Source organism: Rhizophagus irregularis, chromosome 23 (genome assembly GCF_026210795.1).
Source record: "Rhizophagus irregularis chromosome 23, complete sequence".
NCBI lineage: Eukaryota > Fungi > Glomeromycota > Glomeromycetes > Glomerales > Glomeraceae > Rhizophagus > Rhizophagus irregularis.
In genome coordinates, this window is record NC_089451.1 from 3,176,330 (window position 1) to 3,720,000 (window position 543,671).

Here is a 543,671-nt window from a genome sequence, read left to right on the forward strand (position 1 = left end):
ACACACAACCTGAACAAGGACCCTCTCAAAAGACCGAGTTCAACATCTACAAATGGTTTATGGTCGAGAATACCGATGTATGTAATGCAACCTGTGATCCCCATAAACAGCGAATCTTCAGATCCTTAACCGGCCAACTCTATCTAAATATCTTCCCGGATTCCTCCACGTCTTGCGTCCGATATCCACCTTTGAGTCTACAATTCACCTCGCGGTTAAATTTATCTTCTCTCACATTCAGGATATCTGGTGTTCGGGTGATTGGAATCTCACTGAGTATATCATCAAGTGGTTGGCCGGTGTATCTGCTGGAAGGAAGATGTACTCGATCCTTTACCTGAAATCTGGACAGGGTTGGGGCAAAGGCATTATAACAGATTTCATTCAGCGCAGCGTCCTAGGCACTCAACTCGTTTATAAGACCAGCGATCCTCAGACGATTCGTGGAAGTTTCAATGGGCAATTACAGGGTAAGATTCTTCTTCTTCTCGAGGAAATGCCCACGGAAAAAAGCCAGTGGAATAATCTGTATCGCTCTTTAAAGGATAAGGTAACGAGTGACATAATGGAAATCCATGAAAAATACAAGACACCAACACATTATAAAAACTTTATGTCTACTATCGTCCTAACCAACGAAAATGCTCTCAGAGTGGATAATGATGATAGGCGCACAGTGTTCTTGGATGTGTCACCATCCCGCAAGGGAGACCTCAACTACTTCAAAAAACTCGGTGACGCTATGAAATACCCAGGCGCCAGTGAGGCATTCTATGCTTATTTGAGAGCCATTGCGAATACTTACTCAGACTTCAATGGAAATCCGCCACCCATGACAACATCCAAACAGGAACATATCATCTCAACTCTTCCACCGCTATTCCAATTTATAAAGGACACATACCTCATAGTGAAAAATTATATGACCGACCTACCTGTTCAAGAATTTTATAGGGTATATACTTCATATTGCGAAACTCGTGGCATTACACCCTTATCAAAGATAAACGCTTCTAGAATCCTATCAAATGAGTTGAGTATAAATAGTAATCGGACTTATATAAATAAAAAGTTAACCCGAGTATATAGCATATCCAGGGAGGATCTTTACAATAAATACCTCGGCAAAAACTGGATCCACGAAACAGACGAGATAGATATAGAAGGAATTGATATAGAGACTTCTAAGAAACCCGCATCAGACCCCAATGCCTTGGATAAGTTCTTGGCAAATATATATAATCCAGCTAACAATTCACAAGACGTACAAGAAAAATCCGAACCCGCTGAGGAAAAATCCGCTGAGAAAAAACCCGAACCCACAGAGGAAAAACCCGAACCCGTTGAAGAAAAACCCGCACCTGTAATTCGCAAAACTCCTCCACCGTTTCCACCCAAGTCTGACCACTTAAAAGAACGTTTACAAGAGTTAAGGGAAGAAAAACCGTCTGCCCCCAAGCTAGATGACTACGACGTCTTAGATGACTTGTTATCAGACTCGGATTCTACAACTGCAAACCCAGTTCCTGAAAAACCGTCTGCCCCTGAGCCAGATAACTACGACGTCTTAGACGACTTATTATCAGACTCAGATTTTACAACTGTGAACCCAGCTGCTGAACAACAACCCGAGTATCCCGCAGAATCTTCTGCATCTGTCACTAAGCCTGACCCAGAACCGGCTTCTGAAGAGCAATTTATCCCAGAACCCGACACAGAACCAGAAGTTGACCGGGATCCTGAACCAAAGGAAGGCACTCGAGCGCACTGGGCTTGGCAAGAAAGACACCGATGGGATCGCAAACCATGGGTTAAAAATTTAAAGGACCAGGTCTTCAATGATCTCTACAATACAGGTAAGGAATTATGGGCCAAGTACCAAGACGCGTCAGACGAATATGACTGGGAAATACTCGCGTTTGAAATAGAGGAATGTCCCACAACGCGTATTGAGGACGAGTACCAGTACTACCTTATGGAGGTAGTAGACCGCTTCAAGGACTGGATCGAATATAATGGATACTTACCTAAAATACCTAGCCGTAAAGAACTCGCAGATTTAATAAGAATATACAAGGATAATCGTGATGCCGAGATTATTTCCACCCCTCTGGTTATGAAACTATGAGGGCAGATAAGGGTAAAGCGCGAGAGATCCCCGAGGAACGTCCAAAAACTGATATGGAACGTGAATGGGAAGCCGCCAATGGACTCATCGATGACTGGGATGAAGAGGATCTTGATCGTGTATGCAGCAAGATTGACTCCTTTTAATAAGATAGGCACTTCTTAGTTATCTTATATTTTTTGTATAAAAAACCTATATTACAACTGAACACAATTCATAAATACATCAAATGGTTTATTCAGAGATTGTCCGTGCTTTACCTACAAGACCGGATATCAAAGAATTACAGTATTCAGGCGCAAGATTTTCCAGAGGAGCAATAGCAAAACTTGGACAGCGACTCCAATCCCGGTATCCGACACATAAATTTCAGATCCTGCTCCCCTATGAAAACTGGAAACCCGGTGGATGGACATCAGGAAACCAACCAGCTAGCCTTTTCTCACTCTTGGATCACTACGATGAAGCACAACTACCGGATGACGCAGACCCTGATTATTTTGAACGATTCATAATTTATGTGAGAGATGCCCCACCGGTTGCAGGAGGTTGCAACGGGGAGCTAAATGATTGCCTGTATGAATGCCTGAAAAATATCTACGGCACATTCTCTAAAATGCCAAAGTCAATCGAAAAGCCCGAATATATCAAAAAGGCATTAGGTCTCAATCGCGATGCTCCCATCCCAGTTTCATGCATGGACAAGGTTGAACAACTCGCAGGAAGTCTCGCAATTAATATTGTGGGGGACATTACCCGAATCTCTAAGAGTAAGTCCGATAGACGTGCGACTCTCATCCTATCAGAAGGCCATTACTCCCTCACGTTAAATCCTGGAAGACTCCACCCCAGTAAAATAGATAAAAAGCGTAATTTACCCATTGTATACCATGAAGATGGGACCAATAATGTAGTCACAATATACAACGGCAAAACAGTTAAGTCTTGCACAATTGCGCAGTTTCAAAAAACTAAGAATTCCAAAAGTTCTTTCATCTCCGTCGAGAAAAACCGTAAGACTGGAGTATATGAAACTCTTGAAGAAGCATATCAGAGAATCCACGAGGAGCGGAATTCCTTTCTACAGGAGACAAAGAAGTTCGGTTTAGGAATCGACTTATCATACCATAACTGGTCTTACAAAAGAACGGCTCTCTGGTTATTCGAACGATTAAGTGTAGGAATTCCAGCCAATGATCCTCTTGACCCGATAGAAGCGGAGTGGTTAAGTGATGCAATGATGGGAGGATTAATCTGGGCAGATAACGAGTGGAAGGGCTATGGAAGACAGTATGACGCAACAAGTTTATACCCGAGTATCCAACAATCAAACGTGAACTTTCCAATCAGACGGGGTAAATTCCAGACACTTAATGACTTTGTCGACCACAGGGGTTATGCCTTGTATGGATTATTCCGTGCCAAAATAAGTGGGAATAATATTCTCTTCCGACAGAATAAAAGGGGAATCTATACATTCATCGACTTACAACGAGCAAAAAAACTTGGTCTCAATATACAGTTAATACAGGATGGGAAGCCAAATGCATTGATATATGATAGAGAAGCGAGAATCCCTGGAACTGTAATATTCGGTGAGTATGTACACTTCCTCTTCAAAATTAAAAACCAGGGTGGCATAGCTGGCCGCGTGGCAAAGCGAGTCCTCAACACATTATGGGGAGCATTATGCCAGAGGAAGCGTAATTACAAGACACTCACCGCAGATCAAACAGACCCATTTACATTTCCAGAGGGCCATACACTCGACTCTATCATACCAGTAGGATCTGACCAGTGGCGATTCCAGTTTACAAACCCGGGTAATCCCTTCAAAGGTGAGTATCCCAGGATCGCCCCATTCTTATTAGCACGTGGACGCAAAATCACATCTGAGGCAATTCAACCATACAAGGATAAAGTACGACGTATCCATACAGACGGATTTATTTTAGAAGAACAGCCAGATAGCCCCGCGCTTTTCACTTGTTCAGAGAATGCAGATACGACTCTAAAGACTTTCAAGTTTGAAACCGCGGGATACTGCCATGTGAAAAATGCGAACAAGGTTATCTGGACATGATTGCTAGGGACCGGTATGTATATTTTTTACTGACATATCGTGATGGCATAATTGAATAAACCTATGGGATATGTAATCTTACGAGATACCCAAATGCAAAACACTGACGGATTAGGTAGACAAGACGACGAAAGTTTCCACGCGTGGGCTAAGCGCATTCAGAATGCTGTGCAATATTATGAGACTTGTAGTAGAATAGGTTTTCATAGGCGGCTACCTTATCCAAGGTCTCGTCAAGCTGTATATGCTTATATTGTGCACATTAGGAGAATAGTATCACGACTACCAAATAGGTGGTACTGTACCTACTGTAAATCTTTTATTGATCGCGGATGGGGAGCTGACGCTTTCATGGATCAAGCGGTGCGACTACATTTATATAGTTGCCCAAAGCATTTTAATTTCGACTATTATACTCATCATGCTGAAATGATCCAGAATGCCTTTAGGAGATATATAGAAAGAAGGAACAATAAAGCGGCTAGGATAATCCAGAAAGTCGCTATCCCCTGGTTATATAGACCAGGCTCTCCATTGATGCAAAAGGCCGAGCGACGCTTCTACTGTCTTGCAGTATCCCAAGTGTAAACCCTGAGGTTCATATTTATTTTTTCTCATTCGAATGAACAGGTAACTGAAGATTTATATTTTTTACAAAGTACAAAGAATCATGTCAACATATACCGAATTCGCAAGCATTGTTAACAGCACTGACAGCACTAGTGAGGAGGTTATTTACGAGGCATCGCGCATTCAGCCTAATGTTGTCTCTGACGAAACTGTCCCCAAGATTATCCGCGCATTAAAAGATACTATAGTAGTCGCATTAGTATCTGGGTTTAGCAAAACCAGTTACCTCGTCCAGGACCACGTGAAGTATATCAAGCGAATCCAAACGGCAAATTCTCCTGTATCATATGTGAAGTTCGTGGCCAGAAAACTCTTCCCAGATAATGCGGCATATACTGCTAAAATAGCAAAAATCCGCGAATCATACAAGAATAAACAAGCTCTCCTAGATAAGCTTGAGGCCCTCTTCGAATTGTATTATAATGCGACTAAGGACTCATCAACCGGTCCCCCAAAGCGAGCTATTACTAAAAACGAGGCTGAGAAAACCTTAACAGAACTTCTTGCATAAGCGGCTCCTGTGGTCCTACGATCCTGTACGAATTTAGTCTATATTTTTTATCCATGTGTAATAGGCATACAGTAATTGAAGATGGCTATAGTATAAGTAACATAACATCATGTTGGACCGATTACCAGTAGAAATAGTCGAACGCATTGTCGCAAAGATCTTGGATACTGACCTTATTGCAGCGAGTAAGGTAGATAGAGTGTGGTGGCAGGAAGTTCGTCGAGAGGCATATAAGAGGTGGAAAAATTATGCCACTACGATCGGGGATGTGTACTGTGAAATCCGAGCTCTCGGAAAGCATTATATAAAGAGGGAAATTGACTGGATAACGTTTGAAGATGTAAACGACCTCTATAAAAGATGGATAAACCGCCTCACCGAGGATCAGCTTTATATTATGGAGAAAATGCTTAGGAATGGGATGGTCGTGGACCCCCAAGAGAGGGAAACCATAGAGTATGCATTAAGTGAACAAAGATGGGGAGGCGATCCTTGGGGACTGGGAGTGGTATAAATGGACTCAACAGGAGTAAGCATTTTGTACTTGACTTTCGTAGGAATTACCCTGCAGAGTCATATTTTTTAGATCCGGCCGGCATTACCGCGTAATCCCGAATTACCGAAAAAGGAAATTTATGTTACACAAGGTTCCAAACGCATTTTTACCAAAATCGATTTTTTGTGGAACGGGTATCGCCCAAAAAGGAAATGATCTACGTACCGCATGAAATCACGTGACACTCTACACATTTGTTCAGGGTATCACGTGACATGAACTCCGTTCACATTTTCTGTAATATAATCCATAGTTTTTCCATGAATGCTTTTTAGGCCAATAATCCAATAACTTATTCATCAGGTATCCTCGTGTTTTGCGACAAGGACTGATGACCATGTAACCTCATCATCAGGCATCCTCGCATTTTTTGACAAGGACTGATGACGATGTCACTTGGTTATTGTAAATTGAAGATAACAATTAGGTATGTAGACACGTACAGAAAAAAGACATGTCATACCCTTATATAACTAATCCTATAACCGGACGTCCAATCCGTGTTGGTGGAGATACCTTTAATCGAATAGTTATGGAATCCCATGATTATATCGATGGAAGGCTTGTCCGTAGACAAACCGTACCGCCTCCACCCCAGGAACAACCTGTATATTTAAATACAGATACAGGACGCTATATTCAACACGGTACTAGAACGTATCATAGACTGGTTGAGAGTGACTACGAGGTAGTTGAGGACTACTACCTTGTTCATTCTGAAGAGGAGGAGCTTATAGATGAAATCATCAATGAAACACGCTATAATGAGGAAAATCTTGATGGCCAGCGGTTAACTTTCAATAATATACAACAAATCAGAGCCGCTATTCAAGCTGACCAAGATGAATATGATGATTTTATCTTACAGCAGAATACGACTAACGGGACACCTTCCTCCGGTCCTTCCGGTCATCCACGAACTTTGGAGGACTATGCCCCGAGACTTGCAGAGCTTAATATTGAGTTGTGTAGGGAATGTCTCATGCCTGTAAGCCCAAGTGACTTAACGGACAAGTTGTGCAAGGACTGCGCTTCCTAATGGTGAGTCCTCCGGTCCTCTGGTCTTCCGGTCTTTCCAACGGTTGATCCCTTAATGCCAGTTATTTTTTTTTTATACAAATGACAGGTATTTAAAGATAACAATATATAAAAAAGATTGTGAAGGATACTAAGTGAGCGAATAATCAAAGAAAGATAGCCATGTCAACATCAATCGTAATAAACCAGTGTCAGAACTGTGGAGTATTCTCTGCAAAAGCGGCATATAGAGGATTATCCAGCGTGTTGTATAGACAGATTATAAAGAAGATTGGTGACGAGAGTGAACCTTTACAAGCCTTGGGACTTGCCAGGGATAAGTTGGTCCAGATTATCCGTCGGGCAAGTAATGCGGATTTTACGCAATTATTCACACAAAGACTAGATATGAAAATTATGGACGGAGATTCATACGAGGATACTAGGAAGTGGCTTCTTGAACAGCTTATAGCCATTGGATGTGACAGTGGGGAAATTGCCTTATATCAGTTCTTACGGAATACATATCCGGATGGTATTGATGAACCCTTTACTACATTCTATGAGAACTATGTAAATCATGTAAGAAATCCGATGACTAAGAACTTTGCTTCTCGAGCCTTAGGAGCTATTGGATTAAAAGCTAGGATGCTACGGATTGACTTCGAAGGACGTAAAAAAAGTGCCATGATTCTTAGGGCTTCTGCGGAAAAACTTCGCGAGATGGGTTGCTAAAGCAACCAGATTCTTACAAAATACTATTGATCCCTACTCGTAATGCTCGACGGTCCATATGACCCTTAGAAAAGATCTGTAAAAGGACCCCGATGCCTTCTATTAATTTTTTATTATCCAAAGGGTGACTAGACTTCAGGACTTCATATCGGGAGAATAACTCCTTTACGGTCTCAGATTTTGGAATTTCAGTCTTCGCGGTCCTATCCCGTACTTTTGCTAAGAATTTTTGGAAGTCTGATCCCAGGGTTTTACCAGATAGTCCGTAGGCTTCCCGAAAGACGTACTTAATCCAGGTATCTGCGTTCTTAGCTATAACACCAGATACGAGAAGGTGTTTTCTCTCTTTAGGCGATGGATATTCCCGAGCAAACTCGATTAGCTGGGAGGACTTTTTTGCTTCAGCTACGGCTTTCTGGCCATAAGGACTAAACTTTGATCGAACTGGGTTCAAACTCGGATCGAACGGGGATTGAACTGAGTTTGAACTAGGATCGAACTGAGATTGATCAGTGATCGAACTGAGACTAGTATCCCATCTAACCCGAATGGATAACGGATCGCTCTTGGATCTTCTAAGATCAAATACTATAAATTCGCGTTGCAGAGTAAGGTCATCGATTACTGGAGCTAGTGACTCCGATTCTCCTGTATACTGGCGGATGATCCTCTTAGTATCGGTCAAACTTCCGTGACCTCCATGTAGGGAAATATAATTCACATTTTCACGAATAGCCTTGGGAATGGTAAAGAATCTTTGGGCCACATAGATACACGAGATATTTTTGTGACGCCCGTGTGTAAAAAATCCAGTGATGAGATCCTGGGTTTTTTTAGGCGCATCCATCAAATCCTCGAAGATTACCACAGTAGCCTGGGTGGAGTTGAAGTCCTTAACATTTGGAATCTCACTATGGGATACTGCGGTAAACGGAATTTCTTCTTCTTTGAAAAAATCACGTACGACTGCCCACTTCGGTTCATCGAGGTATCTGCCAACTAGAATTACCGCATCACATAATATGTACCTTTCGCCATCCTCCTTTGCCTTCTTGTCTCCCATTAACAAATTAATAATCATAGTTGTCTTACCCGAGTCAGAACTTCCTGCTACGGCAAGACGGAAAGGCCATGATGGGGCAAACTCATTACCCTGTCTCGAGTCGGTCGTGTACTCGTCCAAATTGTATACATAAAGATCCATTTGAATTTTATTCTATCTTAGTTTAAATACGATGTCGACACCAATTGCAATTTATACTCCTTCAGAGCCTACTGGACCGCCTCCTAGGGATTTGCGTGATATGAATAATATACCATTAGTTGCGGTAATTAAGGATCTAACAGATTTTTTAACTGTCAGTGATCGCATGGTTGTTAATCGAGATGTACAAAATGCAAACCATCGTCTTAAACATGCTCTTAATTTATTAATTCATCGCTGTAGAGAAACATACGAAGAACGCGATATATTAAAAGCGGAACGCGATCGATCTCGAAAAGAACGTGATGAATTACAAGATGAACTCGAGTTCAAACGGGTTTGTTAGGTCTTACACAAGATGAGCTAAATAACGTACAAGATACTATTACTAGTTTAGAAGCTAATTTGGCTGAATTGGAACGTGAGTTTGGTGGTATGCGGACGACTAATCGTCGTCTTCAGCAGCAATATAATCTTATGAGAGGAGAACGTAATAGAGCTATAGGTGAACGTAATAGAGCTATAGGCGAGCGTGATGTGGCACGAAATCGGCTTGTATATGCCAATAATCGGGTTCTTTTTGGAATTCGGACATTGGGACGTCTTAGGAATCGACTTTTCCAACAAATAGCCGCTCTGCGTATCCAAGTACAATGGTTTCGGATCAGACAATTGAACCTTCCTCCACCTCCTCTCAACCATCCACAAAATACGATATGGCTGCCGTTGGTATAGCTGCCCCCATATTTCATGGTCGGGAAGATGAAGATCTTAATCTTTTTATTGATAACTTTTTAGGGTATATTAATACCGTTGGTATTGATCCATTGGACGATGCCGGTGCGCCTCCTGGTCGGGTGCGAGCGATGGGGGTTCTTCGTAGCTGTATGAGAGATGAAGCGGCGAGGTGGTTTGATGCAGAACTTACTGGAAAAAATTGGGAACTCTCGAATATTCGGTTAGTGGCTACTGCAAATGGTGGAGCCGGTGCTACTCGCCGAGCGTTCAGAGCTTTAGCTGTTCCTGAGGTTGCTAATGGATTACATGTTGGTACTTACTTACCCGGGTCTGATGCTGATGTATATTCAAGGGTTGCAGGTAATGCGGCGAGAACCGTTGGAGAGGCATTTTTCCCATCACGCGCTGATATCATTAGATCGAATTTTAAAGTTGAAGAGCAGTGGAGGCGTGCGGGCGGACGTCCTACTCATCAACCCGTTAATGGGTTGGGAAATCATGGAGGTCCATTTAATGCTGCTGTCCAGAATCAACCAATAGTCTTACAGGGGATTCTCCTGGATTAAGCATTTATGCATATGCGTACAAATTTTCCAACCGTCGTGGAAGAAAGACTTCAGATACGATTTAGTAATCTTTACCAGGAACAAGGTGAACCTGTTCGATCTTACTATAAGCGAGTTGAGAGGGCTGGGGATATTGTAGGATATAATCGAATTATGGTTACTGACCAGTTCTATAGAGGACTTTTGCCGGAAAACGTTATTGAAGCTTCCAGAATCGGGGCGGCGCCTCTTAATATATTAATCGATAGATTGAGTGATCTTGAGCGACGAAAGGGTGAAATGTTCTATGGATTACAAAGGCGCCAGGGTATTGAAAAGGCTAAAAAAGAGGAATTGGCTGGCTATACTCATCCCGTGACTCCACACGAAGGTGCTGTAATACAAAGGTCGACAGACGTTATTACTCAAGAACGATTACAAGAATTGCTCAAGGCGCAGGCCGAGGAACTTACCAAGAATTTCCAGGCACAATTTAAACAATTACAAGCATCTAAGCCAGTTCGTAAACCACCGGTCTATAGACAACAGATTAAACCTGTTCGGCCAAAGCCACGGCCACGCGTTGTTCAGGATCATCAGGGATCCTGATTGGGATGATGGTTATGTAGATCATGATTTTGGTGATGACCCTGGTGACCCTGATGCTCCTGAGTGGACTAGTGAGGATGATCAACATGTTATTGATCTTATTATGGGATATGAGACGTCTAAAAGATTTCCAAAGAGACTTCAGAAGGCTAAAGATAGACGCGATGATCTGGAATTAGCCCGAGCAATGAGAAACCTCGATCTTAATGATGATGCTATGGATATTGATACTAATACCGCGAGTTTTGATGACTTGAAAATTGTTCCCGATGAGGAAGGTGGTTTTCGGATTTGTGCGGTTCGAAGTACAAAAAAAAAGTAAACTCGGATAAGGGTGTAAGTATCTCGAAACTTCTTAAATCTGTTCCAAAAAAATCAGTTAAAATGACTCCTATTAAGATTCCTGTGAAGGTTACTAGTAGTAAGCCCACACTTATAAAAGCCGTCACCAAAAATGATTCATTAAGTTTATTAAGGTCTGCAGATTTTAGAAAATTACTCCGCGAGATTCTTCGGGAAGAATTAAAGTCTGCTCGTAAAAGTACGGAGATTCCGGAAGACCTAGTTGAGGAAAAACAAGAAGAGGATATCAGGGAAGATGACCCGATGGATATTGACATAGCTCGTTTGGAGAATACTAAAGATCTTTTAGCGCTGGATGGGAAGGTCAATGGGATAGCAATTCAGTGTTTAGCAGACACTTGTGCTAACGCGTCTTTTATTCAGAGGGAAGCCGCTGAAGAATTAGGGTTGGATATCGACAAGAGTATTACACATAACATATCTGGCGCTCCGGGTTCTGGTAGGACATTCGGCATGGTAAAAGGTGTGTCAATCAAACTAACCCCTGATTGTGTAATCACTGAGAATCTCGCGGTTTTAAGCGATTACAAGCATAGGGAGATTGGATTGAGCCGGACGTGTCTGAAACGTTACAATTATGATGTCCATGAATCACGTGAACATATCGCCCTTACTTGTAATGAGAAGAATGTTTTTATCCCGATAGTTTCTGATGTGAATCGAGGAGACAAAAAATAGGGAATATTTATTTTTTATTCCCAAAATTTGCGGATTAAGGCAGGGACATCCTCCTCCAACCGGTCAGCGGGTTCCCAAGTGGCTTCGGTATCTGGGTATCGTTCCCACTTGACTAGATACTGGTCTTGACCCTTCCTGATGCGATGCCGGAGTATCCGCTCAGGTACAAATCTTTCGGGTTGCCCTCTTATCACGGAGTCAGGTGGGGGATGTTCATTTTCTGGAACAATCTGCAACTCTTTTCGGGTGTACGCACATCTGGATACACCTAGACGCCCGTGTGGTCCATCAAGAAGATACGTAGGAGGCTGTTCGGGTGAGAGGATCATTTTTTTGATGACACGGATATTGGGATTCCATCTTATGTCACCTGTACGAAATTTTCCATGGAGTTTATTCCCGAGTACTGAAATAGGTTCGTCTAACTTGACTCGGACATGTGTTCCTTCAGAGAGAAGTTCTGTCTTTTTTGACACTTTGGGTGACCCTGTCGGAATGTCTGGGGGATTTCTCTGCCAGATTTCATCTATTTTATTAACTACATCACGGAAATCTTCTGACCATTCCACGGATGTCACCCCGGTCTTCAACTCCTGTGCCACCATTCGTTTTAGGAGAGGTTCCTGGATTGCTTGGATGGCTCGTTCAGCGTATGATTGCTGTTTGTGTCTTCCTGGTTCGCCGAACCTCATCATTACCCCTAGGCTGTTCAGGAAAAAATCACGTACCTGGTCGTTAGTGAATTCTGATCCGGAATCTGTCTCCAGTCTGTGTGTTGGTGGCTTAATACGATTTCTTCTGTAGATTTTGACAAACCCGTTTAGAACCCTATTTGCAGTTTTATCCTTTAGGGGTTCTGCATCGACTTGTTTACCCGCGACTTCCACCACTACGAGGAAATAGTGGAATCCTTTGGGGTCGACTGGCATCTCTGCAAGATCTGCCTGATGTGTTGCATTTGGTTTCCATACAACTACTTGTGGACGCTCTGATGACTTCTCCTTTAGGGGCTTTTTATATAGGTTGTAGTGCTCCTCACCTTTTAGAATTCGTGCCGGTACTCCGGAGAGATTGTAGTATTTGTAATAATTCTCTAAATGCGACATATTACGACAAATTAAAGGAAAGATTTCGGACTTCAAATCTTAAGATGACACGATTTTACTGCCTAAAGTGTAAGAAGGAAACCGAGACTGCTAGTGAAATACAAGATATGACCACAAATGGCCGCTATCGTTTACATGGTGACTGTGTAGTTTGTGGGATGCATAAGAATACTTTTACTGGGATAGACTGGGTTATCAAAAAGAAAACCAAGGAGAAGAAAAAAGAAACCGCGGCTAAAAGACATCAGACGGCGTATAATAGGCAATGTAAAAAACTTGGGCAAAAAATTTTAGAGTCTGATGACGCGTGTAAACAGTGTATTGATAAATGCCTTAAGGAAGCAAAAAAGAGAAAGACAGATTAGTACCGCCTTCTAAAAGTATTCCTCATCATCCGAGTCATCGAGAGATACCTCTCCATCATCTGATTCATCGTCCGAATCATCAAGAGTGCGGCCTTCCTTAAGCAATTGGATGTTGTACGTTATTTGAGTCCATTTCTCCCAGTCGGACTCTTGCGTTATAAAGCCACATCTGAGAAGAGCTCTTTCTACTGCCACCATTCCTGCAAACCTAGTGTATTTTTTCTGATCGGCTTCATTGAAATTGCCAATGGCCTCCCTGTAGTAGTCTACTGCCTGTTTGTATACCTCCTCAGCTTCTTTATATCGCTTCCACAACTCGGCTTTACAACCGTTGTACCAGAGTCTGTTTATCTTGAGATGTTTTCCGAATTCTTTGATCGGAAGGTTTCTGACCATCTCTCTTACTATGTCCGGGTCGTTGAAAGGCGAAGCCTGCATTTGGATCCATTTACGGATTCCATAGATGTCTACAAGATCGAGACCAAGATCTTCGGCAAGAGAAGTGGCGGCGTGTAAGTTTATCATTGTATGTTACTTATAGTTACCTAATCTTCAATTGCCGAATATATTTTTTCCAAAGATCCGCGCTTCTACCCGGTTATCTCTCTGTGGCTTTACAGACCTTCTAGGGGCTATTAACCTACCTGTTTACTCGGTTTGCTATCTCACTGCTTCCGACAGATGAATAGACTGAATCCTGATCATATGACAGATCTATGACAGAATGACAGATCTGGGGGGTAAAATCAAAACTTTTTTCTGGGAGTATCCTCTCCCGATTTTTCTGAAACATCTGTCATATCCGTCATATCTGTCATACCCCTCTGATTCTATCGTATTTTCCTCTCTTTTCCCTTATTTCATTCTTTTTTAGTATATTATTATATGACAGATGTTAATGACAGATGGTGACAGATATAGGGGATTCCCTACCCCACGGAGGGGAGATGTAGGTACTGCGAGGCCGCGAGGCCGAGGTGGGTTGAGCGTAGCGAGACACACTACCAGCCCGACGACTCCGACACATAAATTTCAGATCCTGCTCCCCTATGAAAACTGGAAACCCGGTGGATGGACATCAGGAAACCAACCAGCTAGCCTTTTCTCACTCTTGGACCACTACGACGAAGCACAACTACCGGATGACGCAGACCCTGATTATTTTGAACGATTCATAATTTATGTGAGAGATGCCCCACCGGTTGCAGGAGGTTGCAACGGAGAGCTAAATGATTGCCTGTATGAATGCCTGAAAAATATCTACGGCACATTCTCTAAAATGCCAAAGTCAATCGAAAAGCCTGAGTATATCAAAAAGGCATTAGGTCTCAATCGCGATGCTCCCATCCCAGTTTCATGCATGGACAAGGTTGAACAACTCGCAGGAAGTCTCGCAATTAATATTGTGGGGGACATTACCCGAATCTCTAAGAGTAAGTCCGATAGATGTGTAACACTCATCCTATCAGAAGGCCATTACTCCCTCGCGTTAAATCCCGGAAGACTCCACCCCAGTAAAATAGATAGAAAGCGTAATTTACCCATTGTATACCATGAAGATGGGACCAATAATGTAGTCACAATATACAACGGCAAAACGGTTAAGTCTTGCACAATTGGGCAGTTTCAAAAAACTAAGAATTCCAAGAGTTCTTTCATCCCCGTCGAGAAAAACCGTAAGACTGGGGTATATGAAACTCTCGAAGAAGCATATCAGAGAATTCACGAGGAGCGGAATTCCTTTCTACAGGAGACAAAGAAGTTCGGTTTAGGAATCGACTTATCATACCATAACTGGTCTTACAAAAGAACGGCTCTCTGGTTATTTGAACGATTAGTAAGTGTAGGGATTCCAGCCAATGATTCTCTTGACCCGATAGAAGCAGAGTGGTTAAGTGATGCAATGATGGGCGGATTAATCTGGGCAGATAACGAGTGGAAGGGCTATGGAAGACAGTACGACGCAACAAGTTTATACCCGAGTATCCAACAATCGAACGCGAACTTTCCAATCAGACGGGATAAATTCCAGACACTTAATGACTTTGTTGACCACAGGGGTTATGCCTTATATGGATTATTCTGTGCTAGGGTAAATGGGAATAATATTCTCTTCCGACAGAATAAAAGGGGAATCTATACATTCATCGACTTACAACGAGCAAAAAAACTTGGTCTCAATATACAGTTAATACAGGATGGGAAGCCAAATGCATTGATATATGATAGAGAAGCGAGAATCCCTGGAACTGTAATATTCGGTGAGTATGTACACTTCCTCTTCAAAATTAAAAACCAGGGTGGCATAGCTGGCCGCGTGGCAAAGCGAGTCCTCAACACATTATGGGGAGCATTATGCCAGAGGAAGCGTAATTACAAGACACTCACCACAGATCAAACAGACCCGTTTACATTTCCAGAGGGCCATACACTCGACTCTATCATACCAGTAGGATCTGACCAGTGGCGATTCCAGTTCACAAACCCGGGTAATCCCTTCAAAGGTGAGTATCCCAGGATCGCCCCATTCTTATTAGCACGTGGTCGCAAAATCACATCTGAGGCAATTCAACCATACAAGGATAAAGTACGACGTATCCATACGGATGGATTTATTTTAGAAGAGCAGCCAGATAGCCCCGCGCTTTTCACTTGTTCAGAGAATGCAGATACGACTCTAAAGACTTTCAAGTTTGAAACCGCGGGATACTGCCATGTGAAAAATGCGAACAAGGTTATCTGGACATGATTGCTAAGAACTGGTAGGTTTATTTTTTACCGACATACCGTGATAGCATAATTGAATAAACCTATAGAACATGTAATCTTACAAGATACCCAAATGCAAAACACCGACGGATTAGGTAGACAAGACGACGAAAGTTTCTACACGTGGGCTAAGCGCATTCAGAATGCTGTGCAATATTATGAGACTTGTAGTAGAATAGGTTTTCATAGGCGGCTACCTTATCCAAGGTCTCGTCAAGCTGTATATGCTTATATTGTGCACATTAGGAGAATAGTATCACGACTACCAAATAGGTGGTACTGTACCTACTGTAAATCTTTTATTGATCGTGGATGGGGAGCCGATGCTTCCATGGATCAAGCGGTACGACTACATTTATATAGTTGCTCGAAGCATTTTAATTTCGACTATTATACTCATCATGCTGAAATGATCCAGAAAGCCTTTAGGAGATATATAGAAAGAAGGAACAATAAAGCGGCTAAGATCATCCAGAAAGTCGCTATCCCCTGGTTATATAGACCAGGCTCTCCATTGATACAAAAGGCCAAGCGACGCTTTTACTGCCTTGCAGTATCCCAAGTGTAAACCCCGAGTTTCATATTTATTTTTTCTCATTCGAATAAACAGGTAACTGAAGATTTATATTTTTTACAAAGTACAAAGAATCATGTCAACATATACCGAATTCGCAAGCATTGTTAACAGCACTGACAGCACTAGTGAGGAGGTTATTTACGAGGCATCGCGCATTCAGCCTAGTGTTATCACTGACGAAACTGTCCCCAAGATTATCCGCGCATTAAAAGATACTATAGTAGTCGCATTAGTATCTGGGTTTAGCAAAACCAGTTACCTCGTCCAGGACCACGTGAAGTATATCAAGCGAATCCAGACGGCAAATTCTCCTGTATCATATGTGAAGTTCGTGGCCAGAAAACTTATCCCAGATAATGCGGCATATACTGCTAAAATAGCAAAAATCCACGAATCATACAAGAATAAACAAGCTCTCCTAGATAAGCTTGAGGCCCTCTTCGAATTGTATTATAATGCGACTAAGGACTCATCAACCGGTCCCCAAAAGCGAGCTATTACTAAAAACGAGGCTGAGAAAACCTTAACAGAACTTCTTGCATAAGCGGCTCCTGTGGTCCTACGATTCTATACGAATTTAGTCTATATTTTTTATCCATGTGTAATAGGCATACAGTAATTGAAGATAGCTATAGTATAAGTAACATAACATCATGTTGGACCAATTACCAGTAGAAATAGTCGAACGCATTGTCGCAAAGATCCCAGATACTGACCTTATTGCAGCGAGTAAGGTAGATAGAGTGTGGTGGCAGGAAGTTCATGATCGAGAGGCATATAAGAGGTGGAAAAATTATGCCACTACGATCGGAGATGTGTACTGTGAAATCCGAGCTCTCGGAAAGCATTATATAAAGAGGAAAATTGACTGGATAACGTTTGAAGATGTAAACGACCTCTATAAAAGATGGATAAACCGCCTTACCGAGGATCAGCTTTATATTATGGAGAAAATGCTTAGGAATGGGATGGTCGTGAACCCCCAAGAGAGGGAAACCATAGAGTATGCATTAAGTGAACAAAGATGGGGAGGCGATCCTTGGGGACTGGGAGTGGTATGAATGGACTCAACAGGAGTAAGCATTTTGTACTTGACTTTCGTAGGAATTACCCTGCAGAGTCATATTTTTTAGATCCGGCCGGCATTACCGCGTAATCCCGAATTACCGAAAAAGGAAATTTATGTTACACAAGATTCCAAACGCATTTTTACCAAAATCGATTTTTTGTGGAACGGTATCGCCCAAAAAGGAAATGATCTACGTACCCGCATGAAATCACGTGACACTCTACACATTTGTTCAGGGTATCACGTGACATGAACTCCGTTCACATTTTCTGTAATATAATCCATAGTTTTTCCATGAATGCTTTTTAGGCCAATAATCCAATAACTTATTCATCAGATATCCTCGTGTTTTGCGACAAGGACTGATGACCATGTAACCTCATCATCAGGCATCCTCGCATTTTTTGACAAGGACTGATGATGATACCGCCGATCTATTAACCAAAAATTTTCGGAAAGAAAATTTTATATCTTCGTACTAACACTCTTATATTTTACCCAACTCATACCTTCTAACATGTCTGGAAACTTTGCTAGAAGAGGTGGCGGCGCCTATAACCCTAACAGTAATAAGGCTGCTCGTCAAGAAAAGAAAAATAATAAAAATAATAAAAAACAACTCTCTGACAACTCTGGTTCTGATAGTGATAATAATTCCCAAAAATGTTCCCGTATACTTACAAAAGACTCCATGGATGAAGACTATGAAGATTTCGTTGCCGACGCGCCGGCTGACGGTAGTTTAATTGGTTCTACTTCGACCGCTATTCCTCAACAAAATAATTCCCGCAGCACTGCCCAAGAAAATACTCGAGCTTCTACCCCGAATATTTCTGCTGCGCCTACTGCACCTGGCCAAGACGCGTCCTCTGGAGCTAACGCGTCTATTCATGCACCCCGAAACAAAGAAAATAACTCATCCCCTAACGCGTCCCTTAATATGGACGTAAATGATGGTACATCGCCCGATCTGGCTGTCGATCCCTCCCCTACCATTACCATTAATCGTCAAGATTTCCTGGCTGCGGCTGCGCCCAACTCCGCTCCCCAAACTCTTGAGAAACTTAAAACTAATAAGGCAATCATTGATGCCGTTAATAATCTATTCTTAGAAACTTATGAATCATATACCGGTCGGGCTCGTATGACTGGTTCAGGGGACGCTAAACGTCTTATCATTCATTTTCACACTGCGGAGGCTCGTGACTTGTGTGTTGGTAGTACGCACTCTGAATTTCCGGACCTTCAATTCCACTTGTACGATCCCAAACAGCTCCGATCTGATGAAGATCTCCGAGCTATCCAAGTCACCGATATACCATTCTTCATCACGAAACCTCAACTACAATCCTACTTCAAGAAATTTGGCAATTTGCTCTCCCTCCATCTCTATTCAAGAAAAGGTGCTAAGATGCAACAAGCCCGCATCGTCTATGATCATGCCGATGCTATCTCCCGTTTTACAACCCAATGGGCAGTCTACTGTTTTTCCACCTGTCTGCGTGTAACTCCCTGTCATTACTCGGTGGATTTAAAAGCTGCTCGTCGTGAATTCGTTGCAATTCTCTCTGGTCTCCCTGCTAATACTAAAGATATCCATCTCGCTCCTTTGGTTAAAGAACACGGAGCTAAAGCTATTAACATCCCTCTCTCTTTAAATTCATATAAACCTAAGCCTTGGGCTTATGTTACTTTTAATTCACAAGAAACAATGGATGCCGCCATGGAGCAAACTATTGGATTCCAAGGCCGTACTCTTAGATGGGGTACCTCCAATGATTCGAAAGCTCTTTGCCACAGATGTGGTAAGCTCGGTTGTGCTCCTACCTCCTGTCCTCTCAATCAACGTCGCGGTCGTTCTTGTACACGTGACCCTGTTGCTGCTCTCAAAGAACGTTTCAACATTGGTCAAAGACCTGCTCAACAACGAGCCCCGCGTAATACTTCTCGATCTCGATCTCGCTCTAAATCACGGGATCGTTCTGCCTCTGCTCAACGTTCGAACTCCAGCTCCAATGGTTCTAATAATAATAACAATGATAATAAATATCATAATAATCATAACAACCCTCTCTCCTCTGGTTCAGCAGGTTCCTCCTCTTCTGCTCATGGACGTACGCCCTCCAACAACCGAAAAGGCAAAGATCGATCTGTTTCGTTTTCGTCCAATGCTCGCACTCCGCTCCCAGATCCAAATTCTTCTAATGCCCTTGAGGCTGCTTTTAACATTCTCGATGTGTTGAAGAAACTTCAACAAGATGTTGCTCGTGTGGAATCCCGCATTTCAAATCTTGAACTTAACAATCAACGGCTATCTGCTATTGAAGCCCATTTAGGCATCAATCCTCCCTCCGTTCCTGTTGTCAATTCTGAACCTGATCGGATGGAAGAAGACCCTCCTGAAACTACTGGTACCTTAATCCCACATCCAAATGCTCCCTCGACTTCCAATCCAAAGCACTCTTCTCCTCCCAAATCTGCATCCAACACAGCTTCACACTCTGCTCCTGCTTCCGCTCCAAACCCTTCCCCGCAAGACGAATTGAACTCTGTTATTCAAGATCAAAAAGCGATTAAAGATACTTTACAATCGCTCACTGGTTCCATTCAAGGTTTTATTGCTTCTCTTGGTGGTTCTCCCTCCGATCGAGCTTCCGCTCCTTCAAAATAACCGACTTCTCCACTATTTTCCCCGTCTATCGTTATCATTGTGCTCTAATGTCAGACAATTTTAATTATGATACATTTGTTCGCAACCCACCCAACCCTGTAGATACTTATAATTTTTCAGAACATGAATCTTTATTTACTACTTTAAATTTTTCTCCTATCCTCAATTCTTTTAATATTTCTTCCTTTAATGTTAATGGCCTTCGCCATAACAGTCAAATCAAAATTGAACAAATTTCTAATTTCTTCAATCTTAAACATATTTCTTTTGGTGGTATCGTAGATACCCATTTATCCCCTAAACAAATTCACTTTCTATCTAAACGCCTTCCTAATTATACAGTCTTTTCATCTGATATAGATAACACCAGATTAGTTAAATCCACTGGTGGCGTTTCCCTTTTTATTGAAAAATCTCTTGCTTCCCATGTACAAGATTTTGTTTCACATTCCTCGCGTATTCTATCTGTTGATCTTTATTTTAAAGGCAACGTTAAACTACGCATTTTTGTTATATACATTCCCCCTATTTCTGATTCTAAATTACGATCAGAAACTATCGACCTTCTTCTTCAATTATTGGTGCAAACTAAACAACAAAATTTTTATCATGCCATTTGTGGTGATTTTAATATGCACTTAGATACCTATTACCCTGTTTATTTTAACCGCCCTTCAGTTGCTTCTCAACGAACTTATCGTTTGCTACATCATCTTTTATCTTATGGCTATGAAGAAACTATTCCTGTTAACGCTTCTAATTCCTTAGGCACCTTTCATCGTGATGACCAAATTACTCGTATAGACTATGTTTGGTCTTGCCCCATGCTTAAAGGCTTTGCTCTTACTTCTTACATATTTGACGCCCAAGATACCTGCTCTTCTGACCATAATCCTATCATCACGTACTTTGATGATTCACTCTTGGTTGCGTCCATCAAGGTTGCTCGTGCTAAACAACTCCAACGTCGAACTCGCCGCATATTTAAATTTGATTCAGTCACTACTCAACAATGGGAATCCTTTTCTGCTCACGCTGACTCCCTATGCGACGTTCCTCCTTCAACCTTTTCTACATGGCATATCAACCAACAATGCGAATATTTACATTCCCGTATTGTGAAAGCTGCTAATGCTTTTCTCCCCTCTGTCACGATTGGTAATCAACATACACCTACGATGCCCAAGGATTTGGAAGCTTTAACTCAACATTATCGTTTCCTCAGCCATCTTCTGCATTCGATACGTTTATTACGAAAATATCCTTCTACCTATTATACTAGATATGAACGTACTTGGTCCACTCATTTCATTAGACTTCAAAACATTTTTCATCTTTATAAGAAGGTTATTCCTTCTCCCCCTATTTTACCTACTTCCTTGTCCACATGTAGGCAAGACGGTTTTAATTCTTTATTAGACTCTTTAAAGACTATTTCCAATGCCCTTCATGGCCTCCTTCTTCTTAAAGAAAAAGATTTTCAAGATTCTTCCATTCGTGCTAAATTGGATGATCGGGACAACAATTTTGAAACTGATATTTCTTCATTTATTGATTCTGCTCTTTCAAGGACTCGACGTCGTATTACCTTGGATCGTGTCTTTATCGACCACCCTACACAACCAAAATTATTAACGGACCCACATGATATTGATGACGCTGTTATCAACCATTTCCAAAATTCCGTTCAGATAAAATCATCTCCTCCAGATAACATTTCAGCTCTTCCTGAAAGATGGTCTTCTGCTTATCACCCTATGGACGATGTGGATTCTTCTATTTATAATTCTTTATTAAATCCTCCTACTCTAGAAGAATGGTTGTCTACGGTCTCTTCTATGCCTAATGACAAAGCTCCTGGTCCTTCCATGATTACCTATGAGATGCTTAAACGTCTGGGTTCCACCACTTCAGCTTTGGTTCTAATCTTGGTCCAATCATGCTTTCACACTGCAGATATTCCTGATTTATGGCGGGAAGCTATGGTCTTCCCTATTCCTAAACCTCACGAATGGAAATGTCAACTCAAGAATACCAGACCTATTACTCTGCTTGAAGTAATTAGAAAATCTTTGGTCAAACTTTTTTATAATCGTCTCGCTTCCATTTTGGCTTCAAATGAAGTTCTCAAAGGAGGTAACTTCGCCGGTCTCCCAGGTGGTTCTTGTCGCGACCCTATTGTCGTACTTGAATCTATTATCCATGATGCTCATGTCAACAAATCACCGCTTTGGATCCTTTCACAAGATATTTCAAAGGCTTTCGACTCGGTTGATCTCAAGATGTTGCGTTTTGCTTTAGAACGCATTAAACTCCCTGCTTCCGCTACCAAGTTTATCCTGTCCCTATTTATGAAACGCTCTAATCGCGTTTTTACTGCTCATGGAACTACTCCTTCATACCGCGTTCGCATTGGTATAGATCAAGGCGAAGTTATCTCTCCTTTACTTTGGGTCATATATATAGACCCTTTATTGACTGTTCTTAAGAATGAAATGATGGATCCATATATACTTCATGCTCCTTCTTTGTCTAATTCCTTGGCTGAGACTAATTCAGGTGGACTACGAATCAACAACTTGGTCTTTATGGATGATTCTACTTTAATTTCGTCCTCCAAATTTGGAATGGAATCAATGCTCTCTATTACGGAAGAGTTTTATCAAATTAATAATACTTCCGCTAATCACAACAAATATGTTTTAATTACTAATTCGTTGCCCCCCACTTCAGCTCTTTCACCTTCTCCAGTCGTGTTTGACTTGCAATTATCTGGACTGAACAAAGTTCCTTTCATCTCTATTGTGCCTATTTCCATGAATAGCTCTTTCCGCTTCCTGGGCGTTTGGTTCAATGTCGCTGGTTCCCGCGACTTTGTCAAGAAACAAGTTGCTCGTGAATGCAATTCTTTCGCGGCTATTGTTCGCCCTGCTAAATTATCTGCAAAACAAGTTGTTTACCTACACAATACCGTCCTTATTCCGAAATTGGAATATCGTATGCAAGTCACTCACCTCTCCGAATCTGAATGCGCCTCGGCAACCAGCAGTATCCGTTCCTTGGTTAAACATAAGGCCAATTTTTCACGTGTACTTCCTGACTCTATTCTGTTTTTGTCTCAAGGCCTGGGATTAATCAATTTATTTTTTCACCAGTCACAAACACATTTAATTAATTTATTTTTGTTAGCTAATTCTTCTTCCTTTTTTATGAAAAATTTATTTTTATATAGATTACGTTTAATTCAATTTTCTTTTTTGATTCCTATTTCCCCATTGTTAGTTATAGATTGGACTATATGGTCTAAACTTTTTGCTTTTAAACAGGATTATATCGCATGCACTATTGCTCTCCTAACCACCACTCCTTTCAAGTTGCTGCGTTCACGTCTTTCAACTTTGCCTGACCTTACTATATCTGATGGTCATACGCCTTTATTCGACGTTATGACTCCAAAAATTTTTATTTCTTACTTCCGACGTCTTAGAAGTTTGCGACTTTATTACCTATCTCAATTCATCACGCCTCAAGGAACCCATATGATCACTTGGAATGTTTATTTATCCAATTTATCAAGTAGAAAAGGTCATCGCGTCCTCCCGCATAAATGGTTCAACGACATTCACCAATGCGTCACTATTCCAAATTCCAATTCTTTACTCTTGGATCAATTCTCCTCTGATGCTATTCCTTCAAACATTGACTTGGTTCCAGCTTTTGGTTCCTCTAGAAAATCTATGAAATGGATCGTGACTTTGGATGAAGATGGCTCTCCTCTTTTTGGAAAACAACTTAGCAAGCAACAATATTCCTGCAACCACGCAGGAGCGTATTAGACATGACACCACCACTATTACTTCTCCTTTTACTTGGGCGGACCTTGACGAGTCTGTAACATCCTATTATGGTCGTTTGGACATTCTACCTAATTTTTCACATGGAGATGTGGTTACTCTTCCTTCTCCTTCTCCTCCTTCCTTTTTGGGTCCGGCTGCTCCTCTTGCTTTTGCTGCCTCACCGTTAGCGACTCCTCCCGATAATCATTATTGTTTTTATACCGATGGTTCTTTAATTAACCTTGGCACTCCTGATGTTTCTATGGGTTGGTCTTGGGTTCAAGTTCTCGATGGCGCTGGTTTTTTCCAATCTATTGCTGCTCACGCTCATAAAATTATTCACAATTGGCCTTCTTCTACAAGAGCTGAAATTGCCGCTATACATGCTGCTCTTACAGTCACTCCCCCCTTTTCAACGGTCACTATTCATACTGACTCTCAATCTGCCATAGATGGTCTTCGTCTATGTGCTACGTTTTCTTATTCCAACAGTAGGCTTTATTACAAGACCACTAATTTTGAACTCTGGGCTATTATTGAACGTCTCATTTCATCAAAATTTTTGTCCGTCACGGTTGTCAAAGTGAAAGGTCACTCTGGTAATTTCTACAACGACTACGCGGACTCTTTGGCCAACTCTGCGCATACCTCTTCTTCAGCAATTCTTCTTTCTGATCTGGATCAAGTATCTCCTCACGATTTCTTATTAAAATATGATGATATTTTATGCGAATCTAACCCACGACGCCTATTTAAGCAATATTTGCAAATGCTGTGGATGCATAGATTAACGCGTTTATCGCGGTTTAACTTTACCATTGCTTTATCTTCTGCCTCAGATTTCGTGATTGATTGGGATCTTACCTGGTTCTCTTTAAACTCTGAACCCCAGCATGACGCTTCTTTTACTCGTGCTCATGCTTCCTCTCATCGCACCTTCAAATTCAAACTCTTTTTGGAAGATTTACCTACTTTGGAACATCTTAAAAGAATTCGCCCGGACTTATATATCGACATCTTATTGTGTCGTTCATGTCTCGACTCCAAGGAAGATTTCATGCACTTGTTTATGTGCAAATGTAGACGAATCGCTATGGAACAGATTCTCCTCTCCTACCAATATCATTTTATCAACAAACTTCAAGAAGCTGGTGATCTCGTTAAGAAAGATCCCTCTTTAATTATTAACAAATTTAAATCTCTTCCTTGTTGGTCCTTCTCTTCTTCAAATTGGACTTCATATAGTCTCGTCCGTGGCTGCCTTCCGAAATCCTTTGTCGAATTTTTTGAAGAACTTTCTATTCCACGTAACTCTGCGATGAAGGTTATCTCTGCTATCCACAATCACTTTATCCAAAAGATCAGAAAACGAATTTGGCTACCGCGCTCCTATGATAAATCTAAATGGGAAGACGCGATGAATATTACTCATAAACTCAAACTTTCTCGGCCTTCAAATTTGCCAAAGTCCACGTACTTACCTTTCTCAACTTTACCTCCTCCGACCCTTTCCGACGCCGCACGTGACTCCGACGTTGATTATTTAATGAACTCGATGCAATATGGTTTGCCTTGGTTTAATCACTATTCGGGTTTTATGGGTCGTCTAACGGTGCAACTTACTAACAGCTTTAGCAGGGTGGTGTGTCGATTTTAATAATGGGCGCATTGTTCGTTGGTTTGTTTGCATAGTTGCTTCTTCTTAGGTTGGAATATATCTAGGCGGGGGATCAGGATAGTTTTAGTGTTATGCGATTTTTTCCTTTCGAATTAATTTTATAGCTTTATTACTGTTTTGGAGACTATATAGTTTTGTTTTTAGTTAATTTTATTTTTCCTTTTTGTACTTTGAAAATTTTATTTTATTTTTGTAAGTTCGTTAAATAAATTTAATAAAGATAAAGGCTACTATGCCATGTTTGCCTTGACAAGGACTGATATAGATCTCTTACCGCCAATCTATTAACCAAAAATTTTCGGAAAGAAAATTTATATCTTCGTACTAACAACTCTTATATTTTACCCAACTCATACCTTCTAACATGTCTAGAAACCTTGCTAGAAGAGGTGGCGGCAGCTATAATCCTAATAGTAATAAGGCTGCTCGTCAAGAAAAGAAGAATAACAAAAAACAACTCTCTGATAACTCTGGTTCCGATAGTGATAATAATTCTCAAAAACGTTCCTGTACACTTACTAAAGACTCCATGGATGAAGACTATGAAGATTTCGTTGCCGACGCGCCGGCTGACGGTGGTTTAGTTGGTTCAACTTCGACCGCTATTCCTCAACAAAATAATTCCCGCAGCACTGCCCAAGAAAATACTCAAGCTTCTACCCCGAATATTTCTGCTGCGCCTACTGCGCCTGGCCAAGACGTGTCCTCTGGAGCTAACGCGTCTATTCATGCACCTCGAAACAAAGAAAATAACTCATCCCCTAACGCGTCCCCTAATATGGACGTAAATGATGGTACATCGCCCGATCAGGTTGTTGATCCCTCCCCCACCATTACCATTAATCGTCAAGATTTCCTGGCTGCGGCTGCGCCCAACTCCGCTCCCCAAACTCTAGAGAAACTTAAAACTAATAAGGCAATTATAGATGCCGTTAACAATTTATTTTTAGAAACTTACGAATCATATACCGGTCGGGCTCGTATGACTGGTTCAGGGGATGCTAAGCGTCTCATCATACATTTTCATACTGCGGAGGCTTGTGATTTGTGTGTTGGAAGCACACACTCCGATTTTCCGGACCTACAATTCCACCTGTACGACCCCAAACAACTCCGGTCCGATGAAGACCTCCGTGCAATTCAAGTCACGGATATACCGTTCTTCATTACTAAACCGCAACTCCAATCCTACTTCAAGAAATTCGGCAATCTCCTTGCCTTTCATCTCTACTCAAGGAAAGGTGCTAAGATGCAACAAGCTCGCATTGTCTATGATCATGCTGATGCCATCTCCCGTTTCACTACTCAATGGGCAGTTTACTGCTTTTCCACCTGCTTACGTGTTACCCCATGCCATTATTCTTTGGATCAAAAAGCTGCTCGTAGAGCGTTTGTAGCTGTTCTCTCTGGACTTCCCGCTAATACCAAAGATATCCATCTCGCTCCTTTGGTCAAAGAACATGGAGCAAAAGCCATTAACATCCCCCTTTCCCTAAATTCTTATAAACCCAAACCTTGGGCTTATGTTACCTTCAACTCGCAAGAGACAATGGATGCCGCTATGGAGCAGACTATTGGTTTCCAAGGTCGTACTCTTCGATGGGGTACATCCAACGATTCGAAAGCTCTTTGCCACCGATGTGGTAAACTCGGTTGTGCTCCTACCTCCTGTCCGCTTAACCAACGCCGTGGTCGTTCACGTACACGTGACCCTGTGGCTGCTCTTAAAGAACGCTTCAATATTGGCCAAAGGCCCGCCCAACAAAGAATGCCGCGCAATAATTCTCGATCTCGATCTCGATCTAAATCTCGGGATCGTTCTGCTTCAGCTCAACGTTCTAATTCCAACTCCAATAGATCTAATAATAATAATTCCAATATTAATGCTAAGCCCTCCTCCTCCTCTGGCTCAGCTAACTCCTCCTCAACTGCTCATGGACGTACACCTTCCAATAACCGTAAAGGCAAAGATAGATCTGTTTCCTTTTCGTCCAATGCTCGTGCTCCACTCCCGGATCCGAATTCTCCTAATGCTCTTGAGGCTGCCCTTAAGATTCTTAATGTTTTAAAGAATCTTCAACAAGATGTTGCTCGAGTGGAATCCCGCATTTCAAATCTTGAACTTAACAATCAACGGCTATCTGCTATTGAAGCCCATTTAGGCATCAATCCTTCCTCTGCACCTGTCGTCAATACTGAACCTGATCGAATGGAAGAAGACCCTCCTGAAACCACTGGCACCTTAATCCAGCATCCCAATGCTCCTTTATCTGCTGGTTCAATGAAATCCTCTTCCTCTGCATCTACATCCAACAAAGCCCCACACTCTGCTTCCGCATCCACTTCTAACCCTTTCCCGCAAGACGAATTGAACTCCGTTATTCAAGATCAAAAAGCGATTAAAGATACTTTACAATCGCTCACTGGTTCCATCCAAGGTTTTATTGCTTCTCTTGGTGGTTCTCCCTCCGATCGAGCTTCAGCTCCTTCGCAATAACTGATTTCTCACCTCCTTTCCCCGTACTTTATTATCATAGTGTTCTAATGTCTGACAATTTTAATTATGATACGTTTGTTCGAAACCCACCCAATCCTGTAGATACTTATAATTTTTCAGAACATGAATCTTTATTTACTACATTAAATTCCCCCCCTATCCCCAATTCCTTTAATATTTCATCCTTTAATATTAATGGCCTTCGACATAATAGCCAAGTTAAAATTGAACAAATTTCCAACTTTTTTAACCTTAAACATATTTCTTTTGGTGGTATCGTTGATACCCATTTATCCCCTAAACGACTTCATTTTCTCTCTAAACGCCTTCCTAATTATACTGTCTTTTCATCTGATATAGATAAAACCAAACAAGTCAAATCTACTGGTGGCGTTTCCCTTTTTATTGAAAAATCTCTTGCTTCCCATGTACAAGATTTTGTTTCACATTCTTCACGTATTTTATCTGTTGACCTCTATTTTAAAGGCAATGTTAAATTGCGTATTTTTGTTATTTACATCCCCCCTATTTCTGATTCTAAATTACGATCTGAAACTATTGATCTCCTTTTACAATTATTAGTGCAAACTAAACAACAAAACTTTTATCACGCCATTTGTGGTGATTTCAATATGCATTTAGATGCCTATTATCCTATTTATTTTAATCGCCCTTCTGTTGCTTCCCAACGAACTTATCGTTTGCTACATCATCTTTTATCTCATGGATATGAAGAAACTATTCCTGTTAACGCTTCTGATTCCTTAGGCACTTTTCACTGTGACGACCAAGTTACCCGTATAGACTATGTTTGGTCTTGTCCAATGCTTAAAAGCTTTGCTCTCACCTCCTATATATTTGACGCCCAAGACACCTGCTCTTCCGATCATAATCCCATCATCACTTATTTCGATGATTCACTCTTGTTTGCGTCTATCAAGGTTGCTCGCGCTAAACAACTTCAACGTCGAACTCGCCGCATATTCAAATTTGATTCAGTGACTGATCAACAATGGGAATTTTTCTCTGCTCATACTGACTCTTTATGCGACGTACCGCCATCAACCTTCTCAACATGGCATATTAATCAACAATGCGAATATTTACATTCTCGTATATTGAAAGCTGCTAATGCTTCCCTTCCATCTGTTATAGTTGGTAATCAGCATACACCCACGATGCCCAAGGATTTAGAAGCCTTAACACAACATTATCGTTTCCTCAGCCGTCTTTTGCATTCGATACGTTTATTGCGAAAATATCCTTCTATTTATTATAATAGATATGAACGTACTTGGTCCACCCATTTCATTAGACTTCAAAATATTCTACATCTTTATAAGAAGGTTATTCCTTCTCCCCCTATTTTGCCTGTTTCTTTATCCATTTGTAGGCAAGACGATTTTAAATCTCTATTAGACTCATTAAAGATTATTTCTAGTGCCCTTTATGGCCTTCTTCTCCTTAAAGAAAAAGATTTCCAAGACTTTTCCATTCGTGCTAAATTGGATGATAGGGATAACAATTTTGAAACTGACATCTCTTCATTTATTGATTCCGCTTTTTCAAGAACTCGACGTCGTATTACCTTGGATCGTGTGTTTATCGACCACCCTACACATCCAAAATTATTGACAGACCCGCATGATATTGACGACGCCGTTATCGACCACTTCCAGAATTCCGTACCTATTAAATCATCTCCTCCAGATACCATTTCAACTTTTCCTGAAAGATGGTCTTCTGCTTATCACCCTATGGACGATGTGGATTCTTCAATTTATAATTCTTTATTGGATCCTCCTACTCTCGAAGAGTGGTTGTCTACGGTCTCTTCAATGCCTAATGACAAAGCTCCTGGTCCTTCCATGATTACTTATGAGATGCTTAAGCATCTGGGTTCAAACGCTTCTGCTTTGGTTTTGACCCTTGTCCAATCATGTCTTCATACCACAGATATTCCTGATTTATGGCGCCAAGCTATGGTCTTTCCTATCCCTAAACCTCACGAATGGAAATGTCAACTAAAGAATACACAACCTATTACTCTGCTTGAAGTAATTAGAAAATCTTTGGTCAAACTTTTTTATAATCGTCTCGCTTCCATTTTGGCTTCAAATGAAGTTCTCAAAGGAGGTAACTTCGCCGGTCTCCCAGGTGGTTCTTGTCGTGACCCTATTGTCGTTCTGGAATCTATTATCCATGATGCTCATGTCAACAAATCGCCGCTTTGGATCCTTTCGCAAGATATTTCAAAGGCTTTCGACTCGGTTGATCTCAAGATGTTGCGTTTCGCTTTAGATCGCATTAAACTTTCTGCTTCTGCTACCAAGTTTATTTTATCCCTCTTCATGAAACGCTCTAATCGCGTTTTTACTGCTCATGGAACTACTCCTTCTTACCGTGTTCGCATTGGTATAGATCAAGGCGAAGTTATCTCTCCTTTACTCTGGGTCATATATATAGACCCTTTATTGACTGTTCTCAAAAAAGAAATGATGGATCCGTACACGCTTCATGCTCCCTCTTTAATCAATCCTTCGGCTCAGACTAATTCAGATGGATTACGAATCAATAATTTGGTCTTTATGGATGACTCTACTTTAATTTCGTCATCCAAATCTGGAATGGAATCAATGCTTTCTATTATGGAAGAATTTTATCAAATCAATAATACTTCCGCTAATCACAACAAATATGTTTTAATTACTAATTCGTTGCCTCCCACTTCAGTTTCTTCGCCGTCTCCAGTCGTGTTTGACTTACAACTATCTGGACTGAACAAAGTTCCTTCCATTTCTATTGTGCCTATCTCCATGAATAGCTCTTTCCGCTTCCTGGGCGTCTAGTTCAATGTAGCCGGTTCTCGTGATTTTGTCAAAAAGCAAGTTGCTAGAGAATGTACCTCTTTCGCTGCTACCGTTCGTCCTGCCAAATTATCTGCTAAACAAGTTGTTTACCTGCACAATACCGTCCTTATTCCGAAATTGGAATATCGCATGCAAGTCACTCACCTCTCCGAATCTGAATGTGCCTCGGCAACCAGCAGTATCCGTTCCCTGGTTAAACATAAGGCCAATTTTTCACGTGTACTCCCAGATTCTATTTTGTTTTTATCTCAAGGCTTGGGATTGATTAATTTATTTTTTCACCAATCACAAACACATTTAACTAATTTGTTTTTATTAGCTAATTCTTCTTCTTTTTTTATGAAAAATTTATTTTTATATAGATTACGTTTAATTCAATTTTCCTTTTTGATTCCTATTTCCCCTTTGTTAGTTAAAGATTGGACTATATGGTCTAAACTTTTTGCCTTTAAACAGGATTATATCGCTTGCTCTATTGCTCTCCTGACCACCACTCCCTTCAAGCTGTTGCGTTCACAACTTTCAACTTTGCCTGACCTTACTATATCCAACGTTCATACACCTTTATATGATGTTATGACTCCAAAAATTTTTATATCTTACTTCCGACGTCTTAAAAGTTTGCAACTTTATTACCTATCACAATTTATTACGCCTCAAGGAACCCATATGATTACTTGGAACGTTTATCTATCCAATTTATCGAGCAAGAAAGGTCATCGTGTCCTCCCGCACAAATGGTTTAATGACATTCATCAACGCGTCACTACTCCAGGTTCCAATTCTCTCCTTTTGGATCGGTTTTCTTCTGATGCTATTCCTTCCAATATTGACTTGCTCCCCGCCTTTGGTTCCTCTCGCAAATCCATGAAATGGATCGTAACTTTGGATGATGATGGCTCCCCTCTTTTTGGAAAACAGCTCAGTAAACAACAATATTCCTGCAAGATTGTCCATTGGACCTCTGATTGTGTAACTCGACTTAATGATGTTATCACGCTTACTCCTTGTCCCGGTTGTTTTAAACATGTACCGGTTACCCACACTAAAAGCAATCCAACAGATGTTACTCCTTTATGTATCATCCCAAAACTCTCTCCTCTTAGATCTTTACTTCTCCCAACAACGCAGGAGCGTATTAGACATGACACCACCAATATTACTTCTCCCTTTACTTGGGCGGACCTTGACGAGACTGTAAGATCCTATTATGGTCGTTTGGACATTCAACCTAATTTTTCACATGATGCTGTGGCTACTCTCCCTTCTCCTTCTCCTCCTCCCTCTTTGGGTTCGGCCGCCCCTCTTGCTTTTGCTGCCTCACCGTTAGCGACTCCTCCTGATAACCACTATTGTTTTTATACCGATGGTTCTTTAATTAACCTTGGCATTCCTGATGTTTCTATGGGTTGGTCTTGGGTTCAAGTCCTTGATGGCGCTGGCTTTTTCCAATCTATCGCTGCTTTCGCTCATGGAGTTATTCACAATTGGCCTTCTTCTACAAGGGCTGAAATTGCCGCTATACATGCTGCTCTTACAGTCACTCCTCCCTCTTCAACGGTCACTATTCATACTGACTCTCAATCTGCCATAGATGGTCTTCGTCTATGTGCTACCTTTTCTTATTCCAATAGTAGGCTTTATTACAAGACTACCAATTTTGAACTCTGGGCTATTATTGAACGTCTTATTTCCTCCAAATCTTTATCCGTCACGGCTGTTAAAGTGAAAGGTTACTCTGGTAATTTCTATAATGACTACGCGGACTCTCTGGCCAACTCTGCGCATACTTCTTCTTCAGCAATTCTTCTTTCTGAACTGGATCAAGTATCTTCCCACGATTTCTTATTAAAATATGATGATATTTTATGCGAATCTAACCCGCGACGCCTATTCAAACAATATTCGCAAATGCTGTGGATGCATAGATTAACGCGTTTATCGCGTTTTAACTTTACCTTTGCTTTATCTTCCATCTCAGACTTCGTAATCGATTGGGATCTTACCTGGTCCACGTTAAATGCTGAACCTCAGCATGATGCTTCTTTTACTCGTGCTCATGCTTCCTCTCATCGAACCTTCAAATTCAAACTCTTTTTGGAAGATTTACCTACCTTGGAACATCTTAAAAGAATCCGCCCGGACTTGTATATCGACATCTTATTATGTCGTTCATGCCTCGACTCCAAGGAAGATTTCATGCACTTATTTATGTGCAAATGTAGACGAATCGCTATGGAACAGATTCTCCTCTCCTACCAACATCACTTTATTAACAAACTTCAAGAAGCTGGTGATCTTGTTAACAAAGATCCGTCTCTAATTATTAACAAATTTAAATCTCTTCCTTGTTGGTCCTTTTCCTCTTCAAATTGGACTTCATATAGCCTTGTCCGTGGCTGTCTTCTGAAATCCTTTGTCGCATTTTTTGAAGAACTTTCTATTTCACGAAATTCCGCGATAAAGGTTATCTCTGCTATCCACAATCACTTTATCCAAAAGATCAGAAAACGAATTTGGCTACTGCGCTCCTACGATAAATCTAAATGGGAAGACGCGATGATTATTACTCATAAACTCAAACTTTCTCGGCCTTCAAATTTGCCAAAGTCCACGTACTTACCTTTCTCAACTTTACCTCCTCCGACCCTTTCCGACGCCGCACGTGACTCCGACGTTGATTATTTAAAGAACTCGATGAAATATGGTTTGCCTTGGTTTAATCACTATTCGGGTTTTATGGGTCGTCTAACGGTGCAACTTACTAACAGCTTTAGCAGGGTGGTGTGTCGATTTTAATAATGGGCGCATTGTTCGTTAGTTTGTTTGCATAGTTGCTTCTTCTTAGGTTGGAATATATCTAGGCGGAGGATCAGGATAGTTTTAGTGTTATGCGATTTTTTCCTTTTGAATTAATTTTATAGCTTTATTACTGTTTTGGAGACTATATAGTTTTATTTTTAGTTAATTTTATTTTTCTTTTTTTGTACTTTGAAAAATTTTATATATATTATTTTTGTAAGTTCGATAAATAAATTTAATAAAGATAAAGGCTACTATGCCATGTTTGCCTTGACAAGGACTGATGCATTTTTTGACAAGGACTGATACCGCCGATCTATTAACCAAAAATTTTCGGAAAGAGAATTTTATATCTTCGTACTAACAACTCTTATATTTTACCCAACTCATACCTTCTAACATGTCTAGAAACCTTGCTAGAAGAGGTGGCGGCAGCTATAATCCTAATAGTAATAAGGCTGCTCGTCAAGAAAAGAAAAATAATAAAAAACAACTCTCTGATAATTCTGGTTCTGATAGTGATAACAATACTCAAAAACGTTCCCGTATACTTACAAAGGACTCCATGGATGAAGACTATGAAGATTTCGTTGCCGACGCGCCGGCTGACGGTGGTTTAGTTGGTTCAACTTCGACCGCTATTCCTCAACAAAATAATTCCCGCAGCACCGCCCAAGAAAATACTCAAGCTTCTACCCCAAATAATTCTGCTGCGCCTACTGCGCCTGGCCAAGACGCGTCCTCTGGAGCTAACGCGTCTATTCATGCACCTCGAAACAAAGAAAATAACTCATCCCCTAATGCGTCCCTTAATATGGACGTGAATGATGGTACATCGCCCGATCAGGCTGTCGATCCCTCCCCTACCATTACCATTAATCGTCAAGATTTCCTGGCTGCGGCTGCGCCCAACTCCGCTCCCCAAACTCTAGAGAAACTTAAAACTAATAAGGCAATTATAGATGCCGTTAACAATTTATTTTTAGAAACGTATGAATCGTATACCGGTCGGGCTCGTATGACTGGTTCAGGGGACGCTAAGCGTCTCATCATACATTTTCATACTGCGGAGGCTCGTGACTTGTGTGTTGGAAGCACACACTCCGATTTTCCGGACCTACAATTCCACCTGTACGATCCTAAACAGCTCCGATCCGATGAAGACCTCCGTGCAATACAAGTCACGGATATACCATTCTTCATTACTAAACCGCAACTCCAATCCTACTTCAAGAAATTCGGCAATCTCCTTGCCCTCCATCTTTACTCAAGGAAAGGTGCTAAGATGCAACAAGCTCGCATTGTCTATGATCATGCTGATGCCATCTCCCGTTTCACAACTCAATGAGCCGTTTACTGCTTTTCCACCTGCTTACGTGTTACCCCTTGCCATTACTCTTTAGAACAAAAAGCTGCTCGTAGAGCGTTCGTGGCTGTTCTCTCTGGACTTCCTGCTAATACTAAAGATATCCATCTCGCTCCCTTGGTCAAAGAACATGGAGCAAAAGCTATTAACATTCCCCTTTCCCTGAATTCTTACAAACCCAAACCTTGGGCTTATGTTACCTTCAACTCGCAAGAAACAATAGATGCCGCTATGGAGCAAACTATTGGTTTCCAAGGTCGTACTCTTCGATGGGGTACATCCAACGATTCGAAAGCTCTTTGCCACCGATGTGGTAAACTCGGTTGTGCTCCTACCTCCTGTCCGCTTAATCAACGCCGTGGTCATTCACGTACACGCGACCCTGTTGCCGCCCTTAAAGAACGTTTCAACATTGGCCAAAGACCTGCTCAACAAAGAGCTCCGCGTAATAATTCTCGGTCTCGCTCTCGCTCTAAATCCCGAGATCATTCTGCCTCTGCTCAACGTCCGAATTCGAACTCTAACCGCTCTAATAATAATAATAATAGCTCTAACAATACTAAATCCTCCTCCTCTGGTCCAGTTAACTCCTCCTCAACTGCTCATGGACGCACGCCTTCCAATAATCGAAAAGGCAAAGATAGATCTGTTTCTTTTTCGTCCAATGCTCATGCTCCACTCCCGGATTCGAATTCTCCTAATGCTCTTGAGGCTGCCCTTAAGATTCTTAATGTTTTAAAGAATCTTCAACAAGATGTTGCTCGTGTGGAATCCCGCATTTCAAATCTTAAACTTAACAATCAACGGCTATCCGCTATTGAAGCCCACTTAGGCATCAATCCTCCCCCCGCTCCTGTTGTCAATTCCGAACCTGATCGGATGGAAGAAGACCCTCCTGAAACTACTGGTACCTTAATCCCACATCCTAATGCTCCCTTATCTTCTGGTGCAAAGAATTCCTCTTCCCCCAAATCTACACCCAATAATGTTCCGCACTCAGCTCCTGCATCCATCTCTAACCCTTCCACGCAAGACGAATTGAACTCGGTTATTCAAGATCAAAAAGCGATTAAAGATACTTTGCAATCGCTCACTGGTTCCATTCAAGGTTTTATCTCTTCTCTTGGTGGTTCTCCTTCCGATCGAGCTTCAGCTCCTTCGCAATAACTGATTTCTCAACTCTCCTCCCCGTTTATAATTATCATTGTGTTCTAATGACTGACAATTTTGATTATGATACGTTTGTTCGAAACCCCCCCAACTCTGTAGATACTTATAATTTTTCAGCACATGAATCTTTATTTACTACCTTAAATGTTTCTCCTATCCCTAATTCTTTTAATATTTTATCCTTTAATGTTAATGGTCTTCGCCATAATAGTCAAGTTAAAATTGAACAAATTTCAAACTTTTTCAACCTCAAACATATTTCCTTTGGTGGTATTGTAGATACCCATCTATCCCCCAAACAAATTCATTTTTTATCTAAACGCCTTCCTAATTATAGTCTTTTCCTCTGACTTAGATAAAACTAAACAAGTTAAATCTACTGGTGGCGTCTCCTTTTTTATTGAAAAATCTCTTGCTTCTCATGTACAAGATTTTGTTTCGCATTCCTCACGTATTTTATCTGTTGACCTTTATTTTAAAGGCAACATTAAATTGCGTATTTTTGTTATATATATCCCTCCTATTTCCGATTCTAAATTACGATCTGAAACTATTGATCTCCTTTTACGATTATTAGTGCAAACTAAACAACAAAATTTTTATCATGCCATTTGTGGCGATTTTAATATGCACTTAGATACTTATTACCTATTTATTTTAACCGCCCTTCTGTTGCTTCTCAACGGTCTTATCGTTTGTTGCATCATCTTTTATCTCATGGTTATGAAGAAACCATTCCTGTTAATGCTTCTGATTCCCTAGGCACCTTCCACCGTGATGACCAGATTACTCGTATAGACTATGTTTGGTCCTGCCCAATGCTAAAAAGCTTTGCTCTCACTTCCTACATATTCAACGCCCATGATACCTGCTCTTCTGATCACAATCCTGTCATCACGTATTTTGATGATTCATTCTTGGCTGCGTCTATTAAGGTTGCTCGTGCTAAACAACTTCAACGTCGAACTCGCCGCATTTTCAAATTTGATTCAGTCACTACTCAACAATGGGAATCTTTTTCCACTCACACTGACTCATTTTGTGACGTTCTTCCTTCTACCTTTTCAACATGGCACATCAATCAACAATGTGAATACTTACATTCTCGTATCGTGAAAGCTGCTTATGCTTCTCTTCCATCTGTCACGGTCAGTAATCAATACACACCTACGGTGCCTAAAGATTTGGAAGCTTTAACTCAACATTATCGGTTCCTCAGCCGTCTTTTGCATTCGATACGCTTATTGCGCAAATATCCTTCCACATATTTTAATAGATATGAACATGTTTGGTCAATTCATTTCATTCGACTTCAAAAAATTCTTCATCTTTATAAGAAGGTTATTCTTTCCCCCCCTATTTTACCTACTTCTTTAACCACATGTAGGCAAGACGGTTTTAATTCTTTATTAGAATCCTTAAAGACTATTTCCAGTGCCCTTTATGGCCTCCTTCTTCTCAAAGAAAAAGATTTTCAAGATTCTTCCATTCGTGCCAAATTGGATGATAGGGACAACAATTTTGAATCTGATATTTCCTCATTCATTAATTCAGCTCTCTCAAGGACTCGACGTCGTATCACATTGGATCGTGTCTTTATCGACCACCCTACACAACCTAAACTTCTAACGGACCTGCATGATATTGATGACGCTGTTATCAACCACTTCCAGAATTCCGTACCTATTAAATCATCTCCTCCTGATAACATTTCAGCTCTTCCTGAAAAATGGTCTTCTGCTTATCGCCCTATGGATGATGTGAATTCTTCTATTTATGATTCTTTGTTGGATCCTCCTACTCTTGAAGAATGGTTGTCTACAGTTTCTTCTATGCCTAACGACAAAGCTCCTGGTCCTTCTATGATTACTTATGAAATGCTTAAGCATCTGGGTTCACACGCTTCTGCTCTGGTTTTAATCCTGGTCCAATCATGTTTCCACACTGCAGACATTCCTGATTTATGGCGTCAAGCTATGGTTTTCCCTATCCCTAAACCTCACGAATGGAAATGTCAACTCAAGAATACAAGACCTATTACTTTACTCGAAGTAATTAGGAAATCTTTGGTTAAACTTTTTTATAATCGTCTTGCTTCCACTTTGGCTTCGAATGAAGTTCTCAAAGGAGGTAACTTCGCCGGTCTCCCTGGTGGTTCTTGTCGCGACCCTATTGTCGTCCTGGAATCTATTATCCATGATGCTCATGTCAACAAATTGCCGCTTTGGATCCTTTCACAAGATATATCGAAGGCTTTTGACTCGGTTGATCTCAAGATGTTACATTTTGCTTTAGAACGCATTAAACTTCCTGCTTCTGCTACCAAGTTTATTTTATCCCTTTTTACGAAACGCTCTAATCGCGTTTTTACTGCTCATGGAACTACACCTTCTTACCGCGTTCGTATTGGTATAGATCAAGGCGAAGTTATCTCTCCTTTACTCTGGGTTATATATATAGACCCTTTATTAACTGTTCTTAAGAATGAAATGATGGATCCATATATACTTCATGCTCCTTCTTTATCTAATCCCTTGGCTGAGCCTAGTCCAGATGGACTACGCATCAACAACTTGGTCTTTATGGACGATTCCACTTTAATCTCGTCATCTAAATCTGGAATGGAATCGATGCTTTCTATTACGGAAGAATTTTATCAGATCAATAATACTTCCGCTAATCACAACAAATATGTTTTAATTACTAATTCGTTGCCTCCCACTTCAGCTCCTTCGCCTTCTCCAGTCGTGTTTGACTTGCAATTATCTGAACTGAACAAAGTTCCTTCCATTTCTATTGTGCCTATTTCCATGAATAGTTCTTTCCGCTTCCTGGGCGTCTGGTTCAATGTCGCTGGATCTCGTGATTTTGTCAGAAAGCAAGTTGCTCGAGAATGTAACTCTTTCGCTGCTACCGTTCATCCTGCCAAATTATCTGCTAAACAAGTAGTTTATTTACACAACACTGTCCTTATTCCGAAATTGGAATATCGCATGCAAGTCACACACCTCTCTGAATCTGAATGTGCCTCAGCAACCAGCAGTATCCGTTCCTTGGTTAAACATAAGGCCAATTTTTCACGTGTACTCCCAGATTCTATTTTGTTTTTATCTCAAGGCTTGGGATTGATTAATTTATTTTTTCACCAATCACAAACACATTTAACTAATTTGTTTTTATTAGCTAATTCTTCTTCTATTTTTATGAAAAATTTATTTTTATATAGATTACGTTTAATTCAATTTTCTTTTTTGATTCCCATTTCTCCATTGTTAGTTAAAGATTGGACTTTATGGTCTAAACTTTTTGCTTTTAAACAGGATTATATCGCTTGCACTATTGCTCTCCTGACCACCACTCCTTTCAAGTTGTCGCGTTCTCGATTTTCAACCTCGTCTGACCTCACCGTACCTGATGGTCACACGCCTTTATTTGAAGTGATGACTCCAACAATCTTTATATCTTACTTCCGACGTCTAAGAAGTTTGCAACTCTATTACCTATCTCAATTCATCACGTCTCAAGGAACCCATATGATCACTTGGAATGTTTACTTATCCAATCTATCAAGTAGGAAAGGCCATCGAGTCCTCCCGCATAAATGGTTCAATGACATCCACCAATGCGTCACTGTTCCAAATTCCAATTCTCTGCTCTTGGATCAATTTTCTTCTGAAGCTATCCCTTCAAACATTGTTTTGGCTCCTGCCTTTGGTTCCTCTAGAAAATCCATGAAATGGATCGTGACTTTAGACGATGATGGCTCTCCTCTTTTTGGAAAACAACTTAGCAAACAACAATATTCCTGCAAGATTGTCCATTGGACCTCTGATTGTGTGACTCGATTTAATGATGTTATCACGCTTTCTCCTTGTCCTGGTTGTTCTAAACATGTACCGGTTACCCATACTAAAAGCAACCCAACAGATGTTACTCCTCTATGTATCATCCCAAAACTTTCTCCTCTTAGATCTTTACTTCTCCCAACAACGCAGGAGCGTATTAGACATGATACCACCACTATTACTTTTCCTTTTACTTGGGCGGACCTGGACGAGATTGTAAGATCCTATTATGGTCGTTTGGACATTCTGCCTAATTTTTCACAAGAAGATGTGGTTACTCTTCCTTCTCCTTCTCCTTCCCCCTCCTTGGGTTCGGCTGCCTCTTTTGCTTTTGCTGCCTCACCGTTAGCGACTCCTCCCGATAATCATTATTGTTTCTATACTGATGGTTCTTTAATTAACCTTGGCACTCCTGATGTTTCTATGGGTTGGTCTTGGGTACAAGTCCTTGATGGCGCTGGTTTTTTCCAATCTATCGCTGCTCACGCTCATGGAATTTTTCACAATTGGCCTTCTTCTACAAGAGCTGAAATCGCCGCTATACATGCTGCTCTTACAGTCACTCCTCCGTCTTCAACGGTCACTATTCATACTGACTCTCAATCTGCCATAGATGGTCTTTGTCTATGTGCTACCTTTTCTTATTCCAATAGTAGGCTTTATTACAAGACCACCAATTTTGAACTCTGGGCTATTATTGAACGTCTCATTTCCTCCAAATCTTTATCCGTCACGGCTATTAAAGTAAAAGGTCACTCTGGTAATTTCTATAATGACTACGCGGACTCTCTGGCCAACTCTGCGCATACTTCTTCTTCAGCAATTCTTTTTTCTGATCTGGATCAAGTATCTCCTCACGATTTCTTATTAAAATATGATGATATTTTATGCGAATCCAACCCACGACGCTTATTTAAGCAATATTCGCAAATGCTGTGGATGCATAGATTAACGCGTTTATCGCGTTTTAACTTTACCATTGCTTTATCCTCTATCTCAGATTTCGTGATTGATTGGGATCTTACCTGGTTCTCGCTAAATTCTGAACCTCAGCATGATGCTTCATTTACTCGTGCTCATGCTTCCTTCCATCGCACCTTCAAATTCAAACTCTTTTTGGAAGATTTGCCTACCTTGGAACATCTTAAAAGAATTCGCCCGGACTTGTATATTGACATCTTATTGTGTCGTTCGTGCCTCGACTCCAAGGAAGATTTCATGCACTTGTTTATGTGCAAATGTAGACGAATCGCTATGGAACAAATTCTCCTCTCCTACCAACATCATTTTATCAACAAGCTTCAAGAAGCTGGTGATCTCGTTAAGAAAGATCCATCTTTAATTATTAACAAATTTAAATCTCTTCCTTGTTGGTCCTTTTCTTCTTCAAATTGGACTTCATATAGCCTTGTCCGTGGCTGCCTTCCGAAATCATTTGTCGAATTTTTTGAAGAACTTTCTATTCCACGTAACTCTGCGATGAAGGTTATCTCTGCTATCCACAATCACTTTATCCAAAAGATTAGAAAACGAATTTGGCTACCGCGCTCCTATGATAAATCTAAATGGGAAGATGCGATGAATATTACTCACAAACTCAAACTTTCTCGGCCTTCAAATTTGCCAAAGTCTACGTACTTACCTTTCTCAACTTTACCTCCTCCGACCCTTTCCGACGCCGCACGTAACTCCGACGTTGATTATTTAAAGAACTCGATGAAATATGGTTTGCCTTATTTTAATCACTATTCGGGTTTTATGGGTCGTCTAACGGTGCAACTTACTAACAGCTTTTGCAGGGTGGTGTGTCGATTTTAATGATGGGCGCATTGTTCGTTGGTTTGTTTGCATAGTTGCTTCTTCTTAGGTTGGAATATATCTAGGCGGGGGATCAGGATAGTTTTAGTGTTATGCGATTTTTTCCTTTTCGAATTAATTTTATAGCTTTATTACTGTTTTGGAGACTATATAGTTTTGTTTTTAGTTAATTTTATTTTTCCTTTTTGTACTTTGAAAATTTTATTTTATTTTTGTAAGTTCGTTAAATAAATTTAATAAAGATAAAGGCTACTATGCCATGTTTGCCTTGACAAGGACTGATGACGATGTCACTTGGTTATTGTAAATTGAAGATAACAATTAGGTATGTAGACACGTACAGAAAAAAGACATGTCATACCCTTATATAACTAATCCTATAACCGGACGTCCAATCCGTGTTGGTGGAGATACTTTTAATCGAATAGTTATGGAATCCCATGATTATATCGATGGAAGGCTTGTCCGTAGACAAACCGTACTGCCTCCACCCCAGGAACAACCTGTATATTTAAATACAGATACAGGACGCTATATTCAACACGGTACTAGAACGTATCATAGACTGGTTGAGAGTGACTACGAGGTAGTTGAGGACTACTACCTTGTTCATTCTGAAGAGGAGGAGCTTATAGAGGAAATCATCAATGAAACGCGCTATAATGAGGAAAATCTTGATGGCCAGCGGTTAACTTTTAATGATATACAACAAATCAGGGCCGCTATTCAGGCTGGCCAAGATGAATATGATGATTTTATCTTACAGCAAGATACGACTAATGGGACACCTTCCTCCGGTCCTTCCAGTCGTCCACGAACTTTGGAGGACCATGCCCTGAGACTTGCAGAGCTTAATATTGAGTTGTGTAGGGAATGTCTCATGCCTGTGAGCCCAAGTGACTTAACGGACAAGTTGTGCAAGGACTGCGCTTCCTAATGGTCAGTCCTCTGGTCCTCCGGTCCTCCGGTCTTTCCAACGGTCGATCCCTTAATGCCAGTTATTTTTTTATACAAATGACAGGTATTTAAAGATAACAATATATAAAAAAGATTGTGAAGGATACTAAGTGAGCGAATAATCAAAGAAAGATAGCCATGTCAACATCAATCGTAATAAACCAGTGTCAGAACTGTGGAGTATTCTCTGCAAAAGCGGCATATAGAGGATTATCCAGCGTGTTGTATAGACAGATTATAAAGAAGATTGGTGACGAGAGTGAACCTTTACAAGCCTTGGGACTTGCCAGGGATAAGTTGGTCCAGATTATCCGTCGGGCAAGTAATGCGGATTTTACGCAATTATTCACACAAAGACTGGATATGAAAATTATGGACGGAGATTCATACGAGGATACTAGGAAGTGGCTTCTTGAACAGCTTATAGCCATTGGATGTGACAGTGGGGAAATTGCCTTATATCAGTTCTTACGGAATACATACCCGAATGGTATTGACGAACCCTTTACTACATTCTATGAAAACTATGTAAGTCATGTAAGAAATCCGATGACTAAGAACTTTGCTTCTCGAGCCTTAGGAGCTATTGGGTTAAAAGCTAGGATGTTACGGATTGACTTCGAAGGACGTAAAAAAAGCGCCATGATTCTTAGGGCTTCTGCGGAAGAACTTCACGAGATGGGTTGCTAAAGCAGCCAGATTCTTACAAAATACTATTGATCCCTACTCGTAATGCTCGACGGTCCATATGACCCTTAGAAAAGATCTGTAAAAGGACCCCGATGCCTTCTATTATTTTTTTATTATCCAAAGGGTGACTAGACTTCAGGACTTCATATCGGGAAAATAACTCCTTTACGGTCTCAGGTTTTGGAATTTCAGTCTTCGTGGTCCTATCCCGTACTTTTGCTAAGAAGTTTTGGAAGTCTGATCCCAGGGTCTTACCAGATAATCCGTAGGCTTCCCGAAAGACATACTTAATCCAGGTATCTGCGTTCTTAGCTATAACACCAGATACGAGAAGGTGTTTTCTCTCTTTAGGCGACGGATATTCCCGAGCAAACTCGATTAGCTGGGAGGACTTTTTTGCTTCAGCTACGGCTTTCTGGCCATAGGAACTAAACTTCGATCGAACTGGGTTCAAACTCGGATTGAACTTCGATCGAACTGGGTTCAAACTCGGATCGAACGGGGATTGAACTGAGATCGAACTAGGATCGAACTGAGATTGATCAGTGATCGAACTGAGACTAGTATCCCATCTAACCCGAATAGATAACGGATCGCTCTTGGATCTTCTAAGATCAAATACTATAAATTCGCGTTGTAGAGTAAGGTTATCGATTACTGGAGCTAGTGATTCCGATTCTTCTGTATACTGGCGGATGATCCTCTTAGTATCGGTCAAACTTCCGTGACCTCCATGTAGGGAAATATAATTCACATTTTCACGAATAGCCTTGGGAATGGTAAAGAATCTTTGGGCCACATAGATACACGAGATATTTTTGTGACGCCCGTGTGTAAAAAATCCAGTGATGAGATCCTGGGTTTTTTTAGGCGCATCCATCAAATCCTCGAAGATTACCACAGTAGCCTGGGTGGAGTTGAAGTCCTTAACATTTGGAATCTCACTATGGGATACTGCGGTAAACGGAATTTCTTCTTCTTTGAAAAAATCACGTACGACTGCCCACTTCGGTTCATCGAGGTATCTGCCAACTAGAATTACCGCATCACATAATATGTACCTTTCGCCATCCTCCTTTGCCTTCTTGTCTCCCATTAACAAATTAATAATCATAGTTGTCTTACCCGAGTCAGAACTTCCTGCTACGGCAAGACGGAAAGGCCATGATGGGGCAAACTCATTACCCTGTCTCGAGTCGGTCGTGTACTCGTCCAAATTGTATACATAAAGATCCATTTGAATTTTATTCTAACTTAGTTTAAATACGATGTCGACACCAATTGCAATTTATACTCCTTCAGAGCCTACTGGACCGCCTCCTAGGGATTTGCGTAATATGAATAATATACCATTAGTTGCAGTAATTAAGGATCTAACAGATTTTTTAACTGTCAGTGATCGTATAGTTGTTAATCGAGATGTACAAAATGCAAACCATCGTCTTAAACATGCTCTTAATTTATTAATTCATCGCTGTAGAGAAACATACGAAGAACGCGATATATTAAAAGCGGAACGCGATCGATCTCGAAAAGAACGTGATGAATTACAAGATGAACTCGAGGTTCAAACGGGTTTGTTAGGTCTTACACAAGATGAGCTAAATAACGTACAAGATACTATTACTGGTTTAGAAGCTAATTTGGCTGAATTGGAACGTGAGTTTGGTGGTATGCGGACGACTAATCGTCGTCTTCAGCAGCAATATAATCTTATGAGAGGAGAACGTAATAGAGCTATAGGTGAACGTAATAGAGCTATAGGCGAGCGTGATGCGGCACGAAATCGGCTTGTATATGCCAATAATCGGGTTCTTTTTGGAATTCGGACATTGGGACGTCTTAGGAATCGACTTTTCCAACAAATAGCCGCTCTGCGTATCCAAGTACAATGGTTTCGGATCAGACAATTGAACCTTCCTCCACCTCCTCTCAACCATCCACAAAATACGATATGGCTGCCGTTGGTATAGCTGCCCCCATATTTCATGGTCGGGAAGATGAAGATCTTAATCTTTTTATTGATAACTTTTTAGGGTATATTAATACCGTTGGTATTGATCCATTGGACGATGCCGGTGCGCCTCCTGGTCGGGTGCGAGCGATGGGGGTTCTTCGTAGCTGTATGAGAGATGAAGCGGCGAGGTGGTTTGATGCAGAACTTACTGGAAAAAATTGGGAACTCTCGAATATTCGGTTAGTAGCTGCTGCAAATGGTGGAGCCGGTGCTACTCGCCGAGCATTCAGAGCTTTGGTTGTTCCTGAAAATGCTGGTGCTGGACGACTACATCCTAATCCTTATGTGCCTGGATCTGCTGCTCATGCATATTCTCTAGTTGCGGCTAATGCGGCGGTAACTATTGGAGACGCATTTTTCCCGTCACGCGCTGATATCGTTAGAACGAATTTTAAAGTTGAAGAGCAGTGGAGGCGTGCGGGCGGACGTCCTACTCATCTACCCGTTAATGGGTTGGGAGATCATGGAGGTCCATTCAATGCTGCTGCACAGAATCAACTGATAGTCTTACAGGGGATTCTCCTGGATCAAGCATTTATGCATATGCGCACAAATTTTCCAACCGTCGTGGAAGAAAGACTTCAAATACGATTTAGTAACCTTTACCAGGAACAAGGTGAACCTGTTTGATCTTACTATAAGCGAGTTGAGAGGGCTGGGGATATTGTAGGATATAATCGAATTATGGTTACTGACCAGTTCTATAGAGGACTTTTGCCGGAAAACGTTATTGAAGCTTCCAGAATCGGGGCGGCACCTCTTAATACATTAATCGATAGATTGAGTGATCTTGAGCGACGAAAGGGCGAAATGTTCTATGGATTACAAAGGCGTCAGGGTATTGAAAAGGCTAAAAAAGAGGAATTGGCTGGCTATACTCATCCCGTGACTCCACACGAAGGTGCTGTAATACAAAGGTCGACAGACGTTATTACTCAAGAACGATTACAAGAATTGCTCAAGGCACAAGCCAAGGAACTTACCAAGAATTTCCAGGCACAATTTAAACAATTACAAGCATCTAAGCCAGTTCGTAAACCACCGGTCTATAGACAACAGATTAAACCTGTTCGGCCAAAGCCACGGCCACGCGTTGTTCAGGATCATCAGGATCCTGATTGGGATGATGGTTATATAGATCATAATTTTGGTGATGACCCTGGTGACCCTGATGCTCCTGAGTGGACTAGTGAGGATGATCAACATGTTATTGATCTTATTATGGGATATGAGACGTCTAAAAGATTTCCAAAGAGACTTCAGAAGGCTAAAGATAGACGCGATGATCTGGAATTAGCCCGAGCAATGAGAAACCTCGATCTTAATGATGATGCTATGGATATTGATACTAATACCGCAAGTTTTGATGACTTGAAAATTGTTCCCGATGAGGAAGGTGGTTTTCGGATTTGTGCGGTTCGAAGTACAAAAAAAAGTAAACTCGGATAAGGGTGTAAGTATCTTGAAACTTCTTAAATCTGTTCCAAAAAAATCAGTTAAAATGACTCCTATTAAGATTCCTGTGAAGGTTACTAGTAGTAAGCCCACACTTATAAAAGCCGTCACCAAAAATGATTCATTAAGTTTATTAAGGTCTGCAGATTTTAGAAAATTACTCCGCGAGATTCTTTAGGAAGAATTAAAGTCTGCTCGTAAAAGTACGGAGATTCCGGAAGACCTAGTTGAGGAAAAACAAGAAGAGGATATCAGGGAAGATGACCCGATGGATATTGACATAGCTCGTTTGGAGAATACTAAAGATCTTTTAGCGCTGGATGGGAAGGTCAATGGGATAGCAATTCAGTGTTTAGCAGACACTTGTGCTAACGCGTCTTTTATTCAGAGGGAAGCCGCTGAAGAATTAGGGTTGGATATCGACAAGAGTATTACACATAACATATCCGGCGCTCCGGGTTCTAGTAGGACATTCGGCATGGTAAAAGGTGTGTCAATCAAACTAACCCCTGATTGTGTAATCACTGAGAATCTCGCGGTTTTAAGCGATTACAAGCATAGGGAGATTGGATTGAGCCGGACGTGTCTGAGACGTTACAATTATGATGTCCATGAATCACGTGAACATATCGCCCTTACTTGTAATGAGAAGAATGTTTTTATCCCGATAGTTTCTGATGTGAATCGAGGAGACAAAAAATAGGGAATATTTATTTTTTATTCCCAAAACTTGCGGATTAAGGCAGGGACATCCTCCTCCAACCGGTCAGCGGGTTCCCAAGTGGCTTCGGTATCTGGGTATCGTTCCCACTTGACTAGATACTGGTCTTGACCCTTCCTGATGCGATGCCGGAGTATCCGCTCAGGTACAAATCTTTCGGGTTGCCCTCTTATCACGGAGTCAGGTGGGGGATGTTCATTTTCTGGAACAATCTGCAACTCTTTTCGGGTGTACGCACATCTGGATACACCTAGACGCCCGTGTGGTCCATCAAGAAGATACGTAGGAGGCTGTTCGAGTGAGAGGATCATTTTTTTGATGACACGGATATTGGGATTCCATCTTATGTCACCTGTACGAAATTTTCCATGGAGTTTATTCCCGAGTACTGAAATAGGTTCGTCTAACTTGACTCGGACATGTGTTCCTTCAGAGAGAAGTTCCGTCTTTTTTGACACTTTGGGTGACCCTGTCGGAATGTCTGGGGGATTTCTCTGCCAGATTTCATTTATTTTATTAACTACATCACGGAAATCTTCTGACCATTCCACGGATGTCACCCCGGTCTTCAACTCCTGTGCCACCATTTGTTTTAGGAGAGGTTCCTGGATTGCTTGGATGGCTCGTTCAGCGTATGATTGCTGTTTGTGTCTTCCTGGTTCGCCGAACCTCATCATTACCCCTAGGTTGTTCAGGAAAAAATCATGTACCTGGTCGTTAGTGAATTCTGATCCGGAGTCTGTCTCCAGTCTGTGTGTTGGTGGCTTAATACGATTTCTTCTGTAGATTTTGACAAACCCGTTTAGAACCCTATTTGCAGTCTTATCCTTTAGGGGTTCTGCATCGACTTGTTTACCTGCGACTTCCACCACTACGAGGAAATAGTGGAATCCTTTGGGGTCGACTGGCATCTCTGCGAGATCTGCCTGATGCGTCGCATTTGGTTTCCATACAACTACTCGTGGACGCTCTGATGACTTTTCCTTTAGGGGCTTTTTGTATAGATTGTAGTGCTCCTCACCTTTTAGAATTCGTGCTGGTACTCCGGAGAGATTGTAGTATTTGTAATAATTCTCTAAATGTGACATATTACGACAAATTAAAGGAAAGATTTCGGACTTCAAATCTTAAGATGACACGATTTTACTGCCTAAAGTGTAAGAAGGAAACTGAAACTGCTAGTGAAATACAAGATATGACCACAAATGGGCGTTACCGGCTGCATGGTGATTGCACAGTTTGTGGTATGCACAAGAATACTTTTACTGGGATAGACTGGGTTATCAAAAAGAAAACTAAGGAGAAGAAAAAAGAAACCGCGGCTAAAAGACATCAGACGGTGTACAATCGGCAATGCAAAAAACTCGGGCAGAAAATTTTAGAGGCTGATGACGCGTGTAAACAGTGTATTGATAAATGCCTTAAGGAGGCAAAAAAGAGGAAGACGGATTAGTATCGCCTTCTAAAAGTATTCTTCATCATCTGAGTCATCGAGAGATACCTCTCCATCATCTGATTCATCGTCTGAGTCATCAAGAGTGCGGCCTTCTTTAAGCAATTGGATGTTATACGTTATTTGAGTCCATTTCTCCCAGTCGGACTCTTGCGTTATAAAGCCACATCTGAGGAGAGCTCTTTCTACTGCCACCATTCCTGCGAACCTAGTGTATTTTTTCTGATCGGCTTCATTGAAATTGTCAATGGCCTCCCTGTAGTAGTCTACTGCCTGTTTGTATACCTCCTCGGCTTCTTTATGCCGCTTCCAGAGTACTTGTTCAGCTTCGGCTCTCCAGATTGGGTTGACTTCTAGAAGATGCGGTCCAAAATTGCTACTTGGAATACGTTCCAGGATATGGCCTACAAGTTCGGGGATTACTGATACTGCGTGCGGGTTTTGGTGGCTTTTTAGGATCTCCCTATTGATACCCATAACATCGGGGACTGTGTGGCCAAAGATTCCTGCCAACTTTTCTACGGTATATGTCATTTTTTGTTCTATCAAATCGAGTACTAATTTATAGTTACCTAATCTTCAATTGCCGAATATATTTTTTCCAAAGATCCGCGCTCCTACCCGGTTACCCTCCTGTGGTTCTACAGTCCTTCTAGGGGTTATTAACCTATCTGTTTACTCGATTTGCTATCTCACTGCCTCCAATAAGAAAACGAACGGAATCCTGAATCAGTTTCAGATGTTTCAGAAGTTTCGGATCTGGGGGGGTAAAATCAAAACTTTTTCTGGGAGGGTTGTCCTCGCCTGACTTTTACCAAAATTGCTGAAACATCTGAAACATTGAAACACCCTCTCTGATTCTCTCTTATTTTCCTCTCTTTTCCCTTATTTTATCCTTTTTTGCTTATATTGTTATGTTTCAGATCTTGTTTCATATTGTTTCAGATGTATAGGGATTCCCCACCTCACGGAGGAGGGATGTAAGTACTGCGAGGCCGTGAGGCCGAGGTGGCGGAACGCAGTGACGACACTACCAGCCCGACGACCCTGTGTAACCTTGAGTTGGCCCCCCGTTTATTTACCTATCCCCTAGGTAATTCAAAATTTGCGAAATCACCTGATTATTGTGTGGTTGCGCCATTTACGTCACCTTATATTTCACAAAATCTAATTGGTGCTAATGATCATCCAAAATTTCCTTTTGTGTTGTTGTCAAGCACGTGTTAAAATTGTACTGCGCCATGGCAACGAAAAAATTCCCAAGGAAACATAATAAACGACCAAAGCTCAAAGGTGGTCCAAGACCAAGTCCACGTCTGGTCGAAGGTAAGAAAATGTTGTCGGTCCTCGTTTAAAAGCTTCTACTGTTCCTCCGAAAAATATGTTCATAAAAAACCTGGTTTGTGGCAACCGCGGTATAACATTCAGATTGACGGATAAAAAATTATTCTGATTGACTTGAAACTGCAGTACAAATAAACAGTAATAATCTGTTATCTGTAATACAGGTAATTTTAAGAGGACACAATTAGTGCTTTTTATAAAGAATATTGAATCGAACACCGTCACGCTCTCTTCTTTAAAAAATTGATAAGGTCATTCAAGTAGGATTAGCAAATACGCCGATAATTATGATCATGAGAATATTTGATAAAAAGAGTAACACAATCTTAAAGACGTGGAATAAAAAAGGAAATGAGTGTATGCCCAGTTACAGTGTTACACGGACTGTGCACATGTGTTTTGCAACCATGCTTTTTCAAACAATAAATTACAATACTTTTAGGGTCCTGCCTGAATCTTTCAAACTTCCATTTGTAATTTAATGTAATTATGGAACTGAATGTTGAATATCCAGTTGTTCTCTTAATTGGAAAAACAGGCAAGCATTTGATTTTTATTTGTACTTTTTCTTATTCTTAATTAAAAAAAAAACATATTAGGTGTGGGAAAAAGCACTCTTGGAAATTTTCTTGTTGGGGCACTACAGGGTAATGAACTTTTCCCTACCTCTGCAAAAATGGTAGGTGTTATATTTTATATCTGTCTGGAATTAACCGTACTTAAGAGTAAGGAACGATGGAAATTTAGGAAACTGTTACAAAAGTGTGTTCTGCAGGAATTATGTTAATCGACGACGTACAATATAACATAGTTAACACACCTGGACTTTTTGACACTGAGCAAGGTTCAACTCCGATACTTGAAAAAATTTCCGAGGTTGTCAACAAATGTGCTCATGGGGTTAAGGCTATCCTTATTGTGTTCGGTATGCAATTTTTATGAGACAGAATCCTACTTTTTATAATTCCGTGGTTTTCATAATTAATCAAACTTTGAACTTTATAGAAGCCCAAAGGTTTACTAATGAACAGAGGAATGTTTTAGATAAAATAAGAAAGTTTTTAGGAAAAGATGCAACCAATAACATTATTTTAGTTTTTTCAAAGGCAAATAGAGTACAGACTAATAATAAAAATGTAATGGAAAGAGATTGTGTCAGAACTGTTAGTTCTTTTATTCAAGTTATTGGAAACCGTTGGGGCATCTCTCCGAACCCTGACATTTTTCCGCCTGATGAAGAAACTTTTAGAGTACGACTAAGGGAAATCAAGGATTTGATCGTTAGTATACAGGGAGTTTATACCACCACTCAACTTGAGAAAGACCGGGAACTGATGAAGTTTATGGTGGCTACAGCCTTTACATTCATTACAGCCATTGTAACTTTTGGAATCCTTGATGGTGGGGCTTTGTAGTATCCATATTACCGCCACTTACATAGTAGGCGTACGGCTACTTTATGTTATTTTCAACGTGATATTATATATTTAATATCGACGAATGTATAGAAGTGATATAATAGTTGTGAAGCAATCAACTATATAAGTATAATTTGAAGTAAATTTATAAATGACATATGTTGCTGTACAATTAAATATATGGTAAATATGTATTTTTTGTATAAATAATATATAATAAATGTATATTTTATAAGTAAAATTATTATGTTTCCCAGAAGTAAATATTTTCAACATTAAAGATCCAAGCTAATCACTTAAAAAAAAGAATGAAGAATGAACATTGGTAAAGTTCTGTTAAAATAAAAGAACTGTCAAACCCTTCTGAAAACTCACCAAATCAAAGAAAATTTGTTGAGTTCAAGTTCCAACTAAAAATCCACGCTTGGACGTCTAAAAAAAGGAAAAGAACAAACCATTAGAAATGTTCCATTAAATCAGTTAAAGAAAAAAAACTTCAGTTTCCATACCAAAATCCCGCGTTTTCAAAGATTTGAAGTATCAGCCATCTAAAAAAAGTTCTGTTATAAAAATTCCCACCGAAATCCACATCCCAGATCTGACTAAAAATGAAAAAGATAAAATGTTAGATTCATTAAAATTAATAAAATTAAAAAATTTTGATTTCTTATCAAGAAGAATCTTTAATTTTCTAACGTTCTGATAGTTAAGAAAAAATGCTCACTAAAATCCTCATTCAGAAATTTGATGAATAAGCAATCTAAAAAGGAGAAAAAAATGTTAATAAATGTTTTGTCAAAGAATAGTTCAAAAAAAAAAAATCTTCACCTTTACCGAATTTTTATGCATCCAAAGACTCAGTCATCTAAGAAAAAGAAAAATTGAAATGTTAGTATATGTTTCGTTGAAATATATAGAAACGTAAGAACTGTCCGATTTCTCACCAAAATTTGACGAAACAAAGATAAACCCTAAAAAAGAAAGATTGGTATCAAAACAAAAACCTCACTTTCAAGAGTCACCGAAACCTCAAAAAAGAAGCACTGAAACCTAAAGAAGAAAACGATTGTTAGTAATGAAGACAAAGGATAAAATCAAACCTGCCAAATCTAAAAGGAAAAAAAAAAGTTAAAACCTACAAAAAAGAAAGGAGACATTAAATATCTACCTCCATTTTCAAAAGAATCAGCAAAACCTAAAAGAAAAAAACCAAAAAATAAACTGTTAATAAGTTAAAATAAAATTATTAAGAAAAAAAATTAAAATTACTTACCGAAATTTTATATCCAAGGATTTGAGAGAACGCCCTAAAAAACATAAAACGAACTGCTAGAAACCATTTGTTAAAAGGCGAAAAAAAAAATTTGAAAACATACACTTACCAAAACCTAATACCTAGAGAAATCCGAAAAACTGTCTAAAAAAAAATGAAATGAAATAAACTGTTAGAAACTGTTTATTGAAAGATGGAAGAGTTAAATGAAATAATCAAAAACTTATCAGAATGTAACTTCCAAAAAAAACCTGAAAGAACTATCTAAAAAAAAGAAAAGAAACGAACAGTTAGTAACCATTCGTTAAATTAAAAAAATGAAAAATAATTTTTACATTAATATAGAAATAGAGAATTATAAAAAAATTTTTATAATGGTATGACATTTATGATATATATTCACTTTTAGGATTACTTTATATAATATTTCAATTTTTAAATTTTTTTTAGCTAAGGAAATTTGAATTTACAACATAATATAATAAGTTATATATCTATTAAGTATTTAATTATACTTATAAATTATTATTTATCGCTAATGCGATTTGTCGCTAGTCCCGTTTGCCATGTGAATTATGTATGAATTTAATATGCTTTCATTAAACTTTTTTGGTTATCATCAATCAGTATTTCCCACGTTTGCTCGCCCTCTTTCATTTGAATTTTTTTATTTTTTATTTCTTTAATATTGAACGTAAAACCCATAAATAATTTCATTTATTTTTTCCCTTTCACGTGAACCTACCTTATGGAAGAAGAATAATTCAAAAATATTCATCTTTCAGAATTTGCTCAAGGTATGTAATTAGGTGGAAAAATGTTGGCAGAATAATGTTGGTTTTAAAGTAGTGTTGGCTTTAGAGTGGTATTGGCTTTAATTGGAGTAGCTTAGGGTTAGGGTAAGGAGAATTGGTTAGGTTAGGTGCGTTATCTTTATAGTAGTGTTGGTTTAAAGTAGGTTTGGGGTTAAGGATGATTTCAAGTCATAATAGTAATCATTTCTAACCCTTCTTTTTATTTTATTACATTATTTATTGTAATGATGTTTGTAATGTCTAATAAAGATGAACATGTGCTATTATATTCAAAAAAGAAATTTCAATTATGGGAGATTGCGAAATTTTTATAAATGATTGGCCTAAATGACAAGAGTATCGACAATTGAGTCATTAAAGAGCATGTAGGTCGCGAGGTAGGAGTTGTCCATCATTGTAAATATGTGTGTTTCACTAAAAGCGCTACTGTGAAAAAGATTGTCCATTTATTATTAATGTTCATGTTTAATCCTTAAAGGCTTTGTGATTATCAACAAGATTGTTGTTGAAATTGTTGTATCTGTTTGTTTTACATACATTGTCATTTTTTATATTGAACTTACTTATTAACTAGACAAATATAAGGAAATGTATTAAATATAAGGAATGTATTAATAGGATACAACAATGTTAATAATTAATGTTAACAACTATATTTTAAACATTTTCCCCAGCTTCACGTGACCGTGAAAATATTGTCACACCCCCGGCCGAGTTTCACTGTTTATATATATCTTAGGGAGTTTTTTTCGAGTAAGTAAAAATTATTCGTCACGCCCTTATTCGTCACTGTTTATTTTCGCGTGTTAGTGCATAACGTCAAACCCGAGCTTTTTTGATAGTGTACATAGCTGGGGGGAGTTGTTAAAAATATTTTAACTAATAAATCACATGATTAATTCTCTAAACATGTGACATTTGAGGCTAGCGATGTATCACCATAGCGATAAAAAACAAAACCCCTTTTTTTATTTTATATTCTTAATGGAATAAATAAATTTAATATGATAAATATAAATAAGCATCAAATACATACTTTTTTTTAAAGTGATAAGTCACATTGAGTTTTGACAGTTAGAACTTTCTCCATTTTTCTTTCCAACGAATTTAGATCTTAGTAAACCTCTTTCTCTTGTTGACAGAAATCCAAAAATATCACTTCCAACCTTTTTTTCATTTTGAAATTCAAAAATTCCAAAAATTTGATTTTCAATAAAATATCCTTTTTTTTTATTATATCACCTGATCTCTCAAAATAACTTCCCAAAAATAAAAATAATAAAAAATCCTAAATATAATACAAGAAATCCAATCAGAAAATGAAAAAATTCACGTGACTTTCATCACTGGTGTCACAATTATTTTAATAAACATCTATTCGTCACGCAATACTTGTGAGTTGTGAGTACGTAATTATACTGCGGCACGTACAATAATGATTCTTACCAAAATCAATAATGAAAGTTTATTGCATCAACAATCCTGGAAGACGGACAAGTTTAATTCAGTTTATGAAAATTAGGCAAAGTTGAAATAAATATGAATTTATAATAAAAGAATCTTAGTTTAAATCTTAGTTTACAGACATTATTAATGCCTGATACAATTTAATCTTATGTAAAATTATTAAATAAAAATGAGGATTTGTATCAGGGATTTACAAAAAAAAACATCACGACAAAAACATCACGACAATACTTAATTCACGTTCATCTAGAGCTCCGCACGGGTCGGGTCGGGTCGGGTTACCTGGTTAACCCGAACCGAAATTTTTTTTCAGGTCAGGTCGGGTCGGGTAAACCGTTCTGACCCGACCTGACCCATTTGACCCGAAAGTATTCGGGTCACTTCGGGTAACTCAGGTTACCCGAAGTTTTATTATTAAATATTTCAATTAAAAAAACGTTTTGTAACATTTTTTTTTTATTAATTATACAAAAAACGTCAGGTTCGACGTTTTTAATTAAAAAAAAAAGATTTTTTAATTTTTATTGAAAAAACGTCGGGTCCCGGCATTTTACTTTTGTTTTTATATATAAAAACGCCGAAACTATTTGTTTCGGCATTTTTTTTTCGATCTTAGATGCAAAAACGCCAGAATCATTAGTTCCGGCGTTTTTCATTTTGATTTTACATGTAAAAACGCCGAAACTATTAGTTTCGGCGTTTTTTTTTTCAATTTTACATGTAAAAACGCCGAAACTGATAGTTTCGGCATTTTTTTTTCAATTTTACATGTAAAAACACCGGAATCATTAGTTCCGGCGTTTTTCATTTTTATTTTACATGTAAAAACGCCGAAACTATTAGTTTCGGCGTTTTTTTTTTCAATTTTACATGTAAAAACGCCGAAACTGATAGTTTCGGCATTTTTTTTCAATTTTACATGTAAAAACGCCGGAATCATTAGTTCCGGCGTTTTTCATTTTTATTTTACATGTAAAAACGCCGAAACTATTAGTTCCGGCATTTTTTTTTTTAATTTTACATGTAAAAACGCCGGAATCATTAGTTTCGGCGTTTTTCATTTTGATTTTACATGTAAAAACGCCGGAACTATTAGTTTCGGTGTTTTTAATTTATTTGACCCAAATATATGTCGGGTCAACGGGTCGGGTCGGGTACCGACTAGCACTGACCTGACCCGTGTCAGGTCATGAATTTGATGACCTGACCTGAATATTTCGGGTCAACCCGTCGGGTCACCCGATCTGTCAGGTCAGGTTGCGGAGCTCTACGTTCATCTTAAAAGGATTTGTACAGAGTAGATAATTAAGTTGATAAAGAATCAAATATATTATTGTTTTATTGTATAGTTTCTTATACTAAATTTTACTTAAATAGCGTCTGAAATAAAAAAAGATTAATTAATTAGATAAAATTTATAAAACATCCCACAATACAACGTAATAATAAATAGATAAACTTTATAGCAACTTATTAAAAACACTTTCTCCTTTTTCTTTCTATTTCTAAAGCTATAATATAAAAATTTGATTATTAATGAGTTAATAGACTTAATAAAAAAAATTTATATAAATTGAGTATTTTCATATAAATGTATAATGTAGTGTCTTAAAATACCATTTTACTGCTTCCCAGAAGGCCTGAGAATACTTTGGTTAGTGTAGAGTAAAAATACTGGTCTATTTTTGGCTAAACTTTGACAAACTCGAAATATTAACAAAAACACAGTAGTGTGAGAAATTTTTTGTTTGTGTTATGTGATCGACAACCATTTGAATAAAAGAAAATTTGAATGGTTGAATGTTACAATGCCGATTGAATTTCTCACTTGTAGATGATATCCTCATTTATTTCATTTATTTTATGACATGCAATTTTTTAAATAAAAAAAAATATGGTAATAAAACAAACAAAAGTAAGTCGTACAAAATTATGATATGCAATTTATAAAATAAGTGAGTCCTTAATTCCTTTTTTTTTTTTATACTTTTTTTTAACTATACAGTCTTCGGCGAAAAATAAAGATGGAAGAAAATTCAAACCAGGTTAATAAAATTTTCCTTTTATTAATATTGACTATTTTAATGAATTAAGACTATTATTAATAAGCTTATTTTATATTACAACTATATGAAGAGTGGTAGTTCATCGTCTGTTAATAGTTCCGCAGAGTTCAAAGCACCTCTGCTTGAAAACATATCCAATAATTGTATCCTTCTCGAGTTAGAACAAGATGGGTTTAATACACCTGATGAAAAGGCAGAAGAACTTATTAAAAATATACCAAAACTAAAATATTTATTCGCTCTTAAATTACTTTTTGAAAACCCATTTAACCAATTTTCGGATGAAGTTCTTCGAAATTCTTTGGTTACATTAGCAGATCCAACTCCTTTTGATTATTATGGAAAACAGAGTGTGGTCAGACTAGAGTTACATATTCGTACCTGGGTTGCTGTATTGGAAAAGATTTGCGTAACACCAATGCGCTTAAGTAAAGAACTTCGAGATAAAGTTTATAGCTCTTTAGCAAAATTTGCAGAAATTCATAAAAAAACAACTCAAGTAATGCAAGAAGGAATTGATAATAATTTTAGATCTGGATTTAATCAATTCAATCAACTACAGGATAATAAAGAAGTTGGAGGCATTATGAAAAAACGGAATTATAATATTGACTTCTTATTAATTCATTTACGAGATACATTACATAGTTTACGTGATGATGAGACTTGGTTTCAAGAAATTATACGAAGAACCAAGGAATTACTTAAGGCTGTATTAAATATTACACCAGGAGTCTTATCAAAAGTAGCATCTGGAGTTGATCTTCCAAATGATAATTGTTCGATCTTATCAATGCTCACTCAATTACGTAAAGGATTAAAATTTAAATATCCGGTAGCATCTTATTATGTAGATTGGAGAATCATGTTGATAATTCAACATAATTTATTCAATTGGTCTAGTAATACTGAAAATATAATTAGTATAAAATTTCAAGAAATGGTATTAATGGAATATTTTTGGAGTTATTTAGAAAAAGAACGGAGTAATGTTGCTTTAAATTCTATTTTAGATTCTCAATCAAAATTTGATGAAATATCAAATAAACTTGTTAAAGTTTTTAAAAATACTGGAAATTTCATTAATGATCTTGTTGAAAATGAACCTCTTGCTTTACCACATACTTTATGGTTTGGAATATTAGATCTTGCACAAAACCTTATTCACATATCCACTCGAAAATCTACACATGGTCTTTGTTATTATTTAGCAATTGAATCACTTAATAGAGCTCCAAACAGTTTCATTCAATTTAAAGCAATCGAAATATTATTTCATTTACATAATATTAATAATCAAATGTTTTCAATTATTGAAATTGACTTTGATCAATACATTCAAAAATTAAATGAAACAGATTCAACAACAGATGTCTCAGAAAAAGAAAAATTCAAAAATTTGTTAATGTTTGTTAGAAAAAAGTGTGCTGATGATTTTAATCCATTAAATTGTAATATTGAAAAAAGAAACAGAAGAGGAAAAGGAAAAGAAATTTTAGAAATGATTGCAAATGAAATGACATGCCCAATTGATAATGAACCAACAGATCAATTATGTGTTTTAAAATGTCAACATATATTATCATTTAATAATTTAATAAAATTGAAACAAAAAAATTGCCCTAAATGTCGAGAAAATTTTGAAGATAATGATATTAGATATTTACCACTAAATGTTATTTACAAATATTTATATCCACAATTTTTTGAAGCTGGACATATTTTAACTTCATTTGAAATAGAAAATTTAACTAATAACCAATATGATAGTGATTCAGATAATTCAGAAGTTGACCTTATATTAACTAAGAAAAAGAAAATTCTAAAAGCAGTTAAGTTAAATCCAAATATATCATTACAATCAATATTTCAAATTGGGAATCCAAAAAAACAACATCCAACATATCAAAATGCTATGAAAGAATTAAAAGAAAAGAATTATAACAATGCTGAGCATTGGTGTAAACAATTCCTTAAAACTTTTCCAGAAAGCTATTCCATAAGATGTATTTTAGCTTATATCTATAGATGTTGTGATGATTATGAGAAAGCATATTTACATTTAAATGAAGCAATTAATTTGAAAGAAAAAAGACCTATTGCTTGGTATATTCGTGGAAAAATTCGATTTAAACAAGGCAATTATAATGATGCAGATAAAGATTTAACAACTTCAATATATTATAAAGCTAAAATAAATAATATATATACGATACTTGGAATTATTTATCACGATATTTTTAATTATGAATATGCTTTAAAACATTTTAAAATTGCATTAAAAAATGATCCAAATAATTATTTATGTCTTAAGTATTGTGCTTGTATTTATGAAAAGCAAGGAAAGTTCTCAGATACTTTAAAAAAGTTAAAAAATTTACTTAGTATAAATGAGAAAGATTCGTTAATTTTATGTTATTATGGAGAAATTTTAAGTGAAATAGAAAAGTATGATGATGCTATAACATATTTTACAAAGGCATATCTAATAGATCCAGAAAATGTTCATAATTTAACTAAGAGAGCTATTATATATTATATACTTCAGAAGTATGATAAAGCTTTATTGGATTTTAATAATGTAATACAATTGGATAATTCAAATATTTTAGCATATTATTGTAAAGGATTAGTATACTATATAATGGAAGATAATAGTAATTCTATGGTAGCATTTAAAAAATGCATTGAATTGGATCCTAATGATGATTTAGAAAAAATGTATTTGGAAGATTCAAGCTATTATCTTTCTCAAATTTCTAATGTTGATTATAATTTAAAGTGTTTGCCAAATTATCATGATCTTATTGCTAAAATTAACCAATCTACTAATATTTATAATGATAAATCATTACTTTTTATGAGGTGCAAAATATATTGAAATAAAAGATTATCATAAGGCAAAATTAGATTTAAATAGATTATTTGAGTTGAATGATGATATATCATTTGTTTATTTATTACAAAAATATTCAGATTTTTGGTCATGCTTGTGTAAACCATATTTTCTTAATGATTTGGTTCAACTTAAAATTACTAATAATTTTAAGCTTTATATGTATAGGGGTAAGTACATTTAAATTTAATATTCTGCAAATTCTGCAAATTAATTACTACATTCTAACATAGTAAATTATTTGCAGCACAAGGGGTTTATTTTATGTCTAATCTTATGAATTTCGGTCATAATTATCAATTTCGAGAAAGTTATTTAGATAGGTAAATATATTTATAATATTATTTGCAATTTAAATAATCATATATAAAATTAATAATTTTAAAAATCTGTTTGTCAAGGCGCACATTATCTTTTGAAGACAATCATTTAAGCTTACTTACATTTCCTATTACTGGTATTTTTTTCCTCGAAGATGATTTCTACTATCATATAATTTGGAAAATAAATATCAAAAAAATAATTTCACCAGATTGTTATATTAAATTTAAAGTTATAACAAATCCAGTAAGTGTAATTAATAGTAAATATTTGTTTTGTTTAATTTTAGTTAACAACAATTAATGTGAATAATTCTATAATTTCATATTAAGACTTACATGAATACAGAATATATATTAAAATATAAGGATATATTAAAACTTGAGGGATTAGGTTGGATTTCGTATATGTCATTTCGCTCTATGAATTTAAAAATCTATAAATTAAAGCATCTTACAATTGAAACAAAAAAGGATTCTATTGACATGGTATGCAATTTTATTTTCATCCTTTCGATATATACAATATATGATTATAACATTATCATTCCTTTATTTACTATAGCAAATAGAATATTTCAGAATTACTCCCAATCGTCGTAAAGAACAAATTTATTTTCCCAAAATAGTTCATTTATTACCATTTTACATGAATAATATTCCAGAATCTTTTAAAGACAAGTATTTTTTTAGAAAAGAAACAGAAAATTTGCTTGAATTAAAAGACATTATTAATAATCTATAAATTATATATGTATCTCATCTCTGTATATTAAAAAAGGGAGGTTTAATTTATTTATTTTATATTATAGTACATTTAACAGGCAACAAGGTTAAAGGCTAAGCATTGAAAATACGTGCTCATAATTAGTTTAGTAGTATAAAAGATTCTTATATGGTATAATCTTCAAAATATATTTATTGACGCTTGAATTCCTTTTTTTTATAAATATTCATGATCATCTTAAATTTATATAAATTTTCATTTTAAATTTTATTAAATTAAAGCAAACTAACTTTTTAACATTAAATTACCATACGGGTGAGAAATGTAGTTGAAATGGGTTTTTTATTAATTTAAGTCTCGCAAAAATTTCCGCAAATTAAGATTAATTATTATACAAGGGAATGGGAATCGACCATTGTAAGTCCTTAGTAATTGGAAGTATATCCGTGACAGAGATCAAAAAATTAAGAATCAAATTTTAATTGGTGAAAATCACGTGAGGAATAGTAAAACACCCGTGACTTCAAATTTTAGTACTATCGCTGGACAATTAGTAAATACTGTAAATTATCACCTGGCTACTAATTGGTATTTAGGATTTTTTCCGCCAGTTATAAACTGGCAGACCAATTAGTATATCCAGGATGATAAAAAAGTTATTTACTGATCTAGTTTAGTATATAAATGGGTCATCATCCTTCAGATGATAACCCATTTATATACTACTAGATTAGTAAATAACTAATGCATATATGTACTGTATACTTTTCATTCAATGCATAAAGTATTTTATGTGTTATTAATAATTATAATCTTCCGGGCAATTAAGGCTTTAAGGGACATAATTTAAAACATTTTAAAACAGTTTTTTTGACATTCTCATTCCCTTTGTCGTAATGGAAATTGCGTTTGATCATGTTTTTAAGATCTAGTAAAATTTGTTTTTAATTAAAGAAAAAATTTTTTTCCGAAAAAATCAAAAAAAAATTAATTTGGTCAAAAATAAATTATAAAAGAAACTTCCAGTATTGAAATAAAGCCAAAATAAAAATTGATTAAAAAATAATTTTTTTCGATATTGAAAAAATAAAACCAAAAAATTTTTTGGTTTTAAAAGAAAGTTTGAAAAAAAATAATTATTTATTTTTTCAGATTGAACTTAATAAGAAAGATCAAACTTTTTTATTTATTAATGACGTTCAATTAATGGGTTGGCTGAGTCACTGACGGTAGATTTTTTTCTACGGTATATTTTGTGACCGAGATCAACAAATTTTCAATAAGATAAAAAAAGTCATGATGATTAAGACGTAGATAACGATAACAACCCATTTTGTTATAGCAAACAGAGCAAACAGATAATATTTGAAAAAGATTTACATTATTTGATAAAAAAAATTTACATCTTAGGAGAGGGAATATTTTTAATAAAAAGCGACTTTGGTAGTAATTTATAATTTGTTATTTTATTTTTAACTTTATTTGATGGCTCATTTGAATGTATATTTTTTATAGAAGTAGGGATGGCAAGGGTCAGTTCGGTTCGGTTTCTGCAGTTTTCAACCAAAACTGAACCGACCGCAAAACTGACCGATAAAACTGAACTACAAAACCAATTGCAAAAATACTGCAAAATCGAATAAAATAATGCCATAAAGTATCAACTATAATTTTTTGAATAATATTCTTTAATTTACGTAATTCTTTTACAACAATAACGCCGACGTTGTGATTTTTCAGAGAAACGAAAAATCACGTGATCAACGCGTAAATTCGATAATTTCAAAAATGAGAATATTATACATAAAATGGTATTCTCAATAAACAAAATCATTTTTTTTTTTGGAATATATTAAAAATTTACAATTAACCGATCGGTTTTTTGATCGGTTTTTTTTATATATAAAACTGACGGTTAACCGGTCGGTCTTGGACTGAAACTGAACCGATAACCGAACTGGTAAAACCGGTTATGATCGGTTATAACCGAACTTTTGGCATCCCTATATAGAAGTAAAGTCTGTTGATTCGTAGATTACTAATTTATAATGTTATAAAAATTGTAAAAAAAAAAATCCATTTATTTTTTTATCTTAGGTTTAAAAAAAGAAATGTTATAAGGATTAAAGAATTTTACTCAAACAATTATGAGAAGACGTGTCGTATTTGTAAATAAAGAGATTTGTATTTATGTATTAGTCATTTACTGATCTAGTAGTATATAAATGGGTTATCATCCGAAGGATGATGACCCATTTATATACTAAACTAGATCAGTAAATAAGTAACTTTATTTAACTTATTATAGAATGTATTCCGCAGTAATCCTTTCCAACTAAGTATAAACTAGCTTTGGATCCAATAATTACTATAAATGCAAAACCAAGAAATTTGTAACCTATCAAGTATTTGCCGTAAGTTCAGCGGGTACTTGCCGTAAATCAATAGATATCTGTCGCAAATTTGGCAGACAACTTGTTTAATATTTTTATGGATTAGATTCCACATTTAATCTAACCATAATTCTTATCTTTTTTTGTTAGAAAAGGAAATCGTTTGCCATCCTTTTCTCCTTTTCTCTTTTCGTAATAAAAAGACTCAAAAATTCAAATAATGGAAATCATTTTCAATTTTTGACTTATCCTTTTCTATTTTTTTATAAAAAAAATTAATATCTTTTATTCTTTTGTAAAAGAAAACTCAAAGATTTTAATAGTTAAATTAATTTTATAGTTACTGTATGATGATTAAATTTTAATTTTGAAAAAAAAATAAAAAAGATAAATCATCAAAAATTTAAGTTGTAAAAGTATTAGTAAAAAGGAAGAGGATAATAGTAATTCATTATTTTTTCGATTTGATCAGAACAAAAAATATTAATAATGTTTAGATAAAGAATTTTATTTAAGCGTATAGAAATTTCTTGATTAGAATCATTTCCTGTCAGAAAATCCACCAATATGAATAATCTTAACCAATTAGTAATCACTTAAGCATTATTATTTATCTTTTATACTTTATATTATTGAAATCATTTCAAACTAATTAATTTTATTTATAATTTTATCTTAATTTTATCATTATTTTTTCCGGTATATCACATTTTGTATGTGTCACAACTGTCACTTGCTTTTTAAAGTAAATATTTCTTAATTTTTTGAATTTTGCATATTCTAGAACGAAATTCAAACCAGGAAAATAAAATTTGTATAAACGTTCAAAATTTTTATAAACTACTGTATATTATGGCTTTACACATATTACGAAAAAAATTTGCCAACGCGCTTAAATATAATAGTTATAACTTAATCAATTCAATCGATTACAGGATAGCAAAGAAAATAAAAAAATGGTAATTTTAAACACGGGCTTCTCCTGCAAGTCACGTTTTTTACGTGATGATTAAAGAGACTGTATAAATATTTCTTATTAATAGCAGCGTCTTGAATTACTATTTTTAAACGGTATTTGTTCAATCTTATCCATTTATATCAAAAAATTAATTTTATTTACCTGGTAAGGTAATATATAACTAATATTGATACCAAGCTGCGGAGATGAAGCAAATTCTTTCTAGCTAATTTTTTGGTATGTAAAATGTTGCAACTCGCAAGTCACAATTCATAGTTCGTTATTTTAATTGACTTCCATCTGATGGTAAACAAATTTATCATCATTAGTGAATGAGAAAATCGTCATAAAATTCAGCTATTGCTATTACTATCTTTTAAAGTGAACAATTTCTATAAAATTCGATTCTTTTTGTAAGCCCAGAAAACTAAATAGTTGCGAACTAGAAAGTTATAGAAAGTAAACACAATTAATTTCCAGTAACATTAAATGGTAGAAAATAATTACAAAGTTTCACGATAAAATTTGAAATTGTTAATTTTTCATGAAAATAAGAATTTATAATACGAAACTTTATTTATTTAGGGTCTGTATAATGTAAGTTAATTAGTACTATATTAATAATATATTTGGGCAAATAAAACAAATATGTAATACTATATAAAAGAAAATAATAGATTTGAACGATCCTAGCATCGCCACCGAAAAATGGCAGCCAGGTTTATCTAATTAACTACGTCAGATTAAATTTCCGAATCAAATAAATATATTTTTTTTTTCTTTTTCTTCACTATAACATTTTTTATAGACTCATATTTAAAAGTAAATCACGTAGTAAGCCAAAACGACATTTAAAATATCCGTTTAAAATTTAAGTCATTAGAGAAAATAAATAATAATATTATAATGCCAAAAAATCGTTAAACTATGCCAAGAACCTGGAAAGATTAAGAATATAATGTATTGGGATAATTATATTAAAAAATTCTTTAAATATTTTGTTCTACAATTCTACCGAAAAAGATTATCCGAAATCACATGTAGCCGGCAAATAAATCCAAACTACCCGATCCGAATTTACCCGGATAGGATAAACGGATCACCGGATTCAGTAATCACGTGATATAGATCAACAATTGGTGACAAATGGGAGACTAACCGAAATAACAAGTCCTTAAAATACTTAAAATGGAAAAAAAGAGGGTGTGATGCCTTGTTTCTTTGGGTAACGCTAGGCTAGATAGATTCGGCATAATCGCCAATCATTACTCATATAGTGAGATTATCATATTTTGTAGACGTTACTAAATAAATAAAAAAATGGGGAATGGAAGTCTAATATATAAATACAACGAGTCCTTGATTTTTTTATACTTTCTGGACTTTGCGTCTTCGGAAAAAAATGGAAAGAAACTCAAACCAGGTGAATAAATTTTATATGAATATTGTATATATTGATCAAGATTTTTAAGATTATTAATAATCTTATTTTATATTATATTTATATATAGAGTGAAAGTTCGTCGTCTGCTAATAGTTCTGTAGAATTAAAAACACTTCTGCTTGAAAACACATCCAATAATTATATCCTTCCCGAGCTAGAACAAGATGGATTTATTACACCTGATAGAATAGTAGAAGAACTTATTAATAAAGATTTGACTAAAATCGAAAATTTATTTGCTCTAAAATTACTTTTTAAAAATCCACTTAATCAATTTTCGCCTGGAATCCTTCGTAATTCTTTAGTTACTTTAGCGGATCCGACACCTTTTGATAATTATGATAAATTAAGTGTGTCTAGGTTAGAGTTACATATTCGTACCTGGGTTGCTGTATTAGAAAAAATTTGCGTAACACCAATGCGCTTAAGTAAAGAACTTCGAGGTGAAGTTTATAATTCTTTAGCAAAATTCGCAGAAATTCATAAGAAAACAACTCAAGTAATGCATGAAGGAATTGATAAAAATTATAAGTCTGGATTTAATCAATTCAATCAATTACAGGATAATAAAGATGAAGGTATTATAAATAAACGAAATTATAATATTGACTTCTTATTAATTCACTTACGGGATACAATACATAGTTTACGTGATGATGAGACTTGGTTTCAAGAAATTATACGAAGAACCAAGGAATTGCTTAAGGCTGTATTGAATATTACACCAGGAGTCTTATCAACAGTAACACCTGGAGTTGCTCTTCCAAATGATAATAGTACAATCTTATCAATGCTCACTCAATTACGTAAAGGATTAAAATTTAAATATCCAGTAGCATCATATTATGTAGATTGGAGAATTATGTTGATTATTCAACATAATTTATCCAACTGGTCTGGTGGTACTGAAAATATAATTAGTAAAAAATTTCAAGAAATGATATTAATGGAATACTTTTGGAGTTATTTGGAAAAAGAATGGATTGATGTTGATAATAAATCCATTTTAGATTCTCAATCAAAATTTGATGAAGTATCAAATAAACTTGTTAAAGTTTTAAGAAATACTGGAAGTTTTATCAACGATCTTGCTGGAAATGAACCTCTTGTTTTACCACATACTTTATGGTTTGGAATATTAGATCTTGCACAAAATCTTATTCAAAATTCTATTCGAGTATCTACACATGGTCTATGCTATTATTTAGCAATTGAATCACTTAATAGAGCTCCAAGCAGTTTCATTCAATTTAAAGCAATTGAAATATTATTTCATTTAAATAATATTAATAATAAAATGTTTTCAATAATTGAAATTGACTTTAATCAATACATTCAAAAATTCAATGAAAGCAATTCTACAACAGATTCCTCAGAAAAATTTCAAAATTTGTTAACATTTGTTAATAAAAAGTGCACAGAAGATTTTAATCTATTAAATTATAATATTGAAAAAGGAAAGGGAAAAGGAAAAGAAAAAACTTCATCAATCCAATATACAAACTTAACAAAAAAAATTTCAAAATTGGGCGAAATTTTAGAAATGATTGCAAATGAAATGACATGCCCAATTGATCATGAACCAACAGATCAATTATGTGTTTTAAAATGTCAACATATATTATCATTTAATAATTTAAAAAAATTGAAACAGAAAAATTGCCCTAAATGTCGAGAAAATATTGAGGATAATGATATTAGATATTTACCACAAAATGTTATTTATAAACATTTATATTCACAATTTTTTGAAGCTGGACATATTTACCTTCAATTGAAATGGAAAATTCAACAAATAACCAATATGATAATGATTCAGGTAATTCAGAAGTTGATCTTATGTTAACTAAGAAAAAGAAAATTCTAAAAGCAGTTAAGTTAAATCCAAATATATCATTAAAATCAATATTTCAAATTGGAAAAAAACAGCACCCAACATATCTAAATGCTATTAAAGGATTGAAAGAAAAAAATTATAAAAATGCTGAACATTGGTGTAAAGAATTTCTTAAAACTTATCCAGAAAGTTATTCTATGAAATGTATTTTAGCTTATACTTATACATGTCTCAATAATTATGAACAAGCACATTTATATTTAAATGAAGCTATTAAATTAAAAGAAAAAAAACCTACTGCTTGGTATATTCGTGGAAAAATCCAATTAAAACAAGGCATTTATAATGATGCAGTAAAAGATTTAACAACTTCAATTTATTATAATGCTAACATAAATAATTTATATACAATTCTTGGAATTAGTTATTATAATAATAATAATGATGAATATGCATTAAAAACTTTTAATATCATGTTGAAAAATGATCCTAATAATTATTTATGTCTTAAGTATTGTGCTTACATTTATGAAAAGCAAGGAAAATTCTCAGATACTTTAAAAAAGTTAAAAAATTTACTTAGTATAAATGAGAAAGATTCATTAATTTTATGTTATCATGGAGAAATTTTAAGTAAAATGAAAAAGTATGATAGTGCTATACCATATTTTACAAAAGCAAATAATATAGATCCAGCAAATGTTCATAATTTTACTAAGAGAGCTATTATATATTATATTCTTCAAGAATATGATAAAGCTTTATTGGATTTTAATAATATCATACAATTAGATACTTCAAATATTTTAGCATATTATTGTAAGGATTGACATATTTTATAATGGAAGATAATAGCAATTCTATGGTAGCATTTAAAAAATGCATTGAATTAGATCCTAAAAATGATTTAGAAAAAATGTATTTGAAAGAATCAAGCAATTATCTTACTCAAATTTCTAATATTGATTATAATTCAAAGTGTTTGCCAAATTATCATAATCTTATTGCTAATATTAGTGAATTTGCTAATATAAATTATGATGAATCATTACTTTTGATGAGATGCAAAATATATATTGAATTAAAAAAATATGAAGATGCAGTATTAGATTTAGATAGATTGTTTGAGCTAAATGATGATATCTCATTTGCTTATTTATTACAAAAATATTCAGATTTTTGGTTATATATGTGTAAATCATATATTATTAATTATTATACTCAACTTGGAATTACTAATAACTTTGATCTCTATATGTATAGAGGTAGGCATATTAAAATTTAATATTCTATATATAATTGCTACATTCTAATATAGTGAATAATTTATAGCACGAGGGGTTTATTTTATGTCCAATCTTAATTATAATTATCAATTTCAAAAAAATAATTTAAATAGGTAAATATATTTATAACAGTATTTATAATCTAAGTAATTATATAAAATTAATTATTTTAACATCTGTTGTTAAGGTGCACATTATCTCTTGAAGACAATTATTTAAGCTCACCCCAACTTTCTATTACTGATATTTTCCTCCTTTTCCCCGAAAATGATTGTTATGATATAATTTGGAAAATAAATATCAAAAAAATAATTTCATCAGACTGTTTTATTAGATTTATAGTTGAAGAAAGTACAGTAAGTGAATAATAAATATTGCTTATTTAATTTTAATTAACAATTAATTGGTAAATATTTCTATAACTTCATATTAGATTAACACAAAAATGGATTATATATTAAAATATAAGGAAATAGTAAATCTTGAGGGCATAGGATGGATTTCATATGTACCATTTCACTCTATAAACTTAAAAATCTATCTACCAATACAACTTTCAATTGAAACAAATAAGGATTCTATTGACATGGTATATAATTTTATTCTCATTTTTTTGAATATGTACATTATATATGATTATAACATTATCATTTCTTTATTTATTATATAGCAAATAGAGTATGTTCGAATTACTAAGGATTATCATAAAGAACGAACTTATTTTCCTAAAATGGATCATTTATTACCATTTTACGCAAATAATGTTCCAGAAACTTTTAAAGACAAATATTTTTTAAGAAAAGAAACAGAAAATTTGCTTGAATTAAAAGACATTATTAATAACCTATAAATTATAATTGGTTATTCTATATATATAGTATCTCATCTCCATCCCAGAAATTATACAGTATATAGGCTGTTTCAAATTTCAAAAATTCTCTATATCTTTACCTAACAATTTACTAATAGAATTCAATAAGTATTACCCAAAATAAAAATTACTTATTATAACATAAATTCGATGATTTTATTGGATTTTATACTTCTACTAATCAAAAATTGTTGCAATAATTCTAATTACTTGTTTTTGTGAGAAAAAGTAAAAAATTTCCTAAAAATTTTCTTCCAAACATAAACGATTAGGTAAGCTTGCAACATTAAGTAATTATATCTAAGCTGTTATTATCAAAATAATAAATAACTTGCTTTGGAATTATATGTGCAAATAAATTGTAACTGAATGATAAGACAGAGAATTTATATCTTGAAAATGACTTCCTTTGATACAACCCGACCCAGCCCTAGGGATGGAATCAGTTCAAAATGAGCTGACTCCAGTCAATTCTAGAACCAATCTTAAATTTAAAAGATTCTGAATCTCTTTGGCTTAAAACTACTTTTAACCATAAAAATCGTTTTGAACTTTGAACCGATTTTGACGAACCGACTCAAGTTGAGTCATCTGATGATCACACACCAACTATGGCCAATCAAAATTTTTCTGGTTGATATCACATGCTATATTTGTTGTTGCACGTAGAAGGACCTCAAAAAATATTAAAATAGATAAGGTCCAACCAAAAAAAATTACTATTTGCTCGCATTTTTTCAAGGCCGGAATTATGATAGTGTCAGTCAGTTACTAAAACAGGAAATAAAATACTGGCTAACATTATCAAAAATTGTCCAAAAAGGAAAGACCTACATGATTATTTTTTCCTATTCTACGCATTCTCTCCTCATTTCAGTATTTTTCGGGGTCCTCACGTAGCTCATATTTTTATTTATTAGAGCTGATGTACAGCCCAGCCTAAGGTTATAATCTCAAAATATAGTATTTATTGATGCTTGACTTTATAAATATTATTGCCATTTTAAATTTATACAGTATTAACTTTCATTTTAATTTTTATTAAATTAAAGCCATCCCACATTTTAATAATAATACACATTGCTCTATTAGTATTAATTTATGGCATATCAATTTTCACATAAAACCGCAATTCATTTGACTTTTGCTAAACCGCTTAAACTGCAATTAAGGTAAATTTTAAAAATGGGGAAAATACAATTATACGAAATATATGTAAATATATGAAATATAGCAACATAATTTTATCAGCGCTTTATGCTAAATCAAGCATAGTATTTGTTTCTTGTGCAAGTACAAATCAAGTATAAAAATGGATCATTTCTCTATCTAACTTCTTTCGCAAAAAATAACAATTTTTAAAAAGTGTTGAATTAACTTTGACGAAAAAAATGAGCATACTCTACTCTACATACATTTAATAAATTTACTACGCATTATATTATAATAAGAAGACTACAGTTCCAGAGTTTATGAAAGAAAATATTAAGAAGAAGGATGGTACATTCGTACATTAGATGATATTGGTTTACAGTTAGATAGCAAACTTAATAATTTAGATAGCAATGCTGAGTAGTGGGAAGGAACTGCCACTATATGGTTAGGGCTCGGCAGATTTTGACAAGCAGATGTGTTCTTTCAATTAATTAATGATGTATCTACGCGATGGAATTCCAGCTACTTAGCTTGGGTCCGTTTACTATATTTAAAAGGATGGATCAAAATTTTACTAAATATTCTATTATGTAATGCAGACTCAGATTCAAAGAAAGATGCAAAATGATTAAAACAAATAATGATTGCTGATGATGAATGGGATCTCATCGCTGACCTAACAGAAGTACTATCAATATTTGCCAATGCAACAGAAAACTTAGAAGGGAGTAAATATGTGACAAATAGTATGCATGTACCAATGTTAATGGAGATTATTAAAATGGTATTAACTGATACATTATATAATCAAGATCCCGATGAAGAAGAGGATGATACATTTGAAAGTAAAGATGCAGAGGAAGATCAGGATTCTGGATTAAACAATAAAATTAATGAACTAACTAATACTTCTGGTTTGTTAGATGTAGTTAAATCAAGATTCAAGACTGTATAAAAATATAATGAAATATTATCCAACCCTTACCACTGAATACCTAATTCCCTCTATACTTGATCCTAGATTTAAAAAACTTGATTTCGCTCCAGAAGCTCAACAAATCAATACTAAACATCATTACGAAAATTATTTGAAAAAGAAAAGGAAAATTGTCCGCCTTGTGCAACTAATTCGTCAATTCAATCAATATCCCAATCAAAATCTTTAACAGAAAGAAAGACTCTGATGGCACGACTTTCGAAGCCTAACGTAGTGGTTGTCAATAAAGTTGAAGAATACCTTCAGTTACCCGAAATTCCCTTAGAATCAAATCCACTTACATGGTGGAACGAAAAAAAAGAAAGATTTCCTATCCTAAGTGGCCTTGCTCGAAAATACTTAGCAGTTTCTGCAACTTTAACTGCTAGTGAACGCCTATTTTCAGATGCTGGGAATCTACTAACTAATAAAGAACAAGAATGAAACCAAAATTATCCAAAAAAGTGATGTTTTTAAAGAGAAATGCGTCCAATTTTAATACAATCCATCCCGTAGATCCTATAGAGTATAGATAAATTACCTAGTTCAGTCTGTCAAACAGGCTTTTTTTTAATAAAGATTTGAAATTTGAATTTATGATAAAATGATATTTGATTAGTATTATTAAAAAAATAAAAAATTAAAATTGGGATAATATTTTTTTAATAAAAATTTATTTTGATAAACCATTATATATCCGTTAAATAACCGTTAGTATAACAGATAAACCAGTTCTGACCCGATTAGAAACCAGATAGGAAATTCATTTATAAATGTTAATCCGGATCTTGAATCTTGTTAACAGATGGACCCGGTTAACCCATTAGCAATCCGGGTCTGAACACTACATATAGCAACTTTATCTTTATTACTTTTAGATGATTGGTTAACCAAATCAATATGCTCTAACAACTGTTTTCTTCTCCATTTTCTAAATCCGGTGATCATGGGACATATCCATATTCCCTAATTTAATAATATTTATATTCGATTCATTACCTTCTTTTTTATATACCCTAGTATTATAATTTACCGCATCCTTATAGAATAAGTTTATTTCAAATTGTTGTGTTAATTTTAAATTTATAGATAAGTTATTTTCTCTTATTTCATTAACTCTTGATTTCGTTAACGCTTCTTCGAATTTTTCTTTATTTTTGAAAACAGGATCATATTCCTAACTTTATTTATTATATATATATAATAAAAATTGAGTTATACCTGTAGCTAAATCTTCGTAGTTCATTTACTGATTCTACACTCAAAATATTGTCTACTTCTTCATGTACTGTATATCTCTTATTAATTGCCATTGATCTCTTTTTGCACGTTCGATTTTGGTACCATTATAATAGCAAACCTAATTATACCAATAACTATTCCGAATTCTACTAATTTGCAAATTCCTCTAATAGACCTACTATTTAGTATTTCCGTTCTAACTATCTAATACTTGAATCATTTTTGATTTTAAATCAATTTAACTACTTCTAACTTACTTAATTTATTTATTAAATCCTCATCTTTTCAAAACTTGGGAATATCAAACAAAAAAATATTGCAAAATTTTTGTTATGGATCATGTAATGGAGGAGTTATTACATGTCTATCACCATCCTATTAATATGCTTTTCTTTTAAAAAAAAAATGATAATTAGCAAAAAAAAAATAAAATGAAAAAAATTATGAAATAAGAAAAATAATATGAAAATTGGTGCTTACTATAGTATCAAGTGCCTCGGCAAGCCCGACCTGAACCTAAAAAAATGAAAAAAAAAATTAGCAAAAAAATATCTAAATAAACAAAATCATGAAACAAAAGAAAAATATAAAAATCGATTCTTACTGTTATAGTAAAGCAATTCAACGAACCTGATCTTGGACCTATTAAAAAAGATAAAAAAAATAATTAGTTAAAATAAAAAAATTTGGTGCTTACTGTTGTACTGTATCCCGACCCTAAGAGATGAAAAAAAAATTTTTTTTTTAAAAAAAAACATGAAAATTAAATAGAAAAAAAAATCAAAAGTTAAGTTATGAAATTGAAGCTTACAATAGTACTGCAGCACCTTGCTGTACCCGATCTGGACCTAAAAAAAAGATAAAAAAAAATAATTTAGTAAAAGAAATTAAATAAAAAAAAATTATGAAATGAGAAAACCGAAAATTGGCGCTTACCATGGTACTACAGGATTAAGAGTGCTATCCAATCCGTGAACTTGGAACGAAAAAAATCTTTTTAATAATGAAATTAATAAAAAAAATCAAAATATAGTAGCTTATTGTAATACTGCAGCACCGATTTAAATCTAAAAAAAATAATTAATAAAAGAAATTATATAAAATAATTTGCGAAATGAAAAGAAATGCTTACCATAGTGCCCATAGTGCCGCAACGCTGATTTGGACCTGAAAGATGAAAAAGAATTTTCTTTTTGTGAAAGGAATTAAAATAATACAAAATTCAGCACTAACCGCAGTAAAGCAAATTTTTCTTGTAAAAAAAAAAAATTTTTTTCTTTATGTATTAACTTATAAATCAAATCAAGTATAATAATGTAATGAACAAAGACACAAAAAGAAAAGAAAAAAAAAATCTAATTAATAATCAATTACCATTACTTAAGACAAGTGAAGAGAAAAAAAAAGACGTGTTACAGCTATTTTCATAAGACCTGGGACAAAATAAATTTTTGAACCCGACCGCCAACCCACCGATCCAGTTCAGTTGTTATTTATTTTACAAATCAAACAATCAAATCTGGATCACGTGCCCAGCTAAAAATACCGGCGGCAGATCGGGTTCAAAAATTTAGTTTGTCCCAGGTCTTATGAAAATCTCCGCAGTACATCCATATCATGTTAACTACCCCAGTCGCACCGACAAAAAATTTAGCACAGGGCCGGCATTACAGCATATGCACGAACACGTGAAAATAAACAGTGACGAATAATGGGTGATGAATAAGTTTTTACCTACTCGAAAAAACGTCCCTCAATAAGTGTGACGATATGATAAATTAAAATATGTCACGTGATCGCTAAATTTAGTTATATCATGTTGATCTACAGATTTTGGCCAACGCACTTGCCTTTCTAAAGTAAAAATAAAATAAAAAAAATGAATTGACATCAGTATTTATTATATACAAAAGTTAATTTTAACTTTGAACATAGGTAATTAACAAACTATTATTTAAACTTTATATAAAATTTTTATTACTTGAGTTTTATTTCCTTTGGTCATCCTTAACAATTGCAACAACTAACTACTAAAACATTTGAGTTTGCATCACCGGATTTGAGTGGCTAGATTTTAACTATTTAACAAGTATGGAAACATTCATTTACAGTATCTATTTTTATTAATAGAATCTGAATATTTGTAAAAAATAAATATTTTTTTAATGAAATTAACCGTTCTTCGGACATAATTTCAGTACTTTGCTAAATGAAATAGGATTAATAATGTATGACTATTTCAAATAATGACTTCTATTTTATATGGCGAACTTTATTTCTATAGTCAGTTACGATCTATATAGCAAAGAGTTTCGAAAAGTCAAAAGACTATCACTGTCAGTATTTGATGAAAAGCACCAGTCGAGATTACGCGACTTTATAATGATTTAATTTGATCGGGTCTAATATGGTACCTCGATATTACTAATATAAAATTTGCTCAATTTGCTCAATTTATTTATGAAAAAATTTAAGATACATATATCAGATATTAATGCAAAATATTTCTTAACAAAGAATATAAAAATAAAATACTGTATATAAATTAATGTAGTCTAATTCTAATGATCAATCGTTCCTGCTGCATAATTTAAATCCTACAGTATAAACAGTCAGTAAAAGAATTAAGTGACCGAGATACTGTATATAGACAGCCTGTGGATGAGTAGATGATTGATTATTTTCATTTGATAAAAGATTCGCTTTTCTATATTCTTCTACTTCTTTGAATTGTTCTTCAATCTCATTATTTTGAAATTGTAAAACTGATTCATATATTTCAAAAGAATTTGGTCTATTTTCTGGATTTTGGTCACAACACTTTTTCATTAGAACAATATAATATTTTGGTGCTTCTAGTTCATTGACTTCAGGTCTAATTCCATTACAAATGCCTAATGCCAAAAACTTATCATGTGGACAATTAGCAAAAGGTTGTCTCCCGGCTGCTGTAAAATACATAATTATACCAAAACTATATATATCTGTCGCTTGAGTATAAGGCTTTCCCCTTAACACTTCAGGAGCTACATAAGGCATAACCCCATAAATTTTTGTTTTATCTATATTATCAACTTCTCCACATAATCCTATATCTGAAATAGATAAAATATTTAAAATATTACAATCAAACATGCTTATGTCATTAATAAAAAATAGTATATTTCCTGTATGTAAATCACGATGAACTATCTTTCTTTGATGTATCTCTTTAAGTCAATACTAATATTAAATAATGTATTTAGTTTAGACAACCAAGAAAAATTTCTGTTATTTTTATTCATCCAATTATTAAAGTTTCCACCTTCCGCATATTCAAGGACCATAATATATTCTTTAGTATTCAGATTTTGAGATAATCCATATATTCTAAGAATATTGCTACCATAGTTATTTACCGAATATTTTTTGATCTGTTAAACCATAAACAAAAATATTATTAATGTAAAAATAATAAATTAAAATTTATAAAGAAAATTACTACAACTCATTTATAAATTCGTCAGTAATATTTAGTGAGTTATATAAGCATTTTAAAGTAACCTTTTTATCTGCTTGCTTTTTATCTGATTCATAATATACGGTCCATCTTTCCATACTGCTGCATATACCATTGCAAAACCACCTTTATCTATTTCTTTAATATTATAAAACTGACTGTATGGTATCCAGTCAAATATAATATCATGGGATTCATGGATTTTTGATTTCATTTCTTGAATTAAATTATCAATTTTTTCATTTCACTTATCTGATTTTTTGTCATGTAATATACATCATTAGAAACTATAATGTATTCTCTTGTAATTGGATTTTGAGATATTCCATATATTTTTACATTTTTATTAATTAATAATTGTTTAATAATTAGTAATTATTTACATTTTATAAACAACAAGCAACCCAAATATTCACAGGTTGAAAGCTAAAAAATCGGGCATATACCCTATTGGTAACTATTAAACTAATAGGTTAGCCAAAAATTAGTAATCAATAGGGCATATACCCGATTGATAACTATGTAAAAATTTAGGCTATCCGGATTGAAAGGATTTATTAATTTAAATAAATTAGGTAATTATTCAATAGTCATCATTTGGTTTATTACTATATGTGAAACTGAATCCAATAGGAATAAACCGATTGGTAGCTATAAATTAATCTGTTGGTCTAATAATACCATACATATATATTACATTATTTTACCGAATTTATAATATTTGACAATACATTTGATACGAATATTCACTAAGTATACTTGGCAAGTATAAAATAAAATAACTGATTTATTACGATTTATTAATAATAGAAATTATAAATGGAACTTCCTATTAATCGGTACTACTGCCATATAAGTTTTCGCCTTCCGTCTGCTGTTATTGTTATTGTTATTTGTTCCGATTGTAAAATTAGTAGGAATAAACCGGCTATAAATATTATGAATTGGAATTATACTATCACGAGACATTTCATAAAATTCATTAAGTTTCCAGAGTTCAATATTAACACTGCGGTCATCGTCCTGTTCAGCTCGGCAGTAAAATCTAATTCGATGATCATTAACCAGTAGGTACCATTTGACGTAAGCAAGTTTGTGCGTTCTTTCACCAATAGTTGGAAGTCGCAATACATGCTCGAAATAAAATTGCACCATTCCTGGGTAGGGATGGCAACGGTCACGGTCATTAACTGATTATGACCGGTCATGACCGTGACCGATATCGGTCGGTCAAGACTTCTGACCGACCGTTTGACCGACCGTTTGACCGACCGTTTGACCGACCGTTTGACCGACCAAATTTTTTTATGAAAAATTTAATAAAAAACGTCGCGAAAACGTTTTTATTAATAATTTAATTAAAAAAAAATGTTTTTCGCAACCGTTTTTAATTATTTTAACAAAAAACGTTGCGAAAACGTTTTTATTAATAATATAATTAAAATAAAACGTTTTCGCAACGTTTTTTTAATTATTTTAATAGAAACGTTGCGAAAACGTTTTTTTATTAATAATTTAATAAAAAATAAACGTTTTCGCACGTTTTTTTATTAATAATTTAATAAAAAATAAACGTTTTCGCACGTTTTTTCAATTGCCTTAATAAAAACACTGCGAAAATATAAAAAAAATGATCGGTCAAACTGTCGGTCAAACGGTCGGTCGGTCGGTCAAAGGTTCTTGACCGGTTATGACCGACCGATGACCGACCATGACCGACCGTTGCCATCCCTATTCCTGGGTATAATTCTATCGATTCGTTATCTTGGGTAAATTTTGCTAAAATATAAGAATTTTTCTTATATCGAGGTGCTAGCGTGGATCCAAAAATTTCAGCTGCCACTCGAATTCTTCCGCATTGATTAATTATTGGTTGAACAACTACATACGAATCATTCTGTAAACCTCGACTGATCAGATTTGACATGGAGCCGAATTCAACATCCATCTTTTCACCATAAACTTCATTATAATAAGTAATCAACTGTTCATACAAATTGTCGGGTAAATCAATACGGTTTTTAATTGGACTTAATAAATTGCCCGGATAAATTTCACTGCCAGTGATCGTATCTTCTAATTCGCTGTAGAAAATCCGTTTGAACTGCACCAATTCTTCTGATCTGAGGTCATCATATGCCGCTAATGAACCAGTTGTTTGCCGAGGTTCAATTAACTTAAGACCATTAACAAGCTTCTGGTTGCTGATTGAATAGATATAAGATCATTGATTCTGCAATTCTGCACAATAATTCTTAGCAATTCCGGTTCAATATATCATTTTGAATTGGGATAGGAACCTAAAGGGCAAATTTATGATATATTAATTAAAATCCGAGACATTCATTGTTAAAATATTTACCTAAGATCCCATTCATTTGTTCAAACGAATAACACCAAAAAGAGTATATTGGACCATAGTCACGACAGCATTCGGCTATATGCACAGAAAGGTGTATATTTGGTGTAATTAAATTTTCACCATAATGTTCTTCAATGAGTTGACCAATTTTGAGCAATCTGTTATGGGCCTCATTTATTTCATTGGTATTAATGATTCGGCAAACCAACAAGGAACAGGCTCTTACGAAATTTCCTAAAATTTCACGATCATTCACTGATAGCAAATCCCACATTATTGGTGTTGAATACACCAAAATGAAGGTTTTCCACTGATCAGCAGTGAATCCAGAAAAACCTTCCCCTGTCGATATTTTATTTGGAATTCGACCCATGTCGGCTGGCAGTTTAATAACTTCCGCTCGTTTTTCCATAATTTTAAGATCGTCCTTAGATATTTTTCCTCCATCAATCCATAAACGTTTTACAATCCAGCTGGCAATTCCGAGAAATAAATTATGCATTGGGTCTACGACGCAATGTCTAATTGGATTGAAGTAGGGTAATCTTAACAATTCTGTCCACCTAACAAGATTATTTGAAACATGCTGATTTCTTTCATCTTTTGTTTTGCAATTACGCCATGCAATAGCATTTTGTCGGAAATCTTCTAAATCCCTTGGTTTAAACCAATCAGTCATATCATCAAAATTACCAAAATTACCATTGTTAGCTCGTTTGTAGCACCGATGACAAGCTGCCAACGCTGATATATGGCCGCATAATTTTCTTGCAGCAGGAATATCGCTACTGCAACAGATAATTGCCATTCGTACTGTTTTGCCAGTTGGATTATTCGGCGTTTTTATAATAACTCCTGTCCAAAATTCGAGTCATTCTGTAACAATTGGCGATAAAAAATGATTTATGTTATCTGCATGTACTTCGTGCGGTCCTGGAAGTAGTCCTAGGATTAGCATATTCTCCTGTCTAAATCGGATTTCATGAGGAAGATTGCATATTACCCCATAAATCACACCCGTGCTATATATTGTTCGATCGAAAGGTTGAAACCAATCGAGGTTAATCATTATTCCTAGATTGGAATCAGCAAGTTCGGGCGTAAAAAATAAGGTATCATCCGACTTGAATGTTTTCCAAACCTCTCCATCATAAATGTCTGCTAATATATCTCCGTTAACATGCCGATTTGCCCATTTTGCTAAATTTTGTTCAAAATTAGGACGTTGATACATAGTAAAAATTTGTGTTTTTAAATCTGGCATAGGGAATACTATGCAAGGACGCTTTATATAACCATTATTTACTGGAACGTTCTTTAGCAATTCCTCTCCGCAAACCTCCCTATACTTTTTCATCGGATGTTTAGGAAACTCAACTCGACTACACTTGAGTCCTGGTGACGCTTCCGTTACTTGTTCATTTTGTCCTAAAATTTCCCCAATTTTATACAGATTGTTACATTTCGGGCACACAGCATATGTTTTTGTTGCCTTGTCAATGCGTAGCAATTTCTTTGCAGAATAGGATGAGGATGGGAAATTAGCAAATCTTTTTGGATCAGCATCTTTCAATACTTGGCTAAAGAATCCAATCAAGGAAGATATGGAAACCTCGGAATGACAGAATCTTGATTGATACTTAAATATCCATATAAGTATCCAAGATTCAGAAAATTCTACATCTGAATCAGCACACATGAAATCTTCATCATCGCCAAAATCCTCTAATTCAGGAGCAGCGAATCGTTCATCATCAGAAGTTTCATCATTCAAGTCTTCACTTTGGTCGTCATCAATCGGTGAGCTGAAGCCAGTATCTTCGTTATCAAGTTCATCAATCAATACATCATTAACAGCTGATTCCACTGCTTTAAATTTCTCTTTTCTTTCTCGTTTAGTCGGGATGTGAATTGGTTCTTGCGATTCGGATGTTGATGAACTTGATGAACCCGATGAACTTGAGGATGCGTTTGAAGTTTCATCATTATTATTGTCTATTTGAACTCGCTTTGATACTGATTTACTGACCTTTGTAGATCTTGATAAACGATTCATCTGCTCATATTCAGCCTCGTGTTTTACTTTTGTTCTTGGATCAACTAATTTTCCGTTACATTCATCACAATGACACGAGACTTTTTTTCTGGGTTTGATTGCAGGTTTTGGTGGCATATTATTATCAATTGCAATATATCAGATTATAACTTATTATTCAAGATAGAATCGGTACGCGTTATATCGGAATTGACTCAATAATTTTTCTTAATACTGAAAGTTCACTGTTACGTTAATCAATCGGTATAAAATTCATATTAATTAAGTAAATTTAGTATAGTATTAGATTAATTATTCCGATTTATTCAAAATTAAGCAAAATTCAGTATAGTATTGGATTATATCACTCGATTTGTTTGGAAAATTAAGTAAAATTAGTATAGTATTGGATTAATTATTCCGATTTTTTTGAAAAATTAAGCAAAATTCAGTATAGTATTAGATTATATCATTTGATTTGTTTGGAAAATTAAGCAAAATTCAGTATAGTATTGGATTAATTATTCCGATTTTTTTGAAAAATTAAGCAAAATTCAGTATAGTATTAGATTATATCATTCGATTTGTTTGGAAAATTAAGCAAAATTAGTATAGTATTGGATTAATTATTCCATTTTTTTTTGAAATTGGCAAAGTTTAGTATAATATTAGATTATATCACTCGATTTGTTTGGAAAATAGTTTAATTGTATAAGTTAAATAGTTTAATAGTATAAGTTAGCTTAATAATATATCCGGAGTAATTAAATTGATCAAAATAAAAACTGATCAAAAAAATAGACATAAAAAGGCCATTTTTTCTTAAAAAAAAAATTCTCCCTTTTTCTCGTTTGTTAATTTTTGGTACAATAATAATTCTTTTACAATAATCTTTTATTATGGAACAAAGTCATAAAAGTGATAGGTCAGGTAGAAGCCATACCAGATCACATACTAAAAGTCGTCGAACCAGCAGAAGCCGAACCAAATCACATCATCGAACTGGCAGAAGCCGTACTAGATCACATACTAAAAGTCGTCGAACCAGCAGAAGCCGAACCAGATCACATCATCGAACTGGCAGAAGCCGTACCAGATCAAATACCAAAAGTCGCACCCAAAGTCATACCAATGAAAGGGAGAATGGTCCATTTCATTTGGTTTTGCCCCCTGAATTGGAGCATACCTACGAAATTGGTAAGCTTCATTCCAATCAGTTACATTCTGTACTGTGTAACATATTTTGTATAATGACGAAACCTCAACAATTATATCATCTATTTGTTAACGATATGAAACTATTTAACGCTTTTTCGTCTGTTTGTTAACGATTATCTGAGTATTTAACGAAACCTCAACAATTTTATCATCTATTTGTTAACGATATGAAACTATTTAACGCTTTTTCGTCTGTTTGTTAACGATTATCTGAGTATTTAACGAAACCTCAACAATTTTATCGTCTATTCGTTAATGATATGAAACTATTTAACGAACTAACTATTTACCAATTTTTCATTTAAGAAAAAAATTCAAAAATTTCTACTAGTGAAAGCAATCGGTTGACATATTTGCTAGAATGTTTGAGGAAATATGATGAAGATAATCAAACTAAGATGTCAGAATCGAGCGCCACACTCCAGGATACATCGTCATCATCCATTAAAGCTTCCAACATACCTACCGAAATTGTTTCTTCTGATAGTAATGAGAGCGGTAAAGAGTAAACATCAAAGATATCAGAATCGAGCGCCAAACTCCAGGATACATCATCATCATCCATTATAGCTTCAAACAAACCCACTGAAATTGTTTCTTCTGATAGTAATGAGAGCGGTAAAAAAGAGCAAACATCAAAGATATCAGAATTAAATACTAAACTCCAGGATACATCATCATTATTTGTTAAAGCTTCCAACAAACCCACCGGATTTGTTTCTTCTGATGATGAGAGCGGTAAAAAGCAAACATCAAAGGTACCAGAATCGAGTGCTAAACTCCAGGATACATCATCATCATTATTTATTAAAGATTTTAGGAAAAAACCCACCGGATTTGTTTCTTCTGATGATGAAAGCGGTAAAAAAGATCATCAACCAAGTAAAAAGAAATCCAAGATGCCCGAGAAGTCTAAGAAATCTTCTAACAAATCTACTGAGGTCGTTTCTTCCGATGATGAAAGCCACCAACCAAAAAAAAATAGCAAGAATAGCAAAAAGAAATCCAAATCTAAGAAGTCCAAGAAGCAAAGAAAACGAAAACAATCAACTTCTCGATCAGATTCTCGGTCAAATTCAAGTTCAGAGAGAACTAGCGGATTGGAAACTGATTCTAGTCCAGCTGCTCCCAGGAAAGTAACTTATCACAGTTTAACAGAATTACCAAAAGATACGAAAGATAACTTGCGTGTAAGTAATTATTTAATTTCGAATTTATTTAAATGCATGAAACTAACACAAATAAATATTTAGCGAGAAGTAAAATGGAATATCAAACGAATGCCTACAGGCAGTCAACTCGACATCAATAAAACTTTCGAGTCGCAGAAGGATCTGGTAACGAAAATAATCATTCCCGCTCTATTCAAAGTGTTAGATACCAACGCGTATCCGGTTAGCGAAGGCGTGCTATACGAAATGATTCATCAGTGCCACCACCATCAGAGAGAAGATTTATTAAAAAAAGAGAAATCCAAATCTGAGCGAACTGAAGAAACCAAAAGAAAACATGGCAATTCACGCTGAAGCGAGGTAATATTATATTAATTGAGTTTATTTATGAAACATTAGCTAATTAGCCATTAAAATTGAGAGAATAGAAACGAATAAGACGAACGAACATGGTCAGACATTTACAACTATTAGACGATCCAATTGTCTCAAAGTTAAAGAAATTGGAACTCAATCCAATCATGTTAGAAAATGCGTATCATAGTCCGGAGGAGTCCGAAGTTGATTCGGACAATGATTCAAATGAAAATCGTATTGTAATACGAGATATCAAGTGGAGAAGCGATTGCGTAAGTAAATAATTTTCGCAAATTGTACATTATATTAGCTACTTTGGTAATCCGATTGTATTTTTTAGTTGCGAATGTTTTTAAGAGACTATTTGGACGTATTATTTTATCAGCAAACAGTTGATAAAAGAAGACGAAAACGAGTTTTCGATAATTCTCAGTATGCTCTGGGGGAGGAAACTGCTCCATTAAACGCACCTCGATGGACGAGATCTGGATACAAAGGATCGATGTTATCGATTATAACCGGGGAGTTAAAGAAATATAGAGAAAATGATGATGATGATGATATTGGACACCATTCAAGAAAGAAACCAAAATCGGTTGAAGGGATCCATGATGATGATGATATTGGACACCATTCAAGAAAGAAACCAAAATCGGTTGAAGGGATCCATAATGTCAAATAAAATTCTTATTAAAATTCTTATATAAAATTTAATTAACTATCATAATATATTAGTCATATAGAATATTTTAGACTAGTAGTATTAATATTACATTCTGCTAATTTTACATCTAATAATATATAATAAATTGAAATTAATTAATTGCGTGTAATATAAATCTGATATAATAAATTGATAAATTAAGTAGCAATTTGGAATCAATCGAAAGCATGTATTGATTCTATATTTTGATTTTTTTTACAATCGGACATAGCCTATTGATTACTTTTTAATAAATTATGTGTATATATTGATACAATTAACCAAAATGACATCAATCGGTAAGCTTCTAAATAAGAAAAATGGATAACAATAGGTTAATCTAACAAGTAAATAAAAAAAACTGGATAACAATAAGGTCAATCCTATTGATATCCAGTTGCGAACGAATAGGTACCCTATTGATAACCTTACAGGACCCCGAAATATACATAAAAGGGTCAGGTCAGAGTTTGCGTATAATGAGTCAAAAAAATCATGTAGATCATTCCTTTTATGGATAATCCCAGCCAAAATAATATTTACTAATTTAGATAATGGCTGAAATTATCATAATTCCGGCCCTGAAAGAATGCGTATTTTGGACCACTTCTGGACCTGACCTCTACATATATATTTCAGGGTCCTAACCTTACCCTGCACGATTGGGGCCATTTTATAGTTACCAATCGGGTACCTTGCAAAAATAAATAAAAAAAAATCGGGGACCATCTAGGTCCTTTTAGGATAGCCTAGATAGTCCCCGATTTGGCAGCTTTCGACCTGTGATTATTAGTAAACTAATAAGTATTAAAATCAGAACTAAGATTATAACAATATAGTACGATCTATAATATACTTAAAGTTGTTATCAGAGCTATCTAAATATCGGGCATTCATTAGTACATATTCAAACAGATGGTTATGAAAAAAGTGGACAGTATTAATTCTGTTATCAGATGGCCAATGAGATCTATTCTTAGATTTCTGAGTTCTATAACCATCTTCACACGTAAAATGTACTATCCAAATATCATTTGTAAATAGTTCTTCAGCATACTTAAGCACCCTTTTAAAGTATTTATTAAGTTCACTTTTTGTTGCAGTGGCTAAAAGCTTGAGAATAATTGTTTGACATGTCATTTTAATTACTATGTCACCATATGAGTGCTCATCACTAGTGTTGGTCTCCATAAATAGTTGTAATTTATAAGTCCAAAAATCAAGTAAATATAATGGTTGTAAATCAAAATTATCATTTTTTAGCTAACCACAATAGTGTAAAATTTACAGCCAATTTACAACTTATATTTATAATATTACAACCACTAAAGGTTGTAATTCAATATATAATAATCATTACTTATGGCAACCAACCTTACTCATCATTTTTGTTATCAAAATATTTAACCAGATGTCACTACCCAGTTATCTCAAAGCCACCCCTCTTAACAAGCCAGTTAACCAGGATTCTATTCAGTTCTGTATCATACACGCTTTCTCTAAAAACCTGTTCTATATCTACACCATCCACATTTATATCATGTGTAATTTTAAATGACCTATCAAATGTATTGGTAATGATATCTTTATCAAAGAACTGGATGGCTGTCTACAAAATGTTGATAATATCTAAAAAGCCATTTTTTTTAGGAATTGCACTTTCCAGGGAAGACTTGTATACTTTAGGAATAACTTGTTGCTGAATCAGTCTATTTATAAGAGTAGATGACATTTTAAACTTATTCTTCGTCTTTTTATTCCTGATTAATACACTCTCAGCTACCAAGAATTGTATTAGATTTCATTCTTCATCATTGTAGATCTGCATATAATCAAGGAATCCTAGGAAAGAAAATCAACAGCAGGCTTGAACTTATTTTTCTTAAGCGTTTTGATCATATTATTGAAGGTAAAATATTCAATATTTCTTTTTGCAATAGCGTTAAAGTAAACTCAAACCAGCTTGAAAAGTTAAGCTTATTATCTTTGTCAATTTCATAAATTAAAGGTCTCTTTCTCTCAAGCTCTAATGGATAACTGCTTGTAGCTGTAAGAAAATTAGTAAGAATGATTTAATAAAATATATAACTTATGACACCAAGTTTCTATTATGCATTTCTTACTTTCTTCCATTAAAGGTCTCTTTTTCTTGAGTTCTAATGGATAATAAGAAAGCATATTCAATATTATTGACAAATGTAATGATGAAAATATATACCATTGTTTCAACTGTAGGTTTTTTCTTCAAGAGTAAAAAAATTAGGAGATACCTTACCAGTGGTAGTTGTAATAACAGCAATGATGCTGATGTTATCTTCCTCCTTAGATTTATATCCATCTTGAAAATATTTCATAAACTTGCTTTGATTTTTCATAATCACACCTCCAAGGTTTTTAATATCCTCTTCAATAGAATTAGAGTTAAGCTTATTATCATCAATGTTGACATTGAAACCTCTGAACCCTCATAAGAGTTGTCATGTCAAATCAGATTTCATGAATAAAAGTTAGTATCAAGTGATGTTAGTAATACAAAACATGTGATTAACAAAAATAAAATACAACTTCAAATCATAACTTAGTTTATTAAAATGATTAGGACCTATATTTATATAAAATATAGTAACACAAAATATTCCTTTTCAAGAACTATGATGTAATAAATAACATCATATACCCAGTTTATACTTATATATATGATAGGAGTAATGCCCATCATCTGTGCATCATATTCTTATGTAGATCATATTCTAGATCAGTTTATACTCATGACCTGGAGTATTGATCTGCATTTCTGGTAAATTCCTTAATTCTATTTCTTTAATTCTATAATTCCTACTCTACCTATGACTTCTGTTTTTCATTAATTTATGCTTGGTTTCTGCTGGTTACATATTTCCCCCTCAACAAATTGTGGCCCCACAATTCTAAATAAATTAATAAAATGCTATTATCTATTTAATCTATCTATATCTATATATACTTCTATATACTTCAATAAGAATCAAATTCAGATCTCGATCTACTAAATCAAGCATGCAATATCACTTGACTTGCTGCATTTCATCGATTATTCTTCTACTGCAACTTCAACTTGTTATCTGATTTACTATACTTTTCTGCATTATTTACATAATTTTGTATAAGTAGCAGATTTAAATCTTCTTCTTTTTCTATATTTTACTGTACCTCTTTGTACCATTTTGTATTCTCTAAAATTTCCTTATTTAGTAATAATCTATTTCCTTTCTTAATTTGGCAATTTAATCACTTGATTTAAAATTCTAACTTCTCTTTATAATAGGTATATGATTTTTCTGATATCATCCTTAAAATATTTTTCTAAATCATTAATTTTCCATATCTGAATTTCTATTGGTTTATTTTTTGTACTTCTATTGATTTTCTTGTTTATCATCTTATTTTAACATTTTTGTCGATCATCCATTAATTAATTACTGTGACTTTTTAATGATTTGGATTTTTGTTTCATATAAAATTTGATGGTTTCATCTGCTTTTTAATTTCTTTTTTCAGAAATTGTTGTATTTTTCTTTGCTGTTTTTCTTGTAATATTTTTTTCTTATAATTTCTTCAGTTATTTTCTACTTTTTGTTATCTGTGGTTTCTTCTTATTAGAATTTTCCATATGTTTCTTTTCTCATTATCCAATTGTTGTCATATGTTCATCATATATTCATCATGCATTTTTCCAAATTTAATACGAATTTTTTTGTGACTTCTTCAAGATTGTCATGTGATATCTTTGTATTATTACTGTGATATTTTGTAATTATCAAACTAGAGTTATACTCTAGGGCCGGTGACCGGCCCTTACTAAGAGTAGGATATATACCATAAATTTTAACACTTATTTGCAGAAACAATAATATTGGTAATAAATACATTATATAATTTAATTTTTATTTGAAATAAATAAATAATTTATTTTATTTTTTTTTCCATCTAAAATAATTTAATTTATTGTTTTTTGCATTTTGATTTAATAATCTTGTAATTGGCTTTAAAAGAAGAAATATTATGAATTTTTTAATTTATAAAAAACATTTAACAATTTTTTTTTAAAAAAATTTTTCAGTTTCTAACCATGCTGTAGTAAACTTTTTAAAAATTTTATATAAAACATATATTATAATTTATATTCATATTAAAAATAAAATTATTCAATAAAATTTATTTCACACGAATCAAATTTGGATGATTCTATGTCCACATTTTTTTTTTATTTGTGTAATATATATAATTTTTTTTAATAAATCAATTTATGTAATATATATTTTAATAAGTAAATTCATATAACTTTTTTTTGATAATTAAATTCATATAATGTTTTTTTTAATAAATTCATGTAATGTTTTTTTTAAAATAAATTTGTATAATATTTTTTTAGTAAAAAAATTTAATAAATTCGGATATATAATTTTTTTAATAAATCAATTCATGTAATATATATTTTAATAAGTAAACTCGTTAATTTTTTTTAATAATTAAATTTGTATAATTTTTTTAAATAATCACTAAATTTGTATAATGCTTTTTTTTTAATAAATAAACTCATATAATGTTTTTTAATAAATAAATTCATATAATTTTTTTTTAATATATAATGCTTTTGTTCTTTAATAAATAAATTTATATAATGTTTCTTTTAATAAATAAATTTATATAATGTTTCTTTTAATAAATAAATTTATATAATGTTTTTTTTTAAAATAAATTTGTATAATATTTTTTTAATAAATAAATTTAATAAATTCGGGTATATGTATTTTTTTTAACAAAATAAAATTCAGATATATATTTTTAACAAAATTCGGATATATTAATAAAATTTGGATATATATATTATATATTTTAATAAAATTCAAATATATTTATTTTTAATTCGGATATATGTATTTGGGTAACATTATTTGGACCTGTCGCCATGGCGACTCTATCACATAACTTAATAAAATTTTAATTGGCTGATTCATTTTTGATCGGTTAATTTTTAAAGAATATTTTATTTAAAGTAAAATTTTATTTGTTAAAATACAATATAAAAACTATAAAATTATACACTTAGTGGATTATATTTTATTGATTAGAGAAATAAAAACTAACAATAATGGCAAATAGTGATAAAAAAAAAAAGAAAAATTACAATAATAAAATGAAAAAAATGCTAATAAATAAGCAAAAAAAGGAAATAGAAGATATAACGTTAATAATTATGAAAGAAAAAAGGAAACAAAAAGAAATGACGTGGGATGAAAAGAAAAAAAATGAAAAAAGTGTAAAAAGGATAATAAGGACAAAAGAAAGTGTAATAAGATGATAAGGATGAAAGGGAAGTGAAAGGGAAATGTAAAAGAAGTGAAAAGGGTGTTAGAAGATGAAAAGAAAGTGAGAAAGATGATAGTGAACAAAATGAAGTGAGAAGGAAGTAAAAGGGTGTTAGAAGATGAAAAGAAAGTGAGAAAGATGATGGTGAACGAAAATGAAGTGGGAAGGGAGTAAAAAAGAATAATAGAAGATGAAAAAGAAGTGAGAAAGATGATGGTGAACAAAAATGAAGTGAAAAGAAAGTGAGAAGGAAGTGTAAAGGGTGATAGGAAAAGAAAAGAAAGTGAAAATAATAATGAAAAATAAAAGAAATAAAAGGATGATGGAGAATAAAAAAGAAGTAAAAAGGAGAAAGAAATAAAATAATAAAGGGTAAAAAAGAAGTGAAAAGAACGATAGAAAGACGAAAAAAAGTGAAGAAAAAATAATCAAAACCACCACCCATAAAAAAAGGAACAAAGAAATGACTGGTTAGTATTATTTCAAATAAAATGAAAAAGTAATAAAAACAGAAAGATATAAAAAGTAATAAAGAAAGATATACATTAAATAAAAAGAAGCCATCCCATTATCTAAAGAAAAAATAAAGTTAGCGTTAATAATAAAGTAAAGAGTCATTAAATACAATAAAATAATGAAAAAAAACAAAAAAAATTGCCTTAAAAAAAAGTCATTTTCAAGCCGAAATAGCACTGCAATAAAAAAAAAGGAAAAAAAATTATCGTTATCTAATAAACAAATAAACATTTATCAGATGACACGATGATCATGTTTGTGTAGCCAATAAAAAAATATAAATTTATTACATAATCAGGGGTCATCATGCTGACCCGGGTTGCCAATTACATTTTCCCTATTTTTATATATATATATATATATTGACCTTCAATTCCTATTATAATTACAAGAATTAGCCTCCTGAATAATGTATACGAATAATAAATATTTCCTTGATGTTAATATATAGTTAGCTCTTAGATATTTGGCCAGTCAATTCATAATTCCTTGATGACAATATATGGTTAGCTCTTGGATTTTGATCATGCTGCAGATCATGATCAATTTTTTTTTTTTATATAAACGACCATTGTTCGTAATATTGAACTCAATATCAACTCAATATCAATATCAATATTAATATCAATTCAATTTCAATTCAATTCAATATCAATATCAATATCAATATCAATAATATAAAAAACGTACCCTATACTTAGCGCATAAGAGCTAACCAAATTAGTAAAATTTTCCTTCCTTTCCAGGATAGCACAATTAGCAGAACAACCAATCACAAGGAATATCACTATTAAAATGAAGATCACCTGATATCATTAACTATATAGCGTGATCTGTATATGGTGTCAATTATCACTTTATTCTTTCGCAATTATCACTTCATCTGGAAATTTCCATGGTGTTTTTATACCAGATTTCTTTTAGGTCTTTTCTCAAAATTTCCATTAATTTTTCCTAGTTTTCTGAATTATTTTTGAGTCATATGATTTCAAGTCATGTGATTTTAGTTATATGATCTCCATTTATGTGGTTATATCCATAAACCATTAATTTAAAAAAGTTTGAGATATCTCTTATACCTTTCTGATTACATTGTGATTATAGACTCTTGATAAACTTTGGTGATTTGTAGTGATGCAATGCAGCAAATAATATAGATACTTTAACAAAAAATTAATCATAATAAAAAAAACCTGGTATTTATTAAAAAAGGAGGAATTTAGGTCATATGAGTGGTCATACAATTTGACCATATTTGACTAATCAGTAGCTTTTTTTTACTTACACAGATAAAGTACAGTAACTCTTTGTAACATAAGATTTTCATACTGGAACTGAAACTGACCTAAAAAAGAAACTGAAAAGTCAGTACATGTAATATATTAAAAAGAGGTTACATAATTTATTAAGTTATAATTATTAAAATAATCTAGAGAATATTCTGATTTATGAGAAAAATAGTTAATTATTTGATTCAGAAAGTAATGTATGTTCACAAGAAATTATCAAGTAGTCAGCTTTATCTTACAGATCATATGGGGTCTTTGCAATAGAAAGGTACAAAACTCAAAAAAAATTTTAATTTTACTTTATATACTAATTATGTTTTTTTTACTAAAGCTACACAAATTCAACTTTTCGGTTCACATAATATCGAAATTATAAATTGACCTGGGGACCCAGGGTTTATTGTTTATTAATAAAAAAAGTTTATATATAAAATCATGACATCTGATTGGTTGACTTTTAAAGGGAAGAGTAATTAAAGAGTTCTCAGCCATGTGATAAACTTACTCCACCAATAAAATTACATATTGATCATGTGATAAACTTTTTATATATAAACTTTTTTTTATTGAAATTTGAAAAAGTGATCTGGCTGGGTGAAGTGAACTGAAAAATCAAATTTGTGTTGCCTAAAATAAATGCAAATTTAATATTAATTCAATTTTTAATTTTTTTTGAGTTTCATACCTTTCTATTGCAAAGACCCCATTATATTATTTCATACTGTTTAATTTTTAAAATTTTAGGTGAATAAATATTTCTGATGAACTATATATATACAAAGATTATTAAAAGATAAAATAGTAGTTTTATAGAACAGGATATATCTGATATTCAACATTAGGGATGGCAACAGTCAGTCACGGTCAGTTATCGGTCGGTCATAACCAGTTATGGGTCTTTGACCGACCGACCGTTTTTGCTAACCATTTTTCTGACTGTTTAACCGACCGTTTAACCATTTTTTTTAGTGAATTTAATTAAGAAAAAACGTTAAAAAGTTTTTTTTGATTAAATCCGCTAACAAAAGCATTATACAACTTTTTTTATTGATTCAGCTCATAAAAAAGTGTTAAATGAATAGGGTTGGTTAAATGGTCGGTTAACGATCGGTTAAATGGTCGGTTAAACGGTCGGTCAAACGGTCGGTCAAAACCGGTCGGTTAAATGGTCGGTCAGAACCTTTGACCGACCGATATCGGTCACGGTTATTAACCGGTCATGACCGGTTATGACCGTAACCATTGCCATCCCTATTCAACATCAGATAAAAATTGAAAAATAAAGACTCATCAAGTTTACATACAAAAAATATATCATATTTCAGGCTTTTTACTTTCAATGTTCTTGGAAATATTCTCAGTCAGCTCATTCAGCTGGCACATGATCACAAATTTTACGCTCAATAAATCTAAAGTCTATAACAAATGCCTTGGAATTAAAACACCTGCACTATCAGATGATACACAGATCTTCCTAATTACAAGAAATTCAGTCTACATGAAAAAGAGACTTATCATAGATGTAGACATTATCCATAGTAAAAAACAAATATAATGTTAGAATCACATAACTTAGTCTCTGATGATAAGGTAGCCTGCCATAAATAATAATTATTATATTTTGAATTACAACCTAGGTGGGCTGTAATATTGTAAACATAAGCTGTAAATCAATTGTAAATACTATACTATTGTGGTTAATTAAAAGATAGTTGGCTATTTACACTATCTGATGATTAAGCCAATGAATTCCACCCAAGGTACACCAAAAGTTTACCCATCAAGGGTAAGGTTATAAAACAAATCCAGCATTTATCTCAGAAGTACGTTGCACCAAAATACCACCTTCATACCTTGAAATGAAAAACTGGACATAAAGAGCTAAAAATGCTCGCTGCAAATACAACAAGAAATGCAGATTGTATTAAATTATTACCATGCAAGGAATGTAGATAATGGTGTAGTTAGCCGAAAAATTCAGCCTAAGGCGCAGTAAATTTTCGGCTAACAACACCCAGCCAAAAAAATTCATGTTGATCTTGAATATTTTTTGAATATTTTATTGGTTCAACATCTACTATTTTCGGCTAGATATTTACGGCTAACTACATTATTATTTTAAAAAAGTGTAGTTAGCCATAAATATCAAATGCAATACAATAATTTAAGTGGTAACAGGTAATGAAAATCCTGATTGTTCATATTATAATATTTACCATTAATTATTACAATAATAATAATTATATACTTTTCTTGATAATATTAATTTATATAATACAGAATCGTTAATTATTAAATGGTATTGTTTGGTGTAAAATTGTTTCTTTAAAATGTTTAATTTTAATATTTGCTTGTAAATAATTTTTAAATTCTTGGAAAATATTCAATAAAATGGATTTAAATATAATCAAAGATAATTTTTTTTTTAATAAACTTTTTTTCTTTGTTATAAAATTTGCTAAATTTACTGAAATACTTCACTTAGTAATTATGGATTCTATTTAAACAACTTTTAATTAAAACTAGAAAATTCCTTGCCAAATTACCAAGTTTAAGTGAAATAATGTCTTATGGACAAAAGCATAAAAAAATTCAAATTTTATCTTGTGATCTTTCATATGTAGATGTTTGTATATCTGAGGGTATAGTTATAGATGAAGGTGCATGTTTATTATTACCAGATGAATTTAATGGTTATATATATGCTGATACAACTGCTGATGGAAATTGCTTATATAATGCAGTATCCTATTTTTTTATTCACAAAAACTCTTTATCAACACAACTTCGTCTATTTACAATATTAGAGTCGATGGCATATGCTGATGAATAACTTGTCTTAGAAGTCTTTGAAAAAGATTATTCGTATTCAGATAGAGCATTTTTAAAAGCAAATAATAAGAAATATTAGCAAATAGAATATAGAAATATTACACCATTTGTTGCTGAGATTATGGAAATGTGTCATATAGGAGCATGGAGTCCATTAGGTGCTCTATATGGTTTAGCCTCAGTTAAATATTAGATCACGAAAATATGTAAAAAGCTCTCAGCCAAATAAAAAACAAAGGTTAAACAAAATTAAAGATGATGATCCCATTGAACAATGGAAAGAAACAAAAGTATCACTAGAGGATCAAATAATAGCAAATGGATTTGTTGAAGCATTTCAAAAGTGTAAAATTCTTTTAAAGGTATTACACAACAAATTGCTGCTGATGAAATTTGTGAATTAGCTAAATCACAAATTGGATTTAGACAATCAGCTGTTTCTAAAATTGTTAAAAAATCTGAATTATCTGCTAATGCATTGATGAGAAATGCTATTAAATTATGGATTGAGAAACAAACTGAAAGTAAGGCATTTGTGGTATGATTAAATTGAATAATAATATAATTAAAATAAATTTTGTTTGAACATTTATTATAGCTTAATAAAATATAAATGATTATAAAATTTTATATATTTTATAATTAAATAAGTTAAATATATTAAATATATATAAAATCATCACATTTTGATGTTGCCTCCTTGTCTTGCTGGTTCGCTTTGGTCTCCTGGAATATTATATATTGGCATTTCTTGCGCCTCTGGTTGGATATTTTCGGCTAACTACACTATTATTTAAAAAAAGTGTAGTTAGACGAAAATATTCAGCCGAAAATAGTAGATGTTGAACCAATAAAACATTCAATAAAATATTCTAGATCAACATGAATTTTTTTCGGCTGGGTGTTGTTAGCCGAAAATTTACTGCGCCTTCGGCTGAATTTTTCGGCTAACTACACCATTATTATTGTTATTACTAAAAAATCGATAGAACTATTACTTACACCAGTTACCGGGAAGCAAAAAAAAAAAGTGAATTTTTTTTTATAACCGGAACTAACTATTACCAATTAATTAATATTAGTAGTAAACGTCAGTTACCGAACATAAAGAAAGGGCAAAGTCCGATCTATTGTTGGAAAAAAAAATTTAAAAAAAGTAAAAAATTTCTAATGAAAAAAAAAATCCGATCTGTTGTTAAGAATTAAAAATCCCAAAAAAAAAATAAAAAAAAATTACTAAACGATCTATCGTTAAAAAAAAAAATAAATTGTTAAAAAAAAAATAAATAAATAAGTAATGAAAGAAAGGCCAAAATCTGATCTATTGTTAAAAAAAAATGTAAAAAAAAATCCCAAAGTTAATCTATTACGGTTAAAAAAAAAATAAAAATAAAAAAAAGTTACTAATCTATCGCGATAGTTTTTAAAAATTTTACAATATTAACTTAATAAGTTAATTGTCTATTACTTATTAATATTAGCAAAACTTTACAGAGGGTAGTCTAAACATGACATTGAATTTTTTTTGTTATATAGATTTTATTCGCCCAAATATACACTATACTCAATTAGTAAATAGCGTCCTTGATAAATTTCTTTTTTATCGTTTTTTTACATAAGATTAAATTGTATTGTGAAACTTAAATGCATTAAAGATACCTGTAAACTATAATTATTTTTATTATAAATTCTTTCCCTTCATGCAATATTTAAGCTAAATTAAATAATTTCTATAGGAAAATTTCAGATCATATTCTGAATTGAACTGCTCGTCTTCTCGAAGTTGGTTAGGATTCTTATTGATGCAATACAATTTCATTAGTGAATTTAGTAAGAATTATTATTGTACATGGCGCCGTACATTTAGATAAACTTTCCCTGCGTACTCTTTAAAAAAAAAATGTCAAGAAGTGGCCTGCATTACGCATTTGGCTGGAATTAAGCATGGCACAGGTAGTGAGTGACGAATATAGAATTGTTGAAAAAAAAAGTACGGAGGGTGTGATACAGATTATAACAAGTCACACTGCAGGCTGCAGCAATAGCTGAAAGCAAAAAAACGTACGTATTTGGCGTAATTTATGTTTATTTTTATTATATACTTAAATTTGTTTATTCCATTAAAAATATAAAATAAAAATAATTCTAATAGTAATTTAATTAAAGATATATTGCAAATTCACATTTTCCTCATCAAAAAATAAAATGTTAAGAATTTAGAATATTCTCAATAGTGAATGTAGTACAAGTATTATACCTTTAAAATTTTTTTATAATTCTCATTTCTTATATTTTGATATTAGATGATAAATCGGCAAAATTATTTTTTTGCAAACAACTCCGTACCAACAGATAAAGAATATTATACTAAGGAGACAAAGTCCTTTCATGTCAACTTTTTTTATAGAAATACATGTGATTTGTGTTGTATAGGCGTATGATTAAGCTTAGAAAATTATAAATTGCATAACAGTATAAAAAATTACACTTTTTCAGTTGGATGGCAAGAATAGGTGCGTATAATATAATAATAGGATCGTGTATTGTAATTATCTTGAAATCTGTCATCGTCTAATGTAGGCGCTTTATAGTTGTTATTTTTGATTAGAATTCAAATACTTTTTTTTAAAATGTACAACGTGTCAACGTAATAATAATGGCTTCGTGAATTACTATTTTCCTTAAGCATTTAATACTTTGACTAATTTGATTTTTAAAAAATTTTATGAAGAATCCTGGGCTTTTTCATATTTCTTTAAAAGCTCTCATAATTCTAAGCTGTGTCAGTTTTTGCTATAGTAAGTACCTTTTTTTTATTTTTTTTATCGGTTCTTAAGACTGAAGTTTTTTTTGAGATTTTTTTTCTGTTCTTTTTTTTGTAACCTGGAAAAAAAATTTATTTATTTATTTATTTATTTTTTATTTTTGGTTTTTATAAATAAAAATGGAAAAAAAGACGCTAACCATAGCACCGCAACGTCAACCCATCACTGATCCAAATCTAAAGAAGAAAAGAACAAAAACAAAAGGAAAATGAAAAAAAAAATTAAATTAATTGAAAAACTGTGAAAGGAATAAAAAAATATTATTAAAAAACCTGGTCTTAAAAGAATCGGTAGGGAGGGAAAAAATTTTTTTAAAAAAATCTGATAAGAAAATATTGGATTTTTAAAATCGGAGAGGACCAATAAATGAATAACTGAAATAATAATAATAAATCCGGTTTTCAAAATCGGAAAGAAGGAAATAAAAATTTTGGTTTAATTGTTATCTCAGCTTAACCGAAAAATTTCTTTTACTGTAGCCGATCGCATCGTCCCAAAATGATAGAAATGGCCGAAAAAGAAATATAATTAATAATAATAACTTAACTTTTTCCTATTGCATTACAAAAAAATTCCTATTATAACCGAAACTGGGTTAATCACAAAATCTTTACGGGTCAATAATTTAAGTTTTAAGTTTTGCAAACGTGATCATCCCGTTGATTTTTTTTTATTATTTGTCAGCCAAGTATGTTGATTTGAAACTGAAACTTGGTAATAAGCGTATGGATGATTTAGAAATCGAAAAGACTCTTGGTTCTCTGTTAGATGATTTTTTAAACACGTAATAAAACTGAAATGCATTAAACTTTGACAATCATATCTTGAAATGAAAAATTGGGCGTATTTTTTAATATTAACATTGATTAGATTTCATATTTAATCTAATCATATTCTCATTTTGGACGAAAAAAATTCCAGATAATTATACTAGCCTTTAAAATTTTTTTGTTAAAGAAAATCACTTTTTTGAGTTTTTAAGATTATTAAATTTTTACAAAAACGAGAAATTATTTCAAACTAATTAATTGTAGTATATATAAATTTGTTAAAATTTAACTTGCTTCTTTCGGTCAATTACATTTTGTTATACATGCATTGTATGTGTCACAACTGTCCCTATGTTTTTTAAAGTTAAAAAAGATAAATACAATGAATTTTCTTTAATTTTTTCAAATTTTAATTTTATATTACAATAAAGAAAATTAGAAGAAAATTCATATTTTATAAACTATATTATGACTTTACACATATTACGAAAAATTTAACCCGCTTGAATATAGTAATTATATTTAATCAATTACAGGATGGCAAGGACCATGAAAAATTGTTTAAATTTTAAATGTTGGCTTTCTCTTACAAGTCACATTATATAGTTTACGTAATGATTAAAGAGACCGCATAAATACTTATAGTGCGCTTGGAATTATTATTTTTAAATGAATATTGTACATAACTTCATATCAATTACTATATACAAGGATTAATTTTATTCACCTGATAAGGTTATATATAATATTTGATATCAAGCTGCGGAGATTACGCAAATTCTTTCTTGTTAATGTTTTTGATATATAAAATCTCTATTATCTTTATTATCTTTTAAAGTGAACAATTTCCTATCTATAAATTCCAAGTATTTTGTAAGCGCAGAAAGCTAAATATTTTTCATGGTATATTTGAGCGAATAAAGCAAATATATATAAAAGAAAGTAATAAAAACAATATAATTGGAGCGACCTAGTAGAAAATGGTAGCCGGATTTATTTGCCGGTTACACATGTCTGGTTACACATGATTTTATAGGCTCATATTTAAAAGTAGGTCACGAACTGACATTATGGTTAAAAATATTCGTTCACATTTTAAGTCATTGGAGAAAATGAATAACGATATTATAGTGCTAAAAAATACTCAAATTATGTCATGAACCTGGAAAGATTTAACAAGAATATAACATACTGAAAATAATTATATTAGAAACATAAAGAATATAGAGTAAGATATTGTACATAACATGATAATTTTATTTGTAAATCGAAATCGTAACCAAAAATGTGTAACCGGCAAATAAAGTGAATAAAGTGATGCTAGGATCGTTATTTAATTGGCTAAATGTAAATGTCACATGATCGTCGATCATTACCCATACACAACAATTGTGATATATTTCTGATACGCCATATTTTTGTTTGTGTATTACAGTTTTTAAATAAAGAAAAATGGCAATAGTACAAAGAAATGGAGGTTGTACAAACTCTGATATAAATTTTATAATACAACGAGTTTCTTAATTTCTCTTTACTTTTTGGACTTTATGTTTTTAGCGAGAAATAAAAAATGGAAGGAAATTCAAACCAGGTGAATAAATTTTATATGAATATTGGATATTTTGTTTAATTAAGATAATTAATAAGCTTACTTTATATTACAACTATATATAGAATGGAAGTTCATCGTTTGTTAATAGTTCCATCGAGTTCAGACTACCTCTGCTTGAAAACATATCCAATAATTGTATCCTTCTTGAGTTAGAGCAAGATGGATTTATTACACCTGATGAAAAGGCAGAAAAACTTATTAAAAATTTAACCAAATTAAATTATTTATTTGCTCTTAAATTACTTTTTGATACCCCATTTAACCAATTTTCGGATGAAGTTCTTCGAAATTCTTTGGTTGCATTAGCAGATCCGACGCATTTTGATTATTATGGAAAACAGAGTATGGTCAGACTAGAGTTACACATTCGTACCTGGGTTGCTGTATTGGAAAAGATTTGCGTGACACCAATGCGCTTAAGTAAAGAACTTCGAGATAAAGTTTATAGCTCTTTAGCAAAATTTGCAGAAATTCATAAAAAAACAACTCAAGTAATGCAAGAAGGAATTGATAATAATTTTAGGTCTGAATTTAATCAATTCAATCAATTACATGATAATAAAGAAGATGAAGGAATTATGAACAAACGAAATTATAATATTGACTTCTTATTAATTCATTTACGAGATACATTACATAGTTTACGTGATGATGAGACTTGGTTTCAAGAAATTATACGAAGAACCAAGGAATTACTTAAGGGTGCATTAAATATTACACCAGGAGCTTTATCAACACTAGCACCCGGAGTTGCTCTTCCAAATGATAATTGTTCGATCTTATCAATGCTCACTCAATTACGAAAAGGATTAAATTTTAAGTATCCAGTAGCGTCTTATTATGTAGATTGGAGAGTTATGTTGATAATTCAACATAATTTATTCAATTGGTCTGGTGGTACTGAAAATATAATTAGTAAAAAATTTCAAGAAATGGTATTAATGGAATATTTTTGGAGTTATTTAGAAAAAGAATGGATTGATGTTACTGATAATTCTATTTTAGATTCTCAATCAAAATTTGATGAAATATCAAATAAACTTGTTAAAGCTTTTAAAAATACTGGAAATTTCATTAATGATCTTGTTGGAAATGAACCTCTTGCTTTACCACATACTTTATGGTTTGGAATATTAGATCTCGCACAAAATCTTATCCAAAGATCCACTCGAAAATCCACTCATGGTCTATGTTATTATTTAGCAATTGAATCACTTAATAGAGCTCCCAGTAGTTTCATTCAATTTAAAGCAATTGAAATATTATTTCATTTACATAATATTAATCAACAAATGTTTTCAATAATTGAAATTGACTTTAATCAATACATTCAAAAATTAAATGAAACAGATTCAACAACAGATTCTTCAGAAAAATTTCAAAATTTGTTAGCGTTTGTTAAAAAAAAGTGTGCTGATGATTTTAATCTATTAAATTATAATATTGAAAAAGGAAAGGGAAAAGGAAAAGAAAAGAGTCTATCAATTCAAAATACAAACTTAACAAAAAAAATTTCGAAATTGGGTGAAATTTTAGAAATGATTGCAAATGAAATGACTTGCCCGATTGATCATGAACCAACAGATCAATTATGTGTTTTACAATGTCAACATATATTATCATTTAATAATTTAAAAAAATTGAAACAGAAAAATTGCCCTAAATGTCGAGAAAATATTGAAGATAATGGTATTAGATATTTACCACAAAATGTTATTTATAAACATTTATATTCCCAATTTTTTGAAGCTGGACATATTTTACCTTCAATTGAAGTAGAAGATTTAACAAACAACCAATATGATGATAGTGATTCAGATGATTCAGAAGTTGATCTTATGTTAACTAAGAAAAAGAAAATTCTAAAAGCAATTAGGTTAAATCCAAATATATCATTAAAATCAATATTCCAAATTAGAAAAAAACAGCATCCAACATATCTAAATGCTATTAAAGAATTAAAAGAAAAAAATTATAAAAATGCTGAACATTGGTGTAAAGAGTTTCTTAAAACCTATCCAGAAAGTTATTCTATAAGATGTATTTTAGCTTACACTTATAGATGTCTCAATAATTATAAACAAGCACATTTACATTTAAATGAAGCTATTGAGCTGAAAGGAAAAAAGCTCAATGCCTGGTATATTCGTGGAGAAATTCATTTAAGACAGGGCAATTATGATGATGCAGTAAGAGATTTAATAACTTCAATAACTTCAATAAATTATAATGCTAAAATGAATTTTTTATATATAATGATTGGAATTAGTTATTGTAATAGTAATGATAATGAAGATGCCTTAAAATATTTTGATAATGTATTACAAAATGATCCAAATAATCATTTATGTCTTAGGTACTGTGCTTATATTTATGAAAAGCAAGGAAAATTCTCAGATACTCTAAAGATGTTAGATAAATTGCTCAAGATTAATGAGAAAGATTCATTAATTTTATGTTATTATGGAGAAACTATAAGTAAAATGAAAAAGTATGATAGTGCTATAACATATTTTACAAAAGCAAGTAATATAGATCCAGAAAATATTCATAATTTAACTAAGAGAGCTATTATATATTGTATTCTTCAAGAATATGAAAAAGCTTTATTGGATATTAATAATATCATACAATTAGATACTTGTAAGGGATTAATATATTTTATAATGGCAGATAATATTGAATTAGATCCTAATATTGATTGGAATCTAAAGTTTTTGAATCTTATTTCTAAGATTAATGAATTCGCTAATATAAATCATGATGAATCATTGCTTTTGATGAGATGCACAATATATATTAGATTAAAAAAATATGAAGATGCAGTATTAGATTTAGATAGATTGTTTGAGATAAATGAAGATATCTCATTTGCTTATTTATTACAAAAATATTCAGATTTTTGGTTATACTTGTGTAAATCATATCTTCTTAATGATCGGGTTCATCTTGGAATTACTAATTATTTTGACCTTTATATGTATAGAGGTAAGTACATTTAAATTTAATATTCTACAAATTAATATTAATTACTACATTCTAATAGTGGATTTTTACAGTAAAAGGGATTTATTTTATGTCCCATCTTATGAAGTTTAATTGTAAATATCAAATTCAATTTCGAGAAAGTTATTTAAATGGGTAAATATATTTGTAATAGTATTTACAATTTGGGTAATCATATATAAATTAATGGCTTTAATAATCTGTTTTCAAGGCGCATATTATCTCTTAAAGGCATTTATTTAAGCTTGCCCGAATTTTCTATTGCCGATATGCCTTCTGTCAAAAATGCATTCTATGATATAATTTGGAAAATAAATATCAAAAAAATAATTTCGTCGGACTGTTTTATTAAATTTATAGTTGAAAGAAAATGTTCAGTAAGTGTAATTAATAACAAATATTTAGTTTATTTAATTTAATTAACAACAACTAATACGTGAGTAATTCTGTAATTTCATATAAGTTTATCAATAAGTCGAAAAAGGAATATGTATTACAATATGAAGATATATTAGAACTTGAAGGATTAGGTTGGATTTCATATGTGACATTTTGCCCTATATACCTACATGGATACGATCAGATACAACTTTCAATTGTAACACAAGAGGATTCTATTGATATGGTTTGCAATTTTGTTCTTATTCTTTCAATATGTACAGAATATATGAATTATAACATTATCATTCCTTTATTTATTATAGCAAATAGAATATGCCAGACTTACTTACAGTCATCATGAAGAACGAATTTATTTTCCTAAAACGGATTATTTATTACCATTTTATGCAAAAAATATTCCAGAAACTTTTAAGGACAAGTATTTTTTAAGAAAAGAAACAGAAAATTTACTTGAATTAAATGACATTATTGATAACCTATAAATTATAAATAGTTATACTATATATATCATCTCTAAGAAAGTGGGTTATAATTTAGTTATTTTATATTTATAATATATATAAGACGCAAAAATAATACAAAAATTATTAAATTATTAAATCCATCCCACTTCAACAGCTTTTATGATATCAGACTGTTGACATTCGTTGATGATGATGTTCCGATATCACAATGTTCGTAATGTGGAAGACGCGTATGATTATAATAAAAGTAGCTTTTTATCCATTTAATTAGAAAAAATGAAATTTATTTATATATGTACAGTACATATAATATTTAAGAATAAATGTATTTGTAACAGCCTGTTACATATCTTATTTGTAACATCCTTTTTTTATTTTTTTTTAATAATAAATTTAGTATGTAGTTTACAAATAAAATTTTTATATGCAAAATTTAATTTGGAAAACTTTTACTTAATGTACTTAAGACAGTTTCATAGACAAAATTTCAAGTTATAAGCAGTTTCTTGAAATTTTTTAAAAAATTCTTTTGTCTTGGTTACACGACTGATCTTTTTGTTTTTGTTTACATTTCGCCTGATCTTAAATTTTAATTGGATAAAATTGGGGGTTGTTACAAATAAGACGCGTAACAGGCTGTTACAATTAGATTTATCCAATATTTAATATGGATTTATATTTATAAAAGATACATACATACAGTATGTAATCAGTAATCTATTTCGAATTTTTCATTTTTTGCTTTTGTGAATTTTTTTTGTGAAATAAATAAAAAGAAAAATAGAGAAATTTTTATTAATGTTCGAGAAAACGCATTAAAATGGTTTGAGAATGAAGGAATGTGTATTACAGATTAGAATAAGAATGAAATTAAGTGAGAGAACAATTATATAGTTATACAAATGAAAAATATGTTTCTGACATAGCATATTCTCATCCAATCATTTCAAATCGTTATTTATTCATCGATGTAATATTTTCCTATTAATAAAAACTCTGATGTTATCAAGAAATCTGATTTACAAATGTTCAGTAAATGGGCCAAAGCAACATATTTTATATGATTATAGAAGATACTACTATGTTTTGGCCAATTTAAATTACTGTAAAAAATTAAGAGGATTACCAGACTTACAAATGTAACTTCAGAATTATTATTTTCTAAACTTCTAAACAAATTTTATATAAAAAATTTATATTCATAACATGCTATATATCATAACTTAATTTATCCCACGGTTCCTAATCAATTTCTGTAACTTTTTTTACTGATATTTTCACGGTAACTGATCAACATGTTTATATCACATAATAAATTATACTTTTTATTGTTAAACTTATTATTATACTATTGAAAATAAAAATGATATTATATTATTTGCATTTATACATAAAGAATTATAAAATCGAAACTATTTTTGTATATAAAAAGAAACATTTGAAAAGGTACAATTTTGAAATATAGGTATACTTGGGAATTTGTGTAAAGTTTTTTTTATTTTTTTTAACCATTATGGTTTGAATAAGTGGAATAAAGAAGAAAGCAGTAAAGTTTAATAATAGTTAGACAAATACTATTTATAATAGTTAAAAATAAACTATAAAATAAACTATTACTAGTAGTCAAAATAAACTAGTATCAAATAAACTCACAGGAGAAAAGGACGGAACCGTGGGATAAATCAGTTATTTCACGGAGTCACTGGAATATCATGATTTTCACGGCTGCGCCGTGAAAATCATTGATATCCACAGTTCCCCGTGAAATAACTATTACATAAAGAATATTAAATTTTACTGATAAACCTTACGACATCTTTGTTAAATTCTTTGGCCTTTTCCCATAAAATACAATGTCCAGATTCTTTATAAATAATGGTTTCAACATTTTGACCTAAAGAAGAAAAATAAAGGCCATTTTCCATACTGTTAAGCCAGTTCTTGTATGCTTATAAAAATAAGCGTATGGGTATATGGTAAGCAGAAGGATTAGTGGGTAAAATAAATGTTAATAAATATAAATGAACGCGTGGTGAAATAAATTATATAAAAACAATAGTAAATGTATCACTGTCGATCAATTTACGAAGGTTACACAATAAACAAAATGAAATTTCAGTCAAATGCGAATACGGTATTGCACACACGGGCATATACACTCAGACGCAAAAGTTGACTCACAAATGTAACAAACTATAAAATAAACACTGAGATAATTTATTAAAATATAACAGAATTATCTGACATTTACATCAATTTAGAACGCATGTATTTATAACAATAATTTCTATGCTAATCATGTTAAAAATATTAAATAAATGCTATATATTTAACAAATGTAATATGTTAAATATGTGTTATATGTTGCATATGTTATATATGTTAAATATGTTGCATATGTTAAACATGTTTAACATATTAAACATTTGTAACATTTGCAACATTCGTAACATGATCGTCAGTCACATGATTATTCGATTGACAATACCAAATACATCATTTTCTGCAATGATATGTAAAGAAGGTATAGTTAAAGTACTATAAAATTCTCCTACATTGAACGGAACTTATAAAGAATGATAAAATAAATAAACTAATTGCCAATCCGCCACTCAACGATACAAAATTGATTAGTAGATCCGTCGCAAGTTCTTATATAAATGACGTCGATCGGCACATTTCAACTCTGATTTTGTCCTACATAAGTCATGCTTAATGTAACCATACTTTACCAATCAAATAATGCAAAACGTGAATATGTCACAAAAAAAAAATTTTTTTTCATTTGCTATAAAATTTAAAGAGTTTACTATGGAGGAAGTCACCATTCCAGCTCATATTTTAGGTAACTTTACACGAATTTTGCAAATTTTACAAGGTTTTTTTGCATTATTATTATATAATATATGGTATATTCTTGCTTAGATTAACAAAATAATGTTTTAAAAAAAAGAAAATAAAAAAATTTTTTTTTTTTTTTTTGGCGATGTTTTAATTTTACCAGTTTTATAAAACTATACCTAAGTAATGTAACACCTTTTTTTAATGTATTTTTAGGGCATTTATATTACAACAAAACGTTTTTAAACTTGTGCAAACACCATTCAGAAGCAATAGTATTTAATATAAAAATGTCCGACGAGATTAATTATAGATTGCCGATCATTTTGTATCGCTGAGTGGCAAATTAGCAATTAAATAAATAAAAATTAATTTTTAAATATAAAAAAAAAATAAATCAAAGAAAAAATTACTTTGTACTTACTAGAACCTGACTTACGATATTCAAAAGAGGCTGTAACAGAATTACTACCTAAAACAAAGAAAGAATGCGAAAGCATTCTGGACAAAAAAAAATTTAAAAAAATCCAGTAAATGAAGAACCTTATTTTACCTTTTCGAAATGAAGCTATCTAAAGAGTTCCAAAATGATCTCATTCCTAAAAATTAAGTAAAAAGCAAATAATCTGATGCGTCAACCGACATTAAACATCTTTATATATCCCAAAGTCACTGTTTCTAGAATAAACTAGCTGAAAGATTTAAATAAAAAAAAATATTAGTAAAAATATGTTATCAAGCTGCGGAGATAAAGTAAATTCTTTCTTGTTAATTTTCTTGATATGTAGTAAAGTGTCGCAAGTTTCAATTTATAGCTTCTTACTGACTTACTTTAATTAACGATGACTCCATCTAACAAATTTAGCATCATTATCAATGAATGAGAAAATCACCATAAAATTCAGCTATTGCTATTGTCATTTTTGAATTTATAGATAGAAATTGTTCATTTTAAAAGTTTTTTGTAAGCCCAGAAAGCTAAATAGTTGCGAATTAGTAAGTTACAGAAAGTAATTAATTAATTTCAGTAATAATATTAAATAAAGAAATTATTTACAATAAAATTCAATACCTTATTCAATAAATTTGAAATTATTATTTTCCATGAAAATAAGAATTTATAATATCTTTTAAGGTCTGTGTAATGTAGGGATGGTAAAACTTGAGAAGGAGCAGCTCGAGCACGATATTGGAGTCGGCTCACAGTGTCCAGCTCGGTTCGGTTCAGAACCATTTGTATCACGTGACGTTATATAATTTCCAATGGGGAATCTTAACCTGTTCCAGGGGGTATACGCTTCTTATCCTGTTCCCCTGCATCAGCCACATCAGCCCCAGCCACATGGATTTATTTGTTGTTTACCAGTTATCATTATACGCAATACGCGCGCACTCTCTTTCTTTTCCTTTCCCACTTTCTTTTCCTTTTTCTTTTTTTTATTTTTTAAATATTTTAAAAGCTTTAAAAAGTTAGATAATATTTAATATTGACTTGGATATGAAGTATTATTTATAAAGTTGTGAATATTTTTCACATTTAACACTTTATTTTTGATAACAGACGCGTTTTTTATCTAAAATTTATTACATATAATTTTACAAATAATCTGACTTTTATCAAATAAGCAAAGCTGTTTAACAGGTATGGAACTATTAAAAATTAATTTTCACCAAGCTAGCTTTGATATTTATGAAGCTATACTTATTTTTTGTTATATTTTCGTGCAGATACTTCGTGGCGTAATTTAAGCAATTTTGCCAAACAAAACTGGCCTTTATTGAATAAGTAAAGTTGTTTACGAGGTATAGAACTACTTGTATATTAATTTTCATCAGGTTAGCTTGAATATTCGTGAAGTTATGCTAATTTTTTGTAATATATTCGTGCAGATATTTTATGGCGTAATTTAAGCACTTTGGTCAAACAAAACTGGCCTTTATTGATTAAGTAAAGTTGTTTAATGGGTATGGAACTACTTAGATATGAATTTTCACCAAGCTAGCATGGATGTTTGTGAAGTTATATTTATTTTTTGCAATGGAATTTACTGTGCGCGTATATATATTTATATTTTGTAACATAATTTCAACACTTTAGTTAAACTAAACCGGCTTTTGTCAATACATAAAATTGTTCAGTAAGTCTACTGAATACTAATTTTTTCAATTAACTTGAATATTTATGAATGAATAAAAGTATTTCTTGGTTTTCTATAAAAATTTTTCGTATTTTATTTTTTATTAAATTTAATAAAATACATATTAAACATTTTATTTTAATTTGAAATGTAATGTAATATTAAAAATATTAAAAATATTAAAGATATTGAAATTTTTCTTTTTTTTTTGTTAAATATGAAATTAAAATATTTTTGAAGTTTTGCATTTTTTTCGCGCGAACGAAAAATATTTCTAAGGCAAATGTTGCACAAAAAAAAACATCCAATAAATTTTATGGCTGATAATTTCAATTTTAAACCAATCATATTTAAGGAAAAGGGGGGTACAGGATAATAATCTATACCCGGGGTACAGGTTAAGGATCCCCTTTCCAATGTACTGTATTCCAAAAAGGAAAATTCATGTGCCAATCATTTAATTCTGGCCGGAATTAAGAATTTATTACTGCTGATTTCATAATGTACGGGACACTTGGCAAATTTCAAATTTTGCCGAGAGTTGTCAGGTTGTCGGATTTGTCGGTAGCTAATCAGCCAATCAATTACACTTTGGATCAAAAAAAGCTATCACGTGATATTAGATAATCATGTGTTCGTTATTTTTTTCAATTTGCCGAACAGGAGACAACCGGCAACTCTCGGCGTAAAAATTTGCAAGTGTCCTGTACATTATGAAATCAGCTGTAATTTGCTAATTATAGACTTGAGCCGGTTTATTTAACTTTAACCGTTCCTTGAATTACTGTAACAATGTATTTATTTTATTAAAGAATTAAATAAATCATAAAATTATTTTAAATAGTTTACAAAAGTATGTTTTATTAAAATTTGTTATTACTATTAATATTAATATTATTATTATTATTTACTATTATTAATTTTATCTATTATTATTTGAGTATTGCGAATTTTGGAAATTTCGCGTAGTAAATTATAGTGATCCTTTTTTTCAAATATTAAATTTTGATTTTTTATTTTTTTATTAATATTTAATTTAATAACGTTAAAAAGAATGTTTTTTTTGTTATAAAAAACTTGAATTGGTTGATTAATTTGATCGTAATAAAAAGAGAAAGGAACTTTAATTCCAAAGTCTAGTTCGAAGTCAAGATAAGAAAGGCATTACTATCCAAAATCTGCACCTATTGCATACTCTACTTTTATGACACAACAAAAAAATACCCAAACCAGAATCAAAGTTCTAAAAAAATAAAAAGAATGAAAGACAGTCTTTGACGAATAGCCAGTACAAATCGAAATCTAAGAAAAAAGAAAAAAAATTCTATAAAGGCAAGTCCTGAACTGGTCAATTCAGGCAACCCGTCGGGTTGGCCAAAAATTCTGGGTCATCAGCAGCATTAATTAATTGAAAAAAAATATATAAAAAAGTTTATTTTCAATTAACGTCAAACCCGACACTTTTTAGCCAAAAAAATAAAAAAAAGTTTTTTTCAAACCCGGCGTTTTTCGCTGAAAAACTCAGAAAACCTTTTTTTTTTAATTAAAAACGTCGAACACGACGTTTTTTAGCTAAAAAAATGAAAAATAAATTTTTTTTTACTGTTATTAAAAACGTCGAACCGTTTGAGTCACTTTGAGTCGGTTTGAGTCGGTTTAGACTGAGCCGCTCCAAGTCGGTTTAATCACTCTATTGAGCTGGAGCCGATCCGATGAGCTGCTCCCATCCCTATTACACATGCCTGGTTACTATATAGTAGGCTCATATTTAATAGTAAATCACGATTCACGAACTGACATTTATGATTAAAAAATATTCATTCAAGAAAAATTCCATTTAATTAAAATGTTATACAATAATCTGGAAATCATTTACTCAGATTTAACTCGTGATAATAAAATTCGTTGTAGCATTAATTTTTTCGTATTTAAAAATTTTAAGTCATTAATAACGATATTATAGTGCTAAAAAATCGTCAAATTATGTCATGAACTTGGAAAGATTTAATAAGAAAACAATATATTGGAAATAATTATATTAGAAAGGTGTTGTACAGTCGGGTCCGAAAGTGATGCCCAATTTTGTACGGTGTTACGATACACAAAATTTACATTATTTATACCCCCTTTTTTTTATTTTTAAATGTTTTTCTCACAATTTCATAACCTAATAAACGCGTTGCAAAGTTAAAAAAATAATGTCACATAGAACTGAGTTAACTTCTCAAGATAAAGGAAAAATACTAGCATATATGGAGAATTTTAACCCTGCACAAATAGCAAGAAAAATTGGTCGTGACCCCACCACAATAAGAAGAATTATTGACAGATACAAGAAGACAGGGAAAACTGAAAATTTACCTAGATCGGGGCGTCCACCTGCTCTCAATAATAATGAGAAAAATGCACTCATAAACAAAGTTACACAAGATCGACGCGAACCTTTACATGAAGTCATTAATACATTAGATTTAAATTGCAGCCTTACAACTGCTAAAAGAGCATTACATAGTGTTGGAATTTATTCCCATGTTGCTGCAAAAAAACCCTTTATCTCAGAAAAGCATGCATTAGCTCGTATTAGTTGGTGTGAAAAATATAAAGAAAAAACAGCTTATGATTGGGCACAAGTTATTTTCTCAGATGAATCAAGTGTTGAGATTGGCAAGCAGTCACGACAAATAAGAGTTTGGAGACACACAGGGGAAAGGTTTAACACTGAATGCTTGACACCTATCTTTAAAAGTGGTCGAAAATCAGTCATGGTTTGGGGATGTTTTGCAGGAGGGATAAAAGGGCCATTAATTTTTTGTGATGAAAATAAAGAAGGAAATGAAAAAATCAATTCAAATACTTACATTAGAATCCTAAATTCATATCTGTATCCATTTCAGCATACAGTTCATGAGTTAACAGGAAGGGCTGCAATTTTTCAACAGGATAATGCACCCATACATACCGCGAAAATAACCAAGGATTGGTTGAAGAAGAATAAAATTGTGGTTATTGATTGGCCGGCAAATTCTCCCGATCTAAATCCAATAGAAAACATCTGGAAGCAGTTAAAGGACAATATCCAGAGTTGTAAAGTCTTTCCAAGAACTGTGGATGAACTTAAAGTTGCACTAAGTGAAGAATGGGAAAATTTGGATTGCTCCATTTTTGAAGAGGTTGTTGCTTCAATGCCACAAAGAATAAATGCAGTACTAGAAGCAAGGGGAGGGCCAACACATTATTAACCATTTTTAGTAATTATTTTTTATGTGAATTTTAATGAAAATCAATAAAGTTTTGCCATTTTTGGCATTAATTTTAAATCGGGCGTCACTTTCGGACGTGACTGTACATAACATAATAATATTTAAAAATTTAAAACATTCTACCGTTCGTTAATGATAATCCGAAATCGTAACCGGCATGTGTAACCGGTGTAATGCCGTAATTTACTTAGTAAAATCAATTATGGGGCGCAGTTTGACATTTAGAATTAGTGTATAAATTTTTAATAGTTTAAAATTGTATGACATTTAAATGTCGTTAAACTGGTAGATCATTTTTAAAGTATTATATCAGGTGATTAGGATTATCAGGTGATTCAAGTTGCAGATCATTTCGAAAGAGAACATTCATATTTGGCAAGTGATTTGAAGGTTAAAAAACGAAGGAAAATTTAAAATTTCAAAAACATGAAAAATGATAAGTACTGAAGTAGACAGTTCGTTTGAAAATAAAATTTTTGGAAATTAAAATTTTTGGTTTTGCCACAAAACATAGTGTTAGAAGGCGCAGGATACTTCTTGGAGAAAGTATTTTTAGATTTATATAAATAGTAGCAAATTTGAACTTTGTGAAAATCCATGGATACGAATTTGGGATTTATTTAGATAAATATTTAGGTTATATTTAATATTGTTAAACCAAGCATATATTGTATTTATTTATATTATTAATAAAGAATTATTTAAGGTGATTTATAACGGGCTTAGGTCTTACACTGGCAAATAAAGTGATGCTAGGATCGTTACTAAATGTAAATGTCACATGATCGTCGATTATTACTCGTATGTACAGTGTTGTTGCCATACACAGAAATTGTGGTGTATGTACTCTGATAAATATTTTGTTGTGTATTACAGTCTTTAAATAAAAAAAAATGGCAATACTACAATGGAATGGAGGTCATACAAAACTCTAATATAAATTATATAATTACAATGAGCTCTTAATTTATTCATATTTTTTGGACTTAGTGTTTTTTAGCGAGAAATAAAAAATGGAAGGAAATTCAAACCAGGTGAATAAATTTTGTACGAATATTGGATATTTTGTTTAATTAAGATAATTAATAAGCTTACTTTATATTACAACTATATATAGAATGGAAGTTCATCATCTGGTAAAAGTTCCATCGAGTTCAGACTACCTCTGCTTGAAAACATATCCAATACTAATTGTATCCTTCTTGAGTTAGAACAAGATGGATTTATTACACCTGATAAAAAGGCGGAAGAACTTATTAAAAATTTATCAAAATTAAAATATCTATTCGCTCTTAAATTACTTTTTGAAAATCCATTTAACCAATTTTCAGATGAAGTTCTTCGAAATTCTTTGGTTGCATTAGCAGATCCGACGCATTTTGATTATTATGGAAAACAGAGTATGATCAGACTAGAATTACATATTCGTACCTGGATTGCTGTGTTGGAAAAGATTTGTGTAACACCAATGCGTTTAAGTAAAAAGCTTCGAGATAAAGCTTATAGCTCTTTAGCAAAATTTGCAGAAATTCATAAAAAAACAACTCAAGTAATGCAAGAAGGAATTGATAATAATTTTAGGTCTGGATTTAATCAATTCAATCAATTACATGATAATAAAGAAGATAAAGGTATTATAAATAAACAAAATTATAATATTGACTTCTTATTAATTCATTTACGAGATACATTACATAGTTTACGTGATGATGAGACTTGGTTTCAAGAAATTATACGAAGAACCAAGGAAGTACTTAAGACTGCATTGAATATTACACCAGGAGTCTTATCAACACTAGCACCCGGGGTTCCTCTTCCAAATGATAATTGTTCGATCTTATCGATGCTCACTCAATTACGTAAGGGATTAAATTTTAAATATCCAGTAGCGTCTTATTATATAGATTGGAGAATTATGTTGATAATTCAACATAATTTATTCAACTGGTCTGGTGGTACTGAAAATATAATTAGTAAAAAATTTCAAGAAATGGTATTAATGGAATATTTTTGGAGTTATCTAGAAAAAGAATGGAGTAACGTTTCTGAAAATTCTATTTTAGATTCTCAATCAAAATTTGATGAAGTATCAAATAAACTTGTTAAAGTTTTAAGAAATACTGGAAGTTTCATCAATGGTCTTTCTGAAAATGAACCTCTTGCTTTACCACATACTTTATGGTTTGGAATATTAGATCTTGCACAAAACCTTATTCAAAGATCCACTCTAAAATCCACTCATGGTCTTTGTTATTATTTAGCAATTGAATCACTTAACAGAGCTCCAAGCAGTTTCATTCAATTTAAAGCAATTGAAATATTATTTCATTTACATAATATTAATAATCAAATGTTTTCATTGATTGAAATTGATTTTGATCAATACGTTCAAAAATTGAATGGTAACAGTTCAACAACAGAATCTTCAGAAAAATTCAAAAATTTATTAACATTTGTTAAAAAAAAATGCACAGATGAATTCAATCTATTAAATTATAATATTGAAAAAGGAAAGGGAAAGGGAAAAGAGAAAAATACAAACTTAACGAAAAACATTTCAAAATTGGGTGAAATTTTAGAAATGATTGCAAATGAAATGACTTGCCCAATTGGTCATGAACCAACAGACAAATTATGTGTTTTAAAATGTCAACATATATTATCATTTAATAGTTTAAAAAAATTGAAACAAAAAAATTGCCCTGAATGTAGAGAAAATATTGAAGATAATGATATTAGATATTTACCACAGAATGTTATTTACAAACATTTGTATTCACAATTTTTTGAATCAGGACATATTTTACCTTCAACTGAAAAAGAAGATTCAACAAATATTAACCATTATGATAGTGATTCAAGTGATTCAGAAGTTGATCTTATATTAACTAAGAAAAAGAAATTTCTAAAAGTAATTAAATTTAATTCAAATATATCATTAAAATCAATATTTCAAATTGGAAGAAAACGGCATCAAACATATCTAAGTGCTATTCGAGAATTAAAAGAAAAAAATTATAAAAATGCTGAACATTGGTGTAAAGAATTCCTTAAAATATTTCCGAAAAGTTATTCCATGAGATGTATTTTAGCTTATACTTATAGATGTCTTAATGATTATAAACAAGCATATTTATATATAAATGAAGCTATTAAATTAAAAGGAATAAAACCAATTGCTTGGCATATTCGCGGAGAAATACAATTTAAACAAGGAAATTATAATGATACAGTAAGAGATTTAACATATTGTAATGTTAAAACAAGTAATTCATATACAATGCTTGGAATTAGTTATTATAATAATAATTATAGTGAATATGCTTTAAAAAATTTTAACATTGCATTACAAAATGATCCTGATAATTATTTATGTCTTAAGTATTGTGCTTATATTTATGAAAAGCAAGGAAAATTCTCAGATAATCTAAAGATGTTAGATAAATTGCTCAATATTGATGAGAAAGATTCATTAATTTTATGTTATTATGGAGAAATTCTAAGTAAAATGGAAAAGTATAATGATGCTATATTATATTTTACAGAAGCAGCTAATATAGATCCAGAAAATATTCATATTTTAAATAGAAGAGCAATAGGATATTTTGCTCTTCAAGAATACAAAAAAGCTTTATCAGATTTTAATAGTGTCATACAGTTGGATAATTCAAATATTTTAGCATATTATTGTAAAGGATTAATATATATTATAATAATGGAAGATAATAGTAATTCTATGGCAGCATTTAAAAAATGCGTTGAATTGGATCCTAATAATGATATAGAAAAAATGTACTTGAAAGATTCAAGCAATTATCTTTCTCAAATTTCTAATATTGATTATAATTTAAAGTGTTCACCAAATTATCATAATCTTATTGCTGAGATTAACCAATTTGCTAATGTTAATCAATCCACTAATATTAATAATCATGATAAATCATTACTTTTTATGAGATGCAAAATAAATATTGAATTAGAAAAATATGAAGATGCAGCATCAGATTTAGATAGATTGTTTGTTCCAAATGAAGATATCTTATTAGTTTATTTATTACAAAAATATTCAGATTTTTGGTTATACTTATGTAAATCATATTTTAATAACTTTGTTCAACTTGGAATTACTAGTAATTATTTTGACCTTTATATGTATAGAGGTAAGTACATTCAAATTTAATAATATTCTGTAAACTAATCACTGCATTTTAATAGAATCAATTATTTATAGAACAAGGGATTTATTTTATGTCCAATCTTATGAAATTTAATTATAATTATCAATTTCAAAAAAGCAATTTAAATAGGTAAATATTTTTATAATAGTACTATTTATGATTTAGATAATCATATATAAATTAATGATTCTAATAATTTGTTTTCAAGGCGTACATTATCTCTTAAAAACAATTTAAGATTACCCAAATTTTCTATTGCTGATATTTTTCCCACTGAAAAAAATTGCTATGACATAATTTGGAAAATAAATATCAAAAAAATAATTTCATCAGACTGTTTTATTAGATTTGTAGTTGAAAAAATTCCAGTAAGTGTAATTAACAACTAATATTTTCTTTATTTAATTTAATTAGTTAACAACAACTAATATGTGAATAATTCTATAATTTCAATTAAGATTTATATGGAAAATAGAGAAAAAAAACATGTCTTAACATATGAGGATTTATTAGAACTTGAGGGATTAGGTTGGATTTTATATGTGCCATTACGCTCCATATACCTAAATAAACATAATAAAATACAACTTTCAATTGAAACAAAAAAGGATTCTATTGACATGGTATGCAATTTTATTCTCATTCTTTCAATATGCACAGTATACATGACAGAAAATAACATTGTCATTCCTTTATTTTCTATAGCAAATAGAATATGTAAGAATTATTCCCAATTGTGATCGTAAAGAAAAAATTTATTTTCCTAAAATGGATCATTTAATACCGTCTTACACAAATAACATTCCTGAAACTTTTAAAGACAAGTATTTTTTAAGGAAAGAAACAGAAAATTTGCTTGAATTAAAAGATATTATTAGTAGCTTATAAATTATAATTAGTTACACTATGTACTGTATATTAAATATCATCTCTAATAAATATTAAAAGTGGTTATAACTTATTTGTTTATATTTACTAGGAAACGGGAACCGTTGTAAGTCCGGAGCGAGGTATAATAATAAAGATGTAGCGATATTCTATTAATTAGCAGCATAACGCCTTGGAATTCCGGTAATTTTCTGCTGATTAGCAGCATAACGCCTTGGAATTCCTGGACAGAGAAACTCACGTGATTGAAAATTTACACGTTATTTCCATAGATCATCATAGTGCGTAAACATATATAGTCCTTCGCTTCGCTCCGGACAATAATATATAAGTCGCAACAAGGTTAGAGTTAAACGTTAAAAAATTTATGCTTAGGCCAGGCAAAAAAAATTTTTAGATTCTCGTGACATAAAATTTTAAAAATGACCCGGCCGGCCAGCATTTTTTTTTACAATTTACATATGTAAAATTTTTTCATATGTAAAATTTTTTTTACGCACATTGGCCAAAAAGTAAAATCACGTGATAAAAATTTTTTACTATAAAAAAAAAATTTCCATTTTTCGAACAACTGACCCGGCCGGGTCACGAGAATCTAAATTTTTTATCACAAATAATTTGAATATATATACAGTATATATGAGAAGAAAAATTTCCTTTGCGTAAAATCAATAAATCAATAAATCCGAAAATGTAAATAACCTTAATCAAATAATTAAAATAAATAACAAATTTTGAGTTTTTAGTCAGTAAGTAACAATTTTATACAAAATTTATTGAACTTGTTTATTTTTTAATATTTACTATTCTTATAATTCAAAACAATATTAAATCATTAAGGCTGCTCCAATTTAATAGTTTGTTTAACGTCCTAATTTTATATAAAAATTGAGGGGGGGAGGGGGTCAAATTAAGTAAACATTTAAAAATAAACATAGTTTTTTCTTTATCACTCAATGCATTTTTACTAAAAATACATCTTAATTTATTACAGATAATGCAATTAATAAGTTTACATATATTACTTTTATTAATTATACCATTTTCTTTGGTAGATTCAATTACACTGGAAAGAAATTCTTTTAAATATTATACAGATCGGTGATGTTATTATAAGTCACGTGATATAACATATGTTTGTTTATTTTTAAAAATTTTTCAAAAATGAGGGGGGTGGGGTACGTTAAACAAACTATTAAATTGGAGTGGCCTAAACTTCATAAAAACAAGAAGCTAATTAATAGTATTTACAATTTGGTTATACAATATACATTATACGTTTTTATGTATGTGACACATGATTTTTAAGTTTAAAAAAAAAAAATAGCGAGTTTACTTAATTTTTTCAATCCCAAATTTTAAATTTTACACTCTACAAAAAAGAATGCAGTAGAAGGAAATTCAATCCACATTAGGAATTTAAGAATTTTTTTAGGCGTAACCCTGTGACGGGGCGTAAACTTAGTACGTAAATTTGTGTAAATATGCGTAAGCTTGTAAAGTTTTTGTAAATTTCTTATGAAAATTTACGTGAACTTGTGTAAACTTACGCATCGCAGGTGAATAAAAATTAAATATTTTTATAAATTATATTATGGTTATACATTAATACGAAAAAATTCGCCAACGCGCTTAAATATAATAATTATATCTTAACCTATTCAATCAATTACAGGATGAAAAAATTGTTAAAATTTAAATATTGGCTACTTTTACAAGTCATGTTACATAGTTTACGTGATGACAAATAAATATTTCTATCAATAATAGCGCCTGGAATTACTATTTTAAACGATAATTGTTTAATCTTATCAATTTATATCAAGAATTAATTTTATTTACCTGGTAGGGTCATATGTAATATTGTTATCAAGCTGAAGTAAATTATTTCTTGTTAATACTCTTGATATGTAAAATGTCGCAAGTCACAATTCATAACCACTTATTTTAACTCCATCTGCTAATAAACAAATTTAACATTTATTGTTAATGAATTAAAAAAAAAATGGTCGTAAAATTCAGCTATTGGCTATTACTATCTTTCAAGTTCGTTTCGTATATAAATAATTCTTAGTAAATACTTTCCGTAAATTCCAATTCGTACTGTAAGTCCAGAAAGTTAAATAGTTGCGAACTATATGAACTAGAAAGTCCAAAAATAAGATTGACCATAAATGTATATTCTTCCTTTATTATATAAATGTATTTGTATTATACTTTTAATTTTTTCCATTTATACTGACCGAAATGAAAATAGAATGAACGCATATTTATTAATAATATATTTTATGTTAATACTAAAAATGTTCTTACAATAATATTTTTTTTTTATCAATAAAAAAATTCACAGAAATTTTAAATATGGGTATACTTACCATCGGAATTAAATTACGGCATATGAAGCTTATACCGTAATATATTAAATCGTCGTAATGCCGTAATTATTTAATGTCAAAAATACAAAAATTACACAAGGTAAGTAAATATTTATTTTCTGGTTATGCCGTAGATAATTTGTAATCCGTAAATCTATAATGCTGGTCTTGATGATTTGTTAAATATTAAAATGCCGTAATTTCGATTCGGCAAATTCCGACGGCATCTATAAATATGGGTAAGAACCATAATAAATGATAAGGAAGAAATAAAGAGAAAATCAAAAGAAGTAACGAAACAATGTTTAATTTAGCACCAATAGTCCCCAAATAAATAACCATTACTAAAATACGGCGAGAATTAAAAACAGAAGTAAGAAATTTTAGAAATTTTCAAGTAACGAACGAGAACTTGAAATACAAAAAAGATCGGACCTTTATTTTCCTAAAAATCGAAAAATTTAAATTAATATTATACAACTGGAGGAAGGGTAATAATTTGTGAGAGTCATCATTATTATTACGTTGCATAATTATACAAAGAATTTAACGATAAACAACTTCTACATTTGATGATACAAATTTGGGATGTAAATAATTACAAGATTTATCCTATTATTAAACTATACTTGCCGCCATGCACTTACTAATTTTCAAAGTTTAATCATACGCTAAAAATACCTGCAACTAGAGCGGAGTATTTAATGGGACGAGTATGAGATATTATTGAGATAGTTGAGATACATATACGTATATATAGTATATGATATATTATTTACAATTTTATATTAAAAATTATGATATAAACTTTTTTTAGTTCAACATCCATTTATATTATTTAAATAGAAATAAATATATAAATTTTTTTAAAATTAATTATCCAGATTATAATATCGACGACTTCTTGCTAAAAAAAAAATCCTGCAAAGGTACTTAAATAGACTTGCAAATATAGTGAATATAGTAAATCCGTCTAGTGATGCTGATTATTGGGAATTACGTAATTAAAAAATATTTCCATTTAGCAATTAGAATATACAGTATCAGGTATCTGCACGCCAATCTTTTGCAGATCACGTAAACTCGTGTCAATCGTGTCATCATAAATATTCATAATAAGTATCCGAAAATAGCCAAGAAAAAAACTCCGAGATTTGCGTACGATCATATTTTTTTTTTTTTAGAAATCAACATCAATAAACGTCACATACATATAAGGACATAAATTTCCAAAATGTATTAATCCATATTCAGGGTACGACTTTACACTATTTTTTTATAGGTAACTTTAATTTGTGCGAGGTTCAGCCACGACAGCCCAATATCGGCCGATCAACGTATTGGGCGGCAAATCACATGCTTTTTTTAATTTTAATGAAACATTTTGTTTGTTTTTATTGAACAAATACTTCTAATTTTGGTCTGATCGCCTAATTTTTAAGATCTATTTTTAGTTGAGATGTTTATTATGTTTGTAAAGCAGAAAAAAAATATACATAAATAATACAAGTGCCCAAAGGAAGCACAGAATCAAAACAAAAATCTCTTTTTTTTTCACATTTTCATTTTTTTTTTTAAAAAAAAAAGAAAAGGGAAATTTTTTCTTTTTACTATAAAATAAAAAAAAATGAATACGACAACTCATATTCCTAATGATATTATTCGAGAAATAATTTCACATATAAATTCAAAAGATATTAATACGTTATATTCATGTTTATTAGTTAATCGTACATGGTGTGAACATATAATTCCATTATTATGGAAGTATCCATTTAATATAATTAAGAAAAATCCAAGAAAACTTGTAACAATTTATTTTAATTATTGTGATGAACAAACAAAATCTATTACTCGTACCGTAAATCATAATAAAACACTCATTAAATATCCTTCATATCTTCAAAAAGTTTCATTCATGAAGATTTATGATGCAATATTAGATTGGGTATTATTTAATAACGATAAAACTGAGAATAATGAAGAAATCAAAAGTTTTCCATCAAAAAAAGATCAAATATTTTCAATTATGTTATCAAAGGAAATGTTAAAAATGTTTTTAAATAATTCTCCACTTTTAGAATATTTAAAAATTGATATTTCAAGGGAATTAAGAAGACGAACTCGTTGTGAATTTATTTCATTTTCTTCTTCTTTAAATATTAGTTTAAACAGATTAAATACATTACATTGCTCAAATGATAATGCAAATAATGAAATACTTAAAGTAATAGCACAATCAACAACAACGATTAAGAATATAATCATTTTCGAAAATGATGATTGGAATAATGATAATGTCGGCATTGTAAATTCAACTATCAGTAAATTAATTAAAACTCAACAAGGAATTGAAAGAGTGACTATTAATCAAGTTAGTAAAGGAATAACTGAAATTCTTTCTTCGCTTAAATCTCAAAAAAATACTTTAAAAGAAATTCATTTTAATCACGTATCATTTGGTAAAGATGAAAATGCCTTAAAATATATTTCCGATTTTAGTGAAAATCTCAAAGAACTTAGATTTAGAAATTGTTATAATTTAACCAATAACGTCATGAAAGAATTATTAAGTATTGAATTTCCTAAATTAATTTCATTAGAAATTAATAATGATGATTATTTTTCAAATACTGAAAATTATCCCACGAAAGAAATTCTCGAATTAATTAAAAATCTAGGAAATAATTTATCCGAATTAATTTTAAATACGTCATCACTTTCAAACTCAATATTTCATCATATTAAAAATTATTGTAATAATTTAACCACACTTGGATTGGATATTGGTTACAATCAATTATTACTTTTATTTGAATTATTCAAATCATTAAATAAATTAGAAAGATTTATCGTACAAAGTGATGGTGGTTCAATTCATATTGATAATTGGTTGAAAAAAATTCCTCAATCCATTACTTCACTTGAAGTAAATGGTTGGATTATTTCTCCAAATGGATTAAATGATTTTTTGAATATTAATAGAAATAAAATTAATATTCTATCTTGGAGATTACCTACAAATGTGAATTTTAATGATTATTCTAATATTATCGATAATTATATTATTAAAAATAATCTTTATTTTGTTAAAAGTTTACAAAATCATTATCAAAAAGGTCAATATTGGGATGAAGTTAGAATAGAATTCATTTAGATGCGTAACGCGGACAAGTATATTCCTAAGCTGAAATTTATTTAGATTTCCGTATAATTTATTTATTTAGAACTTTTAGAATTTTTATTTTCGTTATTACTTATTTATACTTATATATAGATCTTCGTTAATATTTATATTTATACTTTATAGATTTTCGTTAATATTTTAATATCGTCCGTTTATATTATCATTTCATGTTTCATGCTTTTTTTTCGTAGATAGAATTTACAAACAACACGCAAATCGTATCTGTTTATTTATTTATTTGTCGTTTTAATATAATACATATAATACGTATAGAAAAAATTTCACTAACACTACAAACATCACATCACAAACACCACACACAAACGCAAGCAAAAATTAAGATTTAGCAAGATAAATTTAATAAAATTTAATACTTTAATAATTGTTCATTAATGAATGACGCTCGCTCTGCTGATCTTCGGTACTTTTATGCCTGTAGATCAGGTGAAAATCAGGAGATCAGCAGCGTATAGTCTGTAATCATATATACTATAATTGTCCTTTTTTCGTATTTTTTCAAGTAATAAAAATAATAAAATGAAATTGAACTCAAACCAGGTAAATCAATATAGCTTACAATAATAATTTATATAGTAGGTAGAGTGGAACAACTCCACGAAAATAACTCTGTTGAATCCAAGGTGCTTCTATCAAACATTTATCCAATAAATAGACAGAATACTGCGGTCGGTCGTCAGTCATTAGTAATATTGCGGTGATCAATAGGAACTAATACACATTTCATTATAAAATATCAGTCATCGAAACAATAACTAAATTTAAATGTCCATTCGCCCCACTTAATTAGTTTTCACAAACGCAACATTATACTTGAAATTTCATAGAGAGTACCTTAAACTATCTAATAATGAAAATGATCATTGGAGTAACTACTTGATTTTTTAAAATGTTTTTTTTTTCGATTAAATAAAATTTGGTAAATATTTATTTGATAAATTATCAATAAAATATTTGACGAGTGTATGCTTTCTTAGAAATGCTGCTTAAACGAACAAATAAATACAATATCATATAAATATCACTGTGATACATAATGAGTAAAAATTTCTAGATTATAGGTTCACGTGAGTAATTTTTTTTTTTTGGTCAGACTATTTATCTTACCTTGAAAAAAAAAATCTCCATTTGAGACTAACATTGTTTATACTATTGTTGTAATTCAACTCCCTTGAAACAAATTTCCATCATTGCTTGTTTGTCATATGATCTGTCTTATCTAATTGATTATAAATACGCCCAAATCAATTCTTTTGAAAATTTTTAAAATTCTTTTTTTAAAAAAAAAAATACAAAAATATGGTAAATAATTTAATCAAGATATATATAAAAAAATTTTTTTTTTATTAATAAAAATTTAATTTAATTGATTTAGGCAACACCATTTCTTATTGGAGTAGGGATAGGAACAGCTGGTAGATTTTCGATAAAAGCTACACAGAAATATAAACCATCAAGAACTATTAGAAGTGTATATTATAAAGGAGGGTTTGATAATGAAATGAATAAACGAGAAGCTGCCTTAATTTTAGGCTTAAAGTATGTTTTTTTATTAAGTAATTTTATTTATTTAAAAGCAATATATTTTTTTATTAACAAAGAAATTTTATAAATAGAGAAAGAGATATTAATAGAGCTAAAATTAAAGAGGCTTATAGAAAAACTTTGATGCTTAATCATCCTGATAAAGGTGGTTCTCCTTATTTAGCTAGTAAAATTATTGAAGCTAAGAATTTTCTTGAAAAAGTTGTTAGAAAATAATGAAAAATATTTGTCTTTTAACAAAAATTTATATTAATAATATATAATACAATAGATTTAGCTTTTCAGATATTAATAGAGCTAAAATTAAAGTGTCTCATAGGATAATTAATTGTGCATTCTGATAGAGGTTTGTTTTCCAAGTAAAATTAATGAAGCAAATAGTACTCAAATAGTTTTCGATTATTAAACAATCTATACTTAAAACAAATGTTTGCGAAAAAAAGTTTATACAGTATATTAGAAAATAATTATTTTAACTTTGGAAAGTCTTCCAATTGTTAAATGTGATTAACTACAGTTCGTGATAATGAAAAATTTAATAACTGAAAAAATGTATAAAGTTAAATGATTTAAATTTACTTTTGGAACTTTATTTTTGCGATAGTATATAAAAAGTTTTAAAATAAGCTATTTGTTTTACTTCGAGTGAGGAAAATCATATACTATATATTTATATTCAATATGATTTCAAACGTTTCTATATCAGCAATAAAAATGTAAATTATACAAAATCACGTGATTTTTAGACGCCCCCAAAAAATGTAAAATTTGACTAAGGACTTAAATAATTACGAATTCGGCATAAACTATTACTAATTAATCTATCTACAAATCAAAGTTTATAAATTTTTTTCTTCAATTTTTCTAATATATGATCCAAATCAATTTTCATATCTTCAAATTCTTCAATATCTATAACTCTTTTAATCAAATCATCAGTATTCTCACCCACTAATTTAATATAATCTTCAACTATCATTTTAATATTATTATCATCATATGTTAAAAGTGAATATTTGTCACAATTTGTTTCTTTATAAATACTACTTAACGCAAGTGTAGAGTTGATTTCAAAATTTTTATAGATAGGTCCCTTATCATTATCACTTCTTGTATTATACCACTCTTCAAAATAGTCAGCTTTACTAAAGAAATAAATATGTTTTGGTTCAAGTCCAGGTTTCGAAAAATAAATATGTAATGCTTCATAATCTGATATGAAATTTGCTTTGTGCCTTAATAAAATTTGTCTACTTTTAGCTATGGTATCTTCATATACATTACTAAAAAGATAGTAAGCAGTTAAAGTGAATATCGAATAAGTTGTATTTGCTAAATTATTGAATAAAATTACCTCATATAAGCAATCACCATATTTTGTAAAACGATTACAAGAAGTATGCTAGCAATCAAAGTAAGTACATCAACAGCCCAATAATCAAACTCATCTCTTTGAACCCAATTACCATTAATCCAAAAATATGTAGCCATCATTGCTTTAGAAAAGGATGTGAACGGATTATCATTAGACGTAGGATCAAAATTAGTTGTAAGATCAATATGAAGTGTCTCATTTGTTAAAGTATTTGTAGCATTTCCACTATATGTAGTAGTATCTTTGATCATAATATTCGTAGGATTTCTGAGCAACACAAACCTACATAAAATTAAATAAAAAAAGTTAACCTTAGTTAAATCTAAGATGAAATTAATGAATCAGAAAAAAGTTTTTACATTGTATGTGCAAATGCGAATATCACAATTAAAATAAACAAAAAGAATGGAAATATGGTTTTGAAGACAATTATGACATGATATACGTAAATTCCAATGACTAACAAGTGGAAAAGAATAGGTTAATCAATAATATAATGATGTAATAAAATAGTAACATTTTTTTATATTAATTTTGTATTTTACCTGGTATTAGCCGAAGATAGAGAATCTGAAATTATTAAAATAGTTAATTAATTATTCTTATGTAAAAGCTTAAATAATCACATACAGATCAAAGTTACCAATTCAATCCAAAGCAAAAAAATTGAGAATGATATCTCCACAACTAAACTAGTTTCCTTAACACTTCCATAACCATCAGAAAGCTGAAAATCATCAAGCATCATCGACATTACCATTACAGGAAGTATAATAGAAATCATATCAAAATTGTTAAATAAGTCAAGAATATATTTTTTAGGTCCACGATAACGAATCTGTTTCACTTCAATAATAAATAGATAAATTGCCAAATAATAGAATACAATAATCAAAACTAATAAAAAATTTCCATTTACAATAAAACCACGATTCAAATATGCCCAACTAACTAACACAAAACAAATGGCAAAAATGAGAAAACGAAGGAAGAGAAAATACAAGGAATATTTTGTTTTCCGCCAACGAAAATTGATAACCGCTTCAATTGCTGGATTGTCATAAATATAATCATTATTCTCATACTGTATCATCCTAGTAAAAGGACTCAACTTATTCGTTTCATCCTGTTTGATTTGGCGCGGTGGTGGTAGAAGTATAGAAGAAAAATGATTTAAAATGTTTCTAAATAAGTTATACTTTTTTTTGGCCATTTTAATGTTATTTAAAGTAAAACCAGGAAATGGGACAACTCGTAAAGCTAATGGTGATTTTTCTTCGAAGTTTCCATATCCTTCGAATTTATTTATTAAATCTTCAAATTTCTTCCAAATATCGTACCACTTAAGTTTAACATCAGACTTCAACTTAACTAAAGGTATCAAAGTTTTAAATTTGGTGTCACTATTGTAGTCTGAGTATCCTTTTGGAAGAATTTCGTCAGGATCTTGACCCGAGAGACCCTGATCCGTAAAACATCTGATAAATAACTTTCTGGCAAAATCGTCTAAGTTTCATGTAAAAAAAATTTATAAATTTCACAAATTTTGGATGAAAATAAAATTAAAATTAAAAAAGAAAAACGAACCATAATTATATTCAAATAATAAAGGAATTGCCTTAGAAACGGTACACATCCAACCTACACAATTCGTAGGATTTCTAGAGTAATATTCCAAAAGATAAGCAACAATAATCGCATCTTTAAGCTCACGGCCTATAAATAAAATAATGTTATTTTGATTATAATCAATAATATTGCATCCTGAAGTTAGATTTACCTCTACAATAATAAATTGCTAGTTCCATATTATTTTCTGGCTTTTTTGGCTCTATTTTGAAAAAGTCAAGGTATTTATTTTTACAATAATAAATTGTTAGTTCCATTTTATTTTCTGGCTTTTTTAGCTCATCTCTTTTGCTAAAGTTAAGGTCATCCTCTTTTAAAAACTTTTTTCCTGGCCATAATTTATTACTTGGTACATGTCTGTAATCAATTTTATTTTTGGCGGTTTCTTCATATCCAAATAATATAAATTTTATTAAACGATCACAATCAGCAAGTATTAAACTTTTCATAAGATTATATCGAATATCTAATAATCTGAAATTTTCTGGTTCATATTTAGCAAATTTCCAGATTATATGTTCGATATAGTTAGTCAACCTCTTATACTTTTTATTAATAAGAAGTGTTAATGAGTGTTAATAGTATTATTTCCAAAAAAAAACAATAAACTTTAATTAAATTCTTTCTTGTTTAACTTACTTTATAAATATCTGCATCGCCTTTACTTTTATAACGTTTTCTTATATGTTCTAACGCTTTGCAAGCGTGTCTTGCTACATGAGATTTTTTAATAACATCTTTCCCTTGAATCACTTTTTCTCGTATTTTTATATTTAAATAATTATTTGTTATTTCTTGTCTTTTTTCCTCTTTCTGTTCTTCGTTTAGGTAATTATCTTCATTAATCAGAATAATTTTTCCTAATTTTTCTTTCATTATTTCGTCATGCTCTGTCATTTTTGTAAGTTTTTCCGGTTCTAAACTATCATTTCTTTCAATCCAATAAACCTTTAAATAAAAATCATTTATTTTACTTTCTGATACATAATCTGGTCCATATTCAAAATCTTTAATTCTTAATCTCGTTATTTCTCCTTCTTGCCATATTGGAATACGGTTTGACCATATATATTCAAGAAAGGCTTCCCCTTTGTTAGGAAGCTCATCTTTGTTTTTACAATCATCATTTATTTGATGCCAAATTTGAATAGTCGACCTACCAACAATAAGTTGTAAAGTTTCTGTTTCTGTTCCTTTTTCACTATAATAAAGACAATAAGAAGTCCTTTCACTACCACCCGGTAACCATGGTTCTCTGTCATTAACTTTGAAATTTATATTTTCATCGTAATATATAGTACGATTTGTATCATATTTCCCATTCGCACTTCTTAAAATTTCTTCTAAATCTATATTTGGATCTGCAGCTTTATCTAATTTTTTCCTATTGATTTCTTTTTCAACTTTTTTAAGAACCGATGAAACTTTTCCATCATCATCGATTTGTAAAATATTTCCTGAAGTTATGGCTAAACGAGTGTAAATATCATCTATATTAGCTTTAGTGATTGGAAAATCGTATAACTCCACTAATTCATGTTCGCCGGTATTGTACAGATCCCAAATTATAAACTTCAGCACTTTTTTGTCTTCCTTATATTTGGTACTTTCTTGATCTTTGCCTTTTTTTAGATCTTGGCCTTCGCCTATTATAAGTAAATTTTCATCACTATCAATAAATTCCAACAAATAAATTTTTTCTAGTTCTTCAAATTTTTTTGATGCGATTTCCAAACCATTTTCTATATGAAATAACCTAATAAATTTAAAATTAATAATGTAAAATTACGCACCAATCAAAAATTATTAATAACTTGTAACAAACAACTTACTTAACAATATTAACTTGAGTAAAACAAAGTTGTAAACTACTAACTGAAAAAAAATAATCATTATATTCATTTACGATATTTTCAACAAGTCTTGCACCGATTAAATGCTCCATTTTTGCCAGATCATAAACTAAAAATTATATCATATTAATAATATATTTTTAACATTAATCTGACGAAATAAATAAACAATTACCTTCAAGCGATTGCACGTCATTATTATATCGTGTAACCAAAAAATATTTATCATAAATACACGAAAGAAGTCTACTCATACAATTAGCAAATTCAGCAAATGTATACCAATTATCTAATATAAATCTAATATTTTGTGGATATTCAAATTTTTCATTCAATTTCAAAAAATCATAATCATCATCAAATTCAATATTATACATTCCACGGAAATTCAATATTATAAATCTACTCAGTTCAGAATAATGTGAATTGTATTCACTTGAATCATCTTTACTTAAATCATCATCATTTGAAGCTTCAATGAATTTACATATTCCTGAAATTTTGTTATAATGATAACAAGTCACAGCGCTAAGACCATAATTTTCTTTTTCTTTTTCCTTCTCTTCTTTTTCCTTCTCTTTATTTTCCTTCTCTTCTTTTTTCTTCTCTTCTTTTTTCTTCTTCTTCTTTTTTCTTCTTTTCTTTTTTCTTTTTTCTCTTCTTTTTTCTTCTCTTCTTTTTCCTTCACTCCATTTTCCTTCTCTTCGTTTTCATCCTCTCCATTTTCATTCTTTTCTTTTTGACATTTATTTACGAATTCAATACGATAAATAACGATTCCTTTTCTACTTTCATATGTTGTGTTATCTGACGGTATATTTTCATGCCCGTTAGTTATATCTATTCTTTTTTCATGTTCGTTAGGACATTTAAATATCTTTTTGCTAAATTGTTCTCTTTCATAGCCAGATTTCCCATTATCATCCTTTTTCTGCTTATCGTTTCCTTTCATATCCTCATTAATGTTTATGCGGGATACGGCAACAAAAATAAAATATTTGCCATTATTCTTGTGCATATTTGATATATCAAAAGACCATCTAAAATTATCTTCACTTGTTCCTTTTTCATCCCAGTCTGAAGAGCCAACGCTGTTGCCATCAAATGGAGGAGGGTCATGGTCGTAGAGCTTATCAATACTAAAATCATCTCTTATTTTAAAATAAGCGATTGTTTTATCAATTTCGACGGATTCTTCAAATTCATTTTCATTTCTGAAATTCTTTTTCTTGTTGAATATAAATGGACGATAATCAGTATTCTGCAATATTTTGATCAAAAGGTTTGCTATTTAATTTTTTTTAAAAAAACTTATCAATATATATTTAAGTCGCATAATTATTTACTACTAATAAAACTCATGTGTTTTTTTTTACCTGTATCGAATGTAGCAGCAAATCTTCCATCTTGACAAAGTTCAATTTGATAATCTTCCTTATTCATAGTGATATCATCTTTTTCATAATTTATGTTTATTTCGTTGGCTTCCATGTTTTTTGTTAAAAAAGTTTTTTAGCTAATAAAAATATAACCTCATTTTTAATTTAAGAAGAGATGAAGAAAGTAAAATCCGTGAAAGTACTCAATTTATTTTAAAAAAAATCTAATCTTTAATCTGCAGTAACACGGAAGGCTCTGAGTAATATAATAAATAGTTAACAAGAGAATCGGTACTCATTATTAGCACTACGCATCTCTTCAGGGCCAGAATTATGTAATTCCACCTGGCATTATCCAAAAAAGAAGGATTTACGCGTTTAATTTTTTTATTTAAAAATCTAAATTAGTAAAACAGCGAAAGTAGGATTTAACCATAACTGAAAATTTTGCACGTCGGTGATCATAATGCAGACTACATGCATGCATACACGACAAAAATGTTCATCAGAATGAAATTATAATTTTTTTTTCTTTGAAAAAATCAAATTTGGATATGATCGACCCGGAAAAAAAAACGGAAAAAAAATCCTGCTGTATTAAGAATCAGGAAAATATTTTATTGTTCTTTTTTAAGAAATTTTCAATGAAATGATAATCAGTAGTTAAAGATCAAGATAAATATTAAAAAAAAAAAGTCCATTTTAGATAGTTGTCGCCTTATTTGAGCTCGAAAGTATAAACGTTTATCGTTATTTGTAACAATGATGATAATGATACATTCGAAAAATCTTTTGTTTGATGAACAAGAAAAAATCGCGAAATAAAAGAAATAAAACAGAATAATTATAAGATTGATTTCTTTCCCTTTGTTTAAAAAATCTGGTATTTTTTACCGTTTCTTTTACATATGTTTAGAAAAATTCATGCAGAAGTTTTTTTTAGTTTTTTATTATTTTTTACCAAAATTGTTTAGATGTCAAATATGGTTTCAGCCTCAAAGTATCACAAATTCACAAAATTCTATTCATTAATTAAAAAAAAGATTACATGATCGTCACATGATATGTACTCTAAGGCATCATCACCGCAGAAAAATGATATAACCCAGAAAAATTCTTCGATCACGTGATCTGTTTTTATTTATCACATTGTCACGCCCTGTCCGAGTTTCACTGTTTATATTTATCTGAGGGACTTAGATTTTTTCAAGTAGATGAAATTCTATTTGTCACGTTTTATTCATCACATCCTAAATTCTTCGATCACGTGTCAGTGCATAACGCCGGCCGAGTTCGAAGAATTTTCTGGGTGCCGTTGGGGTAGTTGAAAAATGTCACGTTCACGTGATTTGATGTCGATCATTCTAAATTAATTATGTTAATAGTACCTGCGTTACTTGTTAATGATACCAATATAATACGTTTTATATTTGTAACATATCATTCACTGCGCATGTAATAAAATTTAAGGGCAAATTTTTCTGTATAGTTATTAATATGGTTTATGTATGTAGATCAAAATCGGCTAAAAAAATTTTTTTTTTTTTTACGGCCGCACGTTGTTTATTAAACTTTATTAAATTCTATATACTAATTATAAATAATCGGCTAAAATAAATTTTTTTTGGTCAAAATTGATGATTTCGAAATCATAATTCTGGTCAAAATTTTCCTTAATTCAGGCCAATTTTATAATGCCGGCCCAAATTTGATAAAAATTGAAAAATTAAGGTCAAATGTAACATCGCATTTATATAAAATAACCTTCAAACTAAATATAGAAAATAATACTTCTTGACGACATCTAAGAGTGTATTGAATTTCTTCAAATGCTTTTTGTTTTTTAAGGTGAATCTTAACTAGAAGTTAGTACATTTTTTTTTGCAAAAAATAAGGAATTGAAATTTGTCAAATATAGTAAATAATTTAAAACTTCAGTAAGTATTTTATATAATTTTATAACAAAAAAAAGCTTGAAAAAAATATTAACTCAAGTAAATTTTCAAATAAACCCAGAATCTATAAAGAAAAAGTTTCCTTTTTTTCATTTATTTGTATAATAGTATTATAAATTCTTTATTATTTCAATGATTTTATTTACAAAACAAACTATTTTCTTATTTAAAAAACAATTTGAATATTAAAAAAAAAAATTTCGTGATGAAATAAATAGGAATCTAATATTAAAACATGATTGGTCAAAAGTGGATTTACTAAAAATAATGAAAATTTTGTAGTTTTTTTTAATTTAAAACAAATTTCTTATCCAAAAATAAATCTAATAATACTCTTTCCTTCTTTTTTTCCTATAATAAATAAAATTTTATCATTATTTCATATTAAAAATAGAGAAAATTCGATAAATTCAATAATAAACAAAAATCTAATTGGGTGATCGATCTTATTAACTTAATAAAAGCTGTTTCTTTTGAAATGTTACACCTAAAAATAAAATATTTATTATTAGTTAAAGGATTTTCATTAAATTTTATTGAAATAAAATTCTTTTTTATTAAAAAAATCATTTTTTTTTTGTGTTTATACAAAACCTACCTGAATACTAACTACCATTAAACCCTTAAAAAATCTTTTTCTCTTGCAAAATTACATATATTCTTGTTATTAAAACTATATATTTATCCAAACTTTTAAAAGGATCTCAAAAAAGTTCATTTTTAACGTAAACTTCTTTGTATATGCGAAGAGAAAATGATGGAAAAATAATTTCAGAGACTAGTATAATAAAGGAGTTGGTTAGTTGTAAATTTACGATTAAGGAAGTAGAAATCAACGTCAATCACATTTTGGTAGATGAATATAGCTTAAGGTGGAATTATATTCCGATAGAAGGAGCGTATATATTTTGGTTTAAAGAATTAAGTTATAATATCACCAAGATAGATTTAATGCTTTTGGACTATGTCAAAGATTGTTTCATCAACTCAAATGGAAGTAATGCACTCATAGATTGGACGAAATCCTTTAAATTAATCAATAATGAAATCACGACGTCTAGAAATGTTACAAATAGGGAAGATGCGGCGATAAGGTGTTTTAGAGTTAAAGAATTTTTGTGGTGTTGTGGATGCAGAAAGTATGGGGAATACCAAATAAGGAGTGTTTACGTTGTGCAATAGAAGAGGAAACGTGGGAACACATATGGATTTGTAACAAAAACGACGCAGGTGATACAAGATATAATGGACAAGGACCAAAAGAATCAATGGAAAGAAGATTTATGGGAAGTAGCTGCTACAAAATCAATGATCATGGGTCCGGATTTACGTTAGTCATCACTTCGTTTTATTATACGAAGATTTTGGTATGGAGAGATTCAGTGGAATTAGTTTTCAGCTAAATTTCAATGTATTTTTTTGTATTTATCAAGTAATTTGTTCTCCTACATTTACAGAAATAAAAAATACGTTTATCAATTAAAAAAAAAAACTTCAGAGACTAGTAAAGCACATGATATTTATGGCGTACCGTACAATTCAAAAGCATGTTGTAAACTCGACGTCACTTGTTATAAAACAACATGCCACTTTCATACAATGATAAATGGAAATCAAATCTTTTAGATTCCATATATAACGTCTTACCGATTATCTGGGGTTTAACATATCACATCACTTTTTTAAATGCGAAAAAAAAGTATTGTTTTTAAATTTAATTAAAAAAATAAAAAAATTTTTTTTTTCATAGAAAATTCATTGGAGAATTTTTAATAAATGATAGATAATTTTGTTAGAAAATTTTTTTAACAGAAGAGATTTTTTTTTAATAGGGAGATAAATTATTTCGCTGAGAATTTTTTTTTTTTTTTTTTTGATAGAAATTTCACTGTAGAATTTCTTTTTAATAGGAAAGATTTCTTTTTTTTGATAGACCATTTCATTAGTAAATTTTTTAACAGGAAATTTTTTTTTTTTAATAGGAGAGAAATTATTTTTGATATAGAAATTCTTTTGAGGATTTTTTTAATAGGAAAAAATCTTTTTTAAATTTTTTTTTTTAATAGGGATTTGATGGAAGATTTCGTTAGAAATTTTCTTTAATAGTAATAAATGTTTACAATCAATTAAAAATTGAAAAATCAAAATTTTATGTCACATTTTCTCGTAGAGATTATAAATTTTGAATTAACATATGGGCGGATGTACTGTAACTCATTTCCATATTATCATCGATGTGATATTTAAAAAAATTGTATTATTTACATGTGATTACCTCGTGATAAACACCGTCAAAATAAATGCAACACGCCCCCTTATTAATAACGTCTCCTCTTATTTTGACAAGTCTCTTTCCAAAGTTAATCATACTCCGATCCTATTCTTAATGTTAAAAGTTGTTTACTTTTATGTGTATTCAAAAAAGGAAGGCGAATATATTTTAAAAAGGAAATAAAAAATTTTTAAATTGACAAAGTAATAACCGGTAAGTTTAAATTGTAAAATATTTTTTGAGTATACTTGTGTCCTAAAATTTTTTATACAATATTCTAACAAAATGAATTTTATTAGTCTATTATGTTTCGAAATCCTTTAAGTGACCATGAAGTTCCGGATAATATATTGCAGTTTCAAACTCCTATTATTTGTGACTACTTTCAAAAAACTCCAAATGAAGAACTTATTTTAGTTAATGACGAAAATACACAACATTCCTTTTTCCATAATTATCCTACTAGTCCATATATTCATGCTAATAGAGTATTTGGTGGTAAAAATTATCCTCAGTCATATAAAATAATATCTCTTGGTCAATACCCTACAAGAGTAATTTATACTAGAAAAGAAAAGGGAATAAATTATAAGGTTCCAAATAATTATCAAGTAGAAACAGTATTAAATGGATTAACAGTTTTGTGCAAAACACAGTATCAATTTTCACGTAAAATTGTAGTTAGATATACTGTTGAATGGACGGATGAAAATGGCCAAATAAGATCAAGTTACAGTTTGTCATCAGCTGGAGCTGCAGGTTCTTTATTTTTAAAAGTAAGTTTGATGATTTTGTACAATTAAATTATGTTATATTTATCACTTTTATATTCTTTATTTATTATAGGAAATATGTAATAAACCTAATTCACGAGTTTCTGGAACAACACTTTTTGGTTTAGACACAAGTTTTTTACAACAAATCCGCGAAATTATTGCTTCTCAGCCACAACAAATACCTGCTAATCGTAAACGATGTTTTACTGAACTTACATCACAATCACAAAAAAATAAACGCATTTCAATGATTGGAAAGGAGATTGCTACACAAACTTTAACAATTCTCAAAGAAAATAAATTCACCTCATCATCTGAAGAAATTATTGCAAGTCTTGAAGCTATAATTCTTAAAATTAATGGTGAAATAGTTGAATTGAATTTTCATTCTGACAATATAACTGATTTTACACAACACTTAGATTCAATTATTCGTGCCTGTGATGAAACATTAATTTCGCGTGATAGTTATCGCAGATTAGCCAAAGCTGTTCCAAATTTAATAAGAGAATATGTAATTGAAAAACGATGAAATGAAATTACAAAAACAATGAATTCACTTATCCCAATCAAATCATTTAATATTAATAATGTTAATTTTGATGATGACAATGATGATGGGAATCAACAAGATCATATTAGTGGAATAGAATTTAATGATGATGATGTAGGTAATGGTGCATTTCGATCTATTATTTCTCTATTAGACATTATAATTCCTATTTTAACAACTTCAACACCGCCTGTTTTAAAAATTGGTGATAAGATTAATATAAAATTGGGTGGAGATGGGAGAAATGTGGGGCGAAAGCAAAAGCATGTAATGCTTACTATGTGTATTCTTAATGAAGAAGAGGCAGTTTTAAGTCCTGCTCATCAATACAGGTATTATATATGCCTTTAATTTTTAATATTAAGTATTGTTACATATTACTGTGAATGTTTATTTAATTAATATTTATTTTATGTAGTATTTGTTTATATTTAGGAAAAGAATCTTATGATTCTTTATCTATTGTATCGGCCAAATTTTCACATGAACTTGAACAATTAAAGACTAATGGATATAAAGATTCAAATAATACAATTTGGCCCATTGAATTATTTTTTTCGGGTGATTGGAAATTTGTAGCATTAGTTCTGGGAATAAATGCTGCAACATCCAATTACTTTTGTTTATATTGTAATTGTCATAAAGATGAGATAGAGATATAATATGGATAAAGTATGGTTAAATTCAAAAAATACACACGGTATGTATATGGAATTAAATGTATATTTTTATTTAATATATAAATTAATAATTAAATTTATTATAGGATGTAAAAATGCAATGCTTTTTCAAGAAATTGATCAAAATAATTGGATTATTGATGAATTGCATCTTATGTTGCGGATCTCTGATGTACTTTTTCAATGTTTATTTTACGAACTTATCAAAAAAAAAGATTTTGCAAATAATACACAAATATTGATAATTGCAGAAATGAAAAGGCTGCATGTTCATTTTGAATTTTACCCTCCTACTACGAAAAATGGAAAATGGGAATGGACATCTCTTATGGGTCCTGACAAGGAAAAGATATTGAAAGATTTTCAGATAAAACATCTTTTTGATGGACAACAAGCTACAAGAGGACAAGATATTGAGCATCTTTGGCGTGAATTTTATTGTCTTTATAAATTAATGCATCAAAAATCTATAACAGATGAGGAGATTGACCAATTTGAAGCTGATGCAAAGCAATGGATTCGTGATTTTTGTCGTCCTACTATTGGTAATATGAATAGTGCTAATCAACAAGAAGGAATGTATTTGCGCACAGATGTTACTCCATACATGCATGTATTTGCTCAGCATGTGCCTCAATTTATGCGATATCTAAAACAAAAAGGGATGGTATTGCGGCATTTTTCAACATCAAGTTTAGAAAAAAAAAACCATCAACAGGTAAATTTAAGCAATTTTTATCTAATTTCACAATTTGTAATTTTATTTTAAATTAATTATCATACTTTTATTTTAGGTACGATTATTTTTTGGAGGAACAACAATGGGTGGAGGAAAATCAAAAAAAACCCGTAATTCACGATATTCTCTGTTATGAAAACCGGCAATTATTCTATCATATACATAATACTCCAATTAAATAAATATACACGAAAAACAATGGAAATAAAGCCTAGTAGCTTTATAAGGTAAAATCATGTATTTCTTATTAATAGTGTTGGCGGGTGAAATGATGTCGTATGGTGATGATAAGATATACGAACTTTTTGTAAATACTCTAATAATGTAAAAATCATGTAAATAAAAAAAAATTTTTTGTTTTATCTTGCTTAATTTGTACAATTTTAATTAATTTTATTTCTAATTTTAAATTTCTATTTCTAATTTTTTATTTACATTCTTAAGTGTTCTAAAATTATTATATACATAAATAAAGAGATTTTCAATTACCTTCTACAAAATCTCTTACATCAACATTAAATTCAAAGCGCATTGAACCACAACGTAGATGCATATCAGGATCTTTGTATACACGTTCTTTCCAACAGAAAGTTACATCATAGGTTTGTTGCATATTTTGCATCAAAACATATGCACACGTACCCGTCCGTCGCTTTTTACTACCCCAGTTTTTATTTTCAAAAAGAATACCTAGTCGTTCATATCCCTGACTACCTTTGAACTTACAAGTATACATTCTTTTTGCTGGTGAATATTGAAAGTTGGTTAATTATAAAATAAAATAATGAAAAGTCCTTCGGAAAAGGGTTCCATTTTTAATGTTTTTACTCGAGGTTCACTTCTATGAAATTGTAAACGTGCCTTTAACTGCATTACAAAAGATTGTTTAAAGTGGTGAATATCATATAAAGATGGAGAAGTTAGACATTGTGAGTGAGGTATTATTTTATTATTTGGGTGAACGGCCCTTTCATGAATAAAAAGTGAGCTTTTAGATGAAAAAGTTTTGGGAGAATTAGCAGGACAAAGAAAACAAGTAAATGGCATTATATATGGAACGCGTATAAAACAAAAAATTTCATACTCGCGTTTTTTACATCATTTAATTTTATCAAAAATTTATCAAAACGCAGTTTCTTATTCAGGCAATATGTAAGTGTTTTAAAAAACCAATCAAATTCTATATTTGATGTGATATAAAATTGATGGGGCGTGAATGCATATTATTTGTTACGGGGGTGATGTTGTTGAGTCAAATCCGCCCATATGATCTTATTTAATGCATCGCGATTAACCTATTTGAACACGTGATCGTGATTGACATTTTAATTTACTTTATGGAAATAATTTTAGCCGGTGTAATGCCGTAGTATACCTAGTAAATTTATTAATTGTGGGGCGCAGTATTACATTTAGTCTTAGTGTATAAAATTTTAACTTATTTTTATTTTTATTTTAATTGGACCGAGAAGTCGTTAAACTAATAATCACATGGATTAAGGTAATTGGTCCGTGATGACCTTAAACTATTAGTCACGAGATCTAAGGATAAATGAAGATCCGAAAGATACTAAATTGAATGAAATCAAGTGATCTGAGGTGTCAAGTGATTAATTTGTTGATCACTACGTTAATATTATAAATCATAATTCAGGAGTTCATGATGATCAAATGGATACAAAATTAAGTTAATGGAAATACTTTAAAACAATGGAAATACTTTAATAATTTAAATCCATGAATCGAAATTATGAATTTAGTTACACAAAAACAAACATAAAAGGGCGTGAAGATCACCTTTTGGAAAGGGGAGAGAGAGAAAACTGGACGAATTTTGTTATGAATTATTTATTTTATTATTTGATGTTATTAAACCAAGCATATTATTGTATTTATTTATATTATTAATAAAGAGTCATTTTGTTAATACCTGAGGTGGCAAACATAATTCTCTATGGGCTCAGGTGTTACAAGTGGTGCATGCTCCGAGAAAGGAAAAGTGATCATCCCCACATGATCACTACAGGTTATAAGTACAGGATCTCTGAGAAAAGAAAATGATCACCCCCACGTGATCATTAGAAGTTACAAATAAAGGATCGACGAAGTTAAGGAATTATAAAATTAAAAGTTCTAAGTCTTGGTTAAAAAAGAATTTAAGGTGTATTAACGTTAAATTTTAATAAAATAAAGTTAAATATTTTAAAGGATACGTAAAAATAATGGTTACCAATGTAAAAAGTATTAATTTGGGTAAGTATGACCATAAATGTATGAAGAGATAATGTTAAAAATTAAATTTTTGATCTAACTTGACCACCGGCTGATAAGTCAATGAAAAATTATTATTATAATAATTTTCATACATATGAACCAAATATGTATGGTAGTAATTGATTATCAAGGGAAATGCGAGGCTAATCAAGTTAGAAGGGGTTTTAATAGAATATTGTAAATAAGTCCCATGAATTAAGGATTAAAAATAATTTTTATAAATAATTGAGGTTAAGTTAAGGATAAAAAGTGTACCCAAAAACCGACACTATAAATATGATGGTAGGGTAATTCTGTGTGAACTCAATTGAGGTTTTCTGTGTGATCAATTGAGAATAATTCTGTGTGAACTCAATTGAGGTTTTCTGTGTGATCAATTGAGAATAGTTCTGTGTGAGCTTTTTCTGTGTGAACTCAATTGAGGTATTCTGTGTGATCAATTGAGAATAGTTCTGTGTGAACTTTCAAAAACAATTCTGTGTGAGGGTACCCAAGAAAAATCATGATTAACGTTAACAAAAATTAAAATAATGTTTGCTGGACAAATATATTCAAGGAAAGTTATTAAAAATTAATAAGGATATAAATGATAAGAGATTTTGTAGCGTAGTAAAATTATATAAAATGACAATACAGGTGTCGAGATTATTAATTAAAGATTATCAAAGCACAGTAAATTTTAGGATATAATAGAATTGGAGGCGTAGTAGGAGCATATGAAAGAGGGAGATTTGAATCTCCCACTTATTAAATGAATTGTTGACACCGAGGAAAGATACATCAGTCTTGGAAATACAACAAATAATCGGACAAATCAAATATGGATTCACACTTCAACCTTAGGTTGGAAAATTTTATGGAATATAAATTTATTTGTACAAACCTGTAAACTACCATACTCAGTAATGAACAAATGAGGTAAAGGCAAGCCCAGTATAGGTCAAATAAAATATAAAAGAAGGATAAAAAGTAAAAAAATGTGAAAATTTTTAGAGAATTTTATTAAAAATGGAATGGTACCATGTTTGGAACGCTGGATATATAAACCATAAACAAGAACACGACCTAGGAGTGATAGAACCAGAGGAATGTTTAGCATGTGAAATATGTAACCCAATAGAAAGAGAAGTATCAGCGGCATTCAAGAAATTTTGGGATGCTTTATTTAAATTTGAGGATACAATACTAATGTACAATAATGTAACACATAAAGAATTATTGAATTTATTAAGTATGGACAATAGAGAAAGGGAGGATACAATACATAAGGGAAAATGTAGGAATATAGTAGATAGAATAATTGAATCAATAAGGTACAGACAACAACCAAAAATGAAGGAAAAAGGATTGAGAATAATAATTGTAGTAATTGTAAGGGATTGTATTGAAGGAAACTTGGAAAATGAAGTATTTGATCGATTAATAGGATGTCCAGAAATAATGAAACATGGATACATTTTAGAAGATTGGGATGTTAAAAATAGATTTCAAAAGTTTTGGGATTGGTACAACACGATATTGGAAAATGAAATGAAAGCAATACATGTTAAGAAGTTAGCAATAAAGTTATTCAGGGATTTATTATATGAAGAAACAGAAGATCTGGTGAGGGGAGAAAAGGTAATTGAATTGTTACTCCAGATAGAACATCAGAATAGATGTGAGGCAGACACTCAAGAAGGAAAGGATGCATGGAAGAGATTGATACAGAAAGTAAGACAAAGATTTATTGACACCAAACAATTTACAAGGGAACCTGAGGACCCAGAAAGTGATAGTCCTGAAAGTTATGAATTAGAGGACAGTGATGGTAGTATACATTATGAAATAAAAATAGAGGACAATGTCGAATGGACAGTGGAATTATTAAAAAGAAAAATTGAAGAAATGGGTGGAAGGTTCACTGACAAAGATATACAAAGAATGTGGGACCTAAAAATAAGGATAGAATTAATATTAACAGAAGACTTTTTAGGTACATTTTTCGAATTAATGAGACTAAGTGATGAAAAATTAAAAGATGAAATAAATGAATGGTTAACAAAAGAAACATTAATATGTGGAAATTGTAGGAATAGAAAGTTACCTGATATGATAGCAGACATTGGACAATGTAAAAATTGTGAACAAAAAGAATTATTAGAATTAAAGGATGACTTAGAAAAACTAGGATACGAATTAAATGTGTCAGAAATAGAGAGAATAAGAAAATTCAGGATAAGCAATAGTATAATATTAACAACGGAATTTATGGAAAAATATTTTCAGGAAATTGATATGAATGACAAAGAATTAAGGACAAAATTATATGAATGGATCAATGAAAATACCACATTTTGTGATGAATGTGGAATAAGATGGATGAACAATAAATTTGACGAAGGAAAAACCAAGTGTAGGGATTGTGAGAATGACGAAAATGAAATTGATATCAGGGTCAAAAGATTAAAACAAATATGTGATGATAATAAAATAGAAATAACTAATGGAGAGTTATTGAGGTTAATCAGTATGGGATATACTGATGGAGAAATATTGGATCAAGAATTTATTGAAATATTCCAAGGAAATAAAAATGATTTGGAGAAAAATTTAAGGCGGATATTAAATAAATTTCTAAAACAGCAAGCTGGAATTGGGGATAGTGAAAGCAGTGGAAATGAATCTGATAATGAAAAATCTGATGGATCTGAAAATAAATCAGATGGATCTGGAAAAGACAGAGAAATTTTAAATCCAAATGATACCGATAACAATGAAAATTTTGAAGAACCTTATGAAGAAAACATTATAAATAGACCTGGTTTTGACTCAAGTGAAAGTTCAGAATCAAATTCTGAGGATAAAAGCGAAATATCTGATTATAATATAGAAAATTTATTTGAAACACCTTTAACACCACCGATACCACCAATCCCACCAATAGTACCAATAATTATGGGAGCAACAAGAGCTGAAGTAAGGGAAGATTTTAGAGCGGCTTTACTAGCAGCAACAGGACATGATATAGGAGGTAATTGGGCTGGATTAGTCGCAGCCAACCCATTAGCAAATGCAATTGAGGATGCAGGAAATGTAGCTGGAGGAATAATTAGTATGCCACAATTTTATGGAAAGGAAGAAGAAGACGTAAACGATTGGGTAAGACAATTTGAAACAGCATTTACTGCCATAGGAAAAGCAGCAGGAGTAAATGGAACTAGACAAGCAGCAATGGCAGCTACCTGTTTAAAAGGTGCAGCAGCACAATGGTATAATGAAAAGAAGGAAGCAAACAATGGTCATTTGGTAAATTGGCAAGATAACGATAATGATAATGATTTAAAACATAGGATTAAACAAAGATTTACCAGGGAAGATGTTAGAAAAAGGAAAATGTTAGAATTAAGGAAAATAACACAAGGAGTAAATGAAAATGTTGAGGCATATACGATAAGGTTTAGACAAATATTAAGGATAGCTACCAGAGGCCATGCATTAGATGATGAATTACAAGTGGATAATTATATCGAAGGATTAACACCAACATTGGGATATCAAGTCAGAAGACAAAACCCAGCAAATTTAAATGATGCAGTGAATACAGCAAGGAGAGAGGAGGAAGCTACTAATGAATTAATAAGAAAGACACGTGGTATACCAGTTAGTACCCAAAGAAAAGGAATCGATATACAAGATGACAAGTCAAAGAATATATTTGAAAAACCATTGGAGAAAAATTATGAGGATGACCTTGCCGACATGTTTAAAAAATTAGAGGTAAAATTAGTAAATCAACTTGGAGGGCAAAGGAGACCACCAAACAATAATAATAGACAAGGACCACCACCTCGAGCATGTTATAATTGTAAACAACCAGGACATTATGCAAATGAATGTAGGGTAAATAATGGTCAAAGAAACTATGGAAGACCAAATAATCAAAATTATAATAGAAGATCAAATAACTATAATGGAAGACCAAATAACCATAACAGACCACCAAACCACCAAAACAATAATCGAGGATTCAATGTAGTGGAATATGATAATTATAATGACCAATATGACCAATATGATTATGATAGTCAGGATTATCAGGATAATTATGATCAAGGATATAGTTATGACGACCCGTATTATCAAGATAATGATGTAACATTTAACCATGTTGATCAAGATTTTTATACCGGTGAAAGACAAACGAGAAGTAACATAAAAAATAGGTCAAGTAATCGAGATATAGATATGGAAATTGACCAAGAACAAACACGAAGAAGGAATAATAAATATGCAAGCCAAGAGGAAAGGGCAGCAGCATTACCAAAAAGAGGATTCACTGATGAAAGTCTGAGGAAGGCACAAGAAGTAAGGAGAAATAATAATACATGTGGAAATTGTGGACAAAGAGGTCACTATGCAAAACAATGTAAAAATGAACGTGTTAAAGGTATCCATAGGACAAGCGCATTTCAGAGGAACACACCAGAATATAACATAATAGAGGATCTGAAAAATACCAGAGCAAATGCAACCTTTTCACAAATTATAAACATGAGTCCAGAGCAAAGGAAAATATATTATGAAGGAATGAGAAGGTATCCACAAACAGATTGACTACAAGAATCAATGAACAACATTGAAGCAGAACACTTAACTGCATTAAGGGGTAAATTAATAATAAATCAAGAATTAAAGGACGTAATGTTTGATACAGGAGCAGCAGTAAATGTAATAACTAGTCAGATAATGGATGAAATGGACCTAAAAATTGAGGAACCAAGTACAGTAAGATGTGTGATGATAAATGAGGATAAATTAGCATCTAGGGGTACCACGACAATATACATACAATTTGGGGATAAGGAAATACCCATTAAGGTTGAAGTAATTGATTCAGGAAAAAACGAAATTGTGTTAGGAAATGGAGTATTAGATATGTTCAAAGCAAATATAGATTACACAGATAAAACAATAATAATTAGAATAAATGATGAAACTATGGATATACCAGTAAAATACACACAAAGGACCATTAAAGGGTTTGAAGAAACATTTGATGAAGAGGAAATATTAGAAGAATTATACCAGGATGAATTGTATAACATATATGAAGATGACCATGAAGGTCAGGAAGATGAAAATTTTAAAATATAAGTCTTGGTCAGAATGATACTGAAGAGACGATAAAGAAGCACAAAAATGACCATGAAAAATTTACTGAAAAATTTAAAGTAGGGGACATAACCAATGAACAAAAAGGTAAATTAAAGGTATTAGTAGAAAAATATAAGGATATATTTGAGTACGATGGTGAAAAATATAATAGGACAAACCTAGTAAAACATGAAATCAGATTAAAAGGGGGTACTGAACCAATAGCCCAAAAGAGGTACAAAGAAAATGATGAAAAAGGTAAATTCATCAGAAAAGAGGTCGACGAGATGATAAAATTGGGAAAAATTAGAGAATCTAGAAGTCCATGGTCTTCACCAGTGACTTTAGCAGGGAAAAAGTCGGGAAATTATAGATTTTGCATCGACTATAGAAAATTAAATAAAGTTACAATAACAGATGCATATCCATTACCGAGGATTGATGAACAACTAGAAAGGATAAGTTCAGGAAAATGGTTTACCAGTCTAGATTTAGCATCAGGGTTTAATCAGATAGAAATGGCTGAGGAAGATATTGAGAAAACAGCATTTATATGCTCAGCAGGATTATATGAATATAATGTCATGCCATTTGGGTTAACAAATGCGCCTGCAAGTTTTCAAAGGTTAATGGATAAAGTATTAAAGGAGTACCTAAATGAATTTGTGATAGTATACATTGATGATATAATGATATATTCAGAAAATTTTGAAGACCACCTAAAACACATAAAGTTAGTATTAGAAAAATTAAAGGAAGCCAGTTTAATACTAAAGTTAAAGAAATGTATATTTGGAAAAACAGAAGTAGAATTTTTAGGACATGTAGTTGGTAAAAATGGATTAAAACCAAGTCCAGGAAAGGTTGAAAAGATACAAAAATTAACAGCACCTATAAATATAAAAGGTGTAAGGTCAATATTAGGATTATGTACGTATTATAGAAAATTTATTAAAGACTTTTCAAAAATAGTAAAACCAATAACGTCTTTATTGAGAAAAGATGAAAAGTTTGAATGGGGCATCAAACAACATGAAGCATTAGAAATATTAAAAAGGAAATTAACCGAAGAACCGGTGTTAAGACAACCAGATTGGACAAGGAAATTTATATTAATCACAGATGCTTCAGGAATAGGATTAGGGGCAGTGTTAGCTCAAAAAGATGATAAAGGTCAAGAATACGTAATAGAATATGCCAGTAAAAGTTTAAACAGGACAGAACAAAGATGGCCAATAACCGAACAAGAATGTTATGCAATTGTATGGGGAATACAACATTTCCATAAATACTTGATCAATAGAAAATTTGAGGTAGTAACAGACCATGCAGCTTTGAAGGGATTAATGACTGCAAAAGTACCAAAAGGAAAGAGATCAAGATGGGTCATGGAATTAGAACAGTATGATTTTGAAATAACTCATAGACCAGGAAAAGAAAATAAAAATGCAGATGCCTTATCAAGGATAATATAAATAGTTGGGTAAAAGAGTTACTTTTCAAAAAAAATGGAACAGGTGGTAAGAAATACAAATCATAAAATAAAGGATATAATCAAAAATTTAGAAGGTATAACAAAGGAATTAAACAGGATAAATTATAACTATAAATACAAAGCCGAAAATTTTGAGGATAGTGAGGAAAGACCACTAATTTTGGAAACCCAAAAGGAAATATTACAAATAGAGGTGATATTAAGTAAAGTAAACAGGCTAAAATTATCAGAATTATGTAAAAATGGGACCTAAAATAATAATCATATGTGGAGTTGACGGTACTGGAAAAACATTCATTGTAAATAAACTTATAAAAGAATTTAAAAAAGTAGGACAAAGTGTGAGGTTTAACACCTTTAAAAGGAGAAGAGAGGACAATGATAAGTATAAAATGCCAAAGAAAGGTATAGAATGGGAATTCAGGAAGGAAGTTGTTGAACAAATCAACAGGAGAATGGAAGAACATGATAATGAGGATTGGTTAATATTGGATAAAAGTCCTTATAGTGAATATTTTTATCAACAAACACCATCATTCGACAGAGGATACATAACAAGATATGAGAATCACCTATTAGAGAAGGAAATATTTAGGAACAAAAAGATAATCGATGAATCAATAGTGATATTTTTAGAAAATGAAAAATGTTGGGAAAATTACAAGGGTAGAGAATATTCGAAAAAGGATCAAGGACATAAGACATCATACCCATTATTAAATGAAGAGAGATATATGGAAATGGTGAAATCATTTAAAGAATGTCAAGATATTTACGAAGGAGAAAAATATGCTAATATTAAAATATCAAATAATGACACAGATTGGGAAAGAGTATATAATAAAATAATAGAATTAGATGGAGATAAACCACCAATAGAGGTTAAAAATGTTGAGATTAAGGATAACATCAGAGTAACTGATGGTAAAAAGTATATTGAGAAAAATGGTAAAAACATCAGAATAATAGAAGACTTTGAAAAGATGGGAGCACTATATTTAGCTCACGGTCATGAATTATCGGCACATATGGGAATCAAAAGTACTTATGATAATTTAAAAGATAAATATTATTGGGAAAATATGCTGAATGATGTTGAAAGATATGTAAGGACATGTGATGAATGTCAAAGAAGAGGAAAACCACAAGGGAAAAATGAATTACACCCAATTAAAGTAGTAGAACCATGGTATCAAATCGGGATTGACTTCGTTGGACCATTGAACACGACAGCAAATGGTAATAAATACATCATAGTAGCAATGGATTATTTTACAAAATGGCCAGAAGCCAAAGCAGTAAAAGAAGCAACTGCCAAAGAAGTATCAAAATTTATTTATGAAGACATCATTTGTAGACATGGATGTCCAATGAAAATATTGAGTGATAGAGGAAGTCATTTCAATAATGAAATGATTAAGGAATTAATGGAAAAATTCAAAATTAAATGGAATTTTTCTACAAGTTATCATCCAGAGACAAACGGACTTGTTGAAAGATTCAACCGAACATTAGGTCAAGCATTAGCAAAGTTATCAACTAAGGATGATTGGGATCAAAAGATAGCACCCATATTATTTGCCTACAGAAATAAAAAGCACAGTTCAACAAAAATTTGACCATTTTATCTGACATATGGAAGAAATGTACGGACAATAATGGATGAAGATATCAAAGGAATCAACCTAAGTGACAGAATAGTTGGATTATTAGAAGAATTACCAAAAATCCGATATGAAGCCAAAGAACAAATATTAAAATCTCAAATAAAACAAAAAGAGTATCATGACAGAAAAATAATTAAAGAACATACCTTTGGAATTGGAGATAAAATATTACTTTATGATAAAGCCAAAGCACAACAATTATCTGGAAAATTGGAATCAAAATGGTTGGGACCATTTTACATTCATGAAATACTACCAAACGGAGCCTACAAAATTAAAGATATTAAGGGTGTAATCAAGAAAACACCTGTAAATGGAGAATTATTAAAGACTTACCATACACCGATGAGTAAATGATAACCATCATCAATGGACTTAGAAAAATAAAGATAATTTATAATCATGTGAAATAAAATCACATGACATAAAAATAATTTTGGAAAAATAGGAAAAATTAATGAAAATTTCCAAAGAAAGACCTAAGTGAAATCCGGTACAAGAAAACCGTGAAATTCAAAGAACACATGACAAACCACGGGAACAGCCGCAGGACGCAGCTAAGTCAAGTAACAACGCATGCTTGATTTAGTAGTATAATTCGCACCTACCACTTCGAGACACGAGTTCGATTCTCAGAATAAATTTAATGAGGGCATTAAATTTTTATGCGGGGGATAGTTGTAATGCCGTAGTATACCTAGTAAATTTATTAATTGTGGGGCGCAGTATTACATTTAGTCTTAGTGTATAAAATTTTAACTTATTTTTATTTTTATTTTAATTGGACCGAGAAGTCGTTAAACTAATAATCACATGGATTAAGGTAATTGGTCCGTGATGACCTTAAACTATTAGTCACGAGATCTAAGGATAAATGAAGATCCGAAAGATACTAAATTGAATGAAATCAAGTGATCTGAGGTGTCAAGTGATTAATTTGTTGATCACTACGTTAATATTATAAATCATAATTCAGGAGTTCATGATGATCAAATGGATACAAAATTAAGTTAATGGAAATACTTTAAAACAATGGAAATACTTTAATAATTTAAATCCATGAATCGAAATTATGAATTTAGTTACACAAAAACAAACATAAAAGGGCGTGAAGATCACCTTTTGGAAAGGGGAGAGAGAGAAAACTGGACGAATTTTGTTATGAATTATTTATTTTATTATTTGATGTTATTAAACCAAGCATATTATTGTATTTATTTATATTATTAATAAAGAGTCATTTTGTTAATACCTGAGGTGGCAAACATAATTCTCTATGGGCTCAGGTGTTACACCGGTTACCTTGTGACCGGAAAAAAAAATATTTAAGGTTTGAAAAAAAAAAAAATTGAAATTAAATTTTTTTCAATTTACATCATTTTATAATGGTTGATAATAAACTTTTGACAAAATTATCACAAAATTTACTTGAAATTTTAAACGATGAAGAATATTATGATATTACAATTGAAGTTGGTAACGACCCTTACGTAAAAATATTTCGTGCTCATATGGTTATTTTAAATTATCGTTCTCCTTATTTAAGAAGAATTTTATCAACAAATAAAAAGAATAATGATGGAACTTTGACAAACATTAAATTACCAAATATTTTACCCGAAATTTTTCAAATAATTTTAATGTAAGATAAATAAAATTTCGTTCATCATGTGGTCATGCGATAATTATATATTTTTTTACAACTTTTTAATTATTTTTAAATTATTTTAGGTATATTTATGGAGGAAAACTCTCTTTAGAAGAATATGATATTTCAGATATCATTAAAATTTTAGTTGCTGCTAATGAGCTCAGCCTTCAAGAATTAATCCCCTATTTAGAATCCTTTTTAATTGAAAATAAAAAAAATTGGATCGAACAAAATATTGACTTGATATATCAAACTAGTTTTGGAAACGATTCTTTCTTAGAACTTCAAAAATATTGTACTAATTTAATTATTAAAGAATCAAATAAAATATTTAATTCTCCGAATTTCTCTTCGATTCCAGAAAAATTATTAATCACGCTTATTCAAAATCATCAAATAAGTGAAATTCAAGTTTGGGAGCATGTAATTAAATGGGGACTTGCACAAAATCCTGAACTTTCTTCTGATCTTACAAGCTTTTCAAAAGATGATTTTAACACTTTAAAGAAGACGTTACAAAAATGTATTCCTTTAATTAAATTCCGTAATTTAACTTCCAAAGAATTTTTGAAGAAAGTAAAACCATATAAAAAAATCTTACCGAAGGAATTATATGATGATTTGTTAGAATATTTTTTGGATAATGATTATGATCCAAACAAAAAATCAGAATCTCGTACTATTGAAGAGATTAAATCAAAAAATATCGATTCTAATATCATTACAAATAAACATGTTGAAATAATCTCAAAATGGATTAATAGATTAGAAATTACCGACAAATTAGCAAGTTCGTATGAATTCAAATTATTATACCGCGATAGCGAAGATTCTGGTGAGCTGTCTGAAAGGATTAATAAATTTCATGAAGTTTGTGATAATCATTCCCAAACTGTAACAATTTTTAAAGTGAAGGACAGAAATGAGATTCTTGGTGGATATAATCCGATTGAGTGGAAATCTGATTATAGTTGTGGAATTACCAAAGATAGTTTTATATTTTCTTTTAATAATGAGAATTACATTTTAAGTCGTGTAAAGAATGAAATGAGAGCTATAACTAATTATTCTAATTATGGTCCATCATTTGGTCATGATCTGTGTTTATTCTGGTTTTTTAATAATGACAGGAAAATCCATTGTGGTCAAAAATATTATGAAAAACTTAACAATGATGATTCGTTTAATTTAGATTTTTTTGAGGTATTTCAATTGTGCAAGACTGATGATTAAATAAGTCCTCTAAGTCTAATTAGTGTCTTCATAGTTCATTTACAAAATTAGATTAGTAATAATATAATATAGATTGAACTTGTGCTTATTTCTAATATTTTAGCATCGTTATACGTTCTATGGCGTAAGAAACAACTATGAAATTATAAATAAAGCAAAATCGCTTGTTACGTAATTTAGATTTTGATGCTGAGAGTTTTAAGCTCGAACAAGACAATCATATTAGACAAATGTCGAGTTTGTGAAGCTAGATCAATGTGATAACTAACACTTTATTCCTAATTGCCGATGTCAACGTAAAGGGCGCGGGTTGCGTGGAATAATAAATTCTCTCAAATTTAATCATGTTTTTTTAAATTTATATGGATTCGATGATAAAATTTTTTTAATATAATTTATCTATAAAAGAGGTATGTATAATTCGCGCTATACCTGGTACCACTTATGATTTGAACGGATTTCTTTATTTGTATTTAATTATTTTCATTATTATTTGAATTAAATCTCAGCTCCATAATGGTTGTCATAAAATTTTGTAACATATAGACTTAACGTATTAAAATACCATTTATTTATTTCATTCCAGAATTACATTTTACCATATTCAATCAATATTAATAATTTAAGAATTAACAAACAACTTCATATGAATTTATTTTCGTGATTAATCTATTGAATTTCTTTGAGTTTCTTAACGTAATTAAGGTTATGGAAGTAATAGAATTTTTGGAAGATATAATCTCATTAAATTTACAATACATTCTTTAAAAAGAATCAGAAATATTCCAATGATGTGATTATTGGTAATAAATTTGCTTATATCAATTAAAAATTGAAAAAACAAAATTTTATATCACATTTTCTCGTAGAGATTAAAATTTTGAATTAATCTTATATTTATGTATTTATTTATCTCTTCCAATGTGACATCTCATTGCGAGTTAACGATTAACATGTTTGAACACGTGATCGTGATTGTGATGTTGATTTATAATTTTTGAAATTTAAAGAATTTAAAATTAAATATTAAATAAAAATGAAATTAAAGAAATACCATAAAAATACTAAAGCTAAAAACTAATAATAAACTTAAGATAAAGATAAAATTGATAAAATTAAAAAAGTATGCTAATATAGATCAAAAAAGAATATCGATATTAATTATATTAATTAAAGATAAAATAAAGAAAATAAAGTATTATAAAATAAAAATAAAATTAAAAAAAATCTGAAACTATATATTAAGAATAAAATTAAAAAAAAATTAAACTAATTACATTAATAAGGATAAAATTAAGAAAAACCATGATAGGATTAAAAAATTTCTAATAAATTTTCCAATAAATTTTATAAAAAAAATTTCAAGCCAAAATTCTCAATACTCTATTAAAAAAAATTATTCTCCATCAAAAAAAGACTCACCTATAAAAAAACCTTTCAACCAACAAAATTGTCTAAAAAATTCCTCTATTAAAGAAAAATTTTCTAATGAATTCTCATCAAAAAAAAAATCCCCCTATTAAAGAAAAATGCCTATTGAAAAAAAATTCTTACCTATTAAAAAAATTCTCAAAAGAATTACTATATCAAAAAAAACTTCCCTCCTATTAAAAAAAAATTATTTACCGAAATTCTCTATCAAAAAAAAAATCTCCCCTGTTAAAAAATTTCTAACGAAATGATCTATCAAAAAAAAAATCTTTCCTATTAAAAAAAAAATCTCTAACGAAATCCTCCACCAAAAAATATTTCACCTATTAAAAAAAATTCTCAAAAGAAATTCTTTATCCCCTGTTAAAAAATTTTCTAACAAAATTATCTATCAAAAAAAACTTCCCTATTAAAAAATTCTCTAATGAATTTTCTATAAAAAAAATTCTCAATGATTTTTTGCATATTAGGCCGGGCAAAAAAAATTTTTAGATTCTCGTGACATAAAATTTTAAAAATGACCCGGCCGGCCAGCATTTATTTTTATATTTGTAAAATTTTTTTTTATTTTTATTTTTTTTATTTTTATTTTTTATTTTTATTAATGGGTTCCAGTTAGAAACCTAACATGGACGCGATTATAAGTAGAAAATTACATATAAGTCAAAATTGACAAAAATACTAACTAAACTACACGCGAAAATAATCTACTCAAACCGGTGGGCAATTAACAGGAAGAAGGTATAATGTGAGATACTAAAATTAGACCCCACGACACAAAAACCCAGATAACGCCACTGCCTCCCATACTCTCGCCTAGGTAAACCTAAGTTTTGGTAAGTTGAAGCCCGTACCCCGCAGATTATCAAACTGAACCGCCAGCCCCTGGTTGGAAAAATCCCCCACACTGGTCGATAAAAATAAATTCTCCAAGTGACTATATTACCAGAGTTAACAAACTACCTAAGAGTAAACTAAAGGGGAACTTTTTAGTGTCATGCAATCCCCAAAAGGACATTCACCTCATTTCGAACGATCCCTTCAATCTAAACTAAACTGCAGTAAAAACTCATGATAGTCCAAACATGTGCCATCTTGATCTCACCTGACCAAAAACTGATCACCAAGATCTGCACCCCCTTAAATTACACCCAACTCTCTCAAAAGAAAAGATCTACAAACCACCTGATGTCGATCAATTTTGGGATACCCCCTACCCCCCAGAAAAACTCCAAAAAGCAGAAGGCAAAAAAGAAAGACGAGAAAAATTCACCAAAAAAATAAGAAAAATTCATAACCCTAGGAAAACCAACCCAAAGGAGTAAAAACCTAGGTAAAGAGGGAAATTTCACCAAACTATCACCAGGAACAACCCCTTATTATTAAGAAAGCGAACTTTCACCACTGAGCGAAATGGAAATTTCTTCCTTCCAGCTTGGAATCTTCAACCTTATAACCAAAGTCGTTCAAAACATATGAACAAGTGCCGCTGGACCCAATAGAGACAAGTAGCGGAAACCAAGTTGGTGTTTTAACCAGGTATTTAGGGCAACTTCTTTAAATACGAGTATTTTAAAATGAGTGAAATATTATTTCCATTAAGAAAAGTGAGAGAAAGGAGAGAGAGTTTTTTTTATATTCATATTTGTAAAATTTTTTATTTTTTTATTTTTATTTTTATTTAACAGTAATAGTTAGCGGATACAATTTTTATAAACATATCAAAAATGAAAAAGTAAAATAAAAAAATGAACTAAACTATCAGAAGAATCTACTTCGACGGTGGGGCAATTAAACACGAAACTATTAAAGATATAACCAACTACACCTAAAAACCATTTCTTTAATTAACCCACTACCTCCCATACACTAGCCGAAACTTGGTAAGTTGAAGCCCGCCCTGCAGAAGAAAGTAAAATTGACCCTATAAAATTATATAAATCAACTACTAAAATCTACGATGGCGCTACGAAGTAAGATTAGTATAAAATTCTATTATATTTTTGCCAAAATAAATGTAATTTCTAACACTATCTAAAGAATCATAATGAATAATATTATTATTACTATTATTATTATTAGGTAATGAACGAACGCTTTTAAACTCTAATTTTTTCTTTTTAGTCAACCCTAAAGAACGTTCAAATTCCTTCAAATGCGAACACCTTGGAATCCAAACCTCTTCAAATATCTCATTAAAAATAAACTGCCTCATTTGAATTAAAACATCAGCAACGTTTTTCTTTGTAGTCCAAGAACTCAACAAATCTGAAAGAGACATAGGTATAAATCCTTTAATAAGATCGATGAAAGTAAATACGTTAGGATTATAAGATATATCCCATATATCAAGCGCCATAAGAGCATTAAAATCGTGTATATTATCGTTATATTCCAAAATCCAGGTCAAGAGATGATTAATAGTCTTATCTCTAATGTTGTGAATAATATCATAATGACCACTACACGTCCAGACATGATTAAAAGTTTCATCTTGTAGTCCACATATAGGGCACATCCAACCATCATATAAGTCAAGCAATGATTTTTTCATCTGTTCAATTGTAGGAATTTCTTCAATTAACAAGTGAACTTTTTGAGCTTTCGTTTTAGAAGAAGAAACAGAAGTTTCATTGTTATTTATATCACAATTTAAACAACTAAATGTGGATGTCCAGTCAACTTCTAACGTGCGATATTTAGAATTTCTGTTTAAATTAATAAATTTTTCCAATCCTTTGTAGTTGCATATATTTTTCAAAAATGAACGCAGTTTATTTTCAATAATAATCCCATTCCAACAAGGAAGAATTTTCATCATACAAGCATCCCGTTGAAAAACTATATAGCGATCCTGATCAGTATGTGCAATTTTCGCCAAATTATCTACATAATTATTACCCATATCATCACCATGAGCAACAACTTTAAACATTTCCACATGCAAGTTCAATGTTAATATAATTCTACATAAAATAGCCCATAAGAAATTATTATTAGCCTTAAAGTATTCTCGTGAAGTTTGAGAAAATCTTGAGTTCTTTAATTTTTCAAATTGTGTAATTACGTTAAGCGAATCTGTATTAATTCTAACTTTGCTATTTTTTGGAACAACGCTTAATGCTAAAAGGACTGCTAATAATTCTCCTCTATATGCAGAAGGCCATTTATCAATAGTAGAATAAAATTCTACATGAGGTATATCAAATAAATCACTAATCTGAGCGAAAGCGCAACTAATACTACATTGTTCAGTACCTAATTCTATTAATGATCCATCGGTGTAAAACTCAAAAATATAATAATTGTTGTTGTCAAAAGGAGCTAATGTGCGTTGTATAGTTAACAAATCATTTCTTGAAGTTGAAGAATCTAATAAATCCAAAATTATATTATCTTGCACTTGTGATAAAATCACGTGATTTTGCGTTAACGCTTGATGTATAATATCATACTTCTTTTTTGCAAAATCAAAAATGTCAAAAATATTAAATTCTATTAAGTTTGTAAGTTGACTAGGTGCAAATTGAGAATCTGTTAACAATGGTACTAAACATTGCCAGTCAGCAGAAAATGTACAAGGTGATCGTGTTGATAATGATGCATTAGCAGCACATCCATATTCCATACATTGATATATATAAGTATGTGTATTGGTACATCTAGACATATCAATATGAAAATGTTTAATAACAGGTCGTTGTGTATCATCTATTCCTTGAATTTTACCAATAACTACGGAGTTAAATTGTGAATTATAAACGGCTATTAAAGATCTATTTTTTTTAGTAATATCATATGATCGAGCCTCTTCCACATTGTCAACACGAGCGCCAAATAATTGTGTTATATTAAGAGTCAGATGAACACCATCTGAAGTAATTAAGTTTCTAATATCTGAATACCATTTAGTTTCTTTCCGTTGTGAAAAAACAGGAATATAAGCCTTAATAAGTATTTCTTTCCATAACAATAAACGAGATTTATCACCTGAAATAATTTGATCTAAAAATAAGATATTCTTTTCACGAAGTCTCTTCCTATGTTTAGAATAATATGCATTATCTACTACGTCTTCCAAAGGAATTTTACCTCCTTTAATTGATGGAAAAGTATTATCATCTAAATTTTCTAACGAAATATTATTATCATAGCATAATAAAAGCATATTAAGAATATAATTATTTTTTCGTGTATGCGGAACACGATTATAAGGAAGTTTTTCTATCAATGGGCGTGATGTCCATAATTGATCCTGTAAGGATTTTAAACGAATTTCAGTAACTTTTCCTAATAGACCATTATCATTAAGTTGAATACAAAAATCAGTAATTTTGGCTTGAAGTTGATTGTCGTAAAAATCTCTATATCCATATATATAAGGATTATCAAGTATAGCGTTAGGCGCTGAACGAGCGAATTTTAATTTGTTTTTAAACATCCTTCTAAAAGGAATAATTAAAGATTCTGTTTGTGTTTTCGATAAAGCCATAACTTGTGACCAGTATTCAACTCGAGGAACGATAATTCTATTAAATATATATAAAATATGTTTATCAGTAATCTTCTTTTTATACATAAGATTAACTAAATGGTCTATTTCATTCTTGATTTTGAACATTAGATAATTTCCATCATGTTCAATATTAAAATACACTCCCAGGATACGCATAGGTTCGTGTGGATGTTTGGCTTTAATATTAATTTCTTCACGACCAAACTTGATTGAAATTTTGTCATTGTAATTATGAGAATATTTACGCTTCTCAGTTGTAGTCCTCATCATAAGCTCAGACTTTTCTTTGTTGATTTGAATATCATTAAGACGATAAAATGTATCAGCAATATATAACATCTTTTCCAATTTCGATTTTTCATCAGTAATCCATTGAGTATCATCCATATACGCCATAATGGAAACATTTTGTTGATTGAGTACACCTTCTTCTTGAACAACTGATTTTGATATACAAGAAATATTATATCCCAATTGTTGTTTATCAATTTCTGCTAAAAGAGGATCGTAATAAATACACCAAAGTAACGGTGAAATAACTTCTCCTTGATCGATTCCTGTAAGAACATCATAAGGTGCAGTTTTTCCATAAGCAGTGATTACTTGATTTTTTCTATCTTTAAAAAGTTCTAAAATGAGAGACGAAAAATCGTTAGGAATTTTAATTCTATCCATCGCTTTTTTGAGTTGGAAGATGTTCACACGATCATAAGCCTTTCCCATATCCTGAGAGAGTATCCATAATTCATTATTATTATCGATTGAATCTTGAATAACTTCGTTTATAATCCTTATCGGTTCAAATGTTGATTGTTTAGGCAAACCAGCGAATTGATTTGCCTTTAATACATTATTATCTTTCAAAATGATTGCTAAACGACGATTTAGCAAGGAAATAAGTGCTTTTCGAGTGGTTTCTAAAAGAGTAATAGGGCGAGAGTTTGATAATTCACAATTAAAGGGTTTAGGTTTAGCAATAGGAAAGACCGTCGCATCTTTCCATTGTTCTGGTAAATATCCTAATTCTATAATTTTACAAATTAAATAATATAAAATATGATTACAATCATCACTTAGATGTTTCAACATTTCATTTGACACGCCTGAAGGTCCTGTCGCTTTTCCATTAGATAGTTGTCGAATAATATCTAACCATTCATCATAAGATGGAGCGTCCATAATACTAGAATATATATTTTCGTTAATATGAGGCTGTGGTTTATATTGTTCTTTCCATCTGCCTTGTATTGGTTTCTTTCTATTAACAGAGCCCGCCACTGTTTGAAAATGACGATTTGTTTCTTCCAACACCTGATTCTCATCTGTAATTAAAACTTCATTACCATTATGATCTTTCTTATAAATTTTTTCAATTGAAATAGAAACCATTTCTTTTTCTGTAATAGATTGAATCATTCTCCCTTGATCATCTTTATAATTATCACATCGCTTTTTGATGTTAGAGATAATTTGTTCTTGTTCCATAATGTTAAGTTCAAGTTTAAAAACAATTCTCAATTGTTTTCTAATTTCATTAAGTTCTTCAAGATAACTATGGAACTGATCATTATTTAAAAAATTAAAATTATCGTCAGAAGTAACTAACTCATACTTGTCTTTTAACTTAATTATCGCGTTTTGATAATTAATCCATTTGTCGATCATTTCCTGATTTGGATGGTTTCTTAATCCTGTGATACATGAGCGGATTTCTTGAATACGGTTAATGATATATCTTAAATCAAAGTAAACTGACAACTTTTTCTCAGGAGCACATTTGATCTTCTGTTTTATAACTTTTTTGTTTTTTATATTTTCATTAGCAGATTTCATGATAAGTTGTCTAAGAGAATCCCACACATGATCAACATGTTTTCTTTTTGTGATCGAACGATCCTTGAGTTTGATTCTTTCGATTTCATGATCCAAACCAGCACGGAAATTATCCCATGTAAATTCATCATCTTCCTGATCCATTTCATCATATAAAAACACAGTACGAGTTATTTTCTTTTTACTTTTGTTAATCTTAGGTAATGTTTTTCCTATAAATAATTGTGTATCAAGCGATAAAGTGACAGTATTATGATCAGTTGTAAAATGATCATTTTCTATTACAGTACTATTCAAACTTTGGCCAAGTATTGGTAATGAAGCCCAAATATAATCTATTCTTGATTTTTTGTTAGAATCGTTAGGCGGAATATAAGTATATATATTTTCGTCATCTTCGTTAAATATCGGAATTGTATCTAAAAGGTGTCTGTTTTCTAGCATTTTGAACAATTTGAAATACCATCTATTATTAACAAATGACATCAAGTATTTTCTATAATTAATGTTGAAATCACCCATAATGATTATTTCCATATTTTTATTTTTCGCATCATCGATAACATTTTCGATATATTGATATAGTTCCTCAATTTGTGTTCTTTCTTTTCTGTTAGCGTTAATGTACACCTGAATTAACCTAACATTTTTCTTTTGACTAAAATTTAAGTCTAAATATAAAACGCGGCCTTTATGACCAACCGCTTTATGAACAAATATATCGTATTTATCGCTAACGATAATTCCTACGCCTTGACCTTTACCCCCTTGTTGTGAATAATCAAAATAACCATGGAAACCAAATTGTTGTTGCCAAATTTTTGATTGTCTATAAGAAAGATTAGTCTCGGCTAATCCATATATGTCAATATCATTGTTTTTCATCGCGTCTAGCATGAAAATTAATTTATCTTTACTAAGGGTACGAATATTCGTAGTAGCTATTTTCGTTATTGAAGAATGTTTTAAAGATTCTTTTGTAATAATTGGATTGTTATTTTCTATTTGGGGGAAATTTTTATGTTGTTGAATGTTCGAACTAGAAGAAGAAATTATATTCACTGGTCGAATGACAACATATCAGAGAAAATTCAGGTACCCGATTCTTCACTAATTCTTCACAGATATATATATTATACAATCCCGATACTTATTCCCGATTGGGCTCAGGTTCTTGTTGCATTTCTGGATACAACCGGGCATAAATACTTCATAAGTATTGGATTTCTATTGGTGAAGAATCGGGTTTCTGTTATTTTACAAATAAACGCCCAATATTTACCAAATTAATAACTGAATCTTTTGAAGTTTTAATAAACTATAAGGTGCAAATCGGATAAATATTATGTTAATATCGGATTTCTGATATTTTACTTATATTTATATAATATTTAAGTATTTATTTGGGTTATCATAAAGTATCGTTAAACGATACAATACACGCCGGGCAGTAATTGAAATCACGATATTTCAAATTGTTTTAATCAATTTATTACTATTCGTTGCAATATATTATATAGCAATATACTAATCAATTTTACAGTAATACATTTGCTTGCTATATTTAATCGTTGTTATATAGAAATAAACTACAAATCATTCTTGCGTAATAAAAATATAAACTACAAATTATTATTAATATACGTGCTCTTTTAAATCTAACATTGCATTAATGCATTAATTAAACCTGTTCATCAAGTTCGTTAGGTTCATCATTAATATTATCGATATTATCGATCTCATCTTGTGGTTGTACGTCGGATCCGTACGACTGTGATATCGACCAATCAGGGGCACCTTCAGGCGGTTTTGACTCGTCGATCCACGTTTTATCATCATACCAACGATGTCGTGAAAGTTTTACATGACTTATTTTCTCACCAACTCGGTCAGCCAAGCGAAGTAATTTACGTCCCTATAAAAATGAAAAAGAGATAATAAGCAAATGTATACAATAACTATACAATTGTTTTATTTGATACTTACACGACGTGACCTCCAGGGCTTGTCATAAACATGAAGAACATGTTTATCCGTTTCAATTTTATTCTTAGGACGAACATGATCTTCGATTTCTTTTTTGGTGAGCTCTTCATCAGTTTCAGAAACTTCATCACTGTGGAATCCTCCTTCATTAAATATGGTTTCACAGTCTTCCTTGAATTCTTCCCAAGATAATGATGACGGTTGAAATTCTTTAAGCGAGGCATCATTAATATTGAACATATGCTCGATGCCTTTCTGACGTCGCTCTTTTTTCTATTGCAATCAGATATTAGTGATTAGGATAGAAAGGAACAAGATCAAGGATTTTAATTTCATATTTCGGATGTCTTCAGTACTTACATCTTTTCTTCGAGAATTCGTTCCTTTTCTCTTCTTTTCAAATCTAGTCTTATCCGGATCAAGGCTAACCATCCAGCTTTCTCTACGATGGCGGTGTAGATTCTGTAAGACCCATTTCAATTCTATATCTTTGTATTGAAACCTTCCGGTCAAGACTCTAGCGATCTCCTTCATGATGTGTTTTGAAACGTGTGGTGCAATTTCTACCCATTTTTTGGTATGATCCAATTGCAATGAATCATCGAGACCGCTAAGTATCTGCACGACCTCATCCTTAATTTTATAAAAAAATATCGATTAAAAAATTTTGCTGAATAACCAATAGTTACTTGATACTCACATGGAACAACTTATATTGATCTTCGTCCATATCTTCAAGCAAAACCCGAGCACGTCGACGATATCCAGTTTCTGGTTCTGGCGTGAGTGATGTATTTTGTTTACTCCTTGGAACTGGTGTTGTCTGAGGGGTTGATGGCCATTCAGCTTGTAGGTCGTTCCTTGTTTGAGATTTCTTGAGGGTCCGAACTTCTTCCGTAAGTGCAGTGATAGCTCTGCTTAGGGCTTCGATATCTGTAAATTGAAATCATGACATTATATTCAAAATATGTAAAATAAAAAACATAATTATTATATTATAACCATACCATCATTCCTATTATATCTTGTAGTTGAACACCCTCCTTGTTGACTTGGTGAACGACTATCTGAATAATTAGTCCTATTATGTCTTGTAGTCGAACGTCCTCTTTGTTGACTTGGTGAACGACTATCTGAATAATTAGAATAAGAAGAACGTCTAGACTTGTTCCTTCTTGAACGATAACGGTGACGACGATGTGGTGACATTGAGTTTGTTTGATGATGGTTGTAAGAGGTTAAATTTGTTGTAGATAAGCGTCTTAAGCTTATTTTCTTAATTTTGAAAGGTCTTCTTCCACGCATTTTTACCAAAATTTGTTAAAGGATAAAAAAAAAACAATACAATAAGGTAAAAGACGTTCTTTTATACCTTTATTTATTTCCACAATTAAAATATTATGATTATTAATAATATTTTTTTTTTTCCTATAATTAGATTAAATGTAATGATTACGATTTTTTTTTTAATGATTTAGATCAAAGTATAATGATATGGCAGAGAAAAAAAAATCAGTTCGTGGGAAGAAAGGGGTCTTTATATATATTTTTTTTTTGTCATATGAGGACCGATAGGTCTGTCGAAAGTAACGAAATAGTCTATTAAATAAGCTTTTTTTGATTGAATTTTTTTTTCCTTTTTTTTCATGCCGATAAGTCTATTGAAAATAACGAAATAGTCTATTGAAGTATAAGCTTTTTTTTGATTCAAATAAAGGAACTTATATTGATTTAAATACAATAAATACAATAAATTGATAGTAACCTAATATGGTCAACAATGTCAATTATCAATCATACTAATATATCCGTTCATCGAAGAACCGGAAATTCATTTTTAATAAAATTTTTTTATATTATTATTTACAATGACGAGAAAATACCGAAGAACAAAAGCTGTCTTTGTAAAGAAATCCTATAATTTTAAACAGAAAACATCAAATAAAGTTCCGTGTCATTGCAATAAATGTAAAGGTAACATGGTTGATCCACGTACAAAAAATAGTCATAGTTTAAAAAGGGATATTAGACCAAGAGGAGTTATTGAAGAAATTATAGATTTAAATCAAGTTTCATCTGATGACCTAAACCAAGATACATCGGTAGACCTCTTGAATGATCCAATGGAAATAGAATCACATAATTCAGATGATGGTCATCATGAACCTATTGTTGATGAGGAAAATTATTCGTTTCTTCCCAAAAAATCGAAATCATCAAAAGCCAAATCGAAAGATAAACGAAAACATATCGGTAGTGGAAATTCCAAGAATGTATCATACCCTATTGTTGTTATTGAACAAAGTATTTCAGATGATGATACTAGTGATGCTGATGATGAAGAAAACGATCAAGTTGATAATGACTTTGATCCTATCGAAGAAATACCAAATGAATCTTCATCCGGCTGGTTTGACGCACCGGAAAATACATACGGTGATGATCCAGAAGCCTCCTTCATTGATTTTACTGAAGACTTTCATTGGATTGTTTTATGGATCTTATTATATCAAGAGAGATATAAGTTATCCGATGTCACTACCGATTCTTTAGTCAAATTTTTTAGATATCTTTTGGTTCTTTTGGATGCAAACACGTACAATTCTTTTCCTACATCTTTGTATATGGCACGTAAAAAACTTGGCGTCTGTGCTCATATTGTCAAATTCGCATCGTGTGAAAAGTGTTGCAAATTGTATAATGTAACAGAAGTATCAACTAACGACCCTTACCAAGTTCCAGCCACAATTCATTGTACCTATGTAGATTTTCCGGATCATCCGATGGCAAATCAAAGAAAAAAGTGCAATGCTACACTTGCTAAGAAAGTTCCGGTTACTAACGGAACAATCTATCGACCTTCTTTAACGTTCCCTACTGTTAGTTTAAAACACCAATTACAATTAATGTATAATCGAAAAGGATTTGAGAAATTATGTAGAAAATGGGCGGACCGTAACGATTCTCAATTTTTGAATGATATTTATGACGGAAAGATCTGGAAAACCTTTCAGGATCATCGTCAAAATATACCATTTTTCCGGAAAGATGTCTCAGACCGCCACTTAGGCATCATGTTAAATATCGACTGGTTCCAACCATTCGATAATTCAACTTATAGTATAGGAGCTCTATATGGTGTAATATGTAACCTGCCTCGAAATGAAAGATTCAAGCCATCAAATATTTTGACAATGGCTTTAATTCCGGGGCCAAATGAGCCTAGTTTACATCAACTAAACCATTATATAGCTCCCATCATCGATCAATTAATCGAGTTATGGAATGGGATTGAACTATCGAAAACATACGAAAGCTCTACCGGAAAATCTATTCGAGCCGCAGTAATATGCTGCTCATGTGATATTCCAGCCGCGAGAAAACTCTGCGGTCATATCTCTGCGCGAGTGGCTTGTCATAGATGCTTAAAAAAGGCTCAATATGATGATCGAAATCAACCGAATTTTGGCGGATTTGATGATATTGATGAATGGTTTGTCGAAAGAGATATCAACCAGGTTCGAAGGGATGCGCGAGAATGGTTGAATTGCAATACTAAAGATGCTAGAAATAGTCACGTCCATAATACTTTAGTACGGTGGTCAGAAATGTATCGACTTCCGTACTTTGATTCAGTGCGATTTCTCACAGTGGATCCAATGCATTGTTTGTTCTTGGGTATTGCTAAGTGGATCGTGACCAGACTGTGGATCGAGGAGGGCCGATTGACACAAAAAGATTTAGAAACAATGCAAAAAAGGGCAAATGCAATAAAAGTTCCAGCAGATATCGGTAGAATTCCCTACAAAATTGCTACAGGTGAAGGCTTTTCAAGGTTCACCGCTGATCAATGGAAGACTTTTATCTTAATTTATGCCACTTCCATAACATGGGATCTGCTTCAAGAATCGGATAAATTGATACTCGCCAATTTTGTCCGTGCATGCAATATTCTTGTATGCAGATCTATAACAACGAATGGGTTAGAAGAAGCTCATAAAAATCTTCTAGAAGTGGCAAAGCTCATTGAAGAAAATTACGGCGCAGAAAAAATTACGCCGAATTTACATTTATGCTTACATATTTGCCATTGTGCGTTAGACTATGGACCATTATACGCGTTCTGGTGTTTCAGTTACGAACGCATGAACGGTCTATTAGGTAATTCCAGATTTCCGAACTTATCAATATAATTAAATCAATTTATTAAATAGTCTATATTTATAGGATCGTATCATAGCAGTAATAGAAGAATCGAACCAGAATTATTAAAAACCATTCAATTCAACTCTCTTCTTGATCAGTTTTCTTCATGCGCCCAAGACCATCAACATTTATCGACTTGTATCACACTAATTACACCGAAAGAAACTACCGGCAGTCTTGTAATTCATGATGAAATTAATGGAATAGATTACCGGGAATTTTTATCAATGTCTAGAAACGTGGAAGAAATGGCCGGAACAGGTTCGGAACCTTTTCCAGGTACTTTTCTTAATCCTAAAAGGATAGACACCAACCTTTCAAAAGAAGTATTAGATTTGTTGGTTGAATATTACCGCAATGCCTATGGAAAAGATTTCGCAGCACTATCAGATATCCATGCTGCTCCTTCTGCTATACCGGTATTACCAAAAGTGAACACTTATGGACGACTAAAAATTGGATCCGAAGTTTTTGGGTCAATGTATTCTAAAAGGCACGTCACATCGGCCAAAATATTATCCCAATTTCTCCATGATAATACTAAAGATACTTATCCCGGTATTGTTCAATTTTATTTTGAACATATTATACATTTTCCGGAAGGTTCTGTAAATCATTCCCTAGCATTTGTAAAGTGGTACCTTCCGGCAGAAAATCACAAGACTAGATTTCATTGCACAATTAATGGCGATGAAAATTTGTGCAATATAGAACTATGGAAAAAAGAATTTTATGATCTTAGCAGGGATTGTATTATCCCTGTACATAGTATACTGGGTCGGTTTGTTGAAGGTTCTTTTTCAATAGGACGAAAAGAAACCCGGAAATATGTGTCAGTAATACCGATCAATAGAAAGTTTCATATTTAAAATTTATAATAATACTGTAATATCAATCATGTTTTATATTATGAATATTATAAATATACAAATAAATAAATATATAATAATTATTATTAAACCTTTAAATTTCTCACCGTCTAATATCAATGTTCTATCAGTATTATTATCGGACATGTGATGTTTTACCGATGCTTATTTATAAATTAATGACAGATCATGACAGATCGGGTGTTTATTTATTAGTCATCGGGAAATCCGGAAGGTAATCAATTTGTTACTTATTATCAGCTGATCAAATTTGATATACGTTTAGAATCTATCGGCTTCTTATATAATAGAATCAATAGGCCTATCGGGATACTGATTATTTAATGATAAAAAAAATAAGAGCCGGTTAAGAACCGAAACCTGATTGGTCCCGATTCTTAACTGGCTCTTAATACACCGATTCTTCATCATTTGACCAGTGATTATTGTTCATCATAAAAATAATTATACGGCAGAATCGTCAAAAACTTCATCATTATCCCCCAATAATGATGAAGCTGAAGGGCCACCAGCTAACATGTTGTAAAGAGATGAAAGTAAGGATTTAGTTTCCTGGTGATTTTGTTGTATTTGCTTCTGTTGAGCAACAATATTTTGAATGTTTTGATCGGATTTTTGGAATTGTTGTGATTGAATATTGGACTTATTCGCAAGTTCATCTTCATCTTCACTCGATTCAGAATCACTTTTACAGCGTCTTTTCGCTTTAACTTCTGTATTATTATCAGATTGTTGATTTTTCTTTTTCTTACTAATTGGAACTGGATGCGCTTTATCACATTTAAGCGCTTGTTGAGCTGTAACAACTTCACCAATTTGCTTGCCAGTATCGCTAATAAGCGACTCCATATTGAGCAATTTATCTTCAACCTTCCTTATAGTATTAATAATTTGTTCCTTGAATTTTAAAAACATCGGATGGTTATTAAAGTCATCACCATCGTCATCATTATTATCATGATTACTGCGAGATCTTCCTTGATCACGTGATCCAGAGGGAATATTATTATTAGATTTAGAATTATTTCTGGGCTTTTGTTTAGATTTAGCCGCATCTGCATACGACTTTTTTAGATTTTTCCAATTATCAGCGCCACTAACAAACCGTTTAGAATGAGATTTGTTAATATCTTTGTTAGTACAGTCTTTGGCCATATGAGTGGGATTACCGCAAATATTACAAATGCGATCTTCCTCTTTACTCCAGTATAATTGTCGAGTACCAGCGTTGCCCTTTTTGAATTCAATATTCATTTGTCTGGCTGCCACCAAATCATCTCGCGAAGAAAAATGAATGTAAGCATAGCGACATCTTTGATATTTACCACGAATCATAACAGCTGGGATAAAACAAGTTTTCCCTTTACATTGTGTCATAACTTCCTTGAGATCATAACCACTAGTTTGATAATGTAACCCAGATAATCTTAACGAGAATTGTTTCCTTTTCTCGCGTTCCTCTTTGCTCAATAACAATGGTAAAACTCTAACTATGTCTTTGTTAATATGATAACTCCATTGCTCTTTAAAGTAATCAATAGAAGTAGCATCCTTATACGTAATAAAAGCAACTTGGTAAAGACCAGCACCTCTCGTATAAATCTTCTCAATTTTGCCAAGATCTTCAAAGGATTCACGAATTTCGCGTACCTGTCTAAACGCAGGAATATCAATCACTTGAATTGTACGATTATTGGAATTTTGTGACGTATCACTATCCTTGTCATTTGTAGTAGCCACCTTTTCAGGCTTTAATGGGGTAGGTTGAAGTTTCACATTAAACACTTCACCCGAATCACCTTCTTTTTGCTCCTGAATAACAAGTTCTATTTTAAGAAATTGGTCAAATTTTTCTTTGTCCAAAAAGGATACCTTCGCCCCTTGCTTTCCCAACGGGGTAACTGGAAGTTGTTTGTTATACTGGATATTATAGGTTTGTAGCGCCTTTTTAATTTTGGTAGTTTTTAGACTTTTTCCTCCAATAAGCTCACCATATGGAACAAGTGCAATGTATTCTTTTATTTTTTCTATAGTAATGATCGACGGGTCTTTGTTAGAATTACTAGGATCAACATCCATGGGCTGGGACCCTTGATCGGCTTGCAGATTAATCTTATCCTGATTAGGCAAAACAACAGATTGTTGTTGATCCTTATGAGGAGTTGAACTAATTTCTTTGTTAAGAGTTGGAACCTTATTGGTTCCATTCACGTTGTTTACAATATTCTGCGGAGGTAAGGGAGGGTCACGTGACAATTCTTTCGCGACCACCTTGGACTTTTCAGTAGCTTTCCCTTTGTCGTTAGCAGAAGAAGATTTGGAGTTTGGACCATAAGTATCCTGAACAATTTCTTTTTCCATGTCCATAGCACGTTCAGCTTCCATGGTTTCTGTCAGTTTTTTGTCAGAAGTTGGTTGCGGCTTTTTCCGATAGGTATTCCAAATACTCTCATGATGAGAAGCAGTTTCCTTCAGTGCACTGAAGGTGAACTGGTTTTCAGGACTAGTCGGCCTACTTCCACCTGCTTGGGAATTGCGGCTTGAGCTACGTGTTTGTCTACCACCTCTACCACCTCGTTTAGCGTTTCCAGACATTTTCTATAAATTGTTAGATATTTACTGCGGATTTTTAAGCGATTTTAACAATTTGTAAGAAAGAGTTATAAATAAGCTCTTTTTCCCTATTTGTAAAATTTTTTAACACAGAGATAATCTTTTGTTGGGCGTTTTTTACAAAAGTAGTTATTTTTATGTCAATCATTTGTCAATCATTTTATAAATTTATCAAATTTATTAATTCGAATATATGTACATCGTTTCTTAATTTGATATTTACCCACATGCAGAATTGCCATGAAATTGAAAAAAATTTCCTTTTTGGTAAAAAAAGGTCCATCAAATCTTATATAACTTATGTACTTGTACATGTACATGTACAGTACATTAACATGAACAAGTACTGTACATGTACATGTACAGTACATAGACAGTCAATCATAATGTTAACTTTTTGCACTGAATTTAACTGTGCCACTAAAGATGAATGTTAATTTGATAGATCACGAATAAATCACATTTTTTAATATTATGTCGATCAATTTTTGTTCTTGCACAAAACAAAAATTTAATTTTGCCAATATTTTTATTTACAGTTAAAAACTAATTTATCCAAGGATTCTTAAATATAAAACCCTTAAGTAATATTTAGTGATTGAAAATTCATGTTCATTTAAATATTTTATGTATTAGCTGTTATTTTCATTTCGCATTCTTGTATTGCACTTTGGGTGGCGCAGTAGATATTGGAACATCAAGTAAATAACAAATCTGCCCGAAGGGCTGTCCTTGAAAAAAAGAAAAATTCGCAAGAATTGCGAATTTTTCTTAATTTATTATAAAACATGTTAAAATAACGTTAAATAACATTATATAACGTTCTTTTATTATAAAACATGTTAAAATAACGTCAAATAACATTATATAACGTTCTTTTATTATAAAACATGTTAAAATAACGTGAAATAACGTTATATAACTTTTATTATAAAACAAGTTAAAATAACGTCAAATAACGTTATATAACGTTCTTTTATTATAAAACATGTTAAAATAACGTTAAATAACGTTATATAACGTTCTTTTATTATAAAACATGTTAAAATAACGTTAAATAACGTTATATAACGTTCTTTTATTATAAAACATGTTAAAATAACGTTAAATAACGTTATATAACGTTCTTTTATTATAAAACATGTTAAAATAACGTTAAATAACGTTATATAACGTTCTTTTATTATAAAACATGTTAAAATAACGTTAAATAACGTTATATAACGTTCTTTTATTATAAAACATGTTAAAATAACGTTAAATAACGTTATATAACGTTCTTTTATTATAAAACATGTTAAAATAACGTTAAATAACGTTATATAACGTTCTTTTATTATAAAACATGTTAAAATAACGTTAAATAACGTTATATAACGTTCTTTTATTATAAAACATGTTAAAATAACGTTATATAACATTTTTTATCATAAGAAATGTTAAAATAACGTTAAAATAACGTTTTTTTATCATAAGAAATGTTAAATAACATTAAAATAACGTTATATAACGTTTTTCCAGTATAAGACATGTTGGAATAACGTTTTTTTATTACGAGACATGTTAAAATAATGTTAAATAACGTTATTTAACGTCATATAACATTTTTTTATTATAAAACATGTTAGAATAACGTTATTAAACGTCATATAACATTTTTTATTATAAAACATGTTAAAACAACGTTAAATAACGTTATATAACGTTCTTTTATTATAAAACATGTTAAAATAACGTTAAATAACGTTATATAACGTTCTTTTATTATAAAACATGTTAAAATAACGTGAAATAACGTTATATAACGTTCTTTTATTATAAAACATGTTAAAATAACGTGAAATAACGTTATATAACGTTCTTTTATTATAAAACATGTTAAAATAACGTTAAATAACGTTATATAACGTTCTTTTATTATAAAACATGTTAAAATAACGTTAAATAACGTTATATAACGTTCTTTTATTATAAAACATGTTAAAATAACGTTATATAACATTTTTTATCATAAGAAATGTTAAAATAACGTTAAAATAACGTTTTTTTTTATCATAAGAAATGTTAAATAACGTTAAAATAACGTTATATAACGTTTTTCCATTATAAGACATGTTAGAATAACGTTTTTTTATTATAAGACATGTTAAAATAATGTTATATAACGTTATTTTAACATGTTTTATAATAAAGAACGTTATATAACGTCATATAACATTTTTTATTATAAAACATGTTAAAATAACGTTAAATAACGTTATATAACGTTCTTTTATTATAAGAAATGTTAAAATAACGTTATATAACATTTTTTATCATAAAACATGTTAAAATAACGTTATATAACGTTATATAACGTTCTTTTATTATAAAACATGTTAAAATAACGTTATATAACATTTTTTATCATAAGAAATGTTAAAATAACGCTAAAATAACGTTTTTTTTATCATAAGAAATGTTAAATAACGTTAAAATAACGTTATACAACGTTTTTCCATTATAAGAAATGTTAGAATTACGTTTTTTTATTATAGGACATGTTAAAATAATGTTAAATAACGTTATTTAACGTCATATAACATTTTTTTATTGTAAAACATGTTAAAATAACGTTATTTAACGTCATATACCATTTTTTTATTGTAAAACATGTTAAAATAACGTTATTTAACGTCATATAACATTTTTTTATTGTAAAACATGTTAAAATAACGTTATTTAACGTCATATAACATTTTTTTATTGTAAAACATGTTAAAATAACGTTATTTAACGTCATATAACATTTTTTTATTGTAAAACATGTTAAAATAACGTTATTTAACGTCATATAACATTTTTTTATTATAAAACATGTTAAAATAACGTTATTTAACGTCATATACCATTTTTTTATTGTAAAACATGTTAAAATAACGTTATTTAACGTCATATAACATCTTTTATTATAAAACATGTTAAAATAACGTTATTTAACGTCATATAACATCTTTTATTATAAAACATGTTAAAATAACGTTATTTAACGTCATATACCATTTTTTATTATAAAACATGTTAAAATAACGTTATTTAATGTCATATACCATTTTTTATTATAAAACATGTTAAAATAACGTTATTTAACGTTATATACCATTTTTTTATCATAGTTAATTTAAAAAAACATTAAAGTAACGTTAAAATAACGTTTTTTATCATGGTTAATTTTAGTTAGTTTAAACTATATGTAAATATTATATAATAAAGTAATAATAGAATTAAATAATAAATAAATAATTTTTTAAATAAAGAATTTAGTTAAATTACATGTAAATATTATATAAATAAGCAATAATAAATAACTTATAACTTACGATCTATTAAATAAAGAATTTAGTTAGTTTAAATTATATGTAAACATTATATAAATAAAGTAATTATAGAATTAAATAAATAACTTATAACATTTGTAGTAAGTAATAATAGAATTAAAAATAACTTGCTATTAAATAATTTTTAAATAAAGAATTAAAAAAATGTTAATTTAAAAAAACGCAACATTGATCGGCAATCATGTGACAAACCCATATTTTAATTACCAATCAGTCGGTTCATCACTTGACAAGTTATCATTGATCAAGCAAAATTCACAATGCGAGCCAGAATGTATAGTGCTGGCCAGACAATTTCGGCCTGAATTTTGACTTTCGGCAGAGTTTCAGTTTCGGGAATTGCTGTCCTAAACTGAACCTGAAATTATGCCGAAATTACTGAGTCAACTACTGTATTTTGAAACCCAACTAAAATGAACAGAATGCTATGAATTTCACAGCTCCTCATGAATGATGGACTCTTGTTTGGTATAAAAAAATTTTCTAGGATTTTTTTTAATAACAATATATCAGTAATAGACAATTAACTTATTAACTGAAGTTAATAATTGTTTTTAGTAAGATTTTTTTTTAGTTCACAGTAACACTAATATTAATAATAAGTAATGATAATAAAAGATTTTTATAACAATAATTACATTTAGTAAGGTTCATATTGTTATAAAAAAATCTTTTATTAATTTATTAGTATACTTTTAAAAATAAACTCACTCACTATATCCAAAAGTACACTAGTTCATATGTAAAATTTTTTTACGCCACATTGGCCAATAACTTAAAACACGTGATTAAAATTTTTTACTATAAAAAAAAATTTCCATTTTTCGAAAAACTGACCCGGCCGGGTCACGAGAATCTAAATTTTTTTTTTTTGCCCGGCCTTACGAAGTATTTTTTTTATTAAATATAATACTTTTTTTGTTATTTTTTTTCGTGTTTAAAAAGGTGATATTATCAGTAAGACGCTATATATGGAATCCAATGATCGACATGAAAAATAACAAGAGACATGTTGTTTTATAACAAGTGGCATGTTGTTTTATACTAACAACATGCTTTTGAATTGTACGGTACGCCATAGATATTCTATCAAATTACTTAATTTGTATGGGAGTTACATATCATAAAATGAAGTGAGTCAAGTGACTCAAATTTACACAATATGAAAATGATTTCATATTACATGCGTGTTGATTGTTATTTATTTATAAACATATTTTTTTTATTAATAAAAAAAAATTTTATAAATAAAGAAAGAGATATTAATAGAGCCAAAATTAAAGAGGCTTATAGAAAAACTTTGATGCTTAATCATCCTGATAAAGGTGGTTCTCCTTATTTAGCTAGTAAAATTATTGAAGCCAAGAATTTTCTTGAAAAGGTTATTAGAAAATAATGAAAAATATTTGTCTTTTAACAAACATTTATATTAATATTATATAATATAATAATTATTTATCTTACAAACAAGAAAATTTTTTTATATTTAATAGGGTGTCAGATATTAATAGATCTAAAATTAAAGAGGCTTATAAAGAGATGGTTTTTTAAAGTAAAATTAATGAAGCAAATAGTTTTCGATTTTTAAACAATGGTGAAAAGTTATACTGTTTCGAGAAAAAGTTTATATATTAGAAAATAATTATTCTGCTTTTGGAAAGTCTTCCAATTGTTAAATTTGATTTACTACAGTTCGTGATAATGAAATTGAAAATACGTATAAATTTAAATAATGTGAAATTACTTTTGGAACTTTATTTTTGCGATAGTATATAAAAAGTTTTACAACAAGTTATTTGTTTTACTTTGAGTGAAGAAAATCATATACTAAATATCCACCGAGAAAATTTATTTCAATACTATCCAATTATCTAATATACTATCATATAATGTGATTCAAAAGTCACGTGAATATTCAGACCCAAAAAAGTCAAAAAAATAAAATAAAATAAAATAACTAATGACTTAAACAATTACGATTAATAGATAATTATTAAAAATTAGTAAAAAATGATGAAATTTTAAAATAATATACAAATCAAATGTTACGAAAATTGTTTCTTCAATCTTTCTAATATACGATCCATATCAATTTTCACATCATCAATTTTTTCAATTGAATTTTTATCAATAGCTCTTTTAATCAAATTCTCAGTATTATCATTCACTGATTTAATAAAATCTTCAACAACAATTTTAATATTATCATTATATGTTAAAAATGAATATTTGTCATAATCATTTACTATAAAATTACTACTTAACGTAAGTGTAGAGTTGATTTCAAAACTTTTATAGATAGGTCCCTTATCATTATCACTCCTTGTATTATACCACTTTTCAAAATAGTCAGCTTGACTAAAGTAATAAATATGTTTTGGTTCAGGTCCAGGTTTCGAAAAATGAAAATGTTGTAATGCTTCATAATCTGATATGAAATTTGCTTGGAGCCTTAATAAAATTTGTCTACTTTTAGCTATGACATCTTCATATACATTACTAAAAAGATAGTAAGCAGTTAAAGTAAATATCGAATAACTTGTATTTGCTAAATTATTAAATAAAATTACCTCATATAAGCAATCACCATATTTTGTAAAACGATTACAAGAAATATGCTAGCAATCACAGTAAGTACATCAACAGCCCAATAATCAAACTCATCTCTTTGAACCCAATCACCATTAATCCAAAAATATGTAGCCATCATTGCTTTAGTAAAAGATGTGAATGGATTATCACTAGACATAGGATCAAAATCAGACTTAAGTTTAATATCAAGTGTCTCATTGGTTAAAGAATTTGTAGCAACTCCACTATATGTAGAATCTTTGGTCTTAATATTCGTGGGATTTCTAAGCAGCACAAACCTACATAAATTAAAATAAAAGAAGTTAACCTAGTTAAACCTAAGATGAAAAAAAAGATTCTTATACATTGTATGTGCAAATGCGAATATCACAATTAAAATAAACAAAAAGAATGGGAATACAGTTTTGAAGATAATTACGACATGATAAATATAAATTCCAATAACTAGCAAGTGGAAAAGAATAGGTTAATGATGTAATGAAATAATAATATCTTTATATTAATTTTGTATTTTTACCCGGCATTAGACGAAGATATAGAATCTAAAATTATTAAAATTAGTTAATTAATTACTCTTATGTAAAAACTTAAATAATCAAATACAGTTCAAAGATTACCAATTCAATCCAAAGCAAAAAAATTGAGAATGATATCCCTGTAATTAATCTATCGCTAATTTCATTAACACTTCCAAAACCATCAAAAAATTGAAAATTTTTAAGCATTATTGACATTATTGTTACAGCAAACATAATTGAAATAATATCAAGAATATTAAATATTTCACCCAAATATTTTTTAAATCCACAATGATGACACTGTAATACTTCAGTAATAAGTTGATAAGTTGTCAAATAATAGAATACAAAAACTAATGCAAATAAAAAATAATGATTTATAATAGTGCTATGATCCAAATATGCCCAGCTAATTAACCCAAAACAAGCGGCAAAAACAAGAAATCGAAAGAAAGTGAAAAAAAAGAAATTTCTTGCTTTTCGCCAATGAAGAACAATAACTGCTTCAATTGCTGGATTGTCATAAATATCAAAATTCTTACATAGTATCGTCTTAGAAAAAGGACTTAACTTAGTCATATCATTATGACTAATCTCGTATCTTCGTGGTATAAATAAGAATAGAAAAACACTAAAAATAAATTTTATAGAAGTAAATTCTATTTCTTCTTTTGGAATTCTATTTACACTAAAACCAGGAAAGGGAATCACTCGTAAAGCTAATAATGATTTTTCGAAGTTTTTACTTTCTTTGAATATACTTTTGAAATGTTTAAATTTGTCCCAAATCCAATTATTGTACCACTTAGGTTTATCAGACATCAGCCTGACCATAGGTGTGAACGCTCTAAATTTTGTGTCACTATAATTGTAACTTTCTAGGTATCCTTCCGTAATAATTTCATCAGGATCTTGACCCGAGAAGTGACCCTGATCTGCAAAACATCTAATAAATACTTTTCTAGCATAATCGTCTATGTTTTATGTAAAAAAAATATAAATTTCACAAACTCTTTGGATGAAAATAAAATTAAGAATAAAAAACGAACCATATTTATTTTCAAATAATAAAGGAATTGCCTTAGAAACGGTACACATCCAACCCACGCAATTTGTTGGATTTCTAGAATAGTATTCCAAAAGATATGCGACAATAATCGTATCTTTTTGATCACGGCCTATAAATAAAATAATGTTATTTTTATTGTAATTAATTATATGCATCAGTAAAGTTAGATTTACCTCTACAATAATAAATTGCTAGTTCCATATTATTTTTTGGCTTTTTTAGCTCATCATCTCTTTTGAAAAAGGCAAGGTCATCATCTTTTAAAAACTTTTTTCCTGGCCATAATTTATTACTTGGCACATGTCTGTAATCAATTTTATTTTTGGCAGTTTCTTCATATCCAAATAATATAAATTTTATTAAACGATCACAATCAGCAAGTATTAAACTTTTCATAAGATTATATCGAATATCTAATAATCTGAAATTTTCTGGTTCATATTTAGCAAATCTCCAGATTATATGTTCGATATAGTTAGTCAACCTCTCATACTTTTTATTAATAAGAAGCGTTAATAAATGTTAGTATTATTTCCAAAAAAAAATAAATAAATAAATAAACTTTAATTAAATTCTTTCATGTTTAACTTACTTTATAATTATTCTCATCATTTTTAGTACTTCTATAACGTTTTCTTATATGTTCTAGTGCTTTGCAAGCGTGTCTTGCTGCATGAGATTTTTTAATAAAATCTTTTCCTTGAATCACTTTTTCTCGTATTTTTACCATTACACAATTATTTATTATTTCTTGTCTTTTTTTCTTTTTTTCTACTTCGTCTATGACTTTGTTTTCATTAATCTTTTTTATCTTATCTTCTATTTCATCTATTTCATCGTTTTCTTTCTTTATTATTTCATGCTCTGTCATTTTTGTATGTTCTTCCGGTTTTAAGCTATCATTTCTTTCAAACCAATAAACCTTTAAATAAAAATCACTTGTTCTATTATTTGATCCATAATTTGGTCCATATTCAAACTTTTCAATTCTCAATCTCGTTTTCTCTCTTTCTTGCTTTACTGGAATACGATTTGACCATATATATTCAAGAAAGGCTTCCCCTTTGTTAGGAAGCTCAAATTTGTTTTTACTATCATTTATTTGATGCCAAATTTGAACAGTTGATCTACTAACAATAAGCTGTAAAGTTTCTGTTTCTGTTCCTTTTTCATTATAATAAAGACAATAAGAAGTCCTTTTATTACCACCCGATAACCATGGCTCTATGTCATTAACTATTTGTTTAAAATTTATATTTTTATCGTAATATAATTTATGATTTTTATCCTCTTTTCCATTTAACTTTCCACAAACGTCCTTTAAAATTATATTTGGACCTGCAGCTTTATCTAATTTTTTCTTATTGATTTTATTTTCAACATTTTTAAGAACCGATGAAACTTTTCCATAATCATTGATTTGTAAAATATTTCCCGAAGTTATGGCTAAACGAGTGTAAATATCATCCATGTTAGTTTTAGTAATTGGAAAGTCGTCTAACTCCACTAATAATTCATGTTCTCCGGTATTGTACAGATCCCAAATTATAAACTTTACTTCCTTATCTTTGTTACTTTCTTGATCTTTGCCTTTTTCCAGATCTTCTCCTACTTCTAGACCCTCGACTTTTTGATCTTTGCCTTCTTTTAGACCTTGGCCTTCGCCTATTATAAGTAATTTTTTATCACTATCAATAAATTCCAACAAATAAATTCTTTCTAGTTCTTCAAATTTTTTTGATGCGATTTGCAAGCCATTTTCTATATGAAAAAATCTAATAAATTTGAAATTAATAATGTGAAATTACGCACTAATCAAAGATTATTATTAATAACTTTTAACATAACAACTTACTTAACAATATTAACTTGAGTAAAGCAAAGTTGCAACCTACTAACTGAAAAAAAATATATAATATATTCATTTACGATATTTTCAACAAATATTGCATTAACTTTATGTTCCATTTTTGCCAGATCATAAACTAAAAAATATATCATATTAATAAATATATTTTTAACATTATTATGACGAGATAAATAAACAATTACCTTCAAGCGATTGCACGCCATTATTATGTCGTGTAAACAAAAAATATTTATCGTAAATACATGAAAGAAGTCTATTTGTACAATCAGCAAATTCAGCAAATGTAAGCCAATTATCTAATACAAATCTAATATTTTGTGGATATTCAAATTTTTCATTCAATTTCAAAAAATCAAAATCATCATTAAATTCAATATTATATATTCCACGGAAATTCAATATTATAAATCTTCTTAGTTCAGGATTGTATGAATTGTATTCACTTGAATCATCTTTACTTGAATCATCTTTACTTAAATCATCATCATTTGAAGCTTCAATGAATTTACATATTCCTGAAATTTTGTTATAAGAATAACAAGTCACAGCGATAAGAACATAATTAACTTTTTCTTTCTCCTCATTTTCCTTCTCTTCATTTACATCCTCTCCATTTTCATTCTTTTTTTTTTGACATTTATTTAATTCAATACGATAAATAGCGACTCCTTTTTTACTTTCATCTGTTGTGTTACTAGTTGCGGTAATATTTTCGTTAGTTGGTGATATATTTATTTTATTTTCATCGTCAGGTGATATATTTACTGTATTTTCATGTTCTTTAGGTGGTGTAGGACATTTAAATATCTTTTTGCTAAATGGTTCTCTTACATAATCAGATTTTCCATTATCATCCTTTTTCTGCTTATCATTTCCTTTTATATCCTCATACTTATTCTTTCCTTTCATATCCTCTTCAATGTTTATGCGGGATACGGCGACAAAAATAAAATATTTGCCATTATTCTTGTGCATATTTGATATATCAAAAGACCATCCAAAATTATCTTGTTTGATTCCTTTTTCATCACCATGAAATAGAGGAGGGTCATGGTCGTAGAGCTTGTCAATACTAAAATCATCTTTTATTTTAAAATAAGCGATTGTTTTATCAATTTCGACGGATTCTTCAAATTCATTTCTGAAATTCTTTTTCTTATTGAATATAAATGGACGATAATCAGTATTCTGCAATATTTTGATCCGAAGGTTTGCTATTTAATTTTTTTTAAAGAAAAAATAAAGGTAAAAAAACTTATCGATATATGTTTAAGTCGCATAATTGTTTACTACTAATAAAATTCATGTGTTTTTTTACCTGTATCGAATGTAGCAGCAAATTTTCCATCTAGACAAAGTTCAATTTGATAAACTTCCTTATTCGTAGTGATATCGTCTTTTTCATAATTTATGTTTATTTCGTCATTATGCTTATGAAAATAGTTTGCAACACTTCTAGTAAATGTATTATTTCGTTGTTTATCTTCCATGTTTTTTGTTAAAAAAATTTTTTAGCTATAAATTTAATTATGTACTGTATTTTTGATAATCCAAGAAAAGACGAAGAAAGCAAAATCCGAGAAAGTACTCAATTTATTTAAAAAAAATCTTTAATATCTGCAGTAACACAGGAGGACCCGAGCAAATGTAATGAGAGATCGGCACCAATTTACTATTGGCTCTACGCATCTCTTCAGGGCCAGAATTATGTAATGCCGCCTGGCATTATCCAAAAAAGAAGGATTTACGCGTTATTAATTTTTTTATTTAAAAATCTAAATTAGTAAAACAGTGAAATTAGGATTTAACCATAAATGAAAATTTTGCACGTCGGTGATCATAATGCTACATGCATGCATACACGACAAAAATGTTCATCAGACCGAAATTTTTTTTCTTTGAAAAAATCAAAATTGGATATGATCGACCGGAAAAAAAAAACGGAAAAAAAAATCCTGCTGTATTAAGATTCAGGAAAATATTTTATTGTTCTTTTTTTAAGTAATTTTCAATGAAATGATAATCAGTAGTTAAAGATCAAGATAAATGTTGGAGCTCGAAAGTATAAACGTTTATCGTTATTTGTAATAATGATGATAATGATACATTCGAAAAATCTTTTGTTTGATGAACAAGAAAAAATCATGAAGTAAAAGAGATAAAAACAGAATAATTAAAAGATTGGTTTCTTTTCCTTTTTTTTAAAAATCTGGTATTTTTTACCGTTTCTTTTACATATGTTTAGAAAAATTCATGCGGAAGTTTTTTTTTAGTTTTTATTATTTTTACCAAAATTGTTTAGATGTCAAATATGATTTCAGCCTCAAAGTATCACAAATTCACAAAATTCTATTCATTAATTAAAAAAAAAAAAGATTACGTGATCGTCACATGATATGTAACTCTAAGGCACACAGCATCACCGCAGAAAAATGTCACGTTCACGTAATTTTGATGCCGATCATTTCTAAATTAATTACGTTAAACGTCAACAAATCAATACTAGTTAACGTTTTAGATTAAATAGTAAAATTTAGAGATTAGTATTAGGGTTAAAATTAGAATTAGGGTTAATATTATGGTTTAATGGTTAATTAAATTCAAAGGGCCAACTAACTATGGTGATAAATAATAAATTTTCCTCAGATTACGATTAACTTAAGAAACGAAGCCATTAAACATGCGATGACCAGAAAAAGTATCTTATCGAAATTTAAACAGGAAAAAAATTACGGTAATCTACTATCGTTTTTGCAATTAATTAATGAAATGTAGAATAAATTAACTAACCAATAAAATAATAACTGTCTGTGCAATATCTTAAATGACTAAACCAAAAATAGTTTAAATGAAATGATTGCTACAAACAGAAACGTTGGAATCCAGGATGAAGAGAACAAATTCATTTTTAATAAAATTTATTCCAAACATCCGAAATTCTAGCAAATACTGTAAATCGCCCACAAACTTAATTTTCAATTTATCGTCGGCCATTCTTTTCGAATTTAAAAGAAAAATAAACAATGAAAATTATTAAAATTATTAAATTCATATTTTCAATTATGTGAAAATTTGATTTTTAATTATACATTGTGATTAACTCAAATACTTCTCACCTTTTTTCAAATTCATTTCGATAATGATCTGTTTCAATGTTTGATATGAATTATATAAAGTGTTTTATATAGTAATGTATTAGTTGTGTCCTACAAATACTGTGTAAAGCAGAAAGCAGGAACGAGAAGTTTGCTATTATAACCGTTAATGAAACAAATTTATTTCCGATAAAACAATTAGATACCGAAAATATCGAAAATATAAACTTTATTTCTTTAGGGTGATGCCGTGATGGTAGCATTTTTTTTATTTCTATAAATTTTTTAGAACCAGGTGCTTGGGTATTTCGAAATGATTTATAGGTGGTGGATTGGTGGTGTTTTATTAATTTTATTGAGTTCTACCATTTTTTTATTTTGTACTTGATATTTTGAAACGATGGGTGAGTTTTTCGGATGGGGATAATGGCGTTTTTCGTAATACTTTTTTATTTATTTTTTTTTATAATTTTTTAGGATCACATGCTTGTATGTTTCGAAATGATTTATAAGTGAGTTTCTTTGAGTGAGATTAGTGGTGTTTTATAACCTTTTTTTTTACACAAAATAGATCATGTCGTGACATCTGTCAAGTGGCTTTTTGGTCAACTAAATCGAATTTATTTTTCTTCCACAACAACTGTTGGCAAGTGACAACGGACCCAGCTCTTCTGAAGCTTGTACAAAACGTTTAACGAGCATGGTTCGGGTTTAGAGCCATGTATGATTAAAAATTGGACTTGTGCCTTTAAATATGTTTAGGGATATAATAACAGTAATGATTATTAGTACCTTTATAATATCGAAATCAAATCTAAACACACAATGAATTTTATTAAACCCATTGTTTTATGCATAAATTGACTACTTATAGTTACGTGAGTTACGCGTAAGCAAATATATTCAATATAACTCAGCGGTACTCGCGGTACTGAAGTACTATTAAATAAAAAAAATAAAAAATATATTTCATATTTAGAATTATACTGTTTATATAATTGATGCCCTTAAAAAAAATTTTGACTATGTTATTTATATTATTGATGTATATAAATATATATATATACAGTATGTATCTCAGACCGTTCATCAAATCTTACTTGAAAAAAAAATTTCATTTAACTATATTTGATTATACTTTTGAACATTTGATCATTAAATGATACTCAGACTGTTTGTCAATTTATTATACTTTTACTTGAAAAAAATATTCCATACGACCATTAAATGGTAGTTATAATTATTTATATTCAGACCGTTCATCAATTTACTCAAAATAAAATTCAATTTGGCTATATTTGTAATTATTTATACTCAGACAGTTCATTAATTTATTATATTTCCTTGAAAAAAAATTCCATATGATCATTAAATGATAATTATTTATACTCAGGCTGTCCTTCAATTTATTTTACTTAAAAATTCCATTTGACCGATACCTTTCAAAAAATATAAATACTGGTCATTTCAGAAAAAATATAAATAATGATCATTTTAGAAATTTTAGAAAAAAACATCAATATAATTTTGCATCCTTAATTATTATTATTAATTTTTTACAATAACGCAATAACGCGCTAGTTATTAATGATGGACTTACGTATAAGCACATGAAGAGCTGGACATCTAAAGAACTAGCCAGCTTTTTGAAAAGACAAAATCTTCAAATTTTAACACCTTGAAGCCAATGACTTTTCTATATTAAATGATAAAAGGATTACTGGCTCTAGTTTCTTGCATATTTCTAAGGATGATCTATGTAGAAGTGGTTTGGAATTGGCCCAATTATTGAAATTTATTCTTTAAAAGAAAAAATTGTCTCGGGTATTTTATGATTTTGTAAATAAAAAAATTTACTTAATTAAGTCGTTATAATAATTAATTTATTTTTTTTTAAAAGTAATAAACAGAAAAGAGACAAATCCAAGTGCAGAGTATGAGAAAGATATAATATATTATATGTCTCAAATTAAAGGAAAGGTTAGTTATAAATAGGTTTTTATATTATTTTTTTGTATTTTTTTTCGTAAAATGATGATGATCAATACAGCTGATTTTAAGCTACCCTTTTTTATGAATAGTCTAATTCTTGTTAGGCTTTTGTAGCTTTTGCATGTTTAAATAACTGCTGCATTTATCTGAAATTTCTGAAATTTAAATTTTTTTTTTTAAAAAATCACTTTTTATTAATTAAATTTATTTTTATTCATTATTACTAAGATTATTACCAACAATTTTGATAACAGGTTGAAGGCATATTAAATAATAATGAAGATCAATTCATTCATGAAATTTTGCGTTGCCATAAAAAGAAAGCTCTTAGGTCATTTAGAGACTATGATGAAAACTCTTTTCAGACGGCCATAGAGTTAATATTGCCTTCAAACTGTTTTGTTCCTGAAATATGTTGTAGAAAAAATTCCTAATATAAATATGGATTTATTGACTTATTTTATGATAATTGTGGAACATTTAGTGCAATTATTGAATTAAATTATTTAATTTAATCGGACTTTTTTCCAGGGAAATGGGTAGGTGGGTGAGCAACCCTCTATTTCTATCTTTAATTGATTTAGATAAAAAACTGCAAACTGAATATGAAGAAGAATTATTGAATTGAAACTATTTTTATTGGAGTAAAGACAAACTAAAATATAAATCAATTAAAGTAAATAAATATATTGATAATGGAAAGATACAACTTAATAATTATATCAATATATTAAAAAAAGGTGATGCTTCACAGAACGAGGTTGGGGTTTTTGATATGTAAGTATGGGTCGCAGTTATATTATAGGGTATTTGATTAGGTACTCAACGAATTATAGTAGTGAAAAAAACTAAATACAAATAAATTGATTATAATTTTTCTTTAAAAAATAATAATTAAGTAAATATTATTTATAACATAATATAATAAAAATAATAAATAAAGCATCAAATTATTTCTTGGTAAATTAATAACGTAAGTCTAAAATAGGTAACAAAGCCAATTCTTTTTTTGAAAAAAAAAAAATTTCAAAAAAAAAAACGATTTATTTGATTTTTTAAATTTTTAACGACCATTTTATATATCAATTACCCATAACAGAGATTGATGAAAGTTCTTACGAAAAAGAAAGTATGTCGCTATTATTCTGACATACAGTACCTGCGAGGTGGAATGAAAATAAAATTATTACCGTTTTAAAAGTATAGGACTAGTAAGACGTACTGTATTAGCGTCAAAAAACAGTTCAAATACAAATCGGTAAAGCAAAACTTAATTTGGGCCAAAGAGAAGCGACGTGAATGAAGAGATGTAATATAAATTTATGGAAAACTCTTTCCGTCGATCCCTCATACCAAAATTTTTACGAAAAAATATAGCTTAATTTATTGACAAAACTGATATGAAACAACAAGTACAAGTTCAGAAGGGGAGTCGACGTGGGTTGACAACGATAGGAACTTATATGAAAGAATATTTTGAAAACTTCACTGAAATATACGAGTTCAGTTTGACTTTCAAACGGTTTCTTACGTCATGAGATTAACACAATTACTACTGATCATTTCATTTCAACGAAGCTGCTACTATTTTGCTATGGTTTCGATAAGTCAGAATTCACAGCTATCAAAGAATGTATAGGGAAATTTGGGGCCATTTCGCCTAAAATCATCAAGATTAACAAAGTAAAATATCTTTTGATGTATTTTAACAATGAGCTTATGAGCGAGATTTGCTACAGGTTATATACACATCAACGATGGAAGAAGACATGGGTAAAGGCTTGTAGATGAAAGGCCAAGACGAGATTATAGGAAAGAACGGTGTTTTCACAAAACTGCGGTACAGGAACACAACAAAATGACAGTGTACATCCTTTGTCGGAGGATGAGCAATTTGAAGATGCACTGACGAGTCCAAATTACCGGCAGTTTCAACGGTGCCTAAAAGTAAAGAAGGGATTGAAGATTATAATAGACTGAACAGTGATTTTAGCGCTAGAATCAGTGAAATTAATGATAGTAGTGAGTTCAAAAGATGACAAGGTTGTGAGCCGGAAAGCGACAACTGAAGTTGAATGAAAACAAGAAACGCGTAGTGATAATTCTAAGTAACAGCTGACTCTGATAGTGAATAAACAATTAATGTATCATTCAACAATTAAACAAATTTAAAGATGAGGTTTGCTTTTATTTGCGTTGGAAAAGGGTTGCAGATTACACGGTCGAGCAGAGAATTTTTGGCCGTACTTCGAATATGTTTCCGTCAAGGCATAAATTAAATGGTTTTCATTTTTTTTATTTTTTGTTTCCACAAACTTATAATGGGATCGGGTGATGCGTTTATTTTAATCAATTTATTTGGGTGTAGTAAAAGTGCCATAGAAAAAGTAGAAAACGTAGAAAACATAGGAAAATATTAAAAAATAATCAAAAAAAAATTATAACATTTTTAGTTTAGTAACCGAACGAACAAATTCTTTTGTTTTTAGATTCAGCAATTAGAACTTAAAAATTAGTTAGTTAGATCGTTTAGATAGATTAATTAGTTATAGAGTCATTGTGATCTTTTATCAATGATTCTAGATATTTTTAGAATTATGTAATCTTTAAGATTTAAATAATTAATAAAATGCATTACTAATTATAAAAAAAAAAAAAAAATCTGCTATGGTTTTATAACTTTCTTAGAATTTTATTAATTATTATTATCTTGAGGACAAATACTGAAGTAACTGGATAAGGGAAGGAGAGAGGGGAATGAGATTAACTATTCGTTGGAAGCAGCCTATTTAAATAGATGAACCTAAGACTGGACAAATAGATTTTAAGAATAAAAATTTAATTTTTTTTCGTTCCAAGATTATTACAATTGTCAAGTTCTTTCAAAATTTATTTATAATCAATCTTCTAGTAGTTAATCAATCTCTAATTTTTATAGAATCAACATACACAGGTTGGATAATCGATTAACCAAGGGCCTTAATCAATTAATAATAAAAACATTAAATTTTTTTTTTTTTTTTTGGCCACAGATTGCACCAAATAGTTTTTGCTCATACATTTAGTTATAGGAAAGTCTTATTTATTATTATTATTAATAAAAAATTAATACAAATTCGTCCAAATTCGTGAGCACGTGAGGCCGCATTAGATGGTTTGACCGGAGTTATGGTTTTAATCGATTAACCGATTTTTGAGATATCTTAATCGATTAACCTTAATCGATTCCAAAATCTACACTTATCACTCCCAACTCGCTAATTATCATGACGATGGATGATTCTTCGATCGCCAGGAATTCGAATTGTAGAGCCGTAGAGGATAAGGATCAACTGCTATAATAGAAATATAATCTAATTAAAATTTACTCAACACTATTTAAATAAGGACATAACAATAACATAAATACCGGGAAAATCAAAATCTATTTCGCCATCATCTTCCACTATTCTCGTAGTCCATTGTAAAACATCACAAAACTTTGGTTCCAACGCAGGTTCTCTTTTTTCATCCCAATATTGATATAAAGTATACCCAATAAGATTTCCATCTATATAAATTCGAATTATAGGGTTTGGAAATTCAGAAAAGATACATATATTTTGTATTACACGTTTGTAGAAAATTTGGGAATCTATCTAATTAAAAAAAAAATTCTCATATTTAGATTACCTGTATAAATAATTTGAATTGTGTAACATTGAAAAGTGTGATATTATTGCGTTCGATCTATTTCGTATTTAATCAAACTGACTACAATAACCAATCTTTAAACCAATACATTTCCGGTTAATTAAAATTTTAACTAGATTTTTTTTATCCTGATGTATAATTTTTCTTATTAATTGCAGTCATTTCCGCTCTTTTAGTTACCACGACTAACCCATTTCTATAATAATGATTTTTTTTTTATTTTTCAGTCATTTTTTTTTTTGTTTTATTTTTATTGGATTTTTATAGGAGATTTTTTTTTTAACTAGAATTTATTAAAATTTTTTGAATTTTTTTTAACCCAGTTTATTCTTTTTTTGGTTTGGGTCAAGACTATAATCAAATTAGAACTATGTTGGTGAGATTTTTTTTTAGTCAATGATATTGTTTCTGATTAATAAATTCGCATAAAAATTTTTTTTTTAGTGAGAATTTTTTTTAGTGAGATTGTTTTTAATTATATAGATACATAACAATATTAGTAATTTTGTAATTAAATCTATAATAAATTTTTTGATAAATTTATATAACTAAAAAAACTATATAACTATCTGACGTCTGGATTAGTCATAATTTGAATTGTGTAACTTGAAATCCATCGATCCGTGTACATTCCAATCAACTAATACATGGAATTTTACCTAATCAGAATTTATTAATTTTATATTTTTCGTTTTTTTTTTCAACCCGAAAAAAAAATTTTTTCTCCAAATTTGTTTTTTCTCATTCTTTTCCTGTTTAATTTTTTTTCCCAAACTGAAAAAATTTTTTTTTTTTTCACTTTGGACCGAATTATTGTCCTTTTTTTTCAGAATATTTTTCGCTACTTATTTTTTTTCAGATTCCTTTTTTTTCGGAAATTTCCCTTTTTTTGAACCGATTTCTTTCTTTATCCTTTTTCTTTCCCTCAAATTTTTTTTTTGATTTTTTTTTCTTTTTCTTTCAATTTTTTTATTATTATTAAATAAAGAAATAAAATATTATATTAAATATATTTACAAATTATTATTTTTTTTAAAAAAAAATCAATATAACATGTAGGAAAATTGACCGACGTTAATAGAAAGATGATCAAGATTTGAAATTGTTGATTTAATAATAGACTATTATAACCAAATCCATATCCGAAATTCTCTAAATAATCACCAGATTTTTGAATAAAGATTTTAATTCAAATAGTTTAGTTAAATTAATATTTATCCGAGTAAAATGAGTATCAAAAGAATAATAATAAATGAAATGAACAAATTTCAATACATTTAATTGTTCAAATATTTTTCCCAAGTTGGTTATAAGTTTAATATTGACGTAATAAGAAATAATTATCCCTTAAACGGTTTTGCCGGCAAATTTGCCTGCAATTTTTCAAAATAAATTTATATCCAAATATAAAGTTTGTCAATATGATTTGGATTATCCTATAATTCCGCAGCTATATTGATCTACATGACCGCTAATCACCGAAATTAGTCTCAAAAAAATAACATCGGAATTTTTATATAATAAATTAATTTTCTTTACCATAATATTCTGCTTCATTACAAAGCATTTTAATATATTTTTTTATTTTTATTATGAAACTTCACACTATAATGAACAAAATAGAGATGATAAAATTTAACTCTATGCATTTTTTACAAGTTCACAAAAATAATTCTTTTTTTAGGGTTCTATGTAAAGTCAAAATGCCACTTCTAAATATTAAAAATCATCATAACAAAGGTTGTTCATCATAGAATATTCTACATATTCTATTAAGCTTTAATATAGCTGCAATCAAATCCCAATGAGATCGTCAAAGTTAAATGCAAAATTTTTCGAAATTTTTTGTCATTTAAAAAATACAACTTTTGACCAATGGACAATCTTCAATCTTATAATATGTAATTAATAAATAATGATTATTGTCACATAAATTATGATTTAAGCTCTTTGCGGAAAAAAGTTTTATTAGAATAACTTCATTTTTCATAAAATTAGATGAGAACTGAATTTTCGGTAAAATTGCAGGCAAATTTGCCTGCAATGTTTTACCGTTTAAGGGATAAAATATTAATATAATTAATTAATAAAAATATTTGTAGTATTTGCAGTTTTTTCGAAAATACTTCTAAAAAAAATTAATCAATTTTTTATTGATAATTATTTTTTCACAATTCCTTAATTTCATTCTACACTCAAGCGTCAAATCATTAATATAAATAGCACAAATTCATTGGTCCCGGTGCGAAGCAACGGGTGACTGCTAGTTCTTTATTAAATAAATATATATATATAATTATATATTTCTGTTTACAATAAGAAAAAAAACTTTGTTGTTTTTTAATAATAATAAATCTTATTCCTTTTCTATAAACTACTTTTTTAAAAAGAAATGCATAATCGAAAATAAATGATAAAAAAAATAAAATAAAAAATACATAATCGATAATAAAATTAAACGAAAAAAAAAAATCAATTAGATTGATTGTAATTCATGTGATTTACAGGAACGTTTCTCCTAACGTTTTCCTTCGTGACTAAATATTTATTGGAGAAGATGAAGAATATTTTATATTAAAAAAAAAAAAAATTGTCAAATAAAACTTTAACAAATTCAAATATTTTACTTGTCTTATGATTTCTTGGTGTTGACTGTTGCGTGTTGAAGAGATGATTACCATTATCTGAAAATCTAACATTTTTTCATCTGTTTATATAGTTCAGTAGTTATATATAAACCTTAAATCTTTTTTTTAAAAAAAAAAAATTTTTTTTTTTATTTGCTTCCATTTACTTATTTTAGCAAAAATACATGATTTTATTTAGAATTGTGTAGAATTCCGAAAAAATGCATGATTATATAATCACATGGTTTCAGCTTTTTCGTGATGAAATGAAAAAGATCTAATACTCTAAAGCAAGGAGTATGATTCTAAAAAAAAAAAGACTTACATCACTCAATTGTTAATATTTCCTAATATAGGGATCAAAGATTTTATTATGTACTGACACAATTGCAATATACATTAATAAAGTTAGTTCAATTATATACAATTACAGTATTAATCCATTTATATATTAAATTTTATTAATATAATCTAATAAAGTTAGTTTTTTTTTTTGCAAGAAACCAGCTTATCGGCGAAAGATAATCAAAAAAGTTAATATTTAAATCTTTTTTTAGACTTTTTAGGATCCTTTCGACATAATGGTGTAGTTAGCCGAAAAACGGAGACGAATTTCTGATTGCCGATCATCCGAACCCGGTTTAATCATGGAATTCCACGACGATCTACACCTGAGCCGTGCTATTATTTTTCGTCTAACTACACCATAATTTGGAATATTTTTTGAAAAAAAATTTTCATGAATGGCATTTATTTGTTTCAGCTTCGGTCTGCAAGTACATAGATAAGCTCCTTTGACTTCATTTCGGCTTTGGAAGGTAAGGGCTTTTTTAAAATTAACTTTCTAGAAACGTTTTACTAACGTTTCTTTAATTATTTTTTTTTTTATAGGAATTGCCAGCCAGAACGAACTGGACTTTAAGGAGAGAAAGAGCTGGAATTTTTTTTATCTTTTTTTTTTTTAATTTAAGAACATTTTAACGTTTCTTTTCATTATTTTTTTTTTGTAGGGCGCTGGCTTGAACATGAAACTGGGCTTTAAGATAAGAAATGGGGAAAGGGGGAAGGTTTTAAATTTAAGAAACAAACTAATGTTTCTTTTTCATTACTTTTTGGTCCGAAATTTTTTTTAAAAAAATTTGTTTATTTTGTTTTTTTTTAATTTAATTTAATTTTTTTTTTTGTAGGTGTCAGTTTTTTTCGGCTTTGGGACTTGGATCTGGTAAGTTTCGATTCAAAAATTTGAAACATTTTTTTAATTTTATTTTTTTTAATCTCTCTGTTTTTTTGTAATCGGTTCTTTCAGTTTAGGACTTGGATACACCATTCGAAACTTATCTGTAATAATTTTTTTTTATTAAAAAATTTTATCTTTTTTTTGTAGCCATCCGGTTCTTTTGGCATTGAGCTTTGGATATTGGTTTCTTGGATTTCTTTAGTTGGATTTCTCAACGTTGGCACCACTTGGTTTCGATGTTTTTTTTTTGTAGGACGATACCTTGCTATATATTGGCGTCTTGGGAATGAATTGGTAAGTTTTGAAGCAAATTTTTGCTTTGAAACTTTTTAAAATTTATTTACATATATTTAATTATTTTGAGCTTCCTGGATCCTGAGAAGATAGGATCAGTAAGTTTAAAATCGTTCATTTTGGCCCACTTTATAATATATAGAAACCTGAAGAATTATGGTGGTTTCAAGTTTTTCCAATTACATTTGTTGATTGACAATCCATGTGAATTCTTTATAATGCAATTATAAGGATACTTGTAATACCGAGCATGATGAAGGAATATAAATATTAAAAAATCTTATGGTATTTTAAATTTTTGATAGATGACAAATATATTTGCGGCATATGTAAAAGATAACAATAATATTTACTATATTAATTTATTATATTTTGACATATTTAACATATTTCAATATTTAACGTAAATATTTCTATTACATTATTATTTATATTTTCATATTCTAAACATATTTTAATATAATATAATGTATATTACTAATATCAAATTACTACGGAGTCAACAGATTAAATGCATGCACGATATGTCAATCATATTTTAAAAATGTTTCTACTGTATTTTTCAAAATCAATAAGTTTCAGTAAAAGTCATGTTGGCAATTTTCTTTTATATGTCTTACCATTCCTTTGGGATTGGGTATTATTTCTGCAATTATTAATGCAGCTCGAATATCTTTGCCATTTGGACATTCATTAGTGCGATTAAGATTCACGCCTTCCCAAAGTGATTCTAATTCCGTGATTACTCCACAGTAAGGGCATGGTTTAGGATTCTCATAATCATCATCATCTTCTGTTAAATATTTAAGAATATCGTTGAAATATATACGAACACCGTATCCCAATTGATAGATGTTGATTCCATACTATATCATTCCAAGAAACTCTATCAAACGTCTCATTTGATGGCCAATATCCAATGTATGGGGCTAGTGATGGACGAGAATTTAATGGTATACCAACCTCTTCTGAATCAGATCCAGGGCTTGGATTCTGATGATAAGGCTCCTTGCCATGAGGAAGGACAATTATAATAAATTCAGTTTTACAACAATAACATTTGCTTGACCGGATTTTTTCTAACGCTTGCTCACGATCATTAGTTATGTTGTACGCCACCTATAATATTGTTTTTAATATATGTATTACTAAGAAACAAAACCAATTACTTTAAATTAATATTTACCTCAATCCATATTTGAGGTGGCGGACAGTTATAAATGAACGGAAACCTCCGTTGTTTATGTGATGGTTTTTGTTGCCATGAACCAACGTCAGGATAGTATTCATTACACTATTCATTACTATGTGCAATACACGCTACTTTTTCTTGAGACCACCATTCGGGAAGTTGCTTTTTAAGTGAACTTCGCAATTCGTCATATATATCCTCTTTTTCTCCACTGTCAAACTGAGGGAAATAAAATAAATAACATAAATAAGATAGAATTACAACCTTAATAGAATTACAATTAGAAAACAAATTACTTTTATATATAAGTCTTCTCCTATTCTATCAGCTTGAAAAAAGTTGTAAATGGAATCAAGTACGTCAAAACGGACTTTAGGATCTATTTGAGGTAAAGAAATTTTAACAACTTTCTGCTCAGGTCCATTCAACTTCTTCTTTTCTGCTATCTTTTTATTAATATCAGCGATTAACTAATAGAATCATTAGCAACATTCATTAATAAACAATACAGATATATTGCAGCCATATTGGAACTTTCCAAATTAGTGACAGTCAAATTAAAACACAAAACCTTATTGCTCATATCATAGATTCCATTTGAGTTGATCGTGTTTGTTGAGAAGTTTTCCTTTTTGGTAGTGATGATGGGGTTTTTGCGGAGTTAATGGTGGGGTTTTAGAGAATTGTTTAGTAGTTAAGGTAAATGATTCATTTTTAGCGGAAGTGGAAGTAAAATCTATGATATCTGACATTTGCTTTGTATTTTATACGTTTGGTTACGGTAAAAAAAGGTATGTTACGTTCGGTAAATGTTGATGAAAAAATTATAGTTGGTGAAAAAAATTAAGTTGGTGAAAAATCAAGTTGGTTGAAAATTATAGTTGGTGAAAAAATCATCAAGTTGGTTGAAAATTATAGTTGGTGAAAAAATCATTTGCGAAAAAAATGGGCATTATATAAAAAAGTATACTGTTGCACAAACACAGCCAACGAATAAATATCGAAATATATATTCGTTTCGCAAAAATATATACAAATATACTAATAATTAATTTCTTTCACACGAAAAGAAAAAAAATTTTAAACAATTATTAAATATATATTGTTTCGCAAAAAATCAAATTTCACAATTTTTTTTTTTATTGATTTACTTATTATTGTTTCACAAAATATACTAATAATTATTTTTTTCACACGAAAATAAAAAAATTACTTTTCGCATAAAAAAAAAAATATACAATTGAAATAAAACAAAAGCCTATGAGCGATTGTGCTATTGGCTTTTCACAAAAAACCTGTTTCTATGTATTGTAATATCATTACTTAATTAGTATATCGGAATAATTGTTTAAAAATTTTTTTCTTTTCGTGTGAAAAAAATAATTATTTTTGCGAAACAATATTTATTTATTTAAAAAATAGGGAGTAAGTTAATTATTTAATTTTATTAATACTTATGTATAAGACTAATTTTAACTTTTTTTTTCATTTCGAACATTACTAATCAACTCCTTCATTCTTATTTTTAGGTTCAGTCGGAATGATCAAACTGAAATAATGAGAGTAGTTTTATTTTGAATATTTTCTAACCAATTGTTTTTTAATTTTTTTTAAACATTACTATTTTTAGGTTCAGTCCTGGAATTTTAGAATAGAGGATACTGATCGAAACAGTACAAATGGGTAGGTGACAATGTTCCATAATTTTTTTTTATTTTTATTTTTATTTATTTTTTTTCATTTTGAACATTACTAATCAACCCGCCATTTGTCTTCATTACAATATTTAGGTTTGATCTTGGAGCTTTGGAATGGAGAATGTTGCTAAAATGAGTAGTTTCATTTTGAATATTTTCTAACCAATATTTTTTTAATGGGAACTGTTAAACGTCGCCCGGGGTTTTTTCAAATATGTCACATGATGTACAATATATAATCGGCTGACGGCTGATTTTTTTAATTAGCTAATTTAAACTTAAAATTTTTTTGCAAACATATTTATTCAAAATAATCTTATCTAATGAAATTTTATTTGCAAATATTAAAATTTACGTCACACATTTACGATTTTAAAGAAAAAAATCACCGTATTTATTTTTAATGAAGTAATACAAATAAAAGAAACAATAACAATAATAAATAAATTACAATGATCAAGAAAAAAGATGCTAATAAAAAAATGAGATAACAATGGAGTAATGGAAAATAATAGAAGATGAAGAAGAGTGATGGGAGACGAAAAGAAGTGATGGGAAGATGAAGAGGAGTGATTGGAGACGAAAAAGAGTGATGAGAGACGAAAATAAATGATGGGAAGATAAAGAGGAGTGATGGGAGACGAAAAGGAGTGATGAAAGCCGAAAAAGAGTGATGGGAGACGAAAAGGAGTGATGAAAGCCGAAAAAGAGTGATGAAAGACGAAAAAGAGTGATGAAAGACGAAAAGGAGTGATGAAAGCCGAAAAAGAGTGATGGGAGACGAAAAGGAGTGATGAAAGCCGAAAAAGAGTGATGAAAGACGAAAAAGAGTGATGAAAGACGAAAAGGAGTGATGAAAGACGAAAAAGAGTGATGAAAGACGAAAAGGAGTGATGAAAGACGAAAAGGAGTGATGAAAGACGAAAAAGAGTGATGAGAGACGAAAAAGAGTGATGAGAGACGAAAAAGAGTGATGAGAGACGAAAAAGAGTGATGAGAGACGAAAAAGAGTGATGAAAGACGAAAAGAAATGATGGGAAGATAAAGAGGAGTGATGGGAGACGAAAAGGAGTGATGAAAGCCGAAAAGAAATGATGGGAAGATAAAAAGGAGAGATAAATGGTACTAAATAGGCTTATGGTAGGTTATAACTTTTCAAAGCATTAAATTTGTACTCCTGGCATACTGGGTTTCAATTGCTATCTGGTAGAATTATTGATCTTGGTAGTTGAAGCCAAAAGAAAACATGTGCTAGAAGAAATAGGTGACCAGTCATTTCTTGAGTTTTACCAGGCAAAGATGAAAAAGAGTGATGAGAGACGAAAAGAAATGATGGGAAGATAAAGAGGAGTGATGGGAGACGAAAAAGAGTGATGAGAGACGAAAAGAAGTGATGGGAAGACGAAAAGGAGTGATGAAAGTTGAAAAAGAATGATGATGAGAGACGAAAAGAAATGATGGGAAGATGAAGAGGAATGATGGGAGACGAAAAGGAGTGATGGGAGACGAAAAGAAGTGATGGGAAGAGAGGAGCGATGGGAGACGAAAAGGAGTGATGGGAGACGAAAAGATAATGGAAAATGAAAAGATGTAATAGAAAATAATGGGAGACGAAAAGGATGAAATAATGAGAAGTAATAGGAGGTGAAAATGATGAGAGACAAAAAATAAAAAAATGAACATGAGTAGTAAAAGATAATTTAGGAAACCAAGTAAAAAATAAAACTATAAGTAAAAAAAAATGAAGTTAGTAAGAAACGAAATACAAGATAGAAACAAAATAAATAAAAAATAAAAAACATATTTTTATTAATTGTAGAACCGAAAGAACTAAAAAACCTAAAAAAAATGAAATAAAATTAGTGAAAACCGAAATATGAAATAGAGTTAGTAAGAAACAAAGTGTAAAAATGTAAGTTAGAAATAAAAATAAAGAAAAAAAGAAAATACCTTGAGATCGGAAATTTTTTTTTTTTTTTTTCATTTAAACGTTACTAATCAGCCTGTTTGAAATGGAACAATACGTGTAGATGATAATGTTCCATAAATTTTTTATTTTTTTTATATTTTTTTTTTAGGCGATACCATATGTTTGTTATTCTTCTTTTATGTTTGAAATATTATTTAACTAATTAATTAATTTAAAGTAAATGAATATGAGAAAGATGAAAGAGTAAACAAAATAGGGAGAAGAGGAAAGAGTGAGAGAGGGACAAAGGGTAAGATAAAAGTTTGAAAAAAACTTTTTTGAAATTTAAAAAAAAAATGGGGTTTAATTTTTTTTTTCTTGAATCCAGCTACCAGTTTAGATCTTTGACGCTTGGAGACATTTTTTCACAATCTATAGTTTTTCTTTGGTTTTTTTTAGATGGCTGCTTTTTGTATGCGGATTTTGGAAGTTTTTTTGTTTTCTTTAATTCATTTTAACGAACTGTTATTAATAGTTCTTTCTTTCTTTTGTAGATGTTTTTTTGGTCTCTTGAACATTTAGTGCCCTTGACTTTAGCCACTTGGACTTTATTTTGTAGGTCTCCTTAACTTCGGCTACTTGTACAGGTTTGAAGAGATAGGGTTTACGCGAAGTTTATACTATTAAAATTTGGTGGAAACTTGTCCAATTTCCATGGTATGCGCCAGATTTTAATGAAGTTTCTAGTTTTCGTGGAAATGTTATGGAAATGTTATGGAAATTGGACAAGTTTCAATCAAGTACACCAAGGTTTCCATAGTGGAAACCATATACCAATTCGACTAATGAATTGAATTAGATTGTAATTTTTGTAGGACTCAATTTCAATTTCTTTGGACTTGAATGCTTGGATTTTATTTTGTAGGTCTTCCACTTTGACTTCTTGTAAATTCTTATAGAAACTTAACTAATTTCTTTATTTTGTAAGATTTAAACTTTTGGATCAGCTTAAAGGTATATTGAATAAGGGAATGAGTAATGAAAAAACATTAATTTGTTATATTGTAGGAATTCAACTCTTGAATAACAAACTTCAATTTGAAGGTAGAAGGGAATGATTTTATTCATTTATTAGAAATGTTTTATTGACATTTTTCTTTTTCATTTTTTGCAGATTGAGATGTAGACAATATTCTTTCAACTTGGATTTCAAATCGTTTAGTATTTTTAAAATAATTTAGTATTTTAGAATAGTTTAATATTTTTAAATAAATTTTACAGTAAATTATACAGTAATATTTTCAATAAATTTTACAATAAAATTTAACAATAATTTATGGTAAATATATATGTTAACTAACTATTGTACAATGCCCCTACAAGACCAATAATGAGTATTTTAACATGGGTTGTATATAATGTACTGTAATATTAATTTTACTATACACTTTAAAAATTTTAAGTTGTTACTTGTTAGCAAAGTAGTCTTCAGTTAGTAAACAGTCTGGCGCAACAAAGTTAACGCATATAAACCTAATCTAGTTACTTTGTGTTATAATTTTATATTATACAGTACATACAGTATAGTAATTTATCCTATTTATTTTTGGCTTAATTTATAAAAAATTTTATTTATAAGATTTTAATAATAATAAATATATTCCAATAAAATACACATACTGTAATAATGATAAAGAAAATAAATAGTAAATAATAGATATAAATAAAGAAATTTATATTCTGAATATTTATAAATTTTATTCCTTTTCTTTTTCTTTAATTGTATTCATCTATAAGAATGAATTAAAGTAAATTGTTAATATTATTAGTAAAATTAACCATGTAAAAAGCAAGTTAATGTAAATAAGTACCTAAGTGAGTTTAGTAAAATCTATTGCTTCTATAGATTCTAGAAATTAAAAAAATAATTGTAAATTAATAAGTATTTCATAAATACTTTTTCTAATATAAACTAGGAAATTAATTACCTGAATATTTTTCAAATGAATTATCATTAATAGCATTTTTTGGTTCCGGAAGATTTAAGTCTAAAAGCCTACTTATATAAACTGCTTGAGAATTCGTAGTATATGAAAGGGTGATGCCATTATATGGTAATGAAGAGGAAGTTAACTTCTCATTAATTTTATCTGCTTCCTCAATTTGCTTATCAAATTCATAACCATATAAATTATCTAATAATTTATGTAATTCTTCTGCGTTAGGTCTTTTTAAAGGATCTGCATCCCAACATTGTTTAATTATGTCCAAAATTAGTTGAGGAATTTTATAATTAGATTTTGGCCTAAGCCCTTGACAAATGCTAATAACTAAGATTTTATCATGAGCAATATCATGATAAGGAGGAAGCCCTATACAGACTTCATAGGCAATAATTCCAAATCCATAAATATCACTTTCTTGAGTATATTCTCCTCCTCTTAAAACTTCAGGTGCTACATAAGGTAATACTCCATATACTTTTTTTTCATATACATTCTGAGAAGATTTTACATTTGCTGGTCGGCATAATCCTAAATCAGTAATCATAGTATAATCATCATCTTTTAAAATATTACCACAATGAAAATCATGATGAATTAATCCTTTTTTATGAATAGAATTGAGACCTTGTGCAATCTTTTGTAAAATATTCAACTTATCTACCCACTTTATTGAATTAAATATATTATTTAAATATTGTCTTAAACTACCTTCTTTTGCATATTCCATTACCATCATGAAATTATTAGATTTTGGATCTTTAGTAATGCCAAAACATTGAGTTACAAAATTTGAAATAATCATAGTATGTGATTCAATCTAAAAAAGAATCCATAATAATAATAAATTATAGTAAGTTTAACATTTATATTGGAACAGTAGTTTGAAAGTTATAAACAAATAAGTAACCTACTTCTTTTAAAAATTCAGATGTAATATCCTGAGAATTATGTAAACATTTTAAAACAACTGGAAAATTTTCATGACTCATCCAATCTTTTTTTCTCTTCCATTCATTATTTTCAGAATCCCATTCAACTATACATCCATCTTTCCATATTGCTTTATGAATAGTTCCAAATCCTCCTTTAGCCAAATATTCAACATTTTCAAATTTATCATATTCAATCCACTCTAAAAATTCCCGACGTTCTTTAGCTTTAAGTTGTGTTTTTTGAATAAACTTATCAACTTCATTATTTCCACTAGTCCAATTTTTGAAATTTTGTTGAAATTTACATTGACACCAAAAACAAGAAGCTTTAGGTTGCTTACATTCTTTGCACAAACCATTCTCTTTATAACATTCTTTTAATTCTTTATTTAATATTAGCTTATCAATTAACAATTTTTGTTCATCTGTTAATCTCTGATGGTTAAAATCTTTTATTTGTTCAAATATACAATCACCGAGCTTAAATTCTTCCATATTAGATTACTGGTCAATTTATGTAGAAGAAGATTGGTTTTTTTAAAAAAAACAAAATTTACACCTGCACTACAAATTTTAAATCAGCTGATGATCACAAAATCACAAAATAAAAATATTGTTACACAAAAAAGCAATCACAAGTTATAATTATATTTTATAAGATGTTTAATCTAGCAATTATTATCTTTTAATGCATTCTGTTATTGGTAGTGATATTCTTTTATGATTGAATTACTGTGATTCAACTAAGAAGTTATTTAATCATTAAATAAATGTAAATGGAAGTATAATTCAATTATTAATTTTTAAAGTAGTTAAAAAATTTCAACTGTTGGTAAAAAAATTGTAATAAAACCAGAAAATTAAAACTCTTATTGTCCGGAGCGTAGCGAAGGACTTTACATTCAAGTAAAAAGAAACGCCATGTCTGAATGTCTGTCCGCCACGTGAGACGATTTTGATTGGCTGATCAATGGACGTCTGTTCGCCACGTGAGATGATTTTGATTGGCTGATCTATATATCTTTTATGATTATGTTTTGAAATGTCTCACTCTTAAACCATTTTCAAATTTTATTTATTGTATTTATATTTATTATGCGGTTACGATGTCATTTATTTGTACTGTATAAGCTGCTTTAATAAATTAATAAATTTAAAAGATATCATTCCCAATTATTATACATTTACATTACAATGATTGACATATATTTACCATTAAAGAAGTTAAACGTTTCTTTTATCTTGTAATCTCTTAGAATTTTTGATGCGTTAGTCTTTCAAAAGAAAATGGCCGGAAAAGAAGATCATTAAGAGTACGGACTCGAGACACTGCCACAAATGATAGACCAGCGACGTATTCTCTTACACCGAAATCTATTATGGCCTTTGGCAGTTCAACCCTTGGCTTTTATGAACTGTTACTCGCCCACGCAAGACAAATAAGAAGTTGCGGGCGTGAACAAGTTGTTGATTTTGCTGGCCACGTTTGTCGCATAGGTACAAGCTTTTTGCCTTCCAAAGTTGTAATAGCTGGGCCCGTATAATTGTCAAATTCGATGAGGACAGCATTTGGAAGAGATTGTGGTCCTTGGCTTCTTTAAACAAAATTTCTTGGACGAATCTCATTGAACCATTTACTAACCCTGCATCTGTCCACAAGTTAGCTCTGAGTATAAAGCGTGCGCCTCTGGCGAGTAGCAGATGAGCTTCAAGATCTTTTTCTGTATTAGAATCTGCCTTAGGTGCATCACGACCTGTATGTACAGCATGGATTTTGGCGATGGGACAGTTTAGAGATCTAAGTTTATTATGGTTGGCCTCATAAACATCGATCTTTCGAGGTAGAATAAATGTGGCATCGGAGAATGGTCTGTTTAGGTGAATCAGCAAGTGTAGTAAGTGTTTTCCAGTCTTCTATTGTTGTTTCTCTATCACATAAATGTAATAAAATTTTTTTTTTAAATGTGACAATTATAATTTGATGCAGACCCCACTAAAACCGTGCAGACGAAATTCCGGGAACACAACGGTTCTCGTTTCCCTAGTTTTAACATCTTTTTTATATAACATGAACTTTTATTGATAATTGATTTGTTTTTTCTTTTAGTGTTTCCAAAAAAAATATAATAATTAAAGTTTTTTTGAGTCTTTGGCTAATGACGTAAATGATTCTTAAATCTAGTAGTAACTCAATAAATTTTGTGCTCAAAATATTACTCTTAATTCTAGTAAAATAAAAATTTAAAATATCATAATTTGTCTTAGATAAATGAATAATATCATTAAATTTTATTCCAAAAATAATAAAACATAAATTAAATAATTTCTTGCGGTTATGATGTAGCCGCATGTTCAAATTATAGAATTCTAGGGAGGGATACAACAAAGAATACTAAAGGATTAAATAAATTGAAGGCTGAAGTTGTGGTGCAGTAATAAGCAACGTTCTCACACGGCTTCTTAATAATAGCTATTGATTTACTATTAAATAAAGTTAGATTAAACTTTTTTTATAATATGAGTAGTTAACGTAAAGACTATTAAAAATCTACATTTTAGATATAAATATTTACAACTATTTTAAGAGATTGTCAAGATGAAAGAACAAAAAAATTAATTCTGTATTTTCTACCTTTTGAAATTTAAGGGTCCATTATATAAATATTTTATTTACTTAGTACAGTAAATTTAAAAATTAGATGTAACATGAATTTTGAAAGCAAATTAGTCTGCGCTTGTAAGTTCAATAGTTTAAATGATTATTAATACATTTTGTTTATTAAGAGCACAGATTTGTTTTATTTGAAAACAATTAAAATTTCTTAATTATTCTGTACTCCTTTTTATAATATTTTCTATTTACGAATTAGTTTAATTTCCCATATAAATAAGTTATCCCATGAAACTAATATACTACAACTTGACTATATTTACATACTGTATGTTAAATCAAATTAAATAAACTACAAATGACAAATTTGTGAATCAACCATTAACGTTTAATATTGTATCTCTTCGTTAAACATTGTGATTCAGCCCAAAATATTCTCGGATAAGTTCATTATAAACGCGTGAATATGTTAATATCAAACTTTAATCTTCTTTTCTCAACTTTTTAGTTGCATTTTTTTTTATCATGTTGTTTTTTTATTAGAAAATAAAAGCCATATTATATCATAAAAATCAAAAAAAAAATATTTTTTAGTTCAATTATTAAATGATGTTTGAATTCTTTAAAAGAGAAAACATTTTTTTTCATTATTATCACATATTCCATCAAATCATTAATCAATCATCTGATTAAGATATAAATAAATCATTACTTATTTTCTTTCATCTAATTGTCAATAATTATTATGTATTTTTATTTCACTCTAATTATATATATCGAGATTTGTCAATTTTAAATTGTATAAACGAAAATATAGAACTATTAAAAGAATTAGAATTATCAAAATATATAGGGATGTTACAGAATGTGGTTTATTCCAAACCGGTTTTAACCCGTTTATGCTCAAACTGATATAGTTAGCAAAAGCTAGTTTTTTTTTAAAAAAAAGGAAGAAAAATATATGATTTTTTTTGATGATTTTTTTTTTTTGAAAAATGAGAACTCAAAAAAAAGGAGAGTATTTATAATTTAGCAGTTACCACAAATTAAAAGCAAAAAGACATATCGTAAATAAACACATTCCAATTAACATAAAACAAACAAAAGTTTATATTAAAAAAAAGTTCTAATTCTAGATTTTTATTTACAATTTCTAAATAAATTTTATTCATAAAAATTTAACGAGCTAAATTAGTTCATATTTCACATTAGAATTATTTTGCTAGTCAATTTTTTTGTACTAGATAATAAAATAGTGACGTTCTTGACGGGCGGTTCTTCGTAATTAATTAGATAATAATGACATATACTTATTACACCACTAAAAGTTTTGTTAACTGCTGATCGTATTAAATAGAAAAGCTGTTAATATTAAATGTATTATATAATTTTTTGTGCATATATTTAAAATATTTCAACGTAATTTAATAGATACTGATTAAAGCTACAAAATGACGTTGAGATTATCCTTTTTGGTTATCTAAATCAAAAGTTATTAACCTGTAAAATTCAGGTATTTTATATATAATTTTCAGACTTGAAACATATAATTTTGGTTAGTCATTATAAATTTTGGCCGGAATATAAGCTTAATCAGTCAATATCAAAAAGTCTTAAATAAAATCTTAATTCTAAGCTAAAATTAATAATTTCAGCCAGAAGTATTAATCACATGATTTACTACTGTCCAATAAAAAGTCAATATTAATTCGATCACGTGATTTTTTAAATTTTTTAATTTGAAACATATTGATGATTTGTTGTGTCTTCCGCTATATTAATTATAAAAATATTACATAATTTATCGGCGGTTTTCATTAATTTCTGTTATAAAAGGTCGTTCTAAGAGGGTTAGAATTCAACATACTTTCATAGGTTCATTTAAATAAATTATATTATGCATGTTAATATTATTTGTTTCTCTTTTTCAAAAACTTACATATGGAATTATAACCGAAAATTATTGATTTTATTATTGTAGGTAATAATGTAATATCCTAAATTATATTAATATGGTTTATTAATATTATTTGTTATAATTATGATAAGAAAATAATAACCTAGTATCATTTTCTTTGCCGCTGATTAAAACGGAAATATATGAAATTTCTAAGTAAATTAAGAATTAACGTTTGGTATCAATATAAGAAAATGCATTGCGTGGTGATCATCAGAAGTCGCATTTTGAAGAAAAATTCTATCATTTCAATTAAAAAAAAAGTATTTATTTTTTTAAAAAAAAGAATTTGTACAAATCATACGTGTAAAGGTGATGAGCAAAATCATTTACAAGAATGTCAAAAAATCATTTAGTAGAAAATCTAACCTGATCATGACTTGCAATAGGCTTAAATTGGTAACTGCAACATTCTACTTTTTTTATCGAAATAATAAAACCTCTACATAACCTTTTTTTGTGTATTGTATCAAGATAAATAACTGATGCATAATACAATCCAGCTGGTATAGTTCCAAAAATATTTAAATAAATCATCTATAAAAAATTTTACATTATTTATTTTTAATTTTATACATTGGAATGGGTTTATACTTTATACTTATTTTAATAACTCATTACGCCGGATTTATGAAATTTAGCAAAAACCCTGTGCGCTTCAGGAATTAAAATTAACTTAGGAACATTAGGCTTTTTTCCTAAAAAATGTCAAATAATGACGCGCCTTTAACACTGGAAAATTGGTTAGATAATGGGAAAATTGGTTAGACGCAAGATTTGGGGTACAAAAAACTTTTTAGAGCCCATTTTTGACTGTTCATTAATAAATTTGGTGATTAAAATACTGTCAAATATTTATTTAAATTGACATTACAGACAAATGGTTATTTTATGATGTTACATTTAATAATTGGAAAGGTTATAAAAATGATTTATTCAAATTAAAAACTAAGAAACTTGTAAAATTTTTATTACTCTAGTCTTAGTGTTTAAATAATTCTAAGTAAAATAGTAAAAAAGAATATAAATATTTAATACTTGGATAAGCTATGAAAAAAAAGGAATTATTCAAATTACAAACTAAGAAACTTGTAAATATTTTACTACTCTAGTCTTAGTGTTTAAATAAATCTAATAAGAATAAAAAAAAAAAATTTCTGTTGAGTACATCATATCAAATATCACTTAAAAAACTACAAATCTTTTAATTTCATTTGTATTAAACACCTAAATAATTTATACTAGGAAACGGGAACCGTTGTAAGTCCGGAGCGAGGTATAATAATAAAGATGTAGCGATATTCTACTAATTAGCAGCATAACGCCTTGGAATTCCGGTAATTTTCTGCTGATTAGCAGCATAACGCCTTGGAATTCCTGGACAGAGAAACTCACGTGATTGAAAATTTACACGTTATTTCCATAGATCATCATAGTGCGTAAACATATATAGTCCTTCGCTTCGCTCCGGACAATAAATAAAAATTAATTTCACATAAACAATTTGCAAATTTACCTTTTTCATATTTATTTATACATACCAATTCTATAATTATTCAAATCATCACTTACTACATTTTCAAGAATTTCATCATCACTTAGTATTATTCGTAAATCTTCACTTTCAAGAATTTCATTCAATTTTTTACTAGTAAAATCAAATAAGCGACTTGTATAACATGTTTGTGGATGAGATTCAATAGCAAAATTGTTATGCTGCCCAATTGGTAGTGCATCTATAAATTCCATAATACTGTGTTTTAATTCTTCATTAATATCTTCAATTTTCTTTCTTGTAGGAAGATAAATCCATTTTTCAATAATATCTAATACTTCCTTAGCAGATGGCCTTTTTAATGGATCTTCATCCCAACATTTTTTCATTAAATCTACATAGCATTGTGGAGTATTTTCAATAATTTCAGGACGTTCACCTTTACAAATATCTAAACTAAGGTAAATATCATGTGCTCTATTATTAAATGGTGGCACTCCAGATGTAAATTCCCACATAATCATAGAAAAACTATATATATCACTAGCCGGAGTATAAGGTTTACCTCTTAAAACTTCAGGTGCCATAAATGACATAACACCATAAATATCATACCTTTTCAAAATTGATTTTACAGGTCTACATAATCCTAAATCACTAATATAAATTTTATCCTTATTCTTAACATTATGATTTAAAATATTGCCATCATGAAAATCACAATGAGTAAGATTATTTTTATGTATTTCATTAAGTCCAGAAATAATTTCATACAACATGCATAATTTTTGCTTCCAATGATTTTTCATTATTTCCATCAAATTTCCTCTTAAATCACCTTTGTTTGCATAATCCATTACTACCATATATTTTGGAATGCTTGAATCTTCTGTAAATCCATGAAAATTAATAATATCACTTGAACTTAAACATTTTTCATGATATATCCACTATAAAAAAATAATATTAATATATTAATATAAATAAATTACAATTTAAATTAAAAAAATAATAATATACTATCATACCTCATTTAAAAATTCATTTAAATTCTCATTTAAATTCTTGTGACATTTAAGAATTACATCTTTATTTCCATCATTATTTGACCAAATAGCTTTATATATAGTACCAAATCCTCCTTCATTAAGATATTCAATATTTTGAAATTTATTATAAGGAATCCATTTTAATTTTTTTTTAAGAATAAAATCATCTATAATTGCATTCCCACTTTTCCCAAATCTATAAATTTAAATAATTAAAATTATATTATAGTTTATATTAAAATTTACACCAAAAATTAAATTCATAATTAACACTTACTCTAAAATTTAAATAGGAATTTAATATAATATAAAGTTTTAATTTTTGGACAAATATATATAATAACCTATAATTTACAACTTACCAACTGTAAAAGTGAATAAAGAATCCAGTTAGCAAATAAATATTATGTAAAATATAAAAACAAAAAACTTACAAGCTATATCATAAATATTTTTAAATAAAGAATTTAGATAATTTAAATTATATGCAAATATTATATAAATAAGTAATAATAGGATTAAATAAATAACTTACCTCCTATATTATTAATTAAATAAAGAATTTAATTAGTTTAAATTATATGTAAATATTATATTAAATTAGTAATAATAAAATTAAATAAATAACTTACTTCCTATATTATTAAATAGTTTTTAAATAAAAATTAGTTTGTTTAAATTATATATAAATATTATATAAAGAAGTAATAATAGAATTAAATAAATAACTTACTTTCTATATTATTAAATATTTTTTTAAATAAAAAATTTTAGTTAGTTTAAATTATATATAAATATTATATAAATAAGTAATAATAGAATAAATATAAAACAACTTACTTACTATATCAGATATTATTAAATAATTTTTAAATAAAAAATTTAATTAGTTTAAATTATATGTAAATAGTATTATATAAATAAGTAATAATAGAATTAAATAAATAACTTACTTTCTATATTATTAAATAATTTTTTGAATAAAAACTTTAGTTAGTTTAAATTATATGTAAATATTATATAAATAAACAATAATAGAATAAAAAATAACTTACGCCCTGTATTATTAAATAATTTTAAATAAAGAATTTAGTTAGTTTAAATTATAAATAATTAATAATAGAATTTATATAACTTACACCCTAAATAATTTTTAAATAAAGAATTTAATTAGTTTAAATTATATAAATAAGTAATAATAGAATTAAATAAATAACCTACAATCTATATCATTTAATTTTTTAAATAAAAAATTTAGTTAATTTAAACTACCTATAAAACTAAATGAATAACTTATAACTTACGAACTATTAAATAAAAAATTTAATTATTTTAAATTATATGTAAAACATTATATAAATAAATAATAATAGAACTGAATGAATCACTTATAACTTACAATCTATTAAATAAAAAATTTAATTAGTTTAAATTATATGTAAAATATATAAATAATAATAATAGAATTAAATAAATAACTTATAACTTACAAACTATTAAATAAAAAACTCAATCAGCTTAAATTATATGTAAAATATTATATAAATAAGTAATAACAGAATTAAGTAAATAACTTACAAACTATATTATTTAAATAATTTATTAAATAAAGAATTTAGTTAGTTTTAAATTATAAATAAATAATAATAGAATTAAAATAAATAACTTACACCCTAAATAATTTTTTAAATAAAGAATTTAATTAGTTTAAATTATATGCTAATATTATAAATAAGTAATAATAGAACTTACACACTATATTATTTAAATAAAGAATTCAGTCAGTTTAAATTATATATAAATATTATATAAATAAATAATAATAGAATTAAATAAATAACTTACAAACTATATCATTTAATTTTTAAATAAAGAATTTGATTAGTTTAAACTATATGCAAATATATATAAATAAGTAATAATAGAATTAAATAAATAACTTACACCCTGTATTATTAAATAATTTCAAATAAAGAATTTAGTTTTTAAATCATAAATAAATAATAATAGAATTAAAATAAATAACTTACACCCTAAATAATTTTTTTAAAGAATTTAATTAGTTAAAATTATATGTTAATATTATATAAATAAGTAATAATAGAACTTACCCACTATATTATTTAAATAAAGAATTTAGTTAGTTTAAATTATATATAAATATTATATAAATAATAAGTAATAATAGAGTTAAATAAATAACTTATGCCTTACCAACTAAAATAAATTACAAAATAGTTTTTTAAATAAAGAATTTAGTTAGCTTAAATTATATGTAAATATTATTTATCATATTTTTAATTATCACCATCTAAAATTATATAAATAAGTAATAATAGAATTAAATAAATAACTTACATTCTATTTAAGTAAAGAATTTAATTAATTTAAATTTTAAATTGTATGTAAATATTATATAAATAAGTAATAATAATAGTATCAAATAAATAACTTATGCCTTACCAACTAAAATAAATTACAAAATAATTTTTTAAATAAAGAAATTAGTTAGTTTAAATTATATGTAAATATTATATAAATAAGTATAATAAAATTAAATAACATATTACTAAAAATTTTTAAATAAAGAATTCAGCTAGTTTAAATTATATATAAATATTACAAATTAAAATAATAATAATAGAATTAAATAAATAACTTACCAACTAAAATAAGTTACAAAATAATTTTTTAATAAAAAAAATTTAGTTAGTTTAAATTATATATAAATATTAAGTAATAATAGAATTAAATAAATAATTTATAATTTACTGACTAAATAAATTACAAAATAATTTGAATTTAATTAGTTTAAATTATACATTAATACCATATAAATCAGTTAATAATAGAATTAAATAAATAACTTACATACTATATTATTAAATAGTATTTTAAATAAAGAATTTAGTTAGTTTAGATTATATATAAATATTATATGAATGAGTAATAATCGAATTAAATAAATAACTTACTCCCTATATTATTAAAAAATAAAGAATTCAGTTAGTTTATATTGTATATATTATTATATAAATAAGTAATAATAGAATTGAATAAATAACTTACAAACTATATTATTTAAATAATTTATTAAATAAGAAATTAGTTAGTTTAAATTATATATAAATATTATACAAATAAGTAATTAAATAACTAGTGTACTTTTGGATATAGTGAGTGAGTTTATTTTTGAAAGTATACTAATAAATTAATAAAAGATTTTTTTATAACAATAGATTGTGTTAGTGAGATTTATAAAAAAATTTAATGAGATTTTTTTTTAATAATAGTTTGGTATAAAAAAATTTTCTATGATTTTTTTTTAATACCAATATATTGGTAATAAACAATTAACTTATTAACTGAAGTTAATAATTGTTTTTAGTAAGATTTTTTTTATAGTTCACAGTAACACTAATATTACTGATAAGTAATATAAATAAAACAATAGATTACATTTAATAAGGTTAATAAAAAAATTTTCCAAGATTTTTTTAATGGTATAGTACAATAGATAGATATAATAAAATTTTCTGAGATTTATATTAATAACAATAGGTATGCTAAATTTTTGGTGATTATTTTTTTTAATAACAATAATAGATTGGTATCATAGTACAATGGATGGTATAGTACAATGGATTGATTTAATAAAATTTTTTGTGTTTTTTTTTAATAACAATAGATTGGTAATAGACAATAAAAAATGTTGCAAAAACATTAAAAACTGAACTGATAATGAATTGGCAAATCATATTGGTTTTCAATAATTACTAGTCGCAGTAATAATTGTCTATTACCAATCTATTGTTATTAAAAAAAAGTCACCAAAAATTTTATCATACCTATTGTTGTTAAAATAAATCCCAAGAAATTTTATACCTAGTATCTTTTGTACTATACCAATTAATTTGTCATAAAAAATTCCAGAAACTGATCTATTGTATTAATAAAAAATCTTAGAAAATTCTTTATATCTATCCATTATAAGTTATAACATACCAATCTGTTGTTATCAAAAAATTTTTTATATTGATCTAATGACTCTATTGTTAAAAAAAAAGTTCAGAAAATATATTTATATCAATCTATTATTAAAAAAAAAAATTCAGAAAATTTTTTTATATCTATTCATTGTACTATACCAATCTATTGTTAAAAAAATCTCAAATTTTTTTTATATATCTTAATCTATTTTATAAAAGTTTATTAAGTTATCTATTACCTATTAATAGTATTAGTATTACTGGAAAAAATTTTACTAAAAAACAATTATTAACTTAATAAGTTAATGATTGTTATTACCAATTTATTGTTATTAAAAAAATCACAAAAATCTTATTAAATAAATCTATTGTACTATGATACCAATCTATTGTTTAATATTAAAAAAAAATCACCAAAAATGTTATCATACCTATTGTTATTAAAATAAATTCCAGAAAATTTTATTATATCTATCTATTGTACTATACTATTATATTATTAAAAATAAAAAATCCTAGAAAATTTTTTTATACCAAACTATTATTAAAAAAAAGTCTCATTAAATTTTTTTATAAATCTCACTAAACACAATCTATTGTTTATAAAAAAATTTTTTATTAATTTATTAGTATACTTTTACAAAAGTACACTATTTTTTTTGATTTTTAGCTAACAAAAACGTCAAGTATGACGTTTTTAGCTAATAAAAATCATTTTCCCTTGATTTTTAATAACAAAAACGTCAAGTCTGACGTTTTTAGCTAATAAAAATCAAATTTCCTTGATTTTTAATAACAAAAACGTCAAGTCTGACGTTTTTAGCTAATAAAAATCAAATTTCCTTGATTTTTAATAACAAAAACGTCAAGTCTGACGTTTTTAGCTAATAAAAATCATTTTCCCTTGATTTTTAATAACAAAAACGTCAAGTCTGACGTTCTTAGCTAATAAAAATCAAATTTTCTTGATTTTTAATAACAAAAACGTCAAGTCTGACGTTCTTAGCTAATAAAAATCATTTTTCCTTGATTTTTAATAACAAAAACGTCAAGTCTGACGTTCTTAGCTAATAAAAATCAAATTTTCTTGATTTTTAATAACAAAAACGTCAAGTCTGACGTTCTTAGCTAATAAAAATCATTTTTCCTTGATTTTTAATAACAAAAACGTCAAGTCTGACGTTCTTAGCTAATAAAAATCAAATTTTCTTGATTTTTAATAACAAAAACGTCAAGTCTGACGTTCTTAGCTAATAAAAATCAAATTTTCTTGATTTTTAATAACAAAAACGTCAAGTCTGACGTTCTTAGCTAATAAAAATCAAAAAAAAAATGATTTTTTAATCACAAAAACGTCAAGTCTGACGTTTTTGATTAAAAAAATCATTTTTTTTTGATTTTTTAATCACAGAAACGTCAAGTTGATTAAAAAAATCAATTATTTTGACGTTTTTGATTAAAAAAAATCAATTATTTTTGATTTTTCAATCACAAAAACGTCAAGTCTGACGTTTTGATTAAAAAAAATTATTTTTTTTTGATTTTTCAATCACAAAAACGTCAAGTCTGACGTTTTGATTAAAAAAAATTGATTTTTTTTTGATTTTTCAATCACAAAAACGTCAAATTTTTGACGTTTTTGATTAAAAAAAAAATTTTTTTTTTTCACATTTTAATAAAAAATGATCAACATACTATTTCATGATCTGTCAAATTAACATTCTTTTTGAGCAGCACAGTTAAACTCAGCGCAAAAAGTTTCCATAGTGAATGTTTACTTTCTCTGTACATGTACATGTACTGTACATGTTCATGTTCATGTTCATGTTCATGTACATGTACAAGTACATAATAATATAAAGATTAACTGGAGACTTTTTTACCAAAAAGGCAATTTTTTTCGTATCCACGGCAACTGTGCATGTGGTGATTTTTAAAAATGGAATGGGAAAATTTTGGCGAAAATCTGGTCAAAATGGGATGATCGACTAAAATTTTTTCCCCTTAAAGATAAAAATTACCAGAAAATCTTATCTTTGGGTTAACTTACGAGTTACTGTATATTATTAAATAATTTTTTAAATAAAGAATAAATATTATATAAATAAGTAATAATAGAATTAAATAAATAACTTAATTATATAAAAATATTATAACAATAAGTAATAATAGGATTAAAATAAATAAATTACCTTCTATATTATTAAATAATTTTTTAAATAAAAAATTTAGTTAATTTAAATTACTTATATAATTGAATGAATAACTTATAACTTACTCCCTATTAATAAAGAATTTAGTTAGTTTAATTGTATGTAAATATTATATAAATAATTAATAATAGAACTTACACACTATATTATTTAAATAAAGAATTTGATTAGTTTAAATTATATGTAAATATCATATAAATCAGTTAATAATAGAATTAAATAAATAACTTACATACTATATTATTAAATAGTATTTTAAATAAAGAAATTAGTTAGTTTAGATTATATATAATATTATATAAAAAAGTAATAATCAAATTAAGGGGAGTGTGTAGTCACGTGATTTTTAATATAAGATTGATCGGCGTCAAAAATTTTTCTGCGGTTTTAGATTTTCGCGTCAAAGTCAACGTGATAATCAAATAAACAATATAAAAATAAAAACCACTTTTTCTCATTTTTTAGAACCTAAAGTTTCGTCAGGTACAGTTTTTATATAGACTTACATATTATATTTTAGAAGAAAATATCAAAAGAAGTTCAAAAAAAGTTCAGAATCGCTATATAAAAGTTCAGAATCCTATTTGCCGGGATTTTTTAGTTACCCAAATTTTATTTCAAAAACGATATTATGCTTTTATTTATTATTTACACTTTCCAAATTTTAACTTTATTGTTATTCTACTATTTAGACATGCCTTTACGGAAATGGTATCAAATTTTATGCCAAAGGAATCCGCATTTCGAAAGTTACCAGCGACCATATAATAATAGTTGGCTTGTATTTGACAAATCCGTACCTTTGGAAGCTTTGGATATACACAACGAACTTGTTACTTCTAGTTCTTCAACAACTACTCCATACCTTGCTTTAACAGTACATAATTATCCAAAAGATAACTCTACAAGTACTTGGGTTCCTTTATTAGTTGGTTATACAGTAATAATTCTTTGGAAAAAAAAACTCTTACGACTTGCAATTACTAAAGACAGCAACAATAATTTAATTTATATGTATGAAGATTATGAAGATGATATTTCTCTTACTGATTGTGTACACAGATCCTCCCATCGTAATTTTTTTCATGGATTGATTCATTATCTCAATATAGATGGTCGCGTTTCAATTCCTGCTTTAATAGGACTCAATATTTTGGAAATTGTGATTCAACTCAGGAATGTAATTAATATGACGTTTCCAAATTTATTCACTCAAGTTAAACAGGCTCATAATGCGATTGTAACTACAAATAGAATAAAAAATAAAATGAAACGAAAAGCAAGTAGTTTATGTGAAAATTTAGAAAATAATATATCTACTTCAACAACTTCTAATACAGTAAAAATCAATTCGGGTATTTTAATCAGTTCTAATGGTCTTCCCATGACTCCTAAATCGACCCAAGCACTTGTATGTGAATATGCTTCAGAACTTAACGAAAAAAGAAATCTGAAAAAAAAATTAAAGCGTACAGAAAATAAATTAGTTGAACATGAACAGGCAATGAATCCTTTTATTGTTAACCTACAAGAAAATAAAGAAAATATCGAGAGTAAGGTTTCAAATTTAATACAAGAATCAAATATAGGTACCACTATGCTCATTAATACAGACCAATTCCTCCGACTAGTATTGTCTCAACCATGTTCGCAATGCTTTACAATGCTTGATTCTAAACGTCAATATAGTGTTTGTTCTATAGGATTCACTTTCAAAGTTTCAATTACATGTGATTGTGGGAAATATACAGAATATTCCAATGAAACTTCTTCAAACTTTTCTTTAGCAGTGGCAAGTAGTGGATTAGTAGGAGGAATCAATCGTCAATCACTTGAAATGATATTAGCAACACTTGGAATAACCCAGCAACTTACCAAAAAATCTCACCATGAAAATCAAAAAAAAATCTTCCATCCGATTTGTAAAAAGGCAGAAGAAAGTGCAAACAAAGCTCTTCGATTGACATGTGAATATATAAAGCAAATAAATGAAAAAATTCTGCCAGTAAGTTTTGATGTGTCATGGTCACATGTAAGAAATGCAAATCAGGCCAGCGGAGAATTTATCTTTTCAAAAAAATTAGATGGATATCCTCACAGACCCATTCTTGGATTTTATTTTGTTGAAAAATCGCGTAAATGCAAGAAAAATGGTGAGAGTGTTATTGTACATAAGGGCAATCATGACAAAAGCTCCAGACAAATGGAACACGCAATATTAATTGCTATTCTTCAAAAAGTTACACCAATTTTGGAAGAATTTGATCTGCTACTTGATATCGGAATAGATGGAGATTTGGAAAGTAATAAAACACTCGGCACAGTAGCAATAGTTAACCAAATATTTGCTGACTTAAAACATGTTGCAAAATTAATACGTAGCAAAATTGGTCAGTATGTTTAAAAATATAAATTCAATAAATGGAATTTAATTATTAACTAAATTCACCTTATTTTTATTATAGTAAAGAATGTACAGTGGCGTTCTTTTGAGCAAGTGATAATGCAGTATTTTAATGGATGCATTTATGCTGCTGGTGCAAGAAAAGCTGATAAAGAAATAGATACTCCTAGCGAAGATGAATTGAAGTATGTTCAAGTAGAGGGATTAGTTAGACATCTTTGTGGCAATCATTCTTTATGCTGGCCAGAGGTTTGCTGGATCAAAGAAAATCCTGATATTGAATTGAAAGAACCTAATCTAATTACATATACTGAAAATCAACGATATGCATTCCGCCAATTTTTACTTACAATCTTTCAATTACCAAAAGGCCAAGGTTTAGTAACAGAAATTCGCACTTCATCTAATGAATCATTCAATAGAACTAAATTAGTTTATCTTTCTAAATTAATTGATTATTGGAAGTCATTTGCAGCTCGCTATTCTCTGGCTGTAATCCAAAACAATGAGGGAATTGCAAATCTTTTGGAATTTATTTACACCGTAGGAGTGGGGAGTTATTCTGAGAATGATATAATAAATATTAGGAAGATACAAGAAGAAAGACAGGCAAATAGAGAACGTAATAATGAAAAGTTAGCACAAAAGACAAAAGAAAAAGGTGAAAAAATATTAAATCAACGAAATGAATTAGAATCTTTTGACTTTAGTCAAGAATTAGTACCTTATGGTCGCCAGTTTCAAAAAAGAATACAACAATATGAAGAATTTACACCCTCATTTGCTTGTTATATCAAAAACTTTTCCACTACAGTCAAATGTATATGTTGCCGCTCTTTTCCCAAATACACATCTAGTGGCTTATGTAAATTATGTAATTATTATATTCAAATGGGATACCATGATAGAATTATTAATGAATCATATCAACCAACTTCAAAATTACCTGTTCAAATAATTCCTCCAGATCAATTTATTCTTCAACATATATTTCAATTTTCTTCATTCCGCTTATATCAACGAGAAGTTATTCAATCATATACCCAAGGTCAGGATGTTTTTGCATTAATTCAAACAGGAGGTGGCAAAACCTTTTGTTACGCAGCATCCAGTTTGATTTTTTCTGGATTGACAGTAGTGATTTCACCTTTGAAAGCATTAATTTTAGATCAAGTGGTAATTGTGTAAGATTTAGTGATTATATTTTAAAAATATTAACTTGCCTTTATCTTTACTTCAGAACGAATTAATCAAAGTTGGAATACCATGTGCAGGGCTTTACGCAACAACAGGACAATCATTGGAATACCAAGAGAAAGTTTTTCAAGAAATCGTGAGTAAAATGCTCAAAATATTATTGATAACACCAGAAAAACTAATGCTCAATCAAGGTTTTCGTAATATGTTAAGAAAAGTTCATGGAGAAATAGGCGTTAGATTTGTAATAGATGAAGCCCATTGTATACTGGAATATAACCATTACAGGTAAGAATTACAATTTCTTTTATATATATATATATATATATATTAATCTAAACTTCTTACATTATTTTATTAGGCCTGAATGGGGGAAGCTAGGCTGCTTAAAAGAGTTTTTTCCATCCACTTCCATTTTACTTCTTACTGCCACTTGTTCCCAAGATGATGCAGAAGTAATTCGTCAAAACCTCAATATTAATTCTGTAAACTTTAATGTGATTCGCAGTTCATGCTTTTCCCGTCCTGAAATTGAATATATAGTGAAAAAAAAGAGTACCCGTGAAAGAAATTTAGTGGAAATAGCTAAAATTGTTAATGAAATTAGTGATGGTCAATGCATAATTTATTGTTCTTCTCCAGGTATATGCAATGAAATATTACCTTTATTGCAAGACAAACTAAAAGGCACAGCAATTGGCACTTATCACGGAGGTCTTGAAAGTTTTGAAAGAGATCAAGTTATGCTTCAATGGAAATCTCGACTACTAAAAGTCATGATAGCAACAAATGCTTTTGGGTTGGGCGTAAATTCACCTAATATTCGCACTGTTGTACATTATACATTTCCGTCTAGTATAAGTTAGGATTTACTGTATATTATTTGTTAAAATATCAGTTATAAGAAAATTTACCTTTTTCTTTTTATTACATAGGTAATTTTATACAAGAATCCGGACGTGCAGGTCGTGATGGAAATCCAGCACAAAGCATTTTGTTTTATTCCCGAAATGATATTAAAACTGTATATACCATAATTACAGGAGGCCGTGAAAGGTACTGTGAATTTCTTTCATTACAAATAAAAAACTTATTTAATAAATAGTTTTCTTTATAGTGATTTCGATAATAATGAATCTACATCTCTTGAACGCACACAATATCTAAACAAGGGGCAAAGGAAGATATTTGAAATGGTTACTTATTGTGAGAGTATTTATGAATGTCGTGCCCAACAACTTGCAGCTTACCATTCATGGCAATCCGATTCCAAAATTCCGCGGTGTACAAAATGTGATTGTTGCATAAACTATTTTAAAGATCTTCCAAAATCTGAAAATATTAAAAATGATGTAATTCATTTACTGAAAGTTATTATCGCTGTGACAGAATTTTTGGGAATGAGAAATCAACTTACTTTACCTATCGATATTATTCATGTTTTTGCTAAAGCAAATAACAATAATATCAAAGAAAAGCAACTCAGTTCTTTACCGATTTACAAACAAGATTACAACAAAACTCTTCGGCGATTTGAAGATATTTCTCGTTTACTTGACAATTTAATTATAAAAAATTTGGTAAAAGTTCGTATTGATTTAAAAAAAGTAAATACAAGTACAAGTTCTACACAATTGTCCGGTAAAGTAATAATAGAAGGAATTACCGAAAATGCCATAGAAATAGCACAAAATCGGTGTTGGAGTTTTTTATTGAAATGAGAGTTACAAAAAATTTATATTGTATTACAAAAAAAAAAATAAAATATTTTTATAATTTTGGTAGGATTCTGTGATCCTATTCTGGCTGGATTTATGAGACGCCCTTAAAAATTTCCGATTCGGATTCCTAAATTTTGTGCCATGTTGATCATAATAAAAATCACGTGACTACACGCTCCCCTTAAATAAATAACTTACTCCCTATATTATTAAATGATTTTTTAAATAAAGAATTTAGTTAGTTTAAATTATTTGCAAATATTATATAAAGATAGTGGCCAAAATTATCTGAACACTTAAAATTATGCAGATCATGTTAATGTGATATAAAAAACGTATAATTTTGTATTAATAATAATAATAAACAAATTTCTACTATATTTTAATTACTTATGTCATTTCAGAATTCTTTTGGAAATATGAATCCAATTAATGCATAAATTTTACAATTTATATAACAAAAAATATAAAATAATTAAATTACTATAACTCAGTGTCTCAGTTAATATCAATCAGAATATTATAAATTTACCACCATTTGGATCATCTTATTGAGATGAATTTAATTTATGAAAATCTAATTACCAGAGCAAAATATATCTAAACAATTTAAAGTGCTAAATATTAATCTCCCAAAAAATTCAGTTATTATCATTTGAATCCTTTCAGTGAGATAGATGCATGAATCTAAAATCATAAAAAACAATCACTAGATCGAAAAATATACAATAAATGTCCAGGTAATTTTGGCTTTTCTCTGTAAATAAGTAATAAATTATTAATAAAATTAAATAAATAATTTATAATTTACCAGCAGAAGTAGCCAATGCTTTTTTAAATGAAAGAATTCAGTTAATAAATAAATATTATGTAAATAAGTAATAATAGAATTAAATAAATAACTTACATACTATATTATTTAATAATTTTTAAATAAAGAAATTAATTAGTTTAATTATATATAAGTATTATATAAATAAGTAATAATAGAATTAAATAATAATTTACCTTCTATATTATTTAATTTTTTAAATAAAAAATTTAGTTTGAATTATAAATAAGTATTATATAAATAAGCAATAATAGAATTTAATAAATAACTTATAACTTACTATCTATTAAATAAAAAATTTAGTTAGTTTAAATATTATATAAATAAATAATAACAAAATTAAATAAATGACAATAACTTGTAATTTACCAACAAATATAGCTAAAATAAATTAAAAAATAATTTTTAAATAGAGAATTTAATCAATTAAATTATATGCAAATATTATATAAATTAGCAACAATAAAATTAATAGTTTGTAACTTACAAACTAAATAAATTACAAAATAATTTTTTAAATAAAGAATTATGTTAATATAAATAAGTAATAATTAAATAAATAACTTACTGCCTAAATTATTAAATAATTTTTTTTAATTTAAATTGTATATAAATATTATATAAATCAGTAATAATAAAATTAAATTAAATAACTTACCCACTATATTATTAAATAATTGTTAGTTTAAATTATATATAAATATTATATAAATAAATAAAAACAAATAACGATAAATTGTAATTTACCAGCAAAAATAACTAAAATAAATTAAAAAATAATTTTTAAATAGAGAATTTAATTAATTTAAATTATATGAATAAATTAGTAACAATAAAATTAAAATTACAAGATAATTTTTTAAATAAAGAATTAAGTTAGTTTAAATTATACATAAATACTATTATAAATAAATAAAAACAAAATTAAATAAAACTTGTAATTTACCAGCTAAAATAACTAAAATAAATCAGAAATAATTTTTAAATAGAGAATTTAATTAATTTAAATTATATGATGTATAAATTACTAGTAACCATAAAATTAAATAAATAGCTTATAACTTACAAACTAAATAGAATTACAAAATAATTTTTTAAATAAAGAATTTGGTTAGTTTAAATTACATGTAAATATTATGTAAATATGTAATAAATAACTTACTGCCTAAATTATTAAATAATTTTTTAAATAGACTTTTTAATTTAAAATGTATATAAATATTATATAAAGTCAAAGCTCGTTATAGTGAACCCTCATTTTCGTTCACTATAACGAATATTCACAAACATGAAAGATTTCTTTATAGTAAACCTTAGTATATTAATACAATAAAAAGTTTCTTTTAACAAAAGTATTTAATTTTGATTTTAAAGCCTTAAGAATTTCCAATTCTGTGTTATCTAATAATAGTTCTATTGGCATTTCATAGTATGATCTTGTAAATTTAATTCCTTATACAAATAATATTAATAATAGAGTGAAATTCTAATCCTAATTTTTGTGTTTAAAGTGATTTGTGAACAATATACCTAATGATTTCACGTGATATTTACTATAACGAATATAAATTTATAATATACGTTCTATATAAAATTTTTAAAAAGTTTACTATATCTAATATCGAGACTTTATTAGTAAGTTTACTATAATGAATAAGATTTATTAGTAAGTGAACTGGGGGAATAAAAAAGTTCACTATAAGCCAAATTTACTATAACGAGCTTCACTATAACGAGCGTTGACTGTAAATCAGTAATAATAAAATTAAATAATAACTTACACACTATATTATTAAATAATTAGTTAGTTTAAATTATATATAAATATTATATAGATAAATAATAACAAAATTAAATAAATAAAAATAACTTGTAATTTACCAGCAAAAATAACTAAAATAAATTAAAAAAATTTTTAAATAGAGAATATAATTAATTTAAATTATATGTATAAATTAGTAACAATAAAATTAAATAAATAGCTTATAACTTACAAACTATTTTAAATAAAGAATTTAGTCAGTTTTAATAAATTATATGTAAATATTATATAAATAAGTAATAAAAAGAATTAAATAAATAACTTACATACTATATTATTAAATAGTTTATTAAATAAAAAATTTAGTTAGTCTAAATTATATATAAATATTATATAAATAAGTTAATAATAGAATTAAATAAATAACTTACATGCTATATTATTAAATGGTATATTAAATAAAGAATTTAGTAATTTAGTTAATTTAAATTATATGCAAATATTAAATAAATCAGTAATAATAAAATTAAATAAATGACTTACAAACTATATTATTGAATAATTAATTGATTTAAATTATTTGTAAATATTATATGAATAAATAACAATAGAATTAAATAAATAACTTACATGCTATATTATTAAATAGTATATTAAATAAAGAATTTAGTAATTTAGTTAGTTTAAATTATATGTAAATATTATATAAATCAGTAATAATAAAATTAAATAAATAACTTACAAACTATATTATTAAATAATTAATTAATTTAAATTATTTGTAAATATTATATGAATAAATAATAATAGAATTAAATAAATAACTTACTCCCTATATTAATAAATTAAAGAATTTAGTTATTTTAAATTATATATAAATAAGTAATAATAAAATTAAAAAAACATACGTCCTATATTATTAAATGATTTTTTAAATAAAAAATTTAGTTAGTTTAAATTATATGCAATTATTACTGATGTAAGTAAGTAATAATAGAATTAAATAAATAACATACCCTCTACATTATAAAATAATTTTTAAAAGAATTTAGTTATTAGTTTAGATTATATGTAAATATTATATAAATAAGTAATAATAGAATTAAATAAATAACTTATAACTTACGATCTATTAAATAAAAATTCAGTTAGTTTAGATTATACTATGCAATTATTACTGATGTAAATAAGTAATAATAAAATTAAATAAATAACTTACTAACTATGTTATTAGATAATTTTTAAAATAAAAAAACTTAATTAGTTTAAATTATATGTAAATATATTGTATTGTATAAATAAGTAACAATAGAAATATAGAATTAAATAAATAATTTACTCACTATATTATTTAAATAATTTTTTAATTAAAGAAATAGTTAGTTTAAATTATATGTAAATATTATATAAATAAGCAATAATAGAATTAAATAAATAACACACCATCTATAAAATAATTTTTTTAAAAGAATTTAGTTAGTTTAAATTATATGTAAATATTATATAAACAAGTAATAATAATGAACTTACTTTCTATATTATTAAAATAGTTTTTTAAATAAAGAATTTAATTAGTTTAAATTATATATAAATATTAAATATTAAAATAAGTAATAATAGAATTAAATAAATAACTTACTCCCTATATTATTTAAATAATTTTTTAAATAAAAAATTTAATTAGTTCAAATTATATGTAAATATTAGTATATATATAAGCAATACTAATGAACTTACTAACTAAATAAATTATTTTAAATAAAGAATTTAGTTAGTTTAAATTATATATAAATATTAAAAATTAAAATAAGTAATAATAGAATTAAATAAATAACTTACTCCCTATATTATTTAAATAATTTTTTAAATAAAGAATTTAATTAGTTCAAATTATATGCAAATATTATATAAATAAGTAATAATAGAATTAAATAAATAACTTACACCCTATATTATTTAAATAATTTTTTAAATAAAGAATTTAATTAGTTTAAATTAAATGTATATAATATATAAATAAATAACTTACTCCCTATATTATTAAATAATTTTTTAAATAAAGAATTTAATTAGTTTAAATTATATGTAAATATTATGTAATAAGTAATAATAGTATAAATAAATAACTTATAAACTTACGATCTATTAAATAAAGAATTTAATTAGTTTAAATTATTTGTAAATATTATATAATAAGTAAAGTACTAAATAAATAACTTACCCCCTATATTATTAAAGAATTATTTAAATAATGATTGGATTAGTTCAAATTATATGTAAATATTATATATAAAATTAAATAAATAATTTATAACTTACGATCTATTAAATAAAAAATTTAGTTTGTAATTATTATATAAATAAGTAATAATAAAATTGAATAAATTATTTATAACTTACGATCTATTAAATAAAGAATTTAGTTAATTTAAATTATATGTAAATATTATATAAATAAATAATAATAGAATCAAATAAATAATTTATAACTTACGATCTATTAAATAAAGAATAATTAGTTTAAATTATATGTAAATATTATATAATAAGTAATAATAGAATTAAATAAATAACTTACCTCCTATATTATTAAATAATTTTTTAAATAAAGAATTTAGTTAGTTAAATTAATAATAGAATTAATAAATAACATACCATCTAAAAAATAATTTTTTAAATAAATAATTCAGTTAGTTTATATTATATGTAAATATTATAAAAATAAGTAAGAATCGAATTAAATAAATAACTTATAACTTACGATCTATTAATAAAAAATTTAGTTAATTTAAATAAAGTAATAAAATATAGAATTAAATAAATAACTTATGATAACTTACCAACTAAAATAAATTGTAAAAATTTTTAAATTAAAAATTTAGTTAGTTTAAATTATGTAAATATTATATAAAAAATAAATCTAATTGTAACAACTTATATGCTCTTATTTGTAATAACTAACATTAGAATTATGAGACCTGCAGTAAAAATTTTCTTTTTGGAATTAAAGTTATATAATTTCATAAATAGTAATTTTCGAAAGTAGGAAAAAATATTGTGGAACAAGTATTACCAAAAAAAAGGGGATGAAGTAAACAAAGTAATATTATAAAAATATAGTAAAAATATTTGTCATACCTCCACTTTTCATTTTTATTAAGTGTTTTGAAGACTTGGAATTTTGGTTAGTAAAATCTTATTTATTTGCCATATGTAATACCATAATATTGGTTAAAACTGCTCCATTTTAAATGACCTCCCAAAAAGAAAATTCTAAGTTATACACAAAGTCTGAATATGGTAATTTTAATATTCTAGCAGAAATTATAAAATAATTAGAATATAATGAATAATATGAATAATATGTAATAAATAGAATTTTCAGTATGAAAAAAATTCATCCTTAGGATACATAGTAAAAATAAAAAGAAAGGAGAGTATAATATGGGTTACAAATAGGTTGTTACAAATAAGTTGTGTAATAAGTTGTTACAAATACATTTATTCTTATAAATAAGTAATAATAGAATAAATAAATAACTTATAACTTACGATCTATTAAATTAAAATTTAGTTAATTTAAATATTATATAAATAAGTAATGATGGAATTAAATACATAACTTATAACTTACCAACTAAAATGAATTACAAAATAATTTTTTAAATAAAGAATTTAGTTAGCTTAAAACTAGTTAAATAATAGAAATATAAATATCGTATAACTTACACCCTGTAGTATTATTAATTATTAATTAGTTAGATGTAGATAGAATCTAAAGTATTTACTGTAAATTAAATATGTTACTTACAATCTAATTATTTAAATTAAGAATAATATATAATTAGTTGAATTATATAAAATATTAGACAAATAAGTATATTGTAGCCTACCATCTATAATATAATTAATTATTAAATAATTAGAATTTAGTTATCTGAATTAATTATATAGTAAAGAACTAAAGATTTTAATAACTGGTAACTTACTAACTACAGTATTATTAATTATTAATGAATTATTTATTAGTTATATGGAATATAACAAAAATAATAAGTAATATAGTGATTATTTAATTATAAGACAACTTATTAACTTACGAGCTAAATTATTTAATATAATTTTGTATAATATAGTTAGTTTAAATTATACTTGTATATTATAAGATATAATTATAGTTAGAATTTAAACATTTTTATAAATAAGATTTAATATTTCAGTTTGTTTAATATACCTTCAGATTCCTTAGTACTGCTTTCTTCAAATTCCTCAATTTCAAATTCTTCAGAGCTGTCTAGTTTGTTATATTGCACATTTTAAAATTCTAATTATATTAAATGTTTATATTACATATATGATTATTACCATGAGCCATTACTGTATAGTTATATTAAAATTCTCTTTAACTGGAAAGATAAAGTAAATATCTTTTTTCTTTTTTTTATTAAACGCTTTTATTAGTATGGATAAATATAGTAATAATATTTATGCAAAATGCATTGTGTAAAATGTTTCACAAGTACAAGCATTGCATCATTGCATGTATGACAACATCCAGAATATCCAGAACGTGTATCAAACATCGAGCCTAAAATTTTTCTTAATGCATAATGCATAATGTATAATATACAAGGTAAAGTTCATATACGGATATACCCGATAGGCTTATTATTTATTATTGAATGAAATCTGATAGGTTCACATGATTTCTAACTGTTCTTGGCGCAGATCGGTATAATCACGTGACTTCAGGTTAAGAAAAACCAGTTTAATTTTGAGCAAGCTAAGGTCGATATTTATATAAAATATTATATATATATATTTTATTTTTATTTATTAAATGTATTTATTAATAAGAATTATTAAATAATATTAATTCTACAAGTTATTACTAATTATTAAGTTCATTTCTGCAAAAAAAAGTAAAAGAGATGCTAGAAAGATCTTTTCTCGTATTAATTCTAGAGTCTCCTGCAACCCATACTTCGTTCTAGTATATATGCATTATATTTACGAATGTCATTTAGATTAAATTGGTTAGTCAATATATTATTATATATTGTTTAAATTGTATTACTGAGATTATGTGTCGCTTCCGAAAATTTCCCTCTGGAGTAAACATTTTTCAAAAGTGTTGCTCTTGTGTTATTTCTTTAGTCATCATTTCCGAAGGCTGATTACAAAAAAATAAGAAATGATGTTAGAAATAACTTAAAGTCCAACTTTATTAAAATTCAAATCAAAATTCTATATTTATACAAAAAGAAAATGAAGCATTAAATATATTTCTTAACAATAAAGAAAAACCCTCTTACCTATTCAAAAAACTTACATTATCATAAAGTTGAAGTCCAAAGTTAAAGTCTAAGGAAAAAAGAAAAAGAATTATTATTAACGTTTTTTAAAGTTAAAAAAAACTTTATCAAAATATTCACTAAAAGCCCGAGTTGTCTGAAAAAAAGAGAGAAAGTGAAACATTAAAAGTACACTTTATAATACTTGCCAGAAGTTTTAATTATGTGTTCGGTAAGTATTTTTGATAGATTTTTTTTAAAAAAAAATGTTATATAAAATTTCTCTTTCTCTTCTAGGACATTACTTTAAATTTAAAGTCGCGTCCTAAAAAAAAAGAGAAAGAAACATTAACGCTAATAACGTTTCTTAAAAGTTAAAGAAAAACCCGCCAAAAACTTACTACAAAATTAAAGCTGATCAAAACCTAAAACAAAAAGAAAAAGAAACGTAAATAACGTTTCTTTAGTTAGAGAACAAACTCCTATCGAAAACTCCAAGTTAAAGTTCTAGAGAGTCCACGTCCTAAAAAAAAGTCAATATAGAACGTTAGTACATCTTTAGAGAAAACAAACATCCCCATTGTTCCACTTACCAAAATGTTAGTTTATTTCAGTAAGAGATCTAAAAAAAAAAAGAAGAAACCAGAACGTGAGTAAGGCTCTTCAAACAAAAAAAAAATAACGCTTCCATTAATTTACATTTTAAATTTCTATTCAAAGTTTTAACTTAAAAAAGAAAGAAATAGAACGTTAATGACATTTTTAAAGTAAACCAAGTAACTTTATTTCTCTACCTACCCATTCCGGTTTCAAGAGCTAAGATTTTAAAAAATAAATAAAAATGTTAGCATGTTTCGTTAACGCAATAACACAATTCAAGCAAGACCCCTTATATACCTTCAAGTCCCAAGTTTGTCCAAGAAGTTCAGCGTCCTAAAAGTAAAAAAAAAAGTTTTTTTTTCTTTAGTAAAATATTCAAAAATGGAAACACACGAAACTTACCCTTAAGCTTTACATTTCAAGAAGGCGTCTATAAAAAGAAATAAGAAAGAATGTAATTACATTCTTTAAAAAAAAAACCATTCTTTAAATTCATCGTACAATTTATCACCATTTATTTAGTTAAAAAAAAAAACATTCCCATTATATTTACCATTTGTCTGATTCTAATAGACCTAAAAAAGAAAAGCATAACGTTAGTAATATCCCTTAAAGAAAAGAAACACTACTGTTATTCTACTTAACGAAATATCCTTTTTCTTTCGTCATTGTTGCAAGTAATATAGTGTAAGTTAGGAGACTTTTTTTTGGGGGTTTAGTTAGATAGCCAAAAGCATGAAACCGTTTTTTTTTTCTAAGTGAAAAAAAAAGTTTATGTAGGAATTGGTGTTACATTGGCCAAAATGAAAGTCTATTCCAGCTGAATATTTATTTTTATAGTTCGTATTTTTTAGTATTAAATAATTAAATTGATGATAAGTAAAGTCATTTAATATGAATTCGGTAAAAAATATCCAATGATTTATAGTCATTAATTAATCTAATTTTTGTCACTTGTCGTGACGTTTTGTAATTAACTTTTTTTTTAATTAAAAAATGTCGAACATGCTGTTTTATAATTAAAAAAATGAAAATCCCATTTTTTTTATCAATTTCGAATAAGATTATTGATAAAGGTGCTAGGGCTATTGTTACTATCGATTTGCGTCGGAGTCACGTGATAGCAACAGTAAAATAAAATGATATAAAATTAAAACTTATATATGTAACTTTAAAGTGTATATTATTCAAATAAACAATAACTTAAAATAAATGAAACAATACAAATAAATAAATACTAATTCATAAATCATAACAGAAAGATAAAATATTGCTGCCTCCACCGGCGATCTGCAATATTACCGATAAAATTAAAAACTAAACTAAACTAAAATTAATACTTCATAAAATCCTCCTTAAAATCCCCTCGTTCGCCCATTCTATTTATATTGTTCGTAATTTCGGTATAAATTATACCATGTATAAACTTCGTATAAATTACACTAGGTGTAAATTAAACTAAGTATAAGTTATAAAAAAGTATAAGTTACACCGTTACACCGCTGATCACTGGAATCTTATGCCACTTTCTTGAATCTTAGATGTGGCGCAAATCCGCGTAACACTATCAATGCAGATCCTATAAAAAATTTAATCCGTTATTTCTGTAAAAACTCCGTAAAATTTAGCCTTTCACGGATCCATTCACGGAAAATGTAAATAATTCGATAAATTCCGTGATACAAGGTTATTAATTCCGGAAATATGAGCCTTTTACGGAAAAAAGGTGTAATATAAAAAACGGATTTACAGGGAGAGGTGTGTAAATTTTTTTTTTTTTAAAAAAAAAAAATTCTCGTACTAAACTTTAACACTTATCAGTTATGGTAGTCAAAGTATCCATTCAATGATATACAATTCTTCGGAATAACTATATATGGATCCTTGCAGAAATTTTAATTGGAAAATCTCTTTGTAATTAAATTTAGTATCATTGCGAAAAGAGTCTACTGTATGCAGATCTTAGTGATTAACAAGTTAAACCTATTTCAACAACGTTGGCTTTTTGCTGTAATTCTGTTAAAACCATCAGTTAAATCGGTGTCACATTATTTAAAGTATATAGAAGTTAAAATTAATTTAATAAATTTTTATTTCTTTCGTAATTATATAAAACAATCGTGTAACATTAAAAAAATCTATAGTGAGAACTATAGAAATCCCTTACGTATGTATGCAGGAATTTCGGTGTTTATATAGTTCAGTTATATACAATCCTTAAATCTTTTTTTTTTAAAATAATCACATGGTTTCAAGCTTTCTCAATAATTATGTACTGTACAGTATATATCCAAATATGTGTATTAACCTTTTAATGAAAAAAAAAATTATTCAAGACTTACGAAACGAAAAAAACTAACGTAATAACTTCATACTCTAAGGCAAGGAGCATGATTAAAAATTTCTTCTAAAAAAGACTTACATCATTCAATTGTCTTCTCAATTGTTAATAATCTGTTTATATGTGACACAATTGCAATATGAATTAATAAAGTTAGTTCAATTATATAACAATTACAGTATTAATCCATTTATACATTAAATTTTATTAATATAATCTAATAAAGTTAGTTTTTTTTTGCAAGAAACCAGCTGATCTATAAAAGATAATCAAAAAAGTTAATATTTTTAATAACCTTTTTTAGACTTTCTTAGGATCTTTTCAACTTTGATTCCATGATGTAGTTTAGCCAAAAAACGGAGCTGAATTCCTGATTGCCAATCATCTTTAATCGCAGAAAATCCCCTGGAATTCCATGACGATCTACGCCTTAGCCAGGTCCGGATCACGTTGTGGTGGCTAATTATTTTTCGGCTAACTACACCATTATTTTGATTCCTCTTGGATAAAGGTAAATAAATATATAATTTATTTTTTTAAAAAAAAATTTTCATGAATGGCCTTTTATTTGTTTCAGCTTCAGTCTGTAAGTACATAGATAAGCTCCAGGGCTTTTTTAAAATTAACTTTGTAGAAACGTTTTACTAACGTTTCTTGCATGGACTCTATGGTTCAAAATTTTTTTAAAAAAAATTTGTTTACTTTGTTTTCTTTTATTTTTTTTTGTAGGTGTCAGTTTTTTATGCTTGGGACTTGAGTCTGGTAAGTTTCAAAACAAAATTTGAAACATTCTTTTATAATTTATTTTTTTAATCTCTCTTTTTTTTTTGTAAGTATCGGTTCTTTCAGCTTTAGGACTTGGATATGCCAATATGGTAAGTTTCTTACGAAACTTATCTGTAATATTGTTTTTTTATTAAAAAATTTTATCTTTTTTTTGTAGGCATCTGGTTCTTTTGGCACGATACCTTACTGTAGATTGGCGTCTTGGAATGAATTGGTAAGTTTCGAAGCAAATCTTTGCTTTGAACCTTTTTAAAATTTATTTACATATATATTTAATTATTTTGATTTTTTTTTTTGATTTTTTCTTTTTTTGCAGGTATCGGTAAATTGAGCTTCCCAGGCCTTGAGACCATAGGAGGATCAGTAAGTTTAAAACGGTTCATTTTGGCCCACTTTATAATATATAGAAGCCTGAAGAATCACGGTGGTTTCCAATTACATTTGTTGATCACAATTCACGTGTCACAATTATAAGGATACTTGTAATACCGATGTTATATTTTAAAGATAAATATTAAAAAATCATATAGTATTTTAAATTTTCAATAAATGACAAATATATTTGCGGCATATGTAAAAGATAAAAAAAAAATTTGTCTGATGTTTGTCAATAATTTGAATTGTGTAAATTGAAATCCCATGCCATATAATTAAAACCCGTGACATGCATCCATCTAATCTATTTATGGTTAAAACTATTTGATCCGTGTGCATTCCAATCATAATATTTTTTTTTTTTAAACCGAAAAAAAATTTTTTCTCCCTTTTCTTCTTTTCTTCTTTCGGTTTAGTTTTTTTTTTCAAACTGAAAAATTCGTTTTTTCTCACTCTTTTCCCGTTTAGGTTTTATTTTTTTCTCAAACTGAAAAATTTTTTCTTAAATATCCCATTGTTTCGGTCTTTTAAGACCGATTTTTTTTATATTATTTTTTTTTTTCGATCTTTTTTTAGACCATATTGTTATTTTTATTAAAAAAAAATTTTTTTTTTCACACATTTTGGACCGAATTATTGTCCTTTTTTTCAGAATTTTTTTCAGTACTTATTTTTTCTTTCAGATTCCTTTTTTTTCGGAAATTTCCCTTTTTTTAAACCGGTTTCTTTCTTTATCCTTTTTCTTTCCCCAAATTTTTTTAATTTTTTTTCTTTTTCTTTCAATTTTTTTATCATTAAATAAAGAAATAAAATATTATATTAAATATATTTACAAAATTATTATTTTTTTAAAAAAAATCAATATAACATGTAGGAAAATTGGCCGACGAGATTTTTTTTTTTCAATTAAATTGAACGCTGGATAAATAGTTTGATTTTCAAATTCATAAAAATCAAAAAAAAATTTGATATTTTTATAATTAATTAATTAAAGAAATTGTTGATTTAATAATAGACTATTATAACCAAATCCATATCCGGAATTCTCTAAATAATCACCAGATTTTTGAATAAAGAATTTTATACAAATAGTTAAATTAATAATTTATTGAGTAAAATGAGTATCAAAAGAATAATAATAAATGAAATGAACAAATTTTAATACATTTAATTGTTCAAATATTTTTCCCAAGTTGGTTATAAGTTTAAGATTGACGTAAAATAAAATAATAAGAAATAATTATAAAATATTAATGTAATTAATTAATAAAAATATTTGTAGTATTTTCATATAGATATTAAAGTTTTTTTGAAAATACTACTAAAAAAATTAATCAATTTTTATTGATAATTATTTTTTCACAATTCCTTAATTAATCCGAATTTCATTCTATACTCAAACGTCAAATCATTAATATAAATAGCTACATTATTGTAAATATAATTTAATACATATTACAGTATTATTTTATTATTTTTTGTTAACTAATTATTATCATATTAAATTCCTTATAAACAAAAAATTATCTTTAATTTACTTAGTATTTTACATTATAATACTAAATTTTTCTTATTTAAACAAACTCATTGGTCTCGGTGCGAAGGTGCGAAGCAACTAGTATTTACTATATTTTATTTATTATATTTTCAACATATTTAACATATTTACAAATATAACGTAAATAACTTTATTACATTATTATTTATATTTTCAACATATTTTGATATCATATGTTTGATTACAATTTTCTTTTAAATGTTTTGCCATTATGTTGGGATTGGGTATAATTTTTCCGCAGTAAGGACATGGTTTAGGTCCATCCAACTTCTTCTCCTCTGCTATCTTTATATCAGCGATTAAATAATAGAATCATTAGCAACATTCATTAATAAACAATACACATCATATTGGAACTTTCCAAAAAGTGACAGTCAAATTAAAACACAAAACCTTATTACTCATATCATTCGAAGATTCCGTAGAAGTAAATGATTCATTTTTAGCGGAAGTGGAAGTAAAATCTACGTTATCTGACATTTGCGTTGTATTTTATACGTTCGGAAAATGTTGAAAAAATTGGTGAAAAATTATAGTCGGTGAAAAAAAAAATTGATGAAAAAATTATTTGCGAAAAAAGTGGGCAATTGGTAGTATATATGAAAAAGTATACTGTTGTACGAACACAGCCTACCAGCCTAAAATCACCGAGGGGTTAGCCATAAATGATTCAAATAACAATAATAATTGAAATAATGGTCAGACTATCTATTATTAGACTATTCAGGATTAACCTTATTTGATCATAAATTTTTTTATCCACTTCCCACACAATTTTTTCACTTTTCACAATTAATTACAATGAAATTATTTACTAGTGGAAAAAAAAATGAATAAAAATATTTATTAGAAAGTTGGACGGACACTTTTAGTTGTTCAGCAGTATTATTGAACTCTCCGTTTTTTCCCATTATTCTCTCGTATTTTCTTAATTTTAACAATATCACTTAGATACTTTGTATCACCCTTCGGGATTTCTCTATCTTCCATTTCTTCTTCTTTAATAATAAACCTTTCTTATATTATGACAACTAATACAAGTTTTATAAATACCATTGTCTTTAATTTTCTTTTTACAAGAAGTACACTTATAAAATATTCTAAATTTAAATCATTTATTTTGCTTTACTAAAAAATATATCGCAATATTTAATTTAAAAATCACTATATTAGAACGTACCATGGTTCTACTTCTGATTTTCTTTATTACTATTAATAATATTATCATTTAGTTTTAATTTTATAATTTTTCTTAAATTTAAATTATATCAATTCGGATTTTGAAATCTTCTCATCAAAACTTCTCTTGATTGTAATTAGGATACTTTCTACCATATTTAGTTGCTTTTATCAAATTCAAATTTGAATTAAACATATTATAAGTAAATAATAAAAATCACTGACACAAATCTTCAGAAATAAGATGTAAAAAGGTCTTCTCAATATATATATTTAGGATTAAGTACGTTCATTATGAAATTACAATTGTATTTTCTCTTTGATCATTTATCAGAATTTTTATTCTTTGTTGAAAATTTTTTATTTAAAAATGCATCTCCAAACCAAAGATTATTAAATGGTTGTTACCATTTTTCTATTTCTTATTATTAAATTTCTGCTAATATTAATTTTTCTTCATCATGATTAGGCCACACAAATTCAATTTTTCGGTTCACGTAACATTGAAATTTAAAATTGATCCGGGGACCCGGGTTTATTGTTTATTAATAAAAAAAGTTATATATAAAATCGTGACATCTGATTGGTTGACTTTTAAAGGGGAGGGTTTATTTATTTATTATTTATTTATTTTATGTGAAGAATGGCAGGATTATCAAAAGAGCGATTTAAAGGGGAGGGTAATTAAAGAATTTATTTTCGCTCCAAAAATTACAAAGTTCTTAGCCCTCTATATCGCACTTCATACTTTTCTCACATTTGTTCGGGAAAAAAATAGACTAGAGGTATCTTTTTGAAAATTAATATGTCGTGCAGACTAACTGTGTGATACATTTACTTTTATCGCACAATTTGTGGCTCAGCAAATTTTCTGGATTATTGCTCCGGACTGATGATTATTGTTCCGGACTAAATTTTCTGCATTAACTCTATTACTTTATTATAGCAATCATAATGAATGGCAATACTAATAAATCTCCTACGAAAGAAACACTTACTAATTTATATGAGTGGCTATTTTATTTGGAAAAGAATATAATAGTAATTCAGGATAAACGCGGTATTGATGGCAATGCTAATCGAGCAATGGCATGTCAAAGTAAGAGAGATTTTACAAAAAAAAAATGCTTGCTGAATCTGAAATATCAATTCACGCCTTTCCAGAGAATGTTTTGGAGGAAAAAGTCCAATCAATTAAAATCCTAAAAAAAGGAAAGGAAAATTATAAACAAGGATTGATGAAATGAATAAAATAAAAATATACCTACTACCTCAAAACGCCTAAATAAACCCAAAGAAGAAAATTTATTTCAATAACAATAGGCTAATAAAAAAAGAAATAATGATAATATGAAAATTTGATAAAATAAAAACCTTGAAGAGCCAAACTGAAACTAAATAATGAAGAAAACCTTAAGAGATAGAATTGACGAAATGAATGTAAACAAATGACATTTCCATCTTAAAGCACCTAAATAAACCCTAGAAATAGAAGAAAATTTATTTAATAATGATAAACTAATAAAAAAGAAATAATGCGAAATTAATGAATGGGCAAAAATTTTAAAATTAACTACCACTTTGAAGAACCAAATCTAAAGAATGGAGAAAAGCTCAGACAGTAAACATAAGCCAAAAAAAAACATTTACAACTACCTTGAAGCGTCTAACCAAAACTTGGAGCCAATAAAAAAAAAGATTGATAATAGTTTGTAAAACTTAAAATTTGAAATTTGAAAATGTGGTTTGACGGTTGAAGTACGATCACCAGTGTAATACTGTATGATGCACATCTGCTTACATGGATCCATACTATTTTTCTAAATTGAGTATAGCACTGTACCATACATACAATGAAGGTTATATCATACTTATCTATATACTCTTTGTTATAAAGGATTTAAAAATACTGTCAGGACCATTTGACGATTTTTATATTATTTTTCAGTTAATATTAAATTTTAACCAAATTGATAAAGAATTTGTTAAAATAATGGAATTATACAGATAATAACAAATGTAATATCATATGTTCAATTTTAACATGACTTAGGCTATAAAAAACCAAATTTTAAATATTTTAAATAATATAAATAAAAATTTTTATTGTACTTTAAATTATTATTTTTAAAACATAAATAAATAATGTTCATAGTAGTACCTCTTAACTAAAAACCTCCAAATTGAACAATTGAGAGCTAACCTAACTTTTTTATTTCCTTTATAACCAAATTTTTCTTTCCTAATAGAATACCAACCATTATTCAAATACATAATTTATCTTTGAATTTTTAAAGTCATAAAAAGTTATTCTTTAAATATCTCTAATATACATTATTACAATTCAAAGTATTAATTGTAACTATACAATTTAGATTATTTCACATTATTACCATAGAAGCATAGATAAATCTCCTTTATATAATATATCAAAAATTTTCATATAACTATATTTTAAAATTTGGATATCATATAATCTAAATTCCTCTATATCTTTCGAAGAAAACCAACTTACATTGAATTTATCAGAAATAGTCAAATATTTAACTTTTTTCTTTTTCATAATATATTCCTTTATACAAGGATAAATAGTTACATAAAGATCATGACTTTCATTTTTAATTGACAATTCTTTAATAAAAGTATTTTGAGAATTTTTTAAGAATATTTCTAAATCACTTTCATTAATTGCAAGACACAAATTCTAATATTCTAATTTAAAAGGAAGAATTTGTCCTAAATTTTGTAATATAATTGAATGAAAATCATTTGTCATATTAGCGACATAACAGAGATCAATTGAAAGATAATTAAGACTTTGTTTAATATTTTCAATTAAATTGAATACTAAGTTAATATTCCGATAATCCCACAATAGGTGTAAGTATAAAGATTTAATTTTACTACAATATTTTGTAACTGATTTAAATAATTGTAATAATTGTGGTTCATTATCTACACGACTTTCAAAATTTTCTAAATAACAACCAAAATGTTGTAATAGCAGATCATATGGTTCAAATTGTGATACTTCATGCAAAAATAAAGATTTCAATTTAAATGGTTTATTAATATTAATAATTTGTTGAACAAATTTGGTATCTAGAGAATAATATGAATTGATTCTAAAACATTTAATTGATTAAATACTTCATTTAAAATAATTATATTTTTAAATTCAATATCATCAAATATGATTGTGTTTAATGTATTTGAACAATTAGAATTTTTTAATGATAATAATGATTGGTTCAAAGGAGATCTAAATAATATTTTTCTAAGATTCTTTTGAGATTTAATAATTTGTGATAAACCCATCATTTGTTGATGTTCGTAGTTATTATAACATTGATATGATAGAGATGAAATTGAGTTGCAATTAGAACTTAAAAATGTTAACAATTTTATTGTAGATACAGACATTTCCAAATGACCTAATTTAAAATTTTTTATATTACCAATGAAATTTGAATTTTGTAAAATCAATTCAAAAATATCATCAAAACTACCATATGAAACATGCAAACTATGTAAATTTACTACATTTTCAATGAATAGTTGTATTAATGATCTACAAATTAATTTTGTAAAGTTTGACTTTCGAAAATTTTTAGTTGCTAAAGTTCTATCCCAATCTTCAATAGATTTACTAATTTTATATATATTCAAATGTTTAATAAAACTAGAATATTTAAATAATGTATTTGAAGGAAATAAATTTTTATCCATTCTATATTAAATTAATTTTGTTTTCTCATCATCATTTAAATCATATAAATAAATTTCAATAAAGTGAAGATTTTTAGGACGCATAAATGAAAATGGATTTTCCCATAATAATGGAATTGCTGAATTACACCATAATCTATTAACCAATATACATGAATATAGTATTCTATAATCTTGACGAAAATATTGTAAAATTTCACCTAATAATTCTGGTAAAATCTTTGAAAATGCCATTACGTTAAGCAAAAAGGAAAGAAGAAAAAAAGGGTTTGGGCGACAACTTCGTTTCGTCGCACAAGTATTTATGCAACGTTTAAATTTCTTATTGGTTCCTTATTATACAGATCCTTATCACATGATGATCTTCACTATTTTCCGCAGCACATCAACATGAATTATTTTTTTCTATTTTAGCGTACCTGCTGATTTATCACCTAGGTTATTTCGGTATCGTTCATGGGTCCCTGACCGATATCAGTAATAAAAAAGGGAGACAGAAAAATCATATGACTACTTACCAAAATCCGCAGCATCCAGTATTATTTAAAAAAAAACATAAATAGGGTTACAGTACTGTAAAATCTCCAGGTAGTACTAAGAAAATCGTCAATTCTCGAGACAACTTTTGGGTTCCGTTGCAAGTGTAGTATGTGAAACTCTTCATTCGAATTTTAAATTTGTATGTTCGCTATTTATATTTAGAAAGACAGACATCATAAAAATTTAGTTTGATTTCAAATTATTATAATTATAACGGTAAAAAACATAAAAGATTAAACGTTTAAAGCATAAGCATTATTACGGGTCTGACGCTAAGTCGAAATAAGCTGTAAGTAAGTATAGAAGCATAACAAGTATATCAGTCTTTTTCCGAAACTTATTCTACTGTCAAAAAAAGTAACAAGAAAATTGAAACTCATAAAACCCGGTATAAATTGGGTTAGAATTTACTGTATAATTAGGAGTTTTTGAGTTCTGTCCAGTTTTTTTAAAATTGAATCTAAAATAGCCCTGTTCATTTCCGGTCGGTTGCATTTTTCAGTCAGATTTTGTTGTACAAAAATTATCCAATAAAAATTTTTTTATTTTCGATCGCAAATTGAACTGCTTTAGATTGAAATTTAGTTCGAACTCCTTATATTTGATATATATATTTTTTTTAAATGTCACGTAAACAGAAATTATCTAATTTTGGTTGGCGAAGTTCTCAGCCACGTGATAAACTTACCGCACTCTGCTTCTATCAGGTCAAGAGGATCATTGGCTGGAATCCCTACACTTAATCGTTCGAATAACCAGAGAGCCGTTCTTTTGTAAGACCAGTTATGGTATGATAAGTCGATTCCTAAACCGAACTTCTTTGTCTCCTGTAGAAAGGAATTCCACTCCTCGTAGATTCTCTGATATGCTTCTTCAAGAGTTTCATATACTCCAGTCTTACGGTTCTTCTCAACAGAGATAAAGGAACTCTTGGAATTCTTAGTTTTTTGAAACTGCCCAATTGTACAAGACTTAACCGTTTTGCCATTATATATTGTGACTATATTATTTACTCCATCTTCATGATACACAATGGGTAGATTACGCTTCCTATCTAATTTACTGGGATGGAGTCTTCCGGGATTTAACGCGAGGGAGTAGTGACCCTCAGACAGAATGAGAGTCGCATGTCTATCGAACTTACTCTTAGAGATTCGGGTAATATCCCCCACGATATTAAGTGCGAGACTTCCTGCGAGTTGTTCGATCTTGTCTATGCATGAAACTGGGATGGGAGCATCACGATTGAGACCTAATGCCTTTTTGATATACTCGGGTTTTTCGACTGACTTTGGCATTTTAGAGAATATGCCGTAAATATTTTTTAGGCATTCATACAGGCAATCATTTAGCTCCCCATTGCATCCTCCTGTGGTCAGTGGACTATCTCTCGCATAAATTATAAATTGTTCAAAATAATCGGGGTCTGCGTCATCTGGTAGTTGTGCTTCATCATAATGGTCTAATAATGAAAAGAGGCTGGCTGGTTGGTTTCCTGATGTCCATCCACTGGGTTTCCAGTTTTCATAGGGAAGTAGAATCTGGAACTTTCTATCTGGAAATCGTGCCTGGAGAGTCTGACCGAGTCTGATGATAGCTCCTCTGGAAAAGCAGGCACTGGAATACTGAAGTTCCTTGATGTCAGGTCGTGTTGGTAAAGTGCGAGCGATTCTTGAGTATTGCATTTTTATGTATATGATTTGTTTTCAACTATAAATAATATGTTTCTATATATATACGAAAAAAAGAAATAATCTCAAATAGCGCTTACAATAAGTTGTTGATAGTGCCCTCAGTATCCTCTTCATCCCAGTCATCGATGATTCCATTGGCGGCCTCCCATTCACGTTCCATATCGGTTTTTGAACGTTTCTCGGGGATCTCTTGTGCTTTTCCCTTATTTACCCTCATAGTTTCATACCCAGAGGGGTGGGAATAATCTCGGCATTACGATTCTCCTTGTATGCTCTTATTAAATCCACGAGTTCTTTACGGCTAGGTGTTTTAGGTAAGTTCCCATTATATTCAATCCAGTCCTTGAAGCGGTCTACTACTTCTTTAAGGTAGTACTGGTACTTGTCTTCAATACGCGTTGTGGGACATTCCTCTACTTCAAACGTGAGTATTTCCCAGTCATAGTCATCTGACGCGTCTTGATACTTGGCCCATAATTCCTTACCTATATTGTAGAGATCATTGAAGACCTGGTCCTTTGAATTCTTGACCCATGGCTTACAATCCCATCAGCACCTTTCATGCCAAGCCCAGTGTGCTCGAGTACCTTTCTTTGGTTCAGGGTCCCGGTCAACTTCTAGTTCTATATCAGGTTCTGGGATAAGTTGTTCAGAAGATGATTCTACTATAGGTTCTGTAGAAGATTTGGAATCTGCGAGGGATTCAGATTTTGTGGAAGATTCTGCAGGTGACTCAGGTTGTTGCTCAAGAACTGGGTCCACGGTTGTAGAATCTGAGTCTGATAACAATTCGTCTAAGACATCGTAATCATCTGGCTCGGGGGCAGATGGTTTTTCAGAAACTGGGTCTGCGGTTGTAGAATCCGAATCTGATAACAAGTCGTCTAAGACGTCATAGTTATCTGGCTCGGGGTAGACAGTTTTTCTTCCCTTAACTCTTGTAGACGTTCTTTTAAGTGATCAGGCTTAGGTGGAAGCAGTGGAGGAGTCCTTTTGGAAACCGGTTGCTCTTCGATAACAGGTTTGGGTTTTTCCTCAGCGGGTTTTTCCTCAGCAGGTTTCTCTTGTACATTTTGTGAATTGTTAGCTGGATTATATATATTTGCCAAGAACTTATCCAAGGCATTGGGGTCTGATGCGGGTTTCTCAGGAGTATCTATATCAATTCCTTCTATATCAATTTCATCTGTTTCATGTATCCAGTTTTTGCCAAGAAACTTCTTGTATAGATCCTCCCTGGATATACTGTAAACTTGTGGTGTTGTTTTACCTATACGCATTTTTTTACTTTTTATACTTAGCTCATTTGATAGGATTCTGGATGCATTGATCTTTGATAGGGGTGAAATGCAATGAGTTTCACAGTATGAAGTATATACCCTATAAAATTCTTGAACAGGTAGGTCGGTTATATGATTTTTCACTACGAGGTATGTATCCTTTATAAACTGAAATAGGGGTGGAAAAGTCGAGATGATATGTTCCTATTTGGATGTTGTCATAGGTGGCAGATTTCCATTGAAGTCCAGGTAAGCATCCGCGATGGCTCTCAAATAAGCATAGAATGCCTCACTGGCGCCTGGGTATTTCATAGCGTCACTGAGTTTTTTGAAGTAGTTGAGGTCTCCCTTGCGGGTTGGTGACACATCCAAGAACACTGTGCGCCTATTATCATTCTCCACTCTGAGAGCATTTTCGTTGGTTAAAACGATAGTGGACATAAAGTTTTTATAATGTGTTGGTGTCTTGTATTTTTCATGGATTTCCATTATATCACTCGTTACCTTATCCTTTAAAGAGTGATACAGATTATTCCACTGGCTTTTTTCCGTGAGCATTTCCTCAAGAAGAAGAAGAACCTTACCCTGTAATTGCCCATTGAAACTTCCAAGAATCGTCTGAGGATCGCTGGTCTTATAAACGAGTTGAGTGCCTAGGACACTGCGCTGAATAAATCTGTTATAATACCTTTGCCCCAACCCTGTCCAGATTTCAGGTAAAAGATCGAGTACATCTTCCTTCCAGCAGATACACTGGCCAACCACTTGATGATATACTCAGTAAGATTCCAATCACCCGAACACCAGATATCCTGAATATGAGAGAAGATAAATTTAACCGCGAGGTGAATTGTAGACTCAAAGGTGGATATCGGACATAAAACGTGGAGGAATCCCGGGAAGATATTTAGATAGAGTTGGCCAGTTAAGGATCTGAAGATTCACTGTTTATAGGGATCACAGGTTGCATTACATACATCGGTATTCTCGACTATAAACCACTTGTAGATTTTGAACTCGGTCTTTTGAGAGGGTCCTTGTTCAGGTTGTGTGTAGAATGCCTTCGTGATTGGACAGATAAGTTTACCAATATTTTTGTCAATAACGTGTTTCAAACTTTTACTATCTGGGTCCCACCAGAAAACCCCATGATGATCTGCACAGGGAATGAAATAACTGCAAAGATACCTCTTGGCTTGATTGAGGTCACTCATACTCTTTACAGCGACAATAAGCTGTTTAAGCTCATCGATACTGAAGGCTTTCTTTTGTTCACCGAACTTGGGGATAACTTGAGCTTGAGTAGCCATTTTTTCGTTCTATCAAATCGAGTACTAATTTATAGTTACCTAATCTTCAATTGCCAAATATATTTTTTCCAAAGATCTGCATTTCTACCCGGTTATTCTCCTGTGGCTCAACAGTCCTTCTAGGGGCTTACCTGCTAATAACTTACCTGGTTTGCTATCTCATTGCTTCCAATAGGAAAATGAATGGAATCCTGTACATGTGGAAGATGTTCCAGATGTGGAGGATCTGGGGGGGTAAAATCAAAACTTTTTTCTGGAGGAATCCCTCTCCCGATTTTTTAAAACATCATCCACATCCTCCACATCCTCCACACTCTTCTGATTCCCTCTTATTTTCCTCTCTTTTCCCTTATTTTATCCTTTTTTGTTATATATTTTTGTGGAGGATCTATGTGGAGGATTGTGGAGGATATATAGGGGATTCCCTACCCCACGGAGGGGGATGTAAGTACTGCAAGGCCATGAGGCCAAGGTGGAGGAGCGTAGCGAGTACACTACCAGCCTGATGACTAATTTTGGCACAAAAAAATCTATCAAATTATTTGATATGAGGGTTAAATCAGGCTAATTACCTAAAATATTTCATTGTTTACTTTTTGGTGCAATATCTGTCGATTTTATAATTCTCTGTAAAAAATATATAGAAAAAAAGAATTTGGCCTAAAAGTTTGAAAAATATTATTTTTTTCGGTCTAAACACAAAGACCAAAAAAAATATTTTTTAAAAAAAAAAATCGGCCCTAAAAAAACTGAAAAAGAATAATATTATTGTTTAAAAAAATAATTTGGTCTAAAAAAAGACTGAAAACATTTTGTTTGGATAGCTGTGGCCAAAAATGAAAAATCATTAGTAGTAATACAAACTAAACTTTTTTTAATGAATGACAAAACGTGACAGTTAGTTACAAAATTCAAAATTATCATAACGTCAGATAAATTTTTTTAAGATTATAGCGTTACAAAAATATTTTTTTCTATAAATTTTATGACATCGTTGCTTTAAAATCAAGTTTGTTTCCTTTAAAAAATTTATTATATGAAATAACACATGGACTTGCTAATTTCAAGATCTGGAAGTTATAAACACTGTAACGTAAAAGATTTAAGTACCCTATGAAAAAAGTCTGTGTGATTTTTGTTGAAAAATCATTCAATTAAATTCACTACAATTTCTGTATATTTGACCATACAATAATTGTGCTAAAAATTGCAATAAATCACACAATTATTGCATGGTAATTCATTCAATAATTATCCTATTTTTGACCTGAATTTATACAATTATTGTGTGATTTCTGAGCCAAATTTTAGGCCATATTTTAGGTATTATAGGTTAAATTTTACAGTAATAACAGGCAATTTATAAAGTGAAATTATGAATTTTTATTGACTTAAAAGATAAAAAATATACACAATATTTCATAAATAAAATACATACTAAATTTGATATAATCATAAATATAAAAATTTGTAAGAAAATAAAATAAAATAAAGTATGTTAATAACATGAAAGTAAATTAGTAGTATCAAAGAAAAAAGTAAATTATTAGTGTAAGTAAATTATTAGTATTAAATAAATAAAAAAGTATGAAGTTAGTGAAGAAAGCAAATTAGTGTGTTAAAAAGTAAATTATTAGTGTTAGTAATAAAAAAAAAGTATGAAGTTAGTGAAGAAAGCAAGTTAGTAACATTAAAATGTAAAAAGTTAGGAAAATAAAAAGATAAAGATAGAATACAAGTTTTTCTTACCTAATATTTTAAAAGAAAGTTGAAGAAAAGTTAAAAGGTTAAAAAAAACATAAACAAAAACATTTCGCGTCATCATATTTATTTTGACGATCAGATCACGTGATCAACATATATAATTTAAGAGTTAATTTTTACCGCATAATTCTGGCCAAATTATAATTCCAGTCAGAACTAATTGTGTAACCTAATAAAAAGTTTTTGACTTTTTTTAGTTACAAGATGATACAAAAATTTCACCAATGGGTCCGAAAGATGCCCGTTTATAAGCAAATATGCAGTTGAAATTTGTGTAACCTTACTGCATAAATCACTTTACTTAGGAAAATCTATTTGTAATGGTTAAAAGTGGTCTATTTGACCCTAAAAGTGGTCAAATGTAACCATACAGGTAAGATGGAAAGCAGTATAGTAGGATTACTCAAAAATTGCTTTCTGTATCCTAAATTTAAGTCTATTTTCAAGTTGTACAATAATCACAATTTTTATTGTACAAAAATTGAATGTTTTCTGTATCCTAAATTTAAGTTGTATAAAGATCACACAAAAATTGAACATTTTCTATATTCTAAATTTAAGTTGTACAAAAATTGCATACTTTTAATATGCTTTGAAAAACTTCATAGCTATTTTTATCCAAAAATCTGCAATAATTGTACAATTTCCACACGGACTTGAACAAATATCGTACAAAAATTGGATGATTTTTTTTCATAGGGAGTATATTGAAGATACTGTATGTGACCTATATCTGATGTATATTTATGAAAAGATTATGAAAATAAGATGTGAGGAAGTAGTGAGTTTTGAGAAATCTCAAGGCATTGGAAAGCTGGATAAAAGACAAAGGTATTCTAAAACAGAAAAGGAAGAAAGAGGTGACGAAGAAACAGAAGAGTAAGTTATAAATAATAACAATAAACACAAAAAAAATATAGATAATAGTAAACATATTAAATAAATAAATTAAAAAACATTAGAAACGGTGTAATTAACGAACTAGATATGGAGGGAGGCATTAAGTTTTAATCTAATTACTAAACTATTTTATAAATTTTGTATGTTCTGTATCATATAAATAATAAAGTATTTCGTTATACCAAAAATATATATATATATATATTTCTATATGATCACTAAAATAAGTTAATTTTCTACTTACTACATGTATTAGTATTAGTAAAGCGACCTAAAAAATAATTAAATTGTATATGAGGACCGGTCGACTAGTCGTGATTTTGAGAAAATCGTATTTAAAGTCACATGATCATTCTGCCGATTGTCACTTCAAAACTTTATTAGTTACACGTTAACATGTAACCATCATGTACACGCAAAGAATCACGCCATGTAATCAATAAAGTTTAATAAAGTATCTATCTAAATATAAAACAAACAAAATTTCATAAACTAAAAGAAACAAAAAGAAGAAAAAACAAAAAACCAAACTCACTAATTTAATTTGATAATGTAAGCTACATACTTTATGCTACATTCAAAAAATTAGCAAACCTGCTAATTAATTACTCAAGAAAATTTAGCTGCGAATCCAAAAAAGAGCCTAATTCTAGATGGTGTTATTATGTATACACTACCTGTAATAGCGTGTTAGATAACAAACATTTCCCAAAACTAAACTCGACCCCTGCTTTCTAATCCCGCAAAAGTCCAAAATAAAAATAAAAACATAAACCTTATTAATCTTTTTTACATTTTTGTTGGAAATCTTTTATAGCGTAAAATCACGTGACTTCAATTTGGACTCTATTCTTGTTCCATCTCCATCTTTTCTGATACTTCCTTTCTTTTGGACTCTTAGTCGCCCTCTTTTCATTTATATTTTTTCATCTATTCCCCTGTTCTCCTCCTTAACTCTTTGTGAAATCATTATTTAACATCGTAAATTTTTGTATCACATCATGTGATTCCACCGTTTTAATGATTCTTTCAACTTTGCCCAACCACTCCGAAGTCTCCGAAGACGGTATTGAACTACGATCATCCTCAAATTCTTTACATGCTTCCTCTTCTATCGCTTCCATTCCATTTCTTCCCCGCACTCTTTAATATATTCTTCAATTCCTCAATTTTCGGTAACACCTTCTAATTTTAAGAATCTATCTTAATGATTTTGACGTAGATTCTTTCTTTCTGATAGAATTGCTGAGAGTATGTAACGTTGATAAGTAATTTTCTCTTTTTTCTTCCCATCTCTTTGATCGTTAATAATATTCACCACCTCTTCTGTTGTAATGTTATCTTTTTATAATTTCTTGCTCGTTACCTTATTATCTTGATCAACTTCCTTTATTGATACTTTTTGTGTTTTGATACTTACTAATGCCATCCAATCCAGAAAAAACTCTTTGAAGTGGCGTTTCCAACAAATGTTCATTCAACTTCTCTTCGTTGTTCGTTTTTAATTTCTCTTTCATTTTCTCTTTATCTACTTTTGTAAGCCCACTTTCTTCTCTTGTTTCTCCTCTTCTCTATATATTTCCTTCAAATTTCTAACCTTCCCAATCTTTTCTATATTGTTGTCAATCTTTCCACCGCTTGTTCCATGGGCTTAAGATATGCTATAATTTTCCAATTTTTTGATACTTTAAGAATCTTAGAAAATTTACTGATTGACAAGTCATAATTCATCTTTTTAACAAACTCGTACTCGTTGTTTTTGCATTCTTCCATCTCCTCAGCGGTTAAATCTCTAGTTAATCGCCAACGATCACGATCCTTCCTCTCTTTAACCGTATCGCCTCTATACCATCTAATCCAATGTTTGTTAACACAATGCCGAAAGAATAGTTTAAATTTTCACTTAATAATATATTTACTCTAACGGATTTGTATTCTTTACAAAAAACCACATATTTAATATAAGGCTAATAAAAGTATTTCATGTGCTAGTATTAGTAATAAATCAGGCCTATCATCAAGCTCGTTAATAGTGCTAGTAAGAAAATTGTAAATAAATATTTTAGGAACGGAATAGTCTAATTTCAGGCTTTTTGTAATAATAATATTAGGCTAGTATACAACATTTATAATCACAATAAAAGACATTTTTAATAACAATAAAAGACATATAAAAGTATTTTTTAATAACAATATAACTAATTTAACATTAAATTTATTTCCACTAAAATATTAATAAAATATTAATACAAACTACTACTATACTGCTATATTTCATCTGTAATTATTATTATATTGCCAAAAATAAAAAATTATTACGGACATATTCAAAATTTGAAGTTTTATGATGATCTACTAGTCTATAGATATATGATAATTCGATACCAAGAATCATTAGTATCTTTTTGTAATTGGTATATTGGACATGAAAGTAATTCATCTCACCTTGAAACATCTTCAAACAGGTAATGTGTAAATTTACAATCTTTCCAGCATTTCCATGGAGTTTGAGTATTGCTCTAACGCTGCAAAGCTTTCAACTTTTACTAAAGCAATTCCAACCACATCACTAACGTAAATGTAAATTTTTTGATAATCATCATTTTCTTCTTGAAAAGTGTAAGATGCAGAATTATAAAAGTGGATGTGAGTTGATAATAAAGCTTATTCCATTGAACAATATGAAGAATAAACTTGCATAACATCACCTAAGAGGTCATTTGCAGCTTTAATACGCCATTTGGATTGTAAGTATATATCAGAACACTTAAATTAAATAATATTATTGTGATTTTTTTGCTAAAAATTATTTACCATTTATTTAAAACTCAAAATCATTATGATGTTGATCATGAAAATATGGATCCAAAGGACCGGAGATCATGACCCTAATTCTTAAAAATAGTATCAAAAGAAAATATTTGTTAAATCTCTTTGTATAACATGATTGACATTTACGTAGAGATGCGATCTCATTTAATCCAAAGCCAGATAGCGGATAATTTTCTGGATACATCATCCATCATGGATAAATCTAGATCAATCTGTCAGATAATCCATTATCAATTATTATCAGTTATACATTGATATATAGGTATATAGCAAAAAACAATGCTCGTTAAATAATTCAAACGTGGATCACGTGATTTTGGTACTGGCCACCCCTTGCCAAATTCTTCACACATTTATCGTAAATTCCTGACTCCAAATATCAGTAATAGGATTTTGCAATATTCTTTTAAGATATTCTTAAGTTATTTCTTTGGTAGTAGGAGATTTGTTAATGTTGACTGGTATTTTATGACTTCATGTTTCCAATCCATTGATGATGGTAATGTTTCATGGTAGTTCTTGAGTTTTATAAATTAAAACATAATTCATTACTTTTGAATAAGATCTTCAAAATCACCATTTTCATCATTTAAATCATTATTTTCTTGCTCAAAAAAATCATTGTTTGCTTGCTCAAAATCATAATCATCTTGATAATTTTTTCGTCCCAAGTATTATTTTCATTTTTTGATTGTCTTGTTAATTATAATCATTTGATAGTTATCTTTAGATATTTAGATCATAGTGTATATTTTTTTAAGTGCTCTTATTTAAAATTTGAGGATATTAATAGGATTTTTGATTAAAAAGGATGATGTCTACTAGACATATTAACTTTTAGCATTATAAAAAAAAATTCAAAGAATAAAAAAAGTTTAATTACAAGTAAGAAATGTTTTGTATTGTTAAGCTGATTTAAACTGATTTAAACTGATTTAGACTAATTTAGACTAATTAAATTAAAAGATTTATTTATAAACTATTATTAATTTATTATTATATTATATTTATAAAATTGCCTGCTGCGCCCTTGGGAATTAAAATTGACTTGACTAAATAATTACTGTTAAATGTTTATTTAATTTAATATGATGGACAAATTTTGGGGTATTTCATAAATCCACCATGATGTCCCCTCCGGGGGATAAGGTACCATTGGACAAGAAAAATTTAAACTGAATATAAGAATTTGAAACAGGTTCTAATAAATGTAAAAATTGGATAATAATCATATTGCTAATTAAGGATCAATAATATCGATATGGATCAAACTTCAATTGATTTCAATTTATAACAATGGATGAAAATGTAAACCATTTTCCAACCTTTAATACATATGATAAAGAATTATTTTCACATTTATTCAAAATTTCTTATCAACCGTCGGCTAATTCTTATACTGTGTTTTATTAAAAATTAAAAATCTTAATCAAGTTTACCTTTCAATTATTCATTTCATCAGCAAGTTAACGTAATTGTGTAAATGAATTAAATATTTATCAAATTGACGTAGATTTAAATATTTTCATGTTAAATTAGCTGATAGTGCAAATAATTATAGCAAGTGTTTATAAAATTAAATTTTAAACGAATGCATGTAGTGCGCTTAAATATTGACTTAAAAAAATTGATTTGCAGATTTACTGTACTAAAATGAAAAGAAATTCTATTTATTAATACACTAAAAAAAATAATAAAAAGAGGCTTTATTAGTCTATTATTAGCATTAATTTTTGCTAAATACGATTTAATTTATTATTTTTTCCTGTAATAGCATTGTGATGGCATTATAAAAGCAATATAATTTTTTTAGCGAATAGTACCAATCTGCCCGGATAATCAAAAAACTATCATCAGCCAATTGTAGTCCTTTGGTACGACCTAGTATAGGCCTATATTTTCAATTTTTTATGAAACATTTATTTACTATACCTTCAATAGCCCATAATATGGCTAATTTTTGCCAAATTTAGCATATTATAATGCTAACTAAAAAATGCGAGGTTTTTGCAAAGTTTGTATTGGACCTTTACTTTAATACTAAAAACTTTCCCTAGCTTTTATCTATGTCTTTATTATTGAAAGGGATAAACATAATTGGTATAGTTAAATGTAAAGAATTTTCATTACTTTCTGCTAAGTTTGCAATGTGATTATATTAAGCAATAAACTAATATATATTTATTCATTTTAACATGTGTAAATAAACTTGTACTGTACATCATAATATTAGCAGGTTTGGGTTTATTGAGAAAAATAACTGAAATTTTATGTAATCCAGCAGATTTTCTTGATGTTGTTCCTTTATGCTATTGAAATAAATATAAAAAATTTTACATTATTTAATTTTAATTTTATGCAATGGAAACTGGTTTTATATATTATTATTATTTGATAATTTATATTTTAATACTAATTGGAAAAGTTATAAAAAAAGATTTATTTAAATTACAAACTAAGAAATTTGTAAAATATTTACTACTATAGCCCTAGTGTTTAAATAATTCTAAGAAGAGAATACATATATTTGTATAAAATATAAATAAAGGAATTATTTAAATTACAAACTAAGAAACTTTAAAAAAATTTTACTACTCTAGTCTTAGTGTTTAAATAAATCTAAAAGGATAAAATATAAAATAAAGAACAAATTTTTGTTGAATGCATGATATCAAATATCCACTTAAAAAAGACTATAAATCATTTTAAAATACGAATAATTGGTTAATTTTCATCTGTTTTAATATAATAAAATAAAATAAATTTTATATAATTATTAATTAATTTGTAAAATTAAATTTTATATTTACTATATTACATACCTAATGTTTAATTATATAATCATTCAAATCTTCACTTACTAGCATTTCATTTACTTTTACACTAGCTTGTGAACCTTCACTTTCAAGAACTTCACTCAAGTTTTCACTAGTATTTTCATCTGCTTTAATATCTAATTAATTAATTAAATAAATTATTTCATGTAAATAATTTTCAAGATTAAATTTTATATGTATTATTGCATACCTACCTAATGACTTTAAATCTTTAATCATATAATTATCCAAATTTTCAGTTTCAAGAATTTCATTCAATTTTTTACTAGTGAAATCAAGTACGCGACTTGTATAACATGCTTTAGGATGAGATTTAGTAGCTAGATTATTACGCCCAATTGGTGCATTTATAAATTCCATAATGTTGCTTTTTACTTCTTTACTGACTCGAAAAGGACGGAAAATCCATTTCTTAATAACTTCTTCCACTTCTGATGTAGATAGCCTTTTTAATGGATCTTCATTCCAACATTTTTTCATTAAATCTACATAGCATTGTGGAGTATTTTCAATAATTTCAGGACGTTCACCTTTACAAATACTTAAACTAAGTTGAATATCATGTGCTCTATTATTAAATGGTGGTACTCCGGATGTAAGTTCCCACATAATCATAGAAAAACTATATATATCACTAGCTGGAGTATAAGATTTGCCTCTTAAAACTTCAGGTGCCATAAATGGTATAACACCATAAATATCATACTTTTTCAAAAATGATTTTACAGGTTGGCATAATCCTAAATCACTAATATAAATTTTAATATCACCATACTCATCATTATGATTTAAAATATTACCATCATGAAAATCACAATGAATAAGATTTTTTTCATGTATATTACTAAGTCCAGAAATAATTTCGTACAACATATGTAATTTTGTATTCCAATGATTTTTAACTATTGTTGTTAAATTTTCTCTTAAATTACCTTCATTTGCATAATCCATTACTACCATATATTTTGAAGTATTTGGATCTTTTGTAAATCCATAAAAATCAATAATATTATCTGAACCTAAACACTCTTTATGATATTCCCACTATAAAAAATAATAATAATTCATTAATATAAATAAGTTATAATTTAAATTAAAATTAAAAATAGAAATAAATATACTATCATACTTCTTTTAAAAATTCATTCAAATTTTCACTTAAATTCTTGTGACATTTAAGAATTGCTTTTTCATCTCCATTATTATTTAACCAGATAGCTTTGTATATAGTACCAAATCCTCCTTCATTAACATATCTAACATTTTCAAATTTATTATAAGGAATCCATTTAAGTCCATTTTTAAGAATAAAATCATCTAAATTTGCATTTCCACTTTTTCCGAATCTATAAATTTAAATAATAAAATTATATTATAGTTTACATAGAATTTTACACTAAAAATTAAATTTTTAATTAGCACTTACTCTAAAATTCAAATAGAAATTTGATATGATATAAATTTTAGATTGGATAAATATATATAATAATAACCTATAATTCACAACTTACCAACTAAAGGAATGGGTATTTATTTAAATAAAAGAATCCAGTTAGTAACAAATAAATAATATATAAAATATAACAATAGAAAACACAAATAACTTAATAACTTACAAGCTATATAATGAAATAATTTTTTAAATAAAGAATTTAATTAGTTTAAATTATATGTAAATATTATACAAATAAATAATAATAGAAATAAATAACTTACGAACTATATTATTAAATAATATTTTTTAAATAAAAATTTAGTTAGTTTAAATTATATGTAAATATTATAATAATCGAATTAAATAAAAAACTTACTCCCTATAATATTAAATAATTTTTTAAATAAAGAATTTAGTTAGTTTAAATTATATGTAAATATTATATAAATAAGTAACAATAGAATTAAATAAATAACTTACGAACTATATTATAAATAATTTTTTAAATAAAAAAATTAGTTAATTTTAATTATATGTAAATATTATATAACTAAGTAACAATAGAATTAAATAAATAACTTACGAACTATATTATTAAATAATTTTTAAATTACATGTAAATATTATATAAATAAGTAATAATCAAATTCAATAAATAACTTATAACTTACGTTCTATTTAAATAAAGAATTTAGTTAGTTTAAATTGTATGAAATATTATATAACTAAGTAATAATACTTACTCTCTATATTATTAAATAATTTTTTAAGTAAAGAATTTAGTTAGTTTAAATTATATGCAAATATTATATAAATAAGTGATAATATAACTTACCTACTATATTATTAAAATATTTTTTTAAATAAAAAATTTAGTCAGTTTAAATTATATGAAAAATATTATATAAATAAGTAATAATAGAATTAAATAAACTTACTCCCTATATTATTAAATAATTTTTTAAATAAAAAAATTTGTCAGTTTAAATTATATGTAAATATTATATAAACTAGGTAACGGGATCCGTTGAAGTACTCGTTTAAAATCACACGTCAGGCGCGTCACTGAAAATCTGATCACGCGGATCACGTGATAATAATCAATAATAACATCTTATTGGTTAATCACGCGTGCGGACAGACATACCTTGCATTACAATGTGTCTAACCGTTAATGTCCTCCGCTACACCTCAGACAATAAGTAATAATAGAATTAAATAAATAACTTACTCTCTATATTATTAAATAATTTTTTAAATAAAGAATTTAATTAGTTTAAATTATAAGTAAATATATATAAATAAGTAATAATAGAGTTAAATAAATAACTTACTCCCTATATTATTAAATAATTTTTTTAAATAAAGAATTTAGTTAGTTTAAATCATATGAAAATATTATATAAATAAGTAATAATAGAATTAAATAAATAACTTACTCCCTATATTATTAAATAATTTTTTAAATAAAGAATTTAGTTAGTTTAAATTATATGTAAATATTGTATAAATAAGTAATAATAGAATTAAATAAATAACTTATAACTTACGTTCTATAAATAAAGTATTTAGTTAGTTTAAATTATGTGTAAATATTAAATAAATAAGTGATAATAGAATTAAATAAATAACTTACTCCCTATATTATTAAATAATTTTTAAATAAAGAATTTAATTAGTTTAAATTATATGTAATATTATATATAGAATAACAGAATTAAATAAATAACTTATATCTTACGTTCTATTTAATAAAAAATTTAGTTAGTTTAAATTATATGTAAATATTATATAAATAAGTAATAGTAAATTAAATAAATAACTTATAACATACGTTCTATTTAAATAAAATATTTAGTTAGTTTAAATTATATTGTAAATATTATATAAATAAGTAATAATAGAATTAAATAAATAACTTACTTCCTATATTATTAAATAATTTTTTAAATAAAGAATTTAGTTAGTTCAAATTATATTGCAAATATTATATAAATAAGTAATAAATAACTTACTCCCTACATTATTAAATGATTTTTTAAATAAAGAATTTAATTAGTTAATTAGTTTAAATTATATGTAAATAATATATAAATAAGTAATAATAGAATTAAATAAATAATTTATAACTTACCAACTAAAATAATTACAAAATAATTTTTTAAATAAAGAATTTAGTTAGTTTAAATCATATGTAAATATTATGTAAACAGTAATAATAGAATTAAATAAGTAACTTACTTCCTATATTATTAAATAATTTTTTAGATAAAGAATTTATTCAATTTAAATTATATGTAAATATTATATAAATAAGTAATAATAGAATTAAATAAATAACTTATAACTTACGTTCTATTTAAAAAAAGAATTTAGTTAGTTTAAGTTATATGTAAATATTATACAAATAAGTAATAATAGTATCAAATAAATAACTAATGCCTTACCAACTAAAATAAATTACAAAATAATTTTTTAAATAAAGAATTTAGTTAGTTTAAATCATACTATGTAAATATTAGATAAATAAATAATTTATAACTTACGTTCTATTTAAATAAAGAATTTAATTAATTTAAATTATAATATTATATAAATAAGTAAGAATAGAATTAAATAAATAACTTACTCTCTATATTATTAAATAATTTTTTAAATAAAAAATTTAGTTAGTTTAAATTAAATAAATTATATGTAAATATTATATAGGTAAATAACTTATAACTTACGTTCTATTTAAATAAAGAATTTAATTAGTTTAAATTATATGTAAATATGATATAAACAAGTAATAATAATAACATAACTTACTAACTAAAATAAATTTTTTAAATAACAAATTTAGTTAGATTAAATTATATGTAAATATTATATTAATAAATAACTTATAACTTACGTTCTATTTAAATAAAGAATTTAATTAATGTAAATTATATGCAAATATTATATAAATAAGTAATGATAGATTTAAATAAATAACTTATAACTTGCGTTCTATTTAAATAAAGAATTTAATTAGTGTAAATTATATGTAAATATTATATAAATAAGTAATAATAAAATTAAATAAATGACTTATAGTAACTTACGAGCTATAATTTTTAAAAAAAATTTAATTAATTTAAATTATATGTAAATATTATATAAATAAGTAATACAGTCAAACCTTCATATAACGATATGTTGGGACATATATGAAATTTTTAGGAAATATCGTTATATCAAAGTTATACCGATATTTATATGTCCTCACATATAGTCAGAAAATAAAATTTTATCGGTATATCAAGTTTTTAATAGTATATCGGTATATCGAATATCGGTATATCAAGGTTAGACTGTAATAGAATTGAATAAATAACTTACAATCTATATTATTAAACGATTTTTTAAATAAAGAATTTAGTTAGTTTAAATTATAATGTATGTAACTATTATATAAATAACTAAGTAATAATAATAAATAATTAATTATGCCTTACCAACTAAGATAAATTACAAAATATTTTTTAAATAAAGAATTTAGTTAGTTTAAATTATATGAAATATTATATAAATAAGTAATAATAGAATTAAATAAATAACTTACGTTCTATTTAAATAAAGAATTTAATTAATTTAAATTATATGTAAATATTATATAAATAATATCAAATAAATAACTTATCCCTTACCAACTAAAATAAATTACAAAATAATTTTTTAAATAAAAAAATTAGTTAATTTATAAATAAGTAATGAATAGAATTGAATAAAAACTTACTCTCTATATTAAATAATTTTTTAAATAAAGAATTTAGTTAGTTTAAATTATATAAAAATATTATATAAATAAGTAATAATAGAATTAAATAAATAACTTACGAACTATATTATTAAATAATTTTTTAAATAAAGAATTTAGTTAGTTTAAATTACAGTATATGAAATATTATATAAATAAGTAATAATAGAATTAAATAAATAACTTAATGACTTACCAGCTAAAATAAATTATTAAATATTTTTTAAATAAAGAATTTAGTTAGTTTAAATTATATGAAAATATTATATAAATAAGCAATAATAGAATTAAATAAATAACTCTTAACTTACGTCCTATTCAAGTAAAGAATTTAGTAAATTTAAATTATATGTAAATATTATATAAATAAGTAGTAATTAAATAAATAACTTAATGACTTACCAGCTAAAATAATTATTAAATAATTTTTTAAATAAAGAATTTAATAAGTTTAAATTATATGAAAATATTATATAAATAAGTAATAATAGAATTAAATAAATAAATTATGCCTTACTAACTAAGATAAATTACAAAATATTTTTTAAATAAAAAATTTAGTTAGTTTAAATTATATGAAAATATTATATAAATAAGTAATAATAGAATTAAATAAATAATTTATAACTTACATTCTATTTAAATAAAGAATTTAGTTAGTTTAAATTATATGTAAATATTATATAAATAAGTAATGATAGTATCAAATAAATAACTTACGAACTATATTATTAAATAATTTTTTAAATAAAGAATTTAGTTAGTGTAAATTATATGAAAATATTATATAAATAAGTAATAATAGAATTAAATAAATAATTTATAACTTACATTCTATTTAAATAAAGAATTTAGTTAGTTTAAATTATATATAAATATTATATAAATGAGTAATAATAGTATCAAATAAATAACATACCCCCTATATTATTAAATAATTTTTTAAATAAAAAATTTAATTAGTTTAAATTATATGAAAATATTATATAAATAAGTAATAATAGAATTAAATAAATAACTCATAACTTACGTCCTATTCAAGTAAAGAATTTAGTAAATTTAAATTATATGTAAATATTATATAAATAAGTAATAATTAAATAAATAACCTAATGACTTACCAGCTAAAATAAATTATTAAATAATTTTTTAAATAAAGAATTTAATTAGTTTAAACTATATGAAATTATTATATAAATAAGTAATAATAGAATTAAATAAATAAATTATGCCTTACCAACTAAGATAAATTACAAAATATTTTTTAAATAAAGAATTTAGTTAGTTTAAATTATATGAAAATATTATATAAATAAGTAATAATAGAATTAAATAGATAATCTATAACTTACATTCTATTCAAATAAAGAATTTAGTTAGTTTTAATTATATGTAAATATTATATAAATAAGTAATAATAGTATCAAATAAATAACTTACGAACTATATTATTAAATAATTTTTTAAATAAAGAATTTAGTTAGTGTAAATTATATGAAAATATTATATAAATAAGTAATGATAGAATTAAATAAATAATTTATAACTTACATTCTATTTAAATAAAGAATTTAGTTAGTTTAAATTATATGTAAATATTATATAAATGAGTAATAATAGTATCAAATAAATAACTTACGAACTATTATTAAATAATTTTTTAATTAAAGAATTTAGTTAGTTTAAATTATATGTAAATATTATATAAATAAGTAATAATAGTATCAAATAAATAACTTACAAACTATATTATTAAATAATTTTTTAAATAAAGAATTTAGTTAGTGTAAATTATATGAAAATATTATATAAATAAGTAATGATAGAATTAAATAAATAATTTATAACTTACATTCTATTTAAATAAAGAATTTAGTTAGTTTAAATTATATGTAAATATTATATAAATGAGTAATAATAGTAACAAATAAATAACTTACGAACTATTATTAAATAATTTTTTAAATAAAGAATTTAGTTAGTTTAAATTATATGTAAATATTATATAAATAAGTAATAATAGTATCAAATAAATAACTTACAAACTATATTATTAAATAATTTTTTAAATAAAGAATTTAGTTAGTTTAAATTATATGAAAATATTATATAAATAAGTATTAATAGAATTAAATAAATAACTCATAACTTACGTTCTATTTAAGTAAAGAATTTAGTTAGTTTAAATTATATGTAAATATTATATAAATAAGTAATAATAGAATTAAATAAATAACTTACGAACTATATTATTAAATAATTTTTTAAATAAAGAATTTAGTTAGTTTAAATTATATGTAAATATTATATAAATAAGTAATAATAGTATCAAATAAATAACTCATAACTTACGTTCTATTTAAGTGAATAATTTAGTTAGTTTAAATTATGTAAATATTATATAATAAGTAATAGTAGAATTTAATAAATAACTCATAACTTACGTTCTATTCAAGTAAAGAATTTAGTAAATTTAAATTATATGTAAATATTATATAAATAAGTAATAATTAAATAAATAACTTAATGACTTACCAGCTAAAATAAATTATTAAATAATTTTTTAAATAAAGAATTTAATTAGTTTAAATTATATATAAATATTATATAAATAAGTAATAATAGGATTAAATAAATAACTAAATGACTTACCAGCTAAAATAAATTATTAAATAATTTTTTAAATAAAGAATTTAGTTAGTTTAGATTATATATAAATATTATATAAATAAGTAATAATAGAATAAATAAATAATTTATAACTTACATTCTATTTAAAAAAAGAATTTAACAAGTTTAAATTATATGAAAATATTATATAAATAAGTAATAATAGAATTAAATAAATAACTCATAACTTACGTTCTATTTAAGTAAAGAATTTAGTAAATTTAAATTATATGTAAATATTATAAATAAGTAATAATAGAATTAAATAAATAACTCATAACTTACGTTCTATTTAAGTGAAGAATTTAGTTAGTTTAAATTATATGAAAATATTATATAAATAAGTAATAATAGAATTAAATAAATAACTTACGAACTATATTATTAAATAATTTTTTAAATAAAGAATTTAGTTAGTTTAAATTATATGAAAATATTATATAAATAAGTAATGATAGAATTAAATAAATAACTTACAAACTATATTATTAAATAATTTTTTAAATAAAGAATTTAGTTAGTTTAAATTATATGTAAATATTATATAAATAAGTAATAATAGAATTAAATAAATAACTCATAACTTACATTCTATTCAAGTAAAGAATTTAGTAAATATAAATTATGTAAATATTATATAAATAAGTAATAATAGAATTAAATTAACTTCTTACCTTCTATATTATTAAATAATTTTTTAAATAAAGAATTTAGTTAGTTTAAATTATATGAAAATATTATATAAATAAGTAATAATAGAATTAAATAAATAACTTAATGACTTACCAGCTAAAATAAATTATTAAATAATTTTTTAAATAAAGAATTTAGTTAGTTTAAATTATATGAAAATATTATATAAATAAGTAATAATAGAATTAAATAAATAACTAATAACTTACGTTCTATTTAAGTAAAGAATTTAGTTAGTTTAAATTATATGAAAATATTATATAAATAAGTAAGAATAGAATTAAATAAATAACTTACTCCCTATATTATTAAATAATTTTTTAAATAAAGAATTTAGTTAGTTTAAATTATATGAAAATATTATATAAATAAGTAATAATAGAATTAAATAAATAACTTACTCCCTATATTATTAAATAATTTTTTAAATAAAGAATTTAGTTAGTTTAAATTATATATAAATATTAAATAAATAAATAATAATAGAATTAAATAAATAATTTATAACTTACATTCTATTTAAATAAAGAATTTAATAAGTTTAAATTATATGTAAATATTATATAAATAAGTAATAATAGAATTAAATAAATAACTTAATGACTTACCAGCTAAAATAAATTATAAAATAATTTTTATATAAAGAATTTAGTTAGTTTAAATTATATGTAAATATTATATAAATAGAATTAAATAAATAACTTACTTCCTAGATTATTAAACAATTTTTTAAATAAAGAATTTAGTTAGTTTAAATTATATATTAATATTATATAAATACTAAGTAATGAATAAATGTATTTGTAACAGCCTGTTACATAATAAATTTAGTATGTGTTTTACAAATAAAATTTTTATATGCAAAATTTAATTTGGAAAACTTTTACTTAATGTACTTAAGACAGTTTCATAAACAAAATTTTAAGTTATAAGCAGTTTCTTCAAATTTTTTAAAAAATTCTTTTGTCTTAATTACACAACTGATCTTTTGTTTTTGTTTACATTATGCCTGATCTTAAATTTAATTGGATAAAATTGGGAGTTGTTACAAATAAGATATGTAACAGGCTTTTACAATTAGATTTATCCTAACTTACGATCTAAAATAAATCAAATAAATTACAAATTACAAAATAATTTTTTAAATAAGGAATATAATTAGTTTAAATTATATGTAAATATTATATAATAAATAATATAGAATTAAATAAATAACTTACTTCCTAGATTATTAAATAATTTTTAAATAAAGAATTTAATTAGTTTAAATTACATGTAAATATTATATAAATAAATAATTTATAACTTACGTTCTATATAAGTAAAAAATTTAGTTAGTTTAAATTATATGTAAATATTATATAAATATGTAATGATAATTATAAAATTGCTATAAATTGCCATCATCAGAGTCATGTGATTTTAATGATATATAATTTGTCATCCCATGTCACCCTCCTTGTTTTCGTTTTTTACAGACAATTTTTTTAGTATGAAAAATCCTATTTCCCCTATAATTTCAGCCAAATTTTATAATTCTGACTAAAATTTCCTTTTGTGAAAACTTAAATAACATTATACAATAAAAAGGTAATTTTATTTCTCATAAAAATGGGAAATGAATTACACAATATTCAAAAAAGGCAATTTCTATATCAATCATTTAATTCTGGCTAAAATTAAAAAATCACATAACACTAATAATGACGATAATTAAATAAAATAATTTATAACCTACCATCTAAAATAAATTACAAATTACAAAATAATTTTTAAATAAAGAATTTAGTTAGTTTAAATTATATGTAAATATTATATACATAAGTAACTTACTCCCTATATTATTAAATAAGTTTTAAATAAAGAATTTAGTTAGTTTAAATTATATGTAAATATTATATAAATAAGTAATAATAGAATTAAATAAATAACTTACGAACTATATTATTAAATAATTTTTTAAATAAAAAATTTAGTTAGTTTAAATTATATGTAAATATATATAAATAAGTAATAATAGAATTAAATTAACTTCTTACCTTCTATATTATTAAATAATTTTTTAAATAAAGAATTTAGTTAGTTTAAATTATATGTAAATATTATATAAATAAGTAATAATAGAATTAAATAAATAACTTACGAACTATATTATTAAATAATTTTTTAAATAAAGAATTTAGTTAGTTTAAATTATATGTAAATATTATATAAATAAGTAATAATAGAATTAAATAAATAACTTACGAACTATATTATTAAATAATTTTTTAAATAAAAATTTAGTTAGTTTAAATTATATGTAAATATATATAAATAAGTAATAATAGAATTAAATAAATAACTTACAAACTATAATATTAAATAATTTTTTAAATAAAAAATTCAGTTAATTTAAATTATATGTAAATATTATATAAATAAGTAATTAAATAAATAACTTACTCCCTATATTATTAAATAATTTTTTAAATAAAGAATTCAGTTAGGTTAGTTTAAATTATATGTAAATATTGTATATATATATATATAATATGACTTACCATCTAAAATAAATTACAAATTACAAAATAATTTTTTAAATAAAGAATTTAGTTAGTTTAAATTAAATAAATAATAGAAATATAAATGTAACTTACACCCTATATATTATTAATTTTAATTAGTTAGATATGACATAATATAAAATATTTACTGTAAATTAAATATATTACTTACAGTCTAGTTATATTTTAAGAATATAATTAGTTAAGTTATATAAGATATTAAGCAAATAAAATAATATATATTGTAGCTTACCATCTGTAATATAATCAATTATTAAATAGTTGTTTAAGATTTTAGTTATTCAAATATTATGCAAAATAAATAAAGTAAAAAACTAAAGATTTAAATAACTGATACCTTACCAACTATAGTATTATTAATTATTAAATAAATTATTTAATGTGATTTTTGTATTATATAGAAAATTATATTTGTATATTATTACATAAGATATAATTATAGATGGTATTTAAATGCATTTACAAATAAAGATTTAATATTTCAACTTTGTTTAATATACCTTTTTTAGATTCCTTAGTACTACTTTCTTCAAATTTCTCTTTGAATTCTTTAATACTACTTTTTATTTTATTGAGAATTTGTTTAAAAATATTACCTTTATTATTATTATAAGCCATTATTATATAATTATATTAAAATTCTCTGATTTCTCTCTGACTGGAAAAGATAATGTAAAATTATTATTAAATGCTTTTATTTGTATGGATATACAGTATATGGTAATATTATTTATCATATGGGCCGATTTGACGCATCATACCAAATAGTAACTAATTCCCATTTACTATGAAATTATCACATGCAATGCGTCAAATCAGCCCATACGTGCAAAATACATGCAAAAATGTTGATCACAATTACATCATGTACAGTATATACAGTACAACAAACAAATTTGCACATCAAATGTATGTCGATCATCAAGCCTTATAGGACCCAGAAATATATATATAGGGGTCAAGTGGTGAAAAAATTTTTTACTATGGGCTGTACACATTTTTTCAGGCCGGAATTATGATAATGTCGGTCGGTTACTATAATAGGAAATAAAATTCTGACTGGCATTATCAAAATTTATAACAAAATAAAAAGAAAAGAAAATTGATTTCATATTCTTTCATATCAATTTTTTATATATAAAAAAATACTGAAATTATTGTATAAAGATGAGATCCCATAACAAATATTATCAATATTGCTAATGATCGTATTTATTGTATTTTAATGTTCTTACTGCGCTTTATACAATATTTTGTAACAAAAATACTGTAATATCAGGAAACGGAAACCAAAGGTTATCGTTATGACATTACGTACCGGACGAACATCCACAGAACTAACATTTCGGACTAAATTAACATGTTCAAATTTATTTCTTTGGCAGGTTAAGTTTGTGGTAAGTTTTTACCTTCTTCTCATAAGATGATAAAATTTACAATAAAATTTCTCTATTCAATATTCTCTTTCATTTAATGGCAAAAAATATTTTTTTTAAAAATTTTTTTTTTCCAAACAGTTGATCAGGTTGATCAGCTAACTTGGTGCAACTCTAATAATTTGCTTTCATTTTAGTCGGATAACTAGTTTTCGATTCTAGTAGATATACTTAAGCAAATGTTAAAAAGCAGGATAGTTATTTATAATGTATAAACTTTTTTTCGCAAGTCTTCCAATATAGTTAAATTTATAAATTATTTGATCGTGATATCGAAAAAATTCAATAACTGAAAAACATATAAATTAAACTTATATATATATATAAACCAAATAGTTTATTTTAACTGAAACTTTTTATATACGTACAGTACTATCACAAAAATAAAGCTCTAACAGAATTTTATATAATTTAATATAATTGGGTTTGCTTTATTATTGACTTAGTAATTCTAATTCCTTTTTCATTAACAATGCTATAATATCTAATTTCAAATGTTTACACAAATATTAGATTTAAACTATTGGGTAAATTTATTTCCATTTTCTATGACTGAATATTAAATTTCGTTTCTATAAACATATTAAAAATGCGAATATTCAAAGTCACGTGAATAACACGACCCAAAAAAAAAGTCAAAAAAAAATAAAATAAAATAAAATAAAATAACTAATGACCTAAACAATTCCGAATAATAAATAATTAATAAATAATTATATTAAAAAAATGGTAAAAATTTTAAAATAATATACAAATCAAATTTACAAAAATTGTTTCTTCAATTTTTCTAATTTACGATCAAAATCAATTTTCACATCATTAATTTCTTCAATCGAATTTTTATCTATAACTCTTTTAATCAACTCCTCAGTATTATCATTCACTGATTTAATAAAATCTTCAATTATCATTTTAACATTATTATCATATGTTAAAAATGAATATTTGTCATAATCAAGTTCTTTAAAAATACCGCTTGTCGTAAATTCTTCAAAAGCTTTATAAATAGCACCTTGTTCATCTTTTCTTGTATTACACCATTCTTCAAAATTTTTAGCTAGACTAAAGTAATATATATGTTTTGGTTCAGGTTCAGGCTCCGAAAAATGATGTAATGCTTCATAATCTGCTATACAATTTGCTTGAAATCTTAATAATTTTTGTTTGCCTCTAGTTCCCGCTGTCACATATACGCCACTAAATAAAGCAAACGAATAAATAAAAAAAAATTTTAAATAAGCTAGAATGTTATTAAGTTCGTTAAAAATACTTACTTCATAAAAGCAATCAAGATATTTTGTAAAATGATTACAAGGAATATACTAGCAATCAAGGTAAATAAGTCAACAGCCCAATAATCAAAATTATCTCTTTGAACCCAATCACCACTAATCCAAAAATATGCGGCTTCCATTGCTGTATAAAAAGTTGAAAATGGATTATCATCACTAGATTTAGGATCAAAATCAGATTTAAGCGTAATATTAAGTGTCTCATTTGTTAATGAATTTGTAGCACTTCCACTATATGTAGAATTTTTAATTGTTATGTTTTTATTAGGATCTCTAAGTAGAATAAACCTATATATATATATATAAATAAGAAAAAATTAATCATAAGAAATCTAAATAAATTAGAAAATAATAAAAAAATATTTAAATACATTGTGTGTGCAAATGCAAGTATCACAAAAAACATAAACCAAAGAAATGGAATTATGGCTTGGAAAATAATTACAACGTAATAAATATAAATTCCAATATCTGATGTATAATGGAAAATAATATAATAATTAATAATTCGTTGTGTATATATTTATTTACAAATAAAAAGTATTCTTTTTACCTGATTTTATACGGAGAAATAAAATCTAAAAAATTAATAAATTGTTTAATTAACTTTACATGGAAAAAAAGTATTCTTTTATAAATAAAAACTTACAAATTGAATCCAAATTAAGAAAATTGAGAATGATATCTCTACAACTAATTTAGAATCAGGTTCTTCAATAATTCCAAAACCATTAGAAAGTTGAAAATCATTAAGCATCATCGACATTACCGTTACAGGAAGTATAATAGAAATCATATCAACAGTGTTAAGTAAGTCAAGAATATATTTTTTAGGTCCACGATAACTAAACTGTTTCACTTCAATAATAAACAGATAAATTGCCAAATAATAGAATACAATAATCAAAACTAATAAAAAATATCCATTTACAATAAAACCACGATCCAAATATGCCAAACTAACTCACATAAAACAAATGCCAAAAATCAGAAAACGAAGGCAGAGAAAATACAAGTAATATTTTGTCTTTTGCCAACGAAAATTGATAACTGCTTCAATTGCTGGATTGTCATAAACATCACCATTATTCTCATAAAGTATCATCCTAGAAAAAGGACTCAACTTATTCATTTCACTTTGTTTGATTTGACGCGGTTTTGGTATAAGTATAGACGAAAGGGGACTTAAAAATTTTTCAAATAAGTTAAGCTTTTTTTCGTTCTTTTTAATGCTATTTATAGTAAAACCAGGAAATGGAACAATTCGTAAAGCTAATGGTGATTTTTCAAAGTTTCTATATCCTTTGAGTTTATTTATTAAATACCACTTAAGTTTAGCAGATTCATCAGACTTCAACTTAACTAAAGGTATCAGAGCTCTAAATTTGATGTCACTGTTGTAATTTTCTAGGTAACCTTTTGGAATAATTTCGTCAGGATCTTGACCCGAGAGATGATCCTCTGCAAAACATCTGATTAATAACTTTCTGGCAAAATCGTCTAAGTTTCATGTAAAAAAAAATAAATTTCACAAATTTTGGATGAAAATAAAATTAAAATTAAAAAAATTAAAAAAGAAAAACGAACCATAATTATATTTAAATAATAAAGGAATTGCCTTAGAAACGGTACACATCCAACCCACACAATTCGTAGGATTTCTAGAGTAATATTCCAAAAGATAAGCAACTTTAATCGCATCTTTAAGCTCACGACCTAAAAATAAAATAATGTTATTTTGATTATAATCAATAATATTGCATCCTGAAGTTAGATTTACCTCTACAATAATAAATTGCTAGTTCCATATTATTTTCTGGGATTTTTAGCTTATGATCTCTTTTGCCGCCAAAGTTAAAATCATCATCCTTTAAAAACTTTTTTCCTGGCCATGATTTATTACTTGGTACATGTCTGTAATCAATTTTATCTTTGGCGGTTTCTTCATATCCAAATAATATAAATTTTATTAAACGATCACAATCAGCCAGTATTAAACTTTTCATAAGATTATATCGAATATCTAATAATCTGAAATTTTCTGGTTCATATTTAGCAAATCTCCAGATTATATGTTCGATATAGTTAGATACTTATTAATAAGAAGCGTTAATGAGTGTTAATAATATTATTTCCAAAAAAAAAAATAAATAAAGAAACTTTAATTAAATTCTTTCATGTTTAACTTACTTTATAATTATCCGCATCGCTTTTACTTTTATAACGTTTTCTTGTATGTTCTAATGCTTTGCAAGCGTGTCTTGCTACATGAGATTTTTTAATAACATCTTTTCCTTGAATCACTTTTTCTCGTATTTTTACATTTACACAATTATTTATTATTTCTTGTCTTTTTTTCTCTTTTTCCGCTTCGTCTATGTTTTTGTTTTCATTAATATTTTTTATCTTATCTTCTATTTCTTTTATTTCTTTTATTTCATTTATTTCATCGTTTTCTTTCTTTATTATTTCGTGCTCTGTCATTTTTGTATGTTCATCCGGTTTTGAACTATCATTTCTTTCAAACCAATAAACCTTTAAATAAAAATCATATTCTTTACTTTTTGATCCATAATTTGGTCCATATTCAAACTTTTCAATTCTTAATCTCGTTATATTTCCTTCTTGTTTTACCGGAATACGATTTGACCATATATATTCAAGAAATGCTTCCCCTTTGTTAGGAAGCTCATCTTTGTTTTCACTATCATCATTTATTTGATGCCAAATTTGAACAGTTGATCTACCAACAATAAGCTGTAAAGTTTCTGTTTTTGTTCCTTCTTCATTATAATAAAGACAATAAGAAGTCCTTTCACTACCACCCGGTAACCATGGTTCTCTGTCATTAACTATTTGCTTGAAATTTACTTTTTCATCGTAATGTATAGTATGATTTTTATCTTCTTTTTCATTTAACTTCCAAAAATTTTTTTTAAATTTGGAACTTTTAGAACTGCAGTTTTATCTAATTTTTTCTTATTGATTTCTTTTTCAACTTTTTTAAGGACTGATGAAACTTTCCCATCATCATTGATTTGTAAAATATTTCCTGAAGTTATGGCTAAACGAGAGTAAATATCTTCTATATTAGTTTTAGTAATTGGAAAGTCGTCTAATTCCACTAATTCATGTTTGCCGGTATTGTACAGATCCCAAATTATAAACTTCAGCACTTGATCTTTGCCTTCTTCCAGATCTTCTCCTACTATTAGACCCTCGCCTTTTTGATCTTTGCCTTTTTTTAGACCTTTGTCTTTTCGGCCTACACCTATTATAAGTAATTTTTCATCGCTATCAATAAATTCCAACAAGTAAATTCTTTCTAGTTCTTCAAATTTTTTTGATGCGATTTGCAAGCCATTTTCTATATGAAATAATCTAATAAATTTAAAATTAATGATGTGAAATTACGCACGAATCAAAAATTATTATTAATAACTTTTAACATAACAACTTACTTAACAATATTAACTTGAGTAAAGCAAAGTTGCAACCTACTAACTGAAAAAAAATAATCATTATATTCATTTACGATATTTTCAACAAGTCTTGCACCAATTTCATGTTCCATTTTTGCCAGATCATAAACTAAAAAATATTATATCATATTATAAATATATTCAACATTATTATGACGAGATAAATAAGCAATTACAATTACCTTCAAGCGATTGCACGCTATCTTTATATCGTGTAACCAAAAATATTTATCGTAAATACACGAAAGAAGTCTATTCGTACAATCAGCAAATTCAGCAAATGTGAGCCAATTATCTAATACAAATCTAATATTTTATGGATTCAAACTTTTCATTCAAGTTCAAAAAATCAAAATCATCATTAAATTTAATATTATATATTCCACGGAAATTCAATATTATAAATCTTCTTAGTTCAGAATTATGTGAATTGTATTCACTTGAATTATCTTTACTTGAATCATCATCATTTGAAGCTTCAATGAATTTACATATTCCTGAACTTTTGTTATAAGAATAACATGTCACAGCGCTAAGAACATAATTTTCTTTTTCATTTTCCTCATTTTCCTTCTCTTCATTTACATCCTCTCCATTTTCATTCTTTTCTTTTTGACATTTATTTAATTCAATACGATAAATAGCGATTCCTTTTTTACTTTCATCTGTTGTGTTACCAATTTCGGTAATATATTCGTTAGGTGGTGGTATATCCACTATATTTCATGTTCATCAGATGGTGGTATATTTACGTTAGGTGGTGGAGGACATTTAAATATCTTTTTGCTAAATTGTTCTCTTTCATAATCGGATTTTCCATTATCATCCTTTTTCTGCTCATCGTTTCCTTTCATATCCTCATCAATGTTTATGCGGGATACGGCGACAAAAATAAAATATTTGTCATTATTCTTGTGCATATTTGATATATCAAAAGACCATCTAAAATTAGGTTTTTTTGTTCCATTTTCATCATTGTCTGAAAAGCCAACGTTGTTGCCATCAAAATGGAGGAGAGTCATGGTCGTAGAGCTTGTCAATACTAAAATCATCTTTTATTTTAAAATAAGCGATTGTTTTATCAATTTTTTACGGATTCTTCAAATTCATTTTCATTTCTGAAATTCTTTTTCTTATTGAACATGAATGGAAGATAATCAGTATTCTGCAATATTTTGATCCGAAGGTTTACTATTTAATTTTTTTTTAAAGAAAAAAAAAGATAAAAAAACTTATCGATATATGTTTAAGTCGAATAATTGTTTACTACTAATAAAATTCATGTGTTTTTTTTACCTGTATCGAATGTAGCAGCAAATCTTCCATCTAGACAAAGTTCAATTTGATAAACTTCCTTATTCGTAGTAATATCGTCTTTTTCATAATTTATGTTTATTTCGTCTTTATGCTTAAAAAATATAACTGTATTTTAACTCAAGAAGAGGTGAAGAAAGTAAAATTCGTGAAAGTGCTCAATTTATTTAAAAAAAAATCTACTGCAAACACGGAAGGACTCCGAGCAATATAAATATAATAAATAGGTAACAAGAGAATCGCCTACGCATCTCTTCAAGGCCAGAATTATGTAATGCTGCCTGGCGGTTACTATTGGTATGCGTCAAATCGGCCCATATGTAAACTGTGCACGTTGATGATTAACATCAGAACGAAATTATAATTTATTATTTTTCTTTTGAAAAATCAAAATTGGTTTAACATGACAAATCATTATTGTTATAAATAGAATTTGGTATGTGCCCTTTGATTTTCATATGAACGACGCGGAAAAAAAATTCCTCTTGTACTAAGAAGCAGAAAAATATTTTATTGTTCTTTTTTTACAAATCAATTATCGTTATTGTAACAATGATGATATTTGATGAACAAAAAAAAAATCATGAAATAAAAGAAATAAAACAGAATAATTAAAAGATTTGTTTCTAAAATACATAACCTTCAAATTTATTACTTACATAATGTTCCGATGATAGGACGAATTTTTTGAGCGAATGCTTGTTCCTTGTACTGTTTTCATAAATTTTTTCTTTTTTCTTTTTCTTTTTTTTTTAAAAAAAAATTCTTCGCATCCATTTAGAAGAATTTGTGCAGAAGTTTTTTTTTAGTTTTTATTATTTTCGCCAAAATTGTTTAGGCAATTTTTATAAACTCAGCTAATCACTTGCAATTTTTAAAAATTAGTATAAAGGTAATCATGAGTGACACCAGTGGATTACATTATTAATTACTAAAATTTTTTTTTATTGTGACTTCTGATTTGGGATTTTGTATTACTGTAGATATCAAAGATTCCGATTAATTATAAATTGTGATGATCGAATCACAACAAAATAATCGACAATCATGTGATACATTGCCGATCGAAATGCATAATTATAAATAGATTATAATAACAACAAAATAAATAAATTTATGAATTTTCTTAATTACCAACATAATTTCTTCGATTTTTCAATAGAACCAAATAAATATTTAATAATTTATATCATATAATATCTAACACTATTGGTCAGTCTACTGATTTTGACGGACTGATAAATAATTGATATTTTTTTGTGACTGACGCAATAACTATTATATGTATTTATTCTGATCTTTTAACTACTGATTATCATTTCATCGAAGATTTACAAAAAAAAAAAGACATTAATAAAATTTCCTGCTTCTTCGTGAAAAAAAATTAATTTCATTCGGATGAATATTTTTGTTGCATATGCATGCTTGTAATCTGATTTATAATATCCCACTTTTACAGTTTTACTAATTAGATTTTTAAATAAAAAAATTAATAGTCAAAAACTTTCGTGCAGTAAATCGCATAATCCTTTTTATTATGACCCCTGATTCGAAATTTTATGTCATCGCAGCTATTAAAGATTAGACTGGTTTTTTTATATGAAATGTAGTACAAAAATATGAATAAGATTAACTGCTTCGTTCTATTTATTTTTCTTTTTTTTTACTATGTAAAAATTTCGATACATTGTGTAACAGTATGATTAATGTTATCAGTCATTTACACTTTTATACTGTATTGGCTGTATTTAAAAACAAATTTTAGTATTTGAATAAAAATATTTTCGTAAAAGTTTTTATTTTTAACCCAATAGAATTCGGTTAAAAAAATTCGAATATTTCCGAATTACGGTTAATTTTGGCAGAAACGATCAACATTAGGAATTTATGAATAACAGCTAACACTCTAACACTGGTAAACACTGGTATAATGTCAGCCTAATTTCCGTGATCCGCCTGCCGAAACTATTGTATTAAATATCTCTATTGGCGGATTTCATAATTTCTGTTGCCACCTGATAAACTATCACTTGACTAAATAATAAGTTGTAAAATCTACATTTGCATTATTCAACGTAAAAATAGACAGAAAAAATCATTTCGCTAAATCTGTATAGCGTGTTATTAGAAAGTAAGTGTGCTTTGATAAAACAAAAAGTTAAATAAAATTTATATGGTCACAATAGCTATGAATATTCATAAAGTGTTTTAGGTCTCAATGAATATTATTTAAATTTTTTTTAGAAGGGAGCAGTTTTTTCTTTTTCTTTCAGCGTCCTTGGGGTTTTTTTTTAGCTTCCGCTTTTTTTTATTCCCCCTTTTATTTGGTCATATTCCTAGTCCCAGTTTTTTCCTTTTTTTTCGTTTTCTTGGTGCGCTGCCTTTTCCTTACTTTGTAATGCTTTATTAATCTGAGGAAAAAGGGCGTATGTCCATGACTCGCGTCCGCGCTTCTTTGACAAACTTTTCTAACGAGGTGGCATCGCCTCGGTTCCGCAAGGTCTGATCGCGATTTGGTTTACAGTTGCGGGAATTGCTGTAACTTTGTTCACTTTAAGTAATAAAAATAAAAAATAAAATTTAAAATTTAAAATTTTTTTTTATGATAATTTTTATAAAATTGTCATAGTTAATTCACTAATTATGCACAATAAAGTACAAATTTTCAAAGTCACGTGAATATCACGGTTTTTAACGACTCCAAAAAATAAATAAATAAATAAATAAAATCTGGATAGAAGCCAGCATGAAACTACTATTAAGTATAATCAATCTATTTTAATAATTAAATATTAAAAAATTAAACAAGTCAAATTTTATCTAATATACGATTCAATCAATTTTCATATCTTCAATTTCTTCAATTAAATCTTTAACTCTTTTAATCAGTATTATCGCTCACACTACATTAATAAAATCTTTAATTATCATTTTAATATTATCATTATATGTTAAAAATGAAGATTTGTCATAATATATTTCTTTAAAATTAATTTTTAGAAAAGGAAATTTACTCTTTTCGTAATAAAAATTTTTTCAGGAAATCGTTCCCTATTTTGATTTATCATTTAAAAAATTATCTTGAAAAATTAATAACTTCATCATAGCTATAAATTTTAATTAATTAAAATGAAATAACTTCATACCTTTCACGTAAATTACTAATATCGTTTTTTGGTAAATCAGAACTTCGATATATTACATAAAGTTTTTCGATGACATTGTATGTGAAAATTACCATTATCAGAATTTGACGTATTCCAATTACTATTTATAACCTATTGTTCGAGTGATATTATATTTTTAGGATTAGAATGAGACGTGGATGATGACTTCAAAGATGCGAAAATTTATAGTGAATTTTTGCATATTTCTAATAATTTCAGTGAAATGATTGGTTTAGAGGGAAAATTTTCTATTTTTCTTCTTTCATTCAATGACAAGTAAATTTTTTAGTTTTTTCAACGAAATACAAAGTAATGAGATGCCCTATATAAAAGATTTATACTGTATCATATTTACGGAATTTATAGCCTTAAAACATGGAAATTATCCAATTTGTTTAGATTTTTAGATAAATGTATAAATGTATATCTCAATTTTTTCTTGGCCTTTGTCAGATAAGCCATAAATTTTACAAAGACTTATCACCTTTCCATTTTCAAGAAGCATACTGTAGAGTAATTCCCAGTTTGCATGGAATCTTTCAAACGGGTTTTCATCCATTACTTCATCATAAGTAGGTACTATCAGTTGCAGTTAGCGTGTCACCATCATCTTTATTATTATAAACAAAAACATTGTAGGCTAACTGCCGATAAGGTGGGAATGACATATTCAGCTTCACTTTTTTTAGTAAGCGAATTAATGTAAACTTTGGAAGAAATGAGGGTAGAAACACTTTTTTTTTCACCATTAGTATTTATAGTATGGCTCAATTTTATTGATTTTCCTAGTAAAGCTATATACCATTCTCGAATATGATTTGCCAAGATTGTAATAAGAGAACTGTAATTGTGAATTTTCCTGGCTTCTTTGTTGCTAATAAAATCTTGATAAAATTTCTCTAGGATCCTTGGATGTCCATTGCAATCGGCAAACGGCAATACGTTTTTTAATGACAAACAACCTATTAAACTTCTTATAACTTCATTAAATAATTCTGCTGATTTCACTGAAATCTCGAGTCTTCTTAATGGCATCCAGTTGCTGAAGCAGTCATATTAACTTGTCAAATATACAAAACTGAACCTCTAACAAATAGATTAAAATTATGAACCTTGTGAAACAAAACACGCTTTAATTGTTTAACATTTTATACAATGATCACAGCAATATTTATTTTTTATTAATCATAAAACGAAAATTAAAAGAAAATTACAATGTAAATTCGTATAATTTGCATGATAAAGATAATGATAAATAATTTTATTATATGATTGTGTAATTATAGTTATATTGACATACATTTTATAATAAGGATAAAACTGGATTAATACATATATAACGAAATAAATTGTATATTTAAAAAGAAATTTAAAATAATTCAAGAATATGCTCACCTCTGATGGAATTATATAAATTATAAATTAAAATAACGTTTCATATCTACTTTCTGAAAGAAAATTAAAATTTTGTTAGAATAATAACCTAAGTACATCGTTCACAACATTAGAGGAGAGTACAAGATACAAGATCAACATGATACAAAGTGAAATGAAAATCATGGACCTTCAATAAAATGATAAAGCTATCATCGTAAAATCAACAGATGATTTGCTATACATACCCATATTTTTTTTATAAGCTTCTTTTTTACATTTTTCACATCTTCTTACTATCCTCCCCGAATATGAAGCACAAAACATACATCTTTTAGAACGAGATGTTGAACTTGGTTCTTCTTTGTTAGGTTGAGTTGATTGATTTGATTGATTTGGCTCATTTGATTGCATTTGATCTTTATAAACAATTGAAAGTTAACAAAGAAAGAAATAATAATAAAAATAAAATAAAAAACGAGTAAAGGACTTGAACGAGTGAATAACAACTCGTCAAACAAGTCCAAGAAAGTAAAAAATAAAGGACTTGAACGAGTGAATAACAACTCGTCAAACAAGTCCAAGAAAGTAAAAAATAAAGGACTTGAACGAGTGAATAACAACTCGTCAAACAAGTCCAAGAAAGTAAAAAACAAAGGACTTGAACGAGTGAATAACAACTCGTCAAACAAGTCCAAGAAAGTAAAAAACAAAGGACTTGAACGAGTGAATAACAACTCGTCAAACAAGTCCAAGAAAGTAAAAAATAAAGGACTTGAACGAGTGAATAACAACTCGTCAAACAAGTCCAAGAAAGTAAAAAATAAAGGACTTGAACGAGTGAATAACAACTCGTCAAACAAGTCCAAGAAAGTAAAAAATAAAGGACTTGAACGAGTGAATAACAACTCGTCAAACAAGTCCAAGAAAGTAAAAAACAAAGGACTTGAACGAGTGAATAACAACTCATCAAACAAGTCCAAAAGTTAAATAGGTTATCTCCAAAGGAAATAAACCTACCTTTGTTTCTTCTCCATTGCTCCTGTCTAATTGCATACTTCATTCTTCTATTGAAACTGTATCTCTTATTTTTATTTTGGTTATTTTTGTTACGTTCACAAGGCATTTTTAATTTTAAAGAAGAAGAGAATTTACGAATTTTCAGTTACTTTTTATTCAAAAAAAAAATACCGTGAGAAAATCTAATTAGATCTTATCATGAGGTGGGAATTTGGCGCAGTATACGTAATGACTAATGATGATAATCAAGGGGTGTAACAGTAACAACAGAAACTATTAAGTCCGAAGTTAAATAATCTTCTAAAATTGATTGACATCAGATATAATAATATGACTCATAATATTTATATCTATTTTCACATTTGGTACATTTTGTACATTGAATACACGATACGTCATACGCGTATAATCTTACTAAAAAATAATAGATCACTATTTGTTATAATAAATTTTAAAAAAAATATTATGTAAATACGCATCTTTTTTGTACTGTTCACATGCACTTGTTTTGCGTTAAAAAACTTGGCGTTTATTGTATTATAATTATAATACGAATTTAAAATTATTAATAATAATAAAAGTTAAGTAGTTTCAAAATACCTGACAGTATAGTATTATATACTATCGTTTATACATGTTTCAACCAGTCAGTACCTGAAAGTATGACCCATAGGAATGGGAGGATATGGAGTAAAAGGAATGTAAATCGCAATAACAAGCAATGTGCTCCTTAAGATCAACAATTTAATATTTCTAATTACACATTTTTTTTAAGTTTTAGGGTGGCGCTCGGTGTTTTTATACTTTTATCATCGGAAAATGCAATGAGTTGAAAGAGCTCGATGTCAAAACTTTCATTGAAAGCGATATAGGTATTCAGTATTCGCTGGTTATCATAATATCTTGATCTTTGAATTATACTAGGAAAACGGAAACCGTTAAAGTCCACCGCGTTTATTTATTCATTATCATTTTTATCAAAAAAATGATTACGAAATACAAAAAAAGGAGTTATATAATAACTAAAGGAAAAAGCAAGGGCTAATGTGTGAGGTGACGTCAGTGGATGGAAGGAATGAAAATTGCATGGGTTAACACAAAATCGTTTAATGCAGTACAGTAGAAAGTCCTTCGCTAACGCTCCGGACAATCAATTTCTTGCTACGATCAAATTGTTAAAGTGTTACAGAATAGTGAGATGAGTTTCCCTTTTCTATATTAAATAATGTTGCTCATTATTTCTGTAAGTAAAGTTAATTAAAAGAAGGTAAACTAAATCCTAATCGGAAATATCAGAATAATTGAATACTATATTGGTTATTATATACTTTTTCCCAACCACTCATTCATACATTCGTATAATTAAAGGTCAACACTTAATAATAAACAATTTATATATAATACGTAAGTAATTTATTATTAAAGAAAGATAAACGAAAGATTAATCAATTTATTTATAAATTAATAATATAATACTATATGTATTTTTAATTAACAATAAATTATATTAAATAATGCAATATAAAATAAATTAAATGAAGCTCAATTATTCATTTATACGTATATTATGAGTATCAAATTAAATAGTTTCTTCTTCTACTATCTTCTTCTAATATTAGAAAGTTATATTATCATTTTTCGGAGTTATATATAAATTATTTTTTGATCTAATTTATAATAAAATTTAAAACTAAATTTATTGATCTTCAGGAACTAAAATTCCAAACTAATCGAATTATTTTTACTTCTAATTCTTTACGTAATTTAGTAATACCTAAATCTATTTTATACTTGAATATATATATATATATACATATATTTCTCATTTATCATTCTCTTGTAATCAATCACACCAATTTTTAACTTCTTCAAATTGATAATTATAGAATCTTTTGCACGATATTTTTTGATATTTTTTTCTTAGAGGCGGAGAGGCTCCAGGGAAAAGAAGAATCAGTTGCAGTTAGCGCGTCACCATCATCTTTATTGTTTTAAACAAAAACATTGGAGGCTAACTGCCGATAAGGTGGGAAGTGGGAATGACATAATCAGCTTCACTTTTTTTAGTAAGCGAATTAATGTAAACTCCAGAAGAAATGAGGGTAGAAACACTTTTTTTTCCATCATTAGTAATTATAATATGGCTCAATTTTATTGATTTTCCTAGTAAAGCTAATTTAATTATGTGAAAGGATATATCCTTATACCATTCTCGAATATGATTTGCCAAGATTGTGATAAGATAACTGTAATTGTGAATTTTCCTAGCTTCTTTGTTGCTAATAAAAACTTGATAAAATTTCTCTAGGGTCCTTGGATATCCATTGCAATCGGCAATACATTTTTTAATGACAAACAACCTACGCTCTTCTAATTTTAAACTTCTTATAACTTCATTAAATAATTCTGCCGATTTCACTGAAATCTCAAGTCTTCTTAATGGCATCCAGTTGATTGTTCTACGGGGGCTTCTACCCAAAGCAGTCGTATTAACTTGCACACAATACAAACATACAAAACTGAACCTCTAACGAATATTTTAAAATTATGAACCTTGTGAAACAAAACATGCTTTAAACGTTTAACATTTTATGCAATGATCACGACGATATTTAATTTTTATTAACCATTAACCAAATTAAAAAGAAAATTAAAATGTAAATTCGTATAATTTGCATGATAAAAATAATGAAGAGTATATTTTAAATAAATTTTTTTATATGATTATGTAACTATAGTTACAAAGCATACATCCTCTAGAGTCTAGAAAAATTTGTAAAAGATGTTGAATTTTCTTATTTTTTCTTTTCGTTAGGTTGGTGGGCATTTGACTGACTTGATTGATTTGGTTGATTTGATTGCATTTGATCTTTATAAACAATTGAAAATTAACAAAGAAAGAAATAATAATAAAAATAAAATAAAAAATGAGTAAAAGACTTGAACGAGTGAATAACAACTCGTCAAACAAGTCCAAGAAAGTAAAAAATAAAGGACTTGAACGAGTGAATAACAACTCGTCAAACAAGTCCAAGAAAGTAAAAAATAAAGGACTTGAACGAGTGAATAACAACTCGTCAAACAAGTCCAAGAAAGTAAAAAATAAAGGACTTGAACGAGTGAATAACAACTCGTCAAACAAGTCCAAGAAAGTAAAAAATAAAGGACTTGAACGAGTGAATAACAACTCGTCAAACAAGTCCAAGAAAGTAAAAAACAAAGGACTTGAACGAGTGAATAACAACTCGTCAAACAAGTCCAAGAAAGTAAAAAACAAAGGACTTGAACGAGTGAATAACAACTCGTCAAACAAGTCCAAGAAAGTAAAAAATAAAGGACTTGAACGAGTGAATAACAACTCGTCAAACAAGTCCAAGAAAAGTTAAATAGGTTATCTCCGAAGGAAATAAACCTACCTTGGTTTCTTCTCCATTGTTCTTGCCTAATTTTATACTTTATTCTTCTATTGAAACTGTATCTTTTATTTTTATTTCGGTTGTTTTTGTTACGTTCGCAAGGCATTTTTAATTTACAGTTACGACAAAAGACTTTTTATTCAAAAAAAAAAATATCCGTGAGAAAATCTATATACGATATAATAATTTATTAAGATTCAGGATATTTTTATTGATCATGGAATCAAGGAGTACATTTGTATGACGTCATGGTACACGTATCTAAAAAACTATGAAACTAATTGAAACTAATATAAAAGTTAAGTTTCAATAACATTTTTTTTTATCATATTTTGAAACGATAAATGTTTTAAAATTCTATATAATTTCTCCGTTCAGATTTCATCATCAACATGAAGTCATTCGCACTTTTATTATTCTTACAAATAAGACGTCATCAACTCTTTTTTCGAAACTTTTTGCGTAATGATACCAGCTTAAAATGCATTTTGATACATACGGGCCATTCATTTTCAGTGTTAACAAGCATACTATGCTCTTTATTTCTGCTAATAACTTCGATTAATTATTCTTTAAGTCAAACTGAGTCTTGATTCCCTATAAAAAATTTTATCCGTTATTTCTGTAAAAACTCCGTAAAAATGAGCCTTTTCCGGATCCGTTCACGAAAAGCGTAAATAATTCGATAAATTCCGTGATATAAGGTTATTAATTCCGGAAATATGAGCCTTTTACGGAAGAAAAAACGGATCGACTTTTTACAGGGATTTCAAAGCTTTTCCTCACTCCTCCTTCGTCTAACCTTACCACCAACCCTTTTCTTACGCACAAGAAAGCATCCTTTCCCGTCCATAACAGGTATATTAACAGCTGATACCAATTGCTTTGTAATCACCTGTATCGATTCTTTGGATAATGAAGTATCAATTTCCTTTGTTGGTAACTTCTCGTGATGCAGATCTGCAGTTCTGCACCCCTGATTATCATCGTTGTACTGCGCCAAATTCCTACCTCATGATCAGTATCAATAAATTTTCTCACGATATTTTTTTTTTTGAATAAAAAGTCTTCTTGTTGTAACTGTAAATTCGTAAATTCTGTTCTTCTTTAAAATTAAAAATGCCTTGTGAACGTAACAAAAACAACCGAAATAAAAATAAGAGATATAGTTTTAATAGAAGAATGAAGCATACAATCAGACAGGAGCAATGGAGAAGAAACCAAGGTAGGTTTATTTCCTTTAGAGATAACCTATTTAACTTTTATTTTACTTTCTTGGACTTGCATGACGAGTTGTTATACACTCGTTCAAGTTTATTATTATTTCTTCCTTTGTTAACTTTCAATTGTTTATAAAGATCAAATGTAATCAAATCAATCAAGTCAATCAAATGTCCAACCTAACGAAAAGAAAAAAGAAGAAAACGACAATATAGCGATAGAATCAAGTTCAACATCTTTTACAAGTCATTCTAGAGGATGTATGTTTGTGCTTCATATTCGGGGAGGATGGTAAGGAAATGTGAAAAATAAAAAAATTATGGGTATGTATATCATCTGTTGATTTTACGATGAATTCAACTTAGGTTATTCTAACAAAATTTAAATTTCTTTTAGAAAGTAGATATGAAACGTAATTTTATTTATTTATATAAATCCGTGAGTTGGGTGCGTATTCTTGAATTAATTGTACAATTTATTTTTTTACAAGCTGGGGTGTTCACTCTTTCTTATCAATACTCTGACCAAATTTTTTAGCAGAAGGAAAATATATTTTAACGATAACAAAAGTTGAAAACAATGACTTCAAACGCTAAAACAGACAGGCAAGAGTTAAATGAAGCCTTTAAGAATTTTTTTTATACAAGTTTTATTGGTTTCAGAACAAAAACACCGGTTTTTTTGGAGTTCGTCAAGAAATGTTTTTGAGAAGGAAATGATAGTTAGAATACTGGGCTGTGTAGAAACCTTCCACGAGGAATAAAGCTTGTTGTCGCAAATTTAACAGATAGAATAATGGAATATTAGTAGTAAAATAGCTTTAATAAACTTCTCGACAAATGGCAACATAAAATGGAATCACGTGAGTTAGATCATTTACGAGAAAAGGGAATTGAAGTAACAGCTAAAGAACAAATAATCAAGGAGAAAGATGAAGAAAAATTAGTCGAGGAGAAAGATGAAGAAAATAAGTCGTTATTTGGTAGGTTAAAAAGAAGGAAAAAGAACAAATAATCGAGGAGAAAGATGAAGAAAATAAGTCGTTATTTGGTAGATTAAAAAGAAGGAATACTATGGAAGAAGACACGAGTAAGTTAGACAATAATGGAAAAAAGTCTCCGGTTACAAAAGCAAGAAGACGTAAAAAAAAAATACATAAAAATCATAAAAAAGAAGTAAAATTATTGATTTCCCGGAATACGTACAACGTCAGACGCAGAATATCTGGAAAAACATTTTTACAAAAAATCACGTATGGTATTGGACGGATGATGTCCTCAACAAGTTGGTTATATAGAGAGTTTTAAAATTTAAATACAGAACCGTGAAAACAAAATTACGTCTCACAAATAACAGGATGATTTATACATAAACGGTGGGGCAAATATAGTAGTAACACGGAATTCATGTAAATTTTCTTTAAGGATCTTTGATAGTTTAATTAAGAAAAGACATGTATGGCAAGCGGTTAAGAAGCTGGAAGAAAATGTAATAAAGATAATGAGTTTATGCTGAATAGAGAGTATGTTAATAGGTGGTCATTTTGCAAAAATTATTAGTGTTCAAAATAAATTATATTTTGATATACTTTAATAATGAAATGATCTCATAAAAGCAATATACGAATCAACTACCAATGATAAGTTAGAAGCAGGTTTACAGCTTAAAAATCAAGACGAGTTACTATATCCTACATCGAAAAAACTATAGTCGCACGTGATGATGAGGTAGAGCGATTAAAAGCGGAATGCAGGAGCTTGAGGGAACCACCTGAAGTTAAAGCAGGAGGCGTTAGTCGCTCAAGATCATCCAGTACTTGAGAGAGATGGTAAATTCTATCATTTGAAGCGGAAAACAAATTTACAAAAGCAAGTCACTAGTACGCCTTCGAAAGAAGAATAACAATTTTTTGACGTGGCGGAAGACTTACCAGGAATAGAGAATGATAGTAATTCTTCGTCTAGTTTTTCAAGTAATAGGGTTGAGACTTTTAACAAATTAAATTTAAAATTTAGTGAACGATAGAAGATACTTTATTTGTTTCGCAATTTAGATTAGCCCTTTCAATTAATTACGTAGCAAATGAAAACCGCTACAGCTTGGTAAAGTAAATTGTTATAATTTGTACTTTAATTTTAATGTTCTTTATTATTAAACTAATAAAGTATTTCGTTTACCACTAAAAAAACAAACTGTTTAAATTTCTTGGATATACGTACTCTAACGAGGAGATACATCTACATTACATGTTTTAATGTACAGTATGTACGTAAATAAATGATTTATATTATGACCACTGTAAGCGGTTATATAATGTTAAATCTGGGATCGAGTATAAACCATTCTTTTTGGGAGTTAGGACTATTAAAAGTTGTTAGTCAATAATTGGCTAACAATTTTATTTTTTTATTAGAAAATAGAAGATAAGATATTCGAAGATAGATTCTCTCCCTGTTTAATATACTTTTAATGATGGTCAATGTTTTTCATAATTTTAATGATACCACCCTTCCAGTACAATAACGTTTTCCGGTACTGATAAAGCTTTATTGCTTTGTCACCCATTTAGATCACCTTTTTATGTAAAAAAATTTGTATAAAATAAATATTTAATAATAAAAGATGAAGAAAATATTTAAACTGTTGTTCTCGAAAGGAGGCGGATCGTCGGGACTCGGGAGAGATAAACGTTAATAAACGTATAGTGGATTGATTGGGTTCTATAATTTATTAATTCTGTTAAAAAAAATATATATATTATTTATATTAACTGTCAGTTTATATATTGTTTTCCAGATTATTATAATATTCGGTAAGCATATATTCTAATTTTTTATAGCTTTATATAAAGTTTCTTCATCACAAGTTTCCAATAGTAAATATCGTATAAAACGATGATATTTCAAGTGGAATACTTACATTATATGCACGTAATTCCAGATTGCCAATATTTACGATTTTTTAAGAATTTCTTCTTCGTTTGTAACTGAAGTTTTCCAACCTTGTCTATTTTTTAAATGAGGTTGAAATAAAGGAATTACTAATATTATAATATTTTATAAAAAAACCATCAGTATCTGAATTAAAATTTTAATTTTACATTTTTTAAACTCAAATTCCAACGATTCGAAATCAAGTATTATTTGTTCGTTTTTGCATTTACCGAATTGTTGATTTATACATCTACTATAAGGAATTTTTATTTGCAATTTTTTTCGCGCGAGTAACTTTTTATTCATATGACCGATATGACGTAATTAAGTCAAAGTGTTATTGTACATCGTCACGAGATGGTGAGACCTTTACATAGAAGTATATAGTTTTTCGGACTTAATGGGTTATATTATTTATGAATAAATAATTTTTATAAGAAATATTTAAAGGTCTCATTTTTTTTAGAATCAATTCAACGGATACCCCCCTGGATCACTTTTTTATTATTAATACATGGAGTACATGTGGGAAGTTTCGAGAATAAATTACTTGTTCCCGCACATTTATTAAGTTCCATAAAATCGAAAAAATATATTAGCATTATGGTATTGTCTCCATTGAAAAGCATTTTTTGTATTTCTTCGAAAGAGACGATTGTAAATATACGCGAGTAAAAGTAAATTACTAGGTAAATCCGCTTTAGAAGACCCTATTTTCGGAAGTAAATCGTAATTAATAAATTTTTTCTATTGAGTCCCTTAATTAAAATGTCGAACTTGACGACTTATAATTAAAAAAAATTAAACTCCCATTTTTTTTTAATTAAAACGTCGAACTTGACGTATCTCAAACTAGTTCAATTAAGATTATTGATAAAGGTGCTAGAGTTATCAATGCTCCTGTCTACTAAAGGTGTGAATTTTTTTTAAAAAAAAAATTGCTTGTACTTTTTAAATACGATGAGATCCAATTCTTTGTAATAACTATATATGGGTCTTTGTAATACCAAAAATACCTTTTCTCTTCGCGTAATTCTTGCTTGAGTTGCGGTTTGATAAAATTTTTGGATGAATTTGATGTACAGTATCTCACGTCTGAGGACTTGTACTTTTAATCACAAAACTTTAATGTATAACCCTTGGAATGTTCAGCAAAAGTCCGGCTGGTGATGACCCATTATAATTGTTGCATGGCATACTGGCATACTGTATGTATATATCTTTCAACGTATTTCCATAATAAATCTGAATAATTTATAAAAAAATGACATAGTAAATGCAATTTTTATATTACAATAATTTCATCCAAAACAATGATTATGTTTGTTAAGCGTAAAAAGCGTTGCATTTCATTCATATCTTTAGAAGAAATTCAACAATAATTCTCCACTATATGCAATTTTTTTTAACGTATAATACAATGATGCAATGACTTATTATGACATTGACAAAAAAAAGATAATTTTTTTTTTAAATTAAATGCATCTCTCTTTATTTTCTTAGTTATAACGTTATTTATTCTAATTTATAATATAAATACTAATATATAAAGAATCTATAAATAAGTTTTATTATGTTCCCCTTACATGTTTTTTTTAAGTTGTGATTTTGCAAAAACAACAAATATATATTATATATCTGATATATGTATATATATATATAAGAAAGTGAGAAATGCATAAAAAATCAACCCATCAAAAAAAAGGTATACCGAATCAACGAAAAAAAAAAAAAAAAAAGAATAGGAAAAAAAAATGCGGCATGATGATGATAATGATAAATAATGAATTAAATGCCCAAAAATGTTTTGAGATTGCATGCGTATCGATTGATTATATAAGGGTTAAAATGTTTTTTTATGAAAAAGAAAAAAAAAGAAAAAAAAGTAAGTATAAGCGTGTTAAAGTGATAATATGTTAATATATATGTTAATAATTGTCCAAAATCCAAATCTCAATAAAAAAAAAAGAAAACAAAAAGAAAAAAAAAAGATCGCATAATAAAAGAATCATATATAAAATATGATAAATTTATATACGCGAATGCAAACGACTTTAAAGATTCTAATCATTATTTGATTAGGCGGGCCCAAATGAAAACCAAATTTCTGATAAACAAAAATAAAAAAGATAATAATAAATTGTATTGGCCCATACACACATATAAATTCTCTTGAAAAAAAAAAAAAAGTTTACTTACCATGGTTGTCAAAATATATAACTGCGATAGTATTTATCAACTTAAATACATCAAAATTCTCTACAAATTTGAAAAAAACTTGTAAAATCAAAAATAATTCAAAAAAATAGTGACAATAAAGTTATAAAATGTTCCAATAATAATTACAATATTATTTCGGCGTCGGCGAATCAAATGGTTCTCCATCCCAATAAGGATCTGGTGATGCATTCACCATCACGATTAAATATAAAAATAATACGATAGATAGAAATAAGTTAATTTGTTTATTCATTATCAAAGAAAATTATTGTCAAATTAATTGTCGAAAGTAAAAGATATCGTTTATTTGTAGATATTTTCCGTTATATGAAGAATGTTGAAAAAGAAAAACCAAACAAAGTATTCAATTTTAAATATAAAAAAGATAAACGTGGCGATGCAACATCTCTCAATAGTTCTATTGTAATGAAATTTTCTTAATTAATGTGGCTTCCTTTATTTCACGCTTATAATGATCTTTATTTATATTGAGGCGATGAAAAAAATTTAATTTTAATTCATTTAATTCTCTCTTTTTGAAAGCGAGAAGACACGTAGAGAAAGCGAAAAATTGAAAAAGCCACATTATAGCAGCCACACTAATTATTAACAATAAAATAATTTTTTAGATTTTTCATAGACTATCGGGAAATTTTGATCGGTGAATATGATCATTTAATGTAAGAGAGATTACTCCAATATAAATTTCAATTGTAAGTGATGTAAGCAGGGCTTTTCCGTATGATTAACATAGCCTCCTTTCACAAAGCCACTTTCCCCTATTATTAATAAACTGAGGCAGTGTTTGACTTATAATAATATAAAAATTATTATTATCCATATATAAAATTTTCACTAAGTTTTCGCTGACAAATCCAGCTTTGATAATATACAAACCGATCTTTTTTTTTATCGATCGAAAAAAAAACATAATAATAAATCTTGAGGGCTGACTCATTAGTGGCTTATGAAAGTAGTAATACCACTGATTTTCATAAGCCATACATAGCCCTACTTTGAAATAACTAAGCCATGTTTGAATTTCATGTTTTTCACCTTAATTGTATGTTATTAAACGATTACGGGTTTAACATTATTTGTTTGATAATTCGATTAGTTTAGTTCGTGAAACGATCTATCATTGATTGATCACTTGACAACTGTGATACCTAAATTGATACAAATACAACCCTTCCTGCCATCATTTAACAGCAGCTTTACGCTAAATTTTATTAAATAATTCTCAAAATCGTATTACAATAAAATGAAAACATAAGCTAGTCAACAATACAGTGAAAAAGAAAAATAAATTACAAAGTAAACTGCCAATCCAAAAACTATATAAGATCCCCAACCTAAACCCAAAGAGTACTAAAACCCCGAACCGTTCTAAACAGAAAATCCGAAATTTTGTCCATCCAAAATCCACTCTGATCAATATCCTAACGTATGACGACAAAGGATTGTTATGTTGAAAGTGCGAGAAGAATGGAGGAAGAGCGAACTTGTGGTGCGGTGTGAAATAGAAAAAAAAAATATTTCGTTTTTATAAAAAGAAATTAAAATATTTATAAAGCGGGATATTACGGTATTAATAGGAAAGAATTATCCCGCATTTCAAAATAAAATTATATTTAGTAAAATTAAGTAAACCCGTTTTTTTAAATCGGTTCATTCCTGCCATCATTTAAGCACAACATATGACACAACCCTACAAGTTGATTGCTCTGGTGGATCATAGTTTTTAGCATATATGCTCTCAGCATGACGACAAAAGTGCGAGAAGAATGAACCAGCGCTGGAGGAGGAGTCAGGAGAAGAGGACCGGGAAGAGCGAACTGTGGTGCGGTGTGAAATAGAAAAAAAAAATATTTCATTTTATAAATTAAAATATATATAAAGCGGGACATTAAGGTATTAATATGAAGGAATTATCCCGCATTTCAAAATAAATTATATTTAGTAAAATTAAGTAAACCCGTTTTTTTAAATCAGTTCATTCCTGCCATAATTTAAGCACAACATATGACACAATCCTACAAGTTGATTGTTCTGGTGGATCATAGTTTTTAGCATATATGTTCTCAGCATGACGACAAAAGTGCGAGAAGAATGAACCACCGCTGAAGGAGGAGTCATTAGAAAAGGACCGGGAAGAGCAAACTGTGGTGCGGTGTGAAATAGATATTTCATTTTATAAAGAAATTAAAATATTTATAAAGCGGGATATTAAGGTATTAATATGAAGGAATTATCCCGCATTTCAAAATAAAATTATATTTAGTAAAATTAAGTAAACCCGTTTTTTTAAATCGGTTCATTCCTGCCATCATTTAAGCACATCATAGTGACACAATCCTACAAGTTGATTGCTCTGGTGGATCATAAAGTTAATCGGTTTTTAGAATACTCAGCATTGCAGTATCGATAGGGGATACATCAAGACAAATTAGCAACATATTATTACTGATATAACTTGCAATAAATGAATTATTTTACAATAGTAATGCATTTATAATATTTACTCTTAATATTGCTTATTGAATATAGTCTACACATATATTAAACACCATATTCAATTATCCAGAATCATAATACTTTAAAATAATATGATTAATTTTGATCTGACCAATAACATTAAAACAGTCAATTTGGATTATATGTAAAGACTAGAGATGTTTATTGAAAAAACAAGGTCGCTACAATGGAAGGTCGTGTTTTTATATATATTTATATTATTAGTTTATTTTTAGTTATGTTAGAGATATTTTTAGTTATTTAATGATTAGATAAAATCGGAAGCTTAGCGATGGGAAAGTGGCTGAATTAAAGGTGGCTTAATAGACAAATACGACCAATCGTCACAGGCGAGATTGGCCGGATGGTAAATTTGTTCGATAAGCAAATTAGTACCAGATTTTTAACGATATAAAAAGGACCGATGGTGGAGGTTTTGGGGAGCGGTGTGAAAAAGTGTAGTTTTTATTTTACGATAGAAATATATATCGAGCGCCAATAGAGGCAGGTAATATTGTATTGTACTTGTTAATTAATAAACCCTGCCAATTTGTTTACAATTCGTTTATTTCGTTAAAGTGTTTATTATCTTTTATTGACCTTTTGTTACATACAGTATCGTTTAAATGTCTATACACAATTTAATTACGATTATAAACAGATTAATATATAATTACTTCATTTTTCATTTACTGATTGCTCATTATTTGCGCACACATTATCCGATTTACTAATTTTACTTCATCACTTGATATTTAACGTCATATTATCTTGCGATTATTAACCGATCCTTAATTATCTTTCTGTTACTACCTAACCAAACGTTAAAAATCGGTGGTAACAGTATCAAATTCAGCACCACATGTACTACATGGTTCTTGATACAATATTTTCAAAAGATCTTTGATGTAAGGATTGGAATCGATTATATATATATATATATATATATATACTGTATATATACGACTAAAATCGATTTAATCAAAAATCGAATCGTATCTAATAGAATCGATTAATCGAACCTAAAAATCGAATCCCAATAAATCGAATTTTTTATATTTTGACGCAGCAAATATAATCTTGCTGTTTCTATAACCACGTCTATAACCACGTCTATAACCACGTCACAATGAAAAAAAAATCTCAGAATTAACAAAAAAAAATCGAAAAAATTCAACAATTGTGATGGCTTTTTTGACCAATAATAATTGGATATTGGACAATTAAACAATTGAGAATTTAATCAAACATCATCCAATCAAAGTTAATTGTGGCTAATGTTTAATTAACAGTTAATCAAAAAAAAAAAAAATTTTTTATTAATTGATAATTTCGAGTTCAGGGGCGATCATCTTTTGGGCAGAATTAAATATAATTCTATAATGCGGGCCAAAAATGTCTACTGCATTGTTTTATACATATTTTTTTTGACAACAAATTTTGACTTTTTATATAATAATTGCTTTTAGTTAATAAAATTTCAGGGTTTTTTATTCAGTGCAAAAAATAAAATCATTTTACTTTTTTAATCAAAATTTTCAAATTTTTACAATAAAAGATTATTTTAGTTATTTTAGTTATTTTAATTAAAATCCACCTAAAATTTTATGCCGTCGGGATCATCGAAAGCGTTGCATTACGAAAATGTTTAAAGAATGATTTTTTTTTTTGTAAAATTACTGAGAAAACGATTAATCGATTCCTTAAATCGATTCTCAGGTTTCGATTTTCGATTGAATCGATTCCCAATCCCTAACTTTGATTGAATGGAATCACATTCCTATTCGTCAGATTTGATGTCTGAAAATAAGATACATTATTATATATTTTCTCTTAAGGGATAATAATATTTTTATAAATATAAGAGCTTTATATAACACCAAGTATTACAAGATGAAAAGTTCGAAAATGAATCTTCTAGAATCAAGGATAATTTTATTACCTTTGTGGCACCTTGTTTTCGGTAAAAACTGATCCATTGTTTATACGATCGATTGCTAAAATCTTGTATTCCATATATGTATAATTGTATACTAAGGATAAAATCATTTTCCAAATGCGAAGGTAGATGCCGAAACAAACTTTTTTTTTTTTTGGTTCAAAAATTTTACATAGAAAAGGCGAAAAAAAAGGGGGGGATTAGAATAACGTAATATTATCTGCGAGGTTACGACCTCATGCAATATTTATTAGTAAATCATAATAAACAATAAAAATTGTTAGTTAATAATCATATGATAACATTTTTAAAATTCGTGCATACAAAGAATTTAATAGTTAAAATTAAATTTTTTATTTTAGAAAGGTTTGTCAGACTGTTAAGTAAATATAATAATAAGATGTTCACGTGATTTACCACAATCGTTAAATTTGACAATAAATGTAAATATTACATAAAAACATATTAATGAACGATTAAGGTAACAAATTCGAAACAAGAAACAGGATTTTTAAACTGACTATGACATATTTGTAAAGATGGTGTAAAGATTGTAAACCAATTTTTTTTCATCGTTATTTAAAAATTCCCTATAATGTTAATGAAGATCTCGGAGAAATGCATGCACATTTATTATGAATTAACTGAATATATCCTAAGTATTGTTCTATATATATGATATGTTTATTTTATGATCCAAATCAAGTCGTTTAAATTAAATCACATCTTAACGCGAAAACGGCCGAAACATGCATTCTTTTGTTATAAAATTATGCTAACCTTAATGAGAAATTTAGTATGTTTTTTAAAAAAAAGATATACTGTTGACATCATAATTTAATTATAATTTAATTATTCATGACTCATTATAATTTAATTTAATTTGTTGATATCATAAAAACTAAAGATTAAATGTTTATTATTTACAAAAAAAGCTAATATAAAAACATACGCTTATTATTATAAAAAATTTTGTATCATAAACTATTACTAATATTAAATTACCGTTATTATATAAATTTTTATCTTTTTTTTTTTTCGTTTCTCGATTCCTTTGCCCATTTGTCCCACCTTATTGACCCTATTTTTGACTAGAAACCTGCCACGAATGAGTTTAATAGAACTTGAAGCAGCTTGTTTTTTACTCTATTTTTTTTTATAGAAATAATTTTTTTTTTTTTTTTTTGAAAACGAGAAAACAGAAAAAAAATGAATTACTATTATATATAAAATTAATTTTGTTGAAATAAATTTATAACATGATATTAAATATCTCCCTAATATTGAAAATGATAAAAATTTCTCTTTTAAATAAAATTTTTATCTCCATTAAAAATTATTAAAATAAAATCTTAATAAATACTTACGGAAGATCGAGCACTGTTAGCTCTTCATCTGACCTAAGATAAATTATTTTTTCAATTTTTTTGTTCATTATAAAAAATGATTATTATATATAAATTATATAAATTATGTTAACTTACCATGGATCCGGATTATATTCACGTTCTGCCATTTCGTCTTCACAATCTTTTAAAAACAAAGAAAATATCAAAAAAACAAATTAGTATTTTACAAGTGAAAAAAAAAAAGTACGATTATTGATAAAAGAAGTACTTACTTTCAATATCGCATGACCCTACTGGGTATGAATATACCGACGATGTGTGTAATAAAGATAAAATAACGATGATGGATAAAATATAAAATAAGAAGTTGCGCATTTTTTTTTTTTGATTATTTTACGAAAAAGATTTCAAAAAGTTTTCGTTTGTCGCTGAAAAAAGAGAAATAAAAGAAAAAATTTGTTTATTTATATAATATATATATATATATATGTATGTATGTATCTGTTTAAATTATATATATTCGTTTTTAAATTATATATTCGTCTAAACTTTTTTTTATTTTCGATTTCTTTTTTATTTTCAAGATCAAATTGAAGAAAAAAAAAATTTTTAAAAAAAATAAAAACGAAATCATGACCATTTATATAATATTTTGAAAACCAAATAAATAAAATAAAAATATAATAAATAAATTTTAGACATATGTGATCGACATTAATATATATTAAAATGAAGTTACTTAATATAGCTTATCATTGTCATGATTTTATAATAAGAACCTTAATTAGTAATTGTATTGGTGTTAAAATTATTTATTTTAGTAATAACCTTTTTAGAACTTGAAAAAATATGGTGTCAAATAGTGGCTAACACTAAAATTTAATGGGGAACAAAATCACGCCAAGAAAAAACTTCTAGAACTTATATGGTCTTGCCAAGAAAATCAAGGTGGACAATGAAGTGCCAAGAGTTTGTTCTATTAGTCTAAATTTTCGGAAATCACAAAGGGTTCTTTTAAGACATTATTTTAAAAAGAAAGAATATGAAAAAAGATGAGAACGAAAGAGATAAACTTGAAATGGAAAAAAAGATTATTACAAATTACAAAAAAAAATGAAATATCGGATGACTTTAGATCGAATGATCTCCATAGAATAAATTTTTGTTAATTTATCCGAACTTAATTAACTTATTTAGTTACTATAATAAAATCAAAATTAATCAACATATTAACAAATATACTAATCCGATCCCAAAACTCCGAATTTTATCGATGATTTTTACCTTTTTTGGTTCAGTTATGACGAGCCTTTTGTAAACAAATGATTTGCAATAAGTAAGAATTTTCCCTTTGGCGTTCAGCAGTTCCCAAAACGGTCCGAAAAAAAAATCCTTAACATATTCAGTATAATTGAACTTTAACTAAAAATTACTTGTTAGTGGCTAATCTAGCACAAACTTTACTTAACCGCCAGGCAACGATTTTCACAATAAATTTTCCCTTTTAGGAGAAATTATTTTAATATGTATAAATCTTATCTAATAAGTTTTTCTCGGGGATTGCTTTTTCTGAGAAATTTTCTTCTAATTTTTTTCAATGAGTACTTCCGAAATGATAATAATAATAATAATAATAATAATAATAATAATGCGCAGATTATGAGAATTATGAGCACGTGTAAAAGTTGAAACAGGGGTGCATATGGATCGACTTTTTATTCCTTGGCTCCGAAATTTAAGATCAAGAAATGAGAGTCCATATTTGTGATCAATACGAATTATTTTTAGTCCCAACAGCTGATCTACTAATTAGAATATATGATATGCAAAATTCGGTGGTACGGTGAGTCGCTGTCAAGGGATACTTTATTATTTACGTAATAAATTAAAAAAATTTTTTTTTTTTTTGAAGTTCCGGTCGGATTACAACGGGTTTCATAATTCGAGCATATGTAATATTTTTTAAACATGTATTAAAAATTTGATTATTAACTTTTTATAGCAAAACCACCAAACGTTAATTAACTATAAAATTTCCAGATTTGGATTGAAGCTCATCTTTTAACAATTTCAAAAAAGTTAGAAATTATTAATTACTAATTATTATAATTATTAAAAATGTATATAATAATGACTTTACATAAATAACTTTAAATCTTCTTTGTTTCGTCTGATATTTTTGTCTTTGTTAACATTTAAATATCTATTATAGGATAATTAATAACCTCATGATAATAATATTCAGGATCATAATTTTTACGGGTATCAAATTTCCACATTAAGAGATATGATATTATATGATATTATATGATATTCAGTATTATAACCCCAATTCGGCATGTTTGATATTTGTTGTTTGACATGCATTTAAATCAGTGTAATCAGTATAACTTATTTGATAATTAAAATAAATCAAAGGTTTATATAAAACTAAATTTGTAATTCCCGATTTTTGATATTAGATATACATTATCAGTTATATTTAATTCAGATAAATTTATATTAACGTTGGACCATTTTTTATAAGAAAATGAATTCATTTTCGATATATCTCGTATTCTCTAGAAATGGATGCTGTAATCTATTTGGAAGAGTTTATTAATGCAATCCTAGTTAAAAATCTATTTGGAAGTTTATTAATGTAATCCTTGCTAAAAAATATATATATTTACATGTATATAAACAAATTTTATTATATGTTTATTATTATTATTTAATTCATTAAAACATTAACATATTTTTTTATTAAATATTTATATATACATATCAGATATCGATATTAGTTAGTTAATTAGACTAAAGTTAATAAATTTTAGGTAATTTGGTCATAAACATGTAATAAACAATCATAAATTGACAATATAACTAAAAATCATGTATCATTGATTAGATGCCAAAAACGTGCAAACATTACACAATATTATAAAAAATTATTACGTCATTTATTATTTATCAAAAATTAAGCTATATATTCTTCTATCCCAAGTTTGATCATATAAAAGGAAAATAACCCCGAAAATAAAAGTAAACTAGTCTCACAAATATTACATTAATTTAAAATAATCTAAGCAAACTATTCTAAATTAATACTTATATTGTAAATGTCATTTAAGGTACATCCGATTATGATACACAATTTATTAACATAAGATGATCGTAAGGTAGATGAAACTGTCACGTGATTAGCTTCGTTATTCTCATACAAAGTGTATCGAAAAAAATATTATTCTAAGTAATTTTTGTGTGTCAGGAAGGAATTCGTACAGTTGTTAGAGAATTTTGTCCAATCCGTATACTTTATTTTATTAAATACAATTATGAAAGAGATATTCTTCTCGCTCAAAGTGTTTGATGCTGGGCCTGTAAAAAATTGCATTGTATACTGTATATGTATATAGGATTCTCGATGTCTCAAAAGTTCAAACACGTTAGAAATTAATTAATAATGTTTCACCTTAGATATAGTAATTTGCCAAAATCTAGTATTATCAAACATGATGCAACGCATTCACATAGGTCACACATAGATATTGTTCCTTTAATTTCTACATTAGAAACCATCAAAAACTTTTCTCACGAGAGATACAGGGGCGATGCATGTTTATATATTATAACAACATACACCTTTATTTTCTTTCTGCATGTATTTCAAACTCGCAATTTATGGAGTATACTTTTTCCGGCAAAATTTTCTGACTAGTTTTAGTAAATGTATACTTGAAATTATTTAACACTACCAGAGCTAATGTAATATAACAAATACTGCATAAATGTTATAATATTAAAATGGATGAAACGGATTAAAATTATTAGTGCATATATTAACATTTATTTCTTTAACTTCGTTTTACATTTAGTTTTATCATTTTATTTTGTATCCTTTATGTCTATTTCGTTTCATAAAATCATGTGGACTATTCATACAGTACGAGGATCATTCCAACAAAGTACTTGATATTATTTTCATCCAATAAGTTTGACACAACAATCTTTTTGCTCATATTTTCATGAAATCCGAAGTAGTTCATTCTTTAAGTGTTGGCAATTAGCCCTACAAAAAAAAAATTCTGGAAAAAACGATCATTTTTCTAGTTTTTTATTCCAAAGAAACTCGGACACGTGATCATTTTTCTGAAAAATTTTTTTATAGGGATAGATGAAGAGGTGTTGCGTTTCTCTTTTTCACAAAAATTGAGTGAGAGATATCCATGAAGATTTTCGCTTATATTAAATGTAAAAGTATAAAAATTTTGCAGAATAAAGCTTTGTTTTTTTTTAATTGTTTATAATCAATAATTTTAGATGTCTTTTAGTATTATTAGTATTATGATTCTCGTCTGGAGATCGGATCCCCAACAAGGGTGGTTAGATGTGTCCATGGGTTTACTAGGACCCCGAAAAATACATATAGAGGTCATAAATGATCGGCAAGATTTTGGCCTAAAATAAGCAACTTTTCAGGGCCGGAATTATGATAATGCTGGTCAGTATCAAACCGGACAATAAAATTTAGGCCGGCATTATCTAAAAAAGCAAGATTTTCATGAAAATTTAGATTCTTTTTAAGCAAACTCAAATGTGACCTTTTTATGTATTTTTTGGGGTCCTGGTTTACTTCTGCGCAATTCCAATGACCCACGATTGCTTTGATAATTTTGTTTCCAAGACACATTTATCACCCTTGGACACTACTTCTCTTTGCTCAGGATGGTTATCCATAGGGGCAATCTGGTCTAGATGCTGAAAGAGAAAAGTCTAGTAAGAAGAATATTGAAAATGAAAACTCAAAGAAAATATCTAGCCCAATTTTACTGAAATATATGGAAAATGGTTTTGATACTCGAAATTTTAATTAATTTGAGCAATAACAACCCAAAAAGTAAAGAGCACCCAAAGTAAGAATTACCATGATCAGAAGTTGGATGTATATAATGAGCGCAAGACATTTCCATAGTGGCCTTGTTATTAATTTATAGTTTTAAAAGGTTTTGAGCAAGGAGATTTATAGCGTTGGGAAAAATATTCTTTTTACGTCCCCAATTAAATTAGGGACGAAAAATAATTATTTTTTTTCTCATACAAGTAATACAAGTAGATTTCACTAATCAAATCTAAAAAAAATTAAAAATTTTATTTCTGAATAAATTGTATAATTCGTAGATTAAAAATAGAATATTTTAATTATTTTGTGATATTATTTATTTCTAAGAAATATTCTATAGATCAATCATCAATCATGATTAAATAATAATAATATGATATAATTGATATAATTAATTTCCTTTTAAATAATAAAAATAAAATAAAATAAATAAAAAGGTAATTTCGCGCTCATCTTTCTTCATCTAAAATCAATTTTAAAAATAAAAAAAAAAAGAAAAATAATTTTTTTGATTAAAACATTTCATAGTAAAATTCTATTAATTTTATTTCATCTTTTTTTCATTTTATAAAAAAAAAATTATATACTAATTTCCTAATTATTGACAACTTTTTAAGATGATTTATCCTCGATACTTTGTCTTGATCCTCGTTATTATCTTGTTCTCCAACGATGTATATTCTTCATGTACTGTACATGCTACACCACAGGACGCGTATGTGGATGGGCTATGAATAATGTGTACGAAAACTCTGACTGTATTCCTAATCATATTTACCAATGTAACTCGGTGGGTTATCCTACAACTAAGGATTATGGTCCGTGTACTTGCGATTGCATTAAAGCTGCGCCCAATCATCATTGTGACGCTTGCTATAAAGTATGAAATCTAGAAAATTTTATTTTAATACATTTTTAACATGTATAATAAGCTTTTTGTAAACTATTAAATAACAATAAATAAAATAAATAATTGCAAAATTATGTCACTATAAAAAACTAGTACCAAAATTTAATTTAATTTTTTTTTACTAAATATGGAACTCAAGGTGTGGTCTAACCAATAATGGTTTAATCTTATTTAACGCCTATATATAAATATTATAAATACTGTACAGATTTTACCAAATTAATTTTAATCTTTTTTTTTACACATTACTATTTTACAATTTTACGTATGATAAAATAATGGAAACAAAGGATATAGTACAAAATAGTGTCAAATTTGTCAAATCTATCGAACCTAGTTTATGCGAACTATGTGGTCAAAAAAATACACATCGTAATTGGTGTAACTCTTGTTACGCAAAACTTTTTCAAGAACAAGCCGTTAATTGGACAAGTGGTAATCACGATGTAGATGAATTTATTCTTCAAGCGCAAATTGATGCAAAAAGTCATTTTGAAGTAATTGAATGGATCCCTTATGAGAATTTTTCAAATATTCAATATCTTGCCAAAGGTGGTTATGGTGAAGTTTATTTAGCAAATTGGGATGAAGGTATGATCACTTGTTGGATTGATGAGTTTAAGGATTGGTTTAGAGATAGTGGCCAAAAAGTTGTTCTGAAAAGTTTATTCGATTCTAAAAATAAGATAAAAGAATTTTTGGACGAGGTAAAAGTATTCTCGTAAATCTTATATTATTCATCGTTACCTAATTATTTTTATTTATTTATTTTTAGCTTAGACTTCAAGTAAAATCATTCGATACTGCAGGAACTCTTGGGATTACTCTTTGCTTTGGAATAACTCGCAATCCAAAAGATGGTAATTTTATGATGGTTATGCAATACGGTCCATGGGGTTCTCTTCGGAAATATTTAGATAAGAAATTCAAAATATTGGTCTGGCATAAGAAATTAGATATTCTTTGTGATATAATTAGAGGTATTCTTAGTATTCACAGAGCTGGGTTAACTCACCGCGATTTGCATGGTGGAAATATAGTTATGGATAAGAATTATACTCGCATTACAGATTTTGGCTTAAGTAAATTGGTTGTAAAAGAATCTTCTAGCAAGAAAAATAAAATTTTTGGGGTTTTACCATTCGTAGCTCCTGAGGTATTATGTGGAAATGATTACAATAAACCGGCGGACATCTATTCATTTGGTATCATTATGAATGAAATGGCAACTGGAATACCACCTTTTAATGACATCCCACATGATTCCGGGCTTGCTCTGCAAATCATGAATGGTCTTCGTCCAAACATTAACAAAAAATTAACACCACAATTAATTATTGACTTAATTAAACAGTGCTGGGACAACGTGCCTGAAAAACGACCGACAGCTGAAATATTAGTTGAAATACTTCGTAAAATGAAAGATGAATCTATAATCAATACTACCGAATTATATAAACAAATTAAAGTAATAGAAAAGTCTATCGAATTAGATCAAAAGATTTTAGATGTCAAAGATAGTTCTATTACTTACGAAACACATCCACAAGCTGTCTATAAAAGTAGATCGTTAGAAATAAATAAGTCTTCTAAGATTAATTCTGAACCTACTATTGGTAATAATTTTTTTTTTATTAACTAAACATTATAGTCATAATACCAAGCGTGATTTTTTTTTTAAAAAAAAAATTAAATTGATTTTCATTTTTTATCTCTTTTTTATAGAGTCAAGTCTCATGGATTTAGTGGTTCCTGATGATTCTGATGATGATTGCTAAAAGATTCATTTCTTTTTTCACTCTTTATTTATATTTACATTTTTTTTGACTTTACTTGATTAGTCAACATATTATTTTGGCCTTTAGATAATATTTATTATCGCTTTAAATATTATTGGTTAATATGTAAAGCTTTATTTTATTTAATAAATTATCTCTAATTGACATTGAAAATAATAATCACTTTGTAATAACCTTTCCTATATCTACATGCATCAAGTGCTTAGTATTATCTAATCATTTCCTATCAAAGAGAATCATTAGAAAAAATAATATCAGTTACGTTCGGACAAATCTTTGATAGAATTATCTTTGAATGAGATGCAGTGTAATATTGTAGTAGTTGGCATTCATTCATGATCTTTGGAAATGGAACGATTAGGAAAACAACTATAGGAGTTTTGTAATGAAGAATTGAAAAAAAATTAGAGAACATTAGAAAGATTGCTACGTTGAGTAGATAGTCAATCAGATAATACAAGAGGTAATGGAAGGAACTTTTCTTGCTTTATTTATGATGGAATAGAGGTATGTCATCGATCGATTTCTCATAATACCATAATTGTCTTTTAAATGACGATTGATTAACGTCCACAATTTTTTAATAATTACGGGAGATGCGTACCGATGCGCATAAAAAATTTAGGGATGTAAGAACCGTTCATTACCGATATGCTATACAAATGTTTGGATGAGAGCAACGCAATTTCCTTCAAAGACATATTCAGGATTTGATTCTAAGATTCACTTCAAATCGTAGAAAAGGGGACAGGTCATGCTTAAATTCTAATAGATCCGTATCAAAATATATACTATTCGTTGAAAATAAATTATATTGGCAAAGTATATCTTTGCGGATATTATTTATTTTTTATCTCTTGCTAACTTTGGAATTTACGTTTTAGATTCGTTGTACTAACACAAGACCGACAACAAAATCTCGACACAATCCAATATCTTGACAGGTCAAAATCCTGGCAAGTCAAAATTCCGACAAAATTATAACATATTTAAACTCTATATATATATATATCGATATAATGACTTGTCAGGATTTGGATTGTCGAGATTTTGTCAAGATTTTGATCAGATACCAGTGTTCATATATAAGTATACATCCAAATTTTAGTACTTATACTTTAAATTTACTTTTTATTGTACTATACTGTATAATAAATTTAAATATAATTTTTATCTTTTAATTAAAGGGTATTGCTAAATATCACCAGTGGTGATCGTCACCACATATAAAATATTTTTTGAATTTTCAAAAATTTTTGACTGTGACATTATTCTAATTATAATATAAATATCATTACTATATGTAAATTTATGGGTAGAACAAGTTTGCCTTAGATTATAAAGGCTGTTGTTTAGATAGTTTTTGAGAAAAATAGGAAAGTTTGATTTTATAAGCAAAATACAATTTTTTGTTTTAAAAAAGATTTTTTTTAGTCAAATTTTCAAAATTTTAGTGTGATTAGTATCTACTCAGGTTTGTTTTACACATTTATTATTTAAATTGAAATTTTTGAAAGAAAAATTATGATGTGTTTTTTAACTCTGGCCAAAATTATAATTTTCGGCCAGAATTAAGTGGTGTGGTGACGATCACCACTGGTGATATTTAGCAATACCCTTAATTAAATATACAGATAAAATTGAATTAAAATCAAAGCACTGTATAATAAAGTTTATTAAATTTATAATTTATTTTATATAAAATAAAATTCTGATTAATATTTCTTTTCTGATTTACATAATTTTTTTCTGCTTTTTTAATAGATTACTCAAATTCATAAGATTTTTTGTATTATTACAAATCAAAAAAATTTATATATATATATATATTATAATATTTATTTTATATTTTATATTTTATATATACTAATTTATATTACCTATTATTAAAACAAATTCCTATTTTGAATTCAAAAAAACTTGTTAAATATTAATTTATTTTATACATTCAGTTATATATTAATGATATATAGAGTATAACTGGTCCAACTTGTTGGGAATTTTATTAGTGATCTTATGTATCCTCTTCTATTCATCTAATAAAATGTATGTTAACTCTTAATATGTTAACTCTTAAAAAAAAAATTAAAATGATATTATATTATATATATTAGTAGTAAAATACTTAACTAAAAAAATTGATATTAAAATAATTAAAATAATATTAATAATATTAAGATAACAGTATATTAAATATTTAAATTAAATTTAACAATACTATTTAAATAATATTATTTGAATATCATTTAAATATTATTTGAATGTTTTTTTTTTCCCAACCCCTTTTCCTTTCAAAATTAATGAATTTAAACCTAGAATAAAATTAGTTATGTTGTTACAAGATCTATTATAACATTGTTAATAATATTTTTTGTCTTTTTATAAGTCCAACTATACCACCAGTTATTACTAATTAGTAAGCACATCTGATTTTGGTTACACCACAATTTTCCAACAGACAATTTCCTGACAGGAAAATTTTCTGACAACTTTGACCAGCATTAAAACTAATGTAGGCCAACGGTGTTAAGCAAAAGTCTGGTTAGGAAAATGGATGTCAGGATTTTATCTAACATCACTGATTTTGAGCTTTTTTTCCCATTTTATAACACTTTGATAAAATGTGATTTTCATTTAGTGAGTTTTCAGACTGTACTGAATAATATTATTTGAATATTATTTGAATATCATTTGGATATTATTTGGATATTATTTGAATATTATAATAATAATAAACTTATTAAAATGTAATTTTTAGTAATTTTCTTAAAAGATAAATAATATTACAATAAAATAAACACTTGCTTATGATAATACTTAATGTATACAATGTATTCTTTGATTCAGTTTATATCTATACTATAAAAAATATATATATAATATATTATTCAAATTATTTTGAGCTGTTATAATAATAGGTAAGGTCCAGCTAAAAAAATTTTACTATGATTTCTTTAGGACCAGAACTATAATAATACTATTCAGTTTCTAAATTAGGAAATTAAATTTCTGGCTGGTATTATCTAAAAAGAAAAGATTTACACAATTTTTTTGGCAAATTCTAAGTAATTTGAAATCTTACCTATTTATATATTTTCTGGGATCCTGTCATAATTATAAGTAAAATTCCAAATTTAATTATGGCATTCCAAATTATTTTGGCATTTTACATAGTAAATTATATATAAACTAAATGAATTACAGTATTTTTTATGGCATTCCAAAATAATTTGAGCAGCATGTATATATATTATATATTATAAATATATTATTGAATAGGATTAATTTTTATTCATTTTATATTTAAATATACTGTAAAACTAGATAACATGCAAAAAATTGGATGAAATAATTAAATTAAAGAGTAGTATCCTTCTTAAAAACTAATTATCTAATTTTTTACTAAGATTTATAAATTTTAATCAATGCTATTGATTGTTTTTCATCTGGATTTGCTAAGTTTAAACCAGTCTATAAAACCATTTACTATCTTTTTTTAATTACAGTCTTATAAATGTAACATATATAAAATAAAATGAATATCATATATTGTTTGACCTACAATTTTCTTATGTACATTTTCATTTCCCAAGGCAAGCATTTTAGCAGCAAGTATTTGTTTCCCTAAAATCATTTATTGAATTAATGTTTTTTAGAATAATTATTGTACAAAAAAAAAAAATATTATTTGTAACATTATGTGTATAATAATGTACATGTGATATGCCTATCCCATTAAAGTAGATTGTAGATGTCATCAAAATATGGGATTGTCAAAAATCAAAAACTTACAAACCTAAGGCTTGCCCATAAATAACAGTCATGATTACTAAAATTTGATAGTCTTTAGATTATTGAGGAATAAACATAACAAAAGATTACTTTTCCAAAATGCTCACCAAATCTTTAATGGCCAACGATTTAAAGCAACAATGCGAAGAAGATCATGGACTAATGTGTCAGTTTTAGTTCAACCATCCCTATCGAATCATGCGAAACATTCATAACATCATGCAGTTTATCAAAAAACGTTTTGACATAGTTGGCAACTGTATTTCCTGTTTATTTTCCTTTTCTTTTTTCTATTCTATAATTTCTTCATGCTTGTCCACATTGAAATTTTCTGATCTTAATATATCATAGTCAATACTTCGTGACTAAGTTCTGTACATAACTTTATTTCGAGCTATTGTAAAATTGAAAGTAGGAGGAGAAAAAAACTGCTGATCGAAGGGCATATGAAACAGGATGAGAAAATTTCGCGATGTAATCGTGTAGATCATTAATATAAATTTCGCAAAAGACTTAGTAACGAAGACATTATAATAATTTGGTAATTTATTTTTCAAATATTTTATTAATAAATTTCAGATACGATAAGCTTTTTGAATTTTCCAAACCGTATTTTTTAAAACGATGTCATGAAGATCGTCAAATCTCCATATAATCACCCTCAAACCTTGACGTTAAAAGTACCGCCATCAGCGTATTCTAACGAAGTTTCGAACCAATTTGATGGAAGATAATTGGTGCACTATCACACATAATTATTGGATAAGAAAAACATTTGCTAGTATAGCTCATCTAGCAGTTTTGCGTGTCTACTAGCTATAGGACAAATTTTTCTCATGTAGGAACTTCTTGCACACTTATCAAACAAGAACTAATTGCTTGGTGTTGGCGTAATTCCAAAATTAATCTTGTGGAATAGTAACATCATTAAATTTATTGACTTTATAAATAAATGATTGTTATTCCACATATTTTTTTTTTTAAAAAAAAAGTCATTGAATGAATAAGTAATATTAATTCATTTCATTTGACCTTTTTCAAGTAAACAATAAATCATCCAATTCGCGCACAAAAAATCCTCATCTTTTATTAACCAAAATAAAAAACCTTAAAAAATAAAGATAGTTTTACGCTTTCAAAAAAAGCAAATATTTTTCTACACCTCCTGCAACAAATACAAAATTTTTAATAGTCAACAAAGGATTAATATAGAATTACCCAAAAAAAAAACAACTTAAAAAGACATACCAAGTATAAAGACATCCTTTCTTCAATTGTGTGTCAACTTCCACCAACCTATTAACTAGCAGCTTGACGGGTCAAGAATTACTTGACCCCATCTTTCACAGCTTGAAAATTAATCAATAACATAATTTCATTGCTTTAGTTTTCCTATTTTAATTTTTATTAATTAAGATATAAGGGGAATGATAAAAAATTAGCATGACATTCAAATAAATTATATAGATTTAGAAGATACAATTACTCGTTTTACCTGAAATGATCCCAACCTAATTTCTGGTCGAGGATCTTTATATTTCTTTATCTATTGGTAGTCTAGCATCTTGAGATTTAACAATAATACAAAATCCATTTCTTTTGGTGTTCTACTTTGAGTTCCTGCGTCATTACAATATAATAAATAAAATGGCAAGACGATTAAGTAAATTAGATTAGTTTAGCATATGCAATAACTCGTTTACCTGTAGCATAAATACCCGTTCTTAAGAGTTTCAATATAATAATATTTTTTCATATCACGTAATAAAGAGATCCACACACTGTACAGCAAAGATCGTTAAACAGTGGAAATAATTTATAAATTCACTTGGCAAATATTTATATATTCTTTAATATCAGCTCCAGCTGGACATACTTCATTAATGCAGTAATGGTCATGCAATACTACTAAAGTATTTATTTTATAATGAAATTCTTTAACCGCATGATTCCTTTTTGCTTATCAAGTAAGACATTGAATGCTTTAATCGACGTAAAATAAAGCTATTTATATGACTGAACGACAACACGTGTTTTTTATTGTAAACTATGTACTGTTTATTTAAAATCTTTTGAAATTACATAATATAAAACTACATATAATATAAATACTAATATATATTTACTGTATATATTTAATGGACGATAATATGTATATAATGGACGATAGTAAAAGATAAATATATATATATAATTATATATTTTTTCTTTAAAAAAAAAAGAGAATAAGATTTATTGAAAAAAAAAATATTGGATAGAGCATTCTGATAACCATGATATGTCCGAATACTCTAAAAAAAAAGAAAAAGATATTTTTAGACAGAATCAAACTTTTTTATAACGCGAAAATTCTTTTAATTACCTCATCCTCATTATTTAAAAATTCTTCCCAACAATTACGCACCAACCATAAAATTTAAGTAATATACAATTTTAAAACGTCTCTATTAATAAATCCTGGATACGTACGAATATAAGTTACGACAAAAGAAATTGTCGTTAGATAGAAAACAAATTTGGATAATACATCTCGACTTTCAACGTTTGAGTCGATGTTGGTATTAGTGCTTAATGTTAACTTCATTTCAATAAAATCTTTTCTCTTTTTTTTAAAATATAAAGAATGTAAATTTTTAATTGAGGACACGTAAAAAAGATTTTGATTTAAAAAACACTTAAAACACATTTTTAATGACAGCGACAATATATCGATTTTATACAAATTTTAATAAAGTGTGGCTATCGTATAGAACGTCATTATAAGCCTCTTTTCAGGAAATATATCAAATAATCTCACATGAAGACAGACATGGAGAAAGAAACCGAATCAGGACTAATTTTAATTAATTAATATATACCGTGAGATTTTTTCAGCCATTCGGTACGGTCGGGATATTAATTACTAAAAATGAAATAACATCCTGTTCTGATTCCCAATGTAATATTTACAAAATTAATCTTCAAATTAAAAAGACCATTATGATCATTAGCAAAGTGATTTTGTTACATCATATTGTATGAATCTCGGGAAAACATTGATAAATTAAGGCATATTAATATAACGATAAAGTATGGAGCTAAATTAAAAGTTTAAAAAATGCCCGTCATTACCATACGTGATTGCAAAATTACCAGTAATCAAATAATGTAATTTTTGAAGAGGCTGGTGATTTTCCGTCGATTTGGCTACGTATATCTGTAATTCGTGTACCACAGCACCAGACAATTGTTTAAGGAGGTGTGAATTTTTTTTTTTACTTTAATCGATTGTTCTGGATCGTTTTTACCAGATGTAGAAATGAAAGAAGTGCATTTGTGAAGGAGTTTTTGAATCATTCAAATTTTTCATCTCTGAACAATCTCTTCATATGAACTTATTTCATACTAATTTTCATAAGATCAATTATCAAATTGATTGATCAATTTAAGAGTTGAAATATTTCCATATTTTCATATGAATTAATTTCTAAGCGTTTTGGAAATAATTTTTGTAACTTCATCATAACGCGATTATCGACATTCATTATCTACTTTTTACACGAGAAAGCGGATCACGTGCAATGATACAATGCACCCAACATGTCTGTGCGACACATCATTTTTTTTATCTATCTGTGTGTCCGAAAAATCACTATTATAGCAACTGCTGAAGAAATTATAAAGTATAAAACGAAGGAGCTTATCGACTTCTTGAGGTCTTGAAGGCTTCGAAAATTTAGAAAGGAAGAAGTTTAATGTGAGAAAAACTCGGAAGTTATGGCATCGCTATGGAATGTAAGGAAAAAAATTGTCCTTGTACAAGACTAAGAAAGACTTGAGTGAAGTGTTAGCGAAACATGGTTTTGATGGTAATGGGATAGGCACAATCTGTCAATTTCACCAAACGTTATCTTCTCAGGTTTATAAACAACAAACTATTATGTGTGAGTTAACTCTTCCGCTTTCAAAAAAACATATTCACTCGAGGATGATAACGAGGAATTGCAACAAAAGATCGTTATTGTTATATTATAATTTTTATTAATTTTTTTCTAAACGGACTTTATAATGGTTTCCATTTCATAATGGTAACGGACTTTATAATGGTTTCCACTTCATAATTGTTTCCATTTCAATGTATAAAGGAAATAAAGCGGAGGTTGGGTAACATGGGAAGCATTCTAGCTGATAGCCTGTCGAAGCATTATTACCACAAGGAGCAATATTTGATGAGACACCCTTCGGATTTGATGTTCTATGCACTAATAATTCCACAGTGGCGAAGCAATGCGCTGTGAATATACCTCATTAAGAGAATAACCCAAAAAAAGATCTTACTTTGGAATCCAGCTTGAAATTGTCGGCGAAGAAAACTCTAGAAGTGTTTATTACACAATCGAAGCTCTCGAGGAACTTCTTTGCATCACAGAAGGAAAATTGTACGAATGTGGTCATTGGTTTCGCCCAGAATCTGGTGCAATTCGAAATTGCGTTGCAGGTTAGTCATAAGACAGATACCGCTTTTAGGAAGAATTTCTTGCACAAGTAAAAATCTACTCAATGTCGATTCTGCCTTAAAAGAGGGTCTGAGGATGAAAAAGAATTGCATAAAAACGTGAAGCGGGTGACGGAGGTTATTGTTGTGTTACTGATGGATAGGGTGGATGTTGATAAGAAGCCAGTGATGAAAAAGCAACTGGTTCAAGGGTATTTCGAAGACAGGAGAAATTTATATATTAGCATGGACGTCTTGTATAACGAGCTAGCATTTATTTTTGCATGTATTAATAAAAATTTTTTCTCGGCAAATTTCATCGAATATTGTTCGCCCAAAATCACGTAAATTTATTTTTTTATCAAAGTATTAGTCCATTTCCCTGAAGAAATATTTCCTGGAGATATGCACGCTAATCCTTCGGACATTCGTTTTTGATTTACAAGGAGAAAGTTACCAAAGGTAACAGGATTAGCAAAATGATTAAAGATATGGGCTGCGGGATTTACCAGCGCTATAAATAAACAAGCGAGACATATATATCTATTTTTTCGGAAAGTATCACCATGGGAAACCAAGAGAGCTCATCTAACACCGAAATCCCGTTTGATATGGGAAACTTGACTAGTGTCGAGGACATCAATATGGAGGACTTAACCCGCGATCTTTACAAAGTGTACTCAAGACGCAATAGAGTCCTTAAAGTAATTGCATTAAATATATTGAAATATCTCCCAGAGGAAATTTTTCAAGAATGCTATCCTAGATTATGGGTCATATGAAGAATATAAAAAGCAAAAGATCCACCAAGATCCCAAGATCGTTTGTTTTAAACGTTTAAACGTTTACGATGATATTATCCATCGGACTTGTGTGAAAGAGAGAATCATTATATTACTTTTGTACAACTTGATTTTGATGATGAGAGTTTATTCGAGAAAACGTGTGCCAAGTGTTCTGAAGTAATCTCTAAGGTACCTTTATCAATTGGTGCGACTGTGACAACTGCTACCATACAGACATAAGAAAGCTGATACATTCCAAATGAAAAGTTATGCCCAAATGCCCGTCAATTAATGATCTTGAAAAGAGGAATGAAGTAATTAAGGAAAAACCTCCAGAAAGTCTGAAAAGAGGTATGCCCTATCCAGTTTTTCAAATATAACAAGCATAACCTGAAAAAAATAACCTGAAAAAAATAACCTGAAAAATCATGTGAAATTTTTCATCATCCCATTGTGAAGGAATTTCTTATTAGCAAAATTGCCCATTACTGCACCACAGTTATGTGAACTGCTCTTAACACTTGTATTCTGAAACTTTATAATAAAGAATTTGTTATATATAATACAATAAATGTATATTATGTATATTGAAAAAAAGATTTTTTAAATGTATTTTTTATATAGTGATACATTTAACAGAGAATAATTAATATAATAAAAATGTATAATATATATTATACAAATTGTATGTAAGATTAATTCCAAAAAATTTAGCCATTAATATAATAAAGTTTCAAATTTACAGTTTAATGAATTAATACATTTAACAATTATATATGAATTTAATCAATAATTTTTTTGAAATACTATTTAGAAAAAAATTTAATTTTTTCAGTTTTTTTAAATCAAATAATAATCTGGTATAAAAATAGTAAAAAGTAAATATAATACTTTTTTTAAAAAAAAAATCAATGCATATTAAATTAAATAATAAAAATTTTAATTAAATAATAATTTTTTTTAAAAAAAATAGCTTTTAAATTTAAACTTTAAAAATTCAAATATTAAATTTTTAATTTGAAAATATTACTAATATTTCTTATTATTTTTTTAAAAAATAGCTTTCAGATTTAAATTTCAGAATTTATCTAAAATACTAAAAATATAAATTAAAAAAAAGAAATTGCTTCTTTTTTATTTTAAAAATAAAATCAATATTCTTTTGTTTTTTTATTTTATAAAACAGCTTTTAGACTTAATTACTTAAATTTTAGAATTTAAATTGAAATATTAAAATATAAATTAAAAGCTTTTTTTTTTTTATTTATATATAACTAATATCTTTTTGTTTTATTTAAAAATAATTTTTATACTTTTTATACTTAAATTTTATTAGATTAAAATACTAAAAATATAATAAGTTAAGAAAAATCATAGTAATAGTTTAAATATATTTTATTTAATAACTTTAAAATAATATATAGTATTTATTTTTTAATATAATATTATTTAATGTGATTTTTATGTTTAATCTTAATTTTTTATTTATTTAGTTCAAGTTAAGAATTTTTATAATTTAACTTATATTAAACCAATTTAATTTTAATAATATACATTTTTTATATATAATAAATACTAACTTGAATTTACTATAAATTATAATATAGTAGATAAATGTAAGTTCAGTAAAAAAATTTATATATATATATTTATTATTTATATCTTTTATATCTTTGGTTATTATTAGTTTAAGATTTTTTTTTTGAGTTAAAAATTCAATAATCATATTAATATTGATTTTTTTTCTCTATTTGCTATTAAAAATTAGAAAATAAAAATCCTTTAAAACCCAATAAAAATTTTCTGATTCTTAAAGACTTCAAAACTAATTGTATTAACTTCTTTGTCCTATGGTTCTAAATGAAATACAAGAAAAATTATTATACTCTTATTAAAGAGTAGAATTATAATATTACAAATAAGTTATTGATCTTCTTAATGTTACCAATTGTATTTATATTATCATATAGAATTATATTTGATGGCTTTATATAGTTTATATTGTTATTATATATAATGAGTAAGATAACATATTTACATTTGTAACTGGCTAATGGCACATAAATATAAATAAATTTCTGGGTTTGAACCTGTAGTAAGATCTTCATTTTTTATTTGAGTTATTGAGTATAAATATTAATATTTGATGTGTATTATTATAATATATGTATTAAAGGTTATATACATTCAGTAAAAATTTATACACTATACTCAATAGGATAACTCTACCTTTTGTCTTACCTTTGTATGTATGGTATAGTTTTTTATTTTATATAGTATAGCTTTTTTATCTATACTGTAAGTTACTTAATCCAATCCCTAACTCTAACCCTACTCTAACCCTAATCTAACCCTAATCTAACCCTAATGGGCTTTGAGAATGATCAATAGCCCATGCTTTGACATCCAAGGCTCTTTTCTTCTTCTTCTATTTCTTCTTCTTCTCCTCCGATCGCGACTGCTGCTGCTGCTACTGCTACTGCTACTGCTACTGCTACTACTGCTGCTACGGCTTCGGGAACGACGCCGGCGTCGTTCCCTATACCTATACGTCTGTCGATCCACTCTCTGCTGCAGGTACCGCCCTCCGTAACCTGTCTAAAATAAAAAGAAAAAAATGTAAATGACATGCATCCGTACTCTCTATACTCATATCACCTGCGATCTACCCTGTTTCTTCTGGCAGCCCAAACCTGCACTTAAAATAAGGCAATAAATTAATATAAATGCAATGAATTAATGAAAAAAAATCAGTTAAATAATTAATAATTACGTTCTGCCAACCAGAACTCATCCAAGAGTTCTCATGGAATGTTTCGTCATGTATGAGTTGGAAATCCTTCCAGATTTCCATTTAACAACCTCTCCAAATTCTCATACTCTGACTTCAATGTATTCCACTTATTTCTACATTGATCTTTTGTTGGCGCAAAATTTTGTACCTATACATTAATTAATGCAATTTAAGACTATTCAAGGGTATTCAAAACTTGACATATTTATCGCAACAATTTTTTAGCACTCCATTATAAAAGACTTTAGGAACAAACAAAAAATTCAATGTACGAATGAAGAATTTCAAGTTCTCTTTTGTTTATAGCAGTCATAACATAACATTCTCATTATAACTATAATCAGTGCAAACGTCTTTCAATGCAATCATCAATTTCATCATTCTTAAGCATAATGATCCCTTGTCAGTTAAATTGAGTGGCAACAAGCCGATCGTTCAAATATATGTTGCTTGTTCCCCACAACAATTCAATCTGGGTGTCACTAGCAATAGCCCTGACAATTACTTTTCTATTTTTTGAATTTCAAAATGAGAGAGAATCTATCCGCGAGTTGTCCCATTGCATCATGGTAATAATTTGTGCCTTCCTTGTCTCTTATGTTAGGTTTTATTTCGAGTGGAGTAACAAGCTGTGGCCATGAAGGAACAATTCCTTCAAGGACGGCAAAATCAATCTTGGCAGTTGAATCCTTGAATAGTTCTTATAAGTCGTGAATAGTCCATGGGTCTATAAATAACGACCTTTAAGTGCCATACTAATCGTGATTTCAAAATTTTTGCACATCTTTACAAATTCTCCATAGTCATAATTTCCACCAGAGGTAAAATATTCGTAGAGTACTCGCAATGCAACTGATGTTTGGCCAATACCCACATCTATATCTGTTGCAGAAGTACCATTGCCAGAGCTAACGTTGTTGGCATACATCTTATTTTTGGTCATATTCAAAGGAGTCGGCTTTTTCAGTACCTGGTCCATTAGCCAATAGGGGGATAGGGTCAATCTTTGACAAATTCTATTTCGAAATCCATTTTGAGTAAAATTGCCTTGCATTAATATTTTTCATTGCCTTATCTCGAACTGATAAAATATATAAATTAGCGCGCAACCAGAAACAGAAAAAACAGGATAATGGTTAAAACCAAGAAACATACTTTGGGTAACACAATTTCACCAGAACGCTTCAAAGTTTAAACTGAATCAACATTATTCCAATCAACCGCACCTACATGTATGAATAGTGGCAGGTTAGGATACAAACCTAAAAACAATTACTTAAGTAATTTAACTGCGGATACTGTACCTTGTGGAACTCCTTGCTGGAAAGGAACTGCTTTAATACGGGAAAAAAAATAACATTAGATCAACTCGATAATATTTTTCACTGCGAATTTCTTGTTCGAGAGGTAAAACGTTGGGAGACACTTACCGGCAGTGGCGGCGGGAACATGTACAATTATGTGGATTTTACCATGATCCTTGTAATCCTTCAGTTCTTGAAAATAATCATTAAACTTGTAGGCATTTACCAACTCAACGCCTTCTAATTTGTTCCTCAGTAACACCTTTAAGCTCCTCTATATCACTGAGAGCAATGTTAACCTTCCAAATAATCATAGTGTCAGCGTCAATTTTTCCTAACATAATTTTTTTTATCCCAAATTAAATACTTGAGTCATTAACTGAGAATTGACATGAGCTTTATCACCAATAACGTTGATATAACAAACTTTAACTGAAAAAGCATAACAATTTCCTAGGAATATACAATTTAATGCAATTTCCATTTTGGAGGTAATACTGTAAAATGATAAAATGAGAACAAAATATACCTTTTATAATGACGACATGGGCACTTCGAAAAAAATAGCAGTAAAAAAAAATGATGACGAGTATTTATCATAGCGGTCGTACGATTGACTAATGTGGCTTTGTGATACAGACTATAGTGGAAATTCGCTGATTTTATTTCTCAATTAGGAATGAATTCCTCGATCAAATCCTTAGGGCAACTGCGCCAAATCGATGACTTGGCAAACCATGCTTAGACGAAAGAAAAGCCAAAGATACCATTTTGTGGTCCCAAACTTTCAATTTGGTAGTGTAAACCATGTCCCATGTGCTGAAAATCTGAACGAGGTGGAAATTATATTATTTGGAAGATCATATCATTTTCATCAGGAAGCATCACTGTGGACTGCTATGGTTATATGTTTGAATGGGAAGACTTATTGGGTATTTTATGGTCGCTAAGGGATTATTGGAGTGAGGAGACAAAGGGATTTCTGACAAAAAAGAACTCGAAAGAAACAACATTGATTTGGTTTCTTTATAATTTTTACTTTTATATGAACTTTCGTTTCTTAGTATCTTTATTTAACTATTTCACTTCATATAATAATTTTTAAATCATTAATATAAAACACACTGTACTTTAACATTCCTATTCGACAGTAATACGTTTAAATAAATAACATTTAAATTTTAAACAATGTTACCACCCATAGTTAATAAGTTATTATGGTTTGTCTAACGTTGATCTCAAAACTAATAATATAAAATTAGAAAATGTATACTTTTTAAAATCAGTATTAAAAATTGCTAAATTAAGGTACCAATATTCTCCAATTTTACAACTATCCATCATAAAGGCGGGAAGTATTACGTACGATAATAATTAAAAGTAGAAATTGATTACCCTTGGAACTATCCCACGTTTATCTTACGATATATTGTGGAGGCCATCTGCGTCACAATACGTCCAAGATAACACTAGCGACAAAATTTCATTCGTGGACATATCAGTATTCTTTCTCTAATTTATTGGTTTCCATTGTCCTCCTTATTATCTCTAGTTTCTCAACTTCCAACTTTTTTACAAGCTCTGTAGGGCTTCTGGGTTATCAATGAGTTCAATTAAATCGATACAATTATTTCTTGATTGTAATCTAAGAGATATTTTCATTCTTGTTGAGTACTGCTGATTCCAATTAGATTGGGAACTAGAAAATTTTTAAATGAATAATAATAACAATAACTACACGATGAGACATACCGTCAATTTATATGATTTATAGTACTATACAAATTAACGGTGCTAGCGTCAAAATAAGGTTAAATCCGTTATTATTTTTTGCATTAAGAAGTATAAAAAATCAATTTGAATAAAAAAATTATTCAAAAATTTATTGGAAACTCAACTCCTCAATCCAATCAAATATACATAAAAATAATTTTTTGGCGTAATCTTTTATAAATGAAATTAAATAACAAAACAAACAATGAATTACCAAATACGTTGTTACGAATGCCTTTTTTTAAAAAATTATAGAATAAAGAATATAAAGAATCAAATATTTAGTTTAAGGTATCGGGACATGTATCATGAAGATTTTATCAGATATATACATATGTACAGTATGTATAAATATATTATTATTATTTATTTCGTCACTTAGACGTTTTTTTTACTATTTTTTTTGTTCTTTCACCTTTTTAGGTTTAGATCAATCTTTAGCCATATAACTGCTTAATTTATCTTCCCATAATTTATTCTTTAATAAGTCATACAAAGTGACAGAATTAACTTACTGATATTCCCCTTTCCCACTTTATTCAAAATTCTAAATTAATTTAATATTCTACTTTATATTAAATTTTTAAATTTTTAGCAACAAAAATAAATGTATGAACCAAATATATAACATAAAAAATAAACAAATCACAGTAAAAATACAACATACGAAAATAAAAAAAAATCGAATAAGAAATAACAAACTCTATATCTATTTTAATATCTTCTATTTTTATTAAGTGTATATTTATCCCACACACATGATACCTTATAGAATCCTCACTATAAAACGCCGCATCACAATATCTTAGGTTATGACAAAAATAATTCTTCCCGTGTGAGACCCCAAAACTAGCCTCCATTCTATATCCTTTATGGTCTGCTCTATATATGTAGGCGGAAAACTGAAAGAGAAAAAATGGTTAACCTATGTACACTTGGTTAAGCAAGTAAGCATTATTATCAAAATCAGATTCGATCTGATCCGATTCGAATCATCCGAATAGCCAACAATTATTAGGATAAAGCACGTAGAGATAATATCCTCAGCATAGGGGTGTTCGGCGAAATTAATGGTAAAAGGCGTTCGAAAATAATGGTAATCCCTATTTCTCCTCACTAAACGCTGTAGGCCTCACCGGATACTATCATGTTTGTGATTGACCTCAAGGTACTACCCGTGTATCCTATAATTGAAGACAACCAGGCATAAACACGACCAGAAGTCAACAATTATCAGGATTAAAGCACGTAGAGATAATATCCTCAGCATAGGGGTGTTCGGCGAAATTAATGGTAAAAGGCGTTCGAAAATAATGGTAATCCCTATTTCTCCTCACTAAACGCTGTAGGCCTCACCGGATACTATCATGTTTGTGATTGACCTCAGAGGTACTACCCGTGTATTCTAAAATTGAAGGCATCCAGTGAACAGATAAAAATAACAGACACTCACTTGTGAATTTAAGACCTCAGATTCTTTACTTTTGTTCCACTTGACTTTCTATTTGGGTTAAGATCTTATTTCATTACTTCTTTTTTTCGCCAACTAATCCTGTGGCTTGACCAGAGAAGATAGACCTAAAAAAAAGAGACAAAAAAAATAAGATAAGACACAAACCTACAACCCACACTTCCACACTCCCAACCCATACACAAACCCACACACTCCCAACCCACACTCACAACCCACATACCTAAGGGAAGACGTAAAGAAAAGGGGCTTAAAAGAAGACCTAAAAAAGAGAAGAACCAGACAGAGAGAAGATAGACTTAAAAAAAAGATGACGAAAAAAACAAGATAAAACACCAAACACTCTCAAACCCACACACTTCTGCACTCCCAACCCATACAGTATGGATCGTCCCGTCATCTTTTTTTTTTGTTAGGAGAGTTTATTATTAGCCTTTTGTTCATATTGTTCATATGGACCATCAAAGGACACTATACTTTGGAGAGTGGGTTTTAAGTTCGTGTATAAGTAAGTCTATACCAGTCATCCACGTTTGATAATATCTGATTTCACAAGAATTTTTAGTATATTTTCTTTGATGGTTTTTGTGTTTATTGTGTTGTAAAATTTTTCTTGAAAAAAAAAGGAAATAAGGTCATTTTATACATTTTATTGTTGTATATTTATTATTTTACATTTTTACTATGACTCAGGATGTGGTGTTACGGCTGTTATGTCAATATTGCATAATCATTTATATTTTTACTATTGATACTACCATTCCGTTACTAGAAAGATACATATATTATTCTTATTATTATTTTAATCAAAATAGCAAGGTAAATATAAATAATATCAGACCGTTTGTGCAATTTTTAAAATCCGTTACTAATTGTTATTATACCAGCATATCGGAATCTGAATAAAATCCGTTCATAGCGCAGTACGATAATTCCTGAGCCATTTTTTAGCCACTTTTGGAAATGAGTATCGAACGGCTTTTCCCTTTCATCCGTCCTTTTCAGATTTTTCAGGAGTAGGCGTCCTTCAGACACTGCGAGACATCAGGGTAGAGAGTGACGGACAGAGAAATTTTTTACCGACACATAAAAACGTCCTGGTTAAAGATAACTAATCCGAAACTCTTAAAATGTTACGCGACGTGATGACAATTATTGACAAATATAGATAAGATTGATCAGTAACATCAGTAACTTATGTTACTATGTTGACATTAAAGGCGCAGTGCTGTAGTGCTGTATTCGAATTACGCTATTATTTAATCAACCCCTATCCACATGACAAATTTTAAACGAATAGTAGCGTATGTATAGTAATTAGTAAATATAATTTATTAAATTCTTCTGCGCAGTAGTACAACTGATTTGATAATCGATAAAGTAAAAAAAAAAGTCTTTCTCGTTCCAACGTGAAGCAAAAATGATTGTGAAAAGGAACGTCAATTGAAATTGGCAATATCGATTTCATACCATACTATACTTTTTTGGTTAACTCGACATCACTCCTCGTCTTATCGACTGTATATACTTAATTCGTCAAACCGATTATACCACATTTCTAGCTTCTTATTATTTAAATTAGATACTGTAATAATTCTTCTTCATTATCTTTGTATTTCAATTTTCTTATTGTTTGTAAATTACAAGCTTTTTCAATATGTTCCTTGATTTCTCGAAATTGTAGAGAGTTATCAAAAGAAAAATTCGAATTTCATCATTAATATGATTAACTCTTTATCATCATTTTCTAGTAATTCCCAACTGCTGTGCCAGCTTGATTGTTAATTTCATTATTTGAACTAAGAGAAGTTCTCGAGTTATTTTGATTGATAAGATAATCAATATGTAAACCTACTCTTTTATGTCATGAAATTTTAAAAAATATACGCTCGAATATTCTCTTTAATCGAAACTTTTTTTCATGAGTATAATTATCATTCCAATTATATTCTATTCATTTTTTTATCTTCCCTTAAAATCAACTTTACTCCTTATTTATTCCTTTTTCGATGCACCTTAAAGCCCATAAAATTTGCCCATTATTTACAAGATATAAGATAATCCTTTCTTTAGGGTATCTGTTAATCATTTGGGTGGTGAATATTTATAGGTATTATTTTTTTATTATATTCCTTATAATTAAATTGAAGTCGAGACAAATATAGTTGAGCGCATGCCTCCTTCTGTTTCCAATTGCGATTGTAACCTGCATCAACAGTAGATAAAGGTTTGAAGAATGAGGAGGTGGTTTATGTGTATTTGAGATAAAAAACACTTCATTTTCCTCTATTTAATATTAAAGTAAAGTTTAATGTTTTTATGGATCTGTCAGATATATATCGTCTCTTATGTCAAAGGAAACAATCAAAACCTCAATGAATATAAAAAGCACGTATATCCAGTAACACAATATTACAAAATATTTTCCATACATATTTTATTTATCGTATCACTTTATTTAAGAAGTTAGTGTTGATCAACGCATAAATCAACACTTAAAACTTGCAGATGTAGATTGTTGAAATATATGTATTTTATTTTATTTATAATTTTCTTTTCTTTGTCTTCACTGAAAGTTACACAAAGTAAAAATCTTTTATTTAATTGTTTTAGATGTTTCAAACTTTTCTCACGCACCATAATGAACTAAACATAGCAGGTTTTTGTTTTTATTTAGTTAAAAACATTAAATTCTCTTTTACTTGTGAAACATCAGAGCTGCTTGAGAAGCTAAATAGTCTGAACTTTAAGTGGGTATAATTAGTAGTAATATTTAATAATTATGTTTGTGCAATATTTTAATATAAAAGCTTATTTAAAATAAATTTATAAATTTATAACTGATAATATTATTGCTCTGTAATACTGTTTTATTTTAAAAATCGTCGTAACTGATGCAATAATAATACAAAACAATAGAATTTATCGTTGCTACATGTACCTATGTGAATACAAATAAAAATAAAAAAAACTAATTATCATCATTAATCTCAGATGGTATAGCATAGATATCACCTATATCGATATCCAAACTGCCCCCCTTAGTCAAAATATTCATATCAAATGTGGGATTCACGGTATCAGGGACGTCAACCTCCCAATTAAATTTATGGCTGCCATTTTCAAGGAGAGTTACTGATTGAGGAGTCAAGCCTAAAGTAATTGTATGCCAAGCACCATCAGCACGTATGTTACTGGCAGAAAGTTGTCGGAAGCTATTACTGTTGTCGTACCACTGATAATTGAATTTATCTGGGGTATTTGGGGTATATCTCAAGATCACACCAACGGGGGCTTTGGGTGTCGCTTGCCCATACGGAGAGAGAGATAATTTGACCTCATTAGTGTTTCTTATACTGTTCACGCGGATACGAAAGATAATAAGAGCACCAGCTTTGGTTGATAACTCATTTAGAACACTGACAAATGTCCACACATTATCTTTTTGGACATTGGTGACCTTATAGTTCAAATACTCGTCGGCAGGATTCACTTGAATCCCTTCAGGAGGGGCTTTAATTGACCAATAAGAGGGAGGATAACTAGTAATTCTTTTGACTTTAGGTTGTTGGGACATATTGATTTTTTGATACTGCTCAAATTTTTTGGGAGAGCTATGATATTTAAATATTTGATGAAGACAGGTTGATTCAATTGTACTTGTGAGAAGAACGTTCGCTTGATGTATTGTTTACGCCAAACCAGTTTATAGAATGGGATTTACAATAAACGCGCATACTCAGCTAACAGATGACAATCACAAACTAATCGTGTCGATATGCAGATAAAAAATTGTGTAAAGCTTCTTCGCATAACTTAAACAATAGGTATCATAGGTGCGACGTACCAAAAATCTCCTTCATAATCAGTAATGACCATCTTAAGAGATCCCAAGGTTCTGTCCACTTCCGAGTTTAAGCGAGTAAATAAGAAATTTTGTGTACATAAATGGTCTGGCGTAGATGGAATGCTTATTGAAGCCTTTGCCGATATACAGATACAATCACTGGACATTTTAGGTATACACAATAACATCGCGGTAATCATCATTACTATACTTTAAAAGCTTTAGCAATGATTTTTTTCACACAAAGGAGCTTAATAAAAACAGATGCAAAACGTCGAGAAAATTCTTTGAATCGGAAGTGAGCTCTCTTAATTTGACCAATTAATTCTTGGAATAGATCCTCACGTACTAAAAAAAAATATGGATGAAAATCGAAATGTAACTATGTAAGACGCATGCTTTAAAATGATGAATCTTCAGTTGTTCCGCGTTTACCCTATATCAGCAAAGCTTATCCGCGCAAAATCAGTTCTCTGAACTTCTCGAAATGGTACTTAGAATGAGGATGTTCTGTAATTAGATCTACGTCACACAGGAATGACAGGGTAATCATTACAGACACATGCATGAACAAAGCCTCAATGAAAGAATTTGATCATGAGATAAGAGATAATAGTTGTAAATAAATCGCATCTATATGATCTGAACTTGATAAATAAATGCACAGTAATGTTAGACATCATGTAATTCTTTTTGAAGAATATTATTTTACATGGTCTGTGCGGGTAAAAGAGATATAGATAGAAGAAAATTTTATAGATATTGATGAGAAATTAGGTAAAGAAGATTAGATTCTTGTAGTTAGCGATATAGATAGAAACAAGTTGTAAAAATTTATTAAGAAACCTGAGAGACTCGCATTAAATGGCCTAGGATCCATATATTTCCTCACTCTTTGATCTCTTTGATAGCGTCATACATTTCACTTGCTTCTCTAGCATCCATTTTTTTACTTCTACTTTTATTTCACGTTGTAACTTTTCTTTCTATATACTGCTCGACTATTTTGGCATCGTTCCTCAATTTTTCAACCTTTTCTTCCATTTCACTAGAAATGTTTGCATTTTTCTCATGTTCATCTTTGATTGCTTTCAAATTAAGAGATTGTTTCTCAATCTGCATTAAATAGCAATAAGAATGGGCTCAAGGTAATCTACTAAAAAGATCATCATGTAACTCGACTTTAACATATCAGTTTTTTTCCTCTTTCGCGGAAAGGTTCAGGCATGGAAATCGATGCTTTAATTTAGTATACACTGGGAATTATTAAAATGTTATATCTGCAAATGCAAAGACTCGCTTTATTAATAAAAATGACAATCAGTCAATCGATCAAAAATTTTAAGAATAATCAAATTCCCTAGTTTGATAATATAACAAAAAAATTAAAAAATTCAATTTTATTCTTTTGATAAACTCAAAAAAAATGGCCGGCATTATGTGACAGATAGTGCGTGACGAATAGGGTTTTGCTAAAAAAATTTCTAAAAGTCACGTGAAGTTTCGTGACATTTTTTTCAGAATATATACTGCGGCAGAATTTCTGTGTAAGCTAGCACGCGTCTCCAAGTTTTCAACAATTTCAAAAAAAAAAATACTACTAGAAATTCATACATTATCTTTTGAGATTTCAACGTTGAGCTCGGCAAAAAGGTGAGCTTTTCAATAGACAATATCGTGAGACATAGTCATACTATAGTCATATATTTTTAATTTCTATTCCGTCTTCTTTAAGACACAAAAGTTTATTACTTCGGTTTGAACTATTTTGAGGCTGATCAATTTAACCTTATTTCGATCCTCAAATTCCGTCTTATGAAAGATGACTTTCACGTATGATAAGTCTATTGAGCATACTGAAATATCTAAGTTCGTACTATACGTTGCGGAGGACACAACAGATAAAAATTGGAAGGAAGCTGCTTCAGCTCTCAGCGAAGATGAAATGTTCAAAGTAAGTACTTTAAATTTGTATTAAGAAAAAAGATCTGGATAGAGATGGAATTGGGTAATGCCGAAACAACCACCTAAGCGGCTGGCTAGTTATGGGGACTCTCCAGTGGGTTCCGTCTGAAAACTAGAGGCATTGTCTCTATGTCAAGAGCACTATTCGTTCGCAGTCCCTAATGACCTGACAACTCCTGATTTCTCGTTTTTTGTTTCTAAAACTCATAATCATTTTATTTCCTAAGCGCCAAACACAGTGGGAGGATGTTAAATTGTCCTGGAATATTGTTGATAACAAAAAGCTGGCTTAGATAAAAGTTTTTTGGAAAAGAAGTTGGAGGTATGTTCGACACACCTGTACTAAGTTTCAATCTCCAAAGTAATCATATCAACCTTTATTTGCACATTCAATATGTTATTGATCGTTCTATAGTATGACTATTAAGGTTTTAGTCGTAGGTGTACGTGGACGTCGACGTTGTTGATTATTGCGATCATTGGAAGATGACGATTGATTGGAGTTATTTTTAGGGCGTGGAGGAGGAAGGGTAGTGGGGAATGAGATTCATATGATCACGGATCAGATAAAATTAGTTTATATATCATTTCGTTCCCTACTACTCTCACAACATCACTACCTGATGATGCTCTCGCAACGACACCACCGCTTAGAAGCCAAAGGTATTTCTTTAAGACCACATGGGTTTTTTCTGATGGTAAAGTTCGTAAGGTGCAATATCAGGTTTACCGATTTTTGAAAAAGGTTCGGAGGAAGAACAAGAACGTGAAGGAGTGATGGTTATCGCAGGATTATTAAAGGATAGGGTGGACGTAGAGAAGGAGCCGGCAATGAAAAAGCAACGGATTCAAGGATATTTCGAAGACAGGAGTAACCCATAGTACACCCTAGAATAATCATCCTCCAATTCACTTCGTTTATTGTCGGTTGTAATGCCATCATATCAAAAAAAAACATTTTAAATTTTAGCAAGCTCCTTTTAGGTCGTGTTATTCCATAGATAGAATTCTGTTTATCCTTTGAGGCCTTGGTCTAAAGGGGCATAGAAACATCATGTATCACGGACTAGCTTCCGATTTGAATTTATTTTGCATATATTAAAATTTTTTTCTTGGCAAAATTTTTCAGCGAACATTGTTCGCCAAAAATCACGTGATTTTTTCAACTGAATACTTATATACAATGTCTTCGAAAATGAAATCCGAGATTGACTCACTTAGACAGGAGAACGCCAGTCTTATGGCTAAGATTACTGCACTTGAGTCCGGGAAAGACGAGCTTTTAAAACACGGAAGAGAGAACCAAGGCTCAAGAGTAGAATCGAGGAGTTAGAAAAGGGTAGGACAGATACTGTTACTGAGAATGCCAGACGTTACGTTTGCTGAACTTAAGGCTGAAGTAGTGAAACTAAGGGACGACAATGAGGAAAACGAACGGCAGATCCTAGATATTTCTCCCAAGGAGGTTGTTAATGTAGTGATCATAAATCAACGAAGTACAGAGAAATGGATGATTTTTTGGGCGATGCACGTAAGAAAAGCGTTAGCGATGGGATAAGACAACGCAATAAGAAGAAGAAACTACTGCGTGAATCAGCTAGACGGGAGGTGCACTCGATTTCCCAGAATATTACCTCCACTACTCCTAATGAGCGAGGAGTATCATGGAAATTCTAGCGAACAATGTTCGCCCAAATCGAGGTATTGTTAGCCTATATGAAAACGCATGTAATGCAGAAGTAAACGCAATCGAAGACAACAAAGAAGAAATATTGTGCTGGTGTTACTACGCTAAAGAATTCAAGTGTATGTAACTATGTAAAAGATTTCATGGGAGAAGAAAGCGAAAGCTCCCTGACACCTACCTAGCGTAAAACTTTATGTAACAGACACGGACGATAAACAAGATGATAATCAGAATAATGCATTAGAGTTGCAAGGATTCAACCAAGATAAGTGTCTCAACCATATCCTTTAACTCATGTCTCTAATTCTTCAAGTGATTCCGATACCACTGGTATCACCTTTGGAATCGGTCCAGCCAATCTCTGGGAAAATGAATACCGTATACTCCTGAAGAAGCTAAGCTTCGAAATGGAACGACCACAAAGTGATTAACTCTCTCCACTCCGGAAGAAGCTATCAAAAGAGAAGTGTGAAAGGGTTATTAGTTTGATGATAAATCGATTCAAAAAGACTACCCCATGTTTAGAACTTCACATCAGTATAGATAGGGACTGTGGGAATCAAGTAGATTGCTACTTTATCTATGATACGCAAATCTGCCCTATGTAAAAGATCATTGGTATCTAGAAGACCACTGATTGGTTGATTGATAGTGAAGGCAATGAAACATATTATTTGATTTGCGATAATATCAAAGAACCTGGAATCCTACTTGCTGTGGCTTAGTCCGGATACCTCTAAGAGCATTCACTGTGAATGTGAGGTGAAGTGGAGAAAAGCATAAAGGTAAGAGTGAATCAGAGGTATTGCCTCCGCTCCGGAATTTTGCAATAAATATCAGAATATTTGGTATGTGTCGGAATTGGTTAATTTACTTTGGAATTATAAAATCAGCGCATTAGATAGTATAGAATAGCGGGAAGAAACTCTTGTTTTATGGGTTAGCTCCCCACTATATTACCTCATCATCTTGTAAAAATATCTTTTAAATTTTGTTGTTTGAATTAATTTATTTTTACAATTATAAATTAATATTTAGTACGAAAAAGTGCAAAACTTTATTTATCAAACTCATGATATAGTAAAATAATACAAGATGATAAGAAAATCTACAAATGGTGCTAGACTTTATTATTAACAAATTAGAATTTCAATATTCATCAATATCCATTTGATCCTGAAATTTATGTTATCCTCCTTTGCGTCTTTACATTCAAATGATGCTATCATAATAGCTCCCCATTTTATTCCTATCACGACGTGAGTGGCATCTGTGTCATGGTACAAACCATAAGGACACCAAACTATTAGAGCCGAAAATGATCTGTGAACCAAGCCGCCAATATGACAACATCACCCTGGTGTCCGAAAACAAAACCTGATGGCGGAGCTGTCCCGAAGGAAAGCACCGCCCGATTTGATGAAATAAAACTAGTAAAATTGTTTCTGAAAGAGAAAATAAAATAATTTACTATTAAAAAGTTACCTTAAAATTATTAATTTTTATTATTACACCAAAGAAGAGTTTTTTATGATATCTCCCTTTTAATTAATAAGTAAATAACAAGTCAATCCGCCATCACTATCAACTATGAGATTAAAGTGTATAAAAGAAAGAAGTGCGCGATGCAGTGAAAGGATTTGAACAAAAAGAACCATTAAATCGTAAATGAGTTTAAACACTTTTTCCTCAAGTTTATCAACCAATTTCTTTCAAGAAAATGTATTTGATATCACATATCTATTTTTTTCTGCTTCATTACTGAGAACACTGAGGCGATGAATTCATTAAATGTCCTAAGTGGGTAAATCATATATGATTTTATAACTATTGCTCGACATTTCTAATTCTAATTTATAAATGAATGAAATTTTTTGGAGATTTATAATTGGGTTAAAGGAAGTAATAGGAATTAAATAATAAATTAAGGAAGAGTAATTGGAATGAATTTTTGTCTTTTTTAATGTTGCAAAAGATAATTAATAAGCCCTGTACATAGTATCCTCTTATTAGATGTTAAAAATGCGTTGATAATCTTCCGATTTCACCGTACGATCAGTAACTTTAGTTACTCTATAGCAGTTCCCGACATCTGGGTTGGCTCTATCATGATACGACCTATATTTAAGAAAGTTAGAAACATTGCAAATATTTTCCAGAAAATAATAATAATAAAGCTTAACACTAACCAAGCTGGTAAGCTATGAATGTGCATATTTAATTTTTGATGGTTACGCTGGAAACAATGTAATAATATGTGATTTTGACGCAGTTACGACGTTCAGTTGAGATTGATTGCTCGAAACAATGGTGCTGGGAAGGTTAGAGTTGAATTCCTTCTTTTTACTAATGCAAGTTTCTTTTCATCATCAGTCATCAGTAATCACTGAGGATGCACGAATTAGCTGAAGTATACAACTTGTCAGTATATTGATTTTTGGTTAATAGAATTAATTAAAAAATTTACCTCGACAACAGCACAAAAATTGTGATTTAAATAAGAAATTTTTTTTTCAAATGATAAAGACACATGTTTCATGAATTTATCATAAATTTTATCCATAGTGTAAGCAGCTAAACCGGGAAGGCCTGTTATTACATATAGATAGTGATAAAGAGATTGAAGATCCTTCTCGTCTAACATTGAAAGTTTCTTCTTACAAAACTTATTAAAAATAGTCTTTGAATTCTTCTTCAGTGAAATAGGCATCTTCAAATCCCTAAGTATTTTTTTTTTTTAAGCTGATATGGCAAAACATCATAGCTGTATCCATTATTAATGAAATATAATCTAATATTTATTCTAATAAGCAAAAAAAAAAGATCCATATTATAAAAAATTTGTGTAGCCATATTTGAGTCACTTCAATATTGTAGGCACCAAGATATCCATATGAGGCAAATACAACTTTAAGTATCGTTGCACATCTTTAAATGATTCCCAAAACACATTACCGCCATGAAGAGGTTCACTTCTATTAATTGGAGTGTACATTTTTTGTGCTTCATCAATAATTAGAAACGTTTTAACATTACAACTATTAAGAAATTCGAACCAAGTCATATTCATAAGACATTTAAATCCTTCTGCAAACGTCCACTCATCATCCTCCTTATTATCCATCCACATTAGCGAATACGAAAAACACGCCTTAATCCTCGTCTGAATTAAGCAAACTATTCTCAAATAGCTGTGCAAGTGTTGTCTTGCCTGCCATCGGAGGCGATCGAATTAAAATTATCTTTTCTTTAAGCAGACACTTGAGCAGTTTGTCAATAGTTAGTTTCCCTTGACAAATAGTATCACAGGAAAGGTCAATCACGACCATCTTCCGATCCATGTTTATTTGTTCCATCAAGACCTCCTATTCAGTACAAAATATGGAAATAACATGAATCAAATGCACATTAGCACGAAAGTTAGAAAACAATAGCTTTATACAGTACCTAGTCTTGATATTCCTTTGTTTATAGGCGAGTCTGTTGTGTTGAAAGTAATAAGAAATAAAATAAGTTAGTTATCAACACAAAATTTCTTGTTCGAGAGATAAAAAATTGAGAGACACTTACCAGTAATATTTTCTCCAGGAAAATACCATACCAGCTAGGTTTAACGTTGTATCCAAAATGACTTTTTTCGTGTTATGACATTGAATTTTGTGCACACCTAGAAAAAGGAGTGCTTGTATAACGCAAAATACGGTAAATTGACATTCTTTATTTCTGAACGAAATTTTACAAATTGAAATCACTAAAGAATAGAGAAAATAATATAAAATGCAAGAATTATTGTCCTTTGCATTGCTCTGGACGTAAAAATTTGGGTAAAATAAAAATTTTAAATTTACGAGAAAAGAATAGTAAAATACAAGAATTATTAACGTAATAAATAATTCTTGTAAAAATAAATTTAAAGGAAATTAAAGGAAATTAATAAGAATTATTGCATTCGCTTATTTATTTGCTCTGGACAATAATTCATATAAAATTATGAAAAAAATTTATCAATCGGAAAATCAGCCATATGTCAGTAATGTCACAATGTCAGGTAAGAGTGACGATCAAAATAATTCCAGTTTGTCGAGATAATTTTCGATCAAAAAATTTGGTTGATTTGACATTTTTACTGATATCGATAGCGAGTTATGACGAATATGACTGATAAATACAGCAAAATTGATATAAAGCTCTAAATTTATCATTAGTTAATACTTCTAAATTTGATTATAACTTTAAAGTTTAAACTCCATTAAACATTAGTTTTGAATAATAAGTATTGATTATCTTTTTCAAAACATATGTCGTAGTTGACCTCCGATCCTTAAATAGACCAGTTCATAGGTTCATAGCCGTTCGATCGGCATTTTTGCGCGAAAGAGCGTCAGAGCGGATATTTATATAAAATTTTCGTCGATCTTTTTCCGTACTTGACTAATGTGGCCGTGTGCCAACAGAAAGACTTTTAAAAAAAAAGGTAAAGCACAGTACTCTGTGCGATGAACTCATACAGTGACCCCTACAAATCTCTACAAGACCTGATTGGTTAGATTTGCGGCATGTTAAACTAACTACATAAGTTAGATTTAATTGGTTGATGATACACCCAATACACTATGCACTTATCAAGGTCACCTCGCGTTATACAGGCGATCATCGTCCGAGCTACAATTTTTTTTTCTCTTTTTTTTTTTAAACACGTAATTTATTCAAGAACTTTACTTTAAATAATGCATAAAAAAACAATGCATATAATAGAAAACTATTAAATCTTTTTATCAAGTATTGTCTATACTATAATTATAAGCCAACTTAAAACGTTATACTGTATATAATATAGAAGCTGTAAATGTTAGAATATAGCGTTATAATTATGGTGGTGTTGCTTTTTTGTAGGAGATAACAGGTAAATATTTTCTTTTATCATAGATTTGTTTTCCTTATTTGCATTAAGATCTTTATTTCCAGACTTTATTCGTAGTATTCTTTAAATTTCTAATATCTTCATTGTCATTAATTCAATTACTTTTATCAAATTTTTGGCCTCATCGTCTACTCCATCAGAAATGGATTTATATTATTTGTTATAAATTCCATTTCATTTAAATTAGCGAGAAGATTAGTAGCTAATACAATATATTCTTGTTTCCATACAGCAACATCTTGTTCAATATTTAAAGAACTTGTTAGCATAGTTTCATCGGATTGGGATGAATAGATGTGTGATGGACACTGCCAATATTAAAACGAGAAAGGCTCCTTGAGGTTCCAGCTACAGTCGAAAAAATAATGGACCTTATCAGGGTGTTGACTAGTGTATGGTGAAGGCTTTAAAAGTTTTATCAGTGAAAATACTGTTTTTCATACCTTTCATGGAGGATGATCATGAATTGTGTGAATATAGTTAATATAAGAGACCAAAATCGTACAGATTTTAAACAAGAATTAATCAGCATGGGCACAGAAATTCCTCCACCTACGGTCATTTTGTCATGATCTTGTTATTTAGTAGATTATCACAACTGAATTTCATTTTTGCTTTCTTTGATATGCAATGTTATTATATCAAAAAATCTACAGTCAAAACTTGTTATAGTGAAGCTGAGGTTCTAACCATTTTTGTTCACTATAATGAAGATTTCTTTATAGCACTTTATAGTAAACTTAATAATTAATATTGCAAATACTATTTAGTAATAAAAAGCTTTGAATAATTTATATTTTTATATTATAGTAATTAATTACACAATTTATAAAGATTAAAAAAAAACCTTTGGTAAAGGAAACTTTTTTGTATTAATATAATATCTATAATTCTATCTAATAATAATAATAAAATAATTAATTTCTCAGCCACAATAAGATCTTAATTTGATATTGTCTTAATATAGCATGTTCTTCTAAATTGGGTAAAAATATCAAAGTGATTCGCACATCAAATGATTTCACTATAACGAATCTAATATCGAAATTTTTATTAGATAAGTTTACTTTAACATATAAAGTGAACTGGGGAAATAAAAAAAAGTTCACTATAAGCAAATTTACTACAACGGGTTTTATTATAACGAGCTTTAACCGTACTTTTGTTATGTTTCATAAATTTAATTTTTGAAATTTGTATTAAATTTTTTGAAAAATAAAAATTATTAAATGTCAACAAAAAATTACACATGATACTTCCCCTTAGTGATACTCGGGGCCTTCACAACTTTGACGACCATATCAGAATTATCAGAATTGTAAATACTAATTTCGAAAAAAAAAGTAACGTTACAAATATGAAATAGCTCGTGAAACTCATTAAATTATGTGCTTTATCAAGGATGCAGAGAAACATCTATATAGACGTTTAAGTTCACATTGAGGTACAATTACTAAATTTTTGTAATAATAAGAATTTTTTTTTTTTGGTTACATGTATGAATTATATTTCATCCTTTTTTTTTTTTTTTTAAGCACGAGAAAGTGATTCGGTTAACAATATATTATAGGATATATTATAGGATTATAATAATAACCTTGTTCATAAGATTTCATATGTATAAATTTTGGAAAAGTATTGTATCTGTAATGAGTACCAATAAATTCATCAATCTAATATTTGTGCATGGATTCTGTCTAATAGATTTTGCGCATTGTTACATAACCGAATTGGAGCGAAACGGAAATTCATAGGTTTTGTTGTACCGTAATATAAATTACACTTTTGTTTGTTAAAAAAGAACCAACTTTTTTCAATTACGTTATACAACATCGTCATTGTGGCGAAGTAATTACAGAATATAAAAATGACTTTTTTCTCTAATATTATTTCTTCATATTCCTCCTAAAGACGCAATTTTTTTTTTCCATTTCATTAATTACACACATTCTCTTATTGAACATATTTGCTTTTCGTGCTATACAAAATGAAACTTTCTTTAATATTATTTGCCTTAATGGCTTTGATAGTATCTGTAGTTTTAGCTTTGCCAACTCCTGAGAGAGTGGAAATAGCTCGTGAAATTAAACGTAAGTATCATTCTCATCGAAAGAAATCGTTTACATTTTTTTTATAATATAATTAATTTCTTTTTATTCTATTATTAGTTAAGCGTGATCCAAACGATTATGTTAAGAAAATTTCCCGAAGAAAAGCGACAAAACCTCATGAATTAACTCAGAAGGAAATTGAACAATGGGAAAAATATTGGTCAAAAACTGTTGGGGCAGGAAAAATAAGAAAATAATAAAAATACCATTGTCGTTCAACACATCTAAATCATTATTTAAATTAAAATTGCGTTCTATATCAGAAAATTATATTTTTTGGATTTAGAATCTTTCCCTTTGCTCCAAAACATCAATTTTGACTCATTTCGATGACAATAATTTTTTTTACATTATATAATAATTTTATTATAATGTTTAAATTTATTTTCATTCATTACCTATAATTAATTAAATAATTATTATTCAGGTTATTTAACATACATACATCCTATATCATCGATCCCTCATATAGAAAATCTCACATAATATATATAGTAGTAATAATTAATTTAATTTATAAACGCAAATAAACCAGTTTTGCGGCTTAATAAAAGAGGCTTAGTTCGATCAATCGTTTTTTAATTAACAATTAAACAAAAGTTCCAGTTTCCCAAATCATGTAAATTGCCTTAACCTTATTTATCGATTTATACATAAAATTTTATTAAATTTTTTATTAAATTTTTATTAAATTAAAATATAAAAAAAAAAGCTTTTGCCCAATGCCCCATCAATAAAAAAAGAAAAAATATATGTGTGTGTATATTCTATTAATAAATTTACAAACTATGTTATATTAATTTTATATACGTAATTTTAGATTTTGCTGCGGTTATTGTGGTGGTTGTGGTGGCGGTGGTGGTGGTGGTGATTGTGGTGGTGTTGGTACTTTTGGCGCTTTTGGCGCTTTTTGATGTTTTGGATTAAGAACAGAATCTTTTATCCAATTATCTAAATCAATTTCAAATTTTTTAGGATTTTCCCACATAGGAACATGACCAACACCATCATAAGCCAAAATATGATTTAATCCATCAACAGGTCTTAAATTAGCGATTGTTTGACTATGCACAGGATTAACAACTTTATCATCATTTCCATAAATATTTAATGTTGGAATTAAGAGACTTTTAAATGTTTCCGTATAATCATAATTAAAATCTGGAAAAAAGAAAAGAGAAAGATGAGAATTTATTAAAAATCATTTAAATCATTAATAATAATAATATTAAATAATGACTTTACCTCCATAAGCTGAACGAGATTCGGAAGGAGAATAAGCAGCACTTCCTAAAAAAAAATTCATAGTTGACTGTGGAAATTGATTATTAGGAGAAGTAAAACTTTTTATCAAATTATTAAGTGAATCCAAGATGAGTATATAAGTATGACTGGTGACAATACTACCAATAGTAAGTTTACTATATTCAGTAAAAACATTATCATTTTGAAAACTTATAAAATTATTTCCAACACTAACATAACCATCAACATTTGTTTCTCCTGTAATATTAAAATATGATAAAGAAACAATAGATCCTGTGCTCCAAGTGACCAAAATAATTTTTGGATTATCCTTTTTTCCTTTTCCTTTTTTTTCTTTAATATTATCCACTATTAATTTAATATCTTCAGCATATAATTCTATATCATTATATTTATCTGTATCACTATCTTTACTACTATCTCCCATTCCACGTAAATCCCATCTTACTAAATGATATTTTTCAGACATATCAGGTGATGTGAACGTAGGCTCCCATGCCAACTTATTTGAAAAAAATCCATGTGTAAAAATTATTGTTGGTTTTGAAATATCTCCTCTCTCTTCAACGGAAATTGTCATCCCATCAGATGTTTTTAATGTATACGCAACTGATTTTGGTAAATCTTCTGTTAAACATTCTAAAGAAAACTGAGCTGAGGCTAACGGAATTAATAAAATAATTGAAAAGTATATCAACGAAAGATTTATTCGCATGATTTTTTTTGTGAATTAATGAATTAATTTTTATTTAAATTATTAGAAAAAATATAATATATAAAAAAATATTATTTTTTTTTTTAAAAAAAAAAGAATTAAAAAGAAGGATACCCTCGGTATTTATAAAGTTTTTTTGGCCCGATATAATTCCATTTAATAATGAATCAAATCCACGTTTCACATTGATGAGCAATTATTGTAGAATAATTACTAACCCCATTTTATTAATGGTGTAAAAGTTAATTGTGCCTCAACATATATAAAAAAAAAATATATTTAATTTTAGTTTCCAATAATTTTATTGCATCACAATGATCATTTTATGTAACTTTAGAAATATTAAAAAAGAACAATGATTTTCACCTTTTTTAAAAGAACATTTTGCCGATTTTGATTTTAGTTTTTATTTCTTTATCTACTTAAATCAGGTAAAATAATGATTACACAATTTTTTCATTATATAAATTAATTTTTCATAGTTAAAAATATTGAATTAATCCTAAACTTTATTAGTATTTTTTGCGAATTATTCGAATTAACTTTCGTTGTGACATAATTAAATACTTTAGTTATGCGCTCTTTAATTCTGACCATTCTAGCCACAAAAATAATTTTAGATTTAAAACTTATTTTGGATTAAAAAGAAGTTCTATATTAGAATAAAACAAACATTCAAAATTCTTCTGACAAAATTTTGATACATGTTCAGCAGATCTTAAATCAGATGTCAAAAAATCTTAGCTGAAACTGGGGCAAACTTATTTATTCATATAAGGAGTCAAACTAGTCACACGAGGAGGATCAAAGAAAGGGATCGGGTGCTTTTTTTATCCAGTAGTAAAAACTCGATCTTAACCGGTTTGGGATTAAATGTTTTTTTATACGATCATGCTATTAAAAAAAGTGCAAAAGAGACAAAACGATTGTTTCTAGTTTAAGAAACTATTGACTAAAATTGGAAAATCAAAACGTTTTGGGTTGTTGGTATTAGTCAATTCATTTTTAGTTTTATAGTCAAAGAAACAATTTTTTACTTTGTTTGATGATTTCTTTGTTTTGACGATCAACAAAACGTGTGTCATAATACCGAAAAAAAAAGGATTTTTCATCTTTTTCGAAAAAAGAATTTTAATCGATAAAAAATAGTCGATGGGGTCTTGGGGCTTGGGGAAGAGTTAGGCTTATCGGCTTGTCGGGAAAAGATTCGGTAAACCGGAATTTCTTTATAGATATGATGATGACATTATAAATTCGGCCAGAATTTTAAGTGGTTAATAACCATATTAATGGTTTATATTTAATACATTAATATTTGATCAACATAATCTTAAATCTTTTTTTAATATTGTGAAAATCTTCTATTTAAAATAATTAAATTAAAAAAGTAATTAATTTATTTTTAATGATAAAATCACTATTTTTGAAAAAAAAAAATTTGGTAATTAATTATTTCTAATATAAAATTAAAAAAATATATATTTACATTTGTAGTATTTTAGTTAGTAACATCTGCACATCTGCATTAACTATTAATTAACATATCTTAAAATTTTAGATAATTTGTTATAACTTATAAGTTATAAGTACTTACTTTTTTTGATAATTTAATCAAAATTTATTTTTTAATATAAATTTTTTTTTTTACAAATCATCTAGTATAATAAATAAATTACTATAACAAATGAAATATAAGGAAAATTTATATATAATATTTACCAGGCTATTGATAATAATTAATAGAAAATTTACCTATATGTGTAACTTATTATTTAATAAAAGTCATATAATTTAAATAGGTATTTAGATAATCTTTTATAAATTGCAGTTAAATTTTATATTTTTTATATATCTATTATTCCATCCTAAAATAAACCTTTTTTAATTAAAATTAGAAATTCTCATATATTTCTAGAATAATATTAGAAATACCATTTTTGTCTGACTTTATATAATTATTTGATATTAATATATTACTATAATAATATAAATATTTCTTTTTTTATTTATTTAACAAATATTTTAAATGAATCTTTTGCTATATAGTTATCTTTAAATCCAATAGATATTATATTTATAATTAAATTAAGTTACTTTATAATAGTAGTATAATAGTATTTTTTTTTTCTTTTTAATAATAAGTAATTTGCACTTATCCATTCAAATAAAATTATAAAAAAGTCAAAAAAGTTGCTTAAATATATAAATATAGAGAATTTAAAGTTTATTGGCAATATTTATTACAAGTTGCATCTAATAATACTTATAAATATTAATGGATATTAAGTTTTTAAATAAATCTATCCTATTTTGTTATTTATAAGTAATATTAAATTTGCTTATTATAATAAATTGCAAATGTAATTAACAATGAATTATATTATTTATTTTGTAAATATTTTATTTTTTAATTTTTAATTAATGAATTTTTCTAACTATCACCGGGGGTGATGATCACTGGTGACTGAAATTATGACAATCGACCAGCATTAAAAAATATAGTGCTGGTAAAAATTGATAATTCTGGCCAACGGTGATGATCACCCTGGTAATTTGAAGTAAACCTTAATTAATTATATTAGATAATTAAATATTTTTTTTTAAATATATAATATTTCAGTATATGCAATATAATATATTTCTATCAGTTTTTTTTATTGGTAAACTTATAATTTGCACTTAAATTCTGTAATAATTGAAATGTAAAAATTATTTAAAAATCTGTAGTAATTTGAATTATTATATTAACTTTAACTTAAAAAAAGTCCTAACTTTTTATAGTAATCCTTTAATAAATAGCAGTAAACTATTTACTAATTAATTCCTTTTTTTATTTTTAATAAATAAATTCCAATTTCCTTATTATTTAATTATTTGCTACTAAGAAATTTAAATTTTATTTTATTGTATCTTTAATTAATGACTTAAAAAATGGATCACATGACTTATGCAAATCTCAACCAAATAAATTTTTTTATAAAATTATATTAGCTTAAATTTAGTATAAATAAATAAAATTAATTTTACCAATCCTTAGATCAACTAACAATTATTAATCGATTTAAAACTTCTTTTACTGAAAACTAAATCATATTTCAAATTATTAAAGCTAGGCGTAATATAACAAACAATATCAAGCTCTTGCGCTAAAATATCCTTGACATCAAATTGAAATAATAATGATGCTATTATCAGTCTCATTTCCATTAATGCAAAACTAAAGTGTTAGAAATAGAAAAACAAAAATTAATTATATATAAAATTGTTAATGTACATTAAATATTGATGATATTTATACTTACTTTTGACCTATACAATTTCTTGATCCTACAATAAATACATTATTAGTAAAATTCTATAAAATTTATGGCAATAGATTTGTAAGACTTACCAGCTGAAAACGGATAAAAAATATCTTTGGGTGAATTATTAAGATCTAACCATCTTTCCGGTACGAATTCTTCAACATTTTTACCCCAATATTTTGAATCATGATGTAAATGATAATAATTTAAAACCAAATTTGTCTATTAATAGATTAAAAGTTTTTCTTAGTATATTGTCATTAAACAAATAAATAATATTTATTATAGATATTTACGCGAGCGGGAATCATATATCCATTAATAATCGTGTCTTTTTCAGGTGATCTTCCAATACCTATTTATAATAAATTATTTTAAAAGTTAATAACTGTTAAAACTGTTGTAATCTCGAAAGATATGAAAGATATGCTATGCCGATTTCAATGGACCACCCATTTTTGCGATAATTAGGCATTATTGGTCCCAATGACTCTTTGGCCATTGCGTAGCACACTTTTCATCCAATAATTCGGTCTTGTCCCCGATACTTCGTACTTATTAAACGTTATTTACCTCCATCCTATTATTAAATTAATCAATTAGTTCACTTTTTAAACCAAAATTCATACAACAAATAATAATAACAAACCAAAGTAACAGGCCATAATCTCATCGTTTCATTAATAACAGCATTTAAATAAGGTAATGCTTTTAATTGATCATGTTTAGGTAATTCATCATTACAATTTCCTAAGGCATTATCTAATTCTTGTTGTAATAATTTTAATTTATCGGGATTTTTTGCAAGTAAAGTTATTGCCATTGAAGCCGTAAGACCAACAGTGTCAGTTCCAGCAATTAAAAATTCTAATATTTGATCAAATATTTCAAAATCTGTAATTTGATCACTTTCTTCGGTTTTCACTACGTCTAATATTGCTTGTAATATATCAACTCTAGACTTCTCCGCTTGTCTTCTATTTTTAATCAACTCATTTGAAAGCTTTGACCAATTATAAATAAATATTTTAGTCAATAAATGAAATATCACATATAAGTTCTGCAAATGCGGGCACAATCAATGCCAGGCACGTGCCGTGCCATAATTGTTACTACCATGTCAACACTTGCAGAACCTCTAATTACATAATAATTATAAGACTTACATCCAATAAATATTGATCATATTTCATAAATGATTTAAATAAAGGAAACAAAGATTTCTAAATGAAAATCACATATTATATAGGTTAGGAATATAATAATAAACAATTTTTCCAAATAGTTATTACATACCATTGCTCTTCTTCTTAACTCTTGGTAAACTTTTCCTGGCAACGGGTGAGATAAAGTTTCAATACTATTAAATTTACCTCCAAAATTAGTTTCTCCGATAATATCCTGTAAACAATTAAAATTATAAGTTATGAAATTCATTTACTAAAAAAAAAAAAAAAAAAAATTGCGAAATATAAACCTACCAAAACACAACTTTGTACAAGATTAACAATATTAAGTACAGCTCCATCAGAAAAAGTTTTTTTTTCAATACATTCATCTACTTTATAAATTAAATCTTTAACACACAATATCATCAATGGTTCTAAAGATGATACATATTTAATGGAGAATGCCGGAGAAAGTATTCTTCGCTATAATAAAGAAAATTATTAATTATTAATTCTATATTTGAAAAAAAAATATCCAATAACACATTAATAATACTTGCTCGTTTTTTGTGGAATGATTTATCACTGCATTAAATATTAAAAAAATTATTTTAATCATTTTAAAAAAAGATGTACGTTAAATATGTAAAAAAAAAAGACTTACATTGTTGAAAATAATGTATCAAACCTATCTTCCGTTCTAAATTTTATATAATTAAAATTTTTCGGAAAGTCCTATTCGTATATAAGATAATTATAATTAATCGTATTATACTGATGATTTAAATAACGCAAATCCGAATTGATTCATATACACACAGCTGCAATTATCTTGGGGTGAAAAAATAAGAAAAAAACATTTGGTTTTAATAATTTCGAATGCTTAAAAATGAATGTAAAGAAGGTCAAATAATTTGAGAGTCCTGATGTATACCTCTTTGATAGCATCCTTATCTGAAATCAACACTAAATTCGGTCCTTTTTTAAGAAGAATTTCTTATTAATATCAAAAGAATCTTTTAGAAATAAAGAGATCAATTAAAATAAAAAACCTACCAAGTCTCACCATAGGTCCGTAAGTAGGAACTGCTACATTTTGTATCCATTTCCACCTAAATCGAAAATGGAATTAATTGGAATATGGTTAAATGATTTTAAATAAATGTTTTTGAAAATACGTTACCTCTGACCTGATATTTGTTTAAATGAAATAAAGAGTCGTGTAAGAGGAAATAATTTTGGTCCAGGAACTATACTTAACGGTCCAAAGTAGGCACAATAAATTATCTTTCAGAAAAAAAAAAAAATTATAAAAGCAAGTACAATTTACAAAAAAAGAAACTAATTTCCTAAAAAAAAAGGAATGCTTACATCATACAAAGATTTTAATAAATAAAAAAATAAAATGACACCACATAATTTAAAGAAATCTTGGAATGTTAAATAAATTCATATTTGTAAAATTAAACTAAAAATTTCGTAAACGTGAAAAAAAAAAAATAGGGAGAACAATAATCGTGTTTATCGCGTAATGTCACATGATGATGTTAAATAATATCAAATTTTCATTAAGAGATAGATTATGAATTTTATTAAATTTCACATGAATGACATAATACGCGCGCGCATAATATATAATATTAAATATCTAAATAGGTAAAATTAATTCTTTTCTCCCCTTCCCGGCTTCCCCTTATCTTCACTAATTAATTAACAAATTATAAACAGCTTTCGCAGATAATTTATCCATTTTACTCCAATTAGACCTTCGCCTTTCCTCGGTGATCATAGAAGCATCTTCTTCACAGATAGTGTTAACAACATTAACTTCTTTCTCAAACTTAATTTTTGGAGCATCGTTTAAGGTGATTTTAACTTCAATCTTGTGCCAAATAACAATATGATCTGAATGAACTGAAGGTAAGATTGGTTTCTCTTGATTTTTAGTGACCAAATCTAATTTAGCCTTGATCTCATACTTATTCATGGTACCAGAAACCAACATTAATTGATCACCAAATATTTCAGATTTAACAATATCTTCAGAATTATAATGTACCACTTTTTTTTGCATTAATTGATGATATTCTTTTAAACAAATTTTAATCCTCTTAACATAAACTTTCATATTTTCTAATGTTAAACTTATAGGAATTATAATAGAATTTCCAATACCAAGAGTAGTTTGATATAAATTAACTTCATATTCAACACCTTTTGAAGTTGGATTTGAAGTTCTAACCATGGGAATTAACAGTGAAGTAGGTTTAATTGGTAAATTCCATCTCGTTATAGGACACATAACACTAACTATTTTAACATCACATTTTAATCCAAAATATTTTGTTGGTCTAGAAATCTTTGCCTTTAAAATATAATATATTTTAGATGTAATAGGTCGTTTAAATAAAAGAGAAGCTGGTAAATAATCAGGTAAAGGAATTTCAAAAGGTAAATCTAATTCTGTTATCTTTTGATAAACACCTTTAATTGATGATTCCCAAATAATATATGAAAGTTCAATAAATTTATTACTGATATTGTTTCCCACTTCCGCTTCATTCCATTTAACGAATTCTTTTCCAGTAAATATGATTTCTATTTTATCTGTTAATAATGGATTTGTAATTGGTCTTCTTATATTTAATATACCAGTAATTTTTGTTTGTTGAATTCCTAAATATCCTTGTTGAAAATTTGAATTATTTTGTGAATATGAAAAAAATATATTTTTACAAGAATCTTTATATTGTGATTTTGGTGGGAACTTTGTTAAATCCATAAAATCTTTCATAATTCTTTTCGAGAGAAAAATTTTTCGTAATTCGATAGAAAATTTGTTGTTTCAGTTTGTGCATGAAAAAAAAAAATTATATATATCTATACATATTTTATAAATTCATTAATAAAATTAATCGAATAGTTACACATTATATCATTGTCTCAACTACACTAGAAATCAAACAGTTAAAATTTATGGGTGTTTGTTGGAGGAGTAAAAGGATTAAACAATATAAATATGAACTATTTTTGTTCCCTTTTTTTTGAGCGGGAAATAATTAAAGTAAATGAACGTGATTTTTTTCAATTTAAGAAAAAGTTAATTTCTTTTTTTAGTTTGATACCAAAAATTGATTTATTGAGATCCGGGTCATCTGGTCCATGTTTTCTATACATGACTCATTGTGAAATCATTTAACATCCACAAATCAGCTGAATAATAATTTGAATTACAGATTAAATCTTATCCGAAAAAATATTACTTATTTGGCACAATAGTAAATGTTAACACCCTGGTCGACTTACGTAAATGAAACATTTAAGTTTATTCGAATAATATTATTTGTTTCTAATAACCTTATTCTTCTACATTTATATTATTTACAAACGGATGAAATATAATAATGTTCTAATTTAAAAAATTAATGCGCATATATTTATACATATATATGCATATATAAAGGAATATAAGGAAAAAAAAAAATGAAAATGAAAAATATACAATATGAATGATTATTAATCAGTGTTCCTAGTGTTCCTGCCACTAAATTTTACACCAAATAAAGTAAACCGTTTCTTTTGAGATGTAACATATTTATTTCTATTTTTCGTTCTACCATGGCAAGCGACATTTGTTTCTACAAGGGTTTCTTCAGTTTTAGATTCATTATGATAAAACCAAGTATTCGATAAACGATGTTGTTCTGAAGTGTCTTGTTCTGTGGCAAAATTTAAAATAGTAATTTCTTTTTCTAAATCGATTGAAGGTAAATTCGAATTCTCTAAATAAATTTTGATTTTTAATTTATGTCGAATATTAATCATTTCATTGTTCACAGAACAATTTAATTTTCTACCTAAATTAGTTTTTGTTAAATTTAATCTCATTTTAAAAAAATAATAATCATCATCATTATTTGTCTTTAATTTTTTAGCCTGTTCACCAAATGCTGTATCAGTTACTACGAAACCTCCAATTTTTTTCGATTTATCATTGATCTTGAGTTCATGATATTCTTTAATTCTAACACAAATTTTTTTAATTTTAACTTTATCCAAATCATTAATAAAAAATTTCATTGGAATATTAATCGTATCTTTATAATTGAACATAGTTTTCTCCAATTCAACATCATAACGAATATCATCATTAGAATCTACCCATCTAAAAGGTCTATCAAAAGTATTTAAACTCTCCAAACTTTGCCATCTTTGAATTCTACACCAAATATCAACAATTTTCTTTTGATTTAATTGTAATTTAAAAATATTTATTGGACGAAATATTTCCGCACGTAAACCATAAGTAATATGACCTACTTCAGTTCCATTACCTGCAACACCACCAGCAATTTTTTCACCATAACTTTTAACATTAAGGGAAGTTATTGTAGAAGGTAAATTATCCGGTAAATGAAATTCAAAAAGTAAATCTAAAGTAGAAAGTTCTTCATAATTATTGTTTTTAGACTTCCATATTATTTTCGATTGTTTATATATAATTTTTTCATCATTAATAATATTATTATTTTCTTTCCAAGAAATGGATTGTTTACCTTCGAAAATTAATTCAATTTTATTAGTGTATAATGGAGAGTTTACCGGATAACATAAGTGAAAGGAACCTCTTATAGTTGAATTTTCTATGCCATAAAAACCATGTTGAAAATTTGTTGGATTTGGAGATTTAAAGTAAGCTTTCGTACTACAACGATTATAACCCCAACTTGGATTATATAAAAGAGTAAAATCGTTTGAAACGTTTGGTATAGACGTCGCCATAATAAAAGATGAGAATTAACCGAGAGAGAGATAGGTTATTTATTCTAGTATTTATAAGGAAAAGAATTTAGCTTAACCTATTCCTATAATATATTATTGGATGATTGCGATACATTGAATGAGTACTTAAATAGAAATGACCTGACCATTGTTACCCTTTTTTCTCAATTCAATAAAAATATATATGGAATTTCATTTATTCATTAATAAATACCAAGAACACAAAAAAAATAAATATAGTTATAGATAATCCATTATTTAAATATTATTTAAAAATTTTGCATACAATCAATATGTTTAACAATCACCATGTCTCATATTCACATTCTTCTACATCTGACTCTATAACATTTATATCATTATTAATAGCACTAACAATATCAATTACCTTTTCAAATATTCTAATTTTTCTTCTACCTTTTAAGGATATATCGATATTAACTTGATGCCAAATATTAATTAGATCAGTTTTAACGCTATTATGAATTCTTTTTCCATATAAACATAATTTACAATTAATTAAATATTTAATATTGTTATTATTATTTTCAATACGAGAAATTTTTTCCTTATTAATAACTTTTTTAAATAATACATTTTTTATCAAATGAGTTTTATTTCCTACTTTTAATAAGTAATTTTCTTTTAAACTAATTTGAATTTTCTTAATATTTTTTAGAATCCCTTTTTCAATACTTAAAGGTAAATTTATGATATTATTATAATTTTGATCGAATTTTGTCTTATCGAATAAAATGGAATATTCATAATTATCAAGTTTTTTCGTTAATATAACTGAGTTTTGATTTTCAATCTCCTTTTGTTGAACATATTTTGTTATTGGACATTCTATTTCAACAATTTTCTTTGATTTTTTTAATAAATTCTTTGGTTTCGTAATTATTGCTTTTATAGAATAATAAATTCTCGCTTTACTAAGATGATTTGTTAATTTAGAAGGAATTGATAAAATACTAGAAGGAATATTTTCAGGTATCATAAATTCAAAAGGTAAATCTGAATAACTTAGAAGATGATTTTCTTCTTCATTATAAACGCAAGATGAATATTCAAAATATTTGGTTTCAGCATAATTTATTTTATCCCCTTCATTCCATTGTACCATACCAATTCCACTAAATATAATATCTATTTTTTCAACTTTTAATGGAGAATTTGTTGGATAACGAACGTGAAATGTACCATTTATTCTTGATTGTTGAATACCCAAACAACCTTGTTGTTTATATGTAAAATATAATTTATTATTATTATAATCATAATAATCATCTTCTGATGTTTGTTTTGACAATAAATACGTATAATCCTCCATTGGTTAAATGAAAAGAGAAAAGAAAGGTGAATTTTTATAAACCTTCAATGTAAAGAATAAAGAAATTGGATAAAATTTTTTTTTTTTAATAATAAACCTTTAATATAGATATTGGATATTGGATAAATATAAACAATTTCTTATCAGATAAGATATCAATTAAATGTAACAAATACAATAGCGGGAATAATTCAAAAAAGTAAACACGTACTGCACGTGATATAATTGAATAATAATACAAAGAATAGTTTAATTTAAAAGTCGAAAAACCCCGACTTGCATAAATCCTAATTACAAAGAAAACAAAGAAATAAATTACAAAGCAGGATGATTATTAATAATTATATGTGAAAGTCGGATAAATAATTACCTATTCCAACGAGAGTTAATCCAAATCTATATCCTCTGCTCAATTTAGGTTTATGAACAAAAGAATGATATAATGTATAAGTACCTAATCCCATAAATGTTGCTACACCGATTAAACGACATGATAAACAATCTTTATACTCTTTTCGTTGATTTTGTAATGTAGTTTCATCTTTAATATCATTAGTAAGCACGCTAGATTTCTTTTCTGATGGCATTTTGTTAAATTTAAATTATCTGCGTAAAAAAATTTCAATCAAAATTTCATAGAGATCGATTTTATACTAAATAAGTACTTTTAAAGTGAATATAAATATCTAAATTTTGATAATCTCAATTTTCAATGCCTACATATTATGTCCTACCTAATTTGTAAACTTGAGAATTTTCTATTTTATCCGAATTCGAAAATTACCGTGATTTAATATCAATTATGTTCAATTAAATAAAATGTTCTATTTAGAAAAAAAAAATTTTTTTTTTTGAACATTTATTTATTTATTGTAACAATCATATGATAACTAGATTACATAAAATGAGTCAGATACGACTAGTCATACGTTAAATTCGAAAAGAATTCTTTAAAGAAGATAACTTAACGTTGAGATAATGATGTTTATACTACATATCCCACTAACATTGACGTTCCTTTTAACAGTCACGGGACGAAGACTTACATAATAAAAATAAATTACGTTCACTCTTTCATTTTCTATAAAAAATGTGTATTCCATTTTCTTAAATACAATCTTATCTTTATATTTACAAAAGGTTATTCAAAAACTCCAAAGTTCCAAGTAGAAAGCGAAATTCATAACAATTCGTAACAATGCTATATATATGCTAGTAACAACGGTAAAAGTCTAGTAGTGGAGGTACTGTAGGTGAATTTTAAGTCTTACACGTTTTTAAAAGGCTTAAAATACTATACGAAAAAATTCTCACATAGGTACGTGTTGCAATTGTTGTGTGTTACCCAAAAAAATTAGTACGTTTTTACGTTTTCCGCAAATAAACCAATTAATGTATTGAGAACTATGGATATTGTTATTACGTAATCCTCTTAAAGGTGGCAATTATTCATAAGAAGCTCATATTTCTTCAAGATGATACCGTACTGAGCCTTACATATTTGCTAGGCGGCTCGCCCATTTATTGACCAGTAACAGATGGTAATCGTTATGGCAACAATTAGAACATTGTTCAATGCCAATAGAAAATTCAGATATTCATACTTAAAGAGATTTAGAAATTTTATGATTTAATTCTCCTATGTTTGTCACTTGTTTGCCGCAAACTTTTTTACGTGAACACGACTATGTAATTCGTGGAAATAATAGAGATAATGAAAATAGTTTGTACCTATTGTTGTTCTTTAATTGGTAATTTCATATATATTATTGATTACTTTAAATAGCCAAAATTTCAAAATTTAACTAGTTTTCGATCGGTTAATTTATTCACCGATCGCTTGGCAGCTATCTCGATAAATTTTGTGAAAATTTATATGCATTGAAACATATTACTTCCTTTTAGGAATTTAAAATAATATGGTTTGACAAGGAGATAAAAATTATTTGATGTACATAAATGGATTCCAATACATTCAGTTGGATAAAAATCATTGGTAAGTAAAGACATTTTTTTTTGCCCATCATTATTAACCAATATAATAGGTCGAGATAACATGTACTGAAGAGATGTCGCAGTTCTGCAGCAAAGTGTAATTAACATGTAATAGTATTTAGAAATGAACCATTTTACCGCTTAGTTACTAACGGTAGGATAGCGTGACCTTTACAGATTTACCTTATACAGTATATATTAACTAATATTGAAATATTATCAAGGAGTGATTTTGAAAAAATTTCACTTCAATTCATATGTCCGCAAAAATTCTTCCTAAAGATTCGTATTGAAATCATGAATGATGCAAATAATCATGTAACTATATACAGTAATGCAGTGATGTGCATTGGAAGGTTGGAATTAGAAGAATTGGAAGATTCCAATCTTCCAATGCACATAACTGCCTCTATAAGTGCACACCCCTCTTTATATGCATACCATAGCTTGGTCCCAAGCCTGGGACTTAGAGTCCCTCTATTTTCTGCACGTGCAAGCAATCCAATAAATGCATTCCCGTATAATGTTGTCGATAGAACGTTAAATTTTTTTTAAAAAAAATTTTAAAGTAGAAAAATTAATCTAATTTAAATAAATTTGTAATGGCCATTAAAAATTGTATTTCATAAAATATGTTGGTTTCTTTTGATTTAAAGTATATTAGAAAGTACTTTGAGTTTAAGAAAACTTTGAATCTATTTTTCTTCACGCCCTTTCTAAGTGCATGACTGCATGTGCAATATTGTGCATAGTTGCAGGTGTTACTGCACCCTAAACATAGCTTTAAATAAATGACTTAAAATATTTAATTTTGAGATTAAATAATAGCAGCATTCGAACTTTATTAGATAGAAGGATATATATATATATATATGAGTGTTCAAACTTCAAAGTCTTTTTTTAATACAGGTATTTTTAGCATGATCACGAAATTTTGACCAATCAAAGCATTACTTAAAAACTTAAAAACTTATGCAACAGAGATTAAATAATCTAATTTTTGTAATTATTATTTTTTATTGATTATGTCTTATAAATAATTTTTGTTCTAACATTACTACTTCTTACTTTCGAAATAAATAAAAAAAATCGAAATTAAAAAAGTATATTACACGAAAATAAGAATGAAAAAAAGAAAGAAAAGAAAACAAATATATTACAAGGTTCCCATTAAATAATGTGAACCATTGAAAGATATTTAAAATATAATAAAATTAAAAAAAAAAGATAATAAAAGTGAGGTATTATAAAATAAATCGCAAAATTTAGTAAATATTTAACAAAGAAAATTATCCACCGAAAAAAAAAGCCTAAAAAATGCCTCAAAAAAAAGCCTGAAAAAAAGCCTCAAAAAAAAGGCCTAAAAAATGTCCAAAAAATTATAATTTTGTCTTTTTAATTTCTAACTCTGATACCAACATCAAACTTTTTACTCCTTAAACTTGGAGTAATAAATTGTACAATTTGTAAATCTTGCTTTTCTACCATTTCAAATTCAAAATTTAATAATAAAGAAGCTAATACTAATCTTATTTCCATCATAGCAAAATTATTTCCAATACATAATCTTGAACCAGCGCCAAATGTAAAAATATTTCGTTTTAATTTTACGGAATCACCATTTATCCAACGTTCTGGTACGAATTCATCAGCATCTACACCCCAAATTTCTTTTGAATGTTGTACTTGATATATTGATGCTGATACAATTGTATCTTTTGGTACGAAATATCCATCAATCATCATATCACTGTTCGTTTGACGTAATATTCCACCCATTGCTGCTGGGAAACGACGTAAAATTTCATTGATAACCGCGTTAAGATATTTAAGATCTTTAAGATTTTCATGATTTAGTGATTGAGGTCCATTAGGAAAAGCTGATGATAATTCATTTATAAGATTACGCAATTTCTCTGGATGATGAAGTAACATAATTAATGCCATATTGATACTGAAAGAACTTGTATCACTACCAGCAATTAAAAATTCCATAATTTGATCTTGAATTTCAAATTCATTTAATCCCTCATTTGTTACTTCATCTCGAGTGTCCAATATAATTTGTAGGATATCTTCACGTGTTTTTCCTTGAGCATTTAAATTTCTACGTTCTTTAATAATCTTTTGAATAAATTCGTCCGTCCAAGAATCTTTCTTTAAAAATGGTCTCATATAAGGAAAAGTATGATATAATACACGTCTTTTTAATTCTTGAAAAACTTTTCCTGGAAGTGGATGATCACCCTTTTCAACTAAATTAAATGATTCTCCAAATGCCGTTTCTCCAATAATATCTAATGATGTTGCTTGAATTAATTGATGAATATTAACGATTGGTAAACCATTTTCGTTAAATTTAAGTGCCAAGTCAGATTTACTTGTGATTGATGAGATGGTCTTTATTCTATCGACAAGTACATTTATACATGATTGCATTAATGGTTCAAGTGATGCGATATATTTAATGGAGAATGCAGGTGATAATAAACGTTTTCGTTGTTTGTGAAAAATTCGATCACTAAAAAAGGAGAGAGGAAAATAAAAATTAGTCACGTGCACATATAATATACTTGTTACTGTATACAAATTTAATTAATTACATACGTTGCAGAGAATAAAGTTGCAATTTCTGGGTCAGCTCGAATTCCAGCAATAGAGTCAATTTTTGGTAAATCCTATTGAAATAAAAACATGTAAGAAATGGGAATTCAACTTTATTTCAAAAAAAAAACAAAAAAAAAATAGATACATACATTGATGACGAGAATTTGTCTAACAGCTTCCTTGGAAGAAAATAAAATGAATTTTGGACCAACTCTTACAACGCTACCATATTTATGATGTAATTGATAAAACCATTCAAAAACACGACCTTCAGGCCTTCTTATCATAATTGAAAATTCTGATAATGAACATAATTTTGGTCCCGGAATTACTCTTAATGGACTTATATACGCGTTGTAAACCATTTTTATTATGAATTTTGAAAGAATTATTAGAAATAACCATCCAAATAATTTTAGTAAATTGATTGTTGGTGCTTCTACAAAAGTAATCATGGTGATTAAACTTTGAAAGATTATGTAAATTGTGTAAATTGTGTAAATTATGATTTTTTTTTTTTAAAAAAAAAGAGTTTTTTTATATATAAATAATTTTTTCTAGATTATTATATAATTTTTTTTTTACTTATTTATTTTTGTTTATTTTTTTTTTTGCTAAAAATCTTTGTGGGGAATAAGGGGGTTCTATATATATTCATTTTTTTTTGCTCTTAAGGATTATTATAATAAACTGAAAAAATAACCGAAAAAAATAAAAATATATTGTTTAAAATAGGATTATGGGAATATATGTATGTTTAAGGGTGGTGTGAGTATAAAAAAGTATAAGATTTTCATTTTATTCGGCCGACTGTATAAATTGTGTGAGAAAATCCAAAATTAATTTTTCAAAGTTATCACTTTTTTTTTTTATCACACTTGGCTTGTGACATTATTTATATTTGAATTAATTTATTTTCAAGCCACAATCATTTTTGAGCCACATTAGGATATTTTATAATTAACAGTTTAAAAAAACAAGTATTAACAGTATTAAGCAGAAAATTACTCCGATCTAATTAAACTTAATTGGATAGATAAATTTAGGAATTCCCAAAAAGTCCGTAATATATCTCTTGTTTTAGCGAAAAAAACAAAGTAAAATTTTAATATAAAATACCAATTTAATATAAAAAAGAAATTAATATAAAAAAGGAGCAATTACATTAAAAATACGATTCGTCAAAGTGATAAAATGTATAAAATGTGTAAATTGCGGCCGAACCTTTTTGTTATCAAGAAAATTTTACGTAAACATCATTATGTGATTGCTTATTTTTTTTTAAAAAAAAAATAATAATTTGACTTGATGGCGCATTACATATTGCATATATAGCATATATAGCATTATAGTGGCACGGACCTAATTGCGTGGCAAATCAAGTTGACACAAAAATGACGTGCATCGATCTATTTGTCACCTAAAGAAAATTTAAATGTTGTAATGATGTCGTAAAAGTAACAAAAACGGGCATCATAGTTGTCAAATATATTCTTCCCGTTTTTAACATAAATCTTCATAAAACTATTCGGATACAATCGATTTCACAAAAACCTCAGCTTTATGTAAGTATTCATACCCGTATCTCATTTTACATAATATTTTCCCGATATTTTCCGTTATTATTAAAATAAAAAATTTTTTTTTTTTCAAGGTTGTATAGCAAAATGGTTAATACCCGAAAAAAAAGAAAAGAAAATCTGGTTTAAAAAAAAATTTTTTTTATCGACTTAATACCCGAATTTGTTGATCAACATCTTATATGCGCCACCAACCACCATATTGAGTGCTATTAATAACTATAAATTTATATGGGCCTTTTTTCAGTGGTAAATTTGATTGGTTACCTCGCGAATCCGCGTTCTTAATAATAAATCTCCGAATTTAACGTTGTTTATTTAACGCCTTTAATTGAAATTTCAATAGCTCATTAAAATTTCCTAAAATTTTTAAGAAATGTAGCGCTCTACTTGTTTCACAAAGATCGATAACTTTTTTTTACGTGTATTGTAATCATTCTATCTTTCGGGAAAAATTAATAGGGGAAATTATAATAAACAAAACCTCTTCACATCTTTTTTTTCTCAATGACCATAAATATCTATTGTTCTTTTAAAAAATTTTTTTTATACTCAACATTTTTAAATGGATTATAAAAAATTCAATGGCCGAATGCATAATAAACGAAGCTTAAATTAGTCAAATTAATTAAAATTAAATTTAAAATTTTTCATAGAACCTAAATAAGGCAAATAATATATGTGAATGATTTGGTGGACGAGCCTGGTACGACAATAACGACGGATTACCCAAGTTTTAAAATTAGTAATCATCTCCGAATCTCGACCTTTTACATTATAAATACTTAATCGAGTAGTTATTATATCTGAGATGAATCCAATGAATTCACATATTTCATAACGATAATATCGTATTCTGGGCTATTTTTGTATTTTTGTAATTTTTATTCCTATCTTTTGAACTACATAAAGGAAACAGAATTTTTTAAAATATATTTTAACATCCTTGTTCCAGAATTACAAAACAAAACGTACGGCGGAGCCCGAATATGCCCGATTCATTATATGCACCAGCGTTTATGGAAAATACCGATGTGAATAATGATAACCGAAAATAAGAAGCTATATAAAAGTGGAGAATGCACATTAATTCTCCGCAATTCGCATTATTAATTTTAAAGTAAATTTTCATTAGAAGTATTAATTTATTATAATCTCGAGCGCATGTAGGCGTTGTTATTGGAATATGTTGAATACGGCCAATGTTAATTCCGACCGAATATTGCGGTTATATTATTACCACGGAATTGTGGCGTATGTTTATGACCAAATACTGTACAAAGTCAATTAGTCAAAAAATTCTCGTTCACATATCAAAATTGTAATTATTTTATTTCGACACAACTACAAAAATTTTTTTTTTTGAAATTGATCATAGTCGGAGTTTTTTATTGGAATAAGGCGTATGTTTATGACCAAATTCAATTAGACAAAAAGTTCTCGTTCATATTATCAAAATTTTGTAATTATTTTATTTCGACACAACTTATTAAAAAAAATTTTTTTTTTGAAAATTGATCATAGTCGGAGTTTTTTTATTGGAATAAAAAGTTAAAAAACTAGAAAAATGATCATTTATCGGAGTTTTTTCTAGAAAATTTTTTTATGGGGAATATTGTGATCAATGTCACTGCAAAGTTTATTACAATAAACTTTATTTCGATAAGGTTAAATTGTTAACTCTTTTTTTTATTTGAGGAGAAAAATAAGAGTTTCATAATTTGTGTAATTAACTTAAACTATTGGTTTTGTAATTAATTAATTATTAAATTTATCGTTCTGAAGGTAAAAATGTTTATTTACAAAATTTAAACGTATTTAATAAACAGGTTCAAAATTAATAGAATATTCCTATGAAATGTAAGGTTTTATAATAACAGGTTTCATTTAATTGTGCTCAAACCAATAGGATATTCCTATGAAATGTAAGGTTTATTTTTGGTTTATTTACATATTTCTTACGCTCTTTAAGCGAACAGTATTTTTTCATCGGCTCTTCAAGCGAACAGTATTTTTTCATCGGGAGACTATTAGTTTTCCAAAGAATAATTAGAATAACTTGCACGAAATCGCATTTCAATAATCTCCAAGCAATTTTTCGATTGAGCTCGCAGACAAATATCATTGCGACATTCTTGCTTTCCTCACCAAAAGTACATGGTAGTTTAACAATACTATATCATAATTATGGTTCATATTTTACGATTACTTGATTAGTTATCAAATAGACTTTGTTATTATAATTTAACGAACGAGATTGCCGGGATTATATTAACTGCATGAAGTACATCATTTATCAGTTGTAAATCTATCTTAATACTATCATTATTCATAATATCAGTATAAATGAATTTCTCACTATAACGAATTTCAATCTCCAACCCATAGGATTCAGGTGAACTGTACGTATTAAGATCTGGAAATATATTATAAATCATTTTACTGGATTCCTTTAACAATAAATTTGGACGCGCCATATACATTCATTACATTGCCACCACAAAAAGTTTCAAAGCAAGTTAAAAAAAGTGGCACATTAAATGACAATGAGCCATACACATCCACATTAACTACGCTTCATCAGTGATAATAAAAGGATTTATTTGAATTAAGTTTATCACAAACAGAAAATATATTGTATATATAATAGAATAAAGTGTATTCGAAATTCTGAATCACGTAATTGTTTTTTTTTTGGATAACCTTATCCATTTTTTTTTTATGTCAACTGACACATTTTCTCGGCCGTAATATTGCATGAATTATTTATTTATTAACTTTGTTCGCAAGAGGACAACGCTAACTATTTATAACCATTATTGAAAGTAATTTATCCAAATTTTTTTTTCCAAAGGACACAAATAAGGATTTTAAATTTAGAAATCATCAGTTATAATAGTTAAAACATAAATGTATATTGTATACTAATAATAATATGTTCTGACTATTAAGGCAATTTAATGTTTCCTTATTTTAAAATTCGAAACGAATATTCAAAAAGGATTGTAGTACGTATTAAATGATCAATATTACAATACGTGTATAGAATGTAGATATATAGTGTGTAGTGTGACACTGTTACAACTGTGATAACTGTGACACAGGTACCGCAGTTTTCAAGAAGACGTTACGTAGTAAAATTAATAACGAGCGAGTTTATTACTGAAATTGACGCGTCTTAACTAAATTATTATAATTGCTTTTGCAGCTTATTCGTCAAATTTATTGGAAGAAAATGTATTATTACAGTAATATTATTATGATTATTATTTTTTTTTTTGTCGTAACAGGTAAATTACAACAAAGGAACTTTGGACCGAGAATAAAATGAGGAAAATAACAAATTCTTGTTCGGCCGTAATCTGTAAACAAATAATAATTATTCCATCATAATATGAAAGACTTTTTTTTTCATTGACATCTTCATGATCGACGTACGCGTTTCATTTTCTCGGACGTTTGAATAATATTTTTTAGTCATAATTATTTCCATTAGGAATAAATGAAATGTTTCAACATAAATATATAATTATTTTTATTATTGAAAGAATTTTTAAAATGTATATGAAGTGATTGAATGTGATAACTGTGATTGAGTATCACTTCAAATAATCACAATTGATACGATTGATGATTCGGTTTTATTTTATGCCGCTATGTTATTAAAACTTTATTTCAAAGTACGCAGAAGTTTGTATAATATCCATAATATCCATGATATCCGAATTCGAATGTAAACATTACGAAATATTCGATTAATAAATCAAAGATATACCTTATAAATGACGAACGCGTTTCATTATTCGGCCGATTGATTTATATAGTTTTAAGGTTTATGCTGTAATTAAAATTATATAAAAGAAAATAAACAAGAAAATGCTCCTTGATTAATAGAACTTTTTTGTTTATTTGTTTATTTCTTCGGCCGAATCGTGTCAAACCAATCTTGTTTTAAAATGAACCAAAAATAATTCAGATTTCCAAGAATAATGACATGATGAAAAATAATACATTTTATAAATATATTGATTAAAACAAAATTATACAGTACTGTATATACAGTATTATGTAATTAATTTGAATTCTTAATTTAGTGAGAATTTATTATGTTTTGGACTCTTGGTATACATTACTGTATTGAATATATCTTAAAAATTACTATATGTATAATGATAAACTTTAAAATAGACATAACGGAGGCTCCTTAATTTGAATCTATAATTAATTCCGGATTAATTCCGGATTTACCCCTTATTGATATTCATACTAATAATAAATTCTAGATACGTAATCGATTCACGTGTATCAACTATATAACTAAGTTTCTGAGTTTGTTAATCAATTTTGGTGATCAAGGTAAATTTTTTACGTATGATAACTATCATACTATACATATTATACAGATATATAAAATGTATTAGTATATGTCGTACGGACATTTATATATGGTTAAAAGGAATTTTTTTTTTTAGTCCAGTAAAAAAGTGTGACTCAAATTAAACGTAATAAAGTAATATTTTTTTTTTCCCTTTTGATCATTGACAAATATGAACAAAGTTAAAAATGATTTTCTTCGGCCGAAATAAATCTTGTTTGTAGTTCGGCCGAATTGAAAGGTATGAAAGATTTGATTGGATAGTAATACTCAATATAATGCATGTTGATTTTTTACATGTTTTTTTTCGTAATGAAAATCGTTTTTCAATTAAATTAAATTTAGTAAATCGTGGTAAAAGTAATAAATAATTATGTTATTCATCTATTAATCAGATTGTTCGATTCATTGAATTTTTTGTGTTTTTTTTTTCGCGGATGAGATATGACGTTTCTGTCTACAAATGGGAAAATTTCGAATGAAAAAAAAGATTAAATTTAAATTTTTCTTATGATAATCAGTTTAAACTTTCAAGTATAGATTTTTTTAAAAAAAGAAAAGATTTTTGTCAATCTCTTTGGTGGCTCGGCCGAAACATTTTTTTTCTTTTCGGCCGAAACATGATTTAGTATATATTAATATTTATAACGGTTAGACCTTTTTTTTTTTGAAAGAATAAAAACAAAAACTCTTCAAAATCGAAATTATATCTTATTACGTGAATTAAAATTATGTGTATAACTGATGACAAACTGAGTACTAATAAATATATTTTAAAAGTCAATTTCTTTCGTGAGAATTGTTTTATTACGGTTAGATATGACTGCTGAACGTTCATACTTCATACGTGTATACGCACATATTCAGTAGTACGTGTATTATATGACACATAAAACACATATATTCAGTAGTACGTGTATTATATATGACACTTATAAAATGAGCGGCTTGTAATTTATCAAATAATTATTGGTTAAAAACTGTCATTATCACTTGTCACTTGAACTTTAATACTTTAATCCAAGTGTACTAATCAATCTTGATTGATAAAAAAAAATAGTTCGGCCGAAAAAAAAAAAATTAGATCATATGCATTATTATTTTTATTATTACTTGAAATTAACTTTTAATAAAACCATTGTTCATTTAATATTTTAATGTAAAAAGAAAACATTTTTTTTTAAAGAATACATATTTGGATTTATTAGATCGAGAGACCGAGAAAGGAAATAGCTAAATGGAGATAAACGCAGCCTTAAACGATTAAGCTTATTTAATGGCGTAAGATTTATGTAATGATATTACGTTATGTTTGTACGTTATGTCGTACTTGTACTTTTTCTGCGTTTTTTCGTGCATTAGATTACAACCTTATTACGTGGATTAAAGTAATAAAGTATTTAGTTAAAATTATATATCAGGTATTTCTCTTTATTACAAAAGATATTTGTTAAAGTAATAAACGTATCAGTCGATGTTCGGTCATAAAAAAATATCACTTAAAATACTAAAATGTAATACATATTGTGTAAAAAATTATTAAGAGCCTTTTTTTGATTCAAAAGAAAAAGTTTTTGTTTTTGAACGAAAAAAATAATCCAATCATTTGTATCATGTGTCATTTTGGTCGGCTTTTTCTCTGCATATAATACTCTCTTTTGATTGGTTCGCTTATTCTCATAAAAATTTTCATTGGTTTTTTGAATAGGAAAAAAAATAAAAGTTTTTTTTATTGCGCACTCGCTTTCTGGCTTCTTCCTTTACCTGCTGTAAAAACTTAAAAAGCCTTCTTCGTTGATTTATTATGTTCGCAATTTAGAGTAACTTGTTCTCGTTGTAAAGTTTTTTTTATAAGCGAAAAAATTTTCTTCCTTTTTTTTAAAAAAATAAATAATAATAATAATAATAATAATAATAATAATAATATATAATAATAATAAATAATAATAATAATTTTTCAAATTACCTTTCATTTAACCCATGCTGCCCACGTTGGAGTATCATTTTCGATACTAATCATTCAATATAAATAATAAATAATATAAATAATATGTAACACAAGTATTCATTGGAAAATTTTATTACATATGATCAAGAAAAATATAATGGCTTAATTGTCTTTTCATTTTCACTTTGATTATATTAAGGACGAAACATTCGCTAACTTTGATTTTTCGCAACTATTCAAATAAAAAAAGATCATATAATGACGCCCACATATCAAATTATCCAATTAAGTAAATATTTAATTAATTAGTATTCATTCTTAACAAAGATGGAGGGAAAAAAAATTTCTGCTATTACCAATTATCGGATATTATATAATTATCGGATATTACTAATTATCGGATATTAGGTTACCAATTATCGGTTACCATATTTTTTATTGTGTTTAAAAATAGTAAATTCGCATATTTTTTACACTTTAATTTACTTTAATCCTTTCGCATAATATGAGTTTGCCTTTTTGTAATGAACATTTTTTATTTTTTCGGTATTCTTGCACGGGGTTATTAATCCTGTTTAATTATTCACGGAAAAATCTTTACCCAATCAAGTTGCGTGACGCAATTATATCATGGGATAAATAAGTCAACTTTGCACGAGATTATCCAGAAAAACAAACAACTAAACAAGTTATATATAAGTATTATGTAGTAGTATTGTAGTAGTAGTAGTAGAGTACTAAGGAGAACTTTGAAAATTGTTTTATTTATGTAACTCTTTGAATTTTTTCGTGTCACAATAAAAAATCAAAAAGGAAAATTAAAAAATATATATATAATATATATAATATATATTAATTATAAAAAATCTTATATTATTTTGTAGGTTTTTATGCTTTGTAATCGTAAGTTATAATTGATAATAATAAAAAGCTATAACTGAATAATTAAAACTATAAGTGTGCACACTTAGTTTTTTTTTTAAAAAAAAAAAAAAAGTAAGTTAAAAAGGAGAGTAAATATAAAAAAAATAATATTATTAGTAGTAGAAGTAAAAATTTTTTTTTTTTTTAAAACGGGAGAGGAGAAAAAAAATTAACTGTAACCTAAATAGTTACTAAAAAAATATGTGTGTAATCATAAAAAAAAAGTATTAAAATTTTTTTTTTTTTTTTTTGTGCTCCATAAACAAAAAAAAAAAAAAAAAAAAGAGAAAATAAAATTTGATAATAAAGGTGAAAAAAAAATAAATAAAATATTTCACCTTTCTATATAAAAATTATTAATATATTTTTTGCCCTCAGAAATCTTAGTGATTTTACCTTGCCCAAAGCAAAATCATTTTTTAGAAAAAAAAAATTATATTTTTTTGCATATAAATTATATATGCTCTTACCAGAAAAAAAAGAAATAAAAGTAGGAATAAATAACACTCTCAATAAGTACCCATTATTATAATATATACATACCGTTAATTCGTTAATTAAAAAAAAAAGAGAAGATAAAAAGAAAAAAAAGAAAGAAATCTAAACTCTAAAAACCCACAAACCCACAAACCATAAACCCAAAAAAACCTTTATATATATATAAAAAAAAAATTAAGCGACTGATTTCCTCAACCATTCGCTTGCCTTCACCATTCCCTCTTGAGTAACAGAAAAATTTCTATCCCAAAAAGTAAAATATTTTAAAGAACTCATAGAATGTCTTACGATCACTCTAAGATGTTCTTCATTAATAAAGTCACAAATTTGAATAACAAATTTGTATAAAGGAACATGTTTGGAATTTCCAAAGAAACGGGCCAAAATATCGGATCTAAATCTCCATCTCGCTCCAATATCCAATTCACCTAATGTAGGAGGAAGATATTTACCCAATTCAGGTAAAATTTCATTAACGTCTAACAAACATCCATTACCATAAATCTCTAAACGTTGTAAATGTCTACAATTACTTAATATGAGAAATAATTCAGGAATTTCATTACGACCAATGGTAGCTCCCAATTTTGTTAAATTTGGACAAAAATTTGAAATGGAATTTAAAATAAATGAGTAACCATCTTGTTTACAATCTTCAGGCCAACCAAATACGATCTCTCTTAAATTGATATTACATGAATGAATAAGAGTTTCTAAAATATCAATTGGAACAGGATCTTCTTTAAATGTCAAAGATTTAAGTTGAGTTAAAGGTGATAATCGAAGTGGAGTTAAAATCTTTGCAATTAACATTTCAGAATCAATAAAAGTTAAAGATTCCAATCGTTTACAATATGGAATCCAATCCAATGGGCACCATTCATCAAATACGGTGTCAATGAATTCTACATGACGTAAAGAAGATTTTTGACGTTTTAAAGCGACTCCAATGGCTCTTGGATAATGTGATTCACGAAGAGTAAAATGTTTAAGATCTCTTTGTAATTCAATGAATCTAGCAGACATTTCTACGCTGGAGTCATAATGTTTTCCATCTTCATCGTATTCAAAATCAGGTAACCTGATTTCCATCTGAAATTATATATATATAAATTTATTTATTTTATGTTTAATTATTTTATTATATATATAGAGTATATTATTAAATATTACTTACTTTTTTCAAATCTTTACAAATTGTCAACAAAACGGGAAAATTTTGATCAATAACAAAATCTCCAGCCAATTCAATTTCTTTAATATGTGAAATCCAATTACGTACGATAGATTCACGTAAGATGGATAAATTTCTTTTTGTAACAAGGGTACCATTAAAATCATGATAATTATCATCAAATAACATTAAACCATTTGTAATATTATCCATATCCATCACAAAAACCAAAGTTTCTAAACTTGGAGAAAATTTCGCGAAAAGACGGAATAAAGCTTGAACAATTTTACGTATAGCATAAGGATTCCAATTATTATGTACAGCGCACCATTCTTGTATAGAAGCCACAAAAGAGAAATATGATAAATGACGTAAGAAAGAAGGATAATTATGAGTTGGAGGACGAGAAGGAATTATAGGATATGAAGATAAAGGTAATTCAAAATTGGAGGAAGAAGGGGAGAAAGAAAAGGAAGAATCGGAAGAACAAGAGGAAGAAGAAGATAAAGATCTTGTAATTCCATTTAGATCTAATTTAGATCTTTCATCTTTATCCAAACAAGAGAGATAAGTAGAAATTATTTGATGAGATAAATGATTATTATGAAGTAATAATAAATGAAAAGGACGATTCCATAAAATTGGAACGACATTAGAACACCAAATTTTATTGACCAAAAGACACGAATGTAAATGATCAATATCATTAACAATATACTTAAAAATCTCTTGTAAGATTTCATTAGGAGGAGATTGAGCCATTACGTTAATTATAATATGATGAATGAATTATTAAATTTTTTTTTTTTTTTTTTGATTTTTTGTATTTTTTTTTTCGTAAATTATAGGAAAGTGAAATAAGAAGGGGAGTTGAGAGGGGGAGGGAGAGGGAAAGAGGGGATAAAAAAAAATAAAGAAAAATTAAGAAAATAATTACTTAAAGAGAAGAATGGTGAAAGTAAAAAAATGAAAGGGAAAAATCCAAAGAATCATTTAGAGGTAGGAAATCCTAGGCAGCTTTAACCTTTCATTTTTTTTTCGAGAAAAAAAAAAATTTCTTAATTTAGTCAGTAATAAAACAGATGATCCTATAGTACGATAATCTTAGACATACGACATGTGTCGCAATACTTCATTTGGATACTTTCACAAGCCCCATGTGGATAAGGAACTGTGGGAATTAACAATATCGAACACTTTCTTTTGAATGATAAAAAAAAATTTTTTGAATAAATTTGATTTGTGATTGAAATAACTTATAAAAAAATTATAATAAATAAATTAATAAAATTAACAACTATTCTTAATCGTTAGTCATACCGTAACAGATTTGGTGAAGAATGCAAATATAAAAAAAAAAATTATTTATGCATGTGAATGCAGCCAAATTGCAGATTGCAGCCACTTTTACTTGTAAAATCTAGCGTGGGATTCTTTATTTAGTTATGATGAGTGTCAAATATAAACATAACATGTCAATTTACGGATCAAAAATTTGTTTTCATTTGAGACTTTATAATAATAATAGGAAAAAATTTCATATTTAAAAAAAAAGAGAGTAAAGGGGGGGAGGATAGAAAAGAAATTAGTAATAATAAATGATTACAAAATTACAATGCGCTGGGTAAGTCGCATTGTGAGATATGATTCTGCAAACAATAACGCGTATCAATTTATTTTATGCATAAAAAGAACAATTTATTAGTGATATGATTGAATGATTAGATATTCATTTAACAAAAAAAGTTAAATCATTAACATATAATTATAAATATTACTGCATCAATTTTATGAATTGCATTGTTTGAAATTGTTTAAATTATTTAAAATATTCAAAAAATTTATTTCGAAATTAATTTGAATTTATTTTTTTTTTTTAAACCAAATATTTGATTCATTTCATGTATTTTAAGATACTCCAATGGTTTCCATGGCATTTCCGTGTCAAAATTTCTATTCCGCAGTAAACCTTTATCATCAAAATTTTTTCATTTCTTATTATAAAAATTATTTTGAAATTCAATTTTTTTTTTTTAAAAAAAAAAATAATAAAATAAAATAAAATAAAATAATAAATAAATAAAGTATAATACGAACGATTAATATTGTTTCATTCAATAATCATTTATTATCTTTGAGGAGAAGGATAAAGTTTTAAATTGCATAAACTTAACAATTTCATTATTTTCATCATTTCATCATTTTCATCATTTTCATCATTTTCATCATTTTCATGATTTTTTAATGCTTATGCAAACATTAAACATTTTTTTTTCAAGTTGGCTTCATTCAATTATTATAAATATTGTTCTATAAGTACTTTTATGGATAAATCAGGTTTTCTTTCTTATTCAAACTTACGAAAATGAAAAAGGTTTCATGCAAAGATTAAATATTTATGTTTTTTTTTTTTTATTATTTTTATATATATACCGTTGTCGGCAAATTTGTGGAGAAAAAAAAAATTTTAAAAAAAAAATTTTTTTTTTTTTTAAAGATTTATAACAAGATTACAGATTAAAATGTCATTGTTTTAAACTTCTTTACCATTGTCTCATAAATAATGTTTGCCATTGTTTAATGGTTACTCAATTGTGTTTCAAGATTAACTCACCGATTATCCATAAAAATTTTCAACTTTTTTAGGTTTTTTTGCGGTAAAAAAAAACTGTCAAGTATCAATTTAAATCGTATCTTGAAGATCTACCGCGTTTCACAAGATCCAAAAACTTAATTTTTAAGCCACTTTCTCGGTATAAAGAATGCATCCTTTCAGCCCTCAAATATTTCTTTGTGATTTTTATACAAGTTTAACCATTTAAGGAAATTATTATTTCATTTTTCTTTCTGATATTTAAATCGTTTAAATATTACGCGAAAATAATTAGATTGCGAAATAGAAAAAAATAGAAAAATTGTCAATTATGTCCTTATGTAGATAAACAAATATTTTTTTTTAAAAATATTTCTTTTTAATAACGGGTTAATAATAATCTATAAATTGACCGTGCAGTCGATTTTTAATTAAACAAGGTTATTTATTAAATTATTTTGAGTCATTTAACTTTCTAATAATGTATAATAAATCAAAAAAGGTTTAGGTCAATCGCATGATTTTATTTGTTTAAAAGGTTAAAAAAAAAATTTTTTTTTTCTTCTTTTTTTTCTTTTTTCTTTTTTCTTTTTTTTTTTCACTTCTTACATTCATTTTTTTTTCTTTAATAATTCCCGCATACCAATTCAAGTTTTAGAAATACCGATAAGATGAATTACTCGGATAGCGTATCGAATTAGTACTTATGCTTTAATCTTGATATGGTTTAGTTAATAAAATAAGTGGTGTAATTGAACTTTTGATGATTAAGATTATCGAATTACATAATAATCATAATTATAATCATAATTTTTAAGGGAAAAAAAATTTTTTTTTTTTTTTTTCTTCTTTATAATTAATGGATGAACTGATGAGGTGACATTTCTGCACATTCAATCAGGGTTAAAATTGTAAACTGTTTCATGTACGTTTTATTTAAGGACTTTTTATATCAGACATTGGACATAAGGGAATTCTTGGCTTGTTTGAAATATCTTTTTTTTTTTTTTTTTTTATCTTTTTGTTGAAACAAATGGAAAATTCATATGAAATACCTTTATTATTTGTACTTTTTAATTATTGAACCATAAGGACTAAGACTTTTGATATGCGTTCTATTTGAAACAAGAATGTATCATAAGTATAATATTTCCAAATTGTAGTGAACAATAATATGAAAATTTTGTTCATAGTTGCAATTATTTCAACATTTGAAAGTTTCATGATTAAAATGAACAAGAATGGGATATTCACCACTCATGGTTACCACAATACTATAATACCACCCACCAGGACTCACAAGGGGTTACCAAGGGTTATTAAAGGATATTAAAAGATAATTCATTATTCCTCTTTCTTGTCGTTTCATTACTGGTGCATTGGTGCAAATTATTTGTTTCACAAATCTACAAAATCTTTTGCTTAAAGAGTTGGACTTTTTAGGATTTTAAGGAAAAGATTGTTAATCCCGATTGTTTATATTCATTTATTTTGTACTTCATATCATGAAACTCATCCGTACAATTTATTATTATTCTTTTCATTTTTTTGTCATTTATTTTTGTCCTTTAAAGAAGTTAATTTTAATTATTTAATTAGAATGACAAATTTTCGTTATTTATTCACGTGATTTATTTTTCATACCTTTTTTTTTACAACTTTTTTCCACAAGCTACGTAATGATTGTCCTATTCAAATACAAGTAATATCCGATTACGCCGAAAATATTTTCAGGGGAAGAAAATCCATTTTACTATTTTACTTTACTATTTAAGTAAATAAAGTTAAATGAATGTTGATCAAAGTTCCACAGTTTCAGCCTGATTTGACATTTTTACTGTAAAGTGAAACATCATTGTTCCAATTTGGATTATTTTTATTAGAAATTGGTTTAACATAAATTCTAATAATAATTTTTTATTGTTATTTAGAAGGCGTTTTCTATTTTTATATTAATTTTGATTCAGGCCGTACGATCTTTTCGTAATTGTAAAGCATTAAAGAATTATGACTTTTCTATTCAAGTTTATAATTAGTAATTTGTGCTACATTCCCGCAGTTTTTGCAGTTATAACTTAAATCTATATATATCCAATTTATTCCATAAAAATTTTTTTTTTTATTTTTTCTATAAAAATAACGAAAAGTGTGAAAAGAAATTTTACAAAAATTCAAAAAAAAAATATTTAAAAATAATTTTATTTTTCTTTTTATTTAAAGAATATCAAATTTTTTTACTTCACAAAGTCACAACTTTTTTTTTTAAAAAATAAAAAAAAAATGAATCTTTTCCCTCATCTTATGGCACTGGCTGTCTTATTTATTAGTGTATCGTTAAATGCTGTTGCATTACCACAACCAAGCCGACCAGCCCCTGCTCCTGGTCTAGACCCTACGTCCGTACCCTTACCTTCTTTTCTACCATAGTGACTGGATGAAAATTATCAAGTGTTCATGAAATAATCTATGTAATATCTATGTAAAAAAAGCAGTTACAGTTATATTGATTGATAGAATATAATAATGTTTGCATTTAATTTAAAAAGTTTCTTCAATTTTAATATATTATTTTTTACGATAATAAATTTTATTAATGAAATAATTGTGGGAAATCAAAAATGATCTTTTAAAGTAAAACTTAATAGTGGTGTGACTTAATAGTGGTGTGTTTTTTTATTAATGATAGTTAAATAATTATAATATTTTCAATTATTTGTAATTCTACTATTTTTTATACAAAGTTAACTATCGTGTAATTAATTTTTTTTATTAATTTGTTATCTTTTTTTTAATAAATTTTTATAATTTTACTTTATTAATATTATTCATACAAAAAATATTCGCTCTAAACTTAAAACTTGCAACTAACTTTGTATTGATGCAAAATTTGGGTGTTAGTATACTACTTTTAGAGATTATATAATAAAACTTACCCGTTGCTAAAAAACTTTACTTTTGTAACATTACACAAATTCCTACTGTTTATTACCTTTTTTTTCTTCAAAAAAAGATAATGGTTGGTAAATTTTAAAATATTTTTGATCCAAATTCTTACTAGTATATTTATCATCAGAAATTAATTAATTTTGGCCAAATTTAATAATATTAGATTAATTATTTATTTGGAAATAATTAATTAATGGTATGATTAATATTTTTTTAAGAATTTAAAATTATTTTATATTTTAATAATATATATATATATTAATCAACTGTTTAATTTAATAAAAATAATTATTTTTGTATTTTTTAAAACTTGTATAATAGTTATTTTTTATGCTTTTTTACTAATTTTTAGAAATAATATTCTATTCAGTTTTTTTAGCTAAATTTTTCTAATATTTAAATAATTTATTTTTATAAAAAGTACTGCTAAATATTACACACTAGTAGTAATTGCTACTTATTATTCTATTAAAATATAATTAAAGTAAAATTTTAGGTAAATTAAAATCTACTTATTATTAATATTTGCTAATAATGGTATACAATGCATACAACCTAGTCCCAACAAAAAAATTTTTAAGCGGCCAACTTTTTTACATTATGTAATACTAATCCTGTAATTTTATTGGTCAGATTTATTTAATTTAAATTATAATTCTTAATTCTAGCCAAATTTACATAGTTAATAATTAAATTGGCCAGACTTACATGTAATTCTAGTCAAAATAAAATGGCCAAATATTTAATTTAATAGTAAAATATTTCAACTTTGAATTGCTACTACTTTATTAAAAAATACTTTACAGGAAATTTAAAAATATAGTTTTATTAAACTTAATCTGGTTTATCATTGTACGTTTATACTTTATGTTTATCTTTTTTTTTGAATGAATAGTAGTGATTTAAATTTCATCAAATTTAATTGCTGGGACTAAGTTGTATGCACTGTAGTAAAATCATTTATAATAAGATTTAATAATATTCTTTTTATAATATTAAAAAGAGTTTTGCTGACTTGTTCTCTGGATTAAATCACTTTCAAATTTATATTTTATACCAATATTTTTTTTTTTAAAAAAAAAAATTATTTGTGTTATTATTCATTTCAATTTATATAGATTTTATTTATTTGGATATTAGTTAAATCACCCTCCAAAATTTATATTTTACATCAATATTTTTTTTTTTTTAAAAAAAAATTATTTGTATTATTAGTGTATTATTATTTATTTCAATTTATATAGATTTTTATTTATTTGGATATTATAAAGTATAAATGACCAATTTTTCTTATATTTTTAACAATGTTTCTCATTTTTTATTGTAATCATAATTTATATTTTTTTTTGAAAATTTGGGCAAAATTATATAATTATATAAAATTTACTAGTAAGTTAAATCATCAGATTAAATCATTCTGGATTAAAATTAGTTTTATACTATTAAAAATAATGATTAAAAGTTTATTATTTTATCATTTTATTGATAAAATATATAATTTTATTATTAAAAATTCCAGAAATATATATATATAAATTATAAAAATTGCTAAAAATACTATTATTTGTAAAAATCAATTGTAATATATAAATTTGCGATTCCTTCTACTTTATTTTATTTTTCCTTTCTTTTTTCTGATTTTATCATTTTTGGTTATATATTTATGTAACAGATGTAGTAACAAATGAAGAAGTTACCATACCTTTAAGGAAAACTTAAAAGCTATTTTAAATTGCATTATTTCACAGAAGGAAATGTAGTTAAAAATCAACTATAATTATAGTAAATTTGTTTAATATTTAATAATTAAAAAAATAAAATATAGTTTATTAAAATCATCTTATTATAGTAATTATTTCAGTAGTATAAAATTTATATTTTTAGTATAAATGTTAATAAAATTATAGTTTAATAAATATTTAATATTTAGGATTTAAATTTTATACGCACCCACACATATGCGTACCCCTACATGATTTATTAATTTTATAAAATTTAATTGGCTAGTTAAGCATATAATCAATAATTTAATTTTATTTGTTAATTTTTTTACACATGATCATCTCTTTTTTTTTATATTATACCCTTCTTTTTTTAAAGCTTCGCTTAACAATTAACATTAAAAATTTAACTCTTTTCCCTATCATTTTTTGGTATTTTTCTAGCTTTAACTTTGAAAATGGTAAGTTTAAATATTAATATATAGCTTTTTTGACGTATTTTATTTCTTTAATTAACTGATATTATTCTTTTTTTTTGTAGGTATTTTAAATCTCAGCTAATTAGTAGTATTCTTTTACATTTACTTAAACCTGATTGCTTTTTCTTTTTGAACGTAACTTTCTATTTCTCAAGAGTATTCAATATGAAAAGAAGAGATTGGTTCTTTTGTTATAAGCTTAATAAGTATAGGTTTCTATACATTACTTATAGGTATTATTATGTTCTTCTTTCTTATTTTCGTTCGTTCTTTCATTTTTTATTGCTAATTTTGATTTCTTTTTAGGTATGATTTTCTACTTTTTCTGTAGGATTAGGTATGGCTTTGTTTTTATGCTTTTCTTTTTTATTTTCATTCTTTTATGTTTTTTCATTTATTTTTTATACTAATTTTTATTTTCTTTTAAGTAGAAGGGCTTTTTTCTTTAATATTTTGTTTTAAAAATGTTATTAACATTTTAATGTTCTTTTTGTTTCTTTTTTGTAGAAAAAAGCCCTTTTCTCACATACATTAGAAGGTAAATCTGAAGCGGAGGCCATTTTTTCTTTAATATTTCAGTTTAAGAACGTTATTAACGTTCTTTATTTTTTTTTTGTAGGAATAATTTCTTGGACCTTTTTTCACAAGCATTTGGAAGGTAAATCTGAGGTGAAGGCTATTTTTTCTTTAATATTTCAGTTTAAGAACATTATTAACGTTTTTTATTGTTTTTTTTTATAGAAAATCTTTCTTCACGAGCATTTAGAAGGTAAATCTAAAGGGAAGGTTATTTTTTCTTTAATATTTCAGTTTAAAAATATTATTAACATTCTTTATTATTTTTTTGTAAGAGACCTTTCTTTACAAGTGTTTAGAAGGTAAATCTGAAGGGGAGGCCATTTTTTCTTTAATAATGTTATTAACATTATTAATATTCTTTTTTGTTTCCTTTTTGTAGGAAGAACCTTTTGGGTCCTTTCTTCATGAGCATTGGAAGGTAAATTTGAGGAGGAGGCCATTTTTTCTTTAATATTCGGTTTAAGAATGTTATTAAGCTTGTTGCAAATATTATAAATTTTTAGATAATTTGTTTTGAATAATTTACAACAGACTGCTATATGCAAAATTTTTTTAATATTATTTTAGAATATTAGTAATAATTTCAATGATTTTAATAATTTTTTATACAATTGTACTTTGAGCAATTATTTTTTAATAAAAAAAAATTTATTCAATAAAAACAATATGATTATTTGCATTTAATGATGTAAAACTTTATTAATAAATGAATGCACATATAAATATAAAACAGTGCATCTGATATATTTATTTACGTATATTGCCTCCTTTCTATATTGGTAACAATTTCATTTACATCATATTCATCATCTTCATCATCTTCATTACTGGATTCATCATCACTTGATTCTTCGTGCTCATTGTTATTACAAAAATTAATGATTGAAAATTAATCATATTTAAAATATCCAAATTTAAGTCCTGCTCATTTGTATAAAAATGTTCAGCTGGATTTGGCAGTTCCGCATTCTCTGATTCTTCCAGATAAGCTTCTTCCTCAAATTTATTAAAAACTGTCTCTGCAATATTTTTCATTGTTTCAGAAGATATTTTTGTTTGAATTTTATGGAATTTTTCTGCAACAGTTGATAAATTAAACTGATAAACCTTTGCCAACTCTTCTAGCTTGTCAATTTCTAATCGAGTTCGACATTTTCCATAAAGCCACCCTAAAAATGAAAATATACGTTCACATGCTGCAAAACTTGGTGTAATAGAAAATAATTTTATTGCCAATCGCTGTAGATAATTTGGCTTAACTTCACATGTATTTCACTATATTAATGGCGTATTACTACCAATTGTGTAAGAAGCTACATAAGGGTTTAGCTTTCCATTTACAATACGTATTTGCTCTTTATAAATATGCATTTGAGCTAATAGTTATTCACAACTTTTTTTTAATTTACCCATTTTTTGCTATAATTCTCCAGCATAATTTGCAATTAATGAAAATGCACCAAATTTTAATCCCACTCCCTTGTATGTAGGATGAAGAAAAATGCAAGTTGGTAAACAGGATCATTGAATTCTTCAAATCTATGATTAAATTTTTTTATACAATGGTTACAAAATCCCTTATATTTATCAGCAGGAAGATTTTGAATTACTGCTGCAATTTTAATTAGATTTACATATACATCTGCAAGTGTAGAATTAGCCGCTTCAACTGCTAATATTGCATTTTTTATTGGAAATAATACTTCTGAAAGATGTTGCATATCGCTAAAAAATCCCCTACTATGAAGAATTGTTAAAATAGCTGGAGTTGTAATAACTTCAGAATGGTTATCTCAAATATCCTCTAAGCAATTTTTGAGTCGTACAATTAAAAAAACACATTTGTATACAGTTGTCCACCTAGTTTCAACATATGTTTTGAGAACACCACTAATTTCATGTTGTTTAATCTTTTCTTTCAACATTGCTGCAGCTTTATAAGATTTTTTGAAAAATTGAACTATTCTATTAACACGTTAAATCATTCTTTCTGCAAATACACATGCTGATCAAAAATATCCGGCCACTTTGATTTGGCAAAATTATGTAGATCATGACATATTAATATGACGTAATCAACACGTTATTTTATATTTATAATCATAATAAACATATCCCCAAACCTTATGTTTTCTAGAACTTTCTAAAAATATAAAGCTACTTACCCCAAAAACACGTGGTGCTATTGTTTATGGTCATAATTGTGGACAATCAAGTCGCACAATTGCTAAGCAGTTGGGATGTGGGAAAACAACTGTTAACGATATACTTAAGCGCCTTCGTGAAACTCATTCCTTAACACCAAAAAAACAACCAGGCCGTCCTCCACTTTTAAATTCAACAGCTCAGCAGGAACTTAAGAGTTTTGTCCAACAAAATGGTAAAAACCGTTAGCTTTGTACAAAAAAGCTTGCAACAGTTTGGACAGCTCATACAAAACAGCCTATTTCTGCTGTTACCATACGTTGTAACCTAAAGAAAGGTTGCACTGCTTGCATGCCACGTAAAACACCTGCAATGACAGAGGCACACTATCAAGCTCATCTCGAATGGGCCCATGCATATGAAAACTGGGAACAAGATGGTGGAGGAGAGTACTTTTTTCAGACGAAAGTACTTTTACACAATTTCAACAAGGCCGTCAGGGAAGGGTATGGCGTGAACCTGGGAAAGAATTAAACCCTGACTGTGTTGCAGTTACTGTAAAACATAGTCCTAATAAAATGTTTTGGGGGTGTTTTTCCTGAAATGGGCTTGGACCAATTGTTCCGATAAATGGTTCAGTTACTGAACAAACTCATGCCAAAATTATTAATGATTATATCATACCTACTTTGCATGACTTTTTCCCACAAGGTAATGGAATTTTCCAAGAGGATAATGCTCCACCACACCGTTCAAAAATTGCAATGACCGCCCATGAAAATACTGGAATTGTAGTTCTCAATTGGCCGTCACAAAGCCCTGACCTAAATCCGATTGAGAATCTTTGGTCGGAGATGAAAGTAATGGTACGTCGTCATACTTCACCACCATCTAGTATTAAAGTCCTTGAAAAATATGTTAAGGATGCATGGAAGGATATTCCGCATGAATATTATAAGAAATTAATTGATAGTATGCCCCAAAGAATTGAGGCAGTTATTGCCGCAAATGGCAATAGAATTAATTATTAAATATTATTAATTTTTTTTATAATTTAATAAATTGAGTCATAAATAAATATATTTTATTTAAATTTTTATTTTTGTCATATTAAATTTATAAATTTATTTCATTTTGAAAAGTGGCCAGATATTTTTGATCGGCATGTGTATATGTAATATAATATCTTTACTAATTAAATTATAACACTGAGCAATACATCTAATATTTAAAATTTTTTTATATTTTGAACAAATTAAATGTCTGGCAGATGCTACATTAGCTCTATTATCGCTCACAATTGCTATAATTTTTTTGCTACCAATGTGATTTATTACTAATTCTATCTGATTTACTAGAAATTCAGCAGTATGTGATTGATTGAGTTCATAAAGATATTCCTCTCAAGTTGAAGTTAAAACAATAAAATTCCAAATAGATGATCCATCAGGAACGGTGTGACATGTTGCCCATAGGATATTAAAATAAAATATCGTATGTTGCTACTGACGTGTTGAGTTTGTATAGTATCTATGCTTGGTTTAAAATAAAAATTAGTCGTAAAAAATTACAAAACATTATTTTCTTACCAAAATATTATTTTAAAATCTCGAACTTAATAATATAATATTAATTAATTTTCAAGCGTACAATGAGCATATTCAAATTTGAATAACTTTTTAATAATTAATATTTTAATATTATTTTATTTGAGCCAAAAATTAACTGCGGAATTTCCTATCGAAATCCACTTGTATTTATACATTTTTAAGAAAAATATTTCTCATATTTTCTATTTTTTTTAATAAAATTTTATCATATGACTATCTCGTTACACTAAACTAAACTATAAATATAATTTTATTGGCTAATTATTTACCCATTGGCTAATTATTTATCCTTCAGCTAATTATTTATCCTTCAGCTAATTATTTATCCTTCAGCTAATTATTTATCCTTCGGCTAATTATTTATCCTTATTCTATTTTATTATATTTTCGGTTATTACAACGGTCCAACCATTAAGGCTAATGGTAAGATTATTAGTAAATTCTAAAATCTCATCAATTTTATTATTAACTTTTGCTACTTCATTATCCAACAATTGTTTAGAAAGAGTTTTGTGAAATGGTGCAATATAATTAGGATTAAGAATTTTCAATGCATTTATAAAAAAAGGATTGTTAATTACATGAAAGGGAATTCCACACATAATAAATGCTAATGAAATAACTTCATCAATAAGTAATGCATCCATTTCAGGTTAATTAGCAACTAATTTTTCTACTTTTTTCCAATTTTAAGTAATAACTGATTTACCAGTAAGAGGTTTATCTATTGAGATATCATTCAAATTATCTTTAGAAATATCTTTGCAATTATTAACAAGATGTGCATACAAAGCATTTGGTTTAGCACATGGATAAAATTTTTTGCAGTATTTGCAGGTTCCTTTCCAGTGACCATCACCTTTGGACTCTCCTCTATCAAAATATTTCCAAACTCCACTTTGTGGACGACCTGATTTTATATGAGTTTCACTTTCTTTTTCCATTTCAGTATTACTTAAAGTTAATCTATTATTTGGGCTTTATTCTTGCTTAGTCATTTTTAGAAAGAAAAAAAATGTTTTTAATAAGCAAATAAAAGATGCATGAATAAACATTAAATAAAAAATGGGCAAATTTCTATTATGGTAATTTTTCATTGATGATATTACTTTTATTGACATACTTTACAGTATTAAGTAAATGTTTATTCAATATACAAAAATAAAGAAGAACCATAATAAAAACTTTTATTTAAATAAATTACTAATGTGTTTTATAAAAAATACATGAGTAAAAATTAAGAAATTAGAATTTTTATATTTTATAAAAAAAAAAACTTGATTTTTTGAATTTGTGTAGCATTTTCATTTATTTACAATTTACAATCTATTACAAATTTAACATATTACAATTTAATTATGTATTACAACTTGATTACGTATTACAACTTTATTACGTATTACAACTTTATTACAGCATTTTCGTAATTTTGAGTTGTAATTCAAAACTAGGGTTGCAACCAAATTGTAATCTAAAATGTTCATAATTATTAACCAACCTTATCTGCCAATATTAATCTTAAAGAGACGATCTTACTACCATTTGATTTGTCTTGATGAGATGAATCTAATAGTATAAAATACATCATTAAAACTAAAAAATTTTAATAATTATTATGCAATAATTCTGCTAATATTGATCTTAAAGAGATGATCTTATTACCATTCAATTCGTCTTGATGAGATAATCTAATAGTATAAAATACATCAAAATTCAACCACTAAATCAATTTTCAAAATTAAAAAATATTAAATAGTTTTTGAGTAGTAACTCTGTCAATATTGATAATAAAGAGATGAGCTTACCACTATTTGATTCGTCTTGATAAGATGATTCTAATGAGCTATTAATTGTTTTTTTATAATCACTAAGCACTAAGCAATTTAGCAAATATTAAATAGTGCAGTAAACGTAAATCAAAAAATATCATAATGCCGAATTTTAATATTTTGTTAAATAACTTATCAGCCAGTGATTGTAAAAAGATAAAACTTGGCTGTGTGTGTATTACTTACTCTAAAAAAGGCTCTGCTCTGATGTCTTATTGGCTCCCTACCTCTGATCTTGATTCATCTACTTTTCACCCTTGTTCTAGTTGCTTTTATCATGTTTCTCATCTTACTTTCCAGAAGTCGTTATACTAGTGAATATTACTTCTTTCAAGTTTTGCTCGCTGATATTATCGCCTACTCTACAAGAAAAGCTAAAGTCTTCGTTACTAAACATTCTATTACTTTGTTATCTTCTTTAAGATATACCACCTCTTTGGCAATGACGCACTTTAATCATTCACGATAGTGCCTTGATATTTCTTTGCTGATAGTGAACAGTGAAGTTGACTTAACTACTTCATCTCCTATCTCTACCAGTGTTATTTATACTGACAGCTCCTTTATTAATACTTCACCTGATGTCTCATTACCTTCTATGACTTCAGTCTGGATGGCTCTTAATGATATCCTTGAGTCTTCCTTTGCTTGCCTTCCCTCAACCTTTCCTTCCACCTTACGGTCAGAAATTGCCACCCTTTTATATACTTTATGTGCTCTTGTATCTAGTTTCTCTGTCTTTTTATATACTGATTATGCCTCAATTATTTTCTTTTGGCATCAATATATTGATAGACCTTTCTTACCAGACTTTTTAAAGCAAACTAGTATTTGGAATCAAATATATTCAAATATACTCGAGTATTCATTTAAATTTATAAAGTGTATTCGAATAATATTCGAATAAGTTAAATTTCCTTTTATAGTAATAATTTACATAATTTTTGGCCTGAATTATGATTTTAACTCAGTTAAATTTAAGGATTTAATGCCCAATTAGAATTTTAACTATACTATATCTGGCTAAATGAATACTCGAATAACCACTATGCTTATTCGAATACTCGAATATACTCGAGTTATTCGAATAACTGTTACATGATTCCAAACATTAAAGCAAACCAACCATCTGCTTTGGCTCTCCATACGGGATTTAATTTATACCAACAAGTTATCCAAAGTCCTCGCTCATGCTGATGATATACTCAATAACCAAGTAAATGCATTATCTAAATCTGCGTATATTAGCTTCCAACCTACTATTGCACCAATAGTGATGATTCGTAGTCCTTGTGCTTTGGAATTTAATTCTCTTCTAATCGATGATAATATTCATCATTTTTTAAAATCTATTTATAAGGCAAAAAACTTATTATTCTTTAGTTCTTTTACTCGATTCGTCAATCTAGATACTCTTTTAAACTTTAACTGGTCTGGTATTTACTTTTGGTTTTCTTAATTCAAGCACTTTGCTTTTCACAAAAATAGCCATTCCAGTTTTTAGGCTTTTCGCATTAAAATCTTTTTGGGCATGCTGTTTACATTATCTGCTTTACAGAAACACCATCCACTTTCTTATTCTTCAGATTGGCTCTATTTTTATGCAATACTACTCCTGAAAACTTGACACATCTGTGGACCTGCCCTTATATCCTTCTGGATATTAGCTCTCAGTCTGTCTACCGCTCTCTTATAACTTCTTTTAGAGACAATTGCATTGCAAAATTTTCTGCTCTGAAGACTCTACCTGATTCTTTTGATGAAACTTTTTCTGCTTTTAAATACTGGAACTTTATTACACCTTCCATTTCTTGCTTATGGCTTACTAGCCTTACTTGAGCGTTAACACTTACCACCTTTCTCAATAATTATTTTTCTGAGAAATGTATTTTTGAAACACTTTCTCCTTTTCTACATAACCTTCATTGGCACTTATATTGGGATATTTGAATGTGTCAGAACAAATATTTTCATTTTTGGCTTAAATCTTAATCTGACTACAATGGAAATAAGTGTTACTTTTCTTTATTGATCCCTTCTTTTATGGCTCCTCTTAATTCTCCTTTCTCTATGACAACAGTATCTCTGGATTTCTGAGTTTCTTGGATATCATCTTCTATAATTCAAGGTAGTTCTTGAATTTCACACTTGGATTTTCTGTACCGCTTAACAGTTCAACTTTTTAGGATCTCTTTCTGGTAACAAAATGGATTTTGAAATGTTGGATAGTTGACTTACACTGGCTTTCAGGTAAAGTTAAGATATGCGATTCTGTAATAGTTTAGTTTTCTTTTCTTTAAATTTATTTTTATTTTAGTTTTCTTTACTTATATGAGTTGTGAAACTACTCTTTTTATTTTTTATTTATTTTCTTATTTTTGTAATATTGTTTGATCTTTAAATTTTTAAAGTTAAATATAAATAAAAAATAAAATCACAGAACTATTTGCACAGTAAAAAGATAAAACTAAAGGGCTGATCACTCTAGTGCAATTATTAAGGTGGCACTCCCTCATATAGCCTAAGTATGGTAAGATCGCAGGTTCAATTTCACTGATCACAGAAATTAAACAAATTTTACTGTAGATACTACCATTAGAAATAAGGATGGTTCGCTTAGTTCTATTTCAGTTTACCGTTAGTCCCACATTAGTTCCTATTAAGAAAAATATAAGCTACATATATTAAATTAAAGATATATATGAGTTGAAATAATCATTATAATTTTGATGTTGATCATATTTTAAACCAGTTTTTAGAACTAGTTCAGAACTGGTTCAATTCAATTTTTGAAAGCTATTAAAAATTATTTTTAACTTATAAATTTTCTTTTTTTTATTTATTGTAAAAATATTAGTATTTCTTTATTTCCAATAAGATTTTTGGCTTATATAAGTTTGAAACTTATGGAATTTTAATTAATTTCAAAAACTGCTCAAAATTACATAATTGAATTGACTCCATTCCTAGCTACCATCAATAGCATAAAGATACAAGAATTAGTGTAGTTAGACTGCATCATAGTAAATTAATATGTTTTGAACAAGCATATTTCAATAAAAGATCATAGTGTCCTTCTAATGTTCCCTAAGAAGCTATTAGCATGTACACAGTTTTGTCTTTAAGGTCACTAGGTATATACCTTAGAGAGAATTTCTTATTCAGGTGGTCACTCTATGATACCATTTAGGGTCTAACTGAATGTAGCTAGATAATCGTTCCAAATAGTAAAGTCCCTTTCCTTCTCTCCAATTGTAGATAGCCAGTTGGATGCTTACAGCTGTGGTAGTTTCAGTTATAAACCTTTGGCCTTCTAATAGGCGATAGATCACGAAGAGATGTTCATGCACAGAACAGATAGCATGGTTATAGGATTTGATTCCCCATTTCTTGGCTAGTAGTTGATACTCACTATAAGGGGTAATCTTGAACAGATGTCTGCTACTTTCCATCTGAATAATCACTACAAAAGTATACCACTTGGAGTTTTACAACAGTACTATAGGGGAGTAGTGAAATCGCAGGTTGTAATGGTCTTGAGCGAGTTATCGAGTTGTCTGATTGTTGGTCATCATTAGTATGGAAGGGTTACCAGATAATTGATGTTACCTGTCAAAAGTCCTTTATGATAGTATATGCTTTTTAAAGGTCATAAAATAAATTGAGTATAGAATTATGTAATAAGTGTAGAACAAGTAGAATGGCGTATCCTAGCTTCAGATTAGCTTTAATGGCCTAATAGGAGATGTCCTTATGCATAGTTCTGCCTATCTGAGGAATTTAAGTATTCGGTTAAGTGGTTACCTCTTCATATGGGCTGATTTGTTTACCTTTAATTAAAATATTGATTTTATTACATTTTTATTATACAAAATACTATATAATATACAGTAAATTGGGGATGAGTATTAAAAAATTTTCATTTAATTTTATTATACTATAATTTGGTAAATATTTCTTTTAAATTAATATAATTCTTAGCACTTACTATATATGTTAAAAATTTGTATCTTAACTTTAAACGTAAATATCTCCAGATCCAATGATCCAATCGGCAAGCTCTTTTTTCGCTCATATAGACCAGATTAAGGGCTTTCCAAAGAGCCTAAATTTATAAAAAATGAATTGGTGGATCCCAAGATATTTGCATTTAAGCATGTTAAAAAGTTCGTACCTCAACTTTAAACGTAAATATCTCCGAATCTAATGATTCAATCGGCGAGCTCTTTTTTCGCCTATAAAGTCCAGAACAAGAGCTTTCCAACGAGCCTAAAATTATAAAAAACGGATCAGTGGATCTTGATATATTTGTGTTTAAACATGGTAATACAAATTCCGATATAAAATAATTATTTTTATTGTTTGAAAATATCTATTATAATACCATCTTTTATATGATATTTTTATTATATTTTTATAAACATTTATAGCTACTAAGACTATATAAATTTTATTTTACTTTATATTTTATTAAAATATACTTACTTTTTAATAATATATGTTAAAAATTCCATATATATGAGAAATGGGTTTTTTATTAGTGAAATGGGTTTTTTCACAGCTTTTTTACATTTAATAATTTAAGTTTCGCAAATGTAAATTTTTGTTCAACTTATTATTTAATCAAGTGATCATCAATCAGATGATTTTTTGGTATTACAAAATAATTTTGAGTAACAAAAATTGTGAAGATCAATTTAATAACTCTTTTTAATGCAGAGTAAACAAATCAGCCCATATGAGTAGGGATGATAGGATATTGGCCTGAGAATGTCTCAAAAGGAGGTAAAGGGAAGCCTAACCATAAACTCTAACAAAAAAAAAGATAAAACTACTACCATTTAAGGTTGCCTGCCGAAATTAAAAAGAAAATTCTGAAAGGTTTCGGCCAATCAAATCAAATGCCAAAAATGCTGAAATTAGGCCGAAACTCAGTCTTAATTTTGGCCAAAATTAAAATTCAGCCGAAATTATGACATTGTGTCACGTGATATTACACTGATTTCCAAAAAAGGAAATTCTGTTTTCCAGTAAAATTGGTAAAATCAGTTTCACAAGGGGTACACAAAATTCCAAAAAGGAAATTTATAATGTTGATCATTTTCTGGCCAGAATTACGTCCTAAAAATGGCCAGAATTATACCAATAATTTTGGTCAAATTTCAGACTTTTCGGCAATAATTTTGGCATTATAAATTTTGGCAAATTTATTTTTGATTGCCTAAACTTTTGGTTACAAAAAAGTTTCAGCCTTGGCCTAAATTACCTAATTTCGGCAAGCAACTTTAATACCATTCGATTCATCTCAGTCAGATGATTCTAACAAGCTATGGTATATCTTTGTATAATTATTAGATATTAAGTTATTTAATATATTCTTTATATAACTATGATTATAAACAGTTTTTCTTAATATAAGATTTTTGAGGATAGGTATAATAGTGACTATAGATAGATTGTAACTAATAGGATAGATTTTAATAATAAAGTGTTTTGAACATTCAACTGATGTGACTATATAATAGAATGTGATTATAACGGGAGTGACTATAGAGAAAGTTAATTGTATTACTATTATTAATTGTACTACTAAGAATATTTTCTTTGATAGATTTAAATACATTGGAAAGAAATTCTTTTAAATATTGTACAAATTGATAATATTATTATAAGTCATATGATATAATATATATTTGTTTATTTTTAAAAAAATTTCAAAAATGGAATGGAGTATATTAAACAAACTATTAAATTGGAGTGGCCTTAATAATTTTTTAAAGTATTATTATAAATCTAAATACAATAACTTTTAAAATAATTGTACAATTATTTTATAAAATTTTTAAAATATATTTAAATATATTTGAAGTATCTTTGAAATTAATATATTAAAATAATATTAAAGTTAATTATATAATTATAAAAATATTTTAAATTATTTTTATAAAACTAGATTAATTTTTGCATAAATTAAATTTTTTTTCTGAGATTCAATTTGATTCAAATTTAACTTGAACTTAATTCAAATTATAAAAAATATTATTTTGAAATCTAATGATCTGATTTTAATAATTATTTTTTTTAATTAATAGCTTTTATTACCCTAATTAAAATAAAAAATCATTAAAATCAGACTGTTAGATTAAATATTATTTGCAAAAAACATTTTACACTTTAAAATTATACTATATTATAAATTGATTTATCTGAAACACTAAACTAGATACAATAATACAATTACAAAATAATAATAAAGTATAATAAAAGCAGTGTTGGGCAATTGGACAATTGGACGTTTTGGACATTTGTCCAAAACCTGTCTAAAACTTGTTCAAAACCAAAACCTTTTTTTCATTGGACAGGTTTTGGACAGATCACATGACAAAAAAATTTAATTTTGGCCAGAATTATGACTAATTTTGGCTAATTTTAATTTTAGTTCAATTATTAAATTACTTCAAAAATCTTTAAATGTTAATTTTTAATATTATTTTGATTTTACATTAATTTTTATTATTTAATTATATTAAATATTTACTTTTTTAACATTTTAACATTATATTTTCATTTTATTTTTAGTTTTAGTTAATAAATATTAAGACTCTTGAGCAGTTTTAAACTGTCCAAAACTATGTCCAAAACTATGTCCAAAACTATGTCTAAAACTGGTTTTGGACAGTCCAAAATTGTCCAATTAAAAAAACCAATTGGACAAGTCCAAAACCCAATACTGATAAAAGCATTTTAATATATTAAAAAACTCTTTCCACTTATTTTTATTTTTTTTTTATAAACTTTTATATATTTATTAAGTATTTTTTATTTTAAAGTATTAGTTTTTTTATTATATTTACTTTTTTTCAAAATTTATTTCTTTTTATTAGCATTTTTACACTCATTCTTTTTGAAATTTCTAAATAAAAAATTACAAAAAATCACAAAAAATAAAACAAGTTTAAATCTAATTCTGATTTTTTACTATAAAGAATTAAAGATATTTAACTAAAAATACATATAATTTATAAAATAAGTAAACCTAAATAAGCAACTTATAAAAAAAAGAATTCCAAATAAAATTTTCTTGAATAAAAAGTTTTTATAATATATAAAAAATAATATTTTGTATGAAGGTAGACCTTTCTATTTCAAACTTATAAAAGATATTCAAAATAAATATAAAAAGACTTTTATTATTTAATACTTACAAATAAAATATCTATAAATAATATTTTTTTAAAATTTTAAATGATATTTTAAATTTATATTAGCTGGCTTTTTTTTTGTCCTTTATCCAAGATAACCATTTTTTTCTATTTAAATCTTTTTTTAAAATAGAAATATATAATAAAAAGTAGAGCTCTGAACGAGTTGAGTCGAGTTGAGTTAAAATTATAAAAATATAAACTCGACTCGATTCAAGTCGAGTTGGCCTGTCAAACCGAATCGAGTCAAGTTGAATTAAATCACGTAATTTTATTCGGCTATATCGATCATTTCCTTTTTTTGGCGATAGCCATTCTACAAAATTCCATTTTTGTAATTTTCAAAAATTTTTCGTCTCGGATTTTGTGTAACATAATTTCCAAAAAAGGAAATTCCATAAATTTGGCCGGAATTATGTTTAATTCGGCTTAACTCAACTTGACTCGATTTTATTAAATTATTAACTCGACTCAACTCAAATCAATTTGATTGTAATTTTCAACTTGACTTGACTTGACTCAACTCGACCAATTCACGAGTCAACTCGACTCGTTTCAGAGCACTAAATTAAAAAGTATAGTAATAATATAATTGTAGAAATTAAAAAGTAGGTTGTATTTCATAAATTTTGCAAATAAATTTCATATACTGATATTATAAAATACTTTAAAAATTAAAGAAAATAAAATAGAATTTAGTAATTAAGAAATTAATCAATTTTTCAAAATGTATTACAGTCAACTCCCTCTATAGTCACTCCCGTTATAGTCACATTCTACTATATAGTCACACCAGTTGAATGTTCAAAACACTTTATTATTAAAATCTATCCTATATAGTCACAATCTATCTATAGTCACTATCACACCTATCCTAAGAATATATTAAATAACTTGGCATCTAATAATCGTACAAAGATGTATCATAGCTTGTTAGAATCGTCTCACTGAGACGAATTGAATGGTAGTAGTTTTATCCTTTTCCTTTGCTAATGTTTACGGCCAGACCACCCATTGCCTCTTATGAGACTAATCTTAAGTCGTGTCCCTATCATCTTCAATGGGCAACCATTATACCGAGTACTTAATTCCTCAGGTAACAGCACCACTATAGAAGACATCCCCCATCGGGCCATTATAGGCTGATCTGAAGCTAGGTACACGCCGCCTACTCATCCTATACCCATTGCATGATACTGATACTCAATTTATTTAACGACCTTTAGAGAGCATCTACTTTCATGGAGGACTTTCGACAGGTAACATCAACCATCTAGTACCCTTCCATACCACCATTTTAGGTAAGTTTTATCCTTTTCCGATCACTGGCTGACGAGTTATTCAACAAAATGTTAGACATCGGCATTATAATATTTCTTGATTTACGTTTACTGCGCCATTTAACATTTTGCTAGATTTCTCGGTACCTAGTGATTGTAAAAAGACGTTTTATAGCTCGTTGGAATCGCCTCATCGAGACGAATCGAATGGTGGTAAGCTCATCTCTCTGTGATCAATATTGACGGAGTTATTACATAAAAACCATTTAATATTTTTTAATTTCGGAAATTGATCTAGTGATTGGATTTCGATGTATCTTATACCATTAGATTCGTCTCATCAAGACGAATCGAATGGTAGTAAGATCGTCTCTCTAGGATCAATATTGGCAGAGTTATTACACAAAAATCATTAATATTTTTTTAATTTCGGAAATTAATCTAGTGATTGGATTTCGACGTATTTTATACCATTAGAACTGTCTCATCAAGACGAATCGAATGGCGGTAAGATCATCTCTCTACGATTAATATTGGCGAAGTTACGATACAATAAAGTTTTAAGTATAATTTTGGCTAAAATTATGTTAATTTTTGGCCGGAATTATGATATACAAATATAAGAAATTTTTTATATAGTCACATCTCTTTATAATCACCAAATATGGACTGTCCCAAATGTGTGACTATAAAGAGAGTTGACTGTATATTAATTAGTGATTAAAAAAATATTTTAAGAAAATTATTCAAATTTAAAATTATAAAATAAAGAAATTGTAAAGTATAATTAATTGTTAATATTAAATTTATTTATTGATAAATGGTAGACATCAGTGATAGTACTGAGTGATATTGAATAAAACTGAAATATTTAATTATTTGATAAAATTGAATAGTTTAGACATTTAAAATTAAAAAATAAAATGTTAAAATTCAATATTTTATAATAATTTTATAGATTTTTTATAGGTTTTTAAGGATTTTTAAATATAATAATTACTTATAAAATTATTATGAATATAATTACCTTCCAAATATAAGTACCCCAGATTTTTATATTACCCAAAAGTAAATACTTTTGTCAACTATTTATAATAATTTTATTATCTTCTGATATCTTAAATATATCTTTCTAAATTTTTAAATATAAGCATTTCTATAATAACAAAAGATTGCTAAAATTTAGAACTTTATAGTATATACAGTAGGCGATCAAAGTATACGGACACTTTTCAAAATGAAAAAATTTATATACATAATAATAAAATTAAAATAAAAAATTAAGTTAAACATATTCATTATGTCTTTATTTATTAAACTTTATTAAACTAGATAAAAATTTATTGATAAATTTCATTTTCATTTGTGCCTTAATTCTATGAGATATGTAATTGATCGACATTTAAAATATACCAGAGAAATATATTTTATGCATTTTTTTTTAATATACTTTTCAAGTATTTTATCAAGAAATTTAATATAACATGCAAACATAATGTAAATAATAAAATTTTGCATAAGTTTATTAGCTCAATGTAAGGTTATCAAGTAAAATTTTACATGAGTTTACAGAATTTGCAAAATTCATATAAATTTAAGATTTATTAAGAATATTTCAGTATCTAGTGATTGGATTTTTATGATCTTAGATTTGTTAGATCCGCCTCATTGAGTTTATTCGAATGATAATAAAATAACAATTGTAAAATCAATATTTAGTACACAATTATATTTTAATTATTTAGAATTATTCTATAGTATATTTTGATTCAATGATCAGATTTTCACGATGTTTAGCTCATTAGATTCGTCTCATCGAGACGATTCAAATGATACTAAAATCATATTGATTAGAACGATATTGATTAAGTTACATCATTTTCAAATTTTGTAAACCGCATAATAAAATTAAAATAATTTATGCCATAGATAGTTTCATATTTCTAAAAAATTCTGAAAATATATAAAGCATAAAAATTTGTTTATTATGATTACAAATATTAGATTATAAATTATTTATATTACATTAATACATAATTTTTTGCATAATTTGGTAAAACAAAGTGTCCTTATACTTTTGATCACCTACTGTATATAATATAATTTTATATAATTAAAATTAAATTAAAATTATTACTATATAATTTAATCAATAACAAAACTAAAACTAATTAATAATGAAACTATAATTTTTATATTAGTACTTATTTCAGTAAAATTATTCTTTAAAAACTAAATTAAAGACTTAATTTTAAAATATATATTTATAATAAAACTTGGTGGTTTAAAGTTTTAGACTTCTGTGTAATTAAATAGTTAAATAGTTAAGTTTTTCTATTCTTAAATTATTTTACAACTTATTTCTTCAAATAGTGAATTTAAATTGAAGCATATAAAGATTTAATTTTTTTTTTTTTAATTATATTATTAATTAGTTTATATTATTTTATTACTATGTAATTAGAAAGGACCCCGGAAAATGCTTATATATGTAAGGTACCAAGGTGCTTAGCCAACATAGAAAAATTTTATGATGTAAGAATTTTATAATGCTTAATTTTAAGAAAATTTCATACTATGTAAGATAATTAAATTGCATATTTTTGGTATTATTTTAGAGTTTCTAGTTGTTTATTTTTCATATTTATAGAACTTTTTAAATTATTATATATTGAATTTATAATTAATTTTTATTTATTTTCACTAACGGTAAGTGTTAATTTTGTACTACATTTCACGATTTTATATAAATACATAAACAAAAATTTTTTTGATGGAATTTCAGTTTTTTTTTTCAATGTTTTATTAATTATCTTTCAATAGTATCTTTTTAATTTTTATTAAACTCAGTGTATTATTTTTAATATAAAATTACTATATTATACATGTTTATTTTGTTAAATAAAATTACTGTAAATATGTTTTACTTTAAAATATAATTTCACTACTTACCACTTTGGTTATATCAAATTATCTTTTATGCTTAAGTAAGGTTATTCAGCAAGTTAAATATACTTGTATTTTAAGGCTAAGTATGATATTTATATAGAAAAGCATATTTTTTTTAACGGTAATAACTTTTAAATTTTTCACTTTTTCGTTTATAACTTCAGAGCGTAATTACACCACTTCAGTCAAATGAAATTGACTTTCTAAATTAATTGAAAGTTGTTCAGCAAGGTCGAAACTACTTATATATTAATTTTTATGAGTGTGAGTATAATACTTATGTAGAAAAGTGCATTTTTCATAACGGTACTAACTTCCGAATTTTTCATTTATCCGTTTACAACTTCAGAGCGTAATTACACCCCTTTGGTCAAATGAAATCGACTTTCTAAATTAATTGAAAATTGTTCAGCAAGGTCGAAACTACCTACATATTAATTTTTATGGGTGTAAGTATAATACTTATGGAGAAATTTACATTTTTTGTAATAGTATTAATTTCGAATTTTTCTCTTACTATTTATTAACTTTATTAATTGAATATTATTAATCTACTTGTATATTATGTTTAGTTTAGCTTCACAACATATTTAAAATTGGATTTAATAAAATATATTAATTAATAAATATATTTTATAAATTATATGTGTTATAATAAAAATTTAATTAGGTTAGAAGATTGATTTGCTTATTTTTATATAATTTTTAAGGTTAGATATCAACAATGCTTAGCGATCATAGTAAAAACCTGTGCTTAGAGCTACTAATAAAAAATATTTTTGGGACCTTACCTATATAAGTATTTTCCGGGGTCCTAATTAGAATCATTAATTAATAAAATTAAGTATAAAGCTATTTTGCTATTATAATTATTGATTTTTAAAGATAAAGCTAATTAATTATAAAAAATTTTTTTTTTTTTTTAATGATTTATATATGCTTTATTGATATGTAGTTTATATACCATACAAACAAATTATCATAAGCTATATCCACCCAGTAGGATGCAATCATCAAAATATGGATAAGAATAAATATAGAATAAGAATAATTAGTGTTGTATCTATTGATTATAGAATAAAAATAATTAAAATTATGTCTATTGATTATATTATAGAAGTTGTTATTATTATTATTATTATTATTATATATATATATATATTTTTTTTTTTCCTCCTTTTTTCCTTTCGAATTTGGTATATATCCAATTTAAGATTAATTATACTGTTGCTAAATCAATTATAACATTGTTAACAACCTTTTTTGTCTTTTTATAAGCCCAACTAAACCACCAGTTATTATTAATTAATAAACACATTTGATCTTGAGCTTTTTTTTTCATTCTATAGCATTTTGATAATATGAGATTTTCATTTTTTAAGTTTTCAGGTTGTACTGAATCCAATTCCAATGATGTATCACCAAACTCTACCATTTGATCTTCCTGTGAATTTGTTATATTATTCTTCTTTGATTGTTGTTTATTCTGTTTTAATTGCTTGATCTGTTGATAAGAGGATTTAAAATAACGATCCATATTTTCAGATTCATTTAATTTGTCTTTTTTTCCAATATTTTTAGCCTTTTCCCATGCATTAGTGGCATTACATCTAGGCAACCAAATTAATTCCTTAAAGTGAATGATGAAGGAATCCAAAAGTGAGGCCAAAAATAAAATGTTTTTTGACTCTGAGAATCCAAATATTTGTTTTGATATTTTGGAAAAATTAGTGTTAATCTTAGCTTCCAAGGCCAATGAGCAGAAATCAAGAAATTTGATATCATCATGTTGTGTTCCTAGTATCTGGTTTAATTTCTTATTTATATTCTTAGGTGTATCCTCTGTTGTATTACTCCTTTTTGAATTATGGAAATCATATCATTTTGCATTCTGCTTTTGATTATAGGCCATAAGTCCTTATTGGCCTCACATTCAATAAAATGATGTCTGTTTTCTTCTTTATTAGCATTGCACCTTGGACAGACAAACTCTTTGTATAGATTTGGTTTTCGCTGTAAAAGAGTAGTACCTATAGGAAGAAGTTTAGCAAATAGTTTAACAATAAATATTAAGTGCCAATGTTTTTTAACTAAAATACAATTAAACCCTTTATATCTATGAATTAAGTTCCAAGTTATATTCCAATCAATTGGAATTTCATGGCCATTTGATTTTAGCATTGACCATTCTGCTGTCACTTTAGTATTCATTAGAGTTTTGATAAATTTCCTCAAGTTGTATTCAATGGGAATCTGTTTAAAAGTTGGAAAAAATCTAACTTTCCTATTGCTATAGTTAAATCTGTTGTTAAAGGTATTGTAAATCACGTGATAATTTCTTATTGATCAACATGGCAAATCGGAATACAAATTTTCAGTACAATATAGACTTTTGTAATACTAATGTAAGGGGGTAAAAATTTATATGTTTAGAAAGCTTTATATTTGTAAAAGAAAGCCACGAACTTGAGCAACACTTTGCAACTTTAAAAAATTTTGTTGCATAAAAAGCTTTTTGAAAAAACGTCGTATGAAGTTGCAAATGGGAATCTTTTTTTGCGAATGGGCAAATAAGGTTTTTATTGGTTTCCTATTTACTGGTGTCGACTCAACAAAAGAACTTGGTAACGCTTATAATACGTTTATAATATAATATAATTTAAATACTGAATAAATACTTTTTTAAAAGTGTTTATTGTTTTAACTTATTAGAAATACTTTTGTAAACTATTTCTTTACACTGTAGTTAGTTCTATATTTATTTTAAAATACCAAAGAACTATTTATTTAGTAAAATTAGCGTTAACTATTGAAATTTATTACTTTTTACACGTCTAACGAATAAGAACATAAATTTTGTATTTTATGGTTAAATTAATAATAGTAATAATAGCTAATATTTCTATTATGATATGTAGATTGCTTATGCCACCGCCTGCACGGAAAGTATTGGCATACATATACTGTACTTCGCACGTACATCCTTCCACCTTTGCTTCTAAAGAATAAAGCAAACCCATCGTAATATCCGTGTAGATGATAATATGTTTATCATTTTAATATCTACAAATTAAATATAGTTCATTAGCATCAAATAAATAATTTCAAATAACTGTTAGCCACCATCATGTTCCTCACCTGTATATATTTATAAACCATGTGATTTTGAATTGATTCTATATTTCATTCTTTAAAAATTCAATTAGAACCATTTTTAAATATATTTCATTAAATGTTATCAGTCAGTGTGCATGTCCCCTGATCGGGTTGTGTAACATTTTTAATTAAGAAATCTGCATGTTGCATATCATAGTAAAAAATCCAAAAACATATAGAAAACCGCAAAATTCAACAACTTTCCACTTGTCTGTAACAAAATATTACATCATATCATGTGATAAAAAGTGGTTAGGTTTATTGTTCGAGGTACGTTAATATTATTATTGTTCGTTTTAATATAATATTGTTCCTCGTTTAAAAGAATCTTAACGTCAAAGTTTGCATAAATTTTAATTTATTGATATGGAGACTTATGAAATTACTTTTGAAGAAAAAACCCCTTTATATTATAGTAGTCAAGAAATATTTTCAGAAGAAACTGAAGAAGATCTTGACACTTCTTTTGATGAACTTTCTGAGTTAGAAATATTTGAATTTAATGAAAAAAATTATATTAATGCGCAAAATGCACTAGAACGAAGTTGTGGAATATTCAAGTGATGAAAACGAAGAAGAATTTGGTACATATGAAGACCAAGAAGTTCCTCCACCTCCTGTTGAAGATGCAAACGAACCTGTATATAGACTTAATCCAGCCATGTATACAAATTTTTCACCATGTATTCTAATTGATTATTTAGATAATAAATTGCAAACTTGTGGTCAAACTAAAAATGTTAGGAATTTATGCCAATTAGTTGGAGTTTGGCAAATAGATGAAAATGCAGTATCAGAATACCAGTCAAAAGGAATACCATTGGGGGTGTGTATGAGTCATTTTAATTATGATCAAAAAAATCATAATGCATTTATAAAACAATTGCGGAATCCTGAACAAAGTGAAATTAGCCGTCGACGTTGCTTATTGTGTTCTAAAAATTTTCATTTCTTTAGCCGTGGAATTGGATGTAAAGATCATTTATGGAAAATGTGGGGAAAATATATCCAAATTCCATGTGTTGGTCTCTATACATGTAATGCAGTACACGAATGCCAAGGTATCTCCCAGCGAATTTTTGATGATGTTTCAACAATTCGATATATTTGTTATAATTGTTATGAATCTTATGGTGGGCATTTAAACCGTCGACCTGGTTCTGGCAAACGAAAAACAACTTGTGAACAACATAAATTGCATAAAGAAGATACATCCAAAAGTTTAAAATTATTGGCTCAGTGGCTTACGTATGTAGCAGATACTGAAACAGAAGAAAAAAAAGAAATAATTCTCGCTTCTATGTTAGTTCCAGCTTTAAAATTTTTATATACTCCATCTGAAACACCCTTAAAGTATGAATATTATAATTCTAAAGATAATACACGTTATTTAAATCTTGATGAATTTAATAATACAAATAATATTGATGATTCAATTAAATTTTTAATTGAAATTTTACCTAAATTGCCCAGTTACTTTTTTTTAAAATTATTATTAAATATAAATCGTATAACGGATATTACACAACCAAAATTAGACTGGACGGATGATAAATGGAAAGAAATTGGAGAAAAATTGGGAAATGAAGTATGGAATTCGCGTAAAATAGTTACAGATAAAAAATCAGAAATACAATTACCAATTTCTCTTAATGCATATTATGAAAGTTTTCCAAATTTTCTAAGAGGTTTTTTTGATGGGCTTATTGGTGAAATTTTTAAAAAAAAATTAATAAATTTAAATAAAAAACGAAAACAACGTGAAAAACCTTTAAAACAATTAGATGTTGAACATATTACCAAATGTGTAACATTTTTTGCTTCACTTATAATAAGTATGGCATTTCCTTATCTTGGTGTTTGGTTTACTCAGGTAATGGCTAGTATGTCTCGAAAATCACGCCTCTTTTTTTCATTTCGCCAACTCTTATCTACTCTTCATATAAGTGGTCATACTGATAGTAATGAACGCCGAATAGAGAAACAACGAATGGATAAAGTTAATCCAACTGAAAGATTAATAAAAGGACCAAATATATGGAATTTGGCGGTTATAGATAATATTGATTTCAAAGAAAAATCTTTTACATACGGAAATATTTTTGACACCACACGCAAAAGTTCTCATACAACGCTACGAATGGCATTTCAAATGCGGATGCCAATTCCTTTGGAAGAAAGAGCAGATGATAAAAAAAATATAACATCTCCAACAGGTCTTTTTGGCATGAATGATCTGATGAAAGACACATGGGATAAGTTTGACGATATTATTGATAATCTCTTAAATTTTCAAACAAGTTCTGAAGGACAACTTCTTTACAATACCGATTTTGATATGGCAGCTATTCACCAAAAAATTCTTGAAAATGTTGATCATGGTTGTTTAGCTGATGCACCTAATATAGTCATATTAGAAACTGGAGGAATTCCAAATTCAGACGAAGGAATATTTCAATCCACAGAAATGTACAAACAAGACTTTAATTTAGGACCGGATGACTACTTGGATGTGGTAGCTGATGAAGCAATCTTCAGAAGACTAATAAAACAGAGAAAAATATGGCCGAAACTGCGTCCTATTCTTGGCCAGTGGCACACATCCAAGGATATGTGTGGAGTTTTAATTGTATTGTTTTCGAGCTATGGAATTTTTGACCTAGCAAAAGTATCGGGAGTCAAATTCTTGGATAAATTGGACAAAATTGTTGATTATCGTTCTACAGTTCGTGTTTTAGAGTTAATATGGTGTGCAGTAACTATATCTATTCGCATATATATGAAAAAAACAAACCTTAATAAATATAATATAATGGATTCAAATAGTGGTGCCAATAATATTTTACGAATATGGTATCTTTATTATAAATGGGCATCAATTTTCAAAGCACATCGTGTAGGAATCCGTGTTGGCAATTATAAATTGCAGAAAAATGCTTTGTCTTGTTTTGCTGGTTTATTTACATCAGCAGGAAAATCAAACTATTCGTCATCAGTTACTCAATATCTTGGAATGCTGGCTCAATACCCAAAACTTGAAGAAAAATTGGAATGTGTTTCGTCAGTTAAAATTGATAATGATGAAAAACGAAAGGGTCACTACTTCGCATTTGACGAAGCCCTTGAAACCTTCGGAGTTAAGTTTATCAAACAGAACATTACCGGAAATGTAGTTGATGATAATAAATTAAAATTACAAGTCAAAGCCGCCCAGAGTGAACGAGATCGTATAGGAATCTTATTATCAGAATATCTTAATGATCCTTGTGGATCAATTGGACAAAGAAGCTGTAGATACCCGTAAAACGGCCATGTGGAAACTAGTAAACGAACTTTTGTCAGCATTTGAACATTCTGATGATTATAATCGTTATCAAAATCCTTTATGGAGTACTACTACTCCTGATCATATTACGGCGGACAGTATTAGACGTCTTGAAAACTGTTTTCCTGATGGAATTTTGAGAATAGAAGAAATTTTCCTACAAGATGTCATTTCAATACAAAAAAGTAATAAAGTTGGAAGGAGAAAATTGGGAATTACAAGATGGAAACCTAATGACCAAAATTCAAAAAAAAATAAAAACAAAATGGCATCGAGTTCAAATACAAAAAATTCTATTTCTGATCGAACAGGTGCCAACTAATTTGATACCTCAAGTAGTAATTATAGATAAAGATGGGCCGCTAATAAAAAAGCCAAGACAAGCACGTCGTGAAACTAAACCCGAAGAAAAGAGTCTTTTAGAACCATTAGTGACTTGTTCTGAGTATCCGAATGATGAACAAATAGAACAAGTTAGGGAATTGCTAGGAAATGAATGGGATAAGGATCGAATTTATCAATATATATCTCGTCATAGACGTAATAAAAACAATAAACATAAATAATTTATTATATATTACCTTAAATAAACCTGGTCTTTAATAGAAGAAGTCTTGAGGTTTCATTATATATAAAAAAAATGCCATTTTTCGTTAAAAAGTCCTGTTGTATATGGTTTCTTAAAGTGGTTACGTCAAAAGAACTGCTAAAAACTAAGTTCGTTGGGTACTTTTTTTTTGATTTAAAAGTTGGTAGCAAAAGAATCTCGGGCTTTAGTGTCAAAAATAGGTAAATTTCCTGATAGGATAAAATTTCGCAGGAAAGCAGGGGAGGGCCAAACTTTTACTTATTTTAATAGAAGAAATGTTGTTGAAAAAAGTTTATCAAGGGTGAAGAACGATTATATTGTGGCTTAGAACGAAAGTCTTTAATGGAATATCTTGAACGAATGTTACACAATAATTTTTAATATGATCGGCAATGTAAAATGGACATGCACACTGACTGTTATGTCATTATTTACCTTATTTTTGTGAAAAAATTTCATATTTTACGTTATATTTCATCTGATTTTGCTCCCTTTCCCTTTTTCAACTAAAAAATTTAACTCTGAATCAGTAATATTATTCCTTATCCCATTTAGTTAAAAAATTTTATTGATTTCACTTTCACGCGTATTTTATTGTTAAATTTAGTCTAGTTTCACACTCTCCCCTCTTTCATTAAAAAAAATTAAATTAGAATCATTTAATTTTATTCCCTACCTCATTTCTACTATAAACATTCCATTATTACTTTCTAGTTTTCACTTATTTTTACTAAATTTAGTTTCCTTTAATAATACTTCTTTGACTTGCTTAAACTTTATTTAAGGTTAGTTTGTTTTGGCTATTGGTCTTAGAAAGAACGTGTAGGGAATTGTTTAGCAGGAAGTATATAATCAAGTAATTTATTACAGCCATACAATTAACAAAATAACATCTTATTTATTGAAATAATATCGTCATTAAATACTGAAAGGACAATACTACGAATATTTTTTATTTTTTTTTAATAACTTGAGTTTTGAAAAATTTTTTTAATAATTTTGATATCAGTTACGTGTCATATTACTATATGTCAGCAAAAGAAAAACTCGTTTTGAAACCCGCTTTAATACGTACCGAGTTTCTGGAACCTCATGTGATCAACAAAATTATTTACCACTGCGCACTTATGAAAAATGATCGGCATACACACTACCTTTAAAGTAACCACTGTCATTACTTGTGTTTTTAGCTAATTTATCTACCATTTCATTCATAACATCTCCACTGTGTCCCTTAACTTTCACTAACACTAGATCCATCTTTTTTTCCTGTAAAAGAATATCTATCTTAAGTAAAATTAAAGAATTAGACTGTTTCAGTAATTTTCTCCCCGATTTATTATGTCTATTATTAATCATATAGATGGCACTTTGACTATCTATATATATCTTAATTTTTGCATTCATAGGACTTGTGAGTAATGCCAGAAAAATAGCCACTAGTTCTGCACGTGTAGAAGAGGGCCATAATGATAAATTTGCTTGGGCAGATAGGGCGGGTTCATCATTGACACAGAACGCCGCACCCATTTTTGTATGCACTAATTTGGAATCTTGTTGATCCCTTGATGTAGGGATACTTGTCCTGAGCGAACCATCTGTGTAGTATTCTATCGATATTCTCTCTTCTAATATATTTCTAATATCCATAAGTTTTGATTTTAAGTCATCATCATCTATCCATCTGTTAATCCATATGTCCTGAACCAATGGTAGGCTAATTACGGGGCTTGGCGCTGATGTTGGTGCTCTATCTCTGGGTATCAAAGTGTCAAGATGATGAGTTGAAGATAACCATTCACTTTCCAACCACGCAAATTAGAGACTCTATCTAGAATTGCTCTCTTACAGCAATGAGCCGGTATAACTCGTCCGTTGTCCTGCCATCCAATTGTTCTATTATCATTGTATCCTGGACGATAGCTAACTGAAATTTCCTGTTCATGATGATGTATTTTGTTGACTTTGCCAATTAACCATGCATCTGAATTAGCCAAAGGCTCTCTAACAAAAATTACTTGTTTGCGTCATGCATCCGGTATAATATCTAATAAGAAGGCCCAAAGGTTAACTTTCGTAATCTCCAGGTCATTGCTTACTGTTAAATTATCTGTCCTTGATGTGCACAAATGAGCCACATCACGGTACCATCTAGCTGTCCTTCCTTGCACCAGGAGTAGTGCTAAACTACGATATTGTTTTTATATCATAAGATGTATTCCCCTAATAAACAATTGATCAATATAAAATATTGGGTAATGTGAGCTTTGGTTAATTCTATATATATACTTTGTAAGCTGATATTGTTTAAAGAACTTTAATATCAGCTCTTTCCCTCCTGATATACTCCAAGTTGATCTATCAATCAGATCTATCGCCATTGAAATGTCAAGGGATTTAGCTATTACCAAAGCGTTGAATGGGACATTTTTACGGGCTTGAAGTTTTATCCAAGACGTTGCGTGAAGATCACAGTTAAAAATCAGATCAATGATGAGTGATTTAAGCTGCGCGTCTCTAAGCCTAATCTGTGTAGCTATCGCTGCGTATGAGTCACTATTCAATTTAATCGTTAAATCTGTTATAATATTGATATAATGAATTTTCCATGGGTGATCCATACCTAAACACCCCTCATGAAATAATAGAGACGATGGTGTATTCTTGGGTAATTTCATCCAGTTTTTAACCAATTTCATTACTGGAGCGAATACTTGATTCCAGTCATGTTCTGACAGTGTCATGATTTGGGCTATATATATTAGTCTGGGAATCAATACTCTATTGATTAGATAAATACATTGTCCAGCTGGGACAAATTTCCTACGAACTGTATCGCAAAAGCTTTTAACCGTCGTGGATATATGTTGCATCCATCGCCGCCTACTCGGTTTGTTAGAAAACCAGACCCCAAGGTATCTTATTTCGTCATTAGTGGCTTGAACTATGAAACGATCATGGCCTAATTCAATAACTTGTTCATGCCTTTCTACTGACGGGTTGATAATTATCATTTCTGATTTCTTAACATTGATATTGATATCATTAATCAAGTAGAAATCATTTGCTATATCTACTATCTTTTGCATCCTGGATTTTGATGATTCTAAAAATACCGTATCATCCATATATGCACATACTGGAACCTGAAGCCTGTAATGTGTCCATGTAGTAAGGTCATTAATATCATTTGGCCAGGTAATTTCATTTCATATCCGCTGTCTTTAGTTTGTTGTATTCCTACTAGAAGTGGATCATAGAAAATTCGCCATAGCAACAGAGATAGTGCATCACCCTGATCTATTCCGTCATTTCCAATAAATCCATCACTTAACCCATATGCTGTGGCTATTCTAAGGGATCTGTGTTTAAAAAGGGCTATAATCCATTCAACCAGTGATGCTGGAATGTCAATACGAAGCAATGCCCGATTTAGCACTTCTAACCCAACTGAATCAAATGCCTTTTTCATATCCTGTGTGAGGTCCCATAGTTCTTTTTTATTTTCTCTGGCATCCTCAATAAAATTATTAACCAGGTGTATTGGTTCGTTTGTACTTTCTCCAGGTAAACTGCAACAATTGTATCCCTGTAGTATGTTATATCGTTTCATAACTGAACTCAACCTGTTCGTGATCATCTTTGTGAAGGTCTTCCGAAAACAGTCCAGCAATGCAATAAGTCGAGTATTCAAAATATTATATTCAAAGTTGGTGGGCTTAGGAATAGAAAGAATGATCGATGTTTTCCATGCCTTTGGTATAAGTCCAGTTTGTAACGTCAGATTTCCGAACTTGACCAAGAGGATGACTATTTCCTCAGGTAATTGTGGAATTATTTTGTAGTTAATACCAGACAACCCTGCAGTCAAATTTTTATTTAAATCTTTAACGGTATTGTTCCATTCTTCCATAGTAACCTTTTCTATTGTAGCTTCCATTACTTCTTTAAATTTGCCTGCAGGTTCGTAAATTTGTTGCCAAAGCGGCGTCAAAGAATTCTCAAGTGTGTTTCTTTTCCTAAACATGCTCGCGAAATCATTGTCTACTGCTTCTTTAACTTCTCCCAGTTCTGTAGCCAGTCTCTTAGTCGAACCTTCTGATTCTTCGTTCACTAACATCTTATCTATAACTATATTGGCATGAGTGTTTCTATCTAATATGCTAGAAAGCCATGTTGTTTGGTCTTTTTATGTAATTTCAACTCTTTTCTCTATTTTATCTTTAATGGATTTCGTCTCTGTTGCTTTGAATTTTTTATAATCTGCTCTTAGGCGATAATTCACTTTTTTTTTTAGATTGTCAAACCAGTTTTCCGAAAACATATCCTGTATGACTATGTTACATTTGTTATAGTCATTGGTCGATGTAACATAGTCTTGATTATATTTGGCAATTTTTCTAGCCCATCTGGATTTGGCGTCCACAGATGTGGTCATTTGTTGGTTGCCATAATAATAATTATGTAATAATTAAAGCAGCTTATTTGTATGACGTTCTGGTCTCATCTTTTTCTTATTATAGCGTATGAAGGTATTATGAAGTCTAATGACTTTCCTAGGGAGTTCTGAGTCCACTGCGCTGACTATAACACTATTGAGTTTATCCTAATATCTATCTATATCTTCTTAAGAATACTCCTTTATATTGACTTTATCCTCAATTACTTCTTGATCTAGAGAGTTTAGTTGACTTTTTATATTAAGTCGGAATTTATCCCACTTTTCCATTTTAATGTCATCACAATCATACAAGACTCAGGTGTGGGCATTACCAATGGGTAATTTATTATATACTGTATTTTTCCTATTGTTTCTTATGAGGATAGAGGTGTCCATGGTATACATGGCCTGGTAATTCAGTATTTTCGTATAAATACGTAATTCGTAATCCTGGTAATTAATTACCAGATTACTTGAAAAATACGTAAATACGTAATTATTTACGTATAACGTAATTATTTATATATGACGTAATTAAATTAATATAAATATATATATATAATTAATAGATAATATAGTGCGAAATTATTTTGATCAACTTCCAAATTAATAAAACTATCTAAACCATAAATAGTAATTTATTTATTAAGTAAAAAAACTATAAAAAGTAATCATTCATTTTTTTTTTTAACATTTAAAAAAGAATTTATAATTCTTTTGCGTTATAATATACTTCTTTTAAATCTTTTTAAGATATTTTAAATATGGATGACAGTAATGATAATCAAAATACAATTATTAATCAAAATAAAAAAAAACGTGGTCGTCCAAAAACTGATATTTGGGATTATTTTAAGGAAGGGCCAAGAAATAGAGGGCATTGTTCAGCAGAATGTAATTTTTGTGGCTGGAAACAACAAGTAGGTCAGCCTATTGAAATGCAAGGACATATTGCTTTAAATTGTTTAAAGGTATCACCTGAAGTAAAGTCTTTATTCCTGGAAAAAGTAAAAAATAATGGACATCTCGGTTATAATAAAAAAATTAAAATTAGCCACAATCAGCCAAAAATAGATGAGATATTTGATTCAACCAAAATTGATCAAGCTAAAATTGAAATGGCAAATCGTGCTATTGTAAAATTTTTTGCTTGCTGCGGTATCCCTTTTCATATAATTGAAAACCCTTTTTTCATTGATCTTCTTCGTACATTATGTCCGGGATATAATCCACCATGTAGACAAACTCTTACAGAAGATATGCTTAATGCGGAAATTTCACATGTTATTACTGAAATAAATCTTAAATTAAATAATGAAAAAAATCTTACATTGGGTACGTAATAATAATTTATTATAAAATATAATAAATTAAATTATTAATTGTAATTTCTTAATTTTTAAAGGAGTAGATGGTTGGACGAGTACTAGTGGACAATCACTTTATGCATTTGTTATTATTACTGGTGAAAGAAAAGAATATATTCACTCAGTTCAAAATTTATCAAACTATTCACATACGGGAGAGTTTTTAGCAAATAAAATAATTGAGGTAATTGAAAATGTTGGAGTTACAAAATTTGCAGGAATAGTATCAGATAATGCATCTACAATGGTCATGGCAAAAAAGCTAGTTAACGATCGATATGGATTTATAATGCCAATTCGGTGCATTGCACATCATATAAATCTATTAACCAATGATATTTGTAAATTAGAGTTTGCCCAATCAATATTAAAAAAATGTATGAAATTAGTTCATTTTTTTAAAGCATCTCATCGGGCAGGTGCAGAATTAACAGATGAAATAAAGGAAAATATGGTTAAAGGTGGTAAATTAAAGGGGTATTGTCAAACGAGATGGATGACTGCATGTGATTGTGTTTCTTCAGTTTTAAGATGCGAAGAAGCTCTAAAAAATGTTGGTATTTATTGATTATTTTTAATTATTTATTTTTAATTAATTTTAATAAATTTATCTAATTTTAGATAGCAAATAATAACCCGAATTACCTAAAGCAAAATATCAAAGAAATTATTACGAGGCGTTTTTTTATGGATATTGAAGAATTACAATTAATTCTTAAGCCAATAAAAGAAGCCATCAAATATTTAGAAATGAAAAATGCAACGTTAGCAGATTGTTTCTTACAATTAATAAAATTGTCATATTCAATCAAAAGCTTATCAGAAACTCATACTACTTTTCGACAACAATGCATTAAAGCATTTAATAAAAGGTGGATGCAGTTCGATTTTAGGTTATATATGTTAGCCTATTTACTTCACCCACTATACCGTGGTACGTATTTGATAAAATAAAATGATGATTTTTACCTTATTTAACAATTAATTAATTATTAATTAATTAAAATATCATAGGTAAAGGATTCTGAAATCAAGTATGCCGTAAAGTAGTTTATTGGGCAATTGAAAATATATGGATAAAAATGGGAGGCGGAGAAAATTCCAGTTCCAAATTAATTGGGCAAATTGCTGCTTTTCGTGATAATCTTCCTCCTTATAATGATGAATTTGTTCCTAAATATTATACAGTTGAGTGTTGGTGGAGTTATGTAGAACAAGATGAAGGAGAAGAAAATTTTATCCAACAACTTGCATTAAAAATATTTTCAATAACTCCACACAATGCAGGATGTGAGAGAATATTTTCCGTGATGGGTTGGTATATGAATAAAAGGAGAACACGGTAAATATTTATTTTATTGTTGCTAGTTATTAATTTTTTTTTTGAATTTTAAATTTTAAGTAATTCCTTTCAATTAGATTAAGTGTGAATCATTTACAAAATCTTACGAAACTTCACACATATTATGTTTCAAACGCGAAAACTGAATTAAAGTATACGGCTAGAGATATGAATGTCAAGAATGATGAAGAGTTTTATCAATTGGTAAGAAATGGTATATATCAAAATATTAATGATGAAATTGGAGAGGAAGAATTAGATAATGAAGACGAAGATTATGGTGATACAGAAGACGAACTTGTTGACATAGAAGAGTATGAAAAATTTGGGCATAAAAGTAACGATAGTGTTTTACAAAGTGAAAACTATTTTAATTTTGTATCAAAGGAGCTAGTGGAATTATTAAAACTTCAGGAGCCGCGAGTAGTTATTGAACCCGTAAATGTTGATCATATTGTTGACCACGGTAACGAAAATTTCGATATAGAGAAATTATTAGACCAACAATTTAGTGAAGATGATGATGTTAACGTTTAGATAGTCCATAACTCATATTCATTTGTTGTATATTTTGATTTGTTTTATTTCTTTCAAAATTTTGAATAAAAGCTTCTAACAATTTTGCGTTAACATGAAGAAATTCTTCTTAATTTATTTTAAAGACAATAATTTAATACATTATTTCATTTAATTTATTTTTAACAATTTTGTATAATTTTACTAATGTTTAACAGTTTTTATTTAATGCTTAACGAAATAGATTAATAATATTTAATGATCTAATTTAACAATTTACTTTAATAATGCTTAAGATTTTCAGAAACTGAAATCTACAAAAAAATAAAAAGAAAGAAACGTACGTTTCTTCAAATTTCAAAAGAATCCACTCTCATACACGTACTTGTGTTCTAAGAAACCGAATCTACAAAAAATAAGAAACGTTAGTACGTTTCTTCAAAGTAAATTTCAAAAGAACCCGCCCCTATACACGTACCCGCGTTTCTTCAAAATAAATTTCAAAAGAACCCGCCCCTATACACGTACCCGTGTTCTTAGAAACCGAAATCTACAAAAAAAAATAAAAAGAAAGAAACGTTAGACGTTTCTTCAAAGTAAATTTCGAAAGAATCCCGCATACACGTACTTGTGTCTTGTGTTCTAAACCGAAATCTACAAAAAAATAAAAGGAAAGAAACGTTAGTACGTTTCTTCAAAGTTAATTTCGAAAGAACCCGCCCTATACACGTACCCGTGTTCTTAGAAACCGAAATCTACAAAAAAATAAAAAGAAAGAAACGTTAGACGTTTCTTCAAAGTAAATTTCGAAAGAATCCCGCATACACGTACTTGTGTCTTGTGTTCTAAACCGAAATCTACAAAAAAATAAAAAGAAAGAAACGTTAGTACGTTTTTTCAAAGTAAATTTCGAAAGAACCCGCCCCTATATATGTACCCGTGTTCTTAGAAACCAAAATCTACAAAAAATAAAAAAGAAAGAAACGTTAGTACGTTTCTTCAAAATAAATTTCAAAAGAACTCGTCCCTATATATGTACCTGTGTTATAAAAAACCGAAATCTACAAAAAATAAAAAGAAAGAAACGTTAGTACGTTTCTTCAAAGTAAATTTCAAAAGAACCCACCCCTCTACACGTACCCGTGTTATAAAAAACTGAAATCTACAAAAAAATAAAAAGAAAGAAACGTTAGTACGTTTCTTCAAAGTAAATTTCAAAAGAATCCGCCCCTATACACGTACCCGTGTTCTTAGAAACCGAAATCTACAAAATAAAAAAGAAAGAAACGTTAGTACGTTTCTTCAAAGTAAATTTCAAAAGAGCCCGCCTCCATATACTTACCCGCAGATTCCTGGAAGCCGAAACTTATTTATTTATTAAATAAAAAAAATACAATCTAAAAAAAAGAGTACATTTTTAATGATTGGAATTGATAATCTAATCAAATCTATTCCGATCAATTACGTAATTACGTACATCGTAAATAATTACGGTAAACGTAAATTATTTACGGGTACATTTGATTAATTACGAAGTCATAAATAATTACGTTAAACGTAATTATTTACGGTAAACGTAATTATTTACGAAATACGTAATTATTTACGTATTTCGAATTACGAATTACGTTTTTGGCCAATGATTTACCAGGCCATGTATAGTCCATGGTTAATGTAATTATATTATGGTCACTATATGTGATAAACGTTGAGGGGGTAATTGAGAAATTCATTAAATTATTACTGATATTTTCTGATATCCAAATCTGATCTATTCTCGTGCTTACACCCTCTCTGTGATAAGTGTTTCCTGGTACTTCTTTATTAAGCTTTCTATAAGAATCTATAAGACCCATTGCCTTAAGATCATTAAAAATTTTGGGTTTTGATATATGTTGCAGTGGTGTACGATCAATATGACCATTTGAGATCAAATTAAAATCTCCTATTAATATGTGTACAATATTGTTTGATTTTTTTTTTATAGTTTCGTCGCTCATTTCCCTTTTAAGTAGTTCCAGGGTATCGTGAAGGATTGTTTTAATTTGTGGTGATGCGTAAACAATCTATATACAGAATAAAACATTTCTGAACAGAAAGTATGCTGAGAGTAGATATGGTGAATGGAATTTGTGTCCTTGATAATGTTTATTCCATTTCCTTGAGCAAATTAACGCTACTCCAGAACCCTTATGTTTGTCGTTCTATTTGCTTGACCAATATATATGAAATTGCTCTTTAAGACTATTAGGCATTTTGAAAAACCCGTTCTTTTAGTCTAAATTAGTTTCATTCAAGGCCATAATGTCTACCTGGTTTTCTTGCATCCAACTTAGAATTCCATAAAGTTTTGCATTGTCCCCTGCCAATCCGTTAATGTTATGGGTTCCAATGTGGAGTGTAAGGTACAACGCGTCTAAATCTATTTGTTGTTGTTCCTCATACCGTATTCGTTGACTATATAAAAAACTGTCTATATTTTCTATGTTAGCTTTGTTTTTGTTTTTGTTTTTGTTATTCTGTATTCTAATGTTCGATATAAATGTAGCATTGTATAAGTTATTATATTAATGTTGTCCTTTCTATTAGAGCTATTTGTTCCAGCCAAATAGTCCCTTTATTTTCGGTTTCAATATATTCTATTCACTCCCAATTTACTGTATATTATATAGTATTTTGTATAATAAAAATGTAATAAAATCAATATTTTAATTAAAGGTAGACAAATCAGCCCCAAATAATTATAAAAAAATTAAAAAAATTAAAAATAAAAATTAAGTATAATTTTTAAAATTAGATATTAATAATGTTTAATAATTATAATAAAAACTTTTGCTTAAAGTTATTAATAAAAAATATTTCTGGAATTTTACCTATATAAAAATTTTTTGGATTTTCCAAACTAGTATTACATAATTTTTTAATAATATATAATTTGTTATATTATATTACACCTTACTTGTTTTTGTTTTTACTATGTATTCTAGGAATAGACTTATTTGTTACTTTCTAAAAAGGGAAATTTTATATTAATTATTCAATCACTTAATTTTAGCCAAAATTAAAAAATCATGTGATAATCACTGCTGATAATAATAAAAAAAACTCTTTACAAAAACTTAAAAACACAATGTTTTTATAAATTTGGCTTAATTTACTGAAACTTAAATTATGAGTTTAAGTTAATTTTACAAAAATCCAAATATAGCTTATATTAAAGATATTTAGAATTCTTAAATATTCATTAATTATTGTATAATCCAGCTTAGTTTTTTCCTTTTTTATAAAAAAGTTCAATTATAATAATTTTTTTTTTTCAATGCATCAATTATAATGATATATGATGCAAATCTTTACTATTGGTTTATCAACGTTACTACAACTTGATACATTAAGATAAAATTCTTTAAAAATTTTCCTAAATCCTTTTGTTACGCTTGGTTTAGATCATCATTTTACTGTAGCTGCGTATACATTACATACAATTCAGCTAAACAAGCTAAATATTAAAAATATTTTGTATTACCATATAGGCATATTATACAGTATCACGGGTCATAGTACCCGTATCTTGCAAATTTTAGGGGGTCGTTTTATATTCAAAAAAATTAATTAATTTACTTTTTATTATTATTAATGAAAAAAAAGAAGGTTTGATCTCTATTTTAATTTTGTTAAGTATAACTATATTATTATATATGATTTTGGGTTGTACCAATTCCGTCCTTCAATTATAATATAATGCTTGGAATTATAATTGGCAAAATAAAATTGTAATCTCATCAAATTTTAATTTTTCATGTTTAATTCTTGTATTCTTATTATGTGAACTTAACAATAAAAAAGTCTAAATGCTTCGCAATTAAAATCTATAATTTCAGTACTCAAAAAAAAACCTTATCATTTTTTAAGTTGATCATTGAGAATTGAGTAAAACTTCAACACCACTAACACAAGGAGCGTCATAATTAAATATATATATGTAATGAGGACCAGGAGCGATTATTGTAGGATTTGGGGGTAATCTAAGAGTTAAAATATATTGATCAGAAGCTGATTTATCAACATAAGAATCTTCAATATCAAGGTAAACATAACGCTGATTCATATTTGTTGAGTGTGTGACAAATCCATGATGTATAATGGTAGCTTTTAAACTCGGTGGATCAGTTGATTTAAGTTGTATAACTAAAGTAATTACTTGATTATAAGATACTTTAATTCTTTGTTGATTAATTGGAAATGATTCAAGAGAAAGAATAGTTGGACGAGGGATTGTTGAATAAAGATAAGGTGGATAAAAAATTTCAACGCGGTATCTAAAGAGGGAAGGAACAGAAGATCAGAATTTTATAATCTTTTCTTATTTAAAGAAAAAAAATTATTAAGTTACTCACTCAGTCGGAAATTTAACATCTAATGTGACGGCATTAGATGGATTACTTCCAGAAACAAGGACACTACCATCCGGTAACAAAGTAGCAATAGAATGATACATTCTAGGTATAGTTGACGAAGCAAGAGCCTTATACGTTTTAGCAAATGGATCATAAAGATAAGGAAATAATACGGGATCATTAGCAACAAATAATGCATTTGCGCCTTTCCCTTTACGAAGGCCAGCATAACCCGATCCGCCACCATTAACAAACATGATGGATCCATCCACTAAATAAACAGCATCAGGCATAACACGCGGTGTTCCACCAAAATTATCCATTTCCCATTGAGCATTTGGTTTATTTAGATCTAATCTTCCACAAGTAGCTTCACTCACTGATGTAATTTCTTGAGCTTTATTTCCACCACAAACCATAACCGTTGGGTTGTAATAATCGGTTGGTGAAAGTGGTAACATTATAGAAGTACCAGTTAATGGATATGAGCGAAACCCACCCGGCAAATCTGGATATGTTATTACAGTTTTACCGATACCAAGATCATAAGCAATGGCTTGTTTACTAGCGAGTACAAAAAGTAGAGTTTTTCCCTCATAATTTGGAATTAAATGTAACATCGGGTAAAGATTATATGGTAATGTAGTAGCTAAAAAGTCAAAATTATAATCTTGCATAAAAACTCCACTTGGAGGTGGATATATTGTATAAGTTGGATTATTTATTTCTAGTTTATTAACTCCTGTGGAACCAGTTGATCCCCCGAGTATAAGAATATTACCATCAGGTAAAGTGATCATAGTTGGATACCATCTATTTGATGGTAAAACTCCTTCTAATTCGATCCAATCTCCTTTGCCTTGATCATATATACGAAGTGTTTGTAAACCGCTACGATAATTAAGATCATCTCCACCACTTCCCCCTGCCTCAATTAAAGTTCCATTGCCTAAGAAGGAACCTGCCGAACAAAATGTATTTGTATAAACTGTGAGTGGTCTAGCTTGATTTGTATCTAAATCATATTCTGATGATATTGCAGCAAGCCCATCCGGTCTCTTTAAATGATTTTGTTCAACTATATAAAGAGAAAAAAAAAACAATAAATGATTAAATTAGCTAAATTAACAAAAATTCAACGAAATAAATATGTTATAAAATTTGAAAAGTTTACGTCTATCTATGAATATAACTTTTCTGGGAGCTATCAAGACGGCATGCATGGCACTGACTCCGGAACTATTATACAGTTAATCGAATAGTAAAAAAATATTAAATTAAAAAAGTTTATTACGTACAGATAACATATCTTGCTACTTACTCTCCGACAATCTTCCATGTTCCGAGTGAATTATCTGAATTATCTTGTCGTGCTATAAGAGAGAATTAGATGAGTTTGTTAATATGTATAGAATCATTTAATGTAAAGATAGACGATGACTTATTATTGAATCATATACAGTTTAAAATTGATAATTACCTCGTAGAGGAGACGATGCGGGTAATGCATTTACTTTAATTTGTTCATAAAAAAAATTCAATCCTCCTACGAGGAATATAAATAAAAATATAACATTCATCTTTTTATAACAAAAAGATTTAATGATATTATATCAAATGGGAAGAAAGAATTTCTTCTACCTAAAAAAATCTTTTTTGATGGTTATTATATATATACCCATTTGACTTTCATTGTTACCATTGCATGACGTTTGGCGAATTTGGCAATTTAAATTCAATCATTAACATAATAAAGTGGGACAAATTCTCCTATGCCTAAAATAACAGTATATTTCCTTTTTTGTTTTTTATTATATCAATCATTTTACTGCTGCATATCGCGGTTTTCGGCATATATAGTCGCCAGATAAACCAATGGAGTTTACATTCTCCAGTGTTTTATTTAGCGAATCAATTTTCTTTTATGCAAATGAACAAATCTTATATCAAAACTTGTTATAATACGAGTACAGTCGGTACATGTATGGGTTACATAATATGATCCACAGACTTACCGTATATACTACATTTCGGTGACAAGATTAACTAATTAAATTAGTTTACCTGCTTACCTGCCAATTAACTCCTTTTAGTCAATTAATCTCCGTAAGAAGGCAGGAGATTATATCGGTTTAATTAAAATAAATTTACACATGTTGATACTTTTATTCTTTTTTTTTTTACTTTACAATGCCAGACAATCTAAATTATGAATAAATTAGTATCATCTTTGATTTTCCAAACACGCCATTCAAAGTCGCTTTTATAAATTAAAATATTGTAATTTGAGCAATGCAAAATATTTGCCAGATGGAATTTCATTTGAGATTAAAGAATTAATTTTAGACACATTTGCTTCAATAATGCTGTTACATATGTACTACCTTAAAAAATAATTAAGATAATTAAGTTATAAAGATATATTAAAGAAATCCCTGTAAAAAAAAGTCCATCCGTTTTTTATATTCGATTTTTTTGCTCATATTTCCGGAATTAATAACCTTATATCACGGAAATTTATCAAATTATTTATGTTTTCCGTGAATGAATCCGTGAATGGCTCATTTTTATGGAGTTTTTACAGAAAATAACGTTTTATAGGGTCTTCGTGCATTCTTGTGCACCCCAAATAAGTTTTGGCTGATTATTACAGTAATACCAAAATTATCAGTTTTACTGCTGATAAAATTTAGGGGAATTAGTTGGTTACATTCTAGCAAAAAAAAAAAATCCTATATTATTTAAATTTATCAAAATTCTTTCCTTACTTTAGTAGAAAAAGATTGAGATTTTCTTGGCATTTAAACCACCTAAAATGGTATCATATATTGTATTTTATTATATATATATTTTTTTTACATAATTAAAATTACATAACATGAAAACTAAAATGTGCTTGCAGATCGGTAAAAAGTATTTGAAATGATGAACAATATATAAAACATTTCCTAATCCGAATAACAAAAATGATTCTTGTTTATAATAGTCTTAGTTTCTCTTATTATTCTTTCTTATGAATATCTTTATAGTGATCATTTTAATAAATTATTTAAATGCATCCAATCATAAACTATTTTTTTTTATTACATTCTTAACCATAAAGAAACTATTATCATAGAAAAATAGTTAGTGACTTAGTGCTAACTTTACCGAGTGTACCTTATGAACAACACGAAAAAAAATCAAACTCGGTTGTGTTACATTTGTTAACTACATTTGTCGAAGGTTCACGAGCTGTTGAACACAGCTTAAAGTCATATTATTGCGTACGAAGATACATTCTTTCTATATTTTTTTTATATAAATTATATTTCAAAGATAAGATGTCCTTTATTTTATAATAATAATAATAATATATGGTATAATTTAAAAAAGAAGAAAGAATCTCATCATTTTTTTTTTTTATCTATACAATAAATGCTATTCATTACTAATAATTAATCAAAAAGTGTTGATTTTTTTTCTTTACAATTACAATATATAATATATAATTAAATTATTTTAATGTACAAAATACAAAACTAAAAAATTTTACAAAATTTTATAATAATAATTATTTTAAATAAAATGATCATATCTCCTTGGGGAACCGGTATATGAAATAATTTGTTTGTTATTGGTAGCCAAAGGTGAAGGTAATTGTATATAACCATCGGTTTGTATGTTATTATATCTTTCATTATTATAACCATTAATATTATTATTATATTCGTTTCTGTAAGTCACTTGATCGGTATTCATCGTTGTAGTAGAATCAATTTTAATTTCAATACGTTTAACACTAAGAGATTTTTTATGACTAGAATTATCTTTACGAAGACTATGGGAATCGGAAGTTGGTGAAGTTAATGGAGATGATAATTTGGAGGAGAAGTCATTATATTGTTTGCCACTGTACGTTGGAACGAGTCGTGGATAAAATATCATCACTATTAAAAAAAAAAATAATAAATTACTATATAACTTTAACATATTGTAAATATACGATATATGTATTAAATACTTACACCAAACGATCCAAAAAGTAGCCATGAAAAAATTCACTATTCCAGCAAATAAATCGGCAGTAAATTTATTTCTATTTAAATATTGTCGTTCACTCAGACCATCAATGCAAAAAGTAAACATTAAACCAGCACCAAAAGCCACAATTAAAATTAATAAAAAATTCATATGTTTATAATATTTTAAACGATCCACTATATAATTTTTACTATTTTGTTTAATAAGGGTAGAGAATTTATAGTGAGCCATTAAAGCGTAAGCTAAAACGACCAAATTACAAGAAGCTGCTGCTAGTTCTGGAATGACCTAAAAGATAGACGAATTATTATTAGGAAACGAATTATTATTATTATTGTTATATATAATACTATGCAATAATTACCTCTCCGTAAGTATGTTTTTTAAGTGCTTTTTTTACTTCTTCAATGTCAGAATAATCCAATTTATCATCAGTATCATCTTCAAAAAAGAAAGGAAGACCATTAAACACAACAAAAGTAATAAAGATAAAAGCATAATTTATACGAAATTGCCAAGTAGTAATAAATTGTGCTTTAACTATTTTATTGGTCAAATAATTCCAAAAATTTTGTAATAAAAATACTGCAGAATTTTCCATAGCATAAAAAAGCATAAGTAAACGATTTGCAATATGTCTTAATCTTTTATTTTCTGGTGACCATTCTTCTGCTGGTTTACCGATAATAGTTTTTGTCAATGGATCAACAATGAAACCTTCCGTATATTTTATTTTCGTACAGATGATATCATAAATTAATAATGATGTTACTGAAAGTAGGAATAATATCGTCATTATGGATTTAACTTCTTTTCTTTTTATAGTTTTCCATCGTAATGCTTCAAATTTGTCAATATTATATATGTGCATTAATGACCACACTAATACACAAAAATCTGAAACTGCTCGGGCTAAAAAATAAAAAAATAAAAAACCAAGAATAAGTAAATAGCACGATAATTTTTTTTCCCTCATATTAAAATAAAAAATTTAATCACAATTACCAAGGAATGAAAAATCTGAAAAATGAGTCATTTTTGATTTGAAAGCGCAGCTTTGGGGGGTTTTATTTTTAAACGTAAAGGAGAAAATTGAAAAAAATTGATAAAAAATATTATGGATGTATTTAGAACAACATTAAAGACATTTAATTGTGTAACGAATATAAGAGCGAAAACTAGTTGTAAAGTGATGTATGATGAAGTTTAAGAGAAAGGAAACGAATATATACTATATATTTTGTGTATATATATATATATAGGTATAAATGATTTTTTTTTTCTTTTAAAAAAAAAAATTATAATTAAATGAAAGAAAGAAATTTTTCCCGCGCAAAATAATTTTTTTTTTTTTTGAAATTCGAGACTTTATATTTATGTTATATTTATGTGAGTATAATCGATGATTCCATTGTTAATAATTAAATATTCCACATGATTACTTATTTTAGTCAAAATAAAAAGTATTTTTATCAATGAAACCCTTTTACTCCAAAACCGTAGTGGCGTCTCGGCCTAATATTGAAATGTACTACTTATGATGATCATACAGTAAAGTATATTCGAAAGTTTAAAAAGTCCGAATAAATCATAATTTCTAATTATTAAAAATTTATCCAAGTTATCTAATTTATCTTATTTAATCTAATTTATTTATGGTGAATAAGCATAAAAAGAAATATTTTTTTGGGGGTATATTGAATTCCGCTATCATACGAAAAATTCTTACAAAAGTTAAATAATCAATAATGAAAAATAAACATTTAAGCATCATTTCTTATGAAAAACTGTAATCATGATTAAACAGGTAATCCAATTTTTTTTCTTTATGAGTTTATGAGGGCAAAGATAGTGAAGATATACAAAAAATTTTCTCATAACCCCATGAACAAAGAGATTATTTAATTCCCCTTTAGTAATTTTCAACATAGTATATTATTCGGGTATTACAAAGTAACACATTATATGCATTGTGATATTATTAGGTATGATCTGTACCTTTCTTATCGTGATTTCATTTGCTCTAAATATTGGTAACCATTATTATTGGTTCTTTGTCCCTAATTTATCGGTTATTGTGTATATCAATTGGCCCTGGGCGCTTTTAAGTTTCGATATTTTGTGTCAATAAGTAAAAATCCAATTTAAGTTAACAAAAAAGAATTTACAAAATTAACCTAAAATAGTCAATAAAATAATTAAAACTTAAAATTCGTTTATATTCCTAAGTCGACCATATTAGTACATAATAAAGATTTTTTAAATTGTTTTATTACTTATTGAATATAGTAGTATTCTTTAAATTGTAATTTAAGTAATTCATTTAAAGTTTTAAAATTAAAGGAAGTTTTTGCAAGACATTTGCAAATATTTTAATTGTTCAATCTCTCATAAGTGTGTGACGTACATGACTGAGTTCGTCATGACGCAATCATTCCTAAGTTTGTGTGACGTCTATGACGTATATGATTATGTCAATCACTAAGCCTATAATATATACTTTGTAAGAATATTCCGTAGTATTTTAGCCGAAAAGTCCGAAACAACAAAGCTGTTTTTACAAAAGAGCGAATTGTTTCAAAACGGAACGGTATATATTTGTGCTTATTTTATTTATTTATTTCAATCAATACTTTTTGTCTTTTTTTATCTATTATATATATATTTGTGCATATAATAATAATCCTGAAAGTTTGCTAAAGATGTTGTGTATTATTGTTAGAACTTTATTTATGTCTAGGAACATCCATCTATATTACTAAATAAATAATGTAGACATAAATATATTATTAATAAAAATTCTTTTAAAAGATTAAGGAATAATTCAAATTCCCTAATTCAAATCATAATATAAAAAAACACATTGTTTATTGATTAGGATAACAACATGCGACAGAATATTATAATCCAATGTGACCGGATTATATATTATTAAAAAAATATCTGCCTAATAAAACAGTTACTCGGCACACGTGACCTCATAACTGCGGCACTATCGTGCCTTTACATGTATTTGCAATAAGCAATATGATTGGTGGAATTTGCTGAGCGCAGCTCAGCAAATTCCACCAATCATATTGCTTATTGCAAATACAACAGTTACTCGGCGAGTAACTATTAATTATATATAACTTAATCTAAAAAAATGTGCATTTTAATCAATCACTTACTCTTCGAGTGATAAGTATTAGTTATTGGGTATTGTGGTTAAAATATCATCCGAACTGCTTAGGTGCTCGGTGATATTTTAACAACTCCTACCCAATAATCCAAGATCATATAAAAAAGCATAGTAAACAATAATGTGTAAAAAATATCAATATGTTAAAAAACGACATAATCCTAATTTAGCTGCATAATAATAAATAAATATCAAACATGAAATATAATTACAAATTTTATTAATATTATTATTATCATCTGTCATACATTTGAGAATTCCTAGCAAAAAATGAAATTACGAAAGATTATAATTATGAAAGATTATTTATCCTTTTGTTGCTCATGTTGTTCCTGTCGTTCCTTTACGATAATTACGGTACAATGGCAATGATGACTACAATAGTCGCTTACTGAACCTAAAATTGTACTAATTTTTTCAATAAAAAAAAGAGAAGCCCGTTAAAATTTGCTAATAATATAAAAATTTCGAAGAGTTAAAATAAGTAATTACCGTTTCAAAACACCTAGACCACGTGATCCAATTATTAATGCATCACTGTTGAGTTCTGCAACTTTGCGAACGATTTCATCACGCGCATCTCCTCTCATAGCTATAGCTTTGCACGCGAACTGAAATCGAAAAGAATTTGTATGTTAGTAATGAAGTCCAATAAATATGGACATTATGTACATCAAAAAAAAATACAAACATTTTGAGCCTTTAATTTCGCAGCAAAATCCTGCAGCAAAGTATGACTGGCAACTCGATGCTATAGGCAAATAAAAAATGAATTTAATATCCTTAATTTAAATAAAGTTATATTAAAAATGTGAATTGACAATCACCTGCTCCTCTATACTTGTTACAACTTCACTAAAATCCATGTAACTTGCTCCGATTGCTAAATTTTATAAATAATAATAATGATTAATTAAAAAATTTTAATTTAAACGCATCTTCTTCAATTACGATTTTATTACCATAAGGACCAGGAATTGATGGAATAGGTCGAACATTGACAAGCACAACCTATAAAAAATTTTTTAGATAATATTTAGCAAAGTTAAGGATTATATATACACACACATATAAATATTTAATTTTTAATTTACCAGGTCGCTTTCTTTTCGTAAAAAGTTTTTGAGTGCCCAATCAAATGCTTGTTGGCTGTGTGGTGATTGGTCAATAGCCATTACGACTACACGAGTAATTGGAGATTGTGCTTCTGCATCCTGTGTAGTTGTAAGGACAGTATCTTCCGTTTTGTCAGTTTGTTGAGTTTGAGCTGTTTGGGCTGTTTGAGCTGTTGTAGTAGACATGATTATTAAAATAATTTTTTTTTTTTTTTTTTTTTGAGAAAGGAAAACCATCACTTTTATAGTTTAGAAATTCATATGTAATCAGTCTATAATAAGTTAGTAAGTTAGTATAATTAATCAGCCCACATATAATGATGTACATGTATAAGAGAAAATCATGTCATGATAAATAAAACAATATATTTTCTGGTCATCCCACTTTGGCTGATTAATTTTAACATAATGATTTAGATGATGGTGATCGACAATGATTATGTATCGAACGATATCGTCCTTTTTACTTTCCATATTTGCTAGCAATTTCTCCTAAAAAGACAAAAGAAAAGATTGATTAAAAAAAATTAGGTGGGAAAATTTTATGTCAGAAAGATGTCGATTGAAATATATGTTACAACTGTAATAGTACATATGGTGTATGGTACTTTATTTTGAAGTAATATAGATGAAAACTTCCGTTTAATTTGTATTGTACTTGGGAATATTGTGCTACTCTATATTAAAATTTCATTTGGGAAATTATAAGCAGGTTTAGTTAATATCTTGTACCCCTAGTATCCTACTTCCCAGAAGCTTCGAGTTTGTGTGATATCCGGGTAACTGTTTACCGTCCGAAAATAAAAAATCAATTTTAGTGCAATTCAAAATTACAAAAATATCAAATGATGTTATAAATTTATGACATCAACAATGTCAATACGTTTAATCAACAAGTCTGAAAAACATGATAAAAAAGGGTAAAAAGCCCTATAAAAAATGAATTTCGGAAAAATATCTGATAAGTGATCTTTTTAGCGTATTTTTAGCCTAAAGTGTAACGAAGGACTATATATTTCTACGCAAAACGTTCATGATGTCCGCCATTCTTGATATATCATTAATAAAACAAATATATATCTTTTAATATAAACATATTAAGAATGATATTTTTGCTTCGCATGTGACATTGTACAACATTCGGACTTAATAACGGATTCTATTTGATATATTCACTTTTCGGACATTTTCGGGAAATTCTACGATTTTGACCTAAATTAATATGTTAATATTTTCGGACGTTTGTTTCTCTCTTCATAACTAGATTCTCCAAGAGAGTATGATACCAAAGAATTTCACGTTTACGATATTTCAACGAAGATTTGAACGATGTATCGAGATTCATATGATCATGTTCCGTAGTTAATTCTGGCTAAATTTTTTAACTCTGCCCAGCCGCCCTTAAGGTGTTTATGCCAAGTTATGACGTGATTTTCAATGATAAGCATAAAAATCAATTTATACTATTACCAGTTACAATATTATTTTATTTTCATCAAAATTCCTTACTGGGAGATTTTCTTGAGAATTATCCATACCTAACACAACATACAATAACACCGACATAGAATTATTCAAAATTTTGACTTTTGATATGTGTGCTTTTTCAGAAGTTATGCCATGCCAATCAGGTAAAAAAAGGACATATAAAGATCAACTTCAAAATAAACAGGAATCATTAAAATTTAAAAATTCGTAAAACGACCAATCAGTTTTTTTGAGTTCTTGACTATGATTATCTTACCTTTCAATAATATCTATGAAAGCCGCAAAAATAATCATATTATTGTTTATTACAGTTTTATTACCCCTTCTTTTAATCATAAAAGGGGGATAAACATTGTCCAAATAACCCCATTTGGCATAAAAAGAATATATGAAGGAATTGTTAATAAAAAACAATACTAAACCAGTTTCTTACTTAAAACAAAAAATTTGGGGAAAATCTCTCTTTTATAGCAATAGCTCACGAGAGTTAATATTGAGATAAGGTATAATCATGATGTAATGTATGTAATGTGTACACAATAAAATACATGATTCATTGATTCATTACTTGAAATAAGGAAGTTTAAGTGGTGAAAATGTAACGAAAGAGGTTACTGATCAAGTGTTGATTATAATTGTAAATGATTACTATAATTATTTGCATTGAATTCATTGAATTAAACTTGTATGATATAAAATAGTTGTTTATCAAAATTATCCAACATCTATCACCCTTTTTTCTCAAAAAAAATAAAAAAATAAAAAAAATAAAAAAATTACCTGAAAAGATTTTTTTTTTTTTTTTTTGTTGGTTCCTGCGTTATCACAAGGAGATTATCAAATAAATTGTGCGACATGAACTCTGAGAAAAAGAGGTTCAAGTCATGGAGGGAATATAAAGAAAAAAATCCATATAGAGAAGAAAATCCTTATCTTTTAAAACGAGAACAAACCCCGTACCACAAAAAAAACCCATATATTAAGAAGAAAGATGTTTTGGCTGATAGAAACGTTGATATCAAGGTACGGTGATTTTTTTTTTAAAAAAAAAAAAAATTGTTTTATAGTATTCAAAATACATAATTTATTAAAGATCGCTGATCCAATATTAACAAACACCGAGTGTCCTACATATACGGAAAGCGATCGTTTCCGTCTAAAAAATATTCCCATTCGTAAAGACAACCCCTATGCAAATTGGAAGTTTTCGGTTGTCAAGGACATAGATCCAAATCATGAAGCGAAGTGTCTTAAGACAAATTATAATGGACAAAACATACGAATTGATTCGTTTACTGTTATGCCTAAGCCGGTAAATAATGAGTATTTAATTGAACTTGATTGGAAGCTTAATGAGGAGTTTATTGATGCTGTAAGAATTGAACAGGGGGCTATCGATGACGCGAATGAAGCTAAAAACACCGATGTTGACATTAAACATAAGGATAAGCATGACAAATTTAATAAGGTAATGCGTTTTGAAAAATAGGATGAATGAATTGCTATGGAAGAAATTATTTTTATATTAAATCTGTCTTGCGTTTAAAATTAGAATGAAACAAATGAAAGTGAAAAATCATGTGTGACGTGTGCTGTTACGGATGACGATCCGGTAGGTTTAATTATCATTCTATTTATATTATTTCCAACCTTATTAACTTTTTTTTTTGTTAAAGAAATTGTTGTATAGGTAAATTAAATGGTAATATTGTAAAAAAATTTTTGATTTTCTTTAATGTTAAATTGGATTTTGTAGCTATGATGAATCTGAGGAACTTAGAGAAGCTATTGAAATTGCGGCAAAAGCAACGGTGATTGAACACGATAACCCAATTATTTCCAATCAAAATATAATCACCGACGCAAGTTATGATGATCAGGTTTCAAATACACCTAATTTTAACAAAAAAATTGAAGCACTTAAAGAACAACTTCATCTTTTGTTTAAGTTAGAGGAATCAAATCTAAATAAAGAAATAGTAGTAACAAATGATTCAAACAACATCCAGATATCAAAATCAAAAGAGAATATAAAGCAAACGATAGAAAAAAATAAGATGGATAAAAAAACAACGGTTGAAAACAATCGGGATGCAAGGGAGTCCGATAAATTATTGCATTTCGTAAGAAGTCAGTTCGTAACTATCGATGAAAAAAAGGTTGAACGACAAGGGCCACAAATTACGATCTCACAAAGCCAGACCAAGGAGAAGTATTCTTCTCAATTAAACATAAAATTCAACGGAAAGATTGATTATGATCATAACATAACAACTAAGGCATCGAAACTCCCAGACAATGCGCCAACGTTTATTTTGGTCGGTGATCGATTTGTCCGTGAGGATAAGGTTTTAATAGATCTGGATACAAGTGATTTGGCTCCCATAAATAACTCATGTAGTATTATAAAACCGTCACAGGCGGGGCTACCACCTGAACTTCAGGAAATCGATTATGAAGGATGGTATATGCAGCAAATAGTAGAAGAATTCAAAAATAACCTCAAAACTAATAATGGCCAACCTAAAGTATGATAAATTTGTACTTAATTTTGGAATTTATTATTATCCATAATTAAATTTTTTGTTGTTTTTTTTTTAATAGGCTAAACCGATCGGATCTTTATTAGAAGAGTTTGATTTGATATAATTTTTTTGCGGTAATTCTATATTGCTATCCATTATATGCAGTATCAAATAAGGTTGTACTATTTTTGATAGTTTGTAGCGAAGGAATGAATTTTTAATGTACAGAAAAAAAAATTGTATTATGTGAGCTTTAACTAGATTGAAATTACTAAATTATTATAATTTGAGTTCATATTGTATATTGTACTATAGTACTTCCTAACGTGTAGTTTTAACTATTTTGAATGTCGAGAAATTTGAATGGGTTAGATAGAGCTTAATTTTTAGCGTTATAATGCGTTATAGTAAAGTATTGTCTTATGGTTTATCATATTCTTGAATTACATCAATTTATTTCTAAAAAAAAATAAAACTTAATACATTGATCAATGAATACTTTATTACATGCTGGAGTGGACTCTCCTCCAAATTAAAAAGACACTGACGACGTCTTGGGACTTACATCAGCGTACCTGTGGACCAGGGTTCCTTCTTATAATAAATTTATTATAATTATATTATTTATTTTTTTGAGTACCGCCCATTTGCTTCCTTTGCCTATTTAAATATTTTCATTGTAATAAAATCTTCGATTTGCTGATAAAAATCACGAATTTTAGTTAAGACAACGTCTTTTGTGTTGAGACAGAGATAAATGAATCATCCCTAATTACTCTTGTAGTTGGAGAAGCCATCCCGCTCAAACATTCCATAATTTTGATTAAATCTAACTAACATAAAATCATATGCATTTATATAATTAAAAACGAACCTCTTCTATATATAATCTTTAAAATTATCATTGCAGTAACCAAGATCAATATTAGTGTGTTTATTACTGGTCATGGATGATTTTATATATAATAAATATTCCATCTTATTTTTCATGTGGGTGATCAATGAATGAAGTGAAATATTGAAATGCAAGATATTCTGTAAATGAGTAAAGTAAGAAAAAATGAGTAAGATTTGTTTTTTACATAACTGTATTGTTAATAATATTTCAACAAATTTAAATATATCTATTATTTGTATTAAAATTTCAACTATATATAATAAATTGTAAAGATGATATATCTTATCTATACCTCAAATGAAAATATTTATATGATCTATAAAATATAATTAGATTTCTAATCAAAGGATCTTTTAATACTTAAATTATTAGAACTATTACATCAGTTATATAATTATATTATTTGAATAAAAGTAGCAGGAATCCTATTTTTATCAATTACTCAAAAGGATTTTATAATTTTCCGCTATAGCGGAGTTCCGCTAGTGTCACGTGACGCGAAGATCATTTCCTTTATAGGAAATTAGTATAACCAATTTGCTCCATTTTTCGTCAGAAGTAAATTTTCCTTTTTAGGAAATTTGTGTAACATTATATGATTGGACTGGAATTACGGAACTTGGCCGGAATTAACCATGTGACGAATAAGGTGACAAATATGATTTTTTCATTAAAAAAATTCTAAGTTCAAATAATACTTAGTAATTTTTGAAAGCTTGAGGGTGTGATACAGGGTGATGGTTTAAACGGTACACAAAATTCCAAAAAAGGAAATTTTACTTCTGACGAAAAACGAAAATTATTTATGCAAATGAGTTACACAAATTTCCAAAAAAGAAAATGATATTCATGTCACGTGACACTAGCAGAACTCCACTATAGCGGAAAATTTTAATTTTCTACTTAAAACTGTATATAATAACAATACTTGAAATTTTAATGTGTAATAAATAATAATATAAATATTATATAATATACTTATGCTTAAAATTTTATATTTCTAACATTTATACAACTATATTAATTAATAAATAATTATTATACTAGTTAAATAAAAATAGTAATTCCTTTATTTTTATTAATTAATTAAAATTACACATAATAATAATGCTTAAAATTTTAATATGTAATTTTTATGCTTTTAACCTTTATAGTTTATACAGCTGTATTAATGAAAAAAAGTTTAAAAATTTCTAATGATCATTAAAAATGTATATTTATTTGTTTAAAAGTTACATATTTGCATAAATTATGAATTTAAAAATACTATACCTTTAACTTAAAATTTTACTAAATATTATTATTCACCTTAGGTTAGTAATGCAGAAGTTGTGAAATATATTGTTCAAATTAAGCAGAAGGTTCATACAATAAGAAATAAGCCTATACAAATTATTTAAGATATTATAGTAGTTAGAATATTTCAAGAATATTATTCCTATATACTATTTTCTAACTCTTTTCGTTCAAAGATTTAATGTGTTAGAAAATCAGAGATACTCTTACAATTTCTTGAAGAAATTAATATTCCAGATTTTTTTCAGTTTACTTTTAATGAAGATAGATTTTTAGTAAGAAATTTTATAATTAGTAAAGATCAAATTTTATTATTTACTATACAAACAAATATTCAGCACTTGTTTTAAGCTCTATTTTAAATGATGGATAGGATAGGACCCTGAACATTACTAAAAAAAACTCAGATTTGAATTTATATAAACTTTATAATTAATTTCTGTTTTAATTTTTAAATATATAAAGTTAGTTATATATAGATTTTAGTTTCAAATTTTGCTATCTTAGGATTCAGTAATTAGATTTTAATAATCTTTAGTTTGTTAAATTCGTCTCAATGAGATGAACATTTTGATATATAATTCATCTTTTTAGGTATAATATTGACTTAGATATCACATTTTAAAATTTTAGTTATACAAGATCTGAGTTGGTTTAATAATGTTTAGGGTCCTGATAGGACTTTTAAGACAGTTCCAATAATATTTAGCTAGCTATATACAATCTATGCACTTGTTGGACAAGATAATTCTAAAGTTTTTCCTCTTGTTTATTTATTAGTAACTAGTAAATCAGTAAAAATATATAGATGCTTATTTGAAGAATTATTTGATTTTGCAATAGAAAATAGCATTAACTTATAATTCTCAATAATTTTAACTGATTTTGAGCAAGCATCAATAATTGCATCCTGTTTTATATTTTTTAGTATTTACAATAAAAGATATTTCTTTCACTTAGGATAGTTAAGCGTAAAAAATCTAATCATATGGACTTGTTCATTACTAAATACGAAAATGATAAGCAGTTTAGTTTAATGCTATATCACTTGTTTGAGATGCCTTCAGAAATAAATGAAGTTGTTAAATAATTTGAAGAAATCTATGTGTATGAAAAGATACGTTAATGCATTTTAGAAATAGTAATACTATTCATTTAGATTTTTTATTTCTGTCACAATTGTAGTCAATATATAATTAGAATCTGCTTACTTATAAGATAGGTCACCCCCAGGCCTAAGGTAAAAATCATATATAAAATTCTTTGCAAATCCTACTATAAAAAGAAATTTTATATTATATTATTATAGTTTTTTTCTTTTTAACTAATTAACTAATAGAATTTTAAAAAAAAGTAAAGTAAAAATCATTAATAAAGAGTCAATTTTCTATAGTGACCTTTATTATAAGTAAGCGAAATCCTATATGATTCTATTAAAATAAAAATTCTATAAACTCAAAATATTGCAAAAATCTGACATAAGTGTTAGAATATTTTACTTGGTCAAAGCTATATAGGTTTAATATTATGATTAAATAATTACAAAAAAAATAACAGAGTGTTAAATTACAAATTGAATGTATTATTCATGATGAACAAAGATCATCAACAAAAAAAACCTTAATTGATAAAGAGAAAAGAATTATAACAATTTGCAATAATAAAAAAAACTGCAGAATTACACATAATCTTTATTGTAATTTCTAACTAATAATTTAAATTTGGATATTAGTTATTTTTATATTACTTTTAATATTGCAAGTTAATTTTATTAATACTAATAAAATTGAATAAAAATATTTATAAAAAATTATATTTTAATATATGTTTTGCAAATTTTAAGTGATTTGAAATAATTAATATTTTGTAAAAGTAATATAAAATTAAATAATTAAAAGTAAAATTTAACTTTACATTGAATAGCAATACTGAATTTGAATATTAATTATTTGTTTTTGTAAAATATTAAGTGTCAGAATTTTGGACTGTTAGGATTTTATAAATGTCAGGATTTTCAATTTCAGAATTTTGACAGTTGGAATTATATAGTGTCAGGATTATAAATTTCAGGATTTAGGATAAGATCCAAAAAAATATTTTAGTTAGTTTAAAAATCAAAGCTCTATTATATTTTTTATTAACTAATATATTGTAAATCAATTTGCTAAGAAAATATATTTTATGACAATCTGTTAAGAAAATATAAGTTTTATGACTCATGCATTAAATAAGTAAATCAAAAGTTTATCATCCTATAAAAAGTATTTATATTTAAAATATAATTAAAAACTTTTTAAAATATATTTAAAATATACTTAAAATATATTTAATTTAAAAATTGCGAAATACTTATAATATACTTAAAATGTATTTAAAATTATCTTAAAATATATTTCGAATATATTTAATTTTTGCCCAAATACTTAAAATATACTTAAATTATATTTAAATTAAAATTTAAGTATATTATAGATATATTTTTTACATACTTAAAATATTCTTATAATATATTTTATAATATATTTTAAGTATATTTTAAGTACACTAGTCGAAATAGGAATATTCGACCTCTAAAAAATTCAGCCTAAATTCGGCCAATTTTAAAAAAAATTGACCTAAATTAGTAATGATATACAATTCAATCTATATTCGACTCTGATTTGATCCTGCAGAATAATGGTCGAAATGCGTATAATAAAATTAAACTATATTCAACCTAACAGAATAATGGTCAAATATAAAAAATAATGGCCGAATTGCATGCTTTTTTTATTCACTTTTCTAGATAAAATAGCGGTTATACTATATTAATAATATTAAATATAATAAAAAAATAATTTGTTAAAAAATGTTTTGAAATTCGAATTGGTGTAAATACCAGTTCGAATGTTATATTAAATCAACGCAAATGGAACTTTCTATTTATAGGAATAACGGCTAAATATTCCCTGGCATTAGATTGATCCGATTTTTTGTATTTTACAGGTATAAACTGACCTAAAATGTTGTGTATCAGGATTATATTGTCTCTACTGCTTGGGTAGAAACTATCTTCCCATAATTCGACGTTGCAAGTTTCGACATCATCGTCAATACTGAAATGGAATCGAGATGTCAAATTTGCCAGTTTGTACCATTTGATGTAAGCCAATTTGTGTGTCAAATTACGGGAAGATAAATGAACGCTATGTTCAAAAAAAAATTGGATTTGACCTGGGTAAGTATCAACGCTATTCCCATCACGATTAATAAATTTAGCTAAGACGAATGAGCTCTTAATATGTCGTGTTGCAGCAGATCCAAAAGTTTCTGCACAGATTTGACATCTTCCATATCGATTCGCTCTGTTGATAATGATCGTTAAATTGGGTAAATTTTCCGTGAACGGTTTTCTGAATATAGAATCTACATATGTATCCTCGTAATATTCGATAAGTAAATCGTAGATTTGTTTCTCAAGATGAATATCTTTGGATTGCGGTGCTAAAAATTTATCCGGAAATTCCTCACAACCAGTAATTGGTGACTCTGATATATTTCTAAAATTCATCAAAAATCGATACATTTCATCTGTTGGAAATTCAGAAAGAGAACCGACAGAAGGTCATTTATCGAGTAATTTGAGTCCTATTACTTCTGAACTTGAACTATTAATAATATCATTTATTTGCGCTTCGGTCATCAATCGACGCATTAGTTCAAGTTCGATTTGGCGGGCTATTAGGCAAAGATCCTAATAAATAATTTATTATTAATCTTTGCTAAATGAAATAATATAATTCGAAAAATCAACACAATTAAATTTGAATTACCTAATAAGCCATTCATTCGTTCAAAGCTAAAGCACCAGAACGAATACAGAGGTCCGTAATCGTAAGAGCACTCGCATAGATGTAATGATAGGTGGAGGTTTGGCGTTATTTTTTCTTCGCCATAGCATTCTTTGATCAATTTAATTATCTTTATCAAAAGTTTATGGGCTTCTTTCATATCGTTAATCTCCACAATTCGTCTAACCAAAATCGTACAAACTCTTACGAAATACGTAAGAATTTTGCGATCTTTACCCGGAAGATGATTCCATAAAGCAACAGTGGCATATATTAGGAAAAAGTTGCGCCATTGGTCAGCGGTAAAGTTAGAAAACCCTTCACCACAATGGATTTTACCAGGAATTCGTCCCAAATCTGATGGTACTTTAAATTCGTCCATTTTCTTTTGAATTGATTGAAGATCTTTTTCTGTTAATACACCTTCGTCAATCCATATTCGTTTTGTTATCCATTTAGCGATTCCTAGAAAAAGGCAATGCATCAGATCTACAACAACAAAACGAATCGGATCAAAATATGGCAGTCTTAATATTTCAGACCACCTTACGCCATTCTTTTTGACGAATCTCTCTCTTTCTGCGTTAGATTTGCATCGTCGCCATTCTAAAGCCTTTTGACAATGCTCGACTGGATCTTTCATGATAAACCAGTCGCTCATATCCGCCATACCACCAAAATTGCGATTATTGACCCTTTTTTCACATCGATGGCATGATGCAAGGGCAGAGATGTGCCCGCATAATTTTCGAACTCCAGGAATATCGCATGAAGCAATTATTAATACTGCTCGAATATCTTTGCCATTTGGACATTCATAAGTGCGATTAAGAATCACGCCTTCCCAAAGTGATTCTAATTCCGTGATTATTGGTGAAAGGTAATGATTTACTCTATGTAATTTAACCTCATTGGACCCCGGTAATATGCTGAGTATAAGCATATTTTCAGGCTTAAATCAAACATCCCGAGGTAGATTACATATTATTGCGTATATTACACCTGTACTGTAAATCGTTCCTTCATACGGCTGGAACCAATCCAAATTTATCATTAATCCTAGATGAGTATCAGCCTTGTCCGGTCGGAAAAAGTTATTTGACCCTTGTTCGTTTGATTCCTTAAGATTTTGCCAAATTTGCCCGTCATATATGTCTGATAAAACATTATCAATTACTGAACGACGAGTCTAATGCCGCAATAATTCTTCAAATCCTGGTCGCTTGAACATACTAGAAAGCTGCTGTTGTATACTCGAGACTGGATAAATTAATTCAGGAACAATTGATATACTATTATTTAAAGAAATTTTCTTTCCTAAAGGAGTTTGACATTGCTTTAATCTCTTTGTGGCCGAATTTGGAAATTCGACATAGCTGCATTTCATAATAGTATTATCATCATTTGATATTATATCCTCTTTTTTGTATAATTTGTGGCATTTTTGGCAAGCTGCAAATTGCGTAAATCGATCGATAAGTCCTAACGCTTTTCTTAACATATATAATGAATTTGGAAATGATTCGGGATTGATATTTTTACACACTTTCAATATTATTTTAATAAATTGTATTAATTCTTCAATTGCGGTATTTGGTATGTTATGACTCGACCTGAACTTCATAATCCATATCAAAATCCCCCTTAATTAGTTCATCTGTTGGTAATTCTGAAATATTCGGTGTGTCTGAAATATCTGGTATGTCGAACATAGGATGAGAATAATTCTCAAAATTACTTGAAAATTCGTTATCATCATTATTAGGAGAATCTTCTTGTGCCGAAGATTCACTAGTGTAGATATCATCCGTGTCATATTCAGTTGATTCAGCGACTTGCTCAACTTCAGTAATATGACGAAGTGTGCCTGTTTTTGACCTTTTTTTACGTGGAAGAAATACATATTGTTGTTCCTCATACGTATCATTATCAGAATATGTATCAATAGATATTGTCGTATCTTGTGGTTCTACTAACGGTATTGTCGTATCTTATGGTTCTACTAATGGTATTGTCGTATCTTGTGGTTCTACTAACGGTATTGTCGTATCTTGTGGTTCTACTAACGATATTATCGTATCTTGTGGTTCTTCTAACGATATTGTCGAATCAATCAGTTCTACTAACTCTTGAGACGTTGGAGCCTTATCGGAATTTAATGATTCTAAAGAATTCGTTTGCTCGTGTCTCTCCTTTGTGTGCGGATCAATCATTTTCCCATTACAATTGCTGCAATAGCACGGAACTTTTGATTTTAGTTTTCTGGTCGTAAATTCGGCATAAGTTCATTCAGAGGTTGAAGAACTCGGATTATTATATTCGTCCAAGATATTAGCAGCAATGCGTTTTCTTCTCCCTTTATTCATTTTTTGATAAAAGTCAGATATGATAAAGTTGTAATATGTTTTTACGTTGTCACCCCCGTCTGCCACCCGGCGGTAAACAAGCTTCCCTGCTTTAATGTATATTCGTTCTTTACGAAACATTAATATTCTTGCTTGGTTTAGTTTTATTACTACTTAACTTTCAAATTGCGATAGCTCTCGCCACGATATTTCATCCATTATCTTCTTTCAAAATACGATAGTTCTCTTTACAAAAGTTTATATTTTATTCATTTCATAATTCTTGTTATGACACTAAATTCACCATGAATTTGTCCAATTAAAATTAATTAAGCGAACATTACAGTAAAGTTTAGGGCGAACCTATTACCTTTAAAATAACATTACGCTTTACTAATAATTAATTAAACAAAATTACTTTTTCATCATAAGAAAATAGTAACAAAAACAATCGAAACAATTAATTTTCATATAAAGGGTATTTTATTTATTCTTCATAAAATTCACAATTAACTAATTTACTTAAAGTTTTACATCGTATCTGACGACTGTGGAATTCACCTTCCATTCCGCTCCTATTTAAACCAACTTTCTTATTCTTTCTTTTCTTACTTCTTATTTCTTTCTAATATTTTATGTTATGTTTTCCCTTTTATGTGCTATCTTATATGCTATTTATATATTATCTTTTCTAATATATTATACTATTTTAATACGCTATCTTTTCTTCAAAATAATCTTTCAAATATTATGTCATAAAGATATAATCCATCTTTTGCACTGTGCTATCTTTTCTTTAAAATAAAATAATCTTTCAAATATTATATCGTAAAGATCCATCTTTTGTGGCTGCGCTATCTTTTCTTTAAAATAAAATAATCTTTCAAATATTATATCGTAAAGATCCATCTTTTGTGGCTGCGCTATCTTTTCTTTAAAATAAAATAATCTTTCAAATATTATATCGTAAAGATCCATCTTTTGTGGCTGTGCTATCTTTTCTACTGCGTCTCGTCAGCTATTCTTCTACTGCGGCTGCAGTTCATCAATATTTTACATGTTCCTATTTTTTTGTTCCTTTAATTCGCTATCCTTCCTTTTTATATGATTTATCATTTGTGGCTTATGATTACTCCTCCTAATTGTTCCTATTGTTGAACTTGATAAACTGGTTGCTAAACCACATCGATCGACTCCCTACTTGATCTATTGGTTCTCCGTTAATCATTTAATAAACATTACGTCATGTAGATCATTCCTTCTCCTAAAAGTTTATCCTTTCCGGTCAATTTTATCCAATCATGTGACTTTCTATCGTTTGATCTTCTATTCCATATTATTCCTCCATATTATGCGATTACTCCAGTATTTATGGCCACAACGTTGAATAAAATTGTAATTATTAATATCAAATTTTTAGTGATGTCGAATTTTTAGTAATATTGTGATTTTTTATATTCCGTTTTTAAAGTGATATTGATGGTATAATTAAAAAAACTATACGAAAATTGGACGAAATAGACAAAAAATTGAACGAAAATTGAATAAGTATAGGAATTTAAAAATAAAACATACGTATCACCATACTATTTAATTTGATTTAACAGTTTCATTAATTGAAAGTCTAATTTGATGCGAAAGTTTAAGTCTGATTGATGAAAAAGTTTAAGTCTGATTTGATCTGTTTAATTAATTGAAAGTCTAATTTGATGCGAAAGTTTAAGTGTAATTGATCGTTGATTGTTGAGAGTCTAATTTGATACAAATGTTTAAGTATAATTGATCGTTAATTGTTGAGAGTCTAATTTGATAGTAAAAAATAGATATAAAAGGTGGACCAATTTCCTCGTCCGTACAAAAAATCTCTTTCTTTTTTTTTTGAAAAAAAAACCAATAATGACTCGTAAGAAACCATCGAAACCAAATACTTCTCCACCAAATATTGCTGAGTCGTCAACACCAGCACCACAAAATATTGCCACTTCGTCAACACCAATACCTCCAAATATTGCCACTTCAACACCGGCATCACGATCGTTAGCATCAGCATCACGAAATATTGCCACTTCGTCAACATCAACACCACAAAATATTGCTTCTTCAACAGCAACACCTCCAAATATTGCCACTTCGTCAACACCAACACCTTCAAATATTGCCACTTCAACACCGGCATCACGATCGTCAGCATCAGCATCACGAAATATTGCCACTTCAACACTGGCATCACTATCGTCAACATCAGCATCACGAAATATTACCACTTCGTCAACACTAACACCACAAAATATTGCTTCTTCAACAGCAACAGCTCCAAATATTGCCACTTCGTCAACACCAACACCTCCAAATATTGCCACTTCAACACCGGCATCACGATCGTCAGCATCAGCATCACGAAATATTACTTCTTCAACACGTAATATTACCACTTCGTCAACACTATCGACACGTAATATTACTACTTCGTCAACACTAACACCACAAAATACTAATACTACAGTTTCTTCATCTCCCTTTAAACTCGTTATTCCGCCAGATATTTCAGCCTCAATAGGTCGAACTCAATCTAAATCTCAACGAAATTTAACGGCTTCAGATATTATTAAAAAATATCCTAATATTAATGTACCAAAAAGTTATCGTTCACATCATGAAGAAGGAGCACCAAGAAGTGATCGACCAAGTAATGAAGAAGCGGGTAAATCGAATTTGTTATTTTTATATTTTGATATTTATTATATTACATCTGTTTGTTACATATCCATCATGATATTAGACCAACTGAAACCTTATGTTTACTGAATAGCAATATTTAATAAGCATTAAAATTTTATATTTATTAAGCAATAAATGCTTAATATATTAAATAAGTACTAAATTTTAATATTTATTAACCATTTAATTTATTAAACATTTTATTAGTATTTTAAGTAAATACTCAAATGCATTTTACCAATATACCTTATATTTTATAAGTGCTAATAATAAATATTAATAAATTACTTTAACCAACATCATGATGTCCTTATAATTTAAAATAGGTAATTTTGAGTTAGGAAATTTAAAAAAAGAAACTCTTCGACTACAGAACGAATTAAAACAAGAAAAGTCCAAAGTAGCCGGAATGAAACGAAAAATAGATAATTTAGAAGACCATGTTCGTAGGATCGAGGAGGAGAACTCCATGTTACGGGATTTTAATGAAATTTTTAGTAACGAATCGAATGAATTATGTGAAGAAAATAAAGCTCTCTGAGAAGAACTTCAACAATCCAAACAACTTCACATACCTCAAAAGATTATTAATCCTCCGCAGCAATATTCACCAAAACGTTCCAATAAAAGATTAAAATCGAGAGAGGAATCTCCTGATGAAGTTACCGCTACAGATGCAAGAGTAAGAATTTTACAAGACTATTTGCAGCCGAATTGTGTTAATGTATATATACAGCTTTTATTATTTTATTATTTCCTCTTATTGTTTAGGCTGAAATGAAGAACCTCTTGAAAGGTCAAATACCCGAAGAATATCGGTTGGATTATGGTAAGACTTTCAGTGAACAGACAGTAAAGATATACGAAAAATTGATACCTGAATTAAAGAAGTTGATGAGTGGACATTATAATCCGTCGGTAACCCAATTGTCAGACTGGTTACGATCGATGCACAAGCATAAAAGAGATAGACAACAGAAATGACAATCAGGCCAATTAGACAAAGTAGATCGAAAAATGCACGTAAATGCGCGATTGTCCGAAGTGAGGAGTATTTTATTTTAATACACTTCTTTTTTTTTAGTCATTTGAAATTAATCTTTATATATTCGACAGAAAAAAAATAGACGAGTAAAGGCCACAATAAAATTATACGAAAGAAATGATGCCAACATACAGGAATTCGATAAAGATGAATTATTACCAATGCTCCTACAGAATGATTGTCATTCGATTGAGCAATTGAATTCCGAAGACGAATCAAGACAGAAATTGCCTAATAACAAGTGGTTCCTGCATGTATACGATCAGAAATGGCGTTCGAACAAGGTATTAAAGTGATTATTGCTATTAACCTATTTTAATATTTATTCGATATATAAAGTTTATCTTTGTTTTAAATAGTTAAAATACCTATTACGAAACGTATTGGACCCTGAAGCAGAATATATTCAACACACAAAAAAGCAAAGAGAGAGAATTTATGATGATGACATGTATTTTACGTCTAGTGAACCTCTCAAGAATGCGCCCGAATGGGCGCTTGATAAAGCGAAAATGTACGAAACTGATGAAACTAACAAAACAAACGACGTTAGCAAATATGACGTGGCTGATGATATGATTGATGATTTGATTCAATCTTACGAAGATTGTGAGCCAATGGAGTTGAATTTAACGGAGCCATATTCGGATTTCTTGTTAAATTCAGCGGAAATGAATTCGATTAGACCCGAAGATTTGGATGAGATTGGTGAAAGTTCGACGACAGTAAGTTGAATTGTTTTTAATATTTTTACATCGCAAATATCGCTAATTAATTTTGTTTATATCATATTAGCAACAAAGAGCCGAAAGGAGTCGAAAAGGCAAAGAAAAAGCCACAAAAGAAGCAAAAGAAGACAAGGAAATTTATGAAATCTTTGAAACCGACGAATATTATTAGTATATTTTATATTTCTTTTTTTTGGTTGGTTTATTGGGTTTATTTTTTATTATATGGTATTATTAGTATATTTTATATTTCTTTTTTTGGCTTAATATGGTTGGTTTATTGGGGTTTATATATTATTATGTACATGGGTTGATTTATATAATTATATTACTATACGTCAATATATATAAAATATAAAATAAACTGGTTTTATTTGCTTATACTATGCTTTATTATTCGTCCTTGAAAACTCTATTTATCAATAATATTCGGTTTACATATAGTAGTCGAATATGGTTTTTTTTTTTAGGGTCGAACAAATATGTAATAACGTCCTAATATAGGTCTAATTTTAGCCAAATATCCTTTCTGAATTTGAGTCTAATTTTAGCCAAATATCCTTTTCGAATTTGAGATGATTGGCACCCTAAATGCGCCTGAAAATTCGACCTTAATTTGACACAGGTTAGATCGTCATTCGACTTATATTCGACCTGGTCAAATTTAGGTCGAATTGTCCTATTTCGACCAGTGGTATAATACTTTTTATAGGGCATATCTTTAAAAAATGAACTATTTTCTAACTTTTTTCATGCCTCTATTCATATTTGATATCTATTTTCATGAAATTTACAATTACTTCTATATTTTATTAATATCAATAGTTCATATTCTTTAAGTATCAAATGAACATTATCTAATGCAATTTCTAAATTTGAAACATCATCTTTCTCTGAATTAGAATAATTAGCCATTTCAGTTTCTACTTTTTATTGACAGCTGAATATGCTCTATTTCACAAATTAGCATCCAACTGACCTCTTAAATGTCTATTAAAATAGCTTATATAACCCCTATATAAAATCAGGATATTTTTTGTTTTTAGGTTGTTTAGTAAACTTTTTGTGAGAACAATGAGATTTTTGCTAATGGTTCTTTGTTGTTTCAAAAAATTGATGTTGCCTTTTAGATTTTTCAAGGATCCCATATATTCATTAAAGTTTTCATTAAGAATGTTTTACTTGAGGTCTTTAAAAAGTACTTTATTCTTATCACATCTTTCTTTAAAGTATTTAGTGATGTTAGAGTCTTGTTGAATCGACCTATTCAAAGTTTTTATTGCTACAAAATTAAATAATAAATAATGAAAAGCCTATGATTTTGGTAAATAAGTAAAGTTGAAAATTTTACCTACCTTTTAAGAGATTTTCTTGGTCTTTGTACTTCTTATCATCTCATATACATGCATTTCCAACCACCTTATCAGATCCAACTTGCACATAAGCATTAGCAACTTCCATAATTATTAGAAAAATTTAAGAAGACTATTATTTTTATAAAGTTTGTAATAATGAAATTGATACATGCCAAAAAGAAAAAAAAACTTTGAGTGACTGATAGAGATAGACTCTAATACAGAAATTTGACAAAAATTCATAAGCATAAGCATAGTAAATTATCAGTACATGAAAAAAAATGATTAGATATTGATTCTCCAACGAATTCTCATTAAAAAATGTTACGTAATTTTTAGGTCGTACAAATGAGAACATTAAGTTGGTAGTGCAATACTCACAATTAGTAAATTAACTTGTATTGATTACATTGTCATTTCCATAAAAAAAAAATTCTGGTATGAAATAGGCAAGTAGCCTAATACGTAAATCATAACATTTCCCCACACTTAGTCAAATACGGTTAAATGTACGATTGAAAAATTGCGTAATAGTTAATTCATTTTTTTAATAAATACTCCTTTAGTGATTAATTCTCATCATATTGATCATTATCGGCTGATAAATTCTACTTTATCAAAACCACTTAAAGCGTCAATCAATGATGCTGTGCCCATAATACTTTTTCCAAACGATGTCATCAGACAAAAAAAAATCGAAAAAACAGAAAAAAAAGAAAAACACAGTTCCCAAGGACGTTCAAGCTATCAATGTTGGTATTTCTTCAAAAAGTATAGAAACATCGTTCCTCCCGTTCACAGGAAAAACATATATATTACGAGTATTGTTTTGTAAAGAAGCAACTCATGTTATTAACAAAATAGTTTCTATGGAGGATGTTGAACTTACTGACATTGTTCCATCTTCGAAAGAAGACGTTCAAATTAGCAATGTTGGTCCATTTTCAGAAGAGGACTTTCAAACTATTAATGTTGGTATTTCTTTAAAAAGTAGAGAATTATCTACAGTAAAGCTTGTATATTACGAGTATTATTTTGTGAAGAAGCAACTCATGTTATCGACAAAATAGTTTCTATGGGGGATGTTGAACCTACCGAAGTTGCTCCATCTTTGAAAGATGATGTTCAAATTAACAATGTTAGTACTTCTTCAAAAAATAAAGGAAAGTCCAAAAAAATAGCATCATCTCTTAATGACAAATCAGTTTCTATGGAGGGTGTTGAATCTACCAAAGTTTCCCTAACTTCAAAAGATAGAGAAGCTTCTTCAACTACTCCAAGCGTTAACACAGGTTGAAAGCTGCCAAATCGGGGACCATCTAGGCTATCCTAAAAGGACCTAGATGGTCCCCGATTTTTTTTATTTATTTTTGCAGGGTACCCGATTGGTAACTATAAAATGGCCCCAATCATGCAGGGTAAGGTTATCAATAGGGTACCTATTCGTTCGCAACTGGATATCAATAGGATTGACCTTATTGTTATCCAGTTTTTTTTATTTACTTGTTAGATTAACCTATTGTTATCCATTTTTCTTATTTAGAAGCTTACTGATTGATGTCATTTTGGTTAATTGTATCAATATATACACATAATTTATTAAAAAGTAATCAATAGGCTATGTCTGATTGTAAAAAAAATCAAAATATAGAATCAATACATGCTTTCGATTGATTCCAAATTGCTACTTAATTTATCAATTTATTATATCAGATTTATATTACACGCAATTAATTAATTTCAATTTATTATATATTTAGATGTAAAATTAGCAGAATGTAATATTAATACTACTAGTCTAAAATATTCTATATGACTAATATATTATGATAGTTAATTAAATTTTATATAAGAATTTTAATAAGAATTTTATTTGACATTATGGATCCCTTCAACCGATTATAGTTTCTTTCTTGAATGGTGTCCAATATCATCATCATCATCATTTTCTCTATATTTCTTTAACTCCCCGGTTATAATCGATAACATCGATCCTTTGTATCCAGATCTCGTCCATCGAGGTGCGTTTAATGGAGCAGTTTCCTCCCCCAGAGCATACTGAGAATTATTGAAAACTTATTTTCGTCTTCTTTTATCAACTGTTTGCTAATAAAATAATACGTCCAAATAGTCTTTTAAAAACATTCGCAACTAAAAAATACAATCAGATTACCAAAGTAGCTAATATAATGTACAATTTGCGAAAATTATTTACTTACGCAATCGCTTCTCCACTTGATATCTCGTATTACAATACGATTTTCATTTGAATCATTGTCCGAATCAACTTCGGACTCCTCCGGACTATAATACGCATTTTCTAACATGATTGGATTGAGTTCCGATTTCTTTAACTTTGAGACAATTGGATCGTCTAATAGTTGTAAATGTCTGACCATGTTCGTTCATCTTATTCGTTTCTATTCTCTCAATTTTAATGGCTAATTAGCTAATGTTTCATAAATAAACTCAATTAATATAATATTACCTCGCTTCAGCGTGAATTGCCATGTTTTCTTTTGGTTTCTTCAGTTCGCTCAGATTCGGATTTCTCTTTTTTTAATAAATCTTCTCTCTGATGGCGGTGGCACTGATGAATCATTTCGTATAGCACACCTTCGCTAACCGGATACGCGTTGGTATCTAACACTTTGAATAGAGCGGGAATGATTATTTTCGTTACCAGATCCTTCTGCGACTCGAAAGTTTTATTGATATCGAGTTGACTGCCTGTAGGCATTCGTTTGATATTCCATTTTACTTCTCGCTAAATATTTATTTGTGTTAGTTTCATGCATTTAAATAAATTCGAAATTAAATAATTACTTACACGCAAGTTATCTTTCGTATCTTTTGGTAATTCTGTTAAACTGTAATAAGTTACTTTCCTGGAAGCAGCTGGACTAGAATCAGTTTCCAATCCGCTAGTTCTCTCTGAACTTGAATTTGACCGAGAATCTGATCGAGAAGTTGATTGTTTTCGTTTTCTTTGCTTCTTGGACTTCTTAGATTTGGATTTCTTTTTGCTATTCTTGCTATTTTTTTTGGTTGGTGGCTTTCATCATCGGAAGAAACGATCTCAGTAGATTTGTTAGAAGCTTTAATGGAAGATGATTTCTTAGACTTCTCGGGCATCTTGGATTTCTTTTTACTTGGTTGATGATCTTTTTTACCGCTTTCATCATCAGAAGAAACAAATCCAGTGGGTTTTTTCCTAAAATCTTTAATAAATAATGATGATGATGTATCCTGGAGTTTGGCGCTCAATTCTGGTACCTTTGATGTTTGCTCTTTACCGCTCTCATCATCAGAAGAAACAAATCCGGTGGGGTTTTTCCTAAAATCTTTAATAAATAATGATGATGATGTATCCTGGAGTTTAGCACTCGATTCTGGTACCTTTGATGTTTTCTCTTTACCGCTCTCATCATCAGAAGAAACAAATCCGGTGGGTTTTTTCCTAAAATCTTTAATAAATAATAATGATGATGTATCCTGGAGTTTAGCACTCGATTCTGGTACCTTTGATGTTTGCTCTTTACCGCTCTCATCATCAGAAGAAACAAATCCGGTGGGTTTGTTGGAAGCTTTAACAAATAATGATGATGTATCCTGGAGTTTAGTATTTAATTCTGATATCTTTGATGTTTGCTATTTTTTACCACTCTCATTACTATCAGAAGAAACAATTTCAGTGGGTTTGTTTGAAGCTATAATGGATGATAATGATGTATCCTGGAGTTTGGCGCTTGATTCTGATATCTTTGATGTTTGCTCTTTACCGCTCTCATTACTATCAGAAAAAACAATTTCGGTAGGTATGTTGGAAGCTTTAATGGATGATGACGATGTATCCTGGAGTGTGGCGCTCGATTCTGATATCTTAGTTTGATTATCTTCATCATATTTCCTCAAACATTCTAGCAAATATGTCAACCGATTGCTTTCACTAGTAGAAATTTTTGAATTTTTTTCTTAAATGAAAAATTGGTAAATAGTTAGTTCATTAAATAGTTTTATATCGTTAACGAATAGACGATAAAATTGTTGAGGTTTCGTTAAATACTCAGATAATCGTTAACAAACAGACGAAAAAGCGTTAAATAGTTTCATATCGTTAACAAATAGATGATAAAATTGTTGAGGTTTCGTTAAATACTCAGATAATCGTTAACAAACAGACGAAAAAGCGTTAAATAGTTTCATATCGTTAACAAATAGATGATATAATTGTTGAGGTTTCGTCATTATACATAAATATGTTACACAGTACAGAATGTAACTGATTGGAATGAAGCTTACCAATTTCGTAGGCATGCTCCAATTCAGGGGGCAAAACCAAATGGAATGGACCATTCTCCCTTTCATTGGTATGACTTTGGATGCGACTTTTGGTATTTGATCTGGTACGACTTCTGCCAGTTCGATGATGTGATCTGGTTCGGCTTCTGCTGGTTTGACGACTTTTAGTATGTGATCTGGTACGGCTTCTGCCAGTTCGATGATGTGATTTTGTTCAGCTTCTGCTGGTTCGACGACTTTTAGTATGTGATCTGGTATGGCTTCTACCTGACCTATCACTTTTATGACTTTGTTCCATAATAAAAGATTATTGTAAAAGAATTATTATTGTATCAAAAATTAACAAACGAGAAAAAGGGAGAATTTTTTTTTTAAGAAAAAATGGCCTTTTTATGTCTATTTTTTTGATCAGTTTATATTTTGATCAATTTAATTACTCTGGATATACTATTAAGCTAACTTATACTATTAAACTATTTAACTTATACAATTAAACTATTTTCCAAATAAATTGAGTGATATAATCTAATATTATACTAAACTTTGCCAATTTCAAAAAAAAATGGAATAATTAATCCAATACTATACTGAATTTTGCTTAATTTTCCAAACAAATCGAATGATATAATCTAATACTATACTGAATTTTGCTTAATTTTTCAAAAAAATCGGAATAATTAATCCAATACTATACTAATTTTACTTAATTTTCCAAACAAATCGAGTGATATAATCCAATACTATACTGAATTTTGCTTAATTTTCCAAACAAATCGAGTGATATAATCCAATACTATACTAAATTTTGCTTAATTTTCCAAACAAATCGAGTGATATAATCCAATACTATACTAAATTTTGCTTAATTTTCCAAACAAATCGAGTAATATAATCCAATACTATACTGAATTTTGCTTAATTTTGAATAAATCGGAATAATTAATCTAATACTATACTAAATTTACTTAATTAATATGAATTTTATACCGATTGATTAACGTAACAGCGAACTTTCAGTATTAAGAAAAATTATTGAGTCAATTCCGATATAACGCGTACCGATTCTATCTTGAATAATAAGTTATAATCTGATATATTGCAATTGATAATAATATGCCACCAAAACCTGCAATCAAACCCAGAAAAAAAGTCTCATGTCATTGTGATGAATGTAACGGAAAATTAGTTGATCCAAGAACAAAAGTAAAACACGAGGCTGAATATGAGCAGATGAATCGTTCATCAAGATCTACAAAGATCAGTAAATCAGTATCAAAGCGAGTTCAAATAGACAATAATGATGATGAAACTTCAAACGCATCTTCAAGTTCATCGGGTTCATCAAGTTCATCAACATCCGAATCATAAGAACCAATTCACATCCCGACTAAACGAAAAAGAAAAGAGAAATTTAAAGCAGTGGAATCGGCTGTTAATGATGTATTGATTGATGAACTTGATAACGAAGATACTGGCTTCAACTCACCAATTGATGACGACCAAAGTGAAGACTTGAATAATGAAACTTCTGATGATGAACGATTCGCTGCTCCCGAATTAGAGGATTTTGGCGATGATGAAGATTTCATGTGTGCTGATTCAGATGTAGAATTTTCTGAATCTTGGATACTTATATGGATATTTAAGTATCAATCAAGATTCCGTCATTCCAAAGTTTCCATATCTTCCTTGATTGGATTCTTTAGCCAAGTATTGAAAGATGCTGATCCAAAAAGATTTGCTAATTTCCCATCCTCATCCTATTCTGCAAAGAAATTGCTACGCATTAACAAGGAAACAAAAACATATGCTGTGTGCCCGAAATGTAACAATCTGTATAAAATTGGGGAAATTTTAGGACAAAATGAACAAGTAACGGAAGCGTCACCAGGACTCAAGTGTAGTCAAGTTGAGTTTCCTAAACATCTGATGAAAAAGTATAGGGAGGTTTGTGGAGAGGAATTGCTAAAGAACGTTCCAGTAAATAATGGTTATATAAAGCGTCCTCGCATAGTATTCCCTATGCCAGATTTAAAAACACAAATTTTTACTATGTATCAACGTCCTAATTTCGAACAAAATTTAGCAAAATGGGCAAATCGGCATGTTAACGGAGATATATTAGCAGACATTTATGATGGAGAGGTTTGGAAAACATTCAAGTCAGATGATACCTTATTTTTTACGTCCGAACTCGCTGATTCCAATCTAAGAATAATGATTAACCTCGATTGGTTTCAACCTTTCGATCGAACAATATATAGCACGGGTGTGATTTATGGGGTAATATGCAATCTTTCTCGTAAAATCTGATTTAGACAGGAGAATATGCTAATCCTAGAACTACTTCCAGGACCGCACGAAGTACATTCAGATAACATAAATCATTTTTTATCGCCAATTGTTACGGAATTACTCAAATTTTGGACAGGAGTTATTATAAAAACGCTGAATAATCCAACTGGCAAAACAGTACGAATGGCAATTATCGCGATATTTCTGCTGCAAGAAAATTATGCGGCCATATATCAGCGTTGGCAGCTTGTCATCAGTGCTACAAATGAGCTAACAATGGTAATTTTGGTAATTTCGATGATATGACTGATTGGTTTAAACTAAGGGATTTAGAAGATTTCCGACAAAATGCTATTGCATGGCGTAATTGCAAAACAAAAGATGAAAGAAATCAGCATGTTTCAAATAATCTTGTTAGGTGGACAGAATTGTTAAGATTACCCTACTTCAATCCAATCAGACATTGCGTCGTAGACCCAATGCATAATTTATTTCTCAGAATTGCCAGCTGGATTGTAAAACGTTTATGGATTGATAGAGGAAAAATATCTAAGGACGATCTTAAAATTATGGAAAAACGAGCAGAAACTATTAAACTGCCAGCCGACATGGGTCGAATTCCAAATAAAATATTGACAGGGGAAGGTTTTTCTGGATTCACTGCTGATCAGTGGAAAACCTTCATTTTGGTATATTCAACACCAATAATGTGAGATTTGCTATCAGTGAATGATCGTGAAATTTTAGGAAATTTCGTAAGAGCCTGTTCCTTGTTGGTTTGCCGAATCATTAATACCAATGAAATAAATGAGGCCCATAACAGATTGCTCAAAATTGGTCAACTCATTGAAGAACATTATGGTGAAAATTTAATTACACTAAATATACACCTTTCTTTGCATATAGCCGAATGCTGTCGTGACTATGGTCCAATATACTCTTTTTGGTGTTATTCGTTTGAACGAATGAATGGGATCTTAGGTAAATATTTTAATAATGAATGTCTCAGATTTTAATTAATATATCATAAATTTGCCCTTTAGGTTCCTATCCCAATTCAAAATGATATATTGAACCGGAATTGCTAAGAATTATTGTGCAGAATTGCAGAATTAATGATCTTATATCTATTCAATTGGGCAACCAGAAGCTTGTTAATGGTCTTAAGTTAATTGAACCTCAGCAAACAACTGGTTCATTAGCGGCATATGATGACCTCGGATCAGAAGAATTGGTGCAGTTCAAACGGATTTTCTGCAGCGAATTAGAAGATACGATCACTGGCAGTGAAATTTATCCGGGCAATTTATTAAGTCCAATTAAAAACCGTGTTGATTTACCCAACAATTTGTATGAACAGTTGATTACTTATTATAATGAAGTTTATGGTGAAAAGATAGATGTTGAATTCAGCTCCATGTCAAATCTGATCAGTCGAGGTTTACAGAATGATTCGTATGTAGTTGTTCAACCAATAATTAATCAATGCGGAAGAATTCGAGTGGCAGCTGAAATTTTTGGATCCGCGCTAGCATCTCGATATAAGAAAAATTCTTATATTTTAGCAAAATTTACCCAAAATAACGAATCGATAGAATTATATCCAGGAATAGTGCAATTTTATTTTGAGCATGTATTGCGACTTCCAACTATTGGTGAAAGAACGCACAAACTTGCTTACGTCAAATGGTACCTACCGGTTAATGATTATTGAATTAGATTTTACTGCCGAGCTGAACAGGACGATGACCGCAGTGTTAATATTGAACTCTGAAAACTTAATGAATTTTATGAAATGTCTCGTGATAGTATAATTCCAATTCATAATATTTATAGCCGGTTTATTCCTACTAATTTTACAATCGGAACAAATAACAATAACAATAACAGCAGATGGAAGGCGAAAACTTATATGGCAGTAGTACCGATTAATAGGAAGTTCCATTTATAATTTCTATTATTAATAAATCGTAATAAATCAGTTATTTTATTTTATACTTGCCAAGTATACTTAGTGAATATTCATATCAAATGTATTGTCAAATATTATAAATTCGGTAAAATAATGTAATATATATGTATGGTATTATTAGACCAACAGATTAATTTATAGCTACCAATCAGTTTATTCCTATTGGATTCAGTTTCACATATAGTAATAAACCAAATGATGACTATTGAATAATTACCTAATTTATTTAAATTAATAAATCCTTTCAATCCGGATAGCCTAAATTTTTACATAGTTATCAATCGGGTATATGCCCTATTGATTACTAATTTTTGGCTAACCTATTAGTTTAATAGTTACCAATAGGATATATGCCCGATTTTTTAGCTTTCGACCTGTGTAAAGAAATCAAAAAGTGGAAGCGAACTGATGTTATAAATTTTTTATGCGAGAAATAAGAAGATCTTGACCTGGATAATGAGGATATTGAAATAATCAGAAAGAATAAGGTAGCTGGTCAGGCATTCCTTCTTTTAACCGAAAAAAATCTTATTCAAAATGGTTTACCTCGTGATCCTGTAAAATCAATCACTTATTTGATTGAAACTCTTAAAGAATATAAGTAATGAGCAAATAATATCCTGTTGATTGTTGCAATAAGAAGTGTAAAAAAATTAAAAAAATTATCTCAGCGGGAATGTTTATAATTGAGGTAATTCTGACTTTTCATTTTATAAGTAACACTAAAGCGTAAATATGAGGAATTACCAGATATTTTAACCGAGATTGTTAGAAGTGCAGTGCGTAATGAATTCTCTTGGTAAACACCTAATAAAATATTGGTATCAGACCTTTTCCAATCAGTGATGAGTAAGGTTGCTTGTCTAAACCTCTTCAAAATCCTACAATTAGTTTCGTCAAAATTTTACTATAGATTTATTATAGTTTTGGCAGAGTTTTGGCAGTTTCAGCATTTATAATAAATTTCAGCAGTTTCGCCTTTCTCCAAAGTTTTGCTAGTTTTTTAATATAACTTTAATATAGTTTCGGCAGAATTTCACTTTTTGGCGAAACGCCATCTTGCCTAAACCCTTAGGTTTCGGCAAGCAACCTTAGTGATGAGAAAAATTATGGATGATGTTGGATTAAAGAATATAGTAGTAAGCACTCTCTTTTTATATTATCTAGAGTGTTTCTTATCACTTATCACTTATTCATTATCAGCATAGCGGACATGCTTTATATCACTTTACCGATCATTTGCCGATCACCTTTTTCTTATTATTAAAACAATTAAAAATTTTAAAAAAGTATCTAGCAAAGTAAATTCCTAACAAAATAAATCAAAAGTGTGGCACCTTAATTGTTACATAACTTAATTAAATAATTTTAATATAATTCTTTAATTTTTGTATACTATATTATTAATATGTGATAATTTGAAATTTTGGCTGATCACCAGACAAAAATTGATGGCCAGAGCCGAATATGCAAGGCCGAAACTTAAAACTTTGCATAAACATTCCTTTTATCATATATAATTTACAAAAAAAATAATACAGGGTTTCGGTCTATAATACAGGTTTTTTGCTTATAGAGAATTTAGCTAATTATTTGTTATTAATAGACTTTTAATAAAAGAACAAAATCTTTTTGTTTAGATCTTGAAAATACAATGGTAAATTATTTATTTTATTTTATTTTGCCATGTATTAAGTAAAATTTTTCCCTGTTATCTGTTAATAAATAATGGACGGCACTTGTATTATGTGATAAGATCACACAAATGATTGACAAATGATCAACAAAATTGTAATAAAATAGGAATGTCCGCTATGCTTTCATTATCTAGCTCTTAGATGAAGATTTCCAATCACTTAAATCCATACCATATGATGCGCTCGAGTGAGAAATGAATATTGCAGAAGATCAATAGATGGATGATGTTGTGACATGGTTTAAGAATGCACTAAATTTACCGAGAGAATTCTATATAATGGATGTCTATATGCAAAAAAACCATCAACAGTATTTGTAAAGAGCTGGCGTAGAGTTTGGAACCGGATGCACCATCCAGTTTTTAAACCGGTTCCACCCGTTTTTTTTACGATTCAGTTCAATCCGGATTCATGCTGCAAAAACCGGTTTGCGTTTAAAGCGAGTGCAACCGGGTGTTCAACCCGGTGTGATATCGAAACTTTATAGTGCCGGCCTGAATTACAAAATTATAAATCACGTGATACCGGGTAAATAGTTTAGCCACCGGGATTTTTATCAGTTATAGAAAATTATGCTACACAAATTCTGGAATTGTGTTACACAAGTTTTGTAATTCTAGCCGAAATTATAAACTCGGCCAATTATATGCCGATCACATTTAATTCTGGCTAAAATTACAGTGTACTGTACACTTGACAAATTCATGCGGGTTGTCAGCAAATAGAATTTTGTAATTTGTCACGTGTCCCGTAAATTTTGAAATCAGTGTAAGCCGGATGCAAAAATGGAAACTCTAATCCAGGATGTAGATCATAGTAGAATTCCATAAGTTAATTGTTAATAATTGAAAACTAGGAACATGACTTCAGATGCGGCTAACTATTACTTTATTATTTATTTATTATAATTAAACAAATATAAAACCGGGTACTAAAATCGGTTTCAACTGGGTTTGTAAAAACCGATTTGAAAAGGGTCGAACTGGTTGCATCTGTTTAAAATCTGGTTTCCAAAAATACAACCGGTTTCAAACTCTAAGCTGGCGTCACATTAACGGGTGGCACAGATATTTCTATTGAGCCAAGTGGGACACCATGTGTCTGGATCGAAACTAAGAAAAAAGTAGAGGGTTTTAATGAGGGTCAGGCCATGGGAGGGTTATTCTTAATAGATAAACTCTATTCTACAAAAGCAATGACTGTCTTAATGGATTGCAATGACTATTGGAACATTTACTACTTCATGACAATAGAAGACAAAAAACAATACATAGTAAAATGCAATATTAGTAATCGTGATATTGCCTTGGCGATAATTAAAGAGTTTGTACTTCAAGAAGAGTCATTTTTTAATGAATTAGTAGGAAAGGCATCACTTATGATGTAAAATTGCCTGAACCTCTTAAAAAGAAAGCGAAATTTCTTGACCATATATCTAGGACAGGATGTCAGATATAGTTGACGATATGTCAGAGCAGGAATTATTTAACATGACGGTTTGTAAAAGATTAATATTGATAAGAGATTTTTGTAGACTGGATGAACAGCCACAGGTGAATCAACTTATTGGGCAGTTCAGTGATAATTATGAAAATCTGCTTCAATGATGTTCACATAACGCAAATATTTGTAGATTGATAGAAGCAAATTTATATTGTATTCTTATAATGACCTTTTAGTCAAAATGTTAATGAAAAATAATACAAAAAAATAAAGTTATACCCATTTTTTTCACTAAGTCCTCTATTTAACAATATTTTCTCACATGTATTGGATTTGTGAAGTCGTGCTAATCAGATCTGCCTTTCAGCCAAAATATTAGGGCTGGTAGAGATCTTGATTTCATTACAGAGGGTAATCAAAGATAAGTATAGGAATCTTATTGCAAATACGTATTAATTATGTTTTTCTAGCCTTTTTTTTGCCGGGTTCATAATTCGAAAAAATTACACAGGACTGATGCACCTTCCCAGAGAATTTCCTGGATCTGATGCATTATGTTTCCTCCCAGGCAACCCACTAATATATTTTATTTTACATCTTTTCTATTAATGGCCAATGTGCATAATTGAATATAATAAATTTATCCATCAGAGCTTTAATTTTAACTTATATAAAATTATGTCAAAAAATAATATGGCGTAGAACCTCTATAATGGGAACTTAACAAAATTTAAATAAAATTTTATTCTATGATTGAATTTTAATTTTATAAAAAGAATTAAACTCTATTTGTTAAAAGGAATTGTTATTTATTTATTTTATTTCATAAAGAGGAGTAATCAGAGATCTATACATTGATAAGCATTTAAATACAAAGAAATAAAGAAGAACTATTCTAATATCATCAGTAAATTTTTTGGCATATGGATCCCTAAAGATTCTGAAAAATCATCTAATTAAGAAGGATTCATAAAGAACCTTTTCCAGCTCTAAAGGGTCCCTAAAAAAAAATTTTTTATAGAATTCTTAAAGGTTTAAAAGAATCTTTAAGAATATAATTTATAACAATTTTTATTTATTACAGTCAACTCTCTTTATAGTCACACATTTGGGACAGTCCATATTTGGTGATTATTTTACAAGTGTTTTGTAAGTTTAGTGGCCACTACTTTCCGCACCCTCTATTGAAGGCTATGGAGGTAGGTTGTTCATTGCATCATCCTCACTAAGCCATGATGTAACCATCCCCGCCACCTTTTAACAGGAACAATTCAACATCACAACCAAAGCGTAAGGACTTATCCCAGGGACCCGAAGGCCTTTGAATCTGCTGAACACCACCCTACTCATCCTTTAATCCGTTGCATGATACTGTAATGGCTACTATTATAACCCCTCACCACTACTACTGTCACGGAGGACTTTCGTTAGATAACCTTCAGACATCTAGACCCCTTCCATACCACCATATTAGATAACAGGTCTCACTCAAAGGCCACTACAGCCCGCGATTACCCACCACCGATAGTACAGTTGTAATCCCCAAGTGGTATACTTTGTAGTGACCACCTGGACAGTAAGCTTGTAGGTGTTACCCAGGATCATCCCTTATGGTGGGTATCAACCACCAGGAATCACCAACCAGGGCCCATCAGAGAAGGGCGGAATCGAACCCAATCACCAAGCTATCTGTCTGTGCACGAACACCTTGGTTGGTCTATGACCTAACAGAAGGTCAAACTACCACTAAGACATTGCACCCTCAGCTTTACCATCTAGGATGACCATCTAGCCATTACTGACCCCAAGCGGTATCGTAGAGTGACCACCCGGACAGGAAGTCCCCCCTAAGGTATAGTAGTGACCTTAAGGACAGGACTGCACACATGCCAATGGCCTCATAGGGAACATTAGAAGGACACCATGACCCTTAGTTGAAATGTGCAACCTAACCGTACACACTAATTCACCATGATGCAGTCCAACTACACTAATCCCTGTACCTTCACGCTATTGGTTGTAGCGTCCGCAGTAAAATCCTTTTTATTTCCGTGGTCATGGGAATCGAACCTGCGACCTCACCATACTCAGGCTTAATGAGGGTCTCAGTGACTTACCACCAAGATAGGGTGACCAACCCATATATTTAGTGATTATGAGCAAACAGTCTTATGACTTTATCTTTTATTATTAAATTTAAACGAAAAGTACAATAAACAAATCGAACAATATTACAAATATCAAAATATAGAAAATAAACATAAAAAATAAAAAGAACTAGCTTCACGATTCATACAAGTAAAGAAATCTAAACAAAATAAAATTAAGTAAAGAAAAACTAAACTATTACAGAAACGCATACCCCATCTTTACCCGAAGGCCAGTGTGAGTCAACTATCCAGCATGTCCTAAGATCCAATCCGTTACCAAAAAGAAATCCTAAGTAGAGGCTGAACTGTTAAGCGGCGCCAAAAATCCAAATGTGAAATCCAAGATCCTCCACGGATTATAGAAGAGGAAACCCAAGAAACCCAGGAATCCAAGGAAACTGTCGCCAAGGAAGGTGTCGAAGAGTCAAGAGAAATGTTAGAGGAAGGACGAGGAATAGAAGAAGGCCCAAGAGCTGACGATTTCATTTTTTTTGTAATGCCTTGAGCTAATTCCCAATGATGAAAGAAAATGGAACGGCACAACCAGATTTGGACATAAAGGTCAAAATGAAAGTCGTGCAAAGGTGTATCTAAGATAGACCATATGGCAAGTGAAGAAAAATAATTTCCAAGAAATTCTGTAAGGGATATCGGTATAAGTCCTCGTGCTAGTCTCAGGCAAGAAAATGAAGGAGGGTCACAATTCCAACAATCAAGAGCCATAAATTCAGCAGCAAAAGAGTCCGGTAAAGGTATTAAAGATGACGCGGAAAGGAATTTGTCAAGATAATTAGTCTGGAGAGCCAATAGAAGTGTTTTAAAAGTATATAAAGGGCTAAATTCCGGTAAGATATAAGGACAAGTCCACAAGTGATCTAAAGTTTCAGGGGAAGAGTTACATTGAGGACAAAGCCAACTCGGATTATAAAGGTAAGGCTTTCGTCTCTGAAGAGTTGTAAGCGTTGGAAGCATATCTAAAAGTAATTTGATACGGAAACCACAAAACTCGGAACGGCCATTCCGATGAGAGGCAAATTGTTTATTGTTATTGAGACAAAATTTGGTGCAAGCCCAATCAATATCAGAAGTTGAAGAATAGGAATTAAATCTTGGTAAAACAGCAAGAGTTAGGAGACTTTTAGCGTCAAAAATATCTCTAATAAATTTCCGGATGTTCATATCCACAGGTAAGGAATTAAATTGTAAGATGCAAGGAGCCATCAATTCCGATGGTGGACAAGAAGAAAGATGTGAGTCAGTATGAGCAGCCTTGGCTAATGCATCCACATGATTATTCAAAGGGTCGTCAGCATGAGCAGGAACCTTGATCAAGGTAACATCCAGATTTTTTTGCAACATAATAGTGCGTATGGAGGACCACAAAAGGTGGTTGAATTCTTTAAGCATTCTGGGAATAAAAGGAGCATCCACATATAAAGACCATAAAGAAAGTAATTGAGCACAATCAGTGGCGACAGTAATCTTTGAATTCTGAGGAAGGGAGTCCAATCCGTGTAATAAAGCAAAAACTTCTGAACGTAAAGCAGAAGGAAAAATGGAAGAGATGATATTATAATGGGATTCCAAAATAAATCCATCAGAATCTATAGCAGTCCATGCATAAGCCATCGAGGATACCGGATGACTAGAAGGAGGAAGGAAGGAACCATCAATATAAAGGGTAAACACTGAAGAAGGAAGTTGGATATCAGAAATCCTAAGCACTAGTTCATTCGTAGGAGGTAAGCGAACCGGAGCAAAAAGATGAAATAGTAAAAGAGATTTGGCATAGCCTAACGAGGCAGAAAGTGAAACCGAACGAGTATCCGCATGTATATAAGTACGAGGTTTCGTAGGATAACGGATCAAACTTGATAACGGAACGTAAGAGAAACATCCTTCAGAGGGACATCGTTTAATCAAAGTCCTAGAGGTAGAGGATCGCAGAATAGCAGAGGCACAACCTTGGCATGCAGTAAATCCAGAAAGTAAATCATCAACCGATGACGCAATCCAATGTGAAATAAGAGCTTCATTACGTGGAGCAGGATAGGTAGTAATCACACGGCCAACGAGGAAAGAGTTAGTATTGCGATTAAAGGAAATAGCCCATTGAGGGTTAAACCAATAATTTCGACTAATATCTATAAAAGAGATAGAAGCTACGGTATGAGAACTAGGAATTCTAAATTGTTGTAAAATAAAAAAAGAAGGTGAATTAGGAATAACAATAAGATTGAACAAATAATTAAACCAAGCAGGCACAGATCCTTTGTTCGATACTCGATTAAGAAAGCGTAAATCTTTCCACGAGAGGAGTCGAGAGCCACACGGCGTAGTCAGTTGAGCAAGGAAACGAGTGCTGAAATTTTGCCGGACACTTTTCATGGAAGTAAATAAATCTTTTGGTAAAATAGACCAGAGTGGAATCGCCGGACGTAAATCTTTCCTCGGAAATCGGAACATTAAAGACCACGTGAAATTTAATCGAGAAGAGAACAATAAAGAATTGAATAAAGAATGTGTTCGCAGGGAAAAGGTATGAGACCATGGTTCTAAATCTATAGTAGAGGGACAGGCATCACAATCCAAAAATCCTTGGAGATAGGTAATCATATAGTTGGCAAAAGGCTTATATGAAGGGTGAGAAAAAATTCTTTGCCATGAAGCCACATGAGATGATAGAAATCGACCAAACGCTTGTTGGATAGAGAACGGCAACAGTGTGAAAAGCGCAGAGAGAGGAGTGACTGAGGCCAAACCAGCCTTCTGTCGAATAAGAGAAAGCATAGGAGAAACCATGCGATTAATGGTGGATTCAGCAAATAATGTGGATTGTAGGCGAAACTCTAGCCTCGGAAGTAAAACAACATTATAAAGATAGGCCACGTGTTGTGCCAAAAGTTTTTTAGGATTAAGTAAAGCAGCCATATCTTTGACCATGGAAACAGTTTGGTTGTGAACAAAACGAGAAGAAGCCGAAAGATTAAACCAAACACCTAAAAATCGAAAAGATGTAGATAAGGCTAATGCCTTTAAAGTAAGGGTATGAGATATAATTAAAGGGGATGGAGAAAGATCAAACACAATAGTTTGAGAAAATTGTTCAGAAGAAAGAAGGATATATTTTGCTGAATTTGCTTGAGTATTATTTAAAGTATAAAATTCAGCAGTAATGGAAAGGCGATCTTCAATTCCTCGTTTAGATGAAGCAATTAAAGTAGAATCATCCATAAATGTAATATGCGAAACAGGAAGATTGTGTTGTTCATATTCAATTGGAGAATAATCCAATAATGCAGAAGATTTCAAAATAAAGGGATCACAAGCTTCTCGATTAAGTGTGGTAAGCAAAGGATCCAAGTAAATAACCCATAATAATGGAGAAATGATTTCACCCTGGTCAATACCAATTCTAACTCTATATCCAGAAGTATCACCATGATGGGTAATAATTTTGTTATTACGTCTTGTAAAAAGGTTGATGATAAATTTAATCAATAAAGATGGTATATGCAGACGGATTAAAGCTAATCTGAGCATGTTTAAATCAATTGAGTCAAAGGCCTTAGAAATGTCCTGAGAAACAATCCATAATTCTTGGTCATCGCTTTTATCAAAGCGTCGTTGATGAATAATAGCATCGAGCATTTTAATAGGAATGTCAGTGGAACCGCCTGGCAATCCAGCAAAATTACCACCTTGGAGTACATGGTTGTCAGCTAGGATTTTTGAAAGACGAGTTGTAACGACCTTAACCACACATTTTCGTACAGTTTCCAACAAAGTGATAGGTCGCGTATTTTTCAATTGGGCGTCAAATTCATGAGGTTTTGGAATGGGATAAACAAGCGCTTCACGCCAATCGGCAGGAATATCTCCATGAGTAAGACAAGCATTTGCTAATACAAGGGACAAATTGAAAGCTTCTCCAGTTAAATGTTTGAGCATCTCATAAGTGATCTTGGAAGGACCGGAGGCTTTATTATTAGGCATAGAATTGAGAGTGTTCTTCCATTCATCGGCCAGAATAGGAGACATGACCGAGTTGTATAATGACGAATCAATATCAGGAAGAGGAGTATACGCACGTTGCCATCGTGGAGAAAATGAATCTGTAGAAGAATACAGGACCAAAGGAGGAGTAACAACTGATTGGAAATGTTTGATAGCCGCTTGTTTGATATCCAAAGGATCAGTAAGAAGAGTGGGTTTAGAGTCAATTACAACCAAAACTCTGTCAAGAACGATAGAGCGATGTTCCACTGATAGGGCTGAAGAAATAAAAGAGCCCGGAGACGTAGAGAAATGTTCATCTCTAAGAGCAGTATAATATTCAATGGAATCTGCACGATGTTGATGAAGTTGCGTGGAGAGATAGGCAGAGACCAAAGTTTTTTGCGAACGCAAAAATTTGATAAAAGCAGGAAGGGGTGACGTACTATAAATAGGTATAGTATAATCTTTTAAAAGAGATTTGAGAAGAGTTAATTGTGTAGACAAAGAATTAATCATCTGTGAGATTTGAGCTGGACGACTAGGCCGAGACGTGGTCAATTTGAACAATAATCTATCTAGGAATTTGTTGATAGCAATAAGCATCGTAAGCTCAGGAGGATAATTATGGTGATGGGTATTGGAAACATGTTGAAATGGTAGGGAATCAATGGCACCACCAAGAATAGAACGTTTAAGAGCGTGCCAAAGTTTGTCCAAAGAAAGAACTGAGAGTGAAGATATGGAAGGGTGGTGTATGGTCAAATATAACTCAAGACGCGAGTTAACTTCAATGGAAAATTTATCCCAAATGTCTTCATTCAAATTTTTATAAAGAAAGATGGTACGTTGTTCGCTTTTTTGTTTTAATCTAGCTTTAGCTAAAATAGCAAAACAAGAGCTAAAATCAAAGGCCGTTATAAGTACACGATGATCAGTAAATTGATTATCATTCAACTTAGGGCAAGTATCAACATGAGAGAAAAGACCAGGAGCAGGAAATCCAGGGGATGACCAAATATAATCAAGTCTTGAAGAACCATTCTGATGATAAAAGGTGGGATTAGGACCTGAAATTGAAGAAATATGGGATTGATGATCCGTAAAGTATCAAGAAGAGAGTGATCGTAAAATTTTTAAATGATGTTGAGGAAGATGTGAATGTGAAATTTCATCTGCATTAAAATCACCAAGGATGACTACGTGATAGTTATTAGAGCGGGCTTTATCAAGCCATAAATTTAGTTGAGCAAAAATGGCATCACGTTCTTTGTAATGAATAGAGTGATAAGGAGGAATGTAAACTGAAATAATGGAAATTTTAGTTTGATGAAAAAAAAGATCTAATTTTAAAAGACGACCTTTCCAGGGATCAATCTTCTGAACATGTTTATGTAAAGGATGACGAAGTAAAAGACCAACACCATCATGTGGTCATGAATTAGAAGGGGAAGGAGCCCAATAGGACTTAAAACTATATAAGGAATGTTCATTTTGATAAATAAATTTAGCACCAGAAGAAGTGAGGCGAGTATCATTTAAAGATAAAACGCCAAAGGAAGAATGCAAAAAATAATTTAACAAATGCAATTGTCGGACAGGGGAACACAAACCATTAACATTGATTTGTCCAAAGTTAATAAGAGGAGAAGAAAAAGAAGGAGAAGAAAATTTAGAAGAACTATTATTATTAAGTATCGCACTATTAGGGGGTGAAATCCCTGTAATACACCCGATACAGATTGGTATTCAATCATTGGAAGGGGAGGGTTTTGAGGGAGAGAAGGAGTCCAATTTTTCCATAATCGAACCAAGTTGGACAGAAAGATTCTTTTGTGTAGTGGTGACATTAAAAATTTCCGATTGCAAACGAGAAGTGTCAGCACCGGGAGCAACATTAGTAGGTCGGGAGATAGGTAAAGGGACGTGTCTTCTTGATAGAATAGAGTTAGAATCCAGAGCTGAGAAGGAAGCATCAGGGGAAACGTCCATAAGAAAAGAAGAGGTATTGGGAGGAAGATTGAATCCAGAATTCATGTCTTGGGTTGGAGCATCATCCCATCCATTATTATAAGAATGAGTATAATTTTCATGATCATCCTGAGGCGAATGCAATTCAGAGTCGCCAGGGGCGTCATAATTCATCATTGATTCCAGCTCAGATAGTCTATATTCATGAGCTGTAATAGTGTCATTCATCCAAGAGACTGTTTCCTCTAGAGTGTGGAGGGTGGTAGCAATCTCTTTGATCTGTGCCTTTAATTCATCAACAACATGTTGAGGAAGCGTAGGGGCAGGATTGTTAGATGAAGAAGTAGGGTGTATAAAACTGATAGGATGAGGTCTGTGTGGAGGTTGAGCAGAACCAGAAGAATTATCATTGTTCCTGGAATTATTATTATTGTTGGTTCTGTTGTTACTTCGTGAAGTGTTGGGACGAGAAGTGTTATTAATATTGTTGTTGTTGGAACGGAATGAAGAGGAATTATTATTGCGGGATCTAGAGTTGGAACGCGATCTTGAACGGGAATTGGAATTGTCACGTGATTGGCGCGAATCCTGACGACCACGTCTCCCGGTCCCAGGCATTGAAACGCGAATAAAGCTTGTTGAGGCGATCGTCCACTTTCCGTGTGGGACGAGGATTACATACAGAGGGAGAACATCCAGGACGCCCACAAACATGGCATAAAGTTTGTGCTTCATTGGGAGGGTGCCATGTTAATCCTTTGCCGCGGAAAGCCACGGTCATTTCTTTGGCAGCTTCAAGAGATTCGAACGAGGAGAAATTCAAATACACATAGGGTTTAGGCTTGTATGAGCTGATAGACAAAGGAACATTAAGAGCCTTAGCATTAACTTGAGTAGCAATTTCTATCAGATCAGCTTCTTTAATATTCTTGGGGATGCCGGCAAGGATAGCAACATGTTCTCTGCGGCTATCGCGTTGGGATTTTGAATAAGACACCGGGCAGACGCGTAAAGAATTACCAAGGCAAATGATCGCCCAAATATCATGAAATTGGGTAATTGCGTCCGCGGAGGAAAACTGGATATGTCCATTGTAGTAATGTTTACGAGGAGTAAGTTTGCACTTGATTACAGTGCCATATCGGGAAAAGGCCTGACGGACTTGAGTCTCGGTAAGGAAAAGTGGGATATCAGTAACAAACAAAGACTTCGCTTCGTCATTGAGTTTGGCATCTGCAGGGAAATAATAAATAAAGGCTAAATTGAGAAGTTCTGCACGTGGTGAACTGACACAATCGGTATAATCGTGCTGATCATTAAAGAAGACAAGGATCTTTTTGTTATCGCCTGATCCATCACAGCGTTCACGGGCGCCATAAGAGGAATAGCGGGAGAGTGAGCAATCCACTTCGTCACACATGGAGCGATTGGTGGTGAATTTAGTTGTGAACGCGTCAGGCACGTCGCGTAAATATGCCGCAGCATAATAACGAGATGGAGCGGATTTTATAGCAGCAGCGTTACCATCGGGGGATGGTCGTCGTTCAGGGACATCGAAGGCAACAGTTTTGCCTTTACCATTGGTGTTAGTGGGAGCATGGATAGAAGCGTCAACAGTTTCAACAGGAGTAGTAGTATTTTGAGGAGAGGTAATCACTTGGACTTTGTTGACAGGAAGACCAGAAGGAACGGAAGAAGTAAGGGTGGGAGCAGGAGCAGAGGGCGAAGTTATATCAACATTCATAGCATCATCAGTGACAATACGTGAACGTTTATTAGGTGCGCCAGCGGTAGTCGTGGGAGACAAAGGTCGGTCTTCAGAAGGAGTAGAAGTAGTAGGACGTGGTGGCGGCGGAATATCTGGGTTAATAACAGAAGGAGCTGGAGGTGTAGACATAGTAGAAGCTCAGTAAAGAGGAAGGCAACTGAAGAAATATTAGTATTTAGAACGAGCACTAGAAATTTTCGAACGAAAATTTCAAAAATAAATTTTTATTAGTATTTTCAAAAATTCAGGAAAGAGTTGCGATGATCCTCATATATTTGGTGATTATAAAGAGATGTGACTATATAAAAAATTTCTTATATTTGTATAACATAATTCCGGCCAAAAATTAACATAATTTTAGCCAGAATTATACTTAAAACTTTATTGTATCGTAACTTCGCCAATATTAATCGTAGAGAGATGATCTTACCGCCATTCGATTCGTCTTGATGAGACGGTTCTAATGGTATAAAATACATCGAAATCCAATCACTAGATTAATTTCTGAAATTAAAAAAATATTAATGGTTTTTGTGTAATAACTCTGCCAATATTGATCCTAGAAAGACGATCTTACTACCATTCGATTCGTCTTGATGAGACGAATCTAATGGTATAAGATACATCGAAACCCAATCACTAGATCAATTTCCGAAATTAAAAAATATTAAATGGTTTTTAAGTAATAACTCCGTCAATATTGATCACAGAGAGATGAGCTTACCACCATTCGATTCGTCTCGATGAGGCGATTCCAACGAGCTATAAATCGTCTTTTTACAATCACTAGGTACTGAGAATTCTAGCAAAATGTTAAATGGCGCAGTAAACGTAAATCAAGAAATATTATAATGCCGATGTTTAACATTTTGTTGAATAACTCGTCAGCCAGTGATCTGAAAAGGATAAAACTACCACCATTCAATTCGTCTCAGTGAGACGATTCTAACAAGCTATGATACATCTTTGTACGATTATTAGATGCCAAGTTATTTAATATATTCTTTATATAACTGTGATTATAAACGGTTCTTTTTAATATAAGATTTTTGAGGATAGGTGTGATAGTGACTATAGATAGATTGTGACTATATAGGATAGATTTTAATAATAAAGTGTTTTGAACATTCAACTGGTGTGATTATATAGTAGAATGTGACTATAACGGGAGTGACTATAGAGGAAGTTGACTGTAGTTGCTATATATATTAGTTTATTATAAAGATTCATAATTTATATTTGAAACATGCAATACAATTATATAAAATTAATTTGCATTATTTACAATATATACTAATAAATAATAAAAATTTTAGTTAATTTCCTCCTGATGCGTAAAATCACCATTACTCTGATCATTGCCTTTATTATTTTTATTTGCTGAGTCACCATCTGTTTCGTCTTCACTACTTTCGTTACTAGTAACTTTATGGTAATTCCCAAGTTCTTCAATTATAATAGATTTGGTAGTATTTACTGAGATTTCTTTAGAAGTAGAAAGATAATCCTACAATATTATTTAATATAAAATATATTGTACACCAAATAATGGCATTATAATCATTACATACCAAATAAACTTCATATCGTTTTCACAAAAAATTATCACTAATCGATATTTTTGGATGATTTGGATTTAATACAACTTCACATACAGCTAAAGTAAAAGCAGTATCTTTTCAGAAGTCTTTTTTTTGCCCCATGCTCTATTATTTATCGCTTGAATATATAAAAGAGAACCATCATCATCAGCTTCAAATAAGCATTGAAATGCTCTTTTAGTTTTACGTAATTTTTTAAATTCATGAATAGCTTCAGCTGAAGCAGTTGTATTTATTTGAATCAACCAGTCATTACCAAAGATATCAAACATTGCAGTATGAACATCTTTGGCTTTATCATAACGGCGACTTTTAATAATTTCATTGCACTAAAATAAAGATAATTAGAATTCATAATTTAATATTAATGTAATAACATGTAAATAAATAAAACTTACTAGTGATTCAATTCGTCCTGAATAGATATGCATCCATTGGGGTCTATGTTTCTCAATATAACCAGGTTTATCCTGTTTGAGTATATCTTCAAAACTCTTTTGAAATGCAGCTTAATCCAGATAAATACTAAGAATAGGTAATTGGAACTTGCATGTTTTTGATGCTAAATTCTAAAAAATATTAAAATGTGTATTAATTTAGCGAAAAAATAAATAAAATAACAAATTATATATACCTTTCAATAAGAATTTTCAGGAATCATTAATTGATCAACTTTTTCTGAAATTCCACTTAATTGCTCTTTAATTTCTTTATAAAACACGGTTTGCTTATTTTTGATATCATACACTGTTTGAAATAATTCCTTATTTTGATTCAAGCAAGTTTTTAAACCTTCTAGAAGATGGTAATCTGTTATAAAAAAATCAAATCATATGGGCCAATCCTTGGAATCTAATTTTTTTACACAAAAATAATTTATTAAAGCAAATATAAATTATCATTCATATAAGAATAATAAATTTATACCAGATAATGCAAAAAAAACTAATTAATTATATAATTTTTAATTTTTTTTTAATATAAGATATCATTAAAATTTAAAAGATCAAATATAACTCTCATGACAAAATCATTGATAATTCTTCGTAGAAATAAGCTATACAAATAAATTTACATTTATTTGAAAGAGAAAATCGAGATCTATCTAATGAATCTAAAATCAAGTGAATTGAATCACTAGTTGTTCAGTAATCACATTCAGTATATTATTGAATTTTATCTAAATTTGATCATTAATTACTTCACATATAGTAATTCAATTTGAATGATCTTTGCTCCCTAAGGTGATGCCAACTTTTATCTTTAAAATAAATTTAAAATAATTCGTTTAATATATGTAGATGTTTAGGAATCATCAATTATATTATTAATATAAAATTTTATAAATTTGATAAAATCTGATATAAAAAAATTTATTAAATACCTGTAGATGCAAGCTACACAAATGAAATTATATTCATTTGAAAGAGAAAATTGAGGTCTATCTAATAAGCCTAAAATTGAATGAATTGAATCACTGGATTGTGAATAATTACGCCTAATATATTTATTTTTAATTTTTAAATTTGATTTGACTTTGATCGTTAATTACGCCTCATCCAGTGATCCAATTTTCCTGATCTTTGATTCTTACGATAGAGCAAATTCTCAGCTTTCAAATGAATGTAAAATGATGACGTTAGCATATCTCCAGGAATAATAATGCACGATTTTGTCATCTGCATAAAGTCCGATCTGAAAATTTTATTTCTTACTAAAAAATGCTTTCATAAGAGAATCCCAAATTCTTTTACTTTATTTAAAAGATTTTATTTGCCATTTAAGGATTTTAGTAGAACAAATCTAATAAAATAATTTTAAAAGATAAAAAACAAATATATAATTAGTTATTTTGAAAAAAAAAGAATATCTTATTATTCATTTTACAACTATTTTACATCATAATTATTTTTTATTTGCATGTATTTTTTACAAAGAAAAAACAATAAATTAACACAGGTCGAAAAGTGTCAAATCAGTCACCAATCAGTCACCAATCGGGTGCCTGATTGATGCCTGATTGATGCCTGATTTTACTAATCTGATACCAATCAGGCTGCCCGATTGATACCTGATTTCTGCCAAAATCTGACACCAATCAGTCACCTATCAGGCTGCCTGATTGTTGACAGATAGGTGACAGATTTATGACCGATTGGTAACCGATTGGTGACAGATTGGTGACAGATTGGTGACAGATTGGTGACAGATTGGTGACAGATTGGTAACCGATTGGTAACCGATTGGTGACCGATTGGTGATGAATAATAGTTAATTTTATGGTCAATCGATGGTCAATTTATAGTCAATCAATGGTAAATTAATGGTCAATTTATGGTCAATTTATGGTCAATTTATGGTCAATTTATGGTCAATTTTATGGTCAATTTATGGGTCAATTTATGGTCAAATAACCAATTGGTAAATTTTCTAGTAGTAATCATATAACCAATAATAAAATTTATTACAGCACATAATAATATTTATTAAAATTATAAACTCTACAAACAATAAAATACATAGTGTCTTTATTTATTTATATTAATAAGTAGTGTAAATAAACATAAATAATTAATATTTAAAATAAAAACCATTCATAATCTTTTTTAAAAACAGATGTTAGTAGTATATAACTGATAAAGTTAGTAATATTTAATAAATAGTAAAGAGTAAATATAAAAAGTTAGTAACCGTAGTAAAGTACAAATAAATAATAAATACAGTTAGTATTATGAAGAGTTTGATAAAATATATAAAAAAAAAGAAAAATACATGATGATGTTAGTAAAAATAAAGAAATATAACATTACATTAGTAATATTAAAAAGTAATAAAGTTAATATTATAAAATAAAATATAGTCAGTACAATAAATTTAATGACAAAAATACAATAATTAATATACCTGTAAAATGTAAAGAGAATAAGAAAAAAACAAACAGAAAAGAAAGAGCGTGTATATTTTTTGAAAAATAAACAAACTCGAGTTTGGTAATTTATATGCATGTTAAGATCAGGTCACGTGCATGAAGATCAGACTGAATTTTAATTGGTTAATAATAGATAAATATCGCATCTCCAGAAAAAATTTCAATTTTTACCGTCTCTCACTTTTAAATTTGTATTAAAATTTACCTTAGACTTTCGGAGACCTAAATTTTTTTAAAATTGTTTAATTTATTTAATGTAAATTTATATTGTTTTTAAATTAATGTTACAAATTCTAAAAAATTCTCTATTAAAAATATCTCATACAAATTCTTAGAAAATTTCAAAAAAAAATTCTCTATTTCCTATACGAATCTTAGAAAATCTCAAAAAAAAAAAAAATTTCCATCAAAAACACCCTAAAAAATTTTACAAAAAAGAAATCTCTATCAATCAAAGATATCCCATACGAACCCTTCCTATACGAACTCTTAGAAAATCTCTTAAAAAATTTTCTATCAAGGAATCTCATACGAATTCTTCCTATACAAACTCTTAAAAAATCTTTATCAAAATATTCCATACGAACTCTTCCCATACAAACACGTAGAAATCTCAAAAAAAAAAAACTCTATTTATTAAAAATATCCTATACGAATCTTAGAAAATTTCTCAAAAAAAATTTTCTATCAGATATTCCATACGAACCCTTCCCATACGAACTCTTAGAAAATCTCTTAAAAAATTTTCTATCAAAGAATCTCATACGAATTCTTCCTATACAACTCTTAGAAAATCTTTATCAAAATATTCCATATGAACTCTTCTCATACAAACACGCAGAAATCTCAAAAAAAAAAAATCTCTATTTATCAAAAATATCCTATACGAATCTTAGGAAATTTCTCAAAAAAAATTTTCTATCAAATATCCCATACAAACCCTTCCCATATGAACTCTTAGAAAATCTCTTAAAAAAATTTTCTATCAAAGAATCTCATACGAACTCTTCCTATACAAACTCTTAGAAAATCTTTATCAAAATATTCCATACGAACTCTTCCCATACGAACACGTAGAAATCTAAAAAAAAAAATCTCTATTTATCAAAAATATCCTATACAAATCTTGGGAAATTTCTCAAAAAATTTTCTATTAGATATCCCATATGAACCCTTCCCATATGAACTCTTAGAAAATCTCTTAAAAAAATTTTCTATCAGATATTCCATACAAATTCTTAGAAATCTCTTAAAAAATTTTCTATCAAAGAATCTCATACAAATTCTTCCTATACAACTCTTAGAAAATCTTTATCAAAATATTCCATATGAACTCTTCCCATACAAACACGTAGAAATCTCAAAAAAAAAAAAATCTCTATTTATCAAAAATATCCTATACGAATCTTAGGAAATTTCTCAAAAAAAATTTTCTATTAGATATCCCATACGAACCCTTCCCATATGAACTCTTAGAAAATTTCTTAAAAAAATTTTTTATCAAAGAATCTCATACGAATTCTTCCTATACAAACTCTTAGAAAATCTTTATCAAAATATTCCATACGAACTCTTCCCATACGAACACGTAGAAATCTAAAAAAAAAAATCTCTATTTATCAAAAATATCCTATACGAATCTTGGAAAATTTCTCTATTAGATATCCCATATGAATCCTTCCCATATGAACTCTTAGAAAATCTCTTAAAAAAATTTTCTATCAGATATCCCATACGAATTCTTAGAAATCTCTTAAAAAATTTTCTATCAAAGAATCTCATACGAATTCTTCCTATACAACTCTTAGAAAATCTTTATCAAAATATTCCATACGAACTCTTCCCATACGAACACGTAGAAATCTAAAAAAAAAAAATCTCTATTTATCAAAAATATCTTATACGAATCTTAAGAAATTTCTCTATTAGATATCCCATATGAACCCTTCCCATATGAACTCTTAGAAAATCTCTTAAAAAAATTTTCTATCAGATATTCCATACGAATTCTTAGAAATCTCTTAAAAAATTTTCTATCAAAGAATCTCATACGAATTCTTCCTATACAACTCTTAGAAAATCTTTATCAAAATATTCCATATGAATTCTTCCCATACAAACACGTAAAAATCTCTAAAAAAAAAAAATCTCTATTTATCAAAAATATCCTATACGAATCTTAGGAAATTTCTCAAAAAAAATTTTCTATCAGATATCCCATACGAACCCTTCCCATATGAACTCTTAGAAAATCTCTTAAAAAAATTTTCTATCAGATATTCCATACGAACCCTTCCCATACGAACTCTTAGAAATCTCTTAAAAAATTTTCTATCAAAGAATCTCATATGAATTCTTCCTATACAAACTCTTAGAAAATCTTTATAAAATATTCCATACGAACTCTTTCCATACAAACACGTGAAAATCTCAAAAAAAAAAATCTCTATTTATCAACATATCCTATACGAATCTTGGAAATTTCTCAAAAAAATTTCTATCAGATATCCCATACGAACCCTTCCCATAGAAAATATCTTAAAAAAATTTTCTGTCAGATATCCCATATGAACCCTTCCCATATGAACTCTTAGAAAAACTCTTAAAAATATTTTCTATCAGATATTCCATACGAACCCTTCCCATACGACCTCTTAGAAAATCTCTTAAAAAAATTTTCTATCAAAGAATCTCATACGAATTCTTCCCATATGAATCTACGAATCTAGCGTATAGTTAAAATAAATTGGTCAAATAAGAAAGTGAAAAAGAGAGAAATATATTACCATATTTGAAATTAACAGAGAAAAAATTTTTTTAATTTTTTTTTATTAATCCTTTTTTATACTGTATGCTGCATTAGTATCACAAAAAATTTTCCGATTTTTGATGATCTTTACATAGTTCTTAGAAAATCTCAAAAAAATTTTCTATCAGATATCCCATACGAACCCTTCCCATACGAACTCTTAGAAAATCTCTTAAAAAATTTTCTATCAAAGAATCTCATACGAATTCTTTCTATACAAACTCTTAGAAAATCTTTATCAAAATATTCCATACGAACTCTTTCCATACAAACACGTGAAAATCTCAAAAAAAAAAAATCTCTATTTATCAAAATATCCTATACAAATCTTAGGAAATTTCTCAAAAAAATTTTCTATCAGATATCCCATACGAACCCTTCCCATATGAACTCTTAGAAAATCTCTTAAAAAAATTTTCTATCAGATATCCTATACGAACCCTTCATATATGAACTCTTAGAAAAACTCTTAAAAATATTTTCTATTAGATATCCCATACGAACCCTTCCTATACGACCTCTTAGAAAATCTCTTAAAAAAATTTTCTATCAAAGAATCTCATACGAATTCTTCCCATATGAATCTACGAATCTAATGTATAGTTAAAATAAATTGGTCAAATAAGAAAGTGAAAAAGAAAGAAATATATTACCATATTTGAAATTAACAGAGAAAAAAATTTTTTTAATTTTTTTTTATCAATCCTTTTTTATACTGTATGCTGCATTAGTATCACGAAAAATTTTCCAATTTTTGATGATCTTTACATAGTTCTTAGAAAATCTCAAAAAAATTTTCTATCAGATATTCCATATGAACCCTTCCTATACGAACTCTTAGAAAATCTCTTAAAAAATTTTCTATCAAAGAATCTCATACGAATTCTTTTTATATAAACTCTTAGAAAATCTTTATCAAAATATTCCATACGAACTCTTTCCATACAAACACGTGGAAATCTCAAAAAAAAAAAAAATCTCTATTTATCAAAATATCCTATAGGAAATTTCTCAAAAAAATTTTCTATCAGATATCCCATACAAACCCTTCCCATATGAACTCTTAGAAAATCTCTTAAAAAAATTTTCTATCAGATATCCCATACGAACCCTTCCCATATGAACTCTTAGAAAAACTCTTAAAATATTTTCTATCAGATATCCCATACGAACCCTTCCCATACGACCTCTTAGAAAATCTCTTAAAAAAATTTTCTATCAAAGAATCTCATACGAATTCTTCCCATATGAATCTACGAATCTAATGTATAGTTAAAATAAATTGGCCAAATAAGAAAGTGAAAAAGAGAGAAATATATTACCATATTTGAAATTAACAGAAAAAAAAAATTTTTTAATTTTTTTTTTATCAATCCTTTTTTATACTGTATGCTGCATTAGTATCACGAAAAATTTTCTGATTTTTGATGATCTTTACATAGTTCTTAGAAAATCTCAAAAAAATTTTCTATCAGATATCCCACATGAACCCTTCCTATACGAACTCTTAGAAAATCTCTTAAAAAATTTTCTATCAAAGAATCTCATACGAATTCTTTTTATATAAACTCTTAGAAAATCTTTATCAAAATATTCCATACGAACTCTTTCCATACAAACACGTGGAAATCTCAAAAAAAAAAAAAATCTCTATTTATCAAAATATCCTATAGGAAATTTCTCAAAAAAATTTTCTATCAGATATCCCATATGAACCCTTCCCATATGAACTCTTAGAAAATCTCTTAAAAAAATTTTCTATCAGATATCCCATACGAACCCTTCCCATATGAACTCTTAGAAAAACTCTTAAAATATTTTCTATCAGATATCCCATATGAATCCTTCCCATACAACCTCTTAGAAAATCTCTTAAAAAAATTTTCTCTCAGATATTCCATACGAACCCTTCCCATACGAACTCTTAGAAAATCTCTTAAAAAATTTTCTATCAAAGAATCTCATACAAATTCTTCCTATACAAACTCTTAGAAAATCTTTCAAAATATTCCATACGAACTCTTCCCATACAAACGCGTAGAAATCAAAAAAAAAAAAAAAAAAAAAAAAAAAAAAAATCTCTATTTATCAAAAATATCCTATACAAATCTTAGGAAATTTCTGAAAAAAAATTTTCTATCAAATATTCCATATGAACCCTTCCCATAGCAATACTACAAAAAAGAAAAAAATATATTTAAAAAAAAAAGAAAAACCTTCTCCCTCGCTCAGCCCTCCCCTACCTCAATTTTCAAAGTCTGGCAATTTTTTTCGTCCATAAAAAAGAATTTTTTTTTTCAAATCGGATAATGATCTAGATTACGGATCACATCTCACTCAATTCAGAGTGACACAAATTGCAGAAAAAGAAGTTGATCAGCAATATTGTTAACCGATTGCTATCCGATTGCTGACTATTTGACTTATCAATTTACCGACTACGAACAGGTTTTCGGACGAATAATATGATCCGGAAATAATTTTTTTTCTCAATATTTACAATTAAAAAATTTGTAAATCAGAATGCATTTATCTTTATTAAATGAATGTTTTTTTAAGCCAATCAGTTACTAATTGGCTATTCATTTGGTAGCCGATTTTCATATTAAAGAATAAATAAAAATCCTGAATTCTTGAAAACTATCAGATATTGCAAACCAATCAGTAACCAATCAGTTACCAATCGGTTATGTCAGATTGGTGACCGATTGGTGACTGATTGTCAATAGTAAATTTAATATATTTATCAAAACAAACTCAAAAGCTCAGATTAAGCATAACTTGACTTGCTTTATAAAGCTATAATACTAATTTTTTGACTTTAATATAAAAATCAGATATTGTAAACCAATCAGTAACCAATCAGTCACCAATCGGTTATGTCAGATTGGTGACCGATTGGTGACTGATTGTCAATAATAAACTTAATATATTTATCAAAATAAACTCAAAAGTTCAGATTAAGTATAATTTAACTTGCTTTATAAGACTATAATGCTAATTTTTTAACTTTAATATGTAAATCAAATATTGTAAACAAATCAGCAATCAATCAGTCACCAATCGGTCATATGACCAATTGGTGACTGATTGACAATCTATGCCTGGTTGGTGACCGATAGGTAACAGATTGAAAGAATCGGTCACTAATAGGTAACCAATCAGTCACCAATCAGTCATATGACTGATTGGTGACTGATTTTTCATATTTCGACCTGTGTAATGCTAAAAATTATGAAAAAATATGTCTTATCTATGTATATAAAATATTAAGTTTTTTCTTTTACTTACCACTTAAAAATAACTGCTATATTTGCTTATAAACTTTTTTGTCATATTTAATAAAAGTGAATAGAAAAATGATGGAAAAGTGATGGGAGTGATGGGGAAAAAAAAGTGGTTATTACCATTATTTTTGAATATTGATTAAAAAAATTTTTTTTTATTTTTTAATAAATCTGAGTTACGTAAATATGTAACACATATTTAATTTAGATTTGTGTAATGTTAATCTTACTAAAATATTAAATTTTTATAAAAATCTTAATTTAGACTAATTCCAAAAATCGGCACATATGTAAAAAATTAATTAGTATATTTACAAATTGAGATCAAAAAGCTTCCTTCATCTTACCATTATTTTTTTTAACAGTAGTGCAGTTTTACTTGTATTATTCACGTTGTTATCTTTAACATCTGCAGTATAATTTATTTCACTATCCTCCTGATCTTGTCTTGATTTATCAGGTTCATCAATAATAATAATAGGATCATGTTGAATTGGATTTTTTTTCTGTTGCTTAGCTTTTTATTAAAAAAATGATTAGTATATTTAATTAAATTAATTCACATTCTTGTTAACTTCTTAATATTTTATATTTTAAGTAAACTAATAAATATTACCTTTGCTATAAGTGAGAGTGATCCGAATCTGGTCAATCCGGTCATCCTGTGGATCAATCCGTCTAATAGGCAGATTCAGATTGATCAGATGAATCCGTCAAATAGACCGGATGGATGACCGGATATCTGATCAATCCTATACGGGATCGACAAAAAATTTCCTTGTTAGAAGGTCATCTAAAGCAGGGGCAAATCACGTGAATTCGAAAAAAATTGTTTTCATAAAATAAAACTTTTTACCATATATTCAACCATTCTAAACATATATCCTAAATGCATTTTTGCCTGCTCTGCAAGTTTACTTAGAGCGCAGAGTAGGGTTTTGAATGCTGTTTTTGATTTATTTGACTTTTTCAATTTTGTTATCCATTTTTGGATATGATCGGCAAAGTTTCGTTCATTCATATGTAAAGTCAAAAACAATATTCATAATCCACTTTTTTTCCTTAAGTAAACTTGCAAAGCAGATAAAAATACGCTTATATTATGATTTTAAAGTTTCTATTAATCTTTCTTTATAAAAAATTAATCTAATTAAAATTACACCGAATCACGTGATTTGCCCCCGCTTTAGACGACCTCCTTGTTAGGAAATTTTATGTTACATGATTGAAAACTAAATTTAGAAAAACTGGTTTTTTGTGTAACGGGTATCACCAAAAATGGAAATGATTGACATACTCGTGCATCACGTGACAACAATTAAATACCTAATCATAAATTCCGGCTGAAATTAAACTTTGCTAACAATGCTAAATTTTCATAATGCATTGTGCGATCCTTGTACAAGGCTTGTACAAGGTATTTTAAATCTGAAAATATATAGTACAATATTTTTAACAATACATTTTTAATATTAATTTATTCACAATCACTTGTAAAATATATAATTTTGATACATTTTTCAACGAATCTTATAATTTTTTACAATGTTTTCACAAGATTTTACTTATGTATATATTGTACAAAATATTGTATAATGAATTTTACAATTAATTATTTATAACATAATCTCTCTAGTGTAGAATCTCTACTATTCCAAATGTTTCCCAGAACCATCAATCAAACTTTTTCCTATTCTTTTATAAAAAAAATGTTCAGATTTTGACTTAAAACGAACTTGCATAAATGATTAATGATTACGAAAAAAAATTATTCAGATCTTACTCAAAACGAAAACTGATAGGATGAGCGAAGAGCGGCCTATTTATATAAAATTATATATCACGTGTATGTGATATAATCCGCAGTTCGATGACTTTAACTTTTTTTAAACTTTTTACTTCTTTTACAACTTTTTTTTTTCTTTTACACTTTTTTTTTCTTTTCACTTTTTTTTTCTTTTACACTTTTTTTTTTAAAAAAAAACATTTTTTACTTTTTTTTATTCTTCCCTTTTCCTTCGTTCGCAGAGATTGTAGGCCATGATGATGCTAGGATACAAAGAAGCAAAATCAAACGCAATGATGGGGCATTTGTCTTCTATTCCTTTTTCAGGAGGAAGACATATGCTCTGGGAAATTTCACCTTTTTTTGCGTATACTCCTTGGGAGACATGCCCTTTCACTTCCCTTCATACCTTCCTTCGTCTCTCTCTCATTCTTTCCTTTTTCTTTCCTTCCCTTTTCCTTTACTTTTACATTTCCCTTCTCTTTTCTTTCTCTTTTCCCGCTTCTCCCACACTTTTTGTTGAAGAAATCTTAAGCATTTCTTTCCTTAGATGCAAATTTCCATTATGTTTATCTTTTTTTTTTAATTGTTTCATTTTAACAAATGATTTCTAATAGTTGTTTTCTTACTTTTTTAGACTTCGAGTATTTAGATACATGGGAATATGGTGGGAAAAATTTTTTTTCTTAAATGTTAATTATCTATTTTAACAATTTTTTCTTTTTTTTAAATGCTTCTTACGGTCTTCTTGGACATGGCATTTTGGCAAGTTTATCATTTTTTTTATTTAATTATTTTATTGTACGAACTATTTCTAATAGTTTATTTTCTTAACTTTTTTTATACGACTTAGTTCTTTGACTATTTTGGCATGTGAGAAATTTTTTTTTCTTAATTATCTATTTTAACGAAACATTTTTAACGTTTCAGTTTTTTTTTCTTGGGTGGTTCTTTCGGTCTCTTTGGAAATGAAATTTCGGTAAGCTATTTAAATTTTTTCTTTAATTGTTTTTGTTTTAACAAACATTTCCTAACAGTTCATTTACTTTCTTCATCTAGGCGTTTCTCTAAGGTCTCTCTGAGAAATGGGATTTTGGCATGGTAATTCTTAGTTTTTCTTCTTTGATTATTTTATTTTAATGACTTTATTAACAGTTCGTTTTCCTCATTTTTCTCTTCTTTTAGGGTTTGCCGATTCTTCCTGGAAATGGAAGTGAGTGTCATTTCTTCTGGTCTTCCTTATATTTTTTTTGTCTTCGTTATTAACTTTCTTCTTTCTTTTTTATAGATGTAGGCTTCGATTTCTTTTTTCTTTTGGGTTTCAGCTGCTCTTTTGTGTTTCTTTTTTAGGTTTTGTTAATTTCTGAGTGGGTGTTCTATTTTATTCTTTTATCTTAATTACTAACAGCTGTTCTTTTTCTTTGTAGGTTTTGGGACTTCTTTTTTTGAGGTTTTGGCGAAAGGAAGATTTTTGTTTTTTATTGTATATTTATTTTTTATGACGTCTTTGATACTAATCTTTCTTTTTCTAGATTTTGACTTCATTTCGCCCTTTGAACACATGGGATTCGGTGAGAAATCAGAAGTGTCTATGCTGCTATATATTTCAATGAAATGTATAGTCGTATACTAATGTTTTAATTTTTTCTTTTTTTAGACGATTGGTCTTTAGACGCATAACAATTTGGTAGGGTAGAGATTTTTTTGAATTATTCTTTGACGAAACATTTATTTAATGAAACGTTTCCTAACACTTCAATTTTTATTCTTTTAGGCAGTTCTTTGGCTCTTTGGACACGAGACTTTAGTGGGAGTAATTTTTTTTTAATTTCTTTATTCCGTCTTTTAAAAATAGTTACTTATTTCTTTTTTTTAGGCAGCTTTTTGGTCTCCTGGATGTGACATTTCGTAAGTTTTCAATTTTTCCTTTAATATTAATGAACAAATATTAATACAGTGACACCTCTATAAGTGCACCCTCTATAAGTGCATGCACTATATAAATTCTATTTAAGTACACGGTGGGCCTGGTCCCAACTTATAAGAGCTCTTGATATTTTACTCTCTATAAATGCACACCCTCTCTAAGTGCATATTCTACTATTTTTTTACTATGGTCCCAAGGAGGGTGCACTTAGAGAGGTGTCACTATAGTTCTTTTTTTTATAGATATTTCTTCAAATCTCTTTGGATGCGTAAGTAAGGTTTCATTATGGACTTATAGTAAGTTTTTTTTTCATCTTAGTTTATTTATTATAATGAAAACGTATATTGGTATTTTAAATTCTATCTTTTTTTAGATGGGTCTGGATGCATGGGAAAGGAAATTGGGACTATTTTTTTTGAATTTAATTCTTTTTAATAGCAAGATTTTGATGAAATGATTTTTTTTTTGGCAAAACGTTTTATTAACGGTTCACTTTTTTACTTTTTTTTTAAAATACCAATGAGCGAGGTACCGTTTCTTGATTTAGAAATATTGAAGATTGTATGAGAGTTAATTTAAGCCAAGTTAACCTGTTGATTGGACTAAAGACGAGTACCCTCCATATGGTATCTTGTACTATTATTCAAGATCAAGACTAAATTCAACAATCTATCTTTTGATATTTCAAGTATGATCTGGACTATGGTTGGACACTGGACGCATGGGATATTGGTGAGAAATCAGTTAATTCATTTCTCTTAGCGAAATATTCCTAATTGTTTATGTTTCCTTTTTTTATAGATAGCTTTTCTTCAGATTTCTTTAGACATGGTAGAATTGGTAGGTAGGTTTTTCTTTGAGGATAGAAGGAAAAGGTAAGGCTTAAATTATCTATGAAGGTTGAGTTTCAAGTAACAAGCAATCTATCCTAACAGACGGTACTTACATCTAGATGGATATAAACACGTAAAATTTAGTTTTGTTATTTAAGGAAGACCTTTATTGGATTATTTCTTTTTTTAAGCAGCCAGCTCTTCAGATCTCTTTGTTTGGATTTTGGTAAGTATTTTTTATCTTAGTTTATACTAATGAACAGTTACTAATGCTTCATATTTTTCTAGAGAAGTTTTTTTTTGTTTTTCCTTAATAAGAATGCACTGGTCGAAATCATTTCTTTCGGCATTAATACCTTTCGTCAAAAGTTCATCATCATCGTTACGTTATTTGTCACACATTCGGCTAATTACAAAATTCGGAAAAATTTTGGCATAAATCAACTGGTCGATTTTTGGTCAATTTTTGGTTGAGCTGTAACATAAAAAAAAACCATAAATCGACCAATACTTCTTTTTTATCGATTTTTATTAATAACAACGATCGACTTAAAACTTTTTTGACGATTTTTAACCGATTTTTTAATTAATTTTAATTAATATCAATAAATAATAATGACATATAAGTAAAATAAGAAAACACTGAAGTTAAAGATTCGTCAAATTTTATTGTAAATCAATTTATTCGTATTATTTATTATTAAATAACCAATTCCATAAAATTTGTTAAACAATTATTGTAAAGAAAAATTCTGTAGCTTTTAGTAAATTACCGAATGTGAAACTTGCGATTTAATAGATTTATCGCTAAATATTCAGTTGCGTTGCGGTTAGAATAAATTTTATATTTAGCGGGCACAAATCGGCAAAGAATGTTGTGTACTGGAATAATACAATCCCTACTTTCAGGAAAAAAATCTGTTTTCCATAATTCAACATTGCATGTTTCCATTTCTTCAGTATCATCAATACTAAAATGATACCGAATATTTGCTATGTTTGCTGGTCAGTACCACCTAATAAAAGCCAAATAATGCTCAGTAGGTCCATTTGGCAAGTCAATTTCATGCTTGAAATAATACTGGATTTGTCCAGGATAATGATCGACTTCTCCATCAGTCGTTATGAATTTGGCTAATACAGTCAACTCCCTCTATAGTCACTCCTGTTATAGTCACATTCTACTATATAGTCACACCAGTTGAATGTTCAAAACACTTTATTATTAAAATTTATCCTATATAGTCACAATCTATCTATAGTCACTATCACACCTATCCTCAAAAATCTTATATTAAAAAGAACTGTTTATAATCACAGTTATATAAAGAATATATTAAATAACTTGGCATCTAATAATCGTACAAAGATGTATCATAGCTTGTTAGAATCGTCTCACTGAGACGAATCGAATGGTGGTAGTTATCCTTTTCCGATCACTGGCTGACGAGTTATTCAACAAAATGTTGAACATCAGCATTATAATATTTCTTGATTTACGTTTACTGCGCCATTTAACATTTTGCTAGATTTCTCAGTACCTAGTGATTGTAAAAAGACGATTTATAGCTCGTTGGAATCGCCTCATCGAGACGAATCGAATGGTGGTAAGCTCATCTCTCTGTGATCAATATTGACGGAGTTATTACTTAAAACCCATTTAATATTTTTTAATTTCGGAAATTGATCTAGTGATTGGATTTCAATGTATCTTATACCATTAGAACCGGCTCATCAAGACGAATCGAATGGCGGTAAAATCATCTCTCTACGATTAATATTGGCAGAGTTATTACACAAAAACCATTAATATTTTTTTAATTTCGGAAATTAATCTAGTGATTGGATTTCGACGTACAGTATTTTATACCATTAGAACCGTCTCATCAAGACGAATCGAATGGCGGTAAGATCATCTCTCTACAATTAATATTGGCGAAGTTATGATACAATAAAGTTTTAAGTATAATTCTGGCTAAAATTATGTTAATTTTTGGCAGGAATTATGATATACAAATATAAGAAATTTTTTATATAGTCACATCTTTTTATAATCACCAAATATGAGGATCACCGCAACTCTTTCCTGAATTTTTGAAAATACTAATAAAAATTTATTTTTGAAATTTCGTTTGAAAATTTCTAAGTGCTCGTTCTAAATACTAATATTTCTTCAGTTGCCTTCCTCTTTACTGAGCTTCTACTATGTCTACACCTCCAGCTCCTTCTGTTATTAACCCGGATATTCCGCCGCCACCACGTCCTACTACTTCTACTCCTTCTGGAGACCGACCTTTATCTCCCACTAATACCGCTGGCGCGCCTAACAAACGTTCACGCGTTGTTTCTGATGACGCTATGAATGTTGATATAACTTCACCTTCTGCTTCGGCTCCCAACCTTACTTCCACCGCTCCTTCAGGTCTTCCTGTCAACAAAGTCCAAGTGCTTACATCTCCTCAAAATACTACCACTCCTGTTGAAACTGTTGACGCTTCTATCCATGCTCCCTCTAACACCAGTGGTAAAGGCAAAGCTGTCGCCTTTGATATTCCAGAACGACGACCATCCCCCGATGGTAATGCTGCCGCTATAAAATCTGCCCCATCTCGTTATTATGCTGCGGCATATTTACGCGACGCGCCTGTCGCGTTCAAGACTAAATTTTCCACCAATCGCTCCATGTGTGACGAAGTGGATTGCTCACTCTCCCGATATTCCTCATATGGCACCCGCGCACGTTGCGATGGATCAGGCGATAACAAGAAAATCCTTGTCTTCTTTTTTGATCAACAGGATTTTACCGATTGTGTCAGCTCCCCACGTGCCGATCTTCTTGATTTGGCCTTTAGTCATTACTCCCCTGCAGACGCCAAACTCAGCGATGAAATGAAGTCTTTGTTCGTCACTGATATCCCACTTTTCCTTACTGAGACTCAAGTCCGTCAGGCATTTTCCCGATATGGCACTGTAATTAAGTGTAAACTTACTCCTAGAAAGCATTACTACAATGGCCATATCCAGTTCTCCTCCGCGGATGCAGTTACCCAATTCAATGATATCTGGGCGATCATTTGCCTTGGTAATTCTTTACGTGTCTGCCCGGCATCTTTCTCAAAAGCCCAACGCGATAGCCGCAGAGAACATGTTGCTATCCTTGCCGGCATCCCTAAGAATATTAAAGAAGCTGATCTGTTAGAAATCGCTACTCAAGTCAACGCTAAGGCCCTTAACGTCCCTTTGTCTATCAGTTCCTACAAACCTAAACCTTATGTATATTTGAATTTCTCCTCATTTGAATCCCTTGAAGCTGCCAAAGAAATGACCGTGGCTTTCCGCGGCAAAGGATTAACATGGCACCCTCCCAATGAAGCACAAACTTTATGTCATGTCTGTGGGCGTCCTGGTTGTTCTCCCTCTGTATGTAATCCACGTCCTACTCGGAAAGTGGACGATTGCCTTAACAAACTTTATTCTCGTTTTAATGCTGGACCTAGACGTGGTCGTCAGGATTCGCGCCAATCACGTGACAATTCCACTTCCCGTTCAAGATCGCGTTCCAACTCTAGATCCCGCAATAATAATTCCTCTTCATCCCGTTCCAACAACAACAATAATACTTCTAACACTTCTCGTCCCAATACTTCTCAAAATAACAACCGGAACAATACTAATACTAATAATCATAGGAACAATAAAAATTCTTCCGGTTCTACTCAACCTCCACACCAACCTCATTCTGTCAATTCTACATCACCTACTTCTCCATCGGATAATTCTGCCCTTATGCTTCCTCAACATATTATTGATGAATTAAAGGCGCAGATTAAAGAGATCGCCACTATCCTTAAATCTCTTGACGATACTGTCTCCTGGATGCAGGATACTATCACGAATCATGATTATAGAATTTCTGAGCTTGAATCAATGATGAATTATGATTGCGGTAATCCCGGTGACTCAGATTTGTACCCACCTCATGACGATCAAGAAACTCATTCCTATAATCATGGATGGGATGATACTCCAACCCAAGACACGAATTCTGGATTCAATCTTCCTCCCAATACCTCTTCTTCTCTTATGGACGTCTTTCCTGATGCTTCCTTCTCAACCCTAGATCCTAGCTCCATCCTATCAAGACGACATGTTCCCTTACCTGTCTCCCGACCCACTATTACCACTTCTGATGCTAACGCTTCTCGTTTGCAATCAGAAATTTTTAATGTTACTACTACACAAAAGAATCTTTCTGCTCAACTTGGTTCGATTATGGAAAAATTGGACTCCTTCTCTCCTTCAAAACCTTCCCCTTCCAATGATTGAACACCAATTTATATCGGGTGCATCACAGGGATTTCACCCCCCTAATAGTGCGATACTTAATAATAATAGTCCTAATATTCCGTCTTCTTTTTCCTTTTCTTCCCCTCTTATTAACTTTGGACAAATCAATGTTAATGGATTATGTTCCCTTGTTCGACAATTACATTTGTTAAATTATTTTCTCCATTCTTCTTTTGGCGTTTTATCTTTAAATGATACTCGTCTTACTTCTTCTGGTGCCAAATTTATTTATCAAAATGAACATTTCCAACATAATTTTAAGTCCTATTGGGCTCCTTCCCCTTCTAATTCACAACCTCATGATGGTGTTGGTCTTTTACTTCGCCATCCTTTACATAAACATGTTCAGAAAATTGATCCTTGGAAAGGTCGTCTTTTAAAATTAGATCTTTTTTTCCATCAGACAAAAATTTCTATTATTTCTGTTTATATTCCTCCTTATCATTCGATTCATTATAAAGAACGTGATGCTATTTTTGCCCAACTTAATTTATGGCTTGATAAAGCCCGCTCTAATAACTATCACGTAGTCATCCTTGGTGATTTTAATGCAGATGAAATTTCACATTCACATCTTCCTCAACATCATTTAAAAATTTTACGATCACTTTCTTCTCGATACTTTACGGATCATCAATCCCATATTTCTTCAATTTCAGGTCCTAGTCCCACTTTTTATCATCAAAATGGTTCTTCAAGACTTGATTATATTTGGTCATCTCCTGGATTTCCTGCTCCTGGTCTCTTCTCTCATGTTGAAACTTGTCCTAAGCTGAATGATAATCAATTTACTGATCACCGTGTACTTATAACGGCCTTTGATTTTAGCTCATGTTTCGCTATTTTATCCAAAGCTAGATTAAAGCAGAAAAGCGAACAGCGTACCATCTTTCTTTACAAAAATTTGAAAGATGATGTTTGGGAGACCTTTTCCAATGAAGTAAACTCGCGTCTTGAGTTGTATTTGACCACACACCATCCCTTTATATCTTCACTTTCAGCTCTTTCATTGGACAAACTTTGGCACGCTCTTAAACGTTCTATTCTTGGTGGTGCCATTGATTCCTTACCATTTCAGCATGTATCCAATACTCACCATCATAAATATCCTCCTGAACTTACGATGCTTATTGCTATCAACAAATTCTTGGATAGATTATTGTTCAAATTGACCACGTCTCGGCTTAGTCGTCCAGCTCAAATTTCACAGATGATTAATTCTTTGTCTACACAATTAACTCTTCTGAAATCTCTTTTAATAGATTATACTATACCTATTTATAGTACGACACCACTTCCTGTTTTTATCAAATTTTTGCGTTCGCAAAAAGCCTTGGTCTCTGCATATCTTTCTACGCAATTTCATCAACATCGTGTAGATTCCATTGAATATTATACCGCTCTTAGAGATGAACATTTCTCTACGTCTCCAGGCTCTTTTATTTCTTCAGCCCTATCAGTGGAACATCGTTCTATTGTTCTTGATAGAGTTTTGGTTGTAATTGACTCCAAACCTACTTTACTTACTGATCCTTCAGATATTAAACAAGCTGCTATTAAACACTTCCAATCGGTAGTTACTCCTCCTTTGGTCCAATATTCTTCTACCGAATCATTTCCTCCACGTTGGCAGAGAGCATATACTCCTCTTTCTGACATTGATTCATCCTTATATACTTCGGTTATGTCTCCTATTCTGGCCAATGAATGGATGAACACTATCAACTCTATGCCTAATAATAAAGCCTCTGGTCCTTCCAAAATTTCCTATGAGATGCTCAAACATTTAACTGGCGAAGCTTTCAACTTATCCCTTATTTTAGCTAATGCCTGCCTCATCCATGGAGATATTCCTGCTGATTGGCGTGAAGCGCTTGTTTATTCCATTCCAAAGCCTCATGAATTTGACGCACAGTTGAAGAATACGCGACCCATCACTTTATTGGAAACTGTACGAAAATGTGTGGTTAAGGTCGTTACAACTCGTCTTTCAAAAATCCTAGCTGACAACCAAGTGCTTCTAGGTGGTAATTTTGCTGGATTGCCAGGCGGTTCCACTGATATTCCTATTAAGATGCTTGATGCTATTATTCATCAACGACGCTTTGACAAAACTGATGACCAAGGATTATGGATTGTTTCTCAGGACATTTCTAAGGCCTTTGACTCAATTGATTTAAACATGCTTAGACTTGCTTTAATTCGTCTGCATATACCGTCTTTATTGATTAAATTTATCATCAACCTTTTTTACAAGACGTAATAATAAAATTATTACCCATCATGGTGATACTTCTGGATATAGAGTTAGAATCGGTATTGACCAGGGTGAAATCATTTCTCCATTATTATGGGTTATTTACTTGGATCCTTTGCTTACCACACTTAATCGAGAAGCTTGTGATCCTTTTATTTTGAAATCTTCTGCATTATTGGATTATTCTCCAATTGAATATGAACAACACAATCTTCCTGTTTCACATATTACATTTATGGATGATTCTACTTTAATTGCTTCATCTAAACGAGGAATTGAAGATCGCCTTTCCATTACTGCTGAATTTTATACTTTAAATAATACTCAAGCAAATTCAGCAAAATATATCCTTCTTTCTTCTGAACAATTTTCTCAAACTATTGTGTTTGATCTTTCTCCATCCCCTCTAATTACATCTCATACCCTTACTTTAAAGGCGTTAGCCTTATCTACATCTTTTCGTTTTTTAGGTGTTTGGTTTAACCTTTCGGCTTCTTCTCGTTTTGTTCACAACCAAACTGTTTCCATGATCAAAGATATGGCTGCTTTACTTAGTCCGAAAAAGCTTTTGGCGCAACATGTGGCTTACCTTTACAATATTGTTTTACTTCCGAGGCTTGAGTTTCGCCTACAATCCACATTATTTGCTGAATCTACTATTAATCGCATGGTTTCTCCAATGCTTTCCCTTATTCGTCAGAAGGCTGGTTTGGCCTCGGTCACTCCTCTTTCCGCGCTTTTTACTATGCTGCCTTTCTCCATTCAGCAAGCGTTTGGTCGATTTTTATCATCTCATGTGGCTTCATGGCAGAAAATTTTTTCTCACCCTTCATATAAGCTTTTTGCCAATTATATGATTACCTATCTCCAAGGACTTTTGGATTGTGATGCCTGTCCCTCTATTATTGATTTGGAACCATGGTCCCATACCTTTTCCTTACGAACACATTCTTTGTTCAATTCTTTATTGTTCTCTTCTTCGATTGAATATCACGTGGTCTTTATTGTTCCGACCTCCGAGGAAAGATTTACGACCGGCGATTCCACTCCGGTCTATTTTACCAAAAGATTTATTTACTTCCATGAAAAATGTTCGGAATAATTTCTGCACTCGTTTTCTTGCTCAACTGATTACACCATGTGGCTCTCGACTTCTTTCATGGAAAGATTTATGCTTTCTTAAACGAGTATCGAACAAAGGATCTGTGCCTGCTTGGTTTAATTATTTGTTCAATCTTATTGTTATTCCTAATTCACCTTCTTTTTTATTTTACAACAATTTAGAATTCCTAGTTCTCATACTGTAGCTTCTATTTCCTTTATAGATATTAGTCGAAATTATTGGTTTAACCCTCAATGGGCTATTTCTTTTAATCGTAATACTAATTCTTTTCTCGTTGGCCGTGTGATTACTACCTATCCTGCTCCACGTAATGAAGCTCTCATCTCACATTGGATTGCGTCTTCGGTTGATGACTTGCTTTCTGATTTTACTGCATGCCAAGGTTGTGCTTCTGCTCTCCCGCGATCCTCTACCTCTAAGACGTTGCTTAAACGATGTCCTTCTGAAAAGTGCTTCTCATATGTGTCTTTATCAAGTTTGATCCGTTATCCGACGAAACCTCGAACTTACATACATGCGGATACTCGCTCGGTTTCACTTTCCGCCTCGTTAGGCTATGCCAAATCTCTTTTATTATTTCATCTTTTTGCTCCAGATCGGTTACCTTTATGAATGAACAAATGCCTAGGATTTCTGTTATCCAACTTCCTTCTTCGGTGTCTACACTTTATATTGATGGTTCCTTCCTTCCTCCTTCTAGTCATCCGGTATCCTCGATGGCTTATGCATGGACTGCTATAGATCCTGATGGATTTATTTTGGAATCCCACTATAATATTATTTCCTCCATTTTTCCTTCTGCTTTACGTTCAGAAGTTTTTGCTTTATTGCACGGATTGGACTCCCTTCCTCGGAATTCAAAGATTACTGTTGCCACTGATTGTGCCCAATTACTTTCTTTTTGGTCTTTATATGTGGATGCTCCCTTTCTTCCCAGAATGCTTAAAGAATCCAACCACCTTTTGTGGTCTTCCATACGCACTATTATGTTGCAAAAGAATCTGGATGTTACCTTGATCAAGGCTCCTGCTCATGCTGACGATCCTTTGAATAATCATGTGGATGCATTAGCCAAAGCCGCTCATACTGACTCACAGCTTTCCTCTTGTCCACCCTCGGCATTGATGGCTCCTTGCATTTTACAATTTAATTCCTTACCTGTGGATATGAATATCCGGAAATTTATTAGAGATATTTTTGACGCCAAAAGTCTTTTAACTCTTGCTGTATTGCCAAGATTTAATTCCTATTCTTCAACTTCTGATATTGATTGGGCTTGCACCAAATTTTGTCTCAATAACAATAAGCAATTTGCCTCTCACCGGAATGGTCGTTCCGAGTTTTGTGGATTCCGTATCAAATTACTATTAGATATGCTTCCAACGCTTACAACTCTTCAGAGACGAAAGCCTCACCTATATAATCCGAGTTGGCTATGTCCGCAATGTAATTCTTTTCCTGAGACCTTAGACCACTTGTGGACTTGTCCTTATATCTTACCGGAGTTTAGCCTTTTAAATACCTTCAAGACACTACTGTTAAATTTTCAGACTAATTGTCTTGATAAATTCCTTTCTGCATCATCTTTAATACCCTTACCGGACTCTTTTGCTGCTGATTTTATATCTCTTAATTGTTGGGATTGTGATCCTCCTTCAGTTTCTTGCCTACGACTCGCTAGAGGACTTATACCGACTTCTCTTGCAGAATTTCTTGGAACTTATTTCTCTCCACTTCTCATATGGTCTATCTTAGATACACCTTTGCATGACTTTCATTTTGACCTTTATGTTCAAATCTGGTTGTGCCGTTCTATTTTCTTTCATCATTGGGAATCAGCTCAAGGCATTACTAAAAAACTGAAATTATCAGCTCTTGGGTCTTCTTCTATTTCTTGCACTTCCTCTAACGTCCCTCCTGATTCTTCGACACCTTCTCTGGCGACAGTTTCCTCGGATTCCTGGGTTTCTTGGGTTTCCTCTTCTATAATCCGTGGGGGATCTTGGATTTCACACTTGGATTTTTGGCGCCGCTTAACAGTTCAGCCTCTACTTAGGACTTCTTTTTGGTAACGGATTGGATCTTCGGATATGCTGGATAGTTGACTCACACTGGCCTTCGGGTAAAGATGGGGTATGCGTTTCTGTAATAGTTTAGTTTTTCTTTACTTAATTTTATTTTGTTTAGATTTCTTTACTTGTATGATTCGTGAAGCTAGTTCTTTTTATTTTTTATGTTTATTTTCTATATTTGATATTTGTAATATTGTTCGATTTGTTTATTGTACTTTTCGTTTAAAAATTAATAATAAAAGATAAAGTCACAAGACTGTTTGCTCATAATCACCAAATATTCGGAATGGCCACTCTGAGTTTTGTGGTTTCTGTATCAAACTACTTTTGGATATGCTTCCAACGCTTACAACTCTTCAAAGACGAAAGCCTCATCTTTATAATCCAAGTTGGCTTTGTCCTCAATGTAATTCCCTTCCTGAGACTTTAGATCACTTGTGGACTTGTCCTTATATCTTACCAGAATTTAGCCCTTTAAATACGTTTAAAACACTTTTATTGGTTTTTCAGACTATTTGTCTTGACAAATTCCTTTCCGCGTCATCTTTAATACCTTTACCGGACTTTTTTGCTGCTGAATTTATGGCTCTGGATTGTTAGAACTGTGACCCTCCTTCATTTTCTTGCCTGAGACTCGCACGCGGACTTATACCGATATCCCTTACAGAATTTCTTGGAACTTATTTTTCTTCACTTACCACATGGTCTATCTTAGATACACTTTTGCACGACTTTCATTTTGACCTTTATGTCCAAATCTGGTTGTGCCGTTCCATTTTCTTCCATCATTGGGAATTAGCTCAAGGCATTACAAAAAAAATGAAATCGACAGCTCTTGGGCCTTCTTCTATTTTTTGTCCTTCCTCTAACGTTCCTCTTGACTCTTCGACACCTTCCTTGGCGACAGCTTCCTTGGATTCCTGGGTTTCTTGGGTTTCCTCTTCTATAATCCGTGGGGGATCTTGGATTTCACATTTGGATTTTTGGCGCCGCTTAACAGTTCAGCCTCTACTTAGGATTTCTTTTTGGTAACGGATTGGATCTTAGAATATGCTGGATAGTTGACTCACACTGGCCTTCGGGTAAAGATGGGGTATGCGTTTCTGTAATAGTTTAGTTTTTCTTTACTTAATTTTATTTTGTTTAGATCTCTTTACTTGTATGAATCGTGAAGCTAGTTCTTTTTTATTTTTTATGTTTATTTTCTATATTTTATATTTGTAATATTGTTCGATTTGTTTATTGTACTTTTCGTCTAAAATTAATAATAAAAGATAAAGTTATAAGACTGTTTGCTCATAATCACCAAATATGAGGATCATCGCAACTCTTTCCTGAATTTTTGAAAATACTAATAAAATTTATTTTTGAAATTTTCGCTTGAAAATTTCTAAGTGCTCGTTTAAAATATTAATATTTCTCCAGTTGCTTTCCTCTTTACTGAGCTTTAAACTATGACTACACCTCCAGCTCCTTCTGTTATTAACCCGGATATTCCACCGCCACCGCATCCTGTTGTTTCTACTCCCTCTGGAGACCGACCTTTATCTCCCACTAGTACCGCTGGCGCTCCTAACAAACGTTCACGCGTTGTCTCTGATAGAGGTAGGCTCCGAATCTGGTCAATCCGGTCATCCTAGGATCAATCCGTCTAATAGGCGGATTCGGATTGATCAGATGAATCTGTCAAATAGACCGGATGGATGACCGGATATCCGATCAATCCTATACGGGATCGACAAAAAAATTTCCTTTTTTGGAAATTTTATGTTACACGACCGGAAACTAAATTTAGAAAAACTGGTTTTTTGTGGAACGGGTATCGCCAAAAATGGAAACGATCGACATACCCGTGCGTCACGTGACAACAGTTAAATACCTAATCATAAATTCCGGCTGAAATTAAATGATCGGCGAAAAATTTCCTTTTTAGGATTTTTGTGAAACCCAAAATTTCATTTTTGCTGGGAAACAAAATTGCCTTTTTGGATTTGTGTAACGTTACTCATACCCTAAAAAGGATAATTCCATGCCGATTACTTAATTCCGTCCGGAATTATAATCAATCCGGTCAATCCGCGGATAATCCGATGATCCGATTTTTTTAATCCGGATTGATCCGTCACGTGATTATCCGGATGACGGATTGACCAGATTCATCCGGAGCGCACCTCTAGTCTCTGATGCAGGGACGATGATTTTATGCGGTAATAAATCATGAATTATGTATGCAACAAAAGCCAAATATGCATTTTAAGGAATGCGTATTTTTTACAATTATGCATAAATTATGCACCAAAATTTGTAATTATGTAAAATTATGCGCAGTTTTATTATAGTAAAAACTGAAAATAAATCGTGTAAATTAAGTTATTATAAATAAAAATATTAGTAAATTGAATTAAAATTTCATTTATTTTATTTAAAAGTGATATTGCATAAATCTAAATTCCCGTTCCCTAAGTCTTAATTCCTAAATTTTAACACCATTAAAATATATCATATTTAATCTTTTAAGAGAATCTTGAGACAAGTTTTGACGATCACTGTCTAATAGAGAATTATACATAGAAAAGCTTCGTTCAACGGTACAACTTGAAATCGGCAACCAGATGTAATCCATTGCGATATTAGAAAGGATTGGCAGTTGCGTTGCCTTATCTACCCAATATTGATCCAATTCCATTTCGCCCAAAAGTTCATTGTCTAATCCACAATAAATTCCCCATTCTCGTATTAATTCATCTGATGGATTATCAAATTCTTTAATTTTGTTATATTGCCGAATATTTTTTCGTAAAACATCTCCAGAATGAATAAATTTGGGGTCAAATACTTGGCATGCATGGAAAAGTGGCCGAGCTGGGTGATTAGGAATGTGTGCAGCAAACTTGGCATAAGCTGCCTCAAATGCTGCTCGAAAAATGGAATAGAATTCATGTGTATTAAATCGGAGACTATTAATCAAGTTTTCTAAAGAAAGACCAAAATCATCTGAATTCCTATATGTTTCAATATATGCAGTAAGCTGTTGAAGGCGTAATTCTACAAAAGGAAAAACTGGTTTTTTTAATTGTTGGAAAAAAATCAAGATCCCTGAACAAATTCTTTAGCATAGGAAGTAATGAAATTAAGGTAGATTGTGATTATTCCTAATTCTTGTTCATTTTCCAAGCAAGAATTAATAGCAGCCAAAGTGTTGTGTTTTTTATCATTATTGAATTCTTCTTTAAAAAAAGAGGGCCAATAGACAATATGATCCTTTGCATATGAAACCATCCGAAACCAAGAGTTCCATCGTGTTTTGTTATACAAAGGAATTTTGCATGGTGAGAAAATTCCATGCATTTTCAAATAAGCCAAATATCTACCTCTTCGGGCAGGAGAATTAACGAAAACCTCTTTAATTTTATCCAAAAAAGACTTTAAAATATTAAACTGAGGTAATGTTCTCCACATATCCCTTTAATTTTTAATATATAGTAGAGGAAAACCAATTTGTTTTTATTAATTAAAACTTTTTCATATTAGATTATATAAATACTTGGAACATGAAAATTAAAATACAAAATAATTGAAAAAAGAAAAAAAAAATACAAAAATATTAAATGCTATGCCGTGAAATTTGCCCCCTCTTTATAAATAGAAATAAATTATACATACCCGATAAGATTTATAATATGTGCACAACATGGCACATGCGTTAATTGAGGCATTAGTGGAGATAGGACTTCACGATGGCATTTTTTCATGTATGCTGCTGAGTCCGTAAGAAATAGGCGAGGCAAGTTGAAGGATATATTAAAATGAGCAAGAATAGTAGTGAGAACTTGCCCCATTGTGGTATTATTCACACGTTCAAGAAAGTCAACCGAAACTAGTTTTGTTTCATTGCGATAACAAAAAATGGTGTTGACAACACTTCGAGCACAGTCATCAGTGGTTTCATCCATAATTATAGCCACTGGTTTTGAATCAAAAAGTAGTTTAAGTGACTGAAAGTGTTTGTCAAAAACGTTAGGCAAATAATTTTGTCTAAGGGTAGGAGCTTGAGGAATAGACCCTCCGTTTTTAATGTATTTTTTAAAAAATGAAAGTAAAGAATTGACCTTTTCAAGAGGAATGTCTGCTGTTGCAAATGCCTCTATAAGGTCTTCAATAAGTTGCTTTTTTGCTTCAGCAGCTGCCTGAGTAGATGAAAGAGTAAGTTGTGTATTATTTTGGGTTTTTTCTTGACTTTTTACGTTAGAAATGTGTTTCTGGCTTTTACAATGATTATCTACAGTAGATTTACGCTTCCAATCTACAGAAATGTTGCAATAATTGCAAAAAAGAATGCTGTCATCAACTCGGAAAATATCTTTATATTCATTACATCTGGTATGAACTAATGCAGTTTTTGGTTTTTTTGACATTGCGAAAGAAAAAAAAGATCGAATTATCGAAATGATAATCCGTAGTAAATTTTATACTGCGGATAACTGCGGATTATGCATTCTGATATGTGATAAATTAAATTATGTGATTTTATGATGCGATCAACTTAAATTATGCATTTATTGCATAATTATGCGTTTAATGTGATATTATGTGATAGCATAAAATCATCGTCCCTGCTCTGATGACGCTATGAATGTTGATATAACTTCACCTTCTGCTTCGGCTCCCAACCTTATTTCTACCGCTCCCTCAGGTCTTCCTGTCAACAAAGTCCAAGTGCTTACATCTCCTCAAAATATTACCACTCCTGTTGAAACTGTTGACGCTTCTATCCATGCTCCCTCTAACACCAGTGGTAAAGGCAAAGCTGTCGCTTTTGATGTTCCAGAATGACGACCATCTCCCAATGGTAATGCTGCTGCTATCAAATCCGCGCCCTCTCGTTATCATGCTGCAGCCTACCTACACGACGCGCCTGACGCGTTCAAAGCTAAATTCACCACCAATCGCTCTATGTGTGACGAGGTGGATTGTTCACTCTCCCGTTATTCTTCTTATGGCACTCACGCACGATGTGATGGATCAGGCGATAACAAGAAAATCCTTGTCTTCTTTTATAATCATGATGATTATACCGATTGTATCACCTCCCACGTGCCGATCTCTTCGATTTGGCCTTCAGTCATTACTCCCCTGCAGACGCCAAGCTCAGTGACGAGATGAAGTCGATATTCGTCACTGATATCCCACTTTTCCTAACTGAGACTCAAGTCCGTCAGGCATTTTCCCGATACGGCACTGTTATTAAGTGCAAACTTACTCCTAGGAAACATTACTATAATGGACATATCCAGTTTTCCTCCGCGGATGCAGTTATCCAATTTAATGATATTTGGGCGATCATTTGCCTTGGTAATTCTTTACGTGTCTGCCCAGCATCTTTCTCGAAAACCCAACGTGACAGCCGTAGAGAACATGTCGCTATCCTTGCCGGCATCCTAAAGAATATTAAAGAAGCTGATCTGTTGGATATTGCTACTCATGTTAACGCTAAAGTCCTTAACGTTCCTCTATCTATCAGCTCCTACAAGCCTAAACTCTATGTATATTTGAACTTCTCCTCGTTTGAATCTCTTGAAGCTGCCAAAGAAATGACCGTAACTTTCCGTGGCAAAGGTTTAACTTGGCACCCTCCTAATGAAGCTCACACTTTATGTCATGTCTGCGGACATTCGGGTTGCTCTCCTTCTGTATGTAGCCCTCGCCCTACACGTAAAGTAGATGATCGCCTTAATAAACTTTACTCTCGCTTTAATGCTGGCCCTAGACGAGGCCGTCAGAATTCACGACAATCACGTGACAATTCTAGTTCCCGTTCAAGATCGCGTTCTAATTCTCGATCTCGCAATAATAATTCCTCTTCATCCCGCTCTAACAACAACAATAATAATTCTAACACTTCTTGTCCCAATACTCATCGAAGTAGTAACCGGACTAACAATAATAATAATAATCCCAGGAACAATGAAAATTCTTCCGGACCTACTCAACCTCCGCACAGACCTCATCCTATTATTTCTACAACACCTACTTCTTCATCAGACAATCCTACCCCTACGCTTCCTCAATGCATTATTGATGAATTAAAGGCGCAGATTAAAGAGATCGCTAACACCCTCCATACTCTCGAGGAAACTGTCTCTTGGATGAATGATACTATCACGTCCCATGAATATAGGCTATCTGAGCTTGAATCAATGATGAATTATGACAACCCTGGTGACTCTGATTTGTATCCGCCTCGTGATGATCATGAAAATCAAGATCATTCTTATAATAATGGATAGGATGATGTTTCAACCCATGACACAAATTCTGGATTCAACCTTCCTCCCCATACTTCCTCTTCTCTTATGGACGTTTCTCCTGATGCTTCCTTCTCAGCTTTGGATCCTAACTCCGTCCTATCAAAATGACATGTCCCCTTACCTGTCTCCCGACCTACCAATATCACCCCCGACGCTAATACTTCCCGTTTGCAATCAGAAATTTTTAATGTTACTAATACACAAAAGAGTCTTACTGCCCAACTTGGTTCAATTATGGAAAAATTGGACTCCTTCTCTCCTTCAAAAACCTTCCCTTCCAATGATTGAACACCAATTTATATCGGGTGTATCACAGGGACTTCACCCCCCTAATAGTGCGATTCCTAATAATAATAGTCCTAATAATCCCTCTTCTCCTTCTTTTTCTTCCCCTCTTATTAACTTTGGACAAATCAATGTTAATGGATTATGTTCTCCTGTTCGACAATTGCATTTGTTAAATTATTTCCTTCATTCTTCTTTTGGCGTTTTATCTTTAAATGATACTCGTCTTACTTCCTCTAGTGCTAAATTTATTTATCAAAATGAATATTCCCAACATAATTTTAAGTCCTATTGGGCTCCTTCCCCCTCTAATTCGCGACCACATGATGGTGTTGGTCTTCTACTTCACCATCCCTATGAAAAAAGTCTGTGTGATTTTTGTTGAAAAATCATTCAATTAAATTCACTACGATTTCTGTATATTTGACCATACAATAATTGTGCTAAAAATTGCAATAAATCACACAATTATTGCATGGTAATTCATTCAATAATTATCCTATTTTTGACCTGAATTTATACAATTATTATGTGATTTTTGAGCCAAATTTTTTTAGGCCATATTTTAGGAATTATAGGTTAAATTTTACAGTAATAACAGGCAATTTATAAAGTGAAATTATGAATTTTTTTTATTGACTTAAAATATAAAAAATATACACAATATTTCATAAATAAAATACTAAATTTGATATAATCATAAATATAAAAATTTGTAAGAAAATAAAATAAAATAAAGTATGTTAGTAACATGAAAGTAAATTAGTATTATCAAAGAAGAAAGTAAATTATTAGTGTAAGTAAATTATTAGTATTAAATAAAAAAGTATGAAGTTAGTGAAGAAAGCAAATTAGTAGTGTTAAAAAGTACTAATAAATTATTAGTGTTAGTAATAAAAAAGTATGAAGTTAGTGAAGAAAGCAAATTAGTAGTGTTAAAAAGTAAATTATTAGTATTAGTAATAAAAAAAAGTATGAAGTTAGTGAAGAAAGCAAGTTAGTAACATTAAAATGTAAAAAGTTAGGAAAATAAAAAGATAAAGAACACGAGTTTTTCTTACCTGATATTTTAAAAGAAAGTTGAAGAAAAGTTAAAAGGTTAAAAAAACATAAACAAAAACATTTCGCGTCATCATATTTATTTTGACGATCAGATCACGTGATCAACATATATAATTTTAAGAGTTGATTTTTACCGCATAATTCTGGCCAAATTATAATTCCGGTCAGAACTAATTGTGTAACCTAATAAAAAGTTTTTGACTTTTTTTTAGTTACAAGATGATACAAAAATTTCACCAATGGGTCCAGAAGATGCCCATTTATAAGCAAATATGCAGTTGAATTTTATGTAACCTTACTGCATAAATCACTTTACTTAGGAAAATCTATTTGTAATGGTTAAAAGTGGTCTATTCGACCCTAAAAGTGGTCAAATGTAACCATACAGGTAAGATGGAAAGTAGTATAGTAGGATTACCCAAAAATTGCTTTCTGTATCCTAAATTTAAGTCTATTTTCAAGTTGTACAATAATCACAATTTTTATTGTACAAAAATTGAATGTTTTCTGTATCCTAAATTTAAGTTGTATAAAAATCACACAAAAATTGAACATTTTCTATATCTTAAATTTAAGTTGTACAAAAATTGCATACTTTTAATATGCTTTGAAAAGCTTCATAGCTATTTTTATCCAAAAATCTGCAATAATTGTACAATTTCCACACGGACTTGAACAAATATTGTACAAAAATTGGATGATTTTTTTTCATAGGGCATCCTTTACACAAACATGTTCAGAAAATTGATCCTTAGAATGGTCGTTTATTAAAATTAGATCTTTTTTTTCATCAAACAAAAATTTCTATCATTTCTGTTTATATTCCTCCTTATCATTCGATTCATTATAAAGAACGTGATGCTATTTTTGCCCAACTTAATTTCTGGCTTGATAAAGCCCATTCTAATAATTATCATGTAATCATCCTAGGTGATTTTAATGCAGATGAAATTTCACATTCACACCTTCCTCTACATCATTTAAAAATTTTATGATCACTTTCTTCTCGATATTTTACGGATCATCAGTCCCATATCTCTTCAATTTCAGGTCCTAGTCCTACTTTTTATCATCAGAATAGTTCTTCAAGACTTGATTATATTTGGTCATCTCCTGGATTCCCTGCTCCTGGTCTTTTCTCTTATGTTGAAACTTGTCCCAAGTTGAATGATCATCAATTTACTGATCACCATGTACTTATAACGGCCTTTGATTTTAACTCTTGTTTTGCTACTTTGGCTAAAGCTAGATTAAAACAGAAAAGTGAACAACGTACCATCTTTCTTTACAAAGAATTGAAAGATGATACTTGGGACAAATTTTCCATAGAAGTAAACTCACGTCTTGAGTTATATTTGACCACACACCATCCTTCCATAACTTCACTCTCAGCTCTTTCTTTGGACAAACTTTAGCACGCTCTTAAACGTTCTATTCTTGGTGGTGCCATTGATTCTTTACCATTTCAACATGTATCCAATACCCATCACCATAAATATCCTCCTGAGCTTACGATGCTTATTGCTATCAACAAATTCTTGGATAGATTATTGTTCAAACTAACCACGTCTCGGCCTAGTCGTCCTGCTCAAATTTCCCAGATGATTAATTCTTTGTCTACACAATTAATTCTTCTGAAATCTCTTTTGAAAGATTATGCTATACCTATTTATAGTACGACACCACTTCCTGCTTTTATCAAATTTTTGCGTTCGCAAAAAGCCTTGGTCTCTGCATATCTTTCCACGCAATTTTATCAACATCGTGTAGATTCCATAGAATATTATACCGCTCTTAGAGATGAACATTTCTCTACGTCTCCAGGCTCTTTTATTTCTTCAGCCCTATCAGTGGAACATCGTTCTATCGTCCTTGATAGAGTTTTGGTGGTTATTGACTCCAAACCCACATTGCTTACTGATCCTTCTGATATCAAGCAAGCTGCTATAAAACATTTCCAATCGGTTGTTACTCCTCCTTTGATCCAGTATTCTTCTACAGACTCATTTCCTCCTCGATGGCAACGAGCATATGCTCCTCTTCCTGATATTGACTCGTCATTATTTAACTCGGTCATGTCTCCTATTCTGGAAGATGAATGAAAGAACACCCTCAATTCCATGCCTAATAACAAGGCCTCCGGTCCTTCCAAAATTTCTTATGAAATGCTCAAACATTTAACTGGTGAAGCTTTCAGTCTATCCCTTGTCTTAGCTAACGCCTGCCTCATTCATGAAGACATTCCTGCTGATTGGCGTGAAGCGCTTGTTTATCCCATTCCTAAGCCTCATGAATTTGACACCTAATTGAAGAATACGCGACCTATCACTTTATTAGAAACCGTACGGAAATGTGTGGTTAAGGTCGTCACAACTTGACTTTCAAAAATCCTGGCTGACAATCAAGTGCTCCAAGGTGGTAATTTCGCTGGATTACCAGGCGGTTCCACTGACATTCCTATTAAGATGCTTGATGCTATTATTCATTAACGACGTTTTGACAAATCTGATAACCAAGAATTATGGCTTGTTTCTCAGGACATTTCTAAGGCATTTGACTCAATTGATTTAAATATGCTTAGACTAGCTTTAATCCGTCTGCATATACCGTTTCTATTGATTAAATTTATCGTCAACCTTTTTACAAGACGTAATAATAAAATTATTACCCATCATGGTGATACTTCTGAATATAGAGTGAAAATTGGTATTGACCAGGGTGAAATCATTTCTCCATTATTATGGGTTATTTACTTGGATCCTTTGCTTACTACACTTAATCGTGAAGCTTGTGATCCCTTTATTTTGAAATCTTCTGCATTATTGGATTATTCTCCAATTGAATATGAACAACACAATCTCCCTGTTTCGCATATTACATTTATGGATGATTCTACTTTAATTGCTTCATCTAAACGAGGAATTGAAGATCGCCTTTCCATTACTGCTGAATTTTATACTTTAAATAACACTCAAGCAAATTCAGCCAAATATATCCTTCTTTCTTCTGAACAATTTTCTCAAACTATTGTGTTTGATCTTTCTCCATCTCCTCTAATTACATCTCATACCCTTACTTTAAAGGCATTAGCCTTATCTACATCTTTTCGATTTTTAGGTGTTTGGTTTAATCTTTCAGCTTCTTCTCGTTTTGTTCACAACCAAACTGTTTCCATGGTCAAAGATATGGCTGCTTTACTTAGTCCTAAAAAACTTTTGGCACAACACGTGGCCTATCTTTATAATATTGTTTTACTTCCGAGGCTAGAGTTTCGTCTACAATCCACATTATTTGCTGAATCCACCATTAATCGCATGGTTTCTCCAATGCTTTCTCTTATTCGTCAGAAGGCTGGCTTGGCCTCAGTCACTCTTCTTTCTGCGCTTTTTACCTTGTTGCCGTTCTCTATCCAACAAGCATTTGGTCGATTTCTTTCATCCCATGTGGCTTCATGGCAGAAGATTTTTTCTCACCCTTCATATAAACTTTTTGCCAATTATATGATTACTTATCTCCAAGGTTTTTTGGACTGTGATGCCTGTCCTTCTACTATTGACCTGGAACCATGGTCCCATACCTTTTCCTTGCGAACACATTCTTTGTTCAACTCTTTATTGTTCTTTTCTCGTTTAAATATCACGTGGTCTTTATTATTCTGACCTCCAAGGAAAGATTTACGTCCAGCGATTTCGCTCTGGTCTATTTTACTGAAAGATTTATTTACTTCCATGAAAAATGTTCAGAAAAATTTCTGCACTCGTTTTCTTGCTCAAATGATTACACCATGTGGCTCTCGACTTCTCTCATGGAAAGATTTACGTTTTCTTAAACGAGTGTCGAACAAAGGATCTGTGCCTGCTTGGTTCAATTATTTGTTCAATCTTATTGTTATTCCTAATTCACCCTCCTTTTTTATTTTACAACAATTTAGAATTCCTAGTTCGCATACCATAGCTTCTATTTCTCTTATAGATATTAGTCGAAATTATTGGTTTAACCCTCAATGGGCTATTTCTTTTAATCGTAATACTAACTCCTTTCTTGTTGGCCATGTGATTACTACCTATCCTGCTCCACGTAATGAAGCCCTTATTTCACATTGGATTGCGTCTTCAATTGATGACTTGCTTTCTGATTTTATTGCATGCCAAGGTTGTGCCTCTGCTCTCCCGCAATTCTCCACCTCTAAGACATTGCTTAAACGATGTCCTTCTGAAAAGTGCTTCTCCTACGTGCCTTTATCAAGTTTGATCCGTTATCCTACGAAACCTCGTACTTATATACATGCAGATACTCGCTCGGTTTCACTTTCTGTCTCACTAGGCTATGCCAAATCTCTTTCATTATTCCATCTTTTTGCCCCGGATCAGTCACCTTCTATGAATGAACAAATGTCTAAGATTTCTGATATCCAACTCCCTTCTTCGGTGTCTACACTTTATATTGATGGCTCCTTCCTTCCTCCTTCTAGTCATCCGGTATTCTCGATGGCTTATGCATGGACTGCTATAGATCCTGATGGATTTATTTTGGAATCCCATTATAATCATATTTCTTCCATTTTTCCTTCTGCTCTACGCTCAGAAATTTTTGCTTTATTATATGGACTGGACTCCCTCTCTCAGAATTCCAAGATTACTGTCGCCACTGATTGTGCTCAATTACTTTCTTTATGGTCTTTGTATGTAGATGCTTCTTTTATTCCCAGATTGCTTAAAGAATCCAACCACCTTTTGTGGTCCTCTATACGAACTATTATGTCGCAAAAGAATCTGAATGTTACCTTAGTCAAGGTTAAGGATGGTGCCGTAATTGGGCAATTGCGGATTAATTGCGGATTCGCAATATTGCGGATTTGCAGATTTCAGAAGTCCAAATATCCGCAAATCCGCAAACCGCAATTATCCGCAAATCCGTAAAAAATCCGCAAATTAGCCAATTAAATACTGTATCATGATCATTACTCAATCTATATATTTATATCGAATCATCAAATTTAGTATTATTACTCACTCTATTATAATATAATCAATTTATAATGCATCAAAACATCAAAACAATTGTATCTAAATTCTTCTTTTTCTATTTACTTTTTTCAACAATTTATTATTAAAATGTCAAAAACACCTTCTTCGGCTCTTAATTTAAAGATTCGTGGAAAAAAAGTTGAGCTATTACCTGAAGACGAAGAATTAATTTCGTTAGCACTGTCAATTATTTGGACTAAGTCTAATAAAAAAATTGAATCATGTAATTTTGACCAAGATAAAGTAAGATTATCTTTCAAAAAGAATGAGGGACACGTTTATTTTGACTTGCAAGAATCGGCTTTAGATTTTACATTCATCAATAAGGTATTCCATAAGGCCCTTTTTAAATGATTTTGATTTCGCTTATAATTTTTTTTTTCAGTCCACCTTTTTCCCTTGAATTTTCATTTCTGGACAATTTTGTCCACTTTTTTTGTTTCGTTTCTGGACAATTTTGTCCACTTTTTTTTTGTTCTACCTTTTTCTCGTTTCTGGACAATTTTGTCTACTTTTTTCTGTTCTACCTTTTTCTCGTTTCTGGACAATTTTGTCCATTTTTTTTTGTTCCACTTTTTTCTCTTGAATTTCCGTTTCTGGACAATTTTGTCCACTTTTCGTTTCTGGACCACTTTTTTCTCTTGGTATCAGAACCATTTCATTTTAGAACAAATGATTTCATTTCTGAACAAAATTCATTACTTTTTAGGGTAATTTGGCTGAACTTGAACGCTACAAATCGCTATATGAATTATATAAAGGTAGATACGAAGTAATTCGTTTACAGGTAAATATGTGAATGAATTTTAATATTTATATCTTAATTTTGTTTATATTTTATTTGTTTATTTATATATTTTCTAATAATAGCCAGAAAATACACGTTCAACTACATCTGGTACAACTGGTAGCGTGAATGAATCATTAAGAGAATTGTTACAATATTCAACACCTGAACACACGTGCCTAGAATCCTCTCCCAGCTCATCATTATATCTTAAACCCAACGATTCAGAACTTGCCCGTGTGTTAAACAGTGATTTATCCATAAATAATCTTTCTACTTCTGACACTGAAACAAAAATTTGGTTGAATTTGAATATACGCTGTATCGAAAAATTTGGCGAACAAGATCACATAAAAAATGATGTTTCTATTTCTGACATAATGTGGGCCAGTACAACCTTACCTGCGTACCGCAGCTGGAACACAATAAAGAATTATTATAATGACATTGATAAATGGATCGCAAAAATTAGTAGCTTCTGTAAGTTAAATTTATCAAATTCTGAAATTGTTCTTGATTATTATATTTTTCTTATAATATTTATATCTAAATTTTCTAGGTACTGCTAATGATGATGAGGATAACAATTTTCAACCTACTGAAGCTGCAAATTTAAGTTCTACTAGGGATGAATCTGGCAACAGTGAAATTAATGAATTTAACCCACCTTCACAATACAAAGTAGTTCCAGCATCAAGATTGAGAGCACGAGCATCAACCACAGAAGTTGAAACATCAATGAAACCACCAACAAGATCAATAACATCTAAAGTAAAATTAGCAACACAAGTGCCAACTAGAGAAGTGATAGTATCTATAGAACCACGGGTACCAACTTCAGAAATGAAGTCATCGGCGGAGGTACCTCCAGAAATGACATTGGCGAAATCAGCAGAATCAAGTGTGGCAGAATCACAAGTACCTTCAGAAATGGCAGTGGAGGAATCAGCAGAATCAGCAGAATCACAAGCACTAGCTTCAGAAATGGAGGAATCAGAAGAATTAGAAGCATTAACATCTGTGTCGTTATCAAAATCCATTGTACGAAAACGTAATTTCTCAGATGATGATGATGACGACGATGATAAAGCCAAATTATTAAATTCTACCCAATTGTTATTATTCAAAAAAGGGAAAGAAACTTCACGATATTTTGTTAGCAGATTCATCGTTTAATGGCGAACTCATTGCTTCTGAAGAATTAAAAGTATCAGATATATCCAATGACTTAAATGAAATGCTGAAAGATGACCCAGTCAAAATCGTTGATGAGAAATCCGCTAAAGATCGAATCGATCAATGGCGAAGGCAAGAATTACAATGTGAAAATTTTGTTATAGCCGCTGAGTCTTTTAATTTATTACATTTGGTGTCCTTGGTCCAAATTTATGATGATCTATTTGAACTTGGAGAAAAATTAAGAACTGACCCTAATAATAATATAAAAACTACAAAATCTTGGGTTATTCAGTTCATGCGGTCTGTGCTTAAAATTGGCGACAAAATGGAACAAAGGAATAGGATAGGATGTGATCGATTACGAAGGTTATTTAATGAAGGAATCACGAGTACGCAACTTGCGAAAGCTGGGTGCCGTAAGTGCGATTTTTTCGTTAAACAAGAATATTATGAAGTATTTTTGTCCCAAGTTCCTACATTAGAAACTCGTCGATCAATTTCAAGTTTGTCGAACGAACGTCTTTCTGAAATCTTGTCTACTGCTAATCCAGATAGTACTGCACAAAAAAAAAGAGAAGAGTTGAATTTATGGGGGAGGAATTCATTAATATAGCGGATAAATAAAAAAAATAGTGAATACATTGAATATGTTGGTTAGTGGGTAATATCATTATCAACAAAGAAGCATGTATTTTATATTCAGTTGGCATAAGTTATACGCGTTAGATAAATAATTAAATGTATAGATAATTAAATGTAACATTTACATATTTTCAAATTGCACAGGAAAGCTTCTGTCCAAAGTTTCTAAAGCAAAAAAAAGTAAAGTTTTCTGATTATAAAGTGGACAATTTTGTCCAAAATAAAAAATAAAGTTTTCTGAATACAAAAGTGGACAATTTTGTCCAAAATAAATAATAAAGTTTTCTGAATACAAAAGTGAACAATTTTGTCCAAAATAAAAAGGGAGGACAAAATTGTTGATATGCATTATAAAATACTATCAAATTTATTAGATATTAAATGTTCACAATAAGTACAAATATGAATATTATATAGGCAAAATAAAAGTCAAAAAAAGAATTAGTTTAATTGTTCTGGATCCCATTCCTCTTCGCCATCACTATCATATCTTCGAGTAATAGTTGGAAGTATAGAATTATCAATAAAAACCCATGGTCCTAGATCTACCGTGCTTTCAATATCTAATGTTTCATCATTCATATTTGTTTCATCAGATTGATGTTCATTAAAACTATCATCATCATTCTCACTCATAATTTCTTCTTCTTCTTCAAATACTGTATTCAGCATGAGTTGAATATCATCATCTAACTTTGAACTGCTATCACCGTTACTTGTATAATTTAAGTCTTTTTTAGCATGTTTGAGAGAATAAAGATATATTTTCGCCATTGTCTCTATAGTTTCTGGTTGCAAATTTATACGTCTCTTACCAAAGAGCCATCCCATGGCTGAAAATAATCTTTCACAACTTGCCGAGTGTGGGGTTATTGAAAATATTACTTTAGCTAGCCGCGAAAGAAAAGAAAATTTCCCATCAACTATGGAATTCCACCAATGGTAAGCTGTGTCATGAACTGAATAAGACGCGTTATATGGTTCAGAATTATCAAAGTATGCACGAAGTTGTGCATCAAGTTCTAATCCAGAATTTTTTTTATGCCCAAGGTTTTTCCAGATTCAAAGGGCACACTTTCTAAGACGCTCAAATTGATTATTACACATTCCATGTCCTAACAAATTTGCAAAATTATATTATTAAATGAATTTAAATAACAATAAAAAAAATAATTACCTCGGTATTTAGGATGAAGGAAGAAACCTAACAAATAGATATCCTCGTCAAACTCTTTATATCTATTAAAAAAATATTTAAAATTAAACATTAATTTTGAATCTTCTATTAAAGATACTAACTTAATACATTACCGCTTATTAAAAATGCTAATACAAGAGTTTCTTAACTCTTTATAATCATCAGTTGGCATTGACTTAAAAAATGCTGCGATACGAAGAAGATGCAGATAACAATCTGCTAAAGTTACATTACTTCCTTCTAACATGAGAATTGCTTTTTTTATCGGCTTCAAAATATCCGATAAAATACGAATGTCATCAAAAAACCCTCTTTTTTTCAAAATTGCTTTTACAGCTTCATTAGAGATTTCGCGTTCATGATTGTCCAGGACCTAATTGAATAAACATTTTTGTATTAGGTTTAATTATTATTAATTTAAATATAAAGTATACGTACATGTAATAAAGCATCTTTTAATCTGTACACCGAAGATGTACATTCATGGACTGTCATCCATCTTGTTTCGATGTACGTTTTCAGCCCTCCACCTGCAATATTTTTTGCATCAATCGCTTCTTTAAGCCAAGTGCTGGCAAGGGTTGAATTTTTGAAGTATCTTGTTAAAATATTTGCTCGTTTTACAAGACATTTAACTTGATCTACTTTGACAATATCACTACTTATCAGATTGATGCAATGGGCGATGCATCGTATATTGATAATGGATGGATATTCATTCATGATTAATCGACGGGCACCTGCGACATTGGCAGCATTGTCACTGACAATAGCGACAATTTTGCTTATACCCACTTTACAAATTATATCATTTATAACTTTTGATAAATATTCAGTGGTATGTGAATTTTTAGAAAGGTCTTCAAGTTGTAATAGATATTCCTTTCTCGATGGTGTCAGCAAAATAAACGCCCATAAGCTATTCCCTCGAGGGTCTGTCCAACCATCAAGAGCTAATAAAAAATATATGGATAGTTATTTTTTTAATAAAATATTTTGAAGCAATTATAGAAATTATAGATTTACTGATAGTAAAATTAGACTCTTTTTCTAATTCATTGTTGACTCGTGCATTGACTCTGGATAATTCCGCCTCCAATAAAGTACCGTTTAGTACTCGTCGCAAAGGTGGATCGTATCCTGGCTCCAGCGCCTTTATCATGTCGATAAACCAAGGATTATCGATTGTGCTAAAGGGTATGTTGCACATCACGTAGGCTTTCGTTATCACCCGGTCTAATTCATCACTCCGTCCTTTTTCTATTTTACCTCCTCCGTAAAAATTCTTAATTCCCGTTTGTCAAACCCTTTTGTTAGGATAATCTGATTCATCTTCATCTGCGCTTTCTTCCTCTTCTTTAGCAAGATTTTTCCTGACAATTTTGGCAAAATACAATGAAACATCATCGGGGCATTTTTTACAGTGGTTTGCCAAATGTGCACTGAGGACTTGGGACCTTCCTTGTCTCCAGTATTGTCGACAGTAACTACACGTCGCTGAATAGTGTCCTCTCGACTGCATGTTACCTTGTATCATATGATTACACCATACATCTGATGGTGGTCGACCTTTGCTTACCTTAGAAGGACCGCTTGACATGACGTTATAAAGAGCAAAACTTGAAATTAAAAGAGTTTGTCATCAATATCGTTTTAAAGTTTGATTTAGTAGTACAAGATGTTGATTGATTAAGATCACGCCTAATTGTAAATTGTGAAGTTTAAATTTCAATAATGTGAAAATTTGTAAATTTAACTGGACAAAGAGAAAAATTGAACAAAATTGTCCAGAAACAATACGAGGAATAAGGTGACCAGAAATGATACAAGAAAAAAAAGTGGACAAAATTGTCCAGAAGCGATGGATGTCCAAAAATGATAGAAAAAAAAGTGGACAAAATTGTCCAGAAGCGATGGATGTCCAAAAATGATAGAAAAAAAAGTGGACAGAATTGTCCAGAAGCGATGGATGTCCAAAAATGATAGAAAAAAAAGTGGACAGAAGCGATGGATGTTCAAAAATGATAGAAAAAAAAGTGGACAAAATTGTCCAGAAGCGATGGATGTCCAAAAATGATAGAAAAAAAAGTGGACAAAATTGTCCAGAAGCGATGGATGTCCAAAAATGATAGAAAAAAAAGTGGACAAAATTGTCCAGAAGCGATGGATGTCCAAAAATGATAGAAAAAAAGTGGACAAAATTGTCCAGAAGCGATGGATGTCCAAAAATGATAGAAAAAAAGTGGACAAAATTGTCCAGAAATATTACGAGTAAAAAGTGTATAAAATTGAATCAAAGAAGTCTTGGTATAGCATGATATCATCATCAGATGAAGTTGATTGTGATGAATAAATAGTATGTTTAATTCAGTATAATAACTTTGACAAAAAAAAAATTATAAAAATAACACTTCTAATTTTAACAATTTTTAATATATCGGGATGACGAATTCTTTATTTTGAATTGATGGTTTTTTACTTGATATTATTTTATTTAACATTGCGAATTTGCGATACAGTATTGATTTACGGATTCATTGCGGATTTGCGATACAGTATTGATTTGCGGATTCATTGCGAACTTGCAGATTCATTGCGGATTTGCGATACAGTATTGATTTGCGGATTCATTACGGACTTGCGGATTCATTGCGGATTTGCGATACAGTATTGATTTGCGGATTCATTACGGACTTGCAGATTCATTGCAGATTTGCGATACAGTATTGATTTGCGGATTCATTACAGACTTGCGGATTCATTGCGGATTTGCGATACAGTATTGATTTGCAGATTCATTACGGACTTGCGGATTCATTGCGGATATGCGAACTCATATGCGCAATTCAATTCTTAAATCCGCAATACTGCAGATTTGGAAAAGCAATTTCGGCGCCATCCTTAATTGCGGATTTTGAAGTTGAATTGCAGTTAGTAGCCCGTAATTCCGCAATTCAGTTTTGGTGTTTTCTTACATACAAAAAACACCAGAACTAATAGGTTTTTTATACAAAAATGCGTGAACTATTGCTTCCAGCATATTTTTTAATTTTTTTTAATAAAAACGCCGGAACTATGGGTTCCGGCGTTTTCTTTTAATTATTTTATATAAAAACGCCGGAACTATAGGTTCCGGCATTTTCTTTTAATTTATTTATATAAAATGCCGGAACTATGGGTTCCGGCATTTTCTTTTGATTTTTTTTATGTAAAAACGCCGGAACTATAGGTTCCGGCATTTTCTTTTGAATTTTTTTTATGTAAAAATGCCGGAACTATAGGTTCCGGCATTTTCTTTTTATTTTTTTTATGTAAAAACGTTGGAACTATAGGTTCCGGCGTTTTCTTTTGATTTTTTTATGTAAAAACGCTGGAACTAAGGTTCCGGCGTTTTCTTTTAATTATTTTATATAAAAACGCTGGAACTATAGGTTCCGGCGTTTTCTTTTGATTTTTTTATGTAAAAATGCCAGAACTAAGGTTCCGGCATTTTCTTTAATTTATTTATATAAAAACGCCAGAACTATGGGTTCTGGCGTTTTCTTTAATTTTTTTATGTAAAAACGCCGGAACTATAGGTTCCGGCATTTTCTTTTGAATTTTTTTATGTAAAAATGCCGGAACTATAGGTTCCGGCGTTTTCTTTTAAATTTTTTTTATGTAAAAACGCCGGAACTATAGGTTCCGGCGTTTTCTTTTGAATTTTTTTATGTAAAAACGCTGGAACTATAGGTTCCGGCGTTTTCTTTTAATTTTTTTATGTAAAAACGCCGGAACTAAGGTTTCGGCATTTTCTTTTAGTTTTTTTTTAATAAAAACGCTGGAACTAAGGTTCCGGCGTTTTCTTTTAATTTTTTTTTTAATAAAAATGCCGGAACTAAGGTTCCGGCGTTTTCTTTTAATTTTTTTTTGATAAAAACGCTGGAACTAAAGTTCCGGCATTTTCTTTTAATTTTTTTTAATAAAAATGCCGGAACTAAGGTTCCAGCATTTTCTTTTAATTTTTTTTTTAATAAAAACGCTGGAACTAAGGTTCTGGCGTTTTCTTTTAATTTTATTATGTAAAAACGCTGGAACTATGAGTTCCAGCGTTTTCTTTAAATTTTTTTTAATAAAAATGCTAGAACTATAGGTTCCGGCGTTTTCTTTAAATTTTTTTTAATTAAAACGCTGGAACTATAAGTTCCGGCGGTTTCTTTTAATTTTTTTTTATGTAAAAACGCCGGAACTATAGGTTCCGGCGGTTTCTTTTAAATTTTTTTTAATTAAAACGCCGGAACTATAGGTTCCAGCGTTTTTTTTAATTTTTTTATGTAAAATAATTTCTTTTATTATTAATAATAAATAGAAATATTTTTTTTTTAGTAGTAATTATATTTTATTAAAAAAAAGAAAGTTTTTTTTGCGGAATATTTGCGGGATTGCGGATAATTGCGGATTTGCGGATTTGTGGATTTTTAGATTTAAAAATCCGCAATGTTCCGCAATACCGTAAATCGCAATTATTCCGCAATTACATATTTGCGGCACCATCCTTACAGCAAATAGAGACAAACTGTCCGATGAAGTAGAAATCGTTGAAGTGGCTCGTGGACAAACGTCAACTACTCCTGCTACCGGCCAAGTTTACCAAAAAAATTATTGAGATCCATTTGTCCTTGATATAAGTCAAGTTCTAATGGAATCTCGTCAAAAGTCAAAAACAAGTCGAGATCTGGAAGAATCCCATACCGATAAAGAAATGGCCAGTGCGCATTTTCTGAAAAGTTCTTTTCAACATACCAGAACTATTAAACCACGAGAATTGTCTTTATCTCGAATGCCGCACAGGGATTCCTTATCACGAGAGTTTTTACCATATGATTTTTCTTCGAGTTCTGTTGAACCATCAGAATCATTAGCGTATAGATACAATAATAGTGATTATGAAAAGTTGAAGAGAGGTAATGAACTGTGACACATTTTAATGTACTTAACGAATTTTTATCAAATATTTTACGTTATTTAGAACATAGTCGGCTCCGTGACGAGCATGCTTATTTACAAGGCAGAATGTGCGAGGTCTATAGAGAGTTAAAAAAAATTAAAGGCAAATTAAATGAACTTCGGCAAGATTATATCAAATTACATTCCCATAATAAGTATATCAATCTCGAAAATGAAGTTCTTCGAGCCGAGATTAATAATCTCAAATCACAAATATCAAGCCAAGATGATGCCGATGTCGAATCATCAGAAAGTGAAAGTAACGACAACGATAATAGACCTGGCAAAAAAAGAAAAGTTGCGAGATGTCAAATTGATCAATCAGATGACGATTCTGAAACTGACGAAGAAAATGCTAGAGTTCGTTAGAAATTGACAGATTTTGCATTTTATACGATTTGAATATCCTTCTTACGAATCTTTTATAAATTATTATAGACTGAAATGAAGGTAATATTAAAAATAATGCCTCCCGAATTAACATTAAGATACGACGAAAAATTTACAAACGAGACGAACGCGGACATTTTACGACAATTAATACCACGATTGATTGCTTCTATGAAGCCTCGATTTAGTCCTTCGTATAAGCAGATAAACGATTGGTTAGCTGCCTTACACAAGCATCGTAGAGCATGACTTTTATATGTTGAGCGAGGTGTAATTGATAAAGATAACAGAAGACTGCATAAAAACAACAGATTGAGCGAGGTAGAATCTGTCTTTTTACTGTCATTTCGAAATTGATACTAAACATTCGTTATATTTCAGAAAAAATCGCGTAGAGTCAAGGGTGCTATTTTTCTTTTTAAACGTAATGACGATCAAGTAAAGGATTATGATAAGACAGAGGTCCTAAACATTCTGAAAGATACTCGCTACCATTCACCTGAAGACTCAGAAACGGATAAAGAACAACCGGATGGTAAAAGAAAAATTATCGTTTATAACCTTAGTTAGCGTTCCGATGAGGTATAATAATCTTTTTTTTATTGTATTTTATTAAAAACATCAACTAATTTTATTTGTTTTAATGACTTTATGACTTTACAGCTTATCAATTTTCTCTGAAACGTCTTGGATACTCACGTATTTTCTCTACAGACGGCGCAATTAACGAGGAGGAGAAACTATGATGACGAAAGCTATTGTATCACCTCACGACACCCTAAAAATGCTCCGGAATGGGCATACAAAACTCAAAATACGCCCGTCGATACGGATTTTTCTGGTCCTGATACTCCGGCTGAAAATCGTGAATCGCAGTCATAAACTGATGATAATACTCAAACCGAACATAATGATTGATTCATTTTATCATTTTATGATAGATTTATTGCGAAATATTAATTTCTTATTATTGACTGCTTTTTGGTAATAAATTTAATAAATTTTATTAAAATAAATATATAATTAATTGTTTTGATTTATTATTGAATAAAATCGGTTATTATTATTATGAATAAACTAAAACTGGCATTTCAAAAAAAATAAATTGGTAATCTTTCGTAAATGTGTTTCGAGATCAATTTGTGTATATTTTATAACTAAAAGTTTGACGAATAGTTTTGTTTCCGAATTTTGCCGATAATAACGAATTTTTGCTGATAATAACGAATTTTTGCCGATTTGTGATTGCCAAGTGGCAGGCGAACTGTGCAAATCGTCCATAATAATTTTAACAATTTTTTGGCAACAATCGGCCAAAGTTAGATCAACTTTCGTCCAACATTCGTCAATTTGAAATCTGGACGAAATGGACTATTCTGACCAGTGATGGTGGAGAAATGAACACTTATGGGAATGCAAAGTGACTGCACGAAGAAATTAGAAAAGAAAAGGAAAGAGAAGAGTATTTAAATGAGGATAGAGGAAATGTGTTTTATAATTAAAGCTACAATGTATTTTTACAAATTAAATTTACAATTTATTTTATAATTAAATTTTACAATATATTTTACAATAATTTGCTAAAATTTATATTAAATATACATGAATAAATTTATATTACAATTGATATTATACTAACTATTGTACGATGTCCCTACAAGACCAATAACAAGTATCTTAACATGGTTTGTATATAATGTACTGTAATATTAATTTTACAATACATTTAAAAAATATTAAGTTGTTAGCAAAGAATGATCAGCGAAATTATTCCTTTTTAGGATTCTTGTGAAACCCAAAATTTCATTTTTGCTGGAAACAAAATTGCTTTTTTTGGATTTGTGTAACATTACTCATACCCTAAAAAGGATAATTTTATGCCAATTACTTAATTTCGGCCAGAATTATAATCAATCTGGTCAATCCGCGGATAATCTGATGATCTGATTTTTTTAATCTGGATTGATCCATCACGTGATCATCCAGATGACGGATTGACCAGATTCATCCGGAGCACAATAATACTGGACAACAATTGCTGAAAAATTATTTGAATATGATTTGCAAGATATTTATAACTGTGATGAAACAGGTAATCTAAATCAATTAATAATCTTAAAAAAACTTTTTTTTTATTAATGCTTTTATTATTTTTTACCCAGCTCTTTTTTGGCAATTAGAACCTTCAAAAACATTTGCACAAGGTCCTGTAATTGGAACTAAAAAATCCAAAAACAGAGTTACTATTTATTTTACTAACATGCAATGCTACAGGTGAAGATAAATTTAAGCCATTATTTATACATAATTATAAAAATTCTCAACCCCTTCATGATGTATCTGTCAAAGATAATGTAGATTATTATTGGAATAAAACTGCATAGATGCAACAGTCAATTTGGTTAGACTATTTAAAAAATTTAAATAGTTTAATATGTACTCAGGGAAAAAACATTCTTTTATTAGTAGATAATGCTCCTACTTATGGAAAAGAAGATGATATTCCTTCTTTTAGTAATATTGAATTATGTTATTTACCATCAAACACCATTACACATCTACAACCCTTAGATACTAAAATTATTAATTCTTTTAAAGCCAAATATTGAAAACTCTTGGTAGAAAAACAGAGTTGAAGCATATGATCTTGCACAAGAACTAAATAACCAAGCAGCATCAGTTTCAATTCGTAATGCAATTGATTTTGTTGTAAAAACATAGAACTAAGTTGAATAAACTACAATTAAAAACTGCTGGATGGAAACTGGAATTCTACCATCTAAAGACAATGAATCAGATGAGGAAAGTAATGATGGGGAAGATGATGTTAATGCTATTATTAAGTTGATTGAAAAGGAAGATCAAAAGGATTTGGAAGATGTAATCTGCCCTATAAAAAATGTTTATCTGATAAATATTCGGAATGGGGTCAATTTTCTGAACACTCGCACGTTATTATACAATATTTGTTTCAATTTAATACAAGATGCAGAGATTGAGAATTTTCGACCACATAAAAAATGTACAATATCATGATAATTGTCCAATAAATGTCAAGTAAATGTTCAGAACAGGGTCAATTTTCTGAACAAAAAACTGAACAGTGTTTGGACAACTTTTTTTATAGGGCTGAAAATTACCATTTGATGATCCATTATCTGCATTGGATTATATAAATGCTGATAAAATTAACAGCAATGATTGCTTTTTATTAGATGATGAAATTGTTGAAACAGTACCAAGTGCAGATGATTTGCAAAATGAAGAAGAAATTATTCCTGTCATTTCTTTGACAGAAGCACTGATTAATGTAGAAACTTGATTAATTTACATAATTTCCCACTGGAAAATTTTGAAGTGACTAATGAAGAACTGAGAATTTTAAAAGGTATTAGGCGTAAGGTGTTGAGATATAAATCAGAATCTTCAATTCAATTAAGTATGGATGAATTTATCAACTTTAATTAGGAATTTTTTTTTTAAAAAAAAATAACTTACAGTAATGGAACTTTATGGGAATATTTTATGAGTGAAACGTAGAAATAATGAATAATGTAATACAAAATAAATAAATAATGTATTCATACATGAACATGTAATACAACAATGAAATTTTTTTTAATAATTTTTATGTATAGCGAATTTTTACATTATTTACTATTTAAATCGGTATATCAAGAAAAACTCATTTTTTCGAATCTTCATTATAACGAACCAAAACTATCAAACTGGAGGGTTCGTTATATCAAGTTCTGACTGTAGACTAATCAAAGTCAGCTCTTGATATAACGAAGTTGGTGGTTTGGCCAATCAGGCCTTCATTATAAGAAAATTCGTTAGCGAATTTCGATATAATGGGAAAATCTGGTAAATGAAGCTTTGGTACTGTATATTGTGGTATATTATGATTATGTACAACGTATGTTACACAAAATATCATCATTGTATTTAAAAAAGTTCGTTATAAAAAGAAATTCGGTATAAAAAGAGTCATTTTATTATATACAGTTTATAGACTTACTTCGTTAAACAGTATACAGCATTTAATTAGTAATATTCGTTATAGCAAATTTTTTATATGTTAAAATTGGTACAACACTAAAGATTCGTTATACCAAATAATTCGTTATATCAAAATTCGTTATAACGAGAGCCGACTGTAAAGAATTTTGTCCATTATTTCTGTAAAAACCCGTAAAAATGAGCCTTTTATGGATCCATTCACGGAAAATGTACTCAATAAATTCCATGATTTAAGGTTACTAATTCCGGAAATATGAGCCTTTTACAGAAAAAAGATGGAATTTTTATAGGGAAAAATAAAAATGAGATGTAGGTTAAATTTGAAAAAACAATTTGAAAAAACAATTAATACTTGTCATAGTATCCCATATGGATTTATGGTAATTATGTAAAATATATGTTGGTTTTATCTGTTATGGAGTTTTTTTTAGAATAAAATGGTATATAACTATACTTATGAGCAATGTTGTCATGGAACCGGACAGTCTGGTCCATGTCCGCTACAGTATAATTTCATGTCCGGACATTTGTCCACATTATTGCCAGCCGTTTTTCTTGTTTATTCCAGTCAAAAGATTTTTAAGGTTGGTTAGCAGCTTGTCTGTGTCCGGACTATAGACGCAGACATGGATTATTTGGCACAAAAAAAATCGCCGGACATACAATGTCCCATATACAACACTGCTATTTTTATTTTGTATCCTAATTACTAAAATTCACAAAATTGGTAATTGGTTATTTGATGAGATTTACGTGAAGTGTATTATCAGGTAAGGTAGTTTTATGAAATCTGAAATGAACTAAAGATTTATTTGTGGTAACGATTTCATGAACCTTTTCACAAAAATGTATTTTAATTTTTTATTTGTAAAATTATTTACTAAAAATAACAACATTAATGCATAAAATTTGCTAAAAAATTTACGTAAGATTTTGAAGATCAGCAATTGAAATTTTCTTAAGAAAATGAATATCAATATCTATTTTTATTTTTGGAAACAAATTATTTATATAATTGTATTATTTTTCCTTCTTTTTCTGTATTATAATTTGGTGGGGCAATTAGGCCATTCCAAACTAATAATTAGTTTAAATTTGGGAGAATAATTTAAACAATTATGATATTTTTAAACATATTAAGATTTTCGGTAAAATAGGAAATAATCGGTCATCCAATTTGAGGGGGCGCTTTAAACATATGTGAACACATGTGTTTAAACTATTTTAAAATTTTCAAAAATAGAGGGGGGGGAAGTTAAACTAAAAATTAATTTGGAAAGCCTTAAATTCAGATATAATATTAGAACATAAAGTTCCTTACAAATCATATACTAATTAAATGCTCAGAGATCTAAATATAGATGACATACGGATGCAATTAATATCAACAAAAGGTCTTGTCCAAAAATATTCTAATTCCTTTTGACAGTAATTCTCTATATAAACTTCCTCGAAAATTCGAAAAAAAGGAATTAAAGCTAATCTTATTATTTAAAATTTATTTAAATAAAATTAATTCAATTCCGCTTTAATCAATTCATTAATACAAATGGCCAAATTATCCACACTTATTATTATTCTTGCGATCGTTGCATCTGCCCATGCCGCCGCTGTATGGTTAAGGCGCGTAACACCTCGAACCGTAACGGTGGAAAGTGAAGAAGTATTCTGCTCGTTCCTTCCAAAAACGCATGGAGAAGAAATCGGGGATAGTGAAGACGATGCTATACCATTTTGCACTGAGGCTAACCCTGCCAATGCACCTGGAGCCAAAAAATTTCCCAACGGTTTCATTAAGTCTGCTAACTTTGCTAAAGGAAAAGGGTTTGTTCAAATAACCGGTACCATTGACAGAACTAAGTACAAATTGAAAAAAGTGATGGAGGCGGTCAATATGATACTAAAGCACCTTCTGGTGCAGTATGCAAAGGATTTAAAAATTTCGTGAACTTAGTTGAACCTGATATTAACACATTCTGCATTCGATGCTGCACTGACACCAAAAAGTGCAAAACCGGAGAGAGTACTAAAGGTTGCGCTGTTGTCGTCCCTGGTGATTACAGTTAAAATCAGATATTTTTAATATAGTAGTTATTATTAATTACACTTAGTTTAATTATACCATTAGTTAACAATTTATACCTTTACATTAATTAATTTTATAAATTAAAATTACGTGTTTAAGAAAAAAAAATTAATAATTTTTTCTTAGATTTTTAAACTTTGCAAAATGATGTCAAATGCACTAGTTACACGAATTATCATTATACTTTATTATTAGACCTTAATAAAAAATTTTTAAATATTTTATTAATAAAAAAAATTAATACATACAGTACTTTTTTTATTTTTCTGATATTCATACATATGCATACATCGGGTAAACATTTATAGTATCAAGATCAATTACACAGACCTTATAATCACGTGATGTTAATTATGCAGCGACTAAATAAAACGACAACTGTTCGAAAGTAAAATTACCTAATGCAAAATTAAAAACTATTGTTGTTAATGTTAATTTTAAAGTGCAAAAATGAAGCACTAGCTCGGAGTTGAATATCACATTTGCGTATCGAAAAGATTTTTACAAGTTTCATTATTAAATTGCTGCAAAAGAAGTTATTAAACTACTACAGCTTCGTCATTGACAATTGTCGTTATCTTGTTTAATAACACGAATAACAAATTTTGTCTTATCTTGTTAAACTCAAGTTTAATTCTCATATAAACACGTATTATAATGCAATGTTTCAACATTATTGCTAAAAGTTTGTCTTTGTATTTGTCAGTAGACATTATGTATCATATACGATATAACGGAACCCCAATAAACCAGAACTGGCCTTATACCGGAACGTTTTTCCGGAAGTAAATCACATATATTAAAATAAATTTGATATAACGGAATTTATTAGTAAATTCTCGATAATGGCTATAACGGAACAAATAACGAATCAGTTATATTAAAAATTATTCGATTTACCGGAACACGTGACGATTCACGGTTTTAAACCAATAAAATTAGCAGCAAGTGTGATGACCTTTTAAGAAATTTTAGTGGAATACGCAAGCTTTGAAGACTCAGATGAAATTTTTTTGACTAGGAATGTTGAAAATATTGAATATTGAACACTTTATAAGGTTGTAATATAAATAGAATTTCCTAAATAAGATTGTTTGTTTGGAAATATTAATATATGTGAAACCTCTAAAAATAAATCGAAATCTTTTTTTTACACTTTAATCACGAACTTTTTTATTGAAAATATGTCTAATAGTGAAGTAAGAAAAGCAAAAACAGGGTAGGATAGATGATTTTGTTTAAGTTTTAGTTAATTATAGTGTATAAAATTTCACAAATAAAAACTTGATATAACGGAATTTCATATGCATAGAATACGCGCGGAGTCAGAAATAAATTAGCAATATTAAAACTCACCAAAAGTTTATGTTCTCTGTCTAATAAGGTTCTCGAAAGTTCTGAACAAAAAAATAGATATTGGCTTTGCAAGCTCTGAGTCGCTTCCTTGTAAATGCACAGTCATAACCGAAATATTCATATCTTATATTGCGTAGTCTTGATTTTTTTATTAGCGAATTTATATTGCGTAGTACATTAGTTTCGCCGATCAGGAATTATTTTGATTGGCACTCTCATGTGACATTGTGACATGTGCCATGTGGCTGATTTTTGATTAATAAATTTTTTTCGTAATTTTGTATTTGATCCTTGACACATCGCTGACTCAATTCGCAGTCACAGTTCGTAGCAATTAGTCAACACCCTTTTATGGAAACATATATATATATGAAATATAATCAAGATGTCAAGCTATTCTTCGCTATCTCGAGTACATTCGCCGTTCCGGGTACAAACTAAATTTGAGGAAAATTCCCTATCTGCCAGTTCAACAAAAAGGTCTTTATTTTATACTACTGGACTATTAATTTTTTTGACCTTGTTTTAACTCTCGATTTCCGCGTTTGCAGATATATGGCCGACATTACGTTATATTGTTACCTTCTAGATACTCCTATTAATAGTGCCATTCCGGTTGACATTGGCGAAACGACCCGCGTTGAAGGAGTTGATGTCCCTATTAAAAAGTTCTCCTTTGGACATCTCAAGAAACAAATATGGCCCAACAACAATGAAGCTAATAAACTGAGGCTATGGAAGTTCGAAACCCCTTTCAAAAAAGATAATGAGCAGTTAAAAACACTTAACGAGAATTTTCGTAATGATGCATACCTTGAACAAGTACTTGGTGAAGATTTGAGCCCAAGTGAATTGATTAGAACGATTTTTCCGGTTGGTTATGTATTTCCACCTAATCACATCCATATCGTCGTACAACCGCCTCCGCCCGCCACCGGTAAGTGTCTCCCAATGGTTTACCTCTCGAACAAGAAATTCGCAGTAACAAAATATCGAGTTTGTTCTGATCTCTTTTTTTCGCGTTAAAGTAGGTCCCTCTCATCATGGCGTTCCGCCATTATTGATACATATAAGTTACTTGCACCGTATCTATTTGTTAATACACTGTGCTTTCTTATTGTTTACAAAACATAGTGACGTCGATCGAAGATGCCATGAAAAAGATTTTGGAGGGAATTCATAAACAAATGGACGTAGACAATGTAGACAATAATAAGCCCAAGCCCATGGCTCTAAAATAACGTGACCTTAAGCAAGCTATTGATGTGATTGACAGGAATTTTTGTAATTCCTTAGATAAACAAAAAGCTATAAAAAAAGAAACTCCCACGGCAAAGACAAACTATCGAATCCTTTTATGCGGTGGGGCACCTGGCATAGGTAACTTTCATACATTCTCTTGTATGTTTTTACAGCAGATAAAGCGGTTTTAGCCTTCTAATTAACAAATTCAAACTATAATTTACTAGGAAAGACACGTTATGGAATTGAATTGTTTAATTGTCTTGATGAAGAATGGAAAACGTCAAGAGGCAAAAAGCCTCACATGCTTTACATGCTTCTTGATTTCTCTAGTGGCTATGCTTTAGATGAATACGAAATCCAAGGAGATATGAAAATTGCATCGGAAATCATTTTTGGATTGCGGTTGGCATACTACTTTTTTGTCAACGAAAAATATGTGTGGAGTTTTGCAATGTTTAGTACAAAAGCCAATGAATATAAACATATTTTCAAGTTGGATAATGTTCTCGCGCACATCTACAGCCATGAACACAAAAGACTTCAACCTGGCCAGCATCTTTTCATTTTTCTCCAAATTGATGAATTTCAGTTTATTCTTAAAGATCGAAAGGAAAGAGCTGAATTATTTAAACAGTTAATGTATGTTCTTGGGCATCACATGACCGGAAAAATTCCAAACATATTCATACAGACTCTACTATCAGGTACAGCACCACAGGACGCAATACGAGCAATGGAACCTTCAACGTATTCTTGTGAACCTCTTGACCTTCCACTGCTTTCCTTGGAGTCACGCCTTGATATAATGAGGGAATTTGCAACAAATCACGATGTTTCTGATTGTGTATGGGTGCCAAAAATTTGGATACATCAATTACTCCTTGATACAGGTGGTCTTCCACGTGCTTTGGAATACCTTTTTACAGAATTATTCGGGCAAAAGTTTACAAATATTAAGGAATTTTTTGAAAATCTCGAAAAAAGGATCCCAATCCCATCAACAATCTATGCCAATGTCACAAACGATATTAATAAGGCATATAAAATCAAAGCTTATGCTAGAAACCATAAAATTCTCATACACGAGCTTATTTACAGAAATATTATGGTAATCGAATCAGATATGTCTGATGAGTTACAAGATGGTAACTCTACTGAAAAATTAGAACATTTGGAGCGTGATAGGCACTTGATACTAAGGAAATTGGAAGGAAAAGATAAAGTTCTAATTGATATACCATACTTCTTTATGTATCTTTATGCTGATGTCCTTGGAATTTTTACAGAAAATCTAAATAAAGCATTTTTACCTGATTCAGATTGGTCATGGAATAATTGGGAAATATTTATTGCGGATTTTATAGCATCACACATCACTATGATTGATGTGCTGAAAAAAGAAAAATTATTAAAACTTGGAGATTTCTTTCGTGGTGCACAGGGTAGCGATATTACACTGGGCCTGTTGATCAATTTTGAACCTGTTGAAATCTATGAATTAAAACATCAATTTCCATGCCTGAACCTTTCTGCAAAAGCGGAAAAAACTGCTATGTTAAAGCCAGGTTACATTATGATCAATGGTTATTCAGCATCATTTGCAGATGTTTTCTTTTTAGTAGATAACCCTGAGCCCATTCTTATTGCTGTTCAATGCAGATGGAGAAAAGTATCTCTTGATTTGGAAACAATCAAAGATGAGCATAAGAAAAATGCAGGTGTTTCTAGTAAAATGAAAGAAAAAGCCAGAAAATTGAGGAACGATGCCAATACAGTGAGCAAAAAGAAGGGAGATGAGTTACGATATGAGGCAGAGCAATATACACAACTTGCTAATCTTTTGAGCAAATACCGTATCATTACAATTTTTATTACCACTCAACGGTTTAGTGAGGAATTAGAATGCATCCCTGAGGATTGTATTCTGATTCATCAAGAAAATTTTGATACTTTCTTTGGACCTGTATTTTCTTCTCGTGCCAAGTTTGTAATGACTAGAGATTCAAATCCAAATATGAGTACTGCAAGTCAATTGGCATCAAGATACAAAGCAATTAGTGAAGATATGGGGGAGAGAATAGAAAAAACTAGAAAGAGAAGGACCTTTATGTCACATGAAGATTTCTGTAAAGAATTTCCAGAATTAGCTAGTGATGATGAGATCCGAAGTAATTTTGTTTACTACCCATATCATCCACATATAGAATCCTTTGAACCAAACAAGAGAACACGTGTTTAAGATAAAACCTTTTTTGATTTTTTTTTCTACCACGTTGGATTTCGTCATTGTTAATATTTTATGAATAATGTCATTCTTTATCACATTACACAATGCACATATATTCACATGTATACATAAAAAGTGACTTGTAGTTTTATTTTATTAATAAAGTATCATATGCATTATATAAAATTCAATACAGTATAACAGCGTAATCATGTAGCATTTCAAATAACTGATATAACAAGTTAAATGCATTTATTTATTTTTTTTGCACAATATACCATAAAATTAAAAATAAAGCAACAATGGATGAAATCTTTATCAATAAAATAAGAGAAAAAAAAATTGGTGCTAGAGAAGCGAAATGAAACAAACTTCTTCAGGAAAGAAACTATCCATTTTCTCATCCACCAATGATTTCCTGCAACCAAAATGAAGTTAGATGAACTATTGTTAGGAGAATTAGTTAGTAACATTATTATTTTGTGAATACCCAAGAAATCCTGTCAGTACACAATAAAAATCACGTGTGCGTGAACAATTGTTCATGCTGATCACTTTTGCCAAAAAAATTTTTTATTATTACATGCAAAAATAAATACAAATGTTCAGGACTTTGCTCATAATACATGACGTCTATGCTAAAACCTATTTATTTGACTTTCTGGTAAGGTTGCTTAATGACTTATGCTTTTTTATTACCCTTTCTTCACTTTGAGAATCAGAATCCGGCTTCTGCACTTCTTCCAACAACCATGCAATATGCCCAAGGATTCTTTCAATGTTTTCACCCATATTCTTACTATCATATACAACAGTTACTGACTTTGATAGTTTGAACGCTAGCTTGTCCTGATCATTGAGTGAACACTCCATAAAATACCATTCTTTTGCATCAGTAATGATACTGAAAGTCTTACTCGTAAACACTCTTTTCTCCTCCATCTCGCTTGCCTTATGTTTATAGTTTGATAAAGCGGATTTGAGTTGAGCAATGCTTTTAAAAATATCTTCATCCTTTACTTCTGTCATGCCAACAGTTTTTGCAGTTCAGAGTAGATCTATTGCAAAATCGACTGGTTCATGCCCATTGGGTTCTGTGATATTTTTTTCTGGTCGAAGTTTGAACTTGCCCCATATAGATTTACCCTAACGACAAGGTAGAAGCAAACATACTGTGATTTCAATGCTTCATTTCCACTGATTGGAATGAACTTGAGACGGGCCTTCAGCTCAGTTATAAAATTTCAAAGTATTATCTAGGAAGAATCATTTTCCAAATCTTTGTACTCACAAGTAAAAGGCGAGAATACTGACAATGAAGGATTGTCTGATTCACCAAGTTCGTAAAGCTGACATACTTTTGGAAATAACCAATCTGAGAAAGCTTTTGAAAGGGTCTCTATAACAATAATTAACTTGAAATTGTTCTTCAATATGAACTGCCAGAGCATTTTGCTGAAGTCTTGATCGTTCTGAGGTGAGTACTTCATATGTAAAGTTTAGCACCACTCCGTCATTTTCAAGTGCTGGCAACTTAAGGTTCATTTCACATATAGAATTTTTGAGACCTTCAAGGGTCACTTCTTCTATGTTTACGATCTATTTGAATCCATTCGTTCACTTCGAACTAATGATGATATCGAACTCTACAAAAGCAAGCAATAATTAACCCAGGTCCCAATAAAGTTTTCAACTCTTTCCTCTACTATACGTATCATATTCAGACTTGTTGAGTAATGCCTACAATGAAGTGAGTTATTCCCTTAATTCCAATACTTCACTCGAAGCGATAGTGGTCTCTGGCGGAGAGACTAGGGATCGGAAAAGATTCGATTAAAATCGAAACTATCGAAAATCGATAAGAATCGATTTTAAATCGAATCTCGAATAAAAATCGAATCTACTTATTGTGGCGCAGTTTCGTTAATTTGACCGTAAATTATTATTTGTTCATAATAGTTAATTTTGGCCAAATTCATAATTCTGCCCGCGAATCACGTGACGGAACACAAACTTCCTAAAAAGGAAATTTTATCTCCCAATAAAATTCAAGTTGCTATCGCACAAGGTTGTACAAATTTCTGAAAAAGGAAATTTGTTCGTCGATCACTGTAATTTTTGTAATCACGTGATATGTGTTTAAACACACCCATTATAAATAGTATAAAAAAAAATCGGTATTTGCGAAACGATTAATCGCGATTAATCGATTTTAGAATCGATTCTAATAATGGGAATTGATTCCAATCCCTAGGAGAGACTAAGACATGAATATGTTTTTTAAGTAGTTTTTCAGTCCAGTAGTCTCCAATTTCATTTATTGCTAATAGCTCTTCACGTCCTTGAGTGAAAGATTGTTTAAGGGATCAATATGATTGTCAGAGATTGGTACTTTTCATAGTTTGAGCTTGTCTGCGTCTACATCAGCAAAGTCATTTTGTTTTTCCACCTTAATAGCTTTCTTTAATTCACTAACAGGCTTGTCCTTACTTATTTTAATAGAGAAAGCGTTTGTGGTCTTATTTTATTTGACGAAACATAGTAAAGTGATAGACATGTTTTTGGCTTATATAGTATTTTTGTGAAATATTATTGGCTTAAAGTGCAGTACGTGAGGATAAGAATGAGTAAAAAGAATTTTATTTGTGAAAAAAATGCTGAGGCAGACTATATGTGAGAAATTATTCTGTTTTACAAGCCTGCCATATGATCGGCCATATTACATCATAAGTGCAATGATCACCTAATCACTGCGTCTCCCTAACTATGAAGACTCTTCAGATTTTTTATTTTTATTTTTATGATCCATGTGAGCTAGATTAGTTCATCTAAAAATGTTAGATTTATAGTGTAGACATGCTATTACTTACATGATGTTTAATAATGTACGGTACAATAATAATACTTTATTTATAAAATAAAAAATGTTTCTGAAAGGGTTCCAGAAGGACCAAGCCAGCCTACAATACATAAAATTGGCTGTTAAGGCATTTTGCATGACTATATCGCTATTACATGATATAGAAAATTATTTGGGGTATACAGTAAAATAGAAGTGCTCTCTTTAGGTTCCTCAGTAAAAATATCAATAAAATCCTCATGCATATTCATTTTCCTTTCAATAGTGCTTCTGGCTTGAATTATACAAATTTTGAGAGGGATTTGATTAAATAGTGCTCCCAATCCCCAATCTGCTTTGAATCACAATCTTGAGTAATAAAAGTTCCTTAATATACAGTGAGGATATACGATATTAACATACAATTTAGGAGTTATGCACTTGCACGTAATAACGTTAATGTTAATTCTGATCAGTTTGTACTTTAATATCATACACCCTCATTGTACATTAAGGAACCCCATCAAATTAAATGCCAAAAATGCCAAAATTAGGCTGAAACTCAGTCTTAATTTTGGCCAAAATTAAAATTTGGCCGAAATTATGATATTGTGTCATGTGACATTACACTAATTTCCAAAAAGGAAATTTTTGTTTTCCAGTAAAAGTGGTGAAATCAGTTTCACAACAGTTACACAAATTTCCAAAAAAGGAAATTTATAATATTGATTATTTTTTGGCCAGAATTATGTCCTAAAAATAGCCAGAATTATACCAATAATTTTGGTCAAATTTCGGACTTTTGGCAATAATTTCGGCATTATAAATTTTGACAAATTTATTTTTGATTGCCTAAACTTTCGGCTACAAAAAAGTTTCGGCCTTGGCCTAAATTACTTAATTTCGGTAAACAACCTTAGGAATAATGATGATGGATTTCTTACATTAGGCAGACTATATACAAATTGCTTAAGTGCTTTCTCCTTCCAATGTCTAACTGCCTTTGTGTGTAAATAGATTTTGATTTCGCAAAAAAGATCATCCTATCCTTTCCACTCTAATCATATGAGGTGATTTGTCTGCTCTGCATTAAAAAGAGTTATTGAATTGATTTTCATAATTTTCATTACTCAAATTATTTTGTAATACCAAAAAATCATCTGATTGATAATCACTTGATTAAATAATAAGTTGAACAAAAATTTACCTTTGCGAAACTTAAATTATTAAATGTAAAAGAGGTGTGAAAAAACCCATTTTACTAATAAAAAACCTATTTCTCATATATATGGAATTTTTAACATATATTATTAAAAAGTAAGTACATTTTAATAAAATATAAAGTAAAATAAAAATTTATATAGTCTTAGTAGCTATAAATGTTTATAAAAGTATAATAAAAATATCATATAAAGATGGTATCATAATAGATATTTTCAAACAATAAAAATAATTATTTTATGTCAGAATTTATATTACCATCTTTAGACGCAAATATATCAAGATTCACTGATCCGTTTTCTATAATTTTAGGCTCGTTGGAAAGCCCTTGTTCTGGACTTTATAGGCGAAAAAAGAGCTCGCTGATTGAATCATTAGATCCAGAGATATTTACGTTTAAAGTTGAGGTACGAACTTTTAACATGCTTAAATGCAAATATCTTGGGATCCACTGATCCGTTTTTTATAAATTTAGGCTCTTCGGAAAGCCCTTGATCTGGTCTATATGAGCGAAAAAAAAGCTTGCCGATTGGATCATTAGATCTGGAGATATTTACGTTTAAAGTTGAGATACAAAATTTTAATATATATAGTAAGTGCTAAGAATTATATTAATTTAAAAGAAATATTTACCAATTTAAAGTATAATAATATTAAATAAAAGTTTTTTAATACTCACCCCCAATTTACTGTATATTATATAGTATTTTGTATAACTAGAAAATGGAAACCATTGTAAGTCCGGAGTGTACAAAATCCAAATATCTTTAAAAATTTAATTTGTACAAAAAATCTGGTATCCCTTTAAAAAATTTAATTTATTGAAAAATCTGTATCCCATAAAAAAATAAAAATGAAAAATGAAATATTAGAAACGTTTCTTTAAGGTTAAACAAGTAAGAAAAGCCTTTACAATTTACCTTTAAAAGTCTGGCATGTACAAAAAACCTGTGTTCCTAGATAAAAGAAAATAAAAATGAAACGCTAAAAACGTTTCTTTAAAGCAAAACAAATAAAAAACAACTCACCAGTCCGGTATGTATAAGAAATCCAGAAATCCTAGGAAAAAGATAAGAAAGTCGTTTAAAAGAAAAATATACTTACTAGCCGTAATCATAAACTTTTTTACTTGTTTATTTTTGATGTAGCTGTATGAACCAATCAGAAATAATGCGTGCAGACAACCAAAAATTGCCACGTGACACTAATTGTCATCGACCTTCGTAAAATTATATAGTCCTTCACTACGCTCCAGACAATAAAAATGTAATAAAATCAATATTTTAATTAAAGGTAGACAAATCAGCCCATATGTATAAATCCAGGATTCCCTTCATTATCCCATTCATATCTCGAATCTTGATCCATATTCTTTGATAAATTTATCGTAGCCTTCTTCTATCTTGGTATCTATCTTGTCATCTGACATTTTGCTAGTAGATTAATTAAATATTTTCAATCAAAAAATAGATTAATTATTGCTTATTTCTATCGCACAGGAGTACATGCATTATGGCTTAGCAAAAAAATTTTTCTGAACTGATGATCACTAGCTACTCCAAATTAGTTAGATTGGTAGACTACTATTAGCTAGTATTTTATTCTTGGTGATCGTCTGTTAGGTTGTTATCCAATCTAAAGCCTGCGCCATAAATAATACTTATATCACGGTTCCTAATCATTCATCCATGGCTTTTTTTACTGATATTTTCACGGGCCCAACAATTATTATAATTTTTTTTACTTACCTCAAGATCTGAACCCAATACCTTCTTACATCATATTTCACATCCTAACCACTACACTACTTGATCTTTTTTATAATTAATTAATTATTTAACTTATACTTAAATTTGTAATAATTATGCGTATAGTTAATTATTATAATAATAAAGGCTAATTAATTGATAATGTAAATTACTCTCACATAGTTCAATGTTATTATTGTGATACTCTCTTCAGATATGATTAAAATTTTATTTTAATTATATGAATTAAGCTTTATATTTAATATTGCATTAATTATTACATTATAATATTGAATTATTTTTGAATATTAAAAGTAACATTTGAAAAAGTACAATTGTGAAATATAGGTGATTCATTTAAAGAATTCAAAGATAAAGAAATTTCTTGAAGAGGAAGTTGTGAATTTGAATTATAATTATTAATTAAATTATTTTGTGAATTTTCTTGTATAAAGGTTGATGATTTATTATCAGTAATATTAATTAATGTATTTAAAGTATTAAGTTGTTGATTTTCATTAACTTTTTTATAAGCCCGAACACCTTGGACATTTTTATGACCAGTAAGTTGCATAATAGCTTGTTCTGGAACTTCTTGATCTTGTAGAATTTGAGTGGCAGTCTTACGTCCAGAATGATTGGAAAGTAATTCAATAGGAATGTCAATTTGCGTTTCACGCCCAATTTTTTTCATAAAGTTACCTAATTTATTTTTTCCTATATGATCTGTCTTGTACCAAATATTGGTTTCCAACCAGGATGTGTTATTTGGCTGCAAATAAAAGTTTTCATCGCCTGAAGGTGGGCGTTTAGATAAGTATAATTGAATATCTGAACATGGACCATTATTATCAGCTGGTATTGAAATAATATAAGCTTGGCCACCTTGAATCCCACGTTGATTGTTTTTAGATATATAGCGAAAAAATTTCAACCCACCATTTTCATCAGATTTAAATTGATTAATTTTAAGTTGATAATGCTCTCCTCCTCGCATAGCAAGTATTATTGATAGATGAAAAAAACACGATACAAAAGGCCTTTAGGATTATCTGTAGTTATTTTAGGATATTGTAAAATTTGTTGAATTTGCTGAGAGTTAATAGCAACTGAACCCAATGTTTCACCAAAGCCATGTTCTTGAAGATCACGTAACTTTCCATGTAAAACATCATGTAAATCAGGAAACATGTATTTGTCATGTAAATTTATTTGTGGAATAGGTGAAAGATGAAGGAGATATCTATTAAGTGCGTCAACAGATTGCTTAACTGATGTTGCTTTATATTCATTACCATTTTTCATTTTCATTGTAGAGATAAATTCTACAATTTGTTTTTGAAGCTGAGAAATATCTTTAAGATCAGTTAAAGGAACTGAATAACCAGCACAAGCACGAAATTCTTCAAACTTTGTGGACCAACTTTTAGTAGATTTTTCAGTATTTTTAACTTTTGCCTTCTTACGATAGTAAGAAGCTTTAATTTGTGCGGCATCTTGAATATTGTCAATATTATTAGAATTGTTAATAGGGTTATTTGATGAACTAAGTAAATTTGTTGCTGTTTGAAAACTTGGAAAATGAGACATGTTTTTTTCGCATTTTTTACCCATAATTTGATAAAAAAAAATAAAAAAATATGGTAAGGAAAAAGGAGAAAAAATTTTTAGAAATACGATAAGAAAAAAAAGGAGTTAAAAAAATATGATAAGAAAAAAAGGAGAAAAAAAATTTTTTTTAATCAGTAACAAGGTTTAATAGTTTATTAATAATAATAGTCTAAGCCACGGATGTTAGTCTCTGTGATATAAAACAGTTATTCCACGGGATAGCCATAAATATCAATTAATTTTCACGGCTACCTGTGGAATAACTATTACTTATTATATGTTATATCTTCAAACAAAAAATCTTCTGAGCTGATGATCAGGATCTCGAAATATATATAGAAAAGTCAGAGGTAGCCAAAAAATTTTTACTAATAGCTGTACGCATTCTTTCAAGGCCAGAATTATGATAATTTTGGCGAGTGACCAAAAAAGGAAATATTCTTTCACCAGGAATTATCTAAAAAAGAAAAGATTTTTATGTTTTTTTTGGCTAGTTATACGTAAACTCAGATCTGATCTTTTTATATATATTTTGGGGTCCTGATGATTACTGCCTGAATTGATAATCAGAATGAAAAAATAAATTATCTCTTTCACTGCTTAGGAAAGTTCTTCTAGTATTTTGAGTCTATTAACTAATTTATCTAAAGGAAGTTCTGATCCTCATGATTTGACTTTGTCTTGATTTGTAGGCGATATTCTGCAAAGAAATTTTTTTTTAAGATCTTCTCATCACATCCAGAAAGCTTTTTAAACCTTTCTAACTTTTGATAAAACATCCTTACCAATTCATTGCCTTGTTTCAGCTCTCTTATTTTGTATTTTCGTATTTTAGTAGAAAACATTAGGTCTCTAACTAAATATTTGACTAACTCTTTTAAAGGTTTTTTAATCCCAAACTCATCTACATGCTTTCTATTATCAGGTAATAATCCAGTAATGAATTTTACTCTAATGTCTATATCATCCAAATCCTTACCAATACGTATAGTATAAATTTTAATTTGATAAAAATATGCACTTACAGATGAACCGCCTTGGTTAAGGTTTGGAGGACTCTGGATATCTAATATAAAGGTCATAATGGACTTTTGGCCAAAAACACCACTTTTTGCTGAAACTCAAAAAATCGTATTTTGTAAATATCTCAGCATCCAGTGATTTAATTTTAATGAACTTTTTTTATTTTGTAGTCCTCATTTAGCTCTACAATTTAAAAAAAAGTTCATCAAATATGGACTACTGGATGCTGAGATATTTACAAACAACGATTTTTTAAACCCTGAAAAATAGGCCAATCTGCCGAAAGTGTGACTTATGACCTGTTTTGGAGATATCCGGGGTTCTGGGTTTGGTATTTTTTTTATCTTTTTCATATTCTAAGTCCAGAGAGCTAGGTTGAGCCGTTGAGATATAAAATCTCTATCATCTGTTCGATCTACCCAATTTAACGTATCTCTTACTTCAAGAAGGCTATTTATTGACATAATAGATTAGTTGTATATTATACCATATCTTTAATAAAATGTTCTATGTCAACTAAGCAAATAAAAAATAAAATTAATAATTAATAGCTAACCTATCTATATAATTACTAGTTTTTATCAGAAATCCAGAATGGTTTTGTTTGATCATAAGGTTGCCTCCTCCTTCTGAAATTAACTATAGTATATCTATCAGATGGAGAAGTATGATTGTTAGGACTGTGACGAAGTACTTCACTGGCATAAATATTGGCTTTTGACAGATTTTTAGGCCATGTACTATAGCAAACACTACCCCTAATTTGTGCAAAGAACTAGGGAGTAGTGGCTTATAAGGTTTAGAAATATATTCATCTTTTTTCAGAAAACATCAGGAAATTTTTTGGAAGCAGATCTGCGTGGATTTTCAGAAATTATATCTGCGCAGATCTTATACCTTGGCGCAAAACATTAGAGGAAAAATCCAATAAAAAACTGCACAGATTTTATAAATAATAAAGTTCTGTGCAGATTTTTAAATAAAAAACTTTCGAAATACCTCGGCAATTTTTTTCAGTAAAAATCTGCGTCACAATAATACAAATTAATTTATTGCATTAATTACTAATTTATTTATATAAACAAAATTACTTTTTTATTATATATTAACAAGTTTACAAATACAATTGAAATCTATTACTAGTCATTACTATTCATCATCTCTTTACTGTTGTTAATGGTTTGGAACATTGTTCCAGTTGGTTCGATTTCAACAAACAACGGAGACCTACAAATGAAAAAAAAAATAGCAGCTTCAAAATATATAATCCAGTAGTTTGGGATCTAAACATAAAAGAAACGATCATTAGTATAATGATCATTAAAAAATAGAACTTTAAAGCATTTACCTTTGAAGTTCTTAAATGCTTCAAAGTTCTTTATAATGGGAAACTGTAACTTAAAATAAAAGAAAAAAATGAACATTAGTATAACGTTCATTAAAGAAAGCAAAACAAAAAAAACTTCAAAGTGTTTACCTTCAAAGTTCTTTACCATTACAGTTTACCATCCTAAAGGACTTTCTACAAAATGTGAACCTGGAACCTAAAATAAAAGAAGAATAAACGTTAGTTCACGTTCGCTAAATAAAATTAAGAAAAAAAATTTTATTTGAAGAAATACCTTCGAATTCCGTTTAAGAAGCATTTGAAAAGCTGAGAATCTACAAAAAAATGAAACATTAGCTAACATCTGGTTTAAATAAAATAAAAAAAATACAGAATTTCAAAGTTTTACCTTTGAAATTCTGTTAAAAAGGCGCCTGAAAAGCCATGGACCTATAAAAGATAAAAAAATCAAAATGTTAGCTAACGTTTCGTTTAATTTTTTTTAAAAAAATATAAAAAAAATTAAAGAAATTCGAAGGTACCTGTATTTACCTTTGAAATTCCGTCTAATTCAGATGGTGACCGGAAAACCTTAAACTACAAAAGAAAAGACAAATGAAACGTTAGTAAACGTTTTGTTAAACAAAAAAAAAATAAAAATATAATTTCGAAGATATTTACCTTCGAAATCCCTTCTCCTATTCCTTACATTCTAAGTTCAGTTCGTCCAAAGAAGCCCAGCAACCTATAAAATGAATAAAGAACATTAAAAACGTTCTTTTATAAGAAAAAAAAATTATAAAGTTTCGCAATAAGACGTTGTGAAACTTACCTTTTATCCGTTTCAGGAACCTATAGAGTACTGAAACCTACAAAAAAAAAGAAACCTGAAATGCTCATTAGAAACATTTCATTTAAATAAAAAAAATCAGAATTTCGAAGTTTACCTTTAAAATTCTGTCCAGGAAGCGTCCAGAGTGTCGTGTTCCTACAAAATATAAAAACGAAATGTTAGAAACGTTTCATTATAAAAATTTTTGAAGTTTACCTTCGATATGGAAGTTCAGAATTCATTTTCGGCTTTCTTTACCTAAAACAAAAGGAAATGAATGTTAGTTTAACGTTCATTATATTAATTTAAAAAAAATAATTTTTTTTTAAAGGTTTACCTTCAATATGGAAGTCTGGCTTGTAATCAGCTTCCTTTAACTAAAACAAAAATAAATGAACGTTAGTTTAACGTTCATTATATTAATTAAAAAAAAAATTATTTTTTTTTTTCGAAGGTTTGTTTACCTTCGATATAGAAAACCGGAACTCAGTTTCGGCTTCCTTTAACTAAAAAAAAAGATGAAATGTTAGTTAACGTTCGTCAATAAAATAAAAAAAAAATATTTTTTTTTTGAGTATATAAAAAATAAGTATTGTATGGAACGATATGTACGTATGTATGGTAATAAATGTATGCTTATGTATGCTTATATATTGTAATTGTATCCATACATATATAATATAGCAGATCGATATCCTGTATGGATCAATTAGACAAACTAATAACAGTTGATTTGTACCACCGTAATAACAGATTAGATCATCTGATTTTTGTATTTTTCTGAACTCTTATTTTTACTAAATTATTTGAATTGGAAAAAATTATTCATATTAAAAATATATTAATTTAATCCACTTGGAGCCTTTTTAAGTGACATTAAGCTCTTTAGATTTTGGAGTTTTATTTAGTAAATTGTTTATAAATGTATAATATTATTATTACACGTAATGTAATATTTTAGTATATATATATGGGAGATTTGGTCCTGTACTGTTAATCATATTATAGATAAGATTTGATTTTATTGTACAACATCAATTTATATAAATAATAAAAGTTCAGCCACTTTTAGTCAGAGAATCTGGAAAAAGGTATTTTACATCTGTTCCTTTATTTCTAGTATGATAAAATATTAATTACCTAATCAATAATTTTAATTAAGAACAATAGATTCAGATGGGTAGATTTTTGATAATAGTTAAAATAGCTAAGATCAATATAAATGGTTTTAGAATAATATGTTAATCAATAGGATTTTTTTATTTAACCATAATCAGCTTTTTTTTCGCAATATATTTCTGAAAAATTATCAACCCCGAATTATTTGATTCTTTTTTTATCTATGTAAAACATTAAACAGTAGTAAAGATGGAAATTGTTCAGCAACATTATTTGATTAATATTATCAATTCGCGTACAACTATGTTTCTAAAGTACATGACATACACGAGTAACACGTCTACAATTTACTTTAGAGACTTTTCCTTTACGCTAAAAACTTTTCTTTAATTACAAGCTTAATAATATCATCTAATATTGACCTTTCAGATATTGATGATTATACTCCTGAAGAGTTTGCTGAAATAGTAAGTAAATACTTTGATCAGTTTGATATTATTTATTTTCTTTAAAATCTAACAAATAAAAATCAATAGGATGAGGATGATAATGAATTAGAAGTTGAAGAAGTATTTGCCTTCACTTCTAAGTTGCGAGTCCTAAAAGTAATATATACAACCGTCCCTGTAGAATATCCAGACACCTCTGCAAACGGTGTTATGGTGCATATCACCTAAACTCATCAAATAAAATTAGTGATTTTAAAAAGCTAACTACTTGTTAAAATTATATGATTAAAAATGTAAACCGATAAAATTACACTTTGAGTTCTTCTCTTTCAAATTATCGGATTACTTTTCCTTTATCTAACATATTTCAAAAGTTATTAAAGTTTAAAGTTAGCATATTTTTATATATCTCTATATTAACTTATATATAAATGAGAAAATTTTGGAATTATTCTATCATGTGATATTGATTATAACCAATTATATTGATTTATTTGTTATAATAAATTGTGATCAAAATTTTAATTACTAAATAAAGTTAGACTATTGCCTTATTTAGAAGTAATAAATCCTAATTTAGTAATAATCATCATAAAATAAAAATTCGGACTATTGATGAGTTTAGGTGATATGCACCATACTACTGTATACAACGTAACTGGATGAAAAAATCCTAGTGATGTGTTTTCAGATGTAAGTATATATTTGCTTTTTAAACATTATAAAATAAAAAATTAATATAATTTTTAATTAAAATACATTTTTTATTACAATGAAGATTCAATTCAATTAATGGATCAGGCGGTATTATACAGATTAAAGATTGTCCCTTCTTTGGTGATATATCTGTTAAAAAGGATCAGAGAACATGTCAAGGCATCAAATTTTGTGAATTTACAGATCAAGAACTTGTTAACCAGGAGCATTGTAGTGTTGATTTTGATTCTGAGATTTTTCAACTCTATATGCAGAAAACTGATGAAAATACCAAAGAAGTCAAGACATACACGTAAAATTTTCACTTATTATTTTAATTTTTAATATATAAGCATTGTTTCCTAAATATTTATGATTTTATTAGTTTTTTTTTAGCAATAAAAGAAACTTCTTGTCCTTTTAAAAGAAATAATATATCTTGTGATGGAGAACCTCGGATTAGAAGGATTACTGACTATCAAACCAATGTAATATCATATTTTATTGGATGTAATAAATATCAGAAAAATGAGAGATGGCATTGATTTATAAGGATGAAGCCTGATGAAATTGATATCTCATTACTTCAAAATCTATTTGCAGGTTTTATACCTGTAAGTATTTATAATTTCTTTTTTTATTTTATTTTTTTTGAATTTAGTATAATAATAAATGCTAATTTATTATTTAGGAACAAACTAAGACGTCACAATGCAGTATAATAGTTTCCAAATCTTGCAAACGTAAAAAATGTGGTAATATATTAATATGTTAAGTTTATTTATAATATGTATTTGACTTTATTTTGTTATTTCAACTAATTACTACTTTTTTAATCAAAGATGTAGTTCATGTAAATAATTAAAATATTGATCGTGGTAGAATTATTAATAAACCTTGTCCAGTAAGGTTTATTAAGTTTATTCCAAATAATATTACTGAATGTTCTTTTATTGCTCTTGTTTGCATTGAAATCCATAATCACCCCCCTCCTTCACCAGAAAGAACTTTATCTGGAATTAAAAATAATTTACAATCCTTAATTGAACAAGACATTCATGAAAATGATACTATTACTTCAAGATCATTACTATCAGGTAATTAAGTATAAAATAAAAATAATAGTAATTATTTTATTATTGATTAATGTTATTAATTCAATCTTTCATCTATATATTTATTAATAGAAAATCTAATTAAAGCTTATTTCAATAAAGAAACTTTGGCTGAAGTGCATGTGTCACTTAATAATATTGACAAATTGCGTTACTTAATGGAAAGGCATATAAAACTTTACATCCATTTGGACAGGGAATTATGGGTGTTTATTATAATGTATCAAATACAAGTTCTGATTTGGTTCATTATATTCGCAAAATTGGTAAATTTATTTAATTTCTGTCTTAATTTACAATGAGTGAGTTATAGTAATAATTATTTATTTATTTAGATCTCTTTACAAGTGACAATCAAGTAATTATTACATGTATGCTTACTGAACAAGCCAAAAAATTAATTACACTTGAATGGTTTTAAATTGATGTTAGTTTTAAACGTGTAAAAGGAGAGATTAATGAATTTGAAATAAATACATATGATTCTGATCATCATTTAAGTAAGTAAAGATTTCTTTTTAATTAATTGAATGTTTAAAATGTAAATTTAAATTATCTTTATTATTTTATTATAGTATTATCACTGTGTAGAGTTTATATCTTTACTGCTGAAGGATACCATAGATTATTCTCATCATTATTTAAAATAATTCATGAAGTAAGTGGTCAGCCTATTAAATTTCAGCACATTCACCAATAAGATGTTGGTTGTATCTTGGCTAATTTAGATGCAGCACAAGCCAAGGGTTTGGGATTAGCTCTGCATGATCTGGATCATGAAAAGGACTGGCAAACTCATTTGACATTTGTTTTCAAATCATGTCTCATACACTTTGAAAGGTATTTATTGATTTTATTAATTATTCACAATTTCACATATTATATTTTATTTTTAATTCTAATTAAATTTTTTTTAGAAATTTGCGCAATAAACCATTTGATAAAACTACAAAAAATCTAATAAGATAAATTCCTAATATGTCTAGCAAAGAACAAGTCTATGATCTTCTACAGCAAATCAGAGATACAAATGATAAAGGAATAGAAGGTATATAGTAGTATTTAATTAAAATTATCTATTTTTAAAAAAAAGTTTATTTAATTTTTTCTTTTTGTAGACTGGTTGAGCTATTATCAGCAGCTGTATGTCATAGCTTCTTTATATCAATATATTTCAAAAATTAATCCTAAAATTTAGCGCAAGAGTGGTACAAATACAAATAATGACGAAGTAGCATATACATGCCACCCAAATTATTTTGAGCTGCCGTAATTATAAGTAAAATCCTAAATTCAATTATGGCATCCCAAATTATTTTGGCACTTTACATAGTAAATTATATATAAACTGAATGAATTACGGCATCCCAAATTATAATTATGACATCCCAAAATAATTTGGGCAGCATGTATAAAGTAGCACATACTATGGTAAATAAAGAAGGAAAGCAACTGAGTTTATTATCAGCTATTTCAAGGTTAGTTGGTTATAATTTTCTAATTTAAATTTAACATGTAATCATCTTTGTAATCAAATAATTCAAATCTTAAAAGAGGAAAAAGATATGATGAACGATGTTATAAGACAATTGAGATTCATGATAAAACAGGAGTCCCTTATACTCATCAGGATAAAAGTGAAGTCAAGAGAATTCAAAGATCAATAAAACGTAAAGGTAAATAAGAATATATATTATTTACTATTTAATTTTATATTAAAATACTAATATTTTCTTCAATATTATAGAATCTTATATTCGAAATAATAATCTTGATACAAATGATAAATTGCCATAAAAAAAAAAGAAAGTTTTTTTCCTCTACTAGCAAAACCAAATAAAAAAAAAGACAAGAAGATTCTGCATCAGAAAATGAGGAGACAGCTTTACCTAAGACTAATAATAATGAATTGCTCAAATTAGATATTGAAGAGAGAAAGATGATATTAAGAGAGCGTGAAATTAAAATACGGGCAGCTGAAGCAGAAGCACGACTTATAGAAGCTAAAGCCGAAGCGTTGGAATTAGAAAATCAGAAAAAGAAATATAATACTGCAAAGGATAAATAAGATTTTCTCTTTTGTAAATTGCGAAAAATTAGATAAATAAAGTTTATAAATTAGTGAATATTTTAATTTGTGTATTATCTTACATTAAATACACGATTTTTTTAATATTGATGATCCAGATATAGTGAAACAATCAATAAGTTTATCAAATTTAAAATTTCCTATTGGTTTATTTCAAATATATGGTCAATGTGAAATCCGAGATCTATACATTCATACAGGGTTAATATATATATATTATAGAAAGCAAGTATGAACATATGATTACACAATACATGTTCATACATAGTACAAAAAAAAGAACCATACATACATACATCGACAAACATACAATACATGAATTTCAAGCACCATTTTTTTTCAAAGGTTTGTTTACCTTCGATATAGAAGCCCGGAACTCAGTTTCAGCTTCCTTTAACTAAAAAAAAAGATGACATGTTAGTTAACATTTGTCAATAAAAATAAAAAAAATTAATTTTTTTTATTGAAGGTTTGTTTACCTTCGATATAGGAGCCTGGAACTCAGTTTCAGCTTCCTTTAACTAAAAAAAAGATGAAACGTTAGTTAATGTTCGTCAATAAAAATAAAAAAAATTAATTTTTTTTTTTCGAAGGTTTGTTTACCTTTGATATAAGAGCCCAAAACTCAGTTTTGGCTTCCTTTAACTAAAAAAAAGATGAAACGTTAGTTAACGTTCATCAATAAAAATAAAAAAAATAATTTTTTTTTTTCAAAGGTTTGTTTTATCTTCAATATAGGAGCCCAGAACTCAGTTTCAGCTTCCTTTAACTAAAAAAAAGATGAAACGTTAGTTAACGTTTATTAATAAAAATAAAAAAATTAATTTTTTTTTTTTGAAGGTTTGTTTTACCTTCGATATAGGAGCCCGGAATTCAGTTTCAGCTTCCTTTATCTAAAAAAAAATAAGATGAAACGTTAGTTAACGTTCGTCAATAAAGTTAATAAAAAAAAAAATTTTTTTTTTCGAAAGTTTTACCTTCAAAGTAAAGTTCAAAGCTGTTTTTGGCGTTCAGGACCTATAAAATATAAAAATGAACATTAATTAACATTCGTTAAATAATAATATAAAAAAAAAATTAAAGGTATATATAGGTTTTACCTTCGACCTTTACCTTCAAAATTAACATCCAAAGCCATTCTTTGGCGTCCAGGACCTATAATCGAACGTTAGCAATGTTTGTTAGATAACTTAATTAAAAAAAGTTATTTGAAGGTCTTATACCTTTAAAATAAATGTCCAGAGCCGTACTTTAGCTTCCAGAACTTAAAAATATAAAAAACGAATGTTAGTGGTATTCGTTAAATAAAAAAATTATTTTTTTAAAATAAATTAAGTTTCAGAGGTAAGCATATCTCCAAATTCTAAAATCTTTGATAGATTTCATCCAAAATCTATATAATATAATAAAAAATTATTATTTTTTTTAAAAATAAATTAAAGATTCAGAAGTTAATATACCTCCAAATTTCAAAATCATCAATAGGTTCCATCCAGAACCTATATAATATAATAAAAAAATCTTTTTTTTTTGAAAATAAATTAAGTTTTAGCCTCTGAATTCCAAAAATCATCAATAGGTTTCATCCGGAACCTATATAATATAATAAAAAAAATATTTTTTTTTTGAAAATAAATTAAGATTTGAAGGTAAGTATACCTCTGAATTCCAATATCTTTGATAGGTTCTATCTGGAAACTATATAATATAAAAAAATAATTTTTTTTTTAAAAAATAAATTAAGATTCAGAAGTAAGCATACCTCTGAATTCCAATATCTTTGATAGGTTCTATCTGGAAACTATATAATATTAAAAAAATTATTTTTTTTAAAAAAAATTAATTAAGATTCAGAGGTAAGCATACCTCTGAATTCCAATATCTTTGATAGGTTCTATTTGGAACCTATATAATATAAAAAAATATTTTTTTTAAAAAAATTAAATTAAGATTCAGAGGTAAGCATACCTCCGAATTCCAATATCTTTGATAGGTTCTATCCAGAACCTATATAATATAAAAAAAAATTATTTTTTTTTAAAAAAAATAAATTAACTGTTAAATTTTGGAGGTAAGCATACTTCCGAATTCCAATTAAAATCATCGATAGGTTCCATCCGGAACTTATATAATATAAAAAAAAATTTTTTTTCTTTAAAAATAATTAAAGTTTCAGAGGTGATATACCTTCAAATTAAAATTAACAATAGGCTATATTATGTTCTTGACTTACAAACTGAACGTTAACTGACGTTCATTAAAAAAAATTTTTTTTTTTTCAAAAAAGAAAAAAAAGGAATACGACTCCTTTTTTAGTTTTGATTTCCCTGCATGTTGTAGATTATGTGCCGAATGTTAGACGAATTTGCCTTAAAGACTCTACAACCTTGCAAATAAATTTTTTTTTAAAAAAAAAAAATCTCTCTGATAAGCTTTGAAGCTTAAAAAATAATAGAAATATTTTTTCTTTGGAATCTTTAACAGATTATTATTTCCTAAAAGATGTTGTAGAAAAAATTATTTCACAAAGTTTTTTTCTTTAGTAATAAGTGCTATAGTAGAAAAAATTATTTTTTAAAGTCTTGTAAAGTTTTTTTTTTTAAAGAGTATTGTAGAAAAAATCATTTAGGTATTAAATCAAGTTAGAGTTAATCAAAGTTTAAATATTAAATTAATGATGAAATTGCAGATCGAACTAATATTTTAATGAAAAAAAAGCAAAAATCTGCAAAATTGCAGACTTCCGCATAAATTTCACATAAAAAAAAAGCAGAAATCTGCAAAATCACAGATTACCGCAGAAATGCATACATAAAAAATTGGAAACATGCAAAATCACAGATTATTGCATAATTTTGTAAAAAATAAAAAGTGAAAATCTGCAAAATCGCAGACTTCCACATAAATTCATATAAAAAATGCGAAGATCTGCTAATTTTACAGATCTCTGCAGTTCTGCATCTTAAAAAATTTCCTGATGTTAGAGCTACTAATAAAAAATATTTTTGGGACCTTACCTATATAAGTATTTTCCAGGGTCCTGAATTGGCTTTTCAATAGGTCTAGTTTCTTCTAATAGGTTTTTCCTATTTACTCTTTTTACCACAGGTCGAAAGCTAAAAAATCGGTCATATATCCTATTGGTAACTATTAAACTAATAGGTTAGCCAAAAATTAGTAATCAATAGGGTATATACCCGATTGATAACTATGTAAAAATTTAGGCTATCCGGATTGAAAGGATTTATTAATTAAAATAAATTAGGTAATTATTCAATAGTCATCATTTGGTTTATTACTATATGTGAAACTGAATCCAATAGGCATAAACCGATTGGTAGCTATAAATTAATCTGTTGGTCTAATAATACCATACATATATATTACATTATTTTACCGAATTTATAATATTTGACAATACATTTAATATGAATATTCACTAAGTATACTTGGCAAGTATAAAATAAAATAACCAATTTATTACGATTTATTAATAATAGAAATTATAAATGGAATTTCCTATTAATTGGTACTACTGCCATATAAGTTTTCGCCTTCCATCTGCTATTATTGTTATTGTTATTTGTTCTGATTGTAAAATTAGTAGAAATAAACTGGCTATAAATATTATGAATTGGAATTATACTATCACAAGACATTTCATAAAATTCATTAAGTTTCCAGAGTTCAATATTAACATTGCGGTCATCGTTCTGTTCAGCTCGGCAGTAAAATCTAATTTGATGATCATTAACCGGTAGGTACCATTTGACGTAAGCAAGTATGTGCATTCTTTCACCAATAGTTGGAAGTCGCAATACATGCTTGAAATAAAATTGCACCATTCCTGGATATAATTCTATCGATTCGTTATCTTGGGTAAATAAATTTTGCTAAAATATAAGAACTTTTCTTATATCAAGGTGCTAGCGCGAATCCAAAAATTTCAGCTGCCACTCAATTCTTTCGCATTGATTAATTATTGGTTGAACAACTACATACGAATCATTCTGTAAACCTTGACTGATCAGATTTGACATGAAGCTGAATTCAACATCCATCTTTTTACCATAAACTTCATTATAATAAGTAATCAACTGTTCATACAAATTGTTGGGTAAATTAACATGGTTTTTAATTGGACTTAATAAATTGCCTGAATAAATTTCACTGCTAGTGATCCACAGGTCAAATGCTGAAAAATCGGGCATATACCTTATTGGTCCATCCATCAATCGCTTTATAGAGTTAAAGAATTAAATGAATAATTAATAAATTATAAATTATTAAAACAATAAAAATATATTTAAAAAATAAGCTTACCAAGCGTTAGATTCTCGAAATCTTCGATAATTTTCTTAATCTTTTTATTAATTCTTGCCGTTTTTTGATTTAAAAATCTACCACTAAGCAATTCACGTGAAGGCGGCACATATTCTGGTCTCATTTCATGAAGAAATTCAATAAAAAATGGGTTTTCAATAATTGAAAACGATATCCCACAACACGTAAATGCGCACACGAGAGCCCGAGTAATGAAAGCTTCTTTTTGAGGAGTTATTTTGGCAGACTGCAAACCAATCAGTTAACTCTCGTTGTTCCACCTGAATTTTTCTTTTTTTATTATTTTTTGGTGAAGGAATAGAGGCATCTTCACTTCCAAAATCTCGTGAAGAAACTACACCCAAATAAAATGCATAGACTAATTCTGGACACTCTTTGCAATTATTAGCTAAATGTTCTTCTAATTGTTGTGGGTGACCACGAGCCCAAAAAGTTTTACAATAATTACATTTAGCTGAAAAATGACCGGCGGACTTGAGAGGTTTTTTTTCAAAATGCTTCCACACTTCGCTCTGAGGACGACCACTGGGCTTTTTTTCTTTTTGCTGAGAGTTCATTATTACAATAACGCGAAAATACAAAAAATTAAAACAGGAGTACACAAGTAATGTGACAATGGTGACATTACTAATATATAGCTGACGAAATTTAAGGGGAATTGTGTTAAAATACTTAAATGAATAAAATGATGATTACTAATTTATCATTATATAACTATTGACAAGGTAAACGAACTCAGGACGGGAGGTTTTTTTTATTTTTCTTTGTGTAACTGCTATATAATCGATCAAATCAGATCTAACATCTAAAGATCTTCATTGTACTTATATTATTAATTTCGTCATATGACGAAATATTCGGAATTTTGAAATTTAAAATGGAATGCTGAATATATTTCGGTTTCGTCACATGACGAAATATTTCGATTTCGCCCAGCATCATTAGTACACATGAAATCTTCATTATCACCAAAATCCTCTAATTCAGGAGCAGCGAATCATTCATCATCAGAAGTTTTATCATTCAAGTCTTCACTTTGATCGTTATCAATCGGTGAGCTGAAGCCAGTATCTTCATTATCAAGTTCATCAATCAATACATCATTAACAGCTGATTCCACTACTTTAAATTTCTCTTTTCTTTCTCGTTTAGTCAGGATGTGAATTGGTTCTTGCGATTCAGATGTTGATGAATTTGATGAACCTGATGAATTTGAGGATGTGTTTGAAGTTTCATCATCATTATTGTCTATTTGAACTCGCTTTGATACTGATTTACTGACCTTTGTAGATCTTGATAAATGATTCATTTGCTTATATTCAGCCTCATGTTTTACTTATGTTCTTGGATCAACTAATTTTTCGTTACATTCATTACAATGACACGAGACTTTTTTTCTGGGTTTGATTGCAGGTTTTGGTGGCATATTATTATTAATTGCAATATATCAGATTATAACTTATTATTCAAGATAGAATCGGTACACGTTATATCAGAATTGACTCAATAATTTTTCTTAATACTGAAAGTTCGCTGTTACATTAATCAATCGGTATAAAATTCATATTAATTAAGTAAATTTAGTATAGTATTAGATTAATTATTCTGATTTATTCAAAATTAAGCAAAGTTTAATAGTATTAAATTATGAAATTGTCAAATTTTCACCGGTGGTGATTTTTACCGGTCATGTGATCATGTAATTACTTATGTTACATAACATAACATATATTTATTATATTTATGAAATTTGTTTTTGCTTTGTTTACTTTGCTTTTCTTTTAATATTTTACGTATTTTTAATACAAAAATATTACTTTTGTTACACTATTAAACCTATAGGAGTATATTTCAATTTCATAAAGTTAGATATAATATTTATGAAAAAAAAATACATTTAAATATTTGTTTTTCTGTTTACCAACTTCAAAGCGTAATTTCAACACTTTAGTCAAATGAAATCAGCTTTCTTTATTAAGTGAAAGTTGTTCAGCGAGGTTGAAACTAGTTGTATATCAAATTTCATGAGTGTAAGTTTAATACTTGTGGAGAAAATCACGTTTTTCATAATGGTACTAACTTTTGAATTTTTTTTTTCTATTTGTGAACTTCAGAGCGTAATTTCACCACTTTAGTCAAATGAAATCGTCTTTCTTTATTAAGTGAAAGTTGTTCAGCGTGGTCGAAACTAGTTGTATATAAAATTTCATGGATGTAAGTGTAATACTTCTGAAGAAAATCGCATTTTTCATAATGATACTAACTTTCAAATTTTTCTTTTTTATTTGTTAATTTCAGAGTGTAATTTTACCACTTTGGTCAAATGAAATCATTGTTCAGCAAGATTAAAACTAGTTGTGTATCAAATTTCATGAGTGTAAATGTAATACTTTTGAAAAAAATTGCATTTCTCATAATAGTATTAACTTTCAAATTTTTTTTTTCTGTCTATTAAATTTAAAGTGTAATTTCCTTACTTTAGTCAAATAAATTAAGTTTTTTTATTAAGTAAAACATGTTCAATATTTAAAAAAACTACTTACATTTAATTTTTTTTCTCGGTAAAAATTTGCAAAAAAATTTTTTATAATTTTGGCTAAATCATAATTTCTGCCAACATTAATAATGGTAAAAATCACCACCAGTGAAATTTAGCAATACTCTTAGATTATATCATTCGATTTGTTTGGAAAATTAAGTAAAATTTAGTATAGTATTAGATTAATTATTCCGATTTATTCAAAATTAAGCAAAGTTTAATAGTATTAGATTATATCATTCAATTTATTTGGAAAATTAAGTAAAATTTAGTATAGTATTAGATTAATTATTCCGATTTATTCAAAATTAAGCAAAATTCAGTATAGTATTAGATTATATCACTCGATTTGTTTGGAAAATTAAGTAAATTTAGTATAGTATTAGATTAATTATTCTGATTTTTTTTGAAAAATTAAGCAAAATTCAGTATAGTATTAGATTATATCATTCGATTTATTTGGAAAATTAAGTAAAATTAGTATAGTATTGGATTAATTATTCCAATATTTTTGAAAAATTAAGCAAAATTCAGTATAGTATTAGATTATATTATTTGATTTTGTTTGATAAATTTATAAAATATTACGTGTAAGTTACAGTGAAAAATATTATTTTGTAATTACATATATTAATCAATTGAATTTGTGAAAAAAGTTTGTGAAAATATTTTGGAAAAGTTTCAAAATATTGTACTATAAATCTACGAAATTCTGCGATGTAAAATTATGAAATGTTATACTTTCAGAAAAGTTTTGAAATATTATACCGTAAACCTACAAAATTCTGCAATGTAAAATTACAAAATATTATACCTTCAGAAAAGTTTTGAAATATTATACCGTAAACCTACGAAATTCTACAACATAAAATTATAAAATATTACACTTTCGAAAAGTTTTGAAATATTGCACCCGTAAACCTATGAAAATCCTACGACATAAAATTATGAAATATTACACTTTTGAAAAGTTTTGAAATATTGCACCTGTAAACTTACGAAAATCCCACGATGTAAAATTACAAAATATTACACTTTCGAAAAGTTTTAAAATATTGCACCATAAATCTAAGAAATTCTACGATGTAAAATTTACATACATGGCAATATTACACTGTAACTCTACGAAATATTACACGTAAACTTACGAAATATTGCGTTGAAATTACTGTTGCGTAATTTTTCAAAGGTCATGTAAATTTACGGAGTATTTCGCAGGCATAAATTTTTGTAATATTATGCTATATTCAATTTGCAGATGTACTATTTGAGGCATTGCAGATTGTACTGGTACAACAAATTCAGGTCTTAAATCTTCAATAAATTCATGAATTTTATTTAATTCCATTCATCTATTAGTAGGGGTCTACTCTTTTCCATAATTCTGTAATTGCTGCAATATATTCCTCAATTGTTTTTTCTTGCTTCTGTTTTCTATTTCGCAATTGATGTTTCCACTAACTAATTCTAAAAGAATTATAAAAATGATCCTTAAATAAATGTGTGAATGAACGTTGAAGACTATTATCATTTTCCCAAAAGGTAATATTTTAACGATTATAACAAATTAATGCTGTTCCCTTTAAATATGATGCTACTAAAAAATTGCTTGTTCTTCGCTAATTCTATTAGCCACATAAGCTCAACTAAAGGTTTCAATCCATTTGACAGAATCCTGGTTTCTTCCTTTGAAGACTGGAAAATCAACCAATCTAGATTTTCTAGATTCAACTCCTTTTGCATAAAATTTTTGTGCTTATTGAAAAAACTGTAACATAATCTTATTTTGTTCATTTTTATCAAAAGGAATTTATTGTTTTTCTGGTTCTTCATCATCTTGTAAATTATTACTAGAAAAGTCAAGAAGGTTATCATGTCAAGGAAAATAAAAATTAAGAATATTTGATAAAATAAATAAATTAAATAAAATAAATAAAATAAATATATGAAATAAAATAAATATATCAAATAAAATAAATATATTAAATAAATAAAAGAATTTTTCTAACTATCACCAGGGTGATGATCACCGATAGCTAAAATTATGATGATCGACCAGCATTAAAAAAATATAGTACCAGTATAAATTGAATAATTCTGGCTAACGGTGATAATAACCCTGGTGATTTGAAGTAAAAATCTAAATAAAATATAACAAATAAAATAAATAAAATTAATAAAATAAATAAATCAAATATATCAAATTTATCGAATTTATCAGATTTATTAAATAAATCAAAAAAATCAAGAAAATCAAAAAAATTAAGAAATCTACAAAATAATCTATAAAATTGATCTATATAAAATTACTGCACCATATTTCTACTTTAACAATATGATTTTTACTTTAGGCTTGGAGGTGACCTATTTTTGCTGAACTCTGTTCTAATAATGCAAGTCTAGCCTTAAGCTCTCTGACTCTAGACTTGAGTTCAGCATTCTCAGAATCACGCCTTGCATTCTCTTCAATAATTTGCCTTAGCTTCGCGTTCTCAGCCTCAACCTCAGCAAATCTTAGTAACTTCTCTCTAAGTTCAGGAATCTCAGCATTCTCTTTTCTAAGTTTGGCGATTTCAGCTAGGAGCTTGGCATTTAATTCTCTCAATGAATCAGTGGATTGCATGTTTGATAATAATTTTTTATATAAGATGGAATAATTCAAAAGTTCGTTAGCATAGATAAAAAAATGAGGTAATATTCTCATCAGAATTACTGATTAATTGATGTAAAAAATAAATTACAAGATTCGTAATACATAAACTTGTTTTACAAAGTTTCTAAACTAATGCCTGCCGGTGTTTCATTTATCTAAGGTTAAGCTATCTATATACTAACACGATATTCTAATTCTAGTCCAATTTCATTTGTCCCCAACATCAATATTCTGGAATGGTCATCAGTTATGCATAGAACACGCCATAGTCAGAAGTAAATTAATAGTATTGATCTTAGTGAAACTCACTGAAAGTTTATATTTTCTGCCTAATAACGTTCTAGAAATTTCTGAACAAAAAAATAGATATTAGCTCTGCAGGCTCTGGGTCACTTTCTCGCAAATGTACAGCTACAACAGAAATATTTATTGTAAACCTCATCTGAAACTTCAATAATTCTTTGTCAATATTTCTTTCAGAGAAAAATATTACAGCTTGAGTAAGAAAAAAAAGTTGTGTCATCAGTATTTTGAGCATTATTTTTCCATTGCACACATTAGTCAGATCGACAAAAATTTTATATAAATATCCAGATTTGTTCTGATGAAACTTTTTTCATTTTATTAATGTAAAAATTCACATGAAAATGCTGGTATGAACTGGCCTGTTGTTTGAGGGTCTGAGGTCAAATAAGAGTAATTTGCTGTTATATTTCGTCATAATGTGATACTGATAATACCAGAAAAATGTCAAATCAATTAAGTGGTTTGATCAAAAATGATTCGGCGGATAGTTACCATAGAAAAAGGTATGCATCGTAACGTATTATGACTCAAAGTGATTGCACATCTTTTTATATATATAACGTTCCCCAAACCATAGAAAATGTTTTAAAATCTTTCTCACTTACATCTGTAGACTCAGATACATCATGGTTGGCTGTTTTATTTTAGGTAATGGTGTTACTTTTAATTTTGAAATCGGAAAATACGTAGACTTTACAGAATTAAAGAAGGCCATTTGGGAAGATGATAAGGATTACTTTGCAAGTATTGGAGTAAATAATGACAAAAAAATTAAGCTATGGAAGGTCGAGATCCCTACTAGAAATAATGACAAGTATGAAAGACTTCTGGAAAATCATCGTGTAGATCTTGATGTTAAAGAAGAATTTAGTGGTGAGAGATTGAACGAAACTTGGCACATTGATTTAACATTCAAAGAACCTCCTCCAAAGGAGCACATTCACATAATCGTGCAACCACCATCTTTGCCCGCCACCACTGGTAAGTATCTCCCAATGGTTTACTTCTCGAACAAGAAATTCGCGTTATCTCACATATTTTTTTATTCGATCAGGGAAGAGACAATTGGATTTGGATTATTGTGATGAAGAAAGTAGAACTCGAAAAAAAGGGAAATCAACATGTATGTAATATATACTGGACATTGACTTGTAATCTTGTTTTTTTAAAATTAACTTTTTTTTTATTTATAAATTATTTAAAGATCCCGAAGAATCAGATGAAGGACGAGACAATCTTATGGTTATATCACCAGATAGATTAAAGTCGATCGTTGATTTTGTGCAAAAGCATCAGATTGTTCTTTTGCGTAGTCCGCCATCTTCTGGAAAAAGTACTGTCGGTCAGACACTTCGAGACTTTTTTAAAAGTCTTAGTGATGGCGTATATATTAATCTTGCTGGCATGTGCGGTAAAGACGAAATATATAATAGTAACAAATTTGATAATTACTGGAAGAAGATGATTGGTCGTAGCTGGACAGAAATTAGCGAGTGTAAAGAGGAAATTTATGTTATCATTGATGAAATACAGGTTATCTATGGTAATGGTGCACCATTCTTTTGGGGCTCATTAAAGACTATTTTGTCAAGTGAATCAAATACTCGAAATATTTATATTGTTTTACTTGGTGTATATCATCCAAATGTTGAAACTATATCAATACCTCTTGATCTCCAATATACACTTAGTCTAAGTGTCCTGCTTCTAACGTGGGAAGAATTTTCGCAACTTGTAACAAAATTTATTCAGAGACATGTTACTTTGGGAAGTATGAACTTTATCATTCCTGACCCTGTTCAAAGGGCATTATATAATCTAACTGCTGGACATGTTGGTTTGTGCCGGTTTGTTTTAAGAGTATTACGCGATCAATTTTGTGAAAATGGAAAAACAGTAGAAATGCTACAATATCTTGCTTCCACCTTTTTGTTTAATAGTATGATTGGATGTGCCCGCGCTTTTTATTGGATCCGTGATTGGAAAGTAAATAAGTCAGAAGCAGAATTTATTCGCAATAAGTTATTACAACCAAACACTCCCTTTTCTGGTAGTTTATTAGATCCTGTTATTAAGAAATTTATTAGAATGGGCCTTATAACAACAATTAACACTAATGATGAACGATTAACATTTTCTGCTCCCATAATGCGATCTGTTCTAAGCAACTATTTGTTTAAAGCACCTTTGAATGTTAATCAATCACCTTCAAGCACATTTGATGAGTTTTTATTACGAACTATTGAGCGGATGAGCTCATCTACTTTAAAAGAATCGCTTGGAAAAAGGTCATATTTATACGAAAGAACTTGGCAAATGGAATGGTTCTGTACAGCTAAAACGGTAATTCCTGAAAATGCATTAGTGAGTTCTGATATTGGTGAATCATTTGGTTCAGTAGGATTTCTTGATTTTTATGTAGATAATGGATATTGCTGGGGGGTTGAACTGATCTGTGAGGGTGAAAAGTTGAAAAAGTATGCTGAAAAATTTGAAAGTGATGGTATATATGCTGAAATTCCACTTAAGCAATGGGCGATTCTTGATTTCCGGCATAATACAAAACAAGTAAGAATGCCTAAAAAAAACTTTTGGTATGTACTCTATTCAGATGATTACAAAACAGTTATTATTAAACGTAAAGATTGTGATGACATAAAGTTAAATTTGCAAGGTGATTGTAAGTCAGAACTAAAGTCAGAGCTAGTATTAGAACTTTAATTATAGCTATACTTGCCTTTTTTTGTATTTTAAGTTGATTATATAAATATCTCTATTATATTACAAAAAAAAATAAAAAGTTTTATTTTGCAAATCACACAGCTAGAATAAAGCGAAAACTTTATTAATGATTTTTTAGAGAAGCGAATGAAATATATGATACTATCAAAGAGGGAGGGAGTACGCAGATCCTAAGCCATTTAATGCGAGTCTTAGCACCATATTATTTTTTTGCCTTACATTTATTGTAAATTTTGCTAATACTTCTAACTACAAGGTTCTCTAACTTTCACATATTTAAGAAAAATAAATAGAAGTTAGCTTATCGAACATGTATTCGCATTATTACATCATAGGTGCAACCGTGAAGAATCTTCATGATCAAAAAATCACATGAATATTCAGGTCAAAATTCAGAATAAAGAATAAACGTTTCTCAGATATCCATCTGAATCTCTTTTCTTGTCAGCAAATCTATATGTAGTCTCAAGCATGATATCACGTGGTAGTTATAAATTTTGTCACAATTAGTGTCATTTGTATAACAACCAAATAATACGGCCAAGGACTCTAGGATTCTGAAGAATACATATACAACTCAGATCCAGATCCAAAATTTTAATATAACTTTATACACCTAATTTTATTAGAAGCTTTATACAAAATCATCACATAAGTTCAAATTTTGTTATAAATTATACAATTATAAATCTGAGTTTATATAAAAAAAAAATTTTTAAAGAAAAATTTCAAATAAATTTTATTGAAAATTTTAATAAATATTATTAAAAATTCTAACAAATACTTAAAAATTTTTTTTAAAAAAAATTATTAAAAAATAACTTAAATAAAATTTTTAAACAAAATTGCATGTTAAAATTTTAAATACCTTATAGATATTGATGCCCAATATGTATAATATAGTAAGTTTTATGCAAAAATTTGGATGTATATTACAAAATAAAAGAAAATACATTTTGTTATATATCTCACCATCCAGTGATCATAAAAAGATGAAACACAACTCGTTGGATTCGTCTTGACAAGACGAATCGAATGGTAGTAGTTTCGTGTTTCTAGGTGTGATAGATGCTGAGCTATACCACACATCGGCACTTTGTATTTTTGTCTACTGTGCATTTTTACATTTTATCACATAACTCGGCATCTATCGCGCCTAGAAATATGAAACTACCACCATTCGACTCGTTGTATTGAGGCGAATCTAATAAGCTGTGTTTCATTTCTCTATGATCACTAGATGCCGAGATATGTAATAAAATGTATTTTTTTAATTTTGTAAATGAATTTTAAAAAAATTTCTTCATTTTTATTAAAAAAATGTCTTAAAATGAACCTTTAAAAACTTCTTAAACAAAAAACAATTTCTATTAAAAAATGTTTTAAGTGTTTTTTAAAACAAATAAAAAAACTCTTTTAAAAAATATCTTAAAAATTTCTTAAACAAAAAATAAAAAAAACTAAAAAATTTTAACGTATATAAAAAAAATTCTAATATCCGTTATACAAAATGAAAATCTTACTTATTGTAAAAATCATTATTGTTATACAAATAAAAATCTGACTTTTTGCATAACTGCTATTTGGTTATACAATTTCAAACATATGGCTTATTAAGAAATTACATAGTAAGTTTATACAAAATTGGATTTCAGTATTATATGTATTCTTTGAGGTTCTAGGACTTTCCATCTTCTTTTTTATAATCTTATTTATCTTCATACACAATAAATAAGGATTTCAACAACTTGAATAATGGTTTTTTTGTTGTCTAGCGTATATTCTATGAAATAGCATTTTTCCACATCTGTTATTATTCATATTGACTTGATTGTGACATTTTGTTACAGTATTTTATAACTTAAAATTTTTATAAAAATCATGTATGTGTGAATAATTATTTATGCTGATTACTTTTGCCAAGAAAATTTTTTATTATTATATGTGAAAAAGATTAGGATTTAGTCCATAATACATGATGTCTATGCTAATACTTTATTTTGTTATTCTGTTTTTATCCGCTTTCTATTGACTAATGATGATTTTTACTAATCAAAAACCCATTTGATTTGCTTAAATAATTTCTCAATAGGTCTAATTAGGTTATTGTGGGATAATGATGGGTAGTTGATAGGGATAAAGATAAGGATTAAAAATAAGGATTAAAAATAAGGATTAAAGATAAGGATTAAAGATAAGGATTAAAGATAAGGATTAAAGATAAGGATTAAAGATAAGGATTAAAGATAAGGGTTTTTTCTAGGGTTAGGGTGATTTGTATAATTTTTTGAAAATAAAAATTGCAAATAAAAACAGAATTTGAGCAAGCGACGTCGTTCGACCAACTTCTGTGAACTACTGGACGTCCAGGCTCTCGTTCTTCCTATTTATATTTGCACAAATCAATAAAACTTATAATTTTGAATCTTTTCCAAATAAAACCCAAAGTCCATACATGTGGACTTTATTGCCAAGCGCTAAAAAATCGTATGATTTCTAAAAGCGGCATCCTAGTTCATTCATAGAATGAGACCATGTGCAAAAGTTAATGTACTTCCGAAATATTATGAAACGCAAAGCCGAGCCTAAACCACATTGCAGAAACATCATGTTTTCAAACAACGTTGTTACTACGCCAAAATCACATGATTAAGCCATCATTTTATGCGTCGTTATTAAACGTCATACGACGCATTGTAAAAATGAGAAAATGCATCACCACTATGCTTCTTTAATTTACTGTAACAATGATTTCACTATACTTATTTTACTATTGCGAATATACAGTCAAAATACAGTTATTTATTATTTACAACATTGTAAACATACTTTAATCTCATATTTAAGGTTGCTTGCCGAAACCTGTTTGGCCTAATGCCGAAAGGTGAAACCTCTTATATAGTGCCGAAACGCCGAAACGCCGAAACTGCGAAACCTGTCAAAATTGCGAAACTGCCGAAATATGCCGAAACCTCTATAAAAGGTTTCTCCGTAGTTTCGGCATAGTTGATCATAAGATTTGCATATAGTTACGCCAAGTTACACCAATTAATAATATAATTTAGATGATCAAATAATCTACAGATAAAAGATTAAACTTCAATATTTTACCATCGTCTTAGTTCTTTTAAGCTTTATCTAGTGTTAGAATTTTCATTTCTAACTCCTATATTAATATTATGATATTACACGTTTTTACAGTTTTTTTTTAAGGGGCTCATATTCATTAAAGGAAAATGCGTAACATGCATTTAATAAACTCAATTCCGTCATCTCCTTTAACACTGAACTAAAGTTTCTTTTACTTTCTTCCGTTTTCTTAATAATAATATTAATAATAAACTGTTTCAAATGACTGATCACATAGAAGATTCACCCATTAAAATGAAAAACAGAGGAGGTCGGCCACCTAATAGCATTTGGAAAGATATTAATAAAGGAGAAGCTGTTGGTTCTGGCAAATTTGCCGCCTCCTGCAAGTACTGTAAGAATACATGGTCACGCGGTGAAGTTTCAAAGCTCGAAGAGCATCTTTCAAACCATTGTCCAGATGCGCCGAGCGCAGTTGTTGAAGGTATATGACTAAAGTAATGGAACGGCGAAGATAAAGTCGTCATCCAAAAAAAGAAAATACTCAAGAATCAAAGTGCGTGGATGATTACATGATTCAACAGAGCTTAACGAACAAAGATGTACACGAATTAATCGTGCATTAGTTAAATTTTTTATTGCGTGCGGAATTGCGTTTAGAGTAGTGGAACATCCCTTTTTCATCAATTTTATAAAAGAGCTTAATGCCAGGTACAATACACCAACAAGAGAAGTATTAGTAAATCAACTACTTGAACGTGAATTAGCTCAAGTGAACTTCAAAGTTAATTCTGAGCTTGAAAAGGAAACGAATTTAACGTTAGGTTTGTTAAATTAAATAGGCTATCATACGTCATTTTTATTTAATCTTACTTCTATATAATATTAATTTATAATTTAGCCTTTGATGGTTGGACGTCTGGTACGCATCGTTCAATTTGGAACTTCATTGTAATGACTCCGTCGCGTAAAGAATATCTTTATCAACTTTCTGATTTGTCTGAAAATTCGCACGCTGCAGAATATCTAGTTACGGTAATTGAAAAGGTTATAGAAGGTATTGGAGAAGATCGAATATGTGCTGTAGTTTCCGATAATGCGGCCAATGTTCGTAATGCACGAAAAATTATACATGAGAATCATCCAAAGATTGAGAATGTGCGATGCGTTGCACATTCTATCAATTTAATTGCATGCGACATCGTCAAGGAGAAGTTTGGGGAACGTTTTTAATATTTTGACAACCTTTTTTAGAAGTTCTCATCAGGCTAATGCAAAACTTGCTCAAATAATTAAAGAAAAAGGAATTAGTAGAGGAGGATTAAAATTATATTGCAAGACACGCTGGACTACTGCTAGTGAATCCGTAAATTCAGTAATAAATTTGGAATCAGCACTAGAAGAAATGGCCAGCGATCACGATAAAGTGCTAACAAATGATAAAATAAAACTGATTATTCAATCGAGAAATTTTTTTTCAAATTTACGAGTTTTTGGATTTGTTCTGGATCCTCTAAGAAAAGTGGTACTTTCATTAGAATCGAGAAGAGCTACACTTGCAGATTGTTTCCTGAGCTTGGCAAGACTTGCAGCTACATTAAAAAAGTTACCCAAATCATTAAATCCTGCATTCCGAAGTCATTGTATCAAAGTAATAAATGAAAGATTTGATGAATTCGATGATTATAAGTATATTACTTGTTTTTTTATGGATCCCAGATTTAGAAACGCGCCACTTAAAAAATGCGCCCTTATGAGAATTATCAAATATGCAGCTTCAATCGGGAAAAATTTAGGTTTTGACCATTACGAAGCTGAAACTTTATGTGATCAAATACAGAAATATATTAATGAGCAAGAGCCATTTGACCTAGATATCAGTTTTGCTAAAGATAATCCTGTGAATTGGTGGAAATATATTAATACCGAACTAGAACCAGATGTCCTGCCAAGAATTGCAAGTTATCTATTTGCAATATGTCCTAACTCAGCAACTTGCGAACGTGGATTTTCGACTTTAGGATGGCTATTTCATAAACGTCGCTTAAATCTTAATGTGGATAAACTAGAATCTATGTGCAAATTAATTTTGTATTGGAAATCCAATTCAAAAACTGAACTTGGATTTTATGGAATTGATCAAAAAAGAATACTCGTCTTAGTGATGATGAGATCAATATACGTATTGCAGAAGGCTTTTGCAGAAGATGACAATGAGGAATATAATGAGGAGCAAGCTTCTACTCAGAGATTAACTACAAGCTGCGAAACAATACCCGAAGACAATTGCCGTGTAGTAATCGAAAGTCTATGGATTGATCAATTTGTTAATTTATCGCATGATTCAATTACTAGTGAAATTGGCGATATTCCAAGAGATATATTGGATGATTCAGATGAAAATAATGCGGAAGATGATGAAGTTGATGATAGTGGTAATAACAAGAGACCCGGAGAAGGTGACTATGATTATGATATAGATGATGTATTAGGTATGGATGACGGTGATAATAATGACAATAATTATGATGATAATGAGGAATAATAATAATGAGAAATAATTACAATAGTTAATCCAATGAGAATTAATTCTAATATCATGTGATTTAAATAATGATACTATTTAGGAAATAAATGATGTAATTATGCAGGGCAAAATATTCGCGATCGAAGGCCAGTTAACATATAATTATGCAGGCAATGCAGGCAATTGTAATTTTATATTATATTTTAAAACATTGCAATTTAATTAAGGAATAAGGATAAACGCTATTATATTTTAAAAATAGTGCAATTTAATTAAGGAATAAGGATAAGCATATTATATTTTAAAAATAGTGCAATTTAATTAAGGAATAAGGATAAGCGTATTATATTAGAATCAATAAGTTTTAAGAACCGTTAATTAAATTTATTACATTAGATCAATAAATTTTAAGAACTGCGTTACAAAAAAAAATTTAGAACTGCGTTAATTAAATTTATTACATTAGAATCAAAACTGTGTTTATTTTGTTACAAATACTTTAATTATGTAGAATGTTATTATGTTCATCAGTTAATGTTTTAAACATTATAACGAATTTTAAAATTATTATAAATATTATGAAATTTGAATTTTTTTTTCGCAATTCAAAACCAAATTGTATTTTAATTTTCAAATTGTATTTAATTTCAAATTTCAAATTCACGAAAAAATCATAAAAATAAACAATGGCATTAGTACCTTTTGTCCCCGCCACCACCAGTATTCCAATGGACGATTAACGCAGCTAGGCAATTAATCGCGGAGCGGAAAACTTACATCAGCAATTCGAAAGAATTGCAAACCGTCATCAACGTAAATGCATGGACAATAATAGCAAATAGGGTGTTCGTTCAGCGAGTTTGCAGCGACAACTCGAGCAATGCCAAACAAAATGGAATGCCCTCAAACGAGGTTATGAAAACCTCAGTAGAATAATAAATAATAATGATGACGACATTCCCTTATAAGTCCAAATAGTTTCGATAGAGCGTGTTTTGCTGATATGAACGATGAATTCTGGTTACAAACTGGTAATTATTATTAATTATTATTTTAAATTAATTTTATTTAGGCAATTCATTCAATTCATTAATATTTTTATTGGATTTTAGATCTGTTTAGACGAGAGTATCGACGGCAGCATGCTGCGCGTGATCGACGTCGATATGAATATAGATTGCGAAGGGAAAGAAGAAGGTCGCGATCCAGGTGCCGATCGAGAAGTAGATCAAGAAGTAGAGATAGAAGACGAGATAGAAGTAGAGATAGAAGACGAGACAGAAGTAGAGATAGAAGACGGGACAGAAGTAGAGATAGAAGAAGAGGTAGAAGCAGGTCCCCACATAGAAGATAAAGATATTATTAAATTTTAATTTTTATTATATTTTTAATCGTATATTTTATTAGTTTAATATTAAATATTATAAAATAAATATTTACATACAAAAAATCATATTGTCTTTAATCTTTATTCTTATAAATTGTTTAAATGCCGAAACTCTAATTAAATCATATAGAAAGTATTGCCGAAACGCCGAAACGAGTTTCGGCCGAAAGTTACTGGACAGTTTCGCGATTTTGATAGGTTTCGCAGTTTCGGCATTTCTTGATGATTTCGCGAAACTAGTTTCGGCAGTTTCGCGTACGCCATTCCGCTGCCGAAACCCGACTCGGCAAGCAACCTTAGGTACGGGTTAGGACCCCCTCCAGAGCTTATGTCTATCATCAGGGTGACATAAGCTCTGGACCTACTTTAGTTATCTGGAAAAGCTATTATTGAACTATAAACTGAACTTAAAATTGTTAGTTACTCGGTCTAGGACACTACGCTGAGTTCCGTTAAAGCGACCACCTATAACTAACAGAAAGAACAGAAGTCTACTTCAGTTGATAACTGGCAAGACTTTTTTAGCTTGATTCGCTAACACTTATATATTTACCCCGAGAAACAACGAGGGCAACCTTCGTTCAGAAATCTCTAAGGTGTTAACAAATGAATCCACAATGTGGATTGCAGAAGTTAATAGCGGGCGCGACCCTGAATTGCGAACAGCTATATAACTATTATTACCCAAGCTCATCTCTAGCATTTTTTCTAGTTTTATGTGGTTTCGCACCAACCAGGAGTTCGTTTCTATTCCCATAATAATTTAATGAACAAAATCTTTCGATTAAGTCACTTGTGAATATTTACGCTAAGTAGGAACTTTTTGAAGTCATATAGACGTTCGTTACGCACGACAGGCGATGAGGAATTACGAATTAGTCGAATATTCTCCACTTGTATCCAATTGTAGACGTAATGAAATGGATAAGGTTGAAGGATCGGTATAGATATGGAGGTTAGTAGAGCTTATCGTAAACAACTTGACGCGAAGCCATTACTCGTTACGTTATACGGCGATTTCAAGTTTGAGGTCTAAATATTCAACGTATTGTCCAGGATTATGTGCAGTTCTGGTCCGTTCAAAGGCGAGTCGTCAGAAAACTGGGTGAATCTACAAAGTAGGCCATACGCTCTTTCCATCCAGATTTAGCTGCGTCGCTAATAATAGGAGCGTAAACTTGAATGAAAGAATAAAGCGTCATCAAAGTATCCATAGTAGTGAAAATGTTGTTAGCTTCATGTAGAATTACAGATCTCCTAAATTGAGCCGTATAAAAGATGCAAACGGAACGGGCGAGGAGCCATAGTGTCACGTTTTTGTTTATAAACGCGGCACTCCGGCTACGTAAGAGGTATGAAAGACAAATTCTATAAACGCGTAGTGGAACGCCGGTATAGTTCGTTTTTTGTCGATCCTTTAGTCCATCTTTCGCAAGCTTCGGTCTATGGATGCAGTCTTACCAATAGAGTAAATTACACATACGACAATCGAAGGAAGACCCAAGATAAAGTCGTAAGACAACGAAGCCATCCACAACTTCCCCAAATAAGTTTGGTACTGTTAGTTAATACGTGATCGAAACAATTTAACGTAGTCGCCTTAAATGTCGGACGACTTCGACAACGGCTGACATTAATACATTGCCACCGCTGGAGTAATAATTCAAGTTTTATATAGTGTTTTGTGGAGTTTGATTAAGCCGTATCTTGGGGCGATGTGCATGTTAGTCGTAAGCTTGCTTGCGAAAGTTTAATCGAAGTAGTAAGCGAGCAGTATTTACGTAAATTGGCTTGGAGCACGAGAAAATGCGCAGGCGTGTAAGCTCCCTCGCGTCAAAATGATCGAAGCTACCAAGCTGTCAACGTCGCATTAAAATGTTTTAGCGTGTTATCGATATGCCAAGATTTATCGATGATCGTTAAGCCTAAGTTTTTATCGGCGAGAATGCACGTTAGCCCGTATTGTTGAGAAAATTGAAAACATTTTTCGCAAGTTTATTATATTGAACAGAGCTTGTTTAAATTTATGTTTAGAAGCGATAGTTTTATTAAAATAGTTAGGATCATTTATCATTACAGATTGAACCGCATCCATAATATTATTTAAACTATTGTTATTATTATTAAAACTAGTGTTCGCACGGATCGAATTAGACTGAATTAGGATAGATTTGAATTTGGTTCGATCAAATCGAATCTGAAAATTTGAATTCAGATCGAGACAAATCAGTTAATCGATTCGAGATTTGATTCGAATTTGATTTGATTTGA

At 29.0% G+C, this 543,671-nt stretch overlaps 99 protein-coding genes across 102 annotated transcripts; 47 read left to right on the forward strand and 52 right to left on the reverse strand.

The window, feature by feature from the left end:
• Positions 1–2,357: 2,357 nt before the first annotated feature.
• OCT59_015641 (uncharacterized protein) lies at positions 2,358–4,211 on the forward strand (the record flags this gene model as incomplete). Its single annotated transcript, XM_066140161.1, has 1 exon — positions 2,358–4,211. The coding sequence occupies one exon, from the start codon at positions 2,358–2,360 to the stop codon at positions 4,209–4,211; it is 1,854 nt and encodes a 617-aa protein (XP_066002969.1).
• A 93-nt stretch (positions 4,212–4,304) lies between these two features.
• Positions 4,305–4,799, forward strand: OCT59_015642 (uncharacterized protein; the record flags this gene model as incomplete). The annotated part of the gene is made up of 1 exon (XM_066140162.1): positions 4,305–4,799. The coding sequence occupies one exon, from the start codon at positions 4,305–4,307 to the stop codon at positions 4,797–4,799; it is 495 nt and encodes a 164-aa protein (XP_066002970.1).
• Positions 4,800–4,881: 82 nt separating this feature from the next.
• OCT59_015643 (uncharacterized protein) lies at positions 4,882–5,352 on the forward strand (the record flags this gene model as incomplete). The annotated part of the gene is made up of 1 exon (XM_066140163.1): positions 4,882–5,352. One exon carries the CDS (start codon positions 4,882–4,884, stop codon positions 5,350–5,352), a length of 471 nt encoding a protein of 156 aa, XP_066002971.1.
• A 109-nt stretch (positions 5,353–5,461) lies between these two features.
• Positions 5,462–5,866, forward strand: OCT59_015644 (uncharacterized protein; the record flags this gene model as incomplete). Its single annotated transcript, XM_066140164.1, has 1 exon — positions 5,462–5,866. One exon carries the CDS (start codon positions 5,462–5,464, stop codon positions 5,864–5,866), a length of 405 nt encoding a protein of 134 aa, XP_066002972.1.
• A 7,411-nt stretch (positions 5,867–13,277) lies between these two features.
• Positions 13,278–13,793, reverse strand: OCT59_015645 (uncharacterized protein; the record flags this gene model as incomplete). Its single annotated transcript, XM_066140165.1, has 1 exon — positions 13,278–13,793. One exon carries the CDS (start codon positions 13,791–13,793, stop codon positions 13,278–13,280), a length of 516 nt encoding a protein of 171 aa, XP_066002973.1.
• A 367-nt stretch (positions 13,794–14,160) lies between these two features.
• OCT59_015646 (uncharacterized protein) lies at positions 14,161–16,017 on the forward strand (the record flags this gene model as incomplete). Its single annotated transcript, XM_066140166.1, has 1 exon — positions 14,161–16,017. One exon carries the CDS (start codon positions 14,161–14,163, stop codon positions 16,015–16,017), a length of 1,857 nt encoding a protein of 618 aa, XP_066002974.1.
• Positions 16,018–16,110: 93 nt separating this feature from the next.
• Positions 16,111–16,605, forward strand: OCT59_015647 (uncharacterized protein; the record flags this gene model as incomplete). The annotated part of the gene is made up of 1 exon (XM_066140167.1): positions 16,111–16,605. The coding sequence occupies one exon, from the start codon at positions 16,111–16,113 to the stop codon at positions 16,603–16,605; it is 495 nt and encodes a 164-aa protein (XP_066002975.1).
• Positions 16,606–16,687: 82 nt separating this feature from the next.
• Positions 16,688–17,158, forward strand: OCT59_015648 (uncharacterized protein; the record flags this gene model as incomplete). The annotated part of the gene is made up of 1 exon (XM_066140168.1): positions 16,688–17,158. The coding sequence occupies one exon, from the start codon at positions 16,688–16,690 to the stop codon at positions 17,156–17,158; it is 471 nt and encodes a 156-aa protein (XP_066002976.1).
• A 109-nt stretch (positions 17,159–17,267) lies between these two features.
• Positions 17,268–17,675, forward strand: OCT59_015649 (uncharacterized protein; the record flags this gene model as incomplete). Its single annotated transcript, XM_066140169.1, has 1 exon — positions 17,268–17,675. One exon carries the CDS (start codon positions 17,268–17,270, stop codon positions 17,673–17,675), a length of 408 nt encoding a protein of 135 aa, XP_066002977.1.
• Positions 17,676–49,538: 31,863 nt separating this feature from the next.
• OCT59_015650 (uncharacterized protein) lies at positions 49,539–50,006 on the reverse strand (the record flags this gene model as incomplete). Its single annotated transcript, XM_066140170.1, has 1 exon — positions 49,539–50,006. One exon carries the CDS (start codon positions 50,004–50,006, stop codon positions 49,539–49,541), a length of 468 nt encoding a protein of 155 aa, XP_066002978.1.
• Positions 50,007–50,770: 764 nt separating this feature from the next.
• OCT59_015651 (uncharacterized protein) lies at positions 50,771–52,288 on the forward strand (the record flags this gene model as incomplete). Its single annotated transcript, XM_025328372.1, has 4 exons — positions 50,771–50,855; positions 51,473–51,552; positions 51,621–51,798; positions 51,879–52,288. 4 exons carry the CDS (start codon positions 50,771–50,773, stop codon positions 52,286–52,288), a joined length of 753 nt encoding a protein of 250 aa, XP_025166963.1.
• A 5,582-nt stretch (positions 52,289–57,870) lies between these two features.
• Positions 57,871–61,873, forward strand: OCT59_015652 (uncharacterized protein; the record flags this gene model as incomplete). Its single annotated transcript, XM_066140171.1, has 6 exons — positions 57,871–57,891; positions 57,983–60,777; positions 61,042–61,131; positions 61,210–61,375; positions 61,462–61,617; positions 61,694–61,873. The coding sequence occupies 6 exons, from the start codon at positions 57,871–57,873 to the stop codon at positions 61,871–61,873; spliced, it is 3,408 nt and encodes a 1,135-aa protein (XP_066002979.1).
• A 4,735-nt stretch (positions 61,874–66,608) lies between these two features.
• Positions 66,609–70,623, forward strand: OCT59_015653 (uncharacterized protein; the record flags this gene model as incomplete). The annotated part of the gene is made up of 8 exons (XM_066140172.1): positions 66,609–66,629; positions 66,718–68,469; positions 68,580–69,306; positions 69,381–69,752; positions 69,820–69,886; positions 69,961–70,129; positions 70,207–70,362; positions 70,444–70,623. 8 exons carry the CDS (start codon positions 66,609–66,611, stop codon positions 70,621–70,623), a joined length of 3,444 nt encoding a protein of 1,147 aa, XP_066002980.1.
• Positions 70,624–80,946: 10,323 nt separating this feature from the next.
• Positions 80,947–82,051, reverse strand: OCT59_015654 (uncharacterized protein; the record flags this gene model as incomplete). The annotated part of the gene is made up of 2 exons (XM_066140173.1): positions 80,947–80,952; positions 81,020–82,051. 2 exons carry the CDS (start codon positions 82,049–82,051, stop codon positions 80,947–80,949), a joined length of 1,038 nt encoding a protein of 345 aa, XP_066002981.1.
• Positions 82,052–82,812: 761 nt separating this feature from the next.
• Positions 82,813–84,657, forward strand: OCT59_015655 (uncharacterized protein; the record flags this gene model as incomplete). The annotated part of the gene is made up of 4 exons (XM_066140174.1): positions 82,813–83,110; positions 83,438–83,629; positions 83,702–84,321; positions 84,385–84,657. The coding sequence occupies 4 exons, from the start codon at positions 82,813–82,815 to the stop codon at positions 84,655–84,657; spliced, it is 1,383 nt and encodes a 460-aa protein (XP_066002982.1).
• Positions 84,658–84,752: 95 nt separating this feature from the next.
• OCT59_015656 (uncharacterized protein) lies at positions 84,753–85,342 on the forward strand (the record flags this gene model as incomplete). The annotated part of the gene is made up of 2 exons (XM_025310956.2): positions 84,753–84,932; positions 85,001–85,342. The coding sequence occupies 2 exons, from the start codon at positions 84,753–84,755 to the stop codon at positions 85,340–85,342; spliced, it is 522 nt and encodes a 173-aa protein (XP_025176512.2).
• Positions 85,343–87,258: 1,916 nt separating this feature from the next.
• On the reverse strand, positions 87,259–87,738 carry OCT59_015657 (uncharacterized protein; the record flags this gene model as incomplete). The annotated part of the gene is made up of 3 exons (XM_025328367.2): positions 87,259–87,410; positions 87,487–87,519; positions 87,639–87,738. The coding sequence occupies 3 exons, from the start codon at positions 87,736–87,738 to the stop codon at positions 87,259–87,261; spliced, it is 285 nt and encodes a 94-aa protein (XP_025166956.2).
• A 7,342-nt stretch (positions 87,739–95,080) lies between these two features.
• On the forward strand, positions 95,081–95,350 carry OCT59_015658 (uncharacterized protein; the record flags this gene model as incomplete). Its single annotated transcript, XM_066140176.1, has 1 exon — positions 95,081–95,350. The coding sequence occupies one exon, from the start codon at positions 95,081–95,083 to the stop codon at positions 95,348–95,350; it is 270 nt and encodes an 89-aa protein (XP_066002983.1).
• Positions 95,351–95,470: 120 nt separating this feature from the next.
• On the forward strand, positions 95,471–95,893 carry OCT59_015659 (uncharacterized protein; the record flags this gene model as incomplete). The annotated part of the gene is made up of 2 exons (XM_066140177.1): positions 95,471–95,519; positions 95,712–95,893. 2 exons carry the CDS (start codon positions 95,471–95,473, stop codon positions 95,891–95,893), a joined length of 231 nt encoding a protein of 76 aa, XP_066002984.1.
• Positions 95,894–100,514: 4,621 nt separating this feature from the next.
• On the forward strand, positions 100,515–104,591 carry OCT59_015660 (uncharacterized protein; the record flags this gene model as incomplete). Its single annotated transcript, XM_066140178.1, has 8 exons — positions 100,515–100,535; positions 100,619–103,544; positions 103,616–103,697; positions 103,774–103,939; positions 104,026–104,187; positions 104,267–104,382; positions 104,458–104,485; positions 104,583–104,591. 8 exons carry the CDS (start codon positions 100,515–100,517, stop codon positions 104,589–104,591), a joined length of 3,510 nt encoding a protein of 1,169 aa, XP_066002985.1.
• Positions 104,592–113,680: 9,089 nt separating this feature from the next.
• On the forward strand, positions 113,681–117,733 carry OCT59_015661 (uncharacterized protein; the record flags this gene model as incomplete). The annotated part of the gene is made up of 6 exons (XM_025328366.1): positions 113,681–113,701; positions 113,785–116,827; positions 116,899–116,974; positions 117,054–117,213; positions 117,304–117,468; positions 117,551–117,733. The coding sequence occupies 6 exons, from the start codon at positions 113,681–113,683 to the stop codon at positions 117,731–117,733; spliced, it is 3,648 nt and encodes a 1,215-aa protein (XP_025166952.1).
• Positions 117,734–121,634: 3,901 nt separating this feature from the next.
• On the forward strand, positions 121,635–123,674 carry OCT59_015662 (uncharacterized protein). Its single transcript, XM_025334063.2, has one exon. The coding sequence runs from the start codon at positions 121,736–121,738 to the stop codon at positions 123,263–123,265; it is 1,530 nt and encodes a 509-aa protein (XP_025166951.1). The 5' UTR covers positions 121,635–121,735; the 3' UTR covers positions 123,266–123,674.
• Positions 123,675–124,612: 938 nt separating this feature from the next.
• Positions 124,613–125,074, forward strand: OCT59_015663 (uncharacterized protein; the record flags this gene model as incomplete). Its single annotated transcript, XM_025329570.2, has 3 exons — positions 124,613–124,615; positions 124,689–124,852; positions 124,930–125,074. 3 exons carry the CDS (start codon positions 124,613–124,615, stop codon positions 125,072–125,074), a joined length of 312 nt encoding a protein of 103 aa, XP_025166950.1.
• Positions 125,075–125,690: 616 nt separating this feature from the next.
• OCT59_015664 (uncharacterized protein) lies at positions 125,691–131,206 on the reverse strand (the record flags this gene model as incomplete). Its single annotated transcript, XM_066140179.1, has 12 exons — positions 125,691–126,141; positions 126,213–126,515; positions 126,593–126,692; positions 126,779–126,803; positions 126,877–127,739; positions 127,821–127,949; positions 128,014–128,407; positions 128,502–129,618; positions 129,695–129,824; positions 129,891–130,165; positions 130,240–131,002; positions 131,092–131,206. 12 exons carry the CDS (start codon positions 131,204–131,206, stop codon positions 125,691–125,693), a joined length of 4,665 nt encoding a protein of 1,554 aa, XP_066002986.1.
• A 2,584-nt stretch (positions 131,207–133,790) lies between these two features.
• Positions 133,791–134,231, forward strand: OCT59_015665 (uncharacterized protein; the record flags this gene model as incomplete). Its single annotated transcript, XM_066140180.1, has 1 exon — positions 133,791–134,231. One exon carries the CDS (start codon positions 133,791–133,793, stop codon positions 134,229–134,231), a length of 441 nt encoding a protein of 146 aa, XP_066002987.1.
• A 1,395-nt stretch (positions 134,232–135,626) lies between these two features.
• OCT59_015666 (uncharacterized protein) lies at positions 135,627–136,629 on the forward strand (the record flags this gene model as incomplete). The annotated part of the gene is made up of 2 exons (XM_025330886.2): positions 135,627–136,097; positions 136,168–136,629. The coding sequence occupies 2 exons, from the start codon at positions 135,627–135,629 to the stop codon at positions 136,627–136,629; spliced, it is 933 nt and encodes a 310-aa protein (XP_025166948.1).
• A 1,921-nt stretch (positions 136,630–138,550) lies between these two features.
• Positions 138,551–138,805, reverse strand: OCT59_015667 (uncharacterized protein; the record flags this gene model as incomplete). Its single annotated transcript, XM_066140181.1, has 1 exon — positions 138,551–138,805. The coding sequence occupies one exon, from the start codon at positions 138,803–138,805 to the stop codon at positions 138,551–138,553; it is 255 nt and encodes an 84-aa protein (XP_066002988.1).
• An 11,221-nt stretch (positions 138,806–150,026) lies between these two features.
• OCT59_015668 (uncharacterized protein) lies at positions 150,027–151,525 on the forward strand (the record flags this gene model as incomplete). Its single annotated transcript, XM_025323190.2, has 3 exons — positions 150,027–150,283; positions 150,373–150,715; positions 150,899–151,525. 3 exons carry the CDS (start codon positions 150,027–150,029, stop codon positions 151,523–151,525), a joined length of 1,227 nt encoding a protein of 408 aa, XP_025164171.2.
• A 9,461-nt stretch (positions 151,526–160,986) lies between these two features.
• On the reverse strand, positions 160,987–162,596 carry OCT59_015669 (uncharacterized protein; the record flags this gene model as incomplete). Its single annotated transcript, XM_066140183.1, has 5 exons — positions 160,987–161,220; positions 161,292–161,564; positions 161,652–161,924; positions 161,992–162,224; positions 162,299–162,596. The coding sequence occupies 5 exons, from the start codon at positions 162,594–162,596 to the stop codon at positions 160,987–160,989; spliced, it is 1,311 nt and encodes a 436-aa protein (XP_066002989.1).
• A 563-nt stretch (positions 162,597–163,159) lies between these two features.
• Positions 163,160–164,013, forward strand: OCT59_015670 (uncharacterized protein; the record flags this gene model as incomplete). The annotated part of the gene is made up of 2 exons (XM_066140184.1): positions 163,160–163,887; positions 164,001–164,013. 2 exons carry the CDS (start codon positions 163,160–163,162, stop codon positions 164,011–164,013), a joined length of 741 nt encoding a protein of 246 aa, XP_066002990.1.
• Positions 164,014–165,724: 1,711 nt separating this feature from the next.
• On the forward strand, positions 165,725–166,164 carry OCT59_015671 (uncharacterized protein; the record flags this gene model as incomplete). The annotated part of the gene is made up of 2 exons (XM_066140185.1): positions 165,725–166,055; positions 166,133–166,164. The coding sequence occupies 2 exons, from the start codon at positions 165,725–165,727 to the stop codon at positions 166,162–166,164; spliced, it is 363 nt and encodes a 120-aa protein (XP_066002991.1).
• Positions 166,165–167,877: 1,713 nt separating this feature from the next.
• On the reverse strand, positions 167,878–168,982 carry OCT59_015672 (uncharacterized protein; the record flags this gene model as incomplete). The annotated part of the gene is made up of 2 exons (XM_025322959.2): positions 167,878–167,910; positions 168,038–168,982. The coding sequence occupies 2 exons, from the start codon at positions 168,980–168,982 to the stop codon at positions 167,878–167,880; spliced, it is 978 nt and encodes a 325-aa protein (XP_025164884.2).
• A 5,440-nt stretch (positions 168,983–174,422) lies between these two features.
• On the reverse strand, positions 174,423–179,916 carry OCT59_015673 (uncharacterized protein; the record flags this gene model as incomplete). Its single annotated transcript, XM_066140186.1, has 11 exons — positions 174,423–174,876; positions 174,948–175,247; positions 175,314–175,413; positions 175,487–175,511; positions 175,587–176,461; positions 176,537–176,665; positions 176,730–177,048; positions 177,149–178,331; positions 178,412–178,541; positions 178,609–179,640; positions 179,745–179,916. 11 exons carry the CDS (start codon positions 179,914–179,916, stop codon positions 174,423–174,425), a joined length of 4,719 nt encoding a protein of 1,572 aa, XP_066002992.1.
• Positions 179,917–186,777: 6,861 nt separating this feature from the next.
• OCT59_015674 (uncharacterized protein) lies at positions 186,778–187,400 on the reverse strand (the record flags this gene model as incomplete). Its single annotated transcript, XM_066140187.1, has 3 exons — positions 186,778–186,848; positions 186,923–187,063; positions 187,397–187,400. The coding sequence occupies 3 exons, from the start codon at positions 187,398–187,400 to the stop codon at positions 186,778–186,780; spliced, it is 216 nt and encodes a 71-aa protein (XP_066002993.1).
• A 4,768-nt stretch (positions 187,401–192,168) lies between these two features.
• OCT59_015675 (uncharacterized protein) lies at positions 192,169–193,139 on the reverse strand (the record flags this gene model as incomplete). The annotated part of the gene is made up of 4 exons (XM_066140188.1): positions 192,169–192,483; positions 192,551–192,658; positions 192,853–193,026; positions 193,128–193,139. The coding sequence occupies 4 exons, from the start codon at positions 193,137–193,139 to the stop codon at positions 192,169–192,171; spliced, it is 609 nt and encodes a 202-aa protein (XP_066002994.1).
• Positions 193,140–198,033: 4,894 nt separating this feature from the next.
• OCT59_015676 (uncharacterized protein) lies at positions 198,034–199,595 on the reverse strand (the record flags this gene model as incomplete). Its single annotated transcript, XM_066140189.1, has 4 exons — positions 198,034–198,071; positions 198,151–198,402; positions 198,742–198,985; positions 199,080–199,595. The coding sequence occupies 4 exons, from the start codon at positions 199,593–199,595 to the stop codon at positions 198,034–198,036; spliced, it is 1,050 nt and encodes a 349-aa protein (XP_066002995.1).
• A 5,379-nt stretch (positions 199,596–204,974) lies between these two features.
• On the reverse strand, positions 204,975–205,681 carry OCT59_015677 (uncharacterized protein; the record flags this gene model as incomplete). The annotated part of the gene is made up of 2 exons (XM_066140190.1): positions 204,975–205,045; positions 205,210–205,681. The coding sequence occupies 2 exons, from the start codon at positions 205,679–205,681 to the stop codon at positions 204,975–204,977; spliced, it is 543 nt and encodes a 180-aa protein (XP_066002996.1).
• A 23,436-nt stretch (positions 205,682–229,117) lies between these two features.
• On the forward strand, positions 229,118–229,604 carry OCT59_015678 (uncharacterized protein; the record flags this gene model as incomplete). The annotated part of the gene is made up of 4 exons (XM_025328004.2): positions 229,118–229,151; positions 229,295–229,327; positions 229,400–229,440; positions 229,509–229,604. The coding sequence occupies 4 exons, from the start codon at positions 229,118–229,120 to the stop codon at positions 229,602–229,604; spliced, it is 204 nt and encodes a 67-aa protein (XP_025168625.2).
• A 1,780-nt stretch (positions 229,605–231,384) lies between these two features.
• OCT59_015679 (uncharacterized protein) lies at positions 231,385–231,832 on the reverse strand. Its single transcript, XM_025328003.2, has 2 exons — positions 231,678–231,832; positions 231,385–231,569 (listed from the first exon to the last, which is right to left on the reverse strand). The coding sequence occupies exons 1-2, from the start codon at positions 231,762–231,764 to the stop codon at positions 231,438–231,440; spliced, it is 219 nt and encodes a 72-aa protein (XP_025168624.1). The 5' UTR covers positions 231,765–231,832; the 3' UTR covers positions 231,385–231,437.
• A 3,733-nt stretch (positions 231,833–235,565) lies between these two features.
• On the reverse strand, positions 235,566–236,192 carry OCT59_015680 (uncharacterized protein; the record flags this gene model as incomplete). The annotated part of the gene is made up of 1 exon (XM_066140192.1): positions 235,566–236,192. One exon carries the CDS (start codon positions 236,190–236,192, stop codon positions 235,566–235,568), a length of 627 nt encoding a protein of 208 aa, XP_066002997.1.
• Positions 236,193–237,255: 1,063 nt separating this feature from the next.
• On the reverse strand, positions 237,256–238,586 carry OCT59_015681 (uncharacterized protein; the record flags this gene model as incomplete). Its single annotated transcript, XM_066140193.1, has 3 exons — positions 237,256–237,326; positions 237,421–238,403; positions 238,504–238,586. The coding sequence occupies 3 exons, from the start codon at positions 238,584–238,586 to the stop codon at positions 237,256–237,258; spliced, it is 1,137 nt and encodes a 378-aa protein (XP_066002998.1).
• A 53-nt stretch (positions 238,587–238,639) lies between these two features.
• Positions 238,640–239,706, reverse strand: OCT59_015682 (uncharacterized protein; the record flags this gene model as incomplete). Its single annotated transcript, XM_066140194.1, has 3 exons — positions 238,640–238,911; positions 239,014–239,310; positions 239,373–239,706. The coding sequence occupies 3 exons, from the start codon at positions 239,704–239,706 to the stop codon at positions 238,640–238,642; spliced, it is 903 nt and encodes a 300-aa protein (XP_066002999.1).
• A 9,628-nt stretch (positions 239,707–249,334) lies between these two features.
• On the reverse strand, positions 249,335–250,612 carry OCT59_015683 (uncharacterized protein; the record flags this gene model as incomplete). Its single annotated transcript, XM_066140195.1, has 5 exons — positions 249,335–249,465; positions 249,544–249,879; positions 250,282–250,393; positions 250,479–250,514; positions 250,583–250,612. The coding sequence occupies 5 exons, from the start codon at positions 250,610–250,612 to the stop codon at positions 249,335–249,337; spliced, it is 645 nt and encodes a 214-aa protein (XP_066003000.1).
• Positions 250,613–262,695: 12,083 nt separating this feature from the next.
• Positions 262,696–267,760, reverse strand: OCT59_015684 (uncharacterized protein; the record flags this gene model as incomplete). The annotated part of the gene is made up of 14 exons (XM_066140196.1): positions 262,696–263,131; positions 263,209–263,514; positions 263,598–263,697; positions 263,780–263,804; positions 263,876–264,185; positions 264,240–264,726; positions 264,814–264,942; positions 265,007–265,318; positions 265,443–266,145; positions 266,226–266,607; positions 266,688–266,817; positions 266,891–266,907; positions 267,037–267,424; positions 267,478–267,760. 14 exons carry the CDS (start codon positions 267,758–267,760, stop codon positions 262,696–262,698), a joined length of 4,008 nt encoding a protein of 1,335 aa, XP_066003001.1.
• Positions 267,761–272,418: 4,658 nt separating this feature from the next.
• Positions 272,419–273,689, reverse strand: OCT59_015685 (uncharacterized protein; the record flags this gene model as incomplete). The annotated part of the gene is made up of 3 exons (XM_066140197.1): positions 272,419–272,637; positions 272,812–272,982; positions 273,584–273,689. 3 exons carry the CDS (start codon positions 273,687–273,689, stop codon positions 272,612–272,614), a joined length of 303 nt encoding a protein of 100 aa, XP_066003002.1. The 3' UTR covers positions 272,419–272,611.
• Positions 273,690–275,594: 1,905 nt separating this feature from the next.
• OCT59_015686 (uncharacterized protein) lies at positions 275,595–276,029 on the reverse strand (the record flags this gene model as incomplete). Its single annotated transcript, XM_066140198.1, has 1 exon — positions 275,595–276,029. The coding sequence occupies one exon, from the start codon at positions 276,027–276,029 to the stop codon at positions 275,595–275,597; it is 435 nt and encodes a 144-aa protein (XP_066003003.1).
• A 481-nt stretch (positions 276,030–276,510) lies between these two features.
• OCT59_015687 (uncharacterized protein) lies at positions 276,511–276,969 on the forward strand (the record flags this gene model as incomplete). Its single annotated transcript, XM_066140201.1, has 1 exon — positions 276,511–276,969. The coding sequence occupies one exon, from the start codon at positions 276,511–276,513 to the stop codon at positions 276,967–276,969; it is 459 nt and encodes a 152-aa protein (XP_066003004.1).
• Positions 276,970–281,140: 4,171 nt separating this feature from the next.
• OCT59_015688 (uncharacterized protein) lies at positions 281,141–281,459 on the reverse strand (the record flags this gene model as incomplete). Its single annotated transcript, XM_066140202.1, has 2 exons — positions 281,141–281,226; positions 281,321–281,459. The coding sequence occupies 2 exons, from the start codon at positions 281,457–281,459 to the stop codon at positions 281,141–281,143; spliced, it is 225 nt and encodes a 74-aa protein (XP_066003005.1).
• Positions 281,460–288,709: 7,250 nt separating this feature from the next.
• Positions 288,710–289,789, reverse strand: OCT59_015689 (uncharacterized protein). 2 transcript variants are annotated; one of them, XM_025321807.2, is made up of 4 exons: positions 289,451–289,789; positions 289,314–289,359; positions 289,197–289,229; positions 288,710–288,975 (listed from the first exon to the last, which is right to left on the reverse strand). In XM_025321807.2, exons 1-4 carry the CDS (start codon positions 289,551–289,553, stop codon positions 288,921–288,923), a joined length of 237 nt encoding a protein of 78 aa, XP_025167907.1. In that variant the 5' UTR covers positions 289,554–289,789; the 3' UTR covers positions 288,710–288,920. The 2 variants fall into 2 exon arrangements, with proteins under 2 accessions (XP_025167907.1, XP_066003006.1); XM_066140203.1 differs by having other exon boundaries at positions 288,870–289,106.
• A 5,398-nt stretch (positions 289,790–295,187) lies between these two features.
• OCT59_015690 (uncharacterized protein) lies at positions 295,188–296,918 on the forward strand. The gene is made up of 3 exons (XM_066140204.1): positions 295,188–295,677; positions 295,746–296,586; positions 296,696–296,918. The coding sequence occupies exons 1-3, from the start codon at positions 295,249–295,251 to the stop codon at positions 296,746–296,748; spliced, it is 1,323 nt and encodes a 440-aa protein (XP_066003007.1). The 5' UTR covers positions 295,188–295,248; the 3' UTR covers positions 296,749–296,918.
• An 8,683-nt stretch (positions 296,919–305,601) lies between these two features.
• Positions 305,602–305,817, forward strand: OCT59_015691 (uncharacterized protein; the record flags this gene model as incomplete). Its single annotated transcript, XM_066140205.1, has 1 exon — positions 305,602–305,817. The coding sequence occupies one exon, from the start codon at positions 305,602–305,604 to the stop codon at positions 305,815–305,817; it is 216 nt and encodes a 71-aa protein (XP_066003008.1).
• A 2,387-nt stretch (positions 305,818–308,204) lies between these two features.
• OCT59_015692 (uncharacterized protein) lies at positions 308,205–308,674 on the reverse strand (the record flags this gene model as incomplete). Its single annotated transcript, XM_066140206.1, has 3 exons — positions 308,205–308,418; positions 308,490–308,518; positions 308,594–308,674. 3 exons carry the CDS (start codon positions 308,672–308,674, stop codon positions 308,205–308,207), a joined length of 324 nt encoding a protein of 107 aa, XP_066003009.1.
• Positions 308,675–309,123: 449 nt separating this feature from the next.
• On the reverse strand, positions 309,124–309,557 carry OCT59_015693 (uncharacterized protein; the record flags this gene model as incomplete). Its single annotated transcript, XM_066140207.1, has 2 exons — positions 309,124–309,303; positions 309,405–309,557. 2 exons carry the CDS (start codon positions 309,555–309,557, stop codon positions 309,124–309,126), a joined length of 333 nt encoding a protein of 110 aa, XP_066003010.1.
• A 248-nt stretch (positions 309,558–309,805) lies between these two features.
• On the reverse strand, positions 309,806–310,402 carry OCT59_015694 (uncharacterized protein; the record flags this gene model as incomplete). Its single annotated transcript, XM_066140208.1, has 4 exons — positions 309,806–309,840; positions 309,919–309,945; positions 310,045–310,192; positions 310,286–310,402. The coding sequence occupies 4 exons, from the start codon at positions 310,400–310,402 to the stop codon at positions 309,806–309,808; spliced, it is 327 nt and encodes a 108-aa protein (XP_066003011.1).
• A 5,731-nt stretch (positions 310,403–316,133) lies between these two features.
• OCT59_015695 (uncharacterized protein) lies at positions 316,134–316,739 on the reverse strand (the record flags this gene model as incomplete). 2 transcript variants are annotated; one of them, XM_066140209.1, is made up of 2 exons in its annotated part: positions 316,285–316,315; positions 316,396–316,739. In XM_066140209.1, 2 exons carry the CDS (start codon positions 316,737–316,739, stop codon positions 316,285–316,287), a joined length of 375 nt encoding a protein of 124 aa, XP_066003012.1. The 2 variants fall into 2 exon arrangements, with proteins under 2 accessions (XP_025167900.1, XP_066003012.1); XM_025332741.1 differs by having other exon boundaries at positions 316,134–316,739.
• Positions 316,740–316,978: 239 nt separating this feature from the next.
• Positions 316,979–317,212, reverse strand: OCT59_015696 (uncharacterized protein; the record flags this gene model as incomplete). Its single annotated transcript, XM_025321803.2, has 1 exon — positions 316,979–317,212. One exon carries the CDS (start codon positions 317,210–317,212, stop codon positions 316,979–316,981), a length of 234 nt encoding a protein of 77 aa, XP_025167899.1.
• A 1,619-nt stretch (positions 317,213–318,831) lies between these two features.
• Positions 318,832–319,744, forward strand: OCT59_015697 (uncharacterized protein; the record flags this gene model as incomplete). Its single annotated transcript, XM_066140211.1, has 6 exons — positions 318,832–318,963; positions 319,202–319,212; positions 319,288–319,296; positions 319,390–319,433; positions 319,541–319,637; positions 319,720–319,744. 6 exons carry the CDS (start codon positions 318,832–318,834, stop codon positions 319,742–319,744), a joined length of 318 nt encoding a protein of 105 aa, XP_066003013.1.
• An 894-nt stretch (positions 319,745–320,638) lies between these two features.
• OCT59_015698 (uncharacterized protein) lies at positions 320,639–320,952 on the forward strand (the record flags this gene model as incomplete). Its single annotated transcript, XM_025328152.2, has 2 exons — positions 320,639–320,780; positions 320,864–320,952. 2 exons carry the CDS (start codon positions 320,639–320,641, stop codon positions 320,950–320,952), a joined length of 231 nt encoding a protein of 76 aa, XP_025167898.2.
• Positions 320,953–323,030: 2,078 nt separating this feature from the next.
• On the reverse strand, positions 323,031–323,371 carry OCT59_015699 (uncharacterized protein; the record flags this gene model as incomplete). Its single annotated transcript, XM_066140212.1, has 2 exons — positions 323,031–323,066; positions 323,129–323,371. The coding sequence occupies 2 exons, from the start codon at positions 323,369–323,371 to the stop codon at positions 323,031–323,033; spliced, it is 279 nt and encodes a 92-aa protein (XP_066003014.1).
• Positions 323,372–323,521: 150 nt separating this feature from the next.
• Positions 323,522–323,791, reverse strand: OCT59_015700 (uncharacterized protein; the record flags this gene model as incomplete). Its single annotated transcript, XM_066140213.1, has 1 exon — positions 323,522–323,791. The coding sequence occupies one exon, from the start codon at positions 323,789–323,791 to the stop codon at positions 323,522–323,524; it is 270 nt and encodes an 89-aa protein (XP_066003015.1).
• A 3,687-nt stretch (positions 323,792–327,478) lies between these two features.
• On the forward strand, positions 327,479–328,426 carry OCT59_015701 (uncharacterized protein). The gene is made up of 2 exons (XM_025321802.2): positions 327,479–327,672; positions 327,751–328,426. The coding sequence occupies exons 1-2, from the start codon at positions 327,570–327,572 to the stop codon at positions 327,888–327,890; spliced, it is 243 nt and encodes an 80-aa protein (XP_025167896.1). The 5' UTR covers positions 327,479–327,569; the 3' UTR covers positions 327,891–328,426.
• Positions 328,427–328,525: 99 nt separating this feature from the next.
• On the reverse strand, positions 328,526–329,674 carry OCT59_015702 (uncharacterized protein; the record flags this gene model as incomplete). Its single annotated transcript, XM_025321801.2, has 2 exons — positions 328,526–328,854; positions 328,939–329,674. 2 exons carry the CDS (start codon positions 329,672–329,674, stop codon positions 328,526–328,528), a joined length of 1,065 nt encoding a protein of 354 aa, XP_025167895.1.
• A 2,882-nt stretch (positions 329,675–332,556) lies between these two features.
• OCT59_015703 (uncharacterized protein) lies at positions 332,557–336,942 on the reverse strand (the record flags this gene model as incomplete). The annotated part of the gene is made up of 17 exons (XM_025321800.2): positions 332,557–332,891; positions 332,977–333,001; positions 333,066–333,201; positions 333,276–333,334; positions 333,553–333,559; positions 333,629–333,982; positions 334,146–334,202; positions 334,276–334,380; positions 334,461–334,631; positions 334,709–334,733; positions 334,813–334,883; positions 334,968–334,979; positions 335,083–335,126; positions 335,205–335,260; positions 335,332–335,435; positions 335,520–335,578; positions 335,904–336,942. 17 exons carry the CDS (start codon positions 336,940–336,942, stop codon positions 332,717–332,719), a joined length of 2,499 nt encoding a protein of 832 aa, XP_025167894.2. The 3' UTR covers positions 332,557–332,716.
• Positions 336,943–337,664: 722 nt separating this feature from the next.
• Positions 337,665–338,930, reverse strand: OCT59_015704 (uncharacterized protein; the record flags this gene model as incomplete). The annotated part of the gene is made up of 1 exon (XM_025321798.2): positions 337,665–338,930. The coding sequence occupies one exon, from the start codon at positions 338,928–338,930 to the stop codon at positions 337,665–337,667; it is 1,266 nt and encodes a 421-aa protein (XP_025167892.1).
• Positions 338,931–339,234: 304 nt separating this feature from the next.
• On the reverse strand, positions 339,235–340,263 carry OCT59_015705 (uncharacterized protein; the record flags this gene model as incomplete). The annotated part of the gene is made up of 1 exon (XM_025328151.1): positions 339,235–340,263. The coding sequence occupies one exon, from the start codon at positions 340,261–340,263 to the stop codon at positions 339,235–339,237; it is 1,029 nt and encodes a 342-aa protein (XP_025167891.1).
• Positions 340,264–340,512: 249 nt separating this feature from the next.
• On the reverse strand, positions 340,513–340,850 carry OCT59_015706 (uncharacterized protein; the record flags this gene model as incomplete). The annotated part of the gene is made up of 2 exons (XM_025328150.1): positions 340,513–340,550; positions 340,634–340,850. The coding sequence occupies 2 exons, from the start codon at positions 340,848–340,850 to the stop codon at positions 340,513–340,515; spliced, it is 255 nt and encodes an 84-aa protein (XP_025167890.1).
• Positions 340,851–343,244: 2,394 nt separating this feature from the next.
• On the reverse strand, positions 343,245–345,552 carry OCT59_015707 (uncharacterized protein). The gene is made up of 3 exons (XM_025328149.2): positions 345,015–345,552; positions 344,866–344,936; positions 343,245–344,779 (listed from the first exon to the last, which is right to left on the reverse strand). Exons 1-3 carry the CDS (start codon positions 345,318–345,320, stop codon positions 343,654–343,656), a joined length of 1,503 nt encoding a protein of 500 aa, XP_025167889.2. The 5' UTR covers positions 345,321–345,552; the 3' UTR covers positions 343,245–343,653.
• A 7,723-nt stretch (positions 345,553–353,275) lies between these two features.
• Positions 353,276–356,404, reverse strand: OCT59_015708 (uncharacterized protein). The gene is made up of 2 exons (XM_066140215.1): positions 355,368–356,404; positions 353,276–355,282 (listed from the first exon to the last, which is right to left on the reverse strand). Exons 1-2 carry the CDS (start codon positions 356,124–356,126, stop codon positions 354,365–354,367), a joined length of 1,677 nt encoding a protein of 558 aa, XP_066003016.1. The 5' UTR covers positions 356,127–356,404; the 3' UTR covers positions 353,276–354,364.
• An 8,070-nt stretch (positions 356,405–364,474) lies between these two features.
• OCT59_015709 (uncharacterized protein) lies at positions 364,475–364,717 on the reverse strand (the record flags this gene model as incomplete). Its single annotated transcript, XM_066140216.1, has 1 exon — positions 364,475–364,717. The coding sequence occupies one exon, from the start codon at positions 364,715–364,717 to the stop codon at positions 364,475–364,477; it is 243 nt and encodes an 80-aa protein (XP_066003017.1).
• A 3,409-nt stretch (positions 364,718–368,126) lies between these two features.
• On the reverse strand, positions 368,127–368,381 carry OCT59_015710 (uncharacterized protein; the record flags this gene model as incomplete). Its single annotated transcript, XM_025328148.2, has 1 exon — positions 368,127–368,381. The coding sequence occupies one exon, from the start codon at positions 368,379–368,381 to the stop codon at positions 368,127–368,129; it is 255 nt and encodes an 84-aa protein (XP_025167886.2).
• A 4,685-nt stretch (positions 368,382–373,066) lies between these two features.
• On the reverse strand, positions 373,067–373,780 carry OCT59_015711 (uncharacterized protein; the record flags this gene model as incomplete). The annotated part of the gene is made up of 4 exons (XM_066140217.1): positions 373,067–373,096; positions 373,255–373,371; positions 373,441–373,564; positions 373,752–373,780. The coding sequence occupies 4 exons, from the start codon at positions 373,778–373,780 to the stop codon at positions 373,067–373,069; spliced, it is 300 nt and encodes a 99-aa protein (XP_066003018.1).
• A 10,439-nt stretch (positions 373,781–384,219) lies between these two features.
• OCT59_015712 (uncharacterized protein) lies at positions 384,220–387,157 on the forward strand (the record flags this gene model as incomplete). Its single annotated transcript, XM_066140218.1, has 2 exons — positions 384,220–384,335; positions 384,415–387,157. The coding sequence occupies 2 exons, from the start codon at positions 384,220–384,222 to the stop codon at positions 387,155–387,157; spliced, it is 2,859 nt and encodes a 952-aa protein (XP_066003019.1).
• A 185-nt stretch (positions 387,158–387,342) lies between these two features.
• OCT59_015713 (uncharacterized protein) lies at positions 387,343–387,744 on the forward strand (the record flags this gene model as incomplete). Its single annotated transcript, XM_066140219.1, has 1 exon — positions 387,343–387,744. The coding sequence occupies one exon, from the start codon at positions 387,343–387,345 to the stop codon at positions 387,742–387,744; it is 402 nt and encodes a 133-aa protein (XP_066003020.1).
• Positions 387,745–392,972: 5,228 nt separating this feature from the next.
• Positions 392,973–393,286, forward strand: OCT59_015714 (uncharacterized protein; the record flags this gene model as incomplete). Its single annotated transcript, XM_066140220.1, has 2 exons — positions 392,973–393,191; positions 393,263–393,286. The coding sequence occupies 2 exons, from the start codon at positions 392,973–392,975 to the stop codon at positions 393,284–393,286; spliced, it is 243 nt and encodes an 80-aa protein (XP_066003021.1).
• A 5,742-nt stretch (positions 393,287–399,028) lies between these two features.
• On the reverse strand, positions 399,029–401,471 carry OCT59_015715 (uncharacterized protein). Its single transcript, XM_025321481.2, has 5 exons — positions 401,311–401,471; positions 401,152–401,203; positions 401,005–401,069; positions 399,831–400,908; positions 399,029–399,752 (listed from the first exon to the last, which is right to left on the reverse strand). Exons 1-5 carry the CDS (start codon positions 401,408–401,410, stop codon positions 399,350–399,352), a joined length of 1,698 nt encoding a protein of 565 aa, XP_025168749.1. The 5' UTR covers positions 401,411–401,471; the 3' UTR covers positions 399,029–399,349.
• Positions 401,472–403,128: 1,657 nt separating this feature from the next.
• Positions 403,129–405,192, reverse strand: OCT59_015716 (uncharacterized protein). Its single transcript, XM_025327964.2, has 4 exons — positions 404,859–405,192; positions 404,218–404,765; positions 403,838–404,141; positions 403,129–403,759 (listed from the first exon to the last, which is right to left on the reverse strand). The coding sequence occupies exons 1-4, from the start codon at positions 404,887–404,889 to the stop codon at positions 403,389–403,391; spliced, it is 1,254 nt and encodes a 417-aa protein (XP_025168748.1). The 5' UTR covers positions 404,890–405,192; the 3' UTR covers positions 403,129–403,388.
• A 1,949-nt stretch (positions 405,193–407,141) lies between these two features.
• On the reverse strand, positions 407,142–408,363 carry OCT59_015717 (uncharacterized protein). The gene is made up of 6 exons (XM_025321479.2): positions 408,129–408,363; positions 407,997–408,045; positions 407,862–407,917; positions 407,726–407,785; positions 407,527–407,645; positions 407,142–407,442 (listed from the first exon to the last, which is right to left on the reverse strand). The coding sequence occupies exons 1-6, from the start codon at positions 408,333–408,335 to the stop codon at positions 407,337–407,339; spliced, it is 597 nt and encodes a 198-aa protein (XP_025168746.1). The 5' UTR covers positions 408,336–408,363; the 3' UTR covers positions 407,142–407,336.
• A 2,081-nt stretch (positions 408,364–410,444) lies between these two features.
• Positions 410,445–412,658, forward strand: OCT59_015718 (uncharacterized protein). The gene is made up of 7 exons (XM_066140222.1): positions 410,445–410,660; positions 410,731–410,949; positions 411,025–411,105; positions 411,190–411,249; positions 411,314–411,327; positions 411,394–412,165; positions 412,242–412,658. The coding sequence occupies exons 1-7, from the start codon at positions 410,493–410,495 to the stop codon at positions 412,284–412,286; spliced, it is 1,359 nt and encodes a 452-aa protein (XP_066003022.1). The 5' UTR covers positions 410,445–410,492; the 3' UTR covers positions 412,287–412,658.
• Positions 412,659–419,787: 7,129 nt separating this feature from the next.
• Positions 419,788–420,399, reverse strand: OCT59_015719 (uncharacterized protein; the record flags this gene model as incomplete). Its single annotated transcript, XM_066140223.1, has 2 exons — positions 419,788–420,099; positions 420,190–420,399. 2 exons carry the CDS (start codon positions 420,397–420,399, stop codon positions 419,788–419,790), a joined length of 522 nt encoding a protein of 173 aa, XP_066003023.1.
• A 2,028-nt stretch (positions 420,400–422,427) lies between these two features.
• OCT59_015720 (uncharacterized protein) lies at positions 422,428–425,194 on the forward strand (the record flags this gene model as incomplete). The annotated part of the gene is made up of 7 exons (XM_066140224.1): positions 422,428–423,232; positions 423,576–423,691; positions 423,833–423,931; positions 424,021–424,167; positions 424,366–424,578; positions 424,654–425,019; positions 425,090–425,194. The coding sequence occupies 7 exons, from the start codon at positions 422,428–422,430 to the stop codon at positions 425,192–425,194; spliced, it is 1,851 nt and encodes a 616-aa protein (XP_066003024.1).
• A 1,857-nt stretch (positions 425,195–427,051) lies between these two features.
• OCT59_015721 (uncharacterized protein) lies at positions 427,052–427,674 on the forward strand (the record flags this gene model as incomplete). Its single annotated transcript, XM_066140225.1, has 2 exons — positions 427,052–427,352; positions 427,421–427,674. 2 exons carry the CDS (start codon positions 427,052–427,054, stop codon positions 427,672–427,674), a joined length of 555 nt encoding a protein of 184 aa, XP_066003025.1.
• A 602-nt stretch (positions 427,675–428,276) lies between these two features.
• Positions 428,277–428,776, reverse strand: OCT59_015722 (uncharacterized protein; the record flags this gene model as incomplete). The annotated part of the gene is made up of 2 exons (XM_066140226.1): positions 428,277–428,435; positions 428,597–428,776. 2 exons carry the CDS (start codon positions 428,774–428,776, stop codon positions 428,277–428,279), a joined length of 339 nt encoding a protein of 112 aa, XP_066003026.1.
• Positions 428,777–429,257: 481 nt separating this feature from the next.
• OCT59_015723 (uncharacterized protein) lies at positions 429,258–430,977 on the reverse strand (the record flags this gene model as incomplete). Its single annotated transcript, XM_025329470.1, has 4 exons — positions 429,258–429,964; positions 430,040–430,351; positions 430,680–430,867; positions 430,952–430,977. 4 exons carry the CDS (start codon positions 430,975–430,977, stop codon positions 429,258–429,260), a joined length of 1,233 nt encoding a protein of 410 aa, XP_025168742.1.
• Positions 430,978–431,792: 815 nt separating this feature from the next.
• On the forward strand, positions 431,793–432,904 carry OCT59_015724 (uncharacterized protein; the record flags this gene model as incomplete). The annotated part of the gene is made up of 3 exons (XM_066140227.1): positions 431,793–432,015; positions 432,097–432,824; positions 432,893–432,904. 3 exons carry the CDS (start codon positions 431,793–431,795, stop codon positions 432,902–432,904), a joined length of 963 nt encoding a protein of 320 aa, XP_066003027.1.
• Positions 432,905–449,283: 16,379 nt separating this feature from the next.
• Positions 449,284–449,556, reverse strand: OCT59_015725 (uncharacterized protein; the record flags this gene model as incomplete). The annotated part of the gene is made up of 2 exons (XM_066140228.1): positions 449,284–449,478; positions 449,539–449,556. 2 exons carry the CDS (start codon positions 449,554–449,556, stop codon positions 449,284–449,286), a joined length of 213 nt encoding a protein of 70 aa, XP_066003028.1.
• A 72-nt stretch (positions 449,557–449,628) lies between these two features.
• OCT59_015726 (uncharacterized protein) lies at positions 449,629–450,003 on the reverse strand (the record flags this gene model as incomplete). The annotated part of the gene is made up of 2 exons (XM_025327961.2): positions 449,629–449,901; positions 449,971–450,003. The coding sequence occupies 2 exons, from the start codon at positions 450,001–450,003 to the stop codon at positions 449,629–449,631; spliced, it is 306 nt and encodes a 101-aa protein (XP_025168741.2).
• Positions 450,004–485,711: 35,708 nt separating this feature from the next.
• On the forward strand, positions 485,712–487,587 carry OCT59_015727 (uncharacterized protein; the record flags this gene model as incomplete). 2 transcript variants are annotated; one of them, XM_066140230.1, is made up of 4 exons in its annotated part: positions 485,712–485,951; positions 486,334–486,411; positions 486,495–486,891; positions 486,971–487,587. In XM_066140230.1, the coding sequence occupies 4 exons, from the start codon at positions 485,712–485,714 to the stop codon at positions 487,585–487,587; spliced, it is 1,332 nt and encodes a 443-aa protein (XP_066003029.1). The 2 variants fall into 2 exon arrangements, with proteins under 2 accessions (XP_066003029.1, XP_066003030.1); XM_066140231.1 differs by lacking the exon at positions 485,712–485,951 and having other exon boundaries at positions 486,371–486,385.
• Positions 487,588–487,648: 61 nt separating this feature from the next.
• OCT59_015728 (uncharacterized protein) lies at positions 487,649–488,203 on the forward strand (the record flags this gene model as incomplete). The annotated part of the gene is made up of 1 exon (XM_066140232.1): positions 487,649–488,203. One exon carries the CDS (start codon positions 487,649–487,651, stop codon positions 488,201–488,203), a length of 555 nt encoding a protein of 184 aa, XP_066003031.1.
• Positions 488,204–494,108: 5,905 nt separating this feature from the next.
• Positions 494,109–494,387, forward strand: OCT59_015729 (uncharacterized protein; the record flags this gene model as incomplete). The annotated part of the gene is made up of 1 exon (XM_066140233.1): positions 494,109–494,387. The coding sequence occupies one exon, from the start codon at positions 494,109–494,111 to the stop codon at positions 494,385–494,387; it is 279 nt and encodes a 92-aa protein (XP_066003032.1).
• A 5,991-nt stretch (positions 494,388–500,378) lies between these two features.
• Positions 500,379–500,896, forward strand: OCT59_015730 (uncharacterized protein; the record flags this gene model as incomplete). Its single annotated transcript, XM_066140234.1, has 2 exons — positions 500,379–500,653; positions 500,707–500,896. The coding sequence occupies 2 exons, from the start codon at positions 500,379–500,381 to the stop codon at positions 500,894–500,896; spliced, it is 465 nt and encodes a 154-aa protein (XP_066003033.1).
• Positions 500,897–502,656: 1,760 nt separating this feature from the next.
• OCT59_015731 (uncharacterized protein) lies at positions 502,657–504,275 on the forward strand (the record flags this gene model as incomplete). The annotated part of the gene is made up of 6 exons (XM_066140235.1): positions 502,657–502,751; positions 502,823–503,208; positions 503,300–503,356; positions 503,568–503,651; positions 503,741–504,155; positions 504,221–504,275. The coding sequence occupies 6 exons, from the start codon at positions 502,657–502,659 to the stop codon at positions 504,273–504,275; spliced, it is 1,092 nt and encodes a 363-aa protein (XP_066003034.1).
• Positions 504,276–504,321: 46 nt separating this feature from the next.
• On the forward strand, positions 504,322–505,932 carry OCT59_015732 (uncharacterized protein; the record flags this gene model as incomplete). The annotated part of the gene is made up of 1 exon (XM_066140236.1): positions 504,322–505,932. One exon carries the CDS (start codon positions 504,322–504,324, stop codon positions 505,753–505,755), a length of 1,434 nt encoding a protein of 477 aa, XP_066003035.1. The 3' UTR covers positions 505,756–505,932.
• Positions 505,933–506,388: 456 nt separating this feature from the next.
• On the reverse strand, positions 506,389–506,685 carry OCT59_015733 (uncharacterized protein; the record flags this gene model as incomplete). The annotated part of the gene is made up of 1 exon (XM_066140237.1): positions 506,389–506,685. The coding sequence occupies one exon, from the start codon at positions 506,683–506,685 to the stop codon at positions 506,389–506,391; it is 297 nt and encodes a 98-aa protein (XP_066003036.1).
• A 3,357-nt stretch (positions 506,686–510,042) lies between these two features.
• On the forward strand, positions 510,043–510,542 carry OCT59_015734 (uncharacterized protein; the record flags this gene model as incomplete). Its single annotated transcript, XM_066140238.1, has 4 exons — positions 510,043–510,210; positions 510,279–510,302; positions 510,369–510,395; positions 510,468–510,542. 4 exons carry the CDS (start codon positions 510,043–510,045, stop codon positions 510,540–510,542), a joined length of 294 nt encoding a protein of 97 aa, XP_066003037.1.
• A 4,782-nt stretch (positions 510,543–515,324) lies between these two features.
• On the reverse strand, positions 515,325–516,586 carry OCT59_015735 (uncharacterized protein; the record flags this gene model as incomplete). Its single annotated transcript, XM_066140239.1, has 6 exons — positions 515,325–515,412; positions 515,692–515,729; positions 515,922–515,962; positions 516,222–516,257; positions 516,460–516,500; positions 516,561–516,586. 6 exons carry the CDS (start codon positions 516,584–516,586, stop codon positions 515,325–515,327), a joined length of 270 nt encoding a protein of 89 aa, XP_066003038.1.
• Positions 516,587–520,701: 4,115 nt separating this feature from the next.
• Positions 520,702–521,791, forward strand: OCT59_015736 (uncharacterized protein; the record flags this gene model as incomplete). The annotated part of the gene is made up of 4 exons (XM_066140240.1): positions 520,702–520,771; positions 520,842–520,866; positions 521,278–521,399; positions 521,577–521,791. 4 exons carry the CDS (start codon positions 520,702–520,704, stop codon positions 521,789–521,791), a joined length of 432 nt encoding a protein of 143 aa, XP_066003039.1.
• A 343-nt stretch (positions 521,792–522,134) lies between these two features.
• OCT59_015737 (uncharacterized protein) lies at positions 522,135–523,929 on the reverse strand (the record flags this gene model as incomplete). The annotated part of the gene is made up of 12 exons (XM_066140241.1): positions 522,135–522,209; positions 522,292–522,333; positions 522,416–522,457; positions 522,664–522,705; positions 522,926–522,967; positions 523,036–523,076; positions 523,273–523,333; positions 523,472–523,510; positions 523,575–523,613; positions 523,679–523,717; positions 523,781–523,819; positions 523,894–523,929. The coding sequence occupies 12 exons, from the start codon at positions 523,927–523,929 to the stop codon at positions 522,135–522,137; spliced, it is 537 nt and encodes a 178-aa protein (XP_066003040.1).
• A 3,224-nt stretch (positions 523,930–527,153) lies between these two features.
• OCT59_015738 (uncharacterized protein) lies at positions 527,154–527,465 on the reverse strand (the record flags this gene model as incomplete). Its single annotated transcript, XM_066140242.1, has 1 exon — positions 527,154–527,465. One exon carries the CDS (start codon positions 527,463–527,465, stop codon positions 527,154–527,156), a length of 312 nt encoding a protein of 103 aa, XP_066003041.1.
• A 4,815-nt stretch (positions 527,466–532,280) lies between these two features.
• OCT59_015739 (uncharacterized protein) lies at positions 532,281–534,375 on the forward strand (the record flags this gene model as incomplete). The annotated part of the gene is made up of 3 exons (XM_025330950.2): positions 532,281–532,635; positions 532,709–532,777; positions 532,859–534,375. 3 exons carry the CDS (start codon positions 532,281–532,283, stop codon positions 534,373–534,375), a joined length of 1,941 nt encoding a protein of 646 aa, XP_025165434.2.
• Between the last annotated feature and the right edge of the window lie 9,296 nt (positions 534,376–543,671).

Bases quoted from the DNA above. Each gene is read 5' to 3' on its own strand.
- OCT59_015690 (XM_066140204.1), top strand. From the start codon at position 295,249: ATGGAAACAAAGGATATAGTACAAAATAGTGTCAAATTTGTCAAATCT. The intron at 295,678-295,745 runs GTAAAAGTATTC...ATTTATTTTTAG, and splicing joins TAAAAGAATTTTTGGACGAG to CTTAGACTTCAAGTAAAATC. The intron at 296,587-296,695 runs GTAATAATTTTT...TCTTTTTTATAG, and splicing joins TAATTCTGAACCTACTATTG to AGTCAAGTCTCATGGATTTA.
- OCT59_015679 (XM_025328003.2), bottom strand. From the start codon at position 231,764: ATGTCAGATAACGTAGATTTTACTTCCACTTCCGCTAAAAATGAATCA. The intron at 231,570-231,677 runs GTTTTGTGTTTT...GCTGATATAAAG, and splicing joins CGAATGATATGAGTAATAAG to ATAGCAGAGGAGAAGAAGTT.
- OCT59_015718 (XM_066140222.1), top strand. From the start codon at position 410,493: ATGAACTCTGAGAAAAAGAGGTTCAAGTCATGGAGGGAATATAAAGAA. The intron at 410,661-410,730 runs GTACGGTGATTT...AATTTATTAAAG, and splicing joins ATAGAAACGTTGATATCAAG to ATCGCTGATCCAATATTAAC. The intron at 410,950-411,024 runs GTAAATAATGAG...AGAATTGAACAG, and splicing joins TTACTGTTATGCCTAAGCCG to GGGGCTATCGATGACGCGAA.
- OCT59_015707 (XM_025328149.2), bottom strand. From the start codon at position 345,320: ATGATTACTTTTGTAGAAGCACCAACAATCAATTTACTAAAATTATTT. The intron at 344,937-345,014 runs GTATGTATCTAT...TTATTTCAATAG, and splicing joins GACAAATTCTCGTCATCAAT to GATTTACCAAAAATTGACTC. The intron at 344,780-344,865 runs GTATGTAATTAA...CTCCTTTTTTAG, and splicing joins GCAACTTTATTCTCTGCAAC to TGATCGAATTTTTCACAAAC.
- OCT59_015662 (XM_025334063.2), top strand. From the start codon at position 121,736: ATGAATACGACAACTCATATTCCTAATGATATTATTCGAGAAATAATT.
- OCT59_015717 (XM_025321479.2), bottom strand. From the start codon at position 408,335: ATGTCTACTACAACAGCTCAAACAGCCCAAACAGCTCAAACTCAACAA. The intron at 408,046-408,128 runs GTAAATTAAAAA...AATTTTTTATAG, and splicing joins TACGAAAAGAAAGCGACCTG to GTTGTGCTTGTCAATGTTCG. The intron at 407,786-407,861 runs GTGATTGTCAAT...ATTTGCCTATAG, and splicing joins TAACAAGTATAGAGGAGCAG to CATCGAGTTGCCAGTCATAC.
- OCT59_015689 (XM_025321807.2), bottom strand. From the start codon at position 289,553: ATGCGCAACTTCTTATTTTATATTTTATCCATCATCGTTATTTTATCT. The intron at 289,230-289,313 runs GTAAGTTAACAT...AATTTATCTTAG, and splicing joins GAATATAATCCGGATCCATG to GTCAGATGAAGAGCTAACAG. The intron at 288,976-289,196 runs GTAAGTATTTAT...AAAAAAAAATAG, and splicing joins CTAACAGTGCTCGATCTTCC to AGTAAAAAACAAGCTGCTTC.
- OCT59_015715 (XM_025321481.2), bottom strand. From the start codon at position 401,410: ATGAATGTTATATTTTTATTTATATTCCTCGTAGGAGGATTGAATTTT. The intron at 401,070-401,151 runs GTAAGTAGCAAG...ACTGTATAATAG, and splicing joins ACATGGAAGATTGTCGGAGA to TTCCGGAGTCAGTGCCATGC. The intron at 400,909-401,004 runs GTAAACTTTTCA...CTCTTTATATAG, and splicing joins AGTTATATTCATAGATAGAC to TTGAACAAAATCATTTAAAG.
- OCT59_015701 (XM_025321802.2), top strand. From the start codon at position 327,570: ATGAAACTTTCTTTAATATTATTTGCCTTAATGGCTTTGATAGTATCT. The intron at 327,673-327,750 runs GTAAGTATCATT...TTCTATTATTAG, and splicing joins AATAGCTCGTGAAATTAAAC to TTAAGCGTGATCCAAACGAT.
- OCT59_015708 (XM_066140215.1), bottom strand. From the start codon at position 356,126: ATGGCTCAATCTCCTCCTAATGAAATCTTACAAGAGATTTTTAAGTAT. The intron at 355,283-355,367 runs GTAAGTAATATT...ATATAATTTCAG, and splicing joins TTTGTAAAGATTTGAAAAAA to ATGGAAATCAGGTTACCTGA.
- OCT59_015716 (XM_025327964.2), bottom strand. From the start codon at position 404,889: ATGACTCATTTTTCAGATTTTTCATTCCTTG. The intron at 404,142-404,217 runs GTAATTATTGCA...TCTATCTTTTAG, and splicing joins AAAAACATACTTACGGAGAG to GTCATTCCAGAACTAGCAGC. The intron at 403,760-403,837 runs GTAAGTATTTAA...TTTTTTTAATAG, and splicing joins TACTTTTTGGATCGTTTGGT to TGATGATATTTTATCCACGA.